Source organism: Sturnira hondurensis, unplaced genomic scaffold, assembly GCF_014824575.4.
Source record: "Sturnira hondurensis isolate 20B ecotype Veracruz unplaced genomic scaffold, ASM1482457v3 Scaffold0002840, whole genome shotgun sequence".
Classification (NCBI taxonomy): domain Eukaryota; kingdom Metazoa; phylum Chordata; class Mammalia; order Chiroptera; family Phyllostomidae; genus Sturnira; species Sturnira hondurensis.
In genome coordinates this window covers 20,985,296-21,552,120 of record NW_028075471.1, presented here as the reverse complement: position 1 = coordinate 21,552,120, position 566,825 = coordinate 20,985,296, and the positions used below count along the sequence as shown (strand labels likewise).

Below are 566,825 nucleotides of genomic sequence, written 5' to 3'. Positions count from 1 at the left end.
CAATACATTCTAAAATTCTTACTGGGCACCCGTGAATACCAGGTCCCAGCTCTAATGCTAGCGACATCTTGATGAGTATGAAAGAGCCTCACTCAGCCGGGAGACATAAGTCAGGCCATCTGTAACAATGTCTAATTCTGAGTCAAAAGCGAACATTAACCAAAGTCCCTCATTTTTATAAAATTGTCACAAAGGGGTGAGAGATGCTGTCATCCTTCTGATGTCTAGTATTTCTCTTTCTACTATTGGGAGCCTAGTGACAAGTTCCCTTCCCCAGGGCACACAGTCTCCCCAAGGACATGCGTCTCCTTTGATGGATGGTGTCTGATTGTTAGCCAACCACAAGACTGACTCAGGACAGCCTATAGTTCACTGGGTTCAAAAGGGCAGAATTCACCACGACAGGCTCTCTGTGCTGGAGACCAGCCTCAGAACCTACATCCAAAGGATCCCTGTCTGTGACAGACAAGTCACAGCCTTCCTGCCACTTGGACACTCATTTAGGCTTCAAGCCAAATGCTCTGTCTCATCTCAAGACTTCCAAGAAGAAGCCACAGAGGCGGAGTGAGTGTCTTGCAAACAATGAACTCTGCGAATATAGTAAATGTGACATGAATAAGTCAAAGAGGTTGGTACCAAGGGGAAGCCTAAGATCACTCCCTCTTCAGGAAAGACGCTGGCTAACTTCCAGGCTTTTTCCTCACTGGGTGTTCCTCTGCACAACCTTCGCGGCTCATGCTGTTTGCCAGTTTATCTTCTCTCCACCTGCTGATTTTGTCCTCAGAGAGTGAAGCAAGCAAAAAACAACCTGGTGGCATCTCTCTCCCAGGGAGAGTTCAGCACGTGGGAAACACGGGTTTCTCTTTCAATTCGTGATGTTTATCTGAAGATGTGGCAGAGCCAGTTTACAAAGTAGTGACAGGCACGCTTTCCCCGTGAAGGGGCACTGGACGCTGCTGTGCCAGACTGTGGGGCAGCTCACTCACGTGGGCCCGGCCCGGGAGAGCCGCCCTGAGTGCCCCCGCAGCTCTCCTGCCGGGTGCTGGGACCTCAGGAAGGGGACTGGGAGAGACTAGAGTAGGCAGTAGGGGGACCGCCCTGAGCTTCTAGGGAAATTTCTGTCACTGCAAGGTGACTCTGTGTGTGTGTGTGTGTGTGTGTGTGTGTGTGTGTGAAGTGGTGGGACATACTTAACAGAGGAGAAGGAGGCAGGTGGGGACTCAACATTGCGGACCCTCAGCTGGGCCACTACGGGGGTTCTCAAAGAGGTAAGTAAGCAAATGTCTGAGCTGGGCCCTGCGGGTCTCGCTGACCTGCTCCGGGGGGTCAGCTCCCCTACGAGAGGGTAGCTGCAGGAGGAAAGGGCTACCAGTGCGGTATGACTCAGGCCGCTTGGTTCAAAGCCTCATCGTGGTGTTTTGGTTACCAGATGTCATGGAAGCCAAATATAAAACAAGAATATCATGCTAAGATAAGTCAGGTGGAGAAAGTCCAAACCACCTGATTTCCCTCACATGTGGGATATAAACAGAAAGCAACAAACAAGAGGAAAACCACATTCATAGACCTGGATGACATACCAGAGGGAAGGGGGTGGGGTGGTAAAGGGTAAAGAGGGTCAAATAAATGGCGACAGAAGGCGACTTTGGGTGGTGGGCACACAATGCAATATACAGATGATATATCATGCAATTATACACTGGAAACCCATCTAATCTTACTAACCAGTGTTGCCCCAATAAATTTAATAAAAACAAAAACGTAGGCAGAAGTAGGTGTTGAAGCTGCGAGGTAAACTGAGTCATGGTCACCTTCCCAACGCTCCGCCTCTTCAGCGGACAGTGACTACTTCCCTCCATTCAGCTCCACTCTTCCTGACAACCCGATGTGTGAGTCCGGGTTACTGTGTTTCCCCAGCTTTCCATCAACTTCAATCAGAAAGCCCTTCCCATGGTCCTCAAACCGCCCTCACCTGGCCCATGCCTGAGAGCAGAATGAGCATGAATCTCAGGCCTGTGTGTGAACTTATAGCCCCGGCGGCCAGCACTGCAGCTGGTCAGCTTGGTGACACCCACTGTGAGAGGAAGGATCGGAAATGACAGTTAGGACTCAGTGCCTGAAAAGATGGCCCTTATTCAGTGGCTGCTGTGACCGGCGGCCAAGACAGGAGAGGCGAGTGAAGCAGAGTTGGTGCTGGAGAGTAACACGTGATGCTTTTAAAAATATGTATTTAGCCCTGGCTGGTGTGGCTCAGTGAATTGAGCAATGGCCTGTGAACCAAAGAGTTGTAGGTTCGATTCTCAGGGCACAGGTCTGGGTTGCTGGCCAGGTCCCCAGTAGGGGGAGTGTGAGAGGCAACCACACACTGATGTTTCTCTCACTCTTTCTTCCTTCCTCTTCATTTAAAACTAACTAAATAAAAGATCTTTAAAGAAATATGTCTTTAAGTGAATAAGTGAAGAGAGTGGGCTGTACGGTTACAGTGTACAGGGAGCAGTAAAAAAGAAAAAACTCAAGCCAAAGCTAACGGAAACTGAGATATTTTGGAAGCTTCTTTAAAATATCCGAAGAAGGGCAGAATAACAGAGATAAGTCATTTGTGTTCAGAGCTCTTGTATCAGGTCTTAACCAAGTGACATGGGAAATAACTTAATTTTGTACGAAATAGAAACGTTTCCTCCCAGGTTTGTGAAAGGACTTTGGAAACCAGCGCGTGTGAACATGGTTTATAAACTGTCAAGAATCGAAGAATCGTAAGAAAGTGGTGATATTCCTTCACTGCACCAAACTGGTGGGCTGGGGTCTTTTTCCCAGATTTTCCAAATTTTCTTTACAGGATTAAAGCCCTGTCAGCTGCTGTGTGACTTATTTCGTAATCAAAGTCTGTTTGGACACGCCTCCATAATCTGTACTTACTGTTTGTCCCCGCTGGTGTGCGGAGTAAACATCCTAACTCTCCAAGTGACAGCTTTGTTATGAGGCTGAGTTCTAATGATTTCTCACACAGTGAGTACTTATTAAGAAATCCCAAGTACATGAAAATTTTCAGCATAAAGCACAAATTACTCATTAGGCTTAATAAAATTAATCCCGCGTGCTCTTGAGCCAGCGTCCTGGTGTGATCCGTACAGCAATTCCCTCAGCAGTTTCACTCAGTCTTGACCTTGAATTCCTTGAGACTGCAGGAAAATGACTCCACATTTTTGCCTGAAGCTAATTTACTCGTTATGTGTTGGAAAGGCCACTCAGCCATTCACTCACCATGGGCCTCCCACCCTCTTCCCTCCACTGGCCAGACTCCAGACTCCACGTGACCTGATGACTATTCAAGTTCTTGACTTTGGTGCATGAAGGCGAATCCACATTAGTCCACCTGGCTCTCGTGACATTCCCCTCAAACACCTCACCAACACCATGTTATTCCTCTGAGGTTTGCCAACATGCATAATTTACTGAGGAGAATGATGATTCACCTAAGTATATGTCATCACGGCCATCAAGGGATGACAAAGGTGTTGACATTTGATCTTCAGAACAACCCTGAGAAGAATGCATTGTAATTATCCCCATTTCATAGGTAATCAATAATGAACTTGAGAATCGATGAAGTTAAGGAACATGCTGATAGTTAAGAAGTCCTGACTTCAGAAGAGGTACCTCCACACACCTCTAGAGAAAATGAAGTTATATTCCATTTTGCTTTACATTTCAATTCAAATTTTATGTTAATATATGTTTGATTTAATTTCTAATCAGAGGAACAAAGTCAACATCAGGTTGCACCTAGGCAGACCTCGGGTTTCAGGATCACGCCCACACAGCTCACACGGCCTTGCTGGGAAGAGCAGTGAGCTGGTCAGGAAGGTGGCCCCTGTGACAGGTGTTGTCACCCTGGGACAGGTACGGAACCTGGGGGATGAAGCGGCTCTCTTGCGCTTCGCAGAAGGGTGCCATGGGCCCTGCTCGTCTGCTCTAGGAAAAGTCACTGTTCTGCTGCCCCTTGCAGCTTCCAGGCTCAGGCAGCATTGTCCGTGGTGGGCACCTGAACAGGCGTGGGCAGAGGTACCCAGGCAAGGCCGAGGAGTCCATTCTAAGTCACCGTGTTGAGAGATTCCCTTTCTGGAAGAGCAAAGAGCCCGACTGAGGAGGGGAGGCTTCTCGTTCTCTGACCCCAAGTAGATCTTGGAGAGTGGACTATGGTCCGAAGCTCTGCACTGACCTTTCTCGCCTGGCCAGATACCATGTGCGTCAAATGCTCCTACACACCGGCCTCTCGTTTATCCTCAGGTGCACTTCATGGCAGCATTGGAAGACATAAATAAAGCATGCACGTGTTTTTCCATGGCAATCAGCCCACGGCGAATCTCAATAGAGGGTAACAGCTGTCACGCACACCCCTCATCTGTCATGTTGCAATAGTTACCCATTGAATCCACCCCCATTTTGTGTGTCAAGACACAGGTCCATAAATCCAACAGCCGGCCCACCCTGGACAATGCGTCCAAGAAACAGACATCACAAACCAAAAGAAATAAGTGACCTCAATAAACTATGGAGATGAATGTGTCTTCCAAGTATTACCAGAGTAGCCTGCCATCTCCAAAGAACTGTCCATCATCGGGGCTGTCAGACTCAAGCACAGAACTGAGTGGCTCTCATTTTTCTAGAATCTTCCAGGGCATGCAGTTCATGTCTCCTTCTTTGGATCCATTTGTCTTTAGGCTTCAATGTGAAAATCCCTTTCAAAGGCTTTTCTGACTATTCAAAACATCTGCCACATGAGACAAAGACACTGCTCTTGAATTTTTATTTTTATCAAATCTATGATGGAAACACATGTGAAGAAGCAGCCTGTTTTTTTCCTTCGCCTTCAGCTGTTTACAGAGATATTACTGTAGGACATAAAAGTGCTTGTTTATGATATTTTGACTATCTTGTTATATTTTATGATGTTAATTTTGAATGTCTTGTTTTCTAATATTGTATAACTTGTGTCCTGTGTAACTCAAAAATATTTTTGAACTGCAAAAGCATCCATTTATATAAGCTATCATTGAGATCTTATAGTATTTAATGTATAGTTTAATAATGGGAGACATAAAAAAGTTAAGCTAGGTTTTCATAAATATTCAAGAGGTTTGCACTTATTCAAAGTGCTTTGTTGAAAAATTAGCCCATTAATTTTTGTGAAAACCCATGTCTTTCTCCCCAATAAATTTGCAAATTTTATGAGTCTAATAGTTTTTATTTGTGTCAATTTGAATTTCTGTACAAATATTTCCTTGCTTTCTGGGAGAAAAGACCTTTAAAAACTCCAAAAATCAGAAGAAGGCAAAAATAATTTCAATAAATATTGAGTCAAGTGAATTTTCCTGGCCTGGGGTACGCACTGGTGCCCATGCTGCCGACGGTGTACTGTCCTCGTGCAAACCGAGTTGCAGGATCTTTGTCAGCTCTGCAGGAGGGGTAACAATGTCCTCCGTGTTCTTGACCTTGCTATGAGGTGAGGGCAGAGGCCCTGCGATAATAGCTATTTGCCCAATCCTTCAGGAAACTCAGCATGTAGAAAGCAGGCTGACAACCTTCCCAACATGTACCAGCTAACACACTTCCAGACTCCATAGGAAACCAAGTGGAAGTTACTAAGGGGAGGTAGGCCCAAGTGTGAAAAAACGTGAGAGTATATATAAATGAGCCTTGGAACTCTGTGTGATGAGTAATAGCGTGTCATACCTGAGCAGTAGGGGGACAGCACTAAGGCATGGAGGATCCAGGTGAGCCCCGGCCTCTCAGCCACAGAGTGTGTGACCAGAAGTGCAGCTTTAACGGAAACCAGCAAAACTGCTCCAAGTTCCTTTTGGTTTCTGCCTGTTCTGCCAAGGGAAGCCCAGACGATCTTGTCCCAAATCTTGCTGTGTGTCCTGTGCCCCAGTGACGTGGATCCTCCGGTTCCCAGCCACCACGATGCTGGCCTAGGCCACCTGCTGGACCCCCCAAACCGCACCTCGGGTGTGTTTCCGTTGTGTCCCTGCTCCCACCCCCACTCTCCTGGGCAGCCACTGGGATCTCTCTAGAGTAGTTACGTGTCACCAGACTTCACTGCTTGCCCCTTGGACACCAGCCTGGCTAGTCTTCACAAGTTCCAAGATTCTGCTCTTTCCCCACCTGGGCATGTAGCCACTGTGGCTGCCTGGGGAAAAGAGGACATCCGAATGAGAACATTCACTGGGAGTGAGAGTTACCACAATATAATTATTGTGTAAAATATTAACCTACAGAGTCACGGCATCTGCTCGATGAGTGAGTGCGTACACTTAGGGAAGGTGGTCGAGGGCATTGTATCAGGGAAACTTGGAGGAATCTGGCTCCTTGTAATGTTTTCATAACAGTGGATACAACAGTAGCAAAGGTGATGTCTTATAATATAATGTTCCCTCACTAGTGATTTTTTAAAAATCAGATCCTCTTTTTTCTGCAGTCGAAGTGAACCAGTGCCCGCACTTTCCTGGAATTCGTAGCCCAGATCGGAGAGATGGAGAACAGGTGTGGGGCTCTTGCTGCCGCGCAGCCCATCTGGGCCCTCTGTTCTCAGTGGCATATGCCGGGCCGTTCCGACACAGGCTCTTCCGGATTGGTAAGACACTTCCGTATGAACAGAAACAGACAAAAATATCCTAGCAATATGGAAAATTAGGACTCAACATTCAATGTTGCTGAGAATAATTTTTATCAACTATAACGCCAAACTGTTAGACTTGAGAAGCAAAATCGGTGAACTTCTCATGCCAAGTTGGGGGAAAAGAAAGTCTATCTGGCCCCTTTATCTTTTCTGAATGGCTTTTTCTACTTTGGAAATGCAAGGTTTCCCTCTGTGCCAAGCTGCGAATTTTTTTTGTGGGACTGGTGGTCATTTATAACAGTCTCCTCCCACTTCATCAGCTGCCCAGAAGCTACAGCCCTGCACAAAGTAAGTGGTAAAAAGGAGTTTGCGCATCTGGCTGTGTGCTCACATGCATCTGGGTGTGTGGTCATGCAACCAGGACACTAGACTGCTCACTCTGCCTGGGAGCAGTCATTCAGAGGGGAGCCCCTGTGGCAGCACATCCTGCTTGAGACAGAAAGGGGGTGGGACTCCACCCTGAGGACAGAGAGTAAAGGAGGAGTCATGCACTACTGTCACGTTCTTGGGTCCTTTCCCCTCCTCAGAGCTGGGCCATGGCAACGCAGCAGAGTGGGGACACCTGAGCACTATAGCCTGTGCTCTTGAATTGATCACCATACAAATGAATACAGTTGTGTGTTTCTTCTGACTGTGCATCTATCAGCCTGTTGCCCTCTGACCTTTGCTGTTCTGATCAGAAGCAAGTGTCTAATTTTATTGAGAATCCATTGTACTGATGACTTGGTGATTGTAGCTTTCAAAGTTATGTCTTGGTTTGGTGGGGGGTTTTTTCAAGAAATTTACTGTTACGTTTCTAAGCATAAATCTCTTTGAGTTTATCCTGGTTAAATTCTGTGGAGCTTCTCAGGTATGTAGATCAAAGCTTTCCATCAAAAATCTCTACTTCCTGAAAACCACCTTCTGACCCACTCTTTCTCTGGAACTCCCATTATGTGTGTATCGGTGTGCTTCGTGCTGTTCCAACAGTTTCTGGACTCTGCTTGTATTTCTGTGTTCCTTTTGCTCTTTGCTCCTCAGGGGAGATTATTCAATTGCTCTACCTTCAAATTCACTGATTCTTTCTTCTGCCAGTTCATATATGTTGTCCCATCCCTCTGGTGAGTTTTTTAAATTTTTTGTGTATTGATTTTTAGAGAGAGGCAGGGAGGGGGAGAGAGAGAGAAGGAAACATGTATTTGGTATGACACTTATTGATACACTCATTGGTTGACTCTTGTATGTGCCCTGACTGGGGGTCAAACCCACATCCTTGGTGTACCAGGACTATGCTCTGACCCATGGAGCTGCCAGCCAGGGCTCTACTGAGCTTTTCTTTATTTCCTACATTGTCCTTTTGAAACTCAGAACGTAGAGTTGATTCTTCTGTATAATTTTGACCACTCTGTTGATATTCTCAAGTTAGTGAGATATTGTCATGCTTTTCTTTAATTATCTAGACACAGTTTATGTGAGTTGTTAGAATATGCTTATCATTGCTAATTTAATGTTTCTTCTAGTTAGTCCAAATGTGAGTCCCCGACAGTAGTTTTCTCTCTTTCTTTTTTAAAAGATTTTATTTATTTATTTTTAGAGAGAGGAAGGGAGGGATAAAGAGAGCAAGAGAAACATCAATACATGGTTGCCTCTCGTGCACCCTCTACTGGGGATCTGGCCCACAACCCAGGCACGTGCCCTGACTGGGAATCGAACCTGTGACCCTTTGGTTCACAGTCCAGTGCTCAGTCCACTGAGCCACACCAGCCAGGGGTGTTTTCTTTTGATTCCTATTTCTTTGCATGTCTCCTATTCAGAATGTATTGTAGGGAACTGGACTTTTCAGGTTATATAATGTGACAACTCTGGAAAACAGATTTCCCCCTTCCCTACCGAATTTGATGCTGTTGCTTTGTTTTTCTCTTTTTTCCACTTCTCTTTGTTTGTTTAGTGGCTTAAAGGGACTAAGTCTATAGTTTCTACTTCCTGTTGTATATGGCCACCAAGTCTCCACTCACCTCCCTTTGACAGGAGACTATAAAAGAAGAAAGAAAATTTGTAGAAACGAATAATCTACCTAGGAACTGTTGAATATCCTGGTGAGTTTGCACGTGTGTGGGGTTATTCTGAAAAGCTGACTTTAAGGCCAGAAACAATGACGTTGGGTCACTGGAACTTTCTTTTTTATTATCTCCTGCATGGTGATTACTTAAAGCTGTAGTTTATAATATCGGACACGCTAGTGGGGGGAACTGCACTTGTGGCCTTCAAACTTTTCAAACTAAGCTCGCTTTTCCCCAGACCTGAGCACCTGCCCTGTGCGGGTGTCTGCCTGTGATGAAATACTGTGGCAATTACAAAATGCACAAATGTACTTCCAAAGGACCACATCAAAAAACAACAATCACCAGAAGTGGACAGCTCGTTCTTTTCTTCTCCCCCATCCCAAAGGCCTCTTTATGTCTGAGATAAGCACGTCCTCGGCCCCTGATTCTGCAAAGTACCTCGGGTTCAATGACCATGAAGGTGCCTTTCAAATCTGGGATTGTAGGTAATTGTTGCTAAAACACAGATATGTTTATTTATGTCTCTTTTCCTTTTCTTGGATTTTAATCGCCCTAAAGAACAAGCACAGTGTTTTGACACCCTTTGAAAAACCCCACACCTCAGCCAGGTGGTGTGCTGTGCGACAGCTTCATCCATGTTTATTGATGGCCGACTGGCTGACGGAGCGAGCAGGTAGGTGGAGCACCAAAGAACCCTTGTGTGCTCCATCTGCCAACTCTGTTTGCTCTTGATCGAAATCCTGGGGGAAGCACAGGGGATGATGCTGGTGCCTGCGGTCCTGGCTGGACTAGGAGTTCAGAGCTTCCATGTGTACCTGCCACCAGCATGCCTTCCAAGTGGCGTTTTTCTGAAGTCCGCTCAATTCGTGGGTGTGTGCCCATCTCTCCTCTTTGTCAAGTGTCATGCTTTCTCTCCCCTTCCCTTTCTCCAGGCCCCTTGCCAACAACATGCTCAGTCCCCTCATCCTGCTGTTGTCCTAGCTCTTGACATCACAGCTATCGATTGACCCATGTCTCCTGCTTCACGGTGTGAGGTAGAAACCTGTCTGGCTCATTTACTGCTGATTCTCCTGTGCCCAGAATGAGACTGATTCAATAAATACACGTTAAATGGATGATTGAGAGGTAAGTGGAAAACAGGGTTTTAGAAAGTCACCCTTCGAGCTTTTCTCTCGCCACCAGCTCTGATGGCCTGTCAGAGCCCCTACCCTCGCTCAGGGAGGACGAGGCCTGAGCCCCAGTGACCATACAGGTCTTCAAAGGATTGGAAGTTGAGGCAAGACGGCACACTCACTCCCAGGGCAGCAGGGCCTGCACTGTGAGAGGCAGGGGCGCCTCAGGAAGGCTCCAGGGCTGTGAGGCTGTGCACTTACCTCTGGCTTTTCTGCAAAACCGTTTACAAAGAAGAGAGCCTGCAGCCAATGTTGAATCGCCTCCCTTGAAACTGCAGTTTGTGCTCCACACTCTCAAGATCCACGTGGAAATAAGGAGACCGTGTCTGTCCTTGGGTATTTGTGTTTCCTTGGCTGAAAAGTCTAGACTTGCAACTTTATTCCTCACAAGTTTGTGCCCGTATCAGTCACACTGCATATTTTTTTTAATTTTGTTGTTTTCTTTATTTAGATTAAAACTAAACGACAGGTGCTTTCTCTCCTTTCCGCAGAGGTCCAGTTTGCTGTAGTTTTACACAAACCACACAGAGATGACAGGGGCTGAAACTTCCTTTTTATTCGAGTTCTACCACTTCCAGCTGCACCACGTCTGAGACGGAGCAGTTTCTGTCACCACCCTGCCCTCTGTGAGGCACTATTTTTGGAAGGCAGCGTGAGACACGCTCACTTGTGTCCGGGCTGTTCATTCAAGGTCGCCCTTGTATCTCCAGCATAAAGCCCAGGTTCAGACAAGGGGCCCCTTACTCTTGGACTCAGCAGTGACGTTTCTTTACGCCGCCGCCAGGCCTTTGGCATGGTTGCCCCTGCGTTGACTCTCTCCCTCTCCCTCCAGGGTGGCAGTGTTCCCCCCTGTCATTCGTTTGTAAGTTTAGAGATCCATGAACATCAGCAAAATGCATGTGGAAATTCACATTAATGAGACCATTCAGCTCTCGGGGTTGGCGATGTTAATAAGGCCCCAAATGATTTATATTTGGTGAAATAATTAAGCATCACCAATCGGGGAGAACAAACTTGAATCAAGTCTCTTGTAAGGAGAACCGACGTTTCTTCAGTGAAGTTGTGACGATGAGTGGAAAGCCAATACTGGGGGACTGACTGGGCCACAACGTATTGCCTTTGACTCCACTCAGGTCTCCCCGGTTACAGCAGTGACCTCCCGCCGCCCTCCAGTGACCTGACCCATGTGGAAATGCGCGGCTCCACCAGTTTCCCCGGGCCTGCGGGGGTGGACATCGAGTGATAGGCAAGACCCCTCCAGACCCCGCTGACCAGTGAAAGGCAAACACGCGCCAATAGCACCGCCTGATTGAGTGAGCTCGGTCGAGAGCCATGTCCCCTCCCCGGCAGCAGGCCCTGCAGTGGGGACTGTCCCCATCACTGTCTTTGCTGTCAGTTCAGAGCAGTCTCAATCATCTCTAGCCTCCCTGATGTGTGCAATGAATGCTCAGGGGGAGAAAGGCCAATGGGCAGTCTCCAGGTCCCTGGGGGTATGTCCCCTCCAGTGATGGACACTGGGAGTGGGCACCCGTCCGTGGGGTCTTAACTCCTTCCCTGAACACCCCCTTGAGATTGCTCACCCTTTCCTTACGTCACCTTGTAATGCTGTTCTCCTCCATGAGTTTATTTCAGGCTCACTTGACAAATCCACAAAGTGGCCTGCAGAGTGAAGTGCCAGCCTCTTCTGGTTGTGAGGCCCCTCCTGCAGCTGGGGAGGTGCTTACAGACTCCAGGGGTCTGTGACCGGCCAGGGCCCTGGGCAGGGGCCCAAATGTGGTGCAAGCCCTGGGAGCCCGCATCTGTGTCTTCTCCGTCCCCACCTCTGGAATCTGGGACGAGGATATGTTTGTGTGGCCTTCTTGGCCACCTGACACCCAGAGAGCAGGAAAATGACGGTCTCTCCCGACCTGCACTCTGGCAAGAGGCTCCCTGCGCCCCGTTCCTGCCACCACCTCCTGGAAGTGTGAGCACAGCAGCAGCTGTGTGCGGTGGCCAGTTCACTGCGACAGGACCGCCTGTACTGCTGCTCCTCCGTTCACTGTTGTCACACAACAGGTGTGTGAGAATGTTCCTGGGCTGTGGGAACGAAGGACCACACAGTCGTTGGCAGAATCCCCCCATTTGCTGTGACGGGAGAAGCAGATACACGGGCACGTGCCGACGCAGCAGAAGCGCTGGAGAGGTTTTCCCCAGAGCCCAGGTGAGCAGGCCCCAGGGCCTTCGGGAGCGTGTTTAGGGGAGCTGGACTCATAGCGAGGGTCCAAGGCGTGTTCTGGAAGTCAAAGCAGAGGACCCCGAGGGAGACTCAGTGTTCCTGCTGGCAGTAAACTGAAAGGGTGGCGTTTGAAATGCCAGGAGCTCCCAGAAAATGTCCCCCACAGCTGCCTCTCCGATCCTCTCAATAAGCACGCCTGTGCGCGCAGAGCCTTCAGGGGAGATGGGGGGCAGGGGGGCGGGGGACGAGAGCTCGTGCTGACCCTGGAGTTTTCCTCCTTCAGACAGCGCCTGGGGATGCAAATGCCATTTAGGAACCTACACGAGTTCATACGAGGCCATGGGGAGAGCAAAACTGGCCACTGNAAATGCCAGGAGCTCCCAGAAAATGTCCCCCACAGCTGCCTCTCTGATCCTCTCAATAAGCACACCTGTGCGCGCAGAGCCTTCAGGGGAGATGGGGGGCAGGGGGGCGGGGGACGAGAGCTCGTGCTGACCCTGGAGTTTTCCTCCTTCAGACAGCGCCTGGGGATGCAAATGCCATTTAGGAACCTACACGAGTTCATACGAGGCCATGGGGAGAGCAAAACTGGCCACTCGAGAACAACGCTGGCCTCTAAAATATCCCTGTGTCGCTGTATTGTAAACGAACCCTGGAGGACGGCAAAAGTGTTTCCACTGTGATGGCTACAAAAGAGAATTATTACAGCAAATTTAAGCCTGAAGTCAATATTAAATTAGAGGCCTATTATTAATGATGATTAAAATGAAATGAATTGCTCCAATTAAATATGGCTTCACTTGTTAAAAAATAAAACATCTCCAGAAACATAAGCTTACAAGGCCTAGGCAAGTCTACAAACTTCAGTGCAGCTCAGCTGAATTCCATCAATTCCAGCTGAACACAGTCAAGAGGTGCCCACTGTCTCGGCACCGTGGGCAGAGCCCTCCCTGGAGCCGGGTTCAGGTGCAGAGCTGGCCTCAGGGTCCAGCCCGCTCTCAAGGGACATGCCATCAGAACAGAGAGAAATGTGTTCCATGTGCTGGGGCCCCAGTTCCCTGGCACGGCCCACTCAACCTGTGGAATGTGACGGACACATTCAAAGAGGTGCTTTTGACAGGCAGCTTTCAGGGTGAGGGAGATTTCACAGGAAAATGAGATGTGGGAGACATTCTGGACGTGAAGACAACAGACATGAAACCTCCGAAGCACGAGAGCACTGTGTTTCATCAGCTCTGGGGACAGAGAGGGTGTGTGTGTGTAGAGGGGGGGTGGTGGCAGGGGATGGAACCCAGGAGGCTGGGCTGGGACCCGGACGGCCAGCCTCTGCCGGGGTTGACGCTACGGCAGCAGCATTGTCAGACGACGACAGTGTGACGTCTTGACACATAGTAGTTTCATGGTCGTGTTTGATGTCACCAAGTGTGTGAGATCCGAGTCTCTGTCCCCAGTCACACTGCCTTCTGTGGTCTTGCTCACACAGCCTCGCTCCCATTGGCCTTTGCCCTAGAAACTCCTGTGGCAGAGTCTGGGTGTCGGTCAGGAATTCATGCTTTCAGCGGTGTGCTAGGCACCTGGCCGTGGAGAGAAAGGAAGTGAGAGTCAGGACTGTGCTGGTCCCAGCCTGGGGGTGAGGATGGGCCCAGGAGAGCAGCCTGCCCGCTCCCTCACATCTACCTGGAAGGAATTCCCATCTGAGGAGCAGGATTCAAAGCGATGCTGTAACGCAGAGCAATTGTGGAGTTCAAAACCAGTGAACACACAGTCAAATGCATGAGCTTTCATGGAGGAGAGATCCAAATAGATAACCCAGGTGACAATAGTCTCGTCCTGACCGGCTTGAAACTAGGAAGAAACTATAGCCAGCCTCGGTATCTTGCCTGTGTTTTGTGACAATCTGGCCTAAGTGTGTGTGGTGAAGAATTTATTTATTCAATGCGGGTTTCTTGAGTGATGGCAGAGACTGAGGATCTGCTCAGGGGTTCCCAGGGCTGTCCTGCCTCGTCCGTCTTGGTGGAGACAGGAGGCAATGGCATGATCGCTGCGTGGCAGGTCACGTGCAGGAACCGCGAGAAGGGGAGGCATAAACTCAGGCTCGATTGTTCTCCCAGACTTCACACAACAAACGCGTCCCCGAGGCCGTCAGGGCTGATTGCATTCTGACGCACAGGCAGCCCTTTAACCAAACACTCTCCATGCTGACTTATGGCTTTATCACTGGATTTCTTCATGTTAGCAGCTTCTTGTATTATGACTATTTTTCAGCTTAAAAAATAATCCTAAGCAAAAATGACTTACTGTGCCCTGCATTTCAAGCTGCAATATTTCAAAAAGGGATAACGAACAAACTGAGGCTTCTTGGCATGGCAGGGCCTCGCTCCTCCTCCTGCGAATGGATCCTGCCCCACGGTCAGCCCGCCGGTGGGAAGCACAGGCCCTCTTCCAGAACTGTGTCATCTTGCTCCAATGAGCCATTCCGCTTCGCCAGTGCATCCTGAGATATAAACATGATTTTGCAAACTCCACCAGCCGCATTTCAGATTTATAGCAACAGGCTTTGAAGGGGCTGTCACGTGACCAGTCCTCCCCATATTGTAACTGTTCCATAAAACACCCCTGCAGGGGGAGCCGGGTGTAAATCAGAATATTATTTTCTGGTTGGACCCTTGGGGCCAGGCTCCTCTCTGAACCATCGCCTGCTGTCACATCTCTTTCTGTCTCGCTGCAGCTGAGAAAATTCCCTGCTTTTCTAGAGTCACTCGATTAGCCTGAGTCCATCTGGATGGTCCGGGGCGATCTCACCACCTCAGAGTCAGCACGTATTTTTAATCACATTTACTGGGGTTACACTGGTTGACAAGTTTGTATAAATTTCAGGTATACAATTTTATGATACAAGATCTGTATATCGCATCGTGTGCCCACCACCCGGAGTCAAATCTCCCACTGTCACCCTGTATTTGGCCCCTTCATTTTCCCTCACCCGCTCACTCCCCCTTCCCTCCGGTAACTGCCATCGGTCTGTGTCTCTGAGCTGCAGGTTCACCCCCCCACCACATGCGAGTGAAATCGTGTGGTTCTTGGCAGCTGCTGACTGGCCGATTTTGCTAAGCCTGAGATTCCCAACGTCCGTCCACGTTGTGGCAAATGGCAGGGCCTCCTCTTTTCTTAGCTCTGAGTAGTTCTCCGTAGTGCGCGCTCACCACGCCTGCTTATCCAGTCCTGTACGGACTTTGTCTTTGAGGGTCAGTATGTTTGGGCCCATATGTGAGGCTCCTTTTGCCAGGTAAGACAACTTATTCTAAGGGGGGGGGGGGATTAAGAAGGGGCCGCTTTGGGAGGGGCACTGTTCTGCTGACCACTCGTGTGAACAAACAACACTGACCCTTGACCCACCCCGGTCCTCAGCAGGGAATGGTGGGAAGCTGACCAGTGAAGTGGTTGCTGTCTAGACAACCAGGGCATGGGAAGCCTGTTCGCACAGAAAAGACCGCAGTGCAAGGTCTAGATTAGAGCCTTGCAGAGGGATGGTCAAACCTGACCTAAAGTCGCAGGTGAAGTCAGTTTCAGAGACTTTTTTAACACAGGTGTGTAATGCATGATGCTGGCCTACTATGAGCTCATGGTGAGCTGCCAAGGGCACTCTGCACGTCTCCTTGGGCACTCACACCTCCACCCCACCGCTGCCGGGCATGGTGGGGGAGTTAGTGGGGCCTGGGCTGGGCCAGGGAAAGGATGCTGTGGCCATAACAGTTCCTTTCAGAGCCATACGAGCTGCTTCTTCTGCAAATGTTGGGTCTGTTTATCACAGAACACATGGCAACAGGAAGGTCCTTCCCTCCCAGGATGTACAAACCAGTCTCCATTTTCAGCGACTTCAGCTAATAGGCAGAGGGCCACTCCCTGTACCTCCTGGACTGTGTGTTGAGAGGCAGCATGAGGACGTGAGAGGGAGAGTGGGAACCGCCCGACAGGCCGTGCCCCAGACCCGAAATTGAACCAATCGCGAAGCACTTGAGACCCTACCAGAAGGGAAGTTAAGCTGTTAAATAAGATGGATCATGGGGATATAAGTGTGTTTTCACGGATTATAGCTCTACCTGTGCTTGGTCTCCCCGAACGCCCTGCGGCCAACATGGTCCCATCTGAAAGAGCTGAGGACAGAGCCTGGGACAGAAACAGTCAGTCATTGCTGGCGTGTGAGAACGCTCACAGAGAGGCTGCTGTGGAAGCGTCTATAAAGCCAGGCTGCTTCAAGGGCACATAAGGGCTCGGAGCGCTGAATGGTGCACAGAGCACTGGGAGAGCATTGGACATGGCGCTATTCTCAGAGGCTCAGTACTGTTGCTTACCAGCACCCTGTTCAGCAAGTACAGCAATGTTGTTGTGCGTAGTTAAGAGTGCCGGATCTGTTGTAATTCAAAAATATTTTAGCCCATTGCTCTCAAAACTTGTTTACTCAACGTACGTTGAATCCTGTTGATTAGTTGGCAGGACATGAAGAGGACATGCTAACATAAGGCATAGCTTAGCCCTCAATAAACGCAGACCCCACAGTGAGTTCACATGTGCACGAGAACTGCTAGAATCCAAAACAGCGCTGCTCGCTCATCCTGCACATGTATGTTCCAGGCTTTATCTGGAGATGCAGCAATAAAAAATTGATGTTTTTTAAAAAAATGTACACTTTCTCCTATTAACAAAATTCTATCTGCAAAAATTTGCATTTCAGTTGTTTGAAATATATAATGAATATGAATACAGAGCACTTAGAATTTTTTCAAGAAATCAGTTCTTACAGCTATCAGTCTGCAGAGGTAATGCAATACTAACCAAATAAAAAAATTTTTCAAGTTATTTTGTAGATATTAAAAATAATTCTACAGTGTATATGGATAGGCAAAACCCAGAATGGCCAACACAGTCCCCAAAAAGAACAAAGCCAGAGAACTGACCGTGGACTTCAAGACTCAGGAAAAGGCCACAGCAATCACCACAGTGTGGCGCAGGCACTGATCAGCAGGTGAGGGGACCACATAGGAAGGGACCCACACACGCACATGAACTGGTCTGTGACAAGCAGCAGGGTCTGCACAGAGGAGCAAAGATGGTCATCTCGACAAATGACGCCGGAACGACTGGACGTGCCAACAAGAGTATCTAGACACAGAGCTGCCTCTTTGACAAAATGAACTCAAGAATGGTCCCAGGCCATGTGGACTGCAAAACTATAAAACCCCTAGAAGAGAACATAGGGTCCCAGGCGACCTTAGGTTTGGCCCTGGCTCCTTGGATGTGACACCAAGAGCATAACCCACAGGGAAAAAATGGACAAGTTGGGCCTTTTAAAATAAATGTGCTGGGGCGACGTTGGTTACTAAGACCACACGGGTTTCAAGTGGACAATCCTGTGATATGCAAACTGTGTTTGCAGTGTGTGCCCACCCCCCAAAGTCACACCGTCTCCCATCACCACACCTTTGGCTCCCTCCACCCTGCACTCTCCCGCCCCCTCCGCTCTGCTCCCCACCACACTGTCATCTGTGTCTTTCAGCTTTATAGCCCTCAAGTGAGTGAAATCATGCGGTTCTTAGCTTTTCCTGACTTACTCAGCTTAGCATCATATTTTTAAGGTCCACCCATGTTGTTACAAGTGGCAGTATTTCACCTGTCCTTATGGCTGAGTAATATTTCATATTATATATATAATATGTTATATATATAATATATATATCACATGTTTATCCAATTCTCTGTGGAAGGACACCTTGGTCATCTTCAGACAAGTTAGATTCATTAATTAAAACACTTCTATTCTTTAAAAGACGCTGTTAATATATGAAAAGTCAAACCATACACTGTAAAAATAATTTTGTGAATCACATATCTGATAAAGAATTGGCATTCAAATATATACAAAAAACCCTTTTAACAATATGAAGTAAAATTGGCCAAAATATGAAAAAAGATTCTTAACATTATATGTCATTTGGAAAATGAAAATTAAAACAATGAGTTACCACTATATAACTATTAGAATGGGCTAAAATCCCAAATCCTGACAACATCAAACACTGGTGAGGACATGGAACAGCAAGGACTCACATTCATTGCTGGTGAAAACTGAAAACGGTGCAGCCACTTTGAAAGACAATGTGACGTTTTTTATAAAATTAAACACACTATCTGACCCAGCGATCACACTCCTTGGTGTTTACCCAAAATGTACACATGAAAACCTGCACACAGATGTTTACAGCAGCTTTGTCATAGGGGCCAGACTTGGAAGCAACCAAGACATCCTTCCGCAGGTGAATGGAAAGTACGTTGTGGTGCATTCACACGGTGGAATATTATTTAACTCTGGAAACAAGTGACCTCTCAAGTCAGGAAAAGACCTGGAGAAACTTTGAAAGCATATTGCTAAGTGTAAGAAAGCAATGTGAAAAAGCTACGTACTGCATGATCCCGACTTTTTAATATTCCAGAATAGACAAAACTAGGGAGATAGTAAAAAGATCAAAGGTTTTCAGGGACTTGGAAAGGAGAGGGTAGGGACCATGACTGGTGGTGGGGGGTGGGCGGGACACTGGTGGTTTTTAGAACATTGGGACTATTCAGCATGATGTTATAATGGCAAACTCACGACTCATACATTTGTAAAACTCGTAGACTATAACAACACAAAGAGTAAATGTACCAGATTAGTACAAGGTGTTAATAATACTAGGGAAAGCTGGGGCAGAGGGCGATGGGGTATAATGGGACTCTTGACAATTTCCTTTCAACTTTCTATAAGCTCAGAAAAGAGTCTACTAATTTTTAAAATAAGAATGAAAATTAAAGTGGCATTAAAGATGATATCTTGAACATGAGTAACTAGAAAGAAATCAGGAGGTCGAGAGGAGCAGTGACTTCCAGCACCCGTAGTACAGAGGTCGACCAGGTCGGCCGGCCTCGGAGAGGCGTCCTGCACCGGGTGGTAGTGCAGGCCGGAAGGCCCGGGGAGGTCAGAGTAGAATTATAAACCTGGGGGAGGAGAGGTTAGAGAGTTGGTCATTGGCATCTCATCTCAGGAGTTCAAGTGGAAGTCCCACCCAGCCCGAAGCCCCACCTCACTGTGTCATTCAGCATTCTCACCAACTGTCCTTCAGCCAACAGGCAGCACCACCGACCACTGTCCAGGTCTTTAGAATCCAGTCCCAGGCTAGCAGTGCTCCCTGATTTGCTTGTGACAGCTTCTCCACGTATGGAATTGAATTTATTCAGCTTTATTATAAGTTTACATGTTAAACACTAGAGTGAGAGACAGGCCAACTCCCCCAAGCCAAGTGTTGCATTAGACAGTGTCCATCTGGGGAGGTGGTCAGTGGTCCACAAGCCACAGCCTGTCTCATGTTATTTAAAGAAAACAAGAGTAGAAGAAAAAATGATAAAGCGTGTAAGATAGAGGATCATAGTTAGAGGTCACAGAAAAGAACCCGTATGTTTTGTCTTTTTCACCTTGAGATAGCAGGAAGGACCTACAGCAGAGTGGACACTGGAGCAGGGGGCAGGGCGAAGATGCAGCTTCAGGCCACGAAGCAGAAGACAGGCAGAAGGACCCCTGAGGAGTGGTAGGGTATCTGAGAAAAATCAAATACAGGTGTTTAATTTTTATATGCACACACACTTAATGAAACAAAAAAATGCATCTATGTAAATATTATATACAGTGAATGCGTGATTTGACCTTCGCTATGATTCGACCTTGCACGGCGGCTCTTGTCCAGGAGGGGAGCATGGGGTGTTGCTGTAAGATACATTGAAGAGGTGTTGCAGACCTCCCTGTGCCCAACGACTCCTCTGGGATCTTGTTAAAAAACTGATGACCAGCCACTCCAGTGCCTCGTGTGTCCAGTGGGTCCCTGGACTCGGGATTTAAAAGCCAAGGAAACAAGGAGCTGCTGCAGTTCTCAGCCGGCACTCGGCAGAACAAGGAGGATGTTTTAAAAGCTCATGCCTGTCCTTTGAGGCCCAGGAGTGGCTGCCACCGGGGAGCTGCGCAGAGATTTTTTTCCTCCATGCGGCGAGATGGGCTGCAGCCCAGTCCCAGAAACACGCATCCAGCGCCTGCGAGGGGCCGCCTCCAGTGAGCACAGGGTGCAGTGGGAGCTGAGCCATGGTGGATTGTGTGGACATGGGTGTGTGTTGTGTGGATGGGGATGTGTGTTGTGGATGCCCGTTGTTGGGGCTCAGCAGGGCGTGGGAGGGGCACTGTAGCTTAATCAGCAGGTTTGGAGGAAAGGGATGTTATCATTCTGTACTTGTAACAATCAACCAAAGACGTATTCATTTAGCTTAAAACACAGTTTGCCTTTCTGTTAGGTGTTTTGTTGGTGGTGGTGTCCTGAAAGTTGCGAAGTAGCTTTCAGCTAGTCTGTCACAAGATGTTCTCAGAAATGTTGACACTTGGACTGATTAATTAGTTTAAAAGAAAATGTTTGTGTAAAACACAGNTTGCACGGTGGCTCTTGTCCAGGAGGGGAGCATGGGGTGTTGCTGTAAGATACATTGAAGAGGTGTTGCAGACCTCCCTGTGCCCAACGACTCCTCTGGGATCTTGTTAAAAAACTGATGACCAGCCACTCCAGTGCCTCGTGTGTCCAGTGGGTCCCTGGACTCGGGATTTAAAAGCCAAGGAAACAAGGAGCTGCTGCAGTTCTCAGCCGGCACTCGACAGAACAAGGAGGATGTTTTAAAAGCTCATGCCTGTCCTTTGAGGCCCAGGAGTGGCTGCCACCGGGGAGCTGCGCAGAGATTTTTTTCCTCCATGCAGCGAGATGGGCTGCAGCCCAGTCCCAGAAACACGCATCCAGCGCCTGCGAGGGGCAGCCTCCAGTGAGCACAGGGTGCAGTGGGAGCTGAGCCATGGTGGATTGTGTGGACATGGGTGTGTATTGTGAGGATGGGGATGTGTGTTGTGGATTCCCCTTGTTGGGGCTCAGCAGGGCGTGGGAGGGGCACTGTAGCTTAATCAGCAGGTTTGGAGGAAAGGGATTTTATCATTCTGTACTTGTAACAATCAACCAAAGACGTATTCGTTTAGCTTAAAACACAGTTTGCCTTTCTGTTAGGTATTTTGTTGGTGGTGGTGTCCTGAAAGTTGCGAAGTAGCTTTCAGCTAGTCTGTCGCAAGATGTTCTCAGAAATGTTGACACTTGGACTGATTAATTAGTTTAAAAGAAAATGTTTGTGTAAAACACAACATACCAAATAATTTAAAAACTGTTATGACACAAGATAAGTTTGGTGCCCATGTGGAATGTGTAAATTTACTCCTCTGCTGTTGCTTAGTAACATCCATTCACCAGATTTTATGAGAACTCTCATGTGGTGACAAGACCTTGTTCCAACACCATGGGCCACAGAAGGGCTCCCCTGCATCCTCCCCGGGGGCTTCGCTGATGAGACGACCCACGCTCACTGTCTCCCCTGAAACCCCTCCCCAAGTTCAAAACAGAAACGCTCTGAGCTCAGAGGGCACAGTCGTCAGAAGGAAGTGAAACCAGTGTTTCTTGAAAAAGCATAATCACGAGCAAGGCATTTCCCGTTACAGTCGATTCTAATCCTGACTTCAGTGCAACAAAGTTGGCGCCTCTAGACGCATATAGATGAATAAACTAATGTTACGAAGCATAATGCCACTAAGTAAATTTAAAGATCTATTGGCTTTATTTAACGATTCATGAATTGGGCAGCATCTGTGTAGCATATACAAAGGAGCTATAGAAGGCAAGAAATTTTATAGTCAGAAGGGAGCAGAAACAAGGTAGTAGTTATCCTAGGCAAAAAGAAAAAAAAAGAAATGTCGGTCATGGAAGGTCTCTCCCCTTAGGGGCGCCCGGCGCTCTCAGGAGATATCCAACGAGCACAGATCACTCCATACCTGACCGGCGGAAAATTCCCCTCCTGGACAGCCAGCCTGTGATCAAGTCTCAGTTAGGCGAGGTGGCCCTTAGCATTTGAGGTGGCCCCAAATGAGTGACTCCATTTGGGGCCCGTTGTCTTGTCTTCAGTGGTAATACTCAGAACACGCAAGGCAGTTGTCTGAGCATCCCTCTGGTCTGTGCCAAATTAAACCGCCCACCCGGGAGGCACCAGCACCGACAAACACAGCAGAAGAGCTTGCACTGCCATGGGAGAGAGGCCAGTGAGTCTGCAACACAGTCGGGGAGACCTGGATCCGACATCTGCCCATTTGAAACCTAACCAAGCCAAATGCGTGAATCATAAATTCTAACAGTGGATTAAAAAATGCCACGAGTTGTTCTCTGAACAGTAACCATCTGTACAGTCACTATTAATTCCTGCTAAGTTCTGGGGACGACGTCAGGACAGAGCTGGGTGAGACGATGAGCAGAGGCGTGTAACAGGAGACTGCCCCCCCCACCCCGCCCCCGCCTCCGGGGAACCACAGACACCACGAACACACGCTGCACGTCATCCCGCCTTCGAGGTGGACGTTGGTCGTTGCTGGATTCTAAGGATGCACACAACTGGAATAAACAATAAAGTTTCACACTTCCACGATTTCTTCCTTCTCTACTTTATAAGTGGGGTCATAATGTTTTGTGCAGCGCTGCCACCGAGGCTTGAGCAGGCTGTTCTGCGGTGGATGAGGGTGAGGGGCTGTCACCAGGGGCAGTGTTAGACCCCATGACCCTGCACAACGGAAAAGGGAAGGGAACTCTCTTGTTTCACCAGGCGAGGTGTTAAACGTGTCACAGATGAAAAGTTAAACTTCCTGGGGAGGAGTCGTTTATTTGTTTGTAGGGACAAAATGAAAAAAAAAATAGCATGACATTTCTCAAACAATATCCATTTCAAAAACTAACGGGAAAAATATCACTGCCGTGGGGAAATAAAGCATTAAAAATTTTAAATGTCTCTTAGGTGTGCTCACACACACACACACACACACACACACNAGGAGCTATAGAAGGCAAGAAATTTTATAGTCAGAAGGGAGCAGAAACAAGGTAGTAGTTATCCTAGGCAAAAAGAAAAAAAAAGAAATGTCGGTCATGGAAGGTCTCTCCCCTTAGGGGCGCCCGGCGCTCTCAGGAGATATCCAATGAGCACAGATCTCTCCATCCCTGACCAACGGAAAATTCCCCTCCTGGACAGCCAGCCTGTGATCAAGTCTCAGTTAGGCGAGGTGGCCCTTAGCATGAGTGACTCCATTTGGGGCCCGTTGTCTTGTCTTCAGTGGTAATACTCAGAACACGCAAGGCAGTTGTCTGAGCGTCCCTCTGGTCTGTGCCAAATTAAACCGCCCGCCCGGGAGGCACCAGCACCGACAAACACAGCTGAAGAGCTTGCACTGCCATGGGAGAGAGGCCAGTGAGTCTGCAACACAGTCGGGGGAGACCTGGATCCGACATCTGCCCATTTGAAACCTAACCAAGCCAAATGGGTGAATCATAAATTCTAACAGTGGATTAAAAAATGCCATAAGTTGTTCTCTGAACACTAACCATCTGTACAGTCACTATTAATTCCTGCTAAGTTCTGGGGACGACGTCAGGACAGAGCTGGGTGAGACGATGAGCAGAGGCGTGTAACAGGAGACTGTCCCCCCCACCCCCCGCCTCCGGGGAACCACAGACACCACGAACACACGCTGCCCGTCATCCCGCCTTCGAGGTGGACGTTGGTCGCTGCTGGATTCTAAGGATGCACACAACTGGAATAAACAATAAAGTTTCATACTTCCACGATTTCTTCCTTCTCTACTTTATAAGTGGGGTCATAATGTTTTGTGCAGCGCTGCCACCGAGGCTTGAGCAGGCTGTTCTGCGGTGGATGAGGGTGAGGGGCTGTCACCAGGGGCAGTGTTAGACCCCATGCCCCTGCACAATGGAAAAGGGAAGGGAACTCTCTTGTTTCACCAGGCGAGGTGTTAAATGTGTCACAGATGAAAAGTTAAACTTCCTGAGGAGGAGTCGTTTATTTGTTTGTAGGGACAAAATGAAAAAAAAAAATAGCATGACATTTCTCAAACAATATCCATTTCAAAAACTAATGGGAAAAATATCACTGCCGTGGGGAAATAAAGCATTAAAAATTTTAAATGTCTCTTAGGTGTGCTCACACACACACACACACACACACACACATACCTCTTTCTGGGCCAGAATATATATAAAGATACTAGAAGAAAATCTCTTTATTTTAGGTTTTGTTCCATGGAATTTTAATTTTGGCATTAAATCTCAGATCCAAAATGGTCAGATCAAGTTATTAAGATCATCACTGTTCCGCCCTGGCTGGTGTAGCTCAGTGGATTGAGCATGGGCCTGGGAACCAGGCGATCGCGGTTCGATTCCCAGTCAGGGCACATGCCTGGGTTGCAGGCCAGTTCCCAGTAGGGGCAAGTTCCCAGCAGGGGATGCATGAGAAGCAACCACACATTAATGTTTCTCTTCCTCTCTCCTTCCCTTCCCCTCTAAAGATAAATAAATAACATATTTAAAAAAAATGATCATCACTGTTCCCTCGGGCCCTCCACATTGTCGAGATCTATAATCTATAAACCAACAACGTAAACCATGTACCTCTCAGAAAATCACTGGGAGTTGAGCCTATTTGCTCCGCTACTATCACAAAGCCATCTCCGCTGTCCCTGCTCCCCCTCCCCCGCCCCAGGAGAAGCCTAGTGTGTTACCAAGGGAACCAGTTTCAAATTGGACAGATTCAGGTTCAACTAACAGTTTCAAAACATGAGGTGTGTGGAGTTACAAATTGGCTTCATTGTAGCCTGCCTCACGGGATGATTACAATGACAAAGAGAGATGACAGGTGTGAAGGAGACCGGCACTTAGTCATTTCCTCTCCACTAAACACTGACGATCAATAGTGTTTCCAAAAATGGGGCAATTTTGGAAGTAAAAACCCAAGCAACTTCTCAGAAGGAAATTAGGTAGGATCACTAAATATTTGGACCCACGGCCCTTGAAGTGCAGGGGTCCCCCATCTAGGTGTTAGTTACGTGCGCACACGCCAACACGCACAGGCACGTGCGGGATCTTGCCTAACAGGGTAACACGACTGGGCTCACAGGGGTGCTGCGCTTCATCTCACACGTGCAGCAGTACAGGACCCGTGCAACCCCGTGGCTCCTTTTGAGGAGCGACTTCCAACTGCTCAGTGTGCTTAAAGCGTTTGCCCACTTGGAACCCAAGTGCCCTGCACACCTCTCGGAGCTGGTAGATGGAACAGGCACTGCCTCCCCACCGTTGCCTTTCCGGGCGTAGCTGACGAATGAGATCCACGCATTTCGATGTATTCATTTCAGGGCAGTTCGATGTACTTTTTAAATCTCCCTTCTGGCTTCTCTGACACAGTAATTATTCAGAAGTGTTAGTTTTGGTTAGTGGCCCAGTGTACACTGTCTTCAGGGGCAGAGTGCTTGGGGAGGTGCCCTCTGCTCTCATCCCCCGGGGGGTGCATCTGGACACCGGGCCATGCCCCTCAGCTACGTTCTTCTTGTCCAGTTTGCACCCTCGCTGATTCTCTGTCCAGCAGCCCATCGGAGGCTGAGAGCAGGTTTCTGAAGGGTTCAACTACCATCATCAATTTACTTATTCTCTTGAGTTTATCAGTGAATCAATGTGCACTTGAGTGCACATTGCTCGCCGCTCTGGAGTTTGATGCACATATGTTCATAACCAGTACATCTTCCTTGGGGACCGTTTTATTGTCATGCACCCTCTCTCCTTGCTTCTCGAAACTTTCTCTACGCTTCAATCTACTTTATCAGACATTAATACACCCTCTAGTGCTTTTACTTTATTCATTTTTGCATGCTTTATTCATTTATTGTTTTTCTTTTCTGTTTTTTAAAGACTATTTATTTATTTTCTAGAGAGAGGAAGGGAGGGAGAAAGAAAGGGAGAGAAACATCAATGTGTGGTTGCCTGTCACTTGTCCCCCACTGGGGATCTGGCCAACAACCCAGACATGTGCCCTGACTGGGAATCAAACTGGTGACCCTTTGGTTCCAAGGCTGGTGCACAACCCACTGAGCCACACCAGCCAGGGCTTTCTTTTTTCTACTTTCAATCTTTTTGATCTACCTATGCCATTAAATTGACTTTAGTTTCCTGTATAATGCAGAAATTTGGATGAAATTTGGTCTACTTTCCTTTCTTTTTTTTAGGAGGCTGACATTTTTTTTAAATTATTGTTCAAGTACAGTTTTCTGTCTTATATTCTCAGCCCTGCCCGCTCCCCCTGTGCTCCCCACCTCCCTTCCATTTCCACCCCCCACCTTAGTTATTGTCCATGTGTCCTTTATACTTGCTCCTGTGAATCCTTCCCCTTTTCCCCTGAAATTCCCTCCCCTCTGGTCCCTGTCAGCCTGTTTTGTATTTCAGTGTCTTTGGTCATATTTTGCTTGCCTGTTTGTTTTGTTGTTCAGGTATGGGACGCTTCACAAATTTGCGTGTCATCCTTGCGCAGGGGCCACGCTAATCTCTGTATCACTCTAATTTTAGCGTACGTGCTGCCAAAGGGAGCACCATCCTTGTCTACTTTTCAATGGCAGTCTTTTAACTGGCACGTTACCAAAAAGTAAGATAATTATTAATATGCTATTTCTTAAGTCTGCCGTTTTACTATTTATTTCCTGTGTGTCCTCTGGTTCTTGTTTCTCTCTATTCTTTCCTTCCCGTGGATTACTTCACATTACGCAAGACTTCATCTCGGTGTTTTTGATGTATTTCTCTGTGTACATTTTAATGGTTTGTCTGAGTATTACATTACGTAAATGTGGCTTATCATAGCTTCCCGGTGTCAACATCCTACTACTCTGAGTTAAGCATGAAATCTGCACCCCCGTAGGTTTCTCTATCATCCCACTTTTAAATATTATTGCCTTGAGTGTGACATGTTGTTAATGGCTTTGTTTCAGCCACTTGTATTATTTATAAATTGATGAGTTAAAAGATGATCTATTGATTGCATCCATGTTTCTGACTGTTGTGTTGTTCTTTCTTAATGCTCCACGAATTTTTTTAAACCATTCTATTTTTTTAAAAAAAACTTCTGCCACTAGTCTTTAAGGGTAGGTCTACTGACAACACATTTCTTCTTCATCCGATAGTGTTTTATGTACCATTTATTCTTGAAGGGTTGTTTTGCAAGATATGGAATTTCTGGCAAACAATTCTTTCATCATTTAAAATGTGCATCTCCCCTTTCTGGCCACTGCGGGTCTAGCCGAGACTTATGCTGTCATTGAAATTGTTCTTCCTCCGAAGGAAGTTCATCTCTTCTCTCAGACGGCCTTCCAGATTTTCACTTTGGATTTAGTTTTCACGGGTTTAATAACGAGGTTTCTTGGTGTGGATTTTTTTTTTTTGGTTTAATACTCTTTGAAGCTCGCTGAGCTTCTGTAATCCCTAGGTTTAAATCTTTTGTCATTCTGGGAAGTTCTTAGCCGTTATTTCTTCAGATTCTCCTTCAGCTCCACCCTTTAACGTCCCTCCTTCTGAGACCGCAGTACTGAGGATGAATACTTTGGTATTTTTGCACAGATCTCTGTATTCTTTCCTATTGGTGGATTACCTAATATTATGCAAGATTTCATGTTTCATGCAAGGTTTCCTGTTTGATGTGTGTGCAATCTATAATGCAATATCTGTTTTGCATAATATACAGCTCTGTTTATGTATCTTAACTCTACATTCTCCCACTTGTTCAGACTGGGCAAATCCTTTGCTCTGTCTTTAAGCTCACTGATTCTATCTCCTGCCATTTCCTCTCATACTGAGCTTATCTTATAAGATTATTAATTTGTTGTTGTAATTTTCAGTTTCCCAATTTCTATTTGTTTTTCCTCATAACTGCTATTTCTCTGTTGATTATCTAATTATTTTCAAGAGAAGCAAATTTGGGACATTTTGACCATTTTTTCAAACATCTGTTGCCTTTCTCCTGTGAGAACTCAAATTACAAATATATTTTACTTTTTGTATTATACTGCAGTTTAATAATATTTTGTGATTTTTTAAATTTTCTTTACACTCTGCATTTTATTTGGGGTGGTTTCTATTGCTATGTCTTCAAGCTAACTCATCTTGAAGTTCAGTATTAACCAAAAACTAGTTGTAACTTTTTAATGTCTTTGTCTATTTCTGAGGTCATGTGGGTCATTTGCAGGTTAGGTTCAATGTATCGCTTTCTTTATCACAGTTCATGTTGCTCTGCATTTGAATAGCCCAGCAACTGTTTCATAGTTGGCAGATACTGAGAATGTTACCTTGAGGGATAGTAGTGGGGTTTTTTTGTAATTCTATAAATAGTATTGAGTTTATTTTGGACTCATTTAACTCACCTATAGTTTCGTCTTCCTGATACCTGCTTTTGAGCTTTGCTGGGGAAGCCAGGCCTGGCATTTCACCAAGGACTAGTGGTAACTGCTGTTGCAGCAACAGTCTTCTTTGCAGTTTTGTGACGTCACTGAGCGTTTTTCTCTGTCACCCGCTCAGCGGGTCCTGTTCTTGGACATGGGTCGTTCTTTCACACCTCCTCACTAGTGTGAACCCAGAGCATTGGCATATTTGTCTGTGACTTTCGGTGGCTCCTGGCCAGTTTCTGCGTGTGTCGGCCGAGGACTGGAAGGCAGCCCAGCACAGCTCTGCGAAGTGCTCCCTGGCTTTGCAGGCTTCCTCCTTCCAGTGCGCTGCCCTGTGAATTCTGCCCTCCCCATCACCAGGCCTTCTGCTCTGCCACCTCACATCACAGGGCCTGTGTGACACTGCCGGGCTCCCCGCTCTGTGAGGTGGCCTGGAAACACTCCAGGGAGCAAAGCTGGGACCACGGTGGGCTTTCTTCATTTGTTTTCTCTGTTCTCAGTGATCAGTGTCTTGTTCTGTCTGAGGTTTGGTGTCTGCACACCAGCATGTCAGGTGGCCACAGCATTGTCACTGTTACTGTTACTGTCATTTCTACTCTCTTGTTTTTATACATTGCATTCATTATTGTTTTGATGATAATAGTCTTCCTATTGTCCCATACTGTCCGGTGAAGTTTTCCACATAGACAATGATGTCATTTTGGTCAACACTGCGTCTGACAGCCATGGAGACCACCTGGGAGACCCTGTGCCATGCTGGTCACCAGTCCCTCCTCAGTGCGGTGAACTCTGAGTCAGTCCTTCGTGAGTTCTGAACAAACCTGTTACTTCAGTAAGATGTTACCTTGAGGAATTCACTTAACATGTCAGAGTCTAAACTTCACTTTTAGTTAAACCGGTAGAAGAGCCCCTGTGTTTCTGTATTACTGTGATAACAAAATAAAATATTATATACAATACATCTGGGGAGAACCCCTGATTTTTAATACATATTTAAAATCCATTGTATTATTTTACGTTTTCTCTATCTCAGAGATAAGAGTATCTTTCACTGATTACAAAGATATATGTGGGTCTTCTTGCCACTAGAGCTTTAATTGCCTCCTCATGTCGGTAATGCATTATAAAAATGGTATCTTTCGCTTACTTAAAGATAAGTTTTCAGGTACCTACACTTTATTCTTTCTCTTTGTGAATTCAGATAACTAGGTGAGTGATGAATGTGTCTGAGATCCCCAAACGTAATGTGCCATTAATCTCAGCGTCTTCTGGGTTCCTAGTGTGTTGTCGATACATCGAACTCTCGCTGCCACCTGCCCATCAGACGTATTATGTGCTTCTCAGTACTCGAGGCAGAAAACCGATATCAAGAGGCAGGGCATCAGGGTGTCTTTCACGTCTGACACAATTCTTTCTCTGCCACTTAATTCTGTTAGGAATCTCTTCTATCCCTTTGTTGGGGGCTTAATGAGTGGAAAAATCATTAATGGATCATATACAGTTCATCTATTGTTGGTTTCTTTGATTTTCAAAATAATATTGAACAAAATTCATTCCTTCAAAGCAATTTTCATAGTGGAAAATCATTACCCATTATGTCTGTACTTGGCTTTTTTTTTTTTGAATTTTTGTTTAAAGCTCCAAAGAGTGACTAGACAAAAAAGAAAAGAAGGAAGAGAGGAAGGGAGGGAGGGAGGGAGGGAGGGAGGGAGGAGAACTTCACTGGCCTCAGTTGACAAAAGTTTAACCCTCAGAGTGCTGGGCTGCATGGGCTTGCAGGGCAGCGGAGGGTTGTGGTAAAGACAACACAACAGCTGGCTCCTTATCAGATGCTTCACTGCCAACTATGAGGACGTAGCAAAGGACAAATGTCCCCTTAATGTCCCCCTTTATCCTTATCTTCCCAGCCTCAACCACACACTCTTGATAAAATTTCAAATAGACTCATAACAATAAAGCATTTGCCAAAGGGTGCTCATATACTGTGGCCTGGTGCACAGCAATTCAGGTGAGGCGAAGAGGGCCCAGACTATAGGGGCAGGCTGGCACACAGAAATGATGGAAAGCGACTGAAAAACAAGAGCCTCGTAAGACATGTTCTGTTGTTAGACCGAATTACACCTGAAAAGACACGCAGAGAACCTCAAAACTGGACAAGACGGTGTAGAACCATTTATCTCATCCTCATGGATAAAAACCCTGGAGATGGTGCAAGGGCAGCCAGAGGGGGATGTTGGGAGATGGTGGGAAGAGGATGAGCTGGGTTGGGATCCAGGGGAAGGAGAGACAGAACAGAGGCAGAGTGTTTTTATGCTTCACCCAAGAAAGGAAGCCACATCCAGCATGTCCTGACCTCCACCACAGCAGAAGAAGGCAGCCCAGGTAGCTTCATCCCTCGTCTGAATCTCAAGCGAGCCCACAGACAACCTCACAGGATCCCGAAGCCACGTGGAGGAGAAGGATGGTGCAGGAGCTCTTCCCGAAGGAGAGGGCGGTGGAGAATGTCCCTCTGGGGCTGGCGCCCCCATCAGGTGGCACTGAGCATCACAGCAGCACCAGTAGGGGCACCTGGCACCATAGCAAAGCACAGCAGCAGCAACTACCCGAGGCGAAATGCAGAATGAAAGACTTGCGTCCAAGGAACAGAGCAGTATCAGGCATCAGGACAATCGAAGGGGACCGCTGGACTTGCACCTAGAGTCCTACACGGGGAAGGGCGCTGATGCTAGAAGAAATCGTGGCTGAAATTTTTCCAAATTTTTCAAAAACTAAACCTCAGGGATAGGAAGCATGAATAAAGGAGGACACCACGTCACATTGGAATCAAATTGCTTAACACCTGTGATAAAAAGAAAATTTAAAAGCAGTCAAAGAAGGGACACTAAGCTCAGAGATGCGAAGATTAATATAAAAGTCGCCTTCTTGTCACAAACAAGACAAGTTGGAAGACAGCAGGACGGCGTTTCAAAGCATCGAAAGGAAAATAACTGTGGTGCTAGAATTCTGTACCCGTCATGGGTGTTTCGAAAAGGAAGGTGGGGCAAATATCTGTGCAGACCTGCAGGGGTTCGGATCCCGTGACCGGCTCCCTGAGCTAACGTGAACACCGCAGGCAGCCCGCCATTTCACCGCACAGAAACCTGGACTTATACAAGAGAATAAGTAACCCTGGAAAGGGTAATTACGTGGGTAAACATAACAAGGGTGCCTCTGACTTTGAAAATTCTTTTCAACTATAACCAATTATTTCAAGGGAATAACGTAGCAATGCAGTTTGAGATGTGTAACATCTATGGAACAAAAGCACACACAGCAGCGATGCAGAGTTTGGGGCAGGAGACGCAAACGCGGCACGGCGTTCTCTCGCGGTGCCCAAGGGGGTATAACACTGCCGGAGAGTGCGCTGGCGTAAGTTCAAGCTGGGGCTGTGACCCGAAAGTGACCACTGAGACTCCTCATCTCCATCTGCGGCCTCGGATAGAAGCAGGACAACAGCGTGGTGATGACCAGAGGGAAGGGGGTAGGGGAGGTCAAAGAGGAAAACGGGGGATAAATAGTGATGGAAAGGGACTTGACTTGGGGTGATGAACACACAGTACAATATACAGATGATGTATTGTAGAATTGTACACTTGAAATCTGTATTTCACCCCAATAAATTCAGTAAACATTTTTAAAAAGAGGGAGCCATCATCCCTGGGAGCAGTGGCCACTGCTCTGCCCCCCTCGGCAGGAGTCAGGTAGGACCCCTGAAATACTGCAGCCCTCCTCCGCGTGTCTTCTGGGGAGCAGTGAGACCCAACATGGGACACCCATGCTCTCAGCCTGTGCCAGCGGGCGGTGGGTGAGTCTCCCTTCGTTCTCGGCCATGCTGTCCCCAAGCTCTGTGTCTCACCTTTCCTGACACCACGTGACCCACAGGGCGCTCCAGCCCTGGACGGGACGGATCTCGGAAAGCCTCTGCGTCTGCAAACTCTACACATTCCTTCGGTCTTCCAGTTCCATATAGATCCTATCCCCATATTCTGTACTTATTTTTCCCATTAAAAAAAGAGATTCTCTCTTGATCCCATTTCCAGCTGCTGCTGCTCTATTTTTTCACTTGCCTTATAGCAAAACTCACACGCAAAGTCATCCCTCTGAGGGAAGTCCTCGATTTCTTCTCCTCCAGTTTTCCTTCAGGCAGATTCAGAGTCTTGCTTCCATCACTCCACAAATCATGTTTCCATCAGTTCATAAAATGACACTGTGTTTGTTGTCGACAATGTCAATTCTTGGCTATCACATTTGGACCAATGGGATCACTCCTTTCTCCGGTAAACATTTACTCATTCTTGACTGAAGACAGCACGTAACCGGCTTTTCTTCCCCTCTTCGTGGGGGCTCCTCCCAGCCTCTCCATCATTCTCTGCCCCTCATCTCTAGACGCCAGAAAGGTAAATGCCACCCAGGCCAGTCCTTGATTCAGCCTTGATCCCGCCTACAATCTTTCCCTTGTGACCACGTCCATCCAGATGCTAAGGCCTCCAAAACTGACACTTTTGGTTCTGACCTCGACCTTGAACTCTAGCTTCCCAAATCCTACTGCCAGACTGACTGCCCCTGTGGGAGTCTGATCAGAGTTTGAAATCTAAAATGTCCACTAATGAGCCCCTCATGTTACCTCCCAACCTCCTCTTACCCCCCATGGGTGGCAAGTCCAGGTTTACGGTTACTCAGTAGGAAACTCGACTCTGCTCTTTCCAGCATCACATCTGGGCCATCAGAAAATCTAGTTCATTCTCATTTCCAAGATGCAGCGAGCCTGCCCATTTAAGATCACCCCCTCACTTCCCTCATCCAAACCACCTTCAACTCTCTTCCTTAATTCCAGGCACCAGGCTGTCTCCCTGGTGTCAGCTCACCCTGGGCACACACTCCTTCAAAGAGAACGACAACACCCAGGTGCCAAGTTCTGGGCAAAGCTGCATTTCTATTCTCTATTCTACATTTCTAGATATGGGAGAAAAAACCCTCAATATTACATAAGCATTACATATTTGAAATCTGGCTCGTTAAAACCAAATCACAAAAAAATAAGCTGTAATGACTCTAAGATGAAAGAAAACACAATTTTCTCTGAATTGAGTTTGCCCTGGGTTAACTCTGCCTTCTTTAAGTACTCATAGCAGCTGGCACGTTGCTGCCCTGAATTATTTAATAAAATCGCCTACTTTATCAGAGACCATGTTCATTTGAACAAAAGCACTATGATTTTTTTTTGTTATTTCCCCAGTGCCTAGCAGAGAAACTGATACATAAAGCCCATAACAAATATTAGTTGAACGGAACTGTATTTAATAAATATTGCCAATCACAAAGGCAGAGAACTTGCTGCCAAGGAGCTGCTGTGCCTGTTTGAACACGTTCCAAATTACAAGCTTTCAGAAGCTTTGCAAAGTTAACTTTGCCAACCCAATTATTTTTGCAGAGACTTTTCAATATTTTTAAGGAATAGAAATTATTCCCTCTAACATACAATGAAAGCAAAAATAAGAATTTCACTTTTAAAAAGGGGGTCAGGTCAATTATATAAAGTCCAATTTAAAGCATTGACCTTCACCCTTTGCCAGAAAAGGTGTCGGCTGAAATCCCTCAAAGAAAAAGCAGGTGAGCCTTTCGAAGGTGAAAGGGGATTTTCTGGTGAAAGATATGCAAATGGACAGGCATATTTACAAGTCTAAAATAAACTTCAAAGATCCAAGATCATCCCTCATGTATATAATTCCAAGGGAAAAATAAATACCTGATGATTAAAAAAAAGAATAAAAGGAGTATGTTATTTTGGGACCTGATGCTAAGACATATTTACGAACAAAGAAAAAAACTGATTATTTTAAGATTTCAACAGCAAGAAAGGAGAACTTAGTGTGAAATATCACATCCAAGAGGAATAGCACTTTTGTAAGAAATCTTTCACTTAAGCTTCTAAAATCTTACTGAACTTGCCTTAAAATCTTCCCATGTTATTAAAACTGTGGAGAAAAGCTATCTCATCATTCCCAGAAGCTCACCTAAGGAAATAACTCCAGGCTTCGGAAATTACCAGAGAGTGATGTCGGCAAAGATGGACGAGTAAGAAACACCATCACAGTGTTTCTCCACGAAAAAAATAAGTGAGAAAAACTGTTAGAATTAGCGTGTGCTGTATTCCATAAACTAGTCAAGATCTTACACTAACCAGGAAAACCATGAATAAGAGCCCAGCAAAAGCCTGACGTCCCCAGAAACGAGGCCCGTCCTGCCCCTCATTGGGTTTAGCTGGCCTGTGCCCCGCCCGGCTGCCCGAGGGCCTGCTCCCAGGGCCACTGTCACCTGGTCCTGCTCCGCAGCTCCCGGCCACTGCCCAGGGGAGATGCACAGAAAACCTGTCAACACATATTTCAGCCAGCGGGTCAGTCATGCTGTCTGGACCCATATGGAATTGTCAGGGAAAACCACTGTACTGAAGAACTGGGAAGGCGAGCCTGGAGAATGGGGTTCTCCAGGGACTGAGAGCGTGAATGGTGCCCCTGGAGGTCTCCAGTCCCCAATGCCTGGCTGTGCGGGTGGGGCAAGAGGCAGGGGAAGCCTGCAGGGCCTTCGGGCACAGGGCTTGTTGAGCATAATTTTAACGTGGATCTTCTTGGGAGAAGTGTTAGCTTACCCATTTCCCCCATGATTTAGCTGTGTTGTTTGACTTCTACTGTGGAGTTTTAGGAGTTTTTAAATAAATGCTGGTTGCTGGGCACTCATCAGTTACATGATTTGGAAACACGGTCCCTCATTCCGTGTTGGCTTTTCACTTTCCTCATGCAACAGCTGTTTGTAAATGACAGAGTCATTGAAAACGGCCACGGTTAAAGGACTGACGAGAGTCCATTATAACACAGTTGACGAAGGAATTTGATTGTTTGTGCGACGTTTATTTCAAATAGTAACTAGAATCATGACTGATAGCATTGTGACCTATCAGATTTTTAGGAATTTTACACAATTTCTGGGACCCTCTTCCACTGATAACTTTTGTACGAACATCGTCTGAAGAAAGCTTGGCCTCACCTCTTGTGTGACAATGGAGCTGAGATACCGAAGAAGCCCACTTAGCTCAGCACCTTCCTGTGATGGGATGACAAGCCTTCCGAGATGTCCCAGGGACTCTCTGGAAAAATCCCAACTTGCTTCAGGGGTCAGAAATAATTTATTTAGAACTTAATCTGGGGGAATAAGTTCATCAGAAATATAAAAATTTCACTGGAATGACAGGTTTTTTATGAAACGATATTTAATTACCTATTTAAATGAGATGAAAATTAAAAAGTTTTCAGGCAAGCTCAGAAGATTCCATAGTTTTGAAAAAACTCAGCTCTGGTGACTGAGGAGACCAGTCCCTCGTGGAACCCAAGGCCTGAGAGAAAGGACCTGTGGGGGAAGAGGAGATTGTTTCGATAAAACACCAAATCTGTACTTTCTAAACAGATTCCTTACCAGGTAAAGAAAAACCTTTCACAATTGTATCAAGAAGAAACCAATAGTCCAGGAAAACTTTACCCTTTTCACAGATGAAAAAAATTAAGTTTCAGTCTTCCACAAGTACACCATTGACGTTAAAGCTTATTTTTCTTTAAGCCAAGTAAACAGAGCTCTTTCTCAAATTAATCTCGGCCTGCCCTTTAGAGATGGATAAACATCACACACACAAACACACACATTCACGAACTCAGACAATCGGCGACCTGAGGCTTGGAGTCCGGGGCCTCCCCGGGGAAGGGACAATAGGGAAATCCACAGAAGAACGTCCCCCTGATGTTCAGATGGGAACAAATACGAACAGCAATCAAAGAGGAAGCAATTTTCTAAGTCGGGGAAACAAATTAGGAACTTAGGAGGTAAGCTATTGATCCAGATTTGATATGGGAATCTTAGATTTTTTTAAAAAACCCTTTTTAAAAAAATGAAGCAATTCAATAAGGAGGGAAAAACCCCACAGGCGCACTCATCAAGCGTTAGCAAGACAGCGCCGACTCACTGCACCCGTCACGTGCATGTGGTCCTGACCTTTGGAAAGTGCAGAGCAGGAAGTCAGACAAATTGTGACGTGGGATTTATTGTAACACCTGGTGCTCTTCTCGTCACCTGATTTCTGGTCCTGTCTGGTCTAGACCGTGCCACCAGAACTATTCCACTCTTAAAGGAATAACAACAATGTAGGCACGAAGTTCATTAATGTTTTCCCAGGGGGGTCGCACCAGACCTGGGGGCTCTGTCCCCAGCTCTGGCGTGTGTAAGTGGCCAGGGACCTAGGTGGTGGGCAGGGGCTGGCAGAGGCCCGAGAGCTTTGAGGACACGTGTCTCAGGGTGCGTGAACCTCACAGGTCCTACCGTTGGGGGCAAGGACAGAGCTGAAGACGAGGGCCTGGGGACAGGTGGAGGAGCATCCTCAGCAGGAAACAGCCCAGGTGTCAGGTGCGCATCACGTCCCAGTGTTTGGGGGACAGTGGAACGAGTGAGAAACCTGGGTGCTGAGTGAGGAGATTTCTAAGCAAACTGTTACACACACACCCGGGTCCTCCTTGCTGTTTATGGTGAAAGGCAAGAGGCAAGGAATAAACTGCAGAAGAGACGGCTCAGCCAGGAGACACTGGCCTCTGACTCGGGAAGAAAGCCAGGGCTATGGCTGGATGATTGCTTGCTACGGAGATCATCTGGCAACGTGTGGATCTGATCCACCACCTTCGCAGAAGCCAGACGCACAGATGCGGTTCCCCAGGACACACTGTGTCCTCCTCCGATGGTCTGGGCCCCCTTGAGGGGCACAGGAAGTGACAAGATTTTTGAGAATGTTGTAGCAGCAGTGATGCCGGAAGCCCACCTGGAGAAAGGGGGCAGAAGCGGGCAAGAGGAAGAACAAGTGTGTCATGGATGGGCACCCCCGGAAAACCTGGGTTTCTTGCTCCTGCCCCGTACCCTCCAGCACCCAGGGAGGGGTGTCAGGACGCAGCCCCCGGGTGTCCCTCACCCACATTCTGCCTCAAAAACATGGTCTCAGCTGTAACATCGCAACTCTTTACAATCTTTCCCTTGGAATCATCTCCTTAACTTCGCCTTCTGCACTTTTATTGTAACACCTGACACATTCTGGACCTTCCCTGAGGCTTTGTTTTAAGGACGCTGGGAAACTAAATGTAGGAAAGAACAAACACCTGTGCTTCCCCACCATAACATTTGACCCGGAACCAGTCCCAAGGAGCACTCAAAGGGAGGTGACTTACACTAAAAATAACCACCCCTGGTGTGATGGTTTTCCTTGTTTATGCATTTCATTAGTTAAACTCACATTTTACAGTAAATAATGTTGCCAAAGAAAGAATATTTCTCTATGTAGATTACTGCATTACAAATGATCTCTGCCATTCTTTCTCACCTTCTTTCTTCCTCATGTTAATAATTAAAATAATCCCTGTTAAATAAACTAACAAATGGAGGAGATGCCAATTGCCTTGAACAGACAAGTCAGCATTTCTCTTTAAAAAGTGCCCCTTTATATTTCCACTTGCCATCGCCTAAAACTAGGTGGTAATTTGGAAGTCTTTGTGCGGCTGTCCCTACCAGGACACGTGGGTGGCCTCGAGGTAAGAACCTGAAGAACTTCTAAGGGAGGGACAGGTCCTGGTTGTGGTTTTCTGGCCACCTTTAAGTGCCCTCGTGACTCCGTGCAGGTGGCCCCATGTCTGGGTGGCATTTTTCCTCAATGTGGAGGCTTAGATTAGATGACTGCCATGACAGGAGGACTAGTGACTGTCCCCCAGAGTTTTCAGGAGAAAGAGTGTAAAGAAGAGCAGTTTGTTAAACAGCTAGCAATGGAAGCCTGTGAAACCAGAAGGGGCCTCTGTGTTGGGATGGGAGGGCTGCAGTTCCCAGGCGAGCGCTCAGCGGACAGAGCTGGTGGGATGTGCTAATTAGTACTTAAAAACCTCTGATCATGAAAGAGAAATATTTTGAAAAGACTACAACACCTATGAAAATGTGAATTTTCACATGACACTATAATTTTTAAGCCACTCTACAAAAATGAATCAGAGTTGCATTTATTGGTTGCTTGACATTTGAGGTGTATTAGCTGGGCTCTTCCCATAAATAACTGAGTCCAACTCTTGCTCTCCCAACTCGATTTGTGCACTGTGTTCCCCATTTTATAATTTGAAAACCTAAAGCTTGTAGAGTTTAAGCAACTGTCCAAAGGCCACAGTGCCGCACACATTTTGAGCTCCATCTTCTGATTCGCTGATTGCTCTCGCATGCAGCGGGGAAGGGGTGGACAGGCACGGAGGTGAGGCATCTGGGTGGGGTGATGCATGGTCCTCTCAGCCGAGAATCCACAAACACCCAAAGCAGAGGTGTAGGAAAAGTTCGGGAAGAGGTTTCACTTTTAGCTCGTCTCTAGTGTGTCATCCTGCTCGCGGTTGCGCATCTCCAGACCTGAATAGCCCCATTTGCAAAACAGGAAGCTGGGCCCCTGTGAACCCCAGCTGCAGACAGCTCTGCAATTCAGCGGACAGGAGAGCTTCCCGGGAGGCTCTGCCCGTTCCAGGGAGAGCCGCACCGCTGCGTGCAGCGGGCATGATGAATGTGTGGGGCTTTGCGAAGGATTTATTGATACCAAATGTTTTATCTTGGTTTCTTCTAGGAAGACATAAACCTGACAAATTGTTAGAATCTAAATGAGATTTTTTTAATACTTATCCACAGAGAAATATGGCTTGTTTAAATCTGTAGTGTATTGTTGGGTGTTTATCCATCAAAACTTTTATCGGAAACTCTATTCCTTCGTAAGACATGAAGCAGAGAAAACAAGAGGATTCAACAGCCGCTCCAAGACTATTTTGAGAACAGTGGTCACTATGTGACCCTGGGGTTGGCCGCTGTCTCTCAGAACGGAATGACAGGGTTTGTGGGGTTTTCCCTCAGTCACGTGGCCTCGGAGAGAGCTGTGTCAGAGACCCTACCCACGGGAATCCCGTAGGAGGCCTCTGCCCCGGAGGGGGGCAAAACCACATCACCTGAGTCCTTGGCCCACCCAGCAGGTCCTGGCAGCTTGGGCCCTGCTGTGAAGGGCCCAGAAAGCACTGACTGGTAAACTTTGGCCAGAATACTAGAAATGGATGTGGCCTTCTACAAGGTTTCTCTACAAAGCAAGAACATCCTGAAGTGTGACCTCAGAGACTGGCCTTTGGGAGATTGGGACAGTGAAGGCTCTACAACCAGAGAAAAACAGAGAGAGCTTGAGAGGTGTTAGTCATTGCCTGGGCCTCACCCCACATGTAGATACAGCATCACCCAAGCTATTGTTTTTCTGTATCTGCCACCGCACCCTATACCCACACGTGGTTACCCCTTGAGGGTAGAGACTTTGCCTCGTTTTTCGCTGTAGTCCACTGTGCTTGGAGAACAGTGAACCAGTCAATAACACTTGAGTAAATGCATGAAGGGCCCAAGTGAACATATAACTAACTGAGTTGGGGGTGGATGTTCTAAGAGAAACCTTCAACTTGTGTCTTGACTCAAAATGAGAATTCACCCAGAAACATATGACCTACCAGTTAGCAACGTCTACACACAGGGCTAAAGATAATAACACAGTTTAATGAGACAGAGAAAGGTCCATGTTTTTAAACCCTTGGGAAACGAGTGTGGGCTTTCATATCTTTGTTCGCTTAATCGGCACACGGTCTTAATGGAACAGGTATTGTTCCCATTTGAAAGGTGAGCAAACCAAACCCTCTCTCTGTGGCAAAGCTAGGGTCCATACTGAGGTCTCCTGGCTTCAAAACCCAAGGCTTTCCCTTCACACTTGGCACTTTCATGTGAGCAGGGTGTGAGGGTGGCTGGAGGCATGGGAGTGGAAGCATCTGGGCTGGGGTGGTCACCCCTCGGGACCCTACATCACAACCCTGCTGTTTTATACCTTCCCCTTTAGGCTCCTCCTCCCCCCAGGCTGTCACTCAGGAACATGAGCTGCTTGCAGGGATGATCATTCATTATACGTAGATACATAGTTCACTTAAAGTTGCTTTCCTGTCCTCTCCATCAATTTTGCAATCCCAGAATCAGGCAATAAAGCACCCTGAGGTGTGACAGTGCATAACCGAATGTCCTATGTATCACCCATTGACACACCCTGAATAACTGAGCGTGTCACCGTTTAATCTCAGATGGCACGTATCCCCGGCAGTGCCCAGCCCCAACTCCCACACAGGCCTGATCTGCCTCTCTGAGTTACCGCCTCGCTGCCCCCTCCTTAGGTCCTCCACGCCTTCCTCTCCCACGTAGGTTTCCCTCGACCTTTGATGTGCTTATGTGGATGTGGGGAGGCCGTCCACATCCACGTGTTTTTAAGTTCTCTGAGAACAGTAGCATGTCTGGTTCATTTTTATAGCCTAAGTCTCAGTGCAGCGAGAGACTATTTGCCATGTTACTCATTCAAGTTTGGATGAGAATTGTATTAACCTCTTCATGCTGTGCACTCGGCCTAACGTTGGTGATACAGAAAGGGAGCAGGGCACAGATGCTTGATTTAATGACTACGGGTAGGATAATTTTGTCTGTTTTAATTAAGGAAACACACAGCCCAGCACCCGTGCAGCCCACGTAGAAGGGAATGTGCAGGGCACTCGTAGTCATGTGGGCAGGTGTGTATGGAAGGTTCCAGAAGGTGGAATGTCAGCTTGACTCTTAGTGGAGACAAAAGGCCTGCCTTCCCCACACATGTCCCGGGCAGGTCACCTCCCCCCCAGGTCCCACATGGGCCACGCGCCCAGGTGGCTGGCGTGCATGCAGTGGGCCTGCTCCTCTCCCTGGGGTGGAATCTTGGACTCTGGGAACCCACGTGCTTTTACCAAGAAAAGTTCTCAGAGCACCACCCTAAAGGAGACACTGTTCCAATCACACCAGACAGTAACAAAGCTACTTCCTTCTCCGACGAAGATGCTCTTCATCCTTCAAGCCCGCTCTTCAGACAAACAACCAAACAGCCTGGAAAAGGTCACATGGAACCAAAGGCCACCAGAGCCTCTGCTCCCAGGACACACACACATGTAGAACCCACGGAAACTTGTCTCTAGAAACATCCGCCACTTGGCTTCGCACCGTCTTGGTTTCTGGTGAATCTTCCTGCGTACGCCAGTTCTCTGACTCTTCGATTTACTGGGCCAACGAAGACTAGATAGAGCCCAGAGTCCTCGGCATGTCCCATTGAGTATTTCCAACACAACGTGGAGCAACAGGACAAGGTCACCCCACATTATTAACTTCAACTATGCCTCCCAGCTGGAAAAATCCCCAAGCATTCAGCTTGATAAACCAGAAGGCTTTCTTTTTGAGCATCTGGGTTGACCTTCCCATGGGCTCAGAGCAAGGATATGTTCATGGGCACAAAGGCTCGTCTTGGACCCCGAGGACTAAGTCCAGGGCAGCTGCAAAGGCCATCGACCCGGGCTGGTGAGGCAAGGCTGGCCTGAAGGCTTTGCACGGCCGAGTGCTGCCATCAGTCACACAGCTACAGGGACCATGCGACTTTCATTGTAAGAAACATGCAACACAGGGTGCACAGAAGTCACTGGCAAGCTATCCTCCCTGAAGCCCTTCTCAATCCCGTGACCAGGGAGCCCTTGCTTGTCATCTGAGGGCCACCCAACCGAGGCGGACCTTCAACAAAACTCTCCATCTTCCCTGATGCCCAAGCATCAGGTGCCGGCTGCTGCGCTTTGGGAGGGAGGCCGCAACGAGCGCCGGAGGAAGAGCGCGGCTGGCAGTTCTCTCTCCCAGGGCACCTAGCGTCCTCTGCAAGGGGCACAGTGTGAAAGCCCCACTGTCGTGGTCTCCTGGCCAGCTGGTAGGACTTGGGGTCGTGTTTATTTTTAATGACAGGTTAGGTCTTGTTTTAGCGGGGGCTGCCTGAGGAGAGTCAGTCCAGAGGCCAGGCCCATTCTTCTAGAACTTGTGTGTGTGGCACATGTGTGGGCACGCGGACGTGTTTCCCATGCCCAAATAAGCAAGTACTGTTCAGAGCAGAGCTCAGGGGTCTTGGGGCCGGAATGAAATAATACTGCCTACAAAAACAGACCACTTCTTCTTCACATTTAAGGTATGAGATGCCTACAAACAGATTTATAAATTAAAAGAGGCCCAAACAATTGTTTATTCCTGGATAGAAAACAGTGAAATGGTAGGACTATTTTTTTCTTTTCTTTCAAATATTCAGTCAGTAATTTCCTCATTAAGCCAAAGTAGTCACGCCAGCTTTGAGATTAAATGCTCTCCACCTGGCCAAGCTTCAGTCTCCTGGCTGCAGCGCGTGGGGCCTTGGCAGCAGAGGTGCGGGGAGAGGAAATTCTGAGAATATTTCAAGGATTAGTGAAGAACGAGAACAGCAATACCGCTCCCTGCAGAGACTGCCGCTTGCCTAGCCCAGTTCAGTGTCATGCCACATTAACCAGAAATCGGGCACGTTACCAAACGTGCTCACCGGTGTTTAAGGAGTTCCCAGGTAGTTCTCCAGCATTTCCGGTTGCGTTGATCTGGGCACACTCTGCAGCCCACCCTCCATGCTCTGTCCTTATGTCATTTCCCTCATGGACACCCCAGCTTTCCTACGACCCACCGGTGCGCATGAGTGTCTGGTAGAAAGGTCGCTGGTGTCTGGGTCAGCTTTCTGGCTCTCTGTCTTGTCAGCACTATGGTGCTGGGGAAGGTACTGAACCTATTTGTTCTTCATGAATTAGAAATAATAATGACCATACTCCAGAACAGGATTTTAGGATTTAAACAGGAGTTCTGGGTTTAAAAACAAGAGAAAAGCAAAAGCCAACTAGCAGAGAGGAAGCAGAAGCTCTTCTGAGCATGCCACCGTATTTTGTTTAACACACACACACACATTTCATTAGTGGGAGTGGACCAGACTCAGGATGCCCACGCCGAGTGCCCATGTCTGAAAATGCTGTGCTTGCCAAGTTCACATAAGGACACGGTGGTTTAGACAAGTGAGGTTTCCTCAGGACGACTGCGTGGACGACATGACTGGGATAAAACCCAAACTTGCTCGAGTTCAGATTCCCTGATTTATTGCAACGCTTATATTACAAATTACAATGCTTTTTAATGTAGAAAATAAATCACATAATTGAGGTAAAATGTTGAAGGGTTCCATTTTCTCAGATGGATAGCCCATTTTTCATGGACTGCTCATTAACTAACTCATCCTTTTTCCAGAGGTCAGGAAAACACATTCGTTCTGTGCTTGAGTCTCAAGCTTCGTGTGCATCACACCCCACAGAGAGCCCTGGGACCTGGCCCAGAGACCAGCTCTCAGCGCCTGGACCACCAACAGGCCCCCTCCTTGCTGCTCAGCAGGGTGGCTTTGTTCAGCCTCAATGGGGTCACCTGCCCCAGGTGAGGGACACACACAGAAACACTCTCTTCTTCCCTGCCCTCACTTGCTCATCGCCGGGATCATGTCCCACGTCAAGTACTTGGCCTTCAATCCTTGTTGCAGAGTCTGTTTTCGTTGAATCTGGAGCTGAAACAGACACCTGGGCAGAAGCTCTCGGCATGGAGAAGATGAGTTCGCCTTGGCATGCCCATTGCTCAGGCTGCTTCACTGAGATGGTCGCTGTGGGGGACAAAGGCCCAACTCAGTGAGCAAGAAAGAAGAAAGGGCCCTGGGGGTCAGAGGAGTTGGGACCCCAGTTACTCACTGTCATTCCAGCTTGTGACTCCACAGCAATGTCACTGTGAACTTGTCCTATCTCAACCTATGTCCCCAGGGCCCCCAGAGGGACCCTCTCAGCAGCTCCCTCGCAGGCCTGCTGCATAGCCACTCATAGAGCTCCCTGTCAGCATCCCCCCATTAACTGCTAGGAGATGGCTGTGGATTAATTTAAAAAGTGAGCTGGATAACTATTTTGGTGATTCCCATGCTGCCCTTGCTGCAGCCGCTAGGGAGCTCTGGGAAGCAGCCCGTCAGTTAACCTCCACGTTTCATTCTCCTGTGTGCAGCAGGGAGTGCTGGGTGCTGCAGCGTGATGCTTCAGAAACACGCAGGCTTTGTCCGAACAAGGGTACAGGACAGAGGGTGGGGGCCTACAAACCACCTGGGACGGGATCCTGGTGCAGTGCCTGGGATGCTCAACCCAGTCCCAGGCGGCTTGTAGGTCCAGGCACAGGCAAGCGCACATCGAGTTAAGAGTTGAGGTCATGTCAATCCACTTCGACCCTCTCCTGTGGATTCTGAAATTAAGGGCATCACAATTGAGCTACCGTTTCCTACACTTTGAATCCCTCGGATGTTCACTCGTCTCTCCATCTTTCATCGAGTAATTAGTTCCGGTCATTGGAACTCAGGATGTGCGAGGCTGGATTCTTCAGTGTTAACACCTGGGTGCTATTTCTTTAAACAGTCTGACAGGAAAACAGTTTTACATAGTTCGACTGTTTCGTTTAGTCTGGATTACAGAAAATCTCAGGGTCTGCCAGCGCAACACTGTATCTCTTCTCACAGGAGATCTGCTCTTATGTGCCCCAGACTGTATGCGGGCCCACACCGCGTCCAAAGCCCTGGTGTGGATGCACCATGCAAAACGGGGGGATGCTGGAGCTGGAGGTGAAGGGAGTAGCTGTATTAGCAAGGCTCCCTGTATTCTGAAAGGGGGTGGGGGTGATGTCCCAGACAACACTGCACACCTGAGAGAGCTGCGAAGTTCCTTTCCAATCTAGGTCAAGCACACATTAATCTATGTCAAGTTCACCTCAATCTATGTCAAGTACACCTTAATCTATGCCAAGTACACCTTAGGTAGTCAGTGACTGATACTGCCAAATTATTAGGGGAGAATATTGTTTCACTTGGAAATGACAATGCTAGACACATCATCTTTGGTATATAATAAAATACTAAATGTAACAGCAGAATTTCTAGGCAATAAAATCTAGACATCTAAAAATTTTCAATTCACAGCTAAAGCAGTACTCAGAGGGAAATTCACATAATTGAAAAACTATTTTAATAAGGGTTTTAAAAACTTGAAAGATTTGGCCCATAATAAATTTCAAAAATCTTGAAAACATACAAAGACCAACAAAACAAACTAAGAGAAAGAAGAGGAATGAAATAATTAAGATGAAAGCCCTGGCTGGTGTAGCTCAGTGGATTGAGCGCGGGCCTGCGAACTAGACGATCGCAGTTCGATTCCCAGTAAGGGCACATGCCTGGGTTGCAGGCCAATTCCCGGCAGGGGCCAGTTCCCAGCAGGGGATGCAGGAGAAGCAACCATACACTGATGTTTCTCTTCCTCTACTTCCCTTCCCCTCTAAAAATAAATAAATATTTTTTAAAAAAGAAATAATTAAGATGAAAGAGGAGATAAAAAAATCACAAGATGTAAGGCAATCTTTAAAACTTATAAAAAGCTCTCTCTGAAAAATCTGTATAATCAGAAAACAACTATAAAACTAATTCTAGAAAGAAGTCATACATTTACAAATAATAAGGGTGAAATAACTATCAAAGGACATGAATGAAAATACAGACTCTCCTGTATGTGCCTGAATGAGTAATTAGTAATCCCAGGTGAGACAAATAAGTTTCAGAGGGAGTGGAACTTACCCACACTGACCACACCAGGGCTGAAGTCTCAGAGCTGCCCACATCCACAAGGAGACAAAGGTGTCCCCGGCTGGCACCCACGGGGCTCCGGGATCTGCCCGGGCAGGCTCGGCCTGAGTGCCGAAGCTGAGCTACTCAGCAGGTCTCCAGCTCGCCTGCAACACCATTTGACAAGTAGAACGCGGGGAGAACACCAACACCTGAGGCTAGAGCCACTGGAAGCTGCGGGCAACCCTCAAACAGCGCAGGCAGGCCGAGGGAACACAGTGGAAACTATGTTTATAGCGTACTACTTTTCCCAGAAACACCAGGGGAATCTCAGTGAAACCGGTTGTTAGACTTTCAGAACCCGGCATCCCCTAGAAAGCATTCTCTCCAGGGAAGTAGACGGCCTAGAAGATACGGCACAGGGGTGGTGTCATGCATTGAACCATGTCCCCCAAGGAAGACACTCTGAAGTCATGTCCCCAGGACCCCAGCCCATGACCTTGTCTGGAATGAGGGTTTCTGGGGACATCTGAGCATGGACGCAGAGGGTGGACATCATGTCAAGGGGGTTGAGACGGGTCAGCCCAGTCAAGCTGAGACAGCCAGTGATAGCAAACAGAATGCTGGACACTAGGAAGGCGCAGGGAGGTGGCCTCCCCTGCAAGTTTTGGACGGAGCATGGCCCTCGTTTGGATGTCTAGCCTCCAAAACGGGGGCAGTCCCACCCCCGTGTTCACTGCTTGTGGTCCTGGGTAAGGGCCTGGGCACACAAGTGCAGACCCAGGAGTCAGGAACTGGTGTAGCTGAGACAAACCCCTGAGTCTGGGGAAGGGGCTGTGCCTTTGGGTACTGGGCAGAGTGGGAGGAGACCCGCACTGCCTACCCAGGAGGGGAGGGCTGCCTGTCAAGACATCAGTGGGAATAAGGACCTTAGGGGTGCTTCCGTGGCCACCAGAGGCATGAATGTGCTGAGGAAACAGGAAGGGGGGCAGTCTCTGTCTCAAAGCAGTGGAGAACATCACCACTCATTGCGTCTGTCTCGTGGGTGGGAGGGAGAACTTCGAAGCGATGGACTTGACTATGGAGCTGATGTTCCGGAACAACATGTAGACCGCGCTGCCTGACCTCTCCTGGCTGCTTAGAGTGAAATGGGGGAGAAAAAGAGAGCAACAAACAGCCAGGACTTGAGGATGTGAAAAATTGTCAAGCTATCTGCATTGGAAAACAGTGAGAAGTATGCCCTGGACACAACACCACGGGTGTGGATGGACAACTGTGTGCTGGAGGTGAGACCTGTCACTTACGGATTCCAGGAGCCACCAGGATTCCCAGCTTCGGCCACAGGGCAGGAGGTAACATGAAATGAGGAGAGAGCAATTTTGAGGACAGAGGCATGAAAGGAAACAGAAGACATGGAAAGTGAGCAAACTGCAACACTTCTGCTAAAATTGAATAAAAGTAATCTTTCTTCAATTTTCACCAAACAGTATTAAATTATGGAATTTTCTTTATATTTTGTCTATAATTATGTCTTAAGCTTTGGTTTCTGTTACCACTTGTCTATTTTCAAGTATTAAAAAATTAGATAAATGGTTTAAAATAGAACAAATATTTAGTAGATTAAAATATCACAATGTCGAAATGTTTTTTTAAAGAATCTAATATAGATTTATTTGTAGTTTTTGCGTTCAGGCTAAGCACACTTATTTATTTATTTATTCTTTTTTAAAATTTATTTAATTATTTTTCAAGTACAGTTTTCTGTCTATTACTCCCATCCCATCCCACCACCCCCCATGGTCCCCCCTCCCATTTCCACCCTTCTTAGTTGTTGTCCATGTATCCTTTATATTTGTTCCTCTAAATCCCTCCCCTATTTCCCCCGAAATTTCCTCCCCTTGCCCCTCAGATTCCTGTCAGCCTGTTCTCTATTTCAGTGTCTTTGGTTATATTTTGCTTGCTTGTTTGTTTTGTTGTTTAGCTTCCTGTTAAAGGTGAGATCATATGGTATTTGTCCTTCAACACCTGGCTTATTTCACTCAGCATAATGCTTTCCAGTTCCATCCATGCTGTTGCAAAAGGTAGGAGCTCCTTCTTTCTCTCTGCTGCATAGAATTCCATTGTGTATATGTACCATACTTTTTTGACCCATTCATTTACTGATGGGCACCTAGGTTGCTTCCAACTCTTGGCTATTGTAAATTGTGCTGCTATGAGCACACAATGTCAAAATATTGATGGAAAACTCACAAATGTTATTTCATTCATGTATTAAACTTCTGTGCAGTGTTGGCACCTATGACAAAGGACCAAATCATATGAACACTTTGATGAAGACACAATGTTTCTTTCATACTTAAGCAAGTGTGAAAAACATCATCTGTATTTTATAATATAAATAAAAGATTCAAAATTTACAAATTCAGATTACCAAAGTTATCCCCCAGCAAGTTCTGGCTGAAAATAAACAAAAACCATCATTAAAGTATGAGATGTGTATATATAGTCTATTGGGTTTTTTTGTCATTTTTCTCCACCGGAGCTGCCATAGAAGGTTCAGTGACTGCAGACAGTTCTCTGGCAGAACGGTGCCCACTCTCCTCAAACACACCCTCCCCTGTCTCGTCCAGCCGTGTCTTTCCGGGAATCTCCAGTGACACGGACACAGAGCTGCCGCCAAAACAGAAACACACTGGTCCAGAAGGAAGTCTTCACCTTTGGCTGCTGCACCTGCCTCTCCCGGCTGGTCACTATCCGGGCTGTCCCCTCAGGTCTTGGGAGGAGCCCCAGGGCACCAGAGTGCATTCGAGCCAAGAACTTGGGGGTGGAAAACCTCCCAATGACCCCCACACAACACGAGGCACATGCTGCTGAGCCCCGGGGCTTGGGGCAGGGCCACATCACTTCTAGGCAGTGGGGAGGACATCAGTCCTCTGAACAGCTTGGCCATGTGAACAGATGAGAGACAACTATTACTTAAGTTGCACTAAGATGCACCTTAAGAAGGTGCATCTGTTAGAAGATGCTGTCGCTGTTAGAAGATGCTGTCGCTGTATTTAAAGTCTCCACATCTAAAAAGTTCACCAAACACCCATTTAGAAGCCCATTTTTGCATTTCTAGAACAGAATCGCAGAGTTATGAAGGACAATTAAATTGAGAAAACCTTATTTTAAACCACAAAACATCATGAAACACTACAATTTTTGTAGCATCTAAATGGCAAAAGGAGGTGAAATTTCGGAGGCGCGTTCACTGAGCGTGACACTTCAGCCATCCCAAAGATCTACAGTGTGTGTGATTGAATTTTTAACATTTCTGCACGAGAAGAAATGTCTGCAGAGGTCTTCAATTTGCACAGCGTGGCCCCGAGGATGCTCAGGTCTACAGATCATTAATCATTCTTCTTCCGTTTTGGGGCCACATGTGAGACAGGCGATTGAATGTCCTTACTGTGGAAGGGGCGTGCACTCAGAGAGCTGGAGGAGGCACAGGTGGGGGGGGCTCTGGCGACACTGGCCCAGAAGGGTTGATGGTACCCAGCCCTCCACCTTTCCCTCTCACATTTCAGTGGCGGTTTTAGACCCTCATTCACTCAAGTTGGAGCATAGGAGGCATCTACACTCAAAGGAAGGGAGAAACTGGGAGGGGTGGGGATGGGCAGAGGAGAGCGGGAAGCCAGCCACGCCCTCCTGCTCTCCACACACACAACACCACCCGAAGCAGCCTCCAGGTACTAAGGAGCACCACTGACCTCCAGTGCTGTGTCCTCAGGACTGTCCCCAAGTCCCAAGTATCATGAGTGGCATCTTTCTGAGCCCCCACCTGAGTGACTTACTCTTGCCCCTCCACCCATTCACAAGTGCACTGACCACATCTGGACTTCCCAGAAGCCTTGCCCACATCTTTCATTCTCTTGTTGTGGCTGGAATTTGCAGTTCGGCCTTTGCACCCACTCCTGTTCTACGATTTATGTCCGTGGCTCCTCCATTGTCCAGCAAGTTCTTGGCTCATGCTGCCCTGGTTCTTGTCACTTTTATCACTGGGCTGCTACAGCCCACCTGCAGGTCCCCCCCCAGCAGTCAGCCCAAGGCCTGAGAGAGAGGGTCCAGAGGACACCCACATGGGCAACAGGGGTGAGCTGCAGGCGGTTTGCCTGTGGCCCAGCCCTTGACTGACCTCAGGCTTGAGGGTGTCAACGCCACAAGTGTTTGTGACTTATTAGAGGGTGGTGCTTGCATACTATTAGAATGAAAAGAAAAACCTTCAGTTAAACAGGCTGACAAAGCATTTTTCTAATCTCATTTGCGGTTTAACTGCTGAAAAAAGGCGCACGGGGTCCTCAGAAAAGGTGGAGGCAAGACCAGTATCTCTGGCCCTGCCAACCAGAATCTTAATGTTCACACACAGCCCTCAGTGAGGCTCAGCCCTTTGATCCAAATTTTAGAATTGCCACATTACTCATTCACAAGTGTCCTGTCTTGTAAAGAAAGGCCATCACACAGCGGGATGAGTACGTGGTTAGGACACTGGCTCCACAGACCAGCTTAGTCTTCATGACACAGGAGTTATGGGGATCGACCTCAAACTTCAGGGAAAATGGTCCTTAGAACCACGGGTGGCACCTGGCATGTAACAGAGCAGACCTGTGCTGTGAGCTGCTTTAGCGTTCAGGGTCTCCCCTGCTCATGAGTCAGTACATCCTGTAATGTGTAATTGTGCCGAGGCAGAAGGTTAAATCTCAATGCTGAACGCATGACAGTCACCAGTCCTGACGTGATAAAAACTTTGTGTCTTCATGATCGATGATACCTAAAAGTTACTTGTGACCTTAGGAAGTTTGGGGACATGTGCCACTCTCGTGGGGAGTTGCTCAAGCATGCGTGTAAGTTCTCCTCTCTCTGTGTTTATGTCTATATCGTGTTGTCAGGTGTGTCTCTCACTGTCAAATCGCTGCCTTCACCAACTGCATCATCTCGTGTGCAATGGAAATCACACTTCTAAGCAGCTTTTGAGGATTCACTGACAGTTTATCAGGATGGGGTTTGCTACATCGCATCCGTGACTGGTAGATTTCCGCCGCCTGCCGACAGCGCCCCCTCCCTGCATTGGGCCCTGGAACTGCGTGTGGCAGCTGTGTCTTGTTCCTCGTGAGCCCTGCAGGGTCTCATGCCACGCCTCCTACAGGGCGCTCCTCAAACACACGTGGTGTACGCAGGATTCGTATCGAATGTAAACGTGTGTGGATGAAGGGGCCTATTATCTTCCACACGAAGCATCCTTTAAATTCCACCCTCGCTGCAGATGTCTCCATTCAGCTGCAATCTCCCATAGACTGTCTTTATCAGCCAACGTATGGAGAGCCTCCCAGAAATAGTCTTGATGAGCTGTTGAGAATCACACAAAGTTCAATGATAAAATTCCATATATTTGAATTGTAACTCTTAGTATTAAAATCACTACCATTATATACTGGTCCATTCAGAATACCGTGGCTAATTAGGTTCACGCACCTGACAGGTGGCTTTTCTCTCTTAAATTGATTAAATGCAGTTTCATTACTGACAAAAGAATTCACAGATGATTCAGGAAACAAATCTAAAGTTGATTCAGCTGATGAAACGCAGCTCTAACTTGGCATCTGAATGTAGACGGCGTGTGGTCTACTTTTGCCCAGTGCAAAACACTTGTGTAAGAAGAAAATTATCAACCGATTCACCAGCACTTGTAATGTCTCAGTAATTAATTGTATATTTACAAGGGAAGATTTCAGAATTTATATCCTAAATGAGCTCTGCTTGTTTCAGCCAATTATTAGTTGACTGTGTGTTTAGACTGAATCTCAGGGCAGCAACTCGTTCATTACGGAACATCAGGCACGTTATTTAAACATCCCAGTTTCAGCATCTGTAAGATGGGCTTAATATCATTCCTTCCTCGGTGACCATGAGGAAAATTCGGTGACACAATGCACAGAAGAAATTTAGAAATCTTTAGCTGAAAATGGTATGAATAAGTTATTGATTATTGCTTTTATGTTTTCTTAAAACATTTTCCTATGTCTAAGATAATATTGAACAGGCCTCATGACAATTGACTGTTTAAATAAACTATGACTTCCTCTTATTTCATGAATTAATTAATCATGCATCAGGCTGAGGAATAAGTTGTAACTGCAGCAACAACAGAAGAAAAAACAGTTTTCATCTCCATCCTCTCTCTCAGGGGGGTAAAAAAATTAACTGAGAATATCTGTGTTTCAAACATTTTAGTTTAACAAATGAGATTTTTATTGGTCTTTTTCTTACTTTTTAAAAAAATTTTATCATCTTTCTTAACCTGTGCTCCAGGTGTGTGGTGCTACTACAATAAAAATACTTTCAAACAATGAGACAGTTTGGGCTCTATCACATTACTGACTTTTATTCTATTGCACCCAGACAAAAAAAAACTTAATTTGTACTTTATTTTTGGCAGACTATCTCTTTTCAGAGCACTGGAGAGTGATTTGTTTTTGCTTCTTCTCCCCTGTTTTTCTCCTCTTCAGAGACCTGACCAATTTCTGTTTCGATAGCGGATTCATTCCAAAGAGTGAATTCTCGCCCTTTCTGCCCCAGATAGCACATTGGCACAAGTATGTCTTAGACCAACAACTCACACAACCACTCAAATTCTTTGGTCTCAATACCATGATGGTCCCGGGGCCAACCCCAGCTTCGTAACCACATTAGAGGAAAGGGCGGTGCTTTCGTTCCTGTGAGCTCTTCCTAGGTGACAAGGTGGGCTACCTGTGAGTCACCTCTCTTCCCCTGTAAGTGTAGAACAGGATTCTCAGAATCCGTTTTGCAAGTGAAGAAAGTAGGGCTTGGGAAAGATCGGGCCCCTGATGTACGTCAGGACACAGCACAGCAGAACCTTGGAACGGGGTCTTCGAATTAAACTCAGAGCTAAACGCCGGTGCGCTGGTGATGTGGAATGAGAACAAGAACGAGGTTTGCAGGTGGACTTTGCTCCTCCTCACCGGCGAAGTTCTGTATCCTCCTTGGTTGGGAGTCTTGATTCCTCTATTTTGATGTTTTTAGTTGTAAGGAGAGAGCAACACCTTCACGCAGTAAGAATTTCACGAGATAAAATGATAAAGCGAATACAGAAATCGCAGTGCGGTGTTCGTTACACACCCGATGCACAATGCGTACATCTGATCCTGTCTCTCCCTCTTTGGTTCACCGCTGCAGGGCGCCCCAGGGGTGCAGGGCTGACCGAGGAAGGAGGGGGCTGAGGCACACGGAGAGGTCTGCCTGGGGCTGTGGGACAGGCGTGCGTGCAGGGGGAGCGCGGGGTGCCACCTGGTCAGGGGGAGGGGACCAGAGAGGGGATCACAAGGCTTGGGGCTGCCCCCTCCACAGCTGGGCAGGGGTCCCTGGGTCAGAGCTCTGAGGGCAGCTGCACTCCAGGTCATCACAGTCCTGCTGTGACCCATGGCTGGTAGGTGATGGGTACCACCCCAAGGGCCATGCAAAGCAAGTGGGTTCCACGTGGCTGGAAATGTGTTATTTGGATTAGATTTAAAATAACAGGATGTGTAAAAATTGAGTTTTGTGCAGAAGGCATTTGAGACTCGGGGCTCTCCCATTTCCAAGTTCAGTGTCTTTGACATACAGGAGGCCTGTGTCTTCCTCGCCGGCACTTGGCTCTCCACCACCATGTGAGGAACAACTCGCTCACATGTGTCTAAAACAATTGCTTCTTCTGAAAAGCTGGTAAGAATTTATCGAATTTTAAAATACCAGATTTTGATATTATTAGTGGTCGGTGCCCATGTTTCCGAAATGTCAACTTCCCCACCTCCCCCCTTCTTCTGGGAGCTGTTCTTTTTCTTTACTCTTCTTGCTCCTTTGTGGCATCTGGCTTCTTGCGGTGAGTGCCCGAGAGACGCGCCCCGCCAGGCCAACTTCTCAATGATTTGGAGGCAGACCCTCTCTTATTTCCAGGTGTCTCTGCTCAGAGTCCCTCTGCTGAATAAAAATTGGTATCAGGATGGGCATAATATTTATTTTCTCAAACCTAATCCAGCTCCTTCGTCGGAAGGATCAGTCAGTCTGCCTCCGGTTTCACAGCTGATCCACTTAGGGTGCCTCCCAGCTGTTTTCCCCGTGGAGAGAGAGGTCCGGGTTTATAGGCCATGGCGATGTAATAAAATCTTATTTCTGAAACGTCTGCAGAATGCTGGACAAGGTCAGCGGGTACTAGCATTATTTTCAGCTACAAGATAGAAGATAAAATATTCTTTCTGAAGTCTTACCTTTGGACAATCACTCTTGGCGAGGACCTACGAGAGGGTCAGAACAGTAAAAGAAAATAATAAGGGCTGTCACAAAATATCACAAATTCAGCTTAAGGACTTTGGAGAAGCAGAGGCAAAGGACATTTTTAATGACTATTAAAGTACAACTTGCTCCTTTTCCCTGCAGAACGCCACTGCCCTGTGAACAGTGTGGCCATCCTTAATGGGCTGCTCCCTTGCTTGTCCCCTTATGCTGACAGGTGGGTCGCAAGGAGCCCAGACAAGCAGGCTTCCTGGCTAGGTCTGAGCTTCTCGTGTTAATTCCCCGTCACCCGAGGCTGCATTTATGTTGACGTAATTCTCCACCTAATAGCCTTATGTTTACCAAGTAGCCAGGATGAATACAATATGAGTTTGTAGCCACGCACAGCCCTCTCAAATATTGCTGACACAACCTAAAATATCAGCTTATGACAACTTTCCCAAACTGGTTTTGACTGTATTAAGGATCGAAACACTGACGTGAGCCAAACTAACAGGTTCTGGATCTCACAGGATTCCTTATCACCTGGCCCTTCACATCCCCATTCCTCCACTGTGAAACCTGCGATGATGAACTCCATGTGCTCTGGGGGCCAGGCAGGGAGAAGCGGGGTTCACAACCGTTCCGAGAACACGCATTGCACACAGGCAGGTTTATTAGGGCGTGACTTTGACCCTCCTGTCGAACAGCCCCACAGAACTGCTCGGCGGGGGTGCGGAGGCACAAGAGTTACGCACAGTTCCCCTGCTGTCTCCCCACTGAACCAGCCCTTGATGCCCAGCCAGCCAGTGTGGCCCTACCCCATGGCTGAGTGGGCTGGTGCTGAGACCCCAGAGGTTCGTGCTTCCACGGCAGAGTCCACCCACTGGGGGAGACTCACGGTGGACAATCTCAGCCACGCTGGTCGCTGCAGCAGGATTCCAAATGAGCAAAGGGAGTCCTGCCTGAGAGATGCCCCGCCTTGTCTGAAGAGGAAGGTAGGGGGCATCAATGACCAGATACAGGAGTTATGTTTTAAACAGTGAAACCTGGAGCTTGTTGCTGTGAGTGCCCAAGAGAGGCGCCCTGCCAAGCCTGGAAGAGAAGCCATGCTGCGCCGTGTGGGGACACGCCTGCTCTGGGTGTGGGCTGGAACAGAACACATGGCCAGGTGGCTCAGAAGGTGTTCTGGAGAAAGACAAGCCGGTGCTGGTGGCTCAGAGGGTGTTCTGGAAAAAGGCAGGCTTGTGCTGGGCTGGTGCTGGGCAATAATGGACTCAAGATTCACTCAAGGTAACTGGAAACCAGGGAAGGGAATGGGAGCCTGGGAGTGTCGTGAAGGCCCGTGGCCATGCCATAGAAGCCAAAGGTCAGAGTCGACTCGAGTGGGAGGTGGGGGGCTGGCGGGCAGACCTGATGGCCAAGTATGTATGAGACAAACGAGGGACCCAGCAGGGGCGTAGGAAACCAGACATAGCAGGCTCATACCCAGGAATATGCGTCACTCCAGTGAATAGAAGAGAAATTTGTACCAAGAAGATTAATTTGTTTCATGTAGTATAACTTACAAAAATTAATTGAACACTTTGGCACATGGTGGGGTCACTCATGGAGCCGTGGCAAGTATTTTCAGTACTTCTTCTGTGAAGAAGAATACTTCTTCTTCATTGTGGTGTAGGAACTAAAACCACTTCTTCCCAGGATGCTGTGCACAGTGTGCACACTTGCACACCTCTCTGTGTGTTTGTGTGCATGTGTGTGCATGTGCTGTGTGTCTGTCCCTGTGTATTGTGATGTGTATGCATGGTGTGTGTTGGTGTGAATGTATGTGTGAGATGCATGCAGGGCATGCATGTTTGTACAGATGTGTGGTGTGGGGCATGTGCATGGTGTGTGCATCTGTCTGTGGTTTTGTGTGAGCATGCACACATGTTTGGTAGTGGAGGTACCCTCTGAGCAGCAGCCTGAGGAAGGACACCTGAGAACGTCAGCCCCTGGTGCCATAAAATGCACCACGCAGCCGTGGCAGCCACCTTCTCACCTGGCAGCTTCCGGGCCATTGGAGGATCTCACAGCTGGGGTACATTGGATTTCCTAGGAGGCTGCTGGGTAAAGCTTTACAAACCGTAATTTCCGGGTGAGGGTCAGCGTGGTCAGTGCACACAGGACAGAGAGCTATCCCAGGCCATGGTCAGAGGCCAACCCCTATGAAGGGGAGCGGACTGACAGCACAATGTGATGACCATGAGGACCTGCCAGGGAGTGTAACGAAATAAAGAAGGAAGAAAGCAGCGGAAGATATCAACAAGGAAATGTCTGTAGTGATGGAACTTGAGAGGGAAACTTCTTCGGAAAAGGAAGCATGTGGGGATGAGGGACAGCAAGTCCTGGAGGCTCACTTCTCTTCTTCCTTCTCTTCTCCTGCCCCCTCCTCCTCTTCCTCTCCCTCGCCTCACTCCTTCCCCCATTTGCTCCTTCTCTCCCCTTCTACACAAAAGGTGAAAATAAGCTGCATTTGATGCAGTTGGAGAGAGCTCTGCAGCAGCCCCACCTCTGGCATGTAAGCTTCTCTCCCTCAATTCTAGTCCAGCAGGGTCGCACAATAGTCACATGTCACCTCAATGTGGGCACATGTCCTGTGAAGTGCCTGGACCGGCGCTTCCATCACTGTGCAGGCACCATAAGGCATGCTTCCACAAACCTAGATGTCACCGCCTACCACCTACCTAGATGGCATGGCCCAGCTTATTCTCGGTCCACCATCAACTGAAACATTGTGACGTGACACACAACCGCTCTTAGTTTGAGGGCTCAGATAAAATACCTCTACTCAGCGGGTACCTCTTTCACTCTACTGTGTGATGGACGTTTAGTGTTAAACCATGAAGAAGGTACTCCTCCACTTTCCACTTCTTTCGAGCAGCCAGAGTCCAGCAGCCACCCTGCTCCATGGAGCGGCGAGCTCAAAGATGAGCAACGCCCTGCGGTTGCTTTCACTCCAGCGGTAAGGGGTGAAGAGCGTTGCAGTGTCACAAGGGCTACAGTGCAGTACAGCTAGACAAGGTGTAATTCAATGGATTGTGTGTTGTTTTACTACCTGTTATCTTGCAAGGATATTCATTTTAACAGGCAGCCCACACTGGGGTTCTTGTTAACACAGAGAAGAGAGAAACTGGCGTAGGCTGAAACATATTCTGCTCCTCACGCCTTACGCGAAACTCCAAGAACATCTTGACTAAGGCTTATGTAAGTCAAAACAGCGTATCTCTAGCATCCCACACTCTCGCTCCATCCTCTGCCCACCACGTCCCTGGAGAGCTGAGCAATCTGTTACAAGGCTGCCAGGGGCTTGCCGAGGGCTTCCCCTCACCTGTCTCACATTAACCCCGAGCAGCCTTCCCAAGCAGACTCCTCACCTGTGTCATCTCCTGCCTCAGCCCAGCACCTAGCAGTGTGCAGTACATGGAAGCTGACGAATCAATGCATGTTTATTGAATAGATTAATGAGTGAATTGACAAACAAATAAGTTAATAGTCCCTTGCCTACAGCATTCCATTATCAACTCTAAAAATATCCTTAAGATATTGTGGAATATCTCATCATCAATGCCAATGCTTCAGTCGTCATTCCAAGTCCAGAGCAAAGTCAAAATTAAAGCAGCCATAATGAAAGCTAAGGAAAAAATATGCAGAAAACATAGTAATATTAAAAAGTATACAGAAACACTAGGTTAAAAAACCAGGATTGGGAATGATCCTCAGCTAAAGTAGATCTTTCTACAAAGCTCTGTCACTTAAGTTGGGGACTTAGAAGAATTTTTCTAATATTGACTAATAGTTCTCTATGATATTGATTCAAATAACATGGCTCAAATAATGCATCTCCCCTAAACGATGGTGATGTGGATCGCTCACAGCGCTCTAAATGCTTCCTCGGCATTCAGTCCCTGCGTGGCTGCCTTATTTTCCCCATTTTTACTTGTCAAAAAACTGACTGGCAGAAAGAGTGAAAAGCTCACCCATCCAGGAAGCAACGGCTTCGGGATTCCGCCCAGAGAAGCAGCACAGCAGAGTCAGTGTCCTGAGGGGGGTGCCCACCCGTGTGGCGAACCCCAGAGGAGACTGTTCTCAACACAGAATGACCAGGCATACATTTACCACACGCCCATGCTGGCTCGTGCATTAATTTGCTAGAGCAGTCACATATTTTTAAATAGCCTGTGCAAAGTGTGCTTTTAACATTGCCAGTATTCTTTCTAAAGCCTGTAAAATATTATTGTTTTTGAAAAATATTCAAGTAACTCAAAACCTGGAGGAGGAGAAAGAAAGAAGTCATTAGCACCGTGCGTGAACTATTGTTTAGCCGGATCATGATGCATGACCCACAGCTGCCGCTGAGGGAACAGTTTCCAGTGAAATTTAGTTTCTCTTCTTAAGTACCTCTTCTTGTTCTGCCAGATATAGTATCAGCATTATTTAAGGTCTTGGTGTTTGTTTATAAACATTTATCTTGCAATGGAAAATTTAAATAGAGATCAACTCTGAAGCATTGTAAATCTAACGGCCGAAAATCGCCTGGTAAAACTTGGCCATTTATCCAATTAGTTAAATAACACTCTTAGAGCTGTGCAAAGATTTATTGACTTTTACTATTCAAGATATTCATGAAAACCCCCTACGAAAACACCTATTTATAAACATTTTAATCACAGGATCTATGCCATGAGGTGGTGGCAGGCTGTGGGCGGGATATTCAGTGACTAAACACTGAATCATCCGTAATGGCCAGACACCGCCATTAGCGTTTGTCTTTAGAAGCACTTTTCTTCCACCACATTTTCAAGGAGAGTTCTAGGGAGGAAAATGCTGAGAAGTTACAGCATTGACTCCCTGATCCTTGCAGAACTGCGTTAATAAGCCCATAGCTACCGGGCAGGCAGCTACAGAGAACTGGCAAAACTTCATTCACCCCCAGTTGCTGGTCTTAGGAAACTAAAATTCATTCATTCCGTAATTTTGAAGACATCATTCAAAGACTCTTTGAATGAAAGTTTTATTATAAATAATTAAAGGTTACAGAAGGGCATTATTTTTCCTTCAGCTGGTCATATAATTCACAATTAAATCAAAATCAGAAAATTAATATCTGAGTGTGAGTAAGAATAACATAAATATGGAGATGCGAGTCAAAAGGAGCATCGTAAATATAATTACTATCCTGAAGCAGAAGACCTTGAAGATGACGTAGAAGTGTCGTCATGAGAATTTAATAAAAGAGCCCTCCTTTAATAGTAAGCTGGGTGTGTGAACTGAACTGTAAGTAACAGCCTGAAGGAGAGCAGGCTGCACACAAGTCCTCTGGGAAGCTGGGGTGCGCGCAGCAGAACCCCAAAGCCGTGGGCTCCGTCTGTGACTGATAGTTAGAAAAGCATAGCCAGACATGTGCTTGACAACACATATTCTAGAATAAGATGAAATCCAGCTAGCTGCTACCAGCTTCTAAAAATCTACTTCCCAAATTGGCACCAAAAAATGAAGCAAACAGTTGCAACCCTCAAAATTACAGAAAATAAAGCAAACGGTATAACAAAAAAAAAATCATGTTATGGGGAAAACAAAGACACAGAACATAAACATGCAATTAATTTTTTCAGAAAACAGTAAAATGTCTACTTAGAGATAGTAAATTAGATATTTTTATGAGAAAGTATGAATAATTTTAGGTAAAATCCACTGAGGTGGTTGAATGTGCTTTCTCAGTAGCTATGTGGTTTTCAATTTTAAGTATATTTTTATTATAAAAATTTCAGACATTGTCAGTCCCCTTGCTTGGGCCTGAGCATTTGCCAACCTGCCTGCTGTGACTGGAAGAAGCTTGTCCAGCACAGAGTAAAGGAAGCACCCCTGGGTGCAGGGTGTTGGGAGCACAGCTGGGGGGTGCACGTGGGTCTGGTGGCCAGGAGACTGAGCACGGAGAGAAGAGTATACAAGTAAGTATTTCAAGTATAATAGCTACCCGGTTACAGAAGGGAGTAAAAACATGAAAATGAATGAGGTTAGGATTAACCTGTGGCACAGAATTAGAACCCCAAGGTCAAGATGTGATCTCACCGTTGTTAACACTTACATGAACGATAAATATATTGGGTTGGCCAAAGCATTCATTCGTTTTTCCGTAGGATGGTTCTAGTAGCACTTAGGTATCTTTAACTTCATTTGAAACAATTTTGTAAGATGGTATTATGACAGCTATTGTATCAGCATGCATTTAAAAAATCTTATCATAACTGGTGAATTTTTGCGCAGCCATTTTAATATTGAAGATGAAAGAAAATACTCAACATTTGGGCACATCATGCTTTATTATTTCAAAAAAGGTAGAAACGCAACTGAAACACAAATAAAAAGGTTTGCGCAGTGTATGGAGAAGGCGCTGTGACTGATAAAATATGTTAAAAGTGGTTTCTACAGTTTCATGCTGGAGATTTCTCGTTGGACGATGCTCCAGGGTCAGATAGACCACTTGAAGTTGATAGTGATCAAAATGAGACATTAATTAAGAACAATCAACTTTTTGCCATGTGGGAAGATAGCCAACATATTCAAAATATCCAAATCAATAAAGTTATTGGTGAAAATAAAAAATGTGTCTTTCATTTTATGGGAAAAAACCCAACAGATGTTTTGGCCAACCCAACAGATTTAGATAAAGTTGTATGTGCATGAAATTTTTTCCTGCTCCATCTACTGAGAGGGACCAGCAGTAATGACAGCCCAACAGCAAAGATCCAGTGGTCCTTTCCACCAGGGCTGGATGGAGAGAGGACAGGATGAGCCCGAAGGATCTCATTGTGCCAAATCATATGGAAGTGCTCCAAGAAGGATGACACTTGTCAAAAGGACATAAGATCTAGCTTAAAGGACTTCCCATTGGCCAAGTCTGGGAAATGCTGAGCTTCAAAATAAGTAATGATAGTAATGAATTGTGACACATTTAGCTAAATTGGAATCTATGAGTCCACACTGATATAAATCAATACAGAGGGAAGACAGGCAAGCTCTGTCTTACAGCAGAAGACAAACTAATAAATATAAATGGGACGATAGAAGTAAAACACCACCATTCAGCCACCATCAGAGTTATAATGGATTCAGGGAAGTCAGCAGGCAGTGCTAAAAGTCAGTAGAAGAAAGGATGATGTGGCGTACGAAATTTATGTGCTGTCAGTTATTTTCTGCTTAATTTCATTTAATTATTAATTAATAAGTAAACTTTTATTGTTAATTAAATTTCTAGTGCAGAAAAAGCCAGACATCATGACAAAGTGAAAAACTCATCATTGCCAGTAACAAGTCAAGTTCATGTCATCTGGACAGAAGGAGAAAAAGCATCACTTCTGCCCTGAAGTCATGAACCATGAGCAAACATCAAACAGACCCAAATGGAGGGCCCTTCTACAAGGAAAATCTCCTGTAGTCATCAAAATATCAATGTAATGAGAACCAAAATATGAAAAGACAGAGGAATTGTTTCAGACCAAAAGACACTCAGGAGACATAACACCTATTCAAAAGCTATTCAAACAATTGGTGAAATGCAAGTAGGTTCTGTGGATTATATGCATATAGTAGTAATAAATTTTAAATTTTGATTTTGTACTGTAGGAGAATGTTATTTTGCTCAAGAAATAAAGTATGCATTAATAGGTGAATTGCAAACATATTGGCAACATACTTTGAAATGGCACAAAATTAAAATGTGTGTGTGTGTGTAAAGAGGCAGAAAGAGAGTTTGTAAACATACACTAAAATAAAAGAAATAATACAAGCCAAAGACCTTTACCCAGATTCAACAAATAGCAGTATTTTGCCATATATGTTCATTACTTCATTGACCCATTCTGTGTTGCTAAATTATTTTACAGAAATCCCCAGCTATTTTATCATTTAATATACAAGTATACACACATATAAATTCTTGGGATCAGGACACAGAAAAGTTTTATCACTCTGCAAATCTTCCTTGTGTCACCTATTTGCTGCCGGAGATGCCCCCTCTGCCCCTCTCTCTGCCAGAGCTGCGTTGTGTCATTACCAGCTACACAGAAACTTAACATCAGAAAGAGTGATTCATCCTACATTACTGTCCTTTTCCAAAGTGGTTTTCGGCTATTCCAGGGCTTTTGTGTTCCATTTAAATTTGAAATTAGGTTGTCTTTGTCTATTAAAAAACTTGTTGAAATTTTTGAAGGGATTTTGTTAAACCTATAGGATCTATTTAGGGAGTACCAGCATCTTGCCTATGTGCATCTTCCAGTGTATGAATACAGCCTCTCCTTCAGTTTAGGTCTTCCACTTATTCTTTACTTTGTAGATTTTAGCATATAGATCCTGGACACATTTTCTTAAATTTATACCTAAGTATTATGTTTTTCAAATTTCTGTTTGCTCCTGTTTATTGTCAACACATAAAAATGCAATTGATTTTTGTGTGTTGATTGTTCATCTCAAGACCTTCCTAAACTCACTAATTAATTCTAGGAGTCTGTTTTGTTAATTACTTAACACATTCCATATGGACAATCAGGTCACCATCTCTATTTAGAGGCACGTTTGTTTCTTTTCCCACATTATATGGCTTTTATTTTTCTTGTCTTATTGCAGTGGCTACTATTTTCAGTGATATACTAAACAAGGGCAGAGAGAACAAATATAACTGCCTTGTTTCTGATCTTCAAGAAGAAATGTTTAGTCTTTCACCATTAAATATGATGTTAACTATAAGGCTTTTAAGTTAAATTTTGTGCAAGATTGAGTGTCTCTCTTTATTCCTAATTGTTAAAAGTAAGTAAACAAGGAGTCTTTGGACTGAAGTGGTTTAATGCCTTGATAAGCAAACCCAAACCTATGTCAGAGTTAATTCCTATAAATACATCAAGGTTGAGAAATTGAAACCTGAGAACAACCAATCACAAATAGACAACAAGCTTTCCCAAATACGGTGATGGCTTAAGCTACTGCCAGTCAAATAGTTTTCTGCTTTGCTTCCACATCTGATCCATAAAAACGTTCCCCCAAGATCCTGTGGGTGGGGTGTTCCTCACTACTTCCTGTTCAGCATTGCCCAATTCAAACTGATTTTTTGCTGAAATAAACTCTTAAATATTGTCACGTGCCTCAGTTTATGTTTTAACATAATATATGGAAAGTTCTAATTTCTTAACACAAAGAGATGACTTTTCTTACATGCCTTTTCTGCCTCAATTTATATCATAATATTAATTTTCTTCTTTACCCTGCTGATATGGTATACTATAGTGACTGGTGTTTTAACATTGAAACAACCCTGCCCACCTAGAATAAACCCACTTAGTCAGGTGGCAGTACTCTTGTTATAATTATTGGGTTTAGGTCGCTAAAACTGTGTAGAAGATTCTTGCATCTCGGTCCATGCTATGGACCTGAAAGATATTGGCCTGTAGGATTTTGCATCTGTCTTTTTCACATCAGGTTTGATATCAGAGTCATACTGGTCTGTTGGAATGAGACCAGTCTCATATTCTCAGGGAAATATTGTATAAAATAGGTGTTAATTCTTCTTTGAATGTTTGCTAAATTCTCCAGTGAGCTCCAGTGGACCTGAAAATATCCTTTTTATATTTTTTAAAATTAGAAATTCAGTTTCCTATAGGTTACAAGGCTATGCACATTATGTTTTGTATTTAGTGAGTTCTGTGAGTTTTTGCTTTCAGAGGGATGGGCCCCTGTATTGTGAAATTTACATGTATGGATTGTTTGTACTATTTTCTTATTATCATCTCCTTGTCTGCAGAGTCTGCAGTGCTATCCCTCATTCCATTGCTGATGTTAGGAATTTGTATCACTGCAAGACCAGTCTTACCTGAGATTTGACCATTTGACTAAGAATCAACATTGTGCTTCCTTGAATTTTGTTCTCTTGTTTTTCTGTTTTCAAGTCATTGCATGTTGTTCTTCTCTGTTACCTCCTTCTTTCTACTCACTTTGGGTTTATTTGGCTCTTCTTTTCCTGGTGTCTTAAGTGGGAGCCTAGGCTACTGATTGAAGACTTTTTAATTTCCTAGTGTATGCGTTCACTGCCTTGCCCCCCACCTTGGTGCGGGACTCGGCTGGCTGCTTTCTGCAGGTGTCTGTTGGTTAAACGTGGGAGGGAGGGTTGAGAGAAGTTCTGGTTGGAGACTGCGGCAGTTGGCTGGCTTCAGAGGCCCAGGCAAAGTAGACAAGACAGCCCTAGACACCCCTTCACCAGCTGTCAGTCCCCTCAGCCACCAAGGGAGAGGGGGTGGGTGGCAGGCAGGAGGGCTGGGAGTCACCTGGCTGAAGAAGAAGGAGACTGTTTGTGGAAAAGAAAACAACCATCTAAAAGGCTGCAGAGTTTAAGTACATGCAACTCCCTAAAGAGAAGGTAAAGCTATTTTTTTTTTGCATCTGCCCAGGAATTTAATTAAACAGCCTCACTACCTATTTAATCTGATTACAGCGTTTCAGATATGAAATTAAGCCATCTGGCATTCAGGCCACATTCAGTTACTTGCTGTTAAAGGGTTTTGCATTTGGGTAGCATTAACACAAGGCGGAAGGCTCGACCTAATTTTCCAGCCTCTTCTTCAGTAGGTTTCAGTGCGCATTCCTGACCATCTTGTAAGGAGCTGAAGTTATTCTTGTCATCACAGTGAGTCTGCAGACGCCCTTTATTTAAGCCAGGAACACATTGCTAGGTATTGACGATGCTTAATACTCACGTTTAATAAACTACTTATTTTCACCTGTTCCTCTCAAGTGTGTCAGAATATTTTGGAATCCATGTTGAGCAGCTTGTTGGGGGCTCAGAGGTTATTTTTACTTTTATTTTTATCCTTGCATTGCGATGACAGGGAGCTAATATGGAATGAGCCACAATTTATTGCCACCAACTTTCTCAGAGACAACCGATAAAAGAGGGACGGTTACTCTAACAACAGAAGGCTCACAGACGGGTGTTTCCAGCCACCGGTGGGCGCTCAGCTGAGACAGACGGAAGGTGGGGGTGTCACACCCGCGCCCCGCAGACGCTTCCTGCTCCGTGTTGCACCGCGGTGGACGTCTCGCTGAGAGGCTGGAAGTCCCACTTTGTTTTGCTCGTTCTTTTCTGAAAAGAAAATGCTTTCCCATAAGCCCAGGACTATGAATAGTCATTTCCCGATGCCAGGCGGGCAGCTGCCGGCCTCCCCTGCAGCACACTGATTTTCTGCACTCAGAAAACTCAGCCCTGGGGGCCTGTGCTGCGCAGGGAAGCTCCTGGCGGAGGGGGTGGCAGCAGGCACTTGGGGAAGAGCTCACTTCTGCACAGAGAAGAGCTCCCACTGAGTCGGCCTCAGGCCCCTGGGGGCCTGCTTGCAGGAGTCCCCTTGGAACACTGCCCAGGGAGGAAGCAGAGGGTCGGGGGTGGCAGCAACAGGAGAACAACTGGTGTTGGGTCCTTTTCCCAGGACGCACGCGTTGTTCCCATCAAGTGCCTATTCCATGTTGCTTTTCAGTGCTTTGCAGAACCGCACAAACAACAAAACATCTGTTTTCATATTACGTGATATATATATATATATATATATATATCCACATACACATGCACTAGGTATTCATTTACAATAAACTATCTAATACATTTAGAGCAAAGTCACAAAGCCAGAACAAGGAGCCTTCCCTGAGCCTCCGGTCACTAGAACTGAAAGGAACACACGGCCTGTCCGCCACCCTGCCCATTTCCCACCGAAGGTTTGCTCTTGTTTGCTTTTTTTAAGGGGCAGGCAGTAATGGTTGCTGGTATTAAAGCCAGTATATGTGAAGTTTCTCATTTATTTATATTTTAATCTTTAATTATTTGAAAATACATACTCACTACAGAAGCACCGCATGTGCACAAAAGCAAATAGACAGGAAAGGAGTGCCTGCCCGGTAACAAACCCGGGAACAAACATGTGTTGTATCTATGTGTAGGAGGGCAGAAACGTCATCGCAAACCGCTAGACACGTGGGCTTGCACATGGGCGTGTTCGTGGGTGTGTAAGTCGTCGCCACTCTGTCACTATGTGCATTCTTCATGACTCTGCACGCACAGCAGGAACATGAACACGCTCCTTGTTTTGAGACACACAACTATTTGTAACATTTGTGAAGGTTCCAGAGTGTCTTTATTTAAACTCTTATGGAAAATATGTATTTCTTTATTTTTAGAATTATAAAGCAATGTGATAAGTAATCTAGAAAGATAGTCAACTATTTTATTAGAATAAATTGCTGGAAATTCTATTTTAGTGTCCAATGTTTAGAATTCCTCAGGATTATTCCTTTGAACAATTCTTTAGAATTGTTGATAGGTATGGTAAATTCTATATTCCTAAAAATTATATGTAGATTTTTTATTTATTTTAGCCAAACTAGTGGTCTAGGGTATCAAATTTTACTCTTAATTTATAATATATTAATATGATTGTATTGATAGTATTGCTACAGTAATATCTAAAAGTATAATTGAATGGTATTTGCGTAAATTCTCTATCAATTTGTTAATATATCATTATGTAACATTTCTGTTTCAAACAGCGCTCCCTTCTGTGAACTGGTGGCCGTGGTCTGTGCCCATGTCCTCCAGGACTGCTGGTTGCCCAGATCCGCGGGGCGCCATGCACTCGGGCAGCAGCATTCTGCCGGCCGTGCCCTTGCTTTATGTTCCCATCGGCCGTCTCGGAGCCCATCTACAGGTGGTTCACTGTGGTCCTCTGCCACTTTCTTAGAGGTTACAGTATTTGCTTCGCACAGTTACCGACTGTGTTGCAGTTCAGCATTTGGTAACAGGCTTCGGCCAGCTCAGCGCATCAGGGGTCACCCTTTCCAGTTACAACCACCGCCCTGGGCCTGTGGACCCCCAGAGCAGGCACCGGGAGGTGTGTGGCCTGTGGCCTAGGGCCAGTGGCCGGTGGCCAGAGGCATCCTTTCAGCTCTGGCTGTCCCTGCGCTGTTTCAGAGCCTCTCTCTGGTGGCCCTTCTGTTTAAGATATGACCATCAGGAAGTGGGTGGCTTTCCCATGCACACACCTACCTTCCCCTGAAGTGCAATTTGACCTTGTCCATTTGCCCAACTATCCTGACACACGCAGTGTATTTGGACGACAGCACTTTGCTTGTGTCTGATACCAGCTGAGACATGTTCTTTGGAACACGTCACTTCAGGTGCTTCCAAAAGTGTCTCTCTTGATTATCCATGCAGTTCAACTTACGAGATCATTTCATTAGGCTTTACCAGAAGTGTTTTGGGAACATCAGTCACATGTTTTTAATGCCAACCAGAACGAACTGGTCCTCATGTTTAACCAAGAATGACAACCCTGCCCGGACTGGGTGGTTGGGTATCCTTCCGCAAAGTGAGGGGTCGCTAGTTTGATCCTGTCGGGGCACAGGCCTGGGTTGCAGGTTCGGTCTGCGGTTCGGGCGTGTGGAGGAGCCAACTGATCAGTGTTTCTCTCCCTCTCTTTCTCCCTCTCTTCCCCTGCCTCTAAAAATAAGGAAATAAAACCTCTTTGTTAAAAAAAAGGATAATACCTGAAGGATGTTGGGATAATTAATAATTTAATGTTTACAGATATTTTAATAAAATCCTCAATAAATGGTGGATAGATTCAAGGACGAATTTAGAGCACTGTGCCTTAAATTAATAAATTTTGAGTCCTCTGATACAAGAAAATGATCTTTCTCAATATGACAGCCTTAATTTATTAATCCAATTGCATATTTTCAGGACTGTGCCCTTTAAAATATGACTTTAATTACCTTTTATTTTTATTTCTCTGAACATGAAGTGTTTTTCTTTCTTTTTTTTCAGACTATGAAAGCCTCAAATAGTTGGTCACCAACAGCCTTACAAAGAATATGAAGACAGTCCTTCAGGCAGAAGAAAGCGATAATGGAGAGAAATGCTGGTTTATGCAAAGTAACATAGAGCACTGGGCATTATAACCACGTGGTTAAACACGTGAGGTGTTTTTATTGTTTATATGCGTTTTAAAGCCAACTGACTGTTTAAGGCAAAAGTAACAACACAGTGTTCTTAGATTTATTGTTGGAAATAAATATAGAATTAAAAAAGACACAAATCTAGAGAGGAAGAAATGGAAATCCAGCTTCCTAAGATTGTTATTCTGTACCGAACTGCAGGTGGGGTCCTGCTGCCCCGGGCCACCCTCCCGGCCAAATCCTGGAGGCTGGGGTTCAGTGAGAAAGGAAAGGAGTCTTTATCCAAAGGCTACACAACTGTGGAATAACAGCTTTCCTCGGGCATTGGCCATTTAAGCCTGTCAATTAAGGCTAAACTCTTTAACTATCTAGTTCCAGCTTGGATCACTTCAGCCTATCAATTAAGGATAAGCTCTAACACCTGAGTTCTAGCATCCCCCCTGGTTAGTTTTTAATTATCTTGTTTCTATAGGCTTAGTTTACAAACTACAACATAAGATACAGCAGCTACACAGTGTGGGGAGAAGGGCAGGCTTCTGCCTCAGAGCCTGTCCCCTCCAGAGCCCGCCCCGCTGCCCTCTGCCAGGCCGGCCAGACCCTAGGCTGCGCCCGGAGTGGCGTTGGCTCCTCTGTCATTATTAAATGATTTTTGTCCACAGTAATATTATTCCTATGAACTCTATTTTGTCTAACTTTAATACAGATATTTGTGCTTTCATTTGAATATTGCTAATTTGATGTATATATCTATATCCTTTAACCTATTTTTTCTATATTTAAAGTGCATTCTTGTAGGCAGTATTCAGTTACTTTTAAAATTCAATCTCATTTTAAATTCTATATGATAATCTTTACATTTTAATTAAGGTGCTTAGACCATTTACATTTAATGTAAATATCATCATTGATTTTAAATCTATTATCTTACTAGTTGTTTTCCCTTTTTTTTTCTGTCTCCTCTTGGATCAAGTGCTTTTTATATTTATCTCCCATGTAAAATTATTAATTATAATTGTTTGTCCTGTCACTTTTTTGTTTTAGTGCTTGACTGAGTGTTAATAATATACCCTTTAAACTTTTCACAATTTACTTTGAAGTCATTATACTATTCCTTGAATAATATTGATACAAAGAGATCTGATCAGATCACTGGGGAGGAGCAAGGGGGGATGTAGAAATATGTTTCTTATTACACTTTTGCACTGGTTATTTAATAAATAAAAGTACCATATTTTATTAAAATGGGTCAAAGTATAAACTGTCTTATTGTTGCTGATTTTCTTTTCATTTTCTCTGGAAATGACTACATGTAGTATTATTTCCTCAACTGCTAATATCAATACTTCTTCCTTAATTTTACATCTCTTACTAGATGTCACTTAATTGAACCACATCCTATCCTATATCTTGTTTTCTTCCAGGAAATACTCAGGCCTCAGAAATGTCTCAGAGGGTTTACGTTTCAGCGAATTTTGTTTGGAGGGAATATGTTGGAGATGGTCGTGCTCGTTTGGTAAATGTTAAATTATCTCTGTCTTTTCAAAGTCCGCTCCGACTCCTTAACAGTGAGGACGGCTGCAGTCGGACACGCCTGTTCTCTAGCACCTGTCTGAGATCAATATCTCAGCAGTTTATACAATGTACAGTCAGTTAATAGACCTTATTTGATTTGAGAAACAATTTTAGTCTAGTCAAGAGAGTGTGGTTAAATTGTATGCTTTCTGCCAGATGCATCTCAAATCGTATCTCAGGTAAGATGTAAGGTTGCTTTTTGTTGCTTCAGTAATAATGTTTTCTTTTAAACTCAGATTTCTCAGTTCTTCAGCTGCTGAAAAAAGGCCCCTAGAAACATGCATGAAATAGTTAAGCACACAATCCACACATGAATAAAAGAACATGTCTCTGCCAGAACACCCAAGGTTAGCGTCACATAGGCCCTACCTGCCTTTCCAAGAGAAAATGGCGCCATCCGTTAGTTCAGAATTATCCAACACACCTTGATTTTTAAATCACAAACCTATCAGACTCTTTACTCTACCTTGCATTCTGTTAGATTGTAGTAAAAATATTTTCTTTTCTGATACCACCTCCTCATCTTTAAAAACAATCACTAAGGCCAATCAAATTCCAAAATTGAATTAAACTAAGGGAGAAAAAGCAGGTCTTTCCTCCCAACCAAAAAAAATCTACTAGTAAATATAAAATTATACTTATCACATTAGATACTACTTCCACATATTAATGTAACCAACTTCTCCAAACACAAGCTCTCCTTTGATAACTTCAGGAAAGAAGAATTATTATTTATGTCAACAAGAGATCAGGAGAGTAAGGCTCAGTACTGGATATATTTACAAATACATAATAGATGTTCCTTTCAGCAGACAGACTGTGTCTGTGTGAGCTTCAGCCATTTTTCACATCACAGTCTGCTTCATCGTGCTCCTGCCCCGACCACATTCGTGGATCAGACTACAGAGCCAGCTAGAGTTTTCACCTTAGATTCTCCTCTTCGAACTTGAAGAGGAGAATTCATGACTTTTGGTTTTCCTTTTTTTTTATGTTACGCTTGGGTCTTTTGAATCTTTCAGTTTTCCATTTTTTGTGTTAAGCTTCTGAATGCTTGTGAATACATTTACTATCTCAATTACATTAGAGTGTACTGGCTTAAAAAATAGCCATGTTCTTCCGGAAATCCGGTCCAGCTTTTCCCTGCATCTTAAGATGAACGTGTTCTTCCCCATCCTCCCCAGCCCCTCTCCCCACAAACCTGCACCCATACCTGGCAGCACTCAACTGCCCCACTGGACATCACATGCAGAATCCGGAATCCGCATGAGAGTTCCTCTCTNACTTTTGGTTTTCCTTTTTTTTTATGTTACACTTGGGTCTTTTGAATCTTTCAGTTTTCCATTTTTTGTGTTAAGCTTCTGAATGCTTGTGAATACATTTACTATCTCAATTACATTAGAGCGTACTGGCTTAAAAAAATAGCCATGTTCTTCCGGAAATCCGGTCCAGCTTTTCCCTGCATCTTAAGATGAACGTGTTCTTCCCCATCCTCCCCAGCCCCTCTCCCCACAAACCCGCACCCATACCCGGCAGCACTCAACTGCCCCACTGGACATCACATGCAGAATCCGGAATCCGCATGAGAGTTCCTCTCTGTATTTTCGTCTACACAATGTTGATACTTTTAAATAGTCAATTACATGAGTCTCACTCAGAATCCATTTCCTGATGCCCCCCCCTTCCTTATAGACACACAGGAGCCCCCCCCCCCCATCGTAAACAGAAGAATTCCTGAGCTCAGGTCCTATGGTCATCACCAACACCTGTGGTGGCTGGGCGGCTCCCCTTGACCCCACAGTGTATTTGGATGTAAAGACCAACGACTCCACACCCTCGATGTGAGGGTTTCTGTTTTTTCTTTTTCATTCTAAAAATCAACACAACCATTTCTTATTGAACTGCATACACACTTACCATCTGACCCAGCAAGTGCATTCTGGGGCATTCACTCCACTGAAATGAAAAGCGATGTTCCTTTATTTTTTAAGGGGGTGGGGGTGTTGTTGTTTTTTAAAAAATTTTTAAAAAGCAAAAAAAGAAAATCAGTATCCCCTCAAAACCTCATACACGAATGTCCAAAGCAGCCCGCATAACAGCAGGCGAAGCCAGCCCCTATGCTTCAGTGCGTGAGCGGCTCAGCAAACTGCCGGGTGTCCGAACCACGAAGCATGACTCAGTGACAGAAAGGGACCAGCCAGAAGTCCTCGCAGAGTGAGGGCAGGTTTCAAAGGGACCGTTCTGGGAGAAAAGGGTCACCTTTAAGGGGACACGCAGCGTGGTGCTCACACAACACCCTTGAGTAACAGCGTTCTGAACGGGGGGGCTGATGGGGGTCATCAGGGCTCAGGCACGGAGGTGACAAGCTGAACCAGTAAGGCTATAAACGGACACCTGGGAAGGCCTTCGGGTGATGGGTCAGTTACATCAATCGGTTACACTAACCTGCACACGTAGTCACCCTGTCTGTATGTGTGGAAGCCAGTAGAGCCTGAACAAGTGCTGTGGACTGAGCCTGTTGATCACTCCCACATGGGGCCCGTGCGCAGAGGACGAAGTCAGCTTCCTGAGCAGGCCCAGCAGCAGTCGGGGCGACTGGAGGGAGGAGCCCGGCTGTGGAGTTCCGGGGGATGGGGGACAGGGCTGGTGAGGGTCCCCAGGTAGACCAGGGCTCAAGAGGGTGAAGGAGGGACTCTCAGGCTTTCCTGTCAGTTCACCTTGATGTCTGGAGGAAGGAGAAAGGGGGTCAGGCTTGAAAGCATCAGCACTCCAGCATCAAAACTGGATTCGGGTTCTTTGCTTGGGTTTCAGGTCCTCCTTTCCACACCTACTACACTCCCATCCCACCGTCCCACGTTTCTTAGACGCGGGTGACAGTGGTTTGGGGGTTTCTTTCTCCCACAGCGATTCTCAGGGGTGAAGCTCTGGGCACCCTCTCTCCCTTCTAACTTTAAGGGAGGCCACGTGATCACCGGAATCACTGTTTTTTTCTAGGATCTTTAGGTGGAATTTAAATGAAGAATCCAACAGGGGAAAAAAAAAGAAAAAGAAGTGAGAAAAAAAGAAAAGAAAGGGAAGGAGGGAGGGACAGAGGGATGGAAGCTTGTCACCCCTTTGCTGCAGGTGACCGTCCGTGCTGGCCACTCTGCACAGAGCGGATCCCATGACACTTTGTCTGCCTTGGGCATGAGCTCACCAGGTACTCCCTCACCGAGCCGGACCCCCACCATCCTGCTGGCTCTGAAAATCTGTGACAAATGTGCAGGAAATCACCACCACACTGCAAGTATTGATAAGACTCATCCTTCAAGTAGGAAGTTTCACTCTGTTCACATTGTGTATGCCTGTCAATTCTCAAAAAACATGGTATTTTGAGATTGAGCCATTAATAGTGTCCACAGTCACAAAATAATGGAATGAAACCAGTCTCTGTAATTCACAGCAGTCAGAAAACGCTCTGAAGAGATACTTTTTTGCTGATAGTTTAAAAAGGTACCTAAGTGCTGTTCCATGGGTGTCACTTTGAAAAGACACATCACTCTCTCCTATTTTCCCCCAAACACTGTGCCCACCACTGTCAGTCTCCCTGGGCCCCTTGCGCCTCTTGGACCTTCCCCTGACGTTACTGCATTTTCCAAGGATGCTGAAGACAGTTCTGTGGTAAGAGGGCATGAGTAAAGGAATAGGAAACGTGATTTCTTTTTGAAAATACTTATATTTACTCTGAAAAGAAATACTTGTATACTTGAACGAATCCTGATATTGACCAGACTTGGGCTTAGAGCAATGTGATGTCATTGCCAAGTTTAGAAGTGGAGAAAGAGGGAAAAATCCCATTGGTTCCCACTTGAAGGCCAGGCAGGGCAGCTTCCCTGGCCGATGTCAGAGGGCCGAGCCTCACACAAGCCCACAAGCAGAACTACCCCTGCCTGTCCACCATCTTCCACAGCCCCCGCCCCCCACCATGTGGGGAATGAAGCCACAGCGNCGTGATTTCTTTTTGAAAATACTTATATTTACTCTGAAAAGAAATACTTGTATACTTGAATGAATCCTGATATTGACCAGACTTGGGCTTAGAGCAATGTGATGTCATTGCCAAGTTTAGAAGTGGAGAAAGGGGGAAAAATCCCATTGGTTCCCACTTGAAGGCCAGGCAGGGCAGCTTCCCTGGCCGATGTCAGAGGGCCGAGCCTCACACAAGCCCACAAGCAGAACTACCCCTGCCTGTCCACCATCTTCCACAGCCCCCGCCCCCCATCATGTGGGGAATGAAGCCACAGCGAAGGGAGACGGGAGGAGACGGCACTCGGAGCATCTCAGGTGGGATGCAGTACTGCTCCCAGGAGAGAGGCGTCCGATATGAGCCCTTGGGGTTCTGGGTTATGAAGGTGAAGCTGTGAGTACACCTTTGCCCAGCATACTCCACCATGCTGCTGCCGAGATGGACACAGAGCAGTGAGACAATGGACGGACGGCGCTGGGGAACGTCTGCTGGTGGAGACTTGCCAATGCTCTTTGCCAGCAGGGAGAGAAAGCAGGCCTCGCTCTCTGGGCCACAGGGCCATCCATCCCCAATGTAGGGACAGAGGCTTGGCCCTGGCAGGGCTGCGTGTGCAAGCCTAGCCCACAGTTTCTGGGAAGAGGTGCCATTGCATGCGTTCCACTTTCCCTTACCCAGTAAGAACCACGAGTCCTCTGGGACATGCTACCCCATGAGTAACACAGGGAGACTGCAGGGTGGAGAGGGACCTCTGCCTCAGGCCACAGAACTGTATCCAGTAAGAGGCTTTGGGGCAGCAGAACCTACAACAGGCACACCCCACACTCCATGCAAAGGCCTGAGGATGCAAGTAAATGTTATATAAACTGCAGGAGAGTATTCAAAATGCTCCATGACTAGCATGGGACAGGCTGGTGGAATGGGCGTCAAGCCCCATAGGACTTGGGTCTACAGCTGCCCGACCAGGCTGAGAGACCGGCCACCGGCCTGTTCACAGCAGGCCCTGAGCCCCTCAGACCCTCCTGAGTAATGATTAAGACAAAACAAATGCAGATCATCTGCTTTCAAGGAGGCTGGCGTGAACTCCATGTGCAGAACGCCGTGTTTGAGGAAGGAGAGGACAGTGTGAGGACAAATCACTACAAGCACCAGGAGAGCCCAACACAGCAGAGCCGAGCTGCTGGGCAGCCCAGCCCTGAACACGGACTTGCAGCCTGAGTAAACCAGACGGGGTTGGCGGGGTGGGGAGAGTCACTCCTGATGGGATTAAGGTTAATTATCTTTCAAATGCTGTTCTGTGCTTTTTACTCCAGTCAGTGACGTCTCAGCCCCTTTCGCCTACCCCCGACTCCCAGGATGCTAGAAACGGGACAGTGTCCTTTCCCGTCATTGTCCCCTCCTCTGTGTCCGTCACTGGTGGCTTCTCTTCCCTTGGTTCTGGGTCTCAAGGCCCAGCTGAGAACAGCACCTGGGCCCTTCTGGATTTGAGCACGTGACCACCATCCACTCCGCGGCACCGCGTGGCTCTCACCCTGCTATGCTTGCCCAGAAGATGGCACTTCACTTCATAACAGTGATCCAGGCCTTTCTGGTTTCATTGACTAGAATGCAGGCCCTAATCTGCAAGAACCAGCTCGACTATCTCGAATGCGCTTGATTATACATTAGTGGATTCAGCAATAGCATATTTGTTCTTTATAAAACCACTTAAGAGAAGACATGCAAAATCGAATTTGGAGAAGTTGGAAATATGGGTCCCCAGCTCGCCTCTCTCGTGTGTTATGCTAAAGTCCTAGTCCTGGGGGCAGTCGGCTCCCTCCTTTCTCTCACTCAGCACCCCACACAAATCTGCGTGTTACATGTGTGTTTAAACAAACTGTTGCTAAGTGACAGAGCTGGCTTGTTCAGTTAAATTCTTCCCCACTGTTGAAATTAGCCACTTCTTTGAAAATAGCAGCATTTGCAAACTTAACCTCTTATCCTGTAATTGTTGCCTCAAATTCAGTAAATATTAACTGTTAGTAATTGATATTAATTGTAATTCAAATGTCTTAGGTGCCACTGAACAAAATCATTTTGCTTTTTTTGTGTCTACCTATAACGATAAATAATATTAGACTTCAATGTCGTAATGAATTTAAAACAGGTTTCCACATTTCTGAGGATAAACTACACTCTATTATTAATTAGAAGCCCTGTTAACAATAGAGCTATTTATTTTATCCAATATTTGAAAACACTGGGCACGTTAATTTTAAATTGTTTTAAGCTTTCACAGAAATACGACTAAGATGGGACTTTGCTTCGCTTGTTTAGGAGGACGGCCCCAACCCTTCTCCCGTGTGCACTGACGGCTGCTAAATCCCTCTGCAGAACAGTTCATTGTACAGCCTGCCAGCCTTGCACAACATTGTTATGGTTTTGAGAAATAATTGAAATATTAATTTTCATAAAATTAGTATTGAAATTTTGGGTCATTTGGAAGAACTAGACAATGGCATTAATTCATTGACATTCAAGAAGCACAGCGCGATCCCACAGGCTCAGCAGTGTCTGGGTCTCCTGTACCGGGAGTTACAAGGCAGAGGGGGCCTTCGGTTTTCACTGGAGGCCTCCTCCACAATAATACTCTGGTACATGACTCCAGGAGTTCGAATCCTCACTGGCTGGTGAGTAAAGCTGGATGGGACCCCTGGTTCTGATAGGGCACAGCCTCACCTCCATGGCTACCAGGACAGACACACCCCAGGCATCTGCCCACTGCACATGGGCAGATGGCAGGGACCAGGGAGGGACTGAGGACAAAATTATACCACCAACTGTTTGTTTTCTTTTAAGGAAACCTGAATTTTCACCCCAAATTTTCTGTGGTTTGAGATAGAAATATAAGGACAGTGAAGACGATAATTACCACAATCACAAAAAAAAACCCTGTGATATGGGGACCGATATGCAAAACAGGGAGAGTTCTGGAAGTTTCCAAGACCCCACACAAAGGATGGTGAGATGGTGCTGGAAACGCCGACCAGACAGTGGGAATGCTGCTCCCAGCTGTAATCTCACAAGAACGCTGAGGTGGAAAATGCACGTTTGTATCGCAAACGGAAAACTGTTCAGGAGGCTGGAAGCTGGGTTTCTGGGACAGAGCGGGTGAGGGCCAAGTGTCCTCACTCAGTACAAGAAAGAACAGGCCGCCGGAGCGGAGGCCAGATGTCAGGTATTCTTGAACACACTGGAAAGAGAGGGCAGCCTAGGCACCGTGGAGGGTCGGGAGTGACCTTCTGCACTTCCGGAATAAACCAGCGGTGCCCAGAGTGATAACTACCATATCTCTATAATATTTCCATTTGTCCCTTCCAGAGCTTATGTGTGAATCCTGTAACAGTTACATCGGCTCCAGACAAAAGGAAAAACAACTTGCTTTGTAAAATATAAAATCAGCAAGAAATCAGATGCACTGAAATATTCTACAGAGGTCTCCATGAAGTCTAGTTGGAAAGCATTCTTAGGTGTAAATGACGAGTCTTCAGCCACGTGCTCCACACGGGAGAAAAGGGAACAGGCCCCTCATTAAGCGGCATTTTTACATAATGGAGATGAGCACGTCTTTTTCCCTCCCCTGTTTTTACCAGTTTTTGGTCCAGGCTCAGGCTACTCCACTCCCATCTGCTTATTTCCTTTGATGTCCTCTGCAGTAGGTGGCAGTCGCTTGGATCTCTCAGCCATCATTTGCACAAATAAAACCCGACAGCTTTCATAGAACAACGTGAGTACTCCATCAAATCACTCTCAGCACTGTCTCACACAGCTGCAGCAACTTCAAGGAACAAAAACGGCCTCCCCCCATAATTCATACAGTCGTAAATGGGGTGCAATGTTCTCCTTAAAGACAGCCAGCAACCCTGTAAACAGAGCAGTAAATTGCCAATGACCTGTACTTCTCTCTTTTTTCCAAAACGTTGGGAAAACTTGGTTGCTCTGCTTGCTCACCCTTCACCAGCTTGTGGGGAGGTTGAGTTCTGAGTATGATACATGTTTATTAAGGCCGGCTTTTAAAGCCAAGTGGCAGATGGAAATAAATAAGCATTTGGAACGATTACAAATGCATTTATTTTTCTGTTAATAGGAAAAACACTCCAGAAGTACTTTATTCACATTTTAAGGTTGAAAAGGATGACTAATTATAATTTAAAACATTCAAAACAGCATGAAGACCGAGTCAGAAATGGCTCTGTTCTGTGTGGGGAGGGAAAAGGCGTGTGTGGCCTTCACAGCAAAGGCGGATGAGGGACCCAAAGGAAAGAGCGTGTGGAGAGGTGGGGTCACCCCTTCTTCCCACGACCTTTTGGAGAAGCTCTGAACTTAGCAGACTGGGAGGTTCTTATCAGGGTGAACTCAGCAGAAGCTCTGTCCTCATGGTCAGGAGAGCCCCAGGGTGTCCCCGGAAAGAGCTGCAGGAGGAACTCTGTGACAAAGTCAGCATTGTCATTATCGTCATGGGCAAGGGGAATGGACAAGTCCCAAACCTACCTCAGTTGTGATACAAGGACGAGGGACAAATAAACACGCGCAGTTGTCTTTACAAAGTGGGCAGACGTGTAAGAAGGCGCAGGAAGGAGCGGTGGGGGGGTGGGGGGTTGGGGGGTGAGGGATGTGGATACAGAAAGCTTTAAACCTGCTTGGAAACCAGAATTTGCCCTAGAATCAATAGTGAGCTCAAAAAGCGCTCTGAAAAGTTGCTTCCTAACTAGTTTATGGAATACCTTTTCCTGATAGTCTATGGAATTATAGTTTACTGCAAAAAATAAATTTAGAGAATCTTGCCTTAAACAAGCTGAATATTTCTCTTCTATTAGACATATCTGCATCATCATTATATGAGGGAGACCCAGAAAATGGAATTTATTTATTTAAAAAATGTATGTTTATTCTTACACGTTTAAACTTCAGTCACTTTCCAAATACTCTCCATCGGATCAATACACCCATTGAGATGGTTTTTCCACTACTCAAAACGGTTTTTGAACTTGCCAATTTTGATGCCTTGAGAGCTTCTGCTAGTATTTGTTTCATCTCTTCCACACCAGCAAAATGTTTCCCCTTGAGGACTTTTTTCTTCTGGGAAAACAAACAAAGAAAGTCACCAAGGGTAAGATCAGGTGAGTAGGGAGGGTGGGGCACAGGGGTCATGCTGATTTTGGTCCAGAACTGTGGAGCATCAGCGTGGTGTGGGCAGGTGCACTCACAAATCACCATTGTGAAACAGGCAAATGCGTTGAGACACTCTGCAAAAAACTGCACTGAAGCCAAATGCAGCCTCTCACAACAACGCCAGCTGGTGCACTGACACAGGTGGGTTCCTAAAACACTCACCCAGTGGGGGGAGCCTGTACTGCAAGGGACCTGCCCTCCAGAAGATAATTCTGGGTTTTGGGGTCCCCCCTCATAGTAATATGAGTCATGGTCTTCCCAACAATTTGGTAGCATGCAAACTTTAACAACTCCATTTGACCACAGAGACACTTGGTATCAATGCCTACAAAACTTTCTAGAACTTTTCATCCAGTGCATACAAGTAGAAAAAAATCTGAAACTGTCACAGGTCCCAATTAATAGCTGGTTTAGATAGCGGTCATAGAAAGTAGAAGCAAATAGAACTAGAATCTGTGGACAGACGGAGTTTGGTAAAATCACAGGAGAACTCCAGGCAAAAGGCTGTCGTCCGCCCATCCCCTGCCCCCAAGGTACACCTTTTATTCTCAGGGACCCGGCCTGATCAAAGTGAAAGAATTTTACTAAGGAAAACCCTCACACCTTCGTGAGGAACTGAATTAAAGACAGAACGATTATTACCTAGGGTCCCAGCACAGTCTAATGGGATCTGGGGGTGCCTGCTCCCCACTCCGGACTGTCAGAGGCTCTGCAGTGGGAGCTGCTGCTTCTTTGTGAACCGCACTGAAGCCTGAGGTCTGGGCTCCAGGCCTCACCGGGCGTTGGGCTGGTGGTTGTGAAGCTCAGGGGGGACAGGCCAGTTGCGGAGCCCTGGGCAGCCATGGCCGGGAGAAGTGGGGTAAGGCGGTGAACCAGAGCCCAAACAGTTCCAGGCAAGAGGCAAGTCCAAGCAGCAAAGCTCAGTGAGCGCCCGAAAGGTTCACCTAGTAGAAGTATGAGAACAGCAAAGTAGGGGAAAATTCTCATACGTACATTCATGCCTCTGGTAGCGCATTGCCACAGGTAGCCACTGACACATCTGGGAGAAAAACAACCACACAGCACACACCTTGAGCTTCTCGACTTGTGCACTCCCCCCCCCAACCCCCTGCCCTCACCACAGGCTCTCAACCACGGGCCCTGTGCACAGAGGCAATGAGCAAACGAAGAAGCAAAGGTATGGAGCCTGAAATACATTTGTCATACACAGAAAGATATAGTATAAAATGCTTCCTGTCAAATAAAAAAAATCAAAGTAGCCTCTATAAGACATAAATATAATGGGATCGGTTTAAAGTGCATGCAAATCAAAGTCATAACGAGACAAAGGATGATGCAAAATGTGATGCAGGGCAGCCAGAGACAACACAGTAAATTTGCCCACAGGTGAGGGTGGTGGGGACAGATAAGGACAAACAAAAGGGCAGGCAGGAGAGACACTCGGCACTGCCATAATTAGTTAGCGCAACCATCCTGGACTCCAGGAAAACCAGAAGACAGAAAGAGGACAGGAAAACACTGAATAACATACAGAGTGGAACGGTACTACCCACAGAAAACACCGTGAAAATGAATTCTGCCACCAAAAAACTGCAGGTCCAAGAGCTGGACACTAAAAAGCGTCCAAGTAGACAAATGAAACAGACATCTGGTGTAACGTTTCTCTCTTTCAAGCTTTACGGTTAATCATTCAGACTCCAATCNGTTAGCGCAACCGTCCTGGACTCCAGGAAAACCAGAAGACAGAGAGAGGACAGGAAAACACTGAATAACATACAGAGTGGAACGGTACTACCCACAGAAAACACCGTGAAAATGAATTCTGCCACCAAAAAACTGCAGGTCCAAGAGCTGGACACTAAAAAGCGTCCAAGTAGACAAATGAAACAGACATCTGGTGTAACGTTTCTCTCTTTCAAGCTTTACGGTTAATCATTCAGACTCCAATCATCCTCAGATAGATGGAGAAATAACATCTGACTCTCACAAGCCCTGCTGGGAGGGCTGTCGGTCTATCATCTGTAAACTTCAATGTATACACAAAACAAACTCATCTTTGAACCACAAGGGGTTGCAGACCCTACAGCGACCTGACCAGGAGGACACTTTCTCACTCACTTTGCGCGACAGGCTGCCCATCAGTCCATCACTCATCACCCCCCCCCCCCCGGGCTCTCCAGCCTCCAAGGAGAATAGCACAAGATTATTACAAGAAACAGGGAGTTTATTGTAAATACAAAGTATCCCATCAGTGACTCGCAGACCATGAGGACAAAGCAAACGACTATTGCACTGCTACTGGGCTGTCATCTCCATTATTCGGTATTGCGGACACTTCCTCAGAACGTTTTCCAAGGTGGAAGATTCATCCACGATTTCATTACTTTGATGCCAGCGTTTGGAAGACATGGTTAATCTCTCTCTTTAGATCGGGTTGCTCTGTGCCTTGTTCATTAATGTTACAGGTAATTATTAGGTGATGTTTCGTCTGGCGCTCTGGAAGGAAACATCATTTACCTTGGTTTTGAAGATGATGTTTGTACACTTTCCATAATTAGCAAAGTGGCATTTTGTCTTAAATGTGCAAATCACAGATGTCTTCAGAAAACTAGGGTTCCATTCATTAATTTAAATTAGAAGCATTGAAGCATCGGGACGTTTAGTTAAAAACTAATTGGAATCAGGAATTTTGCATGTAAACAGGAAATGAAATATTTCTTAGTAGAAGCCCATAAAGATTCACTATAAACATATAAAGGAAGAAAGGTTGAGTCACTGATTGCATTGCAGCAAGGCCATAAATCAAACATATCTCCTGCTTCACATCAAGAACATAGGGCTAAAACTTGTGTAATAATCTCACCTTTTGAATGAAGAGGATAGGTATTTGCTAACTTTGAGTGATACACAGGGTGGGGCAAAGGTAGTTTCACAGCTGCAAGAACACGATACAGTTTATTCTCGTATTATTAGTGGTTCATTATTGTTTTCTTTACCGTACAAACAACCACGAAACTACCTCGCCCTGCAGCTGTAGCTGGAGACTTGTCCTTGAAATGCCACTCGACTTCTTGGTGCACCGGCGACTTTTGGTGAGACTCTTCTACTGTTGTTCCCTGACATGAACCAGCACGGCTTCATCAGCTGCCTGCAGACTTTCTAGACAAGTTTATCATCTAGAAGAGCTCGGATGGTCACAAATCCTATGATGAAATATCACCTTAAATTATCACTGTGAAAAAATTATTCCGTGATTATTAGAAATGCAGGAAATGATGATTGTATTAGCAATTAATCAACAACAATCCTTTGAGTATTAGCTTATATTAATTCCAATCCCCGAGTTGGAAATTATATTAGCTAATACAGCACATTTTATCTTTTCTGTATATATTACTGTGTAATATTTTTAAATTATATTTTATTGATTATGCTATTACAGTTGTTCTGATTTTTCTCCCTTTAGCATCCTCCACTCCCTCAGGCCATCCCCCCACCCTCGTCCATGTCCAGGGTCATACATGTAAGTCCTTTGCTGCTCCATTTCCTATCCCGTACTTTATATCCCCATGGCAATTTGTACTTTTTAATCCCCTCACCTCTTCACCCATTCTCCCCCTCCCCCTCCCATGTGGCTTCCACAACTAACTTCTTTCTCCTGATTTGAAGAGTCTCTCTTTACATGTAACCCTTGGCATTTTAATTAGGATGCGTCTTGGAAGGAGCCTCTGCAAGGATCACAGTTAGGACTCCCTCCACTTCCCGGACTTGCATGTCTTATCTCGTTCACCACATTAGGGAAGTTTTCTGTCACCATTTCTGCAGATGGGTTTCCAACTTCTTGCTCTTTCTCTTCTCCTTTTGGCAGCCCTATGAGGCAAATATGAGACCTCTTGAAGTTGTCCCAGGGGGTGTTTGTACTATCCTCATTTTTTCTCATTTAATTCTCAGTTTCATCCACACTACTGTTGTTTCCATGTTAATTATTCTTTATTTCAATTCGTGTATTCTTCATTTCTGACTGGATTTTTTTTCAGATGAGGTCCTCATTAAGTTTCTTACTCATCCTTATAAACAGTGATTTGAACTCTGCATCTGCTAGGTTGCTTGTCTCCATTTCATTTAGCTCTTTTTCTGGAGTTTTGATCTGTTCTTTCATTTGGTCCATGTTTCTTTGTCTCTTTGTTTTGGAGGCCTCCCTGTGCTTGCTTCTGTGTATTAGGCGGAGCTGCCTTGCCTCCATGTCTGGGTAGTGTGGCCTCATGTAGTTGGGGTCCTGTAGGGTCCAGTGGCAGAGTCTCCCCTACCACCCAAGCTGAGATTCACCCTTTATGTGGGCTGAGTACACCCTCCTCTGGTAGTTGAGCCTTGGTTGCTGTTGGCAGATAGATGGGAGGGATTTACCCAGGTCAGTCAGCTGCAAAGACTGGCTGTGACCACAGACCGCCAACTTCCCCCCACCCGGTGGAGGATCAGCTGTGCAGGGGCAGGTGGTGGTGCTCCAGTGTGGTTTGTCACTGTCCACTGGGTGCATTGACCCTGGGGTTTCCTGGGTGGTTCAGGCCAAAGTCACCCCCCACCTGTGTTTCACCCAGGGCACCCTGCCTGAACTAGGAAGCAATCTGAGATGGCTGCTACTTGTGCTGGGATTGGAGATTCCCAGGTGAAGCCAAGCTATGAATCTAATCTGGCTGCTTCATGGGCTCACTGAAGCCACCTGGTCCTTGTTTGATAGGATTTAGGAGCCAAGACGAGCTATTCTTACAGAAAAGCACTGTTATGGGTGGGCCAGTAGGTTGGGTAGGGTGGAGCCTCTGGGGATCTCCACAGTGAGCCACACACTATTAGCCAGACTGATGGAGTCTCAAGTATGGCCCCAGCCTATCAGCTCTGTTGGTGGAGAGCTCAGCAAAAGCACAATCGCCTCTGCTCACCCTGCTGCCAGACACTTCGGTCTCTCCCTGTGTGCTGCTGGTGCCCTTCAAGCTGCCACCCTGGTGCTGGAGCTCAGAGGGAGTGAGTCTGAGTCGGTGAATCCGCATGTGGGCTCCCAAAGAGGAACTGCTTAGGGCTCCAGAAACCTCCTCCACCAACTCAGTCCCTGTTGATTTTCACGGCCTGAAGTTCAGGGTCTTGTCTTCCTGGCACTGGAACCCTGGGCCAAGAGGCCTGGTGTGGGTCTGGGACTCCTGGCTCCCAAGATGTCCCTCCTGAGTTTTTATCCACATGGGTGTGGGGCCAGCCCATTCTGTGTTTGCGCCCCTCCTACCAGCCTGGATGGGTGCAGTTTCTGCAATTTGGTAGCTGTCAGACTTCCATCCAACTCGATTCCTGGTGCTCCTGAGTGATGGTTGTTCTGTGTTTTAGTTGCAGTTTTGATGCGGTGGTGTGAAGAGGCGAGCCGTGTCTATCCATGTTGCCATCTCAACCAGAAGCCTAATATTGACTTCAGACATTTCCAACTTGTTTATATAGCTTTAAAGTAAACTTAGGTCCATCGCTGTGAGATGCTTTATCCAACTCTATTGATTTTGGTTAGCTAAGTATTAATATCCACTGCACTTCCCCATTGATTCTCAACACATCAGTTACAGTAAGATGCTTCCAAAAACCCATTGTGATAGAACTTTAATTTCACAAATAGAAGGCTTTGAAGAACACAGGAACCCTATCACCCTGTCTTCACATTAATCACAAGTGCATTTTCCAGGCAGCTTATTGAGATGCTTTCCCGCACAGTCCAGTGCTGTATGAGGAAATGTCAAGTAGAAATTGGAAATTGAAGGAACTGCTTTTTCACATATATGCATGTCTTTTTTTAAAGGAAAAATAATTCCACAGAACTATTTTAATATTTAATTGAGAAAAAGCATTCCGAGTCATATTGCAGCCATTAAAATGGCACTGCCACCTTCATCTTCAAAGGCAGGCATTTCTCCTAACATACGACGCTTGTTCAAGGGGTCAAGTGAGAACCACACTTTGCCAGGCGTGGGCCGTGGCCAGTGCCAGGGCGTCTGGAGGAAGCCTGGCTCTCGCATAGGGGAGCTGGTTCAGAACGAAACACTCAGCTGATTTAGTGGTTGACTTTTATGTTTGCTTCTTTTTTAACCTCTGTGCATGTTTTCCTGTTGTTTTCCCAGCTCTTTGTTGTAAATTGTCTGCACACCAATTACAAGGCCAAAAATAAAACGTTAGAGGGACCCGGGGGGCTAGAGAGAAATTTCGATTAGCCAGTTCATAGCTGTAGCTTGAAATTAAAATACACCATTATGTGAAAATTAATTTTTAAGTGAACCATCACTTTGGGAAATCTCGTGGAAGCTTTCGGAGATGGCAAGTCGGCAGCACTGTTTTCTGGGGCGTCACTCGTCCAGGGTGACGATCGCACTTCGTCGTGGGGCGGAAAGGTTGCAGGATTTGGGGTTGGATTGCACGTGAGTCGGAGCCCTCAGCTCTGACTGCGAGCAGAGCAGTAGCCACACTGTCCTGTAGCAATGCCACAGTTGCTTGAGTTGAAATCGGCGGTCACCTGGGATTTGGAGCAAGGGGAAGGTAAGGGCAACTAGCAGCTCCCTGGGTGCCTTTGGCTCGAGTGCGGCGACAGTTCACACACAGGGTGAAGGACAGCGACGACGTCTGGGCACGCTAAGGTCGGACATCTGAGACTCGGGCCATTGAGCATGCACAGCCTCGGGCGTGTTCAAAGCTCCATGACACCATGAAGGGACCCGTTTCTTGTGGCTTTGCTGAAATCAGGGCCCAGCATTTAAACATCACTGGTCTGTACAGGAGGCGAATGGTCCACTGTGTTGAAGTCCCGGCTGTGATTAGAAACGGCAAGGCCTTCAGTCCTGGGATGCAGGTATTTGGGTGAATGGCGCTGAAACTGTGGAGCTCCTAGCATAGCACCAACCTCTGTGGTCATCAGCAACAGCCCCTCTGACCCGACCCAAGCAGAAGGCCCTGCCCCTCCTGGGAGCACGGCCTCACCAGCATGAGCAGGTGCTGCTCCTGCCCAGCTGTCTCTGGGGCCCCTGGTGGTCCTGGCTCAGCAGGTCCTGGGCTCGGGTAAGAGTCATCACATGGCCCTGTGAGCAGAGAACCATGGGGCTCGGGACCTGGTGTCAGCAGGAAATAAGGGAGTAGTTCTGGGAATAGCTCTGCGGGGTGTTGGATGGGGGTGGGGAGGCTGCGAGGTGTTGGGCCTGGCAGGAACAAAGTGCTGACATGGGGACACTCCCGCCACTGTCGGCATTCAGTGTTTGAGCAAAGACACTTACCCGATTCTAACCATCTGCTTGTCCAAGGCCCAGACACCAGGACAGGCGGACTCCACATGGACCCCCTTTACGTCATGCGCAAGAGGAGCATGAAGGCGGAAGGAGGAGTGTGTGATCATCGTCGCGGGCTCTCTCCCTGGGTGGGCTCAGAGGACCGGAGTGGGTCAGACCGCTTCTGGGTGCAGGGTGCACGTAAGCCGGCTGGCGTCTTGCTCGAGCTGCATAATCGTAAAACTCGAAGAGATGACAGGAAGAAGGACACTGCACTGCTGTGATAGGAAATTTCAGTCCCACAGGCAATTTCCAGCCATAAATCAGGTGGCAACATTAATGAAAAACAATGTTAATTGATTAAAAGGGTGTTCAGATCCTCGTTAGTGAGAATCTAGCAACAGCACAACAAAATCATGCGGTAATTGTTCCTCAGACCTGTCCTGTCAGAGATTTATTGCCGTTTGCCAGCTACGGATTTGGTGAAGGGAAACACTCCTGAATGTTCAGTGGTTGACTAGTGTGGGGTTGATGCAGAAATTTATATCAGACGTTTAGGTCGAATTCCATACCGACGCATCTGTTTGTCGGAGAGCTAACAAAGGCCGGCAGGTGGTGGTTTTTCTGGCATTTTGGCCTGAATCCATCACACAATGGGTCCGAAGGTCCATTTACCACCCTGCAGGCCCATCTCCAGTTCTCCGATGTGGGACAGATAGACGCCCTTCCAGACGTTCCTGGCAACTGAGGAACCTCCGCTCTAGCCCCTCACCTGTGACGTAGAGGGTTTCGCACGTGTGGCCAGCAAAGAACTGCAGGTCCACCAGAATGGGGAAGTCAGAAGCCGTGCTGCACACGGAGGGCGGGGCTGTAGGGTTGGGACCATCGTGGGGTTTTTCAAAACTCGCGTTGTTGTAGTCTGTCCAGGCTGCTGAAACAGAACACCACAGTCCAGTCACTAAAACGACACACACTAGCTTCTCGCAGTTCTGGGGGCTGGACACCCACAGTGACGGCGGCGCCCACAGCGTCAGCATATGGCAAAGCTCTCGCCCTGTGGACAGACGGTCCTGTCTTCCCTGAGCCCTCACGTGGCCAAGACCTGGCCTCTCCCATGTCTTTTCTTGGTAGGCATCCGTCTGGCTCTCAAAAGCTCCACCCTCATGACCTCAGTACTTTGTGAAGGGCCCAAGTCCAATGCCATCCCATCAGGAGGTCTGTATTTCAACACATTCAGTAGAATGTAGACCTCAGTCCGTAACCCATGGAGGAAGGCCTTACCAACCCTCACCAGTTCACCCATCCATGCCCTGCAGCGGAGTTAGCTGGTGGCAGAAGCGTAGGTGCTGCCTTCAGCACAGACTCCAGCACATGGCACGGACATCCAGAAAACCTACCCACACTTTCTGCTCGACATCCATGAGCAGGGAAAACCAGCAGCAGTTCCACCTTTTCTGGCCAGGAAAGTAGCTCACCTTCACTGACTTTCTCTAACGCCACTAAGCCCTCGTTATTACATAGTCTGTGAAGACCTGGTTCATTTTTACATCTGGTAGAACATCCTGTGGTCCAGATTATGATGAATTCTAGCTAAGTGGCGCTGGTGCACAGAAAGTGACTGATGGGCACTCAAGGTGGCTTACCATGCACACCTGTTAGAGGAAGGGGAGTCGAACACCCGGAGTTCAATGTGCTTTCAGAGTCAGCAAGGCTTCACAGGCAGGGTTCACACCCAGACTGCTCCCGTCCAGGGGAAGGACAAGTGGCTGTAATGTCTTCTAGGAAAGGCTCATGGTACTCAGCAGGCCTCCAACAGTATCAGAAACAGCATGATGTCAGGAACTTTCAAGCAGCTCGTGCACTGAGTGGTGCTGTCAGGCCCCAGATGGTCACAGAGCAAGAGCAGGCTTGGCTGCCCAATGGCTGGGCCACAGCACAAGTGGTCCAAACGTTTGCGAGATGAATGACAGTGCTCAGGGTCTGCTGTTGATGGGGACACTCTGTCACATCTCTGACAGGCCCCAGTGACAGAGGCACAAGCTCCTAGGCTTCTGGAGCAGAGCCAGGCTCTGTCTGAAAGTCACCCCTTATGTGTGGCTGGGACATAGCAGAGACTAATCTCTGGCCAATGGAGACCCGGGGGCTGTGTGCTCTGATACTTCAGACCAGAACTACAGGGAGGTGTGGGAGAGACCTGCTGTGCAGCAAAATGCAACAGGAGGCTCAGCCTTCCGTACACAGCTGCCCAGACCCCTGGGAGGCCTCCCCTTGTGTGGCCACTGTCTCTTCTCCGCCATGTGTGTGGTGTCACTCGGAACCCACCACTGGTCCAGAGCCAGGTTGGTAGGATTCTGGGCACTGGTCCAGAGTGGACCACTGTCAGGTGTCAACCTCGCTAAGCAGTCAGTGGAAGCGCCCCGAGAGGTGGGGAGAAGAGCAGCATACCTGGAAGGGGGGGCCCACAGTGTGCACACACATTGTTCTGTCCACGGGGGATCGTTGGAGACATGACTAGGTGTCTGAGAAGGACAAGGTCAGAGCGGGGGCAGGAGCCTAGTGAAGAAGTGTGCAGGTGGGCATGTGGCAGAAAGGTGTTGCTGCTAGTGAACTTGGGGACGGAGTGGCTGGCCTGGAGGGTGTTTCCCAGTCTCTTCTCAGCCACTGCAGGGTGTCTCAGTGCACAGGGGACAGAGTAGCCGTAATGACGGGCATGGAGTGACCACGATCCATGACTTCACAAAAAGTGTGCCTCTCCACAAATTTGGGCCCAGGATGCTCCAGGTCTTGGTCTGGGTGTACGTTCTCTGCCAGCCTGGAGTGGGCCTCAGAGCCTGAGAGCGAATGACGAGAACAGCTCGCTTTCAGAGGGAACCAGGAGCGGGCAGCAGGCCGAGCTGCAGCGGCGTCAGAGACCGTCACCGAACCTGTGTGCTCAGGATTGTCCTGTTCCCTGCACCTGTGGAGGGACACTTCATGACACTTGCTTAAAAATGAGAATATTTTAAAACCGGCTGTAGTAAAACATATCAGGATCATGCCTCATAACACAAATCAGACAGTAGTTATTAATAAAAAGTCACTTTTCCACAGATTCGATTAAAAAGCTAATACAAACTGGAAGATGGCATTAAATGGAGTGTTTTGGATGGACGGTTGTGATTAATTACCGTGTGGAAACAAAGAAGGGTTTTAAATCATGTCATCACCAAGCCCCAGGTGCGTGGTCCCTCCATCTTCCCGGTTCATATTCCCATGACTTCTGGCTCAGTCTACCGTCACACCACGGCAAGGAGTCCCACTGGCTCGGAGAATGGGAACGTGGGGCTGGGTGCACCTGGCCAGCCTTTGACCGTCATACCCCCACCCCCTGGGTCACGCGAAGACCTGGTCTCTGTGGACTTGGGCCTCTCCGAGGCCTGTGCTGGCCCTGCCTGTGCTGCCCCTCACGGGGAGAGCGCCCCGAGCTCATCTGTCCCCCAGCCCATTCCTCTGGGCCTGGTGCGTTGCCCCAGGCAGGCTCCCTGGAGAGGCTCACCTCCTTCATTCTGTCCGAGGAGGCTGGTTGAACCCTGTTCTGAGCAAACAAGGTGCTGGAAGCTGCTCGACAAGCAAAGGAGTAGGAGAGAACTGCAGAGGGACAAGGATGGTCAAACAATGAAACCAGGACCAGGAGCTCAGAGTGGGAGGAAAGAAGGAAGCAGTGAGGAGCGAGACCGGCACAGCCAGCACAGCTGGCACTCCCGCCTGCGGCAGGAGCAGGGCAGGGGGTGTGCCCCTGAAAATGGAGGTGGCCCAGGGTGGCGGCTGCACTTGGTGTGGCAGAGCCCCAAGGGAGGCAGGAAAGCCACCAATCACAGTCATGGATTGTGGTCTGAGCTTCCCGTGCGCCCATCAGGAGGTGAAGGCCCCGGGCAAGGTGTTTAGGGGAGCCCACTGCATATCTGCTGGGGATTCCAAGTCAGGGAATCTACGCCGGGCACAAGGGAAGGCAGAAATGTGTTAAAGCAACACAGAGGGTGTCACAGGGGGAAATCGAGGCTTCTCGAGTGGGACTCCACTCTGGGGCACAGCCCTACTTGGACATCTCAGCATACGTCGGAGTCACACTCCCGATGGGTCGTCACTGGAGGGAAACGAGTTCAGGGAGCTCTGTGGGGCTTTGCAGACTATGGCTTCAGTCACAGTTGACTATTTTCATTCCCATAATGTAATTGAATAAATTCCAGAATTCTCATCCTATCTTTTATATCTTGTATTCTTTTATATACATATATATTCCTTATGTCCACTTGCCAGTTGATAAATTCTTTCTGTAACAAAATTTAACCTGTTGTTTAATCCACTTACTGGAGTTTTGACTGAAGGTATTTTGTTATGGCTTTTCTGCTGGTTCTTTCGTGTTTAGTCTTACTTTGGCACGGTCCCTTCTTATTCTATTTTTGTTGTTGTTAACCCATTTTCAGTGAGGGTTTGTTGGGGGGGCAGCTTCTCAGCGAGGTTTTGCTCATCTCTTCCTCGTTGCCAACATGCTTCCCCGTGTCACATGCACCCGCTTTTTCTAGGTCGCTCGGCATCAGGGCAGCAGTACAGCTCAGACAGCCACCCTGTGTCTTCTGTAAGCTGGGGGCTTCCTCTCCCATGTGACCTTGGTTTCTGTGGTCACAGTCTTTAGCGGAGACACTCTTGCAGCCACCCACCCAGGCTGGTGGGCGCGGGGGTTGGACCCCCTCTCACCGACAGGGCAGCCCCTTGAGCCCCCAGCTCGCCACACCAGCCCCAGGCCCCCTTGCGTTCTGGGCATCCGCACTGCCTGCTTGATGACGTGGCATTTTCTCTCACCAGCTGTGGCCTTGGAGACGCCTTGTGATACTTCTCTATCTCCATTTTCTCATGCTTTTCCTGACATTGGAATAAAATGATAGGAAAAAGTGTTTGGTCTACGTTCTGTGTGCCCGGCCAAGTGACACTGTGATCACCTAATGCAGTGAACTGAGGTGTGAGAGCGCTATTTTCACAACAGCATATTAGAAGACAAAAACTTATTTAAATCTATTACTGTAGGCACTTCCACTATTAAAATACATGATCTAAATTTATGACTGTGGATAACAGGACATAATGTTACAAAGCAATCAAAGACCAAGTGCTGCTGGTTGTGTGTTACTTGGTTTAACTAAAAGTGACCGGTGCGGCGCTACTTACGACAGCCAGGACTGGGAAGCAGCCCTAGCGCCCAGTAGATGAGTGGGTACAAAAGCTGTGGTGCGTTCACACAGCGCAACACCACTTGGCTGTGAAGAGGAAGGAGGTCGTAGCTCTGGCGGCAGCATGGACGCACCTGGAGGGTATTAGGTGAAGTGAAGTGAGCCGTCAGTAAAGAAAAACACCATATGACTTTTGGACTCTAATGAACAAAATAAACAAACCAACAAAATAGAAACAGACTCACAGACACAGAGAACAGACTGAGAGCTGTCTAAGGGGCGGGGCTTGGGGGACTGGGTGGAAAATGTGAAGAGATTAAGAAAAAAGCTCACAGACACAGACAACAGTGTGGCGATTACCAGGGGGGAAAAGGGGTGAAGGGGGTAGGAGAGGGCACGGGGGGACAAGTGATGACGGAAGAAGACTGGACTTGGGGTGAGGAACACACAATACAACATACAGATGACGTATCAGAATTGTACACCTGGAACCTGTATAATTTTACTAACCAATGTCACCCCAATAAATTCAGTAATAAAAAAGAATGACATATTTGTATACGGAGCTGGCATATGAAGCCCCTGACTCCGGGAGGAGCAACTTCAGGTCGGCTCTAAGTGGCTCAGAGCGGAGGGGAAGCTCCGGCAGAGGGACAGTGGCTGGCCTGTGTCTGCGTCCCCCGCACCATCAGTAGGAGCATCGGAACGACGCGTTTCACCAGATTTCAGTTACGGAATGACACGCTTGCAGGAGCTAATGACTTCCATTTGTCATCAGAATAAGCCGTTATGGAAAGTTACATAAATTCTTTCTGTACAATGGGAAAGATTTCATTAACTAAAGTTTGGCATGGGAATAAAATAGGCTTGCTCACAAAAACAATATGGTTAAAACGAGTTCTCCTGACAAAGAAATAACTCAACTCGTAATTACACTAATGTAGCGGACGACACCACCTCATTATTAAAGAGGAAATTCGGGGTGTACAAAAATACATTTCCATAATTTATAAGTGCAGATGTTGCTGAACTTTTCAGGGTTTATCCTGTTTAAAATTGTAAAGCATATATTTCAATCCTCAATCTCCAGACCCAGAAGCAAATGTCTTGTTGAGTTCTTTCATGTGTGGAGACCGGGGGGATGTGGTGTATGGTGCACACGAAATCCTGTCCTTGACCAACACCAGCCCTGTCGCTCTGGTGACCTGGCTTCCCTGAAGAAGTTCTTTCAGTCCAGATGATTACGTGGTACAGGCAGAGCAGACCAGTTGTCTCAGACGGTCACACAGTTAGAAAGACCTAGGTGATATTTTCTCAATAAAAATGAACAGGTCAAATAGCCAATGACCAGAGGTTGGTTTACATTTTCTTCTCCTTCTTCTGAGTCAGTCTCTCCAGAGTCTGGTCCCCATGGTCTTCCTGAGTTCAGTCTTCAGCAGGACCTCGCAGAGGGTTCCCGTGGTAACCCCTCACCAGCGCCACCAATGGCAGGCAGTGACCTCCTTGTGAGCATGGAGAAGACCCAGGAGAGCCTGCCGATCCTCTGTTCTCATTGGAAGAAAGCAGAGACTCATTAATGGATACGTAACACGCCAGGGTTTCCATTTGCCTTCCGACATGTAAGCCTGCAAATCTGTGACCTGCTTATTTTGTCTTTGCTTCATGGAAACGAAACAGAAACAGACCCGAGGACATGTGTGAACGAGCTCAAATTTAGATGAAGGGACGTCACTGGAGTGTAATTCCAGGTCTGCACTTAACGCCAAGCTTCCAATGTCACTTCTCAGAGAAACAATATGCGGAGCGAGCGCGGACTGCTGCTCGCCTGCCAGATGAGGAATGAGGTGCCAAAGTCCACCATTTCCTGTTCAGAAACAATCTGGCAAAACGCAGGCACAGACGTGTTTGTGGCTGTGCTGGACGGTCTGCGAGCCGTCACTGTGGCAGACACCTGAGGGCTGTCGGGCCACTGGTGACTCCGCTTGGGTCCTATGAGTTAGAGACAAGGGTCATACTCTCTAAAATGTTTGAAACTGTTGAAACACACATCTACCAACAAACACAAAACCTTTCCTTGCCTGGCATCTAATAAATGTTTGTTGAAGGAATTTATTTATTTAGTTTTTGGTTTCTGATCTCAATGTGAAATTTATTTCCACAGGTTAAAAATGATTTCCTACACAACTATCCTTGCTCCTAATAAATGTGGGACTTATATTCTAAATCATATCAGAAAGGAGCTTACCAAAGTCTGAATCGTGGATGAGCCCTACAGTTCCTGCTCAGTTATTCTAAATAAAACTGACCGGATACGACATAAATATTAATGAGCAAAAGATTTGTTTTATTTTCTTGTCCTCAGACACAAGTATATGCCCTGCAATACTGTCTAATGATTTTAATACATTATTTCTATAATAAAAGATGCAAGAAAGTCATTACCTTTCTGTAACAATTTGTATAGATTTATTACTTAATTAGTTTTTTACCTTTATCTGACAAGGGTTATTAAGAGCAGCAATGCCTCCATATGGCCAGAGCAAAACCTAGGTAATCTTCTATAGGGTCCCACATTAAAATGCAGTGTAACTACACAGTCACACGTATTAACACACCTCAGAGAGATTTCCATTTGTCATCTCTTTCAAGCACGTGGGAAATGTGTATTCAGGAAGTGATTAATCTCCTGTAAGGGAGCAAAGCCACGCAACAAAATAAAACAAAATCAATATATCCTACCCAATCGAAAATGGCAGACAGCATGCCACCCCGTTTGGAAACCGATGCATTTTGTGGATGAGGAGAAATGGAGGTCAGGTCACTATTGGAGGGAGGAATAGCTGTCCTCACACGGTGGGCACCGAAGGTAATCGGCAGAGAAGACCAGCCCCGAATCTGACACCCGTCCTGGCTCTGCAGCATGACAGGTGCTGCTGAGGTTCATGCTCCCTTCCAGTTTTTCCGTGCTGTTCAGAGCAGCCTCCTGGGACAGAGAGTGCGAACGAGGGTGTAGATTTGAATACACGTATTTATCTATCAGAAAGAGGAATGCCACAAACTTTGCCAGCTGTCACACAGTCCTGAGGCCCCCTGGCACTCACCAGAACAGGGAACGCAACATGGCCCATGACACTTTCTCAGAGTGTCTGTGGCCACAGCTTCCTTGCCTTCGGGAAATAACTATGGGTGAAATAGAAAATAAAAATACAAAATCAGCCCAGTCCAATTTACTCCCTTGAAGTAGACAAACTGTAGCTGCATTGATGAGAGAGAGAGAAGACTCAAATCATGAGAGAGGAATTACAGATGGACCATCACCAGCAGTGTCAGAAAAATAAAAAGAATTCTAGAAAAATACCACGAACAGCTGGATGCTAACAGCAGCGAGAACTGCTGCCGCCGTGTCTCTTCCAACATCCCAGGTGGAAAGCTGATCAGCAGCGTGATGGCTTTCTGACACAGGTCCTTTAGGACACAGTTAGGTGGGGAAGGTGGCCCCTTGTGAGGGGTCACTGCCCGCAGGCACCAGAGAGCACCCTCCCCCATGCAAGTGCAGGGAGAGCATAGAGCCTGGGATCCTGGGAGCCAGGGAGCCAGAGAGCAGGCCGTACCGGACCCCAGACCCACCCGTGCCCGGTGCCTTGGCAGCAGGCTTCGGCTTCCAGATTCAGGGGAAGGAGGCTTCCGTGGTCTGCGGAGCATTCAGTCACGGCAGACCGACGCACCAAGACGATAACCCAGATCAAGTGAACACATTCCTGTGAAGACACAAACTGTGTGAAACAGAGTCTAGGAGATGGAGAAAAGGTTCTCTAAGGCTTAAGGGATTCCATTACTAATAAAAACACTTCCCACAAAATAATTAAGCAAACAAATAAGCCCAGCCCTGACTTGGGTACCACATTCCCACTGTCAGTCACTTGTGTGTTGTTGAAAAGGGTAACGAGGTGATGCTCGATCTCCGTGCTTCCAATTAGCAAGGCTCAAAGAACAGTGTCTGTTATTTTCACTCCTTGTCTAATGCGAACAACAGACCAATCACCTTGCACTCATCAGAGATGTCAGGGAAAGAGGCCGGTGTCCTGGTGCACACTGGCTGGCTGGCTGGCACTGAAGGCGTGTGAATGGTCCACCCTCCTTCCGAGACGTTCACTGAAGGAGGCCTGAAAACAGCTGTGATTTTCACTCTGTTAAAATTCGGGGGAGTCTTTAAAGTCAAGGGCCCATCTGCACAGGAGAAGCGCTGTAATTATTTTGCAGCCGTGAGATATAGCAGGTTTTGGAGTCCTTTCACCCACTCAGCGAGCAGTGTGAGTGACGCATCTGGACGTGCCCGCGTGTCGGCCCCACAGGAGCACACATGTCTTCATGAAGGACTCCCAATTACGGGCATTTTTCCGACGGATTGGGTGTAGTAATTATAGAAATTTTCACAGAAAACTCACTTCCCCGTACAAACAACACAGCAGCAATTGAATAACCGGAATTTTCAACCTGGGCAGGCAAATTTTTTAAGATTTGGGTCCCACGTCCAGCCTGACCCAGAGTCTCCTTGAACTACCCACTGGGTTTCCCCCCCACAGAATAAGTCACATTTCCACGGGGTGAGAACAAACGAACGAACGGACTAGCTTTGCCAAGACCAGCAGGGCAGGAAGTGTCACAGCGGGGACAAGGGCCCAGGCAGGACATCGACTTTGGCCCAGGGCAGGGACTGGGGAGCACTTGTGACATGAGCGAATGACGAAGTAAGAGAAGGAAGACCAGGCCTACGGCCACCACTGACTTCAATTGCTCTCTACAATAACCCTGATGTTCACAGGCCTTTAGAGTCCCCTGAGCACCCGCTTCTGGGAGCCTATTAACGTTTACCAGAGTCCTCTGTGGAGGGGCAGGAACCCCACCTTCTGCACGGGGGCATCCACCCACCCCGATGTTCTCGGGACTTTATCTGGTGTTCTTGGTGTGAAACTGCCAGGTGACTAGTTCAAGGGGAGTCTAGTGTGTTGCCTGGCAAATAATGCTTGTGCAAGGATATATCTTAAACAGTTGCCTGATAGAAATTATTGAGAGCTCACATTGTAATGCTATTCGGTGTTCTGACACCTGTGAGCCCACACGGCTCACAACACCACACCCGGAACGGACAATGGGCCCAAACGTGGAGACTAAGATGCTAGTTCTGTCCTTAGACTGCGTACAGGTATGTGTGCAAATGAATAAGAGGCAAAGCAATAAAAGAGAGGCATAGGAGCACAGGAGGAGGTCACACGATTCTTCCAGGGGCATCACTGTCACGAGAGAGTGGAGACACTTTGGGGAGAATGAGCAGAGCCTTCGGGCACTGCCAGAGAGAAGCTTCCCGTGCGTGAGCAGCAAGCACCTCCCCGTGGCCAGAGCTCTCGTGGGCTCAGCACGGGCCCTCCCCCCCGGCCCAGCGGGCCCCAGGTGGAAGGTCTGGTTTGGCCCTTCACTGTCCCCCTCATTCTGGCATAGCTGTCTGGGTTTCTTCCATGGCCTTCCAGTTGGTCCATCCGATGCTGCGCTTGTCCACTGATGGTTTGTTTCTCAAATAAGCAAACCTGGTTTTTAACCCTCAAACAAAAAGCCTCACTCACCTACTTCAAAGGGTCCCCATCATTGGGGTAACAAAGTCTGAGCCCCAGGATGGGCTCTGAGGTCTCTGCCTGGCTCTGCGTGAGCCCCGGGGCCTCCCCACCTGATGCTCTGTCTTGGGGGTCACTGTGTCCTAGCAATGCCTGTCTCATTTCTGTCTGTTAGTTATTTCCTGTTTCCCCATCCCAGTCCCCGCTCACATCTCCATTTTCTGCTGAAAGTGTTCCCCGGCTGGAGCTCACTGGGACCAATCCCTTGTGGTAAATCAGCACCAGAGCCACAGTACCCCCCGCAGTAGGGCCCCCCCACATTGAGTGCCAGAGCCTAAGCTCCTCCCTCACCATCAGCGCTCAGCCACGCTCTAAACTCGGCCTCTCCGAGGAACGAACATCGTTTTTCTCACAGAGAGAGGAAACCACACAGAAAGGCTTTTATACTCTCTGTCACAAAGGCCACGCTCCGAATGCTGAGACGGAGCGGCGGCGGGGGGGGGCGGGGGGGGCGTGTTTCCAGTGGGGGTGGGATTGTGCCTTCTCATGTCCCTCCCATCTCGCATCTTTCCTGGGGCTCCACTCACTGGCAGAGGTTGGCCGGGCCCAGGCCTGGGTGGAGCACGCACACCGGCTGACTCGGAATCGGGGTGTGCTGAAGTAAAGGATGGCCTCTGGTGGCCAAGGCCCCTGTGTTGTTTCCAGAGCCTCCTATTCTTTTTCCCCAGCCCGTTGGGGCCCATCCAGAGCATAGAGGCACTCTCCAGTTTCAGCACAATGCCCTTGGCACTGATGCTCTGGCCCAGGCCTCAGCCAGTCTGGCTCAGACCTGAAACCCTGCTGAGTCTGGCCAGGCTGACCGGTGCTCTGGACAGCGACTGGGACCTCTCGGGCGGTCCAGATGCTTAGGTCACACTTCACTGTTTTGTTTCTTACATTAAAATACACACATATATAAATTACTACACATCAAGTTCAGACAAATGCACAGGTCACGGGGTCACCACCGCATTCGGGAGATAAAATCAGCACCCCAAGCCTTCTCCTCCTGATCCCTATCCTAACCTGCGTCCCTGCCCCCGTCTCAGCTCCTGGTTTTATCCTTTCTATCACATTTCCTCTGAAATGGTAGGTGAATGGAATGGTATATTTTACAGCATTTTCTGCCAGGAATATAGAACCCCGATGACATTATCAGTTGAGAACTCCATTTCTTAACCACTTATGCCGCACTGGTGACTCATACCTTTCTTAAGTAGCTGAGACGATGCTGAGTGCATGGCCGACGGACTTTGGAAATGTTGGGAGGAGGTAAGAGGGAGGTATAAATATGTTTTTTTCTTGAAGGCTCAAACAAAAAGGCACTTAAGTAGATACTAAAATCACAAAGTATTTGAAAGCCTATGTGTTCTTTCCAAAAGCTTCTTGTCTTGCTCACATCGGTCTGGAATCGATTTTCTGGGCAGCTTTCACTCAGTGTTGAGTGTGATCCGAATGAAGCCCCCGGCAGGTTTTCTGACACAGAATCCCAGGGTGAGAGTGTTCTCTCCACTCGTGTGCACGTGCTTCTGAGCAGGCACTGCCACAGCGTCGCGGGTGACCCGCAACTGTGGAGACTGCCGCCCACCCCCAAGCACCGCCTCTGAAATGAGATTCAGTCCAACCTGACAGACGAAGACCAGTTTCAACACTTGCCCAGCTTCTGTTTCTGGATTTCAATAAGTTCGGCGACAGCAACACTCTCTCCAAATAAAATAAAGCAAGCGCAGCCAGGTGCCATCTGTGTGGCGGGGAAAGGCACCGAGAAACTCCATGGCTTCAGACCAGTGTCATCTACACTCAGAAATGGGTGTGAGCCCATTTGCGCCAAGAGAACGGACTCACTGACGGCATTTCCTTCCCTGAGAACCAGCTGTGCGTCGTCTTGGCTCGTTTCCCATCGGGTCTGGTCCTCTTTTCAGAAAAGCAGATGCCCCCTCGGCACTGACTGGCTGGTTGGCTCTTCACTTCCGTGCTTTTGCCGACTGGGACTCCTCTTCCTGCTGAGAAGGTGCCACGTCGCATGTGCTTCTCCTCTGAGCTCACGGTGTGTCAGACGACAGCGTCACAGACCTGCGGACGATGACCAAGTGGGCAGGCATCTAGTGCACGGTTGGCCCTTCTCTGCCCGAAGCAGACATGGGGTCATCCTCCTGGTCACTAACTGCAGGCACCCTGGACGGTTGCTGCACAGAGTGGGAGGGAGTGGAAGGGAAGGGCGGCGCAGATGGGACACGGCCTCCCCGGTGGTCTCAGAGCCCTGGTCCCTGCAACCTGAGGGCGGGTGTGTCATCTCACATGACAAAGTGGACTTTGTTGGCATGACAAAGGACCCAGAGATGGGAGGATTTTCCTGGGCCCTGGGTCCCGGCACCCCTCTGCGTGTGTTCCTCCTCGGGACCCATCTGAGTGCCCTCCCTTCTTACTGCCCCTCATGTGGGTACTGAAGGCCCCAGACCCACTTTTCCATCAAAACCTAGACAATGACCATCCATTATAGCATAGACCTGGCTGACATGGGTACCGATGTGCGCCGGAACCAGGATCGCTGAAAATTACTGTCAACTATTAACAGTGTCAGATGCACATCCAGAAAACCTGAAAGGCCCTCTTCTGCATAGAGAACCCACGCCTGAAACAATGTGTGTGTGTGTGTGTGCGCGTGCGCACGCATGCCCCCAGGGAAACGTGCCTCCGCAGCAGCAGCCCCAAACCTTGTCCTCTCCACCCAAATAACATGGAGCTATGTCTCATCCTCCGAATTTACACTCACTTGCCATTCATCCACTCACTCATCACAATTCAGCCATTATGAAAACCGTGGGGAAGTTCCTAGAAATGGGAAGCAGAACTACTACTGTGTGATCCTGCAATTCCTCTCACGGGCGAGCGTTCTCAGAGGAAATGAAACCACGTCCTGGAAGAGACAGGGGCGCTCCCGCCCACACTCGCTCACTCGCTGCAGCGTGAATGCTGAGCTCCACCACCCGGGAACCACCCAGTGCCTGCGAACAGACACCTGGGTAAAGAAGTCGCGGGCGCATGAAGTGGAAAGTCACTCAGCCCTGAGAAAGAAGTGGACCCTGCAGGGACGAGCCTGGAGGACGTCATGGGACGTGAAACAAGCCAGACGCAGGAAGACTTTTATGAGAACCTTGCTGCGCATCTGCATAGCAGCAAGTCAGTCATCCTGCTATACACCTCAAACCTATACATTTTAATTAAATATAAAACAAAATAAAATAAATAAAAATAAGTGAACATTTGAACTCGACTCAACCATGCCAGCGGAGGCCTTGGTCACGGGGCAGTTTCACCGCTGAGTCACTCTGTTCCGAACCCTCCGTTTCCTGGAATTAAGATTTAAGGGTAAAAATTATTCTGTCTATTCTGTCTAAACCAGAAGCAATTTGAGATTTACATTTTAATCACTAATCACTTTAACAAGTGTCTAGCAAGCACTTTCCAACTGTCCCATTATTTCCAAAGACACTTTAATCTTATTACATGTCTGATCCAATTATGCTTGTCATTTACCCCGTGATCTGAGAAGTCCCTCTGTCTGAGTGTTAGAAGGAGACACCGTACTTTCTGGCCACATCCCCAGCACCCACGCACAAGAGATGCCACATAAAATCCACATCGGCTCCGATCTCTCCACTGGAAACTACTTACCTGCTCCCCACTCACATTTACTGCCCCCCCGTCTAGTCTCACTCTTCCCGTCAACTTTTTTCTCTCAGGAAACACACAGTCAAAACCTATGACCAATAAACAAACAAACGAAAAACCGCATGGACCACATAAAGGCCTTACAAAGCCCCCATGTTGGTTATCCATGACCTCCACCTTGTCTCCCCAGCACAGGCTAAGTCACTCCCACAGGCAGAGCGGGGTGGCTTCACATGGCTTCTGGGAGGGGTGAGAGTGGGCGCCAGGGTGGGACATGCACCCATCTGGTTTTAGGGAACCGCCCGTGGGCTGCGCCATCCTCTCTCCATCCCACGCTCTCTGTCCCGTGAGAGGGGGGCACCGACCCTGTCCCCACAGGGCCTGCCGCAGAGTGTGCCAGTATTCTTCCCCCGTAATCCCCCTTCCTTTCCTGACAATAGAAGTTCTGAATTTGTAGGGGTACGGCCGCCAGAACACCCTGCCCTGAAACTGGATGTGACCGCCGATGAAGCTGCCCGAGGAAACACAGAGGAAGCAGCGTGAGGTTGTCTCTAGAAACGTTTCTTACAAGATTGCAGACAGATATCTTTTTTTTCCCTTTGGTCTTTTCTGCCTTCTGAGTGGCAGGGGTCATGGCTGAGGCTGCGGCTGATTTGGGGGGAAGCCTGTCTGACCCTGCGAGTGGAAGCCAGGCCATGGGGGTGGCGAGAGGACGGGAGCAGGCGGGCGGCGGACTCCGCACCAGGCTGCCTGCCCTGCACCACGACACACAAGGAAAGCATGCTTCAACCCAACGCCCTCCCGGACCACCCGGTCCCAGGAGGGGCTCAGTCCATGTCCAGCCTGTGACTGCAGAGCACAGTCCTCTCCTGTTCGTCACCAAACAGGTCTGTTCTACTGGGGGTTTCTTCATCATGGCTCCTCCAGACTCCTGTTTGCATGTGTTACCTGGTTTGAACACAATACACTCTCAGTGTCTTCCCTTAACACGCTTTGTAAATCACTGGTTTAGACCCCAATACATTGATGGGTTTTTTGTCATTATTCAGAATTTTCACTGTTTATTAATTCTATGTGAAGAATCTGTGGGCCAATAACAATGTGAGACCAAAAACTGTTGCTCGCGTCAGAATTCTGGGGTCAGGGGTCGTGCTCAGCCTCCTGCATCCTCGGGCCGAATCGACTGCACATCTGTCTCACAGCCCTGCCACACTCGGACAGGCAACTTATTTCTGCCCGGACATCACTCGACTCTTGTCCCGTGGCTTCTGTTTAGCCCAGGTAAGCCTTAAAAGCCTTCGCCTTTGGCACCAAACTGAAGAAACATCTCACATCATGTACTAATAGGAATCCCTCCCCACAGACCGGAGCCGAAGTTTCACTTTCTCTGTCTGTCCGGAATCGAGTTCATTTGCATTTCACACTCCCCTGCCTGTGAGGGGGGTGGTAACTGAGAGCCCTGCCTCTCAGCAGCCACCTAAGTTGTGTCTGAGTTCAAGTTGACTGTCATGGCGCCAGCGATGGGCAAGGACTCTCCCCAGCCATTTCTCTGCATCCGTGCCCCTGAGACTCGTGAACTCCACGTACTTCTTCTCTGCCAATCCGCATAGCCAGAGCACTCCGTGCCTGCACTCTGCCCTGTGGGCCTCATTAAGCCCAAGGCTTCTGATCGCACTGGGGGGAAAAGCTCCCCATTGCTCTTGCACCGTCGACAATTAGGAGCCCATCTGTGTAAATACACCCATGGCGACAGCTCCAATGCCAGAACTTTTGCAACACCTTGGGTTCTTACTGGCAGGAAGACTCGTCTAGGAAAGAAATCATACTGATGATGATAAACTCACATAAAATCCTGGAAGGATGGCAGGACTTGGAATCTGTCCCTAGGTATCCAAGAGATCAGCATTGCACTGGCTGTAAAAATAGACCAAGAAAACTTCGAGTGCAATGCCCCACATTAACAAATTATCGCAGAAAAAATGTGATCCTCTCTCCCCACAAACACAGGAAGCAGTTAACAAAATCTCTGCACTTGGTAAATAACATCAAGAGAAGACTTACAGCTAACGTCGCATTTAATAGTGGAAGGCTTAGGATTTTCACCCGAAGATTATAAGCAATTTCAGGCTGCCATTCTCGGCGTAAAATCACATTGACACTGAGGTTGCAGCCTTTGCGATGAGTCAAGTAAAGGAACGAAAAGGCACTTGGCCCTCGGAGTGACTTTGGACGGGCTCAGGAGAAAAGACTGATGTGCAGAAACATTGTATTGCTCTATACCAGCAACAACAAAAATCGATGCAGAAATTGAAATAATACCACCACAAATAGAAACCCTTAGAGACACACCTGACACAACATGTAAAAGATGTTAAACATCAAAGCCTGAGAAGGATTCGTCCAGGTAAATGGACAGGGAGAGAGGTCACACTCCCAGAGCCAAAGACTCTCCCCAAATTCACCCACAGGCTCGACAAAACCCCAATGGGAACCCTAGCACACATTGCTACCTACGCTGACAAACTAATATCTTAAGAGTCACAGCAATAGAACAGCCCGGAGCAGCCACAACAAGGCTGAGAGAGCAAAGCTGGAGCAGAAACGCCGCACGACAGAAGACTCACCTCAAAGGCGCAGTCGCCCTGATAGGGTTTTCTAGTCTAGACACAGAGGACGGGCAGACCGGTCAGTAAAAGACTCGCACACACACAGGTGGCGACTTCTTTTTGACATGTGGAAAGGCAATTCGATGACAGAAAAAAGGAGAATGGGCTGTCAACAAACGGGAAAATGAGCAACCAGTAAAAACTGACCCCCGAATCCACAAACCCTACAGTATGACTCTACTCACAGGGACCGTCTGAAGGCCCCCAACAGCATCGCCTGCCATCTGTCGCCGACATGCCAAGCACTGTCAAGTCTGCTGAGCCCTGTGGGCAGGTGGCACACGGAGCCCATACCAACCACGATGACTGTGTGCCCACCTATTGGTGAGCATCTTCTCCCTGAGGATATAAGCGAGGTCAATACGCTTCCCAGCAGCCAGATCCTCCACCCTGTGTCCCTCGGCCCCCGAGTGGGGGCCAGTGTGCCAGGGTTGCCCTACCTCATTGCCACACCCAGGGTGTTGCCCCCTGGCTCTGGAGGCCAGAAGTCTGGAATTTAGGTGAGCAGGGGTGTGCCTTCGGGTGGCTCTGAGGGACAAGCTGTCCCACTCTTCTCCCCCAGCTTCTCATGGCGGCTGGCTGCCCTCGTGGGCTCTCCTGGATGCATCACTCGAACCTCTGCCTCCCTCGTCACACGGGGCTCCCCTTTCTACCAACCCCTGCCTCTGCTTCTCTTCCTGTCAGGACACCCCTCTGGGCTCCGGGCTCACCCTAACCCACGTGGCCTTACCAAAGATCACCGGTCACAGCTGCACAGAATCTTTTCAAATGGAGCCACATTCTGAGGGTCCTAGTGGACAGGAATCTGGTGGACAAAGTGGAAGCACCCAAAACCATCCACCTTCATCCAGCCAAAAGAAGAAACCACTAGCAATTAATGTGTCCCCAAGGCGTTGCCGGATTTGGCTAGGTATTCTGAAGACGGAGTTTGGTTGGAGGGCAGCACACTGGTGGTTCACGGCTGGCGTGTGGCTTCTGTGGCAGGGGCCGCTGTCCTGCAAAGCGTAAGTGGTTCGTTACTGCTTTTCTACAAAAAAGCTGCTCCCACTCCCGACACGGAGGATGCCAGATTGGCGACCAACACGCTGTCCCATCCGCCTTGCCTGCCCAAGCCTTGCTCACACCGGAGCAGTGGTGCCGGACCAGGGAGGGTCATTGCCATTGGCACGGGTCTGACCACAGCTGCCACGTGACTCGGTGCTTCCCTGAAGCAGATCGCTGCCACTCGGGCACTCGGTGTGCCTGGGAACATGCCAGTCCGAATCCACACAAGCAGGGTTCTACAAATACGGTGTGACTTCGCATGGAAGCCCAGTAGCACACACCCCCACTGGCATCGTCCGCCCCAGACAGGGTTGCCTGGCCAGCACTCGGGCACAACATGGTCTTGGAGAGTCCTGTGTTCTGGGTGCTCTGCAAAGCCTCCTGGGAGTGCACCCCTGAAGGACAGTATACTCAGCAGACATGGTAAATGAGCCGTTGGCGGGGGGCATCACAACCCGGTACTTCACATGCCTCCCACAGGGTGGGGGAGATGCCAGAAGGACCCCTTGGCCTGCAGGATGGGGAAGGCTTGGGGGTGAGCACAGGGAGGGCCCTTGGCAGCCACAATGAGTCCTGTTCTGTTCTACCAAGCGGTCCCAGCCCTGCTGCCAGATCCCGGTAGGGACCGAAACACCTGGCTGCGGGTGGCCGGGGCCAGTCTCGTACTTACACCTCAACGTCTTGTCAGCCCAATCCAAGGGTGGAGCACCTGGACTTGGGGATGAGACAACGGCTCCATCAGGTAACTTGGTGACCCAGCATGAGAAGCCACATAAGCTGAGAGGCAGCTTGGGAGTCAGAAGACCCTGGGTTTGTCCTCAGGTTGTTCATTAGCATCAAGGCGTAGAGAAACGCCTGTGCCTGCCAGGGGGCAGCCCCCTCTCCTGGGAAATTAGGAGTCTGCCCTAGATTTTCTCTGAGCTGACTACCTTCCAGTTCCAATATCTTACGACTCTGGGTAGAAAGCAACATCATCCTACAGCCTCTAGACGTTCAGGGTGCAGAAACTGCAAAATAAAAATGTCAGGATTCACCAGAGGTGTTTCCAATGCACTTAACACATCATTTCCTGTACTGATGAGGCTACAAAGTCGAGTCCTGCGTGGTACGCAGGCAGGAAGACGTCTAAAGAAACACTGAAAAGCAAATCAAATTAAATTGAAGTGGAAAATAAGGATGAAAGAGCCTCTGAGCTTTAGCTAAGAAGAAGGGAGATGATGAAAGTGAAAAGACCCTAAGACAAGATAAACCGCTTCGGGCATTTTTTTAAGCCAACTAGATGTTATTGTTCTCCTTCCCTGGCATTCTGAAACCTTCTCTGTTGTTTCATCCACCTGAAATACCAACCAGAATAAAAATGTCTTCAAGCCCCCAAGGGAGCAAATTATTTTTTTCCTCCTGCCTTTGTATTTTCAGAAGATGAGAGTTATTCTTTCGGTCGTCCTCAGGCGGATGTCCCCAACGGGAGGTGTGTGAAGATGAACCAGCCAATGGGAGAATTAGGTACGCTTTCTGGCAAATTCCCGAGTCCAGATCGGACGCTGGCGGGGCTCCCGCGGGGCTGTCTCAGGCTTGTTTTGTTCCCTGCGCGTTGCGGACCCTCTCTCCCAGGCACACGCGAGCCCGCAGAGCTGACTGGACTCCGTGAGGCGGCACTACTTCATTTCTGTGCCCGCGTCGCTAGTGCGTAGGTGAAAGGAAGCAGTGACCCTTCGCATCATCCTCCTTCTAAAGATGGAGAAGTGTGACGTGCCTCATTACCTACGATTTGTGTTGCACCAGAACACTGGGAAATTAAACAATTGATTAGCAAACATGTTGGAATGTACAGTGTGCCGGGGACTATACAATGGAACTCCGAGAAGGAAAAGCCCCTCCCTTGTCATCCAGCGGCCCTGGTGCACAGACAACTGCCAGAGCACGGACACGACCCGCACCCCGAACACCGTGAGACCTGTGCCCAGAGGGCGCCGGGTAATGAGAACTGGAGGCACGTAGGTCCCCTCCACAGGCTGCTGCAGAGTGAGGCTCTCCCCTGGGCTCGGACCAGCCAGGTGGGAAGCACTAATGCAGAAACGTCGTTGTAGACCAGTAAACACCTCAGGAAGCCGAGCGGACTGAGCCCTGACCGAGGGAGCCTGGGTGTCGGGCTGGTGAGCAGTTAGCTGCGATGTGTTGTGCCCTTGAAAGTAACTTTGCAAGCGGTTTCGAGGGAGCTAATACACCAAAAACAACCATGGCTCCGCAAACCAGGGCGGATGAACAAACCCATACTCAGATTTTGATTTCTTTAATTTCCTGAGAGACTCTAGGGGCAGGACTTAACCTTTCTGTGAACTAACTTAATAAATCAGCACTGTGGTTTCTCATCTGTAACATGTGGAAACACGCACAGGACGCCGCACATCACACCTCAGCCCCACTTTCTCTCTGTCGTACCATCTGGAGGGGGGGGAGGGGTGTGTTAACAGGAAGCAGATTGTCTTTGCGTGACACGGGTTCGCTGCTCAGTGAATGTGAGTGTGTTTCTTTGAAGAAACTTCAGGCAGATCGGACTGTAAAGAGCAGCAACCGGGGTGGGGGGCAGTGTGGCTGCGTGCACAGGGCTGTCACCCTGCCCAAGGGGCTCCCTCCTGCTGACCTGGGAGCCGAGCAGGGAGACTTCTGTCCTTGCAGCTGGGGTTCCCACTGGGCAGGCCAGGCTGGACGCACTCCCTGGGTTGTCAGCAGTGGTTGAGGATGGGGTGGGACCACTCCCTGCAGCTCTGCCTCATCTCACCCCATCGTGTCACACTGCCCGCCTGCCCACAGGTGCTGCCGGCAACCATCACACACGCACACCCCCCACCCCCCACCGAGGTCCTGTGCCCCTGATGCCTGTGGCCTCCACTTTAATCCCGGCTTCGGGTGAGTGCCTGAGGTGGACCAAACCGAGGTGACTGATGGCCATGCTGGCCTCTGAGATCGTTACAGACTAACAGGTGCACAGAAACTCGTGGAGATGATGGAAGTGGGGTCCAGATGTCAGTACGAGAAATGGCAACTGAGTGTTATCTGTTGGCGCCCCGAGGGGCCGTCTGTCCACCCTAAGGGAATGGGGGGAGACGGGACCAAGCACCCCGATGAGCGATGGGCATGTGCCCCGAGGGCCAGTGTCTGGGTGGGCAGGTGAAAGCAGCACAGAGCAAACACAAAGGTAGGCACAAAAAGCAAAAGAAAAGTGAGAACCAGCAAAGCAGAGCAGCGGGAGTGTGGGCTGCAACGCCTGGGGGTGGGAGGAGCCCGCAGGCCGGCTAGTCTGGGGCTACCACTGCCGGACTGGGCACGGCACCAATGGGCCAGCCCTCAGTCTGTCTGGGCCAGCTCTCACATGCTGTTTGCAACTCGACTTCAAAGCAACTCCACCAGCAGTCCCTGCTTTGTCCCCCTGTCTCACGTGTAAACTCCACGTGCTCTGAGTGGAGACACTACCCAGCTGTACTGTTGCAGAAATGGAGGAGCAGAGGGTTCAGTGACCTCCCAAAGGGCACAGACTGGGAGTCAAAAGCAAGGTGGGCCCTGTTTACCTGGCAAGGTGTTAGTGCTGCTTTCCCAAATGAGGCTGCTGGCCCCACCCTGGTCCAGGCCCCTCCCACTCACTGGCAGGCCTCCCCCGAGGCAGGTGTGGGGCTGGCGGGCAGCCTGTCTTCTGGGTTCCAGGGGCGTTGTCTCCACACATGCAGGTTTACCCCAGGACAGGCAAAGGGTGGGGGTTAAAACCGAGATTTATCTTCAGAAATATGTATTGCTTGGTCCACACAGCAGGAGAAAAGCCTGCAGATTTACCTTAATGAACACACCAGGGAAGTAAAGGGGAAAAATCCTGAAGTGTTTTAGAAATAAAGCTCCAAACAAGTCGATAAAGTTTATTCACAAACCAATAAAATGGTTTAATGATTAGGCCTACCTATCTAGTTAGCCACAGAGCTTTGCCAGTGATTTACTGTGGGGAAGAGAGATCCGCATCTCCAGTGGCAGAAACGAAAGTCTAATTATGAGTAACAGTGGCGTGCCTTGCGCCCTGTAAACAAGAACACAGGCCTGGCGCCACCCCCGCAGCTGGAGCTCGGCTCTTGTCCATGGGGCAGACTCGGGGCCCAGTGTCCAGCCTCGGGCCCCCTGTCTGCTAGGTGGCTACTCCAGAATCATCTGCCATCTAGTGACAGAAAGAATGTATCACTTCAAATCTCCCCCCCAACCCCGCCCCACTTACTGAGGGGGGTGCCACGGCTCAACGGATTACACGAAGAGCTGGTCGAAGAGCTGGTCAAATAGGAGTGATTTTAATCAGTGAGGCACTCACTCCTCATTACACCGGAGAAAACTAAGCATTAAATCCTGGTGGTCATCTTGTGTGCAGGGGAAATTAACAAACTGGTTTATGGTGGACTTGGAGGTGTGACTCGGAGTTTAAATCTTCCTCGTTGCACCATCACTTGCTAATGGTCACTGGTTAGCAAGTCAATTAAATCTTGGTTTCCTCCGAAGGGAAATGGAGATTGGAACCCTGGCCTGTGGCAAGAAGTAACAAGCTGACGGAGAGTGAGGCGCATGCAGAACGTTATCGCTCCGGCGCCCTGTGCCGGGGCCAAGCACTTCCGGGCTTGGCTATTCTGAGGGTCTGGTTTTCTCAGACACGCGGGTGGCCCCTCTGAGGAGAGAGAAGAGCCTGTTTGCTGAGTCGCCACCGTGGCTGCGCCACACGCAGATCCCCTTTGGTCTTCTATGCACTGCCCAACGAGGCCATAAACTCTTTATCTCTTTCTTTAGAAATGGACGCTCACCCAGACCAGGCCACTCACCAAGTTTACAGGGAAAAGTCAGAGGTAGGGGGAACCTTGGCATGTAACCCCACAGCCCGGCCCTCTGGTCTCAAGCCCACACACCTGAGTGTGGTCTCTGACACAGGCTGGAGCCGTGTCAGGTTCCAGGCCCCAGGGGACAGTGCTGACCGGCCGGCACCCCGATCAGCTGCCCCTCCAACCCTCGACTTCCTTCTGATCCACGACCAAGGTACCTGTCACCTCCCACCTTCCGGTGGCAGGTCTTCTCCTTCATGACTGTCTTATACATACTCCATCCCAACATTACAAAATACAGAGAGGTTTCTAAACAAGGACAATGTCCAGTTTCTGAGATTTCAACATGTTCTTCCAAGGAAAGAAATGGGATAAATACACATGCACATGTTTAAATCATTGAGAAAGGAAGCCCAGTCAGTGCTCACGTGCCAGGCTATGACCCAGGCAGCCTCTCGTCACGTCTGAAGGGCTGGCTTGGCCAGGCCAACCGCCGCGGCCACGGTTTTCTAGCAGGAGTGACTGTGAAGCCCTGGCTATCCACACGGCACTGGAAGAGTCGTTCACAGGAAAACCACAAGGGGGCAGCACACCCTCTTCTGGTCTTGCCAAGGGGCAGGCAAAGGCAGGGGTTTGATCACCTGCCTCCAGCATGAAAATCCACAGGAGAGAGGCCGCCTCACTCTTTCCTCCTATTTGTCCCTACGCAGCTTCCCGACAGGATGCCTGTCTCTCCCTCTAGTGCGCCCTCCGAATCCCTGAAAGCCTCTCCCTCCCAGGGCTCTGCTTTGTCAGCCTAATTCCTCGATTATTGTGGCATCAGCCAGTAGAAGGGTCCACTCCCGTAGAAGGTCTCGACCAAAGACGCTGCTTTGACCACTGTCCTTCTCCCTGTCCGAATGTGGGTGCCTCATGCATCGTCACACGTGCCACTCCAGGTCCTTTCTTCTCTCACCCGCTCGCCCCAGGAGGTGTTCCCGCCAGTAAAAACATCCTCATCATCTCATGTGTTTGTACTTTAAAACACTGTCTCTACTTGGTGCATGTGTGAGTGACGGTGACAGGCTAACTTCCTAAACTCGTGATGTACCTAATCGTGTTCCACAATATAATGCACACATCAGATCGGAAAAGTAGGTCTCTCATTGAGAAGTCCAGAAGAGCGATGCGTGCCCATGAACTCAGAAAACAACAGACAGGAATAGACTTTTCAAAAAGAACCAGTGAGAGTTGGAGAGAATTTCTAGCTGTCCGTGTGATTTCAGGGTTTCCATCCCACAGAAAACCCAGCGGTTCAGTCTGAGGTCTAGAAATCATTTTTAACAAGCCGTTCACCCGTGAGTGTTTCTATTACGTAAGTCCCAAACCCTGACTGAAAAAACCTGTGGGGGTTGTGGCGGTAGGAAACACTCCCAGCCTCACAGGAGAGTGCATTGCAGAGACCCACAAGGTCCTAGAACACAGACAAACCCACCCACCCAGCAATCAGCATCAGGAGGGTCTACTTTGCTCGTAGATAGCTGAGGGAGGGACTGAAAGCCGCAGGGAGCTAAGCAAGCAGCACTGTTTCCTCTCGGACCCCTCCCCTCAAGGCAGCACCAAAATACAAGGTGGGTTGCTCCATCCTGGCAAATACCTAAGGCTCTGCCCTTTGTTATGTAATAGGCATGCTGAGACCAATATATATATATCTCCCAAATAAAAGAACATATCAAAGCTCCAGAAAAAAATACAACTAAGTGATGAAGAGACAGCCAACCTATCAGATGCATAGTTCAAATTACTGGTAATCAGGATGCTCACAGAATTAGTTGAGTATAGTTGCAAACTAGAGGTAAAAGTGAAGACTATGAAAAGTGAAATAAAGGAACATGTACAGGGAACCAACATTGACAAGAAGGAAACCAGGACTCAAATCAATGGTTTGGACCAGAAAAAAAGAAATAAACATTCAACCAAAACAGAATGAAGAAACAAAAATTCAGAAAAATGAGGAGAGGCTTAGGAACCTCCGGGACAATTTGAAACACCCCAACATCCAAATCACAGGGGTACCAGAAGGAGAAGAGGAAGAGCAAGAAATTGAAAACTTATTTGAAAACAAAATGAAGGAGAACTTCCCCAAACTGGCAAAGAAAATAGACTTCCAGGAAGTCTAAGAAGCTCAGACAGTCCCAAAGAAGTTGGACCCAAGGAAGCACACACCAAGGCACATCATAATTACATTACCCAAGATTAAATAAAAGGAGAGGATTCTAGAACAGCAAGAGAAAAGGCAACATTTACCTCCAAAGGAGTTCCCATAAGGCTATCAGCTGATTTCTAAAAAGAAACCTTAGAGGCAAGAAGGGGCTGGAGAGAAGTATTCCAAGTCATGAAAGGCAAGGACCTACATCCAAGATATCTCTATCCAGCAAAGCTTTCATTTAGAATGGAAGGGCAGATAAAGTGCTTCTCAGGTAAGGCCAAGTAAAAGGAGTTCATCATCACCAAGCCTTTATTATATGAAATGTTAAAGGGACTTATCTAAGAAAAAGAAGATTAAAAAACTATAAACAGTAAAATCACAACAAACTCACAAGCATCAGCATCCAAACCTAAAAAAATAAAAACTAAAACAAACTAAGCAAACAACTAGAACAGAAGCGGATTCACAGAAATAGAGATTACCTGGAGGGTTATCAGGGGGAAGAAGAATGGGGGGGAAAGTAGAGGGAATAAGTAGCATAAATGGTAGGTACAAAATAGGGGGAGGTTTATAACAGTATAAGAAATATAGAAGCCAAAGAACTTACATGTATGCCCCATGGACCTGAACTAAGGGTGGGGAATGCAAGTGGGAGGGGGGTGCAGGGTGGAGGGGAGTAAAGGGGGGGGAGATGGAGCAACTGTAACAGCATAATCAATAAAATATATTATAAAAAACAATGTTACTTACTTTCAATGTTACAAGGACATAAAATTAAATGTGTTAAACAGGTTCCCTGCAAAGAATGAGAATTTTAAAGAAATGTTTTGGCTATTATAATTCCTAAGGATATAAAATATATAAATGCTAAAAATAATTTTAAAATTTAAAAATATATATCAAGGTTTTGATTTAGCATCATCTGTAAAGTTAAATTAAAAACCTGCCTTTGTCGCCACAAGGTTAGATTTCATTGTTTGTCAACACTGTTTTATTTTTTTAAAGAATAAAACCATTCACAGCTTTGCTCTATTTAAGTCTTATTTTCCCCATGGCAATAAAGTCTTCTCTGTGTGATGGATTACAGACTAGATACTAAACTTTACTTTCAAAGCCATAGAGATACTCACAAGACATTTACCAAGAATGCTATTGCTGCATTGTTAAGGTAAATCTTTAAATTTTGATCAAACTTTAGAACATTTAGCTACCACTGCTGTCCTCACTCTATCAAAGTTTTGCTTCTCTCTCACTAATATTTTCTCTTTTGATCCAATAACATGTTCATTCAAAATAATGCCATCTGCTGTGATTTCCCAAGAAACTGTAGGAACTTTTAGAAAGTAAGAACCAAGGAGCCACAGGAATTTTTTGTTCAAAATCAACACAAGACGGCTCCTGCTCTTCTGTGAAGAGCCATTTCCCGGCACGGTGGAGCTCGGGCTTGTTTGGGGAAAAACATGTGGCTCCTCACCCAGAGCAGAAGCTTCGAGGCGATGGGACACACACGTGTCCCATTTTAGCACGTGCTGGCGGTTACTGACGTTTAGAAGCCCCCTGTCCCGTTCCACTGACTCTCTTTCCAAAGTCAGCCTTCAGGAGAAATCAGCGGATGTTGGCTGCCCAACATCACAGCACTGCCTATAGCAACGTCCTTGCTTAAAAAAAAAGAGTTGAGTTCCATCTTGTGAAGCCTGCAGAGCGCCTTTATGGGGATGGAAAATTCAGGGGACGGAGAACCATATTCAGTGTCACCATGCAAACAGCGGACCCAGGCGCTGAGTTCAAGTCAACATCAGGGACAAGTGAGAAGGGGCCCCATGAACCTGGAGGGTCTTCCTCCGGGCCCTGTCCCTGCAGCGCCCTCTACTGACGAGCTTCCCGCAGAGCAGGCAGACAAGACAGGCTGACAGAATCCACCTGCCAGGGTCCCCACGCAGGGCCCAGACAGGCCGGGGCAGAGGTCAGGAAAAAAGGGGGACCAGTGCACAAACCACGACTGCCCAGGTTTTACTGCTTCAGCAAGGCAGTCCCGCTCTCCACCAGCTGGCGTTGAACACTTCTATCACACACCCCCTCCTCAGGGCTCTGGCTTGACTTACTTGCTGAAGTAGCCATCACGTCACTATGGGAACAGACTTGGGGGAGCAAAACGCATGTTGTTGTAAATTTTTGCAAACACATGAGGGTCTGACCTCTGTGACCATGTGCGAGAACACGCCACAGGTGCACCGGTGAGGAGCCTACGGGGGTGAGGGCGTGACCTGCCTGCTGCTCCTCAGTGACTTTGCAGGGCTTGTTTTCTTGCCACGGCAACTGAAGGAAGTGCCAAAACAAGTGTGGTTTTTTAGATGACTAGGTTTTCGGGGACTTTTAAACCGTTTTGATCTCATGCATTTTATGCAAAACTTCAAATTTTTCTCACTCATTATTTTCTAGAATTTTAATGCCCCAGAACCCCACTGGTTCGGCGTGGGATCTCGCTGACTGACATGCCAGCTTAAACACAGTCCCTGACACACCAGGTAAACATTAAAGCAAAGGTAAACGCAGGCATGAGCCACGCTTTGCCCCAACCCCGCCCTTCCTCACATGCCGGGGATGCCCCCAGCCCTTCGGCAGTCCTGTGTCCCTCCCGGCACCCCCCATGCTGCCTCTGCAGCGTGACAGTGGGGTGGTCAGAGCGGACACTGCCCCTCGGGGGCCCACTGGGTCCTCAGGGGACTCACCCCCTCTCAGACACACTGGGGAACCCTTCCGTCACACCCCGAATCACTCCTAACTCAGGGCTCTCGTTGCCTTTGCCTTATCGACCTGTGTTCCTCTCGGAGACAAGGTGTCTGCATTGGCTACCACAGCCAACTCCATTTGCAAAGTTCATTATAAGAGCAACAGCCTAGCAATTAATTATGAAAAGGTGTTTTGTCGATACCAGAGAGGTGGGGCGGGCATTCTCCGGAACGATTAATCACAGTGTGCTCCGGGGAGGCTTGGGGGGCGTAGAGACAGAGCGGGGTGAACGCCGGGCATGGGAGGAGGAGATCGTGCTTTCGGAAGCAGGCCTGGGTCTGTCTGAGGCCGGCCCCTTCATCTCAAATTGAGAATAATGGTAATTTCTCTGCCAGCTCCATTGAGTAGGTGTGAATATTAACATGTCCAAGGAGCTCCACACTGCAAACCCAGGAATTCAGATGATAGTGATGATAATTGTTCGGACACCCAGATCGTGCCGGCTCCAGAGCAACCATTTTGCTGAGAGCTGAAAACTTAATTTCGTCTAATCTAGTACAGTCTGCCTGATTCGGTAATTCTTTATTCACACTCAAGTGTCATTACCCCAATCACTGTCCAGTTCAAAGCCGCCTTCGCCCTGATGGTTTTCCCCTTGTCAGGCATTTCCTCTCGTCTCTTACTAATGCCACATCGACACAGCACGGTTTCGGAGTCCTGTCGGGGGAAGGTGATCGCCCACAAAACTGGCTCCAGGCCAGCTGGACAGGTCACAGCGCTGGTCCTGGTGTCACCAGGTGGTGGGGCTGCAGCGACAGCTGCCGACTGGTGAGGAGTGAGACAGACTCCCAGCCTCAGCCAGGTCAGCCCGATGTCCATGGTCTCTTGTGTCCCAGACCAACCTCAGCCAGAGCAGGGCTTCACCCCGGACCCTTGCTAATAGGCTAAGGCAATCGGCAGCTTCTCTAAACGGAGCAGCCAGGCAGTGCCCCGGCCCCTGCTCACAAACGAAGCTTCTAGCTACAGGAGGAATGGGGAGGTCCATCCCCAGTTTTCAGACCTGTCCTTCGGTGGGGCAGAGGGAGGGGAGACCTGGAGAAACACACCCTCTTACGCTGCCCACTGCCCACAGCCCAGAGAACAAACAAGAAAACCAACGTCCTCCTTCACCACCTGCTCTCTCTCTGAACCACTTTGTGTTTCATGTCGCGTCCTCTGGCAAAGCATAATAAAACAAAATGTCCCGATTTTCGTGTTTGCTAAAGAATTTTGTGATTGGAGAAGGAGCACCGGGCCCCAGCAAGTGGAGTCCCACAAGAGCTAGTGGGGTTGAGGCAGGAGGACCCCTCACTGCCCTGGCCCTCACCCGGTGATGACCCAAAGGGAGACCCATGAACACGGTTTGAAAAAGGCCAACTTACTCAAACACAAGAAATGAAAATGGGTACAGGCAGATGCTCCGAATGGAGAGCTCACAGCCCCTGGTGGGTTTTTATTAGTGGGGGTCACAGGTGGAAACTGTGGTTCAGGCCGCCTTGTACTCAGTGCCCAGGCAGCCCTGCGCCATCCTTTTAACGTGTGAGCCTGCGCTGGTGAATGTGCGCGCTCCCCTAACCCTCGGACACAGGTTAGAGAGGAGACCCCGTGTGCTCAGGGGTGGAGCCAAAAGTCCCCACTCCAGCCCCAGAACTTAAGTAGAGAAGATAACAGGGTGCCACCTCTGTCTGCCACCGAGACCTCTTCAGATAAGAAAGGGGGGGAGGCGGTGGCCAGCTCCCTTCTCCATCTGGGATAAATAAGGGATAATAGTGACCGAGGAAAACCACTTTCTACTTGACTTCGTGGCTGGGCAATTTAGCACGCCCCTTTTTGAATTGTGGTACAGACAGCCTGGCGTGTTTGGCTTTTTTTTTCTTGACTGAACAGGCCGTTGTAAGTTGGTAAAAACAGCAGGAGTCTGCCAAGAAAACCAGACTGTCTCTTCTCTCAGTTACTGCGGATTACCAGGGTTCAATGGCCGGAATAAGGGACCTTTCCGATGCCATTAAAAATGTGTGAACTAATGGGCTGTGGGACATAACTCAGATGAGGCGCTAAGCTGCCTTCTAGTTGACTTCTGAGGCTGCCCACCTGCACACGGTCACACCTTCTCACCAGCGCGTCCGTGTACCCTTTATAGAGTGAACAAATGTCTCTCACTTTCTCATTCCAAGCGTGTCACTGTTTTATAAGAAACCATCTGCATAATTTTTATGACACCCTGTCGGATTTGGCTTCTATTTAACTCTATCATGGGCTGTGGAAGCACATCAGTCCGCAGTTTCCACACCCCAGAGGAGGCGAGCTGTGCATGGCGAAGACCAGGAGAGGATTTGGGAGCCAGGACCTCAAAGGGACGGGCAGCGCCAGACACTGCTTTCAGAACAAGCTTCTCACCAGGGTGACACTGAGCTCAGTTTGGGGAAAGCCACCTCAGTCGAGTTCTGCCTTTGGTGGGAAACGTGTCGTGGAATCCGTTCCATCGGCAGGAACCTCAGTCCTGGGCAGTGTCAGGGGTGTGCCAGCCCGTGTGGGAACCCAGCGCCCCTGAAGCGCCCACGCGCTCCACTTTCTAGACCCAACAACCAGTCACGGCACATGGCTTTGGCTTCAGAAAGACATTAATTGCCATGCAATCTTATTTTTGAACAATTACACTCACAAATTAGAGGTTTCTTACACTTATGACTTATGCAAAGCCAAATGTTCTTCTAATATTTCTTACTCTTTAGCATTTTAAATACAACATTTTGACATGTAGACAACATTTTTGAAAGATTTTCTATAACTGTTTCATATTTTAAAAAATTAAAAATTCCATCCACATGCGGATGATAGTTTCCATTGTAATTATAACTTACATGTACGTTTGCATTCAAATTAGTAAACCAGGGAGGGGTTTTCTCAACATATTCCATGAAGGAAATTGATTTTCTGTTCACTTCTTTCAATAATTTAATTCTACTCCTTCCTGTCACTCCCTTCTTGGACTCAGCCTGTATTCCATGTCGGGGACTATGCCAAGTGCCGAGTCCACAGTCCCTCACTTGTCAGGTGGCCTGTGTTAGGTGGGGTGCCCTACGGGACCCATTAGACTTGATTTCTGGGGGCCAGGCAGCCCAGAGTCCCCATGAGGTTGACGGATGAGCTCGATGGATGATAGTAGACGGGTGTGTTGGAGGCACAAGAAAGATGCCATCAACCACCAGCCACCATCACATGTGTGACCGAATTTCCAAAGAGGCCAACAAGATGGATTTAAAGGAAGTGTAATTACCCAAAGGGAAGCAAGTCAAGGTTCAACTCCCAGCTTGTGTGGCTTCAACGTGGGGACACCGATCAGATCAGGAGAGATGCTGAGAGCCCAGGCTGCTCTTTCCCAGGCTCCTGGTCCATGAGAAGAAGGCTGGTGACGGTAAGGTATCACCTAGCTTACTGAGCACTGGTAATTCCAACCCCGCCTCTACAAAACTGACCAGACTGAGGGGAACACCAGCAAAAACAGCGGGGATCCCCCTGTGATAAGACTTGGGGGTGCAGTTGATTGAGTCTTCAGGGTTGACAGTGGCAGCAGTGACAAGGTAGCTCTTCTCTACACATCCCAAGCGACGTAAAACCGAAGCCCCGAGCCAGAGGAAGATGGGAAGAACCAGCACACACTGACGTCAGACACCTTCGAGGGAGCCCTTGGGCTCAGGAGACATCTAATCCTCAGGACGAGTCACTAAGCAGGAATTACCCTCCCTTTGCCAGTGCGGACCCACAGAGGTTAACTAACCCACCGAAGGTCGTAAACATGGTGAGCACCAGGTTTGAATGGAAGTCAGTGAGTTGTTCTTGTTCAACAGGTACTTGAGAGAGACCATGGTGTTCCTTCAGCGGGCAGGAAGGGCGCTCAGAGGGAGGTGGTCTTTAGATTCATTGGGCACCATCGCTATTTTCCATGGGAGTTTTATGCGTTTGTAGCATGGCCAGCCAAGGATGGGGATACCGGTATCTTCTGAGCAGATGGCCCAGGTGGCCACTGCCCCCAGGCAGCTCACGGCTGAGGCTGGAGGGGAGCTTACCAGAGGACTCACTGGGAGACACGTGCACTCAGGTCACGTCCAGGAAGCGATATGAACTGGAATGGGAGTTACGCCTTGCCTGATCTACAGCAATCAGAAGGACGTATAGTCAGACCAAACACAAAACTCTTATAAAATGCCTTCACTGCATAACCCTCGAATGGGATCCACTCTGCATCTCCAGAGACATTTCTCGATGGTCCTCAAACCTGGAATTTATAGGGGATGGGCGACGTCCTTTGCTTTGGAAAGCCCTCCGCAGGTCCTCCACAGCCTTCAGCACCTTCAACTCTTTAGCTGAGCCACGAAATGTTCCATAAGGAGAAACCATGAGCGCCCTGCCACCTCCCATCCTCTCCTCCCAGTGGTGCCGCCGACCCACGGCCGGCTCACGGAGGGCTTGCAGGGCGTCCGCCAGTTATTCCAGGAGACTATTTCATCTGCCTTTATCTTGTTCCTAATTGGTTTTTTACTTGCTTTTAAATTTTAATTGGCCCGATTTATGTGTATTTTGCTTTATAGTGTTCCTCAAATCCTTTGTGGAATAAGCTATAAAATACAAACCCTTAAGATATATTGTCCAATAAGACATGTATATGCAAAGACACGAGGGCATGAGAGAGCAATTATAGAGCAAGCTTTCTCTACAAATACCTAATTGGTAAAATAATTAAGTGCATATGCTGAGCCCCATTTGCCTCTCCTGGTGACCAGAAGTGAGGTGGAGAGGATGGTCCATTCTGGCACTCCTATGCAAGGCATTTTATTAGATGCTTCACAAAGCTCAAGTTGGCTTTGCAATTTCTTCCTTTGCCTTGCCCATCTGGACATAAAGCAGAGTTTGATATAATTTTGTATAAAATCAATTCAAGATGGCTCCCAAATGTTTGTGAAACTCTGATTGATTGCTCTGAAAGTCCAACAGCACCATGTTTAAAGTCCTCACGTCAGCACCGAAGCATTTATTTCCTGGAGAAATTTAAAGTCTCATTCAGTGTAACGGAACTTAGACCCACACTTGTTCAATTTATTTTCAATTAAGTCATTATATAATTTAATCTCACCAGAACTATTGGATTATGTCACAGTCGAATAAATTGAAAGGGCTTGTGTTACCTTTTTGTTTAACATCAGGAGAGAACCAATCTAAGTGGATTTTCCTATTGCTTTAAGTTATTATTGAACATATGAGAAAATTATCCTGGCATGAAGAAACATAAAAGGTTGTTCACAGAAAGAAATATGCAATTAAACTTTCTGTGACTGCGACCATTCCTTTTATCCATTACTATCTCAGGGCCCTTGTTTGAAACTCAGTTAACCGTCAATTGCCATCAACTAGTAAGGCAATAGGAGTATTTCCTACACAAACGCTTCGGTCAATTTTGTACATGGGAAGACTGTGGCTGTTGACTCTGGTGAGAGCACGCGGAGGAGGAGGAGCCAATCGACAATGACTCTCCCACACACGACCGCACGGAGTTGCCCGCCCATCTGAGCCTCTTCCCCGTCTGCAGTCAGCAGTCCTGTTGGGGTGTCTCGTGTGCCAGGCATGGTGTTGGCACCAGCAATCACGGGATAAACGTGCCTAGTTTCTCTCCTCCAAGAGTCACGCCACCGCAGCCATGCAGGCCTGGGAGCAGTAACCGGGCCCCAGGACGTGTAATCCCATAGGGGCGTGGGTGGCTGATAACCGAAGCCCCGAGAAGGTGCTCGGAAACAATAAGAATGATAAGGGAGACTCAGAGAACTGCTTCTGCTGTGACTCCATGAGCGCAGTTGGCTCTGGCCGACAAGGGGGTGTCACAGGGGTGTCCCACCTGTGGCTCTCAGGCCACATGTGTCCCTAGAGGCTGTGAATGGGGCCCAACACAAAATCGTAAATTCACTTAAAACATGAGATATTTTGTGATTACGTGCTGCAGTGTGTTTAATATGTGGCCTAAGACAACTCTTCTTCCAGTGTGGCCCGGAGACACCGGAAGGTCGGACACTCTGGTCAGTGGAGTTCTTCCAACGAGAGGCGGAAGGAAAGTGGTTGCTCCAGAAAGGGTGCCCAGGCCAATGCCGTGGGGGCCCATGGTGTTGGGGGGAGCAGCAGAGGAGGGTCCCAGAAGAGGGGGGCCACCGCGTGCCTTGTCAGTCAGGCTGATGACCTTCCGGCCTGCCTGGGCCAAGGGCAGCACCTGCCCTTTTAGAAGCCAGGGAAGCCGCATGACCAGCTAGTTCTAGCCGGGAAGGGGCAGATGATGGCAAACCTGGTCCTCTGCAGCCAGCTGCGGAGACAGCCTGCAGCAGAGACCCCGAGGGACTCAGCACCATGGAACGTGAAGGGGGAGGTCGTGCCATTCCGGCCCTGGCACCGTTCTTCTAGCACTTCGACAAGAGGCTTTTCGGAAGGTGGATTTTGCCTTTCTAGAACTGAAGAGACATTAATTCCACCCTCACACATTAGTAAACCCAGTGACTGGTGCCGGACGGTGGGTGGCTGCCACTCCTAATATGCCTTCGGAATGTCTATGCGTGTATGCGGTTTGTTGACCCTGCAGATGGATGGGACATTGATTTGTTCTATCACATCCTCACCGAAGCTGTTACCGAATAGACCCACGGGGGGCAGGGGCGGGGCCCAAATACTGTTGCCGACACAAGCCCCGCCCCCGGGGTCCCTCTGTACTATGGGTCTTTGCCTGCCACCAAACTCAAAAAGGAAAAATAAACTATTTATTTAAAAGTTATACAGGTTTAGAGTGATGGCAGAATGTCACCATTAAAATCCCAAAGTGCCTTAAAACACCCACAAACACACACAGTCCTTCCCTCCCCCCTTTGTCCAACCATGCCACTCAGGGGACTGTATCTCAGGAGGAAATGGAGTCCATGGCTCAGCGAGACTTCCAGTTCCTCCCAGTCATCCCTGCTCGGAAGGCAGGCCTCTCGTGTTCCCAGCACCATCAGCTGTGTCGCCTCGACCTCCAGTTGTTAATCCAAATCCACACGGCCCCTCTTCGCGGCCCACCAGCCAGAGCCCTTCACCCCTTTCCTTCCTGCAGTGTCTCTCCCACGTTCTTCCCAGCTGCTAAGAGAGAGCTCCCCGTGGCTGCTACATCCTGCTTTCCTGCTTCCTGGGCTGCGTGCTCAAGGGAGCCCCGAGTCAGCCCCCACATCCGCAAGGTCAGAGCCCCGCATCGCTGCCAAGATTTAAATCCCCGCACGCATCTTCCTCATAAGCCCATCTCCAAGCCCTCCCACAACTGGCTACCCCTGCTGGCACTCCCGTATTCTCTGCCTTCCTTGGCTGCCGTAGTCAGTCTGGGCAGGCGTGGAGCGAACCCTCGCCAGGCTGACCCAGGTGCTATTAATCAAGGGAGCTGCCTTCCAGTTACATCACGGGTCAAAGTCACACCCATCTCCCTAGTTAGCCTGCTGCTGATATGCAAAATAATCATTTTGGCATATCAGGTATGAAGCTGGCCAGCTGTGCAAAATAGCTCTCAATGGCCCTGCTCCACGTCCTTCAGCCAGGATCGAACAGCCTATATTTCCTGAACACCCTGAGTTCTGGATCCCATTACACATCCCCCCTTTTCACAAGAGGAGACCTTGCTGTACCCCATTACAAAGCTACCTTGAGAACCAACTTAATTCAAAACTGGAGGGTCACCTGACAGTTTTACTGAATTGCTTAGCCACAAAAGTGAATTTTATATGAGGAAAAGCTTAAAAAACTGTTGTATTGCTCAGCATCCTCAAAGGAAACTGACGGCATATTCAAAGGGTTCAGGACAGGTATTACAACAAAGTGATGATTGGCAGGAGAGGCTGAGGGAACCTAGAATGAGTAGAAGACCCCAAGGACTAGTAGAAGACCCCAAGACCCCAGACCTGTGGGGCAAGATCAGAGCTGGCGCTCCAGAGACGACAAAGTCTACAGGTGTAGGCAGAGCCAGGTGGACTGCCTGGAGGGAGGTGGGGACAGAGCCATGACCCAGAACCATTCGCAGAAGGAGAGAGTGGGGGACAGACACTGAAACCCCTGTCCCTCCTGCTGGTGTCTCCTCGGTGCAAAAGAAACTTCAGGAAAGGAAGGAGTCAACAGAGCACCAGCGATGCTGCTCCGAGAGGCCCATGGAGGACACAGAAGGTGGTAACAGGCGCCCAGTGACACAGCCCTGGAGAAGGCGGCTGTTGCTGCTTTTCAGAGAATTGGCCGAGCCAGCCAAGGAGGCCACTGTCCAGGTCTAAATTTTCGGAAGATTCTGCCCACTGGGGCACCTTGTGCCAAGTCCATACCCAGCCCCCCTCTGCAGTTCTGACCCTAGCTTTGGCCGCCCCTCATGCCTCCCTGGAGACCCACTGCCACCACAGGGCCACCACACCACCCTCTGTGCTGCACCTTTGTGTCCAACTAAGGGATTTAATACACTGAAGTGCACTTTTGACATTTCTTTAGAAGCCTTAACAAATAAATAAAATGAGCAAGAAAAACAAGCAGCGTCCTCAGCAGATTACCCTGAGAAAGATGAACCTCCAAAGCGAATTCCCCAGCAGACCACCACCGGGTGGCCGGCTGCCACCCAGCCCTGCCCCTGTTTGCCTTGCCTCCCACTCTCACCCTCGAGCCAGTCACCAGCGCAGTGAACAACAACCCGGCGCCCTTTGTGCAGGTGGGTGGAGGGAGTGTCCTCACTGAGGGGTCGGGCAGGGGCCGGCCACGCCACCGCTGTGGCGTGGACTGCTGGTCAAAATTACAGCAGATTGGTGCAACCAGGGTCCCTGCTGAATAGGTAGATTTCCAGTGCATTAACTCAGCCAGTTCATAGGATTACGGCTTCCTCCCAAACACGTGATCTGCTTAGCATTCACAGTCTTCTCAGCGGCAGCTTCGCGTTCAACAGCCCTGACAGTGCAGGGACGAACATGGTGGTGGCTGGCCCCCCACTTGTCTGGGAGAACCCGGCAGCGCCTCACCTGCAGCTCATGGAACCCGGCACTCTGACTCAGGGGCACGGTGTTACTCCAGTGCAGCCGCATCTTGCTCAGCCCCTGCAATTGAGGACTAGAAACAGCAAGTAATTCAGAACCCAAAAGGCCAAACATATCACCCCAAGATTAGAACCCTGGGGTTTTGTGGGGAAACAGAAAAGGGAGAACTCTACTTTGAGCTCCGAGTCCAGCTTCCTCACGCGCCAACACTCCGGACCATGAGGTAAGGAGGCATTAGGTGTTCTGGGGACATGGGACGCCAGGCACCCCGCCCACACAGGGAGCCTTCCTCTGAGGGTGAAAATAGCTAACAATTGTGAGTGCGTTGTCAGTCCTGGTGGCTTACGAAGGTTATCCATTACACGGAGCATGAAGGCAGATTTCTAAAATGTCCTGGCAATTAGTTTATCAGCCAGAGACCTGCACTGACACAGGGGAGAACTATCATTCACTCTCGAACATTTAGTGACTATAAGACTGGAGACGGAGCCAGGCACGCAGGTGTTCCTGGGGGCATGGCCTGCGGGTCTCCTGCGGTTCCCACTGGGTCTTTGGGAGGATCTGGTGCCCCAGATCCCCCGGCACAAGCCGAGTTCCCACACTGGAAAGTCAAGAGTTGGGTTCGTGGTCGGACAACCTTGGTCTTTTTGACTCAGTTCTTCTCTGACCAAGCGCAGCAAAGGCTGGACGCTTGATCAAGGTCTTTGGCTTCCCTTCCTTCCTGTTCACAGAACTGAGCAGAGGCTCTGAGTGAAACCCACCCCTCCTCTCTCTCGCCAGAACCACCCTAGTCCAAGCCCGCCGGGCCTTGTCTGGACTGCACACTCACTTCCTGTGTTCCCTCCTTCTACTGGTTCTTCTCGAAACCTTTCCCCGCAAGTGCCCAGACGACAGATGGCCAGCTAAAGTGGGGAAGAGTCCACATCCCTCCCCCAGCTGTTCCTCACAGCTGAAACCTGACTCCACCTCCCTTGCCTGTCTCACCTGCGCCAGCGTCCAGGTCCGGTCAGGGCTGTTCCCAGGGCACCTGCTGCTCTTCCTGTGAGACCTCGAGCTCCGTCCCCCCTGGCCCATGCCATGCCATGCCTGGGCCACGTGGTCCGTGAATCCCACGTGATCCCTTCCCTCATCATAGTACAGTGAGCTGACCGATTTGCAGACGTCTCTCCTTCCAGAAACCGCGATCTGTTTCCAGTACCAGACTGTCTTCCTCAGCCTCCCTGACCCCGAACACAAAGCTCTCTACACAGAGGAAGCACCTCCCTCTTCACCCGACCTCCCCAATGCGCAGGAAGTGCCCACACGTGCGTCGGGGGCTTCCCTGCCTCCTGAACGGCACCCATACACGGGGACAGTCTCGGCTGTCTTCCGGATTCTCCCTTCTGAGCTGTCACACTCACTTCAACACCACTGCCACTCACTCCAGCAGACACAGGACGAGGTTTGCCATCGCTGGGGGCCGATGGGACAACTCCCTGAGCTCCTGAAACTCTCAGCCACATTCTGACCCATGGGCTTCAAGCACGTGCTGATCGATCGAGGTGGGAGACGCAGGCTGCGTGCATTGGGTTCACCTTTATTTCTTTTGGTCATTAAATGTTCAAAAGTGGATGATAAATTTTCTTGGCTTCAATATATTACCCTGACAGCAAAGGCACTAGAAGGGAATTAAAGTTTCATAAGATCTCTAATGTGCACTGTACATATTTCCCTGTCAGACAAGCTGTTTTTAGCAAAAAGACTTGCAGGATGTTAGGTTTCAATCAGTGGAAATTTAAATAAAGTCATTCCAATTGCCGCTCTCCCTTCTGGCTATAAATCTGGGGAGCCCTGCAGAACCCATCTGAGCTTGTTCTCATGGTAACATCAATGGGGACCACATTTTATTGATATTAAACAGAACATTGCAGTAGGCGGTGAGACTCCGTCTCTGGATCGGAAGATGAAATAATCAAATTAAATCAAATTCTGTCACCTTAAATCAAGACATTTCAATATAAATTTCTGTTGTCAGGGAAAAGGAGCGCTATACCCAGGATGATTTTTAATGCACCGTGAAAAAAAGGGGATATTCTGGTAAAGGGAACAGAAACTTTGGCCCACGTAGAGCTGACCTAACCTCTAAATGCAGGTCATGAAGTCTTATTCTCAAGACACAAAGTGTTACTTTCATTTATATTTTTACTTTTCCATTATTAATGTTCTGTTAATGGGACAGAAAATGTAGTTATTCATTTAGTTTTGCTTTTTCATATCATTTTTCTGTTAATTTAATAGCAGAGTTATAAAATGTTATTTATCTTTGCACTAGTTTGTGTTTTTATTTTTCTATTAATCTAACAACAGAGACATGGAGCCTCAGCGCCTGAAACAGAGAAGGCACCTGAGGCCTCTCAGGGCGAACGCTCCACCCCCTCCCCCCCTCCCTCTCCCGGCCTCTGGCACTGCAGTCCCCGGCTATCCCTCTCTCGGCCCGTCCCCCGGTCGCCTGGCTGAAGCCTGTGGGGCTGTGGGCCAACTGAGAGCCAGGGGAGAAAGCACTGTGCAACCCGGCTCTGCGATGTTCCAAACAAACCACTGTGCCACGTTGCCCCAGCCCAAACTGAGCGACAGGCTGGGAACGAAAACTGGGTTACAGCCCTGCGTGTTAGACGCCGCGTAGCCCTGCGTCTAAGAGCAAGTCTGCCCCCAGCGGCAGGGGCGGCCTCACGGTGGTAGATCGGACCCGACTGCCAGGCCGTCTGGCCTCCAACCTTCGCCCGCCCTCACTGGGGACGCCCCAGTTCCCTGGGGTGTATCAGCCTCAACCTGTGGCTCTGTCTGGGCAGGTCCCTCACATCTTGGGGTAGGGAAGCGCCTGGGTCTCTAAATTCCGACAGCTGCTGCGCCTGGGATAGCGTGAGTTTGAATAGCCTTTGAAGTTGCTACCGGGCCGTTATCAACACATTTTCTCTGAAACCCAAGTTCAGCCATCACTGCCCTGCTCTGATGCTGAGGCTGACCTGTCGATAACAACAGATGTGCCATCTCTAGCAGCTGGCACACACCCGCTCGATGGCACGTGTGTGAGACACCCAGGGGTGTCCCCTTCAGCACATGTTCTGTCACCCCATGGGGCTCCCAGACTCTCCGTCCAGTCTGCAGCCCCCCATTCTCTGCAGGGGGCTTGCCATCCCCCTACAGGAGGTTCTGTGCTTCCTAGTTTGAGCTGGTCTCCGCTGCTCTCCAGCTTCGTGCTTCAACCGGGGGACCAGTCTGGCCAAGGTGCCCCATCAACTTCACCTCGGCTGGGCCCCAGCCACACCCGCCAGCAAAGTCTGGACCTCGGCCTGGGGGGAAGGCCCTGCCCTGGGCTCCTTTCTCAGGTCTCCCTCCAGCCCTGGGGGCTTTTCCAGAGTCTTCTTTCATTCCTCCCGTGCGGGGCAGGCTGGCAGCCTCCGCAGGAAAGCGGGGCAATGGGGCAGCGCCTTGCCATGGGATCGGGCCCACTGCCGAGGAGCAGCGCCTCCAGGTGGTCGGTCTTTATGTGACAGCCCCTTGGTGGAGTGACCAGCGTGTGTCCATGCCCCCACCAGACCCTGGAGGACAGAGCACCTTCAAATGCAGGTGTCTCGTTTTCACGTGGAACCTTGTTTATGTGGATTTTCTACCAGATTCTCCACATCCTTTACCCATCGGCCTCCCGACTACGGATAATCAGACCTCAACCCTTCACCTGGCTTGGGCCGTTTCCAGTTTGACCGACCAGCAGTCCCTCACTATGATTTCTTGGCCAAGNGGGGCAGCGCCTTGCCATGGGGTCGGGCCCACTGCTGAGGAGCAGCGCCTCCAGGTGGTCGGTCTTTATGTGACAGCCCCTTGGCGGAGTGACCAGCGTGTGTCCATGCCCCCACCAGACCCTGGAGGACAGAGCACCTTCAAACGCAGGTGTCTCGTTTTCACGTGGAACCTTGTTTATGTGGATTTTCTACCAGATTCTCCACATCCTTTACCCATCGGCCTCCCGACTACGGATAATCAGACCTCAACCCTTCACCTGGCTTGGGCCGTTTCCAGTTTGACCGACCAGCAGTCCCTCACTATGATTTCTTGGCCAAGGCCACGGTTTTCCTCTGGCGTTTCCTTCAGGCCTGGCTGGGCATTTCCGGCACGAGGGCCGGCCCTGCCGTGGCCTCCGTTTCCGGAGATGACGTTCGTGTGCTGATGACACCCGGGTGGCGGCCCCTCCGCCGGCCTGCGCCAGTGCCACCTCTCTCCCTCGAGACGGCGCCCACGGTCCGGGCTTGCGTGAGTGACAGTGATGGAAACAGGGGCAGTGCAGTGGGGCTGGCGTGTGTGGAGCACTGCATCATGGCTCAGGCACGGCGCTACCGTTTCACGAGATCCCCACAACAGTCCCACGTGTCAGCTGTTGCTCCACCGAGGCAACATGTCCGTGTTACAGACACGGAGACGGAGGATTACTGAACTGGCCGAGATCAGGCGGCCTGGCAAGTGGCCAGCTGGAGGTAACAAAGATCACGGGTAATTATTCCAAATTAAACAATTAGTATTGACCTCACGTTATTCCACCCGTGGTCAGTCACAATCCACTTCCCTGTGGTTTTTTAAATCTGTTCTATTTAAGTGAATATAATTGCTGAATTACTTTGTAGCTCGTGGCATTTAAATGAGTATCGCTGCTTGAAGGGTCCCTGTCACCGCAACATTTGGTTTGGTAGTGATCACAAAGAGACCGTGTTCTGCCATGTACCATGCACACTTCTCTGCCCAAACTTTTGAGGGAAAAACAAGGATGTGCGTTACACATGGGCGTAATGATTACACACCATGGGCCTCAGAGTCCTGCATATGACGTGCAGAAATTGTGGATGCAAATTACACACGGCAACACATTCCATACAGCAAAACACAGGGCACATAAAGCCATGCTGGCGTGTGGTTTTGGTTGATTTACTCAGTGTCACCGAATACAAGCGTTCTGCCCTGACGGCCCGGCGACTGCATTTGGGGATCAGCTTAATTAATTAAACCAGACTCTCTCGCTGAAACAATGATTTATTTTTCAAAGTAAAGTTCATAAGCTCATGCCTAGAGCATATTTAATCAATTTTAAAATTACCTATTGCTGTTTGGGTAGATCAAATGAGTAAATCATTTTAAAATACGATTATACAGGGATGCCACATAATTGGGAGGAATTGGGAGGGTAATAACCAGCAAATAGACTATAAAGGCAATTAATTAACTTTTATTCAACAAAGCACGCAGCTTCATTCCTCAGATCAGGTAGCGCTGTGTGTTCGTCTGCTCCCCTTCACACGTGTGATGGAGAGTCCGTTAATATCCGTGTACAACTTAGGAGAAGCCCGGCGGTGCTGTGAAAAGAAGGGTCTTCCTCGTGGGGTTTGGGTCAGCTCCTCACGAACAGAATTTGAGGTGAACGTCCCAGGGCTGCGGTGGGTGTTAAATGATCCGACGAGTGTGGGGGTGTGTAGGTGTGAAAATACAGTGTTTACAAGTGCAAGCAGCAGTAGCAGGCCTGCAGTAAATGTCCACCTTGTCCCCTTTCCCTCGCTGCCCCAGTCCTACACTCCCCGACGTCCAAGGCTGGTTTTCAGGGTTCTCGACTTGTCCCGTTTTATGTATCCCACAGTCTTCAGGCCCCTGTGTTCCTCCTGGTGCTTTGGAGGCAGAAAACCGGCCTGCGCCCTTCTCAGCATTATAACTGGTGCGGACGGAGGAAGTCAGGAGAGAAACGCTGCAAACCCTCGGGCTGCAGAAAGGTTCTGCTCCCTTCATTCTCACGGCGATCAAATCAGTTTCTATGTTTAGTTTCTGGCCATTGGACCTGACTTTGAGGGTTCCAAGTGCGTATGCTAATGGCTTTACGGAGTCCAACCAACAAACAGAGGACCACGTGTAGATAACACACGCCATGCGGTGCGTTTGAACCTCGGCAAACCCGGGCTGGGAGAGCAGGAAGGTGACACGGGAAGGACAGACAAAACAGAAGGGTCCCTCTCACTCTCTGGTCCCCGGGGCAGCAAGAAGTGTCCAGCTCAGAGCATTCCTGTCCCACCCTCTGACCAGCCAGGGTCCAGGCTGTTTGAACTTCATCCAAAACACAGGGAGCGAAAACACACCCTCACCTTCACACTCACCCCGCACATACACACATTCGACAAACACAGCCCTGCACAAACACGTACCTTCACACACATGCAGATACCCACACGCACATGCAAACAGGATAGGCAGACATCACTAATGCACGTGCACACACACATATCACACGCTCACCCAGCACATCTTCCTCAGACACACACGCACATACCAAGAACACACTGCCTTCAGATCACTGCATTTCCATCTGGACTTTTTATGGCGACCCCTAGAAAAGTGGATGTGAAACAGCTTTACTTCATCTTCAGAAAAACCAAGCCAGTCTCCCGTGTTTTTGACATGGCTGACTTTAAACCTGGGCATGTGTGGCCCTTCCAGCTTGCCTGACGCTCCTGGGGACTCTGGATTCAAACAGCACTGCCACCAGCCACACCCTGGCTTCCGCCGCGCCGCACCCCCAGGGAGTTAGCCGAGGACCGGGCAGTGCACGGTAGACTCGCTGTAACCAGTCCGGGGCCTGGGCCCAGGGTTTGTCCAGATGTAGCACCAGCCTCGAGCCCTGGGATGTCAGCCCACAGACGTGGCCCTTCCACCCAGCGGGAGGGGCCCAGGGGCGTCAGGGGCCCACCCTCTTGCTCAGGCTGAAAGGGGACAGGGGTCAAGAGACAGGTGCCTTCCCCGGAAAGTGGTGAGTGAATAACGAACCCTCTGGAACCCAGGCCTCCGGGGAAGTGGCTTCTCTTTGCCTCACCACTGGGTTCTGAGCAGGCGCCTGCAGCTTCCGTGGGGCCCGCCCGCTCCCCGAGGTTTGACGCGGACTCCCCACCACCTGCTGTGTGTCCTCTGCACAGACGGTTCCTTCAGGCCCCTGACAGGAAGGCGGTCACCTGGATCAGCACTCCCATTTCCTAGGCCTGCCGCCCACACTCCAACATGGTTTCACACCCTATCTCACTACGACACACTCTCAGCGAGCATGCCCTGACGTCCCTCGCACTCCTCCCCTGGCCCCACAGCCCCTCGGCTCCTCAGAGACGGCATTGCCCACGTCGGGGTGGGGGGCGTCCCTGCCCCATCACTCTGGGGGTGCAGTCAGCCAGACTCTAGTCCTATCTCAGCTCCACTGCACCCCAGTGGCTCCAGGAGCGCTCGGAGCACTCATGCCCACATCCTCACAGAGAGCAGAGCTCTCTCTCTGCCCCTGGTTTAGGCGATCAAACAAGGAACTGCGCGTGGAGCCACCTGACACTCACGGTCGGCACTTGCCTCTTCCTTAAATTCTGCTTCTGCAAAACACCCATCTCGTGAAACGCTGGTTTGGGGCTTGGAGGGGGGGTGGAGACAAGATCGTCCGTCACCTTGGCACCGCCAACCTCTGCCCAGACATCAGGAGACTCCCACCCACTCCTGATCTCTGAGGCTCTGCAGAGTCCTCCACTAACAAAGCCACAGCCGCCCAAGGGTGAGCCCGCGCCTCCCCCAAGGCCAATGGGCCTTGCTGAGCCATCACAGGCTGTCCTCCATCCATGAGGCCTCTCCTCCCCTCCCCCCGTCTCTGTGGGCACTCCCAGCATCCCCCAAGTCCTGTGTAAGGGGCTACGGTAGACAGAAAGAGTGGCTATGTTTTGTCCTTGGGAATCCAAATTCTAGCAGACAGCACAGGTTTATAAGCAGCTATAATCAAAGGGCGGCTTTGATAAGAGCCAGAGCGGGGCCACAGGAGGCAGGAGGCTGAGGGACAGGCAGACACCGCTGCTTCTAGGGTGTGCAGGAGCCTTCTCAGAGGACTGGGGTGTGACCAGAGGCGGGTGGTTCTCTCTCTGACCAGCAGCAGCCAGCGCACGTACCACTGGGCTCCCCCTCCAGCCGATAGCTACAGATTTCTAAAAGGATCTGGGCTCTGTGACTAAGTCCCCAGGGTCTTGAGGGCGAGAGTGCCAACCTGGAGGGCAGAGCACGTGGGGCAGAGAGGAAATCCTGATGAAAACCACGGTGACAACAGCGCCCCCAGTGGCAGTAAGACCAGGCACAGACAGAGCACTGGATGAAAACCAGAGACCTGGTTTTGAGCCCCCACTCAGCACAAATTCAGTCAACCTGGCTGAGACGGGTGTCGTCCCCCCTCCATGTCCTCCATGAGATGGCAGAGGCAGCACTGCCAGCTGCTCCGGGGTGCAGCCACATCCCCGGACCCCAGGCTCTGGGACAACCACGTCAGGGGTGTGGGGCTCGGCCAGGGCAAGGTGTCCCCACTGGTCCCACAGGAGGCATCGGGCACGGAGCTGGGTGGGGCTGCTGGTGGGCTTGTCTCCCTCACCCGTGAAGGGGGGGCAGTGGTGTTTGTCCCCAGGGGTGGCCTCACTGGTGAAGTGTAAAGGCCTTGGAGAACCAGGGGAGAGTCAGACCCTCAACTGAGGGGCCCCGCCCCAGCAGGGTGCTCCTCCCTTGGTCTGAGGGGCTGCTTCCAGTGGAGGGGTGACGGGTTGTTCAGTTTTGGACACCAGTGGAGAGGAAAGGCCTCAAAAGCAAACTCATGCCCCCTCCTGGTTCCCCGAAACCTCAGTCTCACAGTCACGCCCTCTGGGGCAGGTCGACCCACTTCAGGACATCATCTTTCCTGAACTGGGAGGAAGGACGTCTGGAACCATCACCCCGAGTACGTGCTGGTGGGCCAGGCTCCCCACGCGTGACCTGAGGTCACAGGCGCCTCTGGGCTGTGAGGGGCACCTGCTACAAGAGCAGCACCCCCTTGGAGTGCCCTGGGACGGCGGTGTGGGCTCTGCTGGCTGTGGGGCTGGGGCGGAAGTGCCCGTCTCCCGCCAAGTGTGGATGAATGCATCAGAGCATCCCCGCAGGGTGTGGGGGTCTGAGGCAGCCCGTCCTGCGTCCCTGAAAAGCACCCTCGCACCCACCAGGCCGGCGCACTGTGACCTTTCCTTCAACCCGCTGCGATGGTCTCAGACAAGAATAGTCTGTGACTATTTTTTAGCCCCAAAAAGATTATCCTAATAAAAAAGAGGAAATATATTCTACTATATGCTGTACATCTCTGGTTAAATCATTCGCATAAAGCAGACATGAGTGAAGCTATTTTAGGATGTGAAAAGTTTTTCTCAAGGGGGCCAAAAATAGGAGAATTTTACATTGAAAAGCACGTCCCCTGCTCCACCTGAGGTTGGCAGGCACATGTCCCTGACTGGGGCGCTCCCTGGAGCTTCCGCCGCCACCTCTTGTTTCCACACTAGGGGGGAATTTGCGGCTCCGCACAGGGGCGTCTGACGTCAGGGCTGAGACTGGAGTCTGACATCACACTGCCACACGGGGCAGGGGGGTGGGGGGACAGCACCAGCGCCCTTCTCATCAGACCCTCATCCGAGGGACCTGCACACCCTTGTGGCAGCTGGCACCCTGTCCAGCTGGCTCTCCCAGCCTGGACTCCCGGACAGAAGCCTGGTTCCAGAACACACACTCTTTGTTCTACTCTCGAGAAACACCAAAACGATCCCATTGTTCACAAGTCCAAGTTCTAACACAAACTGGTTGAGTTTTTGCTTGCTCATGGCCAAGTTCACAGCTGTCAGGCCAATCCCCACTGTACGCCCTTTACCTTCTGACCTCTGTCCTTCCGCCTGTCCGCAGCTCAGAGCCTGCATGCTGACCCCCTCGGGTTTCCCAAGCCTTCTCGGGGCCTTCCTGCCTCCTCTTGCCTGTCCCAAGGTCACGGGAGGAGTGTTGCACCTCGGCAGCACATTGGGGCCCCGCCCTGCTGTAAGGCCCCTTGCCCGCATCTTCTGGAAGAAATGCAAACCCCCCAGCTCTCGGGATATGCCTGAGCACTCAGAGATGTCCCCAGCTCCTACCACGAAACACGTCACCACCAAAACCCCACCTCTGACTGTCCTCAAGTCCTCCTGTCTCTACTGTGCCTGCAACGCCTTCCGCACCCTCACCACCTGGCAAGCTCCTATCTAAGATTCGCCTCCCCGAGTCAGGGTCAGGGCCTCACGCAACCAGACTGGATGCCAACAGCACCGCATCCTGTCGGGAGCCTTCTGTGAAGCCAGTGATCGACACGTCATCTGTCACAGGACGGACACGCTGGTGTTTAATGATGGACGGGGGAGGGAACAGGTCTGTCTTCCTAACACCAGCAGGGGCGGCGGCCACACCAGGGGCTGACCCAGGAGCCCGCTCTCCGCCCATTTCAGAAGAAGCCCTTTGGGCCACACCAGTCCACTCACTTCCCCTGCCGCCTCCGTCTCCAGACCCACCATCCTCCAAGCCGGTGACTTCCTACCAGAAACTGTGCATGTGCTCCTGCTCTGTAGCTCTGACACTTCCAATGTCTGAACTGCCTCAGGGGGAGGGGGAGCTGGGAGTCTGCAGTTCTCTTAAAAAGATGTGCCTGCATGTTTCATAACAAATACACTGCCGGGCTCTGCCTGACATACTCATGGGCCGGGACTCACTAATAAGCTTCGTGAAATGGAAAACAGGAGAGTGAGTGAATGAAGTGCGAGGGAACATTACATCAGTAACAACTTCGTTTGAAGAGCGTATGCTTTATTCTAAATATCAGCAAAACCTCATTTTGGTTAGAAGGCTTATGCTACTCTAAGAGCAAATAGAAATCTTAAAAGAAATTGTAAAAATTTCCCTGGGGGGTGGGGGGTCGGCAGGAAGGAGACCTCACTGTTTGCTTCTTAGAGTGTTTCCAAACAGAAAATGTAATTGCAGATCCTTCCTCTGTCCCTTTGAGATGTGTCTGTAAACCTTTTAAAAAACTTAAATAAGCTCCTTTCCAGTGTTGCAGTGAACCGCTTTTCTTTAGGGCCTGGGAGGCATGGCTCTGAAATGCAAACATACAGGAAGCCAGGGCCCCCTCCCCCCTTCCCTGGTCCGTGGGAGGAGGGGGGCTTTGCTCCGCTTCGCGATTTACTTTGGTGCGACTCAGGTGCCTGCTTGTCCGAGTAAGGTGATCAGTTCTGTCTTCCTTCTGGATAAAGGCAGTTGGCTAACACAGCTGCCCTCTTAACACAGCAGGGGATTGAGCACGAACGGTGGGTGGCCATGGGTGTCGTCATCGACTGTCACAAGGACTCCTCACTGCCTGCCTGGGGGAGTTGGCGGCAGGGGTACCCATCCCCAATGGGTTCCAGGCATATGGAGTGCAGCTTTGCACAAAGTCTATGAGGCGGTTGACAAAGCAACCCTTATTTACCCAGCAAATTCGTGGAATATTTCTTTTATGTGCAAGACTAAAGCAATTCTTATTTAGCCAACAAATTTCTGGAACATCTACTTTGTGTCCAAAACCATGCTGGAAAAAACCTGCCAATTTTTCTTTTTTCTTGCAGCAAATGTCAAATTTGGGTAGTAAAAACACTCCAAAAAACATTCAAAATACTGGGTTAGCCAAAAGATCCATTTAGTTTTTTCCATAAAAATAAAAGACACATTTTTTCGTTTTGACCAATAACATTATTGATTTGGATTTTTTGAGTCAGTTGTGTCCCACGGGGTAACGTTGATTGTTTCCAATTAGCATCTTGATTTGATTGCTGTCCACTCAGCTGGTCCACCCGGCCGTGGAGCATCATCCGGTGAGAAATCTCCAGCATGAAAGGTCGCAAACCACTTCTGACACGTTCGATCCGTCACAGCACCTTCTCCACACACTGCACAAATCTATTTTTGCATTTCAGTTAATAATAAAGCATGATATGCTGAACATTTCTTCCATCTTTAATATTAAAATGGCTACCAAAAAATTCCCTGGTTTTGGCAAGTTTTTTTAATGCACGCTGATATGACAGCTGTGACAACACGACCTGACGGAGTGGTTTCGGATGAAGTCACAGACAACTAAGTGCTGCCTGTGCCAACACGGACCAACAAGCATTCTGTCCCACCCAATATTTAAATTCGGAATTTCCATCGTATTTCAGGGTCGACATCATCATTTTGGTTCCTTTTCTTACAAGGAACCATTGTGCCTGAGAAACAGGCCCAGTTCCTATGAGCGGGTCTATGATTTCCTTAGACTAATTCAGGAAGCTTCTGGAATGGCAGTGGGTCTGCACAGGCCTCATTTATCAGCCTGTAATATGTGACATGGGACTGTGGCGAGGGGTCCTCAGCCATCAGGCCAGCTGTGAGAGCACCATGGAGACCAAGTGACCTAACACAGCGTGTTTGATGACCCAGTTGCATGGAGGAGTCAGCGGTCATGCCCAGGGCAAAACGCAATGAAAGACTTCCAGGGTGTAATCGCGTCTTTTAAGGGAGCAGAGAGCTGGCGGCCAGGGGTTCACACTCTGAAACAGCTCTGCTTGTAAACCCAGAGCATGGAGCCTCTTACAGGATGCCGGCTGGAGAGCCGCCCTCAGAGACTCGAAGGCAGCCGGCTGGCCTTCCGTGGGGAACCCCGACCCAGAGACCCCCAACAACCCGCATGCTGCAGGCAAGGCTTCTCCTGCGACCACACACAGAATCCTGTGGAAATGATTTTGAGGTCGTTATGCAAATAAGTTTTTATTTTTTTTTGCTTTTTCCCCCACAAAGTCTGTGACAAATACCACTGAAGGGAAGTTAAGGGGATATTGGGTTTAGTTAAGGAAGAACTTTATATGAAAGATGCCCAAAGATAGAAAAGAAACACACACACACAAAACGATTTTTACCTTCGGTCATTGGAAATGTTCAAAATGATTAAAGAGGCAGACCCGACTCGGCAAAATACTGGCAGAATTTTAAGCATTAAATGGAAATGTTGACTTAGGTGACTAATAACTTTTCCTGGGGTCAAGAGAATCTACGGCGAAGCAGGAAATTGCACCTAAGTGAGGGTCGACGTCTACCCAGTGAAGCAATCAGAGGCCGGTCCAGCCCATAACTCCAGCTGGCCTTAAACATTCAAACTAACCCAAAGCCAACTTGACAACATGCAGACAATAAAAGCAGCTTCATAAATGCCAATATACGAAATGTGTATATGTGATTTATAATTTAGCAGAAGTCAGAGATAAATTCTTCATTACTTTGGGGATTTCACCCAAGTAAAATAAATATAGATTTTAGTATGAGGAGATGCATTCAGTTAGACATTAAAAAGTCTGTTCTGACTAATAAAAATTAATAATAAGGCAACTTAGAGAGCATATTTTGAAACTTCTTTCTACGGAGACAACTAATACAGAAAAAGAGAAATACTCATATTACACCAGAAACAGGTAACTCAGGGTGAGCCCCAAAACAAGATTAGTAACACACCAGTCCCCCCCAGGGGCACTCGGGGTTGAGCAGGGGCAGGAAGGCCCAGCCAAATGACACCGGCGGGGCAGGAAACACGGAGGCGGTGCTGGGAGGTGAAGACAGGTCCTCGGGGAGTTGAGAAGAAAACGGCTCCTGTAGAGAGAACCAGGGTCGCACAGCTGGTGGAGGTCTCAAGTGTCCCCTTCCCCATGGACACCGTCGAGAACTGGCCACTCACAATCAGAGTCCTGGACACAGAATGAGCTAACGCGTACATTCAGACCCTTCACTATTTCTCGACATGGAAGGAAGAGGAAAGCGAAGACTCAGACTCTGTCACCTGTCCACGATGCAGCAGGCGGCTGGCCCCCGGGGTCGGTGCTGGAGACGCTCCCAGGACCTGCGTAGGGAAGACTCCTGTCTGTTTTTGTCTGACTGGACCGATGACCACAAACAAACTCATGGGGACAACAGTCAGCTCCTGCTTCCTCCCCGCCCAGGGGGGTCACTGTCTTCCTGGAGCCCCCTCTTCAAGGCTCCATCTTCCGAGACCCAAAGCCATGCTCCCTGCAACACCAGTTAAGTTTCCGAGGCTTCAGTACCCAGCCCCCTCTTCCCATAACGCCTCCCTCTGTGCCCTGAACTGGGCCGTCCCATCCCTCCAACACACCCAGGCTGGGCCTGCACACCAGCAGTCACCCACACTCACAATTACGAAGTCTGTGACATCGCCGACGGAAAGCGCTTGGATGTGATCCCAGACTTTGCTGCTCCCTCTGCGCTGTACTTCAAGGTGCTTGGTGACGCGGTGCCTCTGTGAGGCCCCACATAAAAGAGGTTTTATTACCCACGCTCCGGCCAGCAGGGAGCGGGTGGCTCTAGTTGGTTAGTTCTGCGTCTAGGACCTCGGTTCAGATATGATCGGCTCGCTCTCAAGCAAACCAGGAATTTGCGTCCGAAAGAAATGGTCTTCTCACGAGTTTGTCTCTTTCGAACTAAAGCAATAAGGTCTTAGAAAAATGCAAAGCTCAACAGAGACCTGACAGTTTTATCCTCCTTTTATCTATTAAAATAAAAATACCTATCACTTCCTAAGGATCAGGATGATGTCAAGAAGGAAAAAAAAGAAAAAGAATTTAAATAAATAAATAATAATAAAAAGGCCCTGGCTGGTGTAGCTCAGTGGCTACTGGTGTAGCCCTGGCTGGTGTAGCTCAGTGGATTGAGCACGGGCCTGCGAACCACACGATCACGGTTCGATTCCCAGTCAGGGCACATGCCTGGGTTGCGGGCCAGTTCCCAGCAGGGGACGCATGAGAGGCAACCATCCATTGATATTTCTCTCCGTCTCTCTTTCCCTTCCCTTCTAAAGATAAATAAATAAAATCTTTAAAAAACTTTAAAAAATAATAATAAAAAGAAAGAAAGGAAATGGTAGAAGACAATGCCGACACAAAGTATCGATGCTGAGCCTCGGCTCTGCCCCGGCTCTCACTCACGTCCTTCCCGCACGTCCTTCCCGCTCAGGAAACGCTAACTTCTGGGTCACCATAGCCTTGGGTCCCTGCACTTGAACTTGTTATCAACACTCAGGCAACGTGAAGGTGTCCAGGGAAGGGAACCAAAGCCTTGCCCACCCCAGGGATTCAGACTGCACCTGCTCGAGGGAGACCTTGGGGACGGATTGGCACAGCACTTGGGGGAGAGAGGCCGGGTGTTACCTTGAGGCAGGGAGGCAAGATTCTGGGCTAACTGTTCATTTCCAGCTTTTCGAAATCCAGTCAGGGTCTGCTTCAAGTTTAAAAAGAGTTAAAAAGAAAAGCCACTGTGTGAAGTCTGACAGCTTCAAACTCACGCTCCCCTGGTCACCAGCACCCCTTATGTTCAACCGAACGTGAATTTTCTGGCCAAGCCCTTGTCCCCAGCCAAGCGCTTGTCCCTGAAGTCACACAGTAACAAAGGCCACCTCAGCTGACTTCAGCCACCAAATACCAGTCTCACATTTAGGCTACAAATAGCAAGTTCACATGCACGGCAAAAGACCCTGGATCCTGTCATTGATCTTGCAGGTCCCCCATTCTGCACCGAATGACCGAGCTCGTGCATGTGCATTTTCTGGTACGGGACGCCCGAGAAGGAGCTTCCTTCTGATGCAATGCAACTGCCATGTGGATGAAGCCACTAGCCTCCGTCAAAAATGCACGGAAAAATACATGCCACATTTTGAACGACCACAGAAGAAAAATGTACAGAGTATTGGTCAGGCTCCCCTGGGTCAGTTTGCTCTGCAGGGCCATCATGAGCCACCTGAGCAGCTACCTGCCCCCCTCCCCCACCCTAGGGTTGCTAAGAGACATAGTGTTGATTCTGGCTTGCTGATGTGAGGCACAAAATAAGTGGAACCTCAGAGACCACATGCTCGTTCCACGGCCTCCTGGCACAGTGCCCCTGGTCACCCAGCTCCCCCAAGCAGGTGTGTCCTGGAAATGAGGGGCAGTGAGCCCCCTCTCTGGGCATGGCCACTGTCAGTGTTTGCTGCTGTAGCCAGGCCTGAGTCATGAGCGCTGCAACCCAACTTGGCCCCAGGGCAGCCATTTGAATTTAAAGTAAATGCTGTGCTTGGATCCTTCAGAGTGGGGCGGCCCCTCAGAAATACAAATTAGGAGAACTGGCCCACTCTGAGTGTGGTCCAGCCCTGAGCCCCGTGTCACGTACAAATTCTCTCAATAAAATTCGTGTCACAGGTCTCACGTCTCTTCCTGGTCACTAGCCCTACGTCTGCGAAACCCCTGATCTGCTTCCTGGGAGTGGAACATCCCTCCCTGCCCAGCCTGTCCCTGGGCCTCATGGGTTCTGGGGGCCAGAGGCCTCCCGGGTGCCAGGGGCACTCAGGTTTGCAGTTGGATTCCTGCTGGGTGGTACGGTCGAGGGAATTGTTGTTCCAGGGCTGTGCTTGCTTTTTTTTTTTTTTTTTGCTTTTGCTCTAGTTGTGCTCTGTTTCCTATCCAGTTCCCCGAGAAAAGCCCACCCCGTCATCTGCGATAAGAATCATTGTTGTTTTATGTACCAGAAACAATGCTCTGATATCCACAGATGTTACAATGTGAAAGAGAAGAAAAAACTGTCCTCGACGGGGGAAATCCAGTATTTTCCAGGCAGGTTTGTGTCAGTAGCCACGACCAAAATTATTCCCCAGCTGGTTCTCAGGTTCACTGTGCGGCTTTGGTCTCCTGCTCCGGGGCCCCATCTCTGCGCTGCTCACAGGCTGCACCAGGGCCCACAGGCTGCACCAGGGCCCACCAGGATGGGGGTTGGGGGCACGGTCCATGCCTTCCGTGGGAGGGGACCTTGGTTCCTTGGAATTCAGTGCCTTTCTCAGGCCCACGCTGTCCTATTGGGGTACACAGACAATACTGGGGTACACGGACAGCAATTGGATTTTTTCCACCATCTAAAGCTACACAATTTTGGACCTATTTCTTCTCCTCTCTGCTTGTGAAGATGAGAGTTGATCCTTTGTCCCTCTCCAATCTCTCCCTCTCTATCTCCCCCTCTGCCTCCCCCCCCCCTTCCTCCCCTTCCCGGCAACACCTGGACAAGTGTAACTTATAGCGACCAATGCACAGCAAACGGTCCCATCAACCAAATTTTCCCACCCCAGTTATGACTTCAGCCAACAGTTTCCAGCCATTAGAGGTGATGCCTTGAACCCGGCTCCTGTCACAGCATCACCATGGACCTCAACTCAGCTCCCACGAAGCTTTCTTGCCCTGCGCCATCCCAATGTGAAGCATTGGGCCTGTTTCGTTTTCACCTCCTCTTACTCGACGTGCCCACAGGGAGCAGAGAGAGAACTGGGGGAGAGGGAAAGACTTAGATGCAAAGTGCGGTTGGAGCGCCAGCTCCCTGGGGCGGAACGCCAATTCTGCGGGAATAAAGTCCACTTTTATTAGCTGGAAAGCTGTGCTAAGTAGCTTACTCAGGGTTTTTCTTGGCAGTAAAGCCACGTGAGGACTCGACCAGATGTTGGCAGGGCTCTGAGAGCAAGGCCCGGGACAGGAGTTCGGGCGAACGTGCCCCTGACCCCAGCGCTGTGGCTGGCACCAAGAGCGGGGCGGGCCCCAGCCTCCCGAGGGCACGGGGCTGGCAGGTTCCTGGGCCCCGAGCCTCGTCCCGTGGGTCCTTAGAGCAAAGCATGGCACTGCTGCCACCTCAGTCATCTCCTGGGGTAAAGCCACACGAGCATTAATGGTTATGCCAGGAGTAGAACATTCCAGAATGCCTTATGGAGGCCTGAGATAGAGAAGTGTGTGAGGCTGAAACAAGCTAACTCTGTGTCTCTGAAACGCTCCCGGCGAGACCAAGGGGCGCTCAATGCCCACCACGTACAGAGGAGCAAAGAGTCTGACGCTGCAGGTTCCCACGGAAAATGACATTATTTGTCAGGATGGCCAGATGAGACCAGAGATGAGGCTCAGGCTGCCTCCTTGCTGCGAGGCCGGCCCGTTTCAGAGTCCAGGGAGCCTGGAGGCACAGCCCCAGCCCTACTGCTACTGAAAAGCGAGAACAGCCACCGTGGTCTTGGGGTGAGCAGTCCCCGAGAGAGGAAAGCGTGTCTCACAGCATCTGCTCACTCCAGGCTTAACTCGTGTCACTGTGCTTGCTGTCCTGTGCTTGGCTACTTTTGTTTGGTTTCATTGTGTTTTATTTTACTTAGTTTTGTTTTGTTTTTTATAACTTGAACATGTAAACGCAACTTTCATATTCACTGGGAAACCAAAGACCCTGCGACTCAGTTTACTGCGGTGTCCACCTTCCTGCCGGGCCGGACCAGAACCGCGGCGTCCCCAGGCACACCAGGGATAACACGCCTCTGCGTTCGCCCCGTGGTCTCTGCCAGTGTTCCACTTCATGGAACTAAAGAAGCTTTCAGGGGCCCTGAGTTTCAGGCTGTTTTCCCCCGTGGAGGAAAGAAACTGGCTCTTGTTTTGTATTTTTAGATAAGCCTGTCAGCCTCCTGTTAGCTTCCCATGTCTCTGGGAGGACACCAGCCGTGCGTTCTGGCACTCTGTTCCACCCGGCGCTCCGAGGTCCTGGGCTCAGCAGGGGCCCTGCGTGCCGGGGAGAACACAGGCGGAGAGCACAAGTCCTTGAGGCAGCCACCTCCGCCCCTTTCAGGGGAGGGAACAGCAGTTCATCAAGACCAGGCCAGACAAGACCAGGGGCCAGAAAATCCAACATGGATTTTCCACAACATGGGACCCATAGGGGCTAAGGGGAGAGGGCAGTCGGGCCAAAGCATCAACTTTCCCGTTTAGAGACTGGCAGCCTCGGGTGACAGTGAGGAGGACAATTCTGTGAGCACAAAGACAGGAGGGTTCCCAAGAGGAAGGTCTGCATCCATCATGTGGATTTGGGGGAAAGCCAATCTGTGGCAATATCTCCATGGCATGTGCTGATACGAACACAGATCACTGTTCTCTCGGGATCAGCGGCTTCCAGGTTCCTATAGTTGCTGTGAACGACCAGGTTGTGCAGAGGGAACCTGCCCATGGAAGCAATTCCCTATAGACCCGCAGAGCCCTCCGGGACGAACGCCTTCATTAGACACTAGAGCCGTTCTTCTGCTTTGCTCGCATTCCCAGCAGATGACTGCACTCGAAGAGATGGGGGTCCAGCAGACAGCCGGCCTCGTGTCCATCCCACAGTCTCCAACGACGTCCTCGCCCTTGGCCAGTCTGCGGGGAGAGAGCAAATGCCAACTGGCAGTCGGCACAGGCAGAGTCAGAGGGGGGCATGTCCACATTTCAAGGGACCGAGAAAGGACAGAGTGCAAAGTAAAGAGGCCCCCCAAGTTTTGCCTCAGCTGCAGAAGGCAGAATCTGGACCTGTGAGGGCAGCAGCCCACGAGCAGCCGCTGACCAGTCAGCACTGGCCATCAGGGTGTGGCCAACGGCCCGGGAGGGGCGAGGCGGGAGCACCAGCAGGCAGAGGAGACGTTCTGAAGTGCAGGACTCAGACGCCGTGCCCTCCTTCTAGACACGAGGCTGCGGCTCGGGCAGCAGATAAGACAGTCCACTCACGGGAGGGCCAGCTGCACAAAGTGCATGGCAATCAGCTGGGTCTCTTTGCTCGGCGCTTTCCCCAGAGTACAGCAAGGCTTCTGAAGGGAGAAAGGAGGCTGGATACTTGCAGTGGCTGTGTTGTCTATGACACATGTGGCTGTCCCTCGTGTCTCTTCTCGAGTCTATCTAATCTGCCTCTGAATATAGAGAACGCCTCTTTCTTATCTCATTGCAAAGGTCACAGGCTTTTGTCGCATTTGTATTGAAAAGAAAAAAGGAAAAGGCAGGCAGAGCTCAGGGTGGACGGCATATAGGCTATCCGTGCTGCCGGACACCTGGCCTGGGCGGGGCCCCCTCAGGACAGGGGGGGCCATGGGGCCAGGCCAGGCCCCGGGGCACAGGCAGAGCCCCCCCCAGGCCCATTGTCAGATGCATGTACGAACCTGTCCCCCATTAACCAATCACTTTCTTAATCATCAGGGATCCGCTGACCACCTACTACGTTCTAGGCTTTCACTGAAGACAGAAAGATGAAACTCTCCGTGTGGACACATATAGATGCTGTAAGTTCATTGATCCTCTCGCCACATGGAGGTGGGCTGATCAATCGCGGGAAGTGTGGGTGCTTCCTCATCAGGCCTCCCATGGTGCCTGGAATCAAAGATGCTCCCAACTCCCAGGATCTCACTGCCACCGGGCACTGGCCCTTCCTCCCTGTGTGCAGGCTCGGTGGGCACAGGCCAGGCAAGAAATGTTTCATGTCCCACAAGCTCGACTATCCCGTCTGAGTCACCTGGCCAGGCAAGTGACCTGGCCAGGCTCAGCTGACCAGGCAGAACACCAGGGCCCATTTGTACGGGAGGGACCCCAAGTTTGTGGAGCTGGATGAAGAGCTCTAGGAGCCCCTGGGTGAGGCTCCACCCCCACGACCTTGGCGTGTCCCCAGAGGCCACACCTCCTATACCTTCACCTCTGCTAGGGTTTCAACAGGTGAATTGGAGGAGGGAGACAGAAATGTTCAGATCACAGCATAAACAATACCCACATTTATCACTAAAACTGGAAATGAAAGAGCCCCCAGGTGAGCGGCTAATGCACTCCGTGGTGGGAGAACCGCTCCGAGAAGTCACCTACAACCAACTATAGGGAAGTCCATCAAGGGGAGTGCTGTGCCCGTGCTGAATGGGAACAGAAAATACTCGACTTCAGGGATGTACCGAGACAGCGCACCTGCCACCTGAGAGTCTTCACACGGCACCTGCTTCCCAAAGCCTCATAGGATGCTGGTCACTCAACTAGACACGATGCTGAGAGAGGCCAGGCGTGCCTGGGGCAGCCACAATGCCCGTTTCCAGTCCTGCACGTGCAGCCAGAGCCTAAAAACCGAGGCCTCTGTAGGCCCAGGACACGCAGGTGTGTGGCTGGAGACAGCAGGTGCAGGCGAGCTCAGCAATGCCAACAGGGCACAGGGGACAGAGCCGGCCCTTGGCCCACAGGCAGGTGTGCTGGCCATGTTTCCCAGCATGCCCCCCGGGGCTGCAACACAGGCAACATCTCTGACACAGATCACTGGCTAATTCACACTTCACCGTTGACTGAAGATGCTCATGTATCAGTTACCAACTTTTGTGTCTGCTCAGTTCTTTCTCTGGGCTTCATATTCCAAGCTATTGATCTGTTTATCTCTTTGTGCAGAAGGACCTTGGTTTTATAACAGCTGTTATGATTTAAATGCATTCTATTATCTTGTAAGTCAAGTTTTTCATCACTTTTCTAGACCAAAGCTTCCCTGGCTATTTTTGTTTCTCTATATATAATATAAAATGCAGATAAAAGATATACAGAAACAGAATAAAAAGAAAAAGTTTGAGACCTAGAAGTTGATAGATTATTAAAGAAGCCAGAAAAATTCCACAGCGCCCTCTGAGCTCCCAAACTGCCCTGATGGGACCTACGGCAACCCCTCCGGGGGCAGCTGGCCCAGCTGTGAGGCCGGGCTGTGGAGCACCGCCCTTCTGTTCAGATCTGCAGCTGAAGCTCAAAGCCACCTTTCTTCTCTGCCCCACCCCTACATGCCCAGAAGGTGGTCCCGGTATTCCCTGGCAAAGACACACTTCTCAGGACCCTGAAGACACCTTGCAGTTACAGAGCTAAGACCCAGATGGAAGATGGATTTTTCCCCTCCAAATCTTACTTAGAGATTTAGGGAAGACTATGCAAATTGCCTGAAATGAAAGGCAACTTGAAAGCCAGAGGGTGGAGGAAGGGCAGGGCCTGGGAGCCTGGGGAGAGCAGTGGGGGAGGGGCTCCTGGCGAGGCCTCTGGAGGGTCTTTTCCAAATAGCCAGTCACTGCCTTCCACACACTCCCCCAAGAAGTGCTTTCAAATAGTTCCCGTGGCAGCAGCCTGTGTTCTGTGGGAAAGGCCACTAAGGACAAGCATTCGCTTACTCATCCTGCAAAGATCGGAGTGTCTACAGACAACAAGGACCGTTCCCCATCGGAGCAGGGAGGTGGGAGAGGAGTCAGGTGCAGCTGCCGGGTGGGGGTGGGAACACTGAGAGCGACTGACCTGAGTCCGGTGGGAACGTGTGGGAACGTGTGGGAACGTGGGAATGGGCAGGGGTGACAGTGGGCCCATCCTCTGGAAGATCAGAGGAAAGGAGCGGCTCCCGGGAGGGAGGGAGCAGCAAGACCAGAGCAGGTGGAAAACCCCCCCCAGAGGGCTTGGCCTCCGAGGAGTCTTCTGGGGAAACCGGATGCTGAGCCAAGGAGAGTCCACAGCCACAAACTGGAGCCGCCCCTTTCTGGGATGAGTGAGCATTCCTGCCCGGGTCAGGGCGAGGTAAACCCCGAATCTTCGTGAGGAAAACTGACCACTCCCAGATACAAAAGCGACTTCCTTTACACCTGTACAGCAGCAGAAAAAGCTGGAAGTCAGGCCCGGTCACTGTCACTCCAGGGTGTGGAGGACCTGCACGTGGGCATCTCTATGACCTAGGACGCCGCCTCATTTCCTCTACAAATCCCAAATCTGAATAGACAGGTCCGGCACAAATAACGCCCCTACTTTTAGCACAAAATCTCCTATTACAGAACCATAGCATGTAATTCTGTAACGTAACAATATTACACTCAAGCACACCATGTGACATTTTAGGTGAAATGCCCAAATTAAAACCATAACTTATTGCACCCATATCATTGACCTGCCGACCACACTCCAGCAGGCCTCTCTTCTGCCAGCCACTGTACGGTCACCGGGGAGACAAAACGACATCCCACACGCGCACACATTTCTATCACACGTGTCACTGCCTTTGGCACATGCTAAGTGCTGAACACACAAATCTTTTTCCCTGAAGGCAGCTCGTCTTGTTGGCACTTGGTTCAAAGAGTTGGAGAAATGAATTTAAGCCCATCGACTTCCCAGACATGAAGCATTTAAGCACAGTGCTCCAAGCAAGCCACTGGTGTGGGACATTCGCCATGCAGGGGCCCTGAGGGGGCCACCAGGCAGGGTCTCACATTAGCGGTTAGCTCCCAGAGGCCCAAGTCACTGCCCATGGGACCTTCAGACCCCAAGGCCCCCTCAGGTAGGAGAGCAAGCCAGAGAGGGTCAGCCTCGCCCAGTTCAGTATCTGCTCTGCCTTCTGGCTTCTAACACCATTCACTTCCCTCTCAGGTCAGTTGAAATATGACCACCCAGTCAGGGCAATACAGTATTGGGGTGGGGTTTTTTGTAATATAAAAAGACACATTTTTCATTTTCACCAGTAACTTTACTGATTTGGATATTTTGAGCAGGTTGGCTATCTCCCACGTGGTAGAATGTTGATTGTTCTCAATTAGTGTCTCGATTTGATCGCTGTCCACTTGAGCTGGTCCGCCCGACCGAAGCATCATCCAGTGAGAAATCTCTAATGTGGAACTTTGCAAACCACTTCTGACACATTCAGTCATCACAGCACCTTCTCCACACACAGCACAGATCTTTTTTGTGTGTTTCATAATATGCCAAAAATTTCTTCCATCTTCAGTGTTAAAATAGCTACACAAAAATTCATCAATTTTGACAAGTTTTTCTTAATGCATGCTGATATGACAGCTGTCACAATACAATCTAGGAAAATTGTTTCGAATGAAGTCAAAGACAACTAAGCACTGCTAGAGCTATCGTAGGGAAAACACCAAAGAAACTCCGTGGCCACCCCGGTACGTCCAATTCTAAAACGCACGGGTATTTTGAAAAGATGCCCAACACCTGTGTTTGTCTTGCACTCGCAAACCCACTTCTATGAGCTTTGTTCACACAGTAGAAGGTGAGCTGGGGGAAAGGACACCAAATGTCTGGTTGTGAACATGCACAATTGTGTCCAGTTCAGTGTGTTCATCCCAGGACTATGCCCTTTTCAGCAAAAATCTGGCCTTTCTCAAGAGCCTTCTGGAAGTGCAGGTTCAAGCCCACTCTGTGCCCCCACCCGGCACAGCCCCTGCCCGCTCTCCTGCCCAGAGGTCCCCTCCCTGGGCTGCGCTGGGCCATGGGCCTAGCAGACAGTTCCTCTGCGAGGGGCAGCCAGACCGGTGAGATCCCGCAAACCGAAGTTTCTGAAAAAGCCATAGATGTGGAGGTAGTCACATCCGGTTGTTAGCCCAAGGTCCAAAACGTTTGTTTTTCCGTGGGAACTAGAGGAGATCACCTCCATCTAAAAGTCTCTATGAACTAGTTATTTTCTATGATTCTACTAAAACGGACAAAAACCCAGCAAGCTATTCTCTGTTGCTCCACAGAACAAGGTGAAGCTAGAAAAGTATCGGCCGTCGGCAGAGAAGCCGCCCAGCACTGTGGCCCGTCTGGCTCACCCCTCGCCCGCCACCTGCCCCCTTCCCCTCTCCTGTCAAAGTCACCTGTCCCCCTGAGTTGGGTCCACAGCTCAGGGCCCAGAGCCGGGAAGGAGGTCGGTAACCCTCTGAAGATGGAAAACAAGCCAGGCACTAACCCCACAAGCCAGGCAGCGGTATTCCCAGGCTGCGATGCGACTCCGTCATGACTCCTTTTGCTATTATTCTCTTCTTTAATGTCTCCAGGTATTAAGGCAAAGCATTTCCGTTAAGTGTGTCAGCAACAGGCGATCACTTAACAGTCGTGTAAGTGCCTGATCTGTTACTGTCTCAAACAACAGCGGGTCCAGCGAGAGGCACAAGTACAGCCCGATGTTCAGGGATGGTGACCAGCACCCAGGCAGTGCACTGCACCACTCTGACAGGCACACCATAGGCAGAAGATTCTAGAAGCATGTCTCCTGCCACCAAGCTAACCAGTTTTTAGGGTCATGGAGAGCAGGCAGAGGGGGAGGACAAACACGGGTGACTTCGCACAGAGACACTGCCTGCAAAGCAGCCATGCACCTGGCCAGGTGGCCTGGAGAGAGGCCTGAAGGGTCAACATGAACCGCTGTCTTGGAAAGCCAGCTAGCAATGGTGAGGGGCCACAGGCCCCAGGGTGAACTAACTCTGCAAAGGCCCGCATATCCCTTGGGTCCTTCACACGTGAGTTTGCTACTTTGTTCTGACTACACTCAGGTCTAGCAAATAGTAAGGTCCTGCTGCAGGCAGACCCACAGAGACCCTAACAGCACTGGAACTGGCCAGCTGTTCTCCTCTGCGGGGAATCTCCTCCCACTCAAGTCCTCTACCCACCGGGAAGCAGGGTCCTGGGCCCCTTGCTGCCCAGCGGGAGTTGGGTCACAAAAGCCTGGCGACTCAGAACCGCTGTTCCCTCGTCTCTGGGGCCCCAGTGGGGACTCTGGACTCCATTTAACTGAAGTCACTCTCGCCCTCCCCCCACCCAGGGGTTCTCAAAGGCTGAGCCCAGCCGTCCCAGGTGGTGCGGCCTGGCTCTGGCTCACCCCCTGGGGGAGAGTAAAGGACTCTTGGCCGCTCGGGTCCCGTTTCTCCTCTCTGCAGCTGGGATGCCAGGACTGTACAATTATCTCCAATGCTTACGAGATTTTCACTTACTCTAAGCTACTGGTTATTGCACTTATTTCTCTTTTAACATTTTATTCTTTATGGGAGTCACGTGTGTGGGTTTTAGAAATGAAACAAGACAAGCAACAAAGAAAACCTTTGCTCAGTCCCATTGGTGGGGAGGGGCCGCAGTCTGAGCCTCCTCTGCATTATCGCCCTCAGAGGGCCATCGCCACCCCCAGGGGAGGCCAGAGGGAAGGCCCAGGGGCCTCGGCCCCTGTTCCCAGTGCAGAGGGGGCTCCCAGACCCCAGGTTGTGTCCTGACAGGTCACTGCACAAGGAGCACCTTCTGCCCCTGTGAGGGGACCCTGGGTGGCTCCTGGGCAGCGGGGGCCCTGAGAAGACACTGCAGGGAACACAGTGCCTTCGAGCAGGGTCCCCAGCAGAAGGAGCTCCTTCCCAAGGCCCCCTCTGGGGAGAGTTTCCCACCGGCTTCTAGACACAGAACTTCTCTGCCATTCGGTAGAAACAATAAGGCCCAGGAACGGGGTTGGTGAAATGACCTCACCGACATCCCAGCGGGAGGCCCTCTCCCTGGGGACCCAGTGGACAGCTGCTGCCATTGCAGGGGTGTCGGTCAGAGTCAGGAGCAGGTGCAGACTCTGCCCTGCGGTCAGCGTCCCGTTCTGAGAGAGTGAAGGAACTGAGAACCCTTTTCTTCAGGACTCTCAGGCTTCTGCACACTCACACCTCCACAACCTGCTGGCCGGGTCCTGGGCTCCTCGCGGGGTTCCCTCTGATGCCCACGTCTCTGTGGAAGCCCCTGGATTGTGTGCTCAGGACAAACGCGGGGCCAGAGAAGCCCACTTGCATTTTACATGGATGCTACTAAGGGAACGCAGTTCCAGTTTCCCTCTCAACTGCGTCTGGGACGTGCAACCTGACACAGACACAGCAAGGTCACACAGTGAGGCGACACTGCCTGGCAGACGGCTGGGCCCCGGGCTTGGTTAGGTGCCAGTGGCCTCCAGTCGACGGTCTCACATCCAATCCCTCGTGTCCCTCTGACTGCAGCATGATGCAACGGAAAACCCCGTTTTCATGGGAGAGCAACGCTGCAGAAGCACTTCCCACCGCCGTCGTCCCCACGGCTGGCTGTGCACGCTGTCGTTTCCAACGGCCTTGCTGTTCTCACACCATGAACGTTGTCTCCAAGCTGCAGAGCCCTGTGTTCTGCTCACTTAATCTCACCCCTTCTTTGATCCAGGAACTTGGGGCACTTTGGTGCGTCACCCCTCATTTTCAAGGTGGGGGGTGCACCCCGAAGACAGTATGCTGTGATCTCACTGGGCTCAGCGGGGGCAGAGGGGGACAGTGTCCTGCAATATTCCCATCCCCCAATCACTTCTCTCACTATGCAGAGAAACCCTGTGAAGACAGGGGGCCCGATGGCAGCACCGCGCAGTACAGGGATGTGGGCGACATTGGGCAGAGGCTTCATCTACCCAGGCACAGCTGGGGCAGCCCCCCCCCCCCTCAGTGAGGCGGTGCACTGAACCAGGTGCAGCCTCGAAGCCTGTGGCTCAGGGCCAGCCACACGGGGCTCGTGGGATCTCAGCCTCAGGCCAGGTTCTGCAAGTGCTGCTGTGCTCATCCCCCCACCCCGGCATTTTATAAGTGGCACCAAGCCCCCCACTGGGGAAGAGGGCCACGACATGCCAGCACAGCCTGTCACCCACCGCTTCTCCTGGGTGGCTTCTCCTGCCACCCACAGGGCAGACGCACGGGAGAGCCCATCAGAGACTGAGGAGACAGCCATCCCCCATGTCTCCTCCTGCCCGAGGACCCCCAGCCCCTCACATACCCAGATTAAGTGGCCTCTCCTCCCTCACCGGAGCCCATGCGGTTCCTCCCACAGTGGGCATGCAGATGCCCGGCTTCTCCTTCCACCGCCCTCCCCTCCCCGGGACAAGCCCAGGTTTTCCTTTTTATTTGTTTTTGATAGTTTCCCGTGTTAACTGCTCCCCTCCCCCACTAACTCAGCTCCCCAGCCTCTCTGCAACCCGGCCTGCATCTCAGCTCTCAGGGGCATTACTCTTCTGGCTCGGCAACCAGGGGTCATGCATTATTCATCAGCAGGAACTTGCTCAATAAGAAAAGCATCCACATGCCGCCAGCCCTGCATAAAAGTCTCTCGTGCAGGCCAGACTGGGACCCTATCCCTGACTCCACAATCTCCCCGAAAAGGATTCATCTTACCTCATCCATGGTGTCCCTCAAGGTGTGCAGGGCTGCTTAATGCAGATCACTGAAACCTGCAAATAATCTGTGCTATTGATATTCAAAACTAAAGAGCCCTCCCACCTCACACAGTCTTCGTCTGGTACCAGGGAAGCCTGCGGGTGAGTGAAATTCCTCGACAGGCAATCAGGTATAGATGCAGGTTTCAGAGTCGTAAAAATCGGAAATGACTAAAGGGTAGAAATTTCTTCAATAGATCAAACTGGTAGCTTTTCAGGGGTATTGCAGTCATGCTACCTTTTCCGAGCGGGGGAGTTGCGCTGTGTCTAATGCCCTCCAGTCCCTCAAAACTGCCAATCTAAAGCTTGAGAAGGAATAAGATATTCTAGCGAAACAACTTACCATTTTCCCTGAAAACTTGGGTACGTTAAAATCAGCAATTTGAAAAAATCTGCCCCTCTTTAAAGAAAACACAGTTCTGGGAACAGCAGAGATAAGCTCACAACCCAGGTCTGGACCTGGAGGGGCCTGAGCCGCAAACCTGGCTCCGAAGCAGCAGCTGTGGCTCCTGCAGCTGTCCGCTGCACCGGCCGTAAGCTGGGGGCTTTCCATACAGCAGAGAAGACAAACGCTCGGCATCGTGGAGCTAAATAAATCCCAGCTGGAGGGGACAATGATGACATGGAGACAGACGGACAACAGGTGCAATGTCAGGCAGACGGGCTTTGAAGAGGGTAACCCAGCTCCCTGCAGAACCAAGAGGGATGGGGGGGCTTCCGCTTAATCTGAAAAGATGGGGTGCACCCACAGAGCAGGTGACACAGTCCACATCATGTCGGGTCACAGAGGTCCCCGACCGTAGGACTGAGTCTCTCACAGGAATGATGGCGCGAGGCATTTTGAAAGATGATCTGTTGACTCAGAGAAAAAAGGTACAGAAGATGGAAGGTCACTCCTCGTCATGGCACGGTTGGTGCACTCGTGGCGTGTGTCTGTGGCTTCCTACGCTGTTAAGTATTTGTCACTTATTGATGGGCGAGCGGCTCAAACCGCCAGAGGTCTGCTGAGCCTTGGATTGTGCGTGGGTTTATTTCGGGGGGGCTGCAGATTCCGTTCTGGGTGAGGCTATGATCAGCCTGCAGATGTCCCATGGTCAGACCCAGCTGTGGCCCCTCCATCACAGCAAGTCTGCCCTCTGGCCTCTCCCTGCAGGGAGATCAGCGGCAGACTCGTGGGTCCCCGTCCTGGTTGGATGAGGGACCTCATCCTCTCACCCCCTCCAGAACCGCCCCGACCATAAATGCCTGTCTGCACCCTCACGTCAAAGGACTCCTTCTCAAAAAAGTGTCTCGTCACTGCGAACACTGCGAAGTAGATAGACTCACTCAGCCAAAGCTCAGGGGAAAGGTCGGGGCAATAAAACAAATTTTCGGGGAATACGGAGGTTTCTGGTTGTCTCATCAACCTTTCTGGTCAAGGCTACATGGTTTCTAACATTTCAAAGCAGTGTTGTTGTGTTTTTCTAACACATTTATTATTATTTTTAAAGCAACAGTGCGGCCTATGCACACAGTGTGAGATCCAGACATTTGCAATTCTTTTGAGCACTGCTGACTTCTGTGTCCTCCTTTGCCCGTTTTTTAAGTAAAAGCAGTCAACATTCATTGACCCGTGAGCCAGTCACGGTCCACGATCCTTTGTACACGTGCGTGTCCACTCCTCCCCACGCCCCTCACAGACACAGCCTGTTTTTTACCATTCCCACAGGACAGACGGGAAAACACAGGAAACCCGATGACAGGTGAACCTCACAGACGGTCAGTAAACCGGCAGGAACCTCACTTGCTGCTCAGGGTTCCCCAAGGATCACAGAGCCGTGAAGGGCGAGTGCCACCTGAGGCTGGTGTGCGCGAGCTGAACCCGCACTGTGCGGAGAAGAGCTAAGATTCCATGAGAAGTGACATTGCCCAGGATGTTTGGAAAGGAGGCAAATGAACGGAAGTTGGCATGGGAGGGGGCATCTGAATGGGACCATGGGGAGCGTGAATCCAGCTCATACTCACTGCAACTCCTGGAAGGTTATTTGGTGATCCATGCCACTGGAATGTGTTACTTCCCTAAAACTGAACTAGCGGAGGACCTGCGCCCCTCCACCCTGACTCCTGCACCCGCCTCCCGGTTAGCACTCACACTCGCACCCGGACCCACCACTCGAGAGGCGTAAGGCTCGGGCCTGAGGGTCCAGCCTACGCGGGGACAACACTCGTGGATCCCTCTCTTCCCCTCGGCACTTTCGGAACTCTTCCTCTTCCCGCTGGGCCCCAGGCTCTGACCCGGGAACCACGGACAGGCCGCGTCTCTGGTGCACGCCCCCTCTGGCCAGCGCCCCGCCTGTCTCCATGCCTTCCCAACGGAGCCCCCGGAGGGGAACAGACACCCTGTCTGGGCTTCCTCCTCCCCTGGTTTCTCCCCACCCGACTATCAGGACATGTCCTCACTTTCCCCTCCCATGCTGCTCAGTCAGGCGGGTCTGTGTGCTGGTGGCAACTGCCCTCTGCTATTCGAGGGCGTGGGTTCAAGTCCCATCTCTCTCACTCTCCTGGACGGGGCGTCAGAGTCTGCACCTGACTCTGGTCACTTGGCACAGTCTCCAGGATCCGCCCTCGGTTTCCGCCAGAATTCACCCCACTGCTGGGGGACATCCCACCAAATGAGCACGCCAAGGGACACTTCCCCAAGGTCTTGTCAACGGACCTTCATCAGGCTCTGTCTCATCTGGTTTTGTTTTAACATTTACTATCGCAAGTGTGGTGGCCAGTCAGCCTCTTGTAGATGTGCCCAGGGGTGAGCACGCAAGGCTTCTGCAGGCCGTGCCTGGCGGCGCCACATCCTCCGCAGCGGGTCTCCGAGAGCCGGTTCCACAGGGACTCCCCCCGTGGCCGACCTCCTCTCCCACGCACACTGGCTGCCCGAGTTCCCCTGGTTCACATCCTTCCAGCATCTGACACGTTTCACTATGAATGTCCACCAAATGGTGTCAGGGTTTACTTGTAATTCCGAAGTAACTGTGGGGCAAACCGAACTTGTAGTTGAGGGTGAGAAGGGTCACGTGGGTGTTTCTGTGGCAGCCTTTGCCACGTCGCCTGTGTTCAGCGCAGGGGCGGCGGTGTGGGAAGTGGGGCGGGAACATGAGGGCCGGCCAGCTACACGGTCCAGTCGTGTGATGGTCCAAGGAAACAGGGAGGTGCCAGGGAAAGCACTGCTCATTGTGAACGGTGGAGAGGGAATGGCAACATGTCTTGATCATTTCCTGGATGAACATTCTTCAGGAGCGTCAACCACAGCTGGAGGCCAAACAGGAGCAACAACAGTGTCCACCATGGCCGAGGGGGTGAGGAACGGCGTCCACCACGGCCCGGGAGGGGGAACACCACCACGTGCTTCTGATTCCACTTAGCACCCAGGCACACCACCCCGCGACATTGGGGTGGCAGCCTGTTCAATAACTCTGTGGGGCCAAGTGATAAATGGCAGAGCAACAATAAATAGAAAGATTAACTGCATACAAAAATGTTCACAGTTATTAGTCCATGAAAAAGTGGGCTACAAGCAGATTGTACCAAGTGACCCCAATTCCGCGAAAACCAGTACATGTGACTGAAAATGCATTAATGGATTTCTAGAAGTAAACACCAAAATATTTTAAAGAGGTACGTGTCATTTCTGAATTGCAAAATAGTGATGCTTTTTCTTCACTTATTCATGCTTGTATGACTTTAAAATTGCCCAGAATGGACCCGTATGGCTCCCTAATAAGGTACATCACTCCCCTACCCCCAGCACCGCAAAACATGTCTGAAGCCAACACGGGACTCCCGCCGTCTCCTAACCAGATTCGGGGTGTCCAGAAGTGTTCTGGGGGGTGGTGGTCGAGGGTCAGGAATAACGTGAGCAGAGCAGGGCCCTCGTGCATTTGTGTATTTGTGTTAACAAAGGTGGGAGTGATGGCGGAGGCAGGGGAGTGCATGGGGGATTGTTATTTTGCACTATTTTTTCCTGTTTTAAAAATTCCCTTCTAAATTTGATGACCTGTTAATTAATATGCACTAGGATGCCTTTTTTTAAAATTAGTGCTCATGCCATCTTAGAAATTATGTCTGGGGCAAGGAGTTAGGAGAATCTGAAAGCCCTTCAGTACCAACCACAGTGAATGTACCCATCACAGGCACATGGGCCAATCGTGAAATCACTAGAATTATTGAAGCAACTGCGAAAGAACCTGGTTAATTTACAGAGTAAGAAGAGCAAGGAGGTTTCTGACATTCAACAAGGTGAGTTTGATAGTTAATGACTATAAAAAATTAAAAACTTATTAGATGTGCAGCAGATGAAAGATGAATATACGAAGGTTCTTCTCTACATCGTTTCTTTATTCGAAAGATAATTACATTCTGTGTGTGCCAGGCATCGTTCTAGGCTTTGAGGAAACGGCAACAGACGCCATTGGCAGGACCCCTTCTGAAAGGCACATTCTTGGCACAGAGGTCAGCCCTGAGCAGGACGACCAGGAACACCCTGCAGTGTAACGGAAAGTGATGGGTGTGGTGGGGAGACGGGGAGGCGGGCAGAGGAGCAGGGAAGGGATGGGCTGGTGGGCTGCCATCTCTGCCGGAGCAATCAGGGAAGTGGCACAGAGGACGTCTGCCGGCCAAGACTTGGAGGGAAGAATGAGCCGCACAAATGCACTTTAACCTGTAAATTCGCGCGGCAAAAAGAAAACCACAAAACAAGCTGCACCACCACCTGCTCCGTATTTTGCTAAAAGTATCCACCAAACTTGGTGCAGGGTGCATGCGGGGAGCATGCAGAAGAGATACAAAACGAGATGGGTCCTGCCCCAGCAAACAGGTCCAGAGGGGCCGTGACTTTTACCAACACTGGTGGTGGCACTCGGCCCCTTGGGCACAGAGAGACAGGCTGCCTCCCCGACCCCCCGCCTCCCTCTGCGTCTCTCTGCCCTCTTACACTGAGGGGGCACCCTCCAGTGCCTCGTAGGAGGCCAACCCTTTCTAGTACTTGAGTTCCCGTGTTAAATTGTACCCCTCGGCTCCGCGCACACCCAGCTCTGCCTGCTGCGTGGTGTCGGGGCTGGGATGCTGCAAGTCACGTCCGCTCCTCTGCTTCAGGCTCTGGTAACAGAGGGCACCCAAGGGACTGGTGGGCTGGAGGAGATGCGAAGGCCACCCCCACCGCATCTGCTGGAGTCCCCAAGCCACGCGTCTCCTCGGCAGCACCGCTGGCCTCCAGAAAGTAGAGTTGTAGACTCGGACTCATGCACCAGCTAACTGACCCCATCCCTCCCGACCCACATGCTCCTGCTACACTGTCCTGCAAATGCCAAAGCCCCGATGACTCAGGGTACGGTTGTTAACGTCTCTATACCTTGTCAGCAACTCTTAGCATTAATTTGATCAAATAACTGAGAGAGTTTCTGCCTTTCCACCAACAGATCAATCACGTGATGAGAATTTGACCTGCGGGCCCACCCTGGAAGCGCCCCCGCACCCCTGTGCCCCCTGTCACCTGCCCTGAGCCCTGGGTCCGGGAGTGGGGCTCCTGAGCCTGAGCCTCCCGCTCGCTCCCCGTGGAGCCGTTTACAGTGAAGAGGAAGTGACCAGTCCCGTCCCCCATCCCCGCCCCACTACGATCTTGCCTGTAGACTCAGATGTGGCTAGCGCTGGGCCTGGGAGCCCTCCTGTTCTCTGACATTATTTTCTGTGGGTGTCTTCCAAGAGCGATTCTTATCCTTGACATTTCATTAGTCGACTGAGCAGTTAGCTGGAACTGGCCAAGTCAGAGACCCTGCCCAGAGCCATCTCTGCACCCCAACCCCGATTCTGCCTCTCAGCCAAGCCCGTGTGAACCCCGTCACTCCAGCTTGTCACCCCCACCAGGCCACTGCTGCTCCCCCACCCATCTCCGACAGCACCTCTCCCCCAGCACAGGGACTTTTAACAGCAAAAGCAGGGCCCCCAATTTTCAAACTCCCTCAGCTTCCCATCGCCCTTAGAGTCAAGTGTGAACTTCTCAGCCCCAGTCTCCAGGGCCCCCCGACATGGCTCTTCTCCCTCCCTTCCTCGCAGTGGTGAAGACGAGAGTTCATCTACCTGCAAGCACAGAGGAGACAGACAACACAGGCTTGTCAAACAAGTGAGAGGGTGCAGGGGACCCATCTGGCCGCGGTCTGGGTCCCACCCCCACCCACGTAACCACGGGGGCAGGAAACAGTTAACCCCCCTGCTCCCTGCCATGCTGCCGAGCTGTGAGTCTCTCTGAGCCGGCAGAGTTACGGCAGGCGCCCGATGGCCGGGAGGGTGTTCGGCGCCGAATGGGCACTTGAAATGTAGAAACCTATCCGTCACAGTGTGCTGGAGGCTCCTCTGCATTCCAGAAAATGAAAAGTTTATGAGCTTCAACGTCGCAGAATCTTTAAAGACCTCGGGGCGTCTTCTGAATTATGGTTTCCAAAGAGCAAAACCATCTGAACCCGCCGATAAAGTCAGGAACGTCACAGACATCACAGCACCGCCCGCACCCTCGATACTGATTAAAACGTGAAGTCAAACCCTATTTCGGAAACTCAAACCATAGGTTTTCCAGGGCCGTTGCTTATTGAGTGGCCTTCCCCTGGCCACCGGGTACAAGGACACTGCTGAGTCTTGCAGGCAAAGTGACAGAACAGAGCAGGAGCAGCAAATCAAAAGAGACTTGATGTGAGAGAAAAAGGTGTAACAGCGTGCTGAACTCATAGCAGGGAAATCATGATACTGTAATGGACAAAAGAAGTCAGATACTTTTTGCCTTCACAGCAAAATCTACTGAAGGGCGTGCATGTAACTGTCACAGCCCGTGACACTGTCGTGTGTCACTCTGGCCAAAATCATTTGTGAATCACACTGTCTCCATCTTCCCGGCACAGACCCGTGTGAGACCCGTGTGAGAGTGCCTGAAAGGCGCTCTCAGGTGCGAGGCACTTTCTCTCTGCGTGGGACTCATCACAGACCAGAGATGACTCTCAGCCTGTGGCCATTAACTGGCAGCCGCGTCAGCTGTGAGGACTGGAGAGGAGTCCCAGGACAGACACGTGGACAGTGACAGATCTCTATCTGTCACTTGGGAAGAGACAGCACATTCTGGCTGGAAACCATCTTTTCCCATTTTCCAGATGCACCGTCCATGGTGCAGAGTCACAAACAGACAGGCTGAGTGACACCCAGAGGAAATGGGGGACAGAAATAGGGGACGTATTGGGGCAGCCAAAAAGCCCGCTATTGCTGTTCCATAAAATAAAAGACATGTTTTTCATTTTCACCAGTAACTTTATTGATTTGGATGTTTTGAGGATGTTGGCTACCTCCTGCTGGGTAAAACATCGATTGTTCTCAATTAATGTTTGGTCGCCACCAACTTCACCTGCGCTACCCGACCCTGGAGCACCGTCCAGCGAGGAATCTCCGGCACACAACTCCGCAAACCACTTCCCACACATGCGACCCATCACAGAGCCTTCTCCACACACTGCGCACATTTTCCTGTTGCATTTCAGTTGCCTTTTTACCTTTCTTGAAATAATAAAGCATAATACACCAAAAATGTTGCTTATTTACTTCCATCTTCCATTTTAAAATGGCTGCACAGAAATTCACCAATTTTGACAAGTTTTTTTAGTGCTTGCCCATATGACAGCTGTCACAAAACAATGTAACAAAGTTGTTCCAAATGGAGTTACAGACAAGTAAGGACTACTCGAGCCATCGTACCGAAACACCGAACAAACTTTTTGGCCAACTCAATAAGAATCATAAATGAGAGATACTAGGTAAAAGCCTTAAAATAACCATTCTTTCATTTTGATTGGGATCAAAGAAAATATCATTATTTTCAGAACTGGAAATAATATAAAGGAACCAAATAAAGCATAGGGATCTAAAAACCAAATTTAAGACAATTGAGTAGGTTTCGTGTCAGACTGAATGCACACCAGGAGAAACTCAGCCAGCTCCATGACAGATCTGACCAAAGACTCAGGATGACACCTGGCAAGACAGGAGTGGGGACTACAGGACAGGACTGGGGGACAGAGAGGATTCCGGATGCCCCACCCATGGGCCTGGGCCCCGCCTAGCCAAGGTGACCCTCGGCCGAACCACTTCACAGAACTCTGGCCTCATGTGAGGCCACTCTGTGGGTGAGAGAGCACAAGAAAAATGCAAGGCCTCCTCTCTGTCTTGTCAGGGCACAGACCCGATCGAAAGCATAGTCCCAGCCACAACAGCCACAGCCAACCCTCCTCCCGACTACTGGGAGCCACGCGCTGCCCCCTCTTCCCTGTCGGCACTTGTGCCTAAGCTCACTTCTGCTAACCAACAGGTGGGACGTAGGCAGATACCGGCCATGGACTTTGCCCCACGTCACCGCAGCCCATTTCCTTCGGCCTCACCCCAAATTTCTCAGTGAGAGCAGTGACCTGAGAAAAGCGGTGAGGGCTTCGGTGCCCAAAGCCCCACCGAACAGCTTCCTTCCCCCCTCCAGATATTCTCCTTCCTCATCAGCCTGTCCCCACCGCTCGCAATCCCTGCTTCATCTCTAAATTAAAACCATCTCCTTCAGGAAAAGCCAAGGCTTACTGCAGGAAATGAAATGTAGCCTTGTATTATATTGTATTGGATGCATATTAACAGATTTGCTTTCACTGAATGTGAACTTGGGAAAAACAACCTCCCCGAGTCCCAGTTATCTGGTCAACCAGTTGGTGGGATGATGGCAACAGGGGAGTGAGGGTGATGGGACAGCTAGTCAATCACTATCTGGTACACGGAGGCAGAGGACAAGCACCGAGCATCGCCCGCCTCCATTTCCCTTGCTCGTGGGCTCCCCACAAAAGAGAGCTGGTGGGGGCTGGCGGACACAGCCTGTGGGGCACCCACGGGGACTGAGTAGCTAGAAGACAAGGAGCAGATGAGTGACCGGTGGATCCCTGATCCCAGGTGTCCCTTACACAGGCCCCTCGGCTCTAACCCAGGGTCACTGCCATGCACAGCCTCCTTCCCAAACTGCATCTTCCTGTCACAGCCCCAGGTGCCACTCTTGAAAGAGCCACACTCTTTCTAGGTCGACAGAAGGGGGTAGTTCACAGATGAGAGGAAGAGAGGCAAAGCGGCATGAGCCAGCAAGGCACAGGGCCCATGTGCTGTGGTGGTTCTCACTGCATGAGACATTTTGACCCAGCCCGGCCCAGCCCCCCAACTCCAAGCCAAAGCCTCTCCCTCCCCCGCTGAAGTCTCTGCAGGTGTGTGGTTCTCCATTTTCCCTCCAGGCTTTGGACTCTGAACCCACGACGACACTCCTGCACAGTGAGAACCCCATCCACCCAGCAATTCCAGGAGAATCTCCCCATCTCAGGGCTCTTCCCCCAGTCACACCTTCAATGCTCCTTTTACCAAAGAAAGCCCAGTCACAGGTGACAGGGATGAGGCTGGGCCGTCTCCAAGGGGCCTTTATCGTTATAACAACGAAGAAGTGTCACTCAGTGTACAGCAAGAAACCCTCACCAAAAAAAGATTAGAAAAAGGGATCTTCATGATGATCACCAGTTGCTTGGACGTGCGGGGCGATGTGTGTGAATCGGAAGAGAAAATAATGACGAGAGCCTTCGAGGAAGACGCAGGCCCACCCACGTCTGTGGCCATGGTCAGCGTGCACATCACCGTCATGGACGCAGCAGCAGAAGGGTGTCGGCAGCTCATCAGTTGTTGTGGGGCTTGAGAGGGACGTGACACCCCGCTGGCATGCGGGTTAGGAATGTCCCTCAAAGGCCTAAACGATACACTTCATCTGGTGGGAGTGAACTCAATGTCCATTCACGCAAAACCTCACACCAGATCCCAGCAGGAAAGCACGGGACCACTGGATGAGGGAGACCCACTTTTGTGGAAGTGATACATAAATTCGGCATCAAACTAATAACTGAGGGTTTTCTCTTTAGGGTTTTGGGGTTTTTTTAAAATAAGTATCTCACCCTGATTCAAGGTAGGAAACAACTAGTTTTGCTAGCCGGGCATGTAACTAGCGTTCTCACATTTATTTCACTTAATTCTTGCAGTAACTTTGTGTTACTCTTGCTTTTCTCCACCTGACAGATGATAAATTTGGGATTCAAAAACATAATGTAAATCGGCCCGTCAGGCATCCACCAATCACTGACACAGCGTGCACTCCGCTCTCCCCAAGGCCTGAGGCCTTTCCCTCCCGCCCACCTCCCAACACGCATTCAGTGCCCACGGCTGAAATACCAACTGCAAATCAATGCTGCGGAACTAGAACCAGTGGAGTTAGAACAACTTTGACACCAGGTAAGCCAGCAACCTCCCTGAATTTCTCTAGGAGAGCGCGTGGTGCATGGAAGCCCAGCAGAACTGCCCAGATGATGGAAGTGCCCAGCAGGGCTGCTGTTCCAGGCAGCACCCACCTGCACCACAAGTTCCCGGCCCGATGCAGGTGCGCATGCAGCTGAGCGCTGACCTGAGAGTCTGCCTTCTGCCAGGTGGGGGCGGCCAAGCACAGCATGGACAGGGAACTCACGAGGTTGCGCCGAGGATTCAAACTCCCAAGGGTGAAGTTTCCAGAAACCAACGCTGTATGCAGTGCCCCCAGCCCCCTGCCAAAGGCCATCCAGGGATCATCGGGGCTTTTATCCCCTTTGGTAAGATTACCCGTGATATGGGTTGTCCATTTAGATGGAAGCGGGGAATTCCACCACAAATCACCCGCTTTTAAATTGTTCATTTCTAGGACAAATTATGTAGATGACACACATGGAAAAAAATCTCCAAAACAGGCTGAGTAAAAAAACCAAGTTTTGCAATAATGCCCACAGTGTGGTTCTTTCAAATAAAGCCCAAGCCCAGCTGGACCCAAACACTACATTTTGTGGAGGGCGCACCCTGCCAGTGGGGTGCTGGGGGTGGGGGTGGGGGTAGGGATGAACCCCATGAAGGTGGCGAGGCCCAGGGCGCGGGCGCAGGCGCAGGCCGCCGCAGTTGGAGGCTTCCTCCGCGCCTGCGCTGTTTTAGTGCACGCTCTTAAGCCTCCCTTGCAGCCGGCCCGAGGCAGGAATCTTTAACCAGGCAGCACCCACCTCTGTAGTCAGGGGCACAGACCTCTTTTCCCTGAGGTTGTCAAGCCAAAAAAATCACAACAGCCAACACAAGAGCAGTCATTCAGTGTAAATGAGTCAAAATATACTGATTTCTTTTCAAATCAGGAAAAAAATACTTTTTTTAGTGTGCTGCAGAATTTTAGTCATTACAACAGTTTGTGTGTGTCCTGGGATGAAACAGGTTGAAAATCGCTGCCCATAAGTGTATGTGTGTGTGCACATGTATGTATGTTTACAAGTGTACATATGTACAGATATGCATATCTATACATACATGCCCATCCAAAGTGTGTGCGTGCAAGCAAAAATGAGAGACAGAGAGAAAATACATGATAAAAAATGTGCTTAGTGACAGACGACCTGACGCAGTTCTGGCGCAGAACAACCTGACACAGAAATCAGGGGGAAGTGGGGAACCAGCCCCTGGTTCTCACGCTGCGACGAGCCGCGCTCCCAGACACATCAGTGTCCTGAGTTGTGGACACAGTACCTGGCCTTTGTGTGAAAACACAAATTACTCCAATTCAGTCCTCTGCCCACTCATCGTGAACAAACAGTGAGCACTGGGTGGAAAGCAGGTGAGATGAAAAGGCACATTCAAAAGTAAGTTCACCCTGATGCTCTCTCGTAGGACATTCCCGATGACAAAATTCGGGATGGCCTTTTAAAATCAGAGATAGCCCAGTGCCTAATAAAGAGATGCAGTGACCTTGGCCTTGATACAGCCCAGCTGACCCCACTCTTGGTGACCACAAATGGCGGGGGCCCCTCTTGTCAGGGGCCCATCATGGATCAGGGACCTCAAGCCACCTCCAGACATGACCCAGCTCACTGCCCGTCCGAAGGCAAAGGGAGAGGCAGATCCATGCTCCTCTCCAGTAGTTCGAAAGGGTTGGAAGGAACACGTGTTCACAGGCAGGTTGGAGAGACGAAGGGAACTGGACAGCAGGTCCCACATGGGAGGTGGCATTTCTCCCTCAACTCCTCACCAGGGCAAAGTCCCCACTTCTCCTCGGGGCAGGATGACTCGAGGGGCCGGGGGAGACTACAGGCATGCCCCCAGCTCTCTCCCAGACGAGCTTAACCTTGGCACAGCCCACCATGACACCCCACAGGGACCCCAGGCCCAATAAAGGTCTCAGTTAAGGGCCAACGGAGCAATGCTAGGAGAAACCCAGAGCAGCCCCGCCCACCCCCCACCCCTGGGCTCTGGCGTTGCAGAGGGCACCTGTTGTGACTATCGCTCGTGATCAGCCACGTGTGACTGTCCTTCCTCCCCAAATGCAGTGGGGCACTCTCAGCAGGGCCGACGGGCCCTCCTGCCCCACTTCCTCCTGCTAGTTTTCGGCAGAGACGCATGCGGGCCACCCCCCACCCCCCGTGGCCCCTGTGCGGAGTGCATGCTGAATACAGGTCGGTCTCCAAACATGTGTTTTCGTTTCCTGCCATTGCTGTTTCTCTGTCGCAAGCAGGGCAGTGACCGTGGGCCAAGAAGCACCGAAGGTGGAGGGTAAGCAGAGATGTGTCTAATTTGCTTTTCTGGAAGCTCACAGAGGGCGCTAGAGCCTGCGCCTCCCCACCCCACAGTCTCTTCCGAAGGCCGGAAGGCGCCCACGGTTCATCGCCCACACAGCCACTCTGCAGGTCCTCTGTGGGACCCAGGAAACCTGTTTTCCTGCCCTGGTAGCAGGAATATCAATCTACTGCTGCGAGACAAGCTCAGATCTCGTGATCCAGGCGTCCTTAGTCAAAGAAGCGGCAGGAAGGGAGAGCAAGAGGCATTGGGATGACAAAGCAACAGTCTGGGGAGGCAGAAAAGCTGAGGGACATAGTGAGCTGACTGCAGGCACCTGTCACTGCCTCATGAGCCACACCAGCCTGTGACTCCAGCTCAGGGCCCTGTGTGCCTGGCCTCCTTCGGCTGCTTCCAAGTGGGTGTGTGGGTCCCGCAGAGCCTGCGTGAGCTCATCCACAAACTCCTGACATTCCTGCCTCCTGGGGCTTTCTAACAGCGACATAAAATGTCTCATCGGGATGACTTGCAAGGTGGGAACACACAGGAGTCTGTTCGTGCAAGTGTCTGGCCCCTTCGGCTCCTCTGCAGGGGAGAATCTTCTGGAGCGAGCCTCTCCCTCGTGCTGAAATGTGGGCTGTGGGACAAACGCTTCGGGCAGAACGTCGGGACAGCTGCATGTTGCCGGGCCACAGCAAGGCCACAGGAAGCGCCCAGGAAGCCACCCATCCCACGGGTTGGGGTGCTCTACTGGACACCAAGCAGAAGGCCGGGGCCTGCAGCACAGTCCATGTTTCCGGGGTGACGTGAATTACCATCTGTGAACTGTTTAGTGGCAGGAAATAGAGTCGAATGTAAAAGTAGGTCTAACTGTACAACACACACATCAAATTAAAAACAGCATCTCCCCAAACAGAATGAAACTACAGGGAGAGACCGAGGTGCCCTTGTCCATCACACCCGGTGGCATCTACCGGGGGAGTGGAGGGAGGAGCCCATCCTCCACCAGCCGCCCACTCCAGCCGTCTGCTCCCATCTGCGTGGCCTTGGATGTGAGCTGAGCATCCCAGCCATGTGGTGTGCGGGCTTGCACGCAGGAGGGGTGGCCACACTCTCCTTATCTGGCTCAAGTAGGCAGACGTGGGGAAATATGCACCTTTGATGGGGCCACTGGAGAGGACCCTCAGAACAATGGAACGGGACACTGGGCTTTCTGGATAGTTGGCCTGCGTCCTGGGCCCCTGGGAGCTGCCCGCTGAGTGCAGGACTGTGTCCCATGGTTTCTGAGAGGGATCGATAAAGCTGGGTCACTTCCTGGGACAGCTGGGCCCTCCTCAAGGACCAGCCCTTAACCTGGGGTGGCCTTGCCCCCAGGCTGTGCATTTCTGCTCAGCTTGGGCTGGGGCCCCTGGCCAGAGTGGGAACGGGATGGAGCTGGGCCTCACTGCTGGGGCCGCTGCCCATGGTTGAGAGGGAGGCCTCGCAGGGTGGACTCATCCATGGTGGGCAGTTAACAGGCCCATCCCCACAGCAGGTCCAGATATGTAGCATCACCCCGGGAAGGAAACCAGGTCAAGCAGTTGCTTTTCTTGGAGGCAGCTCTGTTTGCATGCACAATATTTCATCTGAACTTCAAACAGCACAAGGTAAAGGTCACTGCTATTATTTCCAGCACAAAGCCTGGCTGTCTGAGTTGCTCGTCAGCGTCCACCCTCTTATTAGATGGCAGGCAGGTGGTCCTGCCCACTGGTTCCAAGTCCACGCTGCCCCCGGTAACACAGTCCATCACCAAGAGAGGCTGCTGTCACACATACACACAGAGTCACCACCAGCTCACATACAGCCACACACACACACACACACAGTCAGTGCACACAGCTACACACACAGAGTCACACCCAGAGCATTCAAAACAGACCCCCAGCCCCTCACACACTTGCGGACATGGGGCTTCAATGGTTGTTGGTCCCGTTCCCAGCAGCCCCTCCTCACAGCATCCTGGTTGGCAAGATTGCCACCTACACCTCAGTGCAGGTGCTGAACCGAGGACACGTTTGCCTCCATTGTCACCACGTCTCTCAGAGAAAGCCTCTCGGATGTGAGCCTATGAGCCAGTGCCTAGGCATCTCCCTAGAGTGTGATTCTGCGGTCCTGCCAGGGACCTCCTCTGAGCCCCCTTGTGCCATGGTGTGTGTGCACAGGTGTGTGCATGGTGTGGGCATGGTGTGTGCGTTAGGAGGGTATGCCTACATGTACATGGGTGTGTGCACATTTGCAAATGTGTTTGCACATGTGTGCATGCAAGTTTGTGTGTGGGTGTGCCAGGGCGGGGGTGATCTAAGGCACCAGTTTGAGGAGAGCCTTGGAAAGGCCCCTGGCACTTTGCTGCACCATTAAATGAAAGTGAAGAAACTTGAAAAGTGCAATTTCAGTCCCAGCCACGAGTGTGGTTTGGGTCAGCAATATTTTATTGGGATATTGATGACACAGCGCCCCCTGTGGCCACCCGTGCCCACGCCATACTGCCATGGAGGAGCCCTTGTCTGGCTCCGTGGCTCTGTAGAAGAGCCAGTCCAGGTTCAGAGTCACTGCCCATGTGTGTGGGGGGCAATGGTGGGGCGGGCCTCCCTGGGTTCTCTCTGCACGTGCACTTCCGGTCCGTGGCATCACGGAGCTCCAGACCCATGGCCTCCTGTCCACCTAAGAGCCACCGCTCTCCGCTGGACATGCAGCGGAAAACATGCGTTGCTGTTTTATCACACTGTTTTTCCAGAAGTGCACTGTTTTCCACCATAGACATTTGAGACGGCCTGGGGAGTTACCCGGAGTTACCGAAGCTTGCAGTGCCTCGGTTTCCTCTTTTGTGACAGGGAAACAACAGCAATGGCCTCCTGTTGTTGACATCACTTAATTAATTCAATGGCGCAAAGGGCTTAGCATAACACCAATGCATCGTAACAGCTACAGACTTGTGCATTAAATTTTGTGAGTATTAAATAGCCTAATAAGTAAAATAAATAATAAGTAATCAAAAAGTCATAAGCATCTTATTTTTAAGCATTCTCTTCATTACGGTACTAGACAGAAACAACGCCTCTGTCCTGCCTGCCACACTGCAGAGCATGCGCCCGGGCACTCTGAACTTCGCCCTCCTTTCTCCAAGCCTCTGGTCTGTAACCCCACTCGCACAATGCCAGGCCTTCTGCTGAGTCTGCGCTCAATGGCCTGGTCCCCAAAATAAGGAAAACAAAGCATCTGCCCCAGCCGTCGTCAAGCGGTGAATTTTAGTGAGATAAACACATGTAGAAAATTAAGTCAAAGTCAGTGTAGTCCTAATTGATTGGTAATTATTCTGAAGGCTGTGAGTATAGGCATTCACACCACCTTCCCCCAAGCCCCCTAATGCCCCTCGGAATCTGTGGGTACTCAGAACCCTGCAGTTCTCACATCGCCTCCTTCCAGGCCTTGAATCCATGCACCCTGGCCAGAGTTCCCATCCATTAGAAGCTTCATCGGGCGGCGGGTCCCCAGGGGTGTCACCCCTGGAAAAAGCGACCTCTACACTCCCCGAGAACCAGTAGCATCTCAGGCCTCACCCTCCTGTGTCTTCCTGTCACGTCTCTGCAGGTGAGTGACAGGAAAGCTGATGTCTGCAGGACAAGGAAGTGAATGCTGGCATCTTCTTCTACACTCAGGACCGGAGGGTCTCGTAGAAGGATTTCCCAATTCTGGGTCACCAAGAGGAGGGTCACTTCTGTCCTCACTGGCACCCACTCCAGAGACAGGCTGGGTGAGCGCCACACACAAGCCCAGCTTGCTGAGCGGTGAAGCTGCCTCCAGGATAGATCCCAGCCCCCCTCTCTCTGCCACCTCCCGAGCAATGTCCGCACTTTTGTCTGCAGAATTTATTCAGAGACTGGCTCCTGGATGTGGGACAGCCCCTGACAAATGTGTCTGACACATGCTGATTTCTACAACCCAAGGGCAACTGCAGAAGCGTGTGATCACCCACTGGATGCTGGACGCTGCAGCAAAGGGGCCGGGCAGAATTCCAAGTCCCCCACGAGGCCCGTCCTGGGTTCCGGGGGAGAAACTGCACTCCAGGGCTCACAGCTCTGCTCCCGTACCAGGTTCAGGCTGGTCAAGGGCTCTGCCTGGTCGACCAATCGGCTAAAGAGGGCCTCTCATTGGCAGGCCAGCTCACCTGCAAGAAACCCAAGCCTGCCCTTACCTGTTGTCACCAGGATTGCAACCCACAGGCCGAACCTCAGGCTCCACACTGGTCTGCACCCCACTCATACCAGTTTGGGATTTTAAGGTGTATGGGTGTGTACTCAGTACCTAGCTTGACTGTGAACAGAGCCTCACACGCTGAGTGTCAAGGGAAGGGTGCACCTGGGATGAGGGGTGTCTCAGGGTCGGAAACCCCACTGCAGGGACCGCTGGGCCACTGAGTCCGATTCTGGAATTTGACCTGCTCAGGCTGGGCCCAAACAGGAAGCCCCTCCAGGACTTGGAGCACGGCCCTTAGAGGGGGTCGGCGCCCCCACACTGACTTCCTCCCAGCTTCACTTTCAGCACCCACCCCGCACCTGCAATTGGCTGTTTGGCACCCAAAACCACTGTGACCACAAGCCAAGTGACCCAAGGAGTATCTGCCTGGAGGGCACAGCCTCCAGAGCCCCCATGGGGCTCTGCCTTGGAAGGCAAACCTCAGGGCACCCTTGGGAGCACTAGGCCCCCTTAGCCCAGCAATTCCGCCCTTGGACCCCATTCTGCAGCTGCTCTCTCATCAGCAGTAGGCTGTCGAGCTCCGGCCCGGGAGATGCGCACCAAGCGGACCGCATCCCAGTGACTAGGGGTGGTGGGCACACCTGCAGCACACCTGCCGTGCCTGGTTCCCCTCAGAAAACAAACGTGGTGATTTGGGTGTTTGAAGGCACGTAATAGGCCAGGCGCCTTTGAAGCAAAAGGGGCCACTTGGAACAGATAAATGGCAACAGCACAGAACAATTTTAAAGGAAATGCATGAATAACAGATGCTGAAAAATTCAATAAATAGCTCATTCCCCTTCTAATTTTAAGAGCTGGGTTGTTCATTTTCCCCGAGACTTTCATTAGCCCAAGCGAGCCCACGCCTTGCAGCCCTATCCTCGTCAGGGGCGCCATTCAGAGAACATCTGTGCGTGCGTGTGCGCCCGGCTTCCTGGCCGCACCGTCCCGCCGGCCGCCCCGGCTGCGCAGAGCAGATGCTGCCATCACTTAAGACTCAATTATCCTAAGAGGTTGAGGAAAGGGCCTTCGATGAGCCAAGACAGGAAGCTTTGCTGGAGGTTTCGAATGCCGCTCAAAGCCGGCATTTGTGTGTGTTGAAAAGAATACAGTGAGAAAATGAGAGAGATGATAAATGGCATTAAATTCCCACTGAAGCTGGGGAAAAAAAAAAAAAAACAAGCTCCTCGCCAGGCCTCTGCAGGATGCACTGTGTGACCCAAGTCCACAGGGTGTCGGCCATGGTCGGGGTCCCTCCCACTGGAGGAGGGGAGCTGCAGGGCAGAGCCGGAGGGAAGGGACCAGGAGTAGCCCTCCCCCGCTGCAGTGGGTTGGGGTGGCTGACGAGGGCCACTTACACCTCGGGCTGCCCGTAGGTCCACACATGGTTCCCCACACGGGCAGTCTGGCATGACGGGGTTGGCGGTCCACTTCCTTATTTATTTGCTATGGTCACTGGACCAAAGAATTTAATGCCATTTATCATCTCTCTCATTTTCTCACTGTATTCTTTTCAACACACACACACTGCCTGTGTGCCTCAAAGCCCACTCAAACCCGAAAAGGCGTCTGTGCCTGAGAAAGTGAAGGTTTATTATTGGTTGAGGACATGGGGTGGAGATGGGAGTCACAGGTGAGCCGGCCTCAAAGACCCGGCTCCCAGCCGGCTCCCAGGGGAAGAGGTGCACAGGGCAGAGCCATTAGCCTCAGTGAGGTCCACAGCGTGGTCTCCACTGGCCCTGGTGCACTTGGGTGGGGTGGGCAGTTGGTCACTGTGTCTGGTCCTGATGTTGGCTGAGTGTCCCTGATCTGGTTTGGGAAGGGCGTGGACAGGGTTCAGTCTGCTTCTCTGGGTCTGGAGCTGAAGCCCCACCAACACCTAGATGTCATCTCTAGGTTGAGTCTCACATACATCGAAAAAGGGGACAAAGAACCGTGTGAAAAACATCACTCACTGTTGGCCTGGAACAGATATTTCCTGAAATGAGTACAACCTCTCATATTTATGCATAACTATACCAAAGCATTACTAAATAAAGATGAGTCTTAAAGGAAAACCCCTACAGTCTTGATATCATAGCCTTATTAGAAATAAAGAGTTGAAAATAACAAAATTTTTGTGCCGTAGTTCATGTTCTAGTTTGCTTCGTCAGCTGGCTATTTCCATTAGAATGCCAATGACAGATTGATTTATACCCTAAATTAATCTATGAATAAATTTTCTTGCATGAATCCATGAAGGAGTTTATACAAGAAGTTCACGTGATATCAAAAAATGCAGAAGTGAGGGAACAAAAGTGGGAAATTAAGTTTCATTCTGGGGAAGGATGCATCGTGAAATGACTGCTATAAGGCCCTGCCAGACGCCTGTGCAAAGTGGAACAGGCGTGCAGGCCGGGGCCCCTCCGTGCCCACAGGAGAGGGCGGATCCCGCGCAATGCTGGCAAAGTCCCCCAGCCAAGACGAGCCCGGGGAGCAGCTTTCCCTGTCACCAAAACCCCACCCCACATCCTCAACAAATGCAGTCCCAACGTCTACACTGCAGTGTGCCCCGCCCTGCCCCCTTGGTGCCCAGGGCTGCGGCTCCAGTCCGGGACAAGGGCTGGTCTCTTTTCTCATCACCATCAACTCCGGGACAGACACACCTGCCCCTCATGCGGGGACCCTGAGTCCCCCTCTCCTCTGGCTCCCCACTTTCTGTCACCAGCTCCCCACTCAACAGCGCCGCCACCTCGGCTTTAAATCACAGGCAACACAAAGCCCTGGCAGAAAGAGATATCACCCCTTTAGGGTGTATTTTTATGACAACTCCCAGGAAAAGGCAAAGTGGACATTTATTAGGGTAACGCCCCTCAGTCCATCATGTCCCCATGGCACAGCTGCTTTTGGGTTCTGGGCATCGGCACCGCTCGAGGGGAGGGCCATGCCGTGGCCGCTGCCTACTTGGCCACTGCTAACGTGGCCACACTCACTCCACAGGAGCTACAGTAGCTTGATGAGGAAAATAAATCGCTTGAGAAAGGCATCCTTTGGACAGATTGCCATAGCAACAAGGCCATGTACCATGTGTTTCCAGGCAGGTAAAGATCCCTTACCGCTACCATCGGGGAATTGCTCGGGAACGACCACAGAGTGTGCTTCTTTCAAACAGGCCCGAATTTCTTAGGAAAGCAGCAGGGGAAAACCACGAAAATACTGTCAAGCACCTGATGAACTGACATCCACTTTTATAAATCACTTTTCATACAAACTCGGATTCTCCTGATTAAGGTTTCCTCATTTGTTTCCTTTCAACTGGTCTGTTAATGCTGAAATCAGATTCCTCTCCTCAAAACCTCATGGTGAGGTTGTTAATCACTGTCCTGTGAAGGAAGATGCCAGGCGTTCATGGCACGTAGGTGCTGTCACCGTGCTGTGCTGATTGGACGAGAGTGTTCCTCCCACGTTTTGGGCTCCAGGGACTTGGGCTCTGGTGAAGGCCCCCAGCTGCCCTCTGAGAGGCCCCATGAGTCACGTGCCGCTCCGCAGTTGGCGGGGGGCGAGAGCCCCGAGTCACGCACTCCAGGGCTGGAGTCTGTGCTGGGTCTGTCAGCACCCTGACGGGCCTGCCACATCAGTCGCTGAGTCCCTCTGAGCCTTTCTCCATCACAACCCTGGAGGACCGTGGCCGACTTTGCCAGGCAGGTACCGGACCCGAATGAGACAAAGCAAAGGCGGCCGAGGCCGATGGCCTGGAGCACATCCAGGGGTCCTCCAGGCACGAACCCCAGGGGCCCCCGGGGGCGACACGTCCCCACTGTGCCCTCTCCCTCCCTGGCTTCCATTCCTCCCCGGTCCCCACCCCACTCTTTCACCAGCTTCCTAGTGTCACCGGCCAGACCAGCTACTGTCACCCAAGATCTCGCCTCAGGATCGCTGTCTCAGGGTCTCTGGGGAGAGGTCACGCAAAGCAACCTGTGCAGTCCCCAACACGGGGCCAGTGCCACCCTGCAGGACACCCTGCCTGAATGCACCATTGCCTCTCCAAACAGGGTGTTAATCAGCACGTGGTCCAGAGGATTTCTCACTCTCCTATGCCACTCACAGACCCCTGGCTATGGGAACTTCATGCCTCTTCTGCTGAGGACGGGCTGGAAGATACACAGAGGGCCACGGCTTCTTCACTGCTACTTGTCCAATCAGGGTGAGAACTCAACCCTTCTGGTTGGTCTGAAGCAGACCCCCGACAGCGACTTCACTGAATTTTGTTCATCAGGGAAGGGAGTTTCTAACCTGGCCACTGATGCAGGGACCAGGGCTGGGCCTCAGCTCTGTCTCCATCATCCCCCAAATCCCCACCATTGAGAGTAGGAGCCCGCCTGCAGGGGGCAAGAAGGAGTCGGGCCTGAGCTGCTCTCTGGCTCAGAGGACACTCAATCTTCAAGTCCGTTGTGAGTCTTCAGTGAACTTCTGTTCAGGGAAATATGCTGACCACCTGGTGTGCATCAGACACTCTGCTAAACACAAGACGGATGAAACATCTAATTTACTTGTCACTCCCAATGAAGGTGCAAGCAGACAGCTAAGAGGCAAGGCCATGCTCCATGAGGCAGATGCAGAGCACTGTGGGAAAGGACACAGACCCGCACAAGAGTGCGGTGTGGATGCGTGGGTCCATGCATTCTGAATGCAGGCCCCTCCTGCGTCCATCGCTGCCCTGGCCAGAACCAGGGGGAGCCCAGTGTTGTACCTGACTCGTGAACGGTGTGGAACTGGGAACCTCTTTGCATGTGACTCAAGACAGACAAAAGCTCAGTAGGTCCAATAGATCGAGGCTGGTACAAAGCTGGACAAGAAACATGTTAAGTACAGTCTTTGTATCGCACGTCCTCAATTATAGTATTTTTAAGCAGCAAGTTAAGTGCTTTGCATGGCCATTTGCTCCTGTGGGGGGTTACAGAGATGCTGTAGAACTCTGCGTGTTGTTTATGAGCTGAGTGGATTCAGGTTGAATCCCCAAACAAGGGCCTCAAGTGTGCTGTCATGATGCACCCGGGGTGATGTTTGTGGGTGTCATTAAACGCTGTCAATGCTTAGAACAGGAAACAACACATCATGCCTAATCAGCACGAGTTGTGGTCTGAGTTAATGTTTTTGTGATTTTCAGGGCCTTTCTCTTTACCTGGCCTACAAGTGTTGTGTGAATTCAAGGTGCTTAACATTCTTTTTTAAATAGAAAGAAATATAAGCAAGAAACGGGTGAAACTACAAAATGGAGATAACTATGGTGTATATTGTGCATGAATGTGGTGGATTTCTTTCATCATAAGAATCTCTTTTTATCTAAGAATAGTATATTTTGCCATTTTCTCCATTTTAACAGGTTGTAGAATGGTCAACAATGATCATTTCATTTGATAGGTGGATGGGTGGATGAGTGAGTGGGTGGATAGAAGAGTGGATGGAAGATGGATGGGTGGGTGAGTGGATAGATGGACAGATGGACACATGGAGGGATGGATGGATGGATGGATAGAAGAGTGGATGGGTGGGTGAGTGGATGGATGGGTGGATGGATGGGTAGATGAATGGGTGGACACATGGATGGGTGGACACATGGATGGGTGGACAAACAAATCTCTGGATGTGTCTCTTGGTCTCCAGTCTGCTAGGATGTCCGTTCTCTGTGCTCTTCCAGCTATGTCCATAGACCTCTCTGATGGTCTCTTATTTACCAGATTGTGAACACCAGGAGATGTCCCTCATGCTCCCTAGTAATTAACGTCATTAATCAATTTAAACCAGTAAGTAGGACAGGAAGCCTGAGCTACAGTGTTGGAGCTCTGCTGGGCTTCTTCCGCCTCCCAGCCCCGTGAACCCTTTCTTCCTCAGTTCATGAGATGCTGCTGAATTGATCATTGATTTCTTAAAATGGGTTAAGGTTCAAAAAAAAGGAAAAGAAGTAGGGTTTGGTGTCAGCACAGTACAAATTGGGAGTTTCTTAAAAGTGGTTGGGTACATAATTGAAAACTAATTGAATGTTCTAATCCATATGCATGAAAAACAATTTGCATCGCTTCATTATTTAAAAGCGGAATAGAGATCAGGATGTGCTGGGAATCTGCCTGGGGAGCACTCCTCCGAGACCATCCACAAAAACGCAGCTTAACTCTCCAGATCTCGGAAATACACAGGGTCAGGCATAAATAGCACCCATTTTTATTGCAAATTCTTTTATTACAAACTCATAAGCTCATGATTCTGTAACAACAATATCACACTCAAGCATGCCCTGTGACATTTCAGGTGAAACGTTCAGATTAAAACTATAAATCATTACACCTGTGTTGTTACCTAACCAACCACATGGCAGCTGGCCTTACTTAATGCCTAAATGCTGCAAATGACCAGGGTTTTGGTGTTGACTTCTGATGCACGAAAACTGTATTGGAGTTGGCTGTACCCACACTGCTCTTTGTAACAGAAGTCCGGTCTCAAGCATGTTTCTCCCCTCGGGGGACCGACCTTTGGCATTTCTGGGCCACATTGGGAGAAGATCAGTTGTCTTGGGCCACACAGTAAATACACAAACACTAGTGAAAACTGATGAGCAAAAAAAAAACATTTTTAAGTAAGTTTACAATTCTGTGCTGGGCTGCATTCATAGCCATCCTGGGCCGCATGCAGCCAGCAGGCCGCGGATTGGACTCCTCCACTAGACCAAGCAGAACAGCTCAGCCTTCACAGACTCACACTGAAACCTCCCCAACGGCATGATCGGGTCCAAAACCCACTGTTTCAAACAAACAAGAGGGACTTCGTGGACGGAAACGAGCAGAGGGCAGAACATACACTGCCCCTCCCCAGTACTAGATGCTGTAACCCAGCTCGAATGCTGTGTTGGGCACTGTGATGTAAATTCTGCGCCTAACGAGGTGTGATTCAAATAGTCGTGAACTCTCCTCAAAGGGTCTTGCTCATTCTCTTCATAAAGTGGCCCGTTGCAACCGCACAGCAAGACCTGTCCCTGCTTAACGTTTTGAAAGCCCTGCTGTTCACCCCTGCTGGTTTGTAGTGTCCTCAATGAAAATAGTGTTTACTGAGAGACTTACTTCTGATGAGATGCAGTAAGCAGCAACCAGATTTGCCCTATCGTCTTACACAGATAAAAACAATGGAAATCACACTGGAAATAATGGTCTCAAACCCCAGAGACCCTGTGAGCTACAGACACTCTCCTCACCGACCACAAAGGTAAGGGACTGGGGATGAGGGACACAAAACCAGCCCCAACCCCCACTGCCCTCAGCAGACCACCCATGTCCCCCCACCCCGTGCCCCCAACCCCCTTGGTGTTGGAAGCCTAACACTCCCTGCTGCTGCTTATCTTTGGCATCTTTGTCTTTCCTCAGGCCTCACCTCTGGGCGCCTTCTCCTCTAATTATAGCCTTCTACTGGGGCCCTGGGGGCAGACGAGACCATCGGAAGCAGAGTGGCACTCTCCCCGGGTCAGATTCAATGGAGTAAAATGTTCTCTACCTCATGGTATGTTTTATGGCAGATTATTTTCACCATCTGCACCACAACATGTTAGGGTCGCCTGCAGCCTGCACTTTGATTTTTCAGGGAAGAGCAAATACATATATGACTTCTGTCCTAAGAATCTCAGGACAACAATGTCAACCATGTCCTGAGGCGGCCCCATCTCAGCGAAGCTGCCTCACTGGTGGAAAGCTCGTCTCTGGGGTCCGCTCCATCTGAGGGTGCAGGGACAGGTTTGCACCCTCTTCCCCTGCAGCCCTCGCAGATGAGCCCGCCCAGTGCTGCAGGTGCCCTCACTGTCCCCGCTCACAGAAATGGAGGGCCCAGCAGCCAACACAGGGATGCCACTGTCCACGCCCAGCAGTCATGCTGGCCCACTCTGCCCTCTGCCAGCCGGCCACACCCTCACGCAGTCCCTCTATTTGCCCTGGCCACCCTTTTCCAGCCACCTGGTGCTGGGTCCATCCTAGAGGACAGAGTGGTCCCAGCTGATGGGACCGCCCACACGCCTGTCTTTGTTCGGCACATTATCAAACCATTTGCCGAAATCTGGACATTTCAGCAGTCTGTCTGCAGGGACCTGGAAGCCAGAGACTCGGCTTCCCTCGAGTGTGTCTTGGGTACCGAGCACCCGCTGCTCGTTAGATGAGTTCCACGGAACGATGTGACAGAGAACCAGCTGCAGGGCCCAGTGTATCTGGGACGGAAGGGTTTCTGAGCTAGAGAACACCTGCCAACTGCATGGCTCAGTGCTGTCTGAGGTCATAGGTTCCGTCCAGCACCATCCCCACGCTGAACCTGTGACCTCATGGCTCCTGATCGCTTCCACGCATTTCATTANTAGAGGACAGAGTGGTCCCAGCTGATGGGACCGCCCACACGCCTGTCTTTGTTCCGCACATTATCAAACCATTTGCCGAAATCTGGACATTTCAGCAGTCTGTCTGCAGGGACCTGGAAGCCAGAGACTCGGCTTCCCTCGCGTGTGTCTTGGGTACCGAGCACCCGCTGCTCGTTAGATGAGTTCCACGGAACGATGTGACAGAGAACCAGCCGCAGGGCCCAGTGTATCTGGGACGGAAGGGTTTCTGAGCTAGAGAACACCTGCCAACTGCATGGCTCAGTGCTGTCTGAGGTCATAGGTTCCGTCCAGCACCGTCCCCACGCTGAACCTGTGACCTCATGGCTCCTGATCGCTTCCACGCATTTCATTACAATTGAGCCTGTCCACAGTCACTGGGGTTTCCACAAGGTGGGGTAGTGACAAGTGGGTGGCTTGAACAAAGCTCACTGAAAGCCATCTCAGAGGCAACTTCGGGGACACCTGAGACTAATGAAAAGACAGACGAAAGCTCCCCCGAGGAGCCGCTGTCTCCTCGCGACGGGTTTCTGGGCAGTGCAAAGCCCTGAGACAGTGATGAATGGCGAGTTCCCAGAGAACCGCCCAGAATTCTCTGGAATAAATACAGAGCAGGACACGTTCCTTCAGGAGTGCTGAGCAGGAGCGAGGCTCCAGAGAGTGCTCTCGTTTCTCGATGTATTTCCCGGCTTTCCTCCTTGGAAACAAGCAACCAGGACAACCACCTGGGGAAGGAGCAAGCTCCTGCGGCCCCGAGACCACACAGACTCTGGCCCTCAGACACTTCCCAGACTGTGGGCACAGGGCGGGAGGAGGGACTGCGGAGTTCCTGAGAGGCTGCCTGGGGGCTCCAAAGTCATTCGGGAGAAACAGAACCCAATGCCACAGCCCGATGAATTTATGGAGTAGCCATATGGAGAGGATCTCGTTAAGGATGAGCCACAGGGTGGGGTGAGGTGGGGAGGGCGGGGCGTGTGGGCTCCTCCCCTGCAGGATGCTGAGCTGCCCACCTGGTGAACCAGAACTCAGTTCAGAAAAGGGAGAGACATCGCCAAAATGGGAAAGGGCGTGTGCCCTGTTTGCAGAAGCACCGTTGGGTGACTCATGCCCCCTCCTCACCGTTCCCCTCAGGGAACTGCTTCTGGGTCTTTCTGTGGCCACTGCCAAACGCTGTCCCAGCGTTCCCCTGTCCCCAGATGCAAGCCCTTGTTGAGACAAGGGCCCAGGAAGGTGGCTTCTCCCCTGCAAGCATTTCCCTGAGCTGCTCCTGCAAACTCCCCCGCCCACCCCCAAACCCACACCACCCTTGTTAACAGGACCCCACCCCCACCACACACACATGTGCGTGCATGCACACATATGCATGCATGCACATGCTCACACACACACACACACACACACATTACAGAAGGACTTGGTGGGCAGCCAGGCAGGGAAACAGCGCTGAGTGCAGACAGGGCCAGGAGTGGAAATGCAGGGGCTGCGAAGGGGCCGCCAGCACCTGGGAAGGGCCAGTGGTCTGGGTTCCGGTCAGGGAGCAAGCCCGCATGTGGAGGGGGGAGATGAGAGGTCTGCAGGGTCATTGCCTACTCCCTGCCCCGAGGCCCAGGGCTGTGAGGTGCCTGGTGGAAGGTCCTGATCCGAAAGGCCACCGGTGCCCACGAGGGTCCCCCGTGGAGACTTCTGGGGTTCATTGCAGGAGGCCAGCAGTGTCCAGGGGCACTGCTGGGGGTGGCCCCCTTCAGGCTCTGTGGTCCAGTCTGTGCTGTGTCCTGAACACTCGTGCTCCTCCCCAAGGGGACACGTTGAAATCCCCACAGTCAGCCACGCAGCACCCTCCCTACTAATCCTCTGCTGCCCTCATGAAATACTGGCTCCCGAGAACCCCTGCAGGTCTGGTGGGGCAGCAGCTGCTCAACGGTGAGGACAGGACACAGCTGAGGGCGCCACCCTCACCCCCCGCAGCCCTGTCCTTCGACGTCCTTCCACCCCATGGCCAAGGCCCCGCCCACCTGTCCCCTTCACACTGAAGGCTCGGGTCCACTCTGCCCAAACCAACTCCCCAACCCAGCCCAGGCCCATAAAACTGTCCTCGGGGGGGGACCCCCAGCAGCTGGAAGGCATGCTCCCCCCAACCTCGGCCTTGGGAGGAAGGGGGGTCTGGAGGGCAGGGTGGTGCCACAGTGACAGAGGCAGAAGCCACGCCTATGGGCCTGAGTCAGTGTGGCCCACGGGGGAAGCCACCGCCCACGCATCTGAGCGGGAGCAGGTGCCCCCAAGGGGCTGTGAGCACCACGACCACTTAAAAGAATGTCTTTCTGAGCTGAAAATGTTCTTTGAACCTTTTTTTTAACCTTTCCAGGCTGTTGACACTCCCTTTGTCTTGTGACTGAACACAGTGAAGAATTTAAGATTTCCCTATGCTGTTATTTGCATCTGATTAGAAACTCATTTTGCTCTTTGATTGTTCTTGCTTTATTTCCCTGTATTAATTTCCTTTCCTGAGTTACAAGTCTCTAGAACACGGCATTGAGAACATATAATAGGTTAAAAATGATCCCCTTAGGCTGAATCACCAATGATTTCTACTCCTTAAGATGCCCCAATGGGAACGACGTGGAGATGACCCCACAGGGATGCCTGCCCTTGACCTAGGGGACTGCACAGAGCTGCGCCTGCGCAAGGGACCGCCTCCTACCACGGCCACCTCAGAGCTGCAACCGAAGTGAGAACCGCACCCACACACTGTGACGCTTAAGAACTGGGCAGGACCTCTCCACTGCAGAGGTCCCCTTGGAGCGAGGGCCTGCAGCCCCACACCAGGTCCCCTGCCCGGAGCAACAGGGCTGGGAAGAGACGTCCCCACAGCAGCTGGCTGTGAAACTTGGTGGGGACTCCATCTGGGGGAGATGGAGGGAGAGCTGCTAGGGACCCAGGAGTCTCTTCCAGGGCCCAGGCACAGACTCAGTCACAAACATTCACCCCAAACTCAGCAAAGAGACATTCGGGGCAGGACCAACCTGTTGACTTCGGGCCGGAGGTGCCAGCGTTCCTCTGTTGACCCCACCCCCACACCAGGCAGGCGCAGGTACAGCCCGAGTCTCCCCTGACCTGCTCACACCACTCTTGCTGCACCCCGGGGATCCTCTGAGACCCACTCTGTCCAGATAACAAGCTCTGCCGGACCTCTTTCTAAGGCAAATCCACATGAGCGGCCAGCCTGGGCCATGCATGCACCTTTCCTAAAATGTCTCCAAGGCCCACAAATCCCGGACGAGCAGCTACTGGCCTCAGTGTGCCTGCACCCCTTGTTCCGTGGCCCCAGCACATGCAGACGCAGGCTGAGATTCACAGCACAACCACTCCCAGGTGCCTCCACGCCCAGCACAGGCAGCTGCAGGTCAGAGATCACTCTGTACCTCCTGCCCGGTGGCCCCACGCCGGAAACAGGCAGCCACTGACCTGGGGCTGCAGCTAAGCCACCCTCCCCAGAGGCCTAAGAACCAACACACCAGGCGGCGGCTTCACACCACACTTGAGTCCCGCCCAGTTGGCTCCAAAACCATGCACCTGGAGGGTGGACTTGGCACGCACCTGAGCCCCATTAAAGCTGGTCAGTGGGGTCGGCACCTGCCAAACCGCCAGTCCACTGAAGTCGTGACCACTCCTCTCAGATGGTCAGCCCATGGTCAGGTCCACCCACTGACCTGCCAGCAGTAGCCAAGGCCCAACTACAACAGGAGGGCACACACAACCCACCCACAGACACTCCTGGAGTGCCTGGCTCAGGTGACCAGGGAGCCTGCACCACGGGGCCTCACAGGAGCAGCCACCGCATCACAAGGCTGCCCCACCAGACCGGGGGCCATAGGGGCTCTACCCAACACAGAAGCGAACACGGGGAGGCAGCCAGAATGGCGTGGCAAAGAGAAAGGTCCTGAATGAAAGAACAGGACAAAACTCCAGAAAAAGAATTAAGTGAAGTTTAAAACGCTGGTTCTAAGGACGATGCTCAGTGAAATTGGGGAGAAGAGGGTGGACTCCGTGAGAATGTCAGCACAGACGGCAGCGTAAGAAAGGACATGAAAGCGATGGAAGAGGACTAGTCAGAAGGAAGAAGGCAGTCTCTAACACGGAGAATGCACTAGAAGGGAAAGGCAGCCCATTAGGTGATGCAGAGGACCAAATCCACGATGAGGAAGGCAAGATAGCAGGAAACACCCACTCAGGGCAGCAAAAGAAAAAAATCAAAGAGGTGAGTGCAGTGTCGGAGACCTCAGGGACAATGCCGAGTGTAACAACATTCTCAGCATGGGAGCAGCTGAAGGAGGAAAGAAAGGGTGAGCGAGGGACCAAGAACCCCAGTGAGGATGTAATGGCTGGGAACAACCACAAATCCAGGGAGCACAGCGCATCCCAAACAAGGTGAGCCCAAAGAGGCCACTCTGGACAGAAAATTAAAGTGGCAAAGGTTAAAGACAGGAGAGAATCTGAAAAGCAGCCAAAGAAAGACAGTTACAGGTTGGCCAGAAAGTTCATTTTTTTCCATTCGATCATTCCAGCATCACTTAGCTGTCTTTAACTTCACTGGAAACAATTCTTTTGGATTGGATTGTGATAGCTGTCCTAGCAGCGTGCAGTTAAACAAAACATCAAAATTCATGAGTTTTTAGCCCTGGCTGGCGTAGCTCAATGGATTGAGCGCGGGCCTGCGAACCAGACGATCGCGGTTCGATTCCCAGTCAGGGCACATGCCTGGGTTGCAAACCGGTTCCTTGCAGGCTAACTACCAGCAGGCGATGCACAAAAGGCAACCATACATTGATGTTTCTCTCCCTCTCTCCTTCCCCTCTAAAAATAAATAAATAAATAAAATCTTTAAAAAAAAAAAAAAAAAAAAATTCATGAGTTTTTGTGTAGTCACTTTAACATTGAAGATGGGAGAAAATACGCAACATTTTCAGCATGGTATGCTTTATTGTATCAAGAAAGTTAAAATACAACTGAAATGCAAAGATTTGCACGTTGCACGGAGAAGGTGCTGTGACTGATGGAGTGTGTCAGAAGTGGTTTGCGAAGTTCCGAGCTGGGGAGTCCTGGCTGGACGATGCTCCATGGTCGGGTAGACCAGTTGAAATGGAGAGCAATCCAGTCGAGACATTAATTAAGAACAATCAACATTATAATACGTGGGAGAGAGCCAACCTACACCAAATATCCAAATCAATTAAAGTTATTGGCAAAAATATAAAATGTCTTCTTTTATTTTACGAAAAAACCACACAAACATTTTGCCCAACCTGCAAGGGAGCTCCCGTAAAACTGTCAGCTGATTTCTCAACAGAAACAGAATCCAAAGGAACAAATTGAAAAGGTCACACTCCAGCTGGACACAGGGCCAGGTCCGCCGATGCCCAGGCAGGGGCGTCCAGACCTGCTGCCCCACCCGGGCTTGCGCCCTGGCACAGCCCAGTGCCGGCAAACCCAAATGCAGTTTCCAATGCAGAACCCAAATGCAGAATGATGATGCAGTTTCCCTGTGACCCCCTCTGGGCGGGACACGCCCCTTACGACATAGTAAAGGAGGAAGTGGGACCCGTGCCCCATCACCAGCATGACAACCCGCAGGTCTGTCTGAAGCCGTGTCCCAGGTCTACGTGAACGAACCGGGAAGCTAACCTACCATGTGATTTGGTAACAGTGGAAACTCAGCAACACAAAGCCACACCCATGGGACATGAGCATCTAAGAAAAACTGAATTCCCGATGTCGCTGCTGTTTGAGAGGGATGCTCACAGAGTTTCCAGGCGTGTTCCTTTCTAACCAGTGACTGTCCTGGGGTTGAGACGTGCACTGAGCTCAGGGGACCCCGTTTTCTCCTAAAACACATTAAAGAAACAGGGTGGGCTCACCAACCAGGTGGTAAAATGTCCCCTTTGCGTGGCAAATAATGAAAAAATGCCCCCGGCTTCCTTAGCAACTGGAAGCCCTTCGCAGCGCGGAACGCTTGCCCACTAAGCTCTGAGCGGGACCCTCACAGCGAGGAACCGACAGCACAACTCCTCCACCCTGACGGGAGCACGTCATGAGGCCCTCTCTCCCCAACTCTCCCGCACCCCCTCGGACGGTGCAATCTGAAACACCAGTGGTGCCTGACCTGCAGGTCTCTGCCCCCTTCATCCTGAGCACAGGGACACTCCCAGGACTCCACGGCCCAGATTAGCCCGGGCTTACTCCGTGTGTCCGAGCGGATGTGGTGCTGTTCCCACGAGAAATGGCCAGACAGCCTGCTCTGTGTCCCCGCAGGGGCTCCTGCTGGCTGTCAGTCCTGCATCTGCGGCTTCCTTCCCCTGCAGAAGCACCGCGTCACTGCCCACACTAATGCCGCACGGCACAGGCGTCCTTGCAGCTGGGTGATCGGCCACGTGAGCACTCCTGGCCCACAGCACACAGGCATAGCCTGTGGGTCGGACCTTTGACACAGTGCCCTGGCCCCTCCCTTTTGCTGCTCTGAACACTGTGAGGGCTGGAGCTCCAGCAGCTGCTCTGGGACAGAGGGAAACCATGAAGACCGCGGTGCTGGGCACTGGACGGCAGTGCTGGGCACTGGACAGCAGTGCAGCCCCTATGTCTGCATCCCCCAGGCAGCAGGCAGCACCCCATGCCCACCAAACAGCATGATTCACCCTGATATTCCATCTCCCTCAAATGCCCTTCCCCTCCCTCCACCGGCAGAGGCACGACTATCGGTAAGAATCCCGTGAGTCCCCTCCCTCTTTACAAGGAATGACACCTGTGGTCACTGTGGCCCCAGAGCAGGACACACCTGTGGCCTGAAGACCGCACCTGGCCTTCCCCACCTGACTGTGCATCTCAGGGACAAAGCCTGTGGTCTTTTCACCTCTCACCCACCACCCCGTGTGTACAGCACCCACCATGTTTGGACACACACAGAGGGGCTCGGTGGTACTAAGGGAAAGAGATGTGTGCGTGCGTGCCCACCCTCCATTGTGCCAGGAAGGGCTGCAAATGAGCCCGCACTGGCACTGAGCTGTGACTCGCCATCAACAGGCCGTCACTGAGCTGAACCGATGCAGAATAACGAGAAGTCCAGGAGGACACAGTCAAAGCAGCTGGAAAACATTAAGTGTCGACATCCCTCCCCCCCGCCCCATTCAGGTGGGAAAATGTGTGGCCCTAGCATCAGTGTCGGCCTTGCACACACTCGGTAGTGGGGGGGGGGGGGGGGGCACACCCTGTGAGACGAGGTGGCGCAGTTTCTGGGAGTTGTTGCTCAGCTCCGTGTCCCCCAAACCAAGCTGATGGGGCCCCAAACGTCCTGCTCTGCACTATCACAGGGCAGGATTCAAGTTTGCTCTTTACAGTCTCAAGTCTGCGTGATGGCTCTCACACACCCCCTGTTCAAATACCAGAGGAAGGTAAACTCTGTGCTAGCGCCGCGTTGCTAGAGCCGCTTCATCCCCACTACACCCACCTCGCCCGGTACTCTCTCCTCTCAGAGTTCTTTCCCAGGGGGCTGCCTTGCTTAGAAGTCTCACTTGTGTGACCTTAAACTCAAAGGTCTTAAGACAAATGCTGAACTCTAAAGTCACAAAGTATCAGCATAATGTATAAATGCAGTGACATTTTTGACACTGATGTAGGACTTGACCTTCAGTGGCCAGCCCTCTGGGACGCGGCGTCCTGGCAAGCTGGGCTTCCTTCTTGCTCCTCCTCACTGTTCCAGGATGCGCCTCGGAGCAGACAGCAGACGCAGAGAAGCAGCGTTCCCAAGACCAGGGGGTTCTCGGGGTGTGGAGCCGCACAGAGTAAAACCTAACTCAGTGTGAACTCTCTCAAGCTGTCAGACGCTGGGAAAAGCCGCATCTCTCTCCACCTAAATGATGATGGGGCACCTGAGGAGGCGGGAAACTTGTCGCCTGCCGGCCAAACGCAGCTGCGCCCCAGCTCAGTGTGACGCAGGGCGGGGCGGGGGCGGGGGGAGACTAACACACCCACACGGTCGTGTCTGACAGCTGTATTTATTGATTCAACAACACCACAAACAAAACATCACACTTTCCATTCTACCACTGGCCGATGTCAGGATTGGGGGAAAGAATCATAGAACTCTAAGCGGTGACTTTTTAAAGAGAGTGTGATTCCAAGGAGTCAAATCATTCACTCAAAACTGCCCCTGACCGTCTGCATCCTCCCGAATGGAAGTGCCTCCAGCATGGAATGACGTTCAGGGGGGCGGATCTCAAAGGAACCCTGCTTCCGTGAAGAAATGTCACAAGAGCTTTTGCTCAATTACAAGCCATTACTCACTGGAGATTACTCACAGTAATCTTCAGTGGATAAGGTGCGACTCTAAGCTGGAAGCCGTGCGGCTCTCCACCGAGGTCTCAGAGACTGTAGCTCACTCAAGTCAGAGAAGAAGCTCACCTGGCAATGTCGCCTGGGAGCGGCCTCCCGCGGTGCACTTGCTGCCCCATGGCCTCCACGGCCTGCGAGAGGCCGGCTGCCAGGTCGCATGGCTGGTCGGGGCCAAGGGTCAGCCCTCCACACCAGGGGGCTCTGGGAGGACAGTAATTCTGAGATCTTTAGACATTTTTTAAATGGTTGCGATCAGTATTTATATGCTAACTATTAACTGTGCTAGCTGCGTTTGTATAATCAGAATGTAACTCCTGTTTCTTCGATTGCCACTATCACACTGGAATGGGCGTCGGAATGGCGGGTGTTGGCGGGGGGGCCCTGATGACCCTGACTGCAGAGCCCCCTCCAGTGTGGGGGACCCACAGGGCCCAGGGGCTCCACTCTGACCAGCTCCCAGGTGCTGCTAATGCAGCTGAAAACTGTGCACTTGAAATAATTTCGAAAAGGTAATTATTAATGCAAATTAAGAAGAAGAAAATACATTCACATCATATTTCTTTATACTCCCCTAAAATTATAATCTGTGAAATTCTGGTAAAACTTCTATAAATGCTAGAGTACCAAGTACAATTTATTTAATTTTCCTAAAGTGTTGACTAAAAAGGTCTTTAAGTCCTACTTTTTAAAAAAGCATCTTTTACAAGAAAAAAAGGGCAACTTTTTTCATGTAGTACCACATAATGTTATCCAGTGTAAGGACCATTTTGCATTTAAGTCACTCAGTTTTTACTTTGACCCTGGTGAGCAAGTCTAGTATAAAGATGACAGAGGTAACACAAAGTCCCAGGTGCTGTTTCCTGCGATGACGTTAGGGAAGGTGTGACCTTGGGGTCTTGGGTTCCTTAAAAGTGAAAGCAAACATTGGAACTGGACTATGTCCAGCTCTGAGTGGTCGGAGTCAGACCCCGAGCTCACTCACACCCGGTCACAGGGAGGCTGGACCCACTGGGGCTCGGCCAAGGGCCACAGAGCTGTGTTGGAGGACCCCCAGTGTCTGCAGGGCAGAAACACCGTTCCAACTGTCGGTTATGAATTAACAGAGTTTCGAAGCCAGAGAGGAAGAGGAGAGTGAGATCTGACTGCAGGGAGAGCCTGCCCTCCGCTCCGCGCTGGCTTCTCCAGAAGGGCCCCTCGTAACGAAGACCAGGCAGTCCCTCCGACACGCTACCCCTGGGACTCACACAGGCAAGGGGTGGGGCTGGCGGCTGGCGGTGGAGGGATTGGGCGTGGCTGGTGGGGTCGGCTGCTGCTCGGTAGCAAAGTTGATGAATACCTGAAAGAGCGAGGACAGTCGCTGACCTTGCGTTCTTGAGCATTATAAGAAGGGACACCCTCCCAAAGTGCTGCCCAGCTTTTCTTGAAAAGCCCCAGTTGGTCACTCACATCAGCCCCCCACTTCCCAAATCACCATGAACAGGTGAATCCCAAAGTCAAACCCCAGGAACAACAAGTATTTCTGGACAATAACAAATTGCCCAGAAACTCTCTCTGCCTCAGGTTGCCTTGGGAATGAGGCTGTGATTTAACTTTATATGTGAACACTCTTCAAACACCAAGCCCCTTTCTTCCAGCATGCCCCTCGGTCCCCCAGGGCAGGGCGGGGGTGGCGGGGTCACCCATGGAATGGCCAGTGTCATGGTGGACAAGTGGAAGCACGTCCCACAGGGACCCTGGGCAACAAGCACCTGGTAAGGGGACCGGCCAATGCCCACCCTCCACCTCCTGGACTCTCATAAACCCGACAGCAACTCCCTCCAGGGGACAGGGGCCTCCACGACCCCGCTCTGCCCGGGGCACCTTCCGGGGGCCCCACCTGCTCCAGCGAGGTCTGGCTGATGGAGTAGCGCTCGATGCTCAGCGCGGCCTTGCTGCTCTCCAGCACCCTGAGCAGGCCGGCCAGGCCGGCCCGCGTCTTCGGCACGTGGTACTCCAGTAGGTTCAGATGCCGCCCCTAGAAGCCCCCACGGGAAAGGGTCTCGTGACACCGTGTGACTAAACGGGGCCGTCCCACCAAGTTTCACTGCCACACACTGGTGTTATGAGTCTCCAGTGAAGGGTCAGGAACGCCAGTTCCCCACTAGTGCTCTCTACACGGCAGTCACGCCACAGGGCGAGCCGCTGTCCGGCTGCTTGGTCCCCACTGTCCTCACCATCAGCACCTCCCGGGAGATGACTGTTCCCAGTGTCACTCTCAGATGTGCCGGGGGAGGGGGAAACAGGGGCCGTTTCCTGGGGTCCCCGCAGGGAGCTCCATGTGAGCCTGTGAGCCCCACACAGCCTGTCTGCCCTTCTCACCGTGGGAAGAGAGAGGTCGTGCTACAGTGGGACACCACCCACCGCAGTAACAATGAGCCCGCACTCCCACCCCAGGGCCCCAGAGGCAGGGCCCTCGGGCGCTGACCCACAGAGCCAGGTTTGGGTCTCACAGGCAAGGGCCCGAGATCCCACAGGTCTAGGCAGGTGGTTTGGGGACACTGCACCCGCCTTGTTGCGGGGGCACTGGAGTCACCAGACCTGTGACCACCACACACACCCGGGGGACATGGCCCGTCCTGAAGGCCACACCATGCAGTGTGGCCGGGCCCACATGTGCGGAAAGCATGACCACGGACTCCCGAGGCAACAAGCCGGGGACCAGCAGGGCTCGGTTCCCCGGCAGTCAGCCTGGAGCGCTGCGCCTAAAGCTGCGGCCCCTCCTTTGCCACAAGCCCGGACCAGAGCAGCCCCTCGCACCAGCTCGGAGCTAACTGTGCGTCGTGAACACCTTCCGCTGAACCGGGACGCACATGGGACTCCACATGCAGGACCCCCGCATGCAGGACCCCCACACACGGGACTCCCCCATGCGGGACCCCCACACTACCTTGAACTGGGCTCCGGGGAAGTGGCGCTGCAGGCAGGCAGAGATGGCGGCGTGTGGGCCGCCCTCCTGGCAGCCCCACACTCTGACGGTGTACCCGTCCCCGAACCTGAGGGAGGGGCAGAGTTAGAGCCCGGTCACTCTGCGGGGACCTGAGTCCATTTCCAAGGGACCCCCCAGTGGCCAGGCTGTGGGCACGGCGCCCTCACCACACCACCGCCCCCTGCTGACCCACAGCGGCTGAGCAGAAAGGCTCCCACCTGTGTTTGAGGTGCTGCGGGGACCCAAGGCACCGGAAGCGGCCGTCCACCATGATGGCGAGTCTCGTGCACAGCGCCTCGCACTCCTCCATGCTGCAGGGAAGCACGGGGGTGAGCGTGCGGCCCAGGCTCAGCCACAGGCGGCGAGGGTGACGACAGCGCATCACCAGGGCCGCACGCCAGCCGGGCATCTGCAGGGACACAGCACCAAGGTCGCAGGGGCACCGTCCAGGGCAGGCGGCAAGGGCACAGTTAACAACGCAGCAGCCCTGGCGTTTCCACACGCGGGGGTGGAGGGGCAGCCACAAAAGGGGGAGCGCGCTTCAGCAGTCAGTGGCGCTGCAAACTCGCCACGGAGGGAAGAGCGCCCCTCACACGACTGGGGCAGCTTCGTGGACAGAAACAAGATTTACCAACGGAGTTGAAGGAGATCTTGAGTCTACTGAGAAGTGTGTCAAAAAGAGGAAAAACGAGCATTTTACACATGGAAGATCATTGTAATGTAAAAAGTATTGTATAAAATGATTGTAATATAAAATAATACTAGTGTCTGTAAGGGTAAAATATAGTAAGCATAACTATTAAATGTGATGAGGAAGTAAATTATATATTTACTACATATGAGTAAACGCACACGTTATTTTAATGCTCCATAATATAAAATATAATAGAATAAATGACATTGTAACTCATACCTTATTTGTAATATACACTAATGTTTTTACAGAAAGTGTTTAATGAAGATTTACAACTGTAACTGCACTATTACAGTTACGTCAGAGGCAACACGACTGCAACGACCCGTGCAACGCCACCAACACCAGCACCCCCAGAGGACAGAGACCTGGGCGGCCGCAGAGCCAGGGAAGGAGCAGGACCTGCACCAGGGCCCTCGGAGCGCAAGGGCGCCTCCCACAGGCAGGCGCTGGCTTGGCGGTCTGCCGCTGTGAAGCAGTGGGGTCTGCTCACACCCCTCACCCCCCACTTGGTGTGGGAGCCAGGCTGGGGGAGAGGGTGACCCTGTGGACACACTGGCTCGGCCCTTGCAGGGAGCAGTGACCTGTTCCACCTCCAACCTGGAGTCTGCGTGCCCCGCCAGCACTCATGAACCAGGCGCCCCTGACCTGAGAGCTTGCAAGCAGGGGCAGGTGCCCAGAGCCCACGACCCTGTTCTCATGGCACGTCTCTCATGTGCGGGGAACAGTCGGAACCTCAGGTCTGTTCTCAGACTCACACAGCCCCCCTCCACAAACGGGCCTCATGGAATCTGACACGCACATGGTTGTGTGGCCAAGAATGTTTCGAAATCTAATCACAAGACTAAGTCTGGGAGGAAGAAAATACAAGACCAGACTCAGCAACCTGTTTGTTTTCATTGCAGCCTGTTCTCCTGCTGGGATAAGCAGCCCCGGACAGAAAGGACCAGACGAGGCTGTGGGGAGACCCACAGGGGGAAGGACCGGACCAGGTCCCCAGGACACCTGCACTGAGGTCCAGCTCTATAGTGAAGGCAGACCAGGCAGGGGGGGCGGGGGGCCCTGCAGCAGACATGAGGTTCGGCCAGTTTGGCTGTGCTGGCTGCGTGGCCATGCTGACGTGACTCCCCTGTCCCTGAGTCATTGTTCTGATCCATGACAGCATGAGTGACACCACGCCAGCGTGGTGTGGCTGTGGACACACGGACTTGCCAGCGCCCTGCCTGGCTCCGCAGCTCACCTGTGTGAGGTCAGCACCACCGCACAGCCTTGCAGAACCTCCTTCCTCACCGCTTCCCACAGGAGCCGCTTTGAGCAGGGGTCCATCCCCGAGCTGGGCTCGTCCTGCCGGAGAGAGGGGCCCGGTGATGGGTGCGGCCTGAGCAAGAGGAGCCCTGCTCTGGCCGAGGGGCAGCTGCGGGCACAGCCGGCACCTCTGTGCCCTCCAGCTCCCACCCTGGCGGCTCCCAAAAGCACCCCCAGGGCCAAGGACTCCCAAGGACCTTGCTGAGAAAGGCCTGTGGGAGTGGGAAGGCCCCACGTGTTCAGCAGCAGCACCATACAAGGCGAGGCCTCCTGAACCCGACGCTCTCTCCTTCAAGGGGCACTGAGCCCATCTCGGGAACCGCCTCTGAGGGATGCCTTTGTTGGCGGCACAACACACTCCAGAGCTCTCAGTGGTTGGCCAGCTCTGCATGCGTGTTCCTCATGAGCTTAGGACACTGGTCTCCCTCCACTGTGCCACCAGAGTGCCACCCCTGTGGCACCTGCCTATCCGGTCAAGGGCGCAGGCTGCTTGTCCCTCAGAGTCAAGTTTAAACACAATGGCAGCAGCCAGCACAGGTAGCATCCAGCATGAGTAAATTGGACCACACCTGCGTCCTCTCGTCTGACAGTGAACCGCACGCCCGTCTGTGTGCCCAGCAGGCTGGCGATCAACTGGATTGTGTGTGCCAGGGATGTCAAAGGCGGGAGGTCGAGGGGCCAGGGGACAAGTGTCAGCGAGTTTTTAGACTACAGTCAAGCCTTGGTGTCCTTTGAAACACTGTTTCTAATGCTATAGTTTCACTGGGCATGCGATTTGATAAATAAAGGTGACTTATCAAGAAATATACCTTATTTCTGTACAACCCCAGGGCTGAGTCAGATCGTGTAGGGTGCTGACCTGGGAGCAGCAGGTCACTGCAGAGAGGTGACAGCCCTGCACAGCCCCAGCTCCCGGGAGGGCGCCCCCGAGTCCTCACCAGCAGCAGGAGGTCAGGCCTCCCCAGCAGGGCCAGGGCCGTCGACAGCTTCCGCTTGGTGCCCCCACTGTAGGTGGCCACGGGCTGGTCTACGTGGGCTTCCAGGCCTAAGCGCCGCACCAAGTCCCCGGCCACCTGGAAGACAGGAGCTCTCCGTGGGCCCATCACTCTCAGAGGGCCCCTCCTGCTGCCCCTCCCTTCTCCCTGCCCCCTGCGGACACTCGTGGGACACAGGGACCACTGAGGATCAACAGACAGTGCCCCGGGGTGCACTGGGCCCTCTGGGCCTGTGGGAAAAGCATGCGGCAGCCAAGCATGGGGTCTGAGCCCAGGGACCCCTGAGGCACAAGGGACCCGCAGGCAGGAGCAAGGTCGGGCAGGAACAGGCTGGGGCAGAACCCAGCAGGAGAGTCTCAATGAGCAGAGACGTGAGGAGGGAAGAAAGGACGCCCCCAGAAGCCGCTCAGAGACCCCCCCGCACTGGGAGGCTGGTTCATGGTGGCACCAGGGTGGTTTGGGTAGGGACCGAATTGCATCCTGGCAGTGGCTAGGGGCCGTCCCATTGAGTCAGGGCAAGGGGGGAAGGGGGAGCTCAGGGCACCCTCAGCCCACGGAGCTCTGCCTGCCCGGCCCCGCCCCAGCACATGGGCTGCCTCACAGCTTCCTCCCCTACGGCACCTGACAACCGGCCCTTTCTCAACCAGCCTCAGAGACTCGGCCCAGCTCCTCCTGGCTCCTCAGCACAGGGAGCTGTCCCCCGCACCTGCCCTCTGACCTTGCTGCCCAGGCACAGCCCCATGACACCCGCCAGACCCTGTTGTCTGCACTCGGGCCCTAGGCTGGGCTGGGCTGCTGCCTCGGGGCCAGTCAGCCGGTTTCCAGCTCCGCACACTCTAGTTCTGCGACCATCTCGTCTAAGTGCCCTGACCACCAAGAAACCTGCGTCGGGTCATCCTGTGTGTATCTCCATGGGGTCGGGCTGGCCCCGGTCCCAGCTTCCTCCCGACGTAGGAGGAGAAGGAGACACTGAGAAAATGGGCTCATGCTGCAGCGTCCTCAGTGACCACAGAAACGCAGCTTTAAACTGACATGTGTGTGTCACGGATGAACGGATAAAGATCGGGACAACGATGGCCACACTGCAGCACCGAGAACCTCTGCCCTGCAGGGTCAGGCGGTATTGAAGCCTTCCGGTACCAGAAGGTGCGCCTACCCCACTTGCCCATCTCTGGCTCCTCTGGGCGAGCAGGATCCCGTCTGCCAAGTCAGTGGCCATGTGAAGGAGGAAGCGAAGTCCGTCCCTAACGGGCAGCCGGTGAGGAGCCCGAGGAAGGGCTCCAAGGCAGCTGGGCCTCAGGACCGTGGTTGCAGGGACAGGGCCCACTCGCCGCCCTGCCGCTGAGACCTTCTTCAACAGGCACCTTTTTCCAGGCCACGAAAGGGCCCACCAGAGGTGCCCGTGGTACCCGCCTCTTTACCCAAACACTAACCAGAGAGCGGGTAGGGGTAAGGCTGAGCCTATGATCTCTGGGTTTCATCAGCTGCTCGCCACACTGAGTGGGGCTCCTGCTGGGGGACAGCCACCCGCGCTTCGCTGAGACGGGAGGTGGGGGAGCAGACAGCACCCTCCAAAGGCAGGGGAGAGACAGCCGGGCCTCACCCAGAGTCCCGAGGGCAAAGAGGGAGGGCGAGCACCTCGCAGCAGCACCCAGAAGGGATTCCGCGGACCAGTGGGGGCAAGGGCGGGCTGCGTGGTCACCTAGGGAATCTCGCCGGGAAGCCGCCCATTTCTGCCCCTGTCCAGAATCCTGAAATGCGACCGCCCCCCAGACCCAGAGAGGAGGAGCAGAGAAGGGAAACTGCCTGAGCACCTGCCATCCAGGTGGCTTCCCGCCGGGACCATCCCCGACCTGCGTCCAGACTGCCAGCTCCACGGGGCCCACCACCACCACTCACAACAGGTGGTGGCCGCCCCTGGGCTTCCCTGGGCCGCAGTGCTCCCCTCACAGGCAGGAAGACGGGGTCGACCTCCAGGCAGGGCCCTGTCGGCCACCCTGTCCCACCCGCCATGGAAGTCGCTCCTAGTCTGCGCCCTGCTCTGCACTCTGCACTGCGCCCCAGGGAAGGCCACATCTGTGACATTTGTCCCTGAGTACACAGGAGCAGTTGGGCAACGTGAAGGGCACAGGAGAAGAGATGGAAGGGGGACACACAGGTGTGGACGACACACACAGGTGTGGACGACAGGGTGCGCCAACAGCTCCCCCGCCCTCCCCACAGGCCTCAGTGACAGGTAAACAGACGCAGCAGGGGCCCTTCCTGGGTGTCCTCTGCAACAGCACGGGGAGCACCTTCAGGCATGCTGACCCAACCCCATGCTTCTGCCCCCCGGGAGCCAGAGGCTGTGTGGGTGCCCCTCCCGGAAGCCCCAGGGGCTCACCTCCTGGACACTCGATGTCGGGAGCCCACGCAGGCGGCAGTAGTAGCGCAGGTGCTCCCAGCCGGTCAGGTGCTCGTCCAGGGCGTCCTGCTGGGGACAGTAGCCGATGCGGAGGCCCGCCGCCTGGGCGGAAAACAGAGCCGCGTCCTCCCTGCAGAGAAGCAGAGTGCGGTCCAGAAAACCCAACTCCCCAGTGCCCCATCTCTGGCACCTGCTGGTTCTCAGGGGGCTCACAGGGTTTGTCGAATGCACTTCATTAACCAGCACAAAGAGGCTCAGCGACACAGAGCAACCCAGGGGCCCAGGAGGCCAGGGTGTGTGAAAGCACCCCACATCATAGATGGCAGGCAGGTGTGTTCGGGAAGTGGCTGTTGGAACCGCTGTCCCCCCCAAAACAATCCACGTGAACCACCAGTCAGTGGATGACTAAGTGTCCTTCGGGATCCAGTGTTAAGTAAACAGGTTGTGTAACAATTGTATCTGACCTGTTGCTGAACAAACGGAAAGCAGAGAGAGAGAAACCCATGGTCGCTCCCTCAAAGATGTCTGGAGACGACGCGTGGTAAGCCCTCCGAGCCAGGCCACAGGGGAATCTCCAGATGGGACGCAGGCGAGCACGAGTGTCTGCCCTGCGCTCACCAACCCCCATTGGCTGGAAGGAGCAGAGGAGCTCCGTGAAGCTGCAGGAGGCAAACGAATGCACCAGAGCCCTCGGCCTGTCCACAGACAAACTCTGAGCTGCTGGAGAGGCAAGCAGACCCTCTGACACCACGCCAGGGAGAAGACGTGACTTAGCAATGAACTTGGCCCAGGCCAAAACAGCCTGTGTGCCGAAGCGAAGCTGCCCAGTTGCAGGGGGGAACAGAAATGCCAGTGGCATTTTTCACAGAAGCAGAAAGAAAAGCCCTGAGCTGGTAGGGAGCCACTAAGGCCGGGAGCAGCCAACTCGGTCCCAGGGACTAAAGCTGGAGGCGGCGCACTTCTCGGTCTCCAACTATCAACACCCACAAAGCCACAGGATCCCGAACGGCGGTACAGGTGCCAAGCACACCCAGGCTCCACAGCACAAACAACAGAGTCTTGGGCCCAGAAACAAGCCCAGTTGCTTGCAGCCAATTAACTTCCACGGAGAAGCCTCAAACACCCATAGGGAGGGGATAGCTAGTGGGGTTCAGGAGCCCAACCGCCACACACGGAGGAACAGAAGTGGACCTCCGCCTCACACCACGCGCCAAACATGGATTGTGCTGCGAAGCCTGGGAAACCAAGGGAGAAACAGGTTCCAAATAACAACAAATTAAGACCTTCCTTCCCTGAGTCCCTTCCCACAGAGCCACACTAGCCCCGTGGCACCGTGTGCCCGTGGCTCACACAGGCCGCCACCCGTCATTCTGTTTGTGGCGGTGCCGCTGGGCAGGCAGGCAGCCCATCACAGGGCCGGCCTCCCTGTGGCCCTGGGGACCCCCAAGTCCACACTGAAGCAGCACATGCTGACAGGCTCCTGAAAGGCTGCCGGTGCCCCAGCAGGCGGTGCCCCAGCAGGCAGACTCGCCGTTTAACTTAGTCCGTCGCCCTGCGCGTGCGCATGCTGGCAGGGCTGGCGGCTACTCTCCGGACCTAACCCTGCTCCTGCGTGGAGGCCAGTGCTCTCCACCGGCAGGTTCTCAGAGCTCGCCTTTGTTTTGGGAACTCAGCAGCTTCACTGTAAATTGTCCCCTTGGGGTGCACAGAGGTTTGGGGTGAAAAGGTCCATCCCTCTCTCACTAATGCTAAAATATTCTTCGCAGGGATTTCTTCGAGTGGCGGCTCTCCATCACCTCTGTCCCGTAGTTCAGAAATCCACTGAAACACACGCAGACCTGCTCCTTCTACCGGTCCCAGCTCTTCATTTCTCATTCATGGAATTTCTCACAAGTTGTGAACTGCTTGCTCTTAACCAAACAACTACATTTTCCTACCAGTTTCAATGAGCACCTTCTCCCATCTCATGGTGGACTGTGCTGAAAGCAGGGTCTTTCACAGGGTGCCGGGAGCTTGCTGCACACTCTCCGACCTGCCGCTCCACCAGATCTCATCCTCGCAGTCGGTCCTCCTCCCTGTCCTCGCCATGATGCATCTCCATGCAGAGCCTCTTCTTGATGTCTGAGTGGATGCTCTGTCCTGGTTAACAGATAATCCTGGAAACGATGTATCTCACTGTCCTCCTCAGCCATCGGGAGGGTCTTCTCGGCTGGCGGTCACGGAGGAGGCTGAGCGACTGCGTGCAGCTCGGAGCCCCCTCCCCGCACCACCCCCCCACCGAGTGGGGCTGGGGCTGCACCCTGTGTACCCTTGGGGCCTGAGCACGGGAGCCTCTAGCTCACAGACTCACACCGCCCCTCGGACAGACATGGCCCCCTACTTGGGTCCCGTTCACCCAGTAGTAAGAGCGTCCACAGCTGCCCTTGTCTCCACCCGCACTGCCATCAAATGTGGTGTTAGGGTTCACGACCCCTTTACCTGTTACACTTTCAGCCCTTTGTCCTACCTGATCCTTGTTTTTGCCCTTAAATTTTGGTGTTTTTCTTTACAGAAGAATTTAAAAGTTCCACATTTAAATATATTTATGTTTCAATTCATGCTCAGAAATAATTTCCCCACTGACCAAGGAATGTTTGTATTTACTTACTTGTGCTGTTTCTCGTTTTCTATGAGAAACATTAAACACTGGTCTCAGGAAAGTTTGGTAACCTGCTTTTCCTTCCTCACTGAGTGAAAGTTCTACGCTGCCTTTTTCATCCCTGAGTCTATTGTGCTTCGTGTAAGCGAACCAACCGGAACGGCACTATTTTACCACAGAGTGAACACGGCGCCTTAAAACGCCTGTTGTTGCAATTAGCTGTCCTCTCTCTCCTTTCCCAGAAGTTCAGTGACTAGGCCCATCTATATAAACTTCAGGATTTCCGTACAGGCCCCTGCTGTCTGCAACACCCACCAGAACTGCATTAAATTGACAAAACCTGGTGGAGGAGAACAATACGAAGGCCACTGGCTTTCCCATCCAGCAACATTTTTTATTGTTCTCAGAACAACGTCACCTGCATTTCTCCACACAGACCCAGCACACTCCTTCCTGGTGCAGGGAGCCCCACGGGCACACTGCCTCTCCGTCCCATACTCTCGTGCTTGCCGGCACATGGCAACACTCTCAATTCTTACACGTGTAACTTTTATCTGACCACTGCAATTGAAATCGCCTCTGAATTGACTTCCATGGGTATTTTACGTGCATTATATTTTTAAAAAATAATAGTCATAGTTGTATAAATACTCAAGATTGTTTCGAACTGTGTCACCAAGTGGCACTGAGATTCAAGAACACTGCTCAGTAATGTTCCCAGTGCCATCCCCTGTTCGTCTGTAAGGGGCGTCACTTCCGTGGCCCACAGTAAATGTGGCATGTCTGATTCACAACCCTCAGGCCACACACAGCCTCGTGTTGGCCCCGCATGCGTACATTATACACAGCTCTGGAATCATCCGGCAATGAAAGAGCTAAGACATCTTAATTCAAATCTATTCCTGCCACGTTCTTTCTGGTTTTCTAGCAGAGTTCATTTTGAAGATTTTCTTATTTTATATTTCCCACACAGAAATTCTTGACTTAATGACTTCATATAGGAGAGTGTATTTTATTAAAATGTATAACATTTTTGGTACAAATATGCCTTTTCCTTAAATTCTGTCCATGTGGTATTAATATATTTACATATTTTAGTTTGTTTTTATTTGTCTAATTGCCACTTTCATTTTTAATGCTGACTGTAATTTTCTTTAGCATGTCATACAAAACTGCATATTGTTTAAGAAGCCACTGTCTATTTGACTTTTTAAGGACAGATAAACCCCCAAGTATTTACTGTAAAATACAAGCCTCCTCTGGTATCAGTCAACTGTCTTTCAAAACAACTCTCGCTGCCCCTCTGTGTCATGGGCCCTGCAGATTCCTGGTCTTTTGCTCTCAGATGCCTGGGGCGGGTGAGGCTGATGCCAGCCCAGAGCTCGTCCCCTCCTCCCTCCTCCGCCTCTTTCTGGAGGGCGGTCTGCTCCCACTCCCTCCTCCCAACCTCAGGCCCCTCCTCCTGAGGCTGAGGTCCAGACTGTGGCCAGGGGAGATCAGAATGCTAAGCTCCTGGCAAGACGCATGTGAAAGCAGTCACAAAAATCATGACTGCTATCATTAGCATTTACTTTTGGGGGTGAGGGGCCCTGAATGAGCGTGGATAGGTGCCAGCAGCAGGGCAGCATGAGGGAGGGGGACGTGACCACCGGGTGCTGTGTCCCAACAAAGCACAGCAGTCTAGGATTTGAACCTCATGCGGCCACACTGAAAGAGGCTCTCGCCTGTCGCCTTGCAGTCCGCGGGCACTGTCACAATGAGGGGCTCGTGGGGCCGTGAATGAGACCACAGGGGTCAGTTTGGAATCTGTTCTTAGACATGCCTTAGCGGCAAGTCTGAGCACACGCATTCACAAGCACTAGTGAACCAGTTGAGGAGAGGGTGCCAGTCCTCACAGCGCAGACTTCCAGGGAAGTGGCTGTGTCCTGGCAAAGGTGTGAACAGGTGTGAACGACATGCTTCAGACGGGGAGAGAGCTCGGACGCGGGCAGCAAGGCCACACCAGCGCTCCCAGTGGTTAGAGACCCGCTGAGTCCTCGATGCTCATTTAATTCCTTGAATACCGATGTACAATTAACATTACAAATAATCAAGGTTTAAAATATAATTAATGCAAGTGTGATTTAGTTATAATTAAACTAATTACACAGACACAGAGCCTAATAAGGGACTTGCAGACCAAGAGGAAAATGTAAATCCAGTCGTGCTTTTGAGAACAGCTATTTGAATTTCATTTTCCAATTATTTTAGAAACGATAGAATGAAATTACAAAGGAGACAGCCAGCCTCCCAGGGATGAGAATATAAACCATATATTTTCGTTTCCTTTTGAATTCTGATTATTTTGTCCTTTTGTACTTGTAAATAGAGACGTCCCAAAAAAGTAAAAACCCACCACCCAAACAAAAAAAAAACCTCCTCACACCCCTGGCTGCAGGCAACTCGGCACACGGCCCCTGAGTGAGTCTGACTCGTTCAGCTCGACGCCCTGCGGGACGCTAGGCAGGACCTGCACGTTCTCTCGGTTCACAGTTCTCGAACGTAATTAGTTTCCAGTGTTGACATCTGCCCACTGACAGAGGCCAAGCCAGGTGTGACCGTGGCCCCAGCTGGCAGTCAGCAGCAGCTGGTGCCAGTAGGAGCCAACAGGGGTGGCGCAGGGCTCAGCCGGTGAGAGGCACCTGCCTGTGACTGGCCAAGGGGACAGGCACACAAAACGTCGTGGAGTCTCCAGGCAAGGGCTTCTGTTGTCACCCCACCCTGGAGCACAGATGAGGACCAGTGAGACACTGGGAAGCCGGGAAAGGGGGCCGTAGGGAGAGACAGGACCAGGAAGCACAGGAAACTCTGCGACACACCGACCTCCATCCCAACAAACCAGAATGACACAACCCAGACAAGCAAACCCTGACTGGTCACCACCGAGGATGGCTGGAAATTGGTGCTCCCGAGAACTGGGTGAGGCAAAAGGCACAGAATAAGGGTTTATCTGACCTTGTTTATATGCACTACACCCTGCGTAACCAAATCAGATATAGGGAACAACTTGTCATAAACCCTCCCAGCCAGGAAACAAAAACTAGATGCTGAGAGCTGGGACAGCACCACCCTGCGATTCCCCGTGACTGAGTGGGTTCGCTCAACTTCCTTCCCTGCCCCTCGCCGCCGCAAACAGCTCACCCAGCAGAGTGAAGGCCAAGCGAGGGGCCCCTAGGGGAGAGGAGCCAGTCCCATCCTGCTCCGCCCTGCAGAGCGTCCACCTGAGCCCCAGGGCTGCCAGACCCAGCGGGAACCTCAAACCTACAGGCAGCCAGCCAGCCAAGTCCAGCTGCAGCTCTCACTCCACCTCCAAGGGCCCAGGACCAGCAGGGGTTGGAATGCACAGGAGCAGGTGGCGATAGGGCAACTGAGGTGGGACACTTACCAGTCAACCACAGGGAGTTTCTACAAGGAGGGAGACGGGAAGGCTGTGTCTGGGGCCCTCGGGGTACAAAGCCACAGAGAATCCTTGTGGGGGAGGGGCTGATCACACGCAAGACTGAGCTCATTTTTTAAAACTCTGGGGGGCCTCACCCTGCAGGGCGGGTGTGATTGGAAGGGTCTCAGGGAACAGCCTCATGTGGTTCCCTGAGCTAGTACCGAGTGGAAAAGCACGTGTGCTGTGTGAAAAGGTGTCGAGATGTGCTTCTCCACCTGTACCTTATCCTTCCATGAAAATCTGAAAGGGACTTTAAAAACATGAAGCCAGTATCATTGACTGTATTCCTTATGCTGTACAGTCCGTCTCTGTGCACACCTGAAACTAATACGAAAGGAAAAAAGAAAAATAGTAAGCCAAGGAACACGAGATTTTGAGTATCTAGAAATACTCCTACATGTACATTTTTGAAAGACTAAGTCAAACATATATGTCATTTACAGAACATGACAGCTATGATGTCACCTACTAAATTTCTAGGGTCAAGGTGAAGCTGTATATTTATAAACATACTTATACAAGAAGCATATTTATAAACTTAAGCATTTGATAATATATTTTTAATTTTAAAAGTCATTCAAATCAAGAAGTCAAAAGTAAACAAGACTGAAAAAAGCATGGTAGAGAGGCTAATAAGAGCCAAAATTTAATGAATTTGGAAACTAAAAGACTTGAATTGGTGAAGAAATTCAATCTTTCATTGCCTTTAAAGTAAAACACTCAAAGTTGAGAAATTATAAAGATAATTTATAGAAAAACATCAGCAGCACACTTATATAGGAATACAGCAAAAATGCATATCTTATGCATGACTCCAAAAAAAGTAGTAAAAACTTTTAATTGTCAAAATACAACAAAGTAAAAATAAGAATAAGTTAATAGTAAGAATTGGAAATGAGAATAATCAACAACAAACTAATTTTTCTTATGAGCAAATAAGGTTTAAATCCATGACAAAATCAAGTTTACTGTAGAAAGGTAAGAACGGATCAATAATCAGAAATATTAGACTTAAGACATAAACACGTGAAAAGAAAAAGAATTAGAACACAGGTCCCGATGAGTGAATGCAAAATCGGTGAACGTAAGGTTGTCCTGAGAGAACTTCCAGTGGGACTGCAGAAGGACACGCCCTGGAGACCCCCAGCACCTGGAGGGGGTTTCCGGACCAGGGAGGTGGGCGTGCTGCCCTTCCGTGGGGTCTCGTAGTTTGGGGAGAGCGAAGGGCAGCGGGGGCAGGGCCTCAGGAGGGAGGTGGGAGGACAGCGTCTCATTACTGAGAAGAGCACTGTGTTCTAGACAGCTCGCGAGGGCAGCTTAAAATACTTTTTAGAATTAATTTATCTCAGTAAGTGAAAAATAAACAAGGCTTGCAAAAGAGAAGATAGTGTTAAAAATGTCAGTTCTTCACTAATTACCCTATAAATGTGGCATAAAAATCAACTGAATCTCCAATAGTTACTGAGGACCCAATGCTTTTTCTGTTTCTCCCTCTGTCTCCAGAAACGAGGGGCAGACTTCCCTCTGCTTAATTCATCTCTAGGTAACCGGTGTTGAGCATAGAAACCACCATCCCAATACCACCTCCACGTGTCAGGGACAGGGGCAGGACACATAGGGGTCAAGGTCTCACACCACTGCCTGCTGGACTCTGCCCAGGGAGCGGTGGAGGCTCCAGCCCCTGCTTGGCGGTGGGGACCTAAGCATTCAGGTAGGGACGGACGGCGGGGGTGAGGGCAGAGTCCAAGCCCCTCGTGGTGCACTGCCCAGCGCCCACGGGGCCTTGCCTCCCTGACAGGGGCCGAGAGGCGTGCCCGGACTCTGACTCTGATGGACAGAAGGGGACACAGACACACATGGACAAGCTTGCTCTGAGGTCAGTGAGCACACTCCCAGGCCACAAGAAAGTGAAGAAGCCACGGGACGTGGCTTAGTGGCACTTCCTCAGTGGTCCAGACACGTGGCTCCATACCATGGTTATAAAAACCAGGGAGAGGCATTCCCATCAGGATACAAACCTCTCCCAGCTGTAATATAAATTCAATGTGATTCCAACCAAAACTCCAGCGCTGGGGCATTTTTAGAGAGGTTGATAAAGTTACTCTAGAAGTATAAAGGTCCCAGTGTCACCCAAGCAATTCTGCAAAGGAAGACTCGGGGGACAGAAGCCAGGCCAACCCCCAGGACGGGGCCCAGCCCCCCGAGGACTGGGGCGGGACACAGGATGTGCTCCCACCTGACGGCAGAGAAACACTGTGTCCGACAGGGGCACCAGGGACCCAGCTCGGGGCTCAGCGGGTCAGCACGTCGGCCCCACACACCAAAGCTGCAGGCTCAGTCCTGGCCAGGGCCCACTCAAGGGTCAGCAGTGAACGCACAGGTGAGTGGGACATGGAATCGATGTGGTTTTTTTCCCTCCCTTTCATCAATCAATCAATCAGAACATAGCATTAGGCAAATTGGAGTTCTGGGTAGAAAAAAATAGAATTAAAATTATATTTCTACTATATTGTTTATCCAAATATAAACTCCATATAAACACATGAATGTAAAAAGTCAGTTTTTGAAAAGAAAATACAGAAAATATGACTTAGAGAATTTAAGATTCAAAAACCAAGAAGAACAAAGGAAAAAATGATAAACTGCCTTAATCAGAAGAACCTGTAGACACAGAATCTTCCACAGCGAACGTAAAATAAAGGTGCCAGCGGAAGGTAGTGCCAGAGGCCTGCGCTGGCTTCCCGGCTGACTGTGCAACGTGCTCTTGCACGATGCACGGCCACTGGCCAGCCGGCCTGTGGGACGAAGGACAGTGAGCACCCCAGCCAGGGGCCAAACAAAACCGCACCATAAGTGGCCCCAAGAAAGCAGCCAAGTCCAGCAGGGCTTCGAAAGTGCGGATCAGCAAGACAGCGGGGCCAGATGCCCACCAGGCTCGTCCACGCTGACTCTTGGGCAGCTGCTCCCAAAGAGGGCCACGAAACACTCAGCTTGTGGTGCACATAGGCCACCTCATGTCCCCATCTGGTTTTTAAATGCGCGCCTCTCTGCCCGGCACCACACAGGGTCACTAGCGCCTCACCACACGGGAAGGTGACAGACACACACACAGACAAGAATGCACATTGAAATTAGGCAAGGAGGAGACGTCCCTATTGACTGAACTTCAGGATTACATAAAATGTCGTCCCTGGCCTGGGACATCACAGGGACAACCAGGAGTTGTAGGTGCAAAGAACAGGCCAATTGGTGGGTAATTCTGATCGTCCGAACAACTTTTGTCAATCACTGTATCTGAACCTCTCGAGCAAAGTGCTTTCCAGTCAGTGTGGGCAGGACTCTGTGGCCCCCAGCAGAGGGACGATGATCTCAGACAGCGCCAAGAACGTGGTGCCTATTTATATGACGGCCTCTGGAGGGAGGGCAGCAAGCGCGAGGTTTTCCTGCCGGAGCCCAGCAGCGGACGTGGGATGCCAACTAGCAAGTCTCCGGAGCTTGCTGAGGCAGGAAAAGGGGTCTACGCTGGGCCCTCAGCTCCAGCGTTGGAAATGAGAAGTGAGGACACAGACTGGGCTCTGGGACCCTCCACACCAATGCACACGAGGCGTGTGGCGGGGTGGCCAGAACACAGACGCACTGCCAGGCCCTGAGCCCCAGCCATGGCGCTGAGCCCACCCACCCACGCTCAAGAGGGCGCTCAGCGCAGGCGCACTGGGAGGGGACGCGTCCTCAGATGCCAGTGCTGCAGGGGCCTCGGGGGGCCCTGGGCTCCACCACTAACAAGCTCTACAGGCAGAAAACAGTGGAAGGCGGCTCACCCGGCAGGCGTCCTGACGACAGCATGCCCTGCGGTCGGGGTGACGTCACCAGTCAGCATTTTGAAGGTGGTGGTCTTCCCAGCTCCGTTCACCCCCAGGAGCCCGAAGCACTGGGCGGAGGAAACAGGTTTGTGGTGAGATCACACTGCACCAGGAGTGGGCCCTGCTTTCTGCCGGCCCTGCTGGCATTTGGTGAGATCTGCAGACTCGTCAACTCAGACGTTCTTACAAGGCAGCGTGTGGACTCCAGAACACGTCTGAAACTCTGGTGGCATTTGGACAGGACCTAGTGCTAGTAGTGCCTAACACATGCATGGACTCATATGTGCAGGGCTCAGGAGGGGCACATGATGGCCTCGCACACTCCCACCCCACCTGGGCCACCACTAGCTCCTAGCACACCCCCTGGTGACCGGGGGTCTGAGAGCCACGCAGCGCAGGCAGAGCCGCCCTGGCTGGGCCACCCAGCTGGAAGCACCCCCTTCGAGGGTCCCAGGCCTGCATCCCTGACAGCTCAGACCCCAGCCTGGGGCTGACCCCGGGTCACGGGGTGGCACCCACTCTGCACCCTGACACTCTCATCAGTCAGCACAGCCGGCCCAGCCTTGACCTGTGTTCCGTGTGGGAAATGCCCCCTGTCCTCTCCCCTAGACTGGGTCTCAACCAGGCCCCAGCAGGCACCTGCGCACACTCCCAGCTGGAGGGCCTATGCAGAGGCTCAGCAAGCCTGGCTCCAGCCCTTCTCCTGCCAGGCATCAGTGTCCTGGTGGCCAGCAGCCTGTCTTTGACTTCAGCTGCTCTCAGGCTCCCTGGGTCTCAGGAAACTGACATGGAGGGTCTTCTGTCCCCTGTCAGTGGTCCCGGGATGATCTCATCTCTCTGGGTGATGGCAGCCACCCGGAACTCCCAGCTGCTGCGACAGCCACACTTTCCCCTGGACTGAGTCTCTGTCTCCTGACGCCCAGGCCCGCCGTGTCCCAGGCCCATCCTGTCCAGGTGGCTCTGCAGGCACAGCATACCTGGACCACCCACTCCCCTCTCTGTCCTTCGAGGCTCAGACCTGGGTCTGAGGCACCCACCCCTCTCGGCTGCCCTCTTTGACCCGAGGCTCTGAGGCAGCACCACCTGCCTGATGCTCCGTGGGACACTGGGCCGAGTCACCGACCCCTGGACGTACAGGGCCCCTCCCAGCCATGTCTGTCTCTCCACAGTCCCGCACCCCTCAGCAGCTGCACAGCGATGCTCCTTCAGTGCCTAGAGAGCGGGACCCACTCATCAGCACCACCCAGGCTCCACCCAGGATGCCCAGGGGCCACCTCCCTCGGAGGCTTGCCAAGGCCCCGGGCACCCTGCAGCTCGGCAACCCCCGGGGGCAGCAGCGGCCTATGGCTAAAATGGCTCAACCGCATGGCGGCAGAGGGCACAGGGCTGGCCTTGGGGCTAAGAATCGAATAAGACACACAATAACTCACAGGAACACCTGGCCTATCCGCCCACCAACCAGAGCATCGTGTGCATCCGTTCCGCCCAGCAGGGTTGGAGTCAGCCCACACCTGCGAGCACCTACCTCCAGGATGCCTGCACCCCGCCCCCACACAAGGCAGGCGCTGCCCAGGCAACTGCATGGACCACCCTGACCTGCTCGGGAGCAGCAGGGAACAGTCAGGACATGGGTGCTCCCTCCCGTCTGACAGCCGGAGGCAATTGTTTCCCGAGCTGACTGCCCTTTACACAACTGAACACAAATCAGGAATGACTTATGCGGCTGCTGACGGTTCTGATTCCACATTTCTCATGGAATTACAGCCACATCCATGGAGAAAGCGCCCAAGCGACGGCCTTGCGGGGTGCGTGCCTCCCCTTCTGGGGGAGCCCATCACGAAAGGGCGTGCAGGCCCGAGTCAGCAGAGGTTTCCTGAGTCAACCGGAGTCACAGAACACTCTCAGTAAAAAGTGACTGCACAGCCCAAACAATAACTACATCTCCTCCGTCACAGCATGCGTGTGACGTCACAAAGAAGAGTCAGCCCTGTCCAGCCGTCAGCCCAGAGTCCACAGGGGAAGGAGCCGACACACTATGCCCCCTGGTTCTGCTGCTGCGGGCCATGCAGAAGCCACTGCAATTGGAAAGCCACTGCAGCTGTGACTGCCAATGCCCCAAGGGGGACATGAGCGGGTGACAATGATAGCCACAGGGGCCTGCGGCGGAAAGGGTGGCATGGGGACGCTTCCTCACCTCTCCCCGCCGCAGGCCCAGGCTCACGTCGTGCACGGCCGTGCGCTGCCTGGAGAGGCCCCGGTAGCTCTTGCTGAGGTTGTACAGCACCAGCAGGTCCCCGCCAGTCCTGCCTTTCAACACCCGTGCCTGCTCCTTCTCCACGTCCACGTCTTTACACGATGTAACCGTGCCTTGGATGCTGGCAACTTGGCTCCTAGAAGGACGGGCAGGGTCAGTTGGCTCCCGGGAGGCAGGGTTGGAGGCCTCAAGACAGTGGGTGGGGTCAGAGGCAAAAGAGGGGCCAGGTCCGGAGACGATGCAGGGCCAGGTCCACACCCCCGCCCTCCTCGCCATCCAGAGTCCCAGTCCCAACTTCAGGAAAAACAAGACCATGCCGGACTCGCACTCAAAGGAGAAGGGGCTCACCACACAAGCGTCACAAGGAATCACACTGCCTGAGCAATTCCAGCAAACGGGTCAGTTAGCAAGTGAGTCGGCGGGCAGAAACACCCACACATCACAACCTCACACAGCACAACCTCACACACACACGGGGCTATGTGAAGTGCGGTGCAGCGGCACCTGGCCCAGTAAGCATTGGTCAGATGGACTCAAACCGCATCTCCACCTCTAACTCTGCTCCTGGCACTTTCTGACCTGGTGCATCCTGACTCCCTGGTGAGCAACACCAGCATCCTCGCTACATGGGCAGAGGCAGCAGGGCGGTGCTGTGCCAGCATCAACACCCAGGTTCTGGACACCTCATCACACTGACTCGGATCACTGGGAGATGTTGAGTGAGGGGTCCGTAGGGACTCTCTACTAATCTGGCAACTTCTTGTGTCTTAACCTACTTTTAAATAAGCAGGAAAGCACATGCCTCCTCCCCATCCCCCTTTCTCTGGCAGCCACCCATCCATGGGCCGAGCAGCCTCTGGGAGCCCTGGGGACCCAGCACTGAACAGCGAGAGAACATGCTGTGAAGTCCCGGTGAGAATCTGCTCCCACGGGACCTTGCTGGGCAAGAACAAGGCCGAGGCGCAGGCCACGTGGCCATAGAGCAAGGAAACACAGCCACACACTCCTTCACCACCTCAGCATGCTAGGGGGCAGCAAACACTCGGACGCCCGGGCGAAGCCACACAGAACCTACATACAATGGCAGAGACGTGTGGGCGTGCACGCGCACAAGCACCCACATGGGGGCCACACTCTAGCCCTCCATCAGCTCGTACATGCTGTGGGAGACTGGTGCTGTTCCCCCCACCCTGACAAAGAGAAGATGCAGTGTGCACGGTGACAGGACTGGTGGAGGGCCCATGGGCTTCGGCCCCGAATTCCTGCACCTCCCTGCTCCTGGGAGCAAGCCTGCCCTCGCCCCCAAGATGAGTCCTGCTGCCACCCAAGCACACCAGAGGCACTGCCGCCACATGCAGGGCCCAGTGTGACCACAGCAGAAAACCTCCCTGAGACTGTGAGACAACCACATGCTCCCCTTCAGGGTGGCCCCGAGTTGCTAACACCAGCCTCCCTCTAGCCCAGAATTCACACCACCCCAGTGAGAGGAACCTAGCAGCTGCTCTGAAGGGCTGCGTGTGTCACCGCGCACACTCGCCTGCAGGCTGCCACCTGCAAGGGACATCTTGCCCTCCAATGGAGGTGGCTGCAGCACACACCTGGACCACTGCAGGAGGTCCCCATGCAGCAGCAGCCTCAGCAGCAGCAGGACCGAGCCCTGGCAGGCCAGCTGCACGAAGATCCAGCCCAGGAAGCTCATCGAGAAGGGGCTGGCATAGGAGTCGATGCCAAGGCCACGCGCCAGGTCGTACTTGATCTGGTTGTAGCAGAGCTCCACCAGCCCCTGGCCCAGGCAAAACTGCGGGAACAGCGTGAAGGCCCACCTGAGCATGTCGGAGATGTCCTGTAAGTTCTGCGTGGGGACAGGAGAAAAGAAGCCAAACCAAGAGCTCATCACGGCATCCAGTTCTCCATGCTGGCCCTGTGTTGGCCTGGGTCCCAGGCCCTCCCAGACAGCGAGCGAGCCACAGAGATTTCCCGGCTCCACAGTGCCAGGGCAGCCTCCCTGACTGAGACACACAAGCAGCCTTCACTCGCTGGGCCACGGCCCTCAAGAGGGCACCGGAGTCAGTCTCCCTTTCTGGGGGTTGGCGGCACGGGTACTGGCTCACACACTCTCAGTTCCAATGGGAGAAGCAGCCAGGCCAGCTCATGCTGGCCTCCTGTCCCGGTGCAGGCCTGGGGTTGGTAGAGCTCACTGACCTGAGCCCTGGAGACAATGGCCAGCAGCTGTGGCATGGTGGTCATCAGCAGGGTGCAGAGGCCAAAGACGAAGTTCAGCGAGACGTAAGAGATGAAGGCCACGTCCGCACTGGGGAAGACCCTGGACACCAGGTACATCCACGGGAGGGTGGCGTACCTGCGGAGTCCGAGGAGAGCGCCTGTTTGTTTACCAGTCGTTTCTCTGGCAGCAGAAGGAGAGGTGAGCTTTCCCCAGCCTGGCCCAGCCTCCTCGCTCGGTGAGCAGTTTCCTGGGGCTGCAGAGGGCCCAACACCACGGAGCAGGTCCAAGCCCGGTGGCCTGTGGGCCTGGACTTGCAGCTCTGCCACCCTGAGGAAGGCCACGGAGTTCCCCACCGAGTCCTACAGGGAGGGGTCTCCTGGGCCTCACCCTGGGCTCCACCCACCACCAGGAAAGCAGAAATAATGCCTGTTTATGGCAGTGAGCACTGAGCATGGAGCACACAGAAAGCTGGGGCTCCATGCGAACCCCAGGCTCGAGGACAGACTCAGGGATTCACTTCCACTCCAGCCCCTGCTCCATCAGGCAGAGCACCCTGGGCCTTCATGCACTCCCTGACCCTCTCGTATGTCCACGGCCAGAGTTGCAGAGGGGCTGACTCAATATCCCCAATTCCGCTGGTCTGTCTCGTCCTCCCTCCCCACCCACCCAACACTGCATCAAGTTGCCTAGCGATGACTGGTGCTTGGTTTACCTAAACTCTGTCCCCTGTTTTGAATAAGCCTGGGTCACTGGCATTGCTGTGGTTTGTGTAAAATTCCTTTTATTCGTAACTTGTGCCTTAGACAAAAGCAGACAGCTTTGCTTCAAAAAGCTTTAAATTGTGACAAATTGGCACGTTAACTCTGTTCCTGCCACAAGCAAATCCCCACATAACACGGTGCGTGCGGCACCCAGGAGAAGCCGATCTGGGACACTGGCAGCAGCCCTGGTTAGTTCACACAACGGAGAAGCATGTGGAACGGCCTCTCCGCTTTTGCACTTTTCTCTGAGACGAAAGGAGGTACACGTCAGACAAAACATTCCTGAACTACTAACACCGTAGAAGAGGGAATGCGTGCCAGACCCAGAGCCAGGGGAGAACCCCCACGATGGCCATTACAGAGCTCACTGGGGGACACACTCAGCCCCCCATCTACGTCTGAGTGATGGTGGGTGAGAGTGGTTTCCAAGGGCGCGAGTCTGTCAGCTGCCCACGCCCGTGCCCGCCCCGCCCTCCCCCATGAGGCATGCAGCTCCCTGGCCCATCTCGTTCACGTGGCGACTCTCGCAGAAGCAACGTAATTGCTGGAAAAGAGAAGAGAGCATGCAGCCCCTGGCAGGTTCAGAGCCACCCTGGGGCTCTCTATCTCCGAAAACGCGCGCTAACTGAGCGGCCGCGTGGCTCCTCACGCACCCGAACAGCAGCAGCAGGAGGGCCGTGGCGGCCAGGTTCTGGCGGAAGGTGAAGGCTGGCAGCCCGAAGGCCAGGATGACAACGACACACAGGCAGACGGACGCCGAGTAGAAGAGCTGAGGGAGGAGAGGGGTCCTGTGACCTCGAGGGCAGGGGCCGGCTTCTAGGTAAGTGTGCTCGTTCTGCACATGACAAGTTTTGTAGCCGGGGTCTCAGCCCTGGAACAGCACCCACACACCACACATGTGTGTGCACACCACACGCATGCACACACCGCACACACTTTAACAGGCCACCGCCTCGGGGTGCTGGGGCAGCGCCCCTAGTCCTACCATGTCGAACAGGAAGTTGGTAAACCAGTAGGTCCCATGGCCCAGGCCACTGATGTGCTGCAGCCTCTTGGCTCCGGTCACCCGGTCCCTGACCACAGCGCTCCCCCTTGAAGCAGTCAGGATGGAGAAGCCCAGCGCGATGCAGAGGGCCACACCACACTGGCGGACACTCTCCAGGCTGCAGGCAAGCACAGTGGCTGTCATCCAGGAGACAGGGCTGGGCCCCTTCCTACTGGGGACAGCCAGTGAAGCCGGTGGGGGACAGGCTGGCTGGGGGCGGGGACCATGCCCTGAATCCCCTAGGCAACCTAGATGGCATGGATTACCGGTCCCCATTTGCAGGGGACAGAGCTGAAGAGTGCAGAGTTGAGGGGCATTTCCGAGTCCACCTGTCTCCATGTCTCCTCTCCATGGCTGCACCCAACCCCCAATCACAGGGAAAGACTCCCAGGGTGCATCTGCGGGGGTGTGGCCCTCGCCCAGGTTGGGTGCCCTGCCCCCATCCCACAGCAGCCCCATCAGGGGCAAGGGGCAGGCATTAGCTGTAGCTCCACACCACTGGCCCATCACTGATGTCAAGGACCTTACACCCTCAGCGTATTCTCCACGTGGAGACGCAGCTGCATGTCACGCCCACTAGTTCAGCCTCGGCATTGGACTGCCTCCCTGAAGGTCGCTGTCCCCACACTCCGTGAACACGGCCAGCCAGCACCTCTAACCCTGTGTGCCAGCGCCGCTTGAGGTGAGTGCAGAGGCAGCACCAACCCCCCAGAGTAACTTTGCTCCACAGCAGGCTGCCCGCCCCCCCTGCCCCCTCCATCCCCCCACCTTCAACTCACATCCTGTCCTCATTCAGCAGGGCCCCTCCATATGGGTGACTGTAGAGCGTTATTCCTGTGGGAGACAAACCGAAAAGTGGCCCACATGCCCTCTCCCACGTGGCCAGCGGACAGCCCCCCACCACACCACGCAGCCCCCCTGTACCCAGGGGATCTCCCAGTTACTCTGCCCAGGGACTGCGCTGGTACCCAGGAGCAGGAAACCCCCCAGAACCAGCATGCGCTGGCACGCATTGCCATGGCCCCATGCTGACATGGGACCACATTCGACCATCTGACCCTCAGACGCACACCTGCGGCCTTGGGCACCGATGTGCAGCCCACGTGCCGCAAGAGCTTGTGCAACACGCAACACGCCACAGCTGAGTATTCAGTCAGGGGCACGCTCTCTCCTCCCCAAGACTGCCAAATGATACAATGACAATGGTGGCTGTCCGGCGTGGTGCCCGGTCTGCACCACAAACATAGGCATTGTGTAGCAGAACAGCATCTTACCAGTCACGGCTAACAACAGGCCAAGTCCCATCAGTGAGTTCATGGAGCCAAAAACCCTCACACAAATATAGGCACCTGATGCTTTAAAAAGTTACTCTGGAGCTAAAAGGGTAGGGAATTACTACTACTGTTACTATCTTTGAAACCAATCATAATCACAGGTACTTTAGTCAGACTGACGAGAATGCGTTTGGCGTGTGCCGCAGACTTCAGTCACTAGTCCGAGTGCCATGAGATGGGCAGGACAGGAGCCTGCTGGCCCGAGGGCAGAAGAAGGGTGGGCGGCACAGGGGCTGCACAGCAGTGTGCAAAGGGGGCTCCCTGGCAGAGGCCAGGCCAGCGGGCAAAGGCCCCCAGCACCCGAGCCACATCTGGAAGACAGAAAGGCAGGAGCAGAGGCCGTAAGGGTGCGTGAGGGTGCGTGCATGTATGTGTGGAGGGCTGGCACTCTACCAGCCCAGACTCAAGGCGAGGGGCTGGGCAGAGTTCAGCCACGTGCCAGTGGCATCCCACTTCCACAAGAAGGGAATGGGAGTCTGTCCCCCACCAGGCCCAGCCCCACATATCCCTCTGCTGGTCCTCCTGATCCGAGTGTGCCAGCCACACGGAGACTGTGATCGGGGAGCCTTCCTTGCACAGCGGGTCACACACTCATGGAGACTCTGTTCCCAATCTGGGGGAGGGGGCCAGATGCCACCAGACGTCCTCAGTCTCACCAAGTGTTGGACAGCTAGGTGGCCCTCTTCCTTCCCAGGACAGAGAAGTCACTCCACCAGCCCCGCCTCCCCGCCCACCTGTGCAGGGGGCCACCCACCTGTGCAGAGGGCCACCCAGACAGACACACTGGCCCAACCTGCAGCCCCCTACCCTCGTGGGATGCAGCCCAGTCCCAGGATGACACTCGTGGACTGAGGCACAAGCAAGGGTTTGGGGATCAGGATGGGAAGGGAGCAGGGGCCTCCCAGAAAGAGCCAGTGCAGCGATGCACGCAGACCCCATCCCAGTGCAGACCTAGGGCAGGGGGGTGAGGGCAGAGTTGTCACTGCCCCCCCACGGAGGGCGGGGTGGTGTGTGTGCCCGGGAAACCCAGGCAGCTTTTGGCTTACCGACACTAGGCGAGCCATGAATTTGAATGCTGCACCTGGCTGTGGCTGCCTTAGACGCATTTAGAACCACAGTTATTTGGGAGGAGGAGTTTGGCAGGAGTAGGCATATTTCAAAATCAAGCAACCATTTCTCTACATTGGTATTGAGATTTGACATTTTGCCCAAGTTGGGTGGGACTTAGAAGCCCTTAAATGAGGGACACGTGTGCCTGTTTTCTCAGAGATGGAAGTTACGAGAGCAAGAACAAAAACAGCCCAGGTGGCAGGGAGCTCCGCTCCCCACAGCCCATGTTTCCCTGGAGCTGGCAGAGACGCGGCAAATAGGAGGACTCACACCTGCACAGAGCGCACACTCTCCCTGCCTGCTGCCCACAGCCACCTGCTCCTCAAAATGGCGAGACTCTAGACATTAAGGCTCCTCCCACTGATTGGGGCTGCGGGCACAATCCATCTCAGGGATCGGGTATTCTGCCCAGCAGCCCTCCTGGGGCAGAGCCCCACACAGAGAAGGCGCAGGCCCGGGGAGGGGCACAGGGGGCTCTGCAGCAGAGCGGAGACGAGGTGGCTGCTTTAGGCCGAACATGATGGGCAGTGGAGAGAGACTTTGGCCCTGACTTTCTGGACCCCAGCTGACCCGTCCTCTGCATCTGTAGCTTCGATGCCCTTGCTGGGAAAGCTGCACGACTACAGTGCCAATGCCTGCCACCGGGCGCTGCCTCCCTGGGGCTGTGCTGTGCGTGCACTGAAAGTGCATGGGAGGTGGCGGCAGTGTTATGGGGGCAGAGGGCATGTCCCAGCTCTTCCAGCAAAGGCCAGGCAGTCAGCACCCACGCAAACCTAGGGGTCCACTCATCTCTCCCTCATGTCCTTCCGAAGGTCTTCAGAAACGCTTCAAAGCGTGCCCTTGAAAACACTGACATTATTTTTCATTGTCTGGTTATTCTCGTCATTTGTATTCTGGCTGTTCTTTCTGGGAACTGGCCCACAGAAATGTGGAAATGGGTAAGTTCAGCTCTGCAATGATAAGCCTCGTCCCAGCTGCACCTCCTGTGATCCCCAGATGCCGTGCAGGTGTTCTCTATAGGCAGCGCATCCAGGCTTTGATCCCACATCCCTTGTGACGGCAGGTCCTGGTCTCTTCCAAGTGCGATCCTCCCATGAAGCCCGCAGCTCTGCAAGTGTCCACAAAGCCTGCCCAGGGCAACCCAGTTCTCCATGGGGCCACGGGGGCCACAGGGGTCACGTGAGGATGTGCAAACCCATCTATGTCTGACACACACATGTTCACTGCACGCCCCATGTGGACAAGGACTTCTGAACACATAAGCCCCGAGAGCAGAGACGCCCTCTGCTAGGTGCTCACCTTCTCACCACCAAACAGGGCCGAGGACAAGCTGTGACAGCACTGACTGCTGCCCGGGCCGGGCGCATTCCCTCACCCAGCCACCTGCTGCGAACTGGCCATGGCACTCACTTTCCTGGCGCTCAAGGGCGGCCCACGCCTATCAGACACCCTCAGTGCAAAATGCTCACTGGCTCCAGTGTGACCCAAGAGCCACCAGGGGGCAGAGGGGCTCTCAGGCCACCCACTCCCTTCACCACACAGATGAGCCACCATTCAGGGCAGACGCAGACCCAGACCAGCTGTCTGCGTGCAGGTGCAGCCAGCGACCGCCCAGCCAATCATCACATTCCTGCCCCAGGAGTCTTCCCGCCGACCTCCTTCGAGAACGAGAGAATGAGGTCTCTGAAAGCAGGGGCCTCACCATAGCGTCTCCAGTCCTCGGCGGGGGGCAGGAGCCCCCACAGGAGCAGGTTGTTGAGATAGTTCAGGTAGGAGGGCAGGGCATGGAAGCCCTTCTGGTTGTACCACACCTGAAAAGAGAGTGGCCCGTGCTGAGTCCACCCACCTGCCCCTCACAGAAGCGGGGGCCTGGGGCCAGCACGCTGCAGCCACACCTGAGGCCGGGCCCCGCGTGGGGCGACACTCCTGCCTGGCTGACAGGCAGCAGTCAACCCAGTCTGCTGACTTCCTGTTTATCACAAGCATATAATTTACAGCTAAAAATAGGCTAATGTTCCCAGAACGAATGTGGATGTTCTCTACAATTACACTCTCACAGTGAGCAGGAACCTAAACCCATCATTGTTTTCTCTCTTGGTTGGTAAGTAATGAAATTTGACCTGCAAATTAAAAGTGGGGAAAGTGATAAAAGAGAGAGAGAGAGAGATTACTTTCAAATTAATAACTGAGTGTGGACATCACCTCTCAAAATAAACAGAACTGAGCATGGGCTGAGTGTGGGGGATCAAGTCGCGGGTCCACCAGAGAGGAGGGCGGTGGAGGAGGACACAGGAGGCGGATGAGGTCCTCGAAGGCAGGACAGTAAGCTGCGTGAAGAGGACCAGTTGAACCATTAGCATCCGTATTTCAAAATAACAGTTTTAAGGAGAATTTTTAAAAACATTCTCAGCGTGGAAGGCTGATGAGTATCTTGGAGATGTTGATGAATCAACTGGAAAATTCTGGTCATAATTCCATGGCCGGCGCATCCAAGACAGAGCAGCCCCGGCAGGCCCTGCAGAGGCCGCCACCATGCACGCAGCATTCAGGCTGGACCCCAGAACCCGCTGCACCGCCCATGAGGGGCAACCAGCCCGGAACCCAGCCCTGCTCAGGCAGGACGCAAGTGAGTAGTGCCCACGGCACATTTCCAAACCCCTCTGCCCCCACAGCCATGCACGGGGACGGCAGAAGTTCTGAGGACAGCAGAGACAAAGGCCGCGGGTTCTCGGGAGGGACGGACACCCCCAGGGAGCAGGCAGACACCACAGAGCTGCCGGCTGAATGAGCGCATGTTGGTGGTGGAACGAGGGTGCTGTGGCTGCCTGCTGGCCAGCGTGAACTTGACAAAGGGTGACCCGCTGGTCCGTGAAGTTTCAAGGAACAGAATCAGAAATGTTCTCGAACTTCACGTCAGCGCTTCTGTGAATTGGCCTTTACTTGGGAGGAATTTTACAGATTCTTCGGGTAGGTACTATAGTGTTTATGATGATCTTCAATTTAGCATTTGAGAGTTAGCTTAGTTCAAAAGAAGGGGTTTTCTCTCTTTTTCCTTTTTCTCAGGACCGGTTGTTGGAAGCCATGGACAGCACTGTGGAGATCTGCGGTGGGATGCCGCCCCGCGCACCTGTGCAGAGTGACACCCCAGCACCTCCCCTCCTGTCGGGGACACCCAGTGACACTGTCTCAGACAGCAACTAAGTAGCTGTAAGAAAAATCCCTTGGTGGGATTTTTATTCAAATGCATGAAACTCCCTGAGAACAGAATGCCTACCAGGAGCCAGGAGGGAGAGGGCACAGCCCTTTTATCAAAAACCATACAATCTAGCCAGCACTTTGATTAAATAAGATAAACACTCAGGATGTGAGTGAAACAACGCAGAGAGGTTCCATGGACGACCTTCTACAACACAATGAATTTAATTCATGCTAAGCTTATTCCTCTGAAAACTTTCTATTTTATCTTTTAAAAGACGATGAAGTGGTACAGCATCTTGTGAATGAACCCTAAAGGCCAAGTACCAGGCCAGCCAGCGGTGAGCGGCAGGGGAGTGCCACCGTGTGCCGTTCCAGGTTCTAGGCATTCCTGTGCCAGGCAGCCCCATGGAGGAGAAATGGGCACCCCCCGAGTCAGTGTAACCAAAGTGACCTCACAGGGATCGGGTCACACATTCTAACCGGACAGGTCGTCCTGGGCGGCCACGCCCCAGGCACATAACTTCCTCACTAAAAGGCGTGCTGGTGCCTTACACCAGCCCCGTCGGTCTCTCTGGCATCTAGGCTAGTGCCCTCTGGAAAGGCCTCTTTTCCTGAGGCCTGGGGGGAGTGGTCGCCCCAGGAGAGCAGGTGACCTCTTAACCTGGGATCCATCCCTCCTCACTTCCTCCCACCTTCACCTGATCTTCCTTCCGTCCCTCTTCCACACCAAATGCCCACAGGAACCTACAAAACACTGTCCCCTAGAGCATGGAGCTCTTTGAGACCTTGTTTTCCCAGCATGTGGTCAGTTTGGCACAAACAAGTTCATTAAAATTCTGTACAGATTAGAAAAGAACCCCCCGAAGCTTTGGACTGTCTTCGATCAGCAACATCACAACGGCGGGAGCCCCTACAAAACCGTCGATACAAGAGACAGATCAGCACACAGAGGAAAGGGGGCGTGGGAGGGCACGTGGGCCCGGCACAGCCTGCAGCAGAGAGAGAGGGGCCGCCCTGCTGCTGGCCCCGAGCCCGCAAAGACACAGCCCCTATAAACATGAACGGTGGGGTCAGTGCAGGTGAAAAGGCTTCCATACTCTTAGAGGAAACGAATGACTCCTACAAACTAGGCAGGCTCTAACCACAGCCACAGCCTAGGTTCAAACACCAGCCGAGGCATGCAGGCCGCTCTGAGTCTCCACGTCTCTCATAAAGCCGTGAACCTCCTCGCCTCCTGCCTGCTGAGGAGGGCCTCCAAGGGTCACACAGCGACGTGAACGTTCCCTCAGGAACCACTATGTGAGACCCTCCCCTGGAGCACAGTGTGGACGCTGACATTCTTGTTGGGATGGCGCCTTGAAATGCCTCTGCAGGGCCTATATTCACTGAGTGAGCCACAGCACGCAAGCCCTCGTCCGACCAGCTCTCCAGGCTCCGGGAGGGATGGAAGCCCCCCCACAAAGCCAGGGTGGGGTGCCCCTCCTCCAGGCTCACGTGTGCATTGTGACAAGTGGCCACACCTCTGCCACCACCTGCCCTTCCCCTGCCTTCTTCCTCAGCTGGGACACCACCGGAGCACACTTCCCACGCTGAACTTACAGCGTAGACTCTGCCACTCGTCCCCACCTGAAGGCTGTGCAGACACAGTGCTCCTGAGGCCTGCTGGGGGACAGAGGCATCCCCCTCCACCCGGGTCCTCCTGCCCTCTCCACGCACCAGCCGAGGGGTGCCAGGGGCTCCGCCCCATCCCCGGCAGCAGTGCAGTCAGTGCTGGCCAGATGAGGTGCGGCTTCTCTGTGTGCCCTCAGGGCCCAGCAACCTCCCAGAGGAGGAGCGGTCAGGCCCCATGGGGAAGGAAGAGCTCTGCTCCCAGGGACCCCGGGACCTTCAGAGTGGCCCTGGCTGGGGATGTCCCTGAAAACCACCTTCTCCCTCGCTTCAGGCCCATCAGGTGGAGTCCGATCCTGACCGCAACAGGGGCCGTCTGCCACACAGTCCAGAGGAAAGCTGTTCTGTCTTCTGCCCTTCAAAGGGCACGTGCACATGTAGCTCTCTCTGTCCCAGGAACAAGCCCCTGGATGGCATTCAGCCCCCTGTGCCCCGGGTGTGTCTGGGTGCCAGGTCTCCCTACATGCCATCTGCACCAGGAGCAGCAAAAGGAAACGGGAGACTTACCTTGGCCAGGCTTCTCGGTGTGGCCGCCACAGAATGGGCCTCTGGACCAGGACCCGGGGCTCGCACGCCAAAGGACCAACCCCCAAGCCTAGGAACAGCAGCCACGGGTTAGCACTCCGCTCCAGAGGGGGGCGCCCGAAAGGGGACCGCATACCTGCTGCCCCGAGACCCTGGGCAGTCAGGGCCCGGTCACCCCTCCCCCAAGGTGTTCCCTGAGCCCTGCCATTCAGACTAGACCTTCCGTGGCCTAAGACATGGCGCCTGCCATGAGAGGCTTTCCAAGGCACTGTGGCTCGGCACCCACCGGGGCTGGTTGCTGGGCAGCAGCAGGAGCTCCTCCAGGCGGGAGGCTGAGAGGTTCAGCAGCGTGTGGCCCAGGCGGCTGGTCAGGGAGGGGGCGCTGGTGCTGGTGTTCGGGCAGGTCTGTCACGGTGCCCCAGGAGGTAAAAGAGAAATTCGGCTGGGCCCACCCACAAGCAGGTTTCCTGACACCACCCTTACCTGAGGGCAACTTTCCGAAGCATTTGGTTTTTACTAAACTACCTGCTGCCTCTTATACACGTATTCCCTGTGTATAATGCACACTTTTTTGCCCAAATTCTTTGGGAGAAAAACAAGGAGGCATATTATACATGGGTAGTAATAATTCTGTATCTACATAAATGTTTTAAATTCTTTTATGCTTATGCATTAGAAGTGTAACTCTAGAAAGCAATGATATTTGTATGTTCAAAAATAAGCACTAAAATTTCTCTACAATAAAAAACCAAGTATCTCAATATAAACAAATAACCGAATTAAAAAATTAAAATAATTTTAATTTTAAATAATTTCTTCCTGAAAGTTTGGGCCAAAACGTGGGTGCACATTGTATACAGCTACGCACAGCACATCTTGACACCTCAAACCCACCAGGACCTTGGCAGGCACTCACGCTGGGGACGTCAGGTGCCTGGCTGTCTGCAAGTGTGGGCAGAGCTGTGAGGACTCAGAGGGAAACCCTCTCCATGAGGTGGTCCTGCGTTGGGCACCAAGCAGCAGCGGTGGGGCCAACTGAGTGAGAAGCCGGGAAGCACGGGAGCCCCGGGGAGAAACTAAATGGCTCCCCGCTGGGGCTCACTTGGGTACCAGCCGGGCTCCAACCTTGGATTAACCGCCCAGGAGCAGGTGAGGCCGGCACCCCATACAGCCTGGGCCACAGCCCCGGGCTGCCCTGTCAGGACCAGGGCTTGGTGCCCTCCTCACTCTGGGAAGGTGCGGGGAAGGCAGTGCACCGGGGACAGTCCCGACCTTGGGTTGTGACACTTCTCCCCGTTCTGTCAGTTGGCGTAGCCCTGTGAGCCGCTGCTGGGGGAACAGGCCTACAGTTCTGACTGATGCCTTCGGAGTCCCCGTGGAGGTGCATCGCAGTCAGTCTCACAGACAGATTTCAGCGGGTGCCCCAAACAGACAGGCAGCCAAGCAGCCCTGAGTGACAAGGACAGGGCCTCACCTGTGCCCACTAGGGGTCTGCCACTGTCAGGGAGCTAAGTGGCATCTCAGCGCTCATGCTACATCTCTGGGGACTCAAGTGGGCAGTCATGTGACAAGAGCCTTGTCAGCCTGCCCTGAAATACTGGGAAGTTTCCCTCTGAGGGAGGGCAAGGCTAGGGGCGGGGTGGGGGCAGGGGGCTGTGAGCCTGCAGACCACCTGTGCTGTCTCAGGGGTCACTCTAGGAGTGGAGCTCCCCGGGGCCATGTCCCCCCACGTGAACTGAACCACGCGGAGCTAACCACAGTGCAGCATCACGAGTGAAGTCAGCATTGCTGCTCCTCAAGGTTCCGCCTTTAAAAACAATCAGGCCACTGCAGAAACCTACCAGGCAGCCACAGGAAGCCTGGGCGTCTGGGCGAAACAGCGGGTCCGAGCGCCAACAGGAAGGGTCCTTCCTGCAGGGAGGACACAGGAGCAGAGATGGCTCAGGCAACAAAGCCGCCGTGGGCGGGTCCAGTGGCTGAGCACCTACGATGGCACCCCGCCTGCCCAGCAGCGCCCGGTTCTTATGTGCACTTTCCCGGCTGGGCTGCCGACCTGACAGCAGTGTCCCTGATCAGACAAGCTCCACTGTCGGTGGTGCTCTGCTGTGGGGAAGGGAGGGCCAGGCCCCCAGGGACCTTGCTGAGAGTCCTGAGGCTGCTGCTCCCAACCTCGAGCACCTTCAGCAGCAACCCAGCAGTGAGTGAATGCGGTGACAGCTCGGTCCCTCTCCCACATGAGGCCAGGATCATCAGCACTCAATGGAAAAGCAGCAATTCAGTTCCTGTGCGAAGAAAGGTGGTGCCACGGAGAGTGTTGTGAAGACCACAGAAAGTGCCGTGAAGATGGCCTGCAGGTACAGCTCGAACCTCCTCACTCCACAGCTCCCCTGGAGCTCTCTTCCTTGCAGACCCCACACTTTGATTTTTTAAATCAAAAGTTGCTCGAGTGAGGACCATTATTCCTATGTACTCAAAAATTGGGAAAGAAGGGGAAAAGCCACTTTTGCTGCTCTACTGGCATCAGGCTTGTGAGCCCCTCGGTGGGGCAGTGAATGGCGGCCCGGCCCGGTCACCACAGGCTGCGTGCAGAAGGCAGGCCTCAGCTCCAGCCTGGCTCTTTGCTCTGGGCCGTCCTGCTCCAGCACAGGACACGGAGGGGACAAATGTCCAGTCCAGTGAAAAGGAACTTGGCGTTTCCATGACCCCGATCAGCAAAATGCAGTTTCCATTTAATCTTCTTGATATCAGAAATAATGTGAAGATGCCCTGCTCCTGGACAGTTACCTCGTGGGGATTCGGCTAGAGACTTGGAAGTCAACACGGACACCCTCAGGGTGTGTAAGGAGACTGCTGCGTCTGGTCACTGCTGTCTAAAGTGACTTCTTCCCTGCTCTGCCCGGTGCGCTGCCCCTGCTTCCTCCATGCCCCGGCCACAAGCCCTTGGGACTACCAGCCAGTGCTTAGGACAGTGAAGTTCTGCAGGAAACCGAGCCCCCCTGCCTCCTCCACACCGCCCTTGTTCTCCTGCCCCGCTCCCTTTGGAGAGTGGAAGCTGCACCCCTGGAGCTGCACCTTGAGCAGGGCAGTGCCCAGCAGATTCCAGGTCAGGAGCACCTCCCCTTGAGGCTCAGGGAAGGCTGTGCACTGCACCCTGGCCATGAGGTGAGCAGGAGGGAGAGCAAGAGGCGGGTTCAGGCAGCCGGTTCCCACAACGCCTGATGTGCACACAGCCATTTTACCTCCGAAACAGTTGAGAAATCGGCACTGGAGTGTCACTAGGCCATCAGACTTGTCAAAGGAAACTAAATGATTAAACCTGCCCATTATTTGTGAAAGTTAGCAACTTTGGCACATTTTAAATTTTGAATTACTCTTCCAGGAAGATTCAGTTCTAGGTCGGATTGGTTCCACGACAGATTTCAGAGCACTCAACTGCCTTCAAAAGAGAGACGCATGAGACTTGGAAACCCCACGCGTCCCCCAGACACGGTGCTCAGAGCGAGTGACAGAAAGACAGCCAGTGAGCAGGATGCAGCGTGTCACTTCAAAGGACCCCCCCCCCAGGAGCCATGGAGTGGTCGCTGCTGGAACCCACCGGAGTCAGTGACACCCCACTCTCTGAGGAGGAGACTGCCTCGTCCGCAGTATGGACTGCTGCTCGGCCTGCGCCCTCAGCAACTTGATCGTGACTGGGGTCGAATGGACACCAACACTGTTAGTGGAAATGCTCACACCCCTCATGTGAGGCAGCCCACAGCCTGGCCTGTTGTGATCTAGACCACTGAGAGGGGAGAAGCCATTACAAAACAGGGATGCATTAGGACAGACTGGCTGCGTGGACTTCTGGAAGTGAAGGGAGAAACCCAAACACGAGCCAGCAGGGGGGGGGGGGGGGGTTAGAAGAAAGGCCCGGGGCCATCTGCAGGCAGGGCTGAGTGGGGAGGGGCATTTGGGGACCCACGTCCATGCTTGTAAAGAGCCTGGACCTCAAATGGCTGTTATGCAAGCAGAACTTCGGGTGTGTTCTGCACTAATTCTCCTTCTTCTCCTCTTGGGAGGGCAGACGGCGACCTGTCTTTTTCTGCCAGCGGCAGGTCTCTGTGGCCCAGCTGGGCTGGAACCACACCCTCAGGGTCCAGACCACCTTTCCATCTCCCACTGTCAATGCGCCTTCATTCCACTCGCTTCAGTCAAACCGAGAGAAAAGCATCACCAGAGAAGCTCTTACGTAGCTCAAGAAATCACTCTGCTTTTCCAGACAACACTAGAGGGGAAGAGCATAATTGATTTTCTATGGGTTCTTCTTCCCCGAGACCGTCAGTAGTGGGTCAGTCCCAAAGCTAACGGGCGACAGGGCCACAGGGAGGAACTCGCATCCTGGGTCAGAGTGACGTCCGACACTGCGCCGAGGTCAGGGCGTTTGCGTCCATCACTTGCACACACGCATTGCTGCCCTCACCATGCCGTCATGTCCTCCTCGCGGGCCTTGTTGCAGCACCCCCACAACGGGCCCAGTCCCCAAACAGCCCTGCAGTGCATGCAACCCCCACAAAGCATGGCCGAGCAGAGCAGGAGGGAAAGTCTGTCAAGGAAGACGTGCTTTATCAAGTTTTCATTAAAAAGGTCATCTCTATATGACCATTTTCATGCCAGGAAAAAAATATTCAAAGTAATTCACTCCCAAACTGAACTTATCAACTGAAGTCCCTGAAGTTAAAAAAAAACTACAGCTAATTTTTCACATGCTCACGTTTTCCCTAAAAGTAAACAATAGTTAATATACGTTTCCTGTCTAACTGTAACCAGAGTTTAGCTCTGGTTTTTATTAAATAAACTGAATGCTATCAATTACTGACCGACATGTTTGACAATAGCATAGACCCTGTGTGTACCGAGGACAGAAGGGGACCCTCGCACAGCTGACTTCTGGCCGCTTCGGGTGGCCACGTCCCAAGCATCTGCTCAATGTTAGCCCGCCCCCATGTGAAGGGTCCCTGTGCGGTGGGGGAATGAGTGCCGCACCCACAGACGGCAGCACCCAGGCACCAGCAGCGGCACTTACGGGTCTGGGTCTCCGCCGGCACAGAGCAGTCCCTCCTCCCCAAACGTCTGCAGCAGCACCCGGGTCAGCTCCATGTCATCGCTCCCACCGCCGCTGCTGTCAGGAGACAAAGGACATGTTGTGGGGCTGGGAGAACTGGCCCTGAGATCACAGCCCGTGCTCACGGGGCAGCCAGAGCAGCAGGGACTCCAGGATGCCCCGCAGACCTGCGCTGCGTGCGTGCACCTACGCAGTGTTCTCATCCTCTCACTCTGTGTTGGAACGCTGCCATCTTCGGGGCTTTCACATGCTTTGAAAGTGAATTTCGGAGGCTGCACAACATTGCATTGTGTCACCACATTGAAATCTATATCTGTTACCGTTGGCACTCCAGTTGGGCTTGACAGTGTTCTGTGACGGCACAGTCCCGAGGTAAAATGGCCTCTCCTGTCTGTGCCTCTGTTCCTGTGTGTGAGCCACCCAGAACCACAGTTCCCGTCCGGAAGGCCTCAGCAGGGCCCTGGGGGGTGACAGTGCGTGTTTCACTGGCACAGGCCTCCCCTGTCAGCCGAGCAGCGAGGCTGAGAGCCAGGCCACCCCCTCCAAGCCACCTGTGGGGCACACCCCTTCTGGTCCCGGGGGGCATGGAAAGGAATGACGGGACGTCTCATCCACCCACTGTTTCCACTGGAGAAAACATGGAGGAAATGATTTTTTTAACCCTCTGTTGATCGGGAGACCATAGGGAGAAGGGCTCATTTTAACTAATTAAAATTCTGCCTCACAGAGTTTATGGAAGACTATAGATTTATCACTTTCTAGAACTTCCATCACGTCTGGTACAGAATGCTTCTGAGGCACCATCCTGGGGATCACTGACCCCCAAAACAAGGAGGACTGAGGCCTTATCAGCATGAGGTTACACGCATGTGAACAGCAGCCTCGCATCTTCAAGGAAGAAGTGCAACATTAACAAATGCACAGAAATGGCTTTCCTTACAGAAGCCACAGCGGCCAGCTTCCCCTGGGGGCATAAGCAGCCTCAGCTCAGTCTTCAACCACCGGTTTCCCTGGCAGGTCTCTCTCTGCTCAAGGCAGTGGGAATCGGACCCGCACAATTTTCTGGGTTGCCACTGGCATTCAGCTGCGGGGTCCGGGAGGTGAGGGTCGCTGAACCAGCACATCTGGGAAGCGACAGTGAAGCCCGGAAAGGAGATGCACCTCCCACAAGTGTGCAAAGTGGCCCCTGCGCAGTGGGGTCTGCATCAGTTCCTGACTTCCCTCCCCCTCTGCGGGCCTCTGACGCTCCAGGCACACATTTTTATGCTCATCACGGGTCACCTGCTCCCTGCCACCAGCCCAGGAGCCTTGAAGCAGCAGGTGAACCCCTCCACACTCCCAGGCCTCACCATCTTTGGACAAACTCCCCCAAGGTTCTCTACCAGGGAGCTGCGCTCGGCCCAGCCCAGCGCAGCCCAGCCCAGCAGAAGTGCCTTCTGATCTGGGGAACCTGCCTTGAGGTGCTGCCCGCTCTGAAGGGCACCCTCTCCTGCTCCTCAGCTGGAAACTACCCCAGCCCTTGGGCACCAAGCCCCTTCTCGGTGAGCCCCTCCCCCCACCCCGACTCCTCTTCTCTTCTCTTTCCGCCCCAGGACTCAGATGACATCCCCACTGTATTTCAACTGTGGGCTTCTTTCCCTCATTACTGGAACAATCCCTGCACCAAGGGCAGTAGTGGGAGGGAAACACACTCTCGGAAACACTCTGCTGAACAAACTAGGAGACCACCAACAAGCTGAAGTGCAAGGCCCACTTCTCCATCTCTACCTCTTCCTTCAGCTTCCCTGAAATCGGCCTTCCCTGGCGCCCTACCTTTCAGAGGTGAGCAACTTTAATGGGGAAGAAAGGCAAACTCATCACACAGAATCAGCTTCGCATCTCTGCAGAGCATGGCTTTGTCTTCCACAGCGCCCAAACCCGGAAAGGGTCCTTACAGAAGAACACTGCCTTTCCCCCGATAGGACACAGTGGAGGCTTTCAAAGGCCCAGGTGAGCATGAATGGGGGAGCCCTCATTCAAACTGGAGGTGGAAGGCCTGACTCCAATCTAGGGAGACCCTCAGCACCAGCCCTGGGTCTCAGTCACTCAGCCTACGGGGGACGTGCCCGGCATTCCAACACTCACAGGAGGCGGGGGATTTTCCCCTTGCCCGGCAGCAAGCCCAGCCAGTGGGAACCATGGGCACTCAGCCAGTGGGAAGCCACCACTGCCCCGAACTCCGCTTCAGGCCCTGCACTCCCAGCACCCTCCCCACTCCCTCCTCTCTGTGATGTTCTCCTTTGTTCCCTGGACTCGCCGACACTTTTTGCTATATATCCTGCATGACAATTCTCTGCTATTCCCAAGTAAATCCATTTTTGCTAATAAAATAACTGTTTTTTTTTATTGCTCAGTTCAACGTGGTTTATAACTGGCCTAATAGGACTCCCTACAGCCACAGCCAGAAACACGCAACGATGAGAAATGCTGACGTTTCAAAACAAAGCTGTGTCCCATGAGTGGGCAGCGCGACCTCTGCACGAACAGCTCTCGAGTCCCCGACAAATGAGAAAACACTCCCACGGTGACAGAGACACACGCCCACTGGAAGGCTGCCCGTGGAGGAGCGCATCACTCGTGGCATCTGTGGAGACTTGCTAGGTCGCCCTCCTCTCACCGATCAGCCCAAGAACAAATACAAAATCTTGAAACACTTTTTCTGAAGAAAAAAAAGTATTGACCCGTAAAACAGTGTACTTGGAATAAATACTAAGAGCAAAGTTTAAAGTTATGGTTTACTTCTTACTATTTGTTTTTTTGCTTAGGTCCAAAGGTCACTGTTTAAAAAAACACTGGCTTTAAACTGTCCTTGTTGCCGAAAAACTCCAGCGCCCATTTCTCCACTGCCCTCCAGGCCGCCCTCAACCCCCGGGCTGTGTTCGCAGCGCCTGCAGAGCACGAGGGCCCTGGGGCGCAGTGTCAGCGCCTCCTGTGCCACCCCTGCCTCCTGCACCTCCTTAGGCAGCTCCCAAATGGAGCCACGCGCTACCTCCAAGCCAGCACCCCATCATGCACCAGAGCGACCCGCAGCTCCGCTGGGCAAATGCACGTCCCTGAACCTCACCCCAAAGGGTCTCTGTGCTGCTCACTGACTCCCCTCCAGCCCCTCACGCAACCTGGGGACCTGGGGCTCCTGGAGGGGGCAGGGGAGGGAGTAACCTGCCTGCCCTCCCCCCAGGTTCCCAGCTCTGGGTGCTGACAAGCAGCCAGGTCCCAGGGAGGTCTTCAGCCCTGTGGGAGTTCCTCTGGGCAGAGTCAGTCGGGGCCCTCTTCCTCAGGGCCCAGGCAACATGTGAATGCAGTTTGAAGGCAAGATGCAGAATGCGCGCGCCCAGCGCCAGCAAGGACCCATCCTCCAAAGGACGGCACTCAGAGACCCCTCCCCGCAGGCCCTGCCTGGCCCCAAGGAGGTGAGAGAAAGCTGCGCTGTGGGGTGGGCCATTCCCACACAGGAGCTGGGAGAGTGTGGGAGTGGAGGAGGGGCGGAGGCCTGGGCTCCGCATGCAGGAAACTGCAGGAAGCCCCTAGAGGAGGGCCACTGGGGACACACGCACACGCCCATGCCAGGCTATCATGAGCCCTCTCTTGTCCTCGAACCCTGGAGGGTGAGGCATGAGAGTGAATAAAGCCACTGGCCAAAGGCTACAGTGCGACGCCTTCAGTTCACAGCATGAAGAAGCACGCGTCCCCAACCCAGGCAGGGCCATTTCAGCTCTGGTGCCCTCACCGTGAACAGCCTTGTTCACATGCCCCCACAGTGGGAGACCAGGCCATGCCAAGTCCTGGCTGAGGTCTTGAGGAGAACCTCCAAGGGCGAGAAGGGCGCACACACAGGCCCAGCCTGTACCAGGCACTCCTCCATGACTTGTGCTGAACTCTACCTGGAGGCTGCCACCCAACCAAGGGGCAGGACACGAGGGGTCAGGGCCCACCCCTCCCCCAGGACCCCACTCTCACGTCAGAGAAACGAGACCCCAGCAACATGAGGACGTCCTATACAGATTCATCTGGTAGCAGGACTCACGCTGGTCTGAACTCTGGCTGCAAAGCCAGGCCTGGCCTGGCCCAGAGTGCACAGGGGCCCGGCCCCACAGGGAGAGACCAGTAGACATCGCTCTGCAGGGCCGTGCAGGTACAGGCTGTGGTCCCAGGGCAACCGCGAGGGCTCTGTGACATACACCATCTACCTGCTTCTCCAAAGCCGTAAGAGTCCTGGAACAGGTCCAGTCTGCTCAGTCCCTGCTCTGGTCATGGGCTGGTGGGGGCCTGGCCCATCGCCTCTCAGCCAGGGTCACCACGTCCTCCTTCACGGAGGGACCAGGTGGCCCTGGGGAGGGGTGTGGAGGCCAGGCCGGCTGCGTTGGCCCTGAGCACACGCCTGGTGGAGCCCGTGCTCCCCAGGGCCCCGGTGGACACAGCTGTGCAGGTGACAAGAACACGCGTGTATGGAAATTTTTAAAAGCATCCGAGCTGGTGTCGCCTGTCCTCCGGCTGACACAATTTTGAAGAGAAAGGAAAGGTCTCTCCCCAAAGAGGTCTCTTACCTGAAAAAGTATGTTTCGGCTTTCTCATAATGGCCAGGGCTCATTTTGAGGGGTGGGTAGTCGACAGCCAGAGGCCGCACCATGAACAAGCCCATGGCCAAGGCCACGAAGAGCACGGGCAACAGCAGGTCCGAGAGCGTGACACTCCAGGCCCGGCGTGCGTGGCACAGCCGCTGGGTCAGCAGTGCGGCTGCCTGGGTGCGGGTGCTGGCAGGAGTGCCATCTGCAGGGCAAGAAGGCCAAGCTTGAGTCACTCAGGACCCCAGTCCAGTGACCCCTCCATCCACAGTCAGTGACCCAGGGGTGGCTCCAAGCCCAGAAACACTCTGCACAGAAGGGGCGCTCTGAAAAGCCCTACACAACAGGGCACATTGGGACTCCAGTGATAAGAACAGACTTCCACGGTGGCCTGTGTCTGAGGGGAGACAGCAGACGGTCCAGGATGCAGGGCAGAGTTGTGTGTTCCCTTCTACTGGTTGACACAAGCCTGCTCCATCCGCGCGAAGTACGCCACAGACACAGGAGCAAGGCGACCCTGGCAAACCTCACGCCCTGGCAGCCCGCCCTCTGCTTCCTCCATCTCGGCCCAGCTTCTTCCCAAGGTGTCTACCCGGTCAAATCCCTGAGAGGCCTGGGCCTGCCCCAGCCCCCGCCCGGCCCCAGACACTCAGGTGAGCCCGGGGGGCCTGCACCTGGAGCTCCTCCCGTGCTCCCAGTAAACCCAATGTGGCCCCTGGGGAACAGAGGGCCACAGGGTCAAACCAGGAAGTATAGTGTGAGCCCCGTGTCAGCTGCGCAGGCCATCTTGCCGGCCCCTCTCCCTGACCAGCAAAGACACCACAGAGCCACCCAGGGACCCAAGGCAGCCCAGGCCCCAGAGCAGGCACTAAATCAGCACGTGGAGACTGCAGTGTGGAGAGGTGCAGGACGCAGCCAGATTTGATCACATGCACGTGCTGCATCTCTCATGTGGACACCCACCCTCGAAGTCACTTCGTGGGTGAGAATGCCGGGTGGCGCTAGGTGGCGCTGGCTCCTGGCCTTTTGTCCGCACATCTGCCAGGATGACCACGTGCATCCTCTGACTCAGACAAAACAACTGGGGTGGCCTCGGCAGCCACCCCCTGGATTTCCGAACGACCCCTGAGATAATTTCTTGGTTTCCTCACCAGCTGTTGGCTACAGAGCTCACTGGCTCTCTAGCAGAGAAGTGTCTCCCTGTTCAGGCTGCAGAGGAACAGAAGGGCCAGCGGTGGGTCGGTGGCGTGGGGTCCCCCATGCTGCTGGTCGCCTCTACCAGAAGTCACACCCACGAGTGAGCCTTTGAGGAGCACCTTCTGACACTCACACCTCACTGCCCACGCAGCCAGCCCCTGCCTGCCGGACACAGCACCTGCCCAGGTGCAGGCAGCAGGTGGCACAGAGAGGAAAGACGACAGGGGTCACTCGGCAAATGCACCTGGTGTGGTGGTGTGGGAGCCGAGTCGGAGGGCGGCCACACGCCCTGCCCAGCCCAGAGGCCAGTCGAGGGCCAGAGAATGCTTCTGCTCTCAGTCCGCACAGACCGGGGCTGGGACTGGGCCGCAGCCACCAGTGTGCTATGTGGCCCTGGAATGACGCAGGCCCTCTCTGACCCACGTCTGCCTCCGGTGTACGGGAGGACTTAGAAGACCCACCTCTAGGTGATGGGGGTCGTTACTGCTGCACTGAGTGAGCTGCCAGACCAGGCCCGGCACCACCCTGTAGCCACAGTGAGTGCTCATCAGGGGGGCTCAGCAAGTCTGCAAGGGGGGCTCTTCTTGTGGGGAGAAAAAGGAGTCTTCCCCACATTTCCACATGGGTTAGTTTGACACAAATGGGAAAAACAAAGGGCTGGGAGAGTTCACGGCCATGAATCAACACCAATCAAATATTCATGGCTAAACTCATAAAAGTATTCGCATGAATAATTTAACAGACACAATTAAAATGCTGAACCAAATTGTTATGAATTGTCTTATTTGACGTATGAGTACAATTACACTCAGGGATTCTGGTTACAGCCATAATTAGGCATCTCTGTGTGCCCTGACCAACAAATTGCTCAGGGAAAATGGCAGAGATTTTCGTGTTTGGTTGGGCAGCTCCCACTGTTCAAACATTAGTGAGAAACGACTTAGCACCAAGTGAGAGATGACTCAAAACATCGAGGGCCCAGTGTGTGTCCCAGCACGCGAGCTCCACATCACCAAGCACCTTCAAAACAAAGAGTAGCCCAAGCGAAAGACAAGCCAACAGTGTGCACAAATACGCACCTGACAACCAGTCCACAATGCAGCCGACAGACGGTGGTTCTGCAGTAAAGCAACAGTAAGTCTCGGCTCACCGACACAGCGAAGACCGAAGACAGCGCTAACACCCAACGCCACCAAGTGTTAGAAGACCTGGCCTTCGTTACGCAGGCCTGGGGGTGGGCGTGGGGGCAGGCCACACAGCAGGAAACCCATGTGTGCCATCAATTGGCAAGTCCCAACCTGGCACCAGTGCTGCCAGAGAAGGAAGAGACCCATCAGGAACGTCGAATGAGATGGGGTGTCCCTGTCCCATTTCACAGGACACAGCAGCAGGAAGCTGCAAACAGCTGGAACGTCAGACTAGGGATGGACTGAACAAGTTACCACCACCCTGTAGGGGACCACATTAATCCACCATGGGAACCGTGCAGTGAAATGTGCGCTGACATGGAGATCGTTTACCCGGTGTCACAGGTGATACAGTGATCTCAGAGGGGCCATGTCGTCTTTTCAAGGAGACATCTGTGTGGACCAGCAACTGTCGGAGAGGAAGGGAGCTGGACAGAGCCGGGGGGCGACTGGCCGAAGCGCACACCTGAATGACCAAGGCCACACACAGAGGGCTGGGGACGGCCTGGGGAGGCTGGGTGGAGGAGGGCAGAGGGGAAACACAGGGGCCACTGTCACGGCACAGAAAGTGACACATAATGACAAAGAGAAGGAAGCGTCCGCACGACTGGATACACTGAGTGGAGGAGGAAACACCCACTCAGCAGAACAGAAACTCGAGGGCTGACATGTGAGTGCATGAGTGCAGGGACACACTAACACCAGACAAGCAGAGTGTGCCACAGAACAGCACACGCACAATAAACGTAACTCACTAAATGCACTGATGTTAAACTAGGAAAACTCACATTTTGGTGAGTGTCCTTTCAGAGAAAAGTCGTCTTTTATAAAATAATTTCTGCACTCTCTACTACTCGGCCAGGTGAGGAAGACCCATGGGCCAGGCAGGTGAGGGAGGGTTGGGCAGGACGGGATAAGGGGCGGAGCACAGAGGCTGTTTAGAGCGATGTGCCCGCCCTGCTCGACGCCCCAGTGCGGGATGCACGCCGCACACCTGGAGGTGTCCAGCACCCAGCACTGACTCCCAGGTGCGCTGTGGACTCTGGGAAGCACTAACAGCCGTGCAGGCCCATTGATGATGACTGCAGACCCCACCTGGGTCTGGAGGCTGACAGTGGACGAGGTTGTGTGGGGGGAGCACCTGGTCTGTGGAGATTCCCTGTATGCTCTTTTCAATTGTGCCATGAGCCTAAAAGTACTTGAAAGTATAAAGTCTTTTTTTAAATGTAAGAAAAGGAGTTGAACAGGTATTTCTGCAAAGAAGACGTAAGAAGGTGTACAGATGGACATCGAACCCCTAAGAAGATGGCCCATGTCACTACTTTGAGGAAAGCATCAACTGAAGCCACAATGCCACCCATCCTGACACACAAGTACACAGCTGTGACCACAGAGACAGAAGCATGACGATCGCTGGCAAGAACGGGGGGAGCCGGGACACGTGTGAGCTGTTGTCGGGAGGGTGAGCCCCGGAAGGGGCTGGTGACCCCTCCAGGAAGCGACGCATGCCTACAGGCCTGGCAAGTCCATCCTCACGTCGACATGAAGGAAAGGAGAGCATCATTGCAACACTCATGAGGTGACAGCGAGCCAGGCGCCCATGAACAAATGAGTAAACAAACGGCGTGCAATACACATGCAACAGAACACGGTCCAGTCTGAGAAAGTGGGGCTCTGACACCCACCACAGCACGGACTAGCCTGGACGTCACTGTGCTGATTCGATAAGCCAGTCCCAAAGGACAAGCATGCTCTGGCTCCCCTCGTATGCGGCACCAGGGACAGCCCGCTGCACGAGACAGAAAGCTGAAGGGCAGTGGTCAGGGTAGGAGGGGGCGGGGGCGGGGCTTGCACCCAGGAGGCTGAGCAAGGCCCCTCGAGGGTGAGCAGGGCCGACTGCCAAACACCAAACAACGCGAACCTGCACCCACCTTGGAGCGGCATGCTGAAAACGGCGAAGTGGATGTTACGTGTACTTCGCCATGATAACTACACGCAGACACATAAACAGATCCACCAATTAACGCCCTCTTCGGTGTTCTCCCCCGTCATAAACTCCGAGGTGAAAGAAAACATGGAGGACAGGACCCAGAGACCTCGTCCAGCAAACCGGAGGGCACCAGGAAGCTTCATGGGGTGGCCCCCTCCACCGTCCCTGCAGAACCACAAGCAGCAGGGCGGCTCCAGCAAAAAGAGGGGGCTTTGTCCAATGGAGGGAACCACTGGAAGACAAGGATGGTCCACAAGTTCTTGCAAGAATTATTTCATCAGATACAATGTCAACATGGCTAAAGGGGGCAGGAAAAATACAGAAACAAAAGAAGATTCTTAAAAGTGTGCAGCAGCCTTTTCCATCAGGAAAATACCAAAACTGTGGTCACTTATGCACCTTATGGAGCCCCAAGACACCAGGAAGAAAAGCCGCCAGAATGAAAGGCAGGGAAAGGCAAATGAACAATAAATGTTGGAAACAGCAGTACTCAGGCGCTGCTAATGGATACAGTAATCCTCCCGACCATCAGGAAGGACACAGCCGACGCCGAAGGAGTGCAGAAACCACCACCACCCCCGCCGCCACGAACAGCCCCCCGCCCCTACAGTGCAGGGCCGTCTCCAGGAGAGACCTGTCGTAGGCCACGGTATGCACCGTGACACACTGAAGAGGATTAAAACCACACCAAATTGTTAATCTTGAATGTGTTAATCTAGAGTGAGTTTGCCCCAGCAAAACAGGGCAAACCCACAAATGCATGGAGACACTACAACACACTAAATAACCAGGGGACCAGAGAAGAAGTGGAAAGGGCGGTTCGGAGCCGCTGCAGGGTGAGTGACGGTGGGCACACGAGGTGTGAGAGCACGTGGGTGCACCCCAGCAGAGCTCGGGGGGATGTTCACGCTGTAGACGGTGGTGCCATGAGAGGACGATGATCTGAAATCAACAGTGTGAACTTCTACCTGAAAACACTGGGAGAAATACAGCCACCTAGATCCAAAACTTGCAGCAAGAATGAAGTAATAAAAAGTAGAGCTCAAGTGAGTGAAGAAGAAAAGAGAAAAACAATCCAGAAAATCAATGAAACTGAGAGCCGATTCTGATAAGATTAACAAATGGGTAGCTCTTAACTAGATTAGCTGAGAAAAAAAGACAAGACACAAATGATCAGAAACTTTAAAGGGATGGTTACTAGAAACACAGGTAAATAAGGGAAATTACAAATAAATGTTATTTATGTACAACAACTGTGTGCCAATAAACTAGACAACTCACATGAAGTGAGAAAAATTTCTAGAAAGACACAAAGCACCAAAACTGATTCAAGAACAAATAGACCATTTGAATTGTTGAATTATTCAGCAAAATAATGACCCACAAAGCAAACTGCCACCCACACGGCTTCACTGGTGAATTCTACCAGCACTTAAAGGACTAACACAGACTCTCCACAAACATTTCCGAGAAGTAGAAGAGGGAAGAGGCCCACTTCGTTCTATAAGGTAAGTGTCCTCGAGACAGCAATACCAGACAAAGACAGCCTGAAAAAAGCAAGCTTCAGATCGTACTCATTACAAATACAGACGCCACAATCCTTAAAAAAAAAATGCTGCCAGTGGAACCCAGCAACATGTACCGCAACCAAGGGGGATGCGTCCCAGTCCGTCAGTGCAGCGCTGTTCTGACCAGCAAAAACCAGTCAGTGAACAAAGGACGAATGACTGTCTCACTAGATGTGGGAAAGTCACTGGCAAGCCTTAGTGCCCTTTCATGACTGAACACTCATTACAAGGGGCAGACAGAAACTCCCTCCACCTCATAAAGCAATCTACAAAAAACCCACAGTGAACATCACACTCTATACAATTTCAAAATAAAAAACTTACAACTCCAGAGTACCATTTGCCCAGTTTTAATAATGGGCAAAAGATCGGCACAGACAGTGCTCCGGAAGATGTACACACAGCCACTGAACCCACGAGAAGACTCCCAGCATCGTAAGCCATCAGGGAAACGCAGACCAAACCACAGGCGGGTCCCACCCGACGCCCACTCTAGACCACAGAGCACTGGGGAGCGGCGGGGAGGTCCTCACATGCTGGCGGCGATGGGAGGCAGAGCAGCCACTGCAGGAAGGGCCTGATGACTGCTTGCTCCAAAGGCTCCACCTGCGGTCCGGCCCGCACCCCAAAACACCCACCCGAGAGGACCTCTATGCACAGACGGCTCACACGTCGTGTTCACAGCAGCCTGTTCGGGCCCAAACCCAGAAGCAAGCTGAGCACCACCGACGGACAGACACGTGCAGTGGATGCATGTGACGGACCGTGCTCAGCAGTCAGGAGCAAAGAACACCGCCCCTGTGGCCCCACGACCACCAGTGGCCCTGGTGCGTGTCAGAGAGGCCAGACTCAGACTGTGTGACTCAGCTTACCCCACAGGCCCAGGGTAGGTGACAAAGCACAACGGGCAGTAGCCCGCCAGATGGCCGGGACTGGGCACACCGGTAGAGATGGGAGGGGACAGCTGGGGGAGACAGGGCACTCTGGGGGTCACACCAACACTCTAAATTGAGAGTGGTCATGGCTACGCACCCTGCCCAATCAAAGAGCAGACAAACTGTGTGCTTCAAATGAGCAAGTTGTATGGGGCGTGACTCACACCTGTGAAGCCGCTCAGAGACGGCCAGCTCAGTGGGCCACTGGGGAGAGCAGACCCAGCCCACAGGGAGGAGCCCCCACCAGTGACAGCACCGGAAGTCAGCATCTCTAAACCTGGCAGGAGGGACATGGGGAAGCGAACCGCCCACAAAACGCAGGTGAGAACACAGCGCAAGGAGTGTCTGCTCTCAACAGCAGCGTGTGTCTGTCTATTCGCAACTGTGTGTCCTGGTTTTGTGGAGCGCTTCACGGTGGGCTGCCCTGCACACCGCCATCACCGGCTCAGCGCTCACGGGGAGTCACTGCTCCCAAACACTGTACTGTGGGGTGTGTTGGGGCTGCAGTTTCACACTCAGAGGCAAGTCTGGCTTCCAGTTGACCTCAACGCCTCTACATGGACGTCTGCACGAGAAACCTGGGCCACAGTTTAGAGGTGGAGGGCTAGGAGCCCGCAGGGGCAGGGCTCCCGGGTGGGACCTTCCCCATGCCAGCCTGCTCCGGCCCAGCACCCGTGCATCCCGGCACCCCCTGAGTGAGGCGCAGAGGACCGGGCAGCCGTCTTGGTCATTCTGAAGTCACAAACTGAGAAACGACCTGTGTGACAAGCTAAGTCTGTGCACAGGACACAGCGGTCCCATCCACACACAGCCCTTTGGTTCAAGGCAGGGTGACACTAAGGGCGTCTGAACTGCTCCATCCGGCCCGTCCTGCCTTCAGCCTCTGTCCCACTGGTGGCTCGCGTCCCCCCCTCGGAAATGCAGCCTGCGCCCTGCACTCACCGTAGCAGCCAGGGCCCAGTTCCATAGGCCCAAGGCTCTGCGACTGTGACTCCGCCCCTGCAGCGGCATCAGCTTGCTTTCTGGAATCTTGCAAAAGTGCCAGAAACACCTTTTTAAAAACAAAAACAGAGAGAGTTCCATAGTATATTATGTTCCTCTGACACTACATTTTTTTGGCCCTAATTACCCCAGTTAGGTCAATCCGACAACGTTCAGGAAACGCATGGTCTTTCACTTACGCGTCCACAGAATTGGGGAGACTCTCAGGCCACCTGGTTCTTGGCCAGGTGGTGTGCGACTGCTCATAGGATGTGAGCACGTGTGTACCTGACTGTGGCCCTGAGCACACAGAGCAGCATCACCAGTGAACACCCCCGCCGAACACAGCTTCTTGTGGGCTGGCGCGCGTTCCCCAACTCACTTCGTGGAGGAGAAGGGCCTGACCTCGCTGTTCAGGTCTTTCATTCATTGAACGCAGCGAGCTCAATGTGCCCAGAACAAAGCCCGCTGCTGCCCCCTGGCGTCCTCACAGCAGTGGCAGCAGGGGGCAGGACGGCAGCCACAAACATCACATGTTTCACTGTCCACCAACTAGCGGGGCCATGCAGCATCCCCACAGGAGGCCCCAACACAGACAGGCATTCTCCGAACGCAGTTATAAGGAATGCAGTTAGAAACAACGAGAACAGTGCCAGTTGAGAACCACTCACGAGCAGAGCTTCCTTTGTGTCTTATCCCCCAGTGGATTTCGTGTTCAATTCACGTTCACTTCACGTTCCAACATAACTGAGAATTACATACGGCGTATTTTCACAGCGGAGGCAGCGTTCTTCATAACAACCTTCACCTTCCAAAATGTCTGCTTCTCTTCCTCTGTTCATGACGACGCTGAGCGTACCTGTGTGTCTTTGTGTGAGTGTGGGGAGACACGGAGTGCGGCAGAGGCCATGCCCCCCATGGTCTGGGTCCCACAGCGAGCACCTGGGTCCGTGGTGGGAGGCTCCAGCACCACAGGTGTGAGGCGGGGCTCAGCCGGCCGCGTGCTGTGGGCGCCACCTCGTGTCGTCTGACCCTCACTGAAGGCACAGGACCCAGAGGCCGCGAGCGGTGGAGACAATGTCCACATCGAGATGAACAGGAAGGGCCAGAATAAACCCCTCCTCTGGCACCAGCACCTGCCTTGAAAGTTTGGCTTTTGTGGCAGCAGGCAGCCAAACCTCTGTTTCTGTTTGGTTACAGCCTGGCAGGCACCACTTGACCACTGGGGACGGGACAGACAGGCTCACACCCAGGCAGAGGAGGCGGCGAGACCCTGTCCCCACCTGTAGCAGGCCACTGGATGCCAGGTGGCATTCCATGGCGAGGACACAGCAGGGACCATGCCGAGGCTCTGCACACCGCCACCCAGCAACCCTCGGCAGCTACTCAGTCACGTGGGTCCAGGACACAGGCATTCCTTCAGGCTGACAGCCCTCAGCCCTCCTGAAGGACGGGACCGGGACACCCAAAGTGACTAGCAAAGTCCGCTCAGTTCCTTGTTCTCACACCCGGCTCTCCACACAGGGAAACTGCCAGGCCCCTGCTCCCAGCCTGGACTTGATCTTCTTTCCCCCAAGACCCACACTTGACCCCTGTGTGCAGGGTGGGGCACCCAAGCTCACACCCCCCGCTGTCACCAGGACCCTCCTGACAGAGATGCAAGGGAGCCCACTGAACAGACATGAGTCGAGGGAAGAGGTGGCCCACCTCCCACAGCAGCCAGCCCGTGCTGAAGATTAACAAGAAATCCAGAATTACTTAAAATGCACAACTCCGGTGATGACGGGAGAGGCGGAGTCTGTGGGGAATCGCTGCTCCGCTGCTCAGTGTGGCTGTGAACCTAGCACGGCCCTAAAAGGGTCTGTGAAAATACCAAAACCCACTCCACCTGCATGCCATTGGCAGTCTCGCCCTGGCTTCAGACGTGGTGTGCGAGCCCCACCCCACCCCCAGGAAGCCCGGCCCCCGGGGCCCCCTCCACCCACAGCACCATCCCAGGTCAGCACCAGTCCTTGCACCGGAGGAGAAAGCGGAAACCGTGTCAGAAAGATGGTGACAACCTGGTCATCACATTTCAACCTTGTTGACTGAGGGTCCACTCAGGGACGACGGTTTACAAGAAACGCAGTGCAGCTTCAAACAACATCGGCTTCCTTGGCAGGCCGCCGGGCCCTGCGTTGGACCGCGAGCCCGGTGACGCGAGGGAAGCACCACGGCGGTGATTGCAGCCGCACTAACTGCGGTCAATACCAGGCAGGAGACAGGAAAGTCAATACTTGCCAAGTAGAAAGGACAAAATTGGTTGAGATAGTTATTTTATAGACTAAACCACACAAAAGAAAGCTTTTTAAAGCACTTAATCTCTTTCCAATTTAGGATTTCTCGAACAGATCCAAACACACTGCACTTTGTGTAGCTCAGATCCTTCGCTTGCGGTTGTCCTTCACAGGGTGACCTCTCTGTCAGCCCGTGTGCGTGCGGGAGAAAGGGACGTGGAGGAGAGCAACCAACGGGCATTTGTTTAGCACCTGTTCCGTGCAGAGCGTGCACTGAGGCCGTGGGTGGAAATTACCACAAGACACTGGAGGAGCCCAGAAAGGCTCCCCAGTAACCAGGCAGCTGCTGCTGCGGCCAGCCGAGAGGCTCCTGGGGGTGACTGAGGCTGGGACGCACGCTGGGGAGGCCGCCTGCCGAGAGGCCGGCTGCGTGGAAGAGCCACGCTCTGCGAACGGCAGGAGCAAGGGACCCTGTGTCTTCCATGCAGTGTGACTCCCTGACCCCATGAGCTTGTCAGCACCAAGAGAAGTGGGTTCTACCACGTGCAACTTCACAAATGAATGCTTTACAAAGACCACAGGGGAAAGAGGAGATTACAAAATTTCCAAAAGGCACATGGATGGGGGAAGCATAAATAAAAATATTTTGGAGAGCAATAATGAACACCGAGCAAAAAAAGAGATATTTCAGGTGCATAGTGGAAAGTTTCAGAAGTCACACCATGACGAAGCAACTCCCATGACGTAGACACATGGAGGGTCAAAGGTACAGAGTGGCCTCCCTGCTGATGCCCCACGTAGGTGGGGAAGGGACAGCATGGCGACCCCCATAGGCCTGCCCCAGAGTGACTGTGGCTCTGTCACCTGCACTCAGGTCACCACGTGGCCCCATGGGGATGCACACTCTCTGTGTGGTGGCGAGGGCAGTGACACCTGGGCCCCTGCAGCAGCGGCAGCGCAGCTCTCGCCGTCACCTGGCCCCTCTGCCAGGCCCAGATGCCAAGGGCAGCTGGTTCTCAGAACCCCTGGCTGGGCGCTGGCACCATTTCTGGGGAACACAGGAAGTGGGAGGAGCCGCTCCCCGGGCTCTGTACCTGGTTTGCAGCACTGGGCTTTGTTCTGAATCCACAGCGCTCTCCTGGGTCGTGGCAACGCAAGGGAGACTCAGACCCAGCCCCACAGGCCCCTCAGCCCCAGGGAGGACAGGCGACCCGCCAGCACCCGCTGCTGAGAGCGGCGGCACACCCAGCAATCCCGGATTGTGCACCACCATTCTCCCACACGAAACTACTGGTTTCCCTTAAGGAACCGCAGCCGCCTGCCAGGTGTGGTGAGTTCTATTTGGTGTCCGGCTTGACACCAGTCAGAAGCCAGAGATGAATGCAAACACAGGAGTCTGTACCCCTCCCCATGTCTCACCCACGCCTCGTCCCCAAGCGGACGGTGACAAAGCACCAGTGACAAAGCCGCTTGAGCCCTGGTACCTCTTCTAGCGTGGGGTCCGAGAGCCCACATCCCATGAGGTGCAGGCGATGCTGGTTCTGCTCCAGGGCCTGGAAGAGCCCCTTGAGGCCGGCACGGTCAGCATCCTGGGGGATGGCGTAGCTCAGCTCGCGCCCACAGCTGTCTCGGAGGTGCGCCTGCGGGACATAGCTCTGCACCAGGGATGTGGCGTGTGCGGTGTGCTTTGGGTCGTCCACCTCCGGAATGGAGGGCTGTCCAAACAAAGCAAAAATCAGCAGTGGGTGTGAGTTCGGGCACCCCTGTCCCCAGCCCGGATGGGAAGGTGCCTCCCCAGGGTCACCTGTCTTGTGAGTGTCAGACGTAGGCCCGGGCTGCAGGCCTGTGCCAGGCAGAGAGGGGGCCCGCAGCCCTGCAGACGGCCCTGCTGGAGCAGGGCCACACAGTCACTGAGCGCTTCCGCCTCGTCCAGGTGGTGGGTTGTAAAGACGATCGTCCGGCCTGTGTCCCGAGAAGGGGGCGTCAGCACCAGCATGAAGAAGGCCCAGGGGACCGTCCACCTGTCCCTCAGCAGGTGCCCGTCCACCTGTCCTTCAGCGGGTGCCCGGGAGGCGACACAAATGTCACCGTGAATTTCAGAGCACAGAGACCGGGTCTCCGGTCCGGGGGCCCTGAGCTGCTCCGCTCTGCAGACACCGTTGGGGTGATGTAGCTTCTGCCAGCCCTCCCTCCTTCGGAACCCCGGGAGCACCCCAACGTGCACAGAGGGTAAAACCGAGGCCCCCAGTTCCTGTCCTGAGCCCTCCACCCTGCTCTCAGGGAACCAGGCCACGGAGCAGGCTCCACGGGGGGCAGCTCTGTGTCTTCCGACCCTCGGGTGCTTTCACCCACCTTCAGGCAACACTCTCAGGGTCACAGGAGGAGGGGTCTCCTCTGGGAGCAGCTATTGTGTAAGAAAATGGGACAGCGTTGTGCTGCGTGCGTGACAGCAGGAGGTGGCCGTGGCACACGGGATGGCCTTGAAGACCAGGGGAGACGCCACCACAGGACCCACTTATCACACATGGTGGGGAGCAGCAGGCATGAGTGCAGAAAGTGCTCTGGGGGGTGGCCAGGGCGGGGCTGGCAGGGTGGGGCCATCCCAGGGAGCTGCTTCCCTGGGCCCAGCAGGAACCAAAGTCCACCCAGAGGGCCCTCTGTGAATTCCACCACCACGTCACATCTCAGTGCCTCTGTCTGGGGAGGAGCGGCTTGGACCCACTGCAGAAGAATGATGCCGGGAAGCTAGAGGGTATTTTCATGAAGCTCAGGTCATTTGCACAGAGAGTCTTGCGACGGGAGCTGCTGTGGTCCCCACTGGCCAGCTAACAGCAAGCCCAGGCCCTCAAACACTGAACCTCGTCTCAAACACGAATTTCCACAGGTGGAGCACATTTATAACTCCACTTGAGTTTGTGTTTTTTAACAGAGAGAAAGTTGGAAGACGAGGTGTGTCTAAAAAGAAAGCCTGCATGTGTCCCAGAGCAGGCAGTGGGGCCCAGGGACCACCCACCCCCCAGACGGTCCCGAAGACCTCAGCCAGCTTCTCCTGGGCACGCCCTTCAGGACTGGCATAGTGCCGGCCTCCTCCGGCACGCTGGGCCATGTGCACTCTGACAGTGCTGCTCATGCTCCAGTGACACCTGCCCAGATGACAAGTCACCAGAAAGGAGACACCGACTTGGGTTTCTATCCCTGAAGAACGTGGATGACGCTCTCAGGGTTCGTCCAGGACAGCTTCCACCAGAGGTGAGGGACTGTGAGAAGACACGGGTGCCCATGGGGCCTCACCACCCTGCACCCCCACACGGGCCCCTCCCATGTGGCCCTCTGGTCTGTTTCCCAGCAGCACCTCCACACAGCCCATGCCCTTTTGCAGAACCACCTGGGATGGGCAGGGCGTCTGTCCCCACCTGCAGGGGAATAGAAGCCCGGAGGAACCCGTTTCCCTGCCCTGACCTGTGCCCTCAGGCACCTGCCCGAGAGCGGCAGCTCGGCCCACACACACCAAGCAAAAACACACAGATGTTCCTAGTATGGCTGAGCCACATGCAGATGGCCCAACGAAGACGTGCCATCTATGCAGCAGGGACGTGGGCTCCGTTTCTCAGAGCAGGGAGGGTGCGGTTCCCAGGACCGCCACACGCTCTGACTCTCAACAACATTCTTCCTCTTCAAGCCTCCTCTCTAACAGGCTCACACTGGTGACCCTGCACCTTGGCCTTGCCGGGGTGTTTCCAAGGGCGCCCCCAAGCCAGTGTTGGTGCCAACCCACCCAGACGGCAGGGAAGAGGTCATCCATAACAACAGGACCCGAACACAGCTGCCCATTACCGGGCCTTCTGCCGGGTCTGGTTTCCTCCCTACGTCACCACTGTGCTGTAATTCGCATGTGCCGTCAGCCCCAAGGCTTTTGTCTCCGAGTTCCCAAATAAAGGAGCACAGCGGGCCTGCAGTGTTCAGTCCGCATGGGGACACAGGCTCAGGAGCCCTGGAACCCACATCTGCCTCTGTCACTCTGGTCTCCTTTCTCAGCCCACTCAGCGTGGCTAGGGACCACTCAGCCCAGCCTGAGCCAGCATCGTCACCTATGACGCCGGTGGGCCCCATGGCTGGTGCACAGGTCTTGAGCACAGGAAACCAATGGTTCCTCCTTCCTGGGTCCTGGGCACAGATGGCTCTGCAGCCCGTCGGGGATGAAGGGTCAGGGTCTCTGGTGCAGGCTGGTCCTCACCCTATGCTCTCGGTGCTCCCCTGCCAGGCCTCACTTTTAGAGCCAGGTGCTCCAGAGCCCTCCACACCACCACCGTCCACCTGGCCACAGCCAAAGTCTCAGCCCACGCTTCCATCTGGCTGCAGGAGGCCACCTGGTCCCTCTACAGAAGCATCACAGTGGGCCAGGTTCCCCCTCCGGGGGCCGCTCTGCTCTGCCTGGAACCCCGAGGAGCAGTAGGCGCTGCTGACTCATCCCAGTGGAAGTGCCCACCCCAGGCCCCACTCAGAGAGGAAGAGACTCCACCCACTGGCTCAGACAGGCCTCCTTCTGTCTCCTCTTCCCACAACCCTCTAAAGTCCAGGGACAGCATAGTGGCCCTTTCCTGTCCCTTTTGTGTCATCCTTCTCCTTCCTGCCCCGGCTCATGCGCAGCTTCAAGTGACAGACAGGCAGCCTCCCCTCACCCCCAGGAAAGAATCTGATGACTCAGTCCTCTGTTTAGCTACCAGTGGGACAGGGCGCTGCCTTCTGATCCTCTCTCGCCCAAACCCTGATCTCCCCAGCTAGCGCAGCTTCCGGTTAAGTAAGAAGAAGGTTTTGTACCCAAAAGGCAGGAGAGAACAGCAAACCACCTTACATGGCTCTGCAGTGCCCCCTGGTGGAGAAGTACGAAGCTGCGTGCCAGGTCCGGCTAGTTTTCAAGCCGGGTGTCTGCGTGAGACCCACAGTGGGCAGGCACCTTGTGGTCAGCCGCTGCCGCTGGAGGCCCGTCGGGAGGACACGGCCGTGCAGTGAGCAGTGATGGCCCCCAGCCCCAGGCCTCCTGGCATGTGAAGCCCCCGTGTCTGGCACCCCCTCTGCACCTCGGTCTCCCCACTGGAGGAAAGGAGGGCCTGCTCCAGGGTAGAGCTGGAATGCCCCTTGTGACACCCTGTGCTTCCACAGTGAATGACAGTGTGGATGGTCACTATCAACCGGATCATGTGCAACAAGCATGGACCCTGCCCCTGCCAGCAGCCTGGGGAGACGGGCCCAGAGCAGCGAGTCCTCACACTGCAGAAGCTGCACCCAACACACACCCCACCACAGCCCCCGGAGAATCCCCTTCTGGGAAAGTTACTTGTCTGTTCACACTCGGCTTCCCAGCTCCACCCCAGGGGAGGACACCAGGGGAGAGCTGTCCCCACCTTCTCGGTACTTGAGGAGGATGTCCCAGATGCCGCGTCGGGAGCAAGGGTCCACCCCGCTGGTGGGCTCGTCCAGAATCACGGTCCTCGACCTGCCGAGGACAGCGGCACCAATGGACAGCTTCCTCTTCAGGCCCCCAGAGAGGGCGCGGGCCTGCTGGTGCTGATGCTGCACCAAGCCCACGTCCTGCAGAGTTCTGAAAGGAGAGCGGACCCTTGATCATCCCAGACCCCTCGCTCACCCCAGGCCCCTCCGAGCTCTGCGGGAAACTCCCCTCCATAAGATGACCAACCGGACGAGGGGCTTTGTGAGCCAGGGACACCGGCTGGAGGCCTTGAAGCCACCGCACGGGGCCCTGACACAGCTGCCCTCACCTCGTGGTCAGAGTGGAACCGGCCTCCACTGGGTGCCCTGACAGAGGGGGCCGCCACACATTGTGGTCGGAAAGCCTGCACACACCCCTCGCTGGAGCACGTTTCTCTCAGACTCACTGCTGCCCCAGCCCTGGCATCACAGCGGAGGCTGAGGAAGCCCGCAGCCAGGAAGGGAGGGCAGGGCTCGGCTGCACCATTCATGGTTCATGGTCTGGGGGATGGGGGTCCTGGCCACTGGGCCACTGGCACCGACGTGTCTGCCCCTGCCCTGACCCGGAAGCTGCGGTGTCACACCAACAGCCCACATGCACTGTGTGAACAGCCAGCTGCCCAAACTGCCCGGCTCTCCAGCACCAAGGTTCCACACTGCTGGTGCCAGCACAGAGCAAGCTCCCCACACGGAGGGCCGCTTCTCCCACGAAGGACAGCCTGCTTCCCCCCTGGGGCCCCAGTCGACTCTGCCTCACCCAGGCCCTCCCCTCCCCTGTTCAGGCTTCCTCCATGGCTGAGAATGCCCTTTCAGCATGGCCTTCTGGGAACTGGTGCCCAGTATGGAACCAGGTGGTGGGTTCCCTCCCTGCTGAGCTCCAGCTGCCAGCGAGCGTTCAACAGGATGGGTACTGGAAGTGCCCCACACAGTTGGGCCTCAAGGACCACTGGGCCCTAGGAAGTTTCAGAACCCCAAACAAAGACTTGGGCAAAAAAACCAGGACTAGCCACTGATCATGGAGTAAAGGCTCCGTGCCTATCCCATGGTGTGCCAGCTCCCACCCAGACTCAGGGAAAGCTTTGCCTCCCCACGCCCCAGTGCACGGCCGCCAGGCTGGTCTCAGCCTACACTTGGAGCAGTGACTTCTGTCCCTGCATGCCAGCACCCCCACTGCTGACGACACCCCAGCTGGGCAGGCAGGACACATGCTCCACGTCCAGCAGGTGGCTGTCCTGCACCTTCACACCCCACCCAGGTGGCTCCAGAGACCCATCAGCTGTGAAAACAGGAAACCCAGTCACCTGGAAGTCAGACATTCCCAAACCCACGCATCCTGATCACATTTTTACGTCAAACGAGAAGCTCCCCACCCAGCCTCCGGCACTGACAGCCAGGTGACACTGGGTTGGGCCCCCGCACACTACGGCTGCAGAGGTGCTGTGTGTGCCCCCTTCTGACCACTTTGTGCTCTGCCAGCTGGCCTCCAGCTCCTGCCCCCAGGCAACCCCCATGGCCCTGAGGCCCGGTTTCTACCTCTCTGGGTCACATCCACACACCCATACTCCACTCCCAGGCACCCTCCCAGCTGGTCCCGGGGAAGCACCCCCCAGCTGCACTGCCTGTCTTTATTCTGCCTTGTTCCATCACTCCTCTGCAGCCAAACTCCCGTAAGGAAGTGTTTCCACGCCTCCTCCTCCCAGGTGCTCTGGGACCAGCCCCAAGGGCCTTCATCCCCAGGGCCACAGTGAGCGCGCAGACCGTGGTCACTGCGACCCCAGAGCCCCGTCACTGCTCAGCGCCCCTGAGTGACCCTCCACAGCGTCTGCTGCCCCAGCCTCTTTCTCCACGGCCTCGGCTCCCACCTTCCCCCCGCCACCCTCTCCACCTCACCCACTGGCTGGGCCTGCTCAGCGCTGCATCCTCTGCAGGCGGAGTGACCAGGGCTCAGTCTGGTGCCCTCTGCTCCTGTTCTCCTGCACAACACCCGCCAACAGCTCCTCACCACCAAACCAAACAGCCGCCAGAACCCAGAGTACTGGCTTTGCCGCATCACCTCCCTCTGGCCTGGTCTCTCTGCAGGCCTGGTCGGGCCTATGCAGACTGCTCTCAGCCTGTCCTGGCCAATGCAAGGCCAGTGCCAGCCTGGCTCTCGGCAGAGGCTCGCCGTGATGACTCCTCTGGGAGCCCGTCTCCCTGAACTCACATTGCAACACGGTTGCATGGTAAAGAAGACAAAGGTGGTCCTGTGGCCCGACAAGGGGCATGGGCTCCACACCAGACGTGTGCAGCTCCCTCCCCGAACTGGGCACACCATCTTAGACGGCAGCTCCTTCCCACCACCGTGGTGTGAGCTGGCTCCATTGCTAAGCAACAGGCAGCTAACTGCTAACTACAAAGGTTGCCTGCACCCAGATGGGACCCTGAAGCAACATATCATTGTCAGGGACCTGACTTTGCACCCAGTCACACGGACCTTGCTGCCACCCAGAATAGACGTGGTTTTGATTGAACAGGAACTGCGACTGTATCTGTTGGAAACAACACAGGTTGTCCCAGCCCGTCTGCCCTTTAGTGACTGGTGCGGCTTTTCACCTCGGCCACCAAGCACAGTCAGCATCTGCCTGGTCATGGGCACAAAGGGGGATGAGGTGGTGGGGGCCCCGGGGTCTGGGGGGACACCAGGCAGCTCTGTGTGGGGAGGTGACAAGTGGCAGTGGGAATGCAAAGCAGAGGGGACAGAGCGGCTGTGTGGAGGGCAGGGTCAGGCTGCGCAGTGCTATTTGGGATGCTTCGATGGGTCTCCAAGAATATGACCAAGGTTCATGAAGTGTCACACCTTGAAGGCTCGGTCCCCGTCCTAGCCGTGGGGCTGGTGGCACTGGCCCTAGGCCCCCACTGAGGATGAAGCACCCACCACCCACAGGCTTTCACGGCATCCGGGCACTGGGAAGGCCGTCTGGACAGCAAAGCTCACGGACAGGGTCTAGGAGACACAAAGTCGGGAACAGGAGAGCCTGTGCCCCCACTTCCCCTCCCCCAGGTGTGTGCCGCTCGCTGGTCCACACCGCTCCTCCTCCCAAGGGACAGCCTGGCTGCATCCCAAGCTGCCACATCCCAGGACCAGGCCAGGGATACACGCTGCCTCTAGGCACAGAGCCACGCACAGAGAGCAGCACAGGCACAGGACCCAGGCTCCCACCCCCCCTACTGTCTGCCCACCCCCAGCCCATCCTCTCTGCTCATCTCCCAGAAACGCCACTTCACTTTCTGACCGGCAACCTCGGTTTCTCCCTGGTCCTCCTGCTCCAGGCTCGTCCCCAGTAAAATGGGGACTCTAGCTGCCCCTCTCTGGCCCACCCTCTCTGGCAGGTGGCTGCCCGGGTCAGCTCCACCTCTACCCCATCTCACACCTGCTCCTCCCAACCCCCTGCATGTTACTCCCCCGCAGGGGTGTTTGGTCCTCCGGGACACCCTCAGCCTGGACACCAGCTAGTCAGCACGGCCCGCGCCTGCCAGCAGTGATCCAGCCTTGCCTGGGCCTCGCCCCCCACCCCTTCCGCTCAGGGACCAGGTCTGCAGCCACTCTGGGAGCAGTCTCTGCTGTGACCACAGGTACATGTCCTGGTGCCGGGGTCACCCTCCTTCAGGACAGCATCCCCACCCCTTGGCTCCTCACACCCAGCCCCCACCCCTGCCACATGTCTCATTTCAGGGCTCCCAACTACACCCGAATTCCTGGTGCACACTTCTGCTGACAGCCTCCGCCTCCTGCCCACCAGAGCGCATCTGCCCCCACCTCAAGGACAAATCAAGGTCCAAGACTCCCGAGGGGCCTGTCCAGCGACCCCGATGTAGGAGGCGGTGTCAGAAGTCCACAGCAGAGATCTATGTGCTCATTATTCTTCCCACAAGAAAGGCCCTGAGAAGTGTCCATTCACCCACACGGGAAGGACGGGGGCACCAAGGGAGGGGACCGCCACTCACGTGTCGACGTGCCACTGCCTCTCCCCCGTGGTCCACTGTGGCGACCGGATGGCAGCGAAGAGCAGCAGGTGCTCCCGGACGGTAAGGCGGTCGAGCAGGACGTCCCTCTGGGGACACACCCCTATCTCCTTCCTGACCTCGGACAAGCCTGTCCGCAGGTCCCTGCCGTCCACAAGGATGGTTCCAGAAGTGGGAGCCTGCAGTCCCGTCAGCATGGACCTGCAGAGACAGTTGGTCAGCAGGGACAGCGTGGCCATGCAGGGACAGCGTGACCATGCAGGGCCCTGCTTTCCACCCAGGCGGGGGTGGGGAGCGGGCAGGAGCCCAGCGGCATTGGCTCAACCTCAGCAACTCGGGCTTGGGGTGCGTTCCCACACCTGGGACACACGGGGACCACAGAGCGGCAGGGCTGCACCGAGACTGAGACAGCCCAAACGCCGAGCTCACAGACGATGGCAGCAGCCAGAGAAGCATCGCCACCCAGACCCGAGGAGAGGGGAACGGCCACCTTCCTCTCTCCCTTTGTCTTTGCTGCAACACGACTGAACCGGTGTGTATGCTACTCTCCACCCTTCTTAACACAGAATGGAGAGTCGTTTTCGCTTTTTTAAGGAAGCCTGTTTCAGCGCCACTAAAGAACAAAGGCGGCAAGTGCTTCAAAAGAGAAGTCCCATCGCCACTGAAGGGCCAGCCTTCACAGGGCCACTCCAGGACAGCGGGGGGAGCCTGCACCCCGTATTTCCCTGGCATTGCGGGACTTGACTCCCTCACTGAGCTTGGAGCCTTTGGGTTCCGAATCAAAAACTCAAACCTTAAAAAACAGGCAACCACACAAAATCAGAACGTGAAAAAAAACCTAGTCAGTGTTTAAAAAAGTACAAACGTCATTTCGAATTTCATCTTCCCGCAGAAATGCGAATAAAATTAAACCTGGGAGGGAAATGGAAAAGGTCACAGGACTTTCAATGGTTAAGGTAACAACAGGTGAGTTATTTGTAGGGAATAAAGGGATTTTAAAGGTTTTTGAAATCCATCTGACTCCCTCCCCACCCCGATCTTTCCCCCACCACATCCGCTCCAGACCGGCAGGTGACAACCGCTGGGGCCACAGCAGCATGGCCGGAAAGCCCAGGGTTCCCTCCTGCCTCTGAACTGCCGGCACTCAGGGCAAAAAGGAATCCAGCCTCCAGTCTCCCAGGCAAACTGCCATCTGAGGATGAAGCCCCGTGTTTTACGGAGGTGATAGGGGACGCACAGCACGGTGGTCTTCCCCGCGCCGTTGGTCCCCAGCAGGGCGGTGATCTGCTCTCTGTGGAAGGTGAGGGTCAGGTCTCGCACGGCCGGCTGGTGGGGCTGGTACTCCTTGGTCACTGACACCAGGGTGACGCCCAGGGTGCCTTCCTCCCGCGTCTCCTTCCCGAGTGGAGTGGGTGAGCCTGGAGGGAGATGCAAAATGCACCGGAGAGGAGGCGCTAATGGGGCCCTGAGTTGTCCTGGGCAGGGGGGCCCAGGGAGGGTGGTGCCTGCGGTGCACAGGGCCCTGCCCCGGCCCTGTCCCCTGGGAGCTGCTCCCGGCTGGCAGGAGCAGGGCCTCACTCAGGCCACCCCGGGAACGCTGCACCTGCCAGCCTCCCGACTTCGCTCCCACTGTTCACAGGGGCTCAGTTGGGACAGAAGCGTGTTGTCAGACTGACTCACAATAACCAGAGAAAACTCCGAGGTGTCCTGCCCTGGGCAGCGACCCCGAGGTGACACACACAGGACCCCGCAGGTCAGCGGCCGCGGCCACACCACAGCAGCTGCCTCGCACTCCTGACGGCACCTGAGAGCTGCACCTGCACCCAGGCTGCTGTGTCCAGGCTCTCAAGAGAACAACGGGCCACCAGGCGCCACCGCGCCCTGCCTGCGCATGGCCTTTCCAAAGTTGTCACGACCAGTCCAGAAGTGGCAGACCCCCTTCCCTGCAGACAGCCCACCTGTCCCAGAACCTTGCCTGCTTCACCTCCTACTGCCCTGAGCCCATGCACACTCTTACTCAACAACCTGCCCCTTTCTCCCTGAGCTCACTGTGTTACAGCGCCCATCAGCCCCAAGACTGGGCCATGCTGTTCATCGTCTCCACCCGGCCCTACTGCTGAGGACAGGCTGGAGCCCCAGCACCTGGCCCTCCCCTGGCCTCGTGCTCAACACACCCTTCCTCTCAGGACAGCCCTTGGCCTCGGAGGCTCTGGGTGTGAGCCAGCACCCACCCGCCCACGTACATGGCCTGTGCACCAGGCTGTGCCCAGTGTGGGGCATCGCACCAGGGTCCCGGGCATGCCGTGACCACCATCAGGGGCCTCTCACCACTTGGCCCTGCCCATAACCCTGCTCCCAAGCCCACGGTGGCCTGTGCAGGGCCAGAGACACACACAGTCACAAAGGCTCCACCGGAAGGAAACCCAGGGCAGAGCCCAGCAGAGGGAAGACGCGTGTCCCGTGTGTGACTCCTTACAAACCTTCAGGGTCGGGGTCCTTACGGGGAAGCGGCCAGCTGGAACACAGACCACGCTGCGCCTGGACCACCACGCCACACACGCTCCTCCAGTGCAACGCAGTGAAGAGGAAGTACCACGGCTTCCTGACACCGAAGGTTCCTGAAAAACAGGACACCAGCCAACTCAGGCCAGCTTCTTCTGTTCTCTTTTCTCTTCTTTTTTCTTTGACTCCTCGCCCGAGGACATTTTTTCATTGCTTTTCGAGAGAGAGAAAAGGAGAGAATATTGATGTGCAAGAGGAGCCTTGATGGGTTGCCTCCCATATGCACCCTGACCAGGGATCGAACCCACAAGCTAGGCACCTGCCCTGAGCAGGAATCGAACCCACAACCTTTGAGTGTACGTGACGACACTCTAACCACCTGAGCTACTTTTCCATGCAGCAGATCCTATGACAGAATACTCCAACTAATTAACACAAAGTGCTCTTCCATGTTAGCAGGCTCCACGCACAAACCACCCACAGATGGGGACAACCTGGGACCCCCACTGCACTTCCCCGAGAGGCCTCCAAGCAGGCGCTCAGGAAACCGGCAGGGTTGGTTAGCACAGAGAGCAGCGTGGGCAGGTGCCAGGCACTCCCCAGAATGCAGCCCCGGCCCCTGCCCGTCACTCAGCTGCCCTGTCCCTCAGTTGCCCTGTCCCTGTCCGCCCTCGATGTTCGCACGGACCACCCACCAGGTACAGACCGAGGGCACGAAGGACTTAAGAGACTGCATGCCCACAGAGCAGAGTTCGTGGTGCCGACCCATCCTTCCAACACATGTCAGCCTCTTCATCTCAGCCTCCAGCTCAGCCCTGCCCATGCGCCGAGGTGGGGGTGGGCTTCCCGGTGACCACATCTCCACTTCCTTCGGCGCCCTCTGGAGCTTACGTGTGAAGGTGGCCTCCAGCTGCAGGTGACTAAAGACGTCAGGCCCCACGTGACGATGAGTTTAGGGCTCCAGCCCTCAAGCAGAGAGGAGAGACATCCCCTCCACCCTCCAGTCAGAGGTTCCTAACAACCACAGGGACTCTGCGGCACGGGCAGATGCCCTGCTGGTGTCCAGCACAGCACTCGTCCTGTGACAGCTCAGCCGGGGCCCCCAACTCACAGGCTGAAGCCAGAGCCCCCAGGGTGCGTGTGTTTGGAGGAAGAGTCTTCAGAGGCACAGTTCAGGTTGAATGACGCCACCAGGGTGGGCACTGATCCCACGCAAGTGTCCTCGTAAGGAGAGGTAAGGACACACACACGGAGGGACGGGCAGGACGGCCAGGCACGCCTCAGAGCACAGACACCGTGCTGCGCGGACACGGACGGACCCCTCTGCCTGCAGTTCCTCCCGTGTCCCGGGAGCCTCTCCGGGGTGAAACCTCTCTCACACTGTCCCCCCTTGCAACCCGACGCAGTGGCGCATGATCCCACCCTCCAGAGCGCCTTCAAGCAAGCCTGTGATCACACCTGCCTCCCCTACCCCACACAAGCTTTTGGAAAACGTGCTGCAACATTAGGCCTGATGACGAACCCCAGTCCCCAGAGCTGCTGGGAGCAGAAAGAGTTGAAGGTGCACAGAGACCTGGCTGCATGCACACTGGCTGTCTGGCTCGGGGTCACGCCGGAGGGGGCAACTGGAGGGACACTTTCTGGGAGGGAACATGGACCGAAGACGATTCAGGGGAGGGGCAGACACACGCCCCCTCGGTGCTCTCTGCCTGCAGTGAGCTGACCCCTCATCCACCTCCTTTGGGAGTCCGGCCCCCTTTATCACAAAGATTCCGCCTCCACCGCCCTGGGGCTCTGGGCCCAGTCCCAGTGACTTCCTGGCCACTCCTTCTGTCCCCCCAGGAGGACAGAGGACAGAGCCCAGGTCTCTCACATCTGGGCTGAAGCAGAACCACCCGGATTAGATTCTTTCAGCAAACATCAGGCCAGTCTGCTCCCCAAACACGCCTCCCCTGCTATGTACCTGTGTGTACCCACAACAGGTGTCTTTTCTTCTTTTGTTAAATTGATTAGTGTTTTAAAAAAACAAAAATATAAAATGTATAGTCAATTCTTACAGCTTAATTAAGTTACGGGAGAAGTGTATGATTAAAGCAGAAAATGAAAACCGGAAAAAAATGTTGCATAAACCCATAAAAATGTTTTATAATTTTTTAACTATTAAGAGGTGTGTTTTAATAATTAGATTGGAGAATTTTATCATTTTATTTAGTTATTTTAAGCTTGACTTAAACTCTTATAATGGAGAACACTACAGACTTGTATTATTCACGTCTTTGGTGTTTAGGAAGGCATTCCCTATCTTTAAAAATTATACTTGCCCTATTTACTCATTATTTGTTGTGATATTTATTTCTGATGAATTTATGAATAAGTCTAAGTTTCTCTCCCCAAGAGGCTGATAGAATAATGTGCCCTTTCTCACTGATTAAAAATGCACGCTGTACCACGGGGAATTGATCATTTACAGTGGGTTGGCCCCTGGACGTCCTACTGACCCATCTGTCACCACACGAGACCCCACTGTGCTAGCCCCGGCCAGCTCACAGCGGGGCGCCATCTCGTTGGCAGCCACCACTCGCTGCCGTTGCAGCCAATGACTGTGGAACACCGTCGTTAATTAACTCCTCTGTCTGTGCCTCTCCCGCTCCCACTGTTGCCGCAACGTGAGGCGACAGCATGGGCGTTTGCACACTGGCTTCTCAGCTCACTCTCCCACCTCACAGAGTGTGGGGCTCTTACCAGGAATCAGGTTGCTCAGGTACCATCCGCAGAGGAAGTAGAGGCCCGAGTCGAGCAGAATCACCCAGCACACCCCACCAAACGTCATGCCCACTGGCTCCGGGGACTGGTCCACGTTGCCCCACTGGACCCCTGGAAGGAGGGAGGGAAGGAGGGGGCAGAGTCAGAGCGAGTGGGACGAGGTGGGCTGGTCAGTCCTGCGGCCTCCAGTGCGGCCGACAGTCACCAGCCGCCAATGGCTGCAAGAACAAAAGACCGAGGTCGTGGGTCCAGTTCCTCAAAGGGGCATCCGCTCGTTAGTCTCACACTTGATTCGATGACATGGGCAGAGTGACCATCAACATTGTAGTATCTAATGTTTAAAATGTTTAAAGTTTGCTTTACTTAGTTTAGAGACAATAAGCATGTCATTAAAAATAATAATAATAAGGTTCCTTGTCAATCCAAACTCTAAACTATATTATTCTCTCCGCTCTTAGAAAATACATAAAGAGGACATAGAAAACCTGGAGTGGAAAAGAATCATTATTTCTTACATTTGCAACTTATCGCTGGACTGAAACATAATTTAGGCAGAACAGTCCACCCCCACCTGTCCAGTGGCACCAGCCCGGAACTCGAGAGTCAGTGCTCTAACACTGTGCACTCGCGGGACTGACCCCGAATATTCAAAGGGTGCGCAGTGGCCCGGGGTCTCCTCTGCCCTCCTGACCCACCTGGGTGGAGAGGAGCCCCAGGCACACGGGAGGGCAGCACAGGGTCAGTGTCTCTCTCTCTCTCTCACTCTCACTCTCTCTCTCGCTCTCAGCACAGCGCCACACTCGGAACTCAGAGCAGCCTGCCGTGTTTTGCAGAAACGTCTGAGAACCCCACAGCCAGGGCCAAGTTCGCCAGCCAGTTTCTGAATAGCTGGAGTGGAGAGTGGGGGAGCATTTACTGCGTGTATTTTACCTGTGAGTGGTCACAAAATGCACCACAAAACCACATAAACATGTAAGAAATACATCTGTCCCGGCTTAAGAAGTTAGTTGTCAAAATCTCAATATAAGTGAAAAATGCTGCCAATCAATTTTTTAAGTATCATTTTAGGCTGAGTTAATAGGGGTAAAGTGTGCATCAAGTAAGGGAGATGGTCATCCTCTCTCTGCACTGGTCAGACCTGTGTCTGCATCGAGGCCTTCTGGAAGGACCCAGAAAGTCCGGGGTGAAGATGAGGGCCAACGGGCAGCACGTGAGCAGCTGACACATGAAAGAGAGAATCAGAAAGAGAAGCTGGGACAGTGAGCTGAGGTTCAGGAGACGGGTTCCAGTGAGTAATGCCCCACACAGAGGACACGCATGCATGCCCGTTCTGGGACAAGTGTGGACAGTCACTAAGTCAGCTCGGGCACTAGGGTGTCACAAGGATTACCTGGTGGGCTGACCCACGGGCACATGGCATTTCCTGACTGTGCCTAAAACCAGGGCAACCAATGCGGGTGGCAGCCCATCAGCCACACCCGATGCCAGGTCTGGATCCAAACGCTCTGCTTAGTGAGGAAGACTGTCCACTGTCCGGCTCACCACAGGGCAGCACATTTCCAAACAAACACTCAAATCACCGAGAGTCACTTCTGAGAAATGTGCCTTCTCACCTGCCTCCTGCCCTTCCAGGAACGTGATGAGAAACACTCCCTGCCCAAAGGCGGTGGTGGAGAAGAGGCACTGCAGGGGCCAGTGGAGAGAAGAAGAGCAAAAACAGCCTGTTAGTGCACAACGGGCCGCAAGTCTGCAGCGCCGCCTCCCAACTTTCCCACAAGGGGGCAGAGCGCTGCCCCTGGCGGCAGTGCTGTTGTCAGCCTGCGTGGGAACTCAGCAGCAAGCTAGCAGTGTTCCACGTTAAAAGAAACAATTTCGCCTTTAGGGATGCCTGAGGTGCCCTAAGCCCTCCCCGCCCCCCTCCCCCCCACCCAGTGCCCGAACATGGCGGCACAGCAGTGGGGCGTGGGCAGAGCATCTGCTGCTCAGCACAGGGCGGGTGGGCAGGCAGGCAGCACAGCGTGCGCTGTTGTGCACCAGAAAGAGTGCCCAAGGGAGCCTGTTCCACTTCCAGGGCCAAGCTCCCCCATCAAGGAAAAGCCACGGGATGCATCTCATGTTTCAATGCACAACGTGCCGGAGTTGGACGCCTTCCTTGCTGGAACAGGTAAAAAGGAGATGAGACCTTGTAGGAGGGGAGCCCTGCAGGCCATCTGTGCCCCTTTTCCTACGCACAGGCCTGTTTGTGGCCCCAAGTGACCAGGGGGCTTACTTTCTCTAAAACACCGGACGGGCACTGCCCAGAAGCTGGCCACACAACAGGCCCAAAGTGGTGGACGAACTGCTTGATGAGACAGGACTGCCCCTCCCTGCAGATCTGTGCATGCACACAGCACTGGTGGGAAGCACACAGCACTGGTGGGAAGCACACGCTGAGGGGTGCCTGATGCTGGAGGCAAGGACCTGGGCTCCCACAGAACTGTTTCACCCTACAGCTCCGAGTGAGCCAGGAAGGGGCCCTCCCCAACAAGGGAGCTTACAGCAGCCCCCCAAGGAGCTCACATGACCCTGTGCAACATTGAGTCCTCGCTTGGGGCTCTGGCCTGGCTCATCTCACCAGCCCTCTGCCCGACACCCTGCACGGCCAGCGCTGCGCTATCAGGCGAGGGTGGAACAGAAGTCTCTGTCCTCTCCCAGGGTCATGCTGCAGACCTGAATGCCTCTGACACTGTCTCGGGAGGTGCACTTCCAGTGGGCGAGCGACTCTCGTGGAGAGGTTTTTCCACTTAAGGTGGTGTGATTCATGACACTTCAAGAGAAAGGCTTACTTTTTTGCTCCTGAAATAGCTATGGAAACCCATTTCTTTCCACACATGAAGCAAAGAGAATGAAACCCTAGTCTTCCCAGTCAATGCCAGCAACTGTCCTGAGAGCCCTCTCCAGACACACCCATCACAGGAGCAAGGCCGGTGCCCTGGGCCGCCCACCTGCTGCCCGAGGAACTGCTGCTGGTTCCGGGACTCCCACAGTGCTGCTCACCCCTGTGTCGGCTGCACCGTCCCCACGTCGACAAGGAGCTACACGCTGAAAGGGGGCACTGACTCCACCCTGCCGGGTGAGGCAGTGCGGCCTCACCCCGCACTCTTGCCCAGCAGTCCACCTACCAGACATGTCTGCGCTGCAGCGCCCAGCCGGCCACGCAGCACCAGCAGGATGACATAGGGCAGGAAGCTGGTCACGTACAGCAGGCTGCTGCAGAGGGCAGCCATGCTCGCCCGGCGGAAGAGCGCACTCAGCAAGTAACTCAGCATGATGACCGACACCCCAAAGTCCAGGAGGAAGAGGAAGACTACAAAGGCGTCGCTATATGTGAAGATGCCACTGGTCTTCAGGACGAACGCCAGGACAGCGCTGCTGACAGCCACCACTGCCGCGTTCTCCAGGAACCAGGCCAGGAAGTGGGTGCCGGGGTGCACCCCCATCATGCTCAGGTACTGTGGGAGAAGGAAGCTCCCTGTTAGCCCAGCAGGGGCCCAGAGGAAGGAGGGTCAGACAGGGAAAGAAGGCTGCTCAGGGGTGGGCAAGCAGTGCTGAGAGCGCCCCCTCAGGCCCCAGGCCCCAGCAGCAGCAGCGTGCAGGGCACTTCCTCCGGCAGCCCCAATGCCACTAGTGGGGACCCTCACAGAGGGGCTGCCACCAGTTTAGAGCAGGGAGAACTGAGACAGGCGTGGCCATGGGAGAACGGGCTCCCGAGTGGTGAGATGGCGTTGGGGGAAGGCCCAGAGCAGGTCCCAGGCTCAGGCTGATGGGCTGCAGGCACCTGTGTCTGCTCCTTCGTGTTTTCAGTTCCATCGTTTGTTGTTTTCCATTTCATTTGTGGTTTTGTTTCAAAAAGACAGAGAGACACAGAGGAACAGTGTTCTTCCCTGGGTTTGGGGGGCACTGGGTGGGCATCAGAAGGCACTTTGCTGAGTGACTCAGTTCAAAGTCAGAGGATCACATTGGTTTGTCTGCCAGCCCTGCCACTGGCTCATCTGGAGCATCACACTGTCTCTGAGCACCATTAACAACGACTTCTGGCCTCACAGTCAGGGCACCCAGTGGGACCGACAGGGTCAGGGCAGAAACAGGGATCAGGAGTGAGTCATCTGTACAACGGTAGCTTCAGAGGCACTGGGCCCCCGAAGCCCAGGACAAGCTCCCTGCCCCAGCTCCACACTCCTCTCAGCAACAAGCACCATGGGAGCAGACAGAAGACCTGTGCCTGCTGCCTCCCAGCCTCGCTCTTCCACAGGCTGGTGGAGGGGAGGGCGCAGCTTTCCAGATGCTTCCACAAACTTTCTCAACAACAGTGCTGACAGTCTACACGTTAATGACGTCAGGGCAACAGCAGCGAGGCTGGGCTTACGAAGTCTCAGCCATAAATCAGGATGGGCAGCCGGCCTCTGTCTCTGGGTTGGCTGAAAACTGTGGAACGAGCTGTGTGGGCTTCTTTCCTTCACCGTCTCGTGCGAGAGGACAAGCCTGCTCAATGCTGGCAGGTGTCAGATCCACAGTGACTTTCCGGGGACAGCCCTGGCAGAGGGGGCCCCTCTCCCGGGCAAGCTCCAGGGCTACTCACCCCCTCTAACTGAATCTCCCGCTCATACACCAGCTGTCGGACCATGCTGGCCACAGACACCATCCATGCCAGCATCATAATCAGAGGGAAGAAGAAACCCACGTTGTTCAGGAACCTGGGGACACAAGCCAGGGCACACCTGAGGGCCAGCACAGCGGCTCTGCTCAGAGTCAGGCCACAGTCAGCACAGTACCAGGGACATCTCTCAAGGCCCTCACAGGCCAGGGGGTGCTGCCAGGGACCCCGCCACACTGGGCCGCTCCCACAGGCCTGGGGCTGAGTGAGGTTGGACACTCTCCGGTGTCCCGGTTCACCATCCCTGCAGACTCCCAAAGGCCCCTCGGGCACACTGCCCCTGTGGTCTTCAGCACCCGCCTCGGCAGAGTGGCCCCACAGGGACAGCCCATTGCACACACACAGGGCGTGAGGCATAGGAGGGGGGCAAAAGGACGGTCCTGAACTGGGAGGGGCAGGGGACACTCAAAGTAAGCCAGTAAAGACAGAGGTGTAGAGCAGAGCGTGAAGCGTGTAGAGACAGCTTCAGCAGCAATTGGGAAGGGCACTGCTTCCCACAGGGTGGCTGGACAGGAACCTGAGAATGGAGCAGGGAAGTCCTAAGAGAGGAACCACTCCACTGCCTCTGACACCAGGTGGCCTGACTGGCCAGCACCCCTTCCTTGGCCTGGACAGCGTCCACATAGCTCTGCCACCTGCTGTNGAGGCACAGGAGAGGGGCAAAAGGAAGGTCCTGAACTGGGAGGGGCAGGGGACACTCAAAGTAAGCCAGTAAAGACAGAGGTGTGGAGCAGAGCGTGAAGCGTGTAGAGACAGCTTCAGCAGCAATTGGGAAGGGCACTGCTTCCCACAGGGTGGCTGGACAGGAACCTGAGAATGGAGCAGGGAAGTCCTAAGAGAGGAACCACTCCACTGCCTCTGACACCAGGTGGCCTGACTGGCCAGCACCCCTTCCTTGGCCTGGACAGCGTCCACAGAGCTCTGCCACCTGCTGTACCTGAGCACACGAAGGGCAGTGACATTTAACAAGTGGTTTCTCTGCCCACCCCCAGGTGGTGTCACCATGCGATTAAGCATGTCAGACCCCTCAGTGGGACGACGGGGACGGGGCTGGGGCTAGGGCTGGGGCCAGGAGCAGCATTCTGGGGCTCGGAGCTCCCAGAATAAACAGGAATGGAAACTTCAGCTAAAAACAACAGCTGTGGCCAAATGGAGAAGAAGGGCATTTAATGAGTTTACCTGGTGAAAAATCCCAAGGAAAAGAAGCAATAAAAATGAGCATGTTGAGAGGCCCCCTCACCAGTCTGGCGTGGGTCAAGCTGGTATTTTTTTGAAGACAGGAGCTTGACCCTTCGAGCGTGAATCTTGTCAACCCTTCACCCTGGACTTCTCCCAGGGCAAATCAAAGCCCAGGTGCCCGACGCTCAGAGCTGCCACTCAACCCCCAACACCCTCACTGTCCCCTCCCAGGAGCCCCGCTGGGCGGGCTGACAGTGCCCAAATGCCCAGAGAGAAGCCCCAAGCGGCCTGCAGAGGAACACCCTCTGTGCGCTAGAACCTTCTGCGACACTGCTGCTTTCACAGTCTGAAACCCCCCATGACACTGCCCTACTCCTTGAAGGGGCAGGTTAACCCCGGAAGTTCTTTACTTTCACGAGGGATCCTGCGGTTCCTGCCATAGTGTGGACCTGTGAGTCCTGGGGCTGAAGGGATGTGGTTTTACACAGTCCCGCTCCATCCAGCCCTGTGTCCCTCAAGTGCATTTTCCCTGTGTGTGCCCTGGAAACAGGAGTCCCGTGGGCTGCTACCAGACACCAAGTGAGCAGGGGAGGGAGACACAGGTTCAGACTGAGAAGTGCACGGCCCAGGCTCGTCAAGCAGACCTGGTTCCCTGGAGGAATGGCTCCGTGGCTTCCCTTTCTGCCCCGCTGGCCGGCCTGCTCTCTGCCCCGACACCACCGCCCGCTGCCCCGTGGTCTCCCTGATGAGGGTTCTCACCCATCTGCAGCCCACGGAGCCCATGGCCACTGTGGGCCGCTCTCTCTGCCGCCTGCTGTAGGCCACACGCCCACTGCCCATGCGTCTGTTCTGAAGAGACTGCAACCATTTTCTGCTCCCCTAGTCCATCAGGGGAATTGGGGATCAGACAGGCAGAGCCTGGCGGACACTGTGCCCCCAGTTGGTTGGGAGGGCTTTTGAAGCCGCCTGCTGTCCAACGTGAAGCCCTTGGGTCACATTGACACCTACCCTCCCCCTGGGCAGCTCAGGCACAGGAGACTTGCACCTTGAGTCCTTAAAGTGGGACCGACATCTTCCCCACCCTTGGAACTCATGCAGAGAAGCGGCGGAATGGCCCCGCCTGGAGCCTTTCACTGTGAGTGGACCCGGGGCCTGGGCAGGGATGAGGGACTCACAGGTCACTGCTGTGGCAGGGGTAGGGAATCGCCTGCACCTGCACAGCCGGGCCCACGGCCTCCTGCCCGGTCTGCTCCAGGACGATGGCTCTCTCGATCATGTCTTGCAACGGGGCGAAGACATAGTTGTACTTGAACCCATCGGCCGGCAGGCTCTGAGGGTGGAACTTCCAGAACGGGTTTTTTACCAAGTTGGTCCTCATGCTGTACAGGACGCTGGTCCGGATGGTGTAGGTGACGTGGGGTGGCAGCCGTGGAGGGTCTGCCCCAGAGCTGCTGCCGACCAAGGATGTGTTGAAGATGACACCTGATGGGGAGGAGGAGCAGGCCCATCACCACTGGAGCCTCGCAGGCAGTCAGCACAGCATGCAGCGGGAGGCTGGACCGGAGGGCTCTGCTGAGCCCAATCCCCAGGGGGTGGATGCTGCACCACAGGGAGGCCACACCCACTGTCCCGGTTATCCAGACAGGCGGCAGGAAGCAGAGCCCGGCCTTCCCAGTTCCCAGGCAGGCCTCTTTTCCATTTAATAAAACCACATCGTGGCATCATTGATACAAACAAATTATTTGTTTTGCATTTTTCAGGACTTGAAAAATGCCACAAGGCAGCTGAGTAATTGGGCTTTTCCTCTCCCGGACCACAGACGCCTCCCTGGGAACTGGTGTTCTGGAAGCCGTCATTCCAGGTGTGGACACGGGGTTCCACCCCCTGCCATGCGCACTCCCTGAGTTCTACCTGGAGAACCAGCTGTGGTCTGAGCTGTGCCTCCCCCAAGGTTAACGTTCTGGAGCCCTGGCCCCGTACTCAGAGACGTCTTGTGTGGTGGCAGGGTCTTTGCAGAGGGTATCAGGGGCTCTAACCTGACCCATGTCGTCGCAAGAAGGGGAGCCAGACCCGGGCTTGTGCAGAGGTCGGGGGACAGGGTGGGGTGAAGGGGCTCATGCTGCAGGCAGCCATGGGCACACAGAGGAGGACGGCGGTGGGACTCGCTCTGCCAACAGTCAGACTCCAGGCTCTGGGCTGCAAGACGCAGTGCTACAGGCTGCGCCCGCAGCCACCTGACAGAGCCAAGTGAAAGCAGTCCAGCACATGAGGACGCACACAAGTGTCAAAGCGAGTGTGAGGACACACCGTCATTCTCTGAGACCAGCAAGCAGTGAGCAGTTAGCAGACGGGGCTGGTCGGCCATGGTCCTTCCTCCTGCTCACCCCGGACTCACGGCACCGTGATTCAGTGAGAGTGGTGGCAGAAACCAGAGTGGACCTTGCACCAAGAAACACGTAAGTTGTCCCGGGAGATTAAACCGTGGCACCACCTGGTACACCAGTAACACAGACACGGTGAGCGGCACTGGGCTGAGGCCAGCAGCAGCACTGGGAGTCACTACGGTGCAAGGCCCTCTTCCCACCGCCCACTGCGGCGGGTCGGCCTGATTCCACTCTGTGCAGAAAGGACGCCTTTCTCTCTGAGCCACCAGAGGCACATGCAGGGGGACATGGCCTGCTGGCCCAGGGCCCTGGGTGCAGGGCCGTCACTGGGTACTTACTGGCCAAGAAACTGTTCTCCTGCCTGAGCTCCTGAGCCGCAGCCTCCAGGACGGTGACGGACTCCAGCCCCTGGAAGCGGTTCAGCGCCACGCAGGAGGACAGGTTGACCAGGACTCGGCCCAGGGCAAGGATGCGGGTGGTGCCCACTTGGCTCAGCATCCTGCCCAGGATCCCTCCTGAGGACGGGAACACTCAGATGTGGCAGCATCCCAGCACAGCGGCTCCCACCCCCATAGTGGACGCCGTGCAAACGCCCCGGATGTGCAGCTCCCTCCCTCCTCAGAGGGAGGGAGCTCACTCCGGAGATGCAAACTGTTCATGTACACACTGGCTGCTCCCCGGCTGAGTGTGCCCACCCCTGTCACAGCCATCTCCTGACTCAGACACTCTCACATGGGTGGAGAGGGATGGCTGACTCACACAGGGCTGGTTGGTGGGGACAGGAGAGGGAGCAGAGAGTGGCCTGGGCAGTAGGAAGAGGCTGTCACCCAGAGCGTGGCCAACACGTTATTCTTCCAGCTGGACCCCAGCGATCCTAAAGCACCTGCCTTCCCGGGAGCCCGGCCTGCGCAACAGCCTGTGGCTCACTAGCACTGACGTCCCACAGGCAGCTGTGCTGGGAGGTGTGTTGCCACTGAGGGGGCCGCCCCACCACCACCACCACCCCGGGGTTGTGCGCTTAAACAGCAGGGCACAGCTGAGGCTGAAGGTAGAAACACTCCCAGGACGAGACACTGGGGAGGACTTGGTGTCTCAGTGCCAGTGTCAGGAGGAGTCAGGTCACAGAACAGAGACACAAAGAAGCCAACGATCCCAGGAAAGTCTGTGTAGGGACAGCACCCAGGACACCAGAGCGGGAGAGCTGTGACCAAAGGTCACCAAGTGTGTGGTGGCAGGGCCTGTGGAGGAATCGAGACTCCCGGGCTTGCTCTGGCCAGGGCTGCCCAGCAGAAGAGGCCACCGGACTGCCCGGGGGCCAGCATGGCGTCAGCAGAGGTGTATGGCAGAGGTGGGGGGCCTCTCACCCAGAGGGGCAAGGCTCCCAGCACCAGGGCTCCAGCCACCCCTCCCCAGGCCCATCCCGGTCTTTAACTGGGCCCTCAGAGACTCTTGCTCAGAACCTCATGAGAAAGGGAGTTCATCAAGATGTGATCACACACAAAAACACACCTACAACACACACACACACACAGAGCAAACCACAAAGCTGTGCAGATGGAGCCTGTGTGGGCCCCTCCCCTGGCCTGGGGACTAGGCCAGTGGACGTCAGCTTCTGGCCACAGCTTCCTCTCAAAAAGCACCCGTGGGACAGAGGGGTGGCTGGGAGCCCCCACCCAGCCCCAAATCTGTCAGACGGGACAGACTGTCGACTGGGAGACACCCGGACAGAAACAGACGGAAGCCTGGTGGGTGGCAATCTGGTGACACAGGGCCGGGCCGGCTGAGCGTCTGCCGGATGCCCTGTCTGGATGCACCTGCCTAGCCCCGGACTTCCGGGCATGTGGAAGGCAGTGCTGAGCCCCAGACAGACACGCAGGTCCATGGCCTGCACACGCAGAAGAGCTGTGTGCCCCATGGCCCTTGTTTAAACCCAAACTCCGCTTTTTCAAATCAGTGTAACTGCTTTCAGTTGACTACCGACTCCAAAGTATTAACTCACTTTATAAAATGACTTCACAACTGGCAAGTCTTGTCTTCAAATCAGAAGCCTTCCTTTCAACTTCCTTCTTTACTATTCAAGCCTGAGTCAGCCAATCAGAGGCCCCAGGCAGGAACGCCTTTGCAGAGAGTGAGGTGCAGGCCATTCGCCTGCAGATGGCGAGCCAGGACCGCACAGGAAGTGGCTTGTCAGCGTCCCCTGACACCTGGTGGCCCAAGGGTGAACCACCCACTTATGCCCACACTTTACTCTTACACACCCACACTCACACATGTGCACTCACACACCCATACATACATACATTGACTTACACTCACACATGTGTAGACATACACAGACTCACTCACACACTCACACTTGCACACCCACAAGTACACACTAATACCCTTACAGACACATACACCCATGCTCATGCCCACACTGACACACCCACACTCGCACACTCACGCTTACCCACGAGTGTGAGTGCACACCCACACTCACCGTATGTCTGGAGCCTTTCCGTCAGCTGGTCTACGTCGATGTGTAACTGGGTGCCCACGAAGCTCCTCACGAATCTGTTCCTCAGGGCCTCCTGCAGGGGCACCAGACAGCTGAGCATCAACGGCATCCCTTCCCTGTGGCAGGCCTGCCTGGCGCGCCACAGTTTCCTTGTGTGCGCACGAGGCGCCCGAAAAGAGGCGCGGAAACACCGCCATGAGGCATGGGCCAGCACGGACTCTGCCCGGAGACAAAGGAGGCGGCAACAACGATGGCTCAGACTGCAGCTGTGCGTGGAAACTGAAGACGAGGGACTGGCCAGGCAGGCACTGCCTGTGGGTAAAGCATCCAGCGGACTTTGCCCTTTCCCAGGCCAGCCACAAGGGGGTCGCACCACCAAGTCTGGGGACAGGGCTCAGCCTTTCCCCAACCCCGAATCCTGTGATTCAGTCCCCTCAAGGAGTGCCCTCCACGCCGTCAGCCAGGTACCGCCCATATGCTCCCAGGACGCCAAGTCTCGCACAACAGAGCCTGTGGTCGCTGCAGCCACAGCAGGGCCCTAGTCGAAGTCTGCAGTGTTCGTGACCCGACTCATGACAGAGGGTCTGCTCAGTCCCCATGTCAGCAAGTTAGTCCAGGAGCAAACAAGTTAGAGACGACACTGCCTCAATCACAGCTGGCGCTTGCATAGGGAGGGGGGACCACCATGGCCGGGAGCAGGCACCAGGGCCCCTGCCGTGCTCCGAGGTCCATCTCGGTTGCCCAGGGCCACCCTGGCCTCCATGGCTCCCAGCCCAGGGCCACACACCAGGGCCATCCCTTGGAGCACAGGGTACTCTGACCAGGACCCGGTCAATGACAACACATCCACTGTGCTGTGCTGCAGGACTGCCCGTGGTACTGGCAGCCAGTCCCCCGCCCTCCCCGGCCCCCAGGGCCCGACCTGCATCACAGTGGGATGAGGGTGCACCAGCCCACCCTCCCGGACTCCTCTCCCTTGGCTCTAAGAGCCAGGCACTCTCTATAATGGCACCTCACACACGCTACCCCAGCCTGGTACCTGCTTTCGGAAAGACCCAGATGCAGAAACATTCCCCACCTGTTGTCCTGAGTTGCTCACAGCAGGCACCGCCTGCTCCCTCCCCTCACAGCCAGGAAACCCGGGGCACAGGCCAGTTCAAGGACCAGTGCATGGGTACACGACGTGCAGGCTGGGAGTGAGGCCCAGCCATCGTGGCCCTGAACGGTCCCCACACCTTGAACTTCTCAGCAGGGTCACAAGAAGCAAGCCAGACAGAAATAACCATGTGGGCCCCTCTATCCATCTATCAGACATCGGGCAGTTCAGAGCCACACAAGTGCCCCAAGCCATGACTTGACCCCCTCGCTGACACCTGCAGGCAGTGGCCGCAGGCTCTGAAGCAGTCAGGCCACTGTAAGCCACATGAACACATTACTGTGGAATGTGTTGTGTTTTCAATACAGAACATGAGGAAATGATCACTGGTCATGCTAATAGGCCTATGGTTGGAAATCTCACAAAACACCCAAAAAGGCTTTGGAATTGACATGGAATGTAAAGCATGGGAAACTATTAATACATTATTAATACATTATTAAACTACTAATATATCATTAATACATTAACATAATTAATACATGTATTAATACATAATTAATACACCATATCTTGCATGGTAGCAAAATACTCGATCGTCTACAAAATGTGTTTGCATAGTTTTTATGTTGACATTATGAGTCAGCTGGGAAACCGGTTCCCCCCACCCCGCCCAGTGGGTGCAGAGCCCAGGCTCCATCTCCCAGGCATGCCCAGCCTGTGCTCCCCAGCCCTCGGACACCAAGGGGCCTCTGCTCACCTGCAGCTGGCCAAGCAGCTGGCCATTTCCACCGCTCTGAAAAATGCCGGATGCCTTCAACAATGTTTCTGACAAAGTCCGTAGCTTGTCCACAAACAGGAAAGTGTAATTAGCCTGTGAAACAAAGCAGGCGGGTCACGTCGGTGTGCCAATTAGGAGAGCCCGCAGCACTGTGGCTGTGGCACGGAGACCCATGTGGAAGTTGTCAGCCAGCAGAGCAGAGGTCTGCCATAGCTGCCTGCAGGCCAGCCAACACCTCCCCAGACCAGGCGGCGTGTGCTGACGCCCTCACAGCTCCGCTGTGCCCCTGAGACTTCTCGTCCACGTTCCTTCTGTCAGGTGCCACCCCTGTCCACTACAGTGCCCCCTTCCTACCTGTCTTGACGCTCCCCCACTGTCCTCGATGTCCTCTCAGTGTCTCCAGCATTTGCCTCATTGTCTGCACGGATGCCCCCCATGCACGCTGGCCGACTAAAGCAGTGTTTGCCCAAGCTCCTCCAAGATCCCTTCCCAGCTACTACCCACACGTCTGTATACAGCCCCAGCCCCGTGGAGCCGAGAGCAGAGCCGACAGCATCAGGGGCTGGTTCAGCATTTGGCACCATGGACATAGGCCCTAACCACAGCACAGTGCCCGTGCCTTTCTCTCAAGATGGAACTCTGTCCTCGGGAAATAAGTGAGACACACGGTCATACCCACAAAGCGCCTACTGCAGCATTATGTGTTTGATACGGAAAATATTCTCAGTGCCAACAAGAGAAGGATAAGGAGGGCTGGGGTCCCAGGGAGCCCCGATAATGGCGCAGGTCACCCTGGGTCGGGGTGGGGGGAAGGCAGCCACCCCCCTAAGGACCAACACCCTCCAGCAAGGCCCTGCTCCCTGGGCCTCGCTCCCACTGGGCACCCAGCTGCGTGCCCGAATCCCTGCCCCGCCCTCCCTGGTCGTGCGTCTGTCCCCGCTCTGCTGAAGCTCAGTGGGCCCACACGCATCTGCCTCCACACAGACCTGAGAGCCAGGCCCGCCTGGGTGAGCGCAGCCCCCCACTTCCACAGACCAACACCCATGGGCCTGGGAAAAGGCCCTCCTAGTAAAGGTGGAGCCCATGCAAGAGTCGAAGTCCTCATCTGAGACTGACTTTAAAGAGACAGGAGAAACAGAGGAAATATTTCCTTTGCATTTTCAAGAAAAGTGAAAGGGGGGGGAGGCCACGAGGAAGGGCCCTGCGGTGGCACCAACTGCACACCAAGCGCCAGGCGGTGGGGGTCGGACTCAAAAAGAGTGGGACAGCGGTGTGGAAATGGCCAGGCAACACGTCCCCGCGGGGGGCGGCCGGAGATGCAGTCCCTGCTCCCCAAAGACAGCTGGGAGGAAAGGCAGAAAAGGAGAAGCCAGAGAGACTCGGACAGACGCCAAGTGCTTCAAGCACAGGAGGGCCCGGCCCCAGCAGAGGCTGCCCCGAGGAGGGTGTCAGTAGCTGCGGAAGGAGGCAGGCAAACAGCCCAAGCCTGGAAATTCAAACACCATTTCTTACACTAGGCGAAATTATCAAAAAAGGGACCACTGCCTAATGTGCCTCATGAAATTCGGAATTCTGATTTAAAAAATAAACAGGTAAACATCCAGGAGTACACAGGCGCTTTTTAGGGAGGGGCAAACACGGATGCAGCTTCGGCTCTCTTCTCCGCTGAAGCCCAGGTCAGCACACAGTGGAGCAGACCGCACAGTTCTCGGGGGAAGGAAGCAAACCAGGAATTCCTCTGTCTTGCCAAGCACCCGTGATGCCCACGTAAACTCCCCTGCAGATATCCAAGGAGAAAGAAAGGCCCTGCCCATGCATTCCCCTGACCAAATCATATGAAGACAACCTGAGCAAAAGTGTACACCGTGTGAGAAGGCAGGTGTTTCCTAATACGGCCAACAGGGCCCTGAGCCACGAAACCACGCAAATACGGAACCAATTTTAAATGGTGGTCTCCAAGCTCTCAGTTTAACCCAAAGGCCAGTGATAGTTCTGGAATGAGACCTTACAAAGTAGTGATGTGAAATTATAGTAAAAGTGGCAAGAGAAAAGCTACGATAAAAATGCAAGCACTGTTCACTGTTAGGAAGACGACGGTCACCACCAAGACAACCCGTGCGGTCCCTCGTGCTCTCCAGAAAGGCAATGGGAGAGGGGTGGGGCGGGGGGACTCTCAGCACTAACAACTGGGGAGAGAATAAACATGATGTACAAAACTGATGGTAGAAAACAGAGGAGAAAAAGAGATTCTATAAACAAATTTCCTTAGGCAAAAAGTGGAGAAAAATTACATAGAGGACAAACATCAATTTCGAAACCATAAGGAAGATGACAGATGACACAAAACTTGCCCATTACAACAGTAACTGTGACCAGGAAGAAGCCTCATTCAAAGGCTGGTCTTCACAGACCCACTCAGGCAGTCAGTCAGGAGCCCCTCACCAAGGGTCTGAGAGCCGGTGAGGGGCTGACACACCACTGTGGGCGAGATGAAGCCCTTTTCTTACAGACGGCAATATTCTACTACAGAGACGAAACTAGCAAAGCCAACTGTTTTTATTAGACCCAAGAAAATATTTTAGAAGTCAAGCAAAAATAAGCTAGAAATGTTAATGGCAAACAAATCCAAGCAAAAAGAACACACGTCGTTTTGTTCTGAAAAAAGCTCGCAGTTCATGACGGTCACTCGTCATGCCCTCGTCACCACCGCACGGAAAGACGTGAACACAACTAGAATCAGGGAGGGGCCGGACAGGGACAGAATGGCAGGACACACTATGATGGTCCCGAGCCTCTGCAGGACCAGCTGGAGATGACTCGAACCCGAGCCACAAGCAAGACTCCAGTTCTCAGCTGAAGTCCCAGCCCCACTGCTTGCTCACTGCACAGTCTCAGCCAAGTCACTGAGAACCTCGCCCCGGCTTCGAACAGTGGGGGGTGGGGGTGGGGCTGCTGTGAGTGGTGAGAACAGTAATGCTCCACGTATTAACCCAGGCCCAGGCCCGCACAGGGTGACCTCTCAGCAAGGCTGCCTGTGCGGTCAAACTGCAGAGAGATGAGGAGGGGGAGTGTGTTACTGCAAACAGTCACATTGGTAAAAATAGTTCATCTTCTTTTTTACAAATAAGGATAGGCACACTTTATTCACAGTAAGGCAAAAGTAGGCTTACAGTTGTTCATATGCAAAATAATACAATTCATAAATAACAACACACAAATAAATTGTTTCACGTACTTGCAATTGTAAACGTCCTTTTGCCCCAACCTGTGTATGCGATGTATTTTCTGTATTTATATGTAGATTTACATGTAGCCAGTTACTGCCACCCAAAGAGGGGGAAGTGCCCCAATCTATCCCACACGCACACACCCTCACTCTCCCAGCGCCCAAGGAACACTCACTGAAACTAACAACGTACTAGGGCACAAAGCAACTGCCGATAAAACCCCAAAACATACAAGTTATTTAGGCATTTCTATGAGATGAGAAATTCTTAGCAAAAAAAATTGTGTAAACACTTTTAAAATTAACAAGTTAAAACACTTAAGTATTATCATGAAAACCTCCAGTTAAAGGACATTCTTTAGGAAATGGTTATGTAGGAAATTATAATAATAATAAAGGTATTAGCTATAAAAGATATTGAATGTAACCAACATTCAGACTCAGATGCGTTTGTTATTAAATTAAAAAGTGAAAATTATCAACAAAGCCTCCACTGAGTATGTCGATAACTTGACGGCTCCGCCTCTGAGGAAAGCCGGACACGGAAATTAGCAACGGGAAACAGCGCACCAGCCACGTCGCTGCTCAAACACACACGCGAACCTCTGCGGAGCCTCTTTTCATACCAATCCAAATATTTAATACCAATTTAAGTATTCAAATCGCTAAAGATGCTGACACCTAAATAACACGCCAGATGCCTTGGTACAATCAGGAGACACCCAACCACGCACAGGGCACGGGCAGAGGCAGACACTGCCCTGCTCACCACTGCGTCACCGGTCGGAGCCCAGCGCCTGTGCGGGGGCGATGGACACCCTTGATAATGGGGATGCTCAGTAACATTCGATGTCACCAACCAAAAGCTCACAGCCTAGTTCTAAAACCTGTTTTAAAAGGAAGCTGAGGCAGAGCCATTTCCTCGCAAACGGGGGACTCCCCGCAGCCCCCAAGGGCTACTTGCTCCTGCACATGGGGGTCCACACCCCTTCACTGTGAGCTGAAGACTCCGCACACACGCAATCCGAGAGCACACTTTCGAGGTGGGCACAGAAGTCACCAGACACACTTAGGGTAGCAGCAGCAAACGCAGCCCCCAAGCTGCATCCCCTCCAGAGTGTGGGAGCCGATGGTGAATGAATGTGGCCGCTCCCTTCTGGGTCTGGTCTGGGGTCACACCGTCCCCAGCCCTCTGAGGAGACCTGCAGGCCCACAGGCTCACTCACCACCATCAGACAGGAAACATGAACCCAGGAAAAGACAACGCGATCATTTCTGAGGAAAGTGCAAGCATGTATGGTAGTGAGCCCTGGCTCAAGTAGCTGTGGGAAAGCAGCAACGTGAGAAAGGGAGACCAAGCATTTAACAACGGGGCTGACCCCTGCAGAAACTGTTTGGGACTCTCCTCCAGAGCTCACGGGACACAGCCCACACCTCCCAGTTAACTTCGGACACCCCGCTAATCCTGACAGCAGGTGCCTCAGGTGGGCTCCTCCTCAGCCCCCAGGTGCACCTAGTGCCTGCGCCCCCAGCTTTCCTGCAGCTGCCTGAGCCAGCCCTCCTGCCTGCCTAACCATCCTCATGCAGCAGCTGCTCCGAAGAACACCTTGCCAGCAGAATGTCCACCTCGGGGAGGGTGGCTCTGCAAGCCCAATGTAAACGTCAGGGACAAGGACACAGGCCAGAACAGACTGGAATCAACACACGAAACCCTTCAGCGAGCCAACTGACGTGACGATCACGTGGACTTCCTTAAAAGATCCCTCCCTGCCACTCGGCTTGAACAGCCACCACACCCTCACTTGCTGGAGCCTACCTTCCGAATGACCTTGCTGATCTCCGGGGTGTTCGGGGTGTACAGGATTTGTCCGTGTAATATGGGTTTCAGGAAGGACCACACCAGGGCGCCATCTGGAGACTGCAGGATTTCCTGATAAAGCTTCAGGCAGAATGGGCCTGTTGCAATGTTTAAAAAAAAGTGTTATTCAAGACACGGGGAGCCCCGGAGCGGGGACCCTCACTTCCAGCTCCCCAAGCTCTGCCCCCAGCGTGCAGCCATCGCAGCTCTGCACTTGGGCAGGACACGCAGCAGTGCTTGTTCCCGACGCTGCACGCAGGGCTCTTGCCTCCCGGGAAACTACACGACACCGTGTCCACGCTCACCATCTGAAGGAAAGGACAGCGTGGCCTGAGTGGTTCCAACTAAGTCATCATGACAGCGCTGAGCAGTGGCCAGGCCCCCCAAAGGCAAATGTTGTAATAAAAAGGGACGCCCTGGTTTTCAGTCTAGGAAACACTCATCTCATCGATATAGCTCTGGGCCCAGAACAAGACATTTTAATTGAGTTTTAGCTTTATCGATGGCCACTGCGTTTTCTTGGCTGCACCACAGAGAGCTGGTGAACTTCCCTACTTTGATGCGGGGATCGCCTCGTGTCCACCCAGATCCCCCATCCCTCAGGCGGCTCCCTGGCCGCTGCACAGTGGGAGCTGACTTGACTCCACCCACAGAGGCCTCATGGAGGCGGAGCCTCTGTCACCCCAGAGATTCAGAACCCAACACAATGGGGTCTGAAGCTGGCAGTGAGAGCTTCCTGGTCACTAGTTCACTGTCCCCTGCAGAGAACATTTAGGATGAAAATATTATCTTAGCTTTAAAGGCCTAATTCCTAATACCCAAGACGTAAAGAGTACTGCTGTGAATATTTCCAGCATTCACTTCGCCTTCCAAATTCACCATTTTAAAAGAAAAGACAAGTTCTTTTTATTCAAAAGTACTATAAAATTGATAGAGACAATCCCATAAAATATAAATTAAGAGCATGACTACACGATGAATTTTAATGCATGAATTCCAGAGCTTGCCCTTACTGGTATAACACTTTAAGTTATACTGACTTTGATTTCAGAAAAGACATAACCGCACACGTGTGCCAGCACCAGGTCGGCGCTCGGCAGCCTCCCACACAGGAAGGGCACTTCGCCGAGAGCCTCTGTCGTGCATGGGTGCTGCGTACTGTCAAGCGCTCTTTCTGAGTCTACTGATGCGACCCTATGCCTCTCACCTCTCATCCTGTTTACGTGCTGTATCGTGTTCTTTGATTTGCAGGTATGGAACCAACCGTGCATGTCAGGGATAAATCCCACTTGATCGTGGTGTTATTCTTTTTAATGCTTGCCAAGTTCAGTTTGTTAATATTCCATGGACGATTTCTGCACCTATGTTGCCAGAGGGACACTAGGCTTACAGGGGTTGGCGGGGAGATCACTTTGTAAGTTACACAAGGGTCTCACCACTGTGTTGTACACCTGAAACTAACGTGACGTCGATGCCTGAAACTTTAAGCCCCCACAAAGAGACAGGACAGAAGGCAGAGGGTCCAGCAGGAGCAACCTGCCCCCTTCCACACAGAGGGCCCTATACAGAGTAAAGTGAATGATCAGTGTGCAAGTCACTCTGAACAAGCGTGGCTTGGTGTTCGCTTACTTGAGTCTTTAGGAATGTTGAACTTTTCCTTGTCATCTCCCAGGAGTTCGTTAACTCTGGGCAAGTGCAAAAACAAGTGCGAGCTGCTAAGGAAAGATGCTTCCTCCTTGCAAACCATCTTCATCACCGCCTGGAAGTTGCCGAAAGCGGAGCTCCTGGCCTCGTCACTGAGTGGCACCTGGGAACATGTGAGAAACACACTTCAGTGAGGCAGGGACTGGGGGCAAGGCCCTCCTGGAGCGCCCTCCCAGCTGCCTCGAGAGAAAGCAGACATCACCCCACACCAGCAAACCCTTGTCCAGTGGCAAGTCACTGACCCATTAACGGGCACTGACTCAGACTGCAGTCCATGTGCCATCCAAGACACGGTCTGTGTGTCGCTGCTCCCAAACCGCCTAGACCTTGGGCGTCTCTCCAAACTGCCCTTTGCAGATGGATGCACGGAGGCCCCGCCTCCAGGCAGCTGGAGAGCTCCACCATCCACCGCATCCACACCCCTGTCCACACACTCCCATACCACTCCCCTCCCCCCGGTTCCATCCCCCTGCAGAGGGGTCAAGCAAAGACGAGTGTCCCACCACTGACCTCAGTGCAGTGTATTTGTATTCGAAGAAATGATCTGTAATTTGTAAGCCAATTATTTGTGTGTAAATAAATGTTTTAAGGCTTTTTAAGGCAATTTACTCTCTGAATTAAGTTCAATGGCCCCTGGAATCTCACTTGTGCTGACAATGGACTCAGAGACTTCTGGTTTCCCAGACCACCTGTGAACTGCCCTGTGGGGGCTTGCAGGCCCACAGGCCTCTCTCGCTGGTGCTCAGGAGACGCCAGACCTCGCTCTGTCATGCTGTTGCCTCCAGAGCCCTTAGAAGGGGGTCCTGTCCCTGTGTGCTGCTGCCTGGGGCAGAGGTGGGTGTTGGAGGAGAAGCGCAGGCGGAAGGGATGAGCTGGCCCACCGGGCTGTGGCCCTGAGGCCCAGAGCGCAGGCGCACCTGTTGGAAGTCAGACACGTCCAGCAAGGCTGTGATTTTTGACGAGTGAAGGAACTCGGGAAGGTGTTCCAGGACGTAGCTGGCTCTGGGAAGCAGGTGGCTGAGCCTGGAGACGACGTCCAACAGGGAGCGGAGCACGCGGCTGGCCTCCACCGGTATCAGCATCTGGATGGAAAAACACAAGGGGAAACGAGGCCACCGGGTTAGCTCTCACATGCCTCCTTGGAGCAGGGACTGGTAACACATCGCCCAGAGCACATGTGACCTGGTGCTGCAACTGAAATCATTTCAGAATGTCATTCTGAGTTTCTGCAACACCAAAGGGGACATTTCAGGAGAGGACCACGGTAGGACAATTCCCATGCGTGAGACAAGTTCAGCCCTGCTGCTTCCCAGGGTCCCGACGGGCCCACAGGGTAGGGGACAGGGCTCACTGCGCAGGCTGTTGGCTGAGGACACTGAGGCCTGGGAGGTTCCCTCGCTGTGAGGAAGGGCAGGGCAGGGGCGTAACCTCAGAAACGTCAGTGCACTTTGACACCAACCCCCACACCACCCCCTGTGGGGTCACTTAGTGTTTGCAGCTGCTCGGGAGAGGGAGCCCCTCAGAAGCAGGGGTCTTCCTGCCTGCCATGGTTGTTCTTGTGGCCACAGGGACGAGAAGGGTTGGCGGTGTCAGCTGCTCACTAAGTGTGTGTTGGACAGACAAGCAGACTGGAGAGAGAGAATGTCTCCTCCTGGAGACAGGGAATCCCAGCCCGCCCCTCCCCCAGTCCTCAGATCGGCCACAGCCCCGCAGTCACTGCTCCACTCCAGCCCCTTCAGCTCGGTGGCCACAGCTGGCTGCTGCCCCTTGCTGTCCCGCCTGCGGCCAAGGCCATGGCCCACCTCCCACAGACGAGCTGGACCAGCAACGCCTGGGCTCCCTCAGTGGGACGGCAGAGATGGCCCGGCAGGAGAAACGCCCTGCTTCACTTCGGTCACCAGTGCCTCCCACCTTCCTAGGGCAGCGGCCCCAGAGAAGTGGTGCCTGGAGACCCCTATTCACAGTGGGCAGAGCAGGGGCTGTCACCGCACTGGAGACCAAGGTGAGCGCACCGACTGACATGGCCAACTGTGCTCTGCAGAGGGCTCAGCAGCACCCGCTAGGTCTCAGATGGAGCCAGGCAGCGCCAGCATCTACTGCTGCTGGCACCTCTCACCCAGGGTCAAGGGTGGGGCTAACCAGCTACCCAGGACCTTGTGTCTAGAAGCTTCCCAAATGGTAATCAGGAACTGTTTCGAATGCCAGTGTCATTTCCCGTGTCTGGAAGACAGACACCCACCCCGTGTTGCATCCTTGTCAGAGCTCTGCTGGCCCACGTGTGCGTACAAGAGTGACAGCCAAGACGTGGCTCAGCAGTGCGCTGCACATCGTCCCAGACGTGAGGCAGGCAAGGCGCTGCAGGCGCCAGACACGGAACTGAGCTGGTCTGCACGTTAGGGGGAAGCAGGGTGCCCCAGAAGAGAAACAGTTGTGCCAAGTACTGGGACACAGGACGTGCTTATCCTCCTACTTCTGGGTTTAAAATGGACACAGTCTGCACACTGACGTTTGGGGCGGGGAGGGTGTGTCCTGTGTCCTGTGTGTGCTGTGTGTGCAGTCATAGAAGTGGGGGGTGACCACAGAGGAAACTGGGCAGGGTCGGCAAGTCCACCTTTTCCTGACACTCCCAACTGCTCCCCCAGGCCTGGAGCACCCAACGCCTCCACACTGATCTCTAAGTAGCCCGATGCTGTCTGGATCAATCTCTGGGAAGTGACCTGGAGCAAGACCAGTGCCTAAGGTAGGGGGTGGAGTTTCTGCAAACTTAAGTAAAGGTTCCTGCAATGGAGGCCAGAAGATGGGGAAGCTTCTGGAAGAGGCAAGCTGAGAATGGAGAACCAGGCTGGGGATAGCACACAGCCCCTGCCCTCTGTGAAGGGTGTGATTCCGGCTTCCCCATGAGCTGTCCACACCCACCCCACCCCCATCCACTGTTCCCATGTTCCTAGCAGCCTTTGGGCATCTGCAGTCCGGACCCTGACTTCCCTGCAAGGTTCACAGGGGCCTGGGCCTGCTCCCCGGTGGGCATTCTCCGTCTGCATGCCTCCTCCGGGGCGGGCCCTGGCAGAGTTGGGCATGTCACCCTCAGGGGACAGATCCTGTGGGGCCAAAGAGGGTAGCAACAGGCCCTGCCTCAGAGGTCAGCAAGAGGGGCTGGCAGACCCCAGCAGCCCTGGGCCCCCACCTCAGGATGATGCGCCTTGAAGAAAAGAAACCTGGCAGTGAACCTCAGGTGTTTTTCGCTGGACCTTCTGTATTGAGTGGATATACCTCCACCAATGCTTTCAGATGTCCTGATGGGCGGACGCCTCAAGTCCCCAGACACCCCTCAGTCCCAGGCCTCACCCTGGAGTCTGCACACAGGAGACAATGAGGGTGGCCGAGGCCTGCGCTCTGCACCTTGCAGTCCTCACTGCTGTCTACTCATCTCTGCACCATGAATGCAGCCCCGACAGACACCCACGGGGGGCATCCCCCCAGCCATCACCCCCGTACCTTGTAAATGAAGCCACGCAGGTCCAGGTGCCGACCCAGGGATACCAGCAGGGAGTAGACGGTGGCCCCGGACAGGCCGCACAGCTCCTTCACAGCCAGTGCGGACTGCTCACCCTCTGGGAAGGCCAGCAGGAGATGCAGGGTGTCCTCGTTGCACCTCCCAGAAAGAGCCACTTCCAGGGCACCCAACAGGACCTACCCAAAGCACAAGGGTCAGACGGGACACACTGAGAACTGTGGCCCAACTCCCCGAGGAGCCTCTAAGCCAGTCTACCAGAACGCCAAAGACCTCCCAGAGCCGCGCCAGCCCAGCCCCTGCTCTGGTTCCCGTGTTCTGAATGGAGCCGTCTCAGAAATGGGCACAGAGCTCAGGCCACTGCCCCTTCTGATGACTTGGAATAAGACCTCTGTCCAGCATTCACTGTCCCCCTTCTTCCCCCAGGGCAGCTCCCAGGAGGTGTGCCCCTGTCTTTTCTTCACGTTGAGTCTCAGCCTTCACTTCTTACTTTACCCAAGTCAAACTATGTTTTTCCTCCTCCTTCAGTTTGGTCCCCAAACTGAAACCAGACTTTCGAGCTTGCTACCATTTTGGGGAGAGGAAAAGTGAATGGAGCCCGAGGGGAGCTGGGGACACCTGTGTCCACTCTGGTTTATCAGTGTCAATGCACCATGTGGGGCTGCACTGCACCTCCATGTGGGTACACTATCAGTGAGTGACTTTTGTGACAAGTCAAGAAAAGCCCTAGGAGACCATAAGCCCAGAGAGTGGCTGAACTCACAGGGCGCTTTCACACCACGTCATACACGCCCCACTGACCGAGGCGCAGACAGCGTGCCAGTCCAGGGCCCTCCACCGAAACACAGCCAGAAGGGTGGGCACCTGCAGTGCAGGGGTTTCCATAGGGAGCAGGCCTGTCCACACCTGCTGTGCAGCCTTGGTCTTGGCCACCATCTGCACATCCCCCAACCCTCCCCACTAGGGTCATATTTGACGCCTCACTCAGAATTTAGAGCCCTGGCAAAAAGTTATCTTAAAAATTGTGCACCCCTCTTTTAAGCGAGCAGGGAAGGCCCCCCCCATGGGCCCACAGCAACTGCACAGGCATACCGCACACAGGAGCGTGCCAGCAGCCACCGCCCTGCCCTTCGGTATCCTGCCTCTCCTGTTACCTCTCCACCTCTCTCTGCGCCCACTCTTCCCATTTGAAGGTGCCCGGGGCAGGTGGACTCAGGTGGGGAACAAAGAAGCCAAGGCAACACCTGTTCTGTCGGCTGCAAAGACCACCTCTGAGTCCTCCTTAAAGTAAATGGGCATCTTTCAACTTGGGCTTTGCTGAGGCTAACCCGGCCAGTTATCGGACACAGGGGTGCCATGTGCTGGCGCTCTTCCCGGGTGGGAAAAGGGCAGGGAGCCCCAAAGGCAGGGCAGACAGCAGGCGGGCTGGCACACACGCACACCCATGCATACCACATGCTACAGACTAACCTACTTGGGTTCACAGTCTCCCCCAGAAATGAAGGTGACTTGGGGAGAGCATCTATATGTTAAGCAGGAGTCAAAACCCTGTTTTCAGAGAAGCACCAGGGAGGAGGCTGGGCTTTGCCCGGCTGGTACTTCTGGACTCAGAATGACAGTGAGGGGACTGCTGGCTGTCCCCTGCCACACTGTGACCAGAACACAAGGCTGACAGGGAGACACAGGGACTGGAAACAGGGGAGGGAGCCAGCCACATCAGAGTTTGAAAGAGCGAAGCAAGTGAGGCCAGGGCCACTGCTCCAGAAGTTGGTCTCTTGTGTGAAGACATGCCTCTCCACTCCCAGTGCCCACCAGTTCCCAACTGTGCCATTCTGGATGGCATGACAGAGTGGGGGTCCCAGGGGGAAGCAAGCTTGGGACCCCTTCAGAAGACCAGGCACCACACGGGAAGAAGATGGTGGGAGTGCAACAGAAGGATCTAGAAGGGCCAGCTGCTGCTGCATCCGTGTGACCTCCCAGGAGGCCTGAACGTCCATGAGCCTCAGCTCCTTCGTTTACATGCAGAAGTCATAGCAGACCTGACAGGGCCCCTGGGAGAACTAAACACAGGTTCTGTGAGGCACCTGGCTTGGGGCAGTGGGGCTGGAAGGAGGCGGGCGCCAGCAGGCCAAGAGTCCTCAAGGACAGCCACAGCTCCTGCCTGGCCCCTCTGTCTCCGTGTCTGGGACCTCTCTCTTTCCTGGCCTCAGGCAGGACCACAGTTCCACACCCACAGACAGGACCTCAGGCAGCACACCAGCCAAAGAGGTATGAAGATGCCGCCTGTGTTACTTCCTACAGCAAGCTTTGGAAATGAACAGCAGACCCAGGGTCAGTCCCTGGGTGAATCCTGACCACCAGCAGGCCTGGGGACCTGCTGAGACGGATTCATAAGTGGCTGAAGTCCGGCGGCAAAGTCCAGGAAGGTGGTAGCGGAAGTGACCTCACACAGCACAGCAGCACTGCCTGCTGGCCACCTGGCCTCCTAGAAGTAACCTGAGCCCTGAAAGGGCATTTCCTCATGAACATGACCACCCGGCCCAGGGCCTGTGGACACACTTTACACTCCAAACCAGGATGCTGTCCGTTTACCCGTGTGGCAGGAGTGCCCCCAACGACCACGCTGTGCCACCACGTGGGACCGATGACACCCACTGTCGAGGTGACAGAGGAAGAGCTGTGATTAGCCTCCACACCAGCTTCCTCACCACATCACCCTCCCTGGCAGGACACCCATGACACCCAGTGGCCAGCGCCCACTCAAGCAGCTGCGTCAGCCCTGAGATCACAGAGGAGTGAGCCGGCCCACAGCCCCATGGCCCACAGGCTCTAGACCGAAGCTGCCCCTCCCCACAGCCCCCCGGGCACCATACTCGCTCTCCTTCCCCACTGTCGTCCCCCCACACATGCGCATCTGTCACCCTGATGGGCCCACTGAGCCACCTGTCACCCACCACGGACACTCCAGGTCCCACACCCTGTCTTCATCACCCGAACCCCAGGTTCCAGTGCCCTGGAGGCACCTGACCATCACCACTCACTGCTGTCACCAGGAGCCCGGCACTATGGTCTGGCCGCACAGGCGGTCTCTGCCCAAGGGAAGTCACAGCCTGAGTTCAGTTGCTCTCAGAGAGGCTGGTTTTGTGCGTTTCTGAGAACCGTGCGACCCCTCTGCTCAGGTGGCCCTGCGTGCTGTGCGGAGGGGCTGAGAACCTGGAATAAGAGCCGCCACCAACTGTATCCTTTCTGCCCCTTGTGAGGGCAAGGACAGTCTTTGGTCCTGACCCTGAGGTCTCATCTCCTTTCTGCCTCCAAGGGGCACCACTCCCAGCAACCCGACCCCTGCCATAGAGGGGAGAGGGGGTTGACGGGCCAGAAGCCCAGGTGGCCAAGGGCTGAAGCAGCCGCACGGACCTGTGAGCGGGAAATGTTTGCTTCCAAAACACTCCTAATTGTTTCATCTGAGATGTGGATGGATCGAAGTGCCTCAGTTACCTCAGTGACGTTCCTCATCAAATCTCTCACTTTCACATCTGAAAGACAACAAAAGAAACAATGGAATAGCCCATGCTCGGGCTGCTGCTGCAGAAGCAGACTTGGATGGTGGCCCCACAGGGACTGTTTCCTGCAGGAGCCTCGGCCATGACAGACTGGAGGTCCAGTCTCAGGAACTCGTCCCCGGCAGGGGCTCCATCGCTCACCCTGGGGGCCAGCCATGCCCCGGAAAGGGGTATCTCTGCTCCCCTGCTCACTCTCGGGAGCCTGTGCATCTAACATTTGCTCCAGGAAAAGGCTTGCTGAGGAAGCAGTGACCACGGGCCACCAAACCCCCACCCGCATCTACTTGCGTCACTTCACACCCCCAGAGGAAGACCCGGGAGGATATGCAGCAGCCTTCGAACTTGGCTGGTGGGGCCACCAGGCCTGGAGGGGGCAGGGGGCTGGTCCGGGGGCCAGGCCAGGGTGTGACCAGACCACCGGAGGACCCCCTCCTCTCCACAACTGCGGTCCTGGGTCTCAGGGCTTGCCTCCTCACCCCAGTGCATCAGACGAGCCATGCTCTAAATTGTTACTGATCTCAACAGCATGGCTTATCCTTGGTTTCCTTTCAGTCACATTTCTGTGTGAGAAACTAAATTGCATTTTTAAGCATGCAAATGTGGAGGAAGCACACACTTACCCGCAATTACTGTGAAATTGCTAAGAAACGCCATAATAGAAGTCCCGGAAAACAAAGTCTCTTTGAGTCTCTGGGCCAACCTAAAACGGCAGAAAAATAAAGCGTGTTTACACAGGATGAAACGACAGACACTGTGCCCAGGTGAGTGACACGGCCTGGCACCCAGGGGCACTCGAGGCCACCACATGGCATCTCACAAGGCCCCGTGGGCAACCCGGCGCCGTGTCCCCGGCGCTGTGTGCATGCACCCCAGACACCACAACCCCCAGCTCTACTCCTCGGGGCTCACCGGGCGGCAGAGTCCAGGAAAGGGGGGAGCATCACGAACAGCTGCCCGTGAGGGTGGGTGGTATGGACGCGGGGCAGACCACGGATGTCTAAGGACTCGGGACCCCAAGAAGTCAGAGCTCCGGTGAACAGGCCGCAGGCACAGTAGCGTGCCCGACGTCCCCCAGGGTTCACACTTGGAGAACACGGAACAGAATCAACCCCACACGAGGAAGTAATTGAAAGATCTGGTATGGGCCTCGACACACTCAACACAGCAGTGTCATCTTGGTCCCAACACCCTGACCTGAGACCCCCATCGCCAACAAAGCCTTAGAGCTGACACTGCTCTCACACCTCACAACTGAAGGGTTCGAGCACAGGTGTGGCTCAGAAACTGCCCGCATTAACACGGGTGCTGAAGGGGGCGGCACACTCTGCCGTCTGAAGCACATCACTGCAGTGCGTGAGCCAGCCCATCCCCGAGGGAGACCTGGGAGCAGCGGGCCCTGGGACGTACCCAAGCAGATGCTGCGGGGCCCAGTCTGGTGCAGAAGCACAGGCACAGCCCTGGGCGCTGGCATGCAGCAAGCTGCTCCTGAGGTGCTCCATGGCAAGGGAGAGGTTCCTGTTGAGACCTTCACAGCTGAGCACACGGGGCGAGGACCACGTCTCCCCCAGCTCCTGGAAGACACGGCAGCACTGTGGTCAAAAGGAAGCACGCGTCTGCTTCTCAAGGCAGCACGCCCACACTGTGGGCTCTCAGCATGTTTTCCCAGCACCAGAGAGTGGGTGGTCCCTCAGCTCTGGGAACACAGGTCGAACGCAGGAAGCCCCAGCCCCGGCTCTGCGCGGGGCCCTCCTTGCAGGGAGGAGCCTCCAGCTTACCAGTGGTGACCACGTGCAAATCAAATTAAGTCTCCACATTCTGCTATTCCTGCTCTGGATTTCATCCTTAAATTCAACGTGATTCCGACATCTGTACTGGGGAGGAGGAAAGGGGCACTCCAGCACAAGACCACGGCGGGGCCAGGTGGGAGCAGCCATGGGGAGGCTGCAGGTCAGCCTCTTCTCCAGGGTGATCCAATTGAGGTCCAGTCAGGCAGGGACACTGTCCACCCTGCAGGCACAGCGCTGCTCCTCTGGGCCCACAGTCCAGGCTACAGGGGTGGCAGAAGGCCCCCATCCAGTCTGGAGGTCCAGCCACCAGCTCCAGTTCGGCTCCTCTCAGCAGTGTGGGACTGGCCGGGCGTCTGTCATTTGTGGAAGCAATTTCTGGCCCTCATGCAGCCCCACACTGTGACTCTCCACTGCTTCGAGCAGAGAGTGAGGAGCTCACAGTGAACCTGCCTCATGGCTGTCCACTCAGCCAAGATGCTCCCTCCGAGGGGAGTCCGTGCTGACAGCGGGAAAGCGGGGTGGATGCAGAGACTGGGAAAGTGAGCATGCCACTGCGCCTGCGGCCTGCCCAACTGCCCGGGCCCCTCCCGCCCCCTCCTCCTGGACAGGATGTGTGCTGAGAGCCCAGCACTCCCCTCTGAGGGACCTGGACCACAGACCCACCCCCGGAGCTCTGCATCCTGAGATAAGCCCTTCTGTTTATAACATCAGACAGACTCCTGCTTTTCATCCATACTCCCCTGGCTGTTAGCAGCCTGATCACTGACAATCGTGTAATAATCTGAGTGATGGGTACAGTTTTCACACAGTTGTTCAGAAGCTGGAGGTCCTCTCCTGTGTTCCTACTGCAAACTTCACTCGGCACTCGGAGCCATGCACCAGGGCTCTGTTCTGTGCTGCTTTCTGTCTTCACCCGCACTCACTACCTGACAAAGACCTATACAACCTGAGAGTGCAGGTCTCACAGCCCCAGTGCCTGAGCAGACTGAGGACAAAGTGCTAGGCAGCAAAAGCCACTCTCTCTGTAGGCCCAGGGCCTCCTGTCCACACAGACCATGAAGCTACACCTGGCTGAGGACTCAGCCCTCACACTCTGTCCCCCCAGCTCATGGCTTCACAGATGAGTGGCAGGACTGCCTCTGATCTCTCGACTTCCCAGACAAACCCACCTTTCACTGCATGGACAATTAGGCGGAGTTGCCTTAACACACAAGCAATGCACAGTCTTCCGAACTGGAGCAAGGCAGGCCTCTGCCTAGGCCTGGGCAGAAGCCGCCACAGCCCCTGCGGCCTGAGCAGGTCAGGCTGCCACAGGCCCAACAGTCGTTAACCCAGGAGGGGGCCCGCCTCAGATAAACACCCCATCTCAGGTCCGGCTCTACACTGAGGCCTGGCCTGGGCACTGTTGGGCTCTTGTCCAAATTAACGCAAAGGCCAGTGCCACATGGCTCCCACTAGCATACATGCTCCAGGCACTTGCCATGGGTTCAGAAAGTCAGAGCCCAGGATGGGCTGGTTAACCACAGGCTCTCTGGGGACAAGTGTCTTCTTTGTACAAGTTGCCAGTGTCCCTGGTGTGAATGCTGCCACAGTGGCCTCGTTCCAGCTGCACCTTGAGTCCCTGAGCACAGGACTGGGAAGGGCGAACAGCAGCATGCAGCACGGCGCTGTGCACACACAGCGGGGGTGAGCCGGCACAGTGGCAGAGCCTGGCATGAACAGGCTGAAGTGACGAGGGGCTACAAGTCTGGAGTATCAGTCACCTTTTTAGCACCACTCAATCATACGTTTATAGGATTTGATTTTAATGATGTGGCTTCATAACAGCCAGCTTGCAAACTTCTTGAGAACTGTGCAGTCCACTCCCGGGAGTCAGGGCAGTCCCCTGGGGCACCTTGGAGAAAACCTGAGAGGGGAGGGCGCCCCTCATTCTGCAGCCCTGACCACTGGCATCCCCCGGCGCAGCACTGTCAGCAAGTGAGAGACAGCTTACCTGGTAGAGGTCACGCAGCACAGTGGCTGCTTGCAGAGCAGCTGCAACCAGCCTCGGCAGCCAGCCTGGCCTGCGCGTCAGGGCGGCGCACAGCAGGTCCTCGGCCACAGACTGGTGCTCTGCCAAAGGAAGCACGCAGACGAGGGGTCAGCAACGACTTGCTCCTGAACTATTTGCACTCACAGTGTCGTTCGTACAGATCCAAAGTGACACGGAGTCACAAAGACTCCTTAAATCACCCAAATGAACATCCGGAACTCGAGGGGAAAGCCGTGCCTTTGCGTCCCAAACATAACCCACTACCTCGTTTCTCCTGGACCTCCCTGAATGTGCAGGAGTTCATTTCCCTCCAGCACATCCCCAAACAGGCCCCCCTTCTGCACCTGGGGTGCCCCCTCACCTGGGCCTGCCCTGGGCAGTCCCATTTCTGCCCTGGCCCCGAGCAGAGGCAGGTGCTGACGCACAGGGTGAGGGAGGGCTCCCACCCAGCCTGCCTCTTGGGTCCCAGGGACAGCGTGCCCTCACTGTCCTATCCCTTTCCCCAGCCCCCACTGAGGCTCCAAAGCTTTCCTCTCTAAGACTAGCTCTTCCTAAAGGCAGATGACTGTTAGGGGGCCAACCACAGCCCCTGTACCTCCTGCCCTGCAGCTACCTCCCCTCCACCTGCCTTTCAGAGCCCGGCCTCAGGCGCCTGCCTCCCCAGCTGCATGGACACTACTGTACACGCACGCTGGGCCAGGTGGAGAAGGGCTGCGCACGCTCCCTGACCCAGGTCACCGCGAGAGCCTAGTACGTGGCTCTGCACCTGCTCAGTGCTTGGTAAATATTCTCCCATTGTTCATTATGGAAAACTAATTATGCTTTATGAGTAACAAAACCTTTCATTTTTTTCAATCAGAGAGAAAATTTAGACCTGCTTCCTACAGTACCGCCACATTTCTCAAAGGCACTTCACAAAACCAACACAACTCAGCACAGCGTAGAGTGCCTGAAATACACCGGAGTCTGCTCGTTAGTCTCGCTCCCTCTCTGACTTTGGAAGCTGAGCTCCTTGTTGTGCAGAAACATAAAGTGTGTCTCTAAGGGAACCTCTTAGGGAAACACCACAGTGGCGAGTGACCCAGCACGTGTCCCCGGGCTGGTGGGCCCTCTGCCTCAGGAAGGCACGGCAGCATGGTCAGGAGCCCCACACCTACAGGGACTGTAAGGCTGGGCCACAGATGTCGTGGTGATGGGAAGTGCTGGGCCATTGGGAGACGGGGCCTGCCACTGACACCATCCTACAGACACTGTCGAAGCCACTGCTCTTGGGATTTCCACCCTCCACATTCCGGCTACTCCACGTGCCTCCCCCTGCCGCCAAAGACCTGGCTACGTGCCCTGGCCCACCTGCCACTGTCCCTCCACTTGGCTTTGGGACACATCAGGCCCTCTGCTCAGGTGGTCCAGAACCACCACACTCTGGGCCTGCCCCTCTGCTCCTGCTGACCCCTCAGACCGCAGGCCCCTGAACAGCAAAGCCCGGGCCCTCCATCCACTCTCTGGGTCACAGTTTGCCCATCTGGGAAACAAGGAGGTCAACACACTGAGCCACTGAGGCCCCCTGGGTTTGTGGGCCCCAAGCTGCACGCCTGGCTCTCCCACAGTCGTCATGTCCTGGTCCACCCCGAACCCCCCTGGGGTGGTGCCTGAACCCTTCCTGGGCCTGCTGGCACCCTCCCAGCCCACAAAACAAAGGGACAGTTTGATAAGGAGAGTGGAGTGACAGGCTGTTTCTCAGTCAGGCTTAAGGATGACATACTTGAGTTTTCTTAAAATGAAATGTAAAAATTCAGAATTAATTTCCTATTACTAATGTAATTTCAAGTAGGTTCTAAGAATTTAGCAGCCGCAGCACAGAATGGCAAAATAAAGATAAATGCAGGTGCTAATGAGCATTTCATTCCTTTGAGTGCCATCACACTAGCTGACTGAAGGGTCAAAATGGTCATGCCTTCAGGCTGGGCTCAGAGTGTCAGGTGAGGGAGGGTGAGGGAGGGTGTGTGACGGCCCCTGCTGCCCCCAGACGCCTGCACGTGGGGGCATCCGGCGGGTCTGGGTGCAGTTAGATGCTGGTGCTCTACCTTCCCAGCACTGCCAATGCGCCAACACCTCTGATCAGAAACAGACTTTCTTCAAAAACAAAACCTACATGACAAGTGGGGCTTCATTTACACCCACGGAGTCTGCTGCCTCCTGCCACCCCTCACTCACGTCTCCTGTTTCTTCACTTGAAAGAGGAATCAATTCTCAGGTGTAAGGAGGCTTTTGTTTGGGGAAGGGAAGTTGACAGGTCTGAATGAAGCCCAGTCCGCCCCTCCACTCCGTTTTCACTGGTGAACAGTTCTCTAGAAGTTGGGGACAACGCGGGACCATGTGCACACGGAGCCCCCCAGCGTCTCCAACCACAAGCCCAGCTTGGCCGGAGAGGAGGTACAGCAACACTCAGACAGAGTGCGGCCGCCCTGCACAAGCAGCCCACCTGCCAGCATGAGGAGCGCATGCAAAACCAGCATCTTCACTCTCCGCAGAGTTGCTGCAGCTGCCGGGGGCTGCGTGGTTGGCTGGGAGTCCTCACACAGTCCAGCAGCACTGAGGGGAAAGAAGGGTGAGGTCATCAGTGAGCCTCACGGGCAGGGATGTCCTTCCCAGCTCCTGCAGGACCACCTACTGCACAGAGAAACACAGATGCTCATGGGCGCGCACCTCCAGAGCCCAGGACCCCTGCCTCACATCCAAGCACGAAGGCGCTTGAGGGCGCCGCACACGCATCAGCGCAGAAGTGAGTGTGACGATGACGTCCTCAAGCTGATGGGGATGGTTCCACACATTCCCATGAGCTCCAGGCAGGCTGGAGACTCTGTGGTCACCTGACACTTTTGAAGGTTGGGCGATGGTGCAGGAAGCCAGATGCAGGGCCACACACTGCTCAGGGTGGCAGAGCACGCAGGCCTGTGCTCAGCGGGCAGACATGTGGCTGGGCCCGAAACCATGCCAGTGAGACTAGTCATTCCTACACTGTGGTTTAGAGCCACAGACAGACAAACACCCACACACAACCCTTCCCCTGGCCAGGAGAACAACATGGTCATGTGCAGGGCCATCTATTAATCACCGTCAGGTAGCACACATTCTGATGAGTTGTGGGGTTCTAACTGCTGCATTTCAGTTGGGCCAGAGTCACCGTGGGCCCACCACTTCAGTCCCTGCACAGCCACCCAGGGTAGCTTTCCTGTCTCGCTCAGGACACGTGGTTGTGAGTGGGACTGCCTGCAAGTGCCCCTTTCTGACTGCTGTCCTACTGACTTGGGACTTGCTTAGCCGGCCCCCAAACTGTGGAGGCCAATCCCTCATCCCGGCTCTACTTCTGTGGCTGGGCCTGACTGGAACGGGCATCCTACGACCCCCTGGGATTCCCTCCAGCCTTCTCTCTAGCCAGCTTCAAAGGGATGAAAAGGAGGTCGGGAAAAAAACAGAATGTTACTCTTAGCTTTAAATTTTTGGAATTTTATCAATTCCAAATATGAATAAACATCACAGTAGATAAATTGAAAATATTTAAAGCCCTTAGTTATGATTAGTCAATACATTAATTTGAATTATGATGGTGATATTCTATACACATAAATATTTAAAAACTAATTTTTGTTTTATATAAAATAGAATTTCATAATTACTTTCATTACCCGAAAATGTTCGAAAGTGTAATAAGTGATTACCTTTGCCAGGGGCTGGGTTTCCATATGTTCCCTAATTCAGCAACAATCGTCAATATGATTCACCTCAACCTCTTCATATAAAGGGTCACTAAGACAAAAGCCACTCCGAGGCACCAGGCCCCATGCCACCGCTGGTGTGCGTGAGCACCCCAGGGAACCTCAGGGCCTGGTCTGCACAGCAGCCACGCACCACATAGGACACTCACCTCACCTCCGCAGCGGCGTCCCCACGGAAGCCTCTCAGCAGGACAGACACTTTGTTCTCAGGGTTTTCCTTTCCCAAAAGGGGGACAAATGTTTCCAGAAGCTGTTCCATGAACTCTACTGTGCTTCCTGGAGGCAGAGTTACCCTCTCACCCTTTCCTGACTTTGTTGGGGTCAAGGTGAGGTTCAAAAGATCCACGATGTGAAGGTCACTGCCACTTAAACTCCAGGTGGCTTCTGGAGGACTCGCAGCTAAGTTACTGACTGAATTAATCAGGAAGCTTTCTAAAAGCGACTGAACAACTGAGACATTAGATGGCTGCTCTTGGTGTACCAGTTGAGTAAGAAGGCCAACATCAAAATTACCTTCTCTAGAAATGTTGCTGAGATAATCCAGAAAGGTAATAATACCTGCAGTCAACAAAGTTGTGTCATCAAGTGAACTCCCATTGGCTGTAAGAAGAAATAATGTTTGTATCATTCTGAAGTATTCTTCATTTGCGTATTTATGAAGCCAGATTTTCAAGACTGATGGAAAATCCTCAGTAATCTCTAATGCTTGTGATGAATTCAGGTTTCCCAAAAAATGAGCAAGCTGCAAAGTTACATTTAGAAGAGCCACTGAATTAATTGTTTGAATTTCTTTGTTAATTTCAGGGAACAGGGTTCTGCTATTTAACTCATGGTTTAGATCTTTCATGGTTTGCTCAGACTTCAGCCACAGATCTTCAAAATTGTAAGCTGCTTCATGTTTTTTAAGAAAACTTGATAGTGCTTTCAAATTCCTTCCTATAAGGTTTGCATTCAGAAAGTTCATGAGTAGAGAGTCTAGAGAGTGAGCATTATTTCCTAGGCTCTGATCACCAGAAAGCGATTTTATCATCCTTTCCAAATAAAAGGAAATATTTCTAAGAGATGCCTCTGTGCCTTCACTGTTAAGGATCTTGTTTAAAGTAGCTAGTTTATCAAGAATGTTTCCATCTGATGTAACTTTTGTAAAATTGACATTTTTAAGTGTTTCTATGATTTGTAAAGCAACCTGCTTTACAGGGCCACTGGGACAGAGTCCAAAGATACTGCCGTTGCTCTGATTTCCAGAAGATGGGACAAACGGTAACACCTTTTGCCAAACTCCCTGCACAGTTCTCACATGTTTTAACACGTGAGTTTTGACATGGAAGATTTCAGACAGCTCCAGGAGGATGGAGGTCCAGTCCACTAGTCCATGAATTGTGCAGACTATTTTCCTAGTTACTTCTGTCCGTGTGCTTTCATTTGAACACTGTGAAATGTCACCTGGGGGAGACAGGTGGAGGCTGTCAAGAATACTGGCCACTTTGCTATAGAATTGGCCATGACAGGCTTCTAACTTTGGATTCTGTTGAAATCCAGAAGTTGTGTGATTCCAGCACCAAACCACAGGAAGGCAAGTTAAACCTTCCGCAAGGATGCTTGGTTTATCTGATACTAGTGCAGTGGTGTCCAGAAGAGTTTTTAACACATCAGTGAAGTCTTCCTTGGTGACATTAGAAATGCTTGTGCCATGAAGGACCGTGAAGTCGTAGACATCCTGGAGGATCTCTGTGACGTTGTGATCCAGGACTCTCTGAAGGAGCCTGGCAGCATGAGGAAGGGCATAGTACAGGCCCACCACGACATCCACATCTTCTCGAGGAAACAGGCGGGACAGCCTCAGCAGGTGATTGACATTCCAAGCATGGGAGCTGTCTACCAACTTTTCCATCAAGCCAACAAGCAAGTTGACCCCCAAGTTATCAGTATCTGGTCTACTGATATTCTTTAAAAAATCCATTAGGCTTTCCCCAACTTCTTCAAGTTGATCTACCAGAAGGTCTATGTCTGTTTTCTTCAGGGCGAGCAGAAAAGAACTTACCTTCTTTAAAACTTTATAACTAACTGGATCTTCCGGAATATTGTGAGGGATGGAGGGCATTAAGGAGTTGAACATATCCCTAATCAACTGAATACCAAGACTCACAGCTTTCCTTATTTCACGTGGAATTATTTTGGGTGAATTTTGGAGATCATGTGATAAGTTGAAGGCAAGGTAACTAGCTAAATGAAAAAGTGAATGGCCTACATGGCTTATATCCTTTTCCTTTGGACTGGTAGTAAATATACTTAAAAACATTTCAGCTTTAGAAGAGAGGTTATTTTCCAGAATGCTAGGAAAAATATCTCTCACAAGTTCTTGGATTTCTTTCCCCAGAGCTACTAAATGCAGCCAAATATTTTGAAATTGGCTAGGTATTTCATCTGACATTTCTATGGGTCGTAGAATTATCTCAATAAAACGTTTCCAGGTGGGTAAAGATGCAAACTCAAAGTCTCTGGTTAAGTTGCTGATAATCATCCTTACTTGGTTTGTGGAATCATTTAAAAGAGTTAATAACATCTCGAATTTTGGTACCTTTTCTTTTTCAAAGACTGCAGTAAGAATAACATGCAGAAAGTCAGTTATGTTTTTTAAATAAATGTTCACACAATTTATATTTGACGTATTCAATGAACAGCCAGGTTCCACTGTATTCAACAGCCAAGTAATGAGCGTCAATGTAGAGTTGATTTTGTTTTCCATGTCTCTGAAACTCCTCAGAACAGCCTGAAGATGGTCTTGTGAAGCACTGGGGTTAGCTGTCCCGTGGACACAGTTTATGCTGTCCACCCATTTGATGCATCCTTTCAGTCTGCTAAGGGTGTCCTCAGAGTAAAAGGAGGAATTTAACAGGGCCAGGATAAGCAATGTCCTTTGTGAAGTATTTACATGTAACAAGCCATCTTCCAAAATAAACTCAGTAAGATTTTGGAAAATATCAGCACAGGACAATAAATCTTGGTCATGTGACACATTTCTAAGAAATAATATTGTTTCTCTAAGGTCAGTGATGATACTTTCAAGGTGTAGTTCATAATCCGTGAGGTTATTTGAAAGAAAGTGATCTATCAAGTGTACATGTCTATCTCTAGGCTCTGAGGTGTTGCTTAACTCCATGAAGACACGAAGCAGGGAAGAGAAAAACTCCCTGGTAGCACTTGTGTTCAACGGAAACGCCACCAGCTGACGCAGGGCAGTTTCCACAGTGAAGAGGGATCGCTCAACTTGGTCCAGGGGAAGCGACTTGACTCTGACTAATGCACCATGGAGTGCTGCCCAGGGATGCCTGAGAGTGAGAAACCCATCCCAGTCACCAAAGCCACCCACTCGGGATAGATTTTTAAGTAGATGTAACATGAGTCTCACTGGGCGTTGGGTAGGAAATAGCCCCCGGCAAGTTTCAGAAATTTTCACATCACTTTCCAGTTCATCCAAAAGCTGAGAGAGGCCAACATGGAGGGGAGTGAAGACATTTGTGTCCCACTGTAGCACCTGAGCCATGCTTGCCCAGATCTCAGCCCACATCTGCAGCCATGAGATGAAGCAGTGCAGAGCCTTCAACTCACTGAACATGCCATCAGGTGTGGAGAGGTTTGAAAGAACCTGTACCCATGGGAGAGTCAAGGGAGACCCCCCATCTGCTGAATGATTCATAGGAGGAGTGCTTTTGTTATCCCGAGCAAAGCATTCGCTACCCAGCAAGGTTCCCACTGAACCCTCCAAGAGCTGATTCACATACTGAAATAATGAAACACGAAAATCTTCGTCTTCCATGAACAGCTGCTTGAGGCCTATCAAGGTCGCGTGGGTCGTTTCCCACGCTGGGCCCTCTGTAGACACCAGGAAATGGGCTTGAAGCTCCAGAAAGTTGAAAACAGAAAGCAATTGTTGACAGTAAGATAATTCGGAAATCCCCCCAAGAAATTCTGTTGTCTCATATAAAAATGTAAATGCTCTACTGATGTTTTGGAAATTAAATTGTTTTATGATATCCAAAATGTGTTTTGAGGTTTGTGTAAGGGAAGACAGAAAAGACTCTCTACTCTGAATGCCCCAGAATTTATAAATATATTGGTAAAATGAAGAATACAGCTGCAGAAGAAAAGTTGTATCTTTGTCCTTAAAGACATTTAGATATAAATGAGTCAATATTTTATCTACTTCTTGTTTTGGGGGTTCAGAAAGAGCTGAGAAGAGGTCAGATGCGTTCCTGACAGCATACACTGTGCCCAGAGCTTCTGAGACTTGTTCTGGCCCCAGAAATCCAAACTCATAAAGACTGTTTAATATAGTTTCACTTAGATGAACAAAATCCATTTTCGCAGCTGCTGACTTAGGCCAGTCCAAATGAAACAACTGAGAAAAGTTAAAGCTTTTACTAAGAATCCTCTCATTTCCTAAAACAGAAAAATTTAAAAGTGCAGATAAGGTTTCCAACTTAGCTCTGTCTCCTTTTGGAATGCTGTACATCCATGATTCCAGTAGCTTGGGATTAATTTCAAAAAGTATTGCTTCTATAAGTCTCAAAATATAGCTTGATTCCTTTTCAAGAGTTTTTATTTTTTCAGTCATCTCTTTGCCAAATTCCCAAAGTTTCTGAGTGTCAATACCAGATGGCTCTCTTTCTAAACCTTTTAAATGATTTACCCACACATGACTTGTATTTAGAACAGTCTCAGTGGGCCCACTGGGTGAGTTGAAAAGATTGGGCAATAACAATTTTTCCAAAAATTCCACAAATGATACGAGAAAGTTCATTTTCTCATCCTCGAGTATATGGAACTTCTTTTCCATCTTTAGAAGCTCCTTGGTGGAATTTAAGACCCTATAATGTTAATAGAACCATATTAGTAACAGAAAAAATAAAGACAAATTCAACTTACCAAGTTTTCAAGATAATACTCAAGACTTATAGTAAAAGATAAATGAAATATTTTCTAGACAATGTGTTTTCCCAACAGGAATTAGTGTGAGCATTTGAAAGTGTTTTAGGACTCCCATATTTAGCTTCAGACTTGATTGCTACACCAAAAACAATGCATTTTATTTTATTCCATGAGTTGATATGTATGGTTGTTGAAGATATATTTGCTATTTCTGCCAGAAGAACCTTAAGATTCGATTCTTATAAAATCTCAGAACATCTCGGCTACAGAGGCTGTCCAAACAGCAAGGTGCATCAGACACCATCCACGTGGTTGAGGGACGCATTGGAAGCACCTGTGCTAGAAGGCGATTTCTGTGCTCTTTGAACAATGCTGTGCCTCCGGCCATCAGAAACTCACTATTGCAAATGGTGTGCTTTCCCTCTGCACATCTGTTTTTAAAATACTCACCTTTAAAGTAAGCATCTCCACAACAGGACCTCCAGGCTCAGACAAGCCCACACTCACTAACAAAAGGCCCCACCAGGGGAAGACTCGGGGCCTGCACATCTACCTTGACACCCCTGGGCTCTTTGTGTCCAGACTTGAGAAAGATAAAGTGGCGCATCTCTCAGATGTGCTTAGTGCCCCTTCACCCACGGGGACTGGGACAGCCCCTTCTCCACCCATGGACAGGCTGGTCCACGGGAAAACCTGAGGGTGGACTCAGTGCATGGGGTCCACAGACTCAGTAACACTCAGGCCTCTGTGGAGCGAGTCTGACCCAACCCTCAGACGTTCTGAGATCCTAGAAAGGTAGGAAGCCCCCCACACCTATAATTCATTATTTCTTCCTCTCTTACTTCAGGACTGCCTGGAGAAGGTGCACCCCACCACGGAGGCCGTCGTCAGCGTGGATCGCGTTTGAGAACAGTCTGGGCAGTAAAAGTAGAAAATCCCAGATATGGGGCTGCTGGTGAAGGCTTTCCAATTTCGATATCACCTCCTCTGTCTTATTGAGATCTATCTAACAGGAAAAAAAATACCAAGAGTTTGCCTCTTTAGTTTTGATCAATTACACGATCCAGGGTGGGAGAGGGGGCTGCAAACGTGTGAAAAAAACTAGAATCCCAAGGAGCACGGACTATGCTGAGCACGTCAGTATTTTGAATGGGTAAGATCTAAAACTGATTCGGTGAGGCTGGGTTTTTAAATGCTGTGCAGGCCCGAAAAGGAAAACAGAGAGGTCTTTTGTAAGGCACTGCCCTGAGCTCTCAGACTGCTGTGGGATCGATCTTAGAGTTAAGATGAACGCCCACCATAGGCAATCTCCTCTCCGCTGCAGCGGTGGAGCCCGGCCACAAACAGGCAGGGCAGCGGGTCCACAACTGAATGCTTTCTCCACACCAGAAACCCCCGACCCCTGGTCCCACCCCGAAAGGGCTGTTCTTGGTGGCACAACTGATAGAATTCCAGTCTGGGGAACAGTGCATACAAAGTCGCAGCTGAAAGAGTATTTTGCCAGCACGACCAGATGTCTTCCCTGGAGGCTGGAGCGTGAGACTCAGGGAAAGAGGGAAAGACACTCATCCTGTGGGACGCAGAGTGCATTCTCTCAGGCCACGGTATCTTTCTGCGGCCCGGTTCAGGCCTTGCCGGGCATTCGACGGGATGCCGCCAAATGTCCCCGCCTTGTCCCATGTCCCACAGGGGCAAAAGGTCCGCTGCTGACCACTCACAGAAACCGGGCCCTGATGGCCTTTCCTCCAGTGTTTCCGTGTCTTTCAGGAGTCACAGTCCCCTCACAGCTCCAGGAAGCCCCCCGCCCGGCCCAGCCCAGGGGCGGCACAGGCGCAGGAGCCGCAAACACGCTTCACTGCTGGGACTGCCCTGCGGCGCCAAAGGGGCGCCGCAGCCAGGCTGACACGTGGACCTCGCGGTCCTCGTGGACCCATTTCCAAAAAGCGCGGTGCCTGGAATTGCGGGCCAGCCGGAAGGAAAATCGAAGTGCACAAGTAGTGTGTGCCTTCAACCAATCAGATCCCTCCGGGACAGGCTACAGAACTTCCTTCCGTGTTCCTGCTTCCTTCCGGCTTCCGCTTCTTTCCCGATCTCTTCTCTTAAATGACTCAAAGCCAGTGCTTTCCAGTCAGAACTGCGTCAGAATGAACGCATACGGACGACCCCTTACTATCTCCACGCTTTCAATGTGCAGTACCCATCTGAGGTTCCACCCCAGGCACCGCAGAGACCTGTCTGGGGCTGCCCGGGTCCCCACCCCCTCCCGCGTGGAGCTGTGCCCTGGGCCAGGCAGAGGGACTGCCAGACCCAGGACACAGTGCCAGCCTCACGTCGGTGATGTCAGAGCCACGCCCCCGGCCTCCCAGCACCTCCTGCCCCAGGACCAGATCCTCTTTCAGCGTATTGTGCTCAGGGAGTGCTTCCCCCGAACAGAGGAGACTGAAACCAGTGTTTAAATGCGATCGTCATGTCTCTGAAGGCCAGTTTCAAACTTGTGTCAGGGTACTTACTGTTAGAAAACTGAAACCTTGAGAACCTGCAATGAAGAAGATGTCGGACATATTAGTTATGTCAGCCATCGGGACCCATTTGCTGAGTGCCTATTTTAGTTATCAAATCAAATGGCCCGACCCTGAGCCTGGGCCCAGAACATATTACACCCCACTTTCAAGTTCCAGAACACACTGATGTTAAGTGAATTCCTGGAAAATAACTGGTAAACCAGATTTCAATAGTTTTCAGAAAACGTATAATGTTATCAGTGTCTAATTCCACAGGCATCGTGAGCATTCAGGTAGGGACAAAGAAGGTGAAGGGAAAAGAAAGAAAAGGAAAGAAATAAGAAGGTCGAAGAAGAAAAGTGAAACAGATTTTTCAGGCCCTGTGGGTATCTACAGAGAATTGAAAAGTTGGCTAGTGTAGAAAACCACACTTTGTTTTGAGCAGAGAAGTTTCCTTTTACATAGATATCATGGGAAATGGCTCAGACAGTAGGAAACTAAAAATCAACTGAAGATCAATTTCTCCTAAAAAATAGTTTTCCTTTAATGGAATACTGAAATCTTATTTGAAAAACAAATTTTATAAAAGTAGAATTGTTAGGTAGCAGTTAGGAGTGAGCGGCCAGAGGGTAAATAAAGGCAGGCCCCTCAACATTCCAATCTAACAAAGAACATAACACAGGAGGCTAGAACCAAAAGGGACACCTGCCTCATCAGTTAAGTCAGTAGTCCCCAGCTTGTTCTCACATGATTGTTGGGTGTCCTGGGCATCACAAGCAAAACAGCACAGGAGGAGGGACGAGTCCTAGAGACCATGCTGAGAACAGGGACTTCTGTAACCATCTCACTAAGACAAAGAGCCTTTACTAGCTGAGAAAAAAAGGCTTCCTGGCTGCACATTATTCCCAAGGTTTAGAAGGGGGAGAAGGAGGGGAACCTAGGAGCTGACTAAGGTATATAACCCCTGAACCCCAGTAGTTAGCATACTTAGATTAGCTAAGTACCTACTTATAGCCTCAGTCCAAGTTTACAGAACAAACTTACTAATAAGCTTACTAACAACTTTATTTCCTCTGTATGTGGGGCATTTGGACTAGCCTGGTGGCTGCTGGCAGCTTTGTGCTAGTGTGTGTATTAAAATTAAACTTGCCATCCCATTGCCACTATCGGTGTTTGTCTCTTGCTTGTAGTATTCTCTTGTGAGCGAGACAAGAACTGGGAGGGGATGGGGCAGGTGGCAGAGGGATCTCCTGACTCAGGTCTCTCTCTCCCCATCTGTTACAGAATGATCCCATAACAGCGCCTAATATAAGAGCTCCATCATTTGGTCTTTGAAACTATCCTGGTTTCTTGAAAGGACCTTTGGTCCATTCTGAAATCTGCGCCACCTTGCTTCACCCTGGACAAAGGTATTGGTTTCTCTCTTAGGAATAATATATAATATCACCTTCTTCATTCTGCTGCCAAACTTCTTATTCCACTTCCTCGTATTACTTCATAAAGAGAAAAAATTATATAAAAAGAAAAATTAGAAGTGAATACTTAGGGATATAAGATTTAGCAAATGAAAACAAACTTAATAGTAACAAAGTTATTTGTTGTTTACATGAAATTCAAATTTAATTGAATGTCCTGCATTTTATTTGGCAACTCTGGATGAGGTTGTGTTTACAAAGGGAGGGGCAGGATCACTGTGACCCCAACATATTGATGAAGCTTGTAGGCAATAACTGAGCTATGTAAAGATAAGCAATTACCGGCTCCCCACCCTTGAGGTCCAAATGTCCAAGACCAGAATTAAAGTGTTACCAACATAGAAAGACCTACCAGAAGGAGGAATTCAGTGATCAAGGTGTGTGTGTGTGTGTGTGTGCACGCGCGCTCACAAGGTGGGGTCAGATCTAAAAACAGAGGAAGAGGGAGCGAGAAAGGAAGCTCACAACTGAAGAAGGAGAAGGGAGAATGGAGAGAGGGGACCTGCAGAGCGAAGGCGAGGCTGGGCTGCAGCCTCTCTGAAGGTTGCGCCCAAGGTGCCATCCCAGGGGAAGTGGTAGAAACCTAGCTTCACCCTCCGCAAGTCTCTCTGGGCATTGGGCCTCCTACATGGCGGGTGTGGTGAGGGACCATTATGCAGACAGGACTTCAAGGGCACTGTGGGTGCCCACAGCCTCGAGGGCCCAGCCTGAGCCTGAGTCCTGGTCTGGCATTGGCAGTGGGAGAGAGGTACTTGCCTGGAGTCTTGGATCCTTCCACCCAAAGCTTTTTTAAATTGGCGGCCTTGTCCATCACTTCACAAACTTCAGTGGCCAGGTCCTGCATGTCTTGTAAGAAGACCAGGTCGTCGATCGCCTTGTGATGGCCGGCCGAGGCTTGGAATGCAGATGAACTTAAAGCAAAGAGAATAGATGCTGCCGGTGGGACTCTTTACAGGAAAGAGTGTCCGCAGCATTTTTAAGGCTCTTGACTCCAAATAGCAATTTGTTTTCAACTAAACTTGCCCCCAGTTCATTCCAACCAGCCGCCCTCGGGATCCCATTTTGCTGGACTGTCATCCAGAACGGAAGCCATCCTTTCAACCCTTGGCCTATTTAAGCTGAGAGTTGCTCTCCATCCCTTTATTGCCATCTGTGAAGTTTAAGCACTTGACAGGCTCCTTGGTTGTGCCATGCTCTTTTATTCCTCTCTCACAGGTAACACAGCCCGCCCTGCACAAGGTGCTGGGAATAAGCACCCCAGCGACCAGAGCAGGTATCACTGTCCCTGCCTGTGAAGGAGGCAGGAGAACACAGATGTGCCTCACAAGCATGGGCCAAAGTAGACGCTAGGAGGAAATCAGTGAAACTTGCTGAGACAGGACGTGAGGGGGAAAGTCTGTCATAGAGACGGTGCTGTTGGGCGGAAATCTGAGAACACAAACCAGCAGGCCAGTGGTAACAGGCGGGCGGTGGGCTGGTCAGCAGGAGACAGGCTCAATGCCCAGAGGTGGGGGCGGCTGAGGACAGAGAGGGGTGTGAGGAGTGCCCACCAGACATAGCCCCAGGCATGGGGAACACTGCCCAGAGGTGGGGAGCTGGGGTGGGCCCCATCGGGGCCACCTGGTCTAGCTGTGGGGGGGAAGCTGACTCAGAAGAACAGGGTAGGAAGGGGTGACCAGTGATAGGGCCAGACCCACCCTGAAAGGGGACAGAGAGGACCTATAATGACCTGGACATAGGGGTGTGAACCAGGTGTTTGATTGCTGCATCCCTGAGGCATGCTGACTGCTGGGCCTGGGGGAGGGCCCTCCCAGGGCCAGTCTTCTTCTAAGCCTGGCCCCATGGGGGTTCTGTCAGAGGACCCTCAACCAACTTCAGGGTGTGGGTAAAATGCATCCTGTGTGATTCTGATTGAAAAATGATGATACAGGTGCTAGGATAAGGGGAAATAACTTTTACTAGTAAACAAGAGAAAATGTTCTCACAGCCTTTGAAATCAGTGGCCCACCCAGTCTACACCCAATCTCAGATGCAGCGGGAATTCATGTTTAATCAGTAAGAAGCGATGGATCCAAAGTAAAATACAAAGTCCTTTTGCAAGATGCTGTGAGCTTATTAAAGTAAGTGGATGTTCGATTACATTTAGTATAACCAGGAAAAAAGGGAGGGAATGGGGGAAATTTTTCTTAATTCAAAAGTTATAGAACCTATTGGATTTTTTTCTTTATTTCACAAATCAGAGAACACTGAGAAAATGAAGTACCAGCTGTCAGCAGGGGAACCCACTATGAGACAATGACAAAGCCCACACCACCCCTCCCATGAACGTTAATTTTCACCATCTATAATGAAGCCAGAGGAGGCTCAACAAACATTGTTGATGAGTAAAATCAATTCAGTGGCTCTTAGAGCACAGTCGACTTAAAGATGCAGCGATGAGGCCCAGAGAATCAAAGAGAGTTTCCTAAAACCAACCAGGCAGACACAGCACAGCCAGGTCCAGGCCAAGCCAATCAAGCACTGGGCCCGTCCCCTGTCCCACACTGCACCCAAATCTCACCTCTGAAAGCACGTGGCCTTCACCTTGAGTGGGTCAGAATTTCAAAAGCACAACACAGAGTCAGTGATTGCCCCTGTCATGAGCTCATACTGGAAAGTGAGAGTAACCACTTTGTAAAGGACCCCTGGAAGGGGTGGATCAAGATGCATGTTCTCCTGGCTCTGCCTCCCATGGGGCTCTGGGGTGGGGGGCACAGAATTATCGGGTGACAGGCCTGAGGCCACTCACAGTGACATTCCCTGTGAAAGGAAGTGGTGGTGGTATGTCCTTATTCTCTCTTGTTTCCAAAGTGCCTTACAGTGTTCCTCAGACAGGATTGAGAACTAAACTAAAATGAAGATGTTTACAGCTGAAAAGTAAGCAGAAAACCCTGGATTAAATACTGAAGAGGGAGAGAGACGGAGACCAGACCTGTGGAGCCCCAGGGAGTCCCCGTCTCCGCAGCAGGGCTTGGGTGGGGAGCAACTTCCTCCTCCCCAGTCCAGCTCTTTCTCTGGTCTTTTATGAGTAATGGGAGGAGTTGTAAAGAAAAGGCAGAACAAAGAAGATTAGAATGGACGGGAACAAGAAAAGGCCACTTGGCAGGTGACTGAACTTCGTTCTCAGCCCTCAAACTAGTAATGAAGCCGCTTTCTCACAGGGCTGGGACCCGACCAAAGAAGAGCACCTGACACTGGAAACAGCTGTAAGAAAATGCGTCCAGGCAAGAAAGGAGGAAGGAAAGCTGTATCTTCAGATGACATAATCGTGTGTGTAAAAGATCCTAAAGGATACAATAGAAAGCTACTAGAACTGATCGTCCACACTTTTAAAGATTTAAAACAAAACCAGAAAACATGAACTTAGGAACAAATGAGTACAAAAAAACATTCCGAGAGAAATTTTTTTAAAAAACAGTTAAGTCGAGAACTATATCGTGCTCATTAAAATACTCAATGTTGTTAAAATATCAATTCTTTCCCAGCTTATCTACAAGCTAATTGTAATTCCCTGGGACAACTGGACAACCACATGCAAAAGAGGGAACCCATACACAAAGTTCAGCTCAAAGGGACCACAGACCCAAACGTAGGATCTAAAATGATAAAGTTCTTAGAAGAAAATATAGGACGAAATCTTCACAGTCATGAATTAGGCAAAGCCTCTTTAATATGACAGCGAAAACGCAAGCAACAAGAGAAAAAATAAGTGAGACTTCACCAAAATTAAAAACTGTGCATCAACAGATACGATTCAAGAGCAGAAAGACAACCCAAAAATGGGGGTGGGAAAGTACAAATCATATTTTTGAACAAAACTGGTATTAATATAAAACAAATTTTGTTGGCAAGAAATGTACAAAAAAAAACAACAACACAACACAACACACCCAATGTCCCACGTCCCGATAACACACAAAGAGAGAGGCAGCTCGAACTGGGCCCCAGGGAGGGGCCAGCCCCACGGAGCTGAGCGCCGGCAGAGGGCACATCTGGGCGACCTGTTGTGCGTCACTCACACCTGCAGATCCTTCCTGATGCTGCCTCAAATGTCATCCTTCTTGGTGTCAGAAAATCCTTGTAACAAACAAGGATCAAATTCTTAGCTGCTTTGGATGGAGAAAGAGAATTCTGCTACTTATAAAGAAGCTGGGCCCTGGAATAGGGGAAATTATAGAGACTGAGAAATATGGAGTGAGAAATAGAACGCAATCACCAGAACCAAGCTGCCAAATCACTAGGCTCGAGTGGGCTGAGGCCAGAGGAAACAACCCTGTCCCAGGAACTTGACCATCAGAACACTGCAGTCCTAGATCAACGCCTGGGTGTCTGCTAAACTCCCAGTAACCCTCTGGCCACCCCTTGGAGGGCTAGGAAAAGAACGTTTGTGGGTCCAGACCACTCGACATCATTATCCATACCCCCAGTCATCCAGGTGCCCTCTCAGACCAGCCTGGAGCCGAAGAACACAGAACTGATATGTCTGGAGAATGGGCTCCTTACTGACAGCACCCTCAGACCTTCTCTCTTATTCAGAGCTCCCTGGGCACTGCCTTGCTGTGTTCCCGCTTTGCAAGCCCTGAGACCCTTGAATGAATTTGTATCATTTCTTTCTAGCCTGACTCTTCCTGAGCTTGTTCAACACAGATTGTAGAGTATGGAAGACACTCTAAATAGAGTCTAAAGTTAAAAGCAAACCAGGAAACCAAGAGGTGAGGCAGCAACAGGCCCTGAGTAAATGAGATGAGGAAGCAGGAGTTGACGTGGCAAGGAGGTGAAGACCCAGATGCACTCAGGGCCTGAAGGCACTCGAGAATAAAATAAGATAAAAGTACAGTGATAGCAAAGTGGTAATCGTAGGGAATAACTGGGAATGGTTATAAAGAGAACATTTGGAGGGGGTGGGAATGAAAATGACTCAGCCAAGGCTGGAGGGAAAGCAGCAGCCTTGAGAATAGGAAAGTTCCGTGTGGGGGCCTGGGGTCTCCTTCAGGTAACTGACAGTGCACAGTCCTATCATAAAGCATCTTCGGTGTGCGCATATGCTGTTAGCTTCACCTTGAACAAGATAGGACTGCTTCCTGATGCTGTGTGAGACCACCCATTTAACCTGCGGTCAGTGACAGTCTGCACTGGAACTCAGAAACCCTCTTGTGAGAGCTAACAGCAAGATCCGTAACCACACCAGGAAGGGGGAGTGGGTTTCCAGAATCATAACCCCAGTCCAATGAAATCTGGGCTCTCTGCCCAAAGTGAAGTCTCCCCGGGGCAATTATAGAGGGCATGGAAATCCGCAGGCTCAATCAACCATGCTAATGCTTCAATGGACTTGAAATGGAAACTGGCTTCCAGACATTTGTAAGCCAACACAAAGGAATCAGAAGGGGGTGTTTATTTGTGGCAATGAGGATCACCTGAATGAGAACCCAGGGAGATAGGTTTGGTCATGTGGCCAGGTCTGAAGCCAGAGGTGAGCCTGACCATGTGGGGCTCCTTCATGGTGCCCTTTCTCACTGTCCCTCTTCCTCACTCCTCCGGATTTCTGTGCCTCTTCCTACATTTCTCACGCCTTGGCCTTGGGCACTGCCAGGCGGGAGCTATTTCATCCTCGTCCCGGTCAAAGCTTCTGCAAGGCCCAAGCTGTGAAACAGACCAGGGCTCTCAGCAGGTGGAGTGAAGCACCGTCACCAGGTTCATGTCACACTCCCTGCATTTCAGCAAACTGAAGCAAGGGTGTTGAAGTGGAGGAACACAGATTAAAAGGGACAGTTACTTCCTGATGTGGAAAAATACACTATTTTCATTACATCCAGAGTAATAAGAATTTGCAATCGTTACCGCCCGTCGGCATGTCCTCTGCAGCAGGCCAGGTGCTGTAAGTGTTGCCTGTAACACTCACAACACGGGAAGCAAGGACATAAGAAACTGGGATTCAGAGAGGTTAAACAATGTGCCCATTTTCACAGACCTAAAGGTGACGGAGCCTGTATCGTTTGGGTGCAAGGCCCAGCTTTTCCCACTGGAACAGCACAAGGAAGGGAAATAAGAAGGGCCTGAAATGGAAACACCAATCCACCTCAAGCCCCTGTAATCTTCTCAGAGAGTCTCGTGTGCTTTCTTTTTCCCTGTCACTCTACACTCTGAACTTTTCATGACCTCTGACCTGCTCCAAACTATTGAGGCCTTCCTAAAAGCTTCGTGCCCCAGCCTCCCACGACTTCTGAAAGGGATGCTGTGTTTCTCACCGGAAATGGTGCTCTGTGGACTCTGCAGAGCTTCGGTTCCTGCAGTTCGCCCCAGTGTTGCAAAGAAGGCCTCGGACAAAGGGAAAGACGCCCCGGCTGGGCAGATCCCGGGGCTGCAAATAACCTGGGCGTGGGCACAAGGGAGCAATGAGTCCAGACAACTGGAGGCAGCAACGGAATTCCCACCAGGTTGGAACAAGAGCAGTAGGGCATCATGTCATGCTATTGTGTAATTAGTCCTGCTCTCCACATGAAGGTGATCAGAACACAGACCAAAAAAGAAAAGAACACAAACGAAGGGGAAAGAAAAGAAAGAAAGAAAGCAGCCTTTCCCTATATCTGACCCAGGCTCTGTGAGGTCACAGCTGTGTGACCAGAGTGGCCGTGACCCCAGACACAGTCCTCTCTGTATGCAAACCAGGGGCAGGAAGGAAAACAATATACACTTCTTCTCATCTCATACAGTGTAGGGTTTTTGATTGCGGGCCAGATTTGGAAGTCTAATATATCTTGGATTCTTCAATGTTTAAGGGCAGTTGCCAAAGGTCATATAAAATTAAGAAGTTTAAAAAAACTGGGCTGGACCCTAGGTTTTTAGGTCAAATGTTGTCAACGAGCCACTTCCCTTAGTAGAGTGATGCTCAGATCCCTCTCTCTTCACGCACACCCTGGCCCTGCACATGCCCTGCATCCCACCCCCTCCCTTTCACACCCCTCCCTACTGTCAGCCAGGACACTGATATGGTGATGGCCATAGATGACATGGAGCCCCACCTTGGAGCTCAGGGCGAAGTGTCTGAAGTTAGTTCCCCGAACCCCACCAGTCTAGCTGCGGCTGGGAGGTGACCTTACCCTGTGGGACTTGGAGACCGGCTGTGCTCAGAATTGGCACAATTGTTAAAAATAAGTGAATTGGCTGTTCAGCTAAAGGGGCAAACAGAGTGCCACAATACACCATCATTATTATCCTCCTCACTGTCATCATCTCCATCACCGTCATCACCATCACCATCATCACCATGATCATCACCATCATCACCGTCGTCATCATCATTTTCACCATGATCACCATCAGTATGGTGTTGGTAAGCTGAAATGCACCTTCCCTCTTTTGCCTCTTTCTCTATTCTTCTATGTTTGTAATGGCATAGATAGCCATGTCCACAGTAAGGCAGCTCAATGAGAAGAATAATTCTATCTGCTACATCAAACAAATACGTGACTACCATCGCTAAGAGGAAAAAATGCTAATTGGAGCTGCTTAGCACGTACCCCAAAACTACAGTTGTGGTGATACTTCAGTGGAACCCAACCCACGCATTCCACTCAGAACTCAGAGTTTCTAAAGATAGAAGAAAGGGTGCCCACCCTGGAGACCTGCAATGGGAGTGAAACTTACAGTTGTCTCTGTGTCTGGGGGGCTCTTGGAAACGCAACACTGTCAGAATGGTGAACAGGATGCATGGCCAGAAGAATTCAGCGAGGAAAAGGACCTGGGGACATTGTCAGAAAATAAAATTAGTGCTTGAATAAATTGCAGAGCATTAGGATATCTCCATCTCCTGAACATGGCACGCCGGCCAGGCTGAGCCTCCTCTAAGAGAGGCCCTTGTCACCCCTACCATGGCTCTCTGCCCACAGAGAAGGTCACTTCTCTTCACATCCAGCTCCTGGACTGTGTCACTCCTTGTCCTTCCCCTCCAGACCTGGCTTCTGCCCCCTGCCTTTTGTTCCACCTATTCACTTATTGCGGACTTCATGACATTGAACATTAAGTACATAAATGACTTCATTCCAACAAATTAACTCTTTTATTTTTCTAATCTCTTAAACCTTCCTGACTTTTCCATCCAAACAGCCATTTTGTCCAACCTGGGGGGGAACACGGTCACTTTCTGGATATTGCTCGTATCGCCACATGAGGTTCATAGCTGGCCTCCTACCAACGGCACGACACTGTTACCAGAAGGACTTCTCATTTCACACCACTCTGCCAGCGAGTGTTTCACATGCAGATATTTCACATTTGTACTGAATTTGCTTGAGATGCAAACAAGCCCCTAAAACTCAGATTGTTGGAGTCAAACCTCTTGACACAAACCACAAAAGCGCAACCCATAAAAATCGCAATCATTTGCATAGTTCTGAATTTTTGAAGTCAAAAGAATGAGAACTGAATCCTACTTTTAAGACAAAGGGGTTTGCAGAAAACAGAAAATGGGCACCATAAATAAGTAAATATGTGGACAGTTAGGAAATGCAAAAAGAACAGAAGAAATACAATCACTTCCTCCAAAATTAACTATCCGAGCAGGTTTCTGGATTCATGTTCAAAAACACACAGATATGCATCACTGATGTTGTTGGAATCAGTTTTCCACTGCAGCATGGACAGCTCTGCCTCCTGTTCACAGAGACTGCATAGCGACGTGGCCCAGAAGGTGATGGGGCGAACCAGTCACCAGGTTACGGGAACCTGGGAGGCTTTCTGTCTGCACCCAGTGCCACCCAAGTGTCCCATTCGGCTGTCTGCCGCAGGCGCATCTGTGAGGTGGCATTGCTCATCGGGATTGCCGAGTCAAACAGGATGTGATTTTTAATTTGGGTCTTTAGTTTGGGTTCATGTAACAAAAATGCCCTCACTGATGGCTAAACCAGCCACTACTCACTCTGATCACACCCAATATTAGTGACTTTTAAATAAATCTGTCAAAGTTTTGCCAAACCGATATGCAAAATGAGTAGCAATAATATTTCTTTAATTATGAAGATGAAGCATTTGTACAAGGAAAGTCTGTAATAATTTATGTCTATCAGCGCGCTAGTCTGCCCTGGGCCCAGTTTTCCATTATGTTGTAAGTCATCGTTTCCTGTTTTTCTCTTTCTTTAAAAAAGATCTCCGCTCTTTGTGGACCGCAAATGTTTTCTCCCGTTCTTTATTTGCTTCTTTATTGCCTAAGTCTCTTTTGCAATCATTTCCCAATCTTTTCATTTGTCTCATTGGTGTGGTATTTCCTGCCCCCACCCCCAGATGATGACCTTGTTGAGGCCACAAGAAAACTGTTGCAATCATAAAATTATAAACAGTTGTCGGTCCTGTCATAAAACCAAGGGCAAGTCTCTAGTTCCAAATGGAAAAACATTGTCCAAAATCTTTAACTCTACATCTTACCATGGAGACATTTCTCTGAAGACACCAAAGTAAAAACAATGTTCACCCTCCACCGTGTGTCTGTTTACAAGTCACCCCGGAAGCCCCTGAAAAGCACGCAGAGGAGGAAGGCCCCCCACTCAGGGGAAAGCAGCCCGAGGGCTGCTGAGTCCCTGTCCTTTGCCAGAGAGGAGTTGCTGCCTTTCGTGAGACTACAAAGCAGCCTGTCTTTGTCCTCACATTTTTGTATCGTGTTCTTCTTCTCCTGTGTCATTGTCACCCTTAAATCTTTACAGTTTCGATCTTACCCTCATTACATGGGAACGCGTTCTGGTTAGAGTCAGGGCTTCCCGTGCCTCTGGTTAGAGATGGCAGAGTGCCTAGTGCTACCCCCACCTGTCACCTCCCTGTCACAGTGCCTCTTGCTGTGACTTTTGTGGGTACCATACGCACATGCCAACAGGGACACACAGAGGACCCCTGGTAGGATGGCATGGTGGAACCTTCTCACAGGCTTCTTTTCCCAGACAAAATGGGGAGGGAAAAGGAAAAAAGGGGAGAGAGAGAGAAAACTTATCCTTTAGAAAAATGTCAAAATCATAAGTTTCTGGAGCAGCTCAGACAAAGGCACTGTGGCCCAGTCCTAACTCAGCTCTAAATGGGCAGAGCTGTCACCACCCCAGGACTACCCCTGTCCCTGCATCTGTGGTGACAAGAACCCCTGAGTTCCCTGGCCACCTTCTTCGGGCACAGGGGTTCGAAATGGCAGCAGGCATGAGTGAAGGAAACACAGACCGTGAGCAGGAAGGCTGATGCTGGTGGAGACACTGCTAAGGCTTCACACAAAAATGCAGAAAAAGATGCAAACGTGGGAGAACGATTTCCCCAACTCAGTGGCATGGACATGGTATAAGACACATAGCAGAATTTGAAAGGACAGCATGGAGTCCAGCACGTCTCATAATGATGGTTTCTCACCTCCAGTGGGCCCCCCCTCAACCTCCACTGTCATCCCAACCTCCCCTCCTGCAACAGAAAACAGGCCCTGCTTAATGCGTTCGCGGTTCACTGGAGTTCAGAGTAGAAATGAAAATGCTCAGATTACTGAGAAGAAAGCGCAGAGCAAATATAGCGCCTGGGCTGTGCTGTCCACGCCTGAGTCAGGTGACAAGAAAAAGCCAGCCAGCTGTCCAAACATTCTAGAGAGAGACAAGCTGAAAAGCAAGCAAAGGAAAGACACAGCATGACTGGGGAGAAACTCAAATAAAGAGGCTCTTTTGTTTTTTTAAGTGTTTCATAAAGAAGGACAATTTAATAAGAACAAATATTCAGACAACAAGGGCTCAAAGAAGATGACAAATAAATGAAAAGAGAGGTTGCAGATCTAAGGAAGCAACTTGAAAAATCGCCAGGACTCTAAATGACCGAGGAGCCCCAAGAAGAGAGTAGACATGGTTAAAGCTGAACTTCTGCAGTAGAGAAACAGTTTGCAATAACAACAGAGACTTAAAAGAACAGTCTTAAAAGCAAAAATATTAACAGAGGACAGCTAACGTATTTTCAACACGAAGGCTATGCAACATAAAGCCTGACCTGGAGGTAGAGGATCCACAAGTGAAACGACACGTGTCCTCAAAGACAGGACACAGGGGTGGTCCCCTGAAGAAGAAAAGACTTTATCTGAAAACTGGAGAGTGGTCCACGTTTCAGGACAATTAAGTTGCCGTTGAACGACAGCTACGGAACTGCGAAGAAGGCTGGCAGCCAGAGGCATCCAGGGGAGGAAAGCAATGCACTGACGAGGGGCTAAATTGGTCTGGCCTCAAATACAGGCTCGAATGTTCGGCACTAGATGCCAACACATCAGTATTTACAAAGGTCTAAGAGAAAGAGAGTGTGAGAAATATAATTCCCAGCCAAAACGGCCCTGGAGTAAAGATCCACATCCATTTATTCTCAATCATCAGAGAATAAAGACACTTTATTAACCATGAACCCTGAGATGGGAAAAGCTTGGTGATGAAATCCAACCAAAATGAAATGGACAGAATGTGAAACCCAGGAGCATCCATCCTAGTACCCGGCTGACAGAGACGGGAGGGAGCTCCTGCTGGAAGAACACAGCGCTGTCACTTGGCTGGGAGTAAAACTCTGAAGAGCTAGAGGAGGGGAGTGACAAAAAATTCATCGAAACGAAGGAAAAAGAAAGTGTCCCCAAAGAGCAATGGAGAGAAAGTAGGCAAGAGGATATTTTAATAACTAATAGTTGAGAATTTCCCGAACATAAAAAAGACACAACATCATTGATGAATAGAGCATTTACCAAGAAACATAGATCCACATTGGAAACTTCAGCACAACTAAGTCAAAGAGAAGATCTCAACAGCAGTTCAAGAAACGCAGACGCACTGCCTCAAAGGAAAAATTAGACTTACCAAGGATTCACCAATGGGAAAAACCCAGAAGACAATTAACCATCTTTAGACTACTTGGGAAAATTCTGTCAATCTAGAATTGAGCACCGAGAAAACTTACCTCTCAAGAATGAGGGTAAAAGAAAACTTCTGAATAACCAGAAATCAACATAAGGGCACAGAATGGTTGAAAATGAAGAGAAGAAGACCACACACCAGGTAAATAGTGTGCAAATTAGCTATGATGATATCAGACAACAGCGTCCAAGACAAAGAACATTATCAGATTTGACAGGATCACTACATGATAAAAAGAGTGAGACAATAGGAAGATATGATCACTTATGCCCTTAAATACTTAAGGAATACCCTCAAAATGCATGAAGCGATGACTGACAGAACTACACAAAGTAAATTCCAAATTTACTCTCATCAGAGAAGAATCCAATACCTATCACATGGTAATTTTCTATACCAGCTAGAATCGGTAAAAAAACGTGTTTTTTACAGAAAATACCATTTACATTATCAACAACAAGTATAAAGCACCTGAGGGGGGTGGGGAATCTAACCAGAATATGTGCCTTTATGAAAAAATTATGAAGCTTCATTGAAAGACAATATAAACACCTAAATAAATGAACAGATGAACACTTCATGCATAAGAAACTGATCTATCATATCAGTGCAATCCCAATGGAATGCCAAAAAGTTCTTGTTTTGTTTTGATTTTTCTGTGGTTGTCATTAAATTTAATGAGCTGGTTCTAGAATGTATTCGGGAGAAGAAACATCAAAAAACATCCAAGACAGCTTTCACAAACTGTTGGAAGAGTCTGCCCTCATGCATATCAGAACTTTCGACCCAATAATCATATGCAGGACAATGTGCAATTAGTTCAACAATACGGACCCTGGCACACAGGCTGGCAAAGAGGCCCAGAGCAGGTCTGCATGTTTGGAGTCTCTGTGTAGGAAAAGGCAGAGTCCGTGGATCCAGAGAGAAACCTGCGTTTCAATGAGATGTCCCATGCAATCTGTTATTCTCAGAGTGGGAGGGGTAGGGGAAGGCATGGAGGGAGGGGGCCCTTACCGCTGACACTACATGGAACTCCAAATGTGAAAAAAGAAAACCTTAAAATAATGTTTTGAAGAAAACATAAAGCATGTTTTGTTTGTCTTAATTAGGATACAAAAAACCATAAACCACAAAAAATTAAGCCATATTAAGCTCTCTGTTCTTCAGAAAAGCTATTTTAAAAGTGGGAAAGCCAGAAGCAAAAAATATAATTAGACCACGATTTGTCCCCACACACAAAAATTAATTCAAAATGGATCAAAGACTTACATATAAGATCTGAAGCAACAAATTTCATAATTAAAAAGTTATGGCCCTTGGTGTTAGAGGAGATTTAATGAATTTGACCCCAAAGGCAAGAGGAGTAAAAACAAAAACAAATGAACGGAAGTGTATCCAGCTGAAAAGTGTTCACACAGCCAAAGGAAGCACCAACAAAACTGAACTGCGGCCAACCGTGTGGGGGGAAGACATTTGCAAACAACAAATCTGACAAGGGGTTAACATCCAAAATATGTAAAGAACTCACACAACTCAACACCAAACAAACAATCCAATTTAAAAATGGACAGAGGACCTGAACAGACACCTCTCCCAAGAGGACATACAAATGGCCAACAGATGTATGAAAAGATGCTCAATTTCACTAGTTATTGGGGAAATAGCTAAACTTCACTAGCTATTGGGCAAATCAAAACTCCAATGAGATACCACCTCACAGCAGTTAGAATATCTAGTAGCAACAACACAGGTAGTGACGAGTAATGGATAGGAGGAGGAGAAAAGGAGCCCTCATTCACTGCTGGTGGGAATGCAGACTGGTACAGCCACTGTGGAAAACAGTATGAGAGTCCTCCAAAAAGTAAGAACAGACTTGCCATATGACCCAGCAATCCCTATCCTGGGGCTCTACCTGAAAAAAATCAAAAACATTTATTCACAAAGACATATGCACCCCTATGTTCACTGCATGATTCTTCACAGTAGCCAAGACGTAGAAATAATTGAAGTGCCTGTCAATAGAGGACTGGATAAAGGAGATGTGGTCCGTGTGTCCCATGGAATACTACTCAGCCATAAGATGAAATACTGTCATTTGTGACAACATGGATGGGCCTCAAGAATATCATGCTTAATGAAATAAGTCAGCCAGAATAGGTTAAGAACCATATGATTTCACTCATATTCACAGACAACAGGATGGTGGTCACCAGAGAGAAGAGGGCTGGGCTGGGGGACAGTGTGGGTTAGAGGGTAAAGGGGTCAAATACATGGTGACAGAAGATGACTTGACTTTGGGTGGTGGGCACACTGCAACAGACACATCATGTATCATAGAAACATACACCTGAAACCTATATCATCATATTAACCAATGTCACCCCCATAAATTTAATTTAAAATTGTAATTAAAAATAATAATAATAAAATGTTAACTTAAAAAAAATGGGGAAGATCAGCCACAGACCTGAAGAATTTAGGAGCTACCAGCACAGTATCTAGGACACATACTCCAACATGCATGTCCACGAGAGGGTAATCCATAGGAAATAGTCAAATACAGGAGCAGGCAAGAGCCAGTGGGGGGCCCTCGTGAGTGTGTGAGCAGATGCTCCAGCTCAGCTGCCCTCCAGAAGAAACAAGATAGACCCCAGTGAGACACTGATTCACACCCACCAGCCTCGGGGAGAGTGAGAAGTCCGACAGCAGCAGGTGCCAGCGAGCCTGAGGGGCAACGGGACGTTTAGAGAGCAGTCCCGTGGTACTGGATGAGCTGAAGGTTACAAACTGTGTGCCTCAGCAGTTCATCCACCATGTAATAAGTTGAGCCATTTTGACTTACTGCATAGGCTAGTTTTACCCTATAAAAAATACTCCACCGAATATTTACTCATTGAGAAGGTGAACCCTTATAAGGTCTGCTCAAGACGGCTTACAAGGGTATGACTTGTGAATGAAAAAAATTGCAAGTCATGCAAAAGAAAGGTGGGGGTGGCGGAGAATGGTACAACAAATGGTGGTGTACTGAAGCAAGAAATATAAGGGTGGTCACTCATTTACTCATCATAAGCATGCAGCGTGTGTCAGACGCTGGGGGTGGTCCTAGTCTGGGAGGGTGGGGCGGCTGCTGGTGAAAGGAGAGGGCACAGGGTCCCCATCAGGCCCTTCTCAGGATGCAGACCTGAGAACACCCAACGCGGGCCTCAGCCACGAGTCCCCACAGCTCTGCGTGCTATGTTTACAGGCCCCCCACTCATCCATCCCTCCATCCCCAACCACCAGTGAGGAGCCGCTCACACACTGGAGGCCAGGGTGATGATTTGTCCTGTACCCTTGAACGAGCTTGTGCTGGAACGTGGGCTGAATCTCAGGTGTACGGATTAGGTAAGTAAATTCCCATGAACAAAGCATCATACAGGGTTTAAACCCGTTTCTTAATCCTCCAGATTGCTCAGGGAACAAGTGGTTTGGGTTACAACTGAAAAACACAAAGAATAAAACGTTCGGTGTGAAAAAATAAGATTGTAAATGGAGGGAGGAGCTGCCCCGGAGACCTTGCTGTCTGAGGGAGAAGGAGAAGCCCGGGTGAGGCCAGAGTATCCAGGAAGCAGAAGGAAACCATATAATTAGGCTGAGGCCCTGGACCCTGGGAACGAAGGGCTTTGCAGTGAGCGTGAAATGCCATTGTGTCCTTTGGGGCACCGTGCACACCAGCCTCTCAGAAGAGGGGACTTTCCCAGCATATCATGAGCTTCATGCCATGAAATACTGCCGGGAAAGTGGGGAGCGGGGTCAAACAAACAGCCAGAACCTAACAGCAGCCATCTGCACAGTCGATGAAACCACAGGGTTCCGAGTGGGTTGCATCACAGTCGTCCCCTCCCTCCCCAGCAGGACCGTGTGCAGACCTTTAGATGGGCTGCTGAGTAGCTTTGGTACCGAGAGGAAGACCTGGATAAATTCTCCCTTTTTACTTTTGTTCTTTTTTAAACCTTATGTTGAAAAACAATTGTTTTTCTTTCAACATTCTTTCACTAAACCGTCACTGCATACCTACCCTTTCCAGCCTTGGGCAGGAGACTCTGAAGTGAGTTATAAAGATGAGTGAGGGGTAACTTTTTTTCTGAAGGACTCACAGGAGAGGAGCAGGCCAACCACCCAAGTTCATGGTGACTCTAGTAAGAAACGCATGTGTGCTGGCCCAGCCTGTCAGGAAGTCAGGTGAGCGGTATGTCTGATGTTGTGCATGTGCAGATTCTTCCACCCAAAGATTCCAATCCAGTGGCCTTTTCCTAAAGAGACAGTTGGGAAAATGCCTAAAATATGTACGGAAAAAGTGACTTCGACGCTGTTTCCTGCTGTAGTGAAGTCTGGTGCACAGAGAAGGCACCGGTGGGAAGGAGGCCGAGGTTACCAAAGGGGAAAAGGCGAGGACATGCTCAGTCCATGGGCACGAGAGGCCACTCTCGGGCACTGCAGGTGAGCACCCCATTCACAGCAAGAGCTGTCCTAACCCAACCACCGCCTGGAATAATTTTTTAATTCAAAATGATGCTAAAACATAGCTGGTGAGCAAACGTATTCTGAAAGCAGAGAAGATCATGAAGAAAAAAAGAAGAGCTATGAAAACCTATAACCCTGAAAAGTATCAGAATGTAGTATAAAGGGTCAGTGCTTTAAAAACACAACACTTGGGCAGACCAGAACCGCAGACCAATGAGACCGCATGCAGAGTCCCAGCCCAGGCTCAAACCACGTGCCAGAGTGTGTGACACCCGGGGCAAGAAGAGGCGACAATGGGGTCAGGCCACCTGAACTCAGACTTTTGTAAAAGGTAAAGACTTACGGGCCCTCCAAACTGTGGTTTACGTAGGTGGAGGTCCAAACCAGATTTTATTTCTTGAGAAACTAGAAGGGAGTAGAACATTTTCAAACCTATGAATGAATGAGGTGTAACTTCTGTAGTTCTGAAATTATAAAAGATACACTTCAAAGAAAAAGCAAAGATGATGTTATAAGATTATTCTTCACCCATCTTTATAATTCATAAATCAAATAGGAATAAAAGTAAGGAAAAAGTCAACTAACTGGGGAAATACTTCTAATACATGGAGCAAGGTCTTCATAACCAAATGGCAAGAGAAAAACCACCAGGCCTCTAAATATAAACTTGTCAAAGAATTTGATGGCCCATTTATATGAGACAATGCATATTTTGAAAATATTCTCACTCTAGCCCCTCAAAATATAAAATTGAAGGAAACTTCCTATGCCACTGCACATTTACTGGATATGCAAAGCAAACAACCACAGGGTCGAACGGAACAGTAGACACCAGGTGATTTCACATGACTTGTCCCTTCTGAAAAGAAGTCGGATCGGATAGAGACAAAGAACAATTCGCGTTGCCTTAAGGCTCAGCCATGTTACTATTTAGAAGTGATTCCAAGACTGTGGCGCTACCAGCATGCCCAGCATCAGACAGAGTGTCACACAACATGTCTACCAATGGTCACTGGTGCCAACTCAGTGCCAACAGGAATCCCTGGTTTAGGACTGCGGTGAAGAAGTAAACCTGATCGTAAACAGCTCAGCTGTGATACAGCACAGCTGTGGACCAGCAGGCACTGAGGGAGGACCCTCGGGCAGTGCTGCCCTGCACAAGTCAGCTCCACTCCCTTGAGAAATTTTCAACAGCTCCAGCTGGGGAAGGCAAGCCCTATCCTTCACAGAAAGGGGAAGTGCGCTATGTAAGCCACTGGGGAGCTAACTGCATAGAGAGATGGCCCCACCCCTGGCCCTGATTGGCCTGTTCTCATGCAAATGAGGACTCCAAATCCTCAGTTTGATTGGTCAAAAAGCACACTTCCTAATTAGTCACAAAGTAGCGGCTCTAATTGGCCAATGAAGATGCGGAGGTTATGGCTATACAGCTATGATTGGATGGGAAGTCTAAGTCCTACTGGTTGAGATGCAATTCCAGGAACTTGGATAAAGAAGTCCCGGTTCCCCGCTTTTAGCCTGAGATTCCATGTCGGCAGCTTTATTTTTAACATTTTTCATCCATAAAACCAGTTACAGGTCATTTTCCTGTAACCCCTTTGCCAACACTCTCAGTGTCTGGTGGGAGGCAGGCACGAAGCACGAGATGCATCCAGTGTGGGGCGGGTTTACTGGGGGCTTTCTAATGGGAGGGGGTGGGGTTTGAACTTGGCTTTATATGAGTGGGGAGCCCTCAAGAGTGGAGCCCAGACCGCCCTTGGGGGCTTCCTGGGAGCCCTTGGAAGGGGAAGCCCTAGTGAAGACCGGCCGGCTGTGTCTGTGTCTGTCTGGGAGCGGGCGTGCGCAATGCCACGAGTGGGGCCCCTCAGCAGGAGAAGGCGGTGGTTCTCATGTGGGGAACGAGTCGGCATTCATGGAAGGCTGTTCCTAGGATGATGGTGCCCAGGAGCGTTATCCTGTCTCCATCAGCCCGCTCCAACCCATGGCTGCAAGACGACCTCGCAGTTTTTGACAATGACCTTAAACTTAGCCCCAACCCCCTTCACTAGCCCAGGTCTTCAGTAAAACTTCACCAGACCCAAAACGCCGGCCTCAGTCTTCATCCATGGAGGAAGGAATCAGAGCCCCGTCCGACTGCGGGTGGGGACGGCGCAGCCGCAGGGGCCAGAGGCAGACAGGGTTGGAGATTGCAGACACAGGGCAGAGAGCAGTCACCGCTCCGTGGTGGGAGAGGGGCGGGCCGGGGTCCAGGCCGTGAGCCAGCTTCTCTCAGATGTCAAACCTCAAACACGGCCACAGAACCAGGAGAATGCTGAGCATCAGGTGCCATGCTGTAGCTTTCCTTTTCGTTACTTTTTCTTTTCGTTATTAATTTGTTAAATTAAAGAATCTACTTTTTTCCTCTTACAATATTTTCTCTTTTTGTTGTTGTTATGAAATTATCCAAAGGAAAAAGAACAAAACAGACTGATTTACTCTCGTGCAGTTAGAACGGACGTAAAGTGAACACACCAGGAAGTCCCGCAGAAGCCCAGCTCACGACCAGCATGGGTGAGGTTGCTCAGACACTGCCCTCAGGATGCTCCAGGGGGCGCTGTCAGCGGCAGGGACCTACCCGACCCTTGCCCCCAGCAGGCGTTCTGACCGGAGACCAGAAGCCCAGCCCCTGGAAATGCATCCCACAGCAACCCCCAGGGGGAAGGGGCAGTCTCCTGCCTGAAGATGCTCTTCACTACAGGCAGACCTGGGAAGGGCCTGGTGCGCGCGATCTCAGGGACCGGCCCTAGTCCATGCACGTGCACCGATGCACCAGGCAGCAGAACCAGACCCAGGACGGCGACACACACCTTCCAAATGCTGGGCTTCAACGTTCAGTGAAAAAGGAGCGAAAAGCTAGGATTTTATCTACACAAATGTATTGCATTCCATATGCCCAATGACAAGGAACACAGCTGTAACAGACTCATGGGATGGTGGAATTTCTGATGGTCTCGGAAGTTCCCTTACTGTTCTAGTACTTCGTGTGCAATGAATAAAAATCGAGACGCAAAAAATGAGTGTTATTAAAAGAGTTGAGGAAAGATTCTTCTATCCACACTAATTATTTCCAAAAAGAGTGGTATTTAAACAACTTATAAAGCTAAGTATGAAGGTAGTATGATGAGTACTCTCCATCCATTCTGTGCTATTCTATTACACTGTTTGAAATTTCCATCATACCATAATTGTTAAGGGTACTATAAGGACAAAATACAGCCCTGGCTGGTGTGGCTCACCTGAGTGCAGCCCGTGAACCAAAGAGTGGCAGGTTCAATTCCAGTCAGGGCACATGCCTGGGTTGTGGGCCAGGTCCCCAGTAGGGTGCATGTGAGAGGCAACCACACATTGATGTTTCTCTCCCTCTCTTTCTGCTTCCCCTCCCCTCTCTTTAAAAATAAATTAGCCCTGGCTGGTGTAGCTCAGTGGATTGAGCGCGGGCCTGCGAACCAGACGATCGAGGTTCGATTCCCAGTCAGGGCACATGCCTGGGTTGCAAACCGGTTCCTTGCAGGCTAACTACCAGCAGGGGATGCATAAAAGGCAACCATACATTGATGTTTCTCTCCCTCCCTCCTTCCCCTCTAAAAATAAATAAATAAATAAAATCTTTAAAAAAAATAAATTAAATCATTTTGTATTATTTTTTAAAGATTATTATTTATTTATTTTTAGAGACGGGAAGGGAGGGAGAAAGAGAGAGAAACATCAATGTGTGTTTGCCTCTTGTGTGGCACCCACTGGGGACCTGGCCCGCAACCCAGGCATGTGCCCTGACTGGGAATCAAACCTGAGACCCTTTGGTCCCTACCTGCCCTCACTCAATCCACTGAGCTACACCAACCAGGCCTAAATCTTTTTTTTAAGAATAGGATATAGTAAAACAAAGAGGTTTTTAGAATATAAAAATAGATGGGATTTTTTCCAATAGTGTATTTATCTTACAAAGAGTGCCCATTTCTCAGTCACTAAATAAACATTTATTTGAGGCCATGCAATCACTCGGTCAGGTAGCTTACCCTAGTCTGTGCCCCATTTCCATAGCCAGGAAGCTACTTTGCAAAAACAAAGAATCCAGGGATTGTCACTGGAGAACAGGAAGAGCTAGAAAAATAGGTCAGTTCAAAGACAGTGGGCCAGAGGGGCCTGGCCTCAGTGCTGCATGTCCACAAGGCATCCCAGGCTCCCTGCCAGCCCAGCAGAGGGAGCATGGCCAGAGGCGCCTTACTGGGGGCCCTGCCTTCACACTCTGCGGCACTGTCTCCCACCAGTGTCAGAGGATACCGTCCCCACCGTCCCCAGGAAATGGGTCCCATGCACATGCAGGCACTGCGGCCAGAACGGGACATGCACTAAGTCAGTCCTGAAACACAATCTCATTTTCCCGGGAGGAAGACCAGGTGAGAGGGATTAACAGGCACAAACTGCCAATGGCAGAATTGGTCATGGGGTGTGAAGTCCAACACGGGGAACAGACCCCGTAACGGTGTGATGACGGTGTGCAGGGCCAGGTGGGCACCAGGCCTGCCAGGGGTCCCTTCATGAGGCACATAGGTGTCTGACCACTAGCTGTACACCTGAAACTAATAGGTCAGCTGTAGTTGAAGAAATGAATGTTTCAAAGTGCAACCTGCCTGCCCCGAGAACCAGCAGGGGCAGGGCCCAGGGGTAGCCCTCTGGGCCAGCTGCCACTCTCCACACTGAACCCGACCAAGCTTGCCCCTCGCTGCTCTGGACAGTGCTGCAGTGAACCCCCTGTGCGAATGCCACTGCCCACAGTGCACAGGCGCCTGCAGGTGTGTCCCCTTGGGCTTGTGGAATGTGTCCCTGTGGCCAGCTACAGCTCCTGGAGGGCAGGTGTCAGGACACACCTGGCACATGGCACAGAATCAAGACACAGCAGAGTTTGTCTCCCCTCCTCCACTCGTTCACTCCACAAACACTTATTGAACAGCTGTTATGCCCCAAGCACGGGGCTGGGGGCCAGAGATGAGGTGGTTGGGCAGATAGCCCTGTTCTCCTGGATCTGACAACTTCGAGGGCGCTCTGGGGAAAAGAACGAGCACGCGAACCAGCCATGTGAGGCGATAAACACTAAAGACATGGTCTAGCCAAGAAGGGCGAGGCGCGGGGTCACCCTGCAGATGTGTGGTCAGCAAAAAGGCAGTGGAACATTTCTGGTGAGCACTCTTATCTTAGCAGCACAAATAACTGTGGAAATGTTGACACCACTGAAGCACCCCTTCGTGAAGGGAGGCTGAGCTGTTCTGAGCCTCCAGTGTGTGGATGAACAAAAGCAAAGAGCACTGTCCCCAGGGAGCTGGGCCTGGCCCCCACCTGCAGCTGCCTCTGAGAGGAAAAGGGGTGAGCTCCCCTCAATGCGCCCTCAATCGGAGCATCGGTCTCGTCATCAGCTCCTGGCCTCAAAATTCAGGTTTCCCGCTGACCTCACGCTAAGCCTGACGCCCTTCCCAGGCAAAGGTAAACATCTTTAACATGGACCTTATCTGGAGGAAGAAAGAATATTTTGGATGTGAGAATTCAGCTGAACAAAATTCAATGCCAGTCACAATTCTTCCTTCTAACAGAAAAACAGGGCGGCACCAGCCCTGGGGTGTTGAGTGGGGGCCTTGAGTCAGAAACTGCAAAGACACTGTGCAGACCTACTTCTGCTCAAAATGGCATTTTCGGGTGTTCATCTCAAGGCCGCAGCCTCGGAAACACAGGCTAGGCCGTCCCTGTGCGAGTCATTGGCTCCTGCGTGGTCAGAACGCAGGCTTGCAGGGTCCTCGAGCAGCGCTGGCCTGTGTCCTGTCTGAGCCGTCCCTGTCCACCAGGGAGAGCCAGCCTTGCTCGCCACTTGGGCAGAGCTCCAAAAGGAGGCAAATTAGCACCAAGGACCTGACGTGGAAGAGGAACTCCGAGCCCAGGGCCACACCACCTCCAGGACCTGCCCTGCAGCCTCCAGCTTTGGGATGGGCACCCGGGGCTGGCCACCCTTGCGTTAATTCTACAGCTGGTCCCTTCAACCAACAGACTCAACATCTCAGTTTTTATGAGATGCCCAACACACCAACCACATCTGAAATTTCACCTTCATGTGTGGTTTTTCTAAATCGGCCCTTTTCTGACAAGATGCCATGCCACTGGTCCTGTGGTTCAGCCACCTTGGCCCAGAGGGCAGGTCCTCGCTTGCTCTGACCCAGCCTCCCATTCCCTGTGGGGTGGGGGCGGCCCCAACAACTCTGACACCCCACCCTGAGGACCCCGGGAACCTGCAGCCGTCACTCACCGGGTTCCTGAGTCTGCACAGCCAGTTCTTCCAGAGCAGGGCTCCAAGCTGGCGCCCGGCTGGCCCCATGTTTCTCTCTCTGGTTGGGGAAACGCGGAGCCCAGGTTTATATCCATGGGCCCAGGTGGGCCGGTGCATTTCAGTCAATCCCAGCAACCGGGAGTGACGCAGGACGGATTAGCAGCACTGAGGGAGGCCACGTCAGGTGTTCCCCGCCCCCTCCCCACCCACCCTCTGGTGAGAAGTCTCACCTTCCATGGCTCTGCTGGGTTACTAGGGTGGGTCGTGGGAAGGAGCCTGCCACCCCTGAGCTCAAGGACACGCCTGGCTGGGGCTGGCTAGTGCAGGGGGTGCGAGCTCACCTCCCCGCAGCCCTGAGCCCCGTTCCCTTGATGCTAACTGGGTGGGATTCCTCCTCCCTCTCCTGGACCCTCAGTGCTAGGAGACCCCTCATGGGCAGATTGATGGAAAGGAGATAGAAGCAGTGTTGGTCTGGGTAGATGGGGGGCAGGGGCTCCAGCTCAAGGTCGTGTGCTGTCTCACCCTTCCCATACCCTCTCTTCACCCATTTCCCCCAAAGGGCTGGGACCCAGGCACGGAGCTCGGAAGAATGCAGCAGGCACAGTCAGCTGGCACAGATAAGCCCCTGGCTGGAGAGGTGGGCAGGGAGGAGGGTTCTGCTGTCTGCCCCTCCCGACAGTCTGAGGCAGGAATCGCACTCTCACGCCCCACTTTGAGTTGATTGTATTCCTCCAGGTGGGACATAAAATGTGATTTCTGTTTACTCCAAAGCCAGAGAGCCTATTCCTGATGTGGAAGCAAAAGGCAGCAGAACCAGAAGTCTAAGCCCAAAGTCACATGAGCAGCAGGACCCAGGGCTGCCCTCTCCAGGCTTGGGCCAAGCTCTTGGGATGCAACTGTGAACCGGCCACCTGCAGTGGGTCCCAATTTTGGTGCCGGTTTCACAGCTGGAGAGGTCCAGTAAGTTTCGGAGGGCAGAGCCCATTCAAACGTGTGGACGCTGCCCAAACAGCAGAGGTCCAGGGTGCTGCTGGGAGCCAAGGGCCAGCCCAGGCTCCCAGAAGGGGTGGGTCGGGCAGCCCTTCCCTCACTTCCCCATCGAGGTCACACTGGACCTGGGATGGCATCCTCTTGGTGGGCGCGGGAGAGTCCCAGGAATAATACGTTTGTGCAGGTGTGATTTTATTTTATTTTATTTTATCTTATTTTATTTTATTTTAAGAGCCTTCGCCTTGGGCCTATTGGTCTTTTAAGACAAAGAACCAGAAATACAGACTTAACCAGATTTAACCTGAGTTCCAGCCGGCAGGAGGTCCTATGACAGGTAAGCAGACAGGAGTGCGGCCCTCGGCCCTGACCTTCCCTGTGAGCTTTTGCTCCCAGCAGCCAGTGACTGTCCACAGTGGAGGCTGCAGCGTCCAGCCCCCCACAGGGCCATGGGAGCTGCAGGAGGGCTATGTCCCTCACCGACATGGACACCACATGCCTGAGTTGGATCTTTCAAACACCCTTTCTTAGGGACAGGTGAAGGCTTTATTCTCAGCAGGTGCCCTCTGCCCCACTCCCGAAGGGCTGGGTGTGGGCACATGTCTACGGCAAATGTGCTCCCCAGTCGGCAGCCAGTGGGCAGGGAACTGACCGGATGTTTCCAGAGAAAGACCCAGCTCTCACCTGCCCTGTAACCCGGGGCAACTCCCAGTGCGGGGCTCAGCACCCTCACCAGCACCGCAAGGTCGAGAGGTCAGCAGAGCAAAGAGACCCATCTGTCACTTGGAAAATGGCACCTGACACTCACTGGACTCAGATTAATATAGTGACATAGTTTCCTCATGTCAGGGTTGCAGGAGACCCTGCCCTGGCTTCCTGTCCTGGGCGGTGCTGTCACCAGTGATGAAGGTGGAAGAGACATGGGTTGGATCTCCTCGAATCCCATTATTTCTGTTGCCGTGTATTGAAACAAGTCACTGTTCCCCCTGCTCGGCCAGGTGGCATCAGGACCGGTGGGCAGGATAGGACTGGAGGCAGGCGCAGGTGGGAAGCAGCATGCCCCCACCCCGAATCCTGTCTGAGCCAGCTTCTCCTGCAGCAGCTGCACTTGTGACATGGGGACACCTCACCCGGGTCCCCTCCCCACCAATTACAAAGTGCTGGACGATGGTCAGGTGGGGAGGCCGCTCGCACACTGACTTCATGCAGGGCGTCCCCAGAACCAAAGGGGTGGTGACACAGCTGACCCTGCTTCCCCAGATCCAACGTGATTCATCCAGCAGAAAGAACCCAACACTGTCCCCAGTTCTCCCAACTCGCACACACAGTGACAGGGAACCGAGCCAAACTCATGTGGTCCTGCTCAAGGGGTCGCTGTCATCATCAGGCATGGAGGGAGACGAGGGGTGGGGTGGCTGTGCAGGGTGACGGACGGCCGTCTTGAGGAACCCAGGGCATGTGTTTGGGGACTTTTCCCAGTTCACCTCCAGAGTCACCCTGCTCACCAAACTAAACTCAGCTGAGTTCAGTTCTCACGACAGACGTGTGACTGTTGTTTTATTATCCCATCAAAACAAGCAGCTTTGTCCAGGGGGTGCTGCCTGCATGGGGCACTGTCCGGCCCCCACAAAGTCACCACGCAGCCCCCCTCAGTGACACGGGAGGGGCTGCCCACTAAGAAGTGGCCCCTGTAGGAGGTGGCGCGCCCTTCCACACATGGCCAGCACGGGGCAGCACAGGCCCACCTGAGAGCCCCGGCATCCCCAGAAGCAATCCTGGCAGTCTGCTCCCTGCACCCAGCCCAGAGGGAGCTGGAGTGCAGGATGGAGAAGGTACCCGAGGGACCCAGCCCCTCTCTGGGTGGGAGCAGCCTCCTCTTCAGCTTAAGGGCCATCTGAGCCCAAGGTCTGTGTCCTCTCTGCCTCATCAGGGACTTCCAGGGACCACAGCAGTTACCAGGCTGATGCAGAAGATTCCAGAGACGTGGCTGTTTGTAACTCAGGAGCAGTGTAGACAGTTGACCCTGGACCACAAGGCGAGGGGCGCACCCACCTGCACTGTTGGGAACCAACCTGCAGCCCTCCCTCCACGCTGGCTCCCAAACACCAGGGGCACGGGACAGTGTGGGTCTGCACTGCACGGGGAATCCCGCGTCTGCATGGACCACGCAGCTCGAGCCCATGCGCTTGGCCGTCCCCCGTCCTCCCTCATACAGAGTGTGCAAGGTCACAGCAGGGATCTGGAAGAGACTTTATTTGCAGCCCCGAGGACACTCATCACCAAGACGCAGGGACTTTAGGCCGCTGCGAGCCGCTTCTTGATGAAGTGGCTGACCAGCTTCTGGGGCCGCTGCTGGTACTCCTCCAGCACCTCATGGGAGCTGGAGATCTGGTCCCCCTGAAGGCGGTCAAGTAAGGTGACACACACCACGGCCACTGTGGAGAGCAAAGGCTACATCAGTGCAGAGCACGGGGCTCCTCACTCAAGCCCCTGGACGGGGACCAGGCCCCCAAGGTGACCAGCAGGAGTGGGGGGCGGATGGGGATCTCAGCAAGGCCCGGGCGCTGCTCCTCAGGCTGCCCTGCCCTGCCCTGCCCACTCCTTATTCTCGGTCCCTTTACTTCCAAGAGTCCCAGTCATATCCCAGGCCAGCCCAGGGCTTGTACCGCCTTGAAAGGCAAGTGACGGTGACAAGGAGGCAGTAATCCTGGATGGCAGAGCTGGCCCTTCCTTGCAGGGTGACTAGGAAGGAACTTGAGGTGGACAAGCTCCAAGGCAAGTCCAGATTGGAAAGTAGGCCCATCGCAGGGCCTCAGGCGGGCTCACTGCCTCAAAACCTGCGCGGATCGGGGGGTTGGGGGGGAGGCGGAGGGGCCTTCCAGTCACCTTTCTCAGTGCACTTGGTGGCATGTGAGTCCTTGCAGAGACACAAAGAATTGGCAATTGACCATGTTACAATCGAAGGTGGTCTGAGCACAGGGGTGCACAATGCCACTCCGTCCCAGGCAGGCCTTGGGGACAGGGTGGGTGCCTGGGAGGACTGGGAGAGGGTGCCAAGGTTGGCCAGTGGGGCAGCAGCCCAGTGCCCGCCTACCTGGAACACTGCAGGCATTGCACATGGCAGCAAGCACGGTCGACTCCATCTCGATGTTTCGGACGCCAGCCGCGTGGGCCGCCTGCAGGTATTCCTTCTTCTCCTGCTCTGTGTAGTAGCAGAGGGCACCGTCCAGCCGGCCTTGGCCTGGGGACACAAGGAGGGGCCCACACTGACTCGGCTGTGCTGCCCACAGGGGTGTTCTCGACCTCTGCAGCCTACCTCCACGGGAGCCTGGACCACCCACTCACATGCGGGCATTACCACCAATGCAGAAACACTGGTGAGGCAGGAGGCGGGGAAGCTGCAGCCCATAGGGGACCGGCCACCCCATCACCACCTTCGTAGAAGTCCAAGGTGCACATGGTGTTGCCCACGACCGTGGGGAACTCGTTCAGGTCCGCGGAGCACTGCACCAGCTCCTGCACCAGCTTCGCATCCAGGTCCGGTTTGCGTACCACCCGCTTGCCCAGCACAATCTGCTCGAACTCCGGCTTGAAGCAGGCATCCACTGCCTGCTGGGTGATGACCACAGAGCCGGGCTCCAGGCCTGAAGGAGGAAGAGGTGTCATGGCCACGTGGAGTGGACAGAGGGTGCAGCCAGCACATGGAGGGGGACAGCCCACCTGTAAGCTGAAGTGCTGCAGCGGCAGTCACGTGCTAAAAAGAAGGGGCAAGGGTCTCTATTCCCCCTCAAATCCCTGTCACAAAAATTAAGGCCCAGGCATTGCAGAAAACATGGAGGAGAAAGGTGCAAGGAAATAGAAACGACCAGAAACCTCTCCTCCCAAGATACGTGTCTTCCACTCGGCTCTATTTTTACCTGTCGGGCGTGCCAGCACTGCAGTGTGTTTCATCAACCCCTGTTTTGTGCCTTTCCATTTTGGAAGATGTCAAGCAAATGCAAAAGTGGACACGAACCATACAACGAGCCCTGTGCACCCAAGCGTGGCTGCAACTCGACCAACTCCTGACCACTGTGTTTTCCTTTAGGGCTGATGCATTCTTATCTAAATTTGCATTCTCTCTCCCTCTCCCCCCTCCCCATTGCCCTTGATTTTCCTGCAGGGTTTCCTGTAAGGTGCTTCAGACCCTTGCAGGAGGCAAGTGGGGGAGTGGCGGGGAAGGGTGTGCAGCAGCGAAGTGGGGGGCGAAGGCCAGAGAGGAAGCCTGCGGCCCACAAGCGACTCACCATGTGCGAGCAGCTGCCTGGCCTGGGACCATCTGCTGTGGGCCAGGCATTTGCGGGTGGACGGCCCCTTCCCATGCCTCCTGCTGCTAGGTCTGGAACAGGAGCTCTGGTGCCCGCGCCCACTCGCCCATCCTCCACAGGAGCTGAGTGGTTGTCCCCCGCCACCAAGCCCCATGCAGAAGTTGCCTGCCCCTCACCTATGCCACCGGATGTGCCGATGCGGATGACAGTGACACCAGAGCAGCGCGCATGGTGCAGGAGCTTGAGGAGCTCGTGAAGCAAGATGGCCGTGGAAGGGATGCCCATCCCGTGCTGGCCCAGGAGAGACACAGTGTTACGGCCCACAAGCCCCCATGTGTTCTGTGGGCACTCCCGCCGTGGTCCCTGAGAATGCACCTCAACACAAAGGCTTAGAAGATAGGACACTTCCAGCCCCAGCTGGTGTGGCTCAGTGGACTGAGCACTGGCCTGAGAACCAAAGTGTCACCAGATCAATTCCCAGTCAGGCCACAGGCCTGGGTTGTGGGCCAGGTCCCCAGTAGGGGCCACTCAAAAGGGAACCACATACTGATGCTTCTCTCCCTCTCTTTCTCCTTCCCCTCTCTATAAATAAATAATATGATACAAAAAATAAAAACTAGAACACTTTGGGAAGCAGGAAAGCTCCCACAGTGCCCATGCAGGGTGACAGTCAGCCCTGCAGGAGCCCCCGCCCACCAGGTGTTGGCCCCAGGTGCACTGGACTGGCTTTTCTCTCTCAGCTGCACTAAGTGCTAATCGCCCCATGATGGGTCCTAAGGCGAGGCTTGGTTTGTCGGCTTCATTCTGTCTCGTCCCTTCTGTGTCTCGTCCCTTCTGTGTCTCATCCCTGCATCCTACCCTTCCAGGGCCACCTCCTCCAGGATGCCCCCACGCCCCAGGGCAGCTACACAAGCAGGTGCTGCTCCTGAGGCAGGGACACTTCAATTCTCCCCAGCTGCTCCCAGGAGGGGAGCAGGTCCACAGGAGGTGAGGGGCCTGGACCCTGCCTGAGGGATGGGGGCCTGCAGAGCCCAGGGCGGCCGCCTGGTTGGGGGACAGGTACTCACGCTGACAGACAGCACGGGCCCCGCTTTGTACATGACATAGCGGTCGGTGCCTGAGCAGATGTTGGGATACTCCTTCCCCGGGTGGTCCAGGCCGAGCTCCGAGGCCACATACAGGATGAAGGCTTTCATCCGGGAGGGGCTGCCACCCACACACACAAACTGTGGGTATGGACAGATGGACAGCAGAATCCATCAGCACGTGAGCAGCCCACAGCTCACGTGCCCTGCTGTGCCAGGGCCCCAACCAACAACACATGCCCCTTCTGGAACGTGCTAGAAACACCAGTCCCCTGGCCCTCGCTGGACGGACCATGCCTAGGGAGGCCTCTTGCTGGAGTTTCGGGGTCCTGGCTCCTGAAATTCCTGTGCAGAGTGGGAGGCCCTGACACAGCACGGCACAGGCACCAGCCACAGCTCGCACGAACACAGACCCGGGCGCTGCGGGAAGCCAGTCTGCTCCATGCCCACCAGCTTCCGTCCAGCATGGGGCCAGCAGCTCACTGTCCTGGCGAGAGCCAAGTGTGGAGTAAGGCCGCGTGGGCTTCTCACCTGGGTGACCAGGGCCCCACAGCCCACCTACAAAACAGGCTGCTGCCCCCACCTCTCACCTGGCCACCCAAGCGCCCCATGGCCAAGGCATGGAAAGTGGCAGCCACAGGGTCAGGGGTGGGGTCAGAGAGCGGAAAGTTTCCACCTGCAGAGCAGCATCTGTAAAAGCGGACCTTCCTTTTGTTCTACACAAGAAAAGCAAGCGTGTGCGCCAGTGCAAGGGAGCTGGCTGACCAAAGAATTGTTCATCCCTGAGGAAGAAAAAGAAAATCACACTCCTCGGGAGACCAGACATGGAATGAATGGGGAACAGATGGGGAGGGCTGGAAGCAAAAGCACAGAGCGAGTGAGCGAGCGCAGCACTGACCGGTCAGAACTCTGCAGTCGGACGGGAGTCAGCACCACAGCAATGCAGGCTTGCCCTCCCTGGCGTGTTCCGGTTTTGAGTTCTAAACATTAGCCCACACTCACCCTCGGAATTCGACCTTTTCAGAGGCCTGAGGGTGGATCAGTCAGAGCTGAGAGGCTGAGACTTTGTGGGGAAAATGGCCTGGAGGCTGCATTCAAGGCCATGGAGGAATCAGTGTCAACATGCATCTCACTCACACACTCACTCACACTTACACTCACACTCTCACACACTCACACTCTCACTCACACACTCACTCTCACTGAGTGCCCCGCTTCCCATCCCCTTTTCTCCGTTCTCTCCATGAGGCTTGGGAGACTCACTTCCATCGGCTCCAAGGGAGCCGCTGACATCCTTACCTGCTGACTAGCGGGTAAGAAGTTAGAGGGGCCACTGTGGTGGCATTTCCGAGTGTTCTTTTACTCACAAGTTCCTACCCTTGAACAGTGACAGTTGGGAGAAGTCCACTATATACCTATCACTTCGTGACCCTTCCCTCTGCCACCTCAGCCCTCTGTGACGGGGTCACAACTCGTGTCACCAGTGAGGCAGCAATCAGGGGACAGGTCCCCAGAATCAAGCCCCACTCCTCACCTTCACATCCCCAAACATGGCCGGGAGGTCGTGTGTGCTGGTGCTGAGGTCCAAGTGGTAGAGAATGTCCTCCTTCATCTTGGCCAGGTTTGGATTTTGAAGCTGTACGCGGTGGTCACTGTTCCAAACCAGGAAAGTAGAAGGTTAGCAGAGCGCTGGAATCCAGTGGCCAACGTGGTGACAAAGTGCCCTGTGTCACTGGGAAGCTTGTGGTGCATAGAGGGAAGGACAGACCCCCGCTTCGAGCCTCCCCCTCTCTGTGTCCTTCCCTCCTCCTCCCCTCACACAGAAAGAGCACAGCCAGTCACTGCCCGACTCATGTTCACTGGGCACACAAACCCGACCTAATTTTTAAAATAACACATTGCCATGGACTGCCATGGAAGCCAGACATCGCCAGACATCAAGTACTTTTGGCTTTGCAACCATTTCAGCTTTGCTGAAACCACTCAGCTCAGCCACCGTCACGTGAAAGGGATCACAGACACCATGTGAATGAGTGTGGTCGTTCCAGTAACCCAGGACTCGCAGAACAAATGCCTGGGACTAAAGTGTGTCTTCACCTGCGGTGTCCCTTAGAGCAAACCCTAGCCACGCCTCCTTCCGCATCGTGCCTTCCTGGCACCCACAGACAGGGGTGCTCCCCAAACCCAGAGCAGAAGAGAGGCAGAGTGGGCCCCTGGCTGCAGTGACCAGGGCTTCCCTTCTCTTCCTGCTGTGTCTGGCTTCCTGCCCAGAACCCGCTGATGACAGAAAAGTGTGCCAGGGAAGAAGGTCCCCACAGCCCACGATTTGGAAATCCCGCTACAGGGCTTCCCTCAGGCCAGCCAGCACATCCTGGCCGTGGTCTAACCGTGCTGACCCGCCACCCAGCAGAGGGTGCACTGTCTGGGAGACGCTCGCCTTTGGCTCCAGCCCCTGGGGCAGCAGCCTCCTCCTGCAGATCCAAGTGTCCAGAGGTTTGTCCAGTATTTCAGCTCTCACTAAAAATGCAAGCATTTCTGCCAGACAGACAGACGCCCAGACAGACAGACGCTCTGGACGGCCACACTGCTGATGTTTATTCCTATCTATTTATCTTTGCCTTGGATACAAGGGAGTGTTTCCCAGGAAAACAGGTTATTCGTCAACTCTCAGTAACTAAAACAGCAGTTACTGCCCACGCTGAATACCTGCTCCGTGCCAGTAGCTTCACATATTTGTGTAATGAAGACAATCACTTTGATTATCTCCGGTGACAAAGCCCTGAAGGCCAGACCGGGTCTTACTTGTCTGTGAATCCCCAGAGCCTACACAGCCCCACTCAACCAGCCCAACAGTTCCGCCTGCTTCACCATTGCATCCCCGTGTCTGTCACTGCATCAACGTACTGCTGTGTCTCCAGGCAGCTTGGGCATTGACAGCCAAGACCAGGCTCCCACCCCCATGCCCCCTCCCCGCTCCTCGCAGGGCATCCAAACAAATGCACATTTGAACATTTTCAAAAGGCTGACTTATTGGGTGGCCAAAAAGTCCTTACGTTTTTTCTGTAAAATAAAAGACATATTTTTCATTTTCACCAATAGCCCTTTTGACTTGGGTATTTTGAGTACGTTGGCTCTCTCCTGCTGTTGGCTTCTAGTGGGGAGAGGCCTGGGGTGCTGCTAAACCCCTTCCAGTGCATCAGACAGACCCCAGCAGAGAGTTATTTGGCCAAAATAGCATTAGTACCAAGAAACTTCGCAAACCCCTCCTGACACTCAATCAGTCATGGTACCTTCTCCACATACTGTAGGAAAAAAATCCTTTTTCCTGCATTTCCATCGCGTTTTTACCTTCCTTTTTATAATAAAGCATAATATGCCAAAAATGCTGCATGTTTTCTTCCATCTTCAGCATTAAAATGGCTGCACAAAAATTCACCATTTTTGATAATTTTTTAAATATTTTTTTTTTAGAAAGAGGGGAAGGGAGGGAGAAAGAGAGGGAGAGAACCATCAATGTGTGGTTGCCTCTCACACACACCCCCACTGGGGACCTGGCCTGCAACCCAGACATGTGCCCTGACTGGGAATCAAACTGGTGACCTTTGCTTCGTAGTCTGGCACTCAGTCCACTGAGCTGTACCAGACAGGGCTGATAATTTTTTAAATGCATGCCGATATGACAGCTGTCACATTACAATCTAACAAAATTGTTTCTAATGAAGTTAAAGACAGCTCAGCACTGCTATAGCTACCACGGTATGGAAAGTAATGTAATGAAGTTTCTGGCCAACCCAATGCAAAGCCAAGCACAGAATACTCAGGAGACAGAAGGCTCTTTTTACAAAGGGGGAGGGCTGGCCAATGGCCACAGGCAAAGGCTGGACTTCAGACACCTGGAGGCTCAAACCAGTCATCCCAGTAGGCGCTGGCTGCACCTGGGCGCAGGGGCCAAGAGCCTCACTCAGTGCAGACAGACAGCCCGTCACCCCAAGTCCCGGGGCCACACTTGTCTGCCACATCCCCTGCCCAGTCCTGACCAGGTTCCCTGGGTCTGCAGACCAGGTGTGTCTCTCTCTCCTGGGCAGGGAGGCCTCTTACGCAGGACGAAACCCAGGCTCATGTGTAACTAGGATGATCCCCAATCTTGAGACAGAAATTCTGACACCACACTACAGCCTCAAGGCCTTTTAGTGACCACAGCTGCTCACGGGGTCCTGTTCCTGGGACGAAGACCTCAGGATGTTGTGCATGCCCAACCTCAACAGAAGGGCCACCAGCAACCAGCGGAACCAACACAGCAGGGCATTACAACACTGCGCGGTCACACATCGCAAAACGGAAAACCTTCCTCTTCTCTCTGATTCCAGGAACAAGAGAAGGCAACAGGGTGTCATGGACGGCCAGCGACGATGTTAAAATACTGGGTCAGCCGAAAAGGTCGTTTGATGTTTTCCATACGACAGCTCTCATAGCACTTAGCTGTCTTTCACTTCATTTGAAACAATGCTGTTAGATTGTATTGTGACAGCTGTCATATCAGCGTGCATTCAAAGAAACTTGTCAAAATTGGTGAACTTTTGTGTAACCCTTGTAATATTGAAAATGGAAGAAAAAGTGCAACATTTTTGGCATAGTATGCTTTATTATTTCAAGAAAGGTAAAAACGCAACTGAATTGCAGAGAAAGATCTGTGCAGTGTGTGGAGAAGGTGCTGTGACTGAACAAATGTGTCAGAAGTGGTTTGCGAAGTTCTGTGCTAGAGATTTCTCACCGGACGATGCTCCACGGTTGGGTGGACCTACCAGCTGAAGTGGACAGCAATCAAATTGAGACATTAACTGAAAATTATCAAAGTGCTACCACATGGGAGAGAGCCGATATCCTCAAAATATCCAAATATATCAAGTTATTGGTGAAAATGGAAAATGTGTCTTTTATTTTGTGGGGAAAACGTCACAGACTTTTGGGCCACCCATGAAGTGCACCAAACCGTGAGCCACCAGGATGTGCTCACGCTTACACTTAAAAAGATTTTCAAATGACAAGTCAGAGATACAGTACTTGCAAAACGATTTCTTCAGTCCACCCACAAAACCAAGTGGTTTTCCTTGGCATTGTGGCATCACGTCACTGAATAGGGACTGAGCCCCCGCTTTAAACGTGAGACTCGGAATGAATGAAAACCAGCTGGTTCCAGGCAATCAGCGGGGAAGGCAAAGCACCCCCAACCCTCATACAAACAAGGGAGAGGCGCCGTCGCAGGGCAGGGCGGAGGGGCAGTTTGGCAGATTCAAAGTCCATGTGGGAATTGGTACTAAGACAAGAAATGTGTGCTTTTCCAGCAAATCATCAGAAGAATCACAAAGGAGAATTATGAAACAGTGCAGAGAAACCTGGGAAGCATTGAGGGTTCAGGACCAAGAAACAGCAGGGAGGAGCAGGGACTGAGTTTCGGGAGTGTCCAGGTGTTGGATAAACCCCCCAGGCCCCAGACCTGAGTTCTGAGCCCAGGTCCCCTAGACTGCACCTCTGGAGGGCTGAGTCCAGGCCGGGCCAGACCAGGTCTCCAGCCCAGTTAGGGCCCCTCCACCCTGATTGCTGTCCACGGGACAGTCCGGAGAACCAGCATGCTCACATAGTCAGTTCTGATGAAGGAACCACAGCCCCCCAGAAACCCAGCCACGTGGGAGCCTCACCTGCGACGCTCCTGTCCCTTGGGGCCAGCCCCTGAGAAGGCCATCTCTCACCGGCAGTAGAACCCTGGGGAAACAGCATAGGATAGTGTTAACCTGTGAACCGAGGCCTGTAAACAACTTGAAGTCAATTTGAAGTGGTGAGGTCAGGGCGGCATGGAGCCTGGGAGAGGCTGAGACAGGGACCCGGATCAGCCATGGCTGCCAGCCTCACCAGATGCTTGACACTGGCGGTCCTTCCTGCTCTCATTTCGGGACCCTGACATTGGCAGAGGGCATCAGCACCCTCAGTCCAGTGGCCTCTTATTGAAGTGGTTTAACAACAGTGAGCCACAAGAGGATCCAAGGTCACTCGGACCAGCAGCTAAGCTGTGCTAACCTGTGGAAGATGACCTTGACCCAACCGACCATGCCCCGCTGCCCTGTCCTTCAAGAACATCAGTAGTCTTCCACCAGACCTCAAGGACTGCTTGGGGACCTGCCACAGAAGGATAAGAAAGATCTAAAGTTGGGTGACTTGGTTCTCTGCTCTGCCCCCACCCCAATGCTAGAGGGAGGAACAGACACAGTACAGGAACTGTGTGGGGCCCCACCACCAAGCACTGGCCTCAGACCAGGTCTCTGTGTGGAGGACGAGAGCCAAGCTCATGCAGGGAACTCAGTTGGCAAAGCCCTGGTCCCTGAGCACCTCACCCTGTACCTGCATGGCCCCCAGTTTCCCCAGCCTGGCAGAAAGGATGCAGCGCTTAGAGACGGTGGTGTGAAGCCAAGGCCACTGCATGCCCAGGCAGTAAATCCAGTGAGCGGAGTCCCAAGGAGCGGCTAGGCCCATCACGTGCAGGACATGTTCCTGCCCAGGGATTTCCCCAGCCACCTGCCAGAAACCAGCCCCCCCCCCCAAACTAACTCCTCCTGAAGGCCCTACAGTGGAGAAAAGGATTGATAACCATGGTCACCACAGTTAAACACGGGCCATTTTCAGCCCACTCTTGAAGCCAGAGATAATTACACAAGGTGGGCCGGGAGGAAGCGCTCTTCTGCCCGTCCCTCTCCGCCTGGCTGGACCCCCCTCCGCATCTGCACAACTCTTCTCCACCTGCACTCCATCCAGAAGGACCCCACCTCACTCTGCACCTGGGGCTGCCCTGCCTGCCATCAGACCCAGCTTGTTAAAACAAAAACAAAAACCCTAATCAGTTTTTGTTGTCTTACCGGCCAAAAAAAAATTCTGGGGTGTTCTAAGTTAAAATCACAGTGGCCAAAGAGCAAGAAAAAGAGAACAGTCAGCCCACTGACCAGCAGGGACAAGTGCTGACAAAAGCCCACTCTTAGGCTGGGTGTCTGTTGGGATTTAAGATTAATTTCCAGGTGGCTCTTTCCATGGTGAACCCAGAAGAGAGACCAGCAAGGCACTGCTGGACCCAGGAGACCTTGCTTCTTATTTTCACGGGGGCTTCAGAGACTGTGCTGGGCCCATGCCTGACTTAGCCTGCTCCTCCTCTCCCTTCCCCTGCCCCAACCCCTCAGTCTCTTGCTCCTGTAAACCTTTCCAGAATCCATTCCATCTCCCCCACCCCCACCGTGCCCATGCACAAAGCACGCTTGCAGAATTCCAGGATGAAGGGCGTGCCTTTCCCTCCTGGCCTCATCCTCGGGGTTCAGGCCCCAACAAACTCTCCATTTTTTGCCAGCGATGGTCTGGTAAACTCTTTCTTTTAAAAAAGGCTTTTAGCCATGGGAGCTAAATTTTTTGGTTTAACACCACCCATTAAAGTAAAAATCAGAAAGGTAGATTACTTTGTATAAAGAGCTTAATGCTGTCAGTGAGCACAGCATCCAGCCTAAGAGAAAGTCCTACAAGAGTTTATTTGAGCCAAACTAAGGTCAGTTGCCGGGAAGTAAAATCTCAATGGACTGAGAAAATGCTCCAGAGAACAGTGGTTGGCAGCTGATTTCATACACTAGATTCAGAGAAGGAGAGAGAAAGGGGTCAGGGCTAGGTGAGGACCACCGGGGGTAGATTTAAGGAGGAGAAAGCAAAGCAGGCAAATCTCTGGGATGGGATGAAAAGTAAGAGAGACACACATCTCTCACGTGGTGAGCACAGGATGTTAACATCCACAGCAGGAGACAAGGTGTGTGTGTGGTGGGGGGGGCGGGCAGGGGACCAGACAACAGAAGCAGGGAGTCTGTGGTCTCCCAGTCTCCTGGCTACACCCTGAGGGGTCTGAGGAAGAAGAGGATGGACATTTCAAAGGTGGGTTATCTTAGATGCATGAAAACCAACTTTTTATCCTTTTTTGTTATCCGTAAGAAGTAAATCACTTAACTAAATCTAGAAATGATGAGAACCTTCTTTGACATAATGCAACTCAAAAGCAATAAAAGCCTGTCCAGGCAAGGGTCAGGGCATTCTCCTCTTGAGAGAGTGGCCGTGCAGTCCCTTTGTCCCCACAGGACTCGGTGCTCCATGTGAGTTTGTGTGCCGCATCCACAACACACAGACTCCGTAGGGCCAGAGTCTGCATCATCTGGTGCCAGGAACAGGGACCCAGAGGCTACCAGCCGTCCTTGTGGACAACACACCAACCTGGTTGGAACGCACGCATCAGCCCAGGTAAGGGCTGATGACACCCAGTGCTTTTCAGTAAGGTCGTAGGGTATGCTGGATTTCAGAAAAAAAAGGGTATTTTTCCAAGGTCGCTCTTTCTTGCAGCCACACCCTCTTTAGTAAGCAGAAGCCTTGCTCTCTTTCTCTCTGGAAATCACCGCACCCCTTGGGCATGAGTTGAGTGTTTAAGAGACACAAGGGCGCAGCTCCATAAGTTGGACGTGGACCAGGAAAAACACTGGGTTTCCTGCCAGCTACAAGCAAAAGTCCACACGACAGGCACAGCGTAAAAACACTCACAAGCCCATCCCCATGGCACAACTCCCAATCAGGTTTTAGGCTTGGGAGAGAGAGCAATGAATTTTCCTTTCAATTAGCTTTTTTTTTCTTATAAGCACCTCTGTGCATTCTTTCTTTAGAAGCTGCTTTCTGCCGCCCTTTTGATTCTGCTTTCTCCCTCCACCCGCCTGTAAACAGAAAAGCAGATAGTAAATAAGTGTTTTGGCTTCAACCGGAGTCCGAAGATTGCTCTGAGAACTCAGAGTTAGTTACAGTTATTTATGAGTGTCTCAGCTTCCTGCAGAGCACCGAAGCTAAGAGGCATTCCCCCCTTCGGCTAGAGATCTCAGGCATCCCTATGTGAGACAAGAGTCAGGGCCTTGGGGAAGTGTCTGGGTCAATCCCCGAGATGTACAGGGGCCTCTCAGGGAATCCCAATCACAGTAATTTAACTCTCGGCTCAGCCAGAAATCGCAATATAAAGGTTGGTCACCTGGCACGTCAAGCCCGGCTCACAGTCTTAAATGCGTGGGAAAAACGTGAAACCCATAGGCAGGGTTAGGGTACCCTGGATACCAGGCAGCCCTCCCTCACCAACAGTACGTTATGACCCACTACATTCTTTTCACTAAAAACAAGTAGGACTTAAAGGTGTGGACAGAGTGAGAGTGAAACTGGGTTTGTAATCACCGCATTTGCAGTGGGAAAAATATCAGAAAAAGGTTCTTTTATTTGTTCAAAAAAATTTTTTTAAGTTTCTGCCAATCCTCAACCATGGGGAACTGGCTCTCTAAAGAACAAAAGCAATATTTTATGCTAATTCAGCAGCTTCTTAAGGCTGCCAGATGTCTCCCTGATAAGTGACCTTTAGACATAGTTATTCAGGAAAAAGTTGGGCAGAAGTTGAAACAGCACCAGGTGGTGTGAGATAAAGGACTAGTGTCTCACTCCCTCCTTTAGAGGAGTTAATTTGAAAATACTGGTTTGCTTGAATTTTGTTTTTGTTTGTTTTAAAAGTAACATCTCAGCCTCAAAATGTTTTGGTAAATAGCATGAAATCTCTAATGTTGTTACATCATAAGGATTCTACTCAGAAAGAATTTAAATTGATTATTTAAAAAAAAAAACAAGAAAAAGACCTCACTTCCCTCGGACTGTAAAAAGCGCAGGAAGAAAAATAACGAGGAAATGTGTCTTTTAAGCACTCTGAATCTTCCTCCTGAGGGCCCAGGGGCTGCTCTGGTCCTGGGAACAAGCATGTCGAGCTTAGCATCCTCCCTCCCTCCTCTCCAGCCTCCCTAAAGTTGTCAAGGGCACTAGATACTGAGACAACTCCCTTCTGAGCACACCCAAGGGATGCAGTAATTAATCACCAAGAATAGGGGAAAAAAGTAAATGTATTTGCCAGTAGAGGAAAGACTGTTTCTAAAAGTTATGAATGTGTTCATAAATTTGTTAATCTAAAGCATGCTATAAGTGGAATGGGAGATGTGATGTGTTAAAGAAATATTAAAAATCCTCCTTATTGATGCCAGAGCCGTGACCTTTTATTGTAAAAACAAAATATAAGTGTACTATCTCCCAGAAAAAACTAGCCCTTTTCCGAGAAAGACTAAGTATTATTTTTTTAACTCGGTTCCTACAAACACAGATCATTTCCTTAGGGAAGAACTGGCTATTCTCCCGGAGGAAAGGATTAGTCAATCGAGTCACGAAAGGCCCTTGGCACATAACCACTTTTACCTAAAACTTGTTGGAACAGAATGCCCCCACCCATCCTTCCAATTTTCCTTGCAAACTCTACATCTAAAAGCTACCAAATCCTAAGAACAACAGGGCAGTTAACTTGCTGCTCAAACTCGTTGCAGCTTGCAAAAACAGCAGAGAGCCTGTCTTTCCAAACAAACAAGGGCACTTTTAAAACTGAGGCTATTTTTCAGCCGACTGCTCCCTACCTGTTGCAAACCAGAAAGCCAAGGGTTAAAGGCTTAAAAGAACCCTCCCAGAAGGGCGAAAATCAGACCCCCCAAAGCTAAACAGAAAAAGTAATAGAAAAAGCTAAAAGACTCTTTATCATTCCCAAGCTAAGCAAATTATTAAAGAGTGTTCTGACTGTCAAGCCCTTACTAAATAAGACATCTCCATCCACAGGAGTTAACCCTCGAAGACTAAGTTCTCAAATGATTTGTCAAACAAATGTCACTCACTACACTCCCTTTGGAAAATTCAAATACATTCATATTTCTATTGATACTTACTCTGGTGCCCTACATGCATCTGCTTTAACAGGAGAATCTGCAAAAAAATATACAAGCCCATTGGCTTAAAGCCTTTAGACATTTAGAATGGCCTCGGCAAATTAAAACTGATAATGGCCCAGGAAAGCTTGCCCATTCTACTCAAGCCTTCCTTCAGCATTGGAACATCCAACCTAAAACAGGAATACCTTATAATCCAACCGGTCAGGCAATTGCTGAATGGGCGCATCATACCTTCAGAAATCTTCGTAAAAAACAAAAAGGGGGGAGTCAGGAATCTACCCCCCAAAATTTGATTATGTTAACTATGTTCACCTATAATTTTCTAAACTGTGATGAATCACTCTGTACTACAATTGCGAAACATTTTCAGAAGAAAGAACCAAAGCCATCTTATCCTCAGGTTCCATACAGAGATCTGCTGGGAGATGGTACTTGACAGGGCCCTGTAGACCTCTTAACATGGGGAAGAGGGTATGCATGTGTTTCCATCCCTACAGGTCCTGTCTGGCTTCCAGTTAAAAGGATGAAGTCTTATCATGGACAAAACAGAGGTCAAGCTCCACTACCTGGAAATGAAAACCAATCAGCTAACAGACCAGACAGCCCATTGGAAGAAAACAAGCACTGGATTCCAGTGCCAAAAATTACAGTTTATATTGCTAAGTATTTACTACTTTATTTTTCTGTTCTCATTGACACTTTGTGCTTTCCTTTAAAGGAGCAACTTTATGCTGCAAGGAAAGAGCGATACAGTAATTATTACTATCAGCTTTCCACAGTAGCTACAATTGGGCTTCGCACCCAGGAGAGGATTCATCATACTCTCAGTCCCCCTCCGGTTCCTCCTTGTACCTTAGACATTACTCCTAAAGACTCAGTCTCTTGGTCTTTGTGCCGCGGACCAAATGCCGCCATTGCTTATCTCCCCAAAAGTCCTTTTGTAGTGGAGAGTTGGGGAGCTAACTGGAGAATACTAGCTAAGCTTGATGAAACAACAGTTCCAGCTCTGCCTCTATTTGTACGTACCGATACGTGGTGGGAGGGCCAGCACCAGGGCATTTATTATTACAACTGTTTCTCCCAACCATACTAACCCTTGGCATCACAATTCTTGGAAAATGGGATGGCCTTTTATTGCTAGAAAACACCGGTATAAAGAATTTTTAAATGTCTCCAACCAGGATGGCCCTCCCAAACAGGATTGGGTCACAGTTTGTACCTCTCACCCCTACTTGTTTCTGGCACCACCCAGGGAACAGATGACAGAATGCTGCAGCTTTTTATTCGATTAACTTCCCCCCTGAATCCCCCAAACCCCTCACCTACACTTTCTTTTCCTAAAGGGTCGGTTTCAAATGGAATTTCAGACAGCCTGTTAGGCTACAAACCCACTATCTTCTCAGATCGCCGGGCGGTCTGAAAAAAGTGCCCATAAAGACTCACTCAGTCCCTGTCGCTGCTTATTGGGTCTGGCGGTGACAGGCAGCACGAAGGCCAGCTTTCCTGCTTTGTGCTCAACAAAGCGGTGCTGAGTGGAAGACGCCTTCGAGGCAGAGGCTGGTGCGCCTACAGGTCTGCCTGCGGAGATGTCCGATGGCCTCAGGTGTCTGGGGAGTCTTAGGGCATGACCGAGGCCTAGGGCGGGCCCAGTGCTCACAACCCCGAGCAGGGCAAGGTAGAAAGTCTGAGAGGGATGAACAGGACGTGGGAAACTGATTAAGACATTGTTTCAATTCAAGGAAATCGCAAGACTTTTTAAAGCCAAGCTCACAGCCAATGAATGGAACCTGAGGTCACTTTAATGCTGACAATAGCAGAAAGGGGGCTGATGAGCCAGCAGCAGAGGTCAGGGCAGGGGTGAAAGAACAAGGACAGAACTGGGCAGGGTGGGGCGGGGGGGGGGGGGCTGGTGCAAAGGAAAGGTCGTGGCCACAGGTGTGGGTGGCCCAAGATAGGGGGTCCTGGGAGGCTGCTGGTCTGAGAGCCTGAGTCACCTAGCCAAACCCTGACCTGGGAGGGACAGATCTGGGGACAGCCATTGAGGCTGCTCGCAGCTCCCCTCTTCAAGTCCAAGGCCAGCCTGCCACACACAGGGATTGTAGAAGGACCCGCTCCCGGTGCGATTTAGATCTGTGCCACATAATTCATGACAGTAAAGTTTATCTGTTCAGCCACCAGTCTCCTTTGCCGTTGGTGCCGTCAGATACTGGAGCTCTGCAAGTCTGAAATGCAACTTCCCTCCCTGCCTTAAAAGGGGAAGTTCTCCGTGTTCCTGCACCCCCTCTCCCGCCCGCCAAGATTTGGGAAGCACCGGGTCGGGGGCGCTCTTCGGGAGCCCAACCAGCGGGCTTCGGCTGAACAGGAGGAACCTGGGCGGAGGGGCGCGGGGGTCGGGGGGACCCACACTCTCGCTGCGCACAAGGCGACCGCGGACCCTAAGAAGCCTACCCTCCCCGCGTGCCCTCTCTCTTTTCCAAGCAGCCCCTCCCCGACCCGCTGCCAGCTCTTCTTTCCAGCAAAGGCCACGCGAGCCTGTCACTTCACCTGCAGGTCCCTGGCTCCCGGATGCAGGACCCCCGCGAGGACACTCACTGCACAGCAGCCACTACACCTGCCGCTCCAGCTGCGCGCGCCACTGCCGCCGGCTGCAAACGCCCGGGGGAAATGCGGGTCTGGGGTGAGGGGCGCGCGGTGCCAGGGGCTGCGCTCCGGACAGGCTACCGGGAGGGAACCTTGAGCTAAGAGAAGTTCCGCTCAGAGTCTAGGGCCAACCGGCCCCGCCCCTGGCCGCGGCCCCGCCTCCCCACCCCACCCCACTCGCTGAATAACCCGGCCTAGTCCAGTTACTCACCGAGCCACCGACAAAACCAGCCACTCACTGTTTGCCTCCTCGTCTGGGGGCAGGGACACTGCGGGGAGACTGCCCACCCCCGGCCACCTCCAGGGCGCAACTCTGATGGGTCCGGAGGTGCCCCGCCCCCAGCGAGCGCTAGAGGGACTGGAGAAACGAAAGTGTCACCGGCCCAAGGTGGGTCCGGATGGGGGGATGGGCTATGTCCGCTGCCCTCCCGGCTCGCTTGGACCTCAGTATCCCAGAGCCCCAGGAGCCGGGAAAAGCGGGGGACCGTGGCCGCAGGAGAGGAAGTAACTCACCCATTCATTCACCGGCTGAGGCGCAGAGCTGCTGGCTACTAGCTGCCTGGCACATCTCTCCCGGGGGGACATGCAGGAGTAGGAGGGCGCCCTGTGGGACGCTGGGGGGAAGGGGACGCTAAGGATTCACTTTCATTTCCAAGAGACTGCCTATGAACAGGAATATCAAATACCAAAGACTTATTCGTCAAGTTAAAACTTTTTAAATATATGACAGACTGGAAAACGAAACTGAGTCTCCCCACTGTTAAAGCATACCCGGAAACCCAAGTCCCCAGCAGGCGCTCTAAGGCCGCAGCTGCTGCCGGGAGACATCGTTTGCCCATATGTTTTCCCGTCTGCAGCGTGTCCATTCTTCCTCCTCTTTAGGAGCTTCCACAAGGAACTCACTTTTACTCTTGCTGAGATCAGGGCAAATGATCTCAGCAAGAGAGATATTCCCCGATAGAGATCAGGTTTTGCTGTTAAGTCAAAAAACTCTCCGTCTGACCCTGGGTCCTGAGGATTTTCTCCTGTGTCGGTTCTACAAGTTTGATAGCTTCACGTGTCACTTCTAAGTCCCAGATTCGTCCTGGGGTGAGAGGGTGTAGGGCGGGGTCATTCTGTCGTTTGGTTTTACTCCTGGAGGCCCAAGGCCTCCAGCAGCGCTTGTTAAAGAGGCAATTCCTCCCTCGAGGGGAAAAAAGCACATTGTCTAGGATTTATAATAAAGCGATGTGCTGGTTTGTTTTTGTTTTTGTTTTTAATAAAAAGCAGTAAGTGAATTTGAGAAAGTCCGAAGAGAGATTGCCCCGGGGTGGGGGGGGAGCAGGGATGCTGCTGGGGCGGGTGCTGCTGCTCAGTCTGGGGCGCTGTGTGGAACTACCAGAGGGTCTGCTTTTCGACTTACTCAGCTGCACGGAGCTAAGTTCTCTGTTCTAAGTTCTCTGTTCTCTAGATGTTATTTCGTAAACCTGAAAATCAAAGAATGGGAAGCAGAACCAGTGGTTGTGGGGACAAAGCTGTGTGGTGGTCCGTTTGTGTGAGGACCGTGCCAGACCAGCTGCTCTGGCCCCACTACTCCAGGCGGTCCCTAGAAGGCGTTTTGGAGACACGATTTAAGTCCATAATCAGTGTCTCTTAGGGAAGCAGATTACCTGAACCAACCTCAGCAACCGGGTTCTCTCAGGGCCAGGCCCTCAGAGCAGAGCTGAGAGGTCTGTCTGTGCCATGCTCCACCCCCCTGCCGCCGGGGCCAGCCAGCCCCGGCTGCATAAACAAGTTCCTTGCTTGGTTTTACTTTCTGCGTTTTTTGTTGTTTTGTTTTGTTTTTTTTAAGTACAAGCTGTTCTTTTATACACTATACAGACATGACACGTTTACTTTCTGTTACAGCCTCCCAACAACTAGGTGTCTGCCGGCCATGCCTCTCGCCCACACCAACCAGCACAACTTAAATACGTTTTCAGTGAAACAAACACTAACAGCCCAAAGAAAATGCCCAGAGGATTGGAAAAGACAATGACCTTTTACAAAAGCTATTCACCACAACTTCCTCATCTCACTTTTTCCAAGAGAGTTAGAGCAACCAGAGTGCAGCTGTCAGGGTCCCGGGTCATTTAGGCGTCGGCTCCAAAGGGTTGGGAACTAAGTTGTTCCCGGGTTTCGACCCATTGCATCCAGTGTCCTGGCCCATGGTGACTTCAGTGAAATCTTTACGACTGCGCGAGTTGAAATATCATTGTGCACAATATTTACGTACTATCATATACACATTGGATCTATTACTGCGTGATGTTCTCTGTGAGAGTTTCCCGCCCTCCCTCTGTCTCTCCCACACACACACTGCCCCAGACACCTCCGGCAGCACAACAAGATATCACCACGCCTAGGGGTCCCGGTGCAGCAGCTGTGAGGAGGGGCCCCAGAGCTTCTCCCTGTCTGCAAGGGGCACTCTCTCCCTGAGTCCTTGCCTGAGGAGAGAGAGCAAGCTCTGGTGTCTCCTCTGAGGACACTAATCCCCTAGAGGTCCACACCCTGGTGACCTCATATGACCCTAATGGCCTCACCAAGGCCAGGCTCCTGACCCCAGCCCGATGGAGACTGGGGATTCAGTGGAGGAATTTCAGTGGGGGGCGCAAACACGCAGCCAGGGCAGAGGGAACAAAACGAAATAGAAAAAGGTGGAAATGATGTACCTCAAGCCTCTGTGGGTAGGCACAGAGATAAACACACAGCTGCCGGTTGTTACGCGTGTGTGAGCAGTGCCTTTCTGTTGCCCACAACACGCTCAGCAGGTAATGTGCACTCCTCACGGCGGATGTGGTGGAAATGTATTTCCTCCTGCTCCTTTCTCTCCCGCCCTGCTTCCTCTGTGTCCACCACCCGCCGCGTGACAGAGGGTTGTCCGGGCATGACCATGTCAGCTGTCCTAGTCTCCAGGTCACTTTCTCAGGGGAGGGCCCCTGTCCTGGAAGGGGAGCCGCGGTGGCCAGCATCCAGGAGAGTTGCAAACAAGGACCTCACGTTCCGCCCACGACCCGTGCGCAGACCCTGTGCGGAGTGCAGGCAGGATCTCTGCAAAAGGATCTTCACCCACCGTGTCCAGGGCACACACATCCTGGGACAGGTGCAGTGCGAAGCCGGGGAAACAGAGAAGGAAGAACACAGGTCTCTAACCCACCGATGTCTCTTACTCTAATGAGCTGATAAAGAACCAGAGTGCGTGTCCCTGGTTTCTGAGGATCTTTCTTAGGGTGGGGATGTCTGAGAATGAGGCCGGGAGGGGAGGGAGCGGAGGGGAGGGGAGAAAAGAGGAACAAAACAGATGTCTGCGCCAAAGCAATATTCTCTTTATTCAGCCCATGCAGCCAGACAATCACACTGGCTCGAGTTGCACCCAGTCCCCACGGGGGCATCTGTTCAATGGAACAGAACAGACTCGTGGGCCCACTCAAGTCTCTTATCTGAAAAACTGATTTAAAGTTGCTAAGCTTCAGGGGAGCGAGGGCATAAGTTTACTCTGGAAGAGAAACTGAACCGCCCGTGACCTTAGTTGGCTTTCTGGCAATCTTCCATCAGAATATTATTATTTTACTAATGAATTTAATGTACAAAATATAAAACTACATTTTAATGCTGATTATCTACAAGCAGTAACAAAATTTATCAAAGAAAATGTAGTCTTATTAAAGAATTATTAAAATTGAATGCATTTTTACTTTAAGTAAAATAAAAATATAATAAATTTCTCATATTATGGATTTTGGTTTATAAAAATTAGCAAAAATTTAAAACTAGCAAATGCTCCAATGGCTTTACATTAGCTCTTTACACTAAAGAGCTAATTAATCTTTTTCCTCATGTAAACTAAGTCACAATATTCTGGAACTGATTTTTTTTTTGACAGAAAAATAATTTCTGTGCCATTGCAGGGCCACATCGCGGGACAGGCTGTGAGTTGGCCCTAGTTGAAGCCCAGAGAACAGACCTCTACAAGAGCGTCCTCACCAGCAATGCGAGTGCAGGGGGCAGCATCAGCTGGAGGTGGAGAGGACGCCATGACACCCAGGGCAACACCAGGGCAACACCAGGGGCCACCAATTTAACGTCCGAGAAAAGTGCAAGAAGCAAGACCCAAGCCTTGGCCCGTCTACACCATGGTGACATCAAACCTGCTCTAAGACAGAGTATTTCATAAGAATCTATATTCATGAACAAATACAGCTGCCGCGCCATTGGGCCACCATCAGCCGTGGGATCGGGGCCCACGGGCAGCTGCGTCCAGGTCACTGGAGCTCGGCGGGTGTCGTTGTGGACGGAGAGGCTGTGGCACCTGCAAGGCAGAGCACGGGCGTGAGCCGACAGGGATGAAACGGGCGAAGACATTTGTTTAGAAGTTAAGAAATGTGGCCATCTGTTTTAAATAAAAGAAAACCCACGTTTCCGGCTACAGGGGCACAGCCACCCCAGTGTAGGGCTGGGTGGGGAAGGGCCGGCCGCGTCCCCCGCACCAAAGCCCTCAGGAGGCTGTGGGGGAGAGGAGACGGTCCACCTCCCTCTGCCCTAACCCGGTCTCGAAGCCTCCAGAGTAAATCCGAGAGGCTTCCAGGCACACGGTCAGCAACCCCTGGGGCTTCGGGCAGAAAGCACCCAGGCCTGGAGATGTGTTTGGCCAAAAACGGGACTGATTCTCCCCTGCACTGTGACTTTCAAAAACAAAATGATATGGTCTTTGAACATCTAATTACAGGAAAACTTCTGAAATACTCAAAGTTGAACGACAACGTGTAAGCAGCACAGGTAGGGGAGAAATATCAAGTTTGAACTGTGAGTTCTTTTCGGAGAATGAGGGCTATTGAGGAAGGGTCCCCAAAGGGACCCGCTGCTTAGCTCATGGGATCAAGTGACGCTGGTCAGAAACTGAGGGAGCCAGGAGACTGCAATTGATATTATTTGCTATATCATTTGCTTGGTATACCAAACGAAGTATCAATGTTTTTGGCAAATAAAGAGAAATGTGAGACCATAGAAATTACGTTTGCCATTCATCTGAATAAAGCGGGAAAACAACACAGATGTCACTACTGCGCATCTGTCACTCGGTGCCACTGTAGGTTTTGGACAAGGTTCTTAGACTGGGCACATGAGGAGCCACACAATCAGACGAGAGAAGCTGGCCACCTCACAAGGGCCAGAGGGCCCAGGGCAGGTGGCTGGCTGGGAGCACCTCACCTTCAGCCTCCATAGAGCCTTCCGGAACCTCTGGGTCTGGGAGCTGCTCGGAGTCCTGCCCTTCGAGGTCCTTCGAGGGCGGAGCTGTCGGGGACGTCCTGGATGTCTGGGGGGGGCCCTCATCCACCTCGGCGTGCTGCTGTACCCACTCGTCCTTATACCCATTGCTGATGAGTTTGGAAAAGTTTGTGGGTGAACTGAGTTTTGGCCCAGGCCTCAAAAGGAGAAAAATTAACAACAAGCTTAAGTACCAAGGTTAACGGTACTCTAGAGGGTTCTCGGCAAGCATGCTGACTGTAAACTAGAGGCTCGTTGTTTCTTACAGCATGGAGATCTCTCTCTCTCTCTTCCCCACCCCCCACCCTGTTTCCCCAGAGAATCAGACAATCAGCCACATCTGTTCCGGCACAAACTGGGAGAAGTAGAGAGACAGCTCCTTCAGGGGGGAAGGCAACAGCAGGCCACAGACTGGGCCGGGCTGTGGGACATTGTGATGTCAGTGTCACAGTGCCCAGCACACCAGCGGAGGCCGACCTGAGCACAGCATGTGGTTGCCTCTCGGTCACTGTGGTCCCTAGGGCCAAAGGCCACGCCCCACCAAACCCCACGGCAGCCAGCACGGCCCCGAGCACTTACATAGGAGGGAAGGAGAGTCTACTTCTTGCCGGGTCTTTGGGGCCCAGCGGGGTCCCTGATTTGCTGGGATTCTTGGAGTTAATGGCTGGGAGCCTCAGCTGGAAGAAGAAACATAGACACTCTAGGTCAGTGCAAAGCGCTCAGCCTCTTGGGTGTGAAGGGAGACCACAGCTTGCAGAGGGCAGCGGAAGTCACACATGCAGGACAGCAGCATGGCCGCCACGCCACTGCCCAGCGGTATGGCAGTTCCTTGTCCTGCACCCCCATGACAGAGACCTCCAGCAATTCTCGACACTGCTGTGCTCAAGCAAAGATGCACCAGCTTGGGGAGAAAACGGGGAACAGCTCACTGTGTGAGACACTGAGGGGGACTGGGCCTGCCAGGGGCTCCAAGAAGATGGGGTGCCACACTTGGAGGGGCGGCCCCTGGCTGGGCTCAAGCCATCAGGTGGGAACCAGAGTGGACATGGAATGAGAGGCCTTCCCTTAGTCATCCTGGAAGGCAGGCTTACATGCCATCCAGCCACCGGAAGAGAGGTGGCCTGTTCCCCTGTCCACTCTACCTGGCACAAACCCCAATCCTGCCTGAGAAATCCAGGGGGCACAGCCGAGAAAAGTGGGGGAGGGGACCATCTGGCTAGAGGGGATGTGCATAAAGGTGACACGGATGGGAGGGGAAATGAAGGGCCAGGTGGAGAGTGGAGGTGGGATCAGAGGGGAGGCCAGGATGCCCCACAGCCGAGGACCAAGAGGGTGGGACTGGTTTTCAGAACCAGAATGAGTGGCAGGTGGCAGGGGTTTTGAGGGAGGGGACCCCCAAAGTGAAAGCTGGGCCTTGCTGAGCAGAGGGACAGGTACAAGAGCAGTGGGAGGTGGGGGCAGCTGTGAAACTATCAGTCACAGTCACAGTCACAGGGACGAGTCTGCGGCTGGGGGTGGGGCCAAGATCTCATCAAGGTAAAGTCAAAAGTGGAGCTGTAAATGAAAAAACGGATGAGTCAGACTTTCTCCAAAGTCAGAACTTCTGTCCCTCCCAAGACGCTGTTAAGAGAAGGAAAAGACAAGCCACAGGTGGGGGGAGAGGACAGGCCAGGCACCTGTCATGGAAGTGCATCTCCAGAACACACAGAGAGCTCTCTGGTACCAGTACAAAGAGAACAGCCTTGATGTACTACTGCTTAGAAGATGGGGGCAAGTGCTGCCCTGAGGAAGATATCTGGGGGGAAAAGTGCATGGAAAGATGTCCAAGGCCTCATCAGTCCTGGGAAATATGCATTTAAACCACAGCGGGGAGGCGCCCACTCAAATAGTGCAAATCCAGACAAGGTCAAGGGTGTGAGGGTGTGGAGCTCCAGATTGCCCTACACTATGGGGAGGAGGGCCTAGACCACAACAGGGTGGCCACTGTGGACACACGGGTGGCTTCTCATGAAGGTAAATGTGTGTGGGACATGACCAGCTGGTCTTCGTCCACCCAAGTGAAACCAGTGGACACCAATGCTCACAACACTGCCTCCCAGCTTGACAGTGGCCTCGGGGATCATCACCCAGGTGAGAGGGACGCTGAGGCCCCAGCATTCTGGGGATGGCGACCAGGCCAGGAGCACCCCTGACTTCTAAAGAGGGGGACTCTAGTGACTGAATGTGACTCTGGTCACCAAAGATTGGGACAGCCTCTCTCTTGCCTTTCAGTAGACCCAAATGTCAAGTTCAGAACCTGGCTGATGTCATACACAGCAACAAACACACCACCACTAGCACCACCTCGCTGCCCCAGGGGCCACACACACTGGGCCACAACGCCATCTATCAGAGCACCGGTCACCTTTTTCTTCTTTGTTTCAAGTTCCTCGGCCTCTCTCTGCCACACGGTCTTCATGTCAAAGTCGAACGGCCCCCTCCTGGACTCGTAACTGCTGTTGGCCAAACTGGGGTTAAACTCTTCATGGACCATGTAATCGGGCACATAGGCAGCAAGCCCCCTGAGGACCAGGAGAGACCTACACTCAGCTTCTTGGGGGGCTTCCAGATCTCCCCCTCTTCCTGACTCCTCCCCCCTGCCCTCTCTGTCTTGACTCCTCCCCCAGCACCCCCCCACCCCCCCACCCCACCATTTGCCCTGCCTGCCTTCAGGCAGCAAAGGCCACCCTTTCTCCTCTCCCCGCCCGCAGCGCCCCCTCCAGGTCCTGTGAGGGAACACACTGCCCCTCCCCAAGGCCTGCTTCCCAGAATTCAGAGGCCAAGCCCGAAGTTGCAGGCGCTTTAACAAATGGATTCAACTCTTCGTTCCTGCACAGGTGGACAACAGGGCGGCGCCTCAGCTACTCACTGCCTCTGGCCAGCCGTGGGCGGCTTGCTGTGGTGTATGTACCAGTCTGGCAAGGAGTAGGTCACTGGGGAGGCCTTCCTGGTCCCGGTGCCCGACGCCATCCCCGGGGCCAAGTGCATCAGCAGGTCTCAAAACCAAAGAGAGACACCATGAGCGGTCTCACTCACCCGGGCCCATGGCGTGACTAGCAGGCAGACCACCCTTTACACAGGACACTGTGATGCCTCCTGGGGGCTGCCTCTGGGCTCTGAAGCCACAGGAATCAGCATGCACACCTGCTAAGGAGGGACACCCCCACCCCACCCCAGTCCTGAGCTGGCGTCTGTGCATGCCAGCACCCACCCACGTGCTGGTTCGCTGCTCCAGGCTGCCATGCAGGAGCAGGACTCCTTGGCTCTCTAGGGCTGCAGGCTGCCTGCCCTCTCAGATGCCACCTGGGCCAGTCTGACTGTGTTCCTCTGCCACCGCGGGGCTGTCCCTGACCCCACTGTCTCCACCTCCACCTCCCTCTCTCTCTACCACCCTCCCTGTCTCAGGTCTGTCCCCCATTGGCGTTGTCACTGTCGTTGCCAGGAATCAGCAAGGACACATTCCTGGATCTAATCTCAGATCTGCATCCCATTTGCCGGCTGCCCCCTTGTGGTCCTTTCACTGCTGGCGGGAGTGGGGAGATGGGCTCTCGGACTGGGCGGAGCCTAGGTCCCATGGTCTGTCGAGCTTCGAGCTGCGCTAGCACTGCAGCCCTCATGGTCTCATTCTGAGTCTCATTCCCTTGACAACCATCTCGGGGCTGACGCAGCCAGAAAAAATGGGGTTAGCATCTCTCACTGCCACTGTGACTAGGGCCAGTGGGGGGATATTTTGGACAGGCCTGACCTAATCAGCGATTTTAATGCACAAAACCAGGCAGTACTGTCTCCGTGAAACCACAAGCAAAGCTCATCAGCATTGCCGTTGAAGCTCTCCTACAGTACACATCCTGTAAAACCCGGGAATGCACGGGACCAGGGCAATGAGAGAGAACCACAGGGCTCCACACCACACAGACTGGCCAGTGGGGCTGTGGAACCACAGCGACGGACCCTGCCCATGAGCAGCTTCCCAAGAGTCTGCCGTTGGAACTCGACTCACTCAGGGTGAGTCCCAGCAACAGCGTCACTGGGGAGAGCAGCCCTCTGGGGACTGTTCTGTGGATTCAGCCTGTGCAGCCCGACTACTCACAAACGGTGCGCGCTCCTGAGGGGTACGCACACCCAGCTTGTCCAAGGACCTCCTCTCCAGGGGCCTGGGCGAACCCCCACTTTCTACACTGATACTTTCATAGGACAAAGGGTCCTGGCACTGTCCCCACAGAGACCCTGGGCACCAGGGCACTTACCGGGTCGGCCACCTTGCTTGGCCAGCTTCACGTACTCAGAGTCCGTCTCTTTGACCCAGTACCTCCGCGTCCCCAGCATGTGCCCGCTGGGTGGCTCCCGAAATGCACTGAGACCAGGAATCTGGGACACAGGAGGGGCGTCCACAGCCTTCTCAGACCGCCGCACAGGCAGGTGGTAGTACCAGTCTAGGAAGGGAGGGGCCAAGGTCGAGTTTCTATAGCGAAGTTCAGGTTGGTTTAGTCCGGGGCCTGAAAGATGCCTATGCCGGAGAGAGCCTAATTGTCCAGGGGACACGGGACAGGAGACAACGCCCAGGACACCCGCGCCTAAGGTGCTCTGTAGATGACGTGGACCCTTGAGTCATGGGCCTGGGAGCAAAGCAGCTCACCCCCCACAATGTGGAGGACTTAAGAGAAAAGACGGGGCTCCCCAGGCCAGCCCCAGACCCGGGGCTGTAGCACCAGCTCTGCTCTGGGCCCAGGCTGCTGGTCCCCCTACGGGGTTTGGCCCTGCTGCTTCACTACTGGGTGAACCCACTCCTTAGAGCCAGCACCCCCTCTCTCTCCACCCCTCTCTCTCTCATAGACCCCCACCTCCTACTGGTTCTGTTGCTCGACAGAACCCTGCCTGATACAGAGGCACACAGGAAAATCGCACCATGTTGATCAATTTACACAAGCACACAGGGACCCCACAAACACGAAGTAATCATCCCCTAGACCCAAAGTGTAGACATCCAACTTCCACTTCGAACTAAAGCTGGGTTCACTGCCTACAAGTGAATGTTTAACACAGCCAATCTCTTAAGAGTCTGCAGGGCAGTCATTAGCTACCAACAGTATCATTTTGAAAAGGAAGGGGGGGGAAAGCCCACCGGAAAGTGGGTGAGGAATTGTGTGGAAGCTCACAGAGAATCCCATCAAGAAGGCAGAGTTCAGCAGCTTCACACTGTGCTCGTATTCAGCAAACAGCGTCTCCCTTAGAGGGAAGGCTTTCCCTCCTGGCCCTGTTTTCCTCTCTGTGTTTTGGTGACTAATTAATCCACAGAGAATGCTGTGTGTCTTCTTTCCTCTCATCACTGGGAACCTCTGATCTGCCATTTGCATCCACATGCAGAGGACTTCAGAGGGCTGGGGCCCCAATCAGTGGGAGTCACTGTCACCCCCCCCACACACACACACACACAGAGTCAAAGGGGACAAGAACTGTCTTGTAGTTTCTGTCGCTCAAAGAGTATTAGCACTTGCATGGCCCAGATCACATACTCTGTAGCAATCAGGGGACAACCGAGAGGACAGTCTGAGGCTCCGCCCCTGGCAGCTCCCTGGTCTCTAAGCACAGAGCAGCTTGGGCAGGGGCTCAGTACCCCAGTACCCAGTACACCACAGGGGCCCCCAGTACCCCGGCCAGCCCTCTCTCGGAGACCAGGGGTTACAGCCTGGGCAGAGGAGCCCTGTGAGGGGTGCCACCTCTGGCCACAACCTCCAACTCTGTGCCTCAGTTTCCTCATCTGTAAACTGGATTCATAGTACCTCGCTACGCTGTTTGGAGGTTGAATGTTCATGTATAACAGTGCTTAGGACAGCTCTCTGCCCTACAGAGGAGGCCGCTCACTGAGTGTGGAGGGGTCACACATGGGCTGAGAGCCCACAGCAGAGAAGGGGAAACTGCCACACTTCCTGTCCCCCCCACCTCCCCACGGTGTCCCCAACAGTGCTGACAGAGCTCTGGGCCGGACGTGCTTTAGATCCCATGAGGACCACGCTGTGCTTCACTTCAGAGTGACTGCCCAAGGGCCATGGAGGGCCTGCTGGCCCCACCCCATCTCTCCCCACCAGCTCCTGGATCCCGCCTCTGCCTCCTTTCACCAGCCCTTCCAAGGATGGGTGCGGCCGAAACAGAGGCAAGAACAGCCCACAGCCCCAGGCCTTCCTCCTACCCCGCTGCCCAGCCTCAAATCCTGCTGAGTGAGAAGCCACAGCAACCTACGCAGAACCTGATCTCCGTGTCCAGGCACTTACAGTGAGGGCCTAGTGCACCTACCTGGTGGGGTCTAGATTCGGAGCAGGAAGAGGCAATCAATCAGTGACAGACACCACATGCATCCAAAGAAGGGAGAACACAGTCACCATTTAGGGAAGGAGCTGTGACAGCCATGGAGTGAGGCTGCAACAGGGAAACTTTCAGATGCTATGGCCCCCAACAATGAGACAGCTGTAATAGCTTGGTTTTCTTTTTCTAAAATAGAGAAAAGGAAAAAGGGACTAACCCGCCCCACCCCCATATTTCCCTTTAAGCCTTGCTTTGACACTGGGGCCCCTTTCTTTGAGGGGGTGCCACGCGTTCTTTCCCCTCGCACCCAGAATGCAGGGTGCAGAGCTGTCCAACAGCAGGAGTTGGCCGCTGCTCTGGCTGGTCACTCACCGCACGGAGCATGGCGGCTGGCGGCACCCTGTAGCTCCTTGCTAGGGTTCCTCATGCCAGAGACGCGCTGGGCCAGGGTCTCAATGAGCGGGATAAGCAGGGAAGCACTCTGGGGCTGAGCTGCAGGGACCACGTCGTTGGCGCCACTGCTCTGTCTGTAGTTCTGCCTCCACCTGGCAGAAAGTCAGGCGTGTCATCACTGAGAAAGGGCGGGCACGTCCAAACCAGTTTACAGCCGGGACACACACTGATGGGGGTATACAGCAGGTGCACAATACACGGTATATACAAGCAGGGCCACGACCGCGCTGGAAACACAGATGGACAGGGCCTCGCGGGTAAACCGCGGAGGATAACTGGTCCTGAGGTCCCTCATCCCGGGTGACAGGTGGACCCCTCCCGCCCACCCCCACCCCCCCGGCCGCCCGCCCCGCTCACCGGCTCGCCGCCGAAGGTCTCCGTGGGTGCCTCCCGCTGCGCCGGAGGCCAAAGTCTGCATCCGTGGGCGCGGGGGCCAATCCCGAACTCCCAGCGCGGCGCGGAACCACAACAACTTTTGTCACCTGGGCAACCTCCGGGTGGCCAACCGGCGGGCGCGGCTGGAGCGCAGTAGCCAATCAGGGCAGCCTGTGGTACCGCAGCAGACCAATCAGAGCCAGGGGCGGAGCGCGGGCTCTACTAGTCAACCGCCCGCGACCCAGTGGAGTCTTAGTGTACCCCTACGTGTCCGGCCACCCCGAATTTCTCCAAAGCAGTCCGGAAAAATTTCTGTTTACTTCATGTCTTTAAAAAAGAGGAGGCATAAGTGAGTATCTGGGAAAGCTCAGCAAACAGGTATTTCTGCCGCGTGTCTCTCACTGGTAAAATTAGCTTATAGATGTTCCTTCTGCCATCTTGCTTTTTCAAGATTATTTCTGGTAAGTGAGTTGAGACACTTGCAAAAAGCCTTTGTCCCATGGCTGGGTTGCTCAGTTGGTTGGAGTGTCGCCAGGTACCACAAAAGGTGGCNGCGGCGCGGAACCACAACAACTTTTGTCACCTGGGCAACCGCCGGGTGGCCAACCGGCGGGCGCGGCTGGAGCGCAGTAGCCAATCAGGGCAGCCTGTGGTGCCGCAGCAGACCAATCAGAGCCAGGGGCGGAGCGCGGGCTCTACTAGTCAACCGCCCGCGACCCAGTGGAGTCTTAGTATCCCCCTACGTGTCCGGCCACCCCGAATTTCTCCAAAGCAGTCCGGAAAAATTGCTGTTTACTTCATGTCTTTAAAAAAGAGGAGGCATAAGTGAGTATCTGGGAAAGCTCAGCAAACAGGTATTTCTGCCGCGTGTCTCTCACTGGTAAAATTAGCTTATAGATGTTCCTTCTGTCATCTTGCTTTTTCAAGATTATTTCTGGTAAGTGAGTTGAGACACTTGCAAAAAGCCTTTGTCCCATGGCTGGGTTGCTCAGTTGGTTGGAGTGTCGCCAGGTACCACAAAAGGTGGCGGATTCAATCCCCCTCCCTCAGGGTACATCCCTGAGTTATGGCTTCCGTCCTGTCCAGATGTGAAAGGGAGACAACCGATCAATGTTTCCCTGTCTTTCTATCTCTCATCCTCTCTCTCTAAAAGCAATAAACATATCCTGGGGTGAGGATTAAAAAACCAAACAAACATACACTTTAGAAAAAAAGCCTGTGGCCCTGCTTCTCCAAATCAGTGCTCAGAGTGCCCACCTGGGCTTCAGTGTGGACTTTTGGCCAGGCTGCATCTGGAATACCCGAGGTTAGGGGTTTGTGGCATGAAGCCTGCTCCGCAAATTGGACGTCATCTCTGCCCACTGCAGCTTGATGCCACCTGGATGCAATAGCCTGGGCAGTTCTGTCACCCAGGGAGCTCCATGCCTCCCTGGCCACTGAGCGAGGACCCGGCGCTGACCTGGTGAGGGCCAGACAAGGTGAGCCACAGCACAGAGGCATCGGAGAGGTCCCGGTCCAGGGACTGGGGCAACAGGAAAGAGCTTTGGTCTTTTCTTGTTAAAAAAAACATGCTTTTAAATCAACACATTGCAATGGTGGTCGTTGGGCAACTGTGGTTATGCGAGGCGTCACTTTCATCACAGAAGGGAGGCCTTGGAGGTCTGTCGGAAGACAGGTGACAAGCAGAAGCGAGACTAGAGGGTCGAGAGGGGGGTGGACTAGTCCTCGCTCCGGGGTCTATCCTGCTCTCCGGGAGAACTGAGATGGTCTTCAGGGTCTCCAGCTAGCCCCTCGTGCAAGCAGTCAAGACGTCACATCACAATGTCAGCTGTTTGTCCTGCTGCAGGCAGAGCTACTTCGGCTACCGTCACCCGGAGTGACAGAGCTTTCTTTTGCATAACCCACAGCGCTGTCCACTGGGGGAGGATTGGTGTGCCACCAAGAAAAGGTTGTCTTTGAAAGTAGCTGATCACAGCCACTAGAGCCACGTGACTAGAGTCTTTTTCTGTTTCTGAACTGTTTAGTGAAAGAGCACCGAACTTGCCCGAGGCAGCAACTCCCCTCACTCATCAAAGCCAAGATTTGAGTAATAATGGAGAGTGAACTTTCCTTAGAAGAAAATTTTGACTCTTGGGGTGTGATTGAAACTACAAATATTTGCAGATGTAAGATCACATTGGAACCTAGACAATCTATTTAGAGTGACAATAGTTCAATATCCTTATTTTCTGTTCTTTGTCCCCTGCAGTCTTTCTGTCACATCAGGCTCTCAGTGCTCAGGAGTGTCCCACACCTCCTCATGGGTGACCTCACGCTGTACACATTTTTTCAGTTTTATTTGTAGGGGTTTGGATAAAATATATACCTTATAAATACAAATATCTTATATTCCTATGTAGTATAGAGATATTTATATATAGTTCATGCATATCTTATTATTGTACATAGGTACCTTTTTCTTCTTCAAAGAGTTTATTTATTTTTAGAGAGGAGAAGGGAGGGAGAGAGAAAGAGAAACATTAATGTATGGTTGCCTCTCATGTGCCCCCTGCTGGGAACCTGGCCCACAACCCAGGCATGTGCCCTGACTGGGACTCAAACCAGAAACCCTTTGGTTCGCAGGCAGGCAGTCAGTCCACTGAGCCACACCAGCCAGGGCTATATATAGATATCTTATATGTATCTTACGTATTATGTAAACATCTCCTGTTCATGACTATTTTGAGAAAAGAAAAACATGTATTTGAGTAAATTTCAAGTTTTCAAAGCCCTCGCCCTTCCTGCCAGCCTAGTCTCTCCACTTCATCCTGTTGCTGACTGGTTCACGTCACCCCAGGACACATCTCACATGCTGCTTTCCTCCCCCTCTGTGCATTCCAGCCCCCACAGCTAAGGGGCTGTCCCCCACCCAGGGGCTGCCTGCTCCCCTCTCCATTGTCCACCATACTCTGCAGACCAGGCTTCCACAAACCGAGGGACTTCCTTCCAAACGTGGTGGTTTCTGTTCAATGCTCATCTAAAACAACCGAAGGACATGCTCCAACCTTCTGACAAGCACTGATGTGTTTCAATAATTAGATGGCAGTTTGGGTGTTCAGCATCATCGGGGAAATAAGATTCCACCTTTGTAGGGGCAGGGGGACCAGGATCTCCTTAGGGCTGTATCAGCACCTTCTACAGACACCTGGAGAAGCCTGGAAGCCATGGGGAGCCAGGCCCCACAAAGGGGCAGGGGTGGGCGTGGAAGTGGGAAGCCTCCCCTTCCCCTCAGAATCAGCCCTGCCATCTGAAATCCTAGGCCATGGGGAAGCCAGGACACACAGAAGACCGTGACTCACCAGGAAATGCCTGCTTTCACTGGTGAGTAACAAAATGCCTGATTTTATTAACAATGAAACTCCAGACGGATTTTATTGTTAAACAAGGAGTTTAAAAGGGCTTTAAAATAAGTGCGCAACACATAAATACGTTTTTAAATAGCAATGTTTGAAGAAAAGAAATCTTAAAGCAAAAAAGAAACGACACAGGTGCCTCTCGTACACGCCCTGAAAAGGGACTGAACCCGCAACCTTCGGGTGTACGGGACCTGCTGAGCTGCCTGGCCAGGGCCCAAGACGTACTTTTAAAGGGAAAAAACATGATGCAGAACATGAGTCATAGTAAGGTGCCCTTTACTTTAAACAATGTAAAGAGGTGAATACAGGCGCATGTACAGATAAATGTGCATAAACATATTTTACATAAGTAGACAAGTATACAGGGTGGAGCGCAAGCCAGCGCACAGTTGTGAGCACATGCAACCCAGTTCATTTTTGTATTGTTGTTTGTGAATTATGGCATTATTTTCTGTGCAAACCTCTGTAAGCCTCCTTTCGCCCACCTGTATAGTTGTGAATATCAATTTCATCTCTTTGAAAGAAAACACAACTGGCCGCCAGCATGGAAGGGGAGCAGAGAGGAGAAGGCAGAAGGGTTTGGGAGGTAGCACTTTGCTACGTAGTAGCATCTCTTGAATTGGGGGCCATTAGGTTAGAAAGTGGAAACTGGGGGGTTTCTTAGGATAGAGCTGGATGTCACAGAAGCAAAGAGCGAATGAATGAATAGTAAACTATCATTTATCCTGAAACTGGCAGAGAGTAAGGAGTAAAAAAACAAAACCCAAAAACAAATGTGAAGCGTCAGCTGAGTCACGCAGAAGGAGCTAACAAATGTCACAGCAGTGCCGTCACAGGGAAACGGACCGTGACGGGGCAGCAGTTCTGAGCTGATAGCTGAAAGGTGTCCCGGAACGGAAGAAATACAGGCACGTTCCACAGGAAGTGTCAACTGTCTGAGTGCAAAGGAGGAAAAACGAAAACTCCCAGCACTGCGATATTTTCAAGTGGAACTGAAGAATATACCAGGCAGACGAAAAGCTCTAAACACTACAGGAGGGAAAAAGCCAATTGCACCCAAAAAGGAGTGGGGTGAAGAGGAGAGGTCAGGCAGAACGGTCACGTGCCGCGATCAGGTCCCAAGTCTGCAAGGTGATGTCTCCAGAGGGTGGTGAAAGAAGTGACCGTCCCCTGGGCGCTTCCCCCCGAAGTGAGCGTGCTTGCAGTCAGTCCACACCTTGTGCCCGGTGTGTACCGGACATGCAGGGGGACAGGTGCTGCCCTACCAGTGCTGCGGGGACCTAGGCCCACCGAGGGTGCACCTGCGAGTGGATGGGCAGTGACCGTCACGTCTGCATCACGAGACACCTTGCACAGGCCGAGCAAATGGGCTGGCATCCACACGTCCCCAGACTGACAAGTTTAAAGCACAAACCCCATGTGGCATCACTTATAGACACGGATCATGCGGTAAAATGTCAAAAATAAATGGCGATGACGGTTTTCAGGTTGTAGCTGTGGGTGGGAAGGAAAGGCGAGGAGCTAGGCTTGGGGACTGCTCTTTGGGGGCCTCCCATTGCATCTGTGACATTTTAATTTTTTAAAGACCCACATGGGGACTGCTCTGTATGCAAGGGGTAGGGGTAGGAATGCGGAGGTCTGGGGCCTCCACATTCTCCGGCGCTTTGGGGAGGTGTTGTGTTGTGCTGACACCACCGGCGAAGTGGCCCAGACGAGAACCCTGGGTGCAGAGGTGGCCAGCTGACTCAGCCACCGCGACGCGTCACAGAGGGGTGACTGTCACAAAGGGATGACATGTCACAGGAGGATGATGCCATAGAGGAATCACGTACCTGGGGGATGGCTGACTCCCTGCCTCCCCTCAACGGAGAGGCACCAAGAAGCAAGAAGACAAAGAACCAGCCCATCCCATGTGTCGTGTCCTAGTTCCCATGAGGTAAAGACAGAGGACCAGCGGGACTGTCCCTCCTCTCGGCCACCTGTCACCGTCTGTCGCCGGGGCATGAGTGGAAGGCCAGAGCCACGGCAGGGCGCCCCGTGTGTCCGGGGCCCGACAGGGGAACCTGGCAGGAGCTCAAATGTTCCAGCTCTACTCTGGGGGCACGAGGATCCAGTCTCCAGCAGGTATGTGACTTCGAAGCACATGCCCCGCCTGACCTGGTCACACCTGACGGAGCAGCCTGGTCAGAACGTCTCTCCTTCTCAGAGACCATTTCCGGACATTTGCTCTGGAGGCTTCCTTTGGTCACAGGATTCTGTGGCCGCCATCTTCCCACGTCAGAGTGGCTCAAACCCACCACAGGGGGCTGGAACAGGGACTGGGAGAAGAGGCCACTGTTAAAACAAGTGACCTCTTGTCTTTCTCTGACGGGCTTGTTCCACTTAGCACACTACCAAAACAAGCACCACGACCCCACTTCCACGTGGGACCCAATGACCAGGATAAAGGGACAGCGTAGAAACAGGCACAGACACAGACTCAGGCTGATGGCTGTCTGTGGAGAGGGGGCGGGGGCTGGTGGAGGAGGCGACATGGTCACAGAACAGCCACGGAGACCTGGGTCCCAACGAAGGGGTACAGTGCTCAATGTGGAGGGGACCGGCGTAGGGCTAGGTGGGTGCATGAAGCAGTGGGAGACCGCACTGTGAAGAGTGTGGTTTCCTAAGCACTTTGCTCTGCGTCTGAAACTAATACAGAATAACATGGAATGTCAACTGTCATTGAAAAATAAGTTTAAGAATGAAAGCCTGACCCTTGGCGGCTGTGACGGGACCGCTGGAGCCCACAGCTTGCAGGCACCACTTTCTCACCACCAGTGCGAGTGTCCATGGGACGCAGTGTGTGGGGTGGGGGGACACCGCGCAGGGCTCCAAGTGCACGCTGGCATTTCCCACGTCCCTGGGTGGGACTTAACCACACAAGGCTGAGGGGACACAGCCGGAGCCAACAGCTGTGGCTCATCGCGGTAGCACGGGTGTGGCATCATCCGGGAGGAGGCAGCAGGAGGCCCTGTGCCCCTGGGCAGCCTGAGGACCCCCCCACTCCAGCCCCTGTGCCTGCCCCCCTGCCTCTGCTGCCTTCTGAGAAAGGAAACGCTGCACAGAACAAAATAACCAACCCATTGGGTGCAGGAAAGCACCTGCTAGAAGCTGCCCAGAGAATAAAAGGGGTACCACAAAGTTACTGTCCGAGGAGAGTGTCCCCCACAGTAGCAGATGGGGGCAAGTCGCCACCCACAGGCAACGAACCAGGTCCCCAAGAGACGGAACCCCCAGGGCAGGCCTGGGTGGGTGGGGCTTTGCAGAGCACAGCCCGGCCCTGGGCAGGTGGGAGGGCTTTCTCGGCCCATCAGGAGCATGCTCCTGGGCTGCCAGGGCTGCGTTGCCCTCCCAAAAACCCTCTTCCCTCCAGGTCGAAGACAGCGGGGGAGGAGCCAAGTTAGTTCACAGAGCCAGCCCCAGTGAGCACCTGCGCTGACTTGGCTTGGGGAGGTTCACATGATGCCAAATTCCTTCGTTGTTTTCCCTCCCCACAGGGTGGCGCCGTCATGGAGGGTTGTCCTTGGTGTGTTTGTGCTGATGATTCTGCTCACAGGTAGGTTGACTTCAGGAATGACCCTGACAGCCCCTCCCCGACCTCTCTGCCATGAGGAGAGAGCACCAGGCCGCCACAATGTCACACTTGCCAATGGGCTGCACGATCCCGAAGCTTCTTTCCTCCGTCTTTTATTTCTGGTTGTAACAGTAACACGGGCTTCTGTACTGACAATATATCTAGCATGTTTTCCCCTCTCAGAATCAGGGTTTAAAGACACAGAAGTTGTTCTGAAGCGAAGACAAACTTGTATTGCACACACAGAGGACTGGCCTCTTCTAAGTCCAGGTGACTGAACTTGGGGGTTTTGAAAACCCACGACTCGCTCATCACAGGATTCTGGACAAAGTGGCCATGAATGTGCTGTGCACTGGAAACACAGGTCCCCCCACCCCACCCCACCCCTGACACAGAAAACTGCTCTGTGACATGTGGACAGTGAGGAGAGACTGCCCATGGAAATCTAGGTTTCAACCCAGTACTGCCAGGAAATGCCACTTGATAGTTCGGAGAAACCCCGGGTGCTGCTTGCTGTGACTGCCCCTGGACTCCTGGACCCTGGGCCGCACCTGGACCCTGCACCTCACCTGCAAGGGTCCGTCCTCCTTCTGCCAGTTTCTGCTGACAGCTGCACACTTTGCCCCGTGGCTTGTCCCCACCTCTGATGACCTTGGCCGTTGCCCTCTGCTGGCTGCCCCACTTCACTGCTCTGCCCCCATCTCAGGACTGCTCTGTAACTGGTTTCCCAAGGGGTTCCCCAGACTGAGGACGTGGGCCCAGCCCTCTCTGCCCTGTCCCCTCCTCCCTCAGCACAGGAACAGGGGCACAGGGGGAGCAGACCCACCCGCCTGTGTCCAGGACCCCTGTCTGGACCTCCACCTTGTATCCCTCAGACGTCTTCTAAGACTGGAGCCCATCTCCCGAGTGCAGACAGACTATCCCCTCTATGAACTTGGCACCTGGCCCACAAGTGTGCTGGGTCCCTTTGAAACACACGGGCGTGGAATTGCTTTCAGGGAAATAGACGACACTCCCGTCCCTTTGTCTTTACTGAGGCGAAATCTGCATGATCAGAAATCAACCACCGTGAATGGAACAACTGAACACCTCGTGGCATTTAGAGCATTCGCAACTCGGTGCAGCCGGCACCTCCGATTCGAAACAATTTCGCCACCTGCCCTCGCTCCCCAGCTCCCTTGTCCTGGGTCCCCACACCCACCCATCTGCTTTGTGTCTCTACAGAGGATTGTGTGCGGGGCACAGGTGCCAAGACCATTCAATGGGAGCAGATAGTCTTTTCAACCAATGATGGAGAGAGAGAAGCCACTCTCCCAGTCTAGGCTGCTGGGCACCACATGGCCTGAACCTGCTCCCAGGGGCACAGGGCTCTGGCTCCGCCCACCAGGCTCACCCAGGGGCTCTCTGGGATCTTTCCCGCCCTCATTCCCAGGGGAGTCCCTCTGCTCTGCCCTCTCCCTCCACACCTCTGTGTCTGTCTGCCACATGTCCCTTGCCCAGGTGGACATAGCCAGTTTGTGACAAACCTTTCAACAGACATCACGGCCTCCTGAAAAGCCCTTCCAGCCCAGGGAGTGGGATAAAGTGAGGTCAGCCTCTGCACTGGCTCTGACTCACAGTCACAGCAGTTTGAAGACAAGCTCTAGGAGCCACAGGCACCAGCAAGCACCCCAGGGGTGCAGACCACGGTCCCCACAGCCACCGCCATCAGGCTGGGGATGGCAGGGGGCAGGCGGGTGCACTGCCCTCTTACCAAAGCGAGTTGGCCCTTCCTCTCGGGGTCCAGGTGCTGGAGTCTCTGAATCCCCAAGAGGTGGACCCTGTCCCTTTGGCAGCTCGTGGGTGTTTCAGGGGAGGGCTCAGTTTCTGAGCACCTTACGCTGCCAGCCGAGGGTTTGGCATCTGTCTAAGGGTTCCTGCGTCCTCTGTGCTTGGGGAAGTCCCTGTTAATACATGTAACTGTCTCATAACGCCTGTCCTCTCTCTAATCAGAGGTGGTCTTTTCTCTGACAGGATTTGCACACCATGTGTGGCTTAAAGACAGAGAACTTTCTAGGAAACCCCGAGGGTTTTTCGAGGGGATCGCAGAGCGTGTCTCCAGGCTCCACGACTATCAGGTGACACCCTGTTCCATCATTTCACCAGTCGCTCATTTCAAACGTCACGTTCGACCAGGCACATCTGCCAGGAATGTCCTGTTTGTCTCACACACAGAGATCTGACCCAGATGACACTGGGGCCAGAGTCCTCAGCCAGTCCTCTCTGTGAGTACCAGGCCCTGCTCCCCGTGGCCCACTGTCTGGCAGGCCCGCCGACTGTGACGCCGAGCGGAGCCCGTTGGCAGCCCCCGCAACACTTGCTCCACAGGACTCTTCATGGGTGCCGAGCTCCATGCAGTGAGCTGCTTAGGGCTGGTTTTCAGTCGACTAACAATGCTTTTAACACGTCCCCTTGTCTTCAGATATTATTTTATGACAGCATTTTGTGGCTGACTAATAATGCGATAAATAATATATTCAAGAAATACTTCCACAGCATGGAGTTGTTTGCAATTTTTCAATATTGTAAACATAAGCATCCTTGTTGCTAAATCTTTTTACCCATCCTTGATTTTTCACTTAGGATAATCTCCAAAAAGGATAAAGAGAGAATAGTTCATTTTCAGGTTGTCCTTTTGTACAGACTCTTAGTGACGTAAAACTGCTTACCTCTGCCCCGGACTCCGGGTGTGCCAGCTGCCCACTGGAGGTGATAGAGAGCACGCCAAACACCCCTTTCCTCTCACCCTTGGAGGAGCCTTTGACGGGCACTGACTACTTTTGTAGGTGAGGGGCTGGACCAACACCATTCATGGACGATGCGTGGCCTGCAATGCGCGGCCTGCAATGCCCACCCAAGCTTTGTGGAGCCTGGCCTGCCTGCCCGAGCCACTCGCTGCTCATTGCTGAGCACCCAGGTTTACTGTCACGGGGTGCACTGCCTTGGCGGCTGTGTGACCACTGAGGCAGCTGTCTCAGGGGACCCCGTGCGTGCCCCCATTGGGCCTGCCCTGGGGGAACCAGCATGTCTGAGAGAAACAAGTCTCCTGGGACAAGCAGAGTTCACAGTGGTACTTTCTTGCAGGCCCGACTCCGGATGCCAAGGGAGCACCTGGAACAGCTCAGGTGAGCGGGGGTCTCTGACCGTGGGCCCTTCGGTCATGGTCCCAAGTCCTGAAAGGTCTGTGCAAAAGCAGAAGATGGGCCCTGGCTGGTGTAGCTCAGTGGATTGAGCGCGAGCCTGTGAACCACACGATCGCGGTTCGATTCCCAGTTGGGGCGCATGCCTGGGTTGCAGGCCAGTTCCCTGTTCCTGGCAGGGGACGCATGAGAGGCAACCATACATTGATATTTCTCTCCCTCTCTCCTTCCCTTCCCCTATAAAGATAAATAAATAAAATCTAAAAAAAAACCTCTGGAAAACGGAGTCCCTTCTGCTTCCATAGAGACCTGTCCAGCAAAACATGCAACGGGAGGTGCTTTGGGTATCATTTATGACTCAAACAACGAAAACGACCTAGTCAAGCAAGACGGGCCAGCGGGCGACTCCTCCAAGTGCGTCCCTGCCCGGAGGAGGGTGCAGCCACCCACACCTTCCCAAAGCGCTAGTCCCAGTCCAGCAGCACAGGGGACACAAAGTCCCACACACGGTGTCGGTGTCTCCACTATTCGTTTGCATAGAAAGCAAGTGGTCAGACACACCTGAAGTGCATTTGTGTTCTCAAAGTTTCTGTCCTTTCCACTCTGGGAGCCTGTTGTTTTACAAGTTGGAAATGCATTAGGAGAGCGCTCATTTCACCCTTTCCCAATGTGCGAAAGCACCTGTGGTTTTCCACCCCAGCCTTTGTCAGACTGTAGGGGGAGCGGAGCCCACTCCCCTGCAGTCACGTCTCCCCCGCCAGGGGCCACACCTTCCACCATCCCTCCCCTAGGCTGGTCCACAGGCCCTGGAGGCTCGGACTGAAAATTGGCTTTTTCCACATTCAACACAAGGTGCTCTGACCAGAAGGGGCAAGAGTGGGTAGTCACCCAGCCTCTGATCAGGGTGGCGGAGCTCCCAGGGACCCCGGCTGAGCCCCACTCACCTGCTCAGAGCACACCCCACCTGAGCCCTCAGACCCCTCCGGACAGGTGCAAAGTCAGGCCCAGGGATGTCCTGACTTTGCGCCTGTGTTGAAACACCGGCCTGCCCGGGGCTCCCCTCACGCTCAAGCTTCCTTCTCCTCCTTGCAGCCACCTGAGCCCTGCACGGGCAGAGGCCAGAAGCCCACCTCTTCCTCCCTTCACACTTGGGCTTTCTGTTCATAGGAAGGAAAGCCAGATTTTGGAAAACAACCTGCGTGAAATTCTACTCTTAACAGAAAAAATCGATGTCCTGACGGTGTTGCTTAGAGACATGCAGGCTGGTCTGCACAATTACAGCTGGGCAACCGAGGGAGATGCCCCCGGGGCCCAGGGCCACTCAGAGGACCTGGAAAAGGTAATGTGCGGCTGGGGCCTGGTCGGAGTTCCCCTCTGTGACAGGTCCCACCTCTTCCCTGAGCAGAGGAGTTGAGAGCTGGCTACACCCCCGCCCCTACACGTCCACACCAATGGGGCTCCCCTCCCCTAAAGCTAGTCCCTGGGCCCTCAAAGCTTGGTCCTGAGAAGGCTGCATGGCAATGTGACTGACTCCCACTCAAATAAATCGCTAACTCTGGTTCGTTCTCCAGTAAACAAACCAGCCACAGGTCACTCAGGAGCAGCGTTCTCTGAAGGGCTGTGCATAAGGAGTTAAAGGCACAGGGCTCTGAGCCTGGCCCCCTCCTGCCCTCAGGCCCCACGGTGTCCCTGGTGTGCCCTGCTGGGACACCTGCTTTTGTAGCATCAGAGCATCCTTCACAAACCAGTATTAATTCAAAGGAATGGGAGCAATCAGGTACTTCATGTGAACTGCTTCAATTCCCAAGCAGCCATTGACCATTCTAGTCTTCATTAGTGAGCAGAGATACCAGGGAAGAGGGGGAATCCAGTAGGTCACACCAAAGTGTCATTTGACCATCTCACTGAGCACTGAGCACTGACCACAGCAGCTGGTCATTAGGGCTTGAAGTTGGGCCTTGCTCTGTGGCCTTGGGGGAGTGAGGGGACCCAGCCCAACTGCCCACTCAGGGCTGACCTGTGCTCCGAGCGCTCTCGAGTAAAGCTCCTTCCTCCTGGTTTGCAGGTTGGGGAGCTGGAGCCCCAGATCCGCAGTGTGAATGATGGGAACCTCAGCAGTAGGCGGGGACTGCTAACAGAAAGCTCTTTTTTAAATTTTCACAGGAAATGTCAAACTTGGTAAATTACGTACTTAAGAAGCTGAGAGAAGACCAAGTGCAGATGGCTGACTATGCGCTTAAGTCGGCAGGTGGGCGAAGAAATGCCTCTGTGGGGTCTCTCTGTCCTGTGCATTCCTATGTCTCTCTCTGTTCGGGAAGCCCATTTCTCTGTCTGGTCATTTTAAATGGAGGAAAGTGAACTTTTCTAGGCAGCAAAGGAGAATAAAACAGTTGTAGTTGATTGTCTGGGTTGGTACAAGCCACTTCATGGATGCTTCAGAGGGGGCTGCAGAGAAAGCTGGGACCCCCCCTCTCCCCGCAACGTCAGGAGGCCACAATTAGCTCGGCATCAGAAACACCATAATCCTTCCTATTTTGTACACCACAGTGACTGGTGATGACTAACAAAAACGACAGAAAATGGGCTGGCATACAGGATATCTAAACGATGCCGGCAGAGGTTCGGCGTAATGAACATTCATGGAACAGCACACCCCACGGCCTCAGCAGATGCCTTTTGGTAAGTGCCCTCAGGACCTATGTAAGGACAGATTACGTCCGGGCCACAAAGCAAGAATAACTTTAAGACAACTGCAATCACACCGAAGATGTCTCTGAGTGTAATGGAAATATAAACTAGAAATCAATAACGAACATATCTGGAAAGTCCCCAAGTTATTAGAAATTAAGCAATACATTTCTAAATTACCAGTGGCTCAAAGAAGAAGTCAAAACAGAAGGGAGAAAATATTTTAAAGTAAATGAACATGAAAACATAAAATGTTGAAATTTACAGCATGCAGCTGCTCTTACAATGGAATTTATAGCCACAAACACTGGACAGGTAGATGGGTCTCAAACCCAAGACCTCTACTACCCCCCTAAGGCTGTTGAGAGGAGAGAAAGGAAACAAGCACGTTGGAAAGGAAGAAACCAAAAGCTCTCTGTTCATAGACAACACGGTGATTTACCTAGAAAATCACCCCAAAATCCACTAGAACTAATCCTTGAGGTTAATGAGTTTAAATGTATGATTTTCAGATACTAGTAATAACAAAACTGGAAAAAAATGTAGAAATGGCACTATTCACAACAGCAGTGGGAAACACGGAGTGCTCAGTCACAAACCCGACAGGATACACGTCGGGCCTGTGTGCTCGGAACAGACAGCAGTGAGGGAAGGAAGGAAGACAGCGGTGAGGGTGCCGATGCATCGTGCTCAGGGCTGCACAGGGTCTGGGACAGACTCTCCCCACTGGCCTACTGGCCCCTCGCAGTCCACACAGAGTCCCAGCAGAGCTGCTCTCGAGAGTCTCCAGGCTGCTGCGGGGGCGTCCGACCCGCGGCTCAGGGTGGCTGTGAGTGCGGCCCAACACAAAATCCTACACTTACTTAAAACATTATGTGATTTTTGTGTGTGAGATTACACGTCACAATGCATTTAATGTGTGGCCCGAGACAATTTGCCTTCTTCCAGTGTGGCCCAGAGACGCTGAAAGGCCGGACACCCCATATCTAAAGTGTGCATGACATGGGACGGCAGAGAAATTAGAACAACCCAGCAGGTTGGCAAGGAAAGAGCGAAGCTGGAGCAGCACAACCTGAGGTTGGGACTTCCTGTGATGCGATGGAACGCGGACGGCACAGCACTGGTGAGGTCAAAGGGATGAGACCGGAAGCCCAGAGAGAGGGCCAGCGCTGCTGGGAGGGAGAGAGCCGTCGATGAAGGAGGCGAGCCAGGCCAATGGGGCTGGAGGAGTCCAACACCCAGGTGTGAAAGCCAACCCTGACTCATGCCTCGCACCTCACAGGAACGGACTCGAAATGGGCCAGAGACCTAAGTGAGAAGCTGCAAGCCTGTCTGGTGCCCAGTTGGGTGGGAACACCGATGACAGGGTGAGCAGAAGACAGCGCACCCCCCCAAAAAACAAGGCACACCCAGTGGCCAGAGAGGATGGAGGACCCCAGTTTCCTTGAATTTCAGGGAAAGAGCACATAACTTTTTTCATATAAATATATTCCAAATATTGCATGAGACACACTAGTACTGAAAAATCGCTGTTTGTCTAAAGTTTAAATTTCACCGACTGGGATTTTCACCAGCCCAGCTGGCAGACCTGGGCACCGTCGCCGTTTGAACTGGGCCGTCTCGGAAAGCCTGTCAGAGCCAGGCACACGCAGTGCTCACGTTGTGCTGTGACATCCAGACGAAATTGGAAGAAACAACATGCATTTGCTTTACTTCGTATGTACAAACACATTCTGCTTCTAAGGCGAAGTAACCAGAGAGGATGATATTTGATGGGTGTGTTTTCTGTGTCTCTGATTACAGTAGAAGCCCATGAATCAGCAGAACTGCTCTTACGAACATGACTTGCTAGTGCCTTTGGGACGCTGTTGTTTTTGCGTGAGCTGGGCCGGGCCAACTCAAAGTGCCCTAGGTCCCATGAGCTGTTCAAATGGGTCTCCGGGCACTGAACACAACCCGCATTACGCTGCCACCTCGGGTCAGGGCTTCCAAAGGCAGGGTCTGCTCAGCACGGCAGCTTTGGAGAGGTCGCCAAACCGCACAGAGGACACCCAGGTTTCTCGAAGGGGCGGACCTCACGGTGAAGGGCTGGAAAGTCTGACTCTGTCTACCAACTCCTGAGCATGAGCGTTACTTTGTTTATAGTTTGCCCCGTCATTTTCCAACAACACTGCTAACATCGAAAGGAGGCATCTAGGGTTCTGGGACTTTTTATTTTAAAACTGTTTGTCGTCTTAGGAGCCTCCATCATCGAAGCCGGGACCTCAGAGAATTACAAGAGCGATAAGGCCAAGCTGTCCTGGCGCGGCGTAGGGCTCCTCAACTACCAGATGCCTCCGGACGTCGTCCTTCAGGTGAGGGCCCGGCGGGAGCTGCCTTCCTAATATCAGGGTTTTGTCCGTGGTTTTTCACCACGAACATGCTAATGTCCAACGTGGAGGCACCTCATAGAGCCTGGACCTGCCTCCTCAGACATCAGTCATCAAACGACACGAATTATTTCTTAATCTCTGGCTGGTAAACTCTGATTAATTCATCATTAATGTATTGTTTTAGGGTCAGTAAACTAGAGTATTCGCTTCTCCAAAAAGACATGTACAGTCCACACCCTCCAGTGGGCACTGTGGCTTCCATTCCACCCAGAGTTCAGTCCCCCCACACTCGCTTGCGGAAGGGTGGTGCCCCCGAGTGCCCATGCTGAGCTACATGCTGTTGCGGCCAGCACGCACCTAGACAGTCGCTAATAATGAGACATTTTCCAAACAAGGTTTCCACGAACGTTTCACTGACGCCCAGTAGGTGCTAGGCATCCACAGGTGGTGGGGCTGCTCCTACCAGAGCCTGCACACCTGAGTCCGTTTGTAATTTACACCTTCGGGGGAGACCTGCGAACTTTGTTCCAGAGACTAGTCTGGATCTAGAAAATGGTATATCACATCTCCCCCTTAACACCAGCACCGGCACCAGCACCGTCACCACCATCGCGTCCATCACCACTGTCATCCTCACCACCATCACCACCACCTCTGTCACCGTCACACCAGCACTACCGTATCTTCTCTGCCACCAACACCACATCACTACTTACACCAACTAATTGCCTTCCGGGAGCCTCATGAGAATGATGAAAGAAAAGACACTCACACAACAGAGGGCTTTAAGAGACACCACACAGCGTGAGCTGGGGAGACAACCAACCCTACACGTGTGGTGTCTGAGGTCCCCTGTTCGGTCCGCACCCTGCTCAGGGCTCTTATTGTGGGCATAAGTGAGATCTGGGGTCAGGGGTGATCGGCCGGTCAGTGTTGTGGGGGTGGATTTGTACAATCAGATAAGATGTAAACTCTGTTGTCCTTGCAGCCAGATGTCCACCCCGGAAAGTGCTGGGCCTTCCCAGGATCCCAGGGTCATATCCTAATCAAGCTCGCCGGGGACATCATCCCAACTGCTGTCACCATGGAGCACATCTCTGAGAAGGTGTCCCCCTCGGGTAGCATCTCCAGTGCCCCCAAGGAGTTTTCTGTCCACGTAAGAAGCGCTCTGATTCCTGTTCAGATTGTGGGAGAAGGGGGTCAGCCAGAGTTAGGAGCTAGGGTCTCATCTGTGAGGAAGCACTTATTTCCGGGACTCTGCGTCATCATCTGCAAAGTGAGGGGGTGGGGTCAGATGGTTCCTACTACTTAAGTTCACTTTAATCAGCATCACACATGCACCATGAAAACATCGGACATTTCCACACACTTACAATGAAACGCAGTTTTTGCTCATCCCACCTCTTCAGCCTCTGGTTTTGACTCTCTAGAAGCTTCCACTTGCCACAGGTTTAGCTGAAAATAATTATTTGGGTTCCTGCCTTCATGTTGCTTTTATTATTTTCTTAGCTTTTCAGTTTTGGTTCCTATCTACTGACATTCCCGGGTGGAAGAATGGGGATGAGCTCCCCTCCGTGGTTTTCCCATCCTCCAGTATGTTTGGGTCCGACATCGTCACTGACACGTAATTCACACGTCACATGACTCACCCATTGAAAATGTGCACTTCCGTGGCTCCCAGTGTACTCTCAGAGCTGCATGTCCATCGCCGCTGACTCAAATTCAGCATATTTTGTCACTCCTCAAAGAAACCCTGCACCTGTTAGCTGCCACCTCCCATCCCCCCTCCCCCAGCCCCAGGCAGCCACCAGTACTCCAAGTCTCTATAGACTGGCCTTCTGGAAGCTTCAAGGGAATGAAACCGCATGTGCGGTCCTTTGTGAATGGCTTCTTTAACTTAGCATCGTGTTTTCAAGGTTCATCCATGTTATATAATACGTGTCAATTTTTTTGTTTTTTTAAATTGCTGAAAATACTTCATTGCGTGGATACACCACATTTTATCCATCTGTTCACCCTTTGATGGACCTCGAGTCGTTTCCACATTGCAGGCCAATATGCACAAAGCTGCTGCGTACGTCTGCAGGAGTCACAGAGCAGATGCTGGCCTTCACTTCCCTCGGACCTGCCCCTGGGAGGGAAGTGCTGGCTCCATGGGCCTCACGTTCAGGGCGGGGCTACACGGCCCATCTCACTCTCAGCTTTAGTTACTGTTGACCATGGGAGCTCAGCCCGCCTGTTTCCTGAAATGGCTGTGGATTCCAAGCATGACACCTTTGGGCGTCGAGGGATGCTGGCACCTAGCACAGTGCTGTGCCCTGGTGGGACCCCAAAATGCCTAGAGAACTGTTGCTGCCTGAACACCCACCTGCCTCCAGTTATACTGCTGGAGAACCCACTCTTCACGTCCTCCTCACCCGCTACTTCCTCCACAGGGCATCTTGACGCGGTGTGAAGGAGAAGAGGTTTTCCTAGGTCAGTTTGTGTACAACAAAACCAGAGCCACTGTGCAAACGTTCAAGCTGCAGGTAAGGAGAGCCCCGGTGAGGGTGGGCATGGCTCTGTCCCCGAGAGGGCTGTGCCGGGGCCGCATGCTGCACAGTGGTGGCAAAAATGAGGGAGGCAAGGCCAACCTGAACCTCCGTTCTTAGCTCTGAGTGCCTACCTGCATGTTAAGACAAAAGTCAGGCAAATAAAAAAGCAGTTTCTAAGCCTCATTCTTCCGCATTTGCTATCACTTTAAAATATATGTAGATACAGGATCCAGCAGAAATAAGGCCTGCTTCAGTGTGGTTGGTTGGGTAATAAAATGGGTGTAATGATTTATGGTTTTCATTTGAACATGTCACCTAACATGTCATGTGCTGTGCTAGAAAGTGATACAGTTATTGATCCAGAATCACGTGCTCATGCCTTTGTCACACTGAAGGGGCATTATTGGTGCCAGTCCTGTGTATCCACCTTCTCGGCCCTTATCTTACCTGTTGGGTTCCCTTGCTGCTATCAGGGTCCACAGTCACTGTCTCACCTTCCTCATAAGGGGGCGAGTGACGGTACATGTGATGTGGTTAGAGGCACAGAGGAACTCAGAGAAGAAGTGAATAAATATTTAACACCAGATAAGATAGGTAAACCTCTTGTCCTAATACAATGGGGAAAAGTACCCAGCGCTCACGTGTGACCCTCCTGAAGGGCACTGACGTGTGTGAAACAAACTGTCATTGTTTCTCATCAGCCACCGGAAGTAACAGGAGGTAGAAGGCACCTGGCACCCCGTGAAAGCAGGGGATTAGGACTCGCCTTGGCCAACAGGGAGAAAACACTGTGTGTGAAACAAACATGCCTGTGGACACTTGTGTGTGACTGACTACCCATGTCTCTGCCTCCCACCCTGTGGTGGCCAACAGACAGCCCTGCGGGGTATGACGGTGGCCATGGAGCACAAGGGGTCCAGGCCATCATGTCATCTTCCTCACCCTGCATTTATCCTCTTAGGACCTCACTCCTTTGGGAGGCTCTCTTCTCCGTTAGAGGGGGTTTGATTCCACTTATGAAGTGGGAAAGAGTCCCCACACGTCAGCATTCCTTAGGATTCCCTGGCGTGGATTTCTTGATAAGCCATTCATAGTATCTTTTCTTTATTTCCAGCATGAAGTTTCTGAACCCTTATTATGTGTGAAACTTAAAATCCTCAGCAACTGGGGACACCCGAAATACACATGTTTATACAGATTCCGGGTCCACGGCAGCCCGGGGGACCCCAGCTAGGGACCTGGTGCCAATGGTCACAACCGTGGGTCCAGAACGCTGGTGTTCTCATCCCTAGACTTATGGCTCTCGTAGGAGCTGAATATCCGTTCGTACTTGCTGGGCAGAAGTGAATGGATTTTACTAATAAAAACTTTGAGTGTGGTTCCAATCTCCTTGTGGTACTTTAGTTTTTGAGGATAACCCATGTTGTAGGACCATTGAAAGATGAACCTGTGTCTAGAACAAGATGCATCATTCCACAGTCTTTCTCATAACAGCATCTGGCCTTCATTCATCTGTTCATACCAGGTGTGGGCATCCACTGTTGTTGAACGCTGATCAGGAGGCACTGGTCGAAACAATTAGAGAAGCCAAAGAAATGGGGGTTTACATGGGTGAAGAAGTCTGAGACATGAGTATTTGCAGATGATTTGAAGAATTCCTTGAAATGCAATAAAGTTGATTTAAAAATATGTTACAAATGAGGAAAAACTACAGTGAGTTCGTGGTTACAAAATGATTACTCATAAGTCAATATCGAGCACCAATGAATCATCCAACCATCAGTTGGAGGATTTAACTTACGAAAGCCACAACAGAGATTTTCAAAAACCAGGTAAAAGAAGAACTGAAACTACCTGTTGGTAGACACTCTCACACAGTGCACACCTCAAAGAAGACTTCAGCAAACAGAACTTCCCCATGGCAGCTTCCAGTCTCTGCAGCAGCTAGGGCGTGAGGACCTTCTTTCCAGCTCCACATCCTGACTGTGATTTTGCAGGCCAGGAGGAGGGCCCTCCTGCACAGTAAACACGTGAGCATCCGTACAGTTCCCCAGGTCTTCCTGGGGCTGAACTGCTGACCCCTGAGGTCTGGCAGGTTTTAAGTCAGAAGGGGGTTCACTGGCTATTCGCACAGCCATGTGAGCAGGCTCCTGCCTGTCCCTGGTGGTCTCCGTCCTCAGCTCAGGGGCATTTGAAAAAATGTGGGGAAGTAGTGTCAATATATTATCAATTCTGAAATATTGAATCATTAATTGGCTAAATTTAAAATTTAAATTTAAAAAAACTGCAAAGTGCGTAAGATTCCTTTTGTCTTTCAAGAAAGGATTAGTACAGTTTTTTTATCAATTGGGTCAAAATTTCTTGTACTATTTGGGTCTTTTGTCTGTACAGAATGCATAATCACACAAGTCTTAGGAAGTTTTTAAACAGTTTTATTTATGGAATAAAACAAGTTAAAGTAAAGGTCAGTTTACTATGAAGCACTGCTTACAAGGCTTATTTGTTACATTTTAAAATCATATTTATGATCTCTATAGCAACCACATCATTTAATAATTGATCTCACTTTTACATTTAATTTACAAAGTAATGAAGCGGGTTAACAAAAGAATTAAACATGACATTACCTCGTGTTTGGTTCGGCAAACACTCGTGTGTAACAATGTAGACTGGAATTCAGCTTCATGTTATAGTCTTACAACAGGAAAAACCGTAGTTTTTACATTTTGCACTTTAATAATTTGAGTTATTTTTATACCTAGATTCTACAGCAAGTAAAAACAAAATGGCAGACTCCTTTGCAAAGCACAGTTAAAAATAACATTGTTAACATGGATAATCTTGTCTTTGAAAAACCAAGTTGGATACCATTTTTGTCCCATTTTCTCTTTGGTTTTTTGAAGTCTACATAGTTTCCGTTATTTACACTGTAAGAATTTTAACAGGATCTGGTGAAATAAATTCATCATTAGACAAAATTGTAGAATTATCACTTAACATCAGCATTCTTTAAAATCCTGTGTTCACCACCCTTTAAAACTTTAAAACGTTAAATCCACAATCCGACTCAGTGCTGCCAAGGTTCTTAAGCGGCCCTACAGCAGAAAGGTGTGTGTGTAAGCACCCTTTCATTTAATCCTTTATCAGTGAACAACGGGGTTTTTAACGTTTCAAGAGAATTGGGAAAAGGTGTCACAGCGTTCTTTCAACCTGGGAATACTCAGAACTTCTCGCACCTGGACATTGAGGATTCCGGGATAGCAAAGGCTGGGGCCTCCGGCCGGGGCGGAACCTACGGGCGCCCGGCCGCGTTTCCGGCGGGACGCTAAGGGCGGAGCTCCAGTCCGCCGCCTGCTGGGCTCGCGCGCGCGCGCGCGCAGCGCCCCACCATGAAGTTTCGCGCCAAGATTGTGGATGCGGCCTGTCTGAACCACTTCACGCGTGAGCGGGTCTTGGTTGCGCGGGGCTGTGGAGAGGGACGGAGGAGGGCGGGCCTGGAAGCAGACGGCGCGCGGCGGGCTTCCCACGAGGGTGATAGACGCGCCTGAAGGCGCCGCGCGGACGTGAGGGGCGTGGGCACCGTCGGCAGTGGAATGGGGACTGACAGCAGGGGACGGAGACCCAGGGCAGTGGAATGGGGACCCAGGATAGCCGGACGGGGACCGTGGGCAGCGGGAAGGGGACTGAGGACAACGGACGGGTATGAGAACCCCGGCAGCAGGATGGGGACGGAGGGCATTGGGACAGGGACTGGGACCCAGGGTAACGGAACGGGGACCCAGGGCAGTGAGTGGGACGGGGACTGAGGACAATGGGTTAGGGACGGGGACCCAGGGCAGTGGGATGGGGACCCAGGGCAATGGGATGGGGACTGAGGACAGTGAAACCAGGACCGAGACAACAGGACCGGGGCCCAGGGCAGTGGGATGGAGACTGAGGGCAATGGGACAGGAACAGAGACCCAGGGCAGTGGGATGGAGACTGAGGACAATGGGACAGGGACCGAGGGCAATGGGACAGGGATTCAAGGCAGTGGGATGGAGACTGAGGGCAATGGGACAGGAACAGAGACCCAGGGTAGTGGGATGGGGACTGAGGACAATGGGACAGGGACTCAGGGCAGTGGGACGGGAACCCAAGGCAGTGTGATGGGGACCAAAGGCAGTGGGGATGGAGGCTCAGGATAACAGGACTTGGACTGAGGACAATGGGACAGGGAGCCAGGGCAGTGGGTCGGGGACCAAGGGCAATGGGACATGGACCCAGGACAACAGGACAGGAACTGAGTACAATGGGACAGGGACAGGGATCCAGGGCAATGGGACAGGGCCCCAAGGCAGTGGAATGGGGACTGAAGGCAACAGGACAGGTACCAAGGATAATGGGACAGGGATAGGGACCCAGGGCAGTGGGATGGGGACCCAGGACAACAGGACAGGGACTGAGGACAATGAAACTGGCACCCAGGGCAGTATGACGGGGGGACCGAGGGCAACAGGACAGGTACCAAGGATAATGGGACAGGGACAAGGACCAAGGGCAATGGGATGGGGACCTAGGATAACAGGACAAGGGCTGAGGGCAATGGGACAGGGACAGGGATAGAGGACAAAGGGACGAGGACCCAGGGCAACAGGACAGGGACTAAAGACAATGAAACCAGGACCTAGGACAATGGGATGTGGACCCAGGACAGAGGGATGGGGACCGAGAGCAATGGGACAGTGACTGAGTGCAGCGGTGCCCATGCCCAGGATGGAGACACCCAATTCTGGTTCAGTTGCTTCCCTAACCTGGTGGAGGTGGTTTCCTGGGCTCAGGCCTTCCCAGGGCCAGTGTGCCTGGCCATGCCAGCCCAGGGGTGAGAGAAGGCTCACTCCGCTTCAGTGCCCACACTCAGAGCCTGTGCGCCGGGGGCCGAGAGGCTCGCCAGACCCCTGGGGCCCCAATGTGGGCCCCAGTGTGGTACCACCATCCTGTACGGTGACCCCGCGCTCACCCCCACAGGCGTCAGCTGCATGGTGGCTAAGCTGGCCCGCACCTGCACCCTACGTATCCGCCCACAGAAACTCAACTTCATCCTAGCTGACACGGCAGCCGGTGGCGGGGTCAGCATGTGGTGCGAGCTACCACAGGTGAGCAGGCCCCACAGCCCATGCTGCAGGCTGGAGGGGACACGGCTGCACCCTGGTGACCTCGTGGCCTCTCTCAGGAGAACTTCTTTAGCGAGTTCCAGATGGAAGGGGTCTCTGAGGAGAACAATGAGATCTACGTAGAGCTCACATCGGAGAATCTCTTTCGCGCCTTGAAAACAGCCCAGAACGCCCGCTCCCTGAAAGTCAAACTGACAAACAAGCACTTTCCCTGCCTGACGGTGTCGGTTGAGCTGGTGCGTGGCCAGCAGCAGGCACCTTGGACCTCCCGGACAGCCTGGGGCCATGGGTGGGCTGTGAGACACTGGGAAGGTGGCCGGTGTTGTCACGGCAAGAGACGAACAGAAACACTTTTGGACTCTCCTCTTGGCAGTCATCTGCATCCAACAGCAGCCGCATGGTGACCCACGACATCCCTATCAAGGTCATTCCCAGGAAGCTGTGGAAGAACTTGCAAGAGCCCATGGTCCCCGACTCTGACGTGAGTGGCACCCGTGTGGAAGGGCCTCGCAGGACCACACTGCTATCGGCAGAGGGGGCCTCGGGTACTGGCTTGGGGGTCACAGAAAGTAACCACTCCTCGAAATGTGAGGGACAGCCCAGAGGGAGAAGCTGCTCTGGGACTGCTGGAGGGAGCCCAGGGTGATGGGAAGCAAAGGTGGTGCCCAAGGGTCCCTTGCCTCTCAGCCACAACTTGGTGGAGGAGTGGTGATGAACGTGGAATGGATTCCAGGGGGGCCGACCGCACACCTGGGACGCAGCAGCATGTCGAGCACCAGTGGGAGCCCGTCCGACGCCAGTGCGAGGGGTGCAGGGACATCCTCAAGCTTCTTTCCCAGGCAGAAAGGCCTGGGCCTTGGGTGCGTCCATTAGGGACGCATCTCCCTGGGCACACAGGGGTCTGGAGCTGCAGGGCCAGCTGGGCTGTCCTGGAGCCAGCAGTGCCCCCTGGGACCTGGTTGCTGAGGTGACTGGAGGCAGGTGTGAGGGAGCGAAACTGTCTCATTGTTTTTCTTGCCGTGTTCTACGAAGAACTTCACTCAGACCATTTAAAACCCGGGGTTCCAAAGCTTTGAAGCCCAGGGGCCCACCCAGCCCCGGGAGCGAGCACGCCCTGTGGGCTCTGGCCTGTGCCGGGAAGTCACACTCTGGTTCTCCCCCTGGGTCTGCAGGTTAGTATTTATTTGCCGGTCTTGAAGACCATGAAGAGTGTGGTGGAGAAGATGAAAAACATCAGCAATCACCTCGTAAGTTACCACCTCTTTAGACAAGAGCTCTGAGGGTCTGCTCCAGGCTGTGAGCCTGCGAGGGTGGGGGTGCCCTCCAGCACCCCCTGGGGGAGAGCTGTCACACCTGCCTGCATGCCCCATGGCCACACTCACAGGCACTATCGGTGCATGCCACCCTGGCTCCCTCTCCTCGCACTGGCACAGACCACACACCCTACCTGCTGATGCACGTGTTTTCATGAGGCCCTGATGGCAGCAGTGAGCCCAGGATACAGCCCTCTAGGCCACCACCCCTTCTAAGCATGTGCACACCAGGCAGGTGGCATGCTACTCTTCCATTTGTTTTTCCCGTAGTCCTCAGCAACGTCACGAAATGCCATAGCACAGGACAGCATCGGGCACTGGGGGGGTGACCTCATTCACAGCTGGGCTTCTCCTGAGCTCTTCCCTTCCCCAGCCAGAGCACTGCCCTGCCCCCTGCAGGGCCACCCTCGGTGCTGTCCTTCCCACAATGCCATTCTTCCCAGCGCTATCCCACCATCTTCTGGGAGGCACTTAGTCTTTCTACCGTGTGCCGAAACCCCCGCCCTCCCCCTACTGCTGGGGCTGCGTGATGAACTGCCCGCTAGTGTCTTGGATCCCCTGATGCCCTGCCTGCTCCTTGGACAGGGAAGCTCTGTCTCAGCCGTCTTTGCATCCCCGCCCTTCAGCCCTCCGTGGGACTGGCGTTCCAAGGGCTGTCACTGAGCACCGTTGGTGGGCCTGGGACAGAATGCGGCTGGCAGAGCTCTCGGGCTGCAGAGGTTTTCCAAGCCTACAGAGAGTGTGGGGGCCATTCCGCGTCTCCAGCTGTGCTCCCCTAAGAGTAGCTGTCCTTCCCGGCTTCACCTCAGTTCATTTTGACCTACAGTCGGCTTCTGATGACACAGTGGTAGCACGCCACACGGTGCCCCCGTGGCTGCCGCAGTGTGGGCCAGTTGTCTACTGGAGGCCCCTCTGGGGACACCCAGGGACCTGTGGAGCTTCAGAGCCCAGGAGAGAAGGGCAGGGCAGCTCACCAGAGGCCCCTCGGGTCCATTCTTCCTGTGCAGGGGAGGGAGGGCCTGCAGCCACTGCCACAAGAGGTCTGGGCCCTTGGCCTCGTTCCCTCCCCTCCTGGGCCCAGGATGCCATCCTCCTGCCCAGGGCTCCTGCTCCTATCGCCTCTTCCCTTGTGAGGGAGTCGGGCCTCCTACCTGCCAGCCGCTTCCACCTACCTCCAGGCATCCCTGCCAAGCTCTCCGCTCTGAGGGCCCCTCTCCTGGGGGTCCCCGAGTCCTGGTTCTTGGCCGTGCCCTCTCACTGGTGCTGTGCGAGCCTCAGTGCCATGTGGAGGGCCTGGGATTTGTGGCGCGACCTGTTGTCTGCAGTGGTGGGAGCTGATGTCTTGCGGGGCTGTTGCTTTTTTGAAGGCTGTAAAATACTATATTTGCAGATTATTGAAGCAAACCTGAATGGAGATTTGAACTTGAAAATAGAATCTGAATTAGTGTGTGTTACCACTCATTTTAAAGATCTTGGAAATCCTCCATTAGGTGAGTTTTCTGGTGGGTAGGGTTTTGCTTCTGAAAAATTGGTTGTTTCACACCTTACTGAGGCCTCTAACTGGGAAGATGTGTGACTTTAGTGCCTGCCATGTGCCTGAGGAGAGATCAGGCAACAGGTGGGCTTGTCTACCACCGAAGCAGATGGGGGCGTGGATGGGCGGGCTCCTGGCGGAGGGGCTGTGTCTGCGCCAGGGCTGAGCGGGGCTCGGGGTCTGGGAACCAAGGGCCCTGACAGCTCTGAAACCCCCACGCCTGCCATGAAAGTCAGCAAGTTCCCACCTGGGGTGCAGTTGGAAGGGTAGAGGACATTTCTTTATTCTCCTGCGTGGGTCCCTTTAACAGAGAAAATCAGGTTGGCAAATGCAGGCTTTTCTCATGAATCAGATTGTCTTACACAAGGTGATGAGGGACCACAGAATCCGTGCTGTAAATGTGGACAAGGGGCTGACTGACATGGGGCAAGGAGGGCGGGGTGGGGCAGGCAGGGAGGACCAGGCAGGACTGGGGAAAGTGACGATTTGTGCCGTGGAAACCCTTCCAGTCACACACATGCCCCAAACGGAGGCCCTGCCACTTTCAGAATCAACCCGGCTCGCTGCAGGGCTGCGCGTGCGTGTCTCCGGGCTGCTGCAGGGGTTTGGGCCACACATTTGGTGTGTTCGGGGGCATGGTGCGGGTAAGAGCTGAGCAAGGGGCCCATTCCCATCTCCCTCATCTTGTTCTTTTAATGAACAGCAAACAGGTCTTACTGATGCCTCTCCCGGGCCAAAAGGGCGTCTGCTCTCCCTCTAGGGTCCCAGACCCTGCACTGGCTGCATGTAATGACACTAAGGGACACCGCCCTCTTAGACCTGAAGGGGGTGCTTGGGTCATGTGTTAGGTCCCTGGAAGGACAATTTCCCTGATGCAGGACTTTAGAGTCAGGACCCACCAGTGCTCGGTGCTCGTGTGAGGAGTTGTGGTGCCTCCACCTTGAGGCGTTTCTCCAGACGCTGACACCGGGGCAGCGTGGCCCATGTTTCAGCACAGCCATAGAGCCGTCCCTGGGCCCTGTTACATCTGCATATGCTCCTGTTTCAGCCTCCGAAGCTGCCTCTCAGGACAGAGACCCCGAGCAGATGGCGGAAGTGCATGTGGACATCAGGAAGTTCCTGCAGTTTCTTGCTGGACAGCAGGTGAACCCGACCAAGGCCGTCTGCAGTGAGTGTGCCCCAGGCTTGTCCTCATGTATCAACTCCTGAGTCAGCCACAGTCTCCTGGGCTCTGGGCTCTGTGTGCCTCGTCCACACATAGCCGCTGGGTCTTGTGGCCTCTGGTCTTCCCAGGCCACCTGGTGTGTGGGTTTTCCCGGGTTCAGAGGTGCTGGAGGTGGGTCCTCACTGACTCGCTGGGCCTCACCTGTGGTCTGTACTCGGAGAGGCACGGTGAGAGTGGCGCGGCAGGAGTGCGTGCTGACCGTCCTGTCTTGTCAGCCTGACCTGCCATCCACGGAGCCCTGACACCGTCTGGTGTGAATTCAGAGTCCACCATGACACCTCTTTCTCCTTCCTGTGCCCCAGCCCAACATACTCCCGCAGCTGTCCCATGTCTGAGGTCTTCGTCCCGTGTCTCCGGCTGACCTGGCTCCCTGGGCTGCATGCCTGCCTGGCACCGGTGCACATCAGCCACACCCTCAAGGGCCTGGCTTGTCTCCTCACTGCCCTGCTCACAGCCTCTGACACTGAGCCACCAGGGGACAGAGCTGAGAAAGAGGAGGGAGGGCCTGGGGTGTGCCTAGTGGTCCGCACTGTGTAAAGAAGAAATGGAACATTCTAGATGTCTTTAGAATGAGAGTCTGGAGGAGAGACCGCAGGAGGGGTAGGCCAGGTGCGGTGGGAAGGCCCTGTGTGGGTGACGCACAGGAGTGGGAGAGAAGGGGGTTGCCGGGGGCTGCCTGTGCTGCTCTGGAGGGGTTGTGGCCTGGGCTCCAGCACGTCCCCTGGCCGGCTGAGGGTTGGGGGTGCTTCTGCCAGAGCGCTCTGCACTGTGTGTCCCCACTGCCTGCCTCCCTCCAGCCTCACTGGTTTCCTTTGAGCAGCCCCACTCTGCGCCCAGTGGTCCTGGGTCCTGGCCACCCGGCTGTCCCACTCGGCGGCCACTTTTCCTCCTGGCACTCCTCCTGGGGTGGTGCCTCCGCGGAGTTTACCTTTCTTCAGGCGGTGCCTGACCTCAGCTTCGTCTCCCATGCCTGCGGGGGCAGGCGCTCCTGGATTAGACAGCACCTGGGTCGGAGGGCTTCCAGGATTTGGGGATGGGTGTGCTGGAGGCTCCACGGTAACAGTGTCTTCTGCCCCTAGACGTCATGAGTCACAAGATGGTCCACTTCGACTTGCTCCATGAGGACGTGGCCCTGCAGTACTTCATCCCGGCCTTGTCATAGCGCCACGGACCACTGGGCGCTGGGGCTCTCCACTGGGACCCGACAGGCTGCTGGGCACGTCTGGTTGCCTGGGGGTCCTCCAGCAGCACAGTCCCTCTGTGCGTGTTCCTCCTTGTTTTCCCTCGTTGCCTCTCAGCTAAGAAATGAGTTAATGAAACACAGTTGGATAAACACATTACTTTGTTACTTTCTTGTTCTGGTGTCTGTTTTGTTTTGCTCCTAAGACATTGGGAAGAGAATCTTCCCAGACTCTAAGGAGGACTTTTTACTGAAGTGGCAAAGACCCTCCTGCATTCAGACTTGTCCATGTGGCACATCTGCCCCATGGCCCTATGTCCAGCTCAGCACAGTGTGGTGGGAGCACCTGCAGGACAGACCTGGACCACTTCCGGCACCCTGGGCTCACCTGTCCAGCTCTGCCCCTAGGTTGGACGGAGTGGCCCGGGCTCTAGCTGCAGCGTGGGGCCTTGTAACACCATGAAGCTCTGGGATGCCCACCTCCCTGGATCCCCTCAGGCCAGTGTGGGTCCCAGGTGACCGTTCTTTCCCAGGGCATGGGACCTGTCATTCTGGAAGGAACACCTATGTGTCCAGATGAGGAACAAGCAAGACTCCTCAGCGTCTGTCTGCATCATGGTGTTTGGCTCTGGGGGACCCACTGCCTGCTAGCCCTGGGGCACGGCGTCGTTTCTCCTGGTACAGCTGACTCATAGGGGTGCGCACCACAGGGGTGCACACCACATGGTCTCTCAGCACCTCAGCAAACAAAGGAGTGAGGCGGCCACTTAGAATCAGAGGAAGGGGTGGGGTGGGAGCAGGCCGGAAAGGTCTTCTGTGACTCCTCCTATGTTCAAGTGACTTTGGGGGCTTCTTGACGTTGGCTCAAGCGGGCTGTGACATCCTGTCACACTAACAGTTTAAAGTCAGGGCCTCACTGTCCCTGCTGTGCAGCCTCTCCCCTTCCTCCAGCCTGCCTCAGAGCCGCAGCTGTAGCGCTGAGGCTTTGGGTCCCAGTGCGCAGCAGGGCCTGATTTCTGTCGGAGAAGGTGCGTCTGTGGTTGGAACTCAGTGATCTCTGAGTATTGGAACAATGCTGCTTGGTGTCTAAAGAGGGCACTGCTTCTTAGTGCAAGTTACTTGTGAGAGAGCGTCTCCTTGCCCACATTACACAGAGTGCACTCAGCATCCTTAGGGATTTAACACGCGTGTCCAGCTGTGTGTTGTGGCCTTGCTGAGGGACATGGCGGGCCTATCCTGGCCAAGCAGCTCAGCACCCCCAGGGTGTGCCCCACGGCTGCTCATTGGGCAGGCCCGCCTCGGGGACCTGCCCTGGCCTACACAGCTGGCAGCAGGGACAGGTGAGAGCCCAGGACTCGGACTCTGAGTGTGACCCTTTCCTGCACTGCGGCTCAGTGGCCGGGATAATGACGGATACGTTTCAGAGTGGCCACCCCTGCCCTTGGTGCTGTGAGTGCGGGCAGTGCCAATCGTGTGGCCCTGTGGGTGGCTCAAGGTTCCTGTGTGCGGTGTGGCCAGGGGGTGTCCCTGGGAGTTGGGGCGGTGCTGCTGCTGCATCTCAGTGGGACAGGCAGCTCTGCACTTGTGGGGCCTCTGCCTGGGCCTCTCAGGAGCCTCGAGCACGGGGCGAGGGAGGTGGCTCCTCCCTCCCCATTGGACTCAGGGAGACTCCCAGCCCTGCTTTACTGACAGCACCCCTGAGGCCGCCTTTCACAGCTCAGGAAAGAGCAAATTCCTGACCAGCCTGCAGGGGGCAGAGCCCTAGCACAGCAACCTGTAGGTGGTGGACATGCACGCCATTGCTGACCATGGCTGGGCCACAATCTGCCATGAGTGGGTGGGACTGTCCTGGGGGTCGTTCCCAGGCCCACGCTCCCCGGGGCCACCCTGGGCCCACACCAGCTGCCCAGGACTGACCTGCAAGTGGCTGGTCACCCTCCCTGCGGGGATGCTGCTCGGGGACCCTGGCTGGGGCCCTGGCTCCACACAGGTGGTGATGGGTGCATGGCATTCATGTTCTTGATGGGCATGGCCAGTGGTGGTCACGCTGATTTCCTTTTCTTAATGTGCTTTCCAGAGAAATGACTGAGCTCAAACACTTCATGCTGAAGCATGGTTGACACCGTGACAGGGGTGTCCCTTCCAGGGGACCTGCTGCAAGTGTCTTTGCAGAGAGAAGGGGGAGGGGTCAGAGAGAGCAGCTAGGGGCTGACATCTTCCCACACTCCCAGTGAGCAAAGGACCAAACGCCTTTGGGGACAGCCTGTGTGGGGGGACACTGAGCTCTGATGTCTGATCAGACTCGAGCCAGTGGGGAGGAAGGCAGGGTCAGAGCACCTGACTTGTTAACTCAACAATCACAACTTGTCCAGACAGTGACTCCTTCAGTCCCAGGTGCAGGAGGTTTGTGTTCTCTCCACCTTGGAAATCAGCTGCAGGCGGCCCATGAGGGCCAGGGCCCCAGCTGTGTCATCATCACCAGATTGACTTAGTGCAGCTGCTCTGTGGCCCCCCAGTGGACTCTCATTGACACCCTTCAGGACACTTTGATCTGAGGGAAGTAGCCCCGCAGTGGGGGTGGGACCCCAGCTCTGGGGAGGAGTATTTCCAGGGGTTCCATGTGGTTGGCCAGGTCCCCAGATGCAAACTGGCGGAGGGAGCCTGTGAGGCTTTGCCCCAGGCTGGGATCTAGGAGAGTGGAGTCATGGGCCCGGGCTGCAGCCTGCTGGCCTCTGCCCTGGCCCTGCTGNTTGGAAATCAGCTGCAGGCGGCCCATGAGGGCCAGGGCCCCAGCTGTGTCATCGTCACCAGATTGACTTAGTGCAGCTGCTCTGTGGCCCCCCAGTGGACTCTCATTGACACCCTTCAGGACACTTTGATCTGAGGGAAGTAGCCCCACAGTGGGGGTGGGACCCCAGCTCTGGGGAGGAGTATTTCCAGGGGCTCCATGTGGTTGGCCAGGTCCCCAGATGCAAACTGGCGGAGGGAGCCTGTGAGGCTTTGCCCCAGGCTGGGATCTAGGAGAGTGGAGTCATGGGCCCGGGCTGCAGCCTGCTGGCCTCTGCCCTGGCCCTGCTGACCTTGCTGCCGTCTGCCCCTGGGAGCCACTCAGATGAAGGTAAGTGCCTTCCACCAGGATCTAGTGGTTTCCTTCCGTCTCTGCCTCAGCGCAATAGGTGACAGAGATGTATGTGCCCAAGCCCCACTCCCAGGACAGCCCAGCGGTGAGCTGGGGCAGGTGGGGACAGGTGGGGGTGGCAGGCGGAGTGCCTGGCTGCGTGCAGGGCCCTGCAGGGCCGGGGGCCTGGAAGCAGCTGGCACCTTTGCTTCCTGATAAGCCCGAGTGCAGCTGCTTATGCACTGAGATTGGGAATTGCGGGGTTGGGATGCGCCTGCCAGGCGTGTCCCCAGGTGAGCTCCCTGTAGAGCAGTCAGAACCTGGCCCTGTCCCAAGGGCTAAGCCCAGGGCCCGCCTCTCACTAGGATGAGCTGTTGAGCCGCCCTGTTCCTTGCGTACCTGAGTTGCAGGTGTGACCGCCCCTGCCCCCACTGCCCAAAACCGGCATCACCCAGCACCCCTGTGGCACTGGGAGGGTGGTCCTGGGGGGGGGGTCTGTCCTGTGGGTCCCCACCTCAGGAAGATGTGCCTCGGCCGCTTCCTCTGTCACCCAGAGCTGAGTGTGGGGTGCCCACAGGCCCTCAGCTTCCCACCCAGCGCTGGCCTCCAGAATATTCCACAGTGATGGGCGTCCTGGGTCCACACCCAGAGCCCTCAGCACAGCGCTGATGTGATGAGAAGCTACCCAGACCCCTAACCTTTATTTACGTAGGTTTAAACACGGGTAGCCCCCCTCAGCCATGGCCAGCTCATGGGACCATGCAGGGACAGTTCTCAGTTGCATCCCTTCCTTGTTCCTTGTCTGCTGGCATGTGCGGCCTTCGTGCACTTCAGTGCAGGGCAGTGGTGTTGGGTACCTTATGTCCCGTGCCACCGGGAAGGAGAAGGTGGAGTAGGCGGTCACCACCCCCTGACCTGTGGGGCCAGGGCAGCTCAAGCAGGTGGCTCTGAGCCAGGCTTCCTACTCAACAGGAGGGTGACAAATGTCGGTCCTCCCGCTGGGAGGACACCGCTGCCTCTGGGGGATGCTGTTTGCAGTGAGTCCTTCCTGTAAGCATGGGGACATTAAAGAGCATGTCACCAGTGAAAGAAAGCACACATTCCCTGGAGTTGCTGGGATTCACCCCCAGCAGAGCAGCAGGGAGGGAACCAGGGGGTGGGGTAGCTGTGAGGGGCCAGGTGGCGGCAGGGGCTGAGGGTCAGACCCAACAGCCCATGTTAAACCCCCTGGGGCTCAGGCTCTGGTGAGGCGCCGTCCTGGAAGACAGCAATGCCTGGGGAACAGGCCACACAAACCTGCCTGAGACCCAGATGCCCTGCGGGCTCCTCAGCAACCTCCCCCTCCCCCCGGACCTTCTGAGCACCCCAGGCCTTCCCTGCCTCCCACCCCACCCCTCCGGTCATTGTGGAGTCCCTTTCTTCTAATTTGCCCTGAGCCAGAGTCAAGAGGTTGGCCGCAGTACATCACCCAATGAAACAGAGGGCCAGGGAGGGGCAGCGGGCTGCCAGTCGCTGCTGTGAAAAGCCCAGAGTGGCCTGAGCCACAGTGCCCGTGTCCTCCNGGAAGACAGCAATGCCTGAGACCCAGGTGCCCTGCGGGCTCCTCAGCAACCTCCCCCTCCCCCCGGACCTTCTGAGCACCCCAGGCCCTCCCTGCCTCCCACCCCACCCCTCCGGTCATTGTGGAGTCCCTTTCTTCTAATTTGCCCTGAGCCAGAGTCAAGAGGTTGGCCGCAGTACATCACCCAATGAAACAGAGGGCCAGGGAGGGGCAGCGGGCTGCCAGTCGCTGCTGTGAAAAGCCCAGAGTGGCCTGAGCCACAGTGCCCGTGTCCTCCCTGGTCGGCCTTCCTCAGGGTCCCTGAGGGCTCCCTGGGTGGGTGCCTCTCAGGCAGATAACTGGCCCTATGCCCAGTGTGCGGGACAAGAGGGACTTTCTGAGAGGAGTGAGGGGACCACTGTTGCTGATTAGGGGTATCTAGCATGGTGTCCCCTTGTTGCCCAGGTGGGACGCACGTCCTGACCTGCAGCACTCACAGGGCAGAAATCGGCAGCCAGGGCTATTCAGCATCCCTCTATTCCAGGTGGTCTCAAAGGAAGCTGGCCAGCCGGCTGTCAGGGCTGTGACCTGCTGACCCCAGGGAAGATCTCAACCTCAACCCTGAGGGCCCAGGAGCCGGCCAGGGGCCTTCCTGGCAACCAGGAAAGGTGAGCTGCCTGTTCCCAGGACATGTGGGCTGACTTCCAAGTTCATGTCCTTCAGCAGTTTCCCTTTCAGAAGGGGTAACCCACCTTCTTTCCATCAGCAAAGGAAAAAAAGTGATTTTTCAAGGAGTTGCTGGGATTAAGGAGCCATACCCAGAACTGCGCTGCCATCCAGCTGCAGCCGTGACACGGTGATGAGTGTCCTTTGACCTGGTCCGCATGCCAGCCTGGGGTATAGCAGAATGGACGCCAGACACACGGCTGTCTGCCTGCCCTCAGGCAGGGCTGTGACAGGCATAGCGCAGGGGGTGGTGTTAGGGGCCACCTGTGAGGGAGGTGTGTTCTGGATGTCACCCTGACAGGCTGTGGGGGCTCAGGGCCCCGTGGTAGGTGATTACTCTTCAAGGACATGGTGAGGCTGGCCTGTCCTTAGGTTCACGTGCCCCAGACCTTCGCAGAAAGTCTCTAAGGTTTTGCTGGATGATGTGGGTGGCCCAGGGTGGCCCCACCTCGTCTCCCATATTCTCATGCTCTGGCCTGTGGGAGACCAGTGTGGCTCAGGGAAGACCCTCTGCCCAGAAACTATCCTCAAGGCTGCAGCTCAGCCTGGTGCCACCACCTGCCACCACCTGCCCCCAACAGTGTGCCCTGGCTCTACCTGTGTGTGTCCTCATTGCCCTCTGCTGGCTGCTCCGTGGCCATCACACCAGAGCCGGGCTTGTGGAAACAGGGCTTTGCCTGTGCGGCAGCCTTGCTCAAGTTCAAAAGCCCACCCCCAGCCTGTGGCAGCCTCAGGACAATGCCACAGGGCGTCCGTTGGCCGGTTGGCTCACTGTCCACACTGGCCGTGGGTCCCCAGGTCCTCAGAGAGGAGCCAGTCCTGACAGTGGCCTCCGTGCCCAGTTGAGGTTGCCCACACCCCTGCTTCTGGCTGCTCCTTCCTGCAAGGTGTCCCTCCAGCTGGCTGTCCCTGGACAAGCCATGCCCCACATGGTGGCTTTTGATGGCTGTTCCTCAGGGGATGGCTGAGATGCCCAGTATCTGGCTGCTGGGAAGGTGTGTGGTGAGAACGTGATGGCAGAGACAGACGGTGGCTGTGGTTTCAGTAAATCTGTAAATGTGCCCTGTGCCCAGTGACACGTCCTACCAGGATGCTGGCTGCAGCACCTGTGCCATGTCCCCAGGTGATACCTGTCACGACTCCCAGAGAGTCCCCCTGACTTATGGCACTAACGGCTGCAGGTGGAACAGACAGTGCTGCCGTAGCGAGCAGTGGTCAATGCGCCACCAGGGGAGGCAGTGAAGGTAGACGGCTCTCCTCTTTCCCTCATTTCCAGGAGCCCCCAGGAAGCTCCCTTCGAAATCACCAGCTGTTGGAGCAGTGGTGGCCCTGGTCCCCATCGTCACCTGACGTGTGTGGTTGGAGAAGCGGACGGCACCATCCAGGTGGGCGTGAGGGGCACAGATGGCCCTTGGGCCAGTGGGCAACCATGTTTCGAACTTTCAGTCCTTTGGATGCTGGGGGGCCATTTGGAAGTGCAGCCTAAATCTGTCTCTGTGATCGGGGATGACGTAGGGCCACCTTTCTGAGCTCCACGTCTCAGCTGTCGGCTGGGATCCATGGCTGACACTTAAGCACACTTTTTGCCAGCAGGGCAAGTGTGCAGCCTGGGCTTCCGACTGGCACTGTCCCCAGTTCCTGCTGAGAGGGCCTCCAGGCCACAGTGTGTGGGGGTGCTCTCTGGGCCACCTGGAAGGAAGGGATGCCCCCCTTCAACACCCTCCTCCCCCGTGCCAGTGGGGGAACCCACCTGAGCTGAGGGCAGGGCTACATGAGGCCCCGCCTCCAAGGGCCATCTGACTGAGGACCATACCAGCACCGAAGCCACCAGCCTGTCCTGACCCTCACTGGTGCCTCTGTGAATTCCAGCACTCCTGTCCTATGGGCCCCTGCAGCCTGAAGGTGGCGGCCCCCTCCTGTGCTGTGGGCCCACCACGCTCTACAGAGGATGAGGCCCGCAAGTGGCTTCCCAGAATGGATGTCACCTCGGCCACTGTCTCCGTGGGGACCCCCATCATGGTGGCCGTGCATGCTCAGACCAGCACCCCAGTGTCACAGTCAACCATCTTGCCCAGAAGGTACACTGAGGGTGGCTCAAGGCCAGCGTCCCCCTGGGGATACCCTCATTCAGGGCCATGCCCAGAAGCCGGGGACCCCATGTCAGAGGCGGTGCAGTTCGGCCACTGCTCTCAGAGTGCCCGCACACAGGAGGGACACCTGAGAGTGGGGAGGACAGCCACAGAGGCCCTAACACCAGTCCTCAGCCATGAGGGTCCCCCGCCTGCTGGGAAGTGCCTCTGTCCCCGGGCCATGCTGGTGATATGCCCCCTAAGTGTCAGGCTGTCGTGGGAGCTGAAGCGCCTTCCCCTCTTCCCACAGCCCCTACAGCCCTCTTCTGAGACTGCTCCACACCCGCAGCCCCATCACCTCCCAACCCGGGGGCGAGCAGCTCCAGCCCTGTGCTCATTGTCACCCTAGACCCTTGCTGGCCCCAGGCCCCGAAGACGTGGCTGGTCCTGTCATCCACCGCTCACCACAGGCTCCACTGAGGCTGGGGTTCCGGATTCAAATGGCCCCCGGAGGGGATCTCTGTCTGGTGATGGATTTCGGGGATGGCTCAGGGGTTCAGATGAGGGTCCACCGCACACCCAGGGAAGTGGCTGTCACCACCTACCACCAGTACAGGACAGGTACATGCTCAGGCTCAGTGTCAGGAGCAGATGAGGGTAAGACCCAGTGACGTGTAGGGACACTGGGGCCAAGGAGACCCTGGAGGGTGGGACCTCCCGCCTGCTGATGACAAAGGCTCTGGACGTGCTCTGCCCGCCCCTCTCACAGCTCATCTCCCTAACACCCCCTCCCAGCCCCAGGGAGACAGCGTGGCCTCGTGTGTGAGGGTTTGTCCAAGGCCCCTCGGCAGACGCGCTGGCCTGGCGACCTGCATGGGAAGGGGGAGCAGGTTGGAAGCCATTTGCTAAGACCCGTGGGCTTCACTTGTTCATCCTGCTCACCTTGGGAGATTTGGTGAATGTCCACTCTGCACCTCAGTGGTCGTCCACTGTGGTCATCTGCTGCAGTTTGGGGACAAAGCTATGGGGGCTAGAGGTGGGGCACAGCCCAGGTCCTGTGGTGAAACCTGGGAGGGGCTCCAGTTAGCAGGGCTGCGTGGCCCAGAGGTGGCTCTCGGCCATGACAACAGGGATGCCAGTCATGCACCTAGTGTTACCCAGCGGGCCAGCTGGCTTCTCACATGAGAACGGGCGGGTGAGAACCATCCAATTGCATAGGCACCGGTCCCCACCCACCAGCCCGGCCACTGGACAGGATGACCTGCCAAGTACCATGTAGCCATGCCTTGGGGGGTGAAGACAGGAGGAATCGGGGCTATTTCTGCCACCTGCCATTGTCGGGCTCCCACACGTGTTCGCCGGGAGGGGCACTTGATTGTGGTTCGCTCAGCTGCTCCCATGACTTCCCGGGGCACAGTCAGCCACACGGCCCTCCCCAGGGCCCAGGGCCGGTGAGCGTGCCACCCCCTTATCTAGAGGATTCGAGACAGTGGCGTGAGCCCCAGGCTGTGCCCCCTTAGTGTGAGCCCCCACAACAGCCCTGCTCCCATGGGAGAAAACAGGAGGCGACTCCAAGAGTCGTTCCCATGTCCGTCACCCCAGGGGGCCTGAGAGCGCAGCCATGGTGCATGTGTGTCCCAGCTCACGGGCGGCATCCCCCTTCCCGGTGCAGGAGGCGTCTATGCGCTCAAGGTGGCTGTTCACACGGAGTCCCCCGGAGCTGCCCTGCGGCTCGGGCCTTACTTCCTGGCAATGGGCCGCGCGGGTGCAGCTGTGACCATGAACGCCAGCAGCGTCCACAGGGGCCAAGTCCTTGCCTTCGGCAGCTCCCCCACGGGTCTGAGAAGTAAGCTGTGCATGGGATGGGGGACGGGCAGCGGGTACCCCAGCTGCGGCAGCTCCACAAGCAGCACAGCGCACGTGTGGGTCTTTCTTGTGCACAAAGCAAAGCCCCTTCCGACAGAGCCGACGCCTTGGCTCTCCAGGGCGTCCTCGCGTGCACACGTGAGGGAGGAAACACGGATGTTTTAGTGAGAAGCATTCTGACAAAGTCTGTTTCCCAGGCCCGTCTGACTCCTCAGTGCAGGCTTCAGGGCTGGACCCTTGTTGGGATTGCAGGAGGGCGAGCAAGGGCGTGGGAAACACAGCCACTCGGGAGGGGCCACTCCGCGCTAAGATTGCCCTCTCTCTGTTCGACTCTCGTCCTCTCAGGCACCGTTGTCATGCATCGCCTCTCCCCCACGTCCTCCTGCAATGTGTCCTTCAGCTCTCAGGCCCTTCGGGGCGGCAGTCTGGCCTGGACCCGCGTGACCATCCAGTACCAGATGCAGCGTACGTTTCCATTCCAACTTGCACCGGTCGAGGTCAAAGGCACAGGCAGTCCTGGGGTCCGTGGTTAGCGCTGCCAAGGCCCCGCTTGCCCTTGAATAGCGCGGCTCTGGGACTCTCCTAGAAGCCATGGACCCGATGGCTTCCATTGGAAGGCGTGTGCGGGTGGGTCCACACAGTCAGAGGAGGTGCCCAGCCACTCGATGAGCAGGGACCCCAGCCCCCACGCGGCCTACACCACCCTGAGTACAGCTGTCACTCGGACCTGCAGGCCCCTCCCCACTCTCGGCCACAGGGGAGGATGGGCCCCCACCATCCCTGGGCCATCCCAGCCCTTCCCTCTGCCACAGCTGTCTCCGTCTACACGAACGGAACCGTGTTTGCCACCGACACTGACGTCACTTTTGTGGCTGTTACCGAGGAAACAACACCGCTGGACTTCACGTGGCTCTTTGGAGACGCTGGGCCGGTGAGGACGACCCGGAGGACCATCAGCAGGAGACTCGGCGTCCCCCAGGGGTGCGTGCGTCCTCGTCACCACGGTGCTGCTTGTGGTGCAGGCTCAGTGCCGTCTGGAGATGCCAGGCTGCCCTTGAGATGACTTAGGGACCCGTTCACACCAGTGCCCCCCAGCGCTTCTGTGAGGGGGCCCTAGGCAGTGGAGGGGCAGGGCCTGGGAACAGGCCGTCCCAGGGTCGGGTGCCATTCCACCACCCTCACGGCGGAAGTGAACTCCTAGGGAAGGTGACGGTGCTCACGAGTGACCGTGAAAGGTGTATCACGTCATGAAGAGGAGCAGTGCCACGCCTCTGTCTCCAGCAGGCAGAAGTCACTGGGTGCTCTGACAACCCTACAAATGAATGTCAGCTCCCGCCTCTCTCTGAAGTCATGTGGAGCTGCTCTCTCACTTTGGTCCCAGCCCTCGTCATCATCTGTCCTTCCTGTGACCTGGCCTCCCCCACAGGTACCGCGTGGTGGTCCAGGCTTCCAATGGGCTCAGCAGCGTGGCCTCGGAGCCCCACCATGTCCAGGCACAGAGGAGAGTCGTCGCCAACCGGCTCGTGTCCTCCTCCTGGGCTCTGGTGGGTGACGTTGTGGCCTTTGAGTGCAGACTCAGCTTCGGCACCGATGTGGCTTACCACTGGGACTTCGGGGACGGCACCGGTGGCCTGGGGAACAGCTCTGCCAGTCACGTCTACAGCAGGTGAGGCTCACAGGTCCACAGGACCCACCTGTGTCACACTCCAGTTACACCACGGCCCTCTGATGGGCTGCCCTGTCCCAAGTCCAGAAGTCTTGCCGGACAGTCCTTTGTATCATCTGCAGAGCAAACATGCAATTCCCCAGCAAACCCAACCCTCCCGGCTGGGAGCTGCCTGCCCCGTGGGTCCCGGTCTTGTATCTCCCCAGGCTGCGACCCTCTGCCCTCCCTGGGCTGGGTGCACCAGCGGGACGGGGGTCTGTCCTGTGCCTCCTGGGACAGAGGGCCAGGCCAGGGCCATGGGGAGGGCTCCAAGGAGGGGTACGGCAGGTCCACAGGAGAGTGCCTGTTTCTCCCCATTTCTCATACGGCAGGTGACATCTGTCTGAGGCCTCGGTACCCATCCCGATCTGGGCTGGGTGGGCCACCGTGGGCTCTGGGGGCTGGGCCTCAAGGCTGTGATTGCATGGACTGGACGGCGTGGCCGCGAAGGGACCACCAACCATGGGCTTCCCCATGTCTGTGCCTTGTCCCCTCCCAGGGAAGGAGAGGTCGTGGTCCGGGTCCTGGCCTTCAACGCCGTCAGCGCCTCCTCCCTCACGAAGCACCTTTTCGTCGTGCGCCAGCCCTGCCAGCCACCACCAGTGCGCAGCCCAGTGCCAGGGAAGGTGCAGGTGAGGCTCCGACCCCTGACTCGGGCCACAGCCCTCCTCCGGTGGAGCCTGCATGGGGACGTGGCATCCGGGCAACCCCCTGCATCCGTCATGAGGGTGCCTGTCAGGGTCCAGGGCCCAGAGCCAACCGCCCAAGGGAGGGCCACACCATCTCTGGCCTCTGAGTCCACCCTGCCTTCCCCTCTGCTGCCCTGAGGCCCCGCTCAGTCCACCTGCAGGAGCGTCCATGCAGAGCCTATGCCCAGATTGGGGCATCCGCAGAGCCAGGGGCACACAGGTGCCAGAGGCAGACCACCAAGCGCCTGCCGTGATCGTAAACCGGGCCACTTCCTGTGCCCTTTCCACCTCTGAGGGCTCTGGTGCATTCAGAGCAGCTCCTCCTGCCCAGGGCAAAGGTGCCGAATGACACAGGGTGTGAAGAGCCGCACTCGGCTGTGTCCCCAGGAGCCCATGTGGCCACCAGCCTGGAGGGCCGTGCTGGGCCGCAAGCAGTTGGGTTGGACACCCCCTGCCCCAGGCACCGCAGGGAGGCAAGGGAGCCAGGGCCAGCCCAGGGCCAGGTCTGTGGGCACGGACATGTGTGTGTGCACATGTGCTTGTATGTTTGCATGTGTGAGCATTGTGTGTGCACATATGTGCTCGTGGGCACCTGTGTCATCACAGAATTGCATTGCCAGGGTAGAACATGACTGTATTTCCTTGTTTTGTTTTTGTTTTTTTTTTTTTTAAGATTTTTATTTACTTATCTTTAGAGGGGAAGGGAAGGAAAGAAGGAGAGAAATATCAATGTATGGTTGCCTCTCGTGAGTCCCCTGCCAGGAACTGGCCTGCAACCCAGGCATGTGCCCTGACTGGGAATCGAACCTCAATACTCTGGTTCGTAGACTCGAGCGCTATCCACTGAGCTACACCAGCCAGGGCTGTATTTCCTTGTTATAAAGTCTTTGATAACTGAGTTTGATGGCGGTGTGACATTCCACCATGTGTCGGAACTACCGCCCTCCCCCATTCTTTCTGTCACTCGTCTGCAGTCTCCGCCTCCCAGCAGCCCAGTGGCAGTAGAGGCAGCCTGTGCCCTGTCTCCCTGCAGGTTGGAGCTTTACCTCAGGAGTCCTCACAGCTCCGGGACCCAGGGGCAAGCCGCCGCCCCCACACCCAGCCCTTGGCCCACCTGTCGGCTCCTCAGAACCAACTCTCAACCTCCCCTCCACCCCACAGGCGTCTCACAATTTCGTCAGTCTGTCCTTATTGATGGGCTCAGAACCAGCCTCCCAGTGTGAGGCACATAAACCGGGCAGTTTTGTGAGGAATGGAAGAATGCTTTCATATTCAAAGTAGAAACAGTAAAAATAATTTTAAAGTAATTTCAATCATGATTAAAGTCGCTTAAAGCCAAAGGGGAAATTCCATTTGTAACAAATACCAATGTCTTCAAATCCTTTTATTTCCCAACTCTTGTCCATTTCCAACTTTTACGAGAAATCTTCATCAAAAATCCTCCAGGGGGCGCCATGTGCCTGTGGTCACCCGCAGCCTCTGTGCCTGTCTTCCACGTGGGGGACCAACAGGCCTCAAGATTTTGTTACATCCTTGCACAGGCTGTAACCTTTGTCTTTAAATGCTGCAAACGCCCTATGGGGCTCCAGGGATGCTTTGGTGGCGCTGCTCAACCCTGGTCTCAGAAAGCTTCCCTCCTTCCCAGCTGACCACTGCTTCAGCTCTGCAAGTATTTTTCAGCATTTTTCTAATAAATACATGAAATGCTTTCAGAGTAACAATGCAAACATTACCACCAGAAATAAAACTTCTTCATGAGCCTTCAGATTTATCTGAAGTTCTGGCTGTCCTCAGAATAGATCCTCAGGACATTATATGTGAAGGTCACTTGAAGTGTGCCTTTATTCTGTTGCTTGTTTGAATTAAGGTTACATTCTTTCTAATGATCAGAAATTTTTTCTTTTTGCTTCAATTTAAATTTTGACTATATAAAACATTTGCATGATTTCAGAGTCAAAATTGTACAATAAGGGAAGAATTTATATACTTGTTTATTCATATCTTCACTCAATTATCTATTGGAGGCTGAAAATTTTCTTGATTTTAAATATTAAAGTATATTTTAATATATATTTGGCAAATGATTATTCTTTTCCTCTGATTGCTTTCTAAAGTTATATTTTTGATACTCAGAAGTTGAAAATGTTGATGTAATCCACTCCGTTAACCTTCCCCTTGATATTTTCCCATGAACTTTGCACTTAGGAGAGTTTTTCTCATTGTGAGTGTGTAAGTACGAGTCATCGCCGTTCCCATTGGCTTTGTGTTCTGACTTAGTGCCGTTCTCTGTGACTCAGAGGCCCTGTGTGGCTCGGTGCCTCGGGGCCCAGCTCCAGGACCCCCACCCCGCCCTCACAGGAACTCATGTGCTCGTTTTCAGTCACTTGCTCTGGCACAGACGGACACTCTGCCTAGTGAGACACCTCTCTCTTCCTGCTCAGGTGTGGAGGTCTCAGCCTGTGACACTGGGGGTCACCTTGGAAGCCACCATGCTCTGCGACAATGCCCAGGGCCTCTCCTACACTTGGACCTTCACGAACTCCACCGGGTGGCAGGTGCCCCTGCCGCCTGCTGTCCATGCCCACGGGCAGACCCTCACCGTGCCCAGCTACTCTCTGGAGCCTGGGAACTACACCGCACTGGCCAAGGTGTGCTGGCCGCTGCCGCCCACACCACCCCAGTGGGTGGCCCTCGAGGCACCTGTCACTCCAGACTGCTCTGTTCCAGGAAGGGTTTCGTTTTGTTTTCAATTCCACTGACATTTCTCTAAGTCCCTAGTGCGTTTGGGGTTTAGAAAGGGAGCTTCGACAGGGCTGAGCCGAACAAAATTCATGACCAGGGAATAATTTAGCCAACAGAGCAGGTTATAACCCAGGGACTGTTGGGGGCGTCACTATGTCCACAGGCCTAGAGTCCCCCCGCCCCCAGCTGTGTGCTCAGAGAGACTCGGGAAGGAAAACGTACCTGCCCTCATTCACTGCAGCCCCACCTCCGGTGTTGGGGTGGGGGGAGGTAAGTAGTGTGCTTGCTTCCACAGTGGGGACCAGCTGGAGGTGGAAAAGAACTAAGTCTTTCTGGGCAGCACCTTAGTGAAGCCACAGTTGGAGCTGATGACACACTTAGACCCCCAGTTTCCTGCTAACAAATAAGACGGGGGTCCCCATGAGCACACTGCCTGTTCCCCTGACGCCCCCTGGTGGTCACATTCCAGGTGCAGGTGGAAGGCAGCACCGTGCACAGTAATTACTGCGTGGAGGTGGAGGTGCGATCCCGGGCGCCTGTCAGCGTGATCTCCGAGGGCACACACCTGTTCGTCCCCAGGACTCCCTCGTCCACCGTCGTCCTCCGGGGATCCCTGTCCTATGACCCCGACAGGCCTGGGGCTGCCCTCAGGTGAGCATGCTGGGCCCCACAGCCTCTTAGCCCCCCGCCCTCCCCAGACCCAGCTCTGGGGGCACTGGTCCACGATTCAGATGACTTTGAGTCCCCTCCCTGGTGACCTGACCCAGCGTCCACTCTCAGTCCACTTCAAACATGGACCCACTGTGGACACCACCCACACCAGTAACAGGGAACATGCATCCATGGGCACCGTCCACAGGCTTCCTGGAGGCCCCGAGTGACGCTGTGGTTACTGACCCACCCAAGCAGGTGTGCAGCCCCTCCAACCTTCCCTGCAGGTACCGCTGGACCTGCTCGCCAGCCAGCACCCCTGGGCGCCCCTGCTTCTCTGGGCCCACTGCCCAAAGCCTGGATACTGGGGCGCCCACCCTGTCCTTCCAGGCAGGCTTTCTCAGCAGCAGCTATGACCAGTTCCTCGTGACGTTGACGGTGTCCAGCCATGGCCGGAGCTCGTCAGCGGCACAGGTGTTCCTGTCCATCCTCTCCGACTCAGCGCTCAGGTGCTGCCTGCCCTGCCACCCCCACAGCGCCCGGCTGGGGTTGTCCTGGGGCCCCATGTCTGCTGGGGTTGGGGTCCCCAAAGGAAACATTCTGTGCATGCAGGATGGGGTCCTGATACCCACATGCTGCACTGACGGTGGGGCTTCCAGCAGGGAGGCACCCGGAGGTCAGGGGTAGGCTGAAGCCTCGAGGCACCACTGGGCAACACAGTCCCACGGGGGTAGCACACACCAGTGGAGCATGAGGTCATGACTGCTCAGGGCCAGGGGCACAGAACTGCCATGACCACACACCAAGGCCCCCAGCACAGAGGCCCCACCCATCCCAGGCCCTGAGTGCAGGCTGGTGCATCCAGGCACTCTGGCCTCCCAGCTGGTGGGGGTGAGAGGACACTGGGCCCACCCAGGCAGTCAGGGCCGCCTCCATCATGGGCCCTGGCAAGAGTTTCAGGCAGCTACTGCCGTCTTGTGTGACCACATCCTGGGCTGGGTGAGCTCCAGAGGGCTTCCTGGAGGAGGCTGCACAGCTGCTCTGTGCTCTGGGGGGTGTGGTAGTGCCTCCATCCCTGGGACCCGATGGTGTCACGTGAGCTCTTGCTGGGTGGAATTGGCGCAAGCTGGGCCGCCTGGTCATGTGGACTGTGATTCTGCTGCGACCCACATAGTGAAGCCCAGCAGAGGGCGATTTAAACAGATGTGACCCGGGAAGGGCAGCCAGGGAGGCTCATGATGTTCCCTGAACTCCAGGCCCGATTTGCATATTGCAGACTGGTATCCATCTCCTGGGTCACCTTCCGTGGCGTCCCCATGAACTGGAACGAGGGGTTCTCGCTGAGCGCAGCATGTGAAGATTGTGGCAAGGCCACCACGCTCTCTTACTCCTGGGGCCTCTTCCAGGTCAACGCGACGGGGAGGGACAGAGAGGAAGGTACAGGCCATGGTGGTACCTTTCGCTGACTGAGCAACAGTTGTTTTGAGATTGCTTGGGAAGGAGCAAATCTCAAACTTGGGAAAGTTTGGACTTTCAAACTTTCCTTAGATTTCCCACAAACTTGGGAAATCTAATTCATTTGCCCGGGTATATCTGGTCTTGGCCACGAGTTATCCTGATTTCACGTCAGGCGGATGGTGGTGACAGCAGAGGGAACGAGGCCCAGAGGCTGCGCCTCAGCCTGGGAGGCTGCCTGCAGGCTGCACCCTGTACTGCTGGGGCAGGGTTCCTGGTTTGGAAATGCATGGGACTGTGAAATGACACATGGCACAGCCACCATCCTGGGGCCTCACCCCTCTAGGCCCTGATGTTCTCAGTGCCCACGTGGCTGGGAGCTCAGTGGGGGAGCCAGCAGAGGGGGTTCCTCATGTCCCCCCACGGCAGGGCCTGGGAGCTGCTCTGAGACTCAGGTTTCATGGGGAAAATGGGGGTCCTGAGGCTCTGTAGGGAGGGGAAGTCCAGGGAAGCCACTCGGGTGACACGAGGTCCCGGTGGTGAGCGTGACCTACACATGGTGGGGTCCCCAGTGGGGCCTGTGGCAGTGGCATCCTCCTGGGTGACACTGTGCCAGGGCCGCTCTGGCCTGACAGCAGAGGGGTGTCACCCTGAGCTGGATGCGGAGTGCAGCCTGTGCCTCCGCCCTGCCCCACATGCTTCTCCTCCTTCCCTTCACGGCCGTGTGAGGCTTCTGCGCTTCTGTGCATGGGGCTCATCTGGCCAGTGAATGTGGGGTGAGGAGCAAAGCCCGCGCTCAGTGTCCTGGGCTGTGGGGGTCCCAGTGGGGGTCACACTTTCCTCTCGGCGAGTGCTCATCCCTTCATGGTGGCGGCCCAGCCTGTCCTCATGGAGCTGCCTCACTGGCGGACGGTGAAAGCCGGTGCCCTTGTGGGCTCTGTCCTCACGACCCTGCCAAGTGTTTCTTTGTTGTTGATCCTCTCCCTGGAGCCTGCTAGCCGGTTCCAGGCTGTTTCCTGAGACACTGACTGACAGATAAGGGCTAGAAGCTCCATGTGCCCAGATAGTTTCTAGAACATTTTCGACCCGCCAGCTGGGGTGCAGAGCTTTTGGAGGGCCCCTCTGGGTGGCCCGGGGCCAGAGAGAGGGGCACCCTGGGGTGCCGGGCGGGGCAGCCAGTCCACTGCCACCCGCCCATCCCGGCAGCTGGTCTGCCCACACCGGGTCTCCTATGTGCGGTCTTCATGCTGACACTGAGCTTCTTTAAGACAGAACACGAGTAGAATCTGTAAGTGCTTAGGGACCAATTACGGTCCAAATCTTTAACCCTGTGGCATCTCTGTTTAAGTTCCCTTTTGCAGAACCGTGGGACTGCTGGGGTCCTCAGGTCTGGGGGCCGGACTAAAGTCATCAGAGTCCCATCCACCGTCCCTGGGGCCAAGCAGGGCAGAGCTGCATGTCACAACTGTGCTATCTTTGCGGGAGCTGTGGCCACAGACCCTGAGCCGGCGGGAACTCTCAGCCCTGGGCAGAGACTCTGCAGAGTCCACAGACCCTGTGCATCGCATCCCTGCTACAGGGGATGCTGTGGCCCCAGACGGGGGTCCCTGGGATGTGCGCACCCCAGTGAACTCGACCCCTCCCCTTCCTGGTATGTGCCGCCCCCGATGTAGAATGGGGTCACATCCCTGCCCCTCACCAAGCCTGCCCCCCGCCCTTCCCTAGGACAGGGGCCATCCATCCGTCTGTCCATCCAGCGGCAGCCCAAGAGCTGTGCCCATCACCCCCCTCGGTCCTCCCCCATTCCGGACCTCGGGCTTCTTGCAGTGTGGGTTTCAGGGTGGTCAGGGCTGGTTTTGCTCCCGGCAGCTCAGGGAAGCTCCGCCTTCGACTGCATGTCTGTCCCTCACCCTGGCACCGTTCCCCCTTGGCTGCTCTCAGTCACAATCAGGTGATGGTGCCGCACCCCATGCCCTGGCCAAGGCTGCTGCATCCCAGAGTCCCAGCCTCGGAGTATCTGGTGGGTGGGCCCCCACAAATCCCTCAGACTTGGGGAGGGAAGCACCCTGGAGACAGAAAGGTGAAGTGGTGGCTGGATGTTCACGCCAGCTTCCCCTGGAAGAGATGAGAGCAAGGCCTGTTCCCAGGCCTCATCATCCACCCTGCAGATGACCACGCAGAGTCCTGCCCACCAGGGGGCGGGGACCACGACACTGCCTGGAGCTGCCCTGACAGCCTCCGAGGGCTTCGCCTCCGAGGGGCAGGGCCTGAAACAGACCAGGGTGCTGTGTGCCCCCTGGAGAGCCATGTGAACTTCAGGGAGCCTGGTCCCCACAACACATCCCCATGTTGTCCTGTCCCACAGACTTTGAAGCCCATTACAGTGACATCCAGGAAGCAGCACCGGCAGAAGGAAGGTGGCCAGCTGACTGTGAGTCTGTGCTTGGTCCCTCCATCCCCAGCCCGAGTCCTGTCCTCACCCCATCGCACTCCACTCCCTCCCCGAAGCTCAGGTCCACACACCCCAAGGTCAAGAGGCGGGCATTGCTCCTTTAGGGGGCACAGTCTGGCCCTATTTTCAGCTTACCTGCTGTACGGAGGGTCCCCCAGCTTCAGACACCCAAAGGAGCCGAGGCCCAGGGACACTGTCTCTCCCTCATCCTCGGTCCATGGGCTGACTGTCACTGGCCAAAATCGCCTCCCTCCACATCCTCCCTCCTTGCCCATGGGGTCTGATTTCCCTCTGGGGAGCCCCTTCTCGTCCCCCCCGCCCCCGCCCCATGTGTGCTCATGGGCTCTTCCTGCGTCCGTCGCTCTGAGCTCTGCAAGGGAAGTTTTTTTTTTTATGTTTTACTTTTTAATCTCAGCTGACCTATTAATTCCAGGTGTGCAACATAATGATTAGACATTTGACACATGGGGCTCGCTGCCTCACACACAGNCTCATCCTCGGTCCATGGGCTGACTGTCAATGGCCAAAATCGCCTCCCTCCACATCCTCCCTCCTTGCCCATGGGGTCTGATTTCCCTCTGGGGAGCCCCTTCTCGTCCCCCCCCACCTCCCCATGTGTGCTCATGGGCTCTTCCTGCGTCCGTTGCTCTGAGCTCTGCAAGGGAAGTTTTTTTTTTTTATGTTTTACTTTTTAATCTCAGCTGACCTATTAATTCCAGGTGTGCAACATAATGATTAGACATTTGACACATGGGGCTCGCTGCCTCACACACAGTAGGTGTGTAACCGATCATAGTGAGTGAGGAAAGGCACCACGCTCACAGATTGTTCTTCCTGGAGGCTGGGCCCCTTGTAATGCCCAACACACACCCATTTTCCCGTTTCACCGTGTTTGCTGGCCTGGGTGTGAAGCCTGAGGTCAGCCCTTCCTAAGCACAGCCAGCACGCTCCCTCCGGCCACAGCCTGGCCACCCGAGCACCTTCTTCAAAGTGCTCCCCCCTCTCTGTCCCGAGCCGCCCACAGTCCTGCCCCTGCAGTCCCCTCTCTCTGTGCCCTGCACTGTCCTCTCTGGGTGCCTCCACCTCCGGCTTCACACTGGCGAGGGCCTCTGGGAGGGCCTCCTCGTGTGCTTTCCCATATGCTCCCCTAGACACCGACCGCAGCCTCGCTCTGTGTGGCAGCTGTCCCAGTAGCCGCACCTGGGCACCTCGGCTGAGCACACATGTGCTGAATGAACACCACAGCCCACACATCATGTGGGACGGCATTGCCCTTGACTGCTTGTGGTGGGTGGAGACTTTAGATAAGCAGAGTCCAGAAACGGCACAGCTGGGGCCGATTGTGACCATGAACTGCTGATGCTCTCAGAAGGTCATGACCACCCCCTTCTTAACCATCCTGGCTCCACGTGTCTTCCCAGGGACCCACCTCCACCTTCCAGCACCAGGACCAAGTGCGGGTGCTGATGAGAGCCACGGGGACGGGGACAACCTGCTGGGCCCCTTCCTCCCCACCCGGAGCACCGGGCCTGCACTCCTGGTCGACTGGCCCAAGTCTCCCGTAAGCCAGGCTGTCTTCCATGGCTACACCGTGTCCGGTATGAGCGCCCCTTTGGGCACATTGGCTGGTCCAGGACGGGACGCCGGCCCCCACCTTTGCCCTGCAGGGGTGACTGTCTCTCTGGGGCCCACAGGCCGGGGGCCCCGTTTGCAGAGGAAGGGGAAGAGGCTCCCATGTGCGCCCAGGTGCAGAGGGCAGTGCTGCCCACCCCCTTGAGCACATGCTCCCCAGATGTGGATGCACCAACCCGCAGATGTAGCTCAAGTCACCACCTCGGAGGAGCAGTGGGTGGCTGCTGAGTCCCGCCTGGACCTGCCAGTTCTGCTGGTTCTGAGGGACCCACTCATAAATGCGGGGACTCAGCTTTCCCCCGAGTTCTCTGGGATGGCAGCATCCTCTCTGGCCCGGTCACTGCCAAGCTCAGGCTGCCTGTTGGGCAGGAGGCCATGTGGGAGCTTCCAGCTCTGCGACAAGGAGGAATGACCAGCTGCTGGCAACTCCAGGCAGGGCCCAGTGGGGCGACCTGGTGCCTGTATCGCCATCCCCTCAGGGGTGCATCATCCCTGCTGTCCTGCGGAGTCCCCGATGAGTGTGTCCCTGCCGCCTTCCTTTCCTCCAGGGGCTACAGGACAGATGGTGACAGTAAAGCCATACTCGCTGAGCCCTGGAGCTACCTACGTCCTGCAGGCCACTGTGGGTAGGTGACCTGCTGGCTGGACCTGCTGTGGCCAGGAGAGGGGTTTGTTCAGTTCCAGTCACGGTTTTTCCTGCAAGTTGTAGCCACATGTACCAGGGGCCCAGCATCCCCTCCTTGGCCACTGTCACCTCCTCGCTCATTGGTGCTCCCTGAGTCAGCAGCCAGGGAGGGAGGGAGGGAAGTGTGTGCACAGGCACCGCCCAGGCGGGATGGGGTGTGTGCGGGTCGGGGAGCCTGAGACGGCGCCTTCGTTTTCATTGCATTTCATTGTCCGAGGCAGCTCGACCCCCTACTCCCCCGTGAGCTGGGGGGCAATTTCTGTGTCTGCTGGAAGGCCAGCAGCACCGTTTCTGGGGGTACAGGGTCAGTGGGTTCCATGCACCGTGAGCTGGCCCACGTTCCCCTGGCATTTCTGTGACTCGGGGGGACATCTTCCTTTTGGGGGCTTTCTAGACTCTTCCCCTCTGTCTAGGGGTGCTCAGTTCCCTGCCACAAGTGCACAGGGGTCAGCAGTCTACAGGGCGGAGGTTGGCTCCATGCCCGCGTCTTGCAGGGACCGAGGTCCATCGGGTGTCTCCATTTCCTTGTTTGCCGGCGGCTCACTCCACTGAGAAAGGTCAGCTTGTATCTGACCCCGGGGGTGGCCCGGCTGGTCCCCAGGCAGCGTTTGGACTCTCACAGGTTTCGCTGACATCTTTGAAACTGTCCTCCTGCCCCACCCACAATGCGTTCAGAAACTGAGCCCCCAGTCCCGGGAAGGAGGTGTCCCACCCTCAGCAGGACTGCATTTGGAACTTGGGGGACATGGGTCAGTCCCCGTGCCCGTGGCTCTGTCTCCCCTATGGCTGCCTCAGCAGTGCCCACTCCTCCCCCAGGGCAGCTCCCGAGCTCAGCTGTCCCTGGGAGGACGCCCCGGGCGGCTCGGCAGGGGCCATCACCATGCCCTGATCCAGCCTGCGCTGTGGCATCTCTCTCCAGGGTGGGGGGACCATGGGATGTGGAATGTGGAGACAGGCCGCAGTGTCCACTGTCAGCATGATGGTCAGTGTTGTCCACACTTAAACAGCTCAGTACATGTGACTCATACCTGCAGTTCATTTCAAGAAAGAGACACACGAGTGAAAAACAGCCTTGTGCAAGAACAGTCATTATGGGGTGATTGGCAACAGTAGAGAGTGGAAACAAGATGTTGAGTCAATGGGAGAACACTCACTTGCAACACGGATGCTGCACGCTCTGTGGCATTGCAGGAGACACACATGACACTCGTGTAGCCAATAAAAGCTGAGTGTGGGGCTGGGCCGGGTCTCTAGAGTCAAGCCCGTGGCAGGTGTTCGTGCTCCCAGTGAGGCTTGGCACCAAGCCACACGCAGAGGGCTGCTTTGCTCAGGGTGCATCCTGCCAGCATAGCTGGTGTCTGGCCCCCAGGTAGGGACCCGGTCTGTCTCATCTGCCTGGTCCCCTGGGGCCTCAGGTGTGGCTGCCCCACCAACCCAGCACTTGGCAAAGAGGGTTATGTATGTGGGTGCCGCAGGGTGGGGTCCTTGACCCCTGGGAGCCCCCCAGAGGACATGCTGGCTAACGCAGGTGGCTGGGCCCCCGGGCCTGACCCAGCAGGTCTGGGTGGTCAAGGAGTCCTAGTGCAGCAAGTCTGAGGGGACGCCGATACTACAGGTCTGGGGCCACACGGGGGTGTCCGCTGCCCTTCTCCAGCACGGGTGTTGCCCCATCTCTTCTCCCCGCAGCTTCAGGGCTCAGCTTCCTAGGGAAGGCTCAGCTGTACTTAACCATCAACCCAGCCCCACGGGATGTGGCCTGCCAGGTGCAGCCGCCCCATGGCCTGGAGGCCCACACTGTCTTCAGTGTCTTCTGCACGTCGGGGAGACCGGTGAGCTCCAGGGCCCCTCGCCTGTTCTGAAGGCAGACAGAGCTCACAGCCGGCTCTCTGAGGGACTGTGGGACACAAAGCACCCCCGGGGCTGGGAGCTGGGCCTGTCCCATGTCCACGGGCCCCTCCAGAACCCCCACCCCCTGTGATCATCTTCAGGAGACCCCACCCTGGTCCCCCCCTGCAGGCCCTGTCTGGACTCCCTGCTCTGGCTGTGAGGCTGAGAGTGTTGCCCCCACAAGGGCCCAATCCCCTGTCTGCCATGTCCCCCACACAGTGGGAAGTGGAGGGGCAGCCTTGTCCCCTTCACCCCAAGGAGCCCTGAGTTCCCTGCGTCTGTGGCTATCGGAGGCCCCAGCCCAGGAGGGCCCACTCCCCCAAGTGACAGCCCCAGCATGTGTGGTGTCCCCCAGGCGCCATGGACAAGGGACCCTGGAGGCAGAAAGTCGCTCCTGCTTGTGCTCTGGGGACTCTTTCACACCAGCTGAGCCTCTGTGGGGTGGAGATGGTGAGGGGTGTTGTCAGTCTGTCCATCAGTGCTTTCTCTGCCCTCCCCTGGATGGGTTGCAGGACTTCCGCTACGAGTTCAGCTACCTGGCCGGGAACACCGCCAAGCGCACCCTGTACCGTGGGACCGACTCCCAATACTACTTCTCTCTGCCTGCGGGTGTGCCCGGGGACGGTCACCAGGGTGAGTTGCTAGGCCATTGGGGCACAGGCTGTGCTTGCACAAAGTCCTGAACCTTTCCCCAGACTCCCCCAAACTGGAAGGATGAAATTCTTATCCACTCACCTGAAGAAGTACAATGCTTCTTAGTGTCAGTCAGTTGCCCACTTCTGAGTGCAGAAGGAATGGGTCATGTAAATGTATTTTGAAATCTGAAACAGAATGTCGGCAAGAAAATGCCAGGGAGGTTCTGCATCTGGGAACTAAGCATTTGAGACTCGGTTGCCTCTAGTTTACTCAGGATGGGTGTGGTCCTGGTGAATCCAGCATTTACAGAGGGAGCCACACCCAGGTCTCCTGCTGGAGGGTCGTGGGAGGGGCAGGGGGGACAAGATGCCACACTGGGGCAAGTCCTTGGAGCCCGCTCCCCTCCCTCCAGCCCTGACCCCCTGGGACCCGCTCCCCCGAGCATGCCAGACACAGCCACTGGGCAAAGTGCGCCAACCTGCAGGGCCCAGAGCCATGAAGGATCTCAGGGCTACAGCGTATTATAGGCTTCTGGGTGGTTCTGGTGAGGAGGGAGGCTGAGTCTCTGATCCAGTGGCTTCCTCCATACGGCTGCTGAGATTCTTTCTGCCTGACATCTGAGCAGTTCACCGGTGCTGGTGTATTTAACTCTCGTCCCCCCATCCGGGCCCAGCCTCCCCTGGGTCTTCCTCTAGTGGAACCACAGCCCTGGGCACAGCCTCTCAGTCTGCATCTGCCCCTCTGGGCCTCCCAGCCCTGGTTCTATCATTTCTAACGTGGCGGACCCCCGAGCAGGCGTGGGTCACCGGGGGCGTCTCACTACACAGACACACAGTGCAGGGCCTGGGACAGGTGGGAAAGCACATGTGAGCGGATGACCCACTCCCTGGCCTTCCACATGGTGGTCACCTGCCTTCCAGGGGGATGCTGCTGCCCTCTGGCTCTGGCACTCACCCTCAGTGCTGCCCTCTCTCATGGGGAGTGTGGTCACCACCTGGGCATGGAGATGGGCCAACAGGGTCTGGGACAAGCCTGCAGATCTGTCCTTCCACAGCCGCCGGCCCCCGCAGTAGCTCCTGCGGACAGCCACTGACCCTCTGCTGCTGTGTCCCTTCTAGTCCTGGTGTCCACTGTGATCACCGATGGTGAAGGCTCCCAGGCGCAGCCATGTGCCACGGCTGTGACAGTGCTACCCCATCACCACGGGGCCCTCTGCCCCGGGGAGGACATGTGAGTGAGCTTCATCTGCCCCTGTCCCCGCCCCCACCCCTAGCCCCACCCTGGCCAGGCCCAGCTGGGCCAACTCAGTGGGGCACAGTGGACACAGTGGCTCCCACTCTGCTTCAGGTTTGGGTGCTGCCCACCGCTCTGCTGCCCGGTGCCCGTGGGGCCCCTGTCCAGCTCTGTGCCATCTCCCTCCGCAGCCTTGCTCCCATGTCCCTCTGCCTCTGCTGGCGTCTCGTGCCTGTTCCGTTCTGATGCAGTGTTTACAGACACTGGCGTCACACCTCGCCGTGTTCTTCTGCAGTTCCCTGTGCCCAGGCCAGCTCTTCTCTGAGCCCTCTCGGCCTGCCCTGCCCCAGCCGGGAAGTGTCTCTGTGACGGAGGCCATCCCCTCTGACAGGCAGGTGGATGCGTCTGTTTCCCGCAGGTACAATTCCAGCCTGAAGTACTTGTCCACCCTCCAGCTGATGGGGAGCCCTGCGGGGGTCCGCAACTACATCTCTGTGACCACCAGCATGCTGAGTCGCTGGGCGAAGGGCGGGAGCCCCTCCTGTGGCCTGTGGCCACGCATTCAGGGCGCGCTCATTTCTGCGGCCTGCACCTCAGCTTCCCGAGACCAGGTGTGGCCCGAGCCTGCATGGCAGGGGCTGAGCCTGCCCGGGTCACTCAAGGGCGGTTGTGCCTGGGCGACAGACCCACTGGGTGCTAAGCTGGGGCGGGGGGGGCACTCGCGTGGTCTGACTTGTGGCTGTGGCCTCCTGCCTGCTCCTGCATCTCACAAATGGGCGAGGCCGATTTTCTAAAGAGAGCACAACCTGAGCCACTGTCCGCACAGACAGGCCCTCGTCTCCGTAAAAGGAAACTAGGTGAACACAGCCCAGTTTCTCCTCAGGAACTACGTGCAGCAGTTAGGGTTACAACGGGTGCAGCTTCCCAGCCACAGCCTTGCACACTGCGTGTCTGAGGCCCCTGTCCCCCCATCCCCCCATGCCAGAGAGTAGTGACGTTCAAGAGCACCTGAGTCCACTGTCACCACGGCACAAGCGCTAATACTGCTCCCCTCTTCCATGCCCTCACCCTCACTGGGGTGCACCCTGTGCTGGCCTTCTGGTCTCTGCTCCTGCCTGCCACCTCCTGACGGGGCTGGGAGCTGGTCAGCAGTCAGGAGAGGGGGGCCCCACCAGCAGGAAAATGGGGGACTGGCGGGCAGTCTCTCCGGACACTGGAAGCTTCCCCCACTCCCTGAGCCCAGAAACAGGGGGTCTGCCTATCTCTGCCTGAGTGAGCGGAGCCCTGCAGCTGTGGACCGCACGGGCCAACCTCTGTTCTGCCTCTATCTTCTTGTCCTGCCCAGGAGGAAATAGCCGACTGGGTCCTCGTGCTGGGGGACCTCCTCTGCTTCCCCAACAAGGTGAGCCCCACTTTCCCAGTGTCTCCCCGCTTTTCTGTGTCATGACTAGGACCTCAGCCAGTTCCTCCTTTGTCACTTCTTCATTACTTTGCGGGTCAGGATGCTGGCCCTCAGAAGCAGACCGCCGCTTACAAAGTCAGGGCAGACAGGGCTTGGACCCGGGCCCCATAGTTCTGGTGCAGGAGTCTCACTTCCTGGTGACACCGGGCGAGGTGGCAGCAGTGCTTTGTTCTCTGTCTCCACGCAGCTGAGCCTCGCCAGCGCAGATCACATCCTCAGATACGTGCGCTCTCTACTGGCTCCCAGACAGCCCTTCACCAGCTTCCTGGCGGATTCAGGGCAGGTGCGGGAGCTCGTCCTGCTGGTGGCGGGGGTCCTGCAGGGCATGGACCACAAGCCCTCGAGGGGCACAGCCCGTCTGCTCGAAGAAGGTGTGCAGGTCATCTCGGACACCCTGCTGGTATGTCACCCTCTCTCTCCTCCCTGACACGCCCTCCCCTCCCCAACAGGGTCCCTGTTCAGTGATGGCTTCTCTGGAAACCCCGAGTGTGGTGGGCTCCTGAGGCATAGGGTGAGGGGTGCTGGGCAGCAGCATGACATTTGGACCTTTTCACTTGCTGGGTTTCACGGGAGCATCCTGGTGACCATGGCTGCTGCCGGTCCCCGTGGGCTCTGCTGGGCCTTCTTGTCCCCTGGGAGTGCAGGGAGTCTCCCCGACGGCCACCCCACCTGCTGGTGCAAAAGGGGGCTCTGCTGACACAGCAGGTGTTTCCACGGCCGTAACCTTGAGAAATTGTCTCGGGGGAGCATTGGTTCCTTCCATGTCTCCTCCATCCCCGTGTCTCCTCCATCCCCGGCATCCTCTCCCTGCCCAGACCTGCCTGTTTCCTCATGGACGCCGGGTGCAGTGCTGGGAAATCAGAGTAAAGGAGCACTTGGCCGGCCCCATGGTCTCGGCCGTGACCTTGGCCAACATGTTCAGGCACAGGAGCTGCACTCTGGGCACCCCCACTCCGGGTCCATCGGGCCCTGTGAGAGCCTGTCCTCCGTCCTCTGGAGTTCAGAACCCAGGAAGAGTGGCACTTGTCACAAAGTGACAGAGATATCACATTAAGGTGCAGCCAAACAGAAGCGAACAACTTGTGTCACAGTCCTTCGGCCGACCATCCTTGTTTGGACCAAAGTCTTGGCTTGGGCACAGGAACCCAACCAGCCATTCCTGTCATTTCCACCCTGCTCGGTCCCCCTGCCCTGGAAAGCTGGTCCCCTCCGGAAAGCTGGCCCCACTGTCAGCGTCTGCCCGTGTGGTTCCAGGGCTGCCTGTTGGCCGGCTGCCAGCACCGGCTCCACATCAGCGCCAGGCAGATGGAGTTCCACTCGCAGCTCCACCGCCGCACCGGGAGCTCCACGCTGGGCCTGGGCCCAGTGCAGGTGCAGCTGCCCGCAGACCTGGCCACACCGGAGACGCAGAGCCTCTGCTACATCAGCCAACTCACACTCTTCAGGGGGAGCCCCACCCCATGGGGACACACACCTGGTCAGGTACAGTCCTTGGGGACCACCTCCCACACACAGTGACCTTGCACGGACGAAGGAGATGGAGACAGGGTGGCATGTGTGCCCCTGGTGGTCAGTTTCAAGCTGTTGTCCATATTATCTTGCAAGAAAACCTCAGCTAACCCAGGGGTCCCTATACCCAGGACACAGGGCCCCTCGGGATGTCCTGCTGGGCCACGCTGTCCTGCTGTCAGAGCCAGAGGCTAGTGCAGATCTGAGCATGTGTCCCTGCAAGGCTGACCACAGGGTCCCCAAGGGTTGGACAGAAGTGGGGACCAGAGTCAGCGGGCCTGTGGCAGCGGGCGAGTTGGGAGGGTGGTGCCCTCGTTTCATGGTTCTTCGGCCACAGGCTTCCCTTCTGCCTCCGCACCAGAGGCCACGGGAGCGACCCCAGTCGCAGAGCAGGGCAGGGAGCGGAGTACCAGCGGTCCTGCATTGTCTGTGCCCCACCCACGATGTGTGACGGAGGAGCACACAGACGAATGGCAAACTCATCAATCTGCTCAAAAGCATCCGCACCCCCTCCTTTGAGGGAAGCAGACGTGGCTCAGCAGCCCCTGAAATAACCCCAACTAGCAAGCAAAAAATAAACAGAAACTGAAGTTAGAAATAGCGATTGCACAGAGACTGGCCTCTGTGGAGGAGCAGGGCCTCTGGGCAGCAAGAACACTTGTCCCGAAGGCCAGACCCCATGGCCACCCAGTGAAAAGTCTCCCCCCGGGGAGACGGAAGAAAAACTTTCTTCAAAGCAAGACATTGGACGTGTTTACTCGAAACATCAGTTCCCATAGCCCCAATAGAAATGGACCTGAACATCCAGCAGAGATTTAAGTCCAAGTGAGGTTTTAAAGAGTTTGGAGAACCCTAATACAGCCAGTTAAATGGGGTCGGTCAGGGGTCCTAGTGGCCTTGAAAGATTTCACACACACAAAAAGCATTTATTGTCTGTGCAGCGTATCCCCAACACCCAGGGGTCCCCAACACCCGGCTCCCGGTCTGTCACATGCCAGCCCTCTGGGGCCCCCTCCACCACCCTCACTCAGCAGGTGTGGCTTTTGTACGATGCCTTCAGAAACTCCAGGGATAATTGATTTCAATGAGAGTGACACAAATGAAGCCCTGCCTGCCCCCTACCCCACCGCTGCCCCGGGTTCTGCTGGTGTAGCTGATGAACCTGTGTTTACCTAAGTGCCGCCCTTCCACCCGTGCCCCACGCTAGCTCCATGGTGGGTTGTAGCCGCAGAGCGGTTGTCGTCACCACCTGAGGTGCACTTGGGTCCCCAGGTAGGCACGGTGCTCGCCCTGTCCCTGCACCACTGCTCCAGCGGGAGGCCCCTCCGCACACAGCGGCTGAGGACGCCCATAACCGTGGAGTTTGGGGAGGAAGACAGCCTGGTAAGGACAGCCCTGCCCGCGCCCCTCAGCGGCACCATGGCTGCACCGGTGACTTGTGGTGTCTCTACTTTCCAAAGGCGACCTCTGTGCCCTGTCCACCAATCCTGCTCCTTTTCCGTGTGCTGACAGGACGGCAGTGGAAACAAGATGGCGTTCGTGCTGCTTCGGGACAGAGTGAATGTCCACCACCTGGTGGGGCTCTCCACGGGTACCCCGGAGTCCCTGCAGATCCGGGTCGAGTTCTCGAAGCCAGACGCCAGGGCCTTCCCTGTCATGCTGCTGGTGAGGTGCGTGGGGCCAGTGCTCCAACCAGGACGGGGCTGGAGCGTGAGATGGGCTGGACCGTGAGAGAGGTCTCATGAGTAAACTTGCACTTCTGACGAAGCATGAGGCTGGCTATGTAAAGAAATTGACAACTTGACCAGGGGTGTGTGTGTGTGTGTGTGTGTGTGTGTGTTTCACACAGGCATCGTCCCTATGGGCTTGTGTGCCCTGCGGGCTAAGCTGTCAGGGCTCAGACACCTGCCTCTTGGCCAAAAGAGCTTGGGATTTTGCCTAATCTCTGTCACACTCAGAAAAGGTGACGGGTTCTGAGCAGTGCCTCCCTGTCACCAAGCTGTGCTTGCTGCCCCGAGGCCATCACTACCGGATCGATAACAGTTACCGCATGGGGAAGTGAGCAGCAAGCCTGCCCTGCAGGAGCCCACGGCAGCGTCCCTGCAGGCCGGTGGCCCCAGTCCTCTGGGCGCCCAAGCTCCATGTTTGTTATTTAATGAAGCAAGTGAGGGCCACGTAGAGTGAACAATATGGCTGGCAAGGGGTGGGAGACGCTGGCGTTCTGTCCCACCACCTCCCAGTCGGAAGGGAAAACCGGGACAGGGAGGGCCGGACCTGAGGCTGCCTGTGGTCCCCAGGTTCTCGAAGAAGCCGACACCGTCCCACTTCCTGGTGAAGCAGACACACTCCTGGGAGGGGCTCACGGCGCACGTTTCCGTGCCGGCCACGTCGCTTCGAGGTCGGTGGACAAGCCTCCCTTTGCCCTCAGCTCTGTCCACGTGACAAAGCCCCCGCAGTGACATGTGTACACATCCTCTGCTTCACCACCCTCAGCCCCATCCCGCCGTCACCACTCCCGCTGCCTGGGATCTGGGCTGTGCTGTTCTGTGACCTTCAGGCTGTGACTCTGGATTCACCTGTCTCTTCCAGGCCCCATCCAGGGGTACCTGTCCTTGCTAGATGCAGACTACAACAGGGACCCTGCAGACAAGCACCTGGCCAAGGCCGTGAGCTACACCCTGCGGGTCCAGGGCATCCACTGCCTGCACTGGGATGCGAGGCAGTGGGCACCGGCGAGTCTACCCCCACAACTAGGCACTTCTCCAGGAAAAGTGAGCTGCAGGTTCGGACGGGCCTATGGGAGGGCTGGGCGTCTCTGTGACCAAGTTACCTCCCGGGGCCTTGCTGACCTGGGCCCCTGGGCACGTGGGGCCTCGTGTGTGTACCCCTGGTCATGCGTCTGTCCCCACCATGGGACAGCCTCCAGGGGAGCAGGGTCTGGAGATGCATGTCCCTCTGCCCCACCCCCATGGCATGTGGGGCAGAACTCTGCATGCATGGGCTGGACAAACGAGTGGACATTGAAGGGTGGAGCCTGGCGAGGATTGGCTCTATTCTTGGTGGTCAGGCACAGGCCTCTGCTCCCACCTGCCCGCCACCCTGTGATCCATGCACCCCACCCCAGCAGCGGAGGGCGAGGGTGAACTTCATGACATGAGGCAAGGTCCTGCACCGCCTGGGGCGGCCACACAGGCATTTCTGGGTCCGTCAGCCGCGTTGCTCAGTGAGAAGCCTCTTTGCCAGGTGCAAGCTGACACCATGGCAGAGGCTGTGCCGCACAGACTCAGGAGTGGGTGCCGGCCATGCCGTCACCAGCCCCGCTTCCCACCCGCTCAGTGAGCATGTTAAGTGGGTCCGAGTCACCCTGTCCCACTGGGCCTGCCACCGCCCGCCTCGAGCAGGGTGCCTTCCCCACAGACACGTGTGGTCCTCACCACCCTCTTCCTCCTCTCCCCGCAGCTACGACCACCCTGCCACTGCCTTCTCCATGGCAAGGAGGGACCTGAATGCCACCTTCGAGACAGACGCCGTGTCCGAGCTGCGGGGGTGAGTCCCGCTTCCCTGTGAGCACGCATCTCACCTGCCCCCCCGCCCCTGGGTGCTCAGGCCGCCCCCGGAGTGCTCCGGCCATTGCATGCTCCCTGGTCCGTGTGGCCTCTGCCTTTCCAATGTGTGTGCTGGTTGGTGGTGGTCACCTGGTGTCACTGCATCAGCCACGCCAGACTGTCAGCACTCTCACCCCCGGCAGCAGGTGGCTGACCACACAAAGTCCCCAAGGTTCAGCTGAGGTCAATGGGGAGCGTGGTCAGCTTTGACTGTCGGGTCAGTGTCTGAGTGATGCCACTGCCCAGTCTGCAGGTCCTGCTCCCCCTCCTTGTCCCCAGAAATGCCCTCTTTCAGGTGACAAATCGAGAGTGCCCTCCTATGCAGCCACCAAGTGGGTAGACCAGGTGTACCAGGTCTGAAAGATAGGCAGAGTGGGCACCCATCTGCCTTGTCCATCTGTCTGTCCAGAAGCCACACACGATGCCCGGCTGCCCGTGGCACGTCGGTGGGGGGGTCTGCATTTCCTGGCATGTGGGTGGCGATGGTTCCCTCCCTGATAGCTGTGTCATAGGGACACCACCTTGATTACTAATCAATCGTCAAGAGTTGGTTCCTTGTAGCCCAGTAAGTGGACCCAATAGGTAGTGATCAGTTAGTGATGCCACCGAGGCTGCCATGTGGGGGCCACCAGGGGCCTGGTGACCAGGGCTCAGATGGCAGGTGCAGCTGGGCTTTTGGATCCCCCGGCTGGGGGGAGCCCCTCCTCTAGGTATGTGCCTGTGTTAGCCAGTGAACACCTGCATATGTGAGCACCTTGTTAGCCAATGTGCATGCATGTGCAGGCATGTTAGCCAGTGTGGGGAGCATTGGCCGGCCTCTGGCCATACCTCTGTGTCATGACTAACATCCTCGATCCTGCTCCTTCATTCGCAGGCACCCGACAAACCCACTTCCCGGCACCGTGGTGGCGGTTTGTGCGTTTCTTTATGTGCTCCTGGTCATGAAGGGCAAGCGCATGGACCACCGTGAGAGGAGGAGGACTGGCTACGTTCTTCCAGAAGAACACATCCCGCCCGGGCACCAGCTGTATGCGGTTGTCGTGGACACGGGCTTCCGGGCTCCAGCCCACTTGACTGCAAAGGTGACTGGGTGTCCTGGGAGACAGGTGGGGCTTGGGTGCCTGGCTTGGCAGTTCAGCAGTCTCTGTCCCCGGCACCACGGCCCCACCTTGATCCTGAGTGGGTGCATCTGCCCCTCCCCCCGGCTAAGAGAGAAACCCTCCCTCGGCCCAACCCCCACCCCCTCCACTTTCTGCCTCTGCTGCAGACAGCAGCCCAGAGTGACTGGCTATCTCTGAGTGAGCCCCTGAGACTTGAGAACCAGGCTCTGCTGGTCTGGTTAGTGTGAACCCAGAACCTGCCACCCAGAGAGAGGCCTCGGGAGACAGCGTGAGAACGGCCACACCAACTTGGCTGTGGCTGGCAGGCAGTTTGGGTGATGGTGATTTTCCCAGAGTTCCTGATGGATGCTGGCAAGGGGGCATGGACAGGGTGGTGTGTAGCGATGGGAGATGGACCATGGCCACGTGGAGGGGCCATGCAGGCAACACTGCAGAGCCCATCCCAGCCACACTGTGGGTGCTGTGAGCCTGCCCGGTCCCCCGGGAGGGCGGGCTCTCCTCGTGTTTGGAACTCACTTCAGTTCTCAAGTTACCGGGCTGCTCTCCAGCCCCACAGGAAGAACAAGCAGGACCCGGGCTGCAGGAGGGGGTGGGCAAGGGGAAAAGAGTGCCAAGTGTGGGGGACAGATGGGAGCCCGGTGCCTGTCGCCTTCCCTGCTGGAGCCCTGGCCCTTCAGACACACCCCTCAGAGGACACTGCTCACAGAGGAGCCTGCCGTCTCCCCACAGCACACTGCACACTGGACATGCGACAGGGTAGCGCCTCAGGGTGTCTGCCCTCGTCCCCATACCAGTTGCTGCCCTGGATACTCGGAGGGACAACCAGGACGAGACCCAAACAGTAGTCCAGGGTTGGAAGGAGGGAGGTCAGTCACCTGCAGGTGATGGGAGGTGGACACAGAAAACGGAGGCGGAGCTTCAGTCAGATGACTGAGGCAATATGGAAATGCAGCTGGACTGCTGGGTGTCGGTTCAGAAAAAGCGTGTCCTCACAGTGGTAGGGGCCCCTCCGCCCACACGGCCAAGGCCAGCATGACCCTCGCCAGGACCACAGAAGGCCAGCACCCAGGGGCTGTCGGGAGGAAATGGGCGCGGGGCTCGTGCCTGGGCAGAAAGCTGGTTTCCCTGCCATTTCTCCTGCATCACCTGCAAAACAAGCGGCGCCAGCTCACGTGAGCTCAGACTTGGCTGTGTCTTTATTGTTTTTCACTTCTTCCCAAACCTCAAAACACTGTTTGGAAAAAGTTCTATTCAGACGCCTACTCAAAACGCGGAGGTTAAAGTCCGCGAAATCCACCCCAAACCTCAGGAAGTGTTTTGTGGAACTTGAAAACCTGATTGTGAAATGCACAGGGAGAAGTGCGAGCGTGTCTGAGAGTTGCAGGTGTGGGCACACCCACTGGAGGGAAGAGTGGGGCAGGGGCTGCCAGGGGACAGCAGGCAGGTTGACGCCGGAGTGGTGGAGACAGTGTCGTGTGGTCGGAAGACGGATAGACAGAGGCACGGGACAGATGGGCAGAGGGGTGCCATGGCTTTCTAGGTGGAGACCAGTGACATTAAATCTCTACTGCACATTGTGTCCAAAAGTGAGCCCCTGAAGCCTGGAGATTGAAAGAAGAAAACCACTTAGAAATTACAGAAAATATACATTCTGCGATGGGGAAGGGTTTAAAGGAAGAGAAACAAGGAGTTTTCTTAAATGAGAGACTGGTGAATGAGAGCCCACGGGGGGCACTGGCTTCCAGGATGGAGGGGTGGGTAGGGCCGGGAGCAGGGAGCAGGGTGCCGAGACCCTGCCCAGCACCAGGCAGGGTCCCAGGTTCGGGGCTTGAACTCTCACCCCGGTGTCTTTGCATCAAGGTTTACATTGTCTTATGTGGTGATGACGGACTCTCAGAGCCCAGAGAACTCTACTGCCCGGGGAAGCCCCTGTTCGAACGCAATTCCAGGCACACCTTCATCCTCAGGTATCAGAAGCTTTCTGCCTGCACAGTTGGGGAAATGGGCCAGGAAGGGCTCAGGGGGCCTAACGGTGCCCACACACTCTGGCAGGGACCACAACCCCACACAGTCAGTCTCAGAAAGTGTCCCGTGAGGGGCAGACAGAGGGAGGAGGGGTGGATGGAGGGAGGAGTCCTTTGCATGCTAGTGCATTCGTGCTCACAGCGGCACCGCTTACAGGGGTTAGTTCTGCCCACACACAGGGTGAGCAAGGTACCAGGCGGCGCGGAGACGGGGGCTGGAGGAAGGGGGCTGCCACCAGGCAAAAGCACACTTGTGTTGGCAGAAAAGGCGAGACAGCTGTGTCTCCTGGAGAAGTTTGCTATTAGGTATTAGCTCCTCGTTAAGACAGACGGGGAACTGCAGGTAGTCCCTACCAGATGGACCTTGGCGAGGGTAGAGGGCTCGGGTTGGGAGGTGCTTTGGGGCCATGGCTCTGGGCAGCCGGGCACCTGTGTCCTGTGACTTGAGGGGCCTTCGGAATTCACTGCCCAACTCCCATGTCCCCCTGGGGCCTCGTGTGTCACTCCATCTGTCGACGGGTCCCACCTGCTCCCGTGGTTGATGGCACACATGTGCCCTCAGCACCCCGGCTCCACTGGGCCCGCTCCGGAAGGTCCGCCTGTGGCACGACAGCCGCGGGGCTTCTCCCTCCTGGTACGTCAGCCACGTGATGGTGCAGGAGCTGCATGCAGGATGGGGGCTTGGACGCAGCTGGTTCTTCCCCGCCGAGTGCTGGCTGGCTGCTTGCCGGCAGGACGGCCTCGTGGAGCGGGAGCTGGCCTGCCTGCGCGGGGGCCTCGGCTTCTGGAAGGTAGGCGGCACCTTGCCCTGTGAGTCACAGGCAGGACACAGTGCCTGGCCTTCCCAGGTCCTGTGCATGGCGGTGCCTGGGCCAGCCCCTCCCGTGTACTGCTCGTTCCCAGCCTGTGAGACCCAGGCATGTGTTTGTCACTGTCTGGGAGAGGGATGTGGGGTACCAGCTCTTCTCTGGGTTGGACTCCTGGGCTCCCTGCATGCGGTGTGGCACCCACTGCAGGGGCCCCTCGCAGATCTCAGGGTGCTCACAGCCCGTCAAGTTTAGCTGAGCAGGAAGAGGACTAGGGGTTTCGAGTCCACTGGGGTTGCCAGGCAGAGATGCCATCGTCCTGCCAGGTGACAGCTTATGAACGGAGGTCTAGAGCAGCAGTGCCAACCTTTTGGCATCTCTGGGCCACACATTAAATACATTGTGACCTGTAATCACACAAAAATCTTGTAATGTTTTCAGCAAATTTATGATTTTGTGTTGGACCAAATTCATAGCCTTCCTGGGCTGCACGCAGCCTGCAGGCCACAGTTTGGACACCCTTGCTCTAGAGAGAAGGGTGTGGAGACACCCAAGGGTGAGACAGGCAAGGCTGGGTACACAGGCACCCCAAAGCTCCAGGGCCTGAGGGAGGTGGGGTTGGGTGTGGCCAATGCCCTGGGAGTGCAGTGGCCGAGGGGTTATGCACATGGCGTGCTGAGGAAGCACAAAACCGGTCCTCTGAGCAGAAAACCACTGGTTGTCAGCCCAGATTCCATGCTGGTTGGTGCCATTTAGCATCTCTCGTGGTCCATTCCAGCTTCTGTACTCGAAGTTCACAGAGCTCCTAGAGGATTTCCACGTGTGGGCCTCCGTGCACACCCGGCCAGCCGGGAGGGGCCTCCTGTACACACCGCGCCTCAGTGTGGCCTTCGTCCTGCTGTGCACCTACACCTGCCTCACGGCCATGGTCACCACTGCAGGATACAAGCAGGTGGGACACACTTCCCTGACGTGGCTTCCGAGTCCCAGGCCTGTAGGGGGACAGCTCGACTCAGGAGTTAGGGAGAGTCGCAGTGTGCAGAGGTAGCTTATGACAGGGGAGGGACTTGTGTGCTCCTGGCCGGTGGTCATGCAGGCCTCTCCGGAGCTGGGGGTCCACGGGGCAATTGGCTGCACCTCTGCTGATGGACACAGTGTGGGAGCCTGGTGCCACCACAAAGCGTGGCTCTCCTGGGGCCAGGGCTGTAGCCCAGGGTGTCCTAAGGGATGCTCCTGACTTCTTCTAAGGGTAGCAACCAATTTAACTTTTAAACCCCACTGACAAAAACAGTGGAACCATCCCAATGGTCCCACTTGGCTGGGGGCAGGGGGAGGCACCGGTCTAACCGTCCCCGAGAGGCCAGGACAGGTCCTCAGGGCACACAGTGGCTACAGACGCTGCCCCTGCAAGGGCAGGTCACAGCATGAGTGTGGGGGAGAGGAAGTAGTCACCTTGGCTTGTGATGATGGCCCTGGGCTGAGAATGAGGTGCGGTTTGTTAACATGGGCGTGGCGGTGCACCCATAGACGTCCTGAGTCAAGAGCTCCTGCCACTGCAGCAGTGAGTCGGCAGGTTCTTCTTTAAAAACAGCGAGTGCGCAGGATTCGGGAGAAGATGCTGAAGTCTCGAGGAGCGGGAAGGGCCTGGCCGTGTCTGCTGGGGACAAGACCAGTGGACACAGTCACGAAACCTGAGGTGGCCTCCCCTCTGAGGTCAACCAGTTGTCTGATCTTCCCTCTGCTTCTCTGTGTGCTGGGGACACTTTGGGGGCATTCGTGGCCCCTTGTCAGATTGCAGCGGGATTGAGCCCACCTTGTACATGGCAGGCCTGGCATCCAGCAAGCTCTCAGCGAACGTTTCAGTTTAAAGGGATCTGAACCAGCAGGATTTCTGCCTCCATTTCCCCGCTTGTCCCTGAGGCGAGCGGGTGGGACTCGGAATCAGCTCGCACACTCACGTGAACCACGTATGGTTACAAACAACTATACTCTGAACCACGTGGACTTTGGGTGACCTGCCCGCTGCTGTCGTTGCTGCAGCTTCCGCCGGCGGCCAGCCCCACCGGCGTGCCCCTCAGGTTCTTCTGGACGGGCTTCCTGTGCACCCTCCTGGCGTCTCCAGGGGCTCAGCTCTTGTCCCTGCTCTTCAGGCTCAGCCAGGTACCCAGTCCTGCCTGCACGGCCCCATCCTGGGCAGGACCCCGGGACCCTGCCCTGAGCTGTGTCCTCACCCCACAGGAAGCCTGCAGGCCCCGCCAAGCGCAGCCCCGCCTGCCCCTGGGAGGAGCGCCAGCCATGGCACCTCCAGGTGAGCCTGCACCCCCTGGGCTTTGTCTATTGGGGAATCACAGCAACAAGAATGCAACTGAGTCAGACAGGAGAGTTAGGCACTGTCCCGGCGTGCCGACCCTCTGTGGCCCATCCATGGGGTGGCAGCTGGATCTCCTGCCTGCTGTGCACCCTGGGTTTGTTCCAAGAGACGTTCAGTTTCATCTCCTGTGTTTATGAGACAGTTAAGTGGGTCTAGGCCCCACCCAGGTGGCAGTATCCTTGCCACACATCCCGAGTCCCAGGAAGGCCCGTGTGGTGTGATCGAGGGACTCAGGGACAGTATTTCCTGAGGAGAGGGCCCTCCCCGGAGCCTCACTGCTGCTGCAATGTCACAAGGCTGACCTTCCCCCGTTCAGGACCCGATTCCAGTCAAAGGACACCACAGGCCCGGACACCACCCAAGGTGAGCTCAGGCCGGTGGCTAATCCCGAAAATCCAACAGGGGCCTATCCTGGCTCCTGTCACAGCTGCAGTCTGGCCCCCAGGGTGGGACGGAGACGGGAGCCCCTGGTGTGGGTACTGTAGACACAGAAGGCCACCACCCAGGACGAAGGCCATGGAGAGGGCTGTGCAGGGGTCTCCTAGGAAGAGCAGTGGCAGAGGGTGGGAAGCCACTCTGTGTGGATGGGCAAGCACTCTAGCAGCTGGGCCTGAGGGCCAGGGCAGGGTCAGCACGTTCGGCAGGAGAGATGCTGGGCAGCAGAGGGCAGGCAGGAGGGGACAGGAGGTGTTTGCCGTGCGGGGTGCCCTTCAGGCCAGGCCTCAGTCACACTTGGACTTCGGTGTGACTTCAGTGTGTCTGTGGAAGTGTGTCTGGCACACCTGTTTCTGAGCTGTCTGGTCTCCACCTCCCTGCTCAGAGGCCTCGTCCTGAGTGTGACTCGAATGCCCAGGCCTGTGTTCCAGGCCCATTTTCGCCCCCACACCAAGGCTGGCCCCCTGCCCTGTGGCCCGGGCCCGGCCCTGCCCTGCCCACCACTCTTGAGTTGGAAGCCCCTCTGCAGGTCCTGGCAGCTGCCCAGACGCAGGTGTGCACACTCACGCTGGCTGTGAGGAGTTGCCAGTAATCAGTGCCCTGTCACGGTCCCAAGCTCCCCACAGCCCTCTGGCCCGGGTCTACCTGACACCTCCCCTGGAACCCCTCCCCAGCCCATGGCCTGAGGCGGTCGGTCAGCCAGGCTGGGCCCTCTCCTAAGGGCTCACAAAGGTGTCACTGTGGAGGGCGCCATGTTCCGCGGGCCACGACCTCATCCTGACCTTGTCTTTTCTAGCAAAATGCGTCAGCTGCTCTTTCCAGGGCCACCGAGGCCCTGAGCGCAGCCAGCAGTGATGGTGCGGGCCACCTGCCCCCCGACCTGGAGGCCAGAGGGAACTACTTTGGCCATCGGGCTCTGAGGGAGAGGAGTGGCCACTGCATTCTCAGTTCACAAGGTGACATTGGGGGGTGCGCCCTGTGTGGCCCCTTCCTGCCACATCCCACCCTGGCCACTGGAGGTGCTGAGGTGCAGAGGGGCACCATATCAGGCCCGGCCCAGAGCCCCCAGAGTGGCATTCTCACTGCCCCAGGGCACTGGCCATGATCACTGCTCTACAAACAGTAGCCGGCAAGGCCTGGGCTGGTGGCCCGAGGAAGAAACGGAGTTTCAGTTCATATCCAAAGATTAGAGAAGTCAGCCTCTCAGTCCAGAGGTCACTAGGCAGAGGGAGAGCTCCCTCAGTGGGGACGATCTGCCTTTGTTCTGGTCAGGCCTTTGCCTGATTGGATGAGGCCCACCCACCTTGTGGAGGGCATCCTGCATCGCTCAGTGCACTGGGTCCTGTGTTCAGCTCACCCAGAAACACCCCCCAGATGCGATATCAGCAGAGTGTCTGGGCACCCTGTGACCCAGTCAAGGCAACACAATTGGCGACCGCCCTGGGCATGGATGGACATGACAAGGACCACTCACATGCTTGCTCTGTCTTCTCCTCAGCCCCCACCTGTGCGTTTGAAGGACTCGCCACATCCCGGGAGCCACCAGCGTGGCTGGGCTTGGCCGCATGGACCATCTGTGGGGTGGTCTCTGTGGCCTGTGCCTTAGGAACAGGGTTTCTAGGGTACAGGTGAGCCATCACGGTTTGCAAATGATTTCTGGTCTTTGGACAGCAAGTCCACCGTTGACCGGGAGACATTGCGTTCCTGGGGACCATTAAGATGCGGCTCAGACAGGGCTCCCCCACAGCCCAGGGTGCATAGCGTCCTGTGCTGATCCCCAGGGAGGCTGGGCCCTGCTCTTCTGGGATGGAGGCCCAACCAGACAGGGTTCCAAGTGTCACAAGAGGTCATCGGACCCTCACCCCAGGCAGCGGGGAGCCTGGGTGATGAGTTCCCGAGAGGGTGAAGGCCATGTCCATAATCGCCTGTCTCCTGCATCTGAGAAGGCGCACACCTGTGCTAGGTGTGGCCGAGCAGTGTCAGAGGTCAGATGCTATTCCACCATACACCCACCTGGGCCTGGTCCCCATGCAGCCCAGGTCCCTCCTCAGTGACCCCAGGTCACTCAGTGTGGCTCCAAGGGCCCCTGTTTTGGGCAGAGCAAGCACCGCCCTCCATTCGAGCCAGTTCCATGGGCCCGGGCCTGCCAGGCCCACAGACACGCAGTCCGTTGTCATCACAGCTATGGCCACTGCCCCCCCTGCCCCGCCCATCTCTGCCATCCTGTCACCTGTCACAGAGTGGGACAGTCCAGCCAGGGGCCTGAGAGTGTCTCCCGGCAGGTTCAGCCCCACGCTGTGTGAGCAGTGGCTGGGCCTGCTGGCTGTCTCTGTGACCTGCTGCGCCTTCATCACCCAGCCACTTATGGTGAGAGTCCCATCGCAGGGCTTAGGAGGGGGCTGGTGGCTGTGTCTGGGGATGTGCTGCTGCTGTTCCCAGCTTGACAATAGAGATGGGAGGCAGGGCCATCAGTCTCACACAGTCTTGGGCACCCCCCATGGTTCTTTCACGGCCACAGAGAGGCCATGCAGGGAGCCGATGGGCCGGGGCCTGAGGGCAAGTGTCCATGCTTTGGAGCTGGGCTCCAGGGCTCTGACCAGGAGCAGGGCCAGGTCCTGGGCACAGACGGGGGCGGTGACTCTGCCATGTCCTGTGTTTCCTCCCAGATCGGCCTCATGGCTCTGGGCTTCGCCTGGAAAAGGAGAGGCGACGAGAACTTTTTCACCAAGTCTTTACAAGAAGCCACCAAGGGCCTGGACGCCGACCTGGAGGGGCTCTTTCACAGCCAGGCGTCCCACGTGCCCAGTGGCTGCGACCCCCATGGAGCAGGCACAGTGGAGAGCGTGAGGAGGGTCCGGGGTCTGCAGCAGTCACTGAGCTCAGGGAGCCCCGCAGTAGCCACGTGTGGGTGTCAGGGTCACACTCGGAACCCAAGCCTGGTTGCATTTTTGCAGACCCAAGGGGCATGTTAGTGTCTCAAGCTTCTTTGCACACATGTGAAGGGTGAGCTTGCCGGGTCCTTTCCCTCAGCTTCACTCCAGTTCCGGGGGAAGCAGACCACGGAGAAAGCCAACTTATCGTAAGGCCCTGAAGCAAGTGAGAGATGGGACCCTTGGCTCCGATTTTGGAGGAGCCTGGACATTCACATTGGCGCATGCTCACAGAAACCCCCCCACTTCCTTCCTGCTTCCTTCCCATCCTGTGGGTGGCAGAAAGGAAGAGGAGGGTGTGCCGCCCCATGAGGAAGAGCCCAGCTCTGTTGCTCCGTCAGGGCCTGATACTGCATGAGTCTTGGGTGCTCATATGGGCAGCTGTGACCATGGAAAACCAAGGTCATCTCTTGCTAAGACCATCCACACTTGGAGGGTCTCGAAGAGAACTGCCCTGTAGCTGGATGGTGGCCCAGCTGATTCCTACCAGAAAGGCCGCTAGGAACAGGACACAGGGGCAAACGGTCTCCCAGGCCAGCTGCCCTACAGCCTGGAGTGTGGGACTCAAAATGAGAAACTCTGTCCTCGAACCCCAGGCCGAGTGCAGAGGCAGTGACCATGCTCTCCTGGGCTCGGTGGGGCTGCTGAGGCCTCGCCCCCTTGCAGGTGGCCCCCAGCTCACGGTGCTCTCGTCCCCACAGGTCTTGGCTGCACGCCAGCAAGTGCGCCGCCTGCGATGGGCGCGTCCCCCACCCCCAGCCCAGCTCAGGGTCACTCGGGAGAGGATGAGGAGGCAGACACGCGCACGGGAAGTGCTGAGGTGGGTGGGCCCTCACACTGGTGCAACTGCCCTTTCAGAGCGCCCCACCCGTGTCTGGTGGGGGAGGGAATGTGGGGCACCTTGCTGGCCTCAAAGCCACCACCCTGTGCCCAGAACATGAAACAACCAGAGTCATCAGAGTCCCATAAGGACCAGCAGTGAAAACTGTGAAGAACCTGGCCCCTGGCCACAGGGCCCTGGTCAGTGCAGCACCTGGCGTCACTCCATCAGGCCCCGTCCCACCAAGTCCGCCTGGCACCCACGGGGGCTTCTGCCCCTCTACGTGGTACACGGGGGTGCAGGAGCCATAAGCCAAACCCCCTGCCTGGGATCCAGACTGAGCCCCAAGACATATTTAAAGACATTTCACTGTTAAAATGTGTGCAGACGTGCCAAGGTGCTCAGTGTGAGACCGGTGTGATTTTCCTGAGACAAAACACAAAGGCCAAGGACCACCATGTGCACAGCAAGCCTCCCCTTGGGGCCTCAGACGCCCTCCTCTGGGTGATACCTCTCCCACCCCATCATGGGGCCAGAGCTGACCAGCGGGCAGGGCCTTCATGCACCTGGCAGGTGACTCCTCTTCTGTGCCCCCCGCCTTATCCAGTCTCGCTCACACCACCAGGGTGTGTCCAGGGCTTGGGCGTGTCTCCCTGGCGTGTCTTCCCATGCGGTGCCACTACATGTGCTGCTCATAGGCCCCCAGGATGTCGTCCATCGGGTGGAGGAGAGCCAGTCCGAGATCCCTGCAGGGGTGCCACACCCTGGCAGTGGCGGGAAGCAAGGGGCGGCTCTCTCTGTGGAGCTGCCCCGGCCACTGCAGGAAACGATGGGACTGGAGCTGGGCAGCTGGACGCCGACCTTTGAGATGACCGGCACAAGAAAGGATGAGAGAGGAGGGACCAGACATCCCATGTCTCTGGGTGGAAAACGTGTTGCCTGTGGGGTAACCCATCCCCCACAGCCGGGTCTTCCCAGGGTCAAGCCTCAGTGCCCACTCGCAGCTGCCAGTAGCAGCACCTGGAGGGTCCCTGTCAGGGAGGACGACGGGAGACCACAGCACAGACCCAGAGGGACAGGCAGGAGAAGCAGGTCTCTAACATGACTCAGCGTGTGAACAGACCAAGACAAGTCCTCTGAGCATCTTAAGAGACGTACGAAAAGTATTTGACACAGTTTGACGTTTCTTCATGAAAAGAACAAAAAATTCTCTCAGCAAACTGGGAATAGGAGGGAGCATCCCTGGGCCCAGCAAAGGCATCTGTGAAGCCCACCCCTGCTGGAGGAAGGGAGGCACTTGCTGGGGTCAGAACCAGCTCCCACTCACCCCCCTGACTGCACTCAGCAAGACAGGTCGGTGACAAGCTGTCAGGTTTGAAGGGAAAAAATAAAACCTCCTGTTGGCAGGTGACATGAAGAGTCCCTGCAGAAACTCCCAGACGACCCGTGGAGAGGGCCCCCCAGACTCCCGGGGGAATTTAGGGGCTGCAGGGTCCAGTCGGTGTGGGCCCAGCCGCGTTCCCACCACAGTACAGGCAGCGGGAACTGGACATTGAAACAGCACCAAGGAAGTGAAGCCTGTGGGTGACCTGGAAGGAAGCATGGGGAACATAGATGCTGGCCGCCACCCAACGCTGGCGAAAGAAATCAGCAATCTAGGGGACAGGGGAGACTGGTTGCCAATCGAAAGACCAGTCTCATCCGCACATCTGTCCTCTCCAACTGGGTCTGTGGGTTTGGTGTGATGCCCACTGATACCCTGCGAGCTTCTCTTTTGGGTCCCGACCAACCGATTCCAACATGCACAAGGGGAGCTAAGGAAATAATTGGCTGCTGTGGAAGCTCTGGAAAGGACATCGGCATCCGAGGACTGACCTGACCTGGCCTCAGGACCTGCCCCAGAGCCCTGCAACCAAGACCCTGTGGGTTTGCAGCACATACTCACAGTGCAGAAGAACAGCAGTGAGCCCAGAAATACACCCATGCGAACATGCCTGGCTGACCTTTTTTGACAAAAAGCACAGAGGCCGTTCACTTTAAAAATGGTGCTAGAAAAAATTGGATGCAAAAAAAAAAACAATGACCCTCCACACAGACCCCACCCCTGATATGGGGACATCCGCCCAGGGGAGGGGGAGCCACTCCCCCAAACACTGCCGGGTCTGCACACGCGGGCCGTGGAAATGCTCACTCTCAGTGTCGTCCTCACAGGGACGCCGGCCTGTCTGCCCTCATGCTGCTTCTGCATCTGTGCGTGACCCACGGGGAGGCCCCTTGGGAAGAACGCGCTCTCCACCGCGCCATCCGGGACACCTTCACCAGGTAGGACTCATGGGCCAGCCTTGCTGGCCCCAGAGTGCTGCGTTCACAGCCGTGGGCGCTGGCCGGGCCACTGCGTCTGCTGCTTTGAGCAAATCGAGAGGAGAGACGCTCCAACCACCCAATCCTGACACAATCCCCTGGGAGGCTCCTCTCCACGCTCCTCTGAGGATGTACACAGAGGCCATTGTCACCTCAGGGACACTCGTCCCCACTCTTCCCAGGAGGCCTCCGTCCCCAGACTTCAGACGCATTTGTGGCATCTCATTTCATAAATAGTGACCCAAGGGTGTCCCAAGGCCCTGGGAGCTGTGCGCAGTTCCGTTTGGGAGTAGACAGTGGAGTCCTTCAGTCACAGGCCGTTGGGCTCCTAGGAGGTGACACCACGCCAAGCAGCTGCCAGCCCCGCGGCCTCTCGGGCATTCACGTGCTTCCTTCCACTGTTAAGTGTGCAGACGCTCATGGTGGGTGGGCGTGGAAGGACTGACGGACAGTGGCAGAAAGTCCCTCCCACGTCCCCCACGTGTCGGGCCGTGTCTCCTGCCCACGCGCAGCGTGTCTGAAGCTGAGGGGGTCCTGGCTCTGCCTTCTTACTGTTGCAACCCACGGTCATGGCAAGAAGTGAAGGATGTGGTGCTGGTCCGCCTTTTCTATGAATAGGTGGCCTTGGACGAAGTAACTTCATTTGATACAAATTTTTTGTTGCTGGATTCCTTTGGCACAGGTAGTGGCTGGCGAATCTATTTAATACAATCTGTTATTTAAGGATGTTCGTTTTGATCTTCTGTGAGAGCAGGTGATTGACAGCCACCCAGGAAAGAAGGCAGGCAGGTTTCAGATCCTTGTGGGGTAGGACCAGGGCATCAGTCTGTGAGTCCAGAGACTCAGCCACCTGCCCTCTGCCCAGTAAGCCCACTTGTCAGCCCCCACCCCGGTGCAGAGCAGTTCCTGCCAGCAGGGGGCGCTGTGTACACAACCAAGCCACCACGTGGGTGGTTCTCTCTGGACCAGGGAGGCAACCCGAAAAAATGCTGGCTTTGCTAGCTTACCTTTCATCACCCGTTGTGTGAGTGTGCCTCTCGGTGCCCAGGCAGCGGCGTGGCAGTGGAGCACACACATGCGCTGGCCTCGTGTGCAGAGCAAGGGGGCAGAGCTGGGGGCCTGCATGGAGGGCTCAGAAGCTGCCCCTAGGATACCAAGACCCTCGATGCAGACCCGCCCCCAGAGCCTCATCCTTGTGCCAGCAGCTCCTTGGGGTTCAGCATTTGCCTGCACCCCAGTAGAAGCAGCAGAGCCAGGAGTAGTCCACAGGGGAGCAGCACTGGACTCCGCCCCCCACCGGTGACCCTAGGCCTTAGTTCCCTCGGCCGAGAAGTGTGGCCGTGGGGCTGCTGGGCATCCCACCCTTTAATAAGAGAGGGTGACAGTTCCGAGCTCTCACAGCTACTTCCGTTCGAAGTCTTTCCAAACTCAGTGGAGTCCAGGTGGAAGCGTGAACCCCTGACAGAGCAGCAGCACATGGAACAGCAGCCCTTCTCTGCCTTGCCATCCCGCTGGGACCAGCCCCTAGGAACTCCCTGGGCTGGCGCCTGTGGCCACGTGCAGCCTGTGCCGAAAGGTGGCCTCAGGCTGGAGTTCCACCCGCCCGCTCACCCTGTGTCCCCACCCCGTTTCCTCTCCTAATTGCTGTCGCCAGCAGGTTTTGCTCATTTGTCTGCGTGAGGTTCCCACGAGCACACGCTTTGGCTTGCCTGCATCCGGACAGGTGGTCCTCACGCAGGTGCGCTCAGCGAGCGCCAGCAGAGGAGCATCCGAGGGTTGAACATGCTGTTCCACCCTCCCGCCAGCCTCCCGGGAGCCAGGAGTGGCGCCCACGTTGGCCCTCACACTGCAGACCGCCTGAAATTCATCCTAGAGGAAGTGATATGCTCTTTCTGTTCTCGGCTCAGAAGCACCAGGAGCTCCATGGGCGGCCTGGGCAGCGTGGACGCCTGGTGGACCTGGAGCCTGAGCACACTGCTGGATGGCCTGTACCCAGAGAGCGGGCCTGCCGCCACAGGCACATGGAGCAAGCAAGTGGGCTTCCCTCCACTCCTGACCACTCACCGTGGGGCGGGACCATCAACAGCGCATCCCCTTTCTTCCCTTCGCCCCCTCCCCACTGGCTTCCCCAGATCCCTGCATGTGCTGGGAGGGTGGGGGCTGGGTACAGGGCGTGGCCCACCCACAGAGCCTGTGGGCCTGTGGCTTCAAATGCCACATGCTGTGACACAGGAACATGGGCCTCTGGGGACAGCAGAGAGCAAACTGCTGAGATGGAAGCATCAGTCCTTGCCTTTTTTTTCTACCTTTAAAAACACGACTTCGTCCGGCATGCCTCAGACACAGCGGTTCTCATGCTGCCGGTTGTGGGGTGGTCGCGTGATGTGGGAGAAACAGCAGTGAAGACGAAAAGGGGTCACCTGGGCCAACACAAAGACTGAGGAGGTGGCCTCTGTCTTTCTCCGGATGTCATTTAATCCTTAGGGTGTTGTAGAAGGACAGAGGGTCGAGCTCTGATCCTCTGATGGGTGGCGCAGACTGTGCGGGGCTGAGTGCCCGATGAGGGCCCCCAGGGTCATGGGCTCTGCATCCTCCTCCCTGCAGCCTGGCGCTCTTGGGGGCAAGTGCTACCTGCTGGGCCCACCGGTCCTCCAACAGCTCAAAGCTCCTCCTGAGAGTCCGTGCGAGGTAATGTGCTCTCTCCCTTGTTACTTCTAACAACCCATCGAAGGAGAACAGTCTGGGCAACCACAGGCAGAAGGGTGCAGCCACCATCAGATGGGCGACCACGGGGCAGATGGTGCTGCGGCACCATCTCTAGGAGCCTGGCTGGGACGAGGAAGGGGGCCCAGAGCCCGCACCTCCCGAGGTGGAGCTCCGCGCACATCCAGGGCACTTCTGGGCCAAACCAGAGTGGCAAGTACCTTGTCTAAATGGGAGGGCGTGTATGAAGATGGCAAGTGCCCTGGACTGTCCATGACAGGAGCACCAGACATCCCAGACTGGGGTCACCCAGATGCCGCCTTTCGGGTGGGGGTGGGGGTGCTGGTCCCAGAGCTCAAGCAGAAGCCCAGGGGCCGCGCAGGGGCTTTGTGGGGCCGTGTGGTAGGTCAATGTGTGAGCCCCAACATGGTCCAGCTCGGACGCCTGAGAGACACACATCTGACTCCTGCTCTGTTCTGGTTGGTTCTGCAGCTTCCCGGGCCGCTCTCAGCACTCACTGAAGACCCACTGCCTGCGTGTCACCCCGAAACCCCCTCCATGACCGATGCACAGGTCCAGAGAGTGGCCCCAAGTGCCTCCGAGGCCTGTGGGGAGGGCTGTGAGCTCCCCCTGGGCAGGACCAGGTCAGTGTGCTGAGGGTCAGCACATCCCCACTGTCCCTCCCACTGCTCTGTCACACCTGGCAGATGCAAGGTACACACACAGCCCCGGCGATACCAAGGCTGGTGTCCCTGTGACATGATTGCAGAGACAGCAGGAGTTGGAGGGCACAGTGGGCCACGATGTCAGGAACCGGCAGGGCCTGGGCTGGGCGCGTCCCCGCTGCACCATGTCCACTCACACAGCTGCATGCTTTGCAGGCCAGCCGCCCTCACAGCCCTGACCAGCCTCCGAGCCCGGCAGTGGGTCAACCACAGCACCAGTGCTGTGTCAGTGCGGTTCACCCTCTACAATCCTCCCACCTGCCTCTTCGCCAGCGTGTCCCTGAGCGCCAAGCTCGACCGGGCCAGGAGCCTTGCCCTGTCTGCCCAGGTGGAGTCGGTCTCCATCTTCCACAGCGACTCAACCCCCAGGTTCCACCTCTTGCTTCCCCAGGTGGGTTCACTGGCCACTCAGCCACTCTCAGAGTCCAGGGTGCCACCAGACTGGCCATGCCCACCAGACAGGCCTAGGGCCTGCCCCTCACCTGCCCTGCACCCAGACCCTGCTGTGACCCCATTACACAGCGGGCAGCCTGCCAGGTGTGGGCACAGGACAGGGACAGCCTGGCGGGGCCAGCTTGTCTGTGTGGCTGGTGCACAGGCAGAGTGCCGGGGGCACCAAGGTCCTGTTGAGGCTCAGCACTGAGGCCCAGTGCAGGTGAGGCGCACACCTCAGTCGTCAACAGAAGTGATGCCCAGTGCAGCGTTTCAGAAGGTCGGAGTTCACACAAAACCTCCCCAATGGCCAAAACACCAAACTGTCGAACACAGGCGGCCCCAAGGGGCACAGTGCACGTGACTCCCCAGGACAGACGGGGGCATGGGAGGCCCAGCTCTCGGTCCTCTGGCTTCACAGCCAAGTCCGGGCTGGGGTGGCGGTCATCTCAGCCTGGAGCACTTGGCCGTGGGCTGAGAAGTGGGCACAGGAAGGTGGGCACACAGGGCCTCTGGCGGCCAGCGCGAGGCGGGAACAGAGGTCAGCATGCAGGGTGCGGGTGCGGGTCACCATGTGCTGCCCACTCGACGCCCCATTCCAGTCCATCTTCTGGGCTGCAGGGCCACAGCGCCTGGTGCACAGGCCTGGTGCCTGCTGCACCCTCCTTAGTCCCCAGAGAAAGGGTGGAGGGTCCCGAAAGAGGCTTTTATAGAGTAATAAAGTGTTAACTGGAAGGGGCCCCAGGGACTCTGCAAGTCCCTGTGACCTCAGACAGGACAGTTCGCTGTTGCTGTCTCCTTCCATTCCCAGCGAGTGAGTGAGTGAGTGAGTGAGCGAAGGTGTGGACAGACAGATAACTCATCAGTGCCCAGAGGGCCGCACACAAGGCTTTAAGGAATGTCCTCCAGGCGGGGCCTGCAGGCTGAGGGCATCTGTCAGGTGTCTCCCACATGCACAGCGGCTCCAGTTCCTGAGTGTTGTGGGGAAGGATGGGATTGGCGTGGGGACAGGAGACACCCTGGGGCAGGATTCCACAGAGGTAGGCCCACCTCGAGCTCCCTGAATCCCTGTCACCCTTGGGGTGGGGTGGGGTCTCTGGGTGCCAATGGGTACAGAGGTTTGGAGAGCCCTGGCCCCATTAAGACCACTTCACCCTGAGGCCCCACACGGCCCCAAACCAGTTGGGACCAGGCCCACACTGGGTGCCAGCTGGGAGTCAAGGCCTTTGCATAACCATATTGGTACCTGTGGCATTTTGTTATCTTGTACCCGCAGCTGGCCCTCCTGGTGCTCACCCTGACCCACCTGTGCCTCCAGCTGCACGGCCTGGCGGAGAAGGGTGTCTGTGGCTACTGGCGGCGGCCCAGGAATTGGCTGGAGGTAGCCCCTCTGTTCTGTCTTCACGTGCTCACAGCCATGGAAGCTGTGGTGGGAAGCTGCAGGGGCACCTGCTCCCTGGGCTCAAAGCCACGCCAGTGCCTGGGTGGTGCTGAGATTGGTTATTTGCCTGCTCCCCGGGGCCTCGGTGCAGCAGCCTGTCCGCAAGCCCGCCTGACGCCCTCTCTCTGCACCCGGCAGCTGCCCATCGCCGGAGCAGGCCTTGCCTGGTACGCAGCCTGCGGCCGCCTGCTCTCCCTAATGGCGGAGACGACCAACCAGCTCCAGCAGGGGCTTCTGCCAGGGTCTGTGGACCTCAGTCTCGTGGCCTCGTGGGCTCAGGTACGACAGGTGCTCGGGCCACACACACAGGGCCCTGCTCTGCGAGGCCACCCAAAGGAAGAGCTCAGACATGTTCTAGAAGGTTCCAGACCAGGAAGCCATCCCGAACTGAGTGCTAACGCTCTGAGCTCTCAGGCAAGAGCAATGACCTATGGAGGGCCTGGGTTGCCAGCCAGGGTGCCAATAACATGGGTGGAGGAGCAGAGACCCCACACCTGATGGCTCAATGCCAGTGGCAAAGGGAAACAGGATTTGACACAGAATAATGTGCAAACAATAATATTACAGACGTAATCATCTAAAGAAACTATATCATGAAATAAATGTCACCTGTTTACAAAACGCGGCACCTAGAAACTCCTCGGCTCCACCTGCTGCAGCGTGGGTGGTTTTTCTGTTGGTGGGAGCGGCGAGTGGCAGGCGCCCGTCCACCCCAGGCTGGCCCCGGGCTGGGGTGGTTTGGCTGCTGGAGGTCCTGGCTGACTTTGACCGGTGAGTGAGGAGGCACAGGGCAAGTCCTGGTCCCCTGTCCACGAGGACTGCAAAACTTCCAGCTGGCATTTCTTCTCTCTGATTTGTAACCTCGGTGAGAACAGATCAGCTCGTGCACCCCAAAGGGTTTTTGCAGCGAGCCCACCTGTAGAAGGTGAGCAGCCATGGGCCGGTGTGCCCAACGTGGACTCAGGCAGCCGGGGAGCCCGCTGCTATTTCTGCGGCCTGGCGGCTTTGCCCAGTCATCTCCCTCATCCGAGCCCCAGGATCCGTTGCTGTAGAACAGATGCAGCTAGTCTTCACGCAGGTTAGACTTTAAAAATGTGTGTGAGAAGCGAACACACCCCATGCACATCCAGGCCGGAGGGCCCCACAGGCAGGGACACTCTCCACGGCCCTGTGCGGTGCTGGGCTTGTGCCACTCTGTCACCCAAGGCCGTGACGGGTGTGCGGCCCACGTGGGCCTCCCTTCACAGGAAATGAAGGTCAGAACCAGAGTCAATGCTTCTGAAAGGCATTGCAAGTCCCCCTGCTCCTGTTCAATCCCCCTCCTGACAAAGGGCCGCAGGGCCCACAGGGGCGAGTCCGCCTATGAGCCCATGTTCGTGTGACACCCTGCACTGCTGTTCTTCTGCCACAGAGGGCGCGGTGGCTGCAGGGAGCCCTTTCCTTCCTCTTGGCGCTGAGGTGCCTCCGTCTGCTTGTCTGGCAGAGCGCCACGGCATCTCGCTCACTCTCAGGCGTCTTCGCACCAGTGGTGAGGCCCCCTGCATCGAGTTACTGCCCAATGAACTGGTAGCATCCTTGAGTTCTCCTCAGTGAGCCTTGACTAGGGGCGTGCCACCCTGCATGCAGAGCCCCCGAAGCTGGCCTTACACCCCTATGTCCACAGCCATAGGGATAACTTACAGGCATGGACACCACCCTGCTCTGAGCTCTCTGTGGCATGGTGCTGGTGGCATCAGGGGCGTGCATCGCACTTACTGCCTACCGGGCGCTTTCTAAGCAGGCTGGGCACCTCCCCCGAGTTTCACTACGTGGGTGGGTGGGAGGAGCAGGACATGTTCTGGGCCCGAGACTCCACCCGAGGCTCGAAGGCCCAGTTCCCGGTCTGTCACCACAACCAGGCAAGGAGACATCAGAACTAAACTGAACACGACGTTGCTCTGTCCTAGCCTTTCCTAAGGGGTTTGTTTAACCGAGCCCCTGCAGGTGCTGGGAGCAGAGATGTGAGACAGGTACTCCTGGCAGCAAGCATGGCCTCTGGCGGCTCCGGGGTGCAGATGGCACAGGACCAGGAGAGGGGGTGCCAGGACTGAGCACCTGGGATGGGGGAGGGGCCTGGGGGGAGGGGACCAGCCTTGCTGGGACTGAGTCCTCACACCTGGCTGATAGGATCAGTAATCTGAAAGCTGCTGCTTCCCCAAGCTGTGTTCTTTGTTGTACAGCATCCACAAGCCCCACCTGAGTCTGGGGTTCCCATGGCCCAGCACTCAGAGGCCAACCTGGCAGGTTTCCTCCCTGCAGCTGGCTGGGGTCCTGGTGCTGGCCGCCCACTCCCACCTGCGTGGAGTTCTGCTCTTCGCCTGGGCCCCACCATCTGGCACCTCCGTGGACACCTTCCACCGGCTGCTGTTTGGTTTCCCAGGAAGTGGCCAAAAAGACACCTTCCCGGGCCTCCCCAAGTCTCACCTGCGGGCAGCGTCTGGGTGCTGCGTGGGCCTCCTCGCAGCAGGGACAGCTCTGTGGTTTGCGCTGGTGCGTGCCCTACCCTGGACTCCGAGGTCCCTGGGGTGAGAGTCCTTGGTCCCCACACACACCTCCACCTGCCAGCCAAACCTTGTGGTCGTGAGTCCCTGAGGCCCCCCACCCCCCTGCCCCAGGCAGGCCTGAACCCAGTCACTAGACAGTTTCAGCAAGATGACCAGTCCCTCCAGGGAGCCGCCTCCTCAGGGAGCCCCCCTGGCCGCAGCACCGAGCCACACCACCATCCCTCCTGCCACTCCGTGACGACTGGCCCCTCGTCCTGTGTCTGCGTCTCTGCACCTCTGAAGTGTGGGCACATTCCCAGGGCTCAAGGCTGCACTGGCAGTGGGGGTCCCTGTGTCCCATCCTCCTGCTGACCTGCCACTCGAAACTCTGGTCATGTCATGCACATGCACACAGGCACACACAGATGCACGTGCCTGCACACAGGCACACACACATGTGCAAACACAGGTGCACGGATATGCAAACATGGATGCACACACCGCCACTGGCTTACACTGCTTCAGTGGTTCGGGGTTAATTTTCACTGCTCAGCTCTTCTTGCTGGCATTTAGTTCCCGTTTTTGCTGAGCGATTACTATCTCATTGACAGCAAATGCAACAGCCTGATCAAACACCATCTCTCTCACCATCAAACAAATGGAAAAACTAGTTTTCTGCTGGATAATGCACTTTGCCTTTTTTTCTCCTTCCCCACAGCTGAGAGGTTCTTTCAGGGCTTTTACCCCCAAAAGAAAATCTTTCCGACGCCTGTCTCTTGTAACACTGGGAGACGTGACAGCCTACGCCTGGGAGCAGGCACGCTCTGCGCTGGGGCTGGCGAGACCTGTGCTGGAGGAGGAGGAGGAGGAGGAGGGGCCGGCTAGGAGCCACGTGAGCACTCATGGCCCGGCCCAGCCCACGCCCCCTTCATGGGCCCCCTTGCAGATCTCTGCTCTAAGAGACTGAACAGGGACTGGAGGCTGCCCCTGTGGGGCCCAGGATTTCACTCGCCACCCCAGAGGGTCACAGCCCCCCTGGTCCCTGCCCCCCTGTAGCTCCTTAGAGCCTTAGGATGGCCCTGGGGGGTGAGCAAGGGGGGACACGCACACCCTGCTCTATCCAAGACCTGACCCAGATCCAGCCAGGTGTGCACATCCATGTGTGACGTGGTGCATGGGGAAACTGAGATGGGACCTCCAAGCTGGGTGCCCCGACTTTGGGGTCCTGTGTCATCACTAACAAAGCACAGCCACCTAGAGCCAGGACCAGGAAATGCTTCGGATGAGGAGGGCAGAGGGAAAGTTCCGGTCCTGAGAGAGTCTCCCGGTTCTCGTCCCTGTAGGCCTGCCCGCTGGACGAGTTCGCAGGCCTGCTGGACGAACTCCTGCTGAGGGTCGAGGGCCTGGCCAACAGCCCCCAGCTCCCACTGGAAGAATGGCCAGATGTGCCAGTGGCCGGGGCAGAGGGCAGCCCCTTGGTGGCAGCTTCTGATGGCCAAGTGATTGGGGTGAGTGCAGGAAAATGTACTTTTATCAACTTTCTTCAGGTTTTAAGTCAGACCCCCAGCCCCTCCCAGGAAGAGTCCCCCACCAAGATGAGGCCCTGGTGTGGAAGGGACCATCAGCACAAATGCGGGGAGCAGTGGCCCCCAGTCATGGCAGAGCAGGACACGCAGGTCAGGCCTGAAAATGACGCCGCGGACCAGTGGCGACCAGATGTTCCCCGCATGGATGTGCACATGGGAAAAGCGCCATCTCCCAGGCCAGAGGCCGAAGCCCAGGCACTAGAGCAGAGATGCAAGAAGTCATGTGAGGACTTGAGGGTGGAGGCCAGAAGAGCACTGCACACAGGGACACACTGTTACACAGCTCTGGAGTCCCCACATCCCCTGGGGGGCTGCTCCAGGTCCCCCACTTCTCAGACTCCTAGGCTGTGGCAGCATCACCCCAAGTTTCATGTGGCACATCCCTGCGGCACCTCTCTGCCCGGTGTCCCCTTTCCCACAGACACAGTGGCACTGGCTCGGTGCCCCCCCTCATGACCTCGTCTGAGTCACATCCTCTGGAAACCAGGTGACAGTCACAGGTCTGGGGGCCAGCACTTCAGCGCCCTCGGGGACTGCAACCCCACCCATGACAGTTGAATTTACACAACTGTAGAGATGGAAGGCAGGGCTATGCGATGTTTAAATTGTTCCAGTGTTTAGCGAAATGTCGTTTTGCTCATCAGACAAAGGTAAACCAAACACTCAGAAAATGTCTCAAACCCTCTGTTTTTTGCTCTGTGTGGGGACAAGGTCAGGAAGATCACCTGACCTGTGAAAGGCCCAGCGCCCTGTGGAGGGCGAGCGCCTTTTCTCAAAACCTGCGGATGACGACGAGCTCGCCAATTCTGGACCCTGGGTGCTGCAGTGCCGGCAGCCAGGACAGTGGCTGGGGACACAAAGACTGTGGGAGGGACGGCCATCCAGGGACAGACCCACACACAGGGGCCCAGCTGGTTTTTGACAAAAGTGCAAAAGTAATTTGGTGGAGGAAGAACAGCATTTTGGTTTTGATCGTTGATGCTATTACAGGTGTCTCCCATTTCTCTGAGTGGGAAGGCATCCAAGGGCCTGCCGGGCAAGTGTCCTGGGTGCCACCTGGCCACTTGGGCCCCGTCGTCTGTTTCCTGAGACCCGAAGGGCCAGATAGCCATCTCATCCAGGGCGCAGTCTGCAGAGGAGGGTTCCTAGAAGCTCAAAACTTGTGGATTTGGTGCCCTGGCTGGTGTGGCTCAGTGGATTGAGTGCCGGCCTGCAAACCAAAGGGTCGCCGGCTCAATTCCCAATCAGAGCCCACACCTGGGTTACAGGTCAGGTCCCCATTTGGGGGCGTGCGAGAGGAAACCACACATTGATGTTTCTCTCCCTCTCTTTCTCCCTCCCTACCCTTCTCTCCAAAAATAAATAAATAAATATCTTTTAAAAACCAGACAAACTTCGGCCCCTGGCATCCACGTCTGTGCCAGTGACTGAGCCCCCCACACAGAGAGGGGCAGCAGGGATGCCGTTTACTGCCTTTTAACTTATTTCTCTCAGTAGCTAACACTGAGAAATTGTACACAGTCTTCATTGCTTGCCAGACACTGGCCTGAGTCCTTTACAAATGTGAACTGGCCGAGCCCTCAAAGAGCCTGTGGAGCAGGTTCATCGGCATCTCCACCCGGTGACACCCAGAGGGTGGCTTATCCCCAGTCACTGGCTTGGAGGAGGTGACGTGAGGACAGGCTCCACTGGGCTGTCCTGCCTCGGTGGCACAGGGTCTCAGCCCCCACGGCCTCAGAACCCGGGGTGCCTCTTGGAACCCCTCCCCGCCCCGCAGGACAGGGTCCTGGGCTCTTTGTCCTGCTGCTGCTCATGCCAGGCGATTTGGAATATGTTTGGTGAGAAGTTTCTTCATCTCTTCAGCCCTCAGGCACCGAGGACCCGTGCTGGCCCGGACTGTGCCACGGCAGTTACGAGACAGGCGGCCTTCACACGCAGCAGCCGTCTGAGTGGGCGCCGGCTCCACCCCAAGGGGAGCCAGGGTTCTGAGAAGGTACCGGCTGCACCAGCACATGCACGTTGTGAGAGACTGGGGTGGAAAAGGGATGTGGGTGTCATCAGGCTGTCTCTCATCCAAGCTCAAGCGGCACTTTCACCAGCCCCACGAGGGCAGCCTGCGGGGAGGACCCGCTCCTGCATCTGCCTGTCTGACTATCTCAGCCCCTCAAGGCTGACCTTGTTCTGGGGCGTTCCTTTTCTGCCTATCGAGTCTCCTCTGCAAGTTGGTGCAGAAACCTAGTCCGTGCAGTGACATGGGCCAGGACAGAGTTCCGACCATTCAATGAGACTTTGAAATGAAGTCTTGGTTTTGTAACCCTAACAATTGAATCTTGCCAGATTCATAACGCTCGTCTTTCCCGACTGACTGATTCCATATAAAATGGTTATTCAAACTGAACCTTGGAGGCCAGCTGGGCTCATGTTTGAAGCTGTTTAAAAACCTGCAGGCTCAGATCAGACTTTGGGAAGCAGATTATTGCCCTTGGAGCACACACTCCCGTTTGGGGCTTCAGAATAGCTTCGAAGGGCCTGGCTGAGCGCATGAAAGGGAGCCAGAGCCAGGACCCCGGGGCAGGTCAGGGCTGTCCCTGGCCACACGGAACTGTGGGCCCGGCCATATGGCAGCACAGAGCACAGGGCCGAGTGTCATCAGAGTCAGCGCTGACCCACAGAAGGCGCGTGGCTCGGAGCTGACTGACTGGAGTGCGCACGCCCATCTGTGTGTGCTGCTGTGTCTGAGGGGCACTTGGGGAGCAAAGTGCATGATTCACAGGCTGGCTTTTCAGGGGCTGTGGCCTGTTTTACATGGAAGCTCCTAGAAGTTGCCATGAGTGTGGAGCAGGTCCCCAACCCGGCACTCACTAAATGTGGTGTTTTCTGGCCTCTGAGGGTTTCTGAGGGTCCCATGGCTGTGACTGTGTCACCCCTCTGCAAGGACCAGGTTCTGCCTGTGGGGTGAGCAGGGGACATGTCCCTCAAAACCAGATGGCCGCTGATGCCAGGCAGTTTCGAGGGTGAGCCAGTTGCTATGGGGAGGACAGACCTCTGTCCGATCGTTGCCTGGTCCACGCCTCAGAATCGAATCACGCTGGGGCACGCAGGGCCCGAAATTCAATCACTGGTCATGTTCCTTTTTCAGCTGTTTCCTCCCATCCCAGGTAAATTGGATTCTCTCTCATTCTCATGCCGCTCCCTGGGAAAATCTAATCATGTTTCGGTCTAATTGGAGTAATTAAGCCATGATGGAGGAGTCCCGGACAGGACGTGGGTTCGCTGGAAGTGGCTCAAGTCAGCGCATGGTGGCAGGGCTGGCTTTTCCGGCTGATTCAGTGATGGACAGGGCTGTACCCCCAGCCCCAAAGCATGTCACGTCCACTCTGACCCCCCCAGACCACTGTGAAAGAACACCGAGCACCCTCCCACTCTCTCAGAAACAAGAGACCCTGAACTCGGTTGCAGCCGCCCCTTCGTCTGTTCGCAGGAATCAAGGGGGACGCGTTTATAGACTGTGTCCTGCAATGCATTTATCCCCATAAAGCGCATAATTTCCAGTCAGCTCACTTAGGATCTGGAAATGGGGTCTGACTTCCTTTCCAGATGGTGGGCGAGTTCAGTGGGCACCTCCACCCCTTCACATATGGATCCTGGTCATGCCACAGACGTGCCAGGCCCGGGCCGTCCCTGGGCTCGGTGGTGGTCCACATGCATGGAGGCTCTGAGTGACCTGTGCACCTGCCCCCAGCTCTGAACATCCCTCCACGCTGCAGCCCAGGGCACATCCGGCAGAGCTGCCAAGCCTCCCACCAATGAAGGGGTGTCAGTCCTCTGCCCAGAATTCTTTCAGGTCTGTCAACATTTGCTTTACACACTTAGGTGTTCCTGTGTTGGGTGAGTAAACACTGACAAATTCTACAGCCTGACGTCGCGTGAACCCTGCGTCACCACCTAACGCCTGTCGGTCTCTCACCCCAGCCTTTGTTCAAGGTTCCCTGACACAAACGCAGCTGCTCCGACATTCTCTGCATTTCCACGTGCACAGCCCGGCTTCCTCTGCCCCTCACTTCCAGTGCCCGTGTGTCCTTACACGCACCGTGAGCCTGGCAGGCAGCAGACAGGCGGGCCTTGTGCTTTCCTCTTTCGGCCACCCTGCGTTGTTGGTCGGGCGAGCTAGCCCGTCTGCACTCCACGCGGTTCCGGAAGGCACACGCCCACAGCCGGCCGGCTCCCCGTCCCCGGGCCGGCGCTGCGCTCCTCTCCCTTCCTTTGCGGCTGGATGCCCGTCTTTGGCGGTCACTACACTCCCTGCTTTCCATGCGTGGAGTTGCTGTGTCACGGCTGCCGTTAGTTCCCGTGTCACTGCCCACATCTCTTTTGGTTGAAACCACACAGGTTTGACCCGATCTAAAGGCTCAGCGTCTCCCTCCCGGCCTTGCGCCCTGCGTTTGGATGTCCTAGTCACCATGATTGTGGCTGTTTGGCCATGTGTGTCTTCGAGCCTTCACACAAGCTTTGTAGGTGACTGACCTGCTGCCTTCACTGTCCCCGAACCTTTCCATTGTGAGGGGGTTTTTCACGTGTTCCTGTCCCCAGTGAGCACCCATTCTCTTCAGCTTAAAGAAGTCCCTTTAACCTCCCTTTAGTGGTGACAAACTCCTGTAGCTTCTTCTTGTCTGAGACCCTAACACAGTGGTCTCTCAGGCCTGGGTGCTGACATGTGCCGAAGCCCAGTCACCACCCGTGCCTTCCACTGAGCCCCCTGAGGCCCTGAGAGCTCAAATCCACTGAACATACAGCGCAGGGATATGTTTCCCCACAAGATGGCTTCGTGCCTTTGACCCCCGACCGGGGAACCGAGGGCTGCCCCCAGGTGGACAGACCAGGGCTTGGGATCCGAGGTCCTGCAGGGAGTGCCCATCGCACTGGGTCTCCGCAGGCCGGGCGGGCCTGGCTGCGGCTCTGAGCACAGGTGCTGATGCACCTTTGTGGGCAGAGAGGAGCCACCGCCCTGCCAGGAGGGCTCAGGGGTGTGCCATCCAGGGAGTGCGGGGCCTAAGCACAGGGCTGATCTTGGGTGTGATCCACACACACACCCTGGGCCTTATCTAGGGAGGGAGGCTGTGGGAAGGGAGGTGGTGGGACCCACAGTGAAGACTGGCCGAGACTTACCTGAGTCCGGCATGTGCTGGATTTCTCACAGAGGAGGCGGCCGCATTCCCGGCCTGCCTGCAATCTGACTGCCGAGAACAACCTCACGAGGGACAAAAGTGTGGGGAGGCTGAGGGAAGGCGTGAGCCAGGGTTTTCAGGTGCAGTGTGAGATCCTCAACCACATGCTGGTTTTAAAAATCTCTGGGGGACCTTTTGTGAACAAAGGGAAACCTCTGAATCAGTTCTGAGTGTCCCGGGTATGACGACAGCTGTGCGAGAGAGTGAGGTGACAGACTGAATGAACACCTGGTGGGGGGGTGGGGCAGGGCTTGGAGGCGATCGATGCCCTGCTGTTTTGATTCTCCTGTAGCTTTTCCTGCACTTTGGCTCTCGCCATCCCGCCTAGACAGAGAGGACTGCTGCGGACACTGTGAGGAACCCTCCTGTCCTGGCAGCCCCCCACCCCAGTTCTACCTCTGCTCCACGGTCACAGTTCCTAGGGCGGCAGGCACCCGCCCCCAACCTTGGGGCTGGCCCTCTGCGTGTGCGTCCAACAGTGCTGGGCTGGCGGCCACACACAACAGGCCAGGCTGTCTGCCCAGCCATCGGCCACACGCCTTCCCCTGCCACCCTCCCCACTCCCTCTCCTGTGCCTGCAGGAAGCAGAGGCCTCGATCTGCTCAGGAGGAGAGCACTTGCTCATCGCCGTCTCCCAGGGACCTGCAGGCACCTTCGGGCAGGGCTCCCTCACTGCCCCTGGTTCACCACAGCCCCTCGAGGCCACCACGCAGCATCCAGGGAGGGCCTGTGGCGGCTGCTCCGCTCAGCCGTCCAGAGGCAGCACGTGGAGCAGAGCTGGGCCATGTGTGGATAGAACACCAGCATGTTGCACACTCGCAGCCCCATGTCACAGCGATCCCTTCCAAGAAAGGAAGCTCAAAGCACTTGGTTAAAATACGTACATATTTGGTTTTAAAAAGGAACATGAAATTCAGTACAACAGCTGGCCCTGCCCAATGGGATCCTTGTACATTGCAGCTGCTATTTTTTCACCCCAAAAGGTTCAAATACTAATCACCGCCATTGGCTCCCCCATTGGTGGATGGCGGGGGGGTGGGGACTGGTATCCAGCAAACTCCGATGTGAAGCCACCCCAAGGAGAGCTGGGAAACTGACATGGGCACGTGTTTGGATTCAAAATCTGCGTGTTGAAGCCCAAAGGAACAACCAGCCACAGGCCCGGTGGGGCTCCGCCACTGCCAGGGAGGAGCGGTGGCTGGCGAGGGCTGAGCACACCCCCAGCACACCCCACCCACCAAGCGCAAACCTGGAACCGCAGGGCCAGCAGGCTGACCGCGGCTGGAGAACACAGAAGCTCTTGTTTCAGTTTTCCCCAGCCTCTGTTAATAGCAGCCAGCGGCCCGCCCTCACCAAGGTGAAACACACCTCAGTGTGTTAAAACAATGTCCCACAAATCACGTGGACAGGAAACCATCAAGGCAAGTCAGACGCAGCCTCTGCCACCCTGTCCCACAAGCTCCTGGCTGCCTTGTCTGCAGGCAGGATGGTTAACGCAGCTGGCAGGATGGGTGGGGCGAAGCACGGACAGTTGCCAGCCGCCCAGATCAGAAATGGGATAAGTGGTGATGCTGGGCCCTGCCAGAGGATGGAGACAGGCGCCCAGGCTGAGGCAGTGGGCCACGAGTGGGCAGCCAGACTGAGCCTCAGGTCTGGCGGGACACGCAATGTGTCTGTTGGTGGGCTGGCCTTCTCTGTACCCCTCAGCTCCACGTTCCCATGGTGGCAGCTCCCTGTCCCTGGAGGCTGGCGGGGGTCCATGCTGGCGACAACCCTGCACCCCGCCCACCACACAGCCCAAGTCCCGGGCCCGCCGCAGGGCGTTCAGGAAACGGATGTTTCTTTTGCCGCTGACCATGCTGTGTACACAGACCCTTGTCACCATTCAGACTCCCAGAACTGAGGTGACAGGGGACAAAGCCCTCTGTCTCCAGTGCAGACATCCCTCCCTCGTAGCTGTCATCATCACCTCACAGCATGTGGTCCCCGCCAGAGGGACAGATGGCATCAAGAGATTCCCCATGGGTCCTGCGGGACGGACCCCCTCACAACACGCCCTTGGGAAGAAGTTGGGGTCATGGGTCCTGGCCTGGACTTGAAGCACTTTGGATTCCGGCTACTGCTTTCCAGCCAGGCAGGCAGTCTGAGGTACAGGCCCACAGCCACATGCACGCTACGTGACCCTGGCATCATAAGGTGGCATGGCTCCCCACAGTCGAGTTTGGCTCCATAGACTGGCCTAGGTGCGGCCTGACACTGGCCCTTTCTAGCTGCAGGGGCTGTGGTGACTGCTGCCACCAGCTTCTCACTTCAGAGCTAGGCCTGTGCACAGCAGTCCAACCCACGTCACAGGGTCGTGGTCCCTGCCCCCAGTGCCAGGGGCCTGGGTTGGTGGTGAGCCCCGCGGCGTGCTGGACACCGTGTGGTGAGGATGGCGTGGCACTCCGCCTGGCCAGGCAGGGACTCAGCATGCCTTCCCCAGACACGGAGACGTGCTCACATGTTGGGCTGGTGTTAGTCCTTTAGGGATGGAAATTGGAGACGGGCTCTGGGAGGAAAGGGAAGGTTTGAAAGAACCATGTGGGAGGAGGGTCCAGATGAGTTGGCAGAGTTGACCTCTGAGGCCCCTCCCACCCTCACCTTTGACCTCTGAGGTCCAGCCGTCACCTCGGGACCTGGCGTCTTGGCTGCTTCACAGAGATGTGGCCGGGGATGCTGCCAGGTGCGTTGTCAGGATGTACCTGGCACTGGCCCTTTGACATGGGTGCTTCGGTCTGTCACTCAGACAGCACTTTGCAGACTCAGGTCTCAGAGAGTGACTCCTTCGTACTACTCCCCTGAGAAATACTGCTGGGAAGGCTTGATGGCCCCTGAAACTCAAATGTCCAACAACCATTGAGTCAGAAGAGACTTTGGCCGGTGTGTGCATGGGGCGGGAGGGCGGGCGTTCTCCACTCACGGTCCCTTGCAGCCGGCCGACACCCCTGCCTCCACATGGCACCATTGCAGGCCCAGAAGCAGGTCCCGGCCTCTCCCTCCTGCTGCCCGCCTCTTGTCCCCAGTGCTGGGTCCCAGTGTGTCCCTCGGGGTGTTCACCCCAGGCACCGCTCAGCCTGCCAGTGAGTCCGCAGCTTACTCTGTCGCTAATGACGAGCTGGTGGGAGGGTCAGGAAGGCTCAGAGAAGTAGAGGGACACAGATGGGGGACGATGTTCCCAGCAGACAGCGTCGACTGGGATCACCTTCCTCCCCACATGTTGATCCTACTTGGAGACTCTCAGGCCAAGGGACAGTGAACTGCAGCCAGACAGGAGTGTCCTCATCCCAGAAAGACCGGTAAACAAGGTCGTTACCCAGCCCATAAAATCTGGTTCTTGCTTCACATCCAGTAGTGGTGGGGGCGCTGCGGCTGCAGCAGAAGCATGCGGTCCCTCCTCCTCTGTAATGAGATGTCCCTCGGCCAGTGCCCTGCCAGCCCAGCGAGTGCCGGTTTCCTCCTCACAGGACTTGGGAGGGGCGTTAGGAGGCCATGCAGACCCTGCTCTGTGCTGGCCGCCCCCTGATGGGATGTCACCTCCTCCCAACCAGAGCAGCCGGACCAGGTGGCACAAGGCACAGGGGAGGGTCACCCTGGCTTCATGGGAGAGCAGCAGGGTGTTCTGGTTTAAAACAAGCCAACAGAGAAAACACCCCGGAAGCAGCTTTGGTGCCACCAGTGTGGCGGGAACGTCCTGGCTCCTACTGACCATGCTTCCTGCCACCAGCAGTCCCTGGTCCACCAGGTGGGAACTGCCCTCGCACGTGCACCTGCAGGCCACCGGCTCCCTAGTCCGACATGCAGACCAGCCAGCAAAGGGGGCGGGACTGCCTGCTGCCCGTGAGGAAACTGAGACAGCAAACATGCTTCCTTTTTCTTTGACTCTCGATGATAACAGCCCTGCAAGCTTATGGTGGACATCATACCCATGTGTCATTCGGCCATTGCAGATGTCCTATGAGGGGCCAAACCAACACACTGGACAGGCAGCCCCTCCTGCAGCCCCAATTTCAGGAGACCCACCAGGAGAAAGAGGCCTGCCCGCTGCCCTCAGAGAGCACAGGCCCTGGGGTGCTCGGCACGGCCCGACGAGGGGGGCATGGGCTGCTCGCTGTCTCCCGGGTGTGGTGTGGTCCACTGTCCGCAGGTGCAAAGAGGCCCCGTCATCCGGGACGGGCCAAGTCATGCCCTGCGGACCTGGGCACGTGGCTGGATGGAGCGCCAACCCCCTCTGCAGCTCAGAGGGAAAACCCTCGGCACACAGGGGCCCCTTTGAATGATTTTCATAGTTGAAACAGGTCTCTGTCAGCTGTTGGGGCCCTTCAGAGACATGGGACCAGTGTGAGGAGGAACAGGGAGAGAGAGAATTTAGGGGAACAGGCTCACACAGTCGTGGAGTGTGAGGCAGACAAACCCAATGTCTGCAGGGCCAGCCAGCAGGCTGCAGACGCTGGCAGCCAATGTTAGAGGACCTCAGAGCCAAACGCCATCTTGCTCCGGGGGGTTCCCTCCATCTCTGAAGCCCTTCAACTGATCAGATGAGGCCCACCCACCACGGAGGGTGAGCTGCTTCACTCAAAGCCCAGCGATTTGATGTTAATCCCCCCTGAGGAAGGACTCACAGCAACAACCAGAATTGTGCTCCACTAAATGTCCAGCACCACAGCCCATGGAATTAGCCATCGCACCTTTCAGTCACCTGCAAACCTGTCCCCGTGACGACATCAGGGGTCAGGCCCTGCGGGAGTCAGGGCTCCTTCAAGGGCAGCCCCGTTCTTAACATTCCTCACCTGGGCTCCTCCTTTGATATTTTTTTAGTAATGCAATAACCGCACGCTTAATATGAGTGAACTATGGTTAAGATTTAAAAATGTGTGGGTTGTTCTGGGGAAAGGTTGAATTTTCTACTCATATCTGTATAAACCACCCTTTCTTTTTTTAAATAAAATCCCCAAAAAGTCCTATTTAACTGTTCAAAAATTGAGTATGAAAAATAAGTAAATAATCACTTGCCTTCATGATACTTCAGGTTAAAATAGCGCTGCATTGAATGGGGTGGAGCACAAGCAGCTCCAGCCAACCTCCCACAGTTTGAAGACGGCACGGAAGGGAAGTAAGGTGGAGTGGCTGTTTGCATCCAGACTCCACTCTGCATACCGGCTGGCAGGGTGCCTGGGTGCGCGGGCTCAGGGTGCTCACACATTTAAACATCAATGTGAGCGTCCCTGTGAGGAAAGACTAGTGATGGATGGGCGGTTTGTTAACACATTAAACCGTGGTTTTGAAGGCAGGCTCACTGGGTCAGACGTCAGAGCCGCCTCCTGGGGTGAAAACAGGGCTTTAATCGGACTGTCCGGCCCCCCAGGTGGCAGTGGTCTGGCGCGGGGGAGGTAGGAGGAGGGGCCTCACCGGTTGTTAAGCAACCAGAAAACTCTGCGAGTGGGCGTCTCTGCAGCGCCCGCCCTACGCTGTTACTGAAGGAAGGAAACGAACATTTCTTAAAACTTTTACTGCGAACCAGAAGCTTGTCTGGCTGCTTGTTTCATGCGGATGACTCACTTTACCAGCACAAAGCAGTGCCCAGGAGCCCACGAGGGCCAGCGGTCCACGCTGGTCAAGACACTTCGCTTGCCTGAAGTGACGAATTATAAAGCCAGCCCGTATGATTAACAATGAGTGAACGAACCTACAGCTAATTATAAACAGAACTGCGTGTAATTAAATGTGGTACATACAGTTGTTCGGTCGCTCACCTGTCACCATCCTCTGATTAGATAGCACATCTAAGAAATAAGTCATCACACAACTAAGTGCATTCACAGCGAGAGGAGGTCCCCGGGCCTGCTGAGCCAGCTGGGCCACTCTCTTCCGGCCACACGTCGTGAAATGCCCGCACATGTTGCGCATTCGTCGCTGCTGCCTCATGGGCATACACACCCCAGTGACTTCTGCCTCTGCCCTGCAGGCTCAGCGCTTCCCCATTTTGCCATGTGAACAGCTGAAAGCACCAGAGTGGGAAAGTCGTCCCTGAAAATGGCACACCAGCCATTAATGTGATACCAGCTCTCCATGGACTTGGGGCCCTCAGAAGAGCGGGGCAGGTGCAGTCCCGGGAGGTTATGGTGCCAGGCCCAGCCCCAGCTCCCTGCTGGGAGCCTTGGAAGCCTCCTTGAGAGCCAGGGCAGAGGGGCTGCGGGAGCAGGGACAGGCCCCTCTGCATGCCCACCCTCCAGCCAGGGGCCTCCTTGGACTGAGGAGGACATCCCCCGGGGACTTACAGAGAGGACGGCGTGGCCAGTGGGCCTCGGTGCTGTGCAGAGGAGCCGGCAGGGACTGTCACCATGCTGAGCAGGGCCTGGCCAGACCTCAGTGCCTGGCCTGTGGAGTGGGGTCGCGTTATGGCCCCCCGGGCAGAGCCAGGCGCCTCTCAGCTCCCCTCAGCATCAGTGACCCAGTGGAGAGGCGCTGTGATTGCAGCCCCTCCCCTGGCCCAGGCCCCTTGGCAGAGACAGGACGGCAGGTGCCCGAGCCTGGGCACCGGCTCCAACCGGACTGGGCCGCACTAGGCCTTCCCCATGGAGGTGTCCCCGCTCGGGGCTTGTCCATCACCCTGGGTGCTGCTGGAAGGGACCACGAGGCGGTCCGCATGTGGACTCATGCTGCCCTTCTCACCCTTTACCAGAGACCTTTCTTCAATGGCCTTTCTGGGCTGGGACAGGCCCCCCAGGTCCCTGGGCTTCCTGGGGCTCTGTCACACCCCCTCATGGGTTTAACCCACACTGCCGTCTAGGGCCCAGCTGGGTGGTCCACTCTGAAGCAAGAGTGTTGAGAAACACCCTTCAAACCTGGGACAATTAGCCTTTATTGCTTCTCATTAGGACCCTTGTCACTCAGCACAGCTGTGGCCTGGGGCGAGGACAGGGGACTGGGCTGGGGGTGGGGCAGTCGACTGCTCCCTGTGGCTCTATGCGGCTCAGTCACCTGGTGCGGGGACCTTCCTGCCTTCATCACATCCCTCAGGTCTCCCACGCGATGATTTTCTGTTTTCTTCAGGGAACCGATTCAGAGCCCTTGCATCCGTGACGCAATGTGGCCACTCAAGGACGGACAGGTGCTCAGCCGAGTGGGGGGAGGTGAGATCATCATCATGGGTCTTGCCCCTCCTGCAGTTGGCAAGCTGACTCTGGCTTCGTCCCTTTTCCCGTGGGGAGTGACGCCTCCTCAGGACATGGAGGAAAGGGCTCCACGTTCCCCTCCCGGTCCCCGGCCTTCCTACCTGTGTGCGGTCCAGCATCCCACAAGGAGAGCGGCCTACATTCAGCAGCTGTGCTTCTGTGACTTTGACCCCACAGGAGACCCCGTGGCCGCCGTGATGACCAGACCCAGAGCTGCCCGCCTGCCCCTCCCTTCTAACCCTGCACCTCAACTTGGCCCTGCAGACGGCATGTGAAAGGCAAGGGGTGGAACAGATCTGCTCCTCAGGGATAAAGGCCTGCAGGGACACCACACGCCAAGGACACATGGTAGCACACTGGTGCACAAGACCCCAGGGACAGTCTTTCTGCACCTGCCAGAACGGCTGCCATGAGGGCAGTGACGGGCCCGGGTGCTGGGAGATGCCCTTTGCCTCAGTGGGAATGGCTGAGTGGGTGACCACGGTGAGGTGGCTCATCACCCACTGCACCATTTGCCACCTCCATCTGGGGACACAGAGCTCTATGGGCAGCCCTTCCAGGAGCCTCCAGTCACTCAGCTCTGCCCCATGGACAAACAGATGGACAGGGGGTCCACGCTGCCCCACACTCAGAAGCCCGCATTGGCAGACTCCAGCACAGCCACCAGGGCCTGGAGAAGTGTGTCTCGTGGCACCCCCAGGAACACACCACCACCCCGACTGCCTGTCCCAGACAGTGCTTGTCACCCTACTCTGCACAGGCCATTTTGAATGCTAGTTGCATGTGGTCACCTCTGTCTCCTCCACTAGACCCTCCAGGGCCACACAGTACCACATAAAAGTCCCACCCCTGTCCCCAGCCCCCGGGGTGCAGGAGAGGCCAGCCTGCAGTGAGCTGGAGGGAAGCACTGGATGTGGCCCCCCTTCCAGATGCTGCTCCGGGGCAGGCGCCAGCTTCCCCTGAGCCCACCCTACCAAGTCTTCCTCCTCATAGGGCAATGCCCCTTGTCATGGAAAACTCAGGAAACAGTCAAGAAAGTCAAGGAAATTCACCCCCTGGGGAATTCCTCACTGCTGACACACCAGCCTTGACTCTGTGTATTGCTGACAGAGGGTCAAGGCCAGGCTGAGAATAGCACCAACACCGGAACAGAAAGCAGGAACCGAGAGACCGGGGCGGCAGGAGGCGCTGCAGGTGGCAGGCAGGTGGCTGCAGTTCCTACTTCAGTCTGGCCGCCTCACGTGTGTTTAAAGTGCACCCCGTCTGTTTCAGAGGAGGAAAGAAACTGGGGGCCCGTGGCTGGCTCTATGTAATGGAAACTGAAGTTTGAACAGGGAAGGAAGGGGAGCGAACTTCCGACATGGTGTCCCCGACTTTTCCGTAAAGGGCCAGGCAGCAAGCATTTAACACTAGCAGACCGTGCCATCCAACGCCAGAAGAAGGAACCATGGCGTTGCAGAACGTGCGTGTGGCCACAGCTCTCCCATGCCGTGCAGACTGCTGCAGCCACTACAGGGACAGTGTGGAGGCTCCTCCAATAATTAAAAGTGCCAGGACCAGGTGACCCAGTGATCCCACTTCTGGGCATAACTCTAAAGAAAAGAAAATACTAGCTCAAAACACACACACACCCCATGTCTGCACCCCAACTGCAGGCATTATTCACGGCGGCCCCACCGTGGAAGCCCCCTAGGCATCCCCGGTGGTGGCAGAGGGACAAGGGGACGCAGGTGTGCAGCCACCTGCAGGTGCCACAGCCACAGAAAGTGCAAAGTCAACCACCTGCAGCCATGTGGGTGACCTGAGGGCTCTATGCTCTGTGAGCCTGATAGAGAAAGACAAGTCCGGTGTGATCTCTCTTACATGTGGAATCTTCACACCCCCGCCCCCCCCCACACACACACACACAGGAACAGAGAACAGATGGGTGCTTGCAGGAGGAAGGGGGTTGGGGGAGGCAAACGGGTGAAGGGGACCTGAAGGCGCAAGCATCCGCTTGCCAGTGGATGGGTGACAGGTGTCATCCACAGGGGACTGTGGCCAACAGGCTGATGAGCAGGAAGGTCGCCCACAAAGGAAATCCTAGGAGTTCTCAGAAAAAAGATTTTTTTCTTTTTAAAAAAATCGTGCCTAGTCCTGGCTAGTGTAGCTCAGTGGATTGAGCATGGGCTGTGAACCAAAGGGTCGTTGGTTCGATTCCCAGTCGGGGCACATGCCTGGGCTGCTGCCTGGGTCCCCAGTAGGGAGCCCACAGGAGGCAACCACACACTGATGTTTCTCTCCCTCTCTTTCTCCCTCCCTTCTATGCTCTCTAAAAATAAATAAATAATGTATCTTTTAAAAAACTCATGCCTGTTGGGGGGCTGCTAACCACACTCACCGTGAATAGAGCTGGGCTCATCTGCTGTGTCTCTGACCCCACTGAACCCAGAAATGGGGGCCAATCACTTCTCAGCACAGCTGAATAACTTTCCAAAAACATTCCCTGTATGTTTTCTTACAGTGTCCTCTCTTTTCCTGGCTGGTCACCCAGGAAACAACTGATGATGGGGTCGATGTTGCCACAGACTGACCACATCTCTGTCCCCTCCACGAGGCATTTGCTGGGGACACAGAGCCTGGGCTTTGTTCAAGCCTCTGTGGGGGACTCAACTCCAGGACAGGGCACAAAAGTCCTAATGGGCTATCACCAGGTGGACACACCCCGGGAACTGCCTCCCGGTGCCCACCCCCGCGGCCCCCACAAATGACCACTGTCCTGACCACAACCGACCTCCCAGAGCTGCCCTCCTCTGCCAACACAGTCCCCGCCCACCCTGCCATCCACCACCAAGGACCTGAGGCTAGGAGCTCCCAGCCTGCACTGCACCCCATACCCCATGTCCCGGGACAGGGCCAAACAGTCACCTAGCCAGGATTCTGCTCAGGGTCCCAGGGTGGCCCTCCCTGGGGTGTAGGACTGGGCAACCCCACGATCCTCCCAAAAGTGGGGTGCTGGCTCCTCCCCACACCCACTGCCCCCAGGCTGGGCTCAGCCTGTGGGAACCTCAGCAGTCCTTGAATCCCACGGGCGTCCTGTAATTTTCAGGCTATTTAGGGACCTACTCGTGCAAATGTTTCACAATGTTGCCTTTATTCCTGGTGTCGCGTGACATGCATGACAGACAGGGGGAGGGGGCACAGGGTCCCGGGAGTATTTTTTTGTTTAAAAACAATTAGCCGCGTGGATAACAATCCTCACCATCACGTTGGTTTTAGGTCTTTTTTTCACGAAATTAAGAAACAATGTCCTTGTTAACAGTTTGCAAGGAGTCAAACTGTTAACCGAGTCCTCCCTTCTTCTCTTCTTCAGAGAAGGGAGGACTCGGTTCGGTGGCCAGTGTGAAATGAAGGGCAGAGGTCAGAGGTCATCTTCTGCAAGATTCCGGGTGCGCATCACAGCCGTGACCTGACCCCTCTCCCAAACCGGGGAAGTTTAATATTTTAATATGCTCACTTCTTAATGATCCGTTCACCCCAGGGATCTGTCCCCCCCAACAGCTGTCAGGCAGGGCTGCTATCCCTGATTCCCCTCGGACAACGAGGGAATTTAGTCCTCAGGTCCGAGGACTGATTGCCGCCGCCGCCGCCCCCCACCCCAGGAACCCAGGCCTCTGAGCCAGCCAGCCCAGGCAGCTCAGCCTGGGGCCCCGGGGACCCCACCTCCAGGGGCGCCAGGCCCCTCACGGGGGAGCCCGGGGTCTGGAGTCGAGGCAGAGAGTGGCGCTAGGATCGGGAAGGACCCGGGAGCTCCGCGCCCCATTGGGAGTTAGGTGCCAGCCTTCAGACACGACCCAGATGTGCTCTGAAACGCCAGAGCGACTTTCTCAGCAAAATGAGAGACACATTGGAATGAAAGCCAGCTGTCCCTTGTGGTCTGGTGTGATGAAAGCCTCACGGACACATCCAAGCCACATCCGCTGGCCGCAGGGCCCCCTGCAGGGCTGAGACTCTCCCCCACCCCCACTCTCCCTCCAGGGGCCACAGAGGGGGGCTGGAATTTGCAGTTGTCTCTGTCTGGGGTGTTGGGAGTGGACTTCGGCCAGGTCACAATCCAGATACTCGCCCACTCGTTCCCTGTAGTGTGGCGTTGCCCAGGAGAGGAAGACAGGGACCCTGTCATTACGGAAACTACGTGCAATGCACAAGATTTCAGAGCCGGAAATGGGACCCGGGATCGGGGCCTGCCCTGCCCTCCCGGCCCAGACCGGGGTGCCGGGTAGGGGGCTCCTGGCTCGCAGAGCAGCTTTGCTCTGGTGGCAGGAAAGGCGAATGCCTCCCGGCTTCGTCCTGCAGCATCGAAGGCAGGACGAAAAACGCCGTGGGCTCTGGGACCGAGGCTCTCCTTGGAAAGGAGCTGGTTTGGGGGTCCAGGCCCTGAATTCCCGCAAAGTGGGCAGATACGGTCTACTCTGTTCATTTCTTTCGTGTCTGTTTTGCTTTCATTTTCTGGCTGTGAGAACGCGCAAGCTAACGGCAGAGCCAGGGCTCAGGCTGTGTGGGAGGCCTGAACAGTGCGGGGGGCCGGGTCTCTCGCTTGCTCTGGTGTTCCGTGGGTGATGGAGTCTGCCCCCCGTGTCCCCACAACGTAAAGTGGGTTCAAGCCAGTCCCAACCCCTCCCCTCTTCACACTGGGTTTGTTAGAACAAAGATGTGCCAAGACCGTATTTCTAAATCCCTCCACATAGCAGGACTCTGTTCCCACAGGACTCTGTCCCCACAAGACACCCCCAGCGCAGTAACAACATCTCCTGATGAGACCAGAGGTGACAAAGTGCAGGGCCCCAAGTAAGGTTACTTGGTAGGGGCAGCAGGAAGGACCATGGTCCTGGGCCATCCTTCCGTCAGCAACTGACCCCCGAGAGGTGAGTCCTGGGCCAGTGAGGGGAGAGTCGGGAATGGCGGAATGACAGCTATCCCCGGTGTCCCTCACACCATCCCAGCTTCTCCTGCACACCCACGAGCTCAGCTGGTGTCGAACAAGGGCGTCATCTAACATTCGCTCAAGTCACAGCCACCCCTGGCTGACACTTCCCATGTGTGTCACAGATGGCCCAGTGCCCTTCGGGTGACCCAGGGTCCCTAGGCCTGGGACACACCGTTGGGTACAGCAGGCCTTTGACTCTCTGCACTGTCTTGGCCCACGGCTACTCCACACCCGGACAGTCCCACCCCTCCCGGGTAGGAGCCAGACCCTCGGTTCCCGGAGGGCTGCCTCTCCTGGGCACCAGGGGCCCCCCGGGGCCTCTCTCTGACACCCACTGTGGCAGCTTTGCCTCGAGGCACCAGGTCTCCAAGGTCTCCTGTGATGGATGGGCTCACCTTTCCCTGGGAGGCCACTGCCTGCTGTCCAGGGGTCATCACCTGGGGGATACACTTCTCCAGTGGTCACTTCAGACTCTATGCCTTCAGGGCCCTGGCGGGACGGCATAGAGTTGAGATGGCAACACCGGTTATCTGAGATGCATACCCTGAGGAGGGGGTGCTCTGGGGTTCTGAGGTGTGGCCTTGACCTTGGGGAAGTCGGGGGTTGCATTTGAACTAGGGATGCCTTCACAGCCGAGGCAGGGGCACCCGGAACCCTGAGCCTCTCATCCTTTCCTGCTTCCACCCTGGGCCAGGCGTCTCCCCTCTCAGCCACATCTCACAGCAAAGCCGCTCGCCCTGCGCAGCCACACAGACAGCCAGAGAGCTCGTGGAGCCGCTCTGTCCCCGCAGGCAGCTGGAGTCTCCGTCACAATGCCTCACCTGGGTGTTTGTGAGAAAGTCTGGATCTCAGGTCCCACTCTGGACCTCAGGAGTCAGAGCCCACTTAACCGGGGCTCGGCCCCATGATGTGAGTGCATGCCTGGTTCAAGAATCCCTGCTTCATGGGGCTCACAGAGTGAGGTTCGGGTGCCCTGGCCCGGGCACAGGTCCTGTACTTTCAGTGTGAAAATGGTGGACGCTCCAACCTCTCTGACCTTGAACTTGCTCGCTATACAAGAAAGGTATTCATCAGGGCTCTCTTGGGCACAACAACAGAAACAGAACTCCGAGAGGCATAAGCTCAGAGTGACGTAAGCAGGGCAGCCACTGGGGAAGCATGGGCCTGAGGCCTTTATGGAGACATTGAAGAAAACCACAGACCAGCTGGCTGATGGCTTTGTGGGAGTTCCAGGAAACAGTCAAAACAGAAAGGCCGCATCCAAACATGATGGGAAATTGTATTGCAATTTCAGTCGCCCTTGTCCCTCCCCCTCCTCAGCACCATGCTCTCAGGAGAAAGTGGGGCCCCGCTCCCCAAATCCCTGACCCCTATGTGCCATGTTCTGGCAGGTCTGGGGGCTGCCCGGAGGACGTCTCTATCACCCGCCTTGGGATGCAGAAAAGGAGAAGGTGGCACAGCTGGGACTGAGTCTGAGGAAAACCCTGGAAGCAATAGAGCTGTTCATGCATGTTTCGGGGGGACTAGAGACCCCCAGGACTTTGGACCCCCCTGGGGAAGAGATCGCTAGTAGAGGTATTCAACAGACCTCTAACACCCCAAGAAGAAGCTGGCATGAGACTCTTTGGGAGATGAAGGCATTTCCAAGCAGGGTTCAGACAGGAGAAACCAGGAGCGAAGCACACCCAGGACTGAAGGAGAGGCCTGAGGAGACCACAGCCTCCCCCCCAGGTGGGTCCAAAGCTTGGGACACCCCCTGGTGGTATGAAGGCTCCCCCCAGCCCAGAGCCAATCTGCAAAGACAGAGCAGGGAGGCTGCTGTGGCTTCCGACGCCCAATACTCTGTTTGAGCCACGACGAGTCCTGTGGCTTTGGCCCGTCCTGCAGCGGGCTTTCACCAGGAATTCTTCTGGGAGGTGGCACCGCCCCTTGTGCGCACATTCGGAGCTGGAGGGGTGTGAGATAGGGCAGGTTCACGGCTGTCCTGAGGAGCCGTGACTGTGGGTCCCCCAGCTTCCTCTCTCTGGGCCAGGATGCTGGCTGTGGTCTCCACCAGATGGACCCACTCGGGGTCAGGATGCCAGGACTTGGGGTGGTGTGGTGAGCCCACAGGACAGAAGAAACTGGCCTGGCTGTGGAAGCATCTGGAGAAGGAAATGGAGTCCCAGGTGAAGGTCCTGCCAACCCACAACCATCCCCGGGATGGGCAGAACCCGCTTCCCTGTTGAGCCGCCAACCGCAGTTCGGCCTCATTAGGGAGTCCCTGGCAGTGGGGGCAAGATCAGGACCTCAGATTACCCGAGAGCCACTGGTCTGTGTGAAATGAGTGGGGGCCCCTCTCTGTTGCTCCCCCGTGACATGCACTGTGGAAAGGTGACCCTTTCCTACGTCGGAATCCAGGAGGAGCAGGACCCCCTACCTCCTTCCTGAAGCCTCGAGCAGGGTAGTCGGGGCTTCGGCCCCCAGGGGGCTGCACAGCCCCCAAGTCATGTGCTGTGGAGCCCCCCTCTGTCCCAGTATTTCCTCTCATGTGGCCCCGAAGCTCTCCCCAGTGACTCTGCGTTGATGGAGCTGCCTGTGGCCTCGTCCTGAGAGCCAGGTGCCCACCAGGCCTGGAAGCTTAAGGGGAGGGGCCACCCCTTTCTCACTCTCAGGTGGGAAATGTCCACCGTGAGCCCAGGAGGGTACTGGTTACTGCTTGACCATGGCAGAGTCTCCAGGGTCGTGGTGGGGAGGGAGGTCTGGCTCCTGGTTCATTCCCCAGGCCCGGCCTGCGGCATGGCCCTTGGTGCCCCTGCCAGAGTCTCTGGCTTCACCCTGTGGGTTGCAATGAAGGCTCTTCGTGGGGTGGTTTTGAGGATCAGAAGGGCTGATGCATGGAAGTCTGTGTTCAGAAGGCCGATAATAAAATGCCATCTATAATTGTAAAATGTTAACAAGAACATGGTCACAGAGGACCCTGTGTCTCTGGCAATAGGGACCTACAAGAAGAGTCCCCACATGTCTGTCCCCGACCTAACCAAGAGGCAGCCCACCCACGGCCGTCACCACTGCAGGCCTGGCCAGCGCCTCTCGCTGGCCCATCCTCAGCGAGGACAAGGAAGTCCTTCAGAAACAGAGCTGCAGCCCGCCCTGAGCCACTCCCCCCCAACCGTCCCCAGCGCCCCCTTCACTGTGGCCTCTCTGACAAGCCCCGCCCCACCCTCCCTGACACACTCTAGCTCCTCTTTCCATGACCCCTGAACCCAGGAGATCTGCCCCACGGATGGACTCTCACACACATGCACGCACATGCACACACATGCTCACACACACACACACACACACACACACTCAGTCATCTGGTCTACCTGCTCCGCCACTCTGATGCCATTGGACAGAATGCTGGAGAGGGGAGGCTCCTTCCTCAGCATTTGATTTGTCGTCGACTGGAACTGTCAAGCTGTCAGCCCACACACGGCGGGGGGGATGATGGCCAAGCTCCCCTGGGTGAACCCAGGATGGCAGCAGGTCGACCCCAAGCTCCCAGCAGGCCTCCCTGTGAGGTCAGACGAGGGCAGCCGTGGGCTCTGTGCCCCTCCACAAGCTCCTGGGTCACATGTGGACACTCTTTCTAAGTGAAGCAGAGGTCACGTCTCTAAAAACTAGACATGAAGCAGCTTTCTCGCCCCGGTCAGCTCTTGCCACATAGCCGGGATGCCGATGCCGAAATTCTCCCAAAGAGCCAGGAACGCCCCAACCACCAACCTAGATGCCGGCCTCCAAGTAAACAGCCCCAGTGGCCAACATTCCTTTCTGGGGCAACTCCTGCAGCGTGTGCTCGCTGTTCGGGCTCGCAGCCAGCAGAGCACCCCCATCTGCACAACTGAGGCCCTCAGGGCGCAGAGCCCCTTGTGTGTGGCCACCACAAGTTTGAGAAGCACCATTTGTCACAGTAATTGGTGGCTAGGGTTCCTTGGGGTGCTGTTCAGCAGGCTCTGGGCAAGCTGGCTGGCTGATGCCCTGTGGGGGCCGAGGAAGGGCAGACGTGGCTGAGCGTGGGAGCCTGGGACAGAGACGGGTTCCCGGGCGGGCGGTGGGGGTTGCGAGAAGGACATACGTGGGGATATGCTCGCTCTCATCCAGTGCCCTGGAGGCTTTCGGAGTCTGCAGTTTGGAAGCCCCCTTCCTGCTGCCTCGAATCAGGCTGCAGGCCGGAGGGGGTGGGGTGGGGGTAGTGGGTAGCCAGGCCCAGGCACCAGGCACTGCTGGGACTGGGCCATCCAACCCTAACTTCTTCACCATCAACAGGCCTCCCGCAGTGAGTCAGAAAGAGGGGCTCCCGGGGACCCTCGGCTGGGAGACCCTGGCCCTCCCTCACGCCCAAGCCCTTCCTGAGGCAGCGATGACAAAACCAGGCAGGCCCCTTCAATCGAGCACATTCCTGGACCCAGCCCTGGAATTCTGAGCACTGGGCTCAGGAATCTGCCGCTCAGCCACCCCTCCCCCCGCAGCGGTGCTGAGCCGCAGGTCTGGAATTTGCCTCGCCGGCCAGAGGCTTTTCTGGCATTTGGGAGGAGGGGCCGAGGTGAGGCGAGGCCTGAAAGAAGCCAGCAGCTCCCTTTGGTAGAGGTGGAGGGCCTGAGTGTGGATCACATTCCAAGCCCAGGGCGGCCCCGAGCGCTGCACAGGGCCGTAAACCCAGCATGCAGCACCCGCGGGCAACCGGCTCTGTGCTCACAACAGCCCCATAGAGTTGACTCTATCGCCATCTCCATTTTTTACACAAAGAAATGGAGGCACAGAGAGGTTAATTCACTTGCTAAAGCCACACAGCAGACCACTGGCAACAGAAGCATTGCAAATCCAGGCAGGCTGCCGGCTCCAGGCCTTGACCCAGAGAGCTCACAGGTGAGACCTGGGGCCTGAGGGCATAAAAAAACTCCACGGCTGGTTAGGGGGTGCGGCCCCCACTCTGCAGAGAGACCCGTGGACCAGAGAGGCAGCCCCTGGCCTTTGTCCTTCTCGTAGGTTGGCACACTTGCCCAGCACAGGAACACTCTCAAACCAGAACCAGAACCAGTATGGACACCACACAGCCTGTGGGGTGAGGTCGCAGGCACCCCAGATGGTCAGTGAGCAGGTGCAAGCACTGCCTCCCCAGGTACCAACACTGCCACGTACTGGGGGCGGGGTTCCAAGCAGCTCAGATGCCTTCCTGGGAGGCTGCATATGTGTCTCTAAAAATCAACCGTATGTTTCATTTTCAAAGGAAGGTATCCTCAGAGGGAATCTTCTGTTGACAAACCCTCTGTAACCTGGTATGATTTTACATGTAATTCCTGGACCAGGGGTGTGTGTGTGTGTGTGTGTGTGTGTGTACATGACTATGGACAGAGAGAGAGTGAGTGAGAGAGAGAGAGAGAGAGAGATCGAGCGACACCAGTTCCCCGACACCTCACATGTCACCCTCCAGGTGCCTGACTCCGGTTGCTCCCCCAGCTGTGGCCACCGGGTCCCAGGGACGTAGGGAGCCAGCCAGCTGCTGAACAAAGGTGGCACCTACCCACCCCAGCACCCTCCCCGGGCTTCTCTGTGCCTCCTTCTGGTAGCTGCTGAGGGTGAGACCCCTGCAGAGTCCAGTGCTCAGCTCGCCCTGAGGCAGCCAGTGTGTTTGGTGTGGGTGTTTGTGTAAGAGAACCTACACAGCTCTAGAACCCAGGGAGGTCAAAGTTCATCATCGCAAGCTGCCTGTGATGTCATCAGAGCCCCAGCCAATGCTGGGGGATGGGACGGCGTCACGTGAGTGGCGGTGGGCTTACCCTTCCTCCCTCCAGGACTCGCCCATCAGCAGAAGACTGCCATGTTGCCTGGGACATTGCAACTGTGGGCCAGGTCTTAGAGGCAGGCGCCATGGAGGGCACCGAGCGTGAGAGTCAGAAGGATGTCACAGGGAGGAGCGTCTCTCCCAGTCTCGGGGAGCTCTGTGGTGGCGAAGGTCTAGGCTGGGAGCTGACATGGCCCAATTGGATAGGGTGGGCAGATGGGACTCAGGGACCTCTAGGAGCAGGGAGTGAGGAGAGGCCCTGCCGTGCAAGATGATGGGTGCCGACCCCATTGCCCACTTGCGCAGTGCCAAAGGCTCCTCTCGGGGAGCTGCTGGGTGGCACCCAAGCAGTTCCTTCTGTGGTCGTAACCGTGTGCAGAGCAAAGCAGGCCACCAGGCCCCAGGCCACCTGCTTTGGTGCTCATTTCTCAGTGGCCCTGGTGTGCTCTGAAGTCTTGGACTGGCGGTGGGGCCAGCACCTAACCCGCTCACCTGCGTGTGCACACTGGGCGTCTGCCTGCTGGATGCAGGACGCAGGCAGGAAAGAGCTCGAGCTGCATGAGCACCTGACGCCCGTGAGCTCAAAGGAGAAGCTGAGTCTCCATGATGCGGTCCAAGTCCACGGTCTCAGTCCATCCACCCCTTAACCCACCCTTTCCCCTCCTGGTCCTGGAGGCTGGATGTCTGAGGCCAGCGTGTCACAGGGCTGGTTCCTCCCGAGGACTCTCCCCTGGTGTATAGATGGCTGCATGCACCCTGTGTCCTCACGTGGCTGCCAGCTGTGCATCGAAGTCCCAGTCTCCTCCTCCTAACGGACACCGGTCAGACTGGACAGCTCACTGGCCTCATCTTACACTCGTCCCCTCTGTAAAGATCCGTCTCCGGCACCACCATGTTCTGCGGTGCTGGGGGTCAGGACCCCAGCATGTGGGTGTTGGGGGACACAGCTTTGCCCCTTATAGCCACTGGTTGGTGCCACAAGCTAGATATGGCTGCAGATGCAGGGAGGCACCTGAGGTGCCTGGGATGCATGGGAAAGCAGTGCTGGATGAGGCTCCTGGCAGGTGAGCCCCCCTGCCGCCCCCCACTTGGCTGCTTGTGCCCAGAGGTCCAGGGGCCCCTGTGCAGGTGGATGCACATGGCTCTGGTGGCCGGGACTCTGTGCAGCCAGTAGACCCAGGTCCAGCTGGGTCCTCGGTGTTGGCAGGCTGGTTCCTCACCCTGACTCCCCTCTGAAGGCCAGGCCTGAGGTGCAGCAGGTTTGCGATCACCCAGTCCCAGCCTCCCAAGCAGAGGGGCTTAGTGAGGGCAAGGAGCCCACCTTCCCACGTGGTTCTGTCCAAGCCCTGCAGGGGGTGCTGTGTACACGGGACATGTCCATGGGTGAGTGGCAGCAGGGTCCCCTGTCCTTGATGGCTTCATCCTTCTGTTCTTCAGTGGGGAAGCACTGCTGTCCAATGGGCCGTCAGGAGGGACGCTGCATGTCAGTGAGGACGGTGAGCAAGGCTAACAGACCTCCCCCCCCGCCCCGNCCCCCCCCCCCCCCCCCCCCCCCCCCCCCCCCCCCCCGCCGCTCAGCCAGGCCCTCATTTGTGGCCTTGGTGGGGGACTGAAGCTCTCAGCTGTCCCAGCCCTGCGGCAGAGCCCCCTAGTCCCGAGGACACAAGTCCTCAGCCTGAGGGCTGACTGTGTGCCTCTCCCACAGGCTGTGTGGGGCAACCCCGCTCTTCAGAGACGTGGAGCTGGCGCCATGGAGGAATCACGTCCTGTGTGGGCACAGCTCACCCCCCGCCCCGGTGTTCTGGGGTTCGGAGCTCAACAAGAAGAAAGCAGCTGCAGCCTCAGGGATCAGATTCTTACCAACGTCCCTAATCCAGCTGGTTTTGCCAATTAGACACACACACAGGACAAAGGAATCAGAAGGAAATACATTTGCTTGTGATTCAATTGCTGTTATTATTATAAAATGCTGCTTATCAACTGATTCATTTTGGAAAATGTAGTGGGTCAGATGATTGTATTTTTCCTTTTATTTCCTCAGGATGAAAGTCATATGTTGCTATACAGGGTTTACATTATGGAAAATAACAATAATTAATAAGTAGTAGTACAAGAATAAACTCCGCATTGCACACACTCACGGCTATGAACCTGGACTTCTCATCCACCCTCAACTCCCAGCTTCCACAGACCACTCACTCCCTCTGGGGCAGACGGGCACATTCCAGCGATGGCTCACGCTCTCCTCTCTCCTCCGGGCGGCCCTGTCATGCTTTTCTCAGCGACATGGAGAGCAGACTCCTACAGTGACAGCCACGGCTGCCAAGGGGGGCCTCGTCTGAAGTCCCCAGCTTCTGTGGGCTCTTATGCAGCACCAACCCACGTGGGCCTAGGACAGCACGGCCCCTTGGTGTGACCCATCCCCTCCCACAGGACCGGAGTCCCAGGACCTGGTCAGCAGTGCAGTCTCACCCGTGTCCAGGCTGTGGGCCCCCAGGGCCCATTCTGCAGAGGCCAGGGTGCCAGGGCCTTTTGGGGAGAGAGGACCGAGGCGCCCAGACTGATGGGAGGCCCTGGGATTCGGACAGGTGAGGACTCGTGTGTTTGGGGCGGGAGGAGAGACTGGTGTATCCCGGGGCACAGTCAATGGTCAGGCGTCCCAAGGGACCACACGCGGACAGGGGCATCCTGGAGCCCAGAAACCTGCGCACGGTTATACTTCTTGCTGCTTCTTTAAGCGGCTCTTTGGAAAATAATTTTCAGTGCAAGAAACAAAAAGGAAAATATCCATGTCATTGCTCACACACTTCCTTTGACCTCTGGACACAGAATCATCAGGACTTGGCCATTGCCAAGGCCATCTTTATGGCAGGGACAAGCTTCCAGGAAGTTCTTTCAGAACTCCAGGGAAGCCAAGAGGGGCTGGGGGCAGGGGAGGTGAGGGAAGGGTGACGGTGGTGGGGGGTCGTCCTGCCCAGCCCCTCCCGCTGCCCTGGGATGGCTGATTTCCCTCAGCGAAACTGGTGTGAGACTTTTGTTTTCAGATTTGAGGTATTTTTGGATGGTAAGAATGGAAAAAATGTGCTTTCCCTCCTTCAGATAATTGCCGTGTGCCCTGTTTTTGTTTGAATTCTTGGAAACACACAGTTGCAGCCTATGAGGTGGGGGGCCTGGCCCTGAGAGCTCACACTCTGGGGAGGCATCTACTCTTGGGGAATTGTGGGGGGGGCGCCACTCCGGCTGGCGTCCAGTGTGCCTTCTTCCTTCTGGGCACATGCGGGATAAGGACAGGCACTGTGAGCACCAGCGGTCCCAGAGACAAAGGTGTGGTGGGGCCCAGCCAGCCCGGCAGGGGACGGCAGGGAGGTGGGACCGGATGGCAGCGGGTGAGCAAATGAAGGGTGGAGATTTTAGGAGAGGCTGCTCAGCTTTCAAGCTGTGAGATTTTGAGCAAACTCATCAGTTTAACACCTGGTGAAGCTCAAGGGCACTTGGTCACTCAGCCCAAGAGGACCCGGCCCCTGTGACAGGCTCTGCCACACCAGACAGGCTGACGCTATGGGCTCAGGGTCCGCAGATCCCCACCCTAGTGCCAGAGGTTTCACCACAGAAGCAAGTCAGTTCCGTCATTTGGGGTCGGTGGGCAGTACAGGGCAGCTCCACAGAAGGCCCAAGAGCTTGCTGGCCGGACGGTCCTAGGTCCTTGGGTCCTGCTGCTGCCTAGGCAGGGTGCTTTGGGCTAGTTGCCTAGGGTTTTAAGTGTTTCCCTACTGATAAAGAGAGAACAGAAAAAGTACCAGCCTCACCCCCACTGAGGGGTCAGCCAGCTGTGGCTCCCTGAGGCTCCCTCCCTGGGACTTCCAGCCTCCTTGGTGGCCTCTCTGTCTGCAGGCAAGCTGTCTGTCTGCAGGCCAGGCCTGTGGCCTGGGGCTCCGGAAGCCTTTGCCTCAGGGAATGAATGACCAGACCAGGCAGGGGAGGAGCCGGTCGGTGATAATGCCGCCCCTGCGCTGGCAGGGAGCCTCCTGTCTCCCCAAAGGGTCCTTGCCGGGGCCCAGAGGAAGCTGAGTGGGCCTGGGCCGAGCTTCTCAGGGAGGAGCCCAGGGCCCTGTGTGGAAACACATCCTCCAGCTGTGGCTTGATGGCTCCCATTCTTCGCTGCTCCTGACCACCCCTCTCCCTGCACGGGCGGCACCCTCAGGGCCAGACCTCAAGGGCTGGGGTGGGTTGGGTGCTGCTTCCCTGCACTGGGGCTATTCATGGTCAATGAATAACAATCCAGGCGCCTGGTCTCCTTCAGAGAGAGCTCTGTCCAGGTGGCAGCCACAGTCCTGGCTCCGATCTGCAGGGAGAAGGACGCCATGCTTTCCTGCAGACACCTTCCTTGTGACCCCAGGGTGTCCTTGGAGCTTCGGGTGTCCACAGGTGTCAGCAAAGCTGCTCTTTGAGTAGGACGAAGAGCAGGTCTCCTTCTGCAGGGGGTCTTTGAGAGTGCACCACCCTCTGCCCAGGTTTGGGAGTGGGGAAACTGGGCTGAGGTGAGTGGGGGCCTTTGGGTCTCAGGGCTGCTGCAACCCCTGCCTCTCCTCCTCCGGGCATCCCTCCACCTGCGAGCTTCCTCCCCATCTGCTCCCGGCCTGAATCCTGCTCACTTCCCTGAGCCATGCAACCTCTAAAGTCCTGCCCTGCCTCCCTCCCTCCAGGGGTTGGACACCAGCAGAGCTCCTAAGCATCTTGGGCTCTCTTGGTCCTGCTGTTTCGATTGGTGTGTGCAAGGCCTTGATGAGACTGGAAGCTGCAGGCGGGCAGGGAGGTTTCACTCCCTGAGAGCGTAAGCAGTATAGGAAAGAAAGGAGGCAGGCAGGCAGGCAGGCAGGAAAGGAGGGAGGGAGGGAGGGAGAGAGGGAGGGAGGGAGGGAGAGAATTGTGTAGGAACCAGGACTGGCCCGCCCACCCGGACGCAGCCCGGCGAACACCTGGAGCCCGGCTGCTCCATGGGTCTGCTATTCCCCCGTCCACCTGGCCACTGTGGGGAGGCCCCAGGGGCCCACGGGGCCTCGGCCCGCCCGAAACGGCCGCATTGTTAGGGCTGCCAGGCCAGGTGACCGGCCGGCCCGGCGCGGGAGGCGCGATTGCCCTTCGCCGCCTCGAGGGGGCCCTGCGGCGGCCGCGAGCCAGGAGGACTGCCCGCCCGCGCGCTGCTCGGCGCCCAGACTGCTGCGCCATCGCCCCGCGGGACCGCGCCGCCGCTCGCCCAGGTACAGGGGGGGGCCCCGCGCCGCCGCCGCCGCCTTTGTTTCGGTCCCGCTCCGGCGTCTGCGCCTCGGACGCGGAGAGCGAGATCGGGGAGGTCGATCGTGGCGCCCGGGAACCGGGTTCGGCCGGGGTTCGGGGACGGGGGTTCGAGGAGAAGGTCCGGGGGCGCAGGAAGGGGAATCGGGGCGCGCAAGAACTTTGCTCGGCCGGGGTTGGGCTCTGGGGCGCCCGCCGGAGCGGCGAGGGGCGGAAATCGGGGGACGCGGTCCGGGGCTCCGGCGCAGGCCGGAGCCGCACTGTCGCGCGCGCAGGGGTGGACTTCACTCTCCGAGACCGCAGGGCGGCGGGCGGAGCTGGGGCCGCTCCCCGGAGAGCTGGACACCCTCTCTCGCCCGGTGCCAGCAGTCCCCACGGAGCGTCTGTCCTCCCCTTTCCCTGCGGTGGGCGTGAGGCAGGGTCCGGGTGCTGCCCGCCTTCTTCTGGGGCCGCGGGAGCGGGCGGGGGCCGCCGGGCCACCTGTGGCATGCGCCTGTCCGCGCTGCTGACAAGCGGGCGGAGGGGACGTGGGGTCCCGCGCGCCCGTGCGGATGCCCGAGCCGGCTCCTTTGCTGGAAGTGACTTGAAAGTCTGTGTGCGTGGCGGGAAGGGCGGGAGCCCCCTCCGTTCCTGAGTCAGGGCAAGCGGGCGACCCCCACTCTCTTACGTGGGTGAACGTAAAAGCGAGGGGGGCATCCGGAACACCTTGGAGGGAGGGTGTGGCTGCGCCAGAGGAGCCCCCAGACCCAGGGTGCCCAACCCGCACTGGCTCTGACTTCTGGCAGAGTTTCGTCCGTGTGTTTCACTCCCTGGAACATGAAGGCAAGTCCTCTCCCAGGACTTGAAGTGAACTGAAGCGTGCGTGTCCCCGAGGGAATGCACTAGCACTGCGTGCCCTCCAGAACCGGCTCCTGCGGCACTTCGGTGCACTTCCCCAGAGGCAGACTTAGGTCTGTGAATATTCCTCTTGCAGGGCCGTGGTTTCTGCCTTTGGAACTAGAGTTGCTTCTCCTTGCGGTTTCCCTTCCCTCTTTGGGCCCTGGGAGGTCGAATTTGCAAATCAATCAACAAGTACTCAGAAAGGCATATCTGTGAGTGGCCTGCTGGGCTGGGCTGGCTTGGCATGGGCAGGTGGCCAGACCCCTGTCCCCAAAGACGAGTCACAGTAACCTTGCTGTGACAGTGGAAGTTGGGGCCTCAGACACAAACCAGGAGCTGGGAACACCCGGGCTTGGGGTGGGGGGTCTGGCCCAGGGCTCTGCCTGCGCGTTCATTTCACCCAAATAACCCTGGGGGTGGGTAGTTCGGGTTAAGATCCAGTTTACTGATGTGCAGACTGAGACAAAGGATGAGAGGTAGCGGGCGGAGTGGATGAAGCCCAGGGTGCTGCCCCCAAGGTTCCGGCCAGGATGGGGACCATGGGGACGGTGGGTGGTGGGGACCCTGAGTCCTGGGGCCACCCCTGTTGGGCTGCAGCAGAACCTGTGCTCGCAGAAAGTGCCTCTCTGAGGGAGGCCAAGGGGTGGAGGCCGCACAGGAATCCCTCCTTTGCAAACGGCCAGCAGAGAGGAAAGCTCAGCCTCGGGGGATCTCTGGCTCCCTGGATGGAAATGGATGGACTCTCCCTAAGTAGCTTTGGCACCTCAGGGTTTCAAATGGAGCCACTTGCAAATGTGACCCTAGGAGCTAGAGGTCACGGGGTCAAAGTCTGTTCCTGGACTGCAGGCCTCTGTTAGGGGTGGGGGCACAAAAGGCCTGGGGAGGGGCCGAGAAGCCAGACAGGTGAAGGGAGAGGCCAAGATGAGGGGATTTCTGAACCCATGCTTGTGAAGACCTGTGTTACAGATGAGGGACCAGCAAGGGAGCGGCCAGACCAGCCCTCTGCCACCCTCCAGGCTCAGCTGGGCACACACCACCAAGGGCTTGCGGTGGGGGGGGGCTTCCCTTCCTGCCCCCCACCCAGGAACTCCTAGGTGGGGGAGGCACAGGGCTCTCCTGCCAGAGAACCAGCAGAGAGTCCCTGGGGAGTGAGGCTTTCTGGGGCCATTCGGCCCCAGTTTGTGGCTGGGACTGCTCAAGCAGCAGGAGCTGGGTGGGGAGGTGTCCAGGGGGAGCGGCACCCCTTTCCTGTAGGACTTCCTGGGTGGGAGACTGGGGGTCCTGGTGATGGGGAGCCAGGCCCGCCCACTGGAGCCCTCTGCAGCTGTCTGTGTTGACCCAGAATAAGGGGTTCTGGTCAAGTGGTTGACTGAGTAGGTGCCTGGCTGTGTGCCGTGGTGCAGAACCTGTCTCAGGCATCCTCTCGGGTCTGTATGCTGTGCCAGCTGCTGAGGTGTGGGCACTTCTGTCAGCCTCAAGTGGGGGGAGGTATGGCCCTTCATCCCAAGGACGCTCGTGGGATTGGGGTTTTCACCGGCCTGCCGCTCCGAAAGGGCCTTCGGTTTCCACTCCAGCACAGCCGGCCGTAACAGCCACCACCCCAAAACGCCCCCACTGCCCGTGGGGAGGGGGTCAGCTTCTATCAGCACACAGGCTTGGTGCCACCTGCCCTGCTGCGTCCTCAGAACAAGCCAGTGCCGCTGCCGAGCTCCGGGCAGTGGCGGTGACGTCCTGCTCTCTGCCTGGTCCCTGTCTTCCCAGAACTCGAGAAGCCATGGGACAGCACTCGGCACTCGGGGACTGTGTTCCCAGGACGCCCCATAGCAGGGACAGCTCCGGGCTCTGGGAGGAATGTCCTGGTGTGCTCTAGGTCACAACCCCACCCAGCGTCCCCTGCCTGGTGTCCCAGACACCCACTCGGGCTGCCCCTGCTGGGTGGGAGGGAAGAGGCCCTCGAAGGCAGGTAGGTGGCCACTGTGAGGAGCTGTCAGTGTCATTGAGGGGTTGGCTGATGGCCATCGTGGTGACCCCTAGACATTTAAAAAGAGTTATGTTAATTAAAAAGAAGGAAGGCAGTGGACCGGAAATAATGTATTTTGTTCCAAATGGGCTAAATAATGAAAAACGCACGTTTAAGGGGCCCCTGTCAGTGGTCACAGACAGCCCCTCTGTGGATTAGCTCCCAGCTACGTAGAAACGATGTGTTCCTCAGAGACCCCTGGCTCCGGGAGGCAGACCTTCGCTGCCATATCCCTGTCCCCGGGGTAGGGGTAAGCAGCAGAATCTCTTCAGCTCCCAGCCCACTGGCCTCGCAGGAGTCATGCCTTCTTTTGACTCGGGGGCGACGTGACCCGGCCGCTCCCCGACCTCCCACGACGCGGCATTGTCTCCTTCCTATCTGGGCTCTGAGACGCCCAGAGCTGAAACAGCTGCTCGGGCACAAGGCTGGTGGGCCTGGGTCCACAGAAGGTGAGCGCCCCCTAAGTTTCTAGGAGCCCGAGTCTGCAAGCGGGAGTGGGGTCCCGATTGGAACGCAGGTCCCTGTGCAGTGCTAAGGCTTCTTCCCAAGATCAGGGGTCTCCAAGGTCCTCCTACCCACCCACCACTTTCTGGGCACGCAGGCCAGTCTCGGGGAAGCCACAGCAGCCACAGCTGGCCAGGGTTCCAGCCACAGCTGCTTCCTGGAGGCGGGGCCCGTGCCTTTCTGTAAGGCCCCCCTTCCTTCCTCCCTAGGCTCTAATTCTGGCTCGATCCTGGCACGTGGTCACGGCCTGCCTTCCTCTTCCTCTTCTCCTGGGAGAGAGAATAGTGCTCCACGTGCCCTCTGCAGCAGCCTGGCATTCAGGCCTGGAAGGTGTCTGCAGGCGCCTCCTGCAGGGGCCACACCTCCTCCCCTTGCATCTCAGCGCCCATGGGTGTGGGCCTCCTGAACTGGGTCACCAGCAATGGGACCCGGTCCGTGAGGCCTGGGAGACATGAGAGTGGACCGTTTCCAGTGTGACAGAGAGAGGCACATGGTCCTGAGGAATGGCAGAGGTGCAGGCTGCTGTGTGGCCTGCACTGGCCGTCCTATCACCAGTGGGGGGCCCGGAGATCCACTCCCCCATTGCCCTGGGCCTACTTGCGGGGGTATCCTCACACTCTCTGCAGCCGTGGGCACAGGGAGCAGGCCTACAACCAGCTGTGCCTCACCCAGCGGCCAGGCCGGGCCGTTTGCGGGGGCGCCAGCACACACACATTCCTCCTGGAGCCCGGGAACAAAAGGGCCCCATTGACTGGGCCCTGGCACTCTCCCCTGCGTGTAATCCATCACCCCTCACCAGGCTCCTGAGCACCCAGCCCTCACCACGGGCAATGCTGGACCCAGATCAAAGGTGCTGTTCAGGCAGCAGCTGGGAGGGAACAGCAGGGCTCCGGTGACCACAGAACTGGGGGAGAGCCACCCTTGGTCATTGCCCTGACTGTCCCCGAGGTTCCCCACCTGCAGCAGGGGCGGTGGCGGGGCGGGGAGACAGGGCAGGCTCCCAGCGACTCACAGCAGGGCTCCCTGCGGGCTGTGGTTCTGTGTGATGGGGGTGCTGGTTTCGCTTGCAGCTCCCGGGCCACAGCTTGCTGGAGTCCTGCTGCGTCTCCACAGCCTGGGCTCCTGCCGGAGCGTCACTTCTGTTCCGTCTGGGACCCATGGGCAAGACTGTGAGACAGCAGGAGGAGGACCTGGGGGCAGTGGGCCAGGGCATGATCCAGGACAGGCGTGTCCCCTCTTCAGCTACCCTGGGGTGCCAGGGTGGCCTTCGTCACCTGCATGGCTTGGGAGCAGCAGAAGATCCTCAGCTAATGGACCCACCTGACCTTCTCCGTTTTCCCCAGAGGGATTCATAATCGAGAGGCGCTCGCTGTAGTCTCAGAAAAGGTAGAGAAATGCTCAGGACGAGGCCGAGGTGTCCTGACCTCCCCGCGCAGAGCCTGTGGTGCTGGGCATGCGACGTGCTTTTGCAGTCGACGAAGCTGAGGTCAGATATGTGCCTCTGTGTCCTGCATGTCAGCCCCGTGCGTGGACATGCAGTCTGGTGCACGGCGACCATCTGTCCTCCAGTCCCTACAGCCTGTGCAGCCCCTCACGGCCATCATGGGGCAAGAGCCTGACTAGTTGCGTCCTTGCAGGGACTTTGGAGGCTGCTCAAGGTCAAAGAGCACTAACTTCAATTCCGGTAACACCTGTGGGACAGATTCAGTGTTCTGATCATTTCCAAACGCACCGCTTGGCAGCACCGAGCACGTTTGCACTGCTGTGTGGCCGTCACCGTGTCCCTCCACCAAGCTCGTCACCCTGCAGCAACCTCTGTGTCTGGCTTATGTGACTCAGCAGGGTGTCCCCAGGGCCCATCCAGGTGGCAGCCAGTGTCAGGATCACCGTCCTCTTCAGGGCTGTGTGCCGCTCCACGGTGTGTGTAGACCGCAGGTGTCTGCCAGTCCAGGTGTTGGCAGGCGCCTGGGCAGCTTTCCCGTTTTGGCTGCTGCCACTGGGGTCCCTGGGTTTGTGCCTAGGAGTGAACACAGGCCTCGTGAAGGTCCTTGCTGCGCATGGCCCAGTGCAGCTGAGAAAGCCTGTGGCCATCAGATCCAGTCCTGTCCACCCTGTGTCCCTGGCACGGGGGGGTGGGGGCGGGGGCTATGAGAAGGAAGAGGGAGCGTGTCCCCTGGCTGTTTGGACAGATTGTGTAAACTCAGTGGCTGACGCAAAGAGAAAGCAGGAAGAGTGTCTTTCATTTAAAGAAGAGAGAGAGAGCCTTCGGGGCTGCTCGGTTTTATTTTCAATTAAAAGGGCCTGATTTGGTTTCTGGAGACTGGTTTTAATTTGCGTAAAAGGTTCAGTCTGGGAGCTGGTGCCAGAGGCTATGATCTGTGAGAACCATTCTCTGGGGCTCCTTTGCCACTTTTTGGGGGACGGACCCGAGTGTTCTGCTTTGGCCCTGGTGACATGGCAACGTGGCCAGGAAGGCTTGTCCTGGGAGGGAGACCGAGAGCACTGGCCAGGCGGCCCGGAGGGCGGGGCTGAGGCCAACCTGGAGGCTGCTGGTTAATTTTTACCCATGAGAATGTGTTCCCAGTTGCCAGCCGGGAACGCCAGCTAGTGGCCCTCCCCCCGGCCTGGACGCACTGGACCAGGGCTCCCGCCCATGGGGCCTCTGCAGAAGCTCTCAGGTGTGGAGGGCGTGGGCAGGGCTGTCCTCACAGTGGTCCTCCCTCCTCCGTCCATCACAGGTGGCCTGGGCCAGGCAGGCTTGCCAGGGGTGGCCCAGGGTCCAGCCCACAGGAGACGGGTAGAGTGCCAGACCAGGTCCCGACAGCACCGTGGGGCTAGGAGGTGCTTCATTTCTGCTGTTTGGGGGTAAAGTGTGAAGATCCTGAGGCCAGGAAGGAGGTACACCCAGCCCGGGGGGTGGGCGTGGGGCTGTGGGGCCGTGGGCCATGGGCCTGGCTGCAGCAGAAGCCAGGATGCCCCCCCCCGCCCATTCCTGCAGGTGGGAAGGGCTTGGTGCTGGGTCCTGCTGGCTTGTGGAGAGACAAGATGGTGGGCAGCGGTGGGGTCCCAGCACTCGGGATCCAATCCCCTTCCCTGTGGGCAGTCCAGGATAGCTGTCCGTCCTGGACTGCCCTGAGGAAGGGGCTCCAGTATGGGGGCAACACAGAGAGACATCAATGGCACCTGAGCCTCATTTTCTAGAAGAGGTGGCAGCGTCTGTGCCCCAGTTTCCACAGCAGCCCTGGCTGCCTCCAGGACCCCTCAGGGACCTTTGGCCCCACCCCCTGCCCCCGAGGCAGCGACTCAACTAGATTATGGGGATGGAACCTTCGGGCAAGAAGAGTGGCAACAGCAGGAGGCACTTGTGTGGTTCTATGCCTCCCTACCCTGTTTAAATCAAACCATCCATCCTGGCTGCTGTGGCTTAGTGGATTGAATACCAGCCTGCAAACCGAAGGGTCGAGGGTTCGATTCCCAGTCAGGGCACAGGCCTGGGCTGCAGACCAGGTCCCCAGTAGGGGGTGTGCAAGAGGCAACCACACATTGATGTTTCTTTCCCTCTCTTTCTCTCTCCCTTCCTCTCTCTAAAAATAAATAATAAATAAATGAAATCTTGAAAAAATGAATAAATCAGCATGATCCAGTGTGTAGGTCACATGTGAGAGACGGTTTTTACAGTTTTTACAACTTTCTGTTTTCTGCCAGTGACACACATACAATTGAACAAACGATGGCTGAGCGTGTACCTGGGTCCCTTGTGTCGCATGAACACACGTCCCCGACTTGGGCCTCTGGGGTGGGTGGTGGGCTGGGGGCTAGACCTGGCCCAGTCTGGATGGGGCCCTGAGCACCGTGGCCCCAGGCCACCCCACCTGCCCCCCGAGGGAGCCTGTCCCGCCTCTTCTGACAGGGTCGGGTCCGGCGGGGTGCAGGGCGCCCCTGTCTGTCCTCACTCACATCTGAGCTCTTCCAAGGACGAGGACCAAGGCTGCGCCTGCCTGCTTATGATAAGCGCTTTGGAAGGAGCTGAATGACCTTGGGCGAGACACCCCTGGGAGCCTCCCCCTCTTCCCCATGGCAGGATTGGCACGTGGCCTGGGGCAACCTGCCGAAAGTGGGTCTTTCCTGGAAGAGAGCGAGGTTCGAGCCATGTCCTCAGGGTGTCCAGACGCCCCCACGGCCACCTCGGTGTGTTGCTGGCGTCTCACGTCAGAGGAGGGCCAGGGTGCGCACCTGACTGACATGAGGACCTGGCCCGTGGCTCGTTCTTGGGAAAGAACCACGTGCCATGTTGTCACATTATTGAATTTGGTGGCAAGTGGCTGGTGAGAGCGCAGGAGCCCTGGCGAGAGCTGCCACACTTCCCCCTTCTCGAGGCAGAAGAGTGTTCCTTGGACAGAGTGTTGCGGGGGGGCCTTGGAATCCACGCTGTGCCAGGGCCCGGGGCCCTTCCTTTGTCTCGTGCCCAGAACCGGGTCCGGCCTGGACACAGGCCCACGAGCGCTGTGTGGCCGCCTGTCTCACATGTAAATGAGGGTTTGTTCTTATGAAGTGCTGGTGTCCAGCAGATGCGTCACCTCGGTCCCTCGCTGCCCGGATGGTGCTCACAAGTTCTTTCTCTGGGGCTGGGCATATGTACAAACTGGCCAAGTCTGGGAGCTGTTTCCATTTGCCGTGTGATACACCCGGGGCCTGCGGCTTGCTATTCCAGGCATTCGGCTTTGCTGGAGGCCATGGGCCTGGCTGGGCACCGTCCCTCTCCCCTACTGTCCCTGACCTTGCCCAGGGACAGCAGCTCCTCCCGACCTTGCTGTGAACACATGGTGTTTGCTGTGGCCTTGGGGATGGCCTGGTGGGATAGGCCCACTGTCACCTGGCTCAGCTTCCATAGAACCCTGCTCCAGCCAAGCTCTGAGCCTGGGGTGCAGGGGGCGGCTCATTGGTTCACAAACCTCAGGCTTCTTGCTGAGGACAAAGGTGCCAGGTGAGGCGGGGAGGGGGATGCGGCGGGCGGGCCTGCATGAATCATTGATGCATCCTCCGATGTCGAGAACAGCTCCTTTGTTTCTCCCTCTGTGTGCGCACTCGCGGTTTTTGTGCAGCTAGCAGGTGGGACAGCCACCTGTGTCCAGGTCAGCCCCCACAGGCTCTGCAGAAAGGGCACGCGCTTTCATCCTGGCCAGTCCGAGCCTCGGCCGTCTGTGTGGTGGGGCCACCGTTATGGGCTCAGTCGTCCTGCAGGGCGGTCAAGACACTGTCACGAGCAAGGGACGGCCCCCCGACTGGAGCTCCGTACACGCCTGAGGCTGGCCCAGCCTTCTGGGGTCTCGTAGCAGCATCTCTAATCACAACCATGTTCCAGCTATCCCCAAAGTAGAGGGAATAGGATCCCCAAGATCGGGGGCCAGCGTGGGGTCACCCTACACACCTGGGTGGCACTCTCTGGAGGTCACATTCTGTGCTTACACACCCGCGGGTCTAACCTGGAAGCCGGCCAGCCAACCTCGCCCACTTGCCACACTGGATTCAGATCTCCCCGATTGCCAGCAGCAAGTCAAGAGTCAGAATTCGAGTGAAGGCGCTGGGTTGGGGGCACAGGCCTGTCCCAGATCCAGGCTGCAGGGACAGCCAGGATGGGGAGCAGCCTTCAGAGCTCGAGGGAAGTGATGTCAGGGTGAGTCAGGGTCATGCCCTTGACCTTGACGGAGGCCTGAGAGGGGGAGCGCAGGCAGGCTGTTTTCCTTGGCTGGCAGGGCGCCTGTGTGTCCTCCAGCTCCTTGCCTCTGGTCTCCGTGCACGGGGCATGAGCCCGAGACCAGGATGTTCCTGGAGATCAACAGTGGCCTTTGTCCTGATGTGCCTCAGTGGTCCCCAGGGAACATCAGCCTCAGTATTAAAGTCAGAGAGTGAGCCCCACGTCTGCAGGTTAACTCAAGGATACTCTCAATTCAGGCCTTGATGTGTGAGGGAGGTCGCCGGCACAAAGGGAAGCTATTCGTTTACTCTGCCACCTCCGCCTTCCCCAGCTCCCACGGGGTGTTTGGGCTCTGGGAGGCATCTGGCCAGTGATCCCACATAGGGGTCCATGGGTGCTGAAGGACAGAGGCAGGACAGGAGTGAGGCCAGCACCTCCACTGGAACCCCACCCTGTCCCTGCCCTTTCCCTGCGCCTGGGACACCCGCTGAGTGTGCATGAATGACTCAGTCCAGCTGCTGGGCTAGGAAACAGAAAACAGGAGCCAGCAAGGGGGCAGGCGGGTGTGAACCCCACTTCCTGGCATCAAACCCTGGCACTTCATCCAGCCCCCAGGGCTGCCCAGAGGAACCCCGGTAGCCTCCGGGGGACATCTCAGGGTGGCCATGTGAGACCCTCTGCAGAGCGTTGAGTCATTTGGAAGCAGGAGAGCAACAGGAGCTTCGGGAGCTTCGCCCTTGCCTTTGGCTAAGAAAAGAGGGGAGAACAGTGAGTGGAGTAAGCGTCCCTGGCGGGGATTACCAGGGGTGGCCCCGCCGCTTTGATCCCAAGCCCTGGGCTTGCTGTGGCTCGCCACCCACCAGTACCCTTTCATGCATGCCAGGAGCCCACACGGGCTCTGAGGCTGGCAGCCTGCTCACTCTTGCCTGCAGGAAGCCTGTGACCCAGCGGGCCGGTGGGGAGGGGACAAGACAGGCTCTGGCCAGGCCCAGCCCACCTGCCGGGGCCTCAGTGACTGGCAGGGAAGTGGCCCGGAGACTCCAAACAGGAGGGGGCAACGGGGAAGAGTCCTGCAGCCTGGTTCACCCCTCCTTCACTCAGTCTCCAGAAACTGGGCATCCCTCCAGTTGATGGCTCTCTCTGGAAAATTCCGTGATATCTGCCTTCGAGCCGTGGACAATTTCTTAGTCCTCGAGTGCACACTTCATAGCGCTCGGGATAGAGGAGTTCCGTGTGGGAGGGTTGCCCACCCCTTCGAGGCACCCCGGCCCCCCTCCACTGGGAGTCACGGTGAGGGTTCAGAGGGGGAGTCTCCTGATGTTTCCAAATGCCCCACGGTGCCCTGTGTGGGGTGGTGGTTATTATTTTTAGAGAGTGGGGGAGGGCGAAAGAGAGGGAGAGGAGGAACATCAACATGAGAGAGAAACATCTGGTGTGAACCTGTACCCCAGGCATGTACCCTGACCAGGCATTGAACCAACAACTTTTGCTTTGCGAGGCAATGCCCATCCCACAGAACCACACTGGGCAGAACAGAAGTGTCCTGTTTAGCAGGCAGAGAAATCAGTCAGTACTTACGAAAACGAATGATGATGAAAGAAATTCCAGAGTATCCGACAAGCTGCCACTGCCCTTTTTTTAAAGAGAAGAGTTCGGTTATTTACAGATGGACAGTCAGGGGGCTTGTTTCATAAAAGAGGGAACTGGGGTTGGGAGGAGTCTGAACACACCCCCCACCTGCCTGTCTCCCTCCCTCACCTGTCAGTGCACATGTGTGCACACGCATTTCCACACACACCATGGCCACCTGTATGCACGTGCATGCACACACATGTATAAGCACGTGCACATATATACAACGTGGCGCCCGCATGTGTGCACATGTTGCTGGTTCCGAGATGGGGCAGAGAGCAGGGGCTTTGTTGTCTGCCGCTAGTGTCTGTGTCCCCGGGCAAAGCACTTGTCCGTCACACTGCGTCCGTTGGTGCCGAGTTCCAGGCCGCTTCCTGGCTTGGTGGGAGGAACATGGTTGCACCCTCAAACCGTCCTTCGATGGGTCAAGTCCCTACTGCCCCATGCAAGTCTGTCTTGCAGCCACAATCACTTTAGGGGGAAATGCGTGGAAAAAAATGAATGGGTGGGGTCAGAAAATCTGATGGGATGGGGCATCTGCAAACACAAACGCACCCCACCGCTTTCTCCGTACTGCTGATGTCCCCTTTTAGGGTCTCCAGGCGCAGCTGCCCCCCCCACCTCGAGGATGGGAGGGCTTGCTGCCTGCCTTCCTCACAAAGAAACATTGTTGAGTCTTTTAATAACTGCAACATAGTTTGTGTTTTCCCCTTAACATGCCAAAGCAGACATCATTCTTTGTTGCTACACCGTCTGGGCTATGTGAGGATTAACGGTTACATAACGTCCCATTCACGGGTCTGCTCCGCTGGCACTTTCGGGTTTGTGGGATGCGTCCCTGAGCCCCTCCCTTCCCCTTTCGCCAGCATCGTTCTTTCCCCTGGTTGGTGGACTTTGTCCCTCTTGCTGTTCACAAGGGCGTGGACAACCCTCCTGCCCTTGCCTGTCTTGGGACCCCTTCTTCCTGGGACAGTGGAGCAAGCAGGGCCCTCGATGCCTAGGCTTGCATTGCTTGGTGGAGAGCTCCCCAGTCATTAGCTGTCCCTCCCCGGTGTCTCCTGCCCCAGTTTTGGTCACTGACTGGCTGAAGGCTCTTCACTGCCCCTTCAGGGCTGCCCAAGCCCAGCCCCCCCACCACTGGGAGGCCTCGCCCAGGCCGCCCCCATCACTCCTTTGCTCTCACCTTCCCTCCACTTTCATTCCTCTCCCTGCCACAGACCACATCTTCCCATGGCCATCGGCCGGTCCCCTCCCACAGCAAGACCCCTGCTGTCTCCCCACTGGGCACAACCTGCAGTGACTGGTCCCCCCACCACTGGCTTGGTGGTCTCTGCCCTGCTGTCCTGGCTGTGAAACCTCAGACCACCCTGCCTGCCACCTCGCCTGCCTCTAGTGCAGTCTCGTGGCTTTGTTTTCTTTGGGAGCAGGTCACACATCTCCTGCCCCGTCTGTGTCCTGGCTTGTTCTCCCAGGAAAATGTAGGTTCTCTGAGGACAGGAACTTTGTCTTGTTGGCTGTGACCTTGGGGGGTATCCCTGACCTTTGCCTTGCTGACCTTTTACTCAGCAGGTGCACAGTGTGGGCCTGGCCTGCTGATGGGACAGTAGGTAGACCCTGTGACCTGTGCTGGTGGTGACAGGGAGGGTCCCTGGGAGCAGGGGTGCCCAGTGTTTGCCCTCTCCCCCACCGTGATTTCGGCGAAAGCAGGCCAGCCTGACTCCCCGGTGCTCCCTGGGGCTGGTGATCTGCCCCCAGCAGCCCGTTTCCTCTCGCCAGACCGCCCTTCTCCCACAACTCCCAGGTCAGTGAAGGGGTCAGCCTCCAGCTTCCCGCTACCTCCATGATGGTGGGAACCCTCGACCCCTCTGCCGGCCTCCTGCCTTGGGCTCGCGAGCCTGGAGCCAGTTTCCACTGGCCCAGCCCTTCCCTCCTTTTTGGTAAGGCACCTCCCCCTTCAGGCCAGCCCTCTGAGGACTGAGGCTGAGTGGATGGGCTGAGGGAGGGCCTCGCACCACCGCCCAGCAGCTAATCAGGAACCAAAGGGCAGCCCGATACCAGGCCCGAGCCCTAGGGCCTGGCCTGGGCGTGACCACAGGGAGTGGCCTCTGGTGCCTGGGTGTCTGTCTGTGCTGGTTCCCAGGCCTCCTTCCCCAAGCTATGTGTGTCCTGGAGGACCTGTGGGATGTAGTTGGACGTTGTATCTTGTTTCTGTGCTCGGCGGCATTAACTCCAACGATTTCATTAAAGCACCTCGGGGCCACTTCTGTGAACAAGCGCCCCCGACCAGTGAGAGCCCAGCCCACCCTTCCTCTCCATCGGGGCACAGCTGTAGCTCCGTCACGGTCCCGATTCGTGAGCGCAGCAACGATGACACCACGAACAGGAAACTTCCACCCTTAGGAGTTTCTTTACGTATCTTGTCTATAAACGTGAGAAACGGTCGGTCAGTTTTCAAATCCATCAACTTCACAATGAAAAGAAATTTATAAGTGTGACTCAGATAAAATATTTGCTTCACAATAAAGAAATTTATATTTTTAAAACTATCAATTGTAAAAGGTTTTGAACATCGGGGTTGTATGCACTGGAGAATGAAAACGTGGACTCACAGAAGCGACAATGAACGGGGCATCTTTGCTTTTTTAAAAGTGTCCGGAATAAGGAGTTAAAACTTGCTCATTGAGGGGAACACCCAGCTGCCTCAGCGTCTGCTCGGTTCTGTTGCGTGTCCAGAAAGGGGCTCTGCCGCCATCCGCAGGGACCCCGTAGCGGGAGTGTCGGTGACATCACGGGACAGCCCCCTGCGTGTGATCTGCGTGTGTTCCCCTGTCACCATCTAAGCCAGGCCCTGGCAGAGCTGGGGCAGATGTGGAGCTCTGGACCAGGGGCCTGCAGCACAAGGCCAGTGGGGGTGGGGGTCCCTGTGTCCTCGCTGTGCCCTCGCTGTGCCCTCGCTGTGCCCTCACCACTTCCCTGGGACCGGGACCTACTCCGCCATGGCCCTGGAGCCCCACTGGTCTGCAAGAAGCAGGAAAGTGAAGGTGTGGAGGACGCCCTGCCCGCCACGAGCCTTGCCCTGCCGGCTGGTTCTCCTCTGAGTTCAGGGTGAAGTCGCTCGACTGGGGGTCTGTGGGGACAAGCTTGAAAGGCCAGAGAGCAGCAGCCACCCGTGGATGCTCTGCAGGGTCCCTGGTGCTGAGAGCAGCAGAATTCGTCCCACGTAGTGAATTCCTTGCAGTTTTGTGGAGGAACTAACTAGTTCCGGGTTTGTGTGCACGTGTGTGCGTGTACATGGAGCAAGCAGTGATGCAGAGACGCTTGGCAGAGCCCTGGAACAGCTGTGACCCCTACGCCCAGACACTGAGCAGCGGCTCAGCACTGAGGGTAACTAGGGCGGGGCGGGGGTGGGACCGGGAGGGGCTGGCTTGTGCAGCCCCCTCAGGCCGGGACTGTAAGGGGCTTCGGGGGAGCGGGCCCTGGTGGTCAGCTCTGCCACCTCAGGCCAGCCTCTGAGGGTGACATGGAGGTGGCAGGGGGGCAGCTTGCTTTCTCCTCATGGACGAGGAGGCCTTGGTGGGCACCCCAGCAGGCCTCACCCCCACATGCCGACCTCGGGGAGGCAGCCCTGGGTCTGCCGGCCCCTTCTTCCTTCAGACACTGGGCTGGTGGGAGACAAGGAGACCCAGGAGGAAAGTGGGGTGGGTCCCTGGATGGGCAGGAGGGGACTTCACTGAATGGGGGTGCTCTTTCTTTTCACCTTGTTTTTGCCATGCTCTGTCAGTCCTTGAATGAAACAGTTGCTGTTTTGGATCAGGAAATGGGGGAAAGCACTTATTGGAAACTGACTTCGCAGAGAAAGCCTTTTCCTGTATTTTGAAGGTGGGGGAAGGAAATGAAGACAGGGAGAGAGACAGGAAATGGGAACAAATGCTGTGTCCTGAGCAAAAACTGGGGTGCCGAGCCTGTTTGAAGTCACCACCGTGTCCCTTCTGTGAACCCACATAATGTGGGCGAGGCTGTGGGCCCCCCAGGAGTTGCCTAGAGGTCTGTGGCCAAGGACCAAGCCATTTTGGTTAAATTGGCTGGACCGAGTGACCTCCCTTGAGGCCACGGGACTCTTGCATGATTCCCAGGTTTGCTGGGCACCTGCATGACCTTTGTGAGAAGCAGAGGGACATGAGGGACAAGAGGAAGCTGCAGTGGGGGCGTGGCCTTCTGTCCTGCGCCCTCCAAGAGGGGTCCCCCGGCACCTGGTGTCCCCCAAGGGGCTGGCAGCTCCTTTAGTGCTAACACGGCCTGTGTGGTGGCCCCTTGTCCCAGAGGACGTCCTGGGTCAGGGGATGTGCTTACACTCCCCTGAGAGTCCTGTCAGCTCCCCCGCTTGCCTGCCTTCCAGCCCAGGGTGCAGGAAACCCAGCGGACGGACGGACAGACGAATTCCTGGGGTTCGATGTTCCAAGCAGGAATCACTGACCTGTGGCTCGTGCTCCCAGGCGTGGTGCAGAGCTGGAGCCTTTGGGTGGCAGGAAGGGTGAGGGAGGCTGTGCCCCAGGTCTGGGCCTGAACAAAGCCAGGGGCACAAGCAGTGTGCCTGTGTCCCCGACAAGAACAGGGCCAGGAGGAGAGGCCAATGCAGATGCGGCAGGAACCCCTTCAGCTGAGGGGTCTTTCCTGTTTTCCCAGGCCAAGTGTTTCTAATGGCGGCTCTTGGAGACATCCCGGCACTGCCGGCCACAGAGCCGTGGTGCGTGCGACTGGCTCATGGCGGGTGTCGGTGCTGCAGGGGCTGGGCTGGGCTGTGCTGATTGGAGGCCTTCGCCCTCAGCACGTGGTGGCTCCCCCGCAGACACTGGGCTCGGAGCTTAGTGGGACGGAGTGCAGGGGCTGTGGGAGGTCAGCACCCAGGCCCCACATGGGGGTCTGGCAGTGCCTGCTCACCGCAGGGGTCACGCTGTGCCCTTGGCAAGAGCACTGGCCGCAGAGTTGTGCTGCCACGGCACATGTGTCCCCCCCAAGGCCAAGGTCAGTCTGCCCCCGCTCCATGACAGCGGCCTTGCCAGCTTTCTCTGCTGCAAACACACTTTCCCCTTCTGGAGTAAATGAGGGAGATGACTTGAGACTATGCAGAGCTCCTCCGGAGTGGCAGTGACAGATGGCAGATGTGGCTGCCTGAGTCCCCAGGACGCCTGGGAGCTGAATCCCCCAGTTCCCTCAAGCCTTCTCCCAAGCCCTCCCTGTCCCTCCAGGTGGGGGCACTGGGAGCACTGCTCCCTCTCAGGCCCTCCCTGGGCTCATTATTTCCTCCCAGTGGGACTCCTGGGCTCCTGGATGCCGGCTTTATGCACCGGTTTGTAATCCAGCGTCCTTTCTGTCACTGGCCCTTCTACGGGTGTCAGAGCCTGGGGTTCCCAGCCACAGACCAGTGACGCAGCCCAAGGCCCAACACCGGAGCTTGTCCTCAGTCTGGGCCCGAGCGTCCCTGAAGTCCGATCCCTGCTGGGAGAGCCTCACTGGGTGAGGCTCTGTGCTGGGGACCCAGAAGCCTGAGGTAGACATGGGGCCAGAGAGAAGCATGGAGGGCTTGCCCTTGGGAGGCACAGGCTGAGTGGGCAGCCCATCGCAGGGGGGGCAGGAGGGCAGGCTGCTTGCGCCTGAAGGAGCCGGCTTCATAGCTGCCCAAGTTCCTCCAGGGGCCCCCGAGACTGAGCAGCCCCCAAACCCTCAGGAATGACTGGAGACTGGCTGCGAGACCAGTGTCCGGCAGTGTGGATGAGAGCAGAGCATTTGTTGCCCCCACTCTGTCTCATGTGTGGGAGCCCCAGACAAAGGTCAGGACTTGCATGCAGATGGGAGGCCGGAGGCAGATGACCACGCTCCAGGGCCAGGCCGAGGGTGAGGTCAGTGAGGAGGGGGTGGCCTCAACCTCAGTGCAGGCTGGGCTGGCAGTCTGCGGGGCATAGCACAGAACGGAAGGAGCTAGAGGGGCGAGCAGAGCTGGGGTGGTGGATGCCGGAAGAGAATGGGGACAGGGAAGGGGCTGGCAAAGTGGGGTCAGGCAGTGTTCCCCGTTTTGCATTTGGGGAAACTCACTTTGTAGGCTGCGGTGGGCTGGGCTCTGTCCCCGAGACCACGCCCCAATGGCTAATTCACCCCAGCTGGTGTGACACCCTGTCTGGTGTCCCCATCTGGGAGGTGTGTCCCATGCATGTCACCTATGATTAGTAACAGTGCAGCCCTGTCTGGTGTCCCCATCTGGGAGGTGTGTCCCATGCATGTCACCTATGATTAGTAACAGTGCAGGGCTCTTCTGAGTATTGCACCTTCTAAATAAGCGGGAGGTGACCAGGGGTCTCCTGTCCAGCAGGCCTGGCCTGGGCCACACCCCGTCTGGGGCCACACAGCCTTCAGCATGTTGGGGCCACCTGCCGTCTGTGGGACCCAGCTGACTCCTGGAAGGGGGGTTGCACCGGGAACCCCCACTGGCCTGTCCGCATTGCTGTGTGCCCAGCTTGCATGTGACACTGGGGGTCAGACTTGAGTGCCACTCAGATGTGCTCGGGGACCCCCACGGCCTGGGCGTGGGGCTGTGTCTGCAGAGACAGGGCCTGGAGACGTCTGTGGGGACGTCTGAACACACTGTGGAGGAAGTGAAGGCTGACAGACACACCCAGCAGATGTACGGACCGAGGGATGGGAAGGCAGGAGACCTGAAGGGACCCGTGTCAGCAGGTACCGGGGCGGCAGGGACCAGGGTCCCAGCCCCTTCACAGCTCTGCTGTTGCCCGGTGGAAACAGACCGGTGCTCCTCACCAGACCCTGAGAGGTTAATGCCGCCGGGCCCACGGCTGGAACCGCACATGTGTTAGCCATAAAGGCCTGTCTAGCCCACCCAGACTGCGCCACAGGGCTAAGACCTGGGGAGTTGCAAGCAGAGTGGCAGATCCGAGGTCTGGCTGGATCCGCACCAGCCAGAGTGGAGGAGGTGTCGCAGGTCGCTGGAGCTACCCACAGCGCTGAGGCAAGTCAGGCCACGAGGGCCACTGCGCGCCACAGAAGCCAAGAGGTGGCCTCAGCTGACACGTCCCCCTTCAGGGCAGCTTTCCTTCCTCCCTTCTGCCCTGGGGGTCAGAGCTGCTCCTAGTAGGAAACTCAGCTGCATTCCTCTCCATGGCACCGGTGACAACAAACTGTGACAGCTCCGAGCTGTGGGGTCCGACAGGCAGTGGACAGACCTGAGCTCTCTGTGACCCAGCCTGCCCCCTCTGGCTGTCCTCCTTGCGGAGTGACCCTTCCACTTTCCAGGTGTCTGGCTTCTCCACGTGACGCCCTGCCCCCAACACTCTGGTCCCCTTCACCCCCCAGACTCCAGGCTTTAAATTTCCCCTAAAATTGCTGACCCAGACAGGAAAATGGGACTGGAAACAGGATGTGATTTTCGGAAAGCTGGATGCCACTGGGGATGGTGAAGATGGGGAGGGGGCTGGGCATCCCCACCCCCCTAATTCCTTGTGTTGAGCTTGCTGGAGGCCCTGGGGCCTCACTCCTCCCAGTGAGGCACCTCCCTGTTTCCTGAGGCCGAGGGGCAAGATGGGAAGGAGAGCCTTCCCGCCTGAGGGTTTTCCTACTTTTGGTGCTGGCCACCTCCCGTGCCTGGGGTGCCTGGACATATTCGAGATTTAAAATCCCCAGGCCAAAGGGCCTGTGGGTGTGGATCCTCACCCCAGGGTCCGCGTGCACCAAGCCTGCAATCCATTCAGGCTGCACCCCAGCCCAGGGCGAAGGAAACCGGGTTGGAGCAGGGTCGCCCCCACCCTGCCTGGGGGCGTTCCTGCACCACTCTCCCTGGGTTTGGCTGAGAAGCCTCACGCTCCTCTCCCGAGCTGCGGTCCTGGGTGGGGGAGGGGGGGCTAATTCGTGTCAGATGGAGGTTCGCCCGGGGACCGTGCGCTTGCTCGCTGGCTGCCTGGCTTTTGTTCCCTGCATCTGACTCCTGAGTGTCGAGTGGAAGTGGAGGCTCCAGACGCCTCGTTTCAGGCCTACGGGCGTCGAACTTTTCCTGGGACCCCCAGACGCAGCGGCGCAGGAGGCACCCCTGCGGGGCACCACCGCCAGAGGGTCACCCCCCGACCCCGCCGTCCCTTGCCTGGCCCAGCTGGACTCCACGGGCGCCGGGAGTGGCCATGCGGCTGCGCGCCTTAACCGGGGGGCCGCCCGGAGGATGCGCACGCGGGGCCCGGGCGCGCCGGCAGCGGCGCCAAGTGAGTGAGCGAGGGGCGCTTGGAGCGGGGGTTGCGGGGGCGAGGGACGGTCTCCTGGCGCTCAGAGGAGCTCTTTTCCGACTGCTGCGCGTGTCCTGGGTGCGCACATACCCATGTCTGTGCGCTTTTATGCAAGTCTGTGCGCGTGACCATGCGCACCCTCGTCTGCACGCGCCGGTGTGTCATTGTGTGTGCGCCGTGTGCCCGCGTGTGTGTGCATGTAGAAGGGGGGAGAGAGAGAAAAGGGGGCCCTGCCTCATGGGCGCCTGGCAACCGGGTGAGTGGAAGACAGTAACGGCTTAAGTCTGTAACCCAGTGGCCTCTTGAACACACTTTCCTGGACTGCAGGTCCGAAGAGGAAATAAGGGCTTGGGCCCCTCTGAGGACGCCCTGCTGCAGTCGGTTTCTGCAGAGGAAAGGCACTGAGCCCCGTGCAGACCCTGCGGTGTGCGGACTTACTCCGGGAGGGCAGGCTCTCAGGGCGCATTCCATCTCCTGGTCCCTGGGACAAACCCCCTCCCCCCATACACACCCTCCCCAGGCTTCACTTAAACCCAGCAGAGGTGGGAGGGCTCCCCACCAGGTTCAGCAGCCCTTCCTTTGAGAGTAGTACTTAGGCCCCTCTCAAGTCCGTTTCCCCAGAAACTTCTGTGAGGTTCTGAGGCACGAGGGACGGCAGCGTGTCTTCCTGGCTGCGAGCCGTGCTGTGTTCTGCTTTTCAGGGGACGTATCATGTCCCTTTGGTCTGAGACCTGTGTGCCAGGGGTGAACATGTCCACAGGCAGGACCACCCCACAGGTTTGGGGTCCCCTCTGCCCTCGTGGGACGTTTTCGGGGCATTGAACTGCAGAGGCAAGCCGGTCTGTGGTTTGCTCAGTGTCTGCCTCCCTGGAATGCTCTGCCGTTCATTCTTCCAGGTACCAGAGCACACGACCGATCCCCCTTCCCAAGAGGGGAAGTTGCTGGGGTTGTGTGACACAGCCTTTGCCGAATGACAGGCTGGCGGGGAGAAGGCCACACCGGGGTTTGCACAGCAGCGGGGTGCTGTTCTGCACTCACATGGAGCACTTCCTTGCTCAAATTGGCAGAGAGTTTTCCTTAAAAAAACAAACTCGCAGTTGAGAACAGCACACCCCCCAGGGAGTCCTCATGGACCCAGCAGACTAGCTCTCTCCCTCCCGACTGTCTGCTCCGAACAATTAAATGCCATTTAGATTCCTGAACGGAGTCTGCCAAAGGCTTCGCTAAAGCAGCTTCCCCTCCCCCTCGCTTATGGGCGCCACCTCTGTGGGAGAAATGAAAGCAGATCTCAGGTGAGAACAAAGGCAGCTTAATCTGGGCTTCGCTCCTCTCCCTGAGGAGGAGACGCTTGGTGCAGAAGCCAGGAGTAGACGCTACTACGCTGTCCTGTCCTCGGTGACCACCGGGCACCCAGCCCTGAAGCAGTCCGGCCCCCACGGCAGCCCGAGCTTCCTTCCACGCCTCCCAGCTGGGCCCCCCCCCGACCCGCAGGGGGAACACAGCCCCTTTCTCCCCGAGGGGAAGAGAAGTGTTTGTGAGGAACAAAAGGTCACAGTGTCCTGCCTTGGCCCACAGACTGTGGCCAATTCATTCAATCAACAAATATTAATTGAGGCCCCCAGCTCCCTGTCCACAGGCGCCGGGCAGAGCCTTGGAGGACAGAGGGACAAGGGCCCCGTGTCCTGGGCCTGGGAGGTGGCAGTGCAGACTGGAGAGGGGCCTGTACCCCAGTGACTGGGTCTGAGGGCCGTGTATGTATGCCCACCAGGGGGTCAGGACAGAGGACTGCGTCTGTCAGATGCCTGAGAGCCCCTCCTGTGTGTCGTGATGACACAGTGGGCCCTGGCCTGAGCCCACAACCCTGGTGCCTGGGCTTTGTGGCCTTGGTCCCACATGTGACCACCGAGGGGGAGGGAGCCGGTGAGTTCCAGGGTTACAGCCCAGGAGGGCCCTGCGGGTGCCGGCACATGCCTGACAGCAGTGCTGCCTCCTGGGAGGCAGCACCGGATGCCCACAGCCCAGCCCACACCACGTGCACGTACCCCTGGAGAGACCAGACACACGCGACACAGGCGAGTAAAGACGACAGTGCCTCGCGTGTGTGTGGAATTGATCTTTATAACACAGCCTGCTACCTGGGGGCAGCGCTCAGTCCAGGGTAGGAGGTAAGCTTTGAAAAAGTTTGTTCCCCCAGCCCCCAGCCCCCAGCCCCACCCCCACCGAGTCCACTCAGGTAGGTGGCGCTGTTTTAAAGCCTCGGCTCCAGGGATTCTCAGAGGCTGCCAGCATCTGCACGTGGGACCTGCTTTGGCATTTGGTCCCAAACAGTAGCTCTGCGAGTCGGCAGGAAGGGAGGGTGTCCCCTGCGGCGTGCCCAGGGTCACAGCCCTGCTGCCGGTGGCTGGTGCTGGATGCCTCTCCTCGTTTGCCCAGAATAAGGTCCATAGAGACACCGGGAGATGCTCATTCAGTGACAGGACACTGGGGAGCTCAGGAAGGCCCTGGGGGAGGGGCCAGCGGAGACCTGCACCTGAGGGGTGGGGGAGACAGGTGCAGCCATGGGGGGGGTGAGGGGGAGGGCGCAGTGACTGAAGATTTTATGTGTGTTAAGAATTTCTGACTTCACTTTTATTTTTGGGAGATGTTTTTGCTGGGTACATAATTCCAGATTGGCAGAATTTCTCTTAGTACTTTGTATCAATTCACTGCTTTTTTCTTTTTAACCCGAGCAACCTGCTATTTTGGGAAAGGTTTGTTCATGGATGTAATGTGTCTTTTTGTCTCACGCTGTGTAATTTTATGGTTTTTTTCTTTGTCACTGGGTTTGAGAATTTTGATTGTCATGTGCCTTGATGTAGTTTTTGTTACATTTCTTGTACCTGAGATTGGTTGAGTTTCTTGGATCTGTGGGATGATAATTTGGCAAAGTTTCAGCCATTTTTTCTTAAGATGCTCCCTGCCCCCTACTTTTTCCAAGACTCAAATGACACGTGTGTTAGGCTTCTTAAAGTTTCCCACTAACACTGTCTGTCTGTTTATCTCCGTATTCCTTTACTGAGGTTGCCTCTTCTTTCTGTACCTCACTTCAGGAAGTTTGTGCTGCAATGTCCTAAAGGTCGCTAGTGTGTCCTCTGCAGTGTCCAGTCGGCCAGCAGTGCCGCCCAGCGTACCTGCACCCCCCGATGTTTGCACAGTTCCATAGATGCTCGATTCGGATGTTTTTATGCCATTGAGGTCCCCATTTACCTTTGGAACACATGTAATATGGTTATAATAGCCCCTTTAATATCTTCTCTGCTAATTCTGGCAGCTTGGAGTTCATTTTCAACCCATTGAGCCCCATCATGGGCTGTGTTTGCCTGCTGTTTCGCGTGCCTGATAATTCTTGACACCAGGCAATGTGAGTTTTACCTTATTGTGTACTGTGTATTTTTAAAATTCCTACGGGTATTCTTCCTTTGTTCTAGAATGCAGCTGAGTCACTTGGAGGTGGTCTGACCCTTTGTCTGCTGATTTCAGGCTGAACAGGAGCTGTCCCCAGCCTGGAGTTCGAGGTCCCCCACAGTTCGGGCAGGGTCCCTCTGTCTAGGCAGTACTCACCGCTCCAGCCCTCAGGTCTGGCTGCTGGGGCACTACCCCCAGCTCTGCGGGGTGCTGAGCTCAGTGTGTGTGTGCACAGAAGCACATGTGTGTGCTTGTCAGTAGTTGGCAGAGTGCTTCAGAGGGTCTTCTCGGAGATCTTGTGTCCTCAGTTCAGCGTGCTATTGCCTGGCACTCTGTCGTCTGGTGAGTTCTCACTGTCTTGGCCGAACTCTTAGCTCCTCCTCGGCCCAGGGGGTGCTGGTTCCTGCTTCCCTCCCTGCGCCCTGGAGATGCTCTTGACACAGGAATCTGGGGCAGTTGTCACGCTCACCGCATTTTTCTTGTCTCCGAGGAACTAGATAGATTCATTTGCCTGCTCGTGAACATCCTATAAATAGCACCATTCACTCTGCTCTCATGTCTGGCTTCTGTCACTCAGCGTAATACTGCTTTCGGTGTTCATGTCGCGTGTGTCAGTGTTTGTGCATGTGTGTTGGAGCGGTGTCCATGCATGCATGTACTGTGGGTGGTTTGCCCAGGCTTCTCTGCACGGACGTGTGGGTTATTTTCTGCGAGGAGCACTTCTGCAACAGGTGGCTATGGCCATTCTTGCACAAGTCCTTTGGGGACATTTGTATGTATTTTTTTTCCCTGGTATCTGGAGGAGTGGAGTTGTTGAGTCATGAGGTTAGGGTAGATTTAAAACTATTTGTCAGAAATCGTTGAACAGTTTTCCAAAGTAGTTGTACTATTTGTTTCACATTCTTTTTTATATTTATATTTTTAAAAATAACAAAAAATTCTCTTTATTTTTCCCCATAACCCCCCTGCCCCAGTAGCTGTCATCCTGCTCTCCATCTCTGAGTCTGTCCCCATTCTCCCTGTGAGTTCAGCTTATTCATTAGATTCATGCTAACAGTTCCCCTTCTCAGGAAATTTCAGTTATTCTGGTGGTAAGTGATGGCCTCAGAGAACCCACGTGGGTGCCAGTCACTGATAGAGCACACTGTCCCGTATCAGGAAATGGGTACCGTGGTTGCCATTCGGAGCCCAAAGCAAACTGAATTTGTCTCTGATCATCACACAGCTGTGAGCCTTGAGTCCACAAACACGAATTCAGTGGGTGACGAGAGACTCATTTTCTCTGAGTGACAGTGCATGTGACGATTTGGTGTTACCCCAGGCCAGAGAAGGAAGCTCGTATCTGACCGTGCTCGCCTCGGGATTGCCTCTCCTTTTCCAAAGTGCCTGTCCGCTCTGAGCAGCTGGAACGGGGAGGTCGGTGGCTTAGCTGCTTCTGCACAGAACTGTGCTGTTTGTTCATTATTTTTTCCAGGAGAAAAAGCGTTAAGACTCTGGGAGCGCACGGGAGTTTCTTTGTCATGGGAGTGGGTGGTTGTAAGTCTCTAGTCTGGAAGCTAAAATATGATCCCACAAGCGACGTTGATTCGGGCACAGCTCCTGACACGTTTTACACAGGATCTGAAAGCTGGGAGGGTGTGCACTTTCACCTGGGATTCCAGCGTCCAGACTGCTGTCCGGGCGTCCGAGGCCCCTTGGGGACCCCCGCGTTGGCAGGGTGACTCCTTGTTCCCTCTTTGCCTGGGACAGCTCCAGTTCCAGCCCTTCACAGTTCTGCTAGATTCATTGAACCCTGACAGGGAGCAGGAAAAGCAAAGGAGCCAGGCCTTGAGGAGCTGACCATTTCTTCCTTTGCCTCTTCAGACAGAAGAACCGGCAGCGAGTCTGCACAGTTTTAAGAGCAAGGTCTTCAAAAAAGCCAAAGTCTGTGGGGTCTGCAAACAAACCATCGACAGCCAAGGGGTTTCCTGCCGAGGTGAGTCTGCGTTTCACTCTCTAGCTGATTCAGCCAAAGCAGGACAAGCAACAAACACAAAACAAAAATGAAAACCTTTTGGGGGTTTCCGAAAGTTAAACCCTGGAATTCCCCTGCTTAGCCTGCTCGCCCCCCACCCTCCCTGGGCCAGGAGGGAATCAATCTGTGTTTGCGCAGACGGGCTCAGGAGGGAATCACCCCCGAAAGCGAGGAGCAACCCTGGGGGGGAGGGGATGTTGTCCTCTGGTAGAGCTGTGGTCTCAGGAGCTTCCATGACTCATTTTTACCTTCCGGTCTTTTACCAAAGTTTACAGATGAAATGTTTCTGCCCTTCAGTGTCGGGGTTCAGTGAGTTGTGGCCCCTTCAGCCTTTGCCAGTCTCTTTCCCGTCACTGAACAGCCATCAGCTTTGCTAGACACCAGGTGTCCATGGGACTTGCTGGTTTTTATGCACATTGACATATCTGAGCCGGACAGGTGAGAACAACTTTGTGTTCCCCCAAACCCCAGAATTGGGGCTGGAGGGCGAGGGTCTGCACCACAGAACAGAGGAGTGTTGGGGACGGGGCCCTAGAGGACTCTTGGGGCTGTTCTGTGGCATCTGGTTGATGGGTTTGGGATTTCCCACCTAGGACATTTGTGGGGTCTGGCCAGTGGACTTTCGTTGTGTTGGGACAACCTCCCAAAGCCCTGTGGACCCCTGGCAGACGTGCCAATGGCTGCTTTGGGGTCAGGTGGCTGTCAGGTGTGGTTGGTTGACTAGCACTGTCAGACTTCTGTGGGGTGAGAATGCCACCCCAGGGCCTCTCGAAAGGGCCTCTGTCCGAGGTAAAGGGCCCCAACTGCTAACTCCTGGGGATCTGTGAAAAGTCCCCTCCCTACTTGAACTCCCAGGTGTCTCTATATTGGAATTGATGCTCCTTGGGGCCTTCACCTGCTTCTTGGAGGGTATGGGACTCTCTTACCTTTTCCTGAGGGCTCTTCCTCACCAAGAATTGTCACCCTGTGCCCAAAGAGGTCACCTGTGGGCCTCCCAAACCAGCCAAGTCCCGGCCTCTGCCAGCAAGTGCTCTCGGCAGAAATCAGCCATGAGCTTCAGGGAAATGCGTGCCTCTGCCTGGCCACAACGATCTACCCGGGGCCTGGCATGAACAGCGCGCCCCTGTCCTCCAGGCTTCAGGGTTCACAGTGGAACGCAGCCTTACTTGGGGACATAGGAGCTGGGGGGATGAATGCAGAAGGTTGTGTATCTGCTAGTGTGCACTTGTGCAGAGGCAAGTGTGAGGCAAGAGTCCCTGCTGGACACGCACACCGCCCCAGGTCTGGCACCCAGCACACGGAGGCCACTTGCCCACCCCAGGAGAGCCGAGCCAGCACTCTCAGACCCGGCCAGCACTCGGAGGGGGGCCTGGTGCATCCACAGCAGAACCAGGATGACCCAGCTCCCAATCTCTCTCTGCTTCCCTTGCTGCCTCCGGCCGTGCAACCATCACAGCCAAGCGTGGGGCACCATGCAGGGTGGGCATTGCAATGCCACCCTGTGGCCTGGCTCCCCTGCAGGAGGTGGGAATGTGCCCCTGTGGGAGCTCTCCATCTGGGGGGCATCGTGCCCCTGGGGCCGTCACGGGCCACCACCTGCTGAGGGGTGTAGATGGAGACTGACGCAGACCGGCAGGCGACTCAGTGCCCCCTCAAACCCCAGGACGTGGTAGCCTTTAGGGCCCACAAGCCATGAGGGGAACCAGGTGGCCAAGCAGCGACTGCCATCAGACAGTTTGCCTCTGCCAAGGGCACCAAGTCCCCTCGCATCCGCTGTAGCCAGGTCCTGAGGACACAGGCAGACTTGTGAGTGTCACGGGTGGAGCAGCGGTGACACCCAGGGCCCGTCTCTTGCTTGGTAAATATGTGCAGAGCCTTGAATAAAGCTCTGACAGGCCCATGTGGACAGGGCCTGGATTCCTGAGGCTCTGGAGATGCGCGGAGAATAGTAGTTCCAGGGCAACGGGGGAAAATGTCAGCCGAGTCAGCGCCAGATGCTCTGGGCGCTGCTGCCACAGCCGTGGGCACCAGGATTCTTCCCTGTGACCGTGTAGCCCCCATTGGAGGAGGGAGCCTGGGGTCGGGGGAGGGGAAGCAGGTCCTGAGAGGAGGAGCCAGAGCCTTCTCCACAGCTCCACCCTCTCTCTCCCCTGACACTGCTGCGCTCTTCGTTAGGGGGGAAAAAATCTTAACATTCTTATTGAGGATATTTTTTTCTTCTTCTTTTTTTTTTTTTTTTGATGGGGGAGAGAAACCAACTCAATCAGTTGTCTTCTCCCACACGCCCCAGCTGGGGATTGAACCTGCAGCCTGGGCACGTGCCCTGACCAGGGGTTGAACCCCGCAACCTTTCAGTCCACAGACCGATGCTCAAACCACCTGAGCCCCCCCTGGCCAGGGCTCGGCTCTCCATTTTTGCAAGAAGGTGGGTGAAAGTTGGCCTCTCCTTTTATCCCAGTTTTCACCCATCCTGTCATTACAGGGGTCAAGCATCCAGAAAGATACAGAAAAGACGTCTCAAGTGTTTATTTAGTGAACTAGTCTTTCAGATCCTTGCTCACTTAAACTATTAGAATTTTCCTTTTTGATTTTGAAGAACTCATTTTATTAGAAATGTTAAGCTTTCGATCTGCTACCTTAGGCAGAACCGGTGCCAGTTTTGGTGGGCATCTGACCTACAGAAACATCAGCTCCTCCTCAAGGCACTTTGCACACCACGAACGCGCTGGCTGGTGCTGGTCTAGCTGCGTTCGGGGAGTGTGGGCAGCGGTGGAAGTTCAGGGCGAGGCTTGCTCCAACCTGCTGACCATCGCACTGAGTTTCCCTGTCATTTCTCTCTGAAGGGCGCCTTCCCCTCTGCAGACTGAATTGTTCCAGTGCTCATTCCTGCGTTTCCCGTTCTGGGCCAGCTTCAGCCCTGATTCCTTGGGAATTCATGTTATTTCTGTGATTCTTCCTGGGTGTGCTGGTTTTCCCAGCATGCCTTCCTGTGAGGCCCGTCCCCTCTTAGGTGCATTGTGGCGTGTCTCCTGGGTGCCGAGGGCTCTCGTGTGGCCAGACTCTCACACGTGTCTGCTTTCAGAGTCTGTTCTGTGTCATGCATGCTTCTGTATCTTTTTCCCCTTACCTGTTATAATCTCCGCCACACATTAGTTTTTGGATCAGGTGATTTTTCCGAGCTGCCCAATATTTTCTTTGTGGCTACATAACTTTTTCTACTGCTTGGGTAACTTCCGGTTTTCACAGCAGATGGGAATCGGTGATACCGCTTGTTCGAGGAGCTGTCCCACGCATGAGAGAGGGGAGCAGCACTGCGCGTGTAGTTCTGGCACTTCTGTGACGTGTGACCTGGCAGCAGGGCTGCCTCCTGCGGTCAGCCTCTGCATTCAGTCTGCTCCAGCGTCCTGTGAGCAGGCCCTGCAGAGAGACGGGGCCGCTGGGGCACCTGCAGGGAGAGAAATGCGGTATTTGGACTCGTGCATGCAGTTATGGGGCTGAGAAACCCCACCATCTGCAGGCAGCAGGCTGGAGACCAGAGAGCCCCTGAGTAGCTCCAGACCAAGTCCCAACGCAGGAGACCCATGTCCCACCCAGACACAGGCAGGCAGGGAGGAGAGCCCTCGCTTCCCCCACCCTGTATGGCACCCAGGCCCAGATTGGGTTGGGCAGAGCCTGCTGCCATCCAGGAGGGCGGGGGACAACCTGCTCTCTCCGTCCCACCTGTGAATGTTCCTCTGTATGCAGTGGTGGAGGTGACTTGGTTTTGGTATTTCACAACATACCTTTGCATCAAACCGCNGTAGCTCCAGACCAAGTCCCAACGCAGGAGACCCATGTCCCACCCAGACACAGGCAGGCAGGGAGGAGAGCCCTCGCTTCCCCGACCCTGTACGGCACCCAGGCCCAGACTGGGTTGGGCAGAGCCTGCTGCCATCCAGAAGGGCGGGGGACAACCTGCTCTCTCCGTCCCACCTGTGAATGTTCCTCTGTATGCAGTGGTGGAGGTGACTTGGTTTTGGTATTTCACAACATACCTTTGCATCAAACCGCCATGCTGCACACCTTAACTGCATAGTGTTGCTTGTCAATCCTGCCTCAGTGGGAAAAAGCACCAACCAGTGCAAGCTGGTGCTAGCTCTGGGGAGAGTGGAGGCAGAGTCACCGAGGACATCTTGTCTTCCTGGGCCTGTGTGGTTTGGGGACGCAGTTTTGTGGGGAGTCCTGGTGCACTTTGGCCTCCCCTCTCCCTGGGGGCCACACTGTGCAGAATGGTGGCCAGAGGCAGCAGCCCCTTCCTGTGCCCAGAGAGGCAGGGGTCAGCCACTTTTTATCTGCCCTCACCACCCTGGTCTTGCCTAGACTCTCTCATCACCTTTGCCTCAGAAGGTACAGAGTCCAGCACCCCACAGACCTCAGAGGCACAGACAGTTCAGAAAGGAGGTCCCTGAAGAGAAAGCCCCTCCCCAAGGTGTGGGCATGGAGGGCCGCTGGCCCCTTACATGGGGACCTATGTGAGGCCAGCATTTCTGTGCCCAGCACCTGGGGAGGGGAGGGGGACAGGGTGGTGAAAGGCTTGGGACCCAGCAGCTGACCAGATGCGGGGCATGCGTTCTGACCTGTGAGGCCCTGTCCCCCCAGGCCCCCACACGCTTCCCATCATTTCAGAGCAGGTGCCTCGGATGGTTTCCTTGTGGCATCGCAGTAACCCTGGGGCCAGAACAGACCCAGAGGGGTCACTGGCCCCACCCAGGGCAGCCCAGCTGTAGGGGCCAGGAACCCCCTGCTCACGTGCCCCCATGCCCAGGCCCCTGTCCTTCCCTGGGGCTCACATGGGGCATGAAGGGGGGGCCTGCGTGGGCCCACATGGAGCCTTCGCCTCCTCCCCCCATGTGTCCTGCTGTCTCTGCCTGGAAACACTGGGGGTGGCAGCCAGGCCTGCTCTGTGTGTCCCCCTCACGGGGGTGGGGGGGTGTCAGTGTCAGCACAGCTGCGGCCTCTGGGGGGCTGGGCCTGTGAAATCACATCAGTTCCGCCCGGAAGTCTGCATTGCCGGGCCTCCAAACTGACCCCTGCCGCTCTGGGCTTGGCCAGCAGCCCCGGGAAGGACCCCGTAGAAACTTAGCCAGGGATCCAGGCCAACAGTTGGTCCTTAGCTGTGCCCTGGAAGCCGCAGGAGGGTGTGACTTCTGGGCCGAGGGGTGAGGGGACTTCAGGCCTCATTCTTTGAGGCATTTTCAAGCTTCTCTTCTTCCTTCTGGGAGAAGCTGTGATTTCCAGGCCAACCGTGCGTCTTGCTGCCTGGGGTTTCTGCCTCTGTGCTTCAGGGCTCTGGTCTGGCCGCCTGCACCTCCGGGACAGTCCCCACCCACCCACCCAGATGCTGCTGCCAGCACAGTGGCGGCGGGTCTTTGCACACTCACCCCTGCATGCCATGTGCTCCAGCACTGCCTTGGCGGTGGGAGCCTCCCCCTACCCGGGCTTCCCAAGTGTTGATGGGCATGGGAAGAGGAGCAGGTCTTGCTGCCCCGGCCACGGAGCACACATGCTCTCTCCCTTCTCTTCCAGCCTGCAAGCATTCCTGCCACAGGCGATGTGAAGCCAAGGTAAGCGGCTGCTCCCCCAGCCCCTCCTCCCTTCGCTGCACACACCATATGCCTGGGAGGGGCCCCTCAGGACTGCAGCCCCCAGAGGGAACTCCAGAAAGGGCTGCTCGGGGCTCTCTGAGCTGGTGTGTGCGTCTCATCTTCAGAGTGAGCTGGAGAGCTGGTGAGTTCATGTTCTGAGTCCTAGAAGAAAATGTTCAAGAGTCTGGTTTCCGGCGGGACCAGCCCCTTTGGTCCTGGCCAAGTCACGGCCCATTCTCTGTAACCCACCGTCCCTTTTGTAGTGATGCCAACACTCTGCCTTTCAGGGTACAAGGGACAGGATCCTGGGTCGACCCCTGGCCTCAAGGATTTGGCTGGCTTCTTTCTGGGTAGTGGGTCATAGGTGGCTTGGGGCTCTCAGGCTGTCATGGAGGTTGGGGGCTTTGAATTGGGGTCATTATCTTACTTTTGTGTGTTCCCTGGAGAGTTAAATTGCCGGTGGGCGACATGAAGCCCTGGAGTCCTGGTATGCTTGGGTAGGTTTAAGTTTGGGTCTGATTTGTAGGGAAACGAGGCATCCTGGGGATGATGTATGGGAAGCTGCTGGCACCCCCGGGTGCAGCCCATCTTCCGCACAATTGCCGTGTTCACACATTGTCCAGATGCAATGTACCCCTGCCTTTCTGGGGGCCCATCAGCTGTCCCTCAGGCTCCCCTCTGCTGGGGGCCCAGGGAGGTGGGGTTGGGGTGCTGGGAGTTTGCCGCTGCTGTGGGCCTCATGGGCCTGCTCTTCCAGAGAATTCCCTCTGGTCCTCGGCTGAGTGGGGGGACCTGTGCAGGAGGCAGCTTCCACGGCACTGTGAACTGGCTTCACAGGGCACCCTGCACGTGAGGGCCTGGGGGCCTGGTTTCCTCCACCACACACACACAGATACATGCAAACACACACTCACACAGACATGTAACACAGATATGTGATATACACACATGCACCCACAGATGGGTGCCTGAAGGCATACCTGCAGTTCACCCTTGTATATGCACACACATTCAAAGACATGCACACATGCATAAATATGCAATGTACCCAGATGCACACACAGATGGGTGCCTGCAGGCACATGTGCAGTTCACCCTTGTGCGTGCACACACACTCAAAGACATGCACACATATGCACAAATAGACAATGGAAACAGGTGCACACACAGATGGGTGCCTGCAGGCATACACATGCTATTCACACTCACACACTCACAGACCTGCCCAAATACAGTGCACACACGTATTTGTGTCACATGCACACACACACAATGTTAGAACTACAAGCAAGTCTAGCGCTATATTTTTTTCAGGGAAGAGATTAAATGACTTTTGTTTTCAACTTTTTACTGCAGAGAACTGGGGTCACGTGCAGAGTAGAGCAAACAGTGGCAATCCCCTCTGTCCTGTCACCCAGCCCCCCACCTGCAGCCCCTGCCGTCCTCTTCCAAACCCCTGTCCCTGGCGACCTTTCCTGAGATGCCCCGTGATCTGTGATTTCAGCCGTTTCAAGCACCGACGTCTGTGGAGGGGCTTTGGGCATTTCTGCTGTCACTGTGGTCTCACTCTGGCCTCGCTGTGGGGAAGACTGGCCCATTCGGCAGGGGGTTCCTGCTCGCACACACTCAGGGGCAGGGCTGCCCTCTGGCCAGCCTGGTCCAGGTCAGCTGTGCCCAAGGACATCTTCTGGTGTGCTCTGCACTGGCACCTGAGTCCTGGGTGGAACAGAGCTTCCCGTGAGCAGTGGGGCGTCTTGTAAATGCCCCGTGGGGGAGGCTTTGGCTTTCAGAAAGGGCTTTCCCCACTTTCTTGTTGCTGCTTAGATGAGCCCCAGCTCTGAGGGTCTCAGTCTGTGACTCATCACCACAGGGAGTGGGGGCCGCAAGGGGGCCACCCCAGTGGGGCTGCCTTCCCGTGTCACTCCTGCATTTGTGTGGGAGTATACCTGCCAGTGTCCATGTGAGTGTGCATTTGTGTGCACGTGTGCCTCACGTGTTTGTGAGTGCACCACAGCATGTGTTGTGTGAACATGCATGGTGTTGCATGTTTGTGGGAATGTGCTGTGTTAGTGTGCAGGGGTGCATCCCAGTGCCCCTGGGCATGTGTCTGTGTGGGTGTACATTTATGTCTGTATTATGCACACATGGGTGTGATGTGTGTACAAGTTTGCATATGGGTGTATGCTGTGTATGGGTGTGTGAGTGTGCATGGCACTGCATGCTTATGAGTGTGCACTGTATTGGTGTGCAGGTGTGCATCCCAGTGCATGGGTGGGTTTGTATTGTGTGTCTATGTGGATGTGGGTGTGTGTGACACTGCGTGTGTGAGCCAGGTGTGTGTAGGCATGTGTGTGGGCATGCACACCTGTGACGGCACTGCGGGCCCAGCCACCCTGACCCGAGGCTACAGGCCTGACTGCGCTGCTGTTGGCTCCGTTTCTCCACCATGACCCAGCCAGCCACTGAGGGGATTGAGTTCTTGGGTTCAAAGACTGTTTCAGAGGTCCGAGCTATCACTGATAATGGCGTTTCTGGCTGCAGAAGTTGGCAGTTTGCTGAGCGGCAGATAAGCTTTTACTCTTGCCAGGTCGCAGTCGGGGAAATGTGTCCGCGCTCATTTTTTTTGGTGATGCAGCTTCAAATGGCCAGGGAGAGTGCCACCAGCCGCAACAAAGACCCTTCTTATTCCAGAACCCTGACACCGCCTCTGTGGGGACCAAGGGCCATACACCCTCAGTCTCCCCTGAAGACCCGTGGAGGCGCCGCTAAGATGTGGCTCAGTCACATGGCTGGGCCAGTGGTCAGCGCCTCTCTCAGCGTCGGTGCACTGGATTTCTCGGAGGCAGTGAAATCCTGGTCTCACGTCCGATGCCATCTGGCCCCTGCTGCCCTGGGCTGGTGCTGCCTTGAATCCCCTCTCTGATGGTCCCAGGGCCTGGCGGGAACATCGAAGGAAAGGGTGAACCAGCTAGCTCCTCAGAGCACGCTGGCATCTGGTGACATGCTGTCATCACCGCTCTCTGGTCAGCAGCCACAGTCAGAGGCTGCCAACCAGGCCCAGGGGGATGCCCCTTTGTGGAGCAGCCGTAGGGAAGAGCCATCCTGCAGAGAGCAGGCTGCTGGTGGGCTGGTGGCCCAGCGGAAGACCAGTCTGTGGCCTGGATGCTAGAGTGGGGACTGAGGCCACCACGCTGTTGCCGGCCCCCAGGCAGCATGTCCCCTAGGGTGAGGCTGTGCAGTTGGAAGACCTAAAGGCAGAGACCTGGGAGTCCCCAGTGGGTGCTGGTCTGTGGCAAGTGGGTGAGCAGGACTTCCTGCCATCCACCTGTAGGTGGTGTGCTCTTAGCTCCTCTTTGTAGGGATACTTGTTATTTAGGTTTGGGGAAGTCCAGTAATTCCAGTGCAGTTGCTGGGAGCTCTGGCCCCAGACTCCCTGCCCCCACGGGCAGGACAACCTCAGCCGAAGCCCACATGGTCTAGGGTGACATGAGGTCCTGGCCCAGGGCTGGCCTCAATCAGCTCCACTGTTGAGGGATGACCCAGCTCGAGCTCAAGGTCACGGCCCCCAGAGGCAGTGCTTGTCTCGCACTGCAGTGCAAGGACTGCTGGGACTTGCGGGAGTCGCATCAAACTGTGGGCAGAACCCGGGAAGCTGCAGCGCTCCCCCCAGCCCCTCCCAGCGCCAGCACCCGGCACCACTGGTGTGCTTGTTCCATGGTGGGGCCAGTGTGGGGACATGGTCCACGATTGGGTCTGTCCCCATGTTAACTCCTGTTCCAGAACGTGACCGAACTGGAGCCTGTCAGTGCACGGCCCTTGCAGACCGGCCTCTGCCCCTCGGTCCCACGCACCTGAGCATCCTTGGGGGTCTTGTCACAGCGCGATGGCTGGTTTCTGAGCTGTGAACACACCCTACCATCGGGTGGGGGGGGGTAGGCTACATTTTGCACACATCTTCGTGGGTATCTCTGTTATTTCCTCATTCTATTTTTTGTTTTTGTGAATTGTCACTGGAGTCAGAAGGGCTATGGATATTTTTAACTTTGGCTCTAATGGGGGGCCATTTTTCTCATGTTCCCGCAGACCGCCTCCCCGGTAGGCAATCCGCACCAAGGTTTTCTGACTCCCTGCAGTGAGAAGTCACTTTACATGCATTATTCCCTCATTAAAGTGATGTTCACCGTGGGGACTGTGTTCCCACCAGCATCCATCGTTTTGAGTCCTAAAGCTGGGACAACTGCTTCATATGCACTTTCCTACCAGCAGGAGCCCTGGCCGGGGCTCTGGCTGCCTCCTACTCCCCCCACCCAATGCTCCCCTGCATGCCTGCCACACGACTTCCACACCAGGGCCGCTTCTCACTCTGACTTGGGGGCATTTACCCGGACCTGTACCATGCAGACGGGCATGGACGTGGTGTGGACATGAGTGGAGAAGCCCTGCAGCTGCAGGACCCACAGAAGNCTGCCCCTCGGTCCCACGCACCTGAGCATCCTTGGGGGTCTTGTCACAGCGCGATGGCTGGTTTCTGAGCTGTGAACACACCCTACCATCGGGTGGGGGGGGGGGTAGGCTACATTTTGCACACGTCCTCGTGGGTATCTCTGTTATTTCCTCATTCTATTTTTTGTTTTTGTGAATTGTCACTGGAGTCAGAAGGGCTGTGGATATTTTTAACTTTGGCTCTAATGGGGGGCCATTTTTCTCATGTTCCCGCAGACCGCCTCCCCGGTAGGCAATCCGCACCAAGGTTTTCTGACTCCCTGCAGTGAGAAGTCACTTTACATGCATTATTCCCTCATTAAAGTGATGTTCACCGTGGGGACTGTGTTCCCACCAGCATCCATCGTTTTGAGTCCTAAAGCTGGGACAACTGCTTCATATGCACTTTCCTACCAGCAGGAGCCCTGGCCGGGGCTCTGGCTGCCTCCTACTCCCCCCACCCAATGCTCCCCTGCATGCCTGCCACACGACTTCCACACCAGGGCCGCTTCTCACTCTGACTTGGGGGCATTTACCCGGACCTGTACCATGCAGACGGGCACGGACGTGGTGTGGACATGAGTGGAGAAGCCCTGCAGCTGCAGGACCCACAGAAGAGAGGAACAGAGAGACCTGGGTCTGACCTCCAGGCCCTCAGTGGTGACAGGCCCATGGGTCTCAGCTTCTCCCTTTGCAGAGTGTCAGGGATGGCACCTTGTCCCCGGTAGGGTGTCTATTCCTGGTGCCACAGATGGTCTCACGGTCTTCATCTCCCACCCTCTTCAAGGCAGTAGGGGCCAGCCTGGCAGTCCCGGAGCGTAGGCTCAGCTCCAGCCAGGTCGTTCATGTCCATGCTGCTCACTAAGGGGACCCCCACAGGCTTGGACCTGTTCCCACCAACCAGCAGACACCCTCTGCTTCGTGGCAGCCTGGGGGCCATGAAGGTAGGGACAGCATCGTGCTGCCTGGGTCAGAGGGAGGGCTCTGAGGCCCAGATGCTGAGTGTGGCACGCCCCCTCAGTGACGGCCGGTGTGTGTCTGGTCGTGTCTCTCCAAGGCCCGGGTGGGTGGGCAGCTGCCTGCCTCTCTCTGAAATGCTTCCTGTGCTCACAGATGGCACGTTTCTAGCACAGACTCGCTGACCCGTTCGGCCTCCCTGGTAGCAGCAGGGCAGACTCCTCTGGCCAAGCACCCAAGCCCCACCACCAGATTCAGGGCGTGAAGCGAAGCCTCATTGGGGCCATGTGCATTTTTCTCTTTGGTGAAGCGGCTTCCTGTGCAGGGGGCTCAGGGCACGCCACCTCCAGGCCGTCTTCCCTCTCAGATGCGTCGCCGCAGCCACCTCCTCTCTTCCTGCAGCTGCACACTTGGCCCATTCATGTCTGGGGCCGGGCACTGGGTCTCTGGCCTGTGCGTTCCCCCCCATCTGCTTCTAGTTCCCCCAGAGACTTCCAGAGCCCCAGGCATCCCGCTGTTCTCAACCCAGCCCACCAGGGACTGCGACTTTGGCCCCCCGGCCCACTGACAGCTCTTCCTGACACTAAACAGCCCAAATGGCTGGAATCGGAGATTCTATCCTGAGAGTCTCCTTCTGAAAACTCGGGCCCTTGTTCTTTAGAAGCCTCTGGGGCGATTGGCTGGGCTGTGGGCATCCGATGCTGCCCAGCCGCAGTGGAGGGCCACCTCCCAAGCAGGGCACCCTGGGGGGATCCAATTCAAGGCGCAGCTGGGCCAGGCTTCCCGGTGGGTCCTGGGTGGAGAGTGATACTGTGGGCAGGTCCTGTGAACGTGGCTGGAGGTCCGGCTCTGTGTGGATGTGCAGACGTGAGTTTAGTGGATGGCCACGTGGGCAGAGAGCGGGCCGGCGGTGTGCAGGCCGACGCCCCAGTCTTGTTAGTTGTTTATGCCCCCAGGGGAAGTTGCAAGCTGCCAAAATGCCTCACTGTCCCCTTTCCTCACCAGCCTGCCCTGGGCCAGAGGACAGCGGTGCAAGCCAGCCCGGTCCCCTCCTCAGACCAGTTTCCAGGCCACCCCCTTCCAGCAGCCCCCGCTGTGGGGTTCACCGTTCCCCGATCAGTGACCTTCACCATGCTCTCGCCTTCTCTCCTTTTCTCTGTAACGACAAGGGAGGCGCACTGAGCAAGCCAGGCCTGTATGTGCAGGGTCATTCCGCCTTGAAGCCCACCCATCGCCTGTGCGGGGGCAGAGGGGGCCTTCCCATGAAAGTGGCTGTCCTTGTGATGTGCGTGCAGCGCCCAGCTGCAGTTTCTCCCCTAGGACGTCCCCGTCAGACTGGGTGGGGCCCCGGTCAGGTGGTGAGAGGCCATCTCACTCCTGGAGAACCAGCCTCAGCCCCAGGGGCCCTGGGCATGGAGGGGCAGGACCGGGCACACACTCTCAGCCACTCGCACACTCATAACTCCACTCCTCCAGACTCTCACAGACAGCCGGACACACCCACTCACGCCCACTCCGGGGTCCTCGGGTGCCGGCCTCCTCAGTCGCATCCGGTCCCGCTAGCCTGTGCACCTGCTACCCTGGTGCCAGGCTGCCAGCAGCGGCGGCTGCAGGTGCCACGTCGGCAGGTGCAGCGGGTGCAGCCTGTTTGTTTGTGCTCGTCCTTGGCAACGGTGACGGAGCCCCATGTGGAGCCACCACAAGGCCATAAAGTGGCTCTGGCCCAGGCCTCCCGGCCTCGGGGGCCTTCCTGCTCCCCGGTGGGTGCAGCTCTGCCTCCCTGCCCTGTCCCTGTTGTCACCTCTCCTCACCCCCCTCACCGGGGCACCTTCTCCTGGGGGGGGGCACATGGAATTCGGGCCCAGCAGAGTCCCCCTCCTTCCTGATCTGCCCATGCAGTGGCCCCGGCAGGACACGCTCTGTGTGGGAAGAGAGCCCGGGTGAAGCACCCGAGGACTCGGTACTGAGCCCTGCTGTGACGTCAGCACTGTGAGTGAGCTCGGTGGGGGCAGGGGCCCGTGCGGTCTCTGCCTGTGCCCACCCACCTTCCTCAGAGCAGGGAGGATGCCCGGTGGGGGGCCTGCCCCGGCCCAGGGCCAGCATGCCAGGCTCTGTAGGCAGTGTGTGTGGTGGGTGGTGTCCTTAGCCGTTGGTGTGGCCAGCTGCTGGTCTTCTACTCCCTTGGGGGAGGGACAGGCACCTGAAGAACCCCAGGGTCCTTCCTGCCGGGGAAGAGGCCCAGCTGGCCTGGCTGTGCCCCGGGGCATTTCCTCTTACCCACTGAACACAGTGGGAGACCACAGCCCTGTGAGTCCGGGAACAGAGCTGGCTGGAGCAGGGAGAAAGCAGGTGAGCAGCTGCTGACCTGACCTGACCCCCCGCCGCCGCCCTGGGGAGTCACGGGGCGTCTCCATGATTAGAAGGTGTGGCTCCAGGGGGAGGGGCAGCAGGCTGCTGTCAGAGGGGCCGGTGTATCACCAGGGCAGAGGCCCTGAGCCTGTGTGGGCTCCACCTTGGGTGCAGGGAGTCGGCAGAAGCCGAGCACTTCACCACTCCGGTCAGCTGGTGGCACACTGAGTACCAGGACCTGCAGCCTTGGGTCCCAGTGCCTGGCCACCCATGTTCCCAGAAACAGGCATGTGTCCTGGCCCTCCATTCATGGCTCCATCGCACTGGGCTCTGCTGCCCCCTCTGTCTGAAGGGCAGAGACAGGCCATGACAGTCTAGATCATGTGGTCTCCTTCCTGGGAGCTGGGCTGAGCCATGTGGAGGGAATGCAGACTGCTGTGTGTCCTTGCTGGTGGCCACTGTCAGTGAAGCACTTGCAGCTTCTGCATGAGCCCTGGCTTCTCTCGTCCCCCAGACCCCCACCCCCGGGGCGATTCTTGGACATTTTTCAGGCAAATTGACTCTAACTGGAGGTCTCTCCTCAGACGTCTGTGTCTGTGACTCATTGCAGCACATGTGCAGACCGACAGCGGGGCTGCAGTTGGGTTGGAGGCGCAGTGGCCAAGCTGGGGACACGGCACCCTGCCCCAGGCCCCGCCCCCTCAGACAGACCACAGTCCTGCAGTTCGTGGTGGTGACCACCCCTCCTGAGCACATGTGTCTTGTTCATCACTGTGAGGGACGGGCTGCCTGGCCAGGGAGGTGCTCAGTGGAAACTGGTGGTCAAATGGCCCAGCCGGTGCGAGGTCATTGGACGGGGCAGGGGTGTGGCCGGCGTTCAGGGCCCCACAGAGTGCGCTGGTTCTCTAGGGGAAGACACCCTGGGTCAGGACACATGGGCAGTGCCGCTGCACCCCATCTGGCCACAGGGGAACATGGGGATGCAGGGGCCATGCCTAGCTCTGACTGCACTCTGCTGCTGCTGTTTGTATGACTCAAGTCCTGGCACTTCTCAGGGGTTCCATTTGCTCTCAGCAAACATGTGCTCCCACATGGTGAGTTAGAAAGTAATCATAGATTTGACTTTAGGGAAACTGAGCAGCTCACACTGGGGCCTCTCACAGACAGCCAGTGCGCTTACTACACTCCAGCTGAGGCCAGTACATTGTTATTAGCCGCTGTCCCGGTTCACTTCAGGGTTAGTCCTGGCGGGGTGCATTCTCTGTGTTTGCACGAGTGCATGGTGACAGGTGTGCCTTGCTACAGCGTCATGCACAGTTTCCCTCAGCCCAGAGCACCCCCTGTGCTCACGGCTGGCCTGTCCGCCCCTCCGCTCCCCGGCCACCACTGGCCTCCACCGGTTCTGCCCTGTCTCTCCCACAGAGGCGCAGAGCGGTACCCGCACCGGGTGCAGGCCGTGCAAACCAGCTCCTCTCACTGGCGTCTCAGGCTCCCCCATGTCTGCTGCTGGCGCGGCCGCGCATTTCTCTCCGGGGCCGAGCGAGACTCTGGGGCTGGCGTTCAGACAACAGCTCTTCCGCGCATGCTTCTCACCAGAGTGTCACACTTGTCATGAACCCCCCTGGAGCACAGGTGGCCAAGGGGCCACTGCGCAGGGGCTGGGGTCAGCCTCAGTGCCCCATTGACCACAGGGTGTCCCTGTCCACTGCCACCTTCCTCTACGTACTTCCGAAGCCATTTGTTTCCTCAGTTCGTTTTCTCTGTTATGTGTGCTCGTCCACACGCCCTCTCGTCAGACTCTACTGCACTTGTGGGTCTGAGGACACACAGACAACGAGTCTTAGGGGGAGCCAGCCATGGAGCCAGCCAGAGAGCAGAGGGGCTGCTGTGTGCGCGTGTCAGCAGAGAGGACTAGGCCCGGCAGAGCGTGCCCCTGCCCCAGACGGGTCATGAGTCAGAGCCCTAGAGCAGCAATAACAGGTCCCAGACGAGGGAATGACCATGTGTCATCTTCCTTGAGGAACTTAGTAAAATAAGCAGGGCAGTTATAAATAGTCCCCACAGTCAGAACGTCAGAACCAAGGCCGAGCTGCCGCCCACTGCAGCCCACAGGGACAGTTAGTCAGGCTTTCCCGTGCCGGGCACATCGCAGGGGACTCAGAGGACCTCCCCTGGGACAGCCAAGCGACCCTGTGTGCGGCGAGCCTGCCTGCTGCCAGCTGTGCCCTGAGCACCACTGGCTCCTGTGACCTCCAGCTCTGAGATGGGGGAGCTGAGGCCCCCCTACCGGGTACACCGGTAGCTGGGTCTCCCTCTCTGTCGCATGGGTCCACCTGGTGCCTGTGAGCACATCTCCTGGGGCTCGAGGGCAGTGTCAGACTCCCGACGTCTGTCTGTCCTCACATGTCTGTCCTCGTGCGCTCTTGGCCCTCGGAGGGCTGCTGCAGGAGAGCAGTTGGACGGACGCGTTCCCCTGTGCTCCCTGTCCCGCCCTGCCCCTCCCCAGGGAGGGCAGCCTCTGTCCCTGGAGCTGTCACTCCTCAGGGCAGGACCTGCAGAAGTCTTCCTCTCCTGGGCCCGCCTCAGCCGAGTGCCTCTGACACCCTGGGCCTGGCTTTTTGGATGGTGGCACGACCCCACACTCCACACGTGACCTAGGGACTCAGCGGTGCAGGTGGGTCCCGGCCAGGCCACCCGAGAGCCCACCTCTGTTTCTTCCTCTGTCACCCCAGCGGAGCACCTGTCCTGTGTCAGGCGCTTAGTTGGATGTCTGCCACCAGCTGGGACAGGAGGAGCCTGGGGCTGAGAGACAGAGGCGACGCCCCAGGGTGAGATGGGCCGGCTTTCCCACTGCTCACTCTGGTGTGGAGAGCTCGAAGCTATGTTGTGGCTGCTCCTCAGGCCCATTTGCCACATTTTTAAATTGGGGTTCCCTGTGCAGGGCAGGCCCTCGCGTCTGTCCCTGCAGCTCGAGAGGACACCAGTGGGCATGCCGTGCCCTATGGTCAGACCCCGGGAGGGTGTTTCTGGGCCTTGGTGCCACATTTACCGTGAGAACGTCTTCGTGAGGTGACATTGGGGATGAGGGGGGTGCCTTCCCCACGGCAGCGCTGCTCCCAGGAAGGAGACAACCGGGGAATAGGACTTCAGATGTCCCTGGGCCACCGCACCCCAGCCCGGGGCTGCCTGAGCTGCACACTGTCCATCTGTCTGTCCTGCTCCCTTCCCTCCCTCTCTGGTCTCTCGTTCATCCGTGGTCAGAGGGGCTCATGTGGTTTCCAGGCTCGGAGCAGGTGGCCTGCGCTGTGGGTGGTGGTGGGTTCAGGGTGCGACTGTCCTTCCAGCACCTCTGTGTCCCACTCTGCCTGGACGCTGCTCTGCTCTATCCTGCAGTGGGGACGTCCCTGCTCTGCAGACTGCACTGGCACACTGTGAGCCCTCCGGTGCTGTGGCCAGTCTTCGATCTTGACCTTCTGCGCCTCGGGTCTGCCCGAATTCCCGGGGCGGTACCTCTGTGACACCCGGGCAATGGGACACTGGAGGGAGGATGGCCCTGGGCCCTTGGCCGTGTTCCGGGCACTGGGCACCACTTCCTGTGACTCTCGGGAGTGGAGCCCCTGTCTGTCGTGATGGCTCCCACGTGGGGTGCAGGGGCTGCACGGACGCACAGACTGAAGTGCCCTGCTGAGGGGCCCCGGCAGAGGCCTGCAGGCTTGCCGCCTGCATCTCGTCCGCCCACCAGGACGCACACAGGCTGGCTCCATGCTCCCCTCGCTGGAGGCTCCTTCTCTGTGAGGACGGAGCAGGTGGCGGGCAGGAAGCTGTGCTGGGGGTCCCACGGGGTCGCCGCACTGGGACTTGCCAAACCACAGCCGTGCTCCGGGGGCCCTGGGGGCTGTTGGTGAGGGAGTCAGACCTGAGCCTCAGTGTTGCTGCACCAGGGCCTGTGGCTGCCAGGGGCGCTACACTTAAAAGGACAAAACAGCCAGGGGCACACCGCTGGTGTGTGTCGCACTGGCACAGCCTGTGGGACTTGGTCACCGTGTTTCTAAGTTAACCATGATCCTTAGAGGTAAGGGCAGGGGTGCGGTTCCTTACAACAGTCACACATGTGCTCTAGCTCTTTCTGTAGACTGACATGTATGTGCATCACACAAATATCTCACACGCTGACAAGCATGGACGTGACAGCAGTCACACTCGTGGACTGCAGTCAGGTCAGGCCCCTCTCGGCTGCCAGGAGGCCGGACCAAAGCACCGTGGCATGTAGAAGGAACGCCTGGTCAGGAGAGCCAGGGGGGCAACGGCTCCCTGACAGCTGCTCGTAGGGGCCCTGACTCCCCGCACCCTCACCTGGAGACTCCACAGATGTCAAGTAGCTGCCGGATAGAGCCGGTGGTTGGCAGGCAGCCCTGGGGGGCATCTGGGTCTGCTCAGGACGCAGTGCTCTGATTGAGGCCCGACGGCCTTTCACTGACGTCCAAGGCACTGGCGTGTTTGTTTTTCCACCTTATCTCGGCCTTTCATGCGCCGTCCGAGAGCACTGGCCCTGACCTGCATGCCAGTTCCCAGGCGCAGGTGTGGCTCTCACCGAGTTGCCGTGGAGAACACCCACTGGGCCAGCGCTCCGGGGCGGCTCCCAGTGGCCTGGGTGCAGGGCATGCCTGGGAGTGGCCAGCCTGGCGGAGGCACCGTGTCTGAGAAGTTTGCTGTTTCCAGAGTGGCCTCTGTCCTTGACGGAAGCCGGGTCCCCACCTTCCGGTGGCAGCATGTGGGAGAGGGCAGGGTGGTCCGGCGTAGCCTGGGCGCAGGTGCAAGCCCTCACCTGGCTGCAGCGTGCGCACGTGGCTGATGCCCTCGGCACTGTGGTTCCTCACCCCAAGGAGAGGCTCTCTAAGAGCCGTCTCTGAAATTCGAGAGGGAGCTTCCGGAGCTCACGGCTTTGCTTCTGCTGTTTGATTAGCACCGGGATGGTGGTGGTTTCCGTGAAAGACGACACCGGGTCTCAGGTGGCTCCGCCCACAGCCCGAGCGTCCAGGCCCAGGTCTGCTGGCTCTACCTTTGTGTTTGTGCACGCGTCTGGTGCGTGTGTATGTGTGTGCATGCGCAGTGTGTGTGCACATGCCCAGGACCACACGGAGGACCCCTGCTTTAGCGGGACACATAGAGGGGCTGGAGAGGGCGGGGGCAGGTGCTGAGCACACTGAGGCCCAGGAGGTGGGATACACACACCAAAGGCCCCACAGCTTGAAAGGTGGGCAGGTGAGAGGCCAGGGCTGTGGTGCCCGAAGGATGTCTGCTCATGGGCGGCCTCAGGCCCTCGTCCCTGGCTGCTGCGTCTGAGTGGGCACCCACACCGGCTGGTTCAGGAGTGTCCTAGGTGTCACGATGTGGGGCAGGAGTGGGGGCGCTTAGGAAAAGCCGAGGGTGAGGAGAGATGTGGCCGGCCTCCCTGTCCCTAGGGCCCCCCGCACTGTGGTCCAGTCCCGACCAGCCCCCCCGAGGGTGGTTAGGGCAGGCCGCTGTCCTGGGTGGGGTAGTGAGGCTCGTTGCTTCACCCCGTTTCTCAGTGACTCAGGTGCTGTCATTCAGCCCGTTCTCGGGGTCCTCTGTGAGGTCAGGGGCCCCAGCTGAGCTCCAGGGGCTGCGGGGAGGCAGCGGGAAGCCACCGCCCTGAAGGAGCCCAGATGTGTGTGCCCTGCCCCCTGCGTCCTCCTCACAGTCGTCTTGCACAAGTGACTCTCCTCTTGAATGGAACCCATGAAGTCAGGAGGGAGAGGGGCTGGTGCCTGGCTCAAAATCACAGTTGGCTTTTCATACAAAAAAAACTCCAAAATGGTGCTCTTGGAGAAGGGACCCAGACATGGGTGCTGGTCCGGAGCCCCTGTCCTCACCGACCGAGCAGATGCCTCGGACCAGGCGCTGGGATGCGTCTGTGACTGCACCAGGCAGGGGGTGCTGCTCTTAGAAATCACTTCAAGGAGACTCAGCTGTGAACTATGTGGGTAGGTGGGGTGAGGGAGTCTCCAGCACCCAGAGTCCCCAGGGGCAGCCCTGCAGAGCCCTCCGTGCTGACTGGCAGGCCCTGGACTGGCATGAAGACAGTGACCCCCTTCCCTTCTTTCTAGAGACCAGCCGGACCCAGGCTGGATCCTGGTCAGAGCCCAGGCCAGTTCCCGGAGCTGGTTCCCAGGTCCTGGGCTGCAGGAAGGGGCCCTGACCTTGGCCCCTGACTGGCCCCAGATTTCCCAGAAAACTGGAGTTGCCTCATGCTTCCTAACTGCAGGCCAACCTCTTATACAGATTCACCCCCCACCCCCCACGCCTGAAACAACATCCTGCCCCGGTCTGTTGTCAACTCAGGCTGGTGAAGAGTCCTGCAGGTTTCTGGGAAAGACCATGTGGTGGGAAGCGAGGGCAGCATTTGGTTCCCCTTCCTGGGCAGGGACTCCGGCTCCACTTTCCTTCTGTGATCTGCTGGGGGAGGGGGGAACTCCCCACATATGAAAGAGGCAGCCTGCCTTGCTGAGCCTCCCACAGCCAGCCTCCCCTTTGCAGCCAGGATTCAATGGCAACAGCCAGGTCACCTGGTGTCAGCTGATGCCAGAGCAGAGGGTGGGGGCAGCAGGGCAGGGAGGTGCTGAAAGCCTGGCTGATGGGCATGCTCCCCAGGGGCGGGCAAGGGGGACTTTCGGGCTCTGTGCCTGTGCTTCCTGCATCCCAGGTCCGTCTCCCACACATCTCACCTCCTTACATGGCCTGGGGGCTGCTCTGGACCCCAGGGACCACTGCACCCAGGCCCTCTGGGGTGACTGCAGCTAGCCTGCTCCCCAGTTAGAGGTGGCAGCCTGCAGGGGTGCAGAGTGTGCAGCACCCACGGGCTCAGCTCGGCCCTGGAAGGCCTTGGTCGCCATGCTCGGTAGTGGAGGGCAGCGAGCAGGGACGGAAAACCGAGTGCTCCTTTTCCCGGCCCTGATCCGAGCGAAGTCAGCGCACCTGAGAGGTGGCTGTGGGCCGGGTCACACAACCTTCAAATCACAGGTGCCTTCTCCCAACCCACAAAAGGGGCGCAGCAGCGCGCCCACCCTTCGCCCCAGATGCCTCCCTGGTCTAAGCTTCCACTAACCAGTGATGGCAGGGGTGGGGGTGGCCCGGCTCGCAGTGTGGGTGACTGGGGTTCTGGACTCAGATGCCTCTCAGCCCCTCCTGCTCTCACACCTCGCGCGTTCTCATCTCCAGACGGGGACGTGTGCGGGGCTGGGGAGCGGCCAGTGGTGGGCACCACCTTCCCACAAACCCGGCTGTCAACCGCCCTTCCCCGGGACCCTCCTTGGCAGTTGAAACAGGGTCACCTACTACACTTACTTTCCCTCTGGGATGAGAAAACAGTTCTGTAAAAAAAAAAAAAAAAAAAAAAAGAGGGAGACCTGGCTGATGTAGCTCAGTGGATTGAGTACAGGCCTGTGAACCAAACAACCACGGTTCAATTCCCAGTCAGGGCACATGCCTGGGGTGCAGGCCAGTTCCCAGCAGGGGACAGATGAGAGGCAACCACACATTGATGTTTCTCTCCTCTCCATCCCTTCCCTTCCCCTCTAAAGATAAATAAATAAAATTTTTAAAAATTTAAAAAAGGAGGGAAACTACCCTGGCTGGTGTGGCTCAGTGGATTGAGCACCGCTTGCGAACCAAAGGGTCACCAGTTTGAGTCCCAGTCAGGGCACACGCCTGGGTTGCGGGCCAGGTCCCCAGTTAGGAGTATAGAGGCAACCAATCAATGTTTCTCTCTCACATTGATGTTTATCTCCCTTTCTTTCTCCCTCCCTTCCCTTCTCTCTAAAAATAAATAAATAAAATCTTCAAACAAAATTTAAAAAAGGAAACTTTGTCCTCAGTGGAAACCGTGTCCCATTAGGAGACTGGACCAGTCAGAGAGACTGGGAGGGCCTTGTGGTTCTGGGCCTCCGGCGTCAACTGCTGGCTCCACCTGTGGTGACCAGGGACCCTTCCCCGGTGCTTAGGGGCATGGAGACTGCTGTGACCTGTTCCCCTGGCTCTGGGGCTGAGCTCAGAGTGTGGATGGACAAGGCCTGAACCCAGGGGCTGCAACGTCATTTCTGATCTGTACAATAGGTTTTAAAAAGTGCTTACTAAAAAAAAAGAAAACACCAGCAAAACTGCCTCAGTCACCTCTGGGAGGTGCGAGGGAACTAGCTCGTTCGAAACCGGTGAGTAAGGAGAAGCGATCAAGCATTCACCCTTGTTTTCTGGTATATACGACATGTGCCTCAGGGTTAAACATCGATGGGGAAAGTGTTCTATAATGCGGAGTTCCTGCTGACAAGTGCTGAGAAAGCGATGGAATTAGAATATCAAGTTTCACATCACCCTTGGCCTTGACCCTCTGACCCCTCCATGGTCAGAAAAGGAAGCTGCCAGGGTCACGGGAGCCCTGCGGGAAGGACAGGCTGCCCCTTGGCGGAAGCCGTGCCAGACGTCAGTGGAGTCACATGAACCCCAGACGGGGACACGGACCGGTGCTGAGAGGCAATGGGAGACGCAGGCCTGGAGCGGAGTGGCCAGAGACGATCTCGGGCTCACCAAATCCCAGAATGGTTGTGGGGGGTGGATTCCATGGGCGGAGGCGCCCCAGCATTTCCAAACAAATGCACTGTGAGACGAGGAGATGGAACCCGCGCCATTCACAAACTGAAGAGATGGGTTAAGTGACACTGTGACTCTGTTTGGGTCGGGACTCAAATCACCAGATGGTCAGAAAGCCAAACTGGAGGCCCCCCAGTTGTCTGCCATGGCCCAGGGCCCAGGCCCACCCCCAGGGCAGGGCGATGTCCAGACTGCGGACACCTGTAGACCCTGGTGTCTGGGGAGCGAAGTGTCTCAGAAGAACCTGCTAAGTCTATCACGCTTACTCACACTTGACACATTGTTTTTTGAAATGGCAACCTTTGCTCCATTAAGCCCATTTCCAAGATCATCTCGCCAGAAGGCTTGTTTCAACCCAGCTGAGTGTGTTCCCCCTCTCTCCTTGGGAAGCTGCACTGCCCTCCAGACCGCAACTGTAATGTGACTGTTTGCTCACAGCAAGAACCTGGGCCAAGCCTCACACAGCTAGTGAGCACAGGTTTTGATGCAATGTAACAGAAAACTTCAGAAATTAGAAGCCAAAAATGGACTTGGATGTGTATGAAATATAGTGACTTGCCTGTCCTTGGGATTATTCAAGTAAAGGCTGATGCTATTGCTGTAGTGGTGTTTTGGAAGGTGCTTGGGAGATTGAGGAGCTGAAAGAGACACCAAGGGCTGCCCGAATGAGACATGTGTCGTATGGGGTGGGAACAGATTTTTAGTGCAAAACCAGCAGTCCAGTTCGGGTCAGTGGTTCCCAGTGTGGTCCCAGACCAGCAGCCTCAGCATAAACCTGGGACATTGAAAACACAGGTTCCCTGTCCCTGCCCCATACCTGTCGAATCAGAAATTTTTGAGGGGGGCAGACCTCCCTTTTCTTTCTTTTTTAAAGATTTTTATTTATTATTTTTGCACAGAGGGAAAAGGAGGGAGAAAAACATCAATGTGTGGTTGCCTTTCATGTGCCCCCTACTGGGGACCTGTCCCACAACTCAGGCATGTGCCCCAACTGGGAATTGAACTGGCAACCGTTTGGTTCACAAACTGGCACTCAATCTACTGAGCCACTCCAGCCAGGGCAAACCTCCTTTTTGTAAGCCACCTGGCGATTAGGTTGCCAGCTGAAGCTCCAACACCCTGTGCGGGACGGAGGTTCCCTCCTGGGTCGGGTCCTCTGGGTCGTGGGGCACAGTGGGGGGTCGAGGAACAGGGCCGGGTGAGGACGCTGCAGCCCCGTGGGTTCAGGCGCTGCACTGCAGTTGACTCGCTCTCAGAACAGCCTCTGCTTTCCAGCACCTCCCCTTCCTCCACCCCGTGGGGATTACCGCCTGGCCCTCTTGTCCCTGCTGCAGAGTGTGGTACCCACTCTGGGGTGTGGCCCACATCCTGCAGACTCTGTTGGGGCTGGGCAGGATGACCAGGGGACTGTCAGGTGGAGATGCGTCTCTGGGAGACCCTGCATCCCTGGAAGGTGGGCCACGGCCCTAACACCTGCATTCGCCGAGGCCTGGTCTTGCACCGCTGCACTGGCGTCCTTGGCGTGTCGGGGCCAAGAGACGAACTCAGCAGTGAGGTCACGTGAGGCTGCAGCTGGTGTTCTTCTCCTGATGTTCGGTGGCGAGTTTTCATAGGGTCACTGGGACTGGGAGGTGTTCCAGGTACTTCTCAGGTGCACAGTGAGTCCCAGATGGAACCGTCCACAGGTTCACGAGGTGGCGCTGTAGTGGACCCTCCGCAGCTGTGGATTTGCAGTCAGCAGGTCCCCCTGCAGTGTGTCCTCAACCCCAGACCAGCACAGGGTCACTCAGGCGCACGTGTCCGGGACGTGGGAAGGTCGCCCGCTGTGGGTAGACCCTCATTCCAGGGCCCGGATGAGCCGTGAGCGAGTGCCCTTGGTGAGGCGTGGTCAGTGCCTCTCTGGTTTCTGTGGTTTTGTACCCAGTTGGCGATTCCGCTGTGGAGAATGGCCCAGCTGGGGCGGTGGGGGTGGAGACGCATGGTGCTTGTCAGTGCAAGGCAGCTGGCTGTGCCCTCAGGGACCCTTCGAACTCCAGGACTGCGGCGGATTAGATGCTGCTCAGTCGGGGTCGGTCAGGCATGGATTAGGTGTGATGAGTGATTGGGAATTGACCCGGTGCTGATTAAGTGTGGATTGAGGGTTGATTAGGTGCTGATTACGGGTCTTCAGACTGATCCCTTGCTACCACCTGGGTAAGAACTCTCTCCCCCCGCCCCCGACTTGTCTGTCACAGAGGGCAGACCCCAGCCTACCTTCCAACTGCCTCCTGGTGACTGGTGGGTAGTTCTCGTCCAAGCCCAGGAGGCAGGGAGCAGGGGGCCCAGCGGGAGGACCCTGGCAGAGGGCTGGTAGGGCCCAGCTCCTGGGCACAGGGAGGTCAAGGCGTTGACGGCCCTGTGGTGGAGTCGGAATCCGGGCCTGGTCCTCAGCTGCCTTTTGGCAAAGGGAGGGTGGCGGGGGGCCCGGCTCAGGAGCTGCTGCGAGAGACAGTACAGGGACCACTTGGGGCATCGCTCTGGGCCCCCCTAGCGGGGGTGGGTTTACTGGGACTGCTCCTGTTCTCTTAGGTGACTCCAGTGACGAGGGCAACAGGCGCATGCATGTCACAGGCCCCCTACTTCCTGTCCCTTTCCCTCAAGCCTGAAGGTAGTTATTGAAGTGAACTATCAGTTCACTGACAGAATCCTAAAACAGGTTTCTTTCATGTTAAACTTTAGCACTTAATTGTGTCTGAAAACAGACCACAGTCACCGTCTGCCTTTGAGGTGCCGCCCTCCCTGCCTTTGAGTTCAGGCCTGGGTCTGGGGTTCCCCAGCTCTGCTCTTGCACAACCCGCACCCACAGCGAACCCTCCAGAATTCCCCGTCTGGGCTTCCTCCAGCAGTTGTGAAAGGCTGTGGCAGCTGACGAGACGACCTGACCACGTCCACCGCCCGCACTTGCCCGTGTCACGGCTGTCTCTAGATCCTGCCTGCTTCAGGGCGGAGCCCTGGGGTGTGCATCCCCGCACCTGGCTCTTGGGGCCCGGGGTCTGTGCCCCTAGCAACGGCAGAGCCCTCCCTTCCCAGGCTCATGCCCAGTCGGTGTGAGCGGAGTCTGCAGACTCTGGCACCAGCCAGCACTTCTTGTGTGGACAGGCCTGGGAACAGACACATGGGCTGCTGGTCAGCTTCCAGGAGGATGGAGCAGCTGGGAGGACTGCAGTGCGTCCGGTGAGCGGGCTGGGCAGCAGGCGTGCTCTTCCAGAACTCATGGGCTGTCCCTCAGCAGGGAGGCCTGCCAGGCGGTTCCCCTGAGACATTGGTAAGAACCGCGGAGCTGCAGGCAGTGGGTGGTAAGCACTGGTGCTAGGGCGTGGCTTTCACCTGTCCATCAGCATGTGTCTGTCTGTCTTGAATGTGACCCCATGCCGGGTGGCACTCAAGGCCACACTCTCGGTTTTCTCTCTCTCTCTCCAAATCTCTCTCTCTCACCGCAAGTCTCCCAGATGTGGGAGACATGTGCCCACAGAGCCACAGCGGGTCCCCACGCAGAGGAAGTGCTGGTGGGAAAGTAGCTGCTGCGGTTGCCAGTCCAGTGGCTCACTTTCCCACGGAGGCCACTGCCGCCTGCATGGTGGCCCAGTCTGCCTCTAGCTCAGAGTCAGTCCTTGATCCGCTTTAGTGGACCTGAAACTTGCCTGACTCGGGGACAGCGCAAAGGGTGGCTGTCCTGTGTCAGAGAAGACAGCCCACCTCTCACAGGGGGCCCTTTTCATTCTGCACCTGTGCGCCTCCCACCTGCTGTGTCCGGCTGACCGTCGGCCCTCACTTCCTGCAGGGAGACAGAGCAGACCGGGCCGGATGGAGGTGACGGGTGCTGGCAGTGATCTGGGCTGCCAGAGTGGGTGCTCACAGACGGTGCTGAGCTGTGCACCTGTGCCAGAGGAGCCAACAGCCCCCACCCCCACCCTGCCCAGGAAGGGCTTGCTGCCCAGTTTCTGGGTCGGTGAGGGGCGAAGGCAGACAGGGCTGGTTCTGGTGGCTCCTCCTGGCTGCTGTCCTTTCCGTCTTGGCTTGACCTCTGGGTGTCAAGTGATAGAATTACATCAGACTCACACAGGTAGGGGCACCTGTGAGGCCACTGTTGTCCCCACCCCCTCCAGTTGAGGTCCTCAGGTATCTGGGAGCGGGGAATCGCTTGGTGGCTTTGGCATGAGCAGAGCTGGACAGCCCTCCTTCACCTCTCGTTTCTGGTTGGTTCCGCAGCCCGACCCTTTTTCCTGGTTTTGCATCATTTAAAAAGGACAGAGGAGGGAGGTGGGCGGGGGGCAGCAGGTACCTGACAGGCTCAGAGGTACAGGCTGAGCACCAGCCCACCCAGGAATCCACAGCAGGTGTCTGTCCTGGGGGTGCTCGGGGAGACAGGAGACCCTGCCTGCGCACCCACCTCTGCACCTCCGGGAGGGCCCAGCCGCTCAGCTCCTGCTCTGTGCAGTCTTTCCTGGGGTCCCTGGCACCCACCTGCACCCAGTCTTCCCTGCCCCATGTGCGTGTGTGCTGCCCTGAGGACCCCTCCCTGTGCGGGGCGGGCAGTCCCACCGGTTGGCCGGCTCCTTTGGCCAGGGCCACGTCAGGCCAGTGCAGGGAGGAGGCTCTGGACTGAAGGCTGGGGCGGATGGGGTGGGGGAGCGTGGTGGGAGGAGGGAGTGGCCAGGCCACTTCCCTGAGCAGTGAGCTCTGGTGCTGTGGGCCCTGGCTCCTTGTGTCAGCCACCTCTCCTCTGTTTTATCTCCCCAAGGGGCAGTAAAAGCCCCTTCAAGTGCCGTCCCAACGCTGGGCCTGCCGCCCTGCTTCCCCAGGGCAGCCATTGCCCCACCAGCCTCTCCAGGGACATCAGACTGGATTGCAAAAGCTCTGAGGACAGGTTCCTCCCTCCCCACTGGTCTGCTGTCACCAGCAGCTCCTTCCAGGTGGCTCAGAGCTCCCAGGCGCCGTCTCGGTCTGACCACCTGGCTTCCGGCTGAGCTGGGGGGCAGAGTGAGGTCGTCCGATTTCCTAGCTGCATCTGGGCAGCTTTTTGGTAGTTTGTGCTCATCAGTCGCCATTCAGTGTCAAGAGCAAATGACTCAAGGTCAGCAGTCCTGGGGTGAACGTGTCCCTCTTGCCGGGAGGGAAGACGCAGGGCTTGGCCCTGGCTTTGGAACTCACACCCCCTGTCCAGCCTCCACCTCTGGCTGTGGACACTGCCCTCTCGGCTGGTTGTGCACTCAGGATGGACGGTGGGGAGGCAGTCATTCAAGGCCCATATCCTCCAGCCCCCAAGCACAGTGATGGAGTTCCTCGCTGGTGTGTACTTAGCACTTAGGACGGGCCAGATGCTCAGCCCTGCCCCTGGGTGTCCCTACTGACCCCGCAGCAGCCCATTTCCCATATGAGGGGACTGAGTCACAGGGAGGTTGTGAACTCACTGGTTGGACAGTTTGGAGGGTGGTGGTGGCGGCTTCAATCTCAGGCGTTGGGAGTCCACAGAGGGCACGTGACACCCCACCCACACCTGCACCTGTCTGCGTTAGCCCAAGGCAGAAGCATTTCGGCCGACCTGTCCCTAGCCCACAGCCCGGCCCACACCAGAGCCAGGCCCACACCAGGCCCCAGCAGTGCGCTTCCTCATCAGTCCAGCTCTGGTTGCACAACTGGCTTTTGTTTCTTTCAACACAGCCGTTCCCTCGGTGTCCGGGGCTGGCGGGCACACTGACAGCGGCACCCAGCCCAGTGGCTCCGGGAAGCTGGCGTCCTCCTCGAGTGCCTGGGTCTTGCCCAGATTCCGGAGATGGCACCTGCCAAAGGTCTTTCTTTGTTTCTCACTTAAAAGCCAGAGAGCACAGAGTCAGGCGGGCAGGGGCCAGCACCCTGCCCCTCCAGCCCAGGGATCCAGCGCTGTCCTTCCCCAGGTGAGCAGGAGCAAGGGGTGGCCTGGCGGAGGCCAGCTGTGTGCCTAGGGCTGCCCGGCTCCAGTGCTTGTCTCAGGGACACAGGGAGTCTGAACCCCGGCAGGCGCGGGGGTGGTGTCCCGGAGGTGCTTGACGCCGATGCTCCATTCCATGGACGCTTCTTCCCAGAGGAGCCGGGGCCCTCACCCCACAGGTCCTGCATGTCACAGCCTTCCTTTTCATTCTCCTGCCAGAGGGCAAGTCTGTGTGAGCCACTTAGCTGTTTTCCTGTCACCTGAAGAGAAAAGTGAACTAGGGATTCATTACTGAAATGTACGGCATGGGTGCCAGTGGTCGGCAGGTCCCTCCCTCCATCCTGCAGGCGCCAGTTCTGTGGGGACGTGGATCCAGGGGCTGAGGGGCAGACCTGGGCCAGGCAGGCGGCGTACTCTCTGGGGACACAGAGCAGACACAGGAGGCAGCGCCCAGTCCTTTCTGTGCGTGAAGAAGACCAAGGTAGGGGGCCCGGCTGGGGGGCTTGGCTGGTTGGAGTATCGTCTCGTGCACTGGAGGGTTGCGGGGTTCGATTCCCAGTTGGGGTGTGTATGGGAGGCAGCTGATTGATGTTTCTCTCTCTGCTTCCCTTCCCCTCACTCTGAAAATCAGTAAACACATCCTCAGGTGAGGGGAAGGAAAAAGCAAAGACCAGAGCAGCAGTGTATGTAGATGGGGCAGGGCACCAGGTCCCAGTGCTGGGAGACGCTCTCTGAGCCAGAGGTGGAGGATCCGGAGCAGTCAGTTAAGTGAGGCTCGCACAGGTGGGCGGGAGCCCGCAGAGCTGCCTGGCGCGTGCAGAGGCCCTGGGCAGAGGCCTTGTGCTGTGGGGATGAGAAGGAGGGCCGAGGGGCAGGGGCTAGCGCCCCCCCAGGCCTTGGGGGTCAGGCCAGGGTCCTGCCCCTCAGCCCACAGCAGTGGACGTGTGGACACTGCCACCGCATGCCCTCTGGACTCCCGTCTGCCTGTAGGCTGCACCCCCAGGCGAGGCATGTACATGTGTGTACGTGTGTAGGTGTCTTCAGGATGAGGCCGCCATCCTGTCCCTTGGCATATGACCCTGCTCACTGCATGATCCCCATTGAGTACTTCCTCCAGCATTCACATTCCTGTCACCCAGCTCTCAGTTCCCAGAGGTCACGTGAAAGGAGGCCGTGGAGGCGGAGCGAGGCCTTTGCCCCCTGCAGGCACTGCTCTGACCCCCAATGACCCTGCCGAGGCACCGTCCACCATCTGTCCCACGGCCAAGTGGGCAGAATTTGCATTACTGTGCTCAGAGCTAGGACTTCGCCTGACAGAGCTCAGGGCCTGGGGTATCGCTGGTCAGCTGGGCCCATGTCATCAGTTTCCACAGGCAGGAACCCCAGCCTGGCTCCCAGGGGTCCTCTGAAAGGGCCTGGCCATCCGGGACCATGCCTTCCCCTCAGGGACACCCGCAGCCTCCCCCGGTACTCCAGAGCCGCCCACTGGCCTCTGCGGGGGGTGATGGCTGCGGGGGTCCCTTGCCCTGGCGAGGCAGGGCCTGGGGTCCCTGCTGAGGGGCGCAGGGTGACCGGTGTGGGCCGGGCAGTCTGAGGAGCAGCCAGGCTATGTCTGTGAGAAGCGAGCCCATTTCCCCCATGTGGCCCGCCTCCTGCCCGTGGCTGACACCCTGCAAGCTGCTCCTGGCCCTTGTCTGTTCACAGAAGTGGAGTGTGGTGGCGCACACACCTTGGGCCACTGTCCTCTGCTGGTAGATGGCCGCAGAGCCACTACTGTGTCCACTTCTGACACGGAACCAACCCCAGTTGTGGCAGCAGTGAGTGTTGGTCATTCGGGTGCATTTGGACACGGGCCCTCCGGGCAGGTCGCTGACTCCCCACTGGGAGGAGTGGACACTCCCTCGGCCCTGACCTGGGGACCAGGGGACTCCAGGGCCAGCGTGCCTTCCCAGTGCCAGACCTATGGGCGTCATCCTTTCAGAAGGGACCCAAGCCGGGGAGGCCCCCCACCCGCAGCCACCCAGTGAGCTGTAGCAGTGTGTGTTCAGGATGCGGCAGGCACTCGGTGAGCTCCAGGGATGGGACCGCTGCCGCTGGGGACAGTGGTTCCCAAGCACAGTCCCTGCTGGAGTCAGCTGGCAGGGTGCGGACCCCACGCAGGGATGTGACGGTCTGCCATGATGGGCAGTACAGTGGTGAGGGAGGCATGATCCCGGGAGGCAGAACAGTGGGTAGGCCCGGGGACCCCACTCCGAGGCCCCACACAGGGACTCCAGCGGGCCAGGTGCCCTCCAGTTCCTAATGCTCAGGGTACCCCACCGCCGTGGAGGCTCCCTCGCTGCCTGCCATCTAGACGGCAGCTGTGGCCAGTGACAGGGACGTGCCCTTCCATGGCTGGGGTTGGGGGGGGATGGCCTGGATGCCACTCTGGGAGCTGGGACTTCCCGGGAGCCGACCCTGCAGGCCTGGCCCATTCTCCCTCCCACTGCAGAAGTCAGCTGTGTTCTCAGTAGAAAGGGAAAAAAAATGCACCCAGGATAAAACATGTAACACAACATTCCAGGAGCAAATGGCTGCCCAAGAGCCGGTGGCCTGTGCAGCCATCCAGGTGTGCACACACGTGTCCAGTAAGTGTGTGTGCCAGTGAGTGGATGTGCGAGTCTCAGAGCCTCACGGTGCAGTAGGGTGTGCCCTCTCTGTGCCCACACTTCATCCCCACCCACGTCATCGGGACGTGGATTGCTGGGCTCTGGCTGCTGCCTGCTCTGCGGTTCGGCAGTCAGCTGCGCAGGCGGCCCTCTGTCCGCGAAGGTGCACACACTCCCCTGTTCCTCCCTTGGGACGATCCCTACGGTGTCCGAGTCAGACCTTCCAAGTGCTTTCGATGCATGCGGTGGACTGACCTCTGAAATACTGGGTCCGATTACACACTTCACCAGCATTTCAATCCGTGTTTGTTTTGGTCTTTGTTATTCTTTTTTTGTTTTTTAAAGACTTTATTCATTTATTTACTTTTAGAAAGAGGGGTAGGGAAGGAGGGAGAGGGGGAGAGATGCATCGATTGGTCCCCTCCTGTAACCTGACTGGGAATGGAGCCAGTGACCTTCTGCTTTGCAGAGCAGGGCCCAACTCACTGAGCCATGTTGGCCAGGATAGTCTTCGTGCCAGAACCGTCTCAGTGTTTGGAGTTGGTCTGGTTGGGGCCAGTCAAGTGTGGGGTCAGGGCCTTGGGACAGTCGGTGGAGTCGGTGTGGAGCCCCTAGCGACTGCATGGACCCGGTGTGAGGCCTTTGGCTGCAGGGAGAGTGGTCTCTGTCCTCAGAGGGCTGGTCAGGGCTCCACTGGCACCATCCCGGTCAGCGCCCAGGCACCTCTGAGCCTGCGAGATGACCAGAGGCCATGTCCTGACCAGGGGAGACCAGCACTCCAGTGTGGACACCTCCACCCCCACCCAGCAGGTGGAGGAGACGTTCCTCGGGTCCCCCCCACAGTGCAGGGGCCAAGACGGAGGCCTTAACAGTTTGCAGTCGGCTAGGGAGTGGTGTCATCGAGGTTCAGGGAGGGGTCTGTGCTCCCAATCCCTGAAATAGCTGGGGTGCTCACTCTGTCCCCTCTGTGGGAGCCAAGTTGAGCTAGGGGCCCAAGGCAGGGAGGGACACCAGGTGCAGGCAGGTGTCAGGTCCCATCTGAGAAGGGGCTCTGCCCACCGAGACAGGCTCTGGGCACCCTGTCCACACCACCTAGTGTCCCCCACCGCCTGGCTATCCGCAGAGCAGACCCTGGGTGAGGGTGGAGGTGGGACTGCTCCCCAGAAGTCAGGAGAGACGGGAGCCTCCAGCTAGGAGGGGTGTTGGGGAGCTGTGAGGTCGCCCCGCACCTCCATGAGCCTCGGTTTCCCCGTGGGGACAATTCTGACTCGCAGATTGCCAGGGTCATCTCCTGGGATAGTGTGGTTGGTGTGGCCTTAGTGTGTCTCACACACACACACTTGCACGCCCACCCAGGGAAGGGTTGTGTGACTTGAAGCTTCCTTCCCCGAGGGACAGGCTGTTGTGGAGAAGCAGGGACAGAATTCTCTCAGCGTGCAAATAGGCTCTTTCATGTACATGCCCACAGCTGATGCGGACTGAGCTGGTTTGTGGACTCGCGATGCTGCTCCCTGGGGTGGGCCTCCCTGACAGACAGACCGCACGTCCTGGCCGACAGTGCAGTGGGCCAGTGGCCGGTGATGTGGCCGCCCATTTAGGAGTAAACTGGAGAGCAGCTGGCAGCCGCCTGCCAGGGTTGCCAGATATGGGCCGCCAGGGCGGGGGACGCCAGAGTGACCTGTGCTTTGTCGTCTGCAGGCTCCGGGGGGTGCCTCACTGTCCGCTGCTCCCTGCTGCGACAGGCCATCCAGGTGAGTGTCCACCACCGTCGCCAGGGCCTGGGGCCCATCCACTCTGCAGTAACCTCCACTTCCACTTTGATTTCTGAAGTGAACGTCCAGATGCAATGCATGCCGAATCACCTCAGCATGTCCCAGGCGCACTCCCGGCTTTGGGAGCCCAGATCCTGCAGACGGGACGGTCTTTATAAACAATTATGGGGTGGCTGTGAGGCTGTAGTTTTGAGGGTGCCCCAGGCTTGGCTCGGGCAGGGCAGAGAGCTCCCTTAGAGCCAGCGGGTGGACGGCCCCTTGGGGACGAAGACTGGTGGTGGAGGCACAGTATTCGTTGTCTGTCAGTGTTCAGAAGCATTGAAATCAGAATCGAAAGCAAGCCAACTCTTGTGCACCCACCTCTGGTGCGTGAGGTTAGAGAGACGAAACCCCAGTAATGGTTTGCTTCCTGATTTGAACAAATCAACTTCAAAAAGTGAGTTTATGGTGTTGGATTATTGGTGGCACTGCCCCTTCCAGGTGAGATGCTGGCGTCATAGCCGTCACTAATGTGGGTCTTTATCTCCTAGAAATAAGTACAGAAGTGTTTGTATATGAAGTGGTACAACATTGGGGATTTCTTCGAAGCCTTCAAATGCAGGAGATGGCAGGGGTGGGTGGGGAGGGTTGGCCGCAGGTTAGTTCCGAGGTCAGAGAGGGTGGGTGCCTGGTGGGTTGTTAAACCATTTTGTACATTTCTGAGTTTTTCCAAAATGAGGGGCAACACAGATAACAAGGGTAGTAAACAAATCAGCAGCAGCCACTGTCCCCCGAAGCTGGTGGCAATGGTAGTGAGGGACCCAAACCACCACCCCCCTGATGACCCACGGCCTGATGTCCTCCACCCCAATGTCCTACATCCCCATGTCCCACACCCCTCGCAGTGTGGCCCTGGCCCATGGGCCCTAGCACAGTCCCCGCTGAAAGTGCTTGGCATCCTGCCCTGCCCCCTCCCCCACACCCCGTCCTCACACCTGTGCCCTCCTCTCGGGTGACACCTGCCCCAGACCTTCCCACAGCCAAATGAATTCCTCCTCAGCTCTCCCTCTGCAGGGGCAGCTGGCCTCCTCCTTGGCTGGAGGGCCCTCCCCTCCCCACACCTGCCACCTGCAGGGGTGGAGGCTCACAGGCACCTCCCAGCCCCAGCCCGTGCTCCACCTGGCGCGCTTGTTTGCAGCTGCCTGGGGCCAAACCAACACTGAGGACCCCACAAGTCCCACACGGCCAGGTACCCTGCACACAGCCAGGGACCTTGTATTTATTTGCTGCCCGGAGCACGTGGTCCCAGCCCTGAGTGTGAGGGACAGCGGGATAGGGTGTCCATGAGGAGACCATACTCCACATGCAGACACAGGCTCCCCAGCACCTGGGCTCGGGGTCTGTGTGGGCCCCGGAGCCATGCCCCTCCACACAGTCCTCTGCTGCCTGGCCCAAAGCCCACTGGCCCTGTCTCCTAGGCCGGCAGTGCTGAGCCCCGCCATGGAGGACGGCCACGAGCTGGACCTCACCTACATCACCGAGCGCATCATCGCAGTGTCCTTCCCCACGGGCTGCTCCGAGGAGGCCTACCTTCACAGCCTGCAGGAGGTGACACGCATGCTGAGGTCCAAGCACGGTGACAACTACCTGGTGAGCAGAGCAGAGTGTGGGGACAGTGAGGGGACAGTGAGGGGACACCGAGCATGGGGACAGCGAGGGAACAGTGAGTGTGGGTGCAGCCAGAAGACCGTGAGTTTGCTGCAACTTGGATGAACCCAGTGTCCTGGGGACTCATGTACTGCAGTGTGAGTGCAGTGTGTCCCTATAGGTCACGGTGACCAGATCCTGGGTCCTGGGGGCCGGGCAGAGGCAGAGCGACCATTGCACTGCTACCCACCCTCCAGTGCTATAGAGGGTCCTGGTCTCCACATGGTAGGGACAGCTGGCTCCCTCCTGAGGTGCCAGCCAAGGACAGGGTGGGCATTCCACAGGCAGGGCTGCCGGGACAGCAACTCGTCTCCGTCAGGTCCTCGGCATGTCCTCTTGTGCTCCCAGCGCCATCGTGTGGAGGGGACCCACTGCCCCGTGGGATTGCTGCCCAGTGAAATCCCACCCCCACCCTGTGCAGGCCTCCTTATCTGCAGCAGAGCTGCTAACCTTTGCCGACAAGGCCACATTGTCATCCTTATCGGCCTCCTGGGATGACTAAACCTGCAGCCGGAGGTGACGCCCGGCTGACTCACTGCAGCCCTCCGCATGGAGTGGAGGCGGCTCCCTGGCCCCCATTGCAGGAGGGGCAATGTGTGGATGGCCCTGGGGTCATCGAAGCCCATCCTCAGGGTCTTGTGGGCGTCTTCCTTTCTCACAGAGGTGGGGACCACTCTGAGTCCCCTCCGCTTGGGGAGCTCAGGGACCCGAATAACAGGGCTGCCGTCCAGGTCTTCCCCTTTCCTCTGGGTGGGTGGGGCCTTGCTGGGTTCAGAAACATAGGGTGGAGGTCCCTGCCTTTCTTGGTACAAGGACCTTTTTAAAAACCTTGCATGATGTGTGTGTCCTGTAACACCCTGAGCAAAGGACCCAGGCCGTTTCTCCCCCCACACCTGAATGGTGTCCTCTGACCGTGGGCTATGGGCTTGGGGCACCTCCAGGGCCCCCAGACACAGCCGGGCTGCCTGGCAGACGTTTCTATTTTTCATTTCATGACAGTGACACACACTTCAGTCCTCTGTCATCCATCTGGAGGCAACTGCATGTAAAAATGCTGCCATTTGCCATCCGTCCCCAGGACAGTGGCTTGTCTTGACAGCTCCCCCCCCCCCACAGGTGCTGAACCTGTCGGAAAAGAGATACGACCTGGCGAAGCTGAACCCCAAGGTAGGCCCGTGGTAGGCTCCAAGTCCAGGGGTGTCACAGGGAAGCTGGTTTCGCGGGTGCTGGTGTCCCCTGAGGTCTTTCCTCCCGTGACCGTGGGCATCAGGAACTGTCTGTGCCCGAGGGTTCCTTTTTAAACCAAATTTTTTTGGTTTAAAGTAACTATAGACACACAGGAAATTGCAAAAACAGTGCAGAGAGCTCCGCTGGGCCTCTCTGGGCCTGTCTCCCCCTTCCCCCCCCCACCCCGTTGTGACACCCTGTGCAGTCACGAATGAAACGACCAGGCTGGAAAGCCGATGAGAGTGCAGTCCCCAGGTGCGCCCACCCTCCCGGGCGCACGCACAGCCATGGGGTGGCTCTGCCACCTCACCCGCACCACCTGACACAGGGTGCTATCCCCTGGCCCGGGGCTCCCCCCTGACCCCGCTATGCCGCAGGCTCCCCTCCGCCCCATGTTGGCTGCAAGGGACTGAAGGGAGGTGTTTTGGGCTGCGTGTCAGCGATGGTGCCTAAGGCCCGCAGCTGTCAGGACGGAGAGTCAGCAGCCTGACAAGCCGCCCATTTGCTGATGGACAAAGGCAGGACAGGGGTGGACGGAGGCACGAGTGTCCCGGCTCCAACTGTGCCAGAGGCCTGGGGGGCCCATCACCGCTGCATGTTGTGAGGGTTGTGTGACTTGTGCTTCCCGACCATTTTTTGGAACCCTCCATCATTTTACCCTATTTCTAATGCTTTTATAGTAAGATAGAGCTCTGCCTCCCTGTCCACCCCCACTCCCACCCTGAATGAGAGGAAAAGGGGAAATGACTCAGGACCAGTTGGTGCTGGGCACCCACTGTCCTTCCTCCTGCTGACCAGGCTGGGGGGTGGCCCTCCCCCCAACCAGGAGCGCCGGTGTCCCCGGGGGGGGGGCCCTGAGGGATTATCTGTGCCTAGGTCCTGGGGGAAAGGCTGTAATGTCCCAAACAGGGTCTGAGGGTGCAGGAGCATGGGCAGCAGTCGGCCCGCCCCCGACTCCCAGCCCAGCACCTCCTGGGAGCAAGCCCTTCCTGGAATCTGCAACTAGCTCAGGGCAGCAGATAAGACCGGGGACAGACGTCTCCTGGGGCGACTGAGTCCTTGTGTTTCCTTTCCTGGCCCACGCTGCCGGGTCTGCACCCTCGGGGCCCACCCCACCCCACCCCACCCCACCCCCGGACCTGGGATAGGGGCTGAGAGAGCTCCGTCCCTGCAGATCCTGGACGTGGGCTGGCCAGAGCTGCACGCGCCGCCGCTGGACAAGGTGTGCACCATCTGCAAGGCCCAGGAGTCCTGGCTGAACAGCGACCCCCAGCATGTGGTCGTCATCCACTGCAGGGTGAGCCCTTGCCCTGGGGCCCCGGGCCGGGCGGTCAGGGCTGTGTCCAGGTGCAAACGGCTCCCGCCCAGCACAGTCTTTCCCGGCCTCGCCGGGATAGGGTGAGCCCACCGGCTGCCTCTGCAGCTGTTCCCTCAGGGGTGTGCAGGCGCTGCCAGCCCTTCCCAGCCTGCTCTCTGTCCTCCTGTCCCCGAGTGAGCGCTGTCCCAGCGCAGCCCCCTCCGCCACAGGAGCTAAGGGAACCTGGCTCCTCTTCTGTGTTCACAGGGCGGGAAAGGGCGCATTGGAGTTGTCATCTCCTCCTACATGCACTTCACCAATGTCTCGGCCAGGTAGGAGCAGCATGGGTGCTCTGGGGGCCAGGGGGTGGGTGGCCGGGCCCAGGAGTCCCGGGAACCCAGCTCCAGCGGGGGCCGTGCTGTGGGAGACAGATGCCTCCCTGGGGCACATGCTGGGGCCGCGCACGCTCCCCTGGACATTTAGCGAGAAGCGCTGTCCTCAGGCCGGGCCTTGTCATGGTCCGTGTGTCTCGATGGCCACTCTGCAACCGAAGCTGCTCTGTCCGAAGGAAATACGAGCCTGTTCATGTGAGCTGACAGCCCCTTCCTCGCCCACACCGAGGGAGAAACTTGACTTTCCAAGTGTTTTCTCTGGAAGCAAATTGGGTGCTTGCGCCTGCCAGGGAGGAAACCCAACCCCCCTGCCCCCCCACCGCCGGTGAAAGGCAGACCCTTCTCGGGGATAAAGTGCCCTGTGTCTGTGCCAGTTCTGGTCCCATCGGGTCCCTCAGTAGAGCTGGAGGTGTTTGGATGGAGCCCAGGTTTTTGGCGGGCTCCGCGCAGCGCCTGTGTTTCTGCGTGTGTGTGCGCAGCTCCTCGGCTCTGTCTGGAGCCTGGGCCATGCCCCGGGGCCGGCCTGGAGTTCTCTGAGGCCTGGAGTCAGACGGCTTTCCACCGCATCACTGAAACACGCTCTAAACACGGCCTTCCTGAGCAGTCGAGGCTCACCCCCTCCGCTGCACCTCCAGGCAGTCTCCGTGAACCTCCCGACTCCATGTCCACCTGTGAAGCAGGTGCTCACGGCATCTGTTGGTCCATGGCTGTGAGGAGGCCTGGGACAGGGCTGATGCTTGGCACCCGCAGGAGCGACCCCATCAGGCCCGTCTTGGCGGCACAGTAAAGGCCCTGCACCTCGTGACCCGCGCTGCTGAGTGTGCGCCCACCTGTGTCTCATCCAGGGCTGCACAGCCCTCCTCCTTCCCCGAGGACATTGGCGCTGGTGAAGCCTTCCAGGCTCTGCCTCTCCAAGTTGCTTCCAGGCTTTGTCAGAACTGTAGCCACCTCTGCTGACCCCACGTGGATGCCGCCACGATGACTAGCTGGCAGCTTTGGTCCCTGCGACCAGCTCCTCAGACGCAGTCCCCAGGGGTCGTCCCCAGGAGGTATTGTTCTGGCCTTGGTCACCAACGCTGCCCCAGAACCAGAGCCGAAGCCTCTGGACACGGCAGGAAGAACATTCTTGCACCAGCGCAGCAAAGAGAGGTACTCCTTGAGGAAGAGGAGTTGGAGCTACGGATGGAGTCGGGAAGAGGCTCACAGATGACAGTGCCCCCGTAGGACAGAGGCCGGATGGCTCCCGTGGGCTGCGGATTCGTTCAGGGTCAGGCAGTCCGCCTCTCCGGCCGCAGCGCTCTGACCCCTCCAGGCCCACTCGTAGACCCGCCTCCCCATGGCGGCACTCTGGCTGTCCCCTGCCAGTCCCAAATACTCCTTTGGAGTTTGGTGGGGAGCCCACTACTGTGGCCTGTGGGCGTGTCCAGTCCCCTGTGATCCTGATGCTTGGGCCTGCCCCGGTCCCGACCAGAGCCCCCCAAAACCTACCTCCCTGTTCAGGGTCCCAGCCGGTGCCTGCCTGTGGGGACTGGCCGGCAGGGACTCCTGGGAGCCACGTGTGTGGCACAGCTGAGTGGCTGCCGTGTCCTGCAGGAACTGGGCCCTGCCACCTGGTGTCCACTGTGGCCTCAGTGTGTATCTGTGGGGGTTGGGGTCTGAGAGGAGACGCTGATGTGGGTCCCGAGATGGGGCTTCTTGCGGGCGCGTCTGTCCAGCCCCCAGCAGCGTCCAAGGAGACATGACACTATCCCTGCCTTTTCTGCACCCCCCCCCCCAGCGCCGACCAGGCCCTGGACAGGTTCGCAATGAAGAAGTACTATGACGATAAAGTCTCGGCCCTGATGCAGCCATCCCAGAAACGGTAGGCGCGTCCCTGGGCCAGGCGGAAGGTGAACGAGGCTTTGGTGTGCAAACATATGGGCAGCACAGGAGGGTGGGCTGGAAGGTGCAGCAGGGACCCCTCCCCCGGTGAACGGCAGGGCAGTCCCTTGTGGGGACAGCGGACACAGAGCAGCCAGACTGGGCTCCTCTGGTCAGGAGAGACACCCCTTCCAAGGATTATGGTGGCAACACCAAGGTGGCTGAAGCTCAGCTGAAACCGGTCTCTGCAGCCTGGAGCCCGCAGGTCCCATGGAAATGTCCATGGGCTTGCCAAGCCCAAGGTACCCGGAGATCCAAGGGCTCCTTGCCTTGGTGGCCACAGCCAACCACTCAAGCAGATGACTGCACACCCACGGGGTACACATGCCGGAAGGGCCGAGGAGACCAGGGTTGCCCAGCACCAGAGCAGAGGGGCTGCTGTCTAGGGCAGGGACAGCTCAGGGTCCCCAGTGTCCTGTACTCCCTTCCCTTCACCCAGAACCCCGGAGCTGACAGCCTTGAAGCTTGCAGTGTGTCACTAGGGGGCTAGAGGCCGAGGACAGGTCACCCAGCCACCCCGGGTTGGCACACAGTGGGGCTAAGAAGGCGTGTGGAGCCCTCTGGTGGCCAGGACCCCAGCTGTGGCCAGCCACCTGGTCCCCCCGGGTTTCCATCTGCCTGGCAACTTTGGGAAGTTTCTCCTGTTTGTGCTGAGCGAGCAGAGGGGCTGTTGGCCCAGGACTGTGGAGATGCTGCAGCAGGAATCCAAGGGAAGCCTGCATTGCTTTCTAACCTTTCCCTAAAGGGATGGGCTGACAAGGGGTTTTTGAACTTGACTTTCAGTCTCCTCTCCAGTTAGTCTCAGCAGCCCAGAATGATGGACCCCAGTGTGTGGATTGCAGGCGCAAACCACAGATTTTTCTTGTTTTTAACATAAGTGAGGCTGAGCCTGCCAGTGGCTGGAGGTGGGGCTCGGCCTGGGCCCCATCCTGCCTCTGCTGGGCTCTGCGCAGGCACGGGAGACACAGTGCTGGACCTGCACAGGACGGTGGGCACCACGGGGCTCCCCTCTGTGCGCAGCCAGGCTTGCCCGGAGGAGGAGGGGCAGCCTCAGGGCTTGGGGTGGGGCCGCACCCCATCCGAGGTCCCCACGAGGAAGCGTCCCGGTGCAGCAACGTCTCTCTGGCGCTCGTGTGCACAGGCAGGGCGAACAGTTGGCGTGGACGCGGGAGGCGGCTGGGGCTCAGGAGCGAAGTGCATCCCCTTGGCGCTCAGCTGGCTGTGCTCGGCAGGTACGTCCAGTTCCTGAGCGGGCTGCTGGCGGGGACGGTGAAGATGAACGCCTCACCCCTGTTCCTGCACTTCGTCATCCTGCACGGCACCCCCAACTTCGACGCTGGCGGAGGTGAGTGCCCCACATGGCCGAGTCGGGGTGCTGTCCCTGCGCTGGGCAGGCCTGCTATCCACCCAGAGAGGCCCGGGCCCTCTCCGTCCCTGACTGGACAGAGCCATCTGTGTGGGGCGGGCTGCTTTGCTCATCAGGGGCAGGACAGTGAGGGACGCCAGTGTCCCTTCCGCTGCTGTGCGCTCAGAGGCTGCTTCCCTGCGCTGGACCTCAGCTCGAGGCTCCTATCTCATGCCCCTCCCTCGCTCTCCCAGCGTGCCGGCCCTTCCTCAAGCTGTACCAGGCCATGCAGCCCGTGCACACATCCGGGATCTAGTAAGTGTGTCAGCCTCCTGGGTGGGAGGCGGGCAGCGGTGCGGGCCAGCTCGCCCTCAGGTGGGGTGAGGGGCAAATCGGGGAATCCTGGACCAGCGCCCTGTGGGTGGCCGGGGCCCTGTATCCCAGCCGGGCTTTGCTGCCATCACACTGACCAACAGTGTCCCCGAAGGACGTGGTCCGTGGGGTTGAGGGCGGAGGGAGCCACATGCCATGTGGAAAGAAACACATCCAGCCCTACAACAGTGTCCTTTACGGTGGGCCTTTCACTCCTTCGCATTTCAGAACTTGTATGAGTTTCTTGGCTTTTTCGGCATTGGGCCACTAAGCATTTTATGGACAATAATGGAAAATGAGCAAAAGTGCAGAGCGTTCTCCCCACCGCATGACCACTTGGAGCCTCTGTCACATTTCTGGACTTACCATGCATGGTCCAGGGTGACAACTGTCCCACCACTGACCACAGAGCCCTCGGCCCAATGGCCGAGCACTAGGCTGGCCCGGCAGCTTTCAATTTTTCCGACCCACTTCCACGGGCGGTCTCAGGAGCTGGACCCCGGGTCGCTCGGGGTGTCCGTATAACTCCCGAGTTTACAGCTCTCGGGGTACTTTTCTGGGAACATGTTATTCCCGTAAACCCTGGGGAACCATAACGACACATCCTGTTCCAAAGCAACATCGGCCCGGAAAACCAGAGTCGGATCTACATTGCCATCGAGCCGGCCCAGCTCCTGAAGGGGGACATCATGGTGAGTGCCCAGCCCTGACCCTCCACCCCGTCGACCAGCAGCACTGCTGGGGTCTGTCCCGGCATCACGTGGTGTGTGCTTGCAGGCCCCTGGGTCCCGCACAGACCCCACTCCTGGGAGCCAAGGCTCCAGTGGCTGGGGAACTGCAGGTGGGTCTGTGGGGCGAGGGGAGCCTGGTGTGCCTGCCCTGGGGGGTGAGCTGCAGAGTCGTGGGTCGGGAGACGGTTCCAGCAAGTCCGAGGAGGACAGGACTGGGGTGGGGTGACTCGGAATCCCAGGGCTGTAGTTCCTCCTGGAAATGACCTTGGAGCTCCACAAGGAAAAACCACCAGGAATGTTCTCTGATGTTGGTAGAGGTCCCAGGGAGAGTGGTGGGGCATGTCCCCTGGGAGGGGTGGGCCTGGTCTGCTAAGCCTCTGAGAGGCAGGACGCTGCTACCCAGACCCTGTCCAGCCGCTCCTGGTGGCCGTGACCTGCCAGCCACACCTGCGCTGCTACCCCAGGTTTGGCGGGTAGCCTGGCGCCACGCCTGGAGCCAGAGGACACAGCGCTGGGAAGGCGGCTGGTGCGGAAGGAGGCTCAGGGCCTGTTCTGTGCGAAGGTTCAGATGCTCAGCCTCTCATTTCTCATCAAGGACTTGGCAACAGTTCTGCCTCGGAAAAGATCTCCAGCTGCAGGCGAGGCTTCTGGAGCTCCGCCCGACGCTGCAGGGCCCTGGTCCCCTCTGTGCCATGTTGGCATGGCGCCGGGCTCAGGGTGGGCAGTGGCCCCAGGGCTGCCTGGTGTCCTTAGTCTCAGGCCTCCCTCTCCTCGAGCCAGTCCTCTCTGGCTTCCCTTTTGTGGCTTTGCTAAGAGTTTGCATTGTGTGCAGGTACTTTTGCTGTGCCCTGACGTGGGGTTCTCTGGGCACAGCCGCGGGAGGTGCAGCCATGTCCACTGTGACCAGCTTGGAAAGTAACAAGGGAGTGGGACTGTGCTGGTTGTCTACCCCTCAGGGCCAGTGGAGGCGTCCCTGCTGGGGGGCAGGGTCGCAGCACCCCACGTGCCCCTGTTGAAGCTCAGCTCTCCCCACGCCCCCTTCCCTGCACACAGGACCCTCCACCTGGGTGAGCCCAGGTGAAGGTCAGCCTGCAGTCTGCCCTCGGGGAGGGCGGGGCTTCAGGTGCTCAGTAAACACGCCAGGGTTATGTAACCCCGGGAGGAATGTGCAGGGCAGGCCCGTTGCAGCCTGGCAGGCATCCAGAGCCCGCTCGCCCGGTAAACACGCCCCATCCTGCGTGCCTGGTCTTGCCGCCCCTGCTGTGGCCACTGCAGCTTGTACTCTAGGCCGAGGGGCTCCTTGACAGGACCCCAGGCAGAGGGCTGCCTTCCCCAGGTGTCTGTGTGAACAAATAGCGCCTTTGTGTGTGGTTTCCCTCCAGGCGCTCATGCGGGACCAGGGCAGCAGCGGGTCCTTCCCTCTGGCTCTGCACTTTGCTCCAAGGCAGATCATTGTAGGGCCCTGGCCGCTCCCAACAAGTCCTGCGCTGTTCTGCACCTCTGTGTGTGCGTCTCTCCCACACTGTCCCCAGTCTCCTGGACCTGGCTGGGCCTCCGCCCCTCCTGCGGTGGCAGCTGGCCTATGGAGGGAGCAGCCCTGGGCGCTCTGAGGCAGGTGGCCCAGGGCTCGTTCCCAGACCTCAACCCCCGCCCCCCCCAGAGTGCTCCTCTGTCACTGATGGAGGTTTGAAGGGAAAATTCCTCTGCACAGCCAGGCTGCCCACGTGCCAGCCTCCGTAAACACCAGATCAGTGTCACCTGAGTCAGAATTCCGTCATATAGGAGCGCAGCCGCTGTATGTGCGTGCGTGTTCACCTGGGGGAAACCGAGGTACAGGGGACACATGGGCCTTGGTCCCCGAGAGCGCAGGGTTTACTCCCGGGCACAGACAGGCGACCTCGTGCTGGAGAGTGAGGCTGGGATGCTGGGATGCTGAGCTACGCTGGGCACCGGTGACAGGCCGGGAGCCCAGGAGCCCAAGGGACCCTGGGAGTGGGGCCCCCCGGGGACTCCTCATGGGGTGACCTAGCGGCAGGAGGGACTCAGCAGGGAAGGGCTGCAGAGCGACGTCCTGCGATGCTGGATCTCCAGGGTCCCTCTTGTGGGACCTGCCCTGGGGCTGCCTCCCTCTCAGCCTGTCATTTTTTTAAAGCCTCTGTTTTCCTTGGTGTTTGTAAAGTTTTGGGAGCTGCGTGGTGACAAGCCTGGACTTCACTTCCTGCTCCTTTTGTTGGCCCTTGGGGCCCCACGTCCCAGACACCAGTGGGGAGCAGGAGGCGTGGAGGCGGGTCCCTTCATCCCGTGCAAATGGGGGCCGGAGGACCTTTGTGTGGGGTCTCCTTTGCAGCATGGGGTGGGGGCCTCGCCGAACAGGGGCCCTGTGGGGCGAGAGGCACCCAGAGGGTGAGAGGCGAGCAAGCGGGAGTCGTCGCACCTCTGCCAAACCCCTGTTCTGTGGTTGTGGGCACCCTGGATCGGGGCCCCAGCCGGGCCCCTGTGTAGGTCCTTGGTGACGGCTCCCACATTCATCACCATGGGGAGCCCCCATCCGTCCGAGTCCTGGCCGATGGCCCAGAGGTAGGCCCCTGGGAACGGCCCCTCTCACGGACCTGTGTGACCGCGCAGCATCGTAAGCCAGTTTCTCCAGGGCGAGTCTTTTAGGGAGGTCACTGCTTCTGAAAGCCCCTGGCCCCTCCTCCTGTCCCCCACCAGGGAGGGTGCCCCCAACACACTCTGCTCGGCTGGGACAGGGACCCCCAGGGACCCCTGGGGGCCCCAGAAGGGGCCAGAATTCAACTGCATCCCACGAAGCCTGGCCGGCCTCCCTACCTCTCTGCCCCACCCTCAGCTGTTGTCCTCTCTCTCTCTCTCTCTCTCTGTTTCTCTCTCTCCCCCTACCCCGTCTGTCCCTAAATCGTAGCACGCAAAAGCACGCAGCTTGGTACAGGCGGTCACGGCCACCCATTTCTCCTGTGAAAGACAGGCCCTAGGTCTGAACAGGGGACAGAATATTGTCCTCGCAGTCCGCTGTTCAGGTTTAGCGAAGAGCCACAGGGTTCCGTTCGGCACTCGTTCCCCAAGGAGACCCCCTTCCCACTGTGGTCTGTAGCGTTGGCGTGGCCCGTCAGGGGGGCTGCAGACTGTGACATCGGGCACGGCCACGGACCAGCAGCAAGGGGCACCGCCATTCTGGCCTGGCCCGCTCCAGTTACGCAGTCCCAGCAGCCCCTGCTCTGAGAGCCGTCCTGTGTGCCCCCCTCGGAGTCACCCCGAGGAGGGGCCGTCCCCGCAGCTGTCACCTTGCCTTTGCTGCAGGTGAAATGCTACCACAAGAAGTACCGCTCTGCCACCAGGGACGTCGTGTTCCGGCTGCAGTTCCACACGGGGGCCGTGCAGGGCCACCACCTCGTGTTCGGGAAGGAGGACTTGGATGGTGCCTGCAGTGGTGAGGGCCTCCCATGAGTCCCTCTACTTCCTACCTGCCCCCACCCCCCCGCCTGCCCTGCTCCTTACCCAGGGGACAAAAATGATGACCCATCTCAGGGAAGACTAACAGTCGATCCAGCAAAAAAACTTGCTAGAGGGACAGTGAACCACCGACATTTCTCTGCATAGGGATGCTGTCAGCCCACAGGGACACTGTCTGTCCCTGCTATGGTGGCTCCTCGCCTCCTCAAGGGCTGACAGGGACTTCTGTTGCAGATGGCCGCTTTCCTGCCAACGGGAAGGTGGAGTTGGTGTTCTCAGCCACCCCCGAGCGGATTCCAGGTGGGTCTGGGTGGACGCTGGCCCAGGTGGTGGCAGTGTGTCAAGGGCTCTGTCCTGTCTCCCGCCTTCACCCAGGATTGGAAGTTTTCCACCACAGGGTGGGGAGGACGGGGCCAGGCCTTCATCCCTGAAGTTGTGTCCCTCCTTCTCGGGGACAAGACGCCAAATGTTTATTCTTCTGCTTAATGAACAGTCGGATGTGCCTAAAGAATGTTAGAAGTTCTGTAGTCTGCAAACATTCGTGTTTAAAATAGGTTCTCCTTTTTTCTGAAAACACTTTGAGAGAGGCATTGGTCCTTTATCATTGAGGCTTGTGGCTCATTTCTGCCACCGGAATCCCTGTGCGTGAACATTCTAACTTGAGGTTTTTTCCTTAAGATTTTATTTATTTATTTTGAGAGAGCTGGGGAGGGAGGGAGAAAGGAGGGAGAGAATCATCGATGTGATGGGTTGCCTCTCGTGTGCCCCCTACTGGGGACCTGGCCTACAACCCAGGCAAGTGCCCTGACTAGGAATCAAACTGTCAGACTTTTGGTTCACAGATCGGTGCTCAATCCACTGAGCCATGCCAGCCAGGGTCTGACTCAGTTTTCCTCACTGTGTGAAATAAGCTTGGAGTCACGAGAGGCAGGCGGTTAAGTGCCAGGTTCCTGGGCTCCGAGCTACCCCAAGGCTGGGCAGGCTCTTGGAACGATGGCGGGTGCTGCTGTGGGGATGTGGCCCTCAGAGCCCCGAGCCCTGTGGCAGAGGGAGGGCCGCACTCGCCTTTCAGGCTCCTGGTGCTCAGCAATGAGCACACGCCTCCGGCTGGGCCAGACTGACACCTCGTGTCCCCCGTCCCCCGTGCAGGCTGCGAGCATCTGCGCAATGACTGCGGGGTGAGCGTGGACTTCAACACAGCCGATCCGCTGATCCGCTGGGACTCCTACGAGAACCTGAGTGCTGACCGGGAAGGTGTGTCGGGCTGTCTTGCCTCAGTGGCGTGTCTGTACCAGAAGTGTCCCCACAGTGCCAGGAACCCCACTGTCTCTCTGGAGGGGTGGCGCCCTGCCCTGGGAGTCTGTGGTGCTCCTGAGACCAGGCCTGGGGCGTGGGGGCCAGTCCAGCTCTTGGCAGAGCTGTCATGGGTGGTGGCCGGTCAGTGAAGCTGTCATCTGGGAGCTTCCCTGCCCAATGTTACAGCTGCTCCTTGCTAGTAGGGACTGGCTCCTGCCTCCCATCCCCTCCTATTGCCCCAGCCCCCAGGCGTCGGGTCCGGCCAGCCCCCTGGGCGGCAGGCGTTTGTTTGGCCTTTCATCTGTCTGCCTGTCACCCTGCAGTCCTGGTGTTTCGGCTGCCTCACGTCTGTTTCTGGAAGTCCCTCCTGCCGAGGCCCCTGCTCTGCTAGCCCTTGGAGCCCACGGTCTGGCTCGGCCACCGTGAAGGAGGGGGCGCTGCAGGCTGCCAGCGGTGGGTGCTCACCGCGCCTCCAGGCCAGTGAGATCTCCAGTGGTCCCTCTCTTCCCCAATGGGAGGGAGAGACAGTCAGCACACCTCTGTCCCCCAAACTCCCTCCCAACATCACGTAGCCAGGATCCCGTGTCTGAGGGGCAGCAACCACACCCATCTCTGAGGTTCATGGGCTTCCAGCAACTGGAAGGGACAACGGTGGCCCACACTGGGGGCACCCATGGTGCATTCCAGCTCATCATTCCTCCTGGGCTTCTGGCAGCATTTTTGAGGACAAGGACGGTCCAGGCCAGCATGGGTGTGGCTTCTAGGTGCTGTGTGAACTCTCTGTGTGGTCACCTGCCCGCCTCTTAAACGCCCAGGTCCTTGAGCACACTGGGTCCCAGCAGAGGGTCCCCAAAGCGCACATGATCTGTCCTGCATTCTCACTGTCACTGTCACAGCCACCTTCACGGCCGCCCAGGCCCTGCAGACCCTCAGCTTTGTTGAGCTCTGGGCCACCACCTCCCAGCACAAGGCACCCTGTGTCCCTCCATGGAAGATGTCTCCTTCCAAATCCCTTCCCCTGACTCCTCACACTCCTCACCCCTGGAGGTGTGAGGCCAAGTGGTTTGGTGAGCCCCTTCCCAGTACCCTTAGCTGTCTCCTTAGCTGGCCAATGGCCCCCAGTTTGGGTCCTTGCACAAGGGCACAGGGGCACCTCTGCCCCAGAGGCCAAGCCCCAGCAGGCCTGACTAGGGCAGACACTGCCTTTCTCTGCCCACCTCCACCCCTGCTGTGGCCGAGGCCCCTGGCTCTCCCAAACCCATGCCTTACTGGGTGGGGTCCTGCAGCTGCCCTGTGTCCTGCCCTTCACCACTCTCACGTCCCTCCTGGCAGGGACACTCACTGGGGACGCTGGCTGAGCTTCCTGCTGTGTCCTCTATGGAGACCCTTCCTGTCCCTTCCTGTGGGAGGCAGGCTGCGGGCTCCTCACTGCAGGTACACTTCCACCAAGTCCAGCGCAGCCTTCCTGGCAGTGTCCACAGCACTGGAAGGCACCGACGTTGATTAAACATTTGATACTTGAAGCCAGAAGCCCAAGCACGATGAGCCAGGACACATGTGCCCCCACCGTGTGCCCTCCTCCCCCTGAGGCAGGTGCATGGTCCTCTGCCCTCTTGTCTGTCACCAGGACAGGCCTGTCACACATCCTTTCTGTGGAAGGTGTGCAGGGCATTGAAGATGCAAGACTCCTGGGGCAGGGGGGATGTGGCCACAAGTTGAGGGAAAAGGGAGGTGTAAAGAGGTTATGCAGGAAACACCGAGCGCCACTCGTCCAGACGACAGCCCCGAGAAGCGTGAAGGGCCCAGCAGCAGGGGGAGGAGGCAGACAGGCCCCGCCAGGGCTCTGAGCACACAGTGGACACAGTCGCTGTGGCCTGTGGACCGAGTGGGCTGGACGCCTGGCTGCCGGCTCTGCCCCAGGGGTCCTTTCTCCTCCTCCTGGGCCTCTGAGTCCAGACTCTAGCAAACCTGGCAGCAGCAAGCCCCACCCCTGTGTTTACACCACGCTGGCCTTTTTGGCGGAGTCCTCATCCCCTGCTCCCAGCCAACAAGGTCCTCCACCTTCTGTGCTGTCAGGGGGTGGGGCAGGGTGGGGGGGGGCACACCCAGCCCAGGATGCTTTTTCCTTCCCGCAAAATCTGGTCGCACAGTCCTAGACTGAAGGAGCTTTTGGGTGGTGCAGACAGAAGGTAAGCAGGGGGCATGCCTGTGTGTGCGTGTGTGTGTGTGTGTGTGTGTGGCTTCTGCAAACACAGGAAGAGCTGCGACAGCTGCCAGTCAGAGCTGCACAGCAGACTGAGCTCCCCAAGGGCGGGAGGAATGCTAGGGGCGGGCAGGGCAGGCAGCAGCTGGGCGACTGCAGTCCCAGGCCCCACCAGTGGAAGGAGGGACGCTCAGGCCTGGGGCGGTCAGATCTCAGGCCAGCAGTGCCACTGCCTCTGCTCAGGGGCTGGAATGTTTGACTGAGGCGTGTCCGAAAGGACCGGCTACGCGGTCTGCAGGGCTGGGGCAGTGCCCTGGACGTGTGGGGCAAGGCACAGGAGCCATGCTGGCCACAGTCACGATCGTGTGGGCTGTCTGGGCGGTCACCTCATCCAGGACTAGCTGGCCAGCGCCCATGCTGAATCCCCGCCGAATTCCGGAGCCACGCCCAGGGCCGCTGGGAGCACCCAGAGCTGGGTCCCGCGATGGGGCATGTCCCTGCCAGGGAGCTATCTGCTCCTGCTCAGAACTCCTTGCTCCTCCGCTTCCTTTTTTTCCCCTCCTGGTCTGTGTTCCTCCAAGAATTCAGAGTCTGCTTGTCTCTGGAAAGCATTTGCCAAGAGCGCAGCTCGGCTCCAAAGGTGGAGGTTCTCAGCAGCGCCCCCCTGGCAGGCAGGCGTGCTGGTGCCAGCGCCCCGGGGCCGCCCGCCTGCAGCAGTGCAGGGGGCTCTGCATCCTTCCCTTCCAGCTGGGGCCCCAGCTACGCCCTCATGCGAAGGGAAGCCGCATGCAGCACGGAGGCAGGCGTTTCCAGAACTCCAGGAGGCAGTGGGCTTGTCTGTCGAGGGGTGCAGGCCATGCTCATGCCCTTGGGGACTTAGTGGCTTATCACTGTCTCCCCCCCCAAAAAAAAGAAGAATAAAGAGAAGGTGGAAGAAAGAGCTCCTGTCCTCTTCACCCAGGGTCCAGTGTTGCCGCTTAAAGTCGAGATTCTCAAAAACCCCAGTGCAGGTAGCCCTGGGTTCTCTCTGTGGCGGAATAACTGACCCGAATGCAGGGGGGTCTGTAATTAGCACCAGTGGGGAGGGGCCCAGTGAGAGCAAACTATGTGGTGGCAGAGCCGGATGCGAAGGACAGACGGACTGCATGGTGCCTGGGCCTGGGGCCATCTGAGTCAGCACAGCAGCTCGCAGAACTCGAGGAGTATTTAGAAGTCCATTCCTGTTCCCCAGTGTCTGTGTCCTTGGATGCACACAATGCCCCAGGCAGCCCTTGGGGACAACCCCTGACCAGATGACTTCTCTGTAGATAAGGAAGGTGAAGCACAGTGGATTCAGTAACTCCGACAGGTCAGCCGGCTGTGGCCTGGCTTGGCCACAGCCCAGGTGGATTGTGCCAGAAAAGCCTAGAAGGAGAGTGAAGACATGCAGTCATAAGTCACTCTCGGGTGACAGCTCTAAGCCCCTGAGCCGCCAGAATCTGTGGGACCTGTGGGACCTGTGGTGCCTGGACACCCATCAGAGGCACTGACCTCTTCGCCTTAGACAGTCAAGTTCAGAAAACGAGAACAGAAAAAGGTTGTTTGAAAGGAAAAGGCCAGCACGATTCTGCCTCAAGGGAGGCACACGGGGCCAGGACAGTTGCCCTAAGGACACGGCTGCCGTCCAGGGGTCCGGGCAGGTCCTGGCAGAGGGGTGGGCAGCGCCAGCAGGGCAGGCTCGGTCCCCTTCACGTTTTGTCTGCCATGCATTCGTCCACACAGGTATGCTCTGTGGGGTCAGGGGTGGACAGGTGTGTCTGTACAAAGTGCTGCCAGAGGGCGCAGTCCACCTCCCGTGGGCATCGACTCGTAGGCTCTGCTGCCCTGCAGGGCCTCCAGAGTTGCGGAACAGGCCGCCAGGAACACGCACGGCAGAGGAACAAGGGGCCGTGTGGTCTCTGGCCCAACCCCGGGCCTGGGAGGTCCTGCGCACGGCGGCAGTGGCACAGCTCTGGTTCACCTGGAGCCTTGACTGGCGGCAGCACTCACTCTGCCGAGCGCCCAGTCTCAGGGTTCGGTCTTTGTTCTGCAAGAAGGGCCCTTCCTTCCCCACATTCCCTGCGGGTCCCTGACGCTCACTCTGCTGCCAGGTGGAGTCGGGCCTGTGGGGCTGCGTCCACTTGGAGTGCTTCACTCGGGGGCAGGTGAAGGCATCCCCTCCCTCTCGTCCTGGACACTTCCCCTAGGAGCGAGCGGTTGCGGGCACCCTCTGTGGCCGCGGGGAATTGTGGGGACTGTTCCCGTCCATGCCTCCGCTTGGGAGGACGTTTTGATGCGCTGAGTGGTGTAGCTGGGTGGCCCAGTGATGGAGTCATCTGGAGAGTGTCCACGCGGGGCTGCTCAGGGGATGGCAGTGACCATCAGCGGTTGGCGGGTCATGGCAGAGAAGCAGCCCATCCCACAGTTGGTGGGGGGGGGGCCTCTGGGCGCAGGGGCGCAGGCTGATTGGCACTGATGGTGGAGACAGAGTGCGCAGCTGCCAGCACCCACTTTGGCCCAGGGAAGGGACGGAGAACTGCCACCATCCACCCAGCAGCCACAAAACACCCGGCTCTGCCTGGGACGAGGAGCCCCTTCAGGAGCTGTGGGGACAGCAGGGAACACGAGTGGCATGTGGAAGTCACACACACATAGTCTTCCCAGCAGGAAATCTGTTGGGTTCTCAGGCTCCCCAGCTACGGCTGTGGCCTGTCCTCTGGCTGCCTGTCTGGGCCTGGTACTGTGTGACCCCTTTGGTGGCATGGGGACTGTGATTCCCACAGGGCAGAGACTCTTGTCTGCCCCCCCCCCACTCCCCCACAGAGCAGCAGGAGGAGCCCCGGCCCACAGCTCCCACCTCATGTGCCTCCTTGCCAGTCAGCAGGGGGAGCGTGGCGCGGGGGGCTGGTTCGGTGTCGGAACCCTGCTCCGCTCATGTCGGGCCGCTTCTGGCCTGGAGATGCCACAGTAACAGGAGGACCCAGTGCCCGTCCCTGCCCTTCCTCTTTCTGTGAGTGGCACACTCAGGCGTGAGCAGGTGTGTGTGTCGTCCTGTATCGCTGTTTCAGAAGAACTTGCGCCTGGCCTCAGCAGAGGCGCAGGAGCCATTGAGGGGGTGGAGGGAGGTCCCCCTTGCCTGACCCACATGCGTGGTTCCTTCTCGGGTCCCAGGGGTTTACGTGCTGAGTGAGCTCAGTGTTCAGACCGAGATGGAATCACCCGGGTGCCCTCACGGCACGCAGACCCCAGCGACCGGCTCTGCGTGACACGGTGGGAAGGCCACAGCTGGTCCCAGGAATTGTGTTTGGGCACACAGAATTGGGGGACCCTAGAGGTGTGTTGGCCCCTAATTCCTGTGATTTGTTTGTTATGAAGTAACGTCTTAGTGTTGACAGGGCCAGGCCATCCCAAGGATCCGAAGCCCTGTCACCCTTGACTGACCATCCTCTCCCATCCTCACCCTGCAGTGCCACACACACAGGGCCCAGTCGACGGCAGCCTTTACGCCAAGGTGAGGAAGAAGAGCACCTCGGACCCGAGTGTCCCAGGCGGGGCCCCGGCTGCCCCCACCGCCAGCAGCCCCGACCACAGCGACCACACCCTGTCGGTCAGCAGTGACTCTGGCCACTCCACCGCCTCCGTGAGGACAGACAGGACCGAGGAGCACCTGTCTCTCGGGCCCAAGAGGGGCCTGAGCGCCCAGGAGAAGGCCGAGTTGGATCAGCTGCTCAGCGGCTTTGGCCTAGAAGATTCCGGAAGCCCCCTGAAGGATATGACTGAGGCTCACAGCAAGTTCGGCGGGACGCGCCACGTCGTGCCGGCGCAGGTGCACGTGAACGGAGACGCTGCGCCCAAGGACCGGGAGACGGACATCCTGGACGACGAGGTGCCGGGCCATGACCTGCGCAGCGCAGGCAGCGTCGGGACCCTGTCCTCCTCTGAGGGCCCCCCATCGGCCCCCTCAGGCCCCTTCGCCTGCCCCCAGAGCAGCCACAACTCACTCCTGTCCGAGGGGTTCGGCAGCAGCACTGGGGAAGACCCGCACGGCGCTCTGGCCCCAGACCTGGGCCTCAGTGTGGGGCCCCCGTATGAGCGGGAGACTTTTGGGAGCCGAGAGCCCAAGCACCCGCAGCCGGTGCTTGGGGCACCCTGCGTGTCCACGCAGACGCCGGCCTACGAGCAGAGCGGCTACTCCACGCAGACCTGGGTGCGCCAGCAGCAAATGGTGGCCGCCCACCAGTACGGCTTTGCCCTGGACGGGGAGGCCAGGCTCACTGGCCATGGCCCAGTGGATGGTTCCCGCCTGGTACAGGCCCTTCCCAGGCTCCCGGTCACCCCCACCCAGGGGTCGAGCAGCAGGATGCCCACACAGAGGGGCATAGGCCCTGTGTCACTTCCACCTGACACCCAGCAGCCTTCTCCCAGCAAAGTGTTGAAAGCAAGGTTCCTAGACACCAGCATTGTGAATGGCACAAGCCCTGGGCCTAGCCCAGACCCCTCCCCAGGCTCACCCACTCTGGACATTGACCAGTCCATTGAGCAGCTCAACAGGCTGATCTTGGAGCTGGACCCCACCTTTGAGCCCCTCCCCACCCACTTGAGCACACCAGGCGGCCAGGCCAATGGCCCCGCGACCCTGGACAACGTGGGAGGTGGGCTCCGGGTGAGCAGCCGCCTGCAGGACCAAGGAGAAGACCCCGGCCGGGGCCCCTCGCAGCAAGGTGAGCTGGCGTTTCAGAGGGGCACACCGGCCTGTGCAGCCTGAGCAGAACTGAAAGTCCAGGGTGTCCCAGAGAAATTCCAGAGGCAGCCCCACATGTCTCTCCTCACAGGCCCCTTGGGGGACGAACCACTGCGGGGAAGGTTCCGGAAGCTGAGCCTCGGGCAGTATGACAACGATGCTGGGGGGCAGCCAGCCTTCTCCAGGTGTGGGTGGGGGAAACCCACAGGTGCAGAGCAGGCTCCGAGCCTGGTGCCTTTCCTGTCTCCAACTGATGCCAAAGAGGTACGGCCACGCCCATCCAGAGCCCCGTCCCCGAGAGCAGGGCCCCCCCCGTACCTGCCATCGCACAGACAGGGCTCCACCTGAGATGCAGGTGTGTGGTCTGCTCAGTCTGGGTGACTCCCGGCCACATGGCCACCTGAGCCTTTGCTCGGACTTTGAGCAGGGCTGAGGAGTGGAGCCGTGGACACGTTTGAGGTCAGGGGTTGTGGGAGGGAAGTCAGCAGCAGCAGAGGAGATCAAAACCCTCAAAGTCACCAGGCAGCCCAGCCGCCATCCAGTCTTTAGGGGCCACGGAGGGAAGCAGGACACAGGGGTCAGCATGGGCATGGGGCCTCGTGGGCGAGGGGTGCTAGGGAACGTCACAGAGCCAGCACCTGCCAGGTAGTGCAGTGAAGGCTGCCACCCAGAACTGAAGTCTGGCCAGCGAACCCCACACTAGGAGCTCTTTAAAATTCGGGTTTCGCTTACTCTCAGGGTGGAGAGTACGGACGCTGAACAAACCAGAAAAGAGTCCCTCTAGGTCCTAACACGAGTGAACTCCATGCGAGCGTCCGGGGCTGTCCTGCCTGCCTGCCTCCACCTGTGTTCCATGCATGGGGCGTTTTCACGCACCTGCAACCGTTTGCAGCTCGAGAGGGTTCCTTGCCTGCTCTTTGTGGGCAGCTGCTGTGCTCCCTGTCCCCTCGCTGAGTGTGCTGACTTGGGGATGGCCTTCCCCTGACCCACTGTGTCTCTTTCAGACGGTGCTGGCTGGGTATCCCCCAGACCTGGATGGGGCTGATGGCAGGGTCTTCTCTCTGAGCAAGAGCAGCAGCAGTGAGTCCACACCGCCCACACCAGCGTTCCCAGTGTCCCCACAGACCCCGTACGGTGAGGAAGAAGCAGAGCTCCCCCCTCGAGTCCCTGGCCTGCCCTCAGGGAGGACCCCGGGGCAGCCGCCTGCTCTGCTATCTTTTCCAGTGACCACACCCCCGCACCACCCAGTGTTCAGCCTGCCCCGGCTGCAGACCGGCAGCACTGGCAGTCTGTGCAGAGCAGCTCACGGTAAGCAGCCCGCCTCCTCTCCTGGGTCATATGCCCTGTCCGAGGGCATGAGGGTGGCTCTCACCAGGGCAGCAGTAGGGACACACTGTGCTGCCCACTGGGTTGGCATCGGCAGTGCGTCTCCGCCTGGCACCCAGCAGGGCCGTCCGTCTGCCAAGTCCGTCTTCATGGTTCTAGGGCTGTAGATGACGCTTGGTGCACAGACCATGGGGGTTAGGCTGCCACCTTTCTTCACAGGGTGTCGGACCCGACTGGAGAGGGGTGGGGGCATGGCTGCACCTGGTCCTGCCAGGTGGGCAGGTCGTGGGCGATGGGGCTATTCCCACAGACCCACTGGTCTGTAGCTCAGCATTTCAAAGGACGCAAACACAGGGCACTGGCCCCATCCACCCGCACACCCCATCCCAGAGCAACAGCTGCTGGCGGCTGATTCGAATGGGCTGGGTCTGGCTGGAGCCCAGCCGGTCCCGGGGCAGCAAGGCCAGGCCCTGCGGGGGCAGGCGGCCGGAGGGTCCCAGGAACACCTGCCTGCCCAGGCGGCGTGGCCACATCTCTCAGCCAGCACTGGGAACCAGCTGGAGGCCCTGCAGCAGGTGGGTGGCCAGGCACAGGCGGTCACCCGGGAGGGCTCTCACCAGTATCTAAAGGAGAACAGACATGATCCCCCAGAAGGGCACGCGGCCCAACTTATTTTGCGAGGCTGGTGCCGTCCCCAGTCACAAACCAGGCCCTTGAAGCTGCTTTCAGAGGCCAAAACGAGCAGAGTTTGCCATAGGCAGGAAGCAGAGGGGAACCCACAGTGCCTGGGGAGGCGGGGCAAGCGCTTTGAGGCAACGCCTTGCCTTCGTTTCCTTTGATTTTGTGTTGAAGCTACCACTCTACAAAGCTCGACACGTGAAATGTTTCCCTCGGGCGCTCGCTTTCCTTCCTGTGCCCGACCCGCTTCTCTGGAAACTTCGTGAACTTTTCATGAGAATGTTTGCGTTGGGACTGAACGCCCGTGCAGGGGGACACGGGTGACATTCGCAGGCAACCTCAGTGACTCTGTGTCTGCAGAAGCTGAGAGGTGGGTCCAAGTGCATGTATGACATGGCGTGTTCACATTCAGTCCACATGTGTCTGTGCAAAGGAAGCACACAGGTGACTGGGGGCCTGAAGGTACCGGCGTGGAGCCTGCTGCGCCCCACCAGGTCACACACAGCACAGGAGAGTGGGCCACTTGCAACCATATTTTAAAAGGAGGGGCAGGGGTGGGTGGGTAGGCAGAGTCTTCGGGCAGCCTGGGCCCGTGCCAGTGTGGTCAGCCGTCGTGGTCAACAGATGCAACTCTGAGAGCATGAGAGGATGGCCCATGACCTGACACCTCAGCCACAGCCGGCCACCGGCTGCGTCCCCGCCTGAGTGGCTGTTTCCCAACCCTGGAGAAGGCCATCTTCTGTCTGCTTGCTTTGGGCTTAGAGGCACTTGTGTCCCTCTTTCTCTACCAGCTCACATGGCCCCTCTGGTGGGCTGTTCTGGAATCTCAGCACAGAACCGTCTTTCCCCTGTGCAGCCAGCAGGTGTCAGCGCTTGTTGTGGGAGCCAGTCCAGGGGCAGTGGGCCCCGGGCTCTGGGTGGCGGGCACAGGGGCCTGAGCTCTGCACCTTGAAATATCTTGTAAACTTGAGGGCCCTGCCTGTGTGGCCCCGAGGGACAGTCTCAGAAATGGAGAGAGACTTCAGCTGGTGCCCATGAAGATTTGAGAAGCAGCTTGTCAATCCCAGACCTTGTCTTCAGTGAAGCCACCCAAAGCCACGCTGGTTCTTGAGACAGCAATCTGTCCTGGGGTGAGGACATGGTTAGCCAGGGCCTAGGTCCCGGCTGTGGGAATCTGGCGTCCACAGTTTGGCCAGTGCTTGTTCCTGGGCAGGATGGGGTGGCGTGTAAAACTCAGGGTGTTTCCCTTCTGGAAGCACCCGTCAGTGCCTCTTGGAGTTCACTTTCCTTCTGAAAGCCTGCTGCACCCCGGCCTCGCATCCCGGCTCGGTGGGCGATGTGCACCCACTGCCCCTCAGCTGCACCCCCTCCCCGGCTCCAAGCGCCACGCCCTGCTGCAGCCACTGGGAGAGAGTTTGGGTGGTGAGACCTGAGAAGGATCGGCCGTCCCCAGTCACTGGGGGACATGGGGTGTAGATGTATCCGCTGGCTCTTGCCCTTTGTTGCTGGCTATGGCCCTGCCTGGCTGGGGCCTTTGGGGTGCTTTCGGTATGACCTGGTGGCCCCAGATGAGGGAGCCTCCCTGACAGGTGCCCTGGCCAAGCGCCCAGGGCAGGCGTAGCATGTCTGTTTCACACCCATCTTGTCGCATTTGAGGTCTCACGGACACAAGATGGCACACACACCTGCATGTGTTCGCGGTTGTGCCTGGTTATGGCGTCTGGTTCTCTGAGCACTTACACGCATGCACATGGAGAAGAAAAGTGAGCTGGTGAAAAACAAAAAGCCAGAGAAATGAAAGTTTCGTAATGTGGACACAGGAGGCCCTTTGCACCAGCACACGCTCGACCGGGCGCCGCCATGGCGGGTCACGAGGACAGAGACGGGTGTGACCAGCTGCTGGGCTTCAGCTCCATGCAGAGCCAGCGGTCGGAGCAAAGGCCATGCAGTGGCTTCTGTCTGTCTGGAATTCTTCTCTGCAGAGCATGTGGCGGCCTCTCAGCAGGCCCCGCAGGGCACCCCCACCCCGGCATGGGGGGTGGGGTAGCAGAGGGGCCCGTGGGCTCCTGTCTGATGCCTGGCCGTTGGGGGGCTTCCTCAGATTCCTCTGGGGCTGCAGAGCTCTTGCTGAAGTCACAGGTGCCAGTCACAGAGGCCCCTGACCCAGACCCCACCCTCCAGCGCCCATGGGAGAAGCCCGTCTCCCCCATCCCCCGAATGCACACTCGAGGCCCCAAGCTCCCGTGCTCGACCCTGCACCAAGTGCTGAGCGTGCCCTGCGACGGCCCCTGGTTGGGAGAGCCTTGGTGCCCTTTCACTGCAGGGCCCCCAGCAGGCAGGGTATGAGGAAGTGACGGGGCACGGGCTGCACCAGGACCCCACGGACCACTGGGCTCCTGGGGGCCAGGAGTCTGGGAGGCTCTTTCAGACAGTCCAAGTAAGGCCTTAGCAAGGCAGGGACAGGAAGGGGCAGCCCCTGAGAATGCCACGCCCTGTGTCTGCACCCTCTACAGGTGCCTTTGGCTGACAGTTCTGCCTCCATGACCCCCCAGCCCCCACAGTCACACCTCAGACCACAGGCCTTCCTGAGGTCTCTCCCTGTCTTCCTCCTCCCTCTTCTCTCCTCCCTTCCCTTCTTTCTCCATGAGGCTGCAGCCGCACCAAGGGGAGGCAGAGCCCACCCTGGGAGTGCCATCTGCCCATCTGTCCCAGAGCTTCCTGGGCCTGGTGGCTCAGCACTCCCCTTCCTCTCCGTCCAGGGGCATTGGGCCATGAGAAAGGCCGAGCCATCCTCTGCTGAGTCTGCATTTCCGGCAGGATCCTCTCTGCCCAGAGAAACAAACATGTAAACTGTGCACAGGAAGGGCCCTGTGCGACCTCAGGGGAGGGTCCAAGGGATCTCTCTGGCCTGCAGCCTAGAGGCGGCCAAGGTTTCCGGTGAGGAACCTCCTGGTGAAGGACATGTGCCTGTCGGCCACCCCCCAGATGACGAGTGGGTCGCAGGTTGCATGGGGCTGGTCAGCCGCCCAAGTGGAAGCCTGTGCATGTATGCCTGCCTGGTTTCCTTTCCGATGTGCTGGAGGCCATGCGGGCCTGTGGTCCAGGAAGGGACATCCTGGAGGGGTGGGCATGGGCTGCTCTTGCAGGAGAGTGTTAGGGTTTGGTGGTGGCGTGGGACTGTGGCCAACCCGTGAGGCTCCAGGGGCAAGCATGTGCTGTACACCGCACGTGGTGGCTATGTGCCCAGGGATGTGCCGTCCGCTCAGGGCTCCCACTAGGAAGGTGGCAAAGGGACAGCCCTGCCTCTCCAGTCTCGAAGACTCGTCCTGTCCCATTGCAGCCCAAGAGGAGGGGAGCACACCCTCCCAGTGCTCCACGTCCTCTGAAAGTGTGGGGCCATTTGAAAGGGGCTTTGAAGGCTGTCCAGGAGTTCTTTGCCAGTTGGCTTAAGGGTTGTTGGCCTTTCAGCCAGAGGGAGGAACATGAGAGAGAAGAGGGCAGACAGGACCAGGGTGCATTTAGAGCCACCAGCAGCCTAGCGGTGGCAGGGGCTGCAGGTGTGGAGATGGGTGTCTGGGGGTCGGGGCTGGGCAGAGCTCACCTGGGCAGTGAGGGACCCATAGGGTTGAACAGTCAGTGACAGCAGGGAGGTCCCCTGCACTCCTGGGCAGGGCTGGAGGGAAGGGGCTCGGGCTGGTGGCTGGTGGCAGATGTGAGGTGACACCCCACCCTCCGTCCTGGGGGTAGGGACAGGGTGTGGACCTTAGCCGTCTGGGTGCAGAGCTGACCAGGGGCTCTGGCGGGTGCTGGAGGCTTCTGCCCCGTGGGTGTGGGATCCCAGGGAAGCAGACCCAACTTCTGGGGAGGCAGCCATCCCAGGCCAGTTTGGGTATCTCCCCAGGAGTGGCCACTTCCCCTGTGCCAACTGCTTGTCCCTTCAGAGACACTGGCCCGGGAACTGGCAGTGTTGGAGGGTTTCAGCGGGGTTTGTGGAGGGTTTCGGCCGGGAGTTTGAAAGAGACTAAAGGGAGGGAAAGGAAAAGAGGGGAAGGAGCGAAAAGGAAGCAAACTAAGCAGCTGAGCGAGGCGGAGCCGCCGCCTAGAGGCACTGACTGGGCTGGCCCGCCCACCGTAGCCCCAGGCCACGCTGCGGTCCAGACTCCCCCCCAACCCAACCAGTTCTCCCGCCGCCCTCTGAATGGGCCTCCAGGGAGGTGGCCGCCCAGCGCCCCGCCCCGGCTCCCCGGGGACACCAGGATCCAGAGTGGCCCTGCCCCGGTGGGTGTGGGACGCCGCTCCCCACACAGGGCCACCGGGCGTAAGCCCTCGGAGCCCCTCCGCCCAGGCCACAACGTCTTGGGCCCTTCCGTGGATGGAGCCACCCCTGGCGGGCCCAGGTGAGCAGCACTTAGTCCCCAGCCAGCAGCCGTTGGCCAGGCCGGTGGCCAACGCTGAAACCTGATCTCCGGGTGGTGGGGGAGGGGATGCAGGGGGTGGGACAAGCTGGGCTGCCGGGTGGAGAGCCAGGAAGCTGGGGGATGGGATTGGGAGGAGGGCGGCTCTTTTCAGTGTCCCTGTCACTAAGTGGCGGCCCGGACCCGGAGACTCTGGGGCCCGATGCTGCACTACTCCAGGCCGAGGCCGCGAGGTGAGGAAAGGCTGGCTCACAGATGTGCGGCTTGCCAGGCGGTGGCTTCCCGGCGCAGCACATTCTTTTGCTGAAATGGAGAAAACGCAGGAAAATGCGCTTACCCCAAGCCAGGGCGGTGCTGTCCATCCCAGTGGCCACACAGTCCCTGGGGGGCCTGCCCTGGGTCCTCCTGCGCCGCCTCCTGGAGAAGCTAAAAGCACGCTTAAGCAGCCAAGTAGGGGTTTCAAACTGAGATGCTGCGGCCTGACGCCCCCACCCCCTGCACCAACAACGGGGGCAGAGGGAGGGCTCCACACAAGCCTGGGACCACCACACAAGTCCTCCAGCCCCAAAGTGACCTGCTGCGGTTCTGGAGGGAAGAGTCTGGGCCCTTCCCTGAGTCTCACCTCTGACCTCTCCAAGGTGAGACGTGCCCCCCCCCACCCCCGCCCCGGTTCAGAGCCAGGTCTGAAGGCTGTGTGGGCAGGGCCCAAGGCTGGGAGTGGGAGGCTGCATAGGGCCTTTTGTGCCCTTAAACTGGGCTCTCAGGGGACCCTGGGCCACCATAGCACGTGTGGTTTTCCTGGAAAGATGGGAGCGAATAACAGGGAGAGAGCGGGAACCCCAAAACACTGTTGTGAAAAGTGGTGTGATGGCCGGAAGGCAGACCCCAGCGGTCTGGGGTCGCCTCCTCACCCCTTCCAGCCAAGCGCCCATGAGCTCCCCCTAGGCCCCGGGTCCCCCTGCAGCTGCACGGAGCCGGCGAGTGTCCACACGCCTCCTGCCATGCTCCTGCGCTGGGGGCCAGAGTGGTCACCGTAGTCCCCGACACGTGTTCTCAAGTCCAGGCTGTTGCCGAGGGCCGGGCTGTTCTTCCAACCCCCCCGGGGTGAGGTGAGAGGCACGTAGGCACATATACCCCAAGAGAGGCAATTCTCAGCCTTGAGCACAGGAGGCGTGGTGGCTGGCGGGACCACTCTGGCCCAGCTTTCTGTGCGAGTCTGGGCTTTCCACGTGGTCGAAGCCCAGTGTGCCAACTCCCGGAGCACCTTCCTCATCCCGGTCCCATTAGGCAAAGATGGGATGTGGGGAAGGGCAGTCACTCAAGGGCAGGTTTAGTTTATAAAGTTAGGGTGGCAGACCTCCCTGGTGGAGACTGGGGTGTCTCCTGGGGGCAGTACCCCAGTTTGTGGGGCTGAGGTGGCCTCTGCATGGGTTCCTTCCCCTGGCCTTTCAGAGTGGGGGCTGCCATGGGTGAGTGGGCACCCTTGGGTGGTGATTCAGCCCGGTGAGGCCTGCGAGGGGCTCAGCCCATTGCCGGGCGCTCAGCCCGAGGTGACTATCTCTCTGGTTTCCATCACTCTTCTCTCTGTGAAGTCATCACGTGTGACGGAACCAGGGTGTCAGCGCAGGGCAGACCATGCAGGGAGGGTGGGGAGCGAGCTCGGTGGGGCTCCCCACATCGCTAAGCGGGGAGCTGCCTTCAGAGCGTCAGCTGCTCCCTCAGCGCTGCACTGGGGCCAGCGTGGCTCCTGCGGTGCTGGGCGTGGCCTGCGGGGCCGCTCTGGGGCCCCTGGCTCCTGCATTGGGGCGGGTAAGGGTGCACTGCCTTTCCTGTTCCCTGCCCTCAGGTTCCCTTCCTGTAGTTCTATAAAGACTTTATTCATTTATTTTAGACAGAGGGGAAGGGAGGGAGAAAGAGAGGGAGAGAAACGTCCATCAGTTGCCTCTCGAACCCGCCCAGGCTAGGACCGAACTCGCCACCCGGGCCTGTGCCCTGACCCGGAATCGGACCAGTCACCTTTGGGTTTGCTGGGGGACACCCAGCCTGCAGAGCCACACTGCTCAAGGCAGACACCCTCAGAAAAGCACAAACCAGTGGAGGATGGTCACGTTCCTGGGTGGGAAGGCAACGTCCTCAAGGTGGCAGAGCTTCCCAGCGTCACCTCAGGTTTCACCAGGCTTCGCTCTCCGCCAGCAGCGTGTCCCCGTGGCACTCGATAAAGGGGCCAAGAATCAGGGCAGCGAGGGACCGGCAAAGCCAGCAGGCAGGGAGGGCCAAGCCCAGAGTGACAGGGGCTGAAGTCAGGAAGGCAGGGCGGCGCTGGCTTCCCGAGCGGGCACACTGAGACCCCGAGCTTTAGCTCCAGGGCGTGTTGGACGTGGCGCGCACACCCTGACCAGGGACCTCACCGAGGCCATTATCCGTGATGTGTCGGTCATTTAGGATGGACGCTTGCCTTTCCTGAAGTCACATGTCATGACTCTCTGGGTTCCCACTGGCAGAATCCAGCCTGAGATGCCGCCCGTGCAGGAGGGTGGGGAGCGAGCTCGGTGGAGCTCCCCACATGGCTAAGCGGGGACTTGCGGTGCGAGTCCCGCAGTCCAGAGCCATGGTCAGCATCCTAGGGGAGCTGTCGTGGTCCTGGGGAGAGACACGCTGCAGGGGAGGGCCCTGACGGAGGAAATGCCTCAAAAACAGCAGGCGCACGCTCCTTGGGTGCTGAGAGGTTGGGGGTCAAGGGAGCTGTGTTGCTGGAATCCTCTTCAGGAAACAGGGTTCTCCAGGCACAAAGAGACCGCCTGGGCTTCGGGGCACCCCCACTCTCAGGCTGAGTCTCCACACGCACCCTTGGCCAGGGGGCCATCGTCCCAGAGAAGAGCTCCTCAGGGTCACCAGTTGGCGCCCTCACCAGTCCCCAGGCCCCACCACAGTCAGCGTGTGTCCTTGTCCCACGTCTAGAGGACGTGTCCCCAGGTCTGGTGGGAATCCTGCCCGGAGGGGGGCCTTGGGACTCCTTGTCCTGTGACAGGCCAGCTGTGGGCCTGGAGTTGCCCGGGCACCTGTCCCAACCCGAATCAGGACAGGTCGCCCCAGGCCTTCCGCTGACAGCTCGTCTGCTCCTGTCACTCTTGAGGCCAGCGTCCAGGTGACTCCAACCCCTGCCCCTGTCATCGCCAGGTAGTTCCCGGGGCTCTCCGTCCACGTGGGCAGCATTTTCTCTGCGGTTCTATGACTTCCCTAGGGGACACAGTCTCTGCTCCCCTGTGGCACCGTCCGAGGGGATAGTTCTGACCCACAGTCCCCACCGGCTGGAGGCCGCTGGGCAGCAGCAATCTGTCACCGAGGCTGCCTCTGCTGTGAGTCCCAGTCCCAACTCAGCCCAGCTGAGAGAGTGGGGGGGGGGAGCGGGACCCAGACCCCGCCCNGTTCTATGACTTCCCTAGGGGACACAGTCTCTGCTCCCGTGTGGCACCGTCTGAGGGGATAGTTCTGACCCACAGTCCCCACCGGCTGGAGGCCGCTGGGCAGCAGCAATCTGTCACCGAGGCTGCCTCTGCTGTGAGTCCCAGTCCCAACTCAGCCCAGCTGAGAGAGTGGGGGGGGGGAGCGGGACCCAGACCCCGCCCAAGCGGGTGTGTCAGACTCAGGGAGTGTGAGGACCAGGGGTTCGAGACAGGGCAAGTGCTGCGTGTTCCTCCCAAGGGGACAGGTCAAGTGCACAAAGAGGGGATGGGAACGTGGTGCCGGGGGCAGCCCAGGGAAGGCGGGGGGCATGTGTTGGTGGAGACAGAGGTCAGCGCTGCAGGATGATGTGCTTGCTGGAGGGACACAGTGCCAGCCACGTGGCAGTGCGAACGTGCCTGGTGCTGCTGTGCACGCTCCACAGTGACGAAGGGAGGAAAGGATGTCCAAGTGTGCGAAGGGGGAGTTTCTGGACTCAGATCTGGGGTCACGAGGCCTCTGCCTGCCCCCAGTGCCCCAGCACTGTGGGCCAGCCCCTCCTCAGACCTGGGTGCTCTGGGCACCCTCAGCACCTCCAGCCCCAGCGTGGCTCCTCTCTGCCAGCAGGAAGGAGGTGTGTCCCCAAGGGCCACGGCCCCTCATGCGGGAAGACGCTGGTGCCCGCAGGTGCTGGGGGCTTGCTCAGTGAAGCTGAAGTGTGGGAACTGGTGGGAACAGCTGCTGGGAGGGACAGAACTGTCCCCTGCGTCCACCTTAGCACTCCCAATGTGGCACCGCTGAATGGGAGGGAGTGTGTCTTCTGCCAGCTGGTGTGAGTCAGACCTCAGCAGGGAAATGGGACGTCTCCCATCATGGTCCCGATCGTCATGAATGGTTCCGTTGGCATTTTCGGTTCTTTCCTGTCATTGGGTGAAAGGGAAATGGGTGACAGTCGGGACCCTCAGTCCTGTGCTGGCTGAGTGCACTGCCTCCCCACCAGGGAAGGAGAAGCTTCCAGAAGCCAAGGCATTCCTGGTGGTCCCTGGGAATGGCGAGTTGGCACTGCAGTACACAGCGCACTGTCCAGTCAGGATGGGAGGTTTTCTACGAGAAAGGACTGGAAGCCGAGAGAGGGCTTCCAGAGAATGCACAGACGTGACAGACAGACGTAGGTGACAGATGGGAGGAAGGCTGGGGGAAAGAAGAAAGTCACTCCTTCAAGTGTGTTAGGGATGAAGTAGGCCTGCGTGTTACGGGTCAAAGGTCGAGGCTGGCCTGAACCCGTTTCTTTAGGTGGACGGGCCAGTGTGATCTTGCCCTCAGTCAGATTCATTTTATTTCTAGTTACAGGTCATGCAAGAAGTTCAGTGGTCACTTGTAGTTATTAACAGTAGTTGATACACGAGTGAGTGATTTGTATGCCTTTGTAAGTTTTTTTTATGTCACCGGGCAGTCAGGGCTATGTTGATTTTTATGTGTGTTTGGTTATAAAGGTCACATGCCCTGACTTTTGCTAGCGAGTTCTGGATTCTGCGTCTGGGATCCAAGTCACACCCTGGACAAACCTGAGGTCGGGGCCCTGCCCCCGTTTTTACTCGGGCTGCCCCCCACTCGCAGGTCTGGGCCTCAGGCGGGGCAGCAGGCTGGGAGGACCCAGAGCCCGCGGGTTCCCTCTCTTCCTGTTAACCTCCAGCCCGGTAAACAGTGCGCAGCAGGAGCCGCCGTCATCCGGCCCCCACGGGCCTCCTCCGTCAGGAGCATAAAAATAGGCCTGGTGGAGCGGACGACGACCCGCCCGCACCCTTGCTCTGGGGACAGGAAGTGCAGGAAGGGGAAGCCATCCGCCAGGAGGGACAGGGCACCCCTGTCCCACAGGCCAGGGCACCAGCTGGCACCCGGGAAAACCTGGAAGGGATGGGGTCAGAGTCCCACAGGCAGTAGGAGCGGGAGAATGAGAGGGACCTGCGGGGGTGGGGGAGGCCGGGGGCTGTGTGGGGGCGCTGAGAGAAGCACCTGCTGGGCCCTGGTGAGGCCATGCCTCCCAGTCGGGGCCGTGGCCCAGGGAATGTGTGATGACCCCAGAGCCCCTCGTGCCCTTGGGGCAGGACCGGTGTGCCCACAGCGGCATCCAGAGTGGAGACGTTTGGAAGCCTCACGCAGGAGGCAGCTTCCACAAATGTCACCTGCAAGACCCCCTCACCGCCTGGCAACCTCATCCTCGGTGATCGCCTATGGGCCTCCTGCTGGGTCCAGAGCCGAGAAAAGAGGCCTGGCCCCCAGGACAGGCTGCAGGGCCACGGACAGTCGTCCTTCTAGAAACTTCACCCTCAGTTTAACTGAACAGCCAGTGTGACAAAAACAGCCACCCTGACCTCCGCCCGCTCTGAGGCAGGCACAGGTCCAGACTGCGGAGTCCCCGCAGCAGGGACAGTGGCCGGTGCCTGCATCTCTGAGAGTGAAGGGCAAGCCCCAGTCCCACCCCACCCGAGGCCACATGCCTGCTGGGCGGGTGTCAAGGGCCATGATCTGCATCTCGAAGGACCCACGGCCTGGGCTGGTGGGACAAGGGGCCAGGAAGCCCGAGCCTCAGTGCCCAGGGCCTCGGCTACCTGCTTCTGGGAAGAAGGGGTAAGTGCCAGGGCCCCCCGGCCAGGGGCGGAACAGACCTCTGTGAGCGCTCGGCGCTGAGCTGTGAACTGGCCTGCTGTCTCCACCTCCAGGGACAGGCCACAGGGTGAGGGGCAGGGCTCCGCCCCGCTTGGGGGGGTGGCAGGAGCTCCACAGGAGGGGGGAGGGCCAGAGGCTCTTGCACAAGGATGGAAGGGTGGATGGACTGTGGGTGGAGAGACATAGATAAATGATAGGTGGGTTGTTAGATAGGAAAGCAGATGGACAGACAGGCAGATGGAGGCAGGTCCTAGAGGAATGTGCCCCCAGGGAGGACAGGATGTTCTCTCAGGCAGACTTAGGCCCATCAGGGCTGACCTGCTGTGGGCCCTGTGGGGGCCCCTCCTCCTAGGCAAGTTCCTGTGGTTCGTCCTAGCCCCGGGCCAGACACTCAAACCTGGGCTTCCCCCTGGCCCCTCGGCAGCACCACATTCCTGGTTCCCAGCCTTGCTCACTTCCTCTGAGCTTGGGAGTCAGATACCTCCCGGGGATGGTGCCCTGGTGTTTCAGCCCCTTCTCTTACCCCTTTTCTCTGAGCCATGGGCCCTTCAAGTCCTGGCTGCCTTGGTAGTTCTGAACCCCAGCTTTGAGCTCCCTAGAACTGCAGGATGGCCACAGCCTGATCTTGGGTTCTGAGCATCCAGCATTCCTCAGGCTCCCCAGGGGCACAGGCTGTGGCTGTGGAGCCACAGCCACACCATCCACTGGGCCATCTCTGTCCCAGGACCCAGACTCCTGAGCGACACGGAGTTTCCTTAACACCCCTACTAGTCAGTCTGCCCTTGCTTTACCACAGAACCACCTCCAATGGTATTCGATTGACCATGGTAGGTCCGTCCCGTCCTCAAAGCTTACTTTTTGAAAAAGGCAGGCTGCAAAACACCCAGAAACCACGCAATCGCTGGGCCAGGGCAGCGAGCCTCTTGTCAGGGGAGCGTACGAAACTCCGTGGAGCGTGGGGCTGGGCATCCCACGGTCAGGTGTCCAAGGCCCCCGCTCTCATCCTCTGCATGGTGGGGCCAAGCAGGGTGGTTTGCACCTTGCAGGTGAGGACACCAGTGGGCAGGGCCACACTGGAGGTGGCAGGCGTGCCCGGGAAGCATGGGCCTCAGGTGTGAGCCAGGTGATTGACAGGCACAGAGGGGGGAGTTGCCGCCAGGCTGATGTCGGGGACCTGAGTGTGGAAGGTACAGCAGGTGCAGCCGGGGCACCTGCTTCAGCAGCAAGAAGTGACACCATTCCTCACAGATGAGGGGAGTAACTGGGTCCCTCTGTTCTCCTGTCCTGCTACAGAACCCCGAGGCTGCCCCGAGGTCCTCGGTCACTCCGTGGGGATGTCAGAGAGCCCCGCTGGGCCCAGACCCTCGGCACCACCCTTCCCACGGGCGTTCATGTCCTGTGCCAGCAGCAGCCCCGGATCGAAGAGGGACAGGTGGGCAGGGGCCTGTTCCTGGGAGGGGGGACGCCTGTGACCTGGGCTGTGTTTCACTCATGTGCTGCCTCGGGTTCGCTCTGACTGGTGTGTCTCCCGAACAGCTCCCCATCTGCTGAGCCCCAGTGGGCGGACACCGGCCCGAAGCCCACGCTGGCCCTGCTGGGGGGCAGCCGGTCCCCAGGAAGCCTGCTCAGCACCAGCGAGTTCCAGGATGGCCCCAGCCCTGGGCGGCCGCTTCTCCCACCTGCCGAGCTCCAGGCCTCTCTCCATAGCCACTCACTGTCACTGGCGGAGCCCCCGGAAGCTCTGAGCCCCCCGAGCAGCCAGGCCTTCCTGGGCTTCAGTACAGCCCCTGTGGGAAGCTCTGTGGGAACTGGCCTGCCCCCTGGGGAGGACCCGGGGGCCCCACCGGCCAGCTCCCAGGGAGCACCCCAGCCCCTCAGCACCCTGCGGGCAGCCACAACAACTGTTGACAATGGCTTCCTGCCGCACGGCTTTCTCCTGGCGTCACCCGGGCGCAGCGGCCACCACAGCCCGGTCCTGCAGGGCCTGGGCCTGCCTGTCCCTGGGCAGCCCCCCCTTCCAGAGAAGAAGCGGGCATCTGAGGGGGACCGCTCCTGCGGCTCTGCCTCACCCTCCTCCAGCGGCTTCTCCAGCCCCCGAAGCGGGAGCACCGTGAGCATCCCCTTCCCCAACGTGCTCCCGGACTTCTCCCGGCAGCCGGAGGCCCCGGCCCTTTCTCTGGGTACGTGTGTCTCCTGGGGTGGGGGGCCTATGTACCCTCAGGCACTCAGGAGGGACCCCTGGGGTCACACGGGGCCTGGGAGGCAGCATGATCTTTTCTGCTGTGCTGCACACCCTGGAGACATGTTCCAGTGTCTCGGGCTTTTCCTACATCCAAGCCCAATCCACCAACCCAGCCCTTCCCCTGCCTCAGCTTCTGGGTCTGCCCACACTGGATGCACCCCGATAGCCAAAACACGGGCATTTCTCCACCCACTCGGCACCAGTGCCCCCCAGAAATACCTTTGTTTTATGAACTAAACAACTTCACTTGAAACTTAAGTTGAACCTTTTCGTGTTACAAGAGGGAGGTCCTGGCACCAGGAAGCACAGCCTCGTTCTGTGCCGTCTGCCGCCATGGTGCTAGATTGTCCGCAGAGCCCCCTCTGGTGCTGCGCTGCTCTGTCTCGCGCCCCCTACCCCCACCAATGAGAGCCCTTCCCCAGATACCCCATTCGCGCCCCTGGGGGCCTCCGATCCTCAGTCCCCTGGACAGTAATCGCATGGTAAACAGTGCTCCTCACAGTGACAGTTCTAATTTCGGTGGCAGGTGACCTGGGTGACAAGCACATGTCGGTGAGCTTCGTGCAGGACACCTCCAAGTTCTGGTACAAGGCGGACATCTCCCGAGAGCAAGGTGCGTGGTAGGTGGGGCCAGGAGGCCTTGGGGGCTGTGCCTGGGATGGAGGTTTCAAAGCAGGACTATACCCCATTACACGCCTGGGGGTGCTGCATCCGAAGCTGGGTCCTCGGGAGGGGCCACCTGGAACAGGCACCGCCGTGCTCTTTCCAGCGTGCAAGGCGTGGTTTCCAAGGACTTCCCCTGGCCCAGCCCAAGGCCTGGCCAGTCACAGTTGCAGGCAGTGGCAGGAGACACCCCCCAGCATATGTCCAGGGCGGGGGGTCAGGAGGAAGGACAGAGGTCTCCCCGCATCACTTCACTCACACCCCTGCGTGAAGGAACTGGCTGGCTTGCACACATGCTGCCGGTGTCTGGGGGGGGGCGCTCAGGCAGCTGGGAAAGTGAGGTCACCCATGGCTTCGGCCAGCTCAGTCACCTGTCACTTTTTACAGGAAGGTGAGCAAATGAGGAGTCCACAAAGGGGCTGAGACGGGATCCCCCTGGGCTGACCAGTAGCCATCCCCTCAGCAGGACTTGTGGTCCCCACAACCTGCTGGCCCAACTCACAGGGCCTGCTCTTCCAAGAGAGGCTATGACTCAGCCACATGGGGCCTGTCTCTCCCAGGTGTCACTCAGAGGATGGCGTGTGACCAGCCCAGAGCCTGGGAGACACAGCTGAGGCACCCAAAATTAAGTTCCTTGAGGGCTTTCTGGTGGCAGCTGAGAAGGGGGTGTCAGAGCTTAGCTCGGTGAGGGCAGGTGCCCTAGTCACCGACACCCCCAGGCCACGCGGGGCCCCTCTGTGCCTCAGTCTCAAACTCGGGGTTCCCAGAAACGCTTGCATGCTGAGGCAGGTGGCCACAAACAGCTCTGCCGGCTCCCTCGCTGGAACTCTCTGTCCGGTCAAGCCGGTGATAAACGCAGCATGAATGTGCTTTTCTCCCATGGGCTCAATGACACTGTTGTCACTTAACATGGGGGTGGCCAACAGCCCTGGGACCTCTCGCCTCCTGAATCGGCCTTTGTGGCCAAGTGAACACTGCTGGTCTTGGGCTCCAGGCCCACCCCTCCCTCCCCTGGGGGAAAACACCCCCACCGCCCAGCCAGCGCCCCCCCCCCCCGGGGGGCCTCCGTCTTCAGCACTGACTGTGACACGTGCTAGTTAAACACCTTGTTCTAGACGCTTCTTTGTGGACCCCACCTTCCACCAGGGCAGCCTTGCAGGACAGGGGCGGGGCTGGCCAGGCTGCCCCTGCTGGGATAGCCACAGCTGGTGGGAAGTGGGCAGGGGCGGCCGCAGGCATGTGAGCCACTGGGGTGGGGACCGCTCACCCGACGCACCATGGGTTGGGGTGCCGGTGCCCGGGGGAGCCCCCCAGCCGCCTGCCACTCTCGTGCACAGCTGAGAGGTTCCTTTGGGTGGGGCCTCTCTCGGGACAGCTACCCTGTGACCTGGGAGGCAGTCTTTCCTGTTGAACTTAAAGCGTCATTTGCCAGACATTCTGTGAGGATGAGGCCACACAGACATGTCCTGCAGGCCTGCCTGTGTCACCGTGTGGCAGAGCACTGCCTGTGCACTTGGGCTTAGATGTGACTTAACTGCTGGGATGTGCCTTTCCCATCAGAGAGACAGTGACATTTCAGGAAGATGCAGGAGAGGAACTCCCGAGTCCCTTCTGGAACATAACCTGTCCCCTGTTACTCCCTGGGGCGTTTCTAAGGGGACAGGCTGCAGTCGAACAGAACTGGACACAGCCGTCTCAGCGGCACTCCCTGGGGACTTTTCCGGTCCCACCGTCCCTAGAGGCAACGGGGAGGGGGTCGCTGAGGATGGCTCTGTCCTCCACCCCTGCAGCAGGACACTGAGGCCTCTGCCCGTTGCCCTTGGCACCAGCAGGAGCTCAGTCCCACGGCCTCAGCACGCCAGGCTCACCAGCTTATTCAATACAAAGAGTCTAACGTTGTCCCCAAACTCCCCCCACCAGCATAGAGCTGGCAGCCTCACTCCCGGGCCACCCAGTTTCTGGGGACAGGACCTGGGGGGAGACCAGCCTTCCCCAAAGCCCTGGGCCAAAGGATAGGTCTCTCCACGGAGGTGGAGCACAGTTGTGACTTGAAGCCCAGGCAACCTGCGTCACAACTGGCCCAGTGTGCAAAGGAGGTGGGCATTTTGTTGGGCTCATCATGGGAACACCTGTGTGCCCGGCGGGCCCTCTTGTCTCTCTGCCCCCTCCAGCCATCGCCATGTTGAAGGACAAGGAGCCTGGGTCCTTCATTGTCCGCGACAGCCACTCCTTCCGAGGCGCCTATGGCCTGGCCATGAAGGTGGCCACCCCACCCCCTTCCGTCCTACAGCTGAACAAGAAAGGTGGGTGCCCAGGGGGATGCCCACCCACCCCACGTCTCTTGGTTCTGTGCCTGCCTAGGGGGCGGGGGGCGGCTCAGAACAGTGCTCACGGGTGTTCTTTCCTGGCTGCGTGTCATTAACCTCCTTGTTCTAGAAGGTTAACTCTGTGTAAGTGTCCCATCTTCACCGCTTCGACTGGGTGACCCTCTCACTGTCCAGGATGGGGACAGTGCTGCCAGGCATGCTGTCCCCCTCCGGCCACAGTGACCACGCCCCTGTGCTGGCCGCCCACGTCCCTTTTGTTACTTGAAGGGCTCGCTGTGTGCAGGAGGCTGGTCCCCGCACCCCGGCTAATGTGAGCCTATTGGGCAGCTGTCACCGTTTCATACCTTCTCAAGGAGAGGGCAGTGCCTGCCTGCAGCCTGGCTCCCACGAAGCAGGTGCAGATGTGGCCGCCTCCATGCAGAGTGGCCTCTGCTGCTTGCACTGCCTGCCACACTGGCTCCCGCCCTCCCTCACGCTCGGCTTTTAAAACTTCCTTTTTTTTTCCATTAACTGTCCAACCACAGCGGGAGACCTGGCCAGCGAGTTGGTCCGGCACTTCCTGATCGAGTGCACCTCCAAGGGCGTGCGGCTGAAAGGCTGCTCTAACGAGCCCTACTTCGGTGAGTGGCTGCCCTCGCCTTGTGCGGGGCGGGGCCCGGGGGTGGGGCCAGAGCGGGCCAGGGGCGGGGCCCGCGTGCTTCCCGCCCAGCCGGGTCCTTCAGTCTGGAATCTCGGAGATGCCCCTGAGCTAACGTGACCTGGACACGACACCCTCCTGAAAAGCACCGTGCTGGGGGTAGGAGGGGCGGTGAGGGCAGCTGCCCCACAGGCGCAGGGACCACGCGGCCTCGGTCCCGGCGCAGGACGCCCGGGGCAAGACCTGGACGCCGCCCGCATCACAGGCTGAGGTTCGCTCACACAGAGCAGTGATGATGCACATCTGCTGGAGCCTGTCGCAGCCCCACTCCCCAGCCCTCCCCCGCTCCGCCGAGGTTTTGTACACAGTCCCTCCACGGCGCAGCATGTTAGCTGCCGGGAAGACCGGGCTCTTCCTTGGCGCGGCCCCACAGCTGGCTGGCCTGCTGGGCAGCACCGTCTGCAGGGTCCTGCTAACCCTCGTCCGCGCTTCCGTTCTGCAGGGAGCCTGACAGCCCTAGTGTGCCAGCATTCCATCACGCCCTTGGCCTTGCCCTGCAAGCTGCTCATTCCCGATAGAGGTACACCACCAGGTCCCTGGGACACCCTGGTGCTTGGGGCGGGGCGGGGTGCTCCCCTGTGGTGTGTCAGGCCCGCAGGGTCGGCTTTATAAAGGTCGGGCAGGGAAGCTGGGCTGGGAGGCGCTTCCTCCCTGTACTCTGAGGGTGGTGCCTGACTGGTGCTGACCCCTGAAGGGTGCTGACCAGTGGGCCCGAGTCAGGGACCAGAGAGGTAGCCTCGCTGCACCCACGTCCTCGACCACCTTGTCCCACCCTCGGCTTCTCAAGGGGTCCTGTAGCCCAAACAAATAAGGTGCGGGCACCAAGAGACCCTCAGGGTCCTCAACACTCATCTTTGTGATTCTTCGGAGTCGGCGAAGCGCTGATGCCACTGAGCTTGGTTGCTGGGTGAGCCTCTTTGCTGCCTTCAGGGCTGTTTGAAGGCACCCGGAACAGATGATGGAGAATGGGCACACCCGCAGCGTGACCTGGGAGAGCTGGTGGTGGACGGGGGCCCTGCCCGGCCAAGGGTCCCAGTGCCCTCTGTTCCAGAATGACGAGTCAACCCAGTCCCGGTCAGCGCTGTTTACCTCCATCACAGTCACATCACCCAGGTTCACCTCTCAGAGGTCCGGAGGACACTGGCTGGACCGTGTCCTCCCAGCTCTCTCTCAGAAAGGGACGGGCGCGTCTCTGGGCAGGACCCTCATTGACCAGAGGAAGCCCCAGCTGCAAAGTGTGTCACTGTCTGGGAGTCGGGCACCAGCGTCTTCCGTGGTCGGAAGGTTCTCTGCGGCACCGCACTCAGCCGTGTGTCTCCCTGCTCTTTCTTTCCTGCAGATCCACTGGAGGAAACGGCGGAGAGCTCTCCCCAGACAGCTGCCAACTCCGCAGCCGAGCTGCTGAAGCAGGGGGCAGGTCAGTCCCGGCTGGGTTTCTCGTCCTCGCTCGAGTCACGGTCAGAGGCGGGGTCAGGGCCGCACCCCACCAGCCTTGCCCTCTGTATATTCAGAGGTGTGTTGCATACACGGCTGCTGGGAGGGCAGCGCCCCAGGCTGCCGACACCCCTCTGACACAAACAAGACCAAGTTCAGGAAGATATGTCAAGTTCGGTGTCTGGTTTGGGGGGACCTGCCCCAGCAGCGTGGGTGTGAGAGGTCACGAGATATGACTCCATGAGTCCTCTGGTCAGTGTGACCCCGTCCATATGCCAGCTCTCCCAGGCACTTATTTTTTTACTGATAGTCTTTATTTTCAGAGCAGTTTTAGACTCACAGCAAACCTGAGCAAAAATCACTGAGTTCCCCTGTACCTCGTGGCCCCGGATGCACAGCCTCCCCCCGCCCACCAACACCCCCCACAGGACAGGACATATGTCACAGTTCACGAACCTACACTGGCAGGTTCACCGTCACCCAGAGCCCACGGTTTCTGCCAGGGTCCCTCCTGGTGGTATACATTCTTGGGGGAATGGCGGGGACCCCCACTGCGGTGTCGGCAGCAGCCCCTCCCTCAGCCCTGGGAAACACTGACCTCGCTGCTGTCCACCATGTGGCCTTCCCAGGGCAGCATGGGGCGGGGATCCCGCCATGGGTGGCCTTTCCAACTGCTCCTTCCACTTCGTTGGCCACGTTCAGAACTCCTCCAAGTCCTTCCGTTTCTCTCCAGTGCTCAGTAACGCCCCTGTCTGGACCAACTGCAGTCTCTTTGCCCGTCGCCTCCTGAGGGACATCTCAGTCGCCTCCGAGTTTTGGCAGCTGCAGCCAGAGCCCCGTGCAGTTCTGTGTGGACGCCAGTTTTCAGATCATCAGGGTAGATGCCAGGGAGCGTGGCTGCTGGGCCCTGGGTGCAAGCTTGCTGGATTCTGGAAGGAGTCTCCAGACTGCCTTCAGAAGTGGCGGCTCGGGCTGCACCGGACCAGCCATGAGGGACAGTCCTGTTGCCCTAATCCACCCTTGTCACTTGGGGTTGGGGCGTCGGGCTGTGGCTGCTCTGAGCTGTGCTCTGTGGGGTCTCCTTGTTGTTGAGGTGTGCATTTTCCTGGTGATATCTGAGGTGCAGCATCTTTTCACAGGCTTGTTTGCCAGCTTTTCATCTTCCTTGGTGAGGTGTCTACTAAAGTCTTTGGTCTGTCATTTTTAAAAAGTGGGTGGTTTGCTTTCTTACTGTTAAGTTTGAAGAGTTCTGTTTTGATAGAAGTCCTTTATCGGATGTGTCCTTTGCACACACTTTCTCCCAGTTTGTGGCCTGTCTTCTTTCTCTGGACGGTGTCTCTTGCAGAGTAGGAATTTTGAGTTTTAATGAGACCCAGTTTGCCAGTTCTTTCTTTTTGGGCTGGACCTTGGGTGTTGTATCTAAGAAGCTGTCATTGAGCCCAAGGTCCTCTGGGTTTTCTGCTGTGTCACCCCCGAGGAGTTTCAGAGTTCTGCATTTTGTACTGAGGCCTGCAATCCGTTCTGAGTTGATTTTTGAGTAGGGCATGAGGTCTGTGTCGAGACACATTTTCTTGGCGCGGATGCCAGTGGCCTGGCACCGTGTTGACAAGACCTCTTTGCGTCTTTGTCAGAGAGCAGCCTGCTGTCTGTATTTCTGGGGGGTCCAGTTCCAGGCTCCCTGTCCCCTCCCCTGACCCCTGTGTCCCCCCTCTCGTCAGCACTGCACTGACTCACTTCCTACAGCTTCCTCTAAGTCTGACAGTCGGGTGCAGTCGGCACCCCCACCCCGCCCCATTCCTCTCCTCCAGTGTCGTGTGGCTGTCCTGGGTCTTCTGGCTCCTCCTAAACTCAGGACCCGATGGTCACTCCCTGCCAGTAACCCACTCAGGCTGCACAAGGACCATGTGGGCTGACTGCACCTAGGCCATGGAGAATCTCTCCCCACTTGTTTGGTCTTTGGTGTCTTTGTCAGTTCTGTTGTTTCCCTCACACGGGTCTCGTGTGTGATCTGTTGGGTTTACACCTGGGTGTGGGGGTGCGAGTGTGCAGGCCGTGTTCTCCGCTGGTGTGCAGGAGAGCAGCTGCCTTCTGTGTGCACAGCCCGTGTCCTGCGACCTCGCTGTGATCACTGGTCAGTGTCAGGTCTGGTCACTTGGTAGCATGAGATGCCAGCTCAGTGGTCCAGTTTACGAGGGACGCAGCAGGAGGGGAAAACTCGGAAACCCCGAGTTCCCTTTGGGAGTCTTTTGCGCAGGCGGACGTTCACCGTCGGGCATGGTAGAGGTGGGGGCCAAGGATCTGCCCTGGCGCCCTTGTGGCTGACAAGACAAGCTAGCAAATCAGGACACAGAACTGGGGCTGGAACAGCGGGGCTGCTGCGAGGAGGGGCCCAGCTGTGTCCCAGGAGGCCCGAGCAGTTGGCCAGGCAGGCACAGAGGGACGGGGTCTGGAGGTGGTCACTCAGAAAGAGGTGGGCATCATCCCCAGAGGCGATGGGGACAGAGGTGGCCGAGGATGGCTCTGTCCTCCACCCCTGCAGGAGGACATTGAGGCCCCAGCCCATCCGCCCTCAGCACAGGCAGGAGCTCAGTCCCGTGACCTCAGCACACTGGGTTCACCGGCTCATTCCTGTTTCAATACGATGAGCCTAACATTGTCCCCAAGCTCCCCCGTGGGCATGGAGCCGGCTGCCTCATTCCCTGGCCACCCAGCCCACAAGAGACTGAGGGGGTTTTCTTAAACTAAACCCCTTCATTGTCCCGATTCACTCAGAATCTCCAACTCCCAGACCTGCACCGGTCCTCGGGATTCTGCCAGGCCGGTTCATTGTGGTGAGGTCGGGGGGCTGAGCCAGGAAGACGGGGAGGGGTCGGGCGGCCTGGAGAGCGAGCCGCACTTACTTCTGTCTCCCCTTCCGTCTGACCCTGGGTGTGGGTCTGTGCTGACCCTGAGCCCTCCGTCAGCATTCACAGCCTTGGTTCTGGAGGGGCTCAGTGAGGGCCGTGGCACAGCCCTGAAAAGAGACTTTCTCCCCAGACTCCTGGCGGACTGCCCACGGGGCTCAGTGTTGTGGCTTCACTGGCTGTGTTGTGAAGTGTGTTTTCCGTATGAATACACATTCTTCAAGCTAAGAAAGGAAGACACAAGGGAGAAAGGGAGAATGACCCAGTCGTGGGCCTGGGAGCCACATGCAGACCCCAACTGCTGGCCCCTCATGGGTGTGACAATGTCACCGTGGTTTTGGAGCGTGCTGTGGGGCCCAGTGTCAGCGGCTGAGGGGCAGTCAGTGGGTCGTGCGGCCTGGCTCCCTGGGGTTGGCTGTCCATCCAGCTTGTCTCTAGCATCTCAGGACCTCAGACCCACCGGGAGGCCATGCTCCAAGTTGTTTTCTTCTCTGAATTCTGTGTTGAGGCCTCACGACCCCAGAGTCCCAGACACTGGGGCTGGCTGGGAGCACGAGGACCACTCTCCCTGTGGTCAGGTCACTTTTGTCCACACCAAGTGCCCGATGCTGGGGTGATGACGCTGTCTGCGTGGTGTCACACGGGCATCGCACTTGGCCCCCACGGATGAGAGCACCCCCGGGGGACGGGGCATTGGGGCCAGCCCTGGCTGGGCGCTGCCTGGGAGGAGCAAGCTCCGCAGAGCTGCCCAGGCCTCGCTGGGGGCAGCACCCCTCTGCTTGGGGCAGGCCCCAGACACCAGCCTCCTGCTGCTCATCAGAGGCCTCGGTGACACCACCAGGAAGCCGGGATGCAGGCCCGACCGCCTGTGGCCACCAGCATGCACCCAGTTCACAGGGCGCCGCCTCTGGGGGCCTCACTGCAGCCAGACGAGCACTTTCTCCGTTTCCCTCCTGTGACTGCCTGGCGGCTGCCTGGGAACTAAACTCAGACACTCGCTCTCGTGACCACAAACAGCCTTACACTTTCCAGGCAGCCATCCAGCGCCTGTCCGCATACACACATGCCTTTCATTTCCCCCTTCGAGGCTCTGCACAGAAACGGTTCTTATTCTGCATTTCCCACTGACTGTGGTGGTTCCCACACAGCCACAGTTTCCATGGTAACCTCTGGCTGCTTGCTCAGTGCTCTGTGTGGGGGGTAGTTAACTTCTCTCCGGATTTGGGATGTAAGTTGTTGCCAGCTTTTCCCACTGTGATGCGCCGTGGCTGACATCTTCACCCCCCACCCACCCCACCGTGTCATGGTCGTGTCCCTTGTCCCTTCTCAAAAGCAACACCTCTAGGTCACTGAGTGGGTGCGGGCGTCTGCTGATTCGATAAACGTAGCCAGGTCGTCAGGGAGAGTGGCACCCTGGTGGACGCCCTGTTCTGTGAAAGTACCCATGTCACACTGCCTGCAGGCAGGGGCCCTGGGTGGCCTGTCAGCCCCGAGTCATGGCTGCTCCTGGGTGTGGCCCAGCGGTATGTCCATTCTCCATCCACACGGACTTGGGCTACTCACTCCCCACCCTCAAAACCGGGCAAGGAATGCTTGCCTTCGATGCGCCAGTGGCCATTGCGTGTCCTGCAGACGTGCTGACACCCTCCCCTGCCCTGCAGCCTGCAACGTGTGGTACCTGAGCTCCGTGGAGATGGAGTCCCTCACCGGCCACCAGGCCATCCAGAAGGCCCTGAGCCTCACCCTGGCCCAGCAGCCACCGCCCCTGTCGACAGTCGTGCACTTCAAGGTGTCGGCCCAGGGCATCACCCTGACGGACAACCAGAGGAAGTGAGTGCGACTGTGGACTCCTGTCTGGGCTGGGGCGGGCAGTTCCCGGGCGGCTTTTCTGTACCTGCGTTGCCTCTCCCAGGACACTCACCACTGGCCTCTTCGCGCCTCTACCACTCTGGGGGGCACACGCTCTGCCAGTCTGCAAGCCTCCAGGAGGCGCGTGCGTGGGCTTCCACCCTGGTCCTCGTGGGGGCCGCCCCACACACCATCGTCACCCACTCACATCCCCACAGGCTCTTCTTCCGGAGGCACTACCCCGTGAGCAGCGTCATCTTCTGCGCGTTGGACCCGCAGGGCCGGAAGTAAGGACTTCGTGGCCCGGCGTGTGTGCGTGCATGTGTGTGTGCATGCATGTATGTGCGCATGTGCATCCCTGCCAGCTCAGTTCCTAAAGAAACTAATGTGATTTCCACTCTCTTGAATTCGCCAGGTGGGTTGCGGACGGCGTGGGCTCCAGGTGAGCTGCCAGCACGACCCCACGAGGGGAACTCATGAGGAAGTGACTCAGCGATGCCAGTGGGCTGGGTCTGCACTGTGGGGGCCTGGAGACGTGGTGCTGGGGGCGGGGGGTGGCAGGCACAGGCAGATACGACTTCCCGCCCTTCCCTCTGGAACCTGGGCAGTGCAGGCCGAGTGCATGCCCACAGGGGGACAGCCCCATCACCTGCAGTTGACCTTGGTGATGTCCGGTCACAGCGTCCTCTCCCGGGGGTCCTGCTTCAGAGCCCCTTTGTCTGGGGCTCTGATGAGGGGCTCAGAGGCCACCCGAGCCCATGCTCGGCTGCAGGAGCTGGCTGTGCTCCCACGAGGAGGAGCTGGAATGTGCGACCCCATCGGTGACTCAAGTGCCCTGGGTCGCTCCCTCCCGCGGTGTGGGGGCCGCTAAACTCCAACAAAAAGACCCTTCATGTCTCTGAGGGGGAGAAGGGAGCCTCTGCCGGGGCTGGGGTGCAAACAATGGCAGCGTTGTGCTGGGCCTGGGCTCCCGGACGCCTGCTCAGACTGTGGCTTCAGTTCTTCCGAGAAGTCCCTGCACCCGCTGCCTCCCGCCTCCTCCGCAGTGCAGTCGGCTGGGAGCCCAGAGGAAGGATGGGCCCGTGGGGGTTGGGAGGTGGTGTCTGGGTAGCCGGTGCGTTCATCTGGATCGCAGGAACCACCAATGGGGTGATGGCACCCGCGTGGCCTGTGCTGCCGTCTGGTGTGGCTGCCCGAGGACAAGGATGCAGGAAAGTGGGCTCAGGACCCCACCCCAGCAGCCTCTGCAGGACGGTGCCAGTGTGGGGCAGTGCTGTGGTCCGGGCCCAGCCTCTTGCACTCACCGGCCGGGGTCCTGCCTATGAAGAGGGGGCAGGTATCCCTCTGCCTGGCGCTGTGCCTGGATCGTCTCAGAGGAGGGAGCCGAGGTGGTGGCGGGAAGCGGAGCTCTGGTCCTCTCAGCCTCACTGGACAGGCTGGGACACTCTGACCACCTCTCTTTGCAGAGCCTTTGGGTTCGTGGCCCGGAAGCAGGGCAGCACCTCGGACAACGTCTGCCACCTGTTCGCAGAGCATGACCCCGAGCAGCCTGCCAGCGCCATCGTCAACTTTGTGTCGAAGGTCATGATCGGCTCCCCTAAGAAGATCTGAGCCCTTCCTGGCTGCAGATGCCAGAGAGCTGGGACGGCCAGCCGCATCCCTGCAGTGACCCTGACTTTCCAGCTCCTGCAGCTTCCCCAGCACCACACGGCCCCCCACACCCTTCCTGAGACAGACGGTGCCCATGTCCGTCTGCAGCCCAGCCCTTTCTGGGCAGAAGTGGGCACCAGGTCACCCACCCAGCCCCATGCCCAGGACCTCTCGAGGAAACGAGGGGTCCTCTGTGCCTCCCACGCCAGTGTCTGGGGGGCACCTGGCCCATTCAGCCATGGCCCGACTGCGGAGCATGGCCACCACTGTGGCTGATGCCTGTGGGCCACCACCCTCCCAGGACAGGGACGCACGTGTGATGTGGCTTCATCCAGGTCCTTTCTGAACTCCAGGGCGTGGACAAGGGGATGGTGTGATGACCTCTGAGGACCATGGTGTCACCAAGGGCCGAGAGCCCCAGCCCGACCCAGCAACGGCTCCAGCCTCAAGTCACATCGGGTCCGAAGGAGTGCTGGTTGTAAGGAGAAAGGGTGAAGATGGAAGTAAAATGCCATTTTCATGTACTTTTTTTTTGCCAAGTCACTTGTGATCACATTTATCACTGCGGTCTGCGTGGGTGTCTCAGTGCAGAGGCACCAGGGGAGAAGGTGACACTGTGGACTGGCTCCCGTGTGCCATGACCATCGGAGTGTCTTCTCCAGGCTGCAGGTGACACCCTTTCTGGAGTGGAAGGTTCTGGAAGGCTGGAACACACTGACCTCTAGGAGCTCCCCTCTGGTCTGTCACGTCCACACCTGTAGGCTCCTGGAGGGTCCCCCGTGCTTCCGGCTCCCTGAGCTGGGCAGAGGGCATCTCAGTCTCACCCCACCTCAGCCACAGTCCGCATGGCACCTGCCAGCACGCCTGCGGCAGGGCTGTGGCCCGTCGCCTGTCCCAGCTGCGGTCACTGGTTGGGGAGGAGCCAGTGGCTCTACCCTGAACTCCGGTTCTCCACTTCGGACACTGAGCGCCAGCTCCTCTGTCCCCCAGAGTCAGCAGTGAAGGGCCCCGGGCTGGGGTTGGGGGGCGCTTCATGGATGCCTCATGAAGCAGATTTGGGTGCGGGGCAGGGGGCCTGCCCCTCAGCTCCAGTTGCAAGTGCCTCCTTTCTGTGCCAAATTTCCGCCTCATCCCCCAAGGCGGACCTCATCCGTCACACAGCTGGCGTCTCCTCAGTCCATGTCCTAGTCCCTGTGGAGGCATGTAGCTGTCGCTTTTGGAATCTGGGAGGGGACTGGGTTGGTGCTGTCCCCAGGAAATGCCTGGTCCTTGAGATGGCTCACACCCATGTCTGACTCAGAGGGGCAGGCCAGGCCCCACATCTCTCAGGCAGAGGGAGGTGGGCGGGCACGGGGCTGAGACACGACCCCGGGACTCAGAGACCTGGGTCTCCACACAATCGAATCCTGGATGGGAAGAAGCCAGGCACCCAGCAGCAGCATGTCCTCCCGGTAGCTGAGGGCCCTAGAGGTTTGCTCCAAGCAGATGGCTCCTGAGGAAGCCAGCGCCTGGCTTCTGATGAGCTGGTATGACAGGGCTCTTTGCGTGTTACATACGCATTACACAGGACCACATCCCCAAGACCTTGGCTCCAGGCTGTGGGTGAGCCCCACCACCCACCTGGCTCCACGCAGGGGCAGACCCACTCTCAGGCTCCTGGTCTCCGGGCACCCTGGGCACAAGGCACAGGCCTGGGCTCTCACCAGAGGTGTGCCCATAAGTGTCACAGCCAGGGTCCCTTTCAGCCCTCAATTCCCTATGATGTCCCTCCAGTGCTCACCTGTAAGCCTCTCCCTGTGTATCCTCAGCATCGAGACATTCCGGTGTCTCCTGATCTGCCTTAACTGCCAGTGGGCATTTTCGCCCCCCGTACGTTGTAAAGAGCATATCCAGTGTATAAATGAGTGTTCTATAAGCTCTTTGTATAGTCGCTGTCTGCTCTTCCAACACCATCTCTGTTCAGAGTATAATAAAGTATCAACCTTCGTAACCCTCCTCAAGGCGTCTGCTTCTCCTGTTGGCTCTAAGGCCTGAGGGTGTGTGCAGGTGTGTACGTGTCAGTGTGTGTCTGAGCGTCTGTCTGGGGAGCCTGCTGTGTCACCAACCAAGTCAGG

At 54.9% G+C, this 566,825-nt stretch overlaps 7 protein-coding genes and 1 non-coding gene across 22 annotated transcripts; 4 read left to right on the top strand and 4 right to left on the bottom strand.

Annotated features, from left to right (window-relative positions):
* Positions 1 to 26,568: 26,568 nt before the first annotated feature.
* On the bottom strand, positions 26,569 to 26,672 carry LOC118983730 (U6 spliceosomal RNA). The gene has a single exon (XR_005065786.1). It is a non-coding gene; the product is annotated as a U6 spliceosomal RNA (small nuclear RNA).
* A 158,634-nt stretch (positions 26,673 to 185,306) lies between these two features.
* On the bottom strand, positions 185,307 to 317,965 carry ABCA13 (ATP binding cassette subfamily A member 13). Of its 5 annotated transcripts, none has more exons than XM_037041071.1 (51): positions 317,856 to 317,950; positions 302,781 to 302,874; positions 301,382 to 301,505; positions 295,854 to 296,008; positions 293,632 to 293,657; positions 291,964 to 292,127; positions 286,342 to 291,060; positions 284,899 to 285,008; positions 282,378 to 282,496; positions 280,005 to 280,168; positions 279,218 to 279,297; positions 278,452 to 278,570; positions 275,022 to 275,216; positions 272,444 to 272,608; positions 271,452 to 271,629; positions 269,781 to 269,920; positions 264,718 to 264,831; positions 262,844 to 262,934; positions 260,700 to 260,876; positions 259,153 to 259,459; positions 256,724 to 256,838; positions 255,267 to 255,596; positions 253,719 to 253,788; positions 252,085 to 252,216; positions 249,321 to 249,458; positions 248,078 to 248,258; positions 246,823 to 247,041; positions 242,754 to 242,950; positions 239,156 to 239,313; positions 238,836 to 239,066; positions 235,037 to 235,145; positions 227,200 to 227,422; positions 222,578 to 222,673; positions 219,357 to 219,426; positions 217,802 to 217,920; positions 217,498 to 217,585; positions 213,827 to 213,935; positions 210,460 to 210,514; positions 209,621 to 209,798; positions 209,289 to 209,404; positions 207,853 to 208,009; positions 207,249 to 207,502; positions 205,591 to 205,786; positions 203,355 to 203,464; positions 193,400 to 193,550; positions 190,960 to 191,094; positions 189,957 to 190,060; positions 188,241 to 188,333; positions 187,984 to 188,089; positions 186,934 to 187,071; positions 185,307 to 186,393 (listed from the first exon to the last, which is right to left on the bottom strand). In XM_037041071.1, exons 1-51 carry the CDS (start codon positions 317,922 to 317,924, stop codon positions 186,298 to 186,300), a joined length of 11,784 nt encoding a protein of 3,927 aa, XP_036896966.1. In that variant the 5' UTR covers positions 317,925 to 317,950; the 3' UTR covers positions 185,307 to 186,297. The 5 variants fall into 5 exon arrangements, with proteins under 5 accessions (XP_036896966.1, XP_036896968.1, XP_036896967.1 ...); XM_037041073.1 differs by having other exon boundaries at positions 222,578 to 222,670; XM_037041072.1 differs by having other exon boundaries at positions 279,218 to 279,302; positions 280,010 to 280,168.
* Positions 317,966 to 321,096: 3,131 nt separating this feature from the next.
* Positions 321,097 to 337,864, bottom strand: UPP1 (uridine phosphorylase 1). The gene is made up of 8 exons (XM_037041069.1): positions 337,644 to 337,864; positions 329,952 to 330,015; positions 325,790 to 325,907; positions 324,238 to 324,396; positions 323,347 to 323,461; positions 322,298 to 322,507; positions 321,958 to 322,104; positions 321,097 to 321,298 (listed from the first exon to the last, which is right to left on the bottom strand). Exons 2-8 carry the CDS (start codon positions 329,993 to 329,995, stop codon positions 321,159 to 321,161), a joined length of 933 nt encoding a protein of 310 aa, XP_036896964.1. The 5' UTR covers positions 329,996 to 330,015; positions 337,644 to 337,864; the 3' UTR covers positions 321,097 to 321,158.
* A 3,197-nt stretch (positions 337,865 to 341,061) lies between these two features.
* Positions 341,062 to 350,275, bottom strand: CUNH7orf57 (chromosome unknown C7orf57 homolog). 5 transcript variants are annotated; one of them, XM_037041064.1, is made up of 8 exons: positions 350,172 to 350,275; positions 349,734 to 349,906; positions 347,309 to 347,494; positions 345,931 to 346,057; positions 345,427 to 345,583; positions 343,602 to 343,699; positions 342,966 to 343,180; positions 341,062 to 342,066 (listed from the first exon to the last, which is right to left on the bottom strand). In XM_037041064.1, the coding sequence occupies exons 2-8, from the start codon at positions 349,786 to 349,788 to the stop codon at positions 342,020 to 342,022; spliced, it is 885 nt and encodes a 294-aa protein (XP_036896959.1). In that variant the 5' UTR covers positions 349,789 to 349,906; positions 350,172 to 350,275; the 3' UTR covers positions 341,062 to 342,019. The 5 variants fall into 5 exon arrangements, with proteins under 5 accessions (XP_036896959.1, XP_036896961.1, XP_036896962.1 ...); XM_037041066.1 differs by having other exon boundaries at positions 342,966 to 343,132; XM_037041067.1 differs by having other exon boundaries at positions 345,427 to 345,517.
* Positions 350,276 to 350,961: 686 nt separating this feature from the next.
* On the top strand, positions 350,962 to 369,256 carry SUN3 (Sad1 and UNC84 domain containing 3). The gene is made up of 10 exons (XM_037041308.1): positions 350,962 to 351,014; positions 357,121 to 357,179; positions 359,211 to 359,314; positions 360,321 to 360,361; positions 361,544 to 361,715; positions 362,540 to 362,624; positions 365,303 to 365,418; positions 366,425 to 366,592; positions 367,872 to 367,964; positions 369,085 to 369,256. Exons 1-10 carry the CDS (start codon positions 350,989 to 350,991, stop codon positions 369,202 to 369,204), a joined length of 984 nt encoding a protein of 327 aa, XP_036897203.1. The 5' UTR covers positions 350,962 to 350,988; the 3' UTR covers positions 369,205 to 369,256.
* A 2,055-nt stretch (positions 369,257 to 371,311) lies between these two features.
* On the top strand, positions 371,312 to 378,550 carry HUS1 (HUS1 checkpoint clamp component). 2 transcript variants are annotated; one of them, XM_037041062.1, is made up of 8 exons: positions 371,312 to 371,411; positions 372,978 to 373,105; positions 373,183 to 373,359; positions 373,497 to 373,604; positions 374,296 to 374,370; positions 375,827 to 375,926; positions 377,019 to 377,138; positions 378,275 to 378,550. In XM_037041062.1, exons 1-8 carry the CDS (start codon positions 371,360 to 371,362, stop codon positions 378,355 to 378,357), a joined length of 843 nt encoding a protein of 280 aa, XP_036896957.1. In that variant the 5' UTR covers positions 371,312 to 371,359; the 3' UTR covers positions 378,358 to 378,550. The 2 variants fall into 2 exon arrangements, with proteins under 2 accessions (XP_036896957.1, XP_036896958.1); XM_037041063.1 differs by lacking the exon at positions 371,312 to 371,411 and adding an exon at positions 371,440 to 371,533.
* Positions 378,551 to 381,408: 2,858 nt separating this feature from the next.
* Positions 381,409 to 433,246, top strand: PKD1L1 (polycystin 1 like 1, transient receptor potential channel interacting). The gene is made up of 51 exons (XM_037041294.1): positions 381,409 to 381,493; positions 383,578 to 383,701; positions 385,036 to 385,144; positions 385,629 to 385,837; positions 386,139 to 386,449; positions 387,501 to 387,674; positions 388,040 to 388,159; positions 388,507 to 388,675; positions 389,121 to 389,360; positions 389,899 to 390,031; positions 392,530 to 392,736; positions 393,300 to 393,481; positions 393,769 to 393,990; positions 394,758 to 394,918; positions 396,285 to 396,587; positions 397,302 to 397,367; positions 398,810 to 398,986; positions 399,569 to 399,646; positions 401,392 to 401,534; positions 402,105 to 402,225; positions 403,347 to 403,458; positions 403,880 to 404,072; positions 404,807 to 404,863; positions 405,111 to 405,323; positions 406,178 to 406,405; positions 407,705 to 407,815; positions 407,945 to 408,102; positions 408,730 to 408,830; positions 409,022 to 409,214; positions 409,892 to 409,978; positions 410,912 to 411,119; positions 413,019 to 413,125; positions 413,745 to 413,973; positions 414,767 to 414,940; positions 416,029 to 416,148; positions 417,591 to 417,750; positions 418,293 to 418,422; positions 419,077 to 419,161; positions 419,461 to 419,637; positions 420,426 to 420,544; positions 422,756 to 422,866; positions 424,813 to 425,190; positions 425,443 to 425,593; positions 426,101 to 426,252; positions 426,301 to 426,724; positions 428,042 to 428,485; positions 429,618 to 429,734; positions 430,505 to 430,770; positions 430,861 to 430,864; positions 431,447 to 431,620; positions 432,072 to 433,246. Exons 1-51 carry the CDS (start codon positions 381,409 to 381,411, stop codon positions 432,768 to 432,770), a joined length of 9,216 nt encoding a protein of 3,071 aa, XP_036897189.1. The 3' UTR covers positions 432,771 to 433,246.
* Positions 433,247 to 460,462: 27,216 nt separating this feature from the next.
* On the top strand, positions 460,463 to 564,897 carry TNS3 (tensin 3). 6 transcript variants are annotated; one of them, XM_037041060.1, is made up of 30 exons: positions 460,464 to 460,780; positions 485,131 to 485,242; positions 490,847 to 490,884; positions 517,651 to 517,703; positions 519,182 to 519,353; positions 520,527 to 520,577; positions 521,812 to 521,934; positions 522,202 to 522,266; positions 524,104 to 524,187; positions 525,479 to 525,591; positions 525,846 to 525,906; positions 526,580 to 526,655; positions 530,010 to 530,139; positions 530,397 to 530,462; positions 531,312 to 531,416; positions 537,147 to 538,400; positions 538,512 to 538,684; positions 539,425 to 539,554; positions 539,645 to 539,728; positions 552,241 to 552,379; positions 552,484 to 553,127; positions 553,713 to 553,802; positions 556,024 to 556,155; positions 556,704 to 556,799; positions 557,319 to 557,396; positions 558,216 to 558,293; positions 562,875 to 563,043; positions 563,280 to 563,348; positions 563,477 to 563,503; positions 564,528 to 564,897. In XM_037041060.1, the coding sequence occupies exons 5-30, from the start codon at positions 519,204 to 519,206 to the stop codon at positions 564,670 to 564,672; spliced, it is 4,332 nt and encodes a 1,443-aa protein (XP_036896955.1). In that variant the 5' UTR covers positions 460,464 to 460,780; positions 485,131 to 485,242; positions 490,847 to 490,884; positions 517,651 to 517,703; positions 519,182 to 519,203; the 3' UTR covers positions 564,673 to 564,897. The 6 variants fall into 6 exon arrangements, with proteins under 6 accessions (XP_036896954.1, XP_036896951.1, XP_036896955.1 ...); XM_037041059.1 differs by having other exon boundaries at positions 460,463 to 460,780; positions 539,425 to 539,728; positions 553,716 to 553,802; XM_037041056.1 differs by having other exon boundaries at positions 460,463 to 460,780; positions 539,425 to 539,728.
* The last annotated feature ends 1,928 nt before the right edge of the window (positions 564,898 to 566,825 follow it).

Coding starts and splice junctions, on each gene's coding strand:
- ABCA13 (XM_037041071.1), bottom strand. CDS start 317,924: ATGGGGCCAGCCGGGCGCCAGCTTGGAGCCCTGCTCTGGAAGAACTGG. Junction 239,314..242,753: donor CCTCCTCAAGTACCGAGAAG/GTGGGGACAGCT, acceptor CTCGGGACACAG/GCCGGACGATCGTCTTTACA. Junction 222,674..227,199: donor GCCGAAACATACTTTTTCAG/GTAAGAGACCTC, acceptor GTCTCCTGACAG/CAGCGGCGGTGGGAGCGATG.
- UPP1 (XM_037041069.1), bottom strand. CDS start 329,995: ATGGCCTTCTCAGGGGCTGGCCCCAAGGGACAGGAGCGTCGCAG. Junction 323,462..324,237: donor GGCCCGTGCTGTCTGTCAGC/GTGAGTACCTGT, acceptor CTCCTGGGCCAG/CACGGGATGGGCATCCCTTC. Junction 322,508..323,346: donor CGGCACATCCGGTGGCATAG/GTGAGGGGCAGG, acceptor TTCCTCCTTCAG/GCCTGGAGCCCGGCTCTGTG.
- CUNH7orf57 (XM_037041064.1), bottom strand. CDS start 349,788: ATGAGGAACCCTAGCAAGGAGCTACAGGGTGCCGCCAGCCGCCATGCT. Junction 347,495..349,733: donor CAGCCGCCATGCTCCGTGCG/GTGAGTGACCAG, acceptor CTCCCTTCCTAG/ACTGGTACTACCACCTGCCT. Junction 342,067..342,965: donor AGGCTCTATGGAGGCTGAAG/GTGAGGTGCTCC, acceptor TCTGCCTTGCAG/GTGCCACAGCCTCTCCGTCC.
- SUN3 (XM_037041308.1), top strand. CDS start 350,989: ATGTCTTTAAAAAAGAGGAGGCATAA. Junction 362,625..365,302: donor CTATGCGCTTAAGTCGGCAG/GTGGGCGAAGAA, acceptor TTGTCGTCTTAG/GAGCCTCCATCATCGAAGCC. Junction 366,593..367,871: donor CCAAGGAGTTTTCTGTCCAC/GTAAGAAGCGCT, acceptor CTTCCTCCACAG/GGCATCTTGACGCGGTGTGA.
- HUS1 (XM_037041062.1), top strand. CDS start 371,360: ATGAAGTTTCGCGCCAAGATTGTGGATGCGGCCTGTCTGAACCACTTC. Junction 374,371..375,826: donor AAAACATCAGCAATCACCTC/GTAAGTTACCAC, acceptor CTATATTTGCAG/ATTATTGAAGCAAACCTGAA. Junction 375,927..377,018: donor TCTTGGAAATCCTCCATTAG/GTGAGTTTTCTG, acceptor CTCCTGTTTCAG/CCTCCGAAGCTGCCTCTCAG.
- PKD1L1 (XM_037041294.1), top strand. CDS start 381,409: ATGGGCCCGGGCTGCAGCCTGCTGGCCTCTGCCCTGGCCCTGCTGACC. Junction 403,459..403,879: donor CTCTGCCCCGGGGAGGACAT/GTGAGTGAGCTT, acceptor TGTTTCCCGCAG/GTACAATTCCAGCCTGAAGT. Junction 408,103..408,729: donor CCTGTCATGCTGCTGGTGAG/GTGCGTGGGGCC, acceptor TGTGGTCCCCAG/GTTCTCGAAGAAGCCGACAC.
- TNS3 (XM_037041056.1), top strand. CDS start 519,204: ATGGAGGACGGCCACGAGCTGGACCTCACCTACATCACCGAGCGCATC. Junction 530,140..530,396: donor CTTGGATGGTGCCTGCAGTG/GTGAGGGCCTCC, acceptor CTTCTGTTGCAG/ATGGCCGCTTTCCTGCCAAC. Junction 539,729..552,240: donor TCTGTGCAGAGCAGCTCACG/GTAAGCAGCCCG, acceptor GTCCTGCTACAG/AACCCCGAGGCTGCCCCGAG.